Raw genomic sequence first — 576,716 nt, forward strand, 5'->3', positions numbered from 1 at the left:
AAACATTTAGGTGGAAAAGTAAATCAGTTATCATTAGGAAAAATTCTTTATATATCTGTAAATACACAGATGCTTGACAGAAATGTTCAGACAGCACTGTGCAAATTAAAGCCAGACTTAATATGAGATGAAAAATGGTAAATGGTTCATGTTCCAAAAGGAACAGGTATAACTGAATGATAAAACTTATACAGGGAAGTGTACGTGCAAGGGTGATTTTCCATGGATATATTATAAACATTATAATTTTATTCAATAAATCTTATTTCTATGGAAGTTAGGTGGCACAGTGGATAGAGTGTTCGAGGTGGAATGAAGAAGACTCATCATCCTGGGTACAAATTTGGCCACAGACGTGCTAGCTTTATGATCCTGGACAAGTCACTTAAACCTGTTTCTCTTTCCTTATCTGTAAAATGAACAGGCGAAGGAAATAGCAAACTGCTCCAGTATCTTTGCCAAGAAAACCCTAAATGGTGTCATGAAGGCTTGAACAGAACTAAAATGACTAAACAACAAGAGTACCACAAAAATCTCTTATTTCTAGCCTCATTTTTCAGCATTATCATTTCATATAAGTGAATTTATTGTGGACTCTATCACTATTTCTGTTTATAATCCAGCAGGACCTATAAAGGAATAATGTTTGAGGTTTGTCTTTTTTATTCAATAAGCTTCTGAAACCTTTCCCACCCTATTGTCATTCAGTCATTTAGTCCTGTCCTACTCTTTGTCACACCATGGACCATAGCACACTGAGAATTTCTGTCTTCCACTGTCTCCCAAATTCTGCCCAAGCTCATGTTCATTACTTCCATGGCACTGTCAATCCATCTCATCCTTTGTAGTCCCCCTTTACTTTTATCTACAATCTTTCCCAACAATAGCATCTTCCTGTCTTCTCCTAATGTGGCCAAAGTACTTATGTTTCAGTGTTTAGCCTTCCAAAGAATAGTCTGCATTAATTTCTTTAACTATTGACTGATTTGATCTTGCAATCCAAGGGATTCTTGAAAGTCCTCAGCAGCACTACAATTCAAAAGTGTTGATTCTGCAGTGTTCTGCTTTCCTTATAATCCTACTAGAAAAATTATGACTTTGACTATACAAACTTTTTTCAGCAAGGTGATGTCTCTGCTTTATAGTATACTGTCAAAATCTGCCATAGTGTGCCTTCCAAGTAACAAATTCTTTTACTTTCTTAGTTGTTGCTTTCTGCAGCCATCTTTGAACTCAAGAACATAAAATCTGACAATGCTTCCATTTCTTCTCCCTCTCTTTGCCAGGAAGTGATGGGAGGAGTCACTAAGATCTAGGTTTTTTTTTTTTTTTTATGTTAAATTTCAACTCAGCTTTTACATATCCCTCTTTCACTCTAATTAAAAGGCTATTTAATTCTTCACTTTCTGCCACTATAGTGGTATCATCTGCATATCCAAAACTGTTAATATTTCTCCTGGCAAGCTTAATGCTGACCTTTGATTCATTCATCCACTTTGGCATTTCTCATGATGTTTTCTGCATATAAATTAAATAAAGAAGATGACAATATGTAGACTTGTCATACCACTTTTCCCCATCTTAAATCTATTGTTCCATGTTCAACTCTGAATGTTACTTCTTGACCCACATGCTGGTTCCTCAGGAGACAAGCAAGATGATCTGGTACTCTCCTACAAAGGAAAAAGTAGATAGGAGAAAGGAGAGGAGGAAAACCACTATTATTTGGGAAGGGGTTTCATCCCTACCCCTCTAAGTTTTGATAATAGAAATAGTAAGAGCTATTCATGGTATTAGAAAATTGAATTAGAAAATTTTCTAATATTAACTAAATAAACATACATATTATGCATATATATATATATATATATATATATATATATAGTGCCTTAAATGAAGTGAATCCTCAAAAATAGCATTCACAAGTTATTCAGAGGTAAAAATGTATCATTTTAAAAATTCTGAAAAGAAATTCTTTATGACTTTCACCAATAATTAGCTATAATATATTCTTTTTGCGTTACTATTTTTGATTAGAACATAATCAGTTATAGAAACCTCTTTCTTTTCCTACTTGGCATGTTGGATTTATTTTTAATTTTGTTGAAGATGGATAAATTTACTATACGTTTGTATGCATGCATATATGCATATGTATGCATTCTTGTATGTATGTATAAATCACCTTAGTCTACCATGTATATAATAGAGATACACAGATGAAAATGAAGCACTCTGCTATCACAGAGCTTCCTTTCTATTAAGGGATACAACAGACCCATAAATAAATACATGCAAAGCTGACTGCAAACACCAAGTCAGGATTTACTGAGATCAAGTCTATATTGCAGTTTGCCAAGCCTCTTTCTCCTTATGACAAAAATAAGATGACAGAAGACAATATATTGATGGGCACAGTTCTTGAGATCTTCCTCTTGGACTTGCCTAGCTTATTAACAGTTATTGGCCCTAAAGAAAATGATAACTCCATGATAACCCAAGAGTGGTTCTTCCTTCTCATTGTTGACTTATATATAATACCAAACTTTTATATCAGTACCATGTATCAGGCACTGTGCTAATCACCTTACATTTATCTCATTTGATCCTCCTGATAACCTTGGAAAGTAGATCCAATTATTATTCCCATTATACAGATATGAAAACTGAGCTAGACAGGTTAAAAGATCGCCCAGGGTAATCCACCTAATGATGTCAGATTAGAATTCAGGTCTTCCTGACTCCACATCTGTGCCCCCTAGGTCATGATAAGAAGCACTTAGTGCTTTTAAGTTAATCAGTTAAGGAAGAGTGCTCTATTATGATGCTAAACATACCCTCCTTTAGAGTTTCCAAGACCAACAAGTATGCATATGTCTGAAATCATTCATTTAATACCATGCACCCTAGTTAACATGTAGAAGGAGAAGTTCCCAAGCTTTTTCTGTGTTTCAAACTACCTTTAAATTAGATAGACTATGTGATTGTAAGGAGAAGAGATAGACAAGATGTGAGAGTGACAAAGGCAATATGTGGTGTAAAGTGCTGGGCTGATCTTAGACTTATCCTTTCCAAGTTAAATATTTGCATTCATCAAAAGCGCCACCACCAAGGCAAAATGACTACCAGAAGAATTAATGTCATCAAATTAGAGCTCTTCTCTGAGCCTGAACAGTTTGCTGTTGACTTGGAGGGAAAGTTAATCAAAACACAGTTGTCAACAGTGGAGCAGAAGAGGAGTGGGCAGCTTTCAGAGATATGGTGTACAGCACTGCATTTGTTCATCTGGCTCAGAACACTGGCAAACACTAAGGCTGCTCTGATGAAAATGGTGGCGAAATTCAGAAGCTGCTAAATGAAAACACAAGAACTCCACAGGATTTACCAGCAGGATAGTTCATCCAGCTCTAAGAAGGCAGCATTTAATTCCATCAAAAGCAAAGAACAAGCAAAGCTTACAGAGATACAGGATTCCTGGCTCAGTAAGAAGACAGATGAAGTTCAGTTTTATGCTGACAGTAACAATCCAAAGCACTTTTATAATTCCCTGAAACTATTTATGGACCAAAAACCTATGGTGCATCACAACTACTCAGTGCTGATGGAGTCACATTGATTAGACACGATCCTAGAGAGATGGGCTGAACACTTCCATAGTGTTCTCAACAGACCATCTGCAATCAATGCTGAGGCCATTGACAGTTTACCACAGGTTGAAGTCAATTCCTCCTTAGCTGAAGTTACAACTGAAGAAGAGGTTTTGAAGGCCATTAGGCTCCTTTCATGTGCTAAAGAATCTGGTGCTGATTCTATTCCAGCTGAGATTTACAAGGTAGGGGGACCATTGTCCATACAAAAGATTACTGAAATTTTCCAGGTTGTATGGCAAGAGGAGGTTATCTCCCAGGAGTTCAAGGATGCCTCCATTGTCCATCTCCATAAGGGTAAAGAGAATAGACTATTCTGCAACAATCACAGTGGGATCTCACTCTTAGTCATTGCTGGCAAAATTCTTGGTAGAATCCACCTTAATAGGCTGATCCTTCACCTAGAAGATGGTCATGTACCTGGGAGCCAGTGTGGCTTCAGAAAGGACCAAGGAATAGTTGATATGGTATTTGCTGTCTGACAACTCCAGGAGAAATGCCAGGAGCCTAACACAGGTCTGTACACAATGTTTGTATATCTAAACAAAGCCTTTGACACTGATAGTCATGACGGTTTATAGAAAATTATGTCAAAATTTGGTAGCCCAGAGAAGTTCATCATATTTGTATGTCAGTTTCATGATGGTATGTTTGCTCGAGTTATGGATAATGTACAATGCTCTCATGCTTTCCCACTCACCAGTGGAGTGAAACAGGGCTGTGTGCTTTTTAGTTCCCATATTTTATAGCATGAGGTTTTCCATGCTGACAAATGCTTTCAATGAGGATGAACATGGCATCAAGGTCAGCTATCATACTGATGGCAAATTCTTCACTTTGAAAAGGCTACAAGCCTAGATCAAAGTGGAAGGAGTGTTGGTGCATGATTTTCTGTTTGCAGATGATTGTGCATTCAATACAGCCTCTGAAACTATGATGAAACAAAGTATGGATCAATTCTCTGCTGCCTTTGCTAATTTTGGTCTAATAATTAACACCAAGAAAACACAGGTGCTCCATTAGCCACCACCACACCATCCATACATGGAACCATTGGCTACAACAAATAGAGAAGTTTTGAATGCTGTGCATAAGTTCATTTACCTTGGTAGTGTACTTTCCAGGGATGTACACATTGACAAATGAGGTTGATGCACTCACTCATTGCCAGAGCTAGCTCAGTGTTTGGGAGACTCTGAAGAAAAGTTTGGGAGAGAAGAGGTATTAGACTGACTACCAAACTGAAGGTCTACAGAGCCACTGTTCTGATCTCTTTATTATATGCTTGTGAAACATCAACCAGTGCCATGTCAGGAAAATGAATTGCTTCCATTTGAACTGTCTTAGGAAGATTCTGAGGATCAACTGGCAGGATAAAGCACCAAACACCAAAGTCCTTGCTTGAGCTGAACTGCCAAGTATTCAAACTATGATTCAGAGAGCGCAACTCCAATGGGCTGGCCACATTATTTGAATACAAAATGTACACTTGCCGAAAAGACTATTTTATGGAGAACTTTCATGGGGCAGGCGATCACATGGTGGCCAGAAGAAATGATCCAAGGACACTCTCAAGGTCTCTCTCAAGAACTTTGGATTTGACTGTGCAACATGGGAGACTCTGGCACAGGACCACACAGCATGGCATGCCCACATCAAAAAGGGTGCTGTGCTCTTTGAGCAAAGCAGAATTGAGGCAACACAAAGTAAACACAGGATGCACAAATTTGGAATATCCACCCCAAATATTCACATGAACTATCTGTGCCCAACCTGTGGTAGAGCATTCAGAGATTTATTGGTCTGATTGGTCACAGTTGGACACACTGACATTTCACTTTGTCATGGTGATGTCATTTTGGTCCTTTTCGAAGATGAAGAAAAACAAGCAGCCATATGTGTGTGTGTGTCTGTGTGTACGTGTGTGTCTGTGTGTATGTGTATTAGCTGATTGTTGTCCTTCATTTTTTTCTTCATTTTTTTAAAATTTATTTATTTAACTTTTAACATTCATTTTCACAAAATTTTGGGTTCCAAATTTTCTCTCCATTTGTCCCCTCCCCACACCGCAAAACACCAAGCATTCTGATTGCCCCTATCACCAATCTGCCCTCTCTTCTATCATTCCTCCCTTCCCTTGTCCTCATCTTCTCTTTTGTCCTGTAGGACCAGATAACTTTCTATACCCCATTACCTGTATTTCTTATTTCCTAGTAGCAAGAGCAGTACTCCACAGTTGTTCCTAAAACGTTGAGTTCCAACTTCTCTTCATCCCTCCCTCCCCACCCATTCCCTTTGGGGAGGCAAGCAATTCAATATAGGCCATATCTGTGTAATTTTGCAAATAACTTCCATGATAGTTGTGTTGTGTAAGACTAACTATATTTCCCTCCATCCTATCCTGTCCCCCATTGCTTCTATTCTCTCTTTTGATCCTGTCCCTCCCCAAGAGTGCTGACTTCAAATTGCTCCCTCCTCCCATTGTCCTCCCTTCCATCATCCCCCCTACCCTGCTTATCCCCTTCTCCCCCACTTTCCTGTATTGTAAGATAGGTTTTCATACCAAAATGAGTGTGCATTTTATGCCTTCCTTTAGTCAAATGTGATAAGAGAAAACTTCATATTTTTCTCTCACCTCTCCACTTTTTCTCCCCACTAAAAAGTCTTTTGCTTGCCTCTTTTATGAGAGATAATTTGCCCCATTCCATTTCTACCTTTCTTCTCCCAATATATTTCTCTCTCACTGCTTAATTTCATTTTTTTAACATTTGATCCCATCCTATTCCATTCACTCTGTGCTCTCTGCCTCTGTGTGTGCATGTGTGTGTGTGTGTGTGTGTGTGTGTGTGTGTGTGTGTGTGTGTGTATGTATGTAATCCCACCCACTACCCAGATACTGAACAGTTTCAGGAGTTACAAATATTGTCTTTCCATGTAGGAATGTAAACAGTTCAACTTTAGTGAAGTCCCTAATGACTTCTCTTTACTGTTTACCTTTTCATGCTTCTCTTCATTCTTGTGTTTGGAAGTCAAATTTTCTTTTCAGCTCTGGTCTTTTCATCAAGAATGCTTGAAAGTCCTTGATTTCATTGAAAGACCATGTTTTCCCCTGAAGTATTATACTCAGTTTTGCTGGGTAGGTGATTCTTGGTTTTAGTCCTAGTTCCTGTGACTTCTGGAATATCCTATTCCATGCCCTTTGATCCCTTAATGTAGAAGCTGCTAGATCTTTTGTTATCCTGATTATATTTCCACAATAATTGAATTGTTTCTTTCTAGCTGCTTGCAATATTTTCTCCTTGACCAGGGAACTCTGAAATTTGGACACGATGTTCCTAGGAGTTTCTCTTTTTGGATCTCTTTCAGGCAATCATCAGTGGATAACTTGAATACTGATTTTGCCTTCTGGTTCTAGAATATCAGGGCAGTTTTCTTGAAAATTTCATGAAAGATGATGTCTAGGCTCTTGTTTTGATCATGGCTTTCAGGTAGTCCCATAATTTTTAAATTGTCTCTCCTGGATCTATTTTTCAGGTCAGATGTTTTTCCAATGAGATATTTCACATTCTCTTCCATTTTTTCATTCTTTTGGTTTTGTTTGTGATTTCTTGGTTTTTCACAAAGTCATTAGCCTCCATCTGTTCCATTCTAATATTTAAAGAACTATTTTCTTCAGAGAGCTTTTGAACCTCCTTCTCCATTTGGCTAATTCTGCTTTTGAAAGCATTCTTCTCCTCATTGGCTTTTTGAACCACTTTTGCCACTGGAGTTAGCCTATTTTTCAAGGTGTTATTTTCTTCAGCATTTTTGGGGTCTCTTTTAGCAAGGTGTTGACCTGCTTTCCATGCTTTTCTTACATCTCTCTCATTTCTCTTCCCAGTTTTTCCTCCACCTCTCTAACTTGATTTTCAAAATCTTTTTTGAGCTCTTCCATGGCCTGAGCCCATTGAATATTTATTTTCGATGTTTGGGATACAGAAGCCTTGACTTTTTTGCCTTTCCTTGATGGTAAGCACTGTTCTTTCTCATCTGAAAGGATGGGAGGAGATATCTGTTAACCAAGAAAGTAGCCTTCTATGGTCTTATTTTTTTTCCCCTTTTCCAGGCATTTTCCCAGCCAGTTACTTGACTTCTGAATTTCCTCTCCACACCCACCTCTCCTCCAGATCCACCCAGCAAGAGCTTGGGGTCTGAGATTCAAATGCTGCTTCCCAGCCTCAGGGCTTTTGGTGGGGTCGGGGCTGCTATTTGGTTTGAGATTAAGTTCAGTTGCTCAGGTGGGGGCAGGGCTGCCACACTGGGCTTAGTTCCCTCAGGGGCTTTATGTGGAGACCTTCAACAATGGATCCAAGCTCCTGCCTGCTTTGGGAGCCCCTGTCTGCTGCTGTCTCTGCTGCTGCTTCCTGAGGGGTCCTGAGTCACAGGGACACCTTGCTCCCCTCTCAGTGAGCCAAAAAGACCCTCTCACTGACCTTTGGTGCCTGGGGGTGCCTGCTGCTGCTGGAGATTCTGTCCCTGAAGCCTGCTTGGATCTGCTCCTCTCAGTGCTGCGCAGCCAATACTGGGCTCTGCTCCAGGTTTGGGGTGTGACAGACCTTGCATGTCAGTGTTTCAGGTCTCCCTGGAACAGAAATCTCCTCTACTCCATTGTTCTATGGCTTCTGCTGCTCTAGAATTTATTGGGAGTTCTTCTTTAAAGATATTTTATGGGCTGTGGGTTCGGAGCTAGCATATGTGTATCTTTCTACTCCGCCATCTGGACTCCTCCCCTCTTCATTTTTTTAGAGGACCAAAATGGCATCTCTATGCTAGAGTCAAGTTTCATGTGTCTGACTGTGACTGATCAGACCAATACAAATGGTCCATGTGAACATTTTGGTTGGATATTCTAAATTTGCATATCCTACATTTCCTTTGAGCTGCTTTAGTTCTACTTTGGTCACAGAGCAGAGCAATTTCTCTGATGTGAGCATGCCATGCTGAGCAGTCCTGTGCCATTCTCTCCCATGCCACACAATCAATTCCAAAGTCCCTAAGAGAGATCTTGAGAGTGTCTTCTTTTGACCAATGTGTGAACTCTTGCCCTATGTGAATTTCTTATAAACAGCATCAATTCTCTGCTGCTTGTGCTGATTTTGGTCTAACAATTAACACCAAAAAAAACACAGGTGCTCCATCAACCACCACTACACCACCCATATATGGAACCTATAGTCATAGAAAATGGAGAAGCTTTGAATTCTGTGGATAAGTCCACTTACCTTGGTAGTGTACTTTCCAGGGATGTACACAATGATAATGAGGTTGACACATGCATTGCCAGAGCTAGCTCAGTGTTTGGGAGCTTCTGAAGGAAAGTATGGGAGCACTATGTGGGGAAACTGAATTGCTTCCATTTGAATTGCCTTAAGAAGGTTCTGAAGATAACCTGGCAGGATAAGGTACCAAACACTGAGGTCCTTACTCAAACTAAACTGCCAAACCTTCACACTCTGCTTCAGAAAGAATGACTCTGATAGAAAAAAAAGAAGACATGTGTGTGTACACATATCATATATATATATATATATATATATACACACAACATATGTGCATGTATAACAAACACACATGGTGTATATATGTATCATTATGTATATGCACATTATATTGTTGTACATGTATATATGCATGTGCATATATGATACTTCTATATATGATTAAAAGTTTATGTTATTATACATGTCTATACATGTGTAATATTATTATACATGCATATGTGTTGTTATATATGTATACATTGTGTATGTGTGTGTATATATATATATATATATATATATATGTATATATATATATATATAATTTTTTGCAGTGCCCATAGGCTTATAGGCCAAAATAAGTTCCATTTATAAAATAGGTCCAAATAACTCAATTAGTATTTATGTGAGAATAATTTATCCCTTTTAGAAAAGCTAATACTCCATAAAGTTTGATATTTGGTAGTAGTAGTAATAATACTAGTAACCAAGTCAAGTTGAATATATTAAGTGTCTTACTATGTGCCAGGCACTGGGATAAGCCCTCTGTGACAAAGAAATGCCAAAAAACCTCAAACAAAAAGAAACAAATAAAAACAAGTTTTGCTCTTAAGAGCTTAGAGACTAAAGAGGTTGACACTATGCCAAGAACTTTGAATGAACAAATATGTACAAAATAAATTGGGGATAATCTCAGAGAGAAGGCACTAAGGTGGAAATTTAGCTGAGAATTGGCAGAAATCAAGGAAGCAATGAAGCAGAAATGAGGAGAAAGAGAATTATAGGCATAGCAGATAGCAAATGAAAATATTCAGACTTGGGGAAATTAACTGTCTTGTGATAGGAACAGCAAGGAGGTCAGTATCACTGGACTGCACAGTACTTTGACGGGGAGGAAGTCTCTGTCCTCATCTCTGCTTTGATGTACTATTTCTACTGCCTCTTCTTAGTTGTACTTTTCTTATTTTTTTTTTTTTTTTTAGCTAGTGATGTCCATATGGATTTTTCTCATCAGGTGTTCTGGACTGCAAAGAAACTATAGATATACTCTTCTGTAAAAGAAAAAAATAGCAAAAAACAAAAGGGTAAGAAAACAAAAACTTTAAATTCTTCCTGACCTTGAGAATCAATACATATAATTTATATATATATATTTTAATATGGTTAGTATAGTCCTAATCTTCCAGGAGCTGAACTGCTGAAGCATAAAGCCGTTAGAGGCCCTTCATTACTCTAAGGAGATGAAGAGCTATTTTTTTTCTGCTGTTCATTTAAATCTCTTGTGTCTCTTTCCTTTTTAGCATCCTGAAAACCAGAATCCCTATTCGATTTAACCATTTAATACCTGATTAGCTCCTACAAAAGGATATTTATTTCAACGACATCTGAAGCAAAATATACAAACATTTTCGCCAACAACCAAGGAGACATATTCCACCTCCGTTTCATTGGGAGAGTGAGGATTATCTTCTTAGATTAGTTCAGTTTCTTTCTAGCATTAGCACACCAAATATACATCCAAAGCTGTCAAGGTGGCCTTTACTGACTGGAAGTTTTAGAACCCTTGTTGCTCAGTACATTGCTGCTGTGCTGGCTACAATATCTAGCCACAATTTCTGGAAATCTGTAACCCCATAGCTCTTGCTACTGGGTCAGATCAGAGACTCCACTCATTGCACGTAGAACAGAGAAGAAGAAACAAAAGACCAGAGTCTCAGGTCCACCACTTTGGGCTACATGGCCTCAGAAAAGGGAAAATGTCATTTCCTCATTCAGTTACAAATATTACACCACATGTGGCTATGTAGTCAATAGAAAGAAGATTGCTCTAAACCATGTGGTAGGCCAGCACAAAATGTCCATGCAGGCTCCAGTCATCCAGTCTCACAGAAAAGGTTTCAGATGACACAATAATAAGTGGTCTAGTCATGTGTCAAACCCCCTTTATGCTCCTACTGATAACATAGGACATATTTGTATTAAGATAAGCACACAGGACAGCATAAGCTTGGTGCTAAATAACAGTTACAGAGAATGCATTTGAAGGATAATGTAATTCTCCTGAAATCAGTGAACTTAATCAGCTCCCATAAAGCTTGGCCCTGTGCTCAACCCTCCTGCCCTAGAAGAGATACTTAATTTGGTTATTGGTTTTAGTTGGTTGTATTTGTGTAGAAACAGACCAGAAGTGACATAAGGACTAGCTAATCTTTATCATTCTCTTTCTAATTGGTATCCTGTGGCTCTCCAAAATAGATTTTATGTAATTTACAGTCATTCTGCTATTAGAATATTGGAACAGGCAGAGTGTGCAGTATCTCAAACAGTAATCTACCATTACCAAATATATCCCTAATGTGAAAGAAATCCATTGGAGCAATCTTCCAAGGGCTATCAGCTACTGATGACTAATTGAAAGTATCTTTTGATTCATGTTTCTGTTTTCCCTATACATGGAATATTAAGGGACAACATTCTCCATTATTTGAACTGACATCGTAATCCAAAGCCTTTCTTTTTTGCTTTTTACCTCTTTATTATTCCCATTTAACGTTGGCTCCTGATTTAGAACTTGCAAAATTCCATTCCTTATAATGCTGAGCCTAAGCATTCCTGTCTCTTAAACAGCAATCTATCACATTTCATAAGCTTCACTCAGAAATTGTAATACTGTAATTTTGCATGTCACTTGCTCTATTATTTGGTAATCCATCCTTCATTTAAATTATCTTTTTCTTTTTTGCACATTCATACTTATGGCAGTTAAATTTCATGTGTAAGACAAATTTTAAAGATTGTTATCTTTTAAACTCGGGAAACAGACATTAAATAATATAATACTTGGTCAACCTGGAGTTCAAATATTTTAAATATATAAAAACATCTAAAAGTATTCTTAGGGTCAATTTTTCACAGCAAAGTGTGAATTGTATGATTGTTGGCTGATTTCTACAAACCACATTAATGCCAAAATATAGTCTTGTCACTTCTCTTGTGAATGACATGTAGCCATTCTTATTCTGAGGACAAAATGTTGGACTTGTATTCAGGAAAGCTTGAGTTCACATTCAGGCTCAGTCACCTATTAGCCATGTGAGTCTGGACAAATAACATAATGTCTGCCAGTCTCAGTTTTTTTCAATTATAAAATAGGCATAATAATAGCACCTACCTTCCATAGTGACCTCCTAACAACTCTAATATCTTGAAGATCAAATGAGATAAATATATATTTGTGAAGTGTTTAACACGTTTCTTTGCACATGATAGATACTTATTTCTTCTTTCCTTCATTTCTTCCATAACTTTAATTTGTTGAATAACGACTATTTCTCTGCCTACATTTAGGTCATGTCAATTTTGACAGAGGGAGGAAGGCAATTCAGGTAATAAGAATAACACCCTAAGAAAAGTTTTTGAGAGAGGGATTAACAGGATAAATTCAGACAATAACAAGTAGACCATTTTGTCTGGAATTCGTATTTTGCGAAAAGGAATTGATTCAGGTTCTTCAAACTTGCCTTACCCATTCTGTGAGTAAGGACACATCAACAGAATTAGTCAGAGCAAATGGTTAAGCTGAACAATCCCTGAGTTTTCATTCTTATTTGTCTTGGTATTTTTATGCTCATAGGATTTTGAGAATTTCTTCCCCCACACTGGTATTCAAGTGCACTTGAATAACTTATTCAGTTAAAAACAATAGCAACAAAGTGAACTTACTCTTAGAGTCGCAATTGTCCACTCATACCAGCCAGCAACCTTAATTGCCTTCTAATTCCTCCATCTTACTTGTGCACTGTATATTTCAAGATTAGGATGAAAGGTTGGGACCCAAGGGCATCTACATCACAGTTAAATGAATATGTCCTCTCTTCATCCTTTGTTTTCATATTGATACTGCTTCTGTAAGTGCTATGAATGTCAAAAGTTTGCCTTGATTGTAGATAACTCACTTAAAAGGAATAGGCACAGTTGGAGATAACATTTAAAATGTAAGTACAATTAGGTAAGAACAAGTTAGACAGTGTTGTGTGCTATATACCAAGCACTGTGCTAAAGCCTGGGGGATACAAAAAATGACAAAAATAGTATATGCTCTCTAAAGATCATACTAACAAGGAATATTCAAACTACATACAGCATAAATAGGAGGTAATTTCAGATTGGAATGCACTAGTAGCTGTTGAGGGGACAGAAAGGAAGTGCTGGAAAAAGCCTCCTCACTTGAATGCATATTAAATCATTTCAGATAGGGTGTGGCATGATACAAGGAGACTCACCTGGTGACAGAAAAAAGAAAAATAATAATTTAAAAGGCGAATGCTATATACATAACAATTGGAATCCCTGTATTTCCCAAACAGAGACCAGATTGGATGTGAAAATGAGATCACAGCACCTCTTCTTCCTTTTCTTGCAAAAGACACCTCAGGAATCCTCCGAGTCCATAATTAAATTCAGGTTATTAGTCTTGGAGAGAGGAAAGTCTCAGATTTCCTTTCAAATTTCTACTTTATGGATTTAATAACTATCAAAAAAATGCTACATAAATGTCTCGGACTGTGTGCTCTCCAGCTGTTATGGTTTGTCCTTTGTTCTTGAAGAGGACTGTGACTTCAGGCAGGTGATGCCATGACAGGCAAGTGAACCTAATTTAAGTGAGGCAGGACTGTGCAAAGTAAGCAGCCTCACTTTCTTCCCTGGAACCATCTGCGTTCAGTGGTGAATTAAAAGATCAGGATGACTGGAGATGGTGCTGGATGCCACCCAAAACCTTGGCCTTTTTAAGCTAATGTCTTCAATAGATCTCAGACTGACTGAAGCAATGCCTATTTCATGATTAAGGCTAGGTAAGAAATGAACGCCCCCTTACTAGAGAGATTTTCTAACAATGGACCAGTGACTAGGTTTCCAGCCCACTACCAGGAAAAACAAAACAAAACAAAACAAAACAAAACAAAACAAAACAAAAAAAAGCTTACCGAACAGCATGTCTTTCTCAATGTCTCTAAAACTACCAGAATTTTCATTGCACATTAAAGTCATGAACAAGGGATATAAAGGCAAGTACATGTCTGGTTTAACTATAGATATTTATGAGAAATAAAACTCAGGCAATAAAAAATTAGAACTTACAGCCAATGGACAAAGGATTTCAGAAACATTACTCAGCTGATGGAAGAAAATGGGAGGGAAATAAAGTCAATCACTTCTTTTACATTCCTTGCAACAACATATTTGCTTTAAATAGAACTCCAGACAAAGGAGGAGTTAAAATTCAAAGAGAAAAAAAGAAGTCTTATGTTTTTCCTCTTGAGTAGGCTTCCAATTCTTCTGTGAACTTGAGAGAAAAACCATTTTAGTCACTTATATTTGGTATGGTACTACTCTTTTTTTTAAATCTCAACCATATTTCATGCTCAGACTTTCTTCCTCCATTGACGTAGAAAAAAGTTATATGCACCTATTACCTTTTTTTTAAAAACTTTTTTCCTTGGGTCTTTCTAAGTTTCACTCCTACTTCAATACTATACCAAATTTAGTTGTCTTGGGAAATAAGTAAATTCTCAAAACCCCAGAGTTCTATATTGATCTATATTGGTCTAGGCCAATCCTCCCACCTAGAGGAAAGACAGAATCCAACAACATTCTACCCACACACTTCCACCCAGGAAGCTTTTGTATGAATTCATTAAATGCCTAATTTTGGTTGGCTGTTTCTTTAACCACCTAAATGAATGACTTTAACCATGAAATGTCAAGAAGACATGATTCAATTTGACCAGGAACATATTAAGGGTTTTATCATTATTATTATGAAAAAGAAAGGCATCAAGTACCAATTAGGTCAACATTTGAGACCAAGGAACTATTGTTGTGATCCATGTAATATTTAATAGTAGGGAATAGAAAATGAGCTTTAGAGTCAGGAAAAACAAACTCCCTCCCCTGGTACATACTGCTTATGTAACTCTGGACAAGGCATTTAACTTCTCATTGCCCCAAAGATTTGTTTATTTGAATTATTAAATAGTTGCCTTGTTAGGAGTCCTCACATTGATCAAAATCGTAAGTATAGATTCTTCTACCCATCTCCCCACTCCTTTCAAGAGGGGGAGAAAGAAAGAGAGACAGAGATACAGAGAGATACAGACAGAGAATTATTACTATAACTTGATAGATGGCTTCTTTGCCCCTAGGTTTTCATCACGTATTAGTCCTATATACAAATGGAAGAATAAAGCCTCCTCTTCTACATTATTATCATGTTACTACATGATGAAATAGAACATTCTCTTATATTAAATCCAACTTCTCAGTTTAGTAGACTTTCCTTTTATTACCAATACTCGCAAATACTTTAAACTTGAATTCTGCCTCAGACACCTAGTACCTTTCTTACTGTAGACAATTTACTATATCTCTCTCCGCTATAATGTCCATAACTGCAAAATGGAAATATAATAGCAGCTATCTTAGAGGAAAACATTTTGCAAACCTTAAATCCCCAAATAAAAGATAACTAATATTATTATTATTTCTTATTCATTTCTAATGTTTATTTCATTGTAGCCTAACTCACCAGTTTAGGACTTGTTTTTTTCTAGTTGGTGCCACATCTTTTCAACTCACTTTCTCATCTACAATCCAATTATTTTTGTAATCTATCAAGTAATACATTTTTATTACCTCTAAAGTCCAGTTCAGAAAATGCTCTTTTTTTCTTCTATACCTAGCACTTACAAGCTTACATTGTACTGGATTACAATATATATTGTTTGTAAGTTGTTATACTGTAGCATTCATAAGCTCTTTCAAGTATGCTAAGAAATAGATTTTTCAATTATTGAATATTTTTTAAAGCATCCAGAAGTTTATAATGGTTTGAATATTGCTGCCTCTTACTTAACAGGTGTCAAAGATTCACAGGAGCTGTCTATAGGTGAGTTGCATTGGTAAAAGTAGGAGGGACAAGCTAACCCCTCATACCTGGGCTTAAATATTCAAAACCATACTCTGCTCAGAGTGAGAACACATCGTAAGAACATTACATTGGAGCTCAGACCTTTCTCTTGACCTAGTCACTATATACTTTTTATGTCTTCTGTACTTTTGGCTTCAGATTCTGCCAGCTCACTAGAGGTCTGTTGACCCCATGTTGACTTCATTACTGAATGATATGCTCCACACGTCCTTTTGCTTCTAGCTTTCCAAGATTCAGTTTTTTACTACTTGATAAGAGATTCATTTTCTCTCCTTAAACCACCCCCCTCTCTCACTCTGCTCATTTTGTTGCTTATTTAACTCATTTATTTGTTCCTAGATTTTATTTTGGAGGGACTCTTTTAAATCACTTGGATTTTGGCCATTTTCATTAACTTATCTTTAGATCTCATGAACTCAGCCTGTCTTATTTGATGACTTCCTTTTACCATCCCAAACATGTATCCATAGTACCAAATTCCCCAAGATCCCTATGTAAGTTATGGAAAACATTCTTTTTGATCCTATTGCTATCTATAGCCATTTCTGTCTGGCCCACTCCTTGTACCTGAGAAGGGGAAAGACTATGCAGCCTATCCCTATTATAAGAAATCTATTTCATTGTAAATTGTCTATTTTTAGTGACTGTATTTCTAGTCACTTAAATGATGGCTTTATCACTTATGATGTTAAGAGAGTATGTTCAAAGACAGGGACTCAGGAGAAACAGGGTATCAGTTCCTCTTTTATATTCAAGTACTACATGTGTCCTTATTGATTTAACTCAAGAGCAATAAAAAAATGAACTGCATATATAGTAGGTTGCTCTCTCATGAAATAAATGACTTGAAGCATGACAAATTATACATTTCAACTATATAGTGGTTCCTTTGCATAATCTCTTCCTTTAGTAGTTGTAATTGCATCACTAAGGTGAACAAAATTGCCAGATGCACATTTCACTTTTTGTTTCCTACTGTTGTGGATTTGTGACTGCTCTTCAACTTTTAGTCTTAGAGGGTTTCCTGGGATACTAGGACTTTAAGTGCTTTGACTAGAGTAAAAAATTCAGTACATGGTAGAAATAAGACCTGAATCCAAGAGTTCCTGAGTCTAAGGCCAAATATTTATCCTTTTTCTGCTCTGCATAATATAATTAATCCTGCTGAACAATTAGGTACAAACTTAGATCCTACAAAAATGTTTCTTGTTGTTGTTTTTGTTGCTCTGTTGCATTTATTGATTTTGTTTGTAGTTTCTTTCTTAAACAGTCCTACAACTTTTAACATTTCTATGGCTTTAGTGATTTATTTATTCACTATTTTTGATGATTTGCTTCTGTCATCATGTAGCTACTTCAAGTTTATAATCAAGCAGCCATCTCCATTTATCTGCTCATGTAGTTTGCCTCTCCACTGAAATCACATTTCCATTTTCTACAATAATTAGGAACACCACATAAAAAGGACCATTAGTATCTTTATTATGTGCCAGCATAAGATAATGATTCTACTAGTAATTAGTGGAAAACTTATTTTTACATGATGTGAGAGATTTTCATCTTTCTCTCTTTTAACTCTTAGGTTAGACCTCTAGATAATTGTTGAGCATTCTATAATTATCCTGTTTATTTGTAGTATTCTTGATGGTTAATCAGTCTAATTTGTGAAGAAGTTACTTTGATGAGTCTATATTTCCATTATTGTGATCATTCTGTGCTGATACAAATTGAAATGCATACCATGCCTTCCCATTGTGTGCAATCCTTATCCTTGTATTTCCATAAATTCTCCATTCAGTGCCACCAACATATTGAAAAACTTCATCTGAGTGTTTTTATGTAGCAACACTAATGTTGTTTCTCTTTCCTATTCTTAATATATTAGAGACCAGCAAACTTCTTCAATCATACACTTTCCATGATTTCTTCAATTTTTGCCACTTATGTCATACATCATCCTTGATAATCTTTGTAGTCTTTTTTCACCATTCTGTTTTATTTTTATTACATTTTCAATATTTTAGCATTTATTTGTCCCCACCCACCTCCTCAAAAAATAAAATAAGAAATAAAATAATATTTCATAATACATCAGAAAATTCAAGACAAATGCCCCTATTGACTATGTCTGAAAATTTTTGGTTCATCACCTCTCTGTTACGAGGTAGGTGACATTTTTCACCATAAATGCTCTAGAATCATGGTTGATTACTGTTTTGATCAGAGATTCTAAGTTCATTCTGAACTATTTGTTTGTTTAACATTGGTGTTTTAATATTGATGAGTTCTCCTGTTTCTTCTCATTTTCTCCTATCAATTCATGTATGTGTTCCCAGGCTCCTCTGAAACTGTCTCCTTAATTCTAAAAGCACAAGAGCATTCCCATTCATATGCCATCATTTCTTCAATCATTCCCCAAACCAAGGAAAACCCCTTGATTTCTAGTTCTTTGACATTACAAAAGGAACTGCTATAAATATTTTTGTATTATTAATACATTGGTGGAGTTATGAACCATTCTGGGGAGCAATTTGGAACCATGCTCAAGACTGTCCATATCCTTTGACCTTGCAATGCCATGTCTAGGTCTTTATTCCAAAGACATCACAAAAAAGGGAAAGGAACAACATGTACAAAAATATTTATAGTAGTGTAGTACCAATGAGATATTCACAGTGCTCATGGCAGCCATTAATATCCCAGCTCAATTCTGAATCTCAAAATACAACAGACTTTCCACATGGAAGACAGAGCCAAAACATTTATTCAGACACCAGAAATCCAAATCCATCATAGTACCAAAAACTTATACATAATAACAATGTAGAGAATACCATCCCCAAGCCTTCTCCTTGCTAGGCTTTCTATAAACCAGCTCCATTAAGCAAATCACCAGCAGGCCACTCTTAAGTAAGATCACAACAAACTCTTTCACTCAGTATCCTGCTTTCCTGCATCCTTACTAGCTCTGACTAGACTGACCAATTTCCTCTCAGCTCTGCTCTAGCTCAAACACTTCCACTTCCACCCTTCCTGATCCACCCATTCAGCAAATCCCTCCCACAGGCTCCATGTGACTCAGACTTACATGTGACCCAGGCAGGTCACATGGACCTATTAATGAATAGGAAAGTTCTCCCCATTTATTTTACCATTATCACTAACTTTTTTTCTGGTGGCCAAGAATTAGAGATTGAGGGGATGAACATCACTTGGGGAATGGCTGACAAGTTGTAGTATATAAATGTAATGGAATATTACTGTTTCACAAGAAATGATGAGCAGATGGACTTCAGGAAAGCCTGGAAAGACATACATCAACTGATGAGTGAAGTGAGTAGAACTAGGAGAACATTGTATAGAGAAATAACAACATTATGTGATGACTAATTTTGATAGACTTAACTCTTCTTAGCAATGCATGGATCCAAGACACTCTAAAAGACTCATGATGGGAAATGCTATCCATATCCAGAGAAAGAACTATGGAATCTAAATGCAGAATAAACCCTACAATTTGGTCTCTTTTTGTTGCTCTTTCTGCTTTCTCATGGTTTTTCCCATTGGTTCCTTTTCTTCACTACAATATGACTAGTTTGAAAAAAGTGTATAATATGAAAAAAATTTAAAAAGTAAAGTTCTGAAAAAATATTTTTGTACACATGAGATTTTTTCATCTTTCTTTGATTTCTTTGCTTTTCAGAGTGGCTGAATCAATTCACAGGTCCACCATCAATGCATCAGTGTGCCTATTTTCTTTCAGAGCTTTTAAAGAAGGGCTTTTAAAGAGGAGCTTTCGCCCCTTAATTATGTCAGCTTCAATACAGGTATTATTATTATTATTATTATTATTTACATTCAGGCCTTGACTTCATCTTTATTTCAATGCTATTTAGTCACATCAGGTACAAAGGTAATAAACTTTAACTATGGTCAATTCACTATTGCCATTGATGCAGATAGATCCATTGTCATTTCTCTTTTACAGTTGTAGGGAAGAAATGATGAATAACCCAATTATCACCCAATTCTTTGAGTATCTACAAATCCTAACTTAATTTTTAGTACTCTATACATGAAACTTTTGCATAATGACCAGCAATTTGACATAGCACATGTAATGATTCAAATCCATATTGACATAATTGTTATAAAAGAAATGAAAAGATATCAAGTTGTAGCTGAATGAAAATATGGTTCATAGGATTTATTTGAAAAGGCAGGTAACAGAATTTGAGGAATTGGTACATCATGTGCCCAAATGCAACATTTACTGTCATCTCTAGGGACACGAAGTCATCTCCTCTGCAGTACTAAGATGAACATAAACATGAAGACAATTGCAACTTATGTACCAACATGTGTTTCAGAGGATGGAGAAATTAAGAAATTTTATGAAGAACATGACAAGATTCTTCAAATGAAGTTGAGATCTGTTTTCATACTTACTGCTCAATGACATTAGTGCAATGATGAGAATGCTGAGAACATTAAAAAAAAAATAAATCTATGTTTTGAAATATACTATAAAAAACAAATGAAGGAGCCCATACAGACTTGTCAATAACCTTCTGCCTGTGCATCATGAATATATTATTTAAGCAAACTCAAGAAATGCTAAATGTGGAAAACACTGAACAACATCACGAAATTGAAGTTTACTATGTTGTAACAAATTGGAAATAACATTTTGGACAATATTTATTTGGTCAGTTGGAGTAAATGTCAAAGTCAATACTAAATGGAAAGAAAGGACAAAAATGAAAAGGTAGTTTGTTAATAACGTAAACAAATTGTTGTTCAAATCAGTAGTCACTTAAATGGGAATTGTAGAAAAGGAAAAATGTTAACATTGTGATTATTTCTTACAGACATTAAAACTGCAAATCAGTCATTGGAACAATGACATTGAAGAAACCCAGAAGCCATTTACTTCAGTCAATAAGTACTTAATCTCTTTGTCAATAAGAATTAAAAAAAGGAAGAAAGAAGGACCCTAGACAAAGGTAACTCTGGTTTAGAAAAATTAATTAAAGAGAAAATTGTAGGAAAATAAGCAATGAAAAAAGTGGTGAAGGGAAGAGGAGCCTATGGTGAAATTACCATGAACTTTAATTATGCTAGGTCATCCAATGATCATTTATAGATAAAGCCTGCAAAAATTATTGTTTCTTTCCACACAACTGGCAAGATCAAAAGAAACAGAAATGCTCAAAACAGATCTTTCAGCTTCAATTATTTACTTTTGGTGTTACCTTCTGTTTTAAAAAGTGTACCTAGTGTCTAGGTCCTATCTAGATCTTATTCAATATTCACACATATTTAGGAAGGAAAACTTCATTATGGTTTTATTTTAAAAAATAAAATCTTTTTTTTTTTAAAATATACAGCCAGTATTTACAAAGACACATTGTATTGTTGGATGGAAAATTAAATGCCTTCTTCTGGTGATATTAATCTTTAGTGTTAGAGAGTATGTCAAAGGTAAGAAGAGTTGGATTCTAGATAGGGTGCCTATATTAAAAATGAAACAAAGATTTTTCAGGATACTTCCTTATGTCAATTCGAAGTATGTATTTTGATGTACCATTTTCATTGTCAGAAATATCCTCATTTTATATATATATATATATACATATATATATATATATGTATATGTATATATGTATATGTATATATGCATATATATATGCATGCATGATATATGTATTTGTGTATATCTATCCATATATGTATATATATAGGGGGTATGTGTAGCATATTATAGCATCCAGATAGATAAATATAGATATATATTATGTTTTCCTCACAAAGTAGTTTTGGGGGCAGTGCGTAGCGAAAGCAAAGCCTTAGAACTTAACACCATTAAAAATATAACCATTTAAATTAAGTGAAAATTTCACAATTTTACCATTTTGTTATTTTTATCTGTTAAAGATTTTTATGATGATGATAATATGTATGAAATATATTCCCTCTTTGGGGTCCACTATTTAAAAATGAATGATATATAAATATGGAAGCTAATATATAGAAAAGAAATGTCTATGTATATAAAGCCAGAGCAATATTGGGCTGTCTCCTCTAGTTTATTATTATAATAGTATAATAGCTCAGCATTGTGCTTATTTGGATGAAGTGGAGATTGCAACTTACGAACTATGTGTGAGGATGATTGTATACTTTCTATATATATGTATATTTACTTCTTGTATAAGTATTTATTGGATAACAGACCTGTTTCCCAGGAGGAAGTTGGACCTATACAATGGCAGAAATGAACAGTGAAAAATCCATCGATTATCCAGGTGTTTCTGAACAGCCATCTGCTTTATGTCATTAAAACTTTATCCGAGTAATAGTTGTTTGGCCTTGCATTCCTTTTTATTCATCACCTGGCTGTTTCAGAGTTTTGCAGTTAAAGCCAAAATCCCAGATAGGGGTATATATTGTATAGACTAATAAAGAAGCAAGTATAGAAAGTTGTCCATAAGCAAATATGGTGACAAATTTATTTAAAAGCATCATCACTATTAGGTAATTAATTATAACTGATATGTGACTTACTTAAATTTCTAAAAATTTGTTAAAAATTACATTATCTTTATTATTTTCCTAATAACATATCTTCAGATAAAATGATTCCTACCAGAACAGTTTTCCTGGTATAATGTATTAAAATATTTTGTTAAGGAAGTAAAAAATAAAATACAGTTCTTTCGTTTGTTGAAGGTGTCAGCACTGTTATTGAGACTTGAGGTTATAAGAATTATCATCATGAATAAAATCCATGATCCTTCCAGTCCGGTTATCTGTCTAGGGCAATGGCATTAAGATTTATGGTGTAGGAGAGTGTGATGATCTTCCTTCAGGCCAAAACTGAAATATGTATAAATATTAAAAAAAAAATCTAAAATATGTATAAATATTTCAAAAAACCTTCGTGTTATGAAATAGTCACAGATCCAATTGGAGTTCATACTGGATGACCTCTAAGCCACTTTTCACTCTAAGATAATAGCATGACCCTGTTTCATTTGAATGTCCTTTAGGTATCTACCATGAACATATATGAAATCCCATTTGAGGTTATTTGAATATTTTTGGGGTGGTAAGCCTCATTAATTTTACTATTCACTTTGTCAAGTAGCAGAGTTTATTCTCAAAGATTGTATCAGTGGCAAAATCTGGCAGACCTAACACACCTTGGAGCCCCAAAAAGCTTTCAGTATGAGCCTCTTGTGTAGTCTCAAGTATCAGATGGAAATGTGAAAGCAGATCCTATGACTCAGAGCCAAGGATCTCCACCTCTGCTTGAAAGAAAACAAAACAAAAATACGTCTCCTTTCCATTGCCCATTATCAACTTTCAGTCTATACTATACACTAATCTTATCCCTTATATCCCTTTCATACTTCATGAAATAGCCAGTATAACCCACTTTGTTGTACAAGCTATTCTTGATGGTGCCATCTTTTTCTGACTTTTGGCATAGTGGATAGAGTGCCAGACTTGGAGCCAGGAAGACCTGAGGTCAAATTCAACTTCAGTCACCAGCTATGTGACCCTAGAACATCATTTAAACCTGTTTACTTCAATTTTTCCATTTGTAAAATGGGGGTAATAGTAGCATCTACCTCCCAGAGTTGTTATGAGGATCTAAGAGGCAGTAAGTGTAAAATAATTATTATAGTTCCTGGCAAATAGTAAGTGATACACTCACATAACACACACACACACACGCACACACATACACATATATGTCTATATGCTATTGTTATTAATTTTGAGATAGTTCTTACTAGATAGTGCCACACTGAGTTCTGTTAATTTGTTAGCTATTTTTTATAATTATATGCATATGTTTCTATATCTATATATGTATACATGTTTACGTGTGTATATATGTATATCATTTGGGAATGGACACTGATTTTTGCTGATATGGGCGATAATGTCCTGAGAAATATCTCCGTGAGTTTTGCCAATATTTTACAAATGAGTACACATTTTGTTTTCTCTGCCTCAAATCTCTGGGGGCAAGGTGTAAGGTGTTTTACAACAGTGATGTCAAACTCAAATGGAAATGAAACCTTATATAAGGATACCTAAAGGTAGCATATAGCAAACCACATATTAACATTATCTATGTTCTATAATTTTATTTATTTTATTAAGCATTTCTCAATTACATTTTAATCTTGTTTGGGCCACACTACTTTGCCAGCAACAATGCTGTCCCTAGGCCATGTTTGACACCTCTGTGTTCCCTACCCCAGGAATCCCCAGTATCTTTCGGGGGTTGGGAAGGTATCTCTTTACTGACTTTGGTAAGAGTCCACACCATTTTTGTTCCCCATATGGTAAGGTTCCCTTTAGTATCACCTGTTTCATATAACCACTTACATGAAATTCACTTTTACAAAGGAATATTTGTTTCAAATATATGACATATCTTAATATGTGCCAAAATTGCTTTATTCTCTTTGTTTGGAAAAAAAAATTCTTTCGTTTTTTTTTTTTTTGAATGAATACTCAAAGGCTCATTTTGAACACTCTATATCCCCAATTCAGAGCATTTCTGTGTAGTCTCTGGAGAAGCCTAAACATGGTTCTTTCCGTCACTTCAATGCCATACAGGAAAGAGTCTCAAAAAAGTATTATGACATCTTAAAGTCCTGCATGCACATATGAAAATCATAATTATCCTTAAATACAAGGTTGAGCATATTCAACAAATAATGAACATTTTACAAAGATTATGTCTTGCTTACCACCCAAAAGCTGCCACTCACAGGGCAGTTCTCAACCTACAAGTTAAAGAACTTGTAAAAGCAAAGAAAAGGTCTCTTGCATGCTCCACACTGGTATTTCTTACTACACAGAACTCTCTCCATAGAGATTTAGGATCTCAGGTCAATATCTCAGATATTACCACTTCTCTTAGGTGAGAAAATTGTCCAGGAGTGAGAACTCCTAGAACTCAGTACATGAAGGCATACATATATTTTGAGAGCTGAACAAAATTTTCCAATTTCCCTTTCTACTCAGGGTGCATAAAGTTTAAGTGTCCCAGGACCATAGACAATCCTCTTAGAAGTACAGGTAAATTTCCTCTTGGTCTTTATTCCAAAGGCATCCAGTTAACCCCCAATAGATTCCTGCTTCTGAAATGGAAAGTCTAGTGGAATTGGCAGAATTAGAAGACAAGTTAGGTCTTTCTGGTTCCAGGAAAACCTCACTCTTAAGTTGTAGGACATAATGCTCTCACAGTAAGGAAAACAGTCTAGGTTTATTTAAATGAAGAAACAAAATAAACATTTTTTCCTAGGCAGCAGCATTCTGGTAATATAAACTCTATATTTCTTATTATAGTAGACTCAAAATCAATACTTATACAGGATTCGATAATACAACAGCTCTAAGTATCTAAACATTCAAGAAATCAGCAAATGCAGAGCTTGCAAAACTACTTGAATGCAGCTGACTTGGGAAGGAACACACTGGAAAGAAAAATTAACTGTATAATATACAGCTGGGGGAAAAAATGGATATTTTCTCTAGGATCTCACAAACTGGGGTATCCAGAATTTAAAATTCTGGACTGAAAATCTCTCCATGTGTCCCTATCAATTCAAAGGGCCAAATGATGCTCAATGCTCCATGTGCACATGAATGAATGAATTTTGGCCCTACTTTCTAAAAGTTTCATGTTTTACATTTTACAGCTGCCAGAGGGTTTTCCAGTACCCTATGGTAGCTATAGGGTTCTTTTTTCTCTTCCATTGGCTAAGGTCCCCACAGATTTTATTCCTTCAATGTTAGAGTCACTGAGACTACTGATCTAAGTCAATTTAACCACTTGACATCTGATTACCATTTAAGAAAGGATATTTACTTCAAAGATATAAGAAGAATAATCACACAGACATTTCCCCTAATGCTTTAGGCACATATCCTCCCCACACTCCCTTTTAAGATTCCAGTGTCTAGGGCAGAAGGGGGATTAGGATCAAAGTTTAGCTCAACTGAATTATATAGCATTAGTCTCATCAAGTTCACATCCAAAGTCTCCCTAGGCTAGCTTCCCTGGATTTTGGTTCTCAAGGCTTTCTTACTAGGCTGATGGTAATGTCTGGCTTGAAATTCTGGCCTCCAAGATTCCTCTGGCTCAGCCTTCTGGGTAAAGGACTTTACTCCCTACACTTGGAACTGAAAAAAGGACAAATGAAACAGACTGAAACCCCAAGACCACTTCTAAGAAAGGATAGAGGCCTCGGGTCCTTTCCTGTTACAATATGGAGTCAATTGCTAAGAAAAAATGAGTTCACTACTAGGTGTTAATAGGGGACGTGAGGAGGGGCAATGAGGAGGTAGAGTGCTCAAGCTCGAGCAAAAGTCCTTAGGAGAGATTTAAAGATATGGACATTTGCAGCTGTATCGTCAATAGAAAAATGCTACTCCCAAGCATCTGGTTAAAACAAAATAGTATGCTCAAAGATTTGCCAGTTCTTTCTCCGAAAATCAAGTCCCCAGCAGCTCCCACAAAGATGATTCTATTTTAGAGAGTCTGAGTATGTGCAGAAAACCTATTATATCTAGATTTTAGGGGTATTTAGGAGAGAGCAGAAAAAAGAAAGAGACAGAGAGACAGGCAGAGACAAAGTGAATTTCTCCATGGAAGTATAATATTCAGAGCACATCACAAAAGTAATTAAAGCTTTTATTCCTGAATCCTCAACTTTTATTTCATCAAGTCATCTCTTTGACCTTTCTGGACACAGCAATATTATATTCCAATTCAATCTTTCAACTATCTACTACATTTCAAGCTAGTTTAGTAAGTAGAATTGGTATATTGTGAAAATGCAGTCTACAAAACTTCTTTCATGTGGTCTAAACATATAAAATGAAGAGTCCTGCTTAAAAACAATTAAAAATGATTGAACCATTTTTATATTTTGTTTTGTCTATGTAGTCAGTTTTTGTGGATATTTTTGGCAATTTGCTTTCTTGTTTGTGTGTGTGTGTGCACTTTGTATCTCAAAGAGATCATACAAATGGGAAAGGACCCACATGTACAAACATATTTATTTATAGCTCTTTTAGTGGTGTCAAAGAATTAGAAATTGAGGGGACATCCATCAATTTGGGAATGACTGAATAAGTTGTAGTGTACAGTTGTGATGGAATACTAATGTTCTGTAAGAAATGATGAGGAAGCAGGATTTCAGAAAAACCTGAAAAGGTTTATATGATCTGATGCAAAATGAAGTGAGCAGAACCAGGAAAATATTGTACCCAGTTAACAACCATATTGTGTGATGGTCAACTATGAATGACTTAGCTCTTCTCAATAATACAGTGATCCAAGACCATTCCAAAGGACTCATGATGGAAAATCCTAGCTACATTCAGAGAAAGAATGGATGGAGTTCGAATGAAGATCAAAACAAACTCTTTTCACATTTTTGTGCTTTTTTTCCTTCTGATCTGTTTCTTCTTTCACAATATGACTAATATCAAATTGTGTTTTGCATGACTGCAGTTATTTAACCTATGTCAAATTGCTTATCATTTTAGGAAGGAGGTAAAGGGGAGAGAGGGAGAAAATTTGGAACTCAAATTTTTTTTGCAAGATAAGTGGTAGAAATTGTCTTTACATATAATTGGAAAAAATATAATACTACTAAAATATACTCTCCAGTGCTTTTGCTTCTTGATAGTTTAAGAGAATTTGATGCTGTTGTCAACCCTCTGATACTAGATATTGTCTGTTTTTTTGGGATTTTCATTAGATTGTAAAATCTTTGAAGGCATAAACTGTTTTTTGCCTCTTTTTGTATCCCAAGCACTTAGTACAGTGTCTGGCACATAGTAGACACTTAAATGCTTATTGCTTGATGTATGGATTTTCATTACAAGACTATCTTCTGGTTGTTCTCTTACTTGTCTGACTCCCTTTTTTCTGACTTATCACGTAAAGAACATCCACTAATCACACACATGCACACACATACACATACATGCACTTTCCTTTCTATATGTTTTATTATTCATGTTAAAAAAAAAAAAAAGCCTGCCAAATCTATCTAAGCACCTTCAGCTTCTCACTTGCATTACATTTCTGCATCACCAAATGCCCACTAGACATTTCAAACTAGAAACCCTGTAGAGAACTCTAACTCCACATGTCCCTGATAGGAATCATTACCTTTCGCCAAAAACCAACTACTCTCATGTTTATCTGTCAAGAAAACTAATAGTTTTCTAAGTCTTCTTGGCATCAATTTTTACTCCTCACTTTCCCTCTTCTTATGTATCATATCAGCTACTGAATCTTGCTATTTTTAATTCCTAAAAGTGCTTTGTATCCACCCCTTTTTCACAACTCACAGTCATTACCTTTGTTCTGGCCTCATCATTTCTGGAATGGGCTGTTACTTTTAGTTTATTGTAATTCAATTTTTATTTATTTTTATCTCTGAATTTTTTCTCTCTCTCCATTGAGAAAGCAAGAAAAACAAAACTTGTCACAAAAATCAAAATTCAAGAAAAACAAATTTGTTCATTAGCCAAGTCCTCCAAAAGTAATTGGATTCCCTATCTTAAGTTTCTGCCTATTTAGATCTCTCATCTCCACAACTTTGAAAGCAACTTACCTTACGTATAGATATGCTCATGTCTCTCCCTACTCAATAAACTCTGGCAAATTCCTATGGCTTCTAAGATTAAATCAAACTCTTATGACTTTTAAAGTCTTTCATATTATATCCCCAAACTATCTTTTTACCTTTATTGCACATTATTTTTCCTTCTCATATTCTGTGCTGCTAAGTGATCTTCTAACTGTCCTAACATGACTTTCTGCTTTTGGACCTGTACATTGGTGGTCTCCTATGCCTGTAATACCCTCCCTCTTCACTTCTTCCTCACTATATACTTCACCTCTGTTGCTATTTACAAAAAAATGTATAGATATCTACATATACATACACATGTTTATATACAAATATACCTATATGTATTTATCTGTGTATATATACAAAATATGTGTGGTATGGTCATTAATATGCTACATATTACATAGTGCACACATACATGAACATGTGCAGGCACATGTGTATGCAGACATGCACATGTATATACACATGTACACACATGTATACGTACATGTGTATGTGTGTGTGTGTAAAATCTTAATACCCCATTTGGGCCTATCTTGTCTCAAAAGGAGATTATAATTTCCACATTTATAGAGAGTAGAACAACAGCACCACCAACAGCCTAGAAAGGAAGGGATGAATCTACCACCATCATGACTGGGTAAATTCTCTTTCACATTTCCATCTCCAAGGGGGATACCAGGGTAGAACTTTATTTATCTGCCACACAACAAAAATTTATTTTTCTAGAAGCATGATTAGAGATGTAGAAATTATTTTTAATTCTTTTTTTTAGCATATCTATTTTATTTATACCATGTTTACTTTTATATTGATGAAATTTTCCAATGCACCTCCTCCCCTCATACAATAAAATTTTATAGCATCCTCTGTCAGTACATAAAAGGACAGTTAAGAAAAAGACATCAATTCATTGTCTTTGTCTGATTACGCATGTTCAGTTTTTCACCTGTAGTTGCCACTTCTGAGGAAAAACAAGCTAATACATTGATTGTATCTTATAGAAACTGTCATCTTTCCTCATCTGTAGTCCTGTAACCTCTCTTTGTTTGGTTCTGTTGTTTTTTTCGGTTAACATTTATTTTTGCTCCCTCCCCAACTTGTTTTATTTAAAATATATTTTAATTTATTTTAAAAATATTTTCCAATTAAATTAAATATTTTTTAACTTTTGAAAAAATTTGTGGTTGTAAATTTTCTCCCTCCCTGACCCACCCATTGATAAGGCAAGCAGTATGATAGCGTTAATACATGTGAAGTCATTCAAAACATACTTCCATATTAGCCACATTACAAAAGAACCCCCCCCCACACACACACACACAGAAAAATAAAGCATGTTACAATCTCCACTTGGAGTTCATCAATTGTCTTCCTGAAGGTCTATAGTACTTTCTTCATGGGATTTTTAGAAGTGTCTTAGATTACTTGTCTTGATCAGATTATCTAAGTTTTTGTTTTTTGGTTGTGTTTTTTTTTTTTTTTTTACAGTTATTCATCATTACATTATGGCTGTTATTGTTCACAGTGTTTTCCTGGTTCTTTAAGACTTCTCAAGATTTTTCTGAAACCGTCCTACTCATCATTTCTTATAGAATAATAGTATTTCATCACAATCATATAATATAATTTGTACAATCATTCCTCAATTGATAGGCATCCTCTCAGTTTCCAATTCATTGCCAACACAAAGAGAGCTGTTCTAATTATTTTTGTACTAATATGTCCTTTTCCCATATTTTTATACTTCTTTGGGAGACAGATCTAATAGGAGTCAAAGGGTATAAACAGTGTTACAGCCATTTGTGCATAGTTTCACATTATTCTCAATAAGTTGAATCAATTAACAACTCCACCAACAATGCATTAATGTAACAGAAAACATCCTGACATACATGGGGGGAGGAGCTACTATCACAGGTTCTTTGATCTGCTTTTTAAAAGGAAAGGCAATTTTGAGGGGGTAACAATCATTTTAATAAAGAAAACAGTCAGCACCGTGAACTTCAGAGAAAATACAGAGAAATCGTAATCAACAGAGAGCACGTTTAAATTGTCTGATATAACCAATACATACATCATAGATCAACAGACAAATCCAAATGTCTAACTATAGTTACCAGAGAGGGAAGCACCAACATCTGAGTTTTCAAATTGGGGATGGTCCTTAGCAGCTTCTCAGAGTCTTGTCTGGCCAGGTAATACTTCTTGTCAGTAAGCCCCAAAGTAAAACCTCACCCTCAGAGCATTTATACATTTTTTAGAGCCAGAGGGCATCACAACCCTTGAGAACAAGTGCCTCATTAACAAAAGGGGTGGACCTTCCTACAAATCTTCCCAGGCCCTTTAATGGGAGGGGAAGATCTTATTTAATCACATTATAATAATTAACAATACAAATACATATACTGTTTCTAGTTAAAGAAACTCTTGTTTCTCTACTTTACTCCTAGTAAACACTCTTGGTTTAGTATTTATTTAAATTTTTTGCATTGACATTCATTAGGGAAATAGGTCTATGGATTTATTTTGTTGTGTTTGCTCTCCATAGTTCATTATCAAAACTTTATTTGTTTCATAGAAAGAATTTCTTCTTTACCTGTTTTTAAAAATTGTTTTTATAGTATTGCAATTCCTTAAATGGCATAATTCATTTATAAATCCATCTGACACCAGGGATTTTTTTCTTAGGGAACTTGTTTATGGTTTGTTCACCTTCCTTTTCTAAGATATGTTTTTTCTTAGTAAGTATTCTATTTCCTCTTTTGTTAATCTGGGCATATTTTTAATATTTAAAAAGGATTCATTCATTTTACTTAGATTGTTCTTTTTCTTGGCATGTACTTTGGCAAAAATAACTTAATATTTGTGTTAGCTTCATCTGGATTGGTGGTGAATTCATCTTTTTACATTTAAGGTGGATAATTTCATTTTCTTAATTTTGAAATTCAAAAATTTATACTATCCTTACTTCCCCATGAACAATGAATATTGCTTCAATTATTTAGATATGAGGTTATTTGTATAAAAAGTGTTTTATTTTTATGTTCATATAGTTCCTGTGTCTATTTTGGCAAGTATACACTCAGGTATATATACTCTCTAGGTTATGGGTGTGAAACCTGCAGCTTCAGGGACACATGTGGCCCTCTAGGTCCTCAAGTGCTTCCCTTTGACTGAATCCAAACATCACAGAACAAACATCTTTAATAAAAATATTTGTTCTGAAAAACTTGGACTCAGTCAAAAAGTCATACCTAAGGACCTAGAAGGACACATGTACCTTTAAGGCCACAGATTCCCCATCCCTTGTCTAGGTATTTTAAATAGTCTAAAACAATATCAAATAATATTGCTATCACATGGTGTAGTTTCTCTATTTTTCTCTTTTGATTAAATCTATTTTAACTTTAACTTTTTCTGAGATCATGAATATCATTCCTGCTTTTTTTTACATACCAAATTCTACTCTGGTCCTTTATTTAACTTTGTGTCTTTGTGTGTCACTTTTATAATGCTTCCTGAAAGCAACATACTGTTGAATTCATACTTTTAACCTGTTATGCATTTCTGTTTTTTGGGTAAATTTGTCCTATTCACATTCTAAGTTATAATTGCTTGTTGTGTATTTTCCTCCTTCTTATTCTTCTTCTCTATCCTTCTCACCTTACTTACTTATCCTTCCTTAGGGCAGCTAGGTAGTGCAGTGGATAAAGCACCAGTGCAGGAGTCAGGAGGACCTGAGTTCAAATCTCACCTCAGTTGCTTGACACTCACTAGCTATGTGACCTTGGGCAAGTCACTTAACCTCAATTGCCTCATCCTGGGTCATCTCCAGTCATCCCAATGAATATCTGGTCACTGAATTCAGGTGACTCTGGAGGAGAAGTGAGGCTAGTGACCTGTACAGCCCTCCCTCACCCAAAACAGAGTCAAGTGCAAGTCGTGTCATTATTTCTCTGATGGCATGGTCTTCTTCAGCAACTAAGGATGCACACACACACTTATCCTTCCTTACTCCTCTGCTTTACTTCTATCCACTACCTTGTCCTCTTACTCCATAACCTGCTCACCCCTCCAAGAGTCTCTCCCTTATCCTTTCCTTCCACCCTGTTCCCATGCATTCTTATTTCATTCAGAATTTAAAAGAATGTTGTAACCTTCTAGATATATATGCTATTCCATCTTTAACCCATTCCTGATGAGAGTAAAATAACAGCAAGAAGGACCTGAGACTTGAGGCCTCATTCTCCATACCTTGGAACTGCAACTTGATTACATTAATAGCTGCTAAAATCAAAATAAATGGGGCAGAGCCAAGATGGTGGAGTAGAAAGAAGCATGTACTCTAGCTCTTCCCTCATAGCCCATAAAATGCCTGAAAAGAATGGCTCTCAACAAATTCTAGAGCAGTAGAAGCCACAGAAAGACAGAGTGGATGAGATTTCCAGTCCAGGGTGACCAGGAAGGCCAGTGGGAAAGGTCAGTCACACTAGAGGTGGAGCAGACCCTAGCCCAGCCTTGATCACAGTGCAGGGAAGAGGATCAGAGCATGACTCAGGGGTGGAATCCCCAGCAGCATCAGTGGCAGTTCACAGTTCCCTCAATGCACAGGCACCAAAAGTCAGTGGGAGGGCTGTTTCAGCTAGCTGAGAAGGGAGCAGGGTCCTCTCCATAGCTCCAGCCTCATATGGCAGAGGCTTTAGCTGGCAGCTGAGGCTCCCATGGCAGGTAGCAGCCACTATCTGTTGGTGGAGGCCTCATCATAAAGCCAATGGGGGAACTGAGTACCTGATCTAAACGTCAGCCCTCAGTGCTGGCATGCCAGAAAAGGAGGTGAGATTGCTGTGGAGAAGAAATTTTACTACTCACAAATTCTGGGCACAAAAGTTTCTGGTTGCTCCCAGATCAGTAAGCATTTTTGATTGTGCCACCTTGAAACCTGAAACCTTAAAGAGTATACCCTACTCTTGACAAAGAACCCAAAAGTCAAGTAACTGGTTGGGAAAATGTCCAAAAGAGAGGGAAACAAATAACACTATAGAAGGTTACTTTCTTGGTGAACAGGTACTTTTTCCCATTTTTTCGGATGAGGAAGAACAATGCTTAGTACCAGGGAAAGACATGAAAGTCAAGGCTTCTGTATTCCAAATATCTAAAAGAAATATTCAGTGGTTTCAAGCCATGGAAGAGCTCAAAAAGGATTTTGAAAATCAAGTAAGAGTGGTGAAGGAAAAACTGGGAAGAGGAATGAGAGAGATGCAAGAAAATCATGAAAAGTGAGTCAACAGCTTGCTAAAAGAGACCCCAAAAAATGCTAAAGAAAATAACACCTTTAAAAATAGGCTAGCTCAAATGGCAAAAGAGGTTCAAAAAGCCAATGAGGAGAAGAATGCTTTAAAAAGCAGAATTAGCCAAGTGGAAAAGAAGATTCAAAAGCTCACTGAAGAAAATAGTTCTTTAAAAATTAGAATGGAACAGATGGAAACTAATGACTTCATGAGAAATCAAGAAATCACAAAACCAAACTAAAAGAATGGAAAAATGGAAGATAATGTGAAATACCTCATTGGAAAAAGAGATGACCTGGAAAATAGATCCTGGAGAGACAATTTAAAAATTATGGGACTACCTGAAAGTCATGATCAAAAAAAGAGCCTAGACATCATCTTTCAAGAAATTATTGAGGAAAACTGCCCTGTTATTCTAGAGCCAGAAGACAAAATGAATATTAGAAGTATTCATTGATCACATCCTGAAAGAGATCCAGAAAGAGAAACTTCTAGGAACTTTGTAGCCAAATTCCAGAGTTCCCAGGTCAAGGAGAAAATATTGCAAGCAGCTAGAAAGAAACAATTCCAGTATTGTGCAAGCACAATCAGGATAACACAAGATCTAGAATTGTCTACATTAAGGGATAGAAGGGCATGGAATATGATATTCCAGAAGTCAAAGGAACTATGATTAAAACCAAGAATCACTTACCCAGCAAAACTGAGTATAATGCTTCAGGGGGGAAAAAATGGTGTTTCAATGAAATAGAGTACTTTCAAGCATTCTTGATGAAAAGACCAGAGCTGAAAAGAAAATTTAACTTTCACACATAAGAATCAAGAGAAGCATGAAAAGATAAACAGGAAATAGAAATCATAAGGGACTTATTGAAGTTGAGCTGTTTACATTCCTACATGGAAAGACAATATTTGCAACTCTTGAAACTTTTCTCAATATCTGGTAGTTGGAGGGATTACACACACCCGCACACATGCACACACACACACACACACACACACACACACACCCATATATGAAGAGAGAGACAGAGAACAGGGTGAGTTGAATAGGAAGGTATGATATCTAAAAAAATAAAATTAAGGGGTGAGAGAGGAATATATTGGGAGGAGAAAGGGAGAAATGGAATGGGGCATATTATCTCTCATAAAAGAGGCAAGGAAAAGCCTTTTCAATGGAGGGAAAAAGAGGGAAGGAGAGAGGGAAAAAGTGAAGCTTACTCTCATTACATTTAGCTCAAGAAAGGAATAACATGCACACTCAATTTGGTATGAAAATCTATCTTACAATACAGGAAAGTAGGAGAGAAGGGGATAAGCACAGTGGGTGAGATGATGGAAGGGAGGCAAATGGGAAGAGGGAGCAACTTAAAATCAACAATCTTGGGGAGGGACAGGATCAAAAGAGAGAATAGAAGCAATGGGGGGCAGGATAGGATGGAAGGAAATATATTTAGTCTTACACAACACGACTATTATGGAAGTCATTTGCAAAACTACACAGATATGGCCTATATTGAATTGCTTGCCTTCCCAAAGGGAATGAGTGGGGAGGGAGGGATGAAGAGAAGTTGGAAATCAAAGTTTTAGGAACAATTATTGAGTACTGCTCTTGCTAGTAGGAAATAAGAAATACAGGTAATGGGGTATAGAAAGTTATCTGGCCCTACAGGATAAAAGAGAAGATGGGGACAAGGGAAGGGAGGGATGATAGAAGAGAGGGCAGATTAGTGATAGAGGCAATCAGAATGCTTGGTGTTTAGGGGTGGGGGGAGGGAACAAACGGGGAGAAAATGCACAAAACTAGTTCTTAGAAGAACATAAAAAGGACTTTAAAAATTATGTAAGAAAGATCAAGGAAAAGTTAGAAAAAAATAAGACTAATACATAAAAATCAGGAAAATTGTGAAAAGAAAGGCAACCAACTGGAAATAGAGAATCAAAATGTTAAGGAAAAAAATAATTCCTTGAAAACGAGAATTGAGCAAAGTGGAACTGAAAATCTAAGCTACCAAGAAATCATAAAACGAGATTGAAAGAATGAAAAATTAAAAAAGAAAACAAAGCACCACATGAGAGAAACAACTCATGTGTGAGAACATTTCAAGGAAAAATAAGAATAGTGAGACTACCTGAAAATTACAGTAAAAAAGACTCTTGATTCAATGTTATAACAAATTATCAAGAAAAATTGTCCTGAAGTTCTAGAATAAGAAGACAAAGTAGAAATAAGAAAAAATCTACTGATCACCACCTGAAAGTGTTCCCAAAAAGAAAACTTACAGAAATAGCGTAGCCAAGTTTCAAACCTCCCAGGTTAAGGAGAAAATATTAGAAGCAACAAGAAAAAAACAACAATTTAAATATCATGGAGATACAATGAGGATTATAAATAATCTATCAGTCACTATATTGAAGGACCATAGGTCCTTCAAAAGATCTAGGATTATATGTTCTAGCTCCTTCTCCCTACAGGGACAGACAGGCACACATTTTGTCACCACAGCTGTACTTGACATCTCTCAACAATGGAAGGTCCTTCAATTTTTTTCCTGTTTGGAAGTTAGACCACCACACTCCCTGTGAGATGAAAGTTTCTATGATTTAGGCTGCTGGGCCTTTCCTAGGGTCTTCTCAAATTCAATTAAGAGGACAACTGCTTTCTTCTGTGTTTGCTTCTGCTACTCAGAAGTGACATTCAGTCTTTTCTTTGTGGAGGAAATTTGGAGAGCTTAAAATTTTCTGATCTACTCTGCCATTTTCCAAGGTATTAATTTGAAGTTGTTTGAATGGGAATGTTGGGAGAAGTCAGCTGTAGAGCTTCCTCCACTCTGTTGTCTTGGCTCTCCCCCAAGAAGTCCCAAAATCTTTTTCCATAATTGCTCTCATGGGGAGAGCAATAGCCTACTGCAGCCAACTTTGTATTTTTTTAAAATACTGGTTACATGAAAGACCATCCTGGTAAGGCAATAAATATTTTTTTTAATCTAAATAAACAGCAAAGAGAATTTGCATACATTTTGTAGATTTGAATAAATAATAGAATATGCACAATACATTGTCTCTTCAGTATTGAAACAAGATTAACCTTCACCACAATAATCTGGTTCTTTTAGACAGTAGAATCAAGGTACATATTGAGAAATAAACTGCATGTATTTGTGGCTCTGGGGAGATCTACACTGAGCAATTCAAAAGTCTGGAAGTATCTTTCCTTTGAGATTCAAAGGTCAATCATCTAATCAGCTGTCTGTCATTACTAACTCTGCCACAGGAACTCAGCAGGAATATCCCTTGAGAAATCCTCAGACTTGTACGATAGTTAGAAGATGGTAAAGAGATAGACACAGAGATGATAGAGAGAAAGAGACACAGATATAGAGATGATAGGAATAGATTCATACATACACATACACATACATATGTATTATATGTGCTATAGGTCTGAATTCAGGTGTGTATATACATGGACATGCACATAATATGCATATCTACATATAATATTGCTTGCATTGTCTTATAAATTTGATGAAAACAAGGAATATTTCATTTTTTTCATATTAGCAGTCATGTGCAGTGTTTTGCAAATTGTGATTTTAATAAATTTTGATTTAGCCAATGCTACTCAAAGTTACATTAACAATAAGAAACAATAAATAAAAAAACCTTATCTGTCTGTGGACAGTCAATTCATGAACTAATCTCTGGTTCTCTTGGGAAAATATATGTTCTATGAATACATTTACACTCCAAGCCTCTCTAGGAAAATAGGCACTATTAAGTAGAGTGTCTCCTGATAAATTTTTGAGAAACAAGTTTCATCTTCATATCACAACCAGGTAGCAGAGGAGGAAGCCCACATTCTCACAGCTTATAAATGGCAAAGCTATATGCTGTCACTAGGTCTTCTAAATATCAAATTGAGTTGAGTGTTCTTTCAACTATGCCAGGAATTCAGAGAAGCATTTTCCCTTTAGGCAAAAAAAAAAAAAATAGCTTTTTTTATAGTATGTTGCACATTCTTCTGTTGAAAATTTGTTCTAATATAATTTTAGGTCATCTATATTTCACTCATTGTTATCTTTTGCAATGTGAACACAAAGCAAGCATATTGGGCTATTTGTCCCAAGACATCTTTTCACAGATTTGTATTGATTGTCTGCATGACCTGTAATGAAATGAAGTGAAAAAGCAAATCTACCCACTCTGGGCTAGGTCCATTAACATGAATGACCAAGTAAGAAACTTTAAGTCAATATCTGTAAATTCCTATTGAATACAAACAATTATCTTCAGCATAGGGGAAAAGTGAAGTCAGGCACTGAATGTAAGTAGGTACTTATTTATATGGAAAATCATATTCAGGAAAGGGATGTTGTTTTTCAGTTCTTTCAGTTACGTCTGACTCGTCATGAACTCATTTGCAGTTCTCTTGGCAAAGATACTATAATAGTTTGTCAGTTCCTACTACAACTTATTTTACAGATAAGGAAACTGAGACAAACAAAATTAAGTGACTTGCTCAGAGTCACATGGCTAATAAGTCTCTGAGTTCAAATTTGAACTCATGTCTTCTGACTCTAGACCCCATCATCCCTACCCTAGGACTCTATCCACCATGCCATTTAACTCCCCAGGAAAGGAATAACATCTGGGATGGGGATGGGGGTGTTATAACATTTAGGGAATTCATGTAGATAATAGTTTTCTGAAAATCATCAGTTTCTGAACTAGTCCGTGTTTTCATCCTAGCTTTTTTCGGGCTTGGTATACTTGTGAAATTCTCACCTGTAATCCTACTAATTAATCATGTTTGACATTCTCCTAATTTTTCAGCACTTAAGGAGTTTGTTGTTTTGTTTTTTTCCTATAGTTCTTCTCTTGAGATTTTTGTCATACGGAACTGGCATTGTAAATATTAACATACTTATCTTGTCTTCCATTTCTTATTATAATTTGCTTGAGGTCAGGGATTATGCATAAAATATATTTTAAAATATTTTAACACTAGATAAGTGTTGTCTATCATCATCATCACGATTAGTAGCAGCGATTTCACCATTATCATCTTTTTCATATATCTTTATATTTCTCTCTGTACCCAGGACAGCAATTTCCCAAATAATTGTCTTTTAAGCTAAATTAAATCATCTTTATTTGATTGTTTTCAACATGTATAAATAAATAAATTTGATTAAATTTGGTAACTTTCACTAAAATTAACTGTTCATAATTTATTTAAGCCAATTTTATACTTAGATTACAATTAATTTTTTAATATTGAATTATATCTTTGGAACTATGTAGATTCCTGAGGTTTCAGATCAGGTCAGCTTGGAATCAAATGTCTACTTTCAGAGACTTTGCTGTATTTTACCCACAAGTGCTTGTTTCACTTTGATTTATTCTGTTAGTTCCACTGGAAAAAAAAATTGCTTTGATCCATCTGTTTGGAATTGTCAAGGAGGCAGAATGGTTCATTTTACTCCCTTAATCCCCTATATTCTAAAATTCTATTTTTTTCGCCTACCAGACAATGCAATTAAAAACAAAAAAACCTATGTGGAATAGTAATTGATTCTTGACAGTTTTAAAACAGGGTTTCTTAACTTTTGTTCCAAGTAACATCCTAGCAGTGTATTGAAATTTACTGACCTCTTCAAAAAATGTTTTGTTTTTTTTTTAATAATTAAAGGAAATACTAAATTTCAGGTATAGGTTAATAAAAACAAAGATGTTTTATTTTTCCATCAAAGCTTGTGGACTCCCTGAAATCTATCCATGCAGTCTTTAGGGTTTTCATGCCCCAGACTAAGAACTTAAACATGACAAAGAATTTTATATACATTATCTCATTTGTTCCTTGTATGCCCAAATCTATGAAGTATATGACTTTTATTACTTATGAGAAAACTGAGTTTTTACAGAAATTTAAAAAAAAAAAGAGTGGCTAAGAACCAGAGGCAGAATTTGAATTTAGGTCTTCCTTATTCCAAGTCTAGCATTCTTACCACTATGTCAAGTTACTTCTCTATAGGCATGGCTATGTAGTGTGTTACTCTGCTGAGAATATTAAAGCTCCATAACTAACTTCTTTCCAATAAGAAGGATATAATGATTCATTTTATTTAGAAATGCAAGTCATAGGTGACTGGTGCATGAGAACTCAGTGTCTAGGAGCATTTGCCTGATTCAAGTCCCCATACTGAGGATGGAGACGAGTGTGTATCTGGAATACATGTCAGTGGGGAATGTTATACTATACTCCACTACAGAGTATTCTCTGTTTCCTGCCTACTGATTAGATGTGGAAGAAAAGACCTTTTGATTGGTCACTGAGTTAGATCTAAGTGTTCATACAGCAGGTAGAAGTTGAACAGATTTCTATTTTTATGCCGGTGTTTGAGTAAGGAGCGCTAAATGCAACAAGCTTCCATGTCCGAAAGCAGTCTCAGAATTTTATCTCCCTATCTGGGTCACATCATATAAGCTATGACTGAATGAACTCATATTGCTGTTTCTCTATTTCATTTCTTAGTTCTATCCTTAGGTGAATATGGAATATCAGCTATGGGATGGACTATGCAACAAGTTCATGAGTTTTGAAAGTTTGGAAGAGTGAGCAAAGATTGCCAGCAGTCATATGAAGAGTAGTCTGTTGGTATGAATAGACTTGGCTCCTGTGATTAGTTCTACAGCAAAGCTCTCCTCTCTGTCATTTAGAAGTCTTAGTCTTGCCTGTCACCCTTATCCCTCAAATTCTGCTTTCAAACTCCCTCCACCTTACGTAGAATCCCAGCTTTGATGTCTCTCAGCTAATCAGAAATCATCTCTTTCTGTATACAATGTCACAGTCTGTCTTTTGGGACATTGTCTCAGGCTGGGGAAGTGGGTAAGTTTACAATGTAGTGACATGACTGGTCACCTGATGGCTTCCAAGTTAGGGACCTGTTTAAATTTGCAATTACTTACAAGTAATTACTTGAATATATCCCCACCTTAGTGAGATGATTTTTATTTAAAATTGTATTCAATAAAATTTTATTTGTATCATTGTGTGTTTTCCTAATACAGAAATTATGAAAATAATGAAATTCATGAAATTATGAAAAGTATTGCATCTGATATCCGTAACTAAAATTTTATTCATTTATGTTGAATTAAGAAAAGACAATGCCTTCTTTCCACTCTTGGTGTAAGATACAAGAGCAAATCAACATCGTGTTTACTTTTTCTTTTCTTCTTTTGCGCATACTCATTCTCACAGTGCTATGATACTGGAAAGAGCCAGTTTTGCTTTAAATAAAAGTCTTCTGACATGTAGACTAATTTTTCCTCAATGGAGAAAAAAATAAGATTGCCCTTAAAGAAATGTCAAAAAGTCAAATATGCCTGCCAAGGCAACGCCTCCCTAAGCTTCCCTCCCCCCCCCCAAAAAAAGTTAACTGCTTGCTATGTATCAGACATTATAAGAAAAGTTTTTTTTCACTGTAATTATATGTAGCAAGGTTTAAGTGCTCTGCATGTAATGAGGCCATAATTATTCACTTGTAGCAAACAGGGTTGAATTGCCAGGGGCAGAGGAATAGCAGAACAGCACATGAAGTACAATTCCTCTTCTGTAGTCCTCTTTCTGTTTTTGCTCCTGGGCTTATAATATTGGACTCCTCCTCTGCCTAGTGATAAATAATAACACCCTCTCTAGTCTTTATGTTTCCTGTTTACAACTTTGAACTGGTGCCGTATGCAATGCCAGCCAATCCAGCAGGGTTGGTAAATTGTTAAGGGAACTCTATTATTTGACTGCCTTAAGTGGGATTCTGCTATGTTGGTCTTTATTAAAGATGAATTCTATCTGTCCCCTCTCCAACACTTTTCAAATGATCACATAGCCAAAGTTAACATGCTAAAATTGCTTATATAGTATAAAGGAGTATTGATTATGTAAAAACAGATTGCAAACAGATCATTCAATGGTTTGGGAGGGAAACTCATCAATCAGCATGGAGAAAATATTCTGCCAGTGATTTTTCTGCTTGCAGAAAAATTTTTAAAAATGAGGATGATATATAAACAAATTATGTAAGGTTGTGGTTTACCTGTCAGGTCCCTAGGAAAGGGAAGAATTTATGACAAAACAAGAGCTAGAGAGCATTATGAAATGCAAAATGGATCATTTTGATTACATTAAGTTAAAAAGGTTTTGCACAAACAAAACCAACCTAAGATTAGAAGGAAAGCAGAAAGATGAGAAACAATTTTTTTACAGCAAATGTTTCTGATAAGGGCCTCACTTCTACAATATATAGAGAACTGAGTCAAATTTGCAAAAGTACAAGTCATTCTCCAATTAATAAATGGTGAAAAGATACAAACAAGCAGTTTTCAGATGAATAAATTAAAACTGTCTATAGTCATATGAAACAATTCTCTAAATCACTATCGACTAGACAAACACAAATTAAAACAACTCTGAGGTACCACCTCTTATAAGATAGACTAATATGACAGAAAAGGAAAATGATAAATGTTGGAGAATATGTGGGAAAATTGAGACTCTAATGCATTGTTGGTAGAATTGTGAACTGACCCAACCACTTCGGAGAGTAATTTAGAACTATGACTAAAGGGCAATTAAACTGTGTATACTCTTTGATCTATCATTACCACTACTAGGTCTGCAACCCACAGAAATCCTAAAAAAGAGAAAAGGACAATATGTACAAAAATATTTATATAAGATCTTTTCTGTGAGGGCAAAGAACTGGAAATTGAGGGAATGCTCATCAATTGGGATTTGGCTGAACAAGTTGTGGTAGATGAGTGTAATGGAAAACTATTGTGCTATAAGAAATAATGAGCAGGTAGATTTCAGGAAAAAATATGGAAAAACTTACATGAACTGATTCTGAGGGTATTGAGCAGAGTCAAGATAATATTATACACAGTAAAAGCAACTATGTACGATGGCCAACTTTGATAGACTTCACTCTTCTCAGTAATATAGTGATCTGAGATAATTCCAAAAGACTCCTGATTGAAAATGCTATCCACATCCAGAAAAAGAACTGTGGAATCTGAATACAGATCAGAACATACTATTTTCAATTTTTTGTATTTTTTTCCCTTTTATTCTGTTTATTCTTTCACAACATGACTAACATGGAAATATGTTTACATGATTGCACATGTATAACTTATATCAGATTCTTGCCCTCTGGGGGAGGTGGGTGGGAGAAGGGATGGAGAATAAATTTGGAACTCAAAATTTTATTAAAAAATGAATGTTGATATATAATCTATATTGAATTGCTTGCCTTCTCAATGAAGTGGGGATGAGGCGGGAAGAAGGGAGAAAATTTGGAACTCAAAATGCAAAAAAAAAAAAAAAAACCCTAATGTTAAAATTGTATTTACCTGGGGAAATAAAATAATAAATTCAAAACCTTAAAAAGTTAAATTATTGTTGAAAACTATCTTCATGTTTAATTGGAAAAAAATATTATTTAAAAAAAAGTAAGGGCTTCAAATTAGCAAAAGTTTCTGCTTAAATTCTGGAGAGGCACAGTTCATTAATACCTTCATGTCCATTCTGTATGAGTACAGGATGAGGGTGTTAAGAATAGCATTAGCGAAGGGATATGTCCCCTCCAACTAGCTATATATTATTTTATCACTTCCATGAAATCAGCAATGTTTTTGAGTTCATTGTTTCTCACCTTCAGGATATAAGAATTGAGAGGAAACAATTTGCTCCTCATATCTCTCTCCTTCAGGATGCAGAATGTGCCATCTCCTCTTCTTGTCTAATACCCACAAACCAATCTTATTCACATACATACATGTTCAAGATTGTCCTTGTATATCTTGATATCACTGTGCCTCAAGGGAAATTTCTTTTAAATCTTCCTTTTGCTTGGCTTGCCTGAATAAACCATGGGTAAATAGTCTTTGCAATAACAGTAATAATTTGTATTTATTTAGAAAGGATATATATCAAAGATGGTAGATTGCCTCGAAACTCAAGAGAATGGGTTTCAAGTCTTATTTATGACACATGCTGATTTGTAATCCTGTGCAAGTCATATAATCTCTAGTGTCCCACAAATTCTTTTAGATGAAAAGTTGTGTAGAAAGTGAAAATTTGCATCCTCACAGGAAGGTTTCTACACCTGTAAAATCACAGGTCTGAGATATATATATATATATATATATATATATATGCATGGATGTATGGATGCATATATATGCATATACATATATGTGTAGATATAAGTGTGTATATATATATATATATGTATATATACACATATGTGTATATGTAGTGTGTGTATGTGGGTGTATAGAGAGTATATGGTCAAAAGCCATAATCATAATCATTCATGTGCCACCTAATTTCACTGGAATCCTTCAGAAGTAGGTAACATAATCCACACCCCCAGGCTTTCACCCCCACCTAAAGATGAGGGTTGTTGTTGTTGATGTTGTTTGTCCTTCATTCTTGAAGAAGATGAGGACATAAGGGAGTTGATACCATAAAATGTAAGTAAATTGATTTAAGTGAGGGAGGGCTATGCAAAGTCAACAACCTCACTCTCTCCTCGGGAGTCAGTGACCAGATGTACATCAGGACATGGAGATGGCACCAGATGCAATGGAAGAACTTGACTGTTTAAAGCTAAAGTCTTTAACAGGTCTCAGTTTGACTGAGGCAAAGCCCATTCAATGACTAAGGTTAGGCAAAAAAAAAAAAAGAGGTAAAGAATGCTTATTTAATCTAGCCCCCCTCCCCCTCCCCCCCAAAAAAAAGAAGAAATCAAATTGGGAGGGGAAGACCCTTAAGGTTTCTGGACAAAACAGAAACAATTCCTATTTACATTCACTCCTAATTCAACAGTGACCAAGAGGGAGTTGGCCTGGGATCTATTGTTGGTCAATCAATGAGAGTTAAAGTGATTTCGTTCTAAGGCAAGGGTAGAGAACCTGTGGTCTCAAGGCTACATGTGACCTTCTAGGTTCTCAAGCATGTACCTTTGACTGAATCCAAACTTTTAATTTTTATTAATTATTTTTTATTATTATTTATTTTATTATTTATCTTGGATTCTGTCAAAATGTCACATCCAAGGATCTAGGTCACATGTGGCTTTGAGGTCATAGGTTCCCTACCTCTAACTTAAAGTATAGTCCTTAAGAAAAAAATCCAGTTTGTAAACTTCAAGATATTTCAGAAGGGGGAGAGAGAGGGAGGGAGAGAAGGAAGGAGGAACATAGGAAGGAAGGAAGGAAGGGAGGAAGGAAGGAAGGAAGGAAGGAAGGAAGGAAGGAAGGAAGGAAGGAAGGAAGGAAGGAAGGAAGGAAGGAAGGAAGGAAGCATATCTTACCCAGCTAGCTTTCCTAGTCACCTATGCAGTGAAGAAAGGTTGTGTGCTTGCTCCCATGCTCTTTAGCATGATGTTTTCAGCAATGTTGTCTGATGCCTTCAATGAGGACAAAATCAGCTACCTGCACTGATGGTAAATTATTTTAACTTAAAAAGCTACAAGCCAAGACTTAAGTGGAGGGAGAGTTGGTGCAAGATTTTGGCTCACAGATAGTTGTGTACTCAGTGTAGCCTCTGAAGGTGATATTGATCAGTTCTCTGATGCTTGTGCTAATTTTAGGATAACAGTTTATCCCAAGAAACCACAGATGCTCCACCAGCCAGCACCATGCAATCCACATGTGGAACCATTGGTTACAACAAATGGTGAAGTTTTGACTATTGTGAACAAATTTGCTTACCTTGGCAGTATACTTTTCAGGGATGTACACATTAATACTGGAATAGATGCATACATTGCCAGAACTAGGGTAGTGTTTGGGAGGCTCTGAAGGAAAGTGTAAGGGAGAAGAGATATTAGACTGAGTACCAAACTAAAGGTCTACACAATGATTATGCTGATCTCATTGTGGACCGTATATAAGCACCTGGACAGTATACAAGCACCACCCCAGGAAATGAATGGCTTCCATCTGAATTGTCTTAGGAAGATTCTAAAGACAACCTGGCATCATAAGGCACCATACTCTGAAGTCCTTTCTCAAACTAAACTGCCAAGTCAAACTCTACAGCAGTGACTACAACTCTGATGGGCTGGTTACATTGGTGAAGTGCCAAACATGCATATGGCTAAAGACTATTTTATGAAAAACTCACACAAGGCAAACATTCGCATGGTGGTCAGAAGAAACAATACAGAGACATTTTCAAGGTCTCTCTATAGAGCTTTTAATGGATTATATGACCTGGGACACTGGCAAAGCATTGCCCAGCATTGCATAGTAGCATCAAAGAAGGCACTATGCTCTATGAGCAAAGCAAAATTGAAGTAGTTCAAAAGAAACATGAGAGGTTCAAATTTAGAGAATCTACCCCAAATACTCACATGGATTATTTGTGCCTGATCTGCAGTAGAGCATTCTGAACTCATATTGGTCTCATCAGCCACAGTTGGACCCACTGTAACTTGATTCTCTCATGGTGATATAATTTTGGTCCTCTTTGAGAATGAAGGACAACAGCCAATCAACCAACCAATGAGCCAGCATGCCCTATTAATAAATGATGTGCTCAGAGAAATGGCCTTATTTATTGACTAAATTACTCCCACTACAATTCAGTAGTCGTGGTGGGATGAGGATTAAGAGGCCTATACTCCAGATCCTTATCAGAACCTCCCCCTGTTTTATTGTGCCAAAGATGAAAAAATTTTTCACAAAGAAAAAACTTCCTATTGAGGGAGTCTGTAGTGGTGGATTTGCTGTCTCCCTGTTCACAGTAGTCAGATTTTCTCTGAGGAATGAGAGTGAGTGAATAATCTTATATATTTTGTTTTGTAATTGACTGTGCCCTAGTTTATGTTAGAAGTTTGTAGCCTGTAAAATATGGAAATATTTGATGATATTTAAACCTTCGCTATATTTCCTAGATGTTCCTTTGAAGGAAAATTCATCTCTCCAAAAAAGATCTCTCAAAATTTATCGGGAAATATTCCTCTTGAAAGATTTTTCATAATCAAGCTTTTTAAGCATTCAAGAAAGACCCATTCCCCAAAAAAATCTATTGAAGTGTGCACCATTTGATGATTTTTGAGACTAAAGAGTTTGGGTTATCCTATAATTCCAGTCATGAAAGCAGCCACATGGCATTCTATTGCAGTACTAATATTTCTAGCTTAAAGGTTTAAGACATGCGTGCTTTTCCAATGCACTTTTGGCAAGGAAAATTGCGGAACCTAGTGAACTATCACCACTTGATTTCTTAGTCTAGATGTAAGGGAAATATAATGTACATATTTCTTCTGCCTGTGGGGGCAATAGCACAGTCTGAAGAAGTATCTAGTGACTAAGTTGAAAATGACATGCGTATATGTTTGGATTCTGAGACAAAGGTTGTTTTTATGCCTCATGAACTGAGCAAAAGTTGTCTGTACCTTTGAACTGGCATTCATATGAAGCTCTACTTTATTAAATCAGAAAATAAAAATTAGATTTTTCCCTTTTCCTATTTGAACACTGTTTTACTCTGTAATTTTCTAATTTTTACTCTTTAGATCCAGGGATAGGCAGGATAATTTATATGTTAAGATATTGTTATGTGGTATTTTTCAGAAGGATATGTTAAAGTTCCTTGTTTGTTACAAATTACTTTCATAACTTAAATGACAAATTCCTACATTTTATGAATATTGATCACTAATATTAATTAAGATAAATGTTAGTGCATATTCAGCCTTAGTATGATCCTGTTACTGTTTTTCTGATTGATTTTTTTGCATTCAAGGTCCTTTAGACTTCTTTATTTTGAAGTCTTTCCTACTTTCAGCCTTCCCTTCCCCCTTTATTTTACTAATCCTTCACTTCCTAACTGTCTCCCCTGTAATTGTGGCTTTCTTTGGATTGGATTTCAAAGTATCTCAACCCTCACCAACACTGGGTAATTCAAGGCTCACCAGGTTAGCACACATTTTCTTTCAGGCTTGGTGAAGTGCTGCACAGTTAGCAACATATGAAGTATCCTGTCCTGAAGAACTGAATCATTCCCCTTGTTCCACAGTTCTTTGGTCCAGCACTAGCAGGTCAGAATCTGCTTTCCTTGGAACTGCCATTTCAAAGCTTTTCTGCACTAGTGCTAGGGATTACAACTCCTGAAATGTCACAGCCAAACTGGCTTTCAAGGCCTGGGCAACGTTACATATACTGGAGTTGGGATTTTCTACAGCATTGGAAAGAAGGAAGAGAGAAAGAGGGTGTGTGTGTGTGTGTGTGTGTGTGTGTGTGTGTGTGTGTGTGTGTGCATGTTTATTGATGGAGGTTTGCATTGTGTCCTTGGGTCTCCTAAAGAGGTCTCACTGCCAATAGCTTGGGAGATGAGGATGGGATACTGAGTAAGCTCAAGGCTAGTGAGAATCAGTTGCTGAAATTATCTTTCTGTTTGTTTATTTTTTTGTTTTGTTTTGTTTTTAAACCTTCTTTTGGATTCTGATTATCCTAAGGCATGGAAAAACCTGAAGTCGCTTTACTTGGCACATAATTTCTGTGTTCACAAGGCTTGAGAGGTTGTGGATGGAGATCTAACAAAATATCTAATCTATCATCTGTTTGCTTACTATGATTCAGAACTCTTAGCAATCATTTCCACCTCTGAGGGACTTAATGAGGTACACTGAGGCAGGAAACAAATAATTGGAACATTGAATTTCACTTTACATTCGCTTTAATTTTTCTAATATTTTCTCAAGCATGGCACTGTGAACAAAGGGCATTTTATCCAATCACATTTTGAATTTTGATACATCCAACTCTTAAAATATTTGAGGTAAAAATAAGAGACAGAAATAATCTCATTCCTTTTAAAGAGACTTATAATGAGGATTCAAATTGAAGGTAAACTTCCTCCTTTGATCTTCTGAAATTTAGAAATCAGGCAAAAAGAGCTCCAACGTTGTGAAGTCAATCAATAAAAGAAAATAAAAACAGAAATAAACAAATAATAATTCTTAAGGGTTTTGATCTTACATAACATGCAATTTTTCATATTGAAGCAGTAATAATCATTAGAATGCAAAGTGTCTACATTTTTAAAACATTTGCCAAAATAATGTCTTTAGACTTTTTGTATCTTTCTTATCATTAACCTGAATGAAAATGAGAGAAAGAGGGAAGACTGCCAGGAAGAACCATTTGCCATTTTGACTATAGAGGTTAATATTGTAACAGAAAAATAAAGCAATATTTTAAAATATATGTTCTGAAAATAACATCTCAGATGCTTATGAAAATGCTATAGAGGACATCAATAATGTCACATCACATGAAATTTTCTGAACATTAGCTAAATTCACCATTTAATCCTCATTAACTTCAACTTGTAAATACCCATGAGCAAAATACAGAGCTGCACAGTCAGAACAGAGAAGTAAACATCAGAGTTCATTTGTTAAAAATAATTTCAAATTTAAAAGAGATTTTGCTAGGATATTGCTATGTGTATTTTAGAGCTTTATCCAAATGTAAGTGACAGTAAGTAGGGTGGAAATCAGTTCTTGGACTGCTCCATGCTTGCTATGTGACTGTTCCTTGTGTGTCAATTAAATGGTAGGATGAATAATAGAAGAATCATTTTGTTGCTTTTTAAACCAAGAAATCAACAACAAATCAAATTATCCATGGTAAATTTAAAAAGTAATCTTAAATTTCTCACCATTTTACTTTGAAAATCAACTTAAAATTTTCATATTGTATAGTAATTCAACCTAAAAATGAACTTTGAAAACCTGAGAGGCTATTTCTATGACATTTCTAATTCAGAGCATATGGCATATTTAACTCGAAGATGCTCTCACTAATTGAATGATGATATGAGGACAGGCAAAGTCCATTCTAAAGGCTGAGTCTATATTTCCCTCCCAGCACCTAAAAAACCCTCATGTCCTTTTAAATGAATAATCTAGATATGCACACATTCAAAAAAGGGACATAACAAATGCTTATAAGTTCATTAATTGATTGATTCTTTTCACATTCTAGTGTCCAGACTGGTCTTCTTCCTATTCTTTACAGAGGAACTCCCATCTTCCATCTCCCTATTTATGTTGCCTGCCCCTTATACCAGGATTGTTGACCTCTATAATTCTACATCTTAAAATCCATTGTTTCTTTCAAAGCTTTACTCAATGTACATTTTTTTATTTGGAATCTTTCCTCATCCAACCAGCTACTAGTGCTTTCCTTCCACAAAACTTTCCTTGTTTTTCTTCTATATATATATTGTTTTTATGTATGAACATGCTCTCTATCCTGATGCAGTGTAAGATCCTTGAGATAAGAAATAAATTCAGTTTTGTCCTTGTATTCCTACCTCTTGACCCAGAGTTTAATATGCAATTGGTGTGTAATAAAATGTCCATTGATTATTTTAATGTATTTTTTTAAATTTTCCAATTGTATGTAAAAAACTAACATTCTTTTTTTTTAAATGGTGAGTTTCAAATTCTCTTCCTCCCTTTCCTCTTGTACCCCTTAAGAAGGCCAGTAACATACCAGTTATGCAAGTGAAGTCATTCAAAACAAATTTCCATACTAGCCAAATTGCAAAAAAATAAAAAAAAACGCTTACAAACACACAAAACAAGAAAAATAAAGAAAGTTGAAAAAGTTTCTTTCAATCTTCATTCAGAGTTCATCAGTTCTCTTTCTGGAACTGGTTACCATTTTTGACATAGGGCCTGTGAATTGTCTTGATCAGAGCAGCTAAATCTTTTACAGTTGATAATTCTACAAATACTGCCATTATATTGTGCATATTTTTACTGGTTTTGCTCAGTTTGCTTTGAATGACTTCATATAAATCTTCCCAGTTTTTCTCTTCTTCGGAAACCATCCTACTCCTCATTTCTTATGATAAAAGCATTCTATCACTATCACGTGCCATAATTTGTTTAATCATATCCCAACTGATGGGCAACTCCTCCATTTCTAATTATTTGCCACTACAAAAATAGCTACTATATGTATGTTTTAATATACATACGTATATGTGTATACACATACACACATACATATAGGTCCTTCCTTTTCCCTTTCCTTTGATGTCTTTGATATACAGACCTAGTAGTAGTACTGCTAGGCCAAAGGGTATGCACAATTTTATAGCCCTTTGAACATAGTTCCAAATTGTTCTCCAAATTGGTTGGACTAATTTACAACTACACCAAAAGTCCATTAGTGCTCCATGCTTTCCCACATCTCCTTCAGCATTTGTTTTCCTTTTCTGTCATATTAGCCAGTTTGATAGGTGTGAGGTGGTGTCTCAGAGTTGATTTAATTTTCATTTCTTGAATCAATAGTGATTTAGAGCATTTTTTATGTGAAAATTGATAGTTTTGGTTTCTTCTAAAATATTCATTGATTACTTCTGAGGAAAATGTATGAAATAGATTTATTTAACTCAAGTCAATTCAATGAACATTAACTGTCAAATTATATACCAGGTACTTTGCTATGTGCTAAGCATGAAAACAAAGAAATCACACAGTTCTTGTACTGAAGGAGCTTGTGGTCCAATGGATGTAATGAGACACAAGCAATTATAAATAAGGATATTACCGATGATATAGTTGGAATTAAGCAGTTAGATTTGAGAGGTCTGAGGTTGAGACAATAATTTTTATCTGTGGGAAATCAGGATAAAGGGATACCAGCCTTGAAGGGGGAGGATTTTAAAAGGCATTGATAGTTGTTAATAGGGAATGGAGGTGCAGGAACGCACTGGAATTCATTTAATATTTTAAGATTAGCATTTACAAGACCACAAAGGTAGTAGAGGTTAGGAAAGATTGAAGAATGGAAAGGAAATTTTATTGGTTCAGAGATAGAGGGATTCATGTCAAATATAATTTGGACAAATTAGATGGTTCTCTAGATGTTATAATATGGGGGTAATATTGTGCTAACTGTAGAGCCCCCAAAAGTAGATTTTTCCTTAATAAGCTCTGCAAACAATAAAAGATTTTGGATTAACAAACCACATGAGAAAAACAAGTAAAGGAAGAATGTTCATTGTCCAGATTATGGAAAAGCCACCATTAGTCTATCATGAAATCAGTCATGGCTAGTGGTTTCATAATGTAATGCACACATAAAAATTGACCTTTCAGAAGCCTGAATCTATGGCTAATTTGTATGCTAACATTAAGCATGCAAATTATATTTACTTGCATGTATAATAGACTAGCTCTAAATTTATAATCCTAAGATCTTGAAATAAATATCTTAAGGATACGTGTGTGTGTGTGTGTGTGTGTGTGTGTGTGTGGTGTGTGTAGGAGTTCGAAAGAATAATATCATGAGGTCAAGTTAGGGTATGCATAGTTAGAAAAACAGAGTTTTTTGGAAGATATATTAGGGTTTAGTTCCCATAAGCTCAGTAAAAGTAAACAATGTGACATTGCAATCCTCTAAAGCTGACACAATCATTGAACAGCATAGTATCTAAAATTTGATGTTTCAGTTGTGTCTCACTTTTCTTGACCCCATTTTGGGTTTTCTTGGCAAAGAAACTGGAGTGGTTTGCCATTTTCTTCTCTAGCTCATTTTATAAGTGAGGAAACTGAGGCAAACAGGGTCAAGTGACTTGCCAGGGTCACCTACTTAGTAACTATCTGAGGTCAAATTTGATCTCAGGTGTCCTTGACTCCTGGCTTGGCAATCTATCCACCATGCCACTTAGCTGCCCCAGTATTTAGAATTTGGAAGTTACTGTCCTTCCTGTGCTATGACCTTTCCAGAACACATTAGGAATATTATATTCAATTCTGTGTAGAACAAAATGGAGACCACATAACTCTATGGTAGTTTGAAGTCAAAAGGAATTGTTAGTTTGGAGCAAAGGGCATTAGAAGCTGAGGTATTGGGAGGTCATAAGAGTTATCTTCAAAAATTTGAAATTTGAAAGCTTGTCATACAGCACAGAGTTTATGGCTGACTGGCTATGGAATAGGAGATATTGAGTAGAAGTTGAAAAGCAACATACTAATATTTAATGTAGGAAAACAACCTTTACCTATTCCAATTTGTCAAAAAGTAGAATGTAGTATCTTTAGATTTACTATGAACATAGATTTAGGTTTTGAAGGGAACATTCAAGTAATCTAATTCAAAACTTTCATTTATAGATGAGAGGTAAAATAAAATGTTCAAAGTAGTAAGTGGTACAGCTGAGATTTGAACTCAGGTCCTCTGACTATCTAGTAGTCTTCCCACTCAGACTTCAATGAATGTCTTCAAGCAGAGAGAGGATAGAATGACAATTTGCTAGGGAGATCATAGAGGACACTTCCTCATCACTCCATAAAAAAAGCAAGCAATATTGGTGACACTTGAAATATACTTATTTTAAAGGAGAGGAATATACTGTTATGAAAATGACTAGTGTTTATCACACTTTAGGTACATTATGATTAAAAAGTGCCAAGCCTAGAGGCCTGTATTGGGCTACCCGAGTCTTTCTTACCTGTCCAGGTCTTCGGCTGGCCACGCCGGATGCACGTATGAGAGAAAGGACGTTCCAGAGTCAAACAGGGGTTGAGCTTTATTACAGGGTTTCGGTTACAAGTGCAGGGGATCTTCTTTCTTAGGACGAAGAGGGGGAGATTTCCTAAGAAGGCTAAGCTTAAGGGAATGGAAGTAGAAGTACAAGCGGGGAGAGAGGGGGAGGGGAGAGAGGAAAGAAAAGAAGAGGAGCCCTACTTTTCTCTTTGGCTCCACACGTGCTAAGAGTGCTTTTAGGCTTCCTCAATCCTACTTAATCTTCAGCCACACAGTTTGCATCTCAATACCGTGCTGTTAGGTAACTAGGTGTGCTCCAATCCGGGACGACCTCGAGGGCAGGGAGACTCCACCCATCAGGTATCTCCGGGGGAGAGGCGGAAATACCCGAGCTAGCCGAGCTAGCTCGGTCTGACCTTCTTGAACCCCCGCTGTTCATGGAGGGCCTCGTAAGACTCTAAGATTTAGAAGTCCCACTTTTACCTGCCCGAGACTGTCCACACGGATTTGAGCTTCCAGTCCCAACAAAAAAGTACTTAGGAATTAAATCTCTCAAGGAATCTCACTTGGATAAACTGTTTCCCTAGGAGAGTACTTAATTGTTGGTCATTGGTTTAGCATTTTTTCAAGTACTTACCTCTATTTAAATCAACACTAACATGACAATGATGGGGGAAAAATAAGTTTGAATTTTAGTTAAGTTCTATGCCCAGTATAAATGTCTAAGTGTTCAAATTGAACACAGATCTCTTGTTAGTAGACACTAGTCTTGAAGTCGAGAAGATGAAGGCTTGAATTTCTCATCAAATATTTACTAGCAGTACCATCCTCAGCAAGTCACTTAATGTGTTGGATCCTCAGTTTCTCCATCTGTAAAGAGGAGCTAATAATAGCATTTGCCTCACAGTTTATTGTATGGTTCAAATAAGACAATGAATGGAAAGTGGGTTGCCAACTTCAAATTGCTATGTAAATTTGTTATTGTTGTTTACCTATTTTAGTCCTGTCTAATTCTCTGCAAACCCATTTTGGGTTTTCTTGCAAAGATACTGAAGCAGTCTGCCATATCCTTCAGCTCATTTTATAGATGAGGAAACTGAGATGGACAGCATCAGGTGACTTGCCCAGGGTCAAATATCTAGTAAGCATAAAGTCAAATCTGAACTCAGGTCTTCTGGACTCTAGGCTTGACTCTCTATCCACTGTTCAATCTACCTGCCAATTATTGAAAACTCTATTTGGCTTATTTTTATGACATTTCATTTATGAAAACAGCACATCTAAAATGGTGGTGTCCCACTTTTAAAATGTACTGTTAAATTGACTATATATCTTTCTATTTGAAATTCTGTTTATACACATCATTCATAATAGCATGATAAATGAAGCCATTTAGCACTTTGTGAAGTAATATTTCTGCTCATGTGGGTTATGCCAGTGTTCTATAACCAGGTTCCAGGCTCATATAGTTTCAGAACAGGTGAGCACATTATAGTGTTAGCATGAACTACTGCATCTGGTACTTCTCACTCCATTTGAAAATCTCCAATTCACCCCTGCCAGTTTAATTACTAAAGTAATGTCTAAGGACTTTCAATTGTTATGACTAAATCCCTTCTTTTGTTATTAAGTTAACTACTTTGATGCATTTATATTATTGAATTAAAAAGGATTAAGCTAACAAACTGTGCAGAAGACATTTGACATGCTATAAAAGTATACAAAAACATTATTTCCTGAACAATGTATTTTGAAACTAGTGATATATTGACCTTAAATGAACTATTCAAGGTACTAAAGGCTGCAAACTCAAACCAAAAGTAAAGAAATAAATGAGTTCAACAGTTTTAGTTTAGTTTTATTGATATTATTTTATTAAAAATGTTCAAAGACTGATCAGAATTAATGAAATATGATTAGTGGTAAAGAGTAAGAGAATGCTACAATGGAGCCCCTCAACAGAAATGAACAAGGGAAAATGCATTTTGCAACCCATAATTTTATTGAAAATCAATTTTTGCAAGAGTTCTTTCTATAATAACAATTCTTCTGGTTGGAAAATTAGTATAATAATTAAACTATACAACCAAAATATAACCTTCCTCCAAAGAACTGCAGGAGAGTAGAAATAGATGACAGAAAGGCTACAAACCTAGGCAGGGCCAACAGTGAGGTCAATGATGAGTGGCCTTTGAACAGTCCTCTTTGGATAATTTTCTTTGTATACCTAATTTCATAATACCATTGAGAATCTCTCCTTTTCTCACCTTTTACCTGCCCTTCCACCTCTCCTCTCTCTCCCTCCTCCACGACTATAAAGTTTACAAACTAGTGACCAGAAAGGATAAAAAAAAAAATCTTGTTTGATTTTTATCTCTCATTTCAACTTTTGAAATAAACACATAAAATTCATAAGATTATGCAACCATAGATTTACAACTAGAAAGGATATTAGAAATCATTTAGTCTATCTCCCTCATATTATATCTGAGGAAACTGAGACCCAGAGAGTTTAAATGATTCATATAGGGTCATACTGATAAAAAGTTCCTTCAGCAGACTAAAAGCTAGTTTTTCCTGACTGCAGAACCAGATCTTTTTCTATCAATGAATTCTCAATTAGTTGAAAATTCAAGTATGTACAGTATCTAACTCATCTGAGGATATTTAATAGACAATAAATATTTATTAATTGACTAAATTTTATATACTTCAGTGCTTCAATAGATTTAGGATGCCATCAATACAGCATTATTCTACCAGCGGCAAACATCACAGCAAACCCTCCAAATTTTCATAGTGTAAAATTTTCATCTATGTGCTTCCCCAAATTCTCAGCATATGAGTTATCTATAATACTGAAAACCTGCTACTATGTATGTTTTTTTAAACTTTCATATACATCAGTACATCATTAGGGGGTCTACATATGCTATGCATCATTCTTTCTGCTTGATTAGTCCACCTTCTTTCACGAACATATATTTCCTTGATGATATGATTTGAGTTGTGTCTCACGTGGAAGTAATTCTTGTAAATATGCTGCAGCCAAATTGTCAACATAAGGTCTCTTCATTGGTCTTTGCATTACCCACAACATTGACTCTTTGAAAATTGTAATGTTCAAGAGTTTAAAACTATGAAGTATGAATGCCTTTTTATTTTATTAGTTTCATTTTTATCTATCAGTCTATCTATTTATATATCTGTCTATCTCTCTAGGCATTCACTCATTCATGCATGCATTCATTTATTTATTAATTTGTTTGTTTGTTGAGTACAAGAGAGCAGTTTAGAATGATTAAAAATGCAACACAATATAGATATACAGGAATGCCAGTTACTCTTAGCTATCAGGTGAGAAATAACTTATTTTTAATTTGCAACCTATGTTATATACATTTATATGTACATATATATGTGTGCATACACTTTATGTATGTATGTGTGTATATTGTGTGTGCATGTATGCATAGATGCAGAATTAATACATTCTGTGATTTGTCCAACCAAACACCTGTTGTTAGCTATTCAATTGTCACTAAGCCAAACTCCTAAGTTTTAGTGGTTTTCAACTGAGGAGGCCCTGCAAGGTCATGTGGATTGATGAAGTTGTCACAATATCAGATATAAACAGGGGCACATGAAGGGCATCATTATTGACAGAGGAAGAAGAAAAGAAAAAACAAAAAGAACGAAGAAGGAGGGAGGCAAGAAAAGAATGAAGCAAGGACCAAATACCCAAAGATTAGCCAATTAGTGTTAATTACTAAATAAGGTTAAGTGATTTGCCCAGGGTCACAAAGCTAGCAAGTAGATGAGACCATATGTGAACTCATGAAAATGAGTATTCCTGATTTAAACTTAGTGCTCTATCAACTATCTCTCCTAGCTGCCTAAACAGACAATTAGATCTATACATCATAATGATAGTGGACAACATATTTGGCCCTAAACTCCCTGGTGCTCAGTGTGCTAGATGAGAAGTAGAAAGGATGCTTAAAAAAGATTTCTTTCTTTATATATGTGTCTGTGTATATTTATGTATTCATGGGTGTATATACGCACATATATATATATATATACATATATGTATTTACATACATGCATACATATTTATACATAGTTATATATAATATACTATTATCTATATTTAGCTATATGTTTATCTAATGACAGATCTTCCATCTTATGCACATTAAAATGGACATTAATTCATATATCAAGACCATATAAAGAGCATCAGTGTTGGTTTCAGGGAATAGGGCCAAAAATAGTATTTAGGCAAACAATTCCTTCACCACATGTCTTCAGTATATAGAGTAGAAAGTAAAAAATGTACAAAAAATGGGATGAATGAACAGCATGAATAGATGTTCAAAATAATTGACAAGTATTTTAATTTTTTTTGGCATTCATTCACATTCAATGACAATAAGGTTAGCTAAAATTATCTTACACAAGCCACTACGTCAAAAGGAAAACTGGGAATAGAACTTAAATCACTCTATTTGTATTTGATGAGGAAATTTTAGAAAATGTTCTACTTTTTTTTTACTCAATCATTTACAGCCCTTTTGCTCAACCATCACTTTGGAAGGATAATATATATATATATACCTGGCATAATTGTGCATAGATGCTGTCAAACATCCCTCTGCTGAGACTGTCATCTCAAAAGGTTACTGTGACATTTCCAGAATTTCTTGTTGCAAATATGAATGAAACACATTCCCTTTTTGGAATAGAATTAGAAGATGCATGGAACCTGACATTTTTCATGGAGACCAAGTTAGAAAACAATAACTTGAGAGTGCCAAGATTCATCAATCAGTAAACAAGCAATTATTCATGGATGGCTTAGAGGGTTAGAATTGTACTAGGTGGAACAACGATAAAATAATTTCCAATGAAAGAAATAATTTCAGTTCTTGCTTTTGAGCATATCCGATTTCAAGTGTGAAGGCAACTACTTTTCGGGATTTCATGGCATTTTACATGCTTTTATTTCACAAGAAGCATTCTCATATACAAAGGTCAAATAGAATAATCACAGAGTCCTATTCATGTTTAATTATTTGATTAATGCAAAATATTAAGTAAAAAATGTACTTGTAACCTGCTAACTGCCTGAAATGGTTAGTTTGATAATGTCAATATGCCCCTAGCCACAAGTGGTGCAATATGCCCCTACAGACAAGGAAGAGAAACATAGGAAATAACCTAAGACTGAATATTTTTCTCCCAATGTCTCCTGATGTTCATGAAACCATTTAAGTAATCATTTATCAATGAGATTATTTGTATCATAAGCAATTACATGAAATACATGTTCACTATAGAGAAGCAGCCTTAAAATTTCTTACTATAAACATTTCACTTCAAATGCTGTTGTCTTTCCTTGATTACATATATAGAGAGACAGAGATTGTTGCAATGGCTTTAGGCTGATTTTTAAATATTTTAAATTACATAGGAGGATTTCCTGGAGTAATTGGGAGATGAAGTTGTTCTGCATCTTTCCTGTGGAGTTGTGAATGTCACATTCCAAATTCAGAGTCATTCCACAGCTGGAAAAGTGTTTGCTGAGCTATATACCAGGTTCCTATTATGCCTTCATTAATCTTTAATCCTTCTCTGTGTAAATAGTTTAATTTAACACAAGAATATAGTTTCTTATGTGGTTTTACAAGCCCTATATGAGAATTTTAAATTATGTAGCTTGTGATGGAAAATTAGAATAAAAAAGACAATTTGTCATTTTCTCTGGTTGCTATTTATATTTGTGAAAATGGATTTTTCTGTTTAGGTAAATCATCTCAGTGCCTAGTAAGTTAGCACTGATTAATTCTATGTACTGTCATTGTAGACTTGAAAATTTAATGAAGCTGGAAATGTCTAGATATTAAAGACAATACAATACAAGAAACAGCAGTGTGAACCATTTCGTAATAAATGATTGGAGATTGTATAAAATGAAATTAATTTTAAACTGACTTTATGATAGCTACTACTATCTGAGTTTCTCACAAAATGTAATTATGTGTTACTCTGTTTTATGCAACAATTCTAGCAATCAATAAAAATTATTTTTCTGTGGTGTTTTCATTTCTTTTTTTTCTTACTTGTTCTCATCTCTAGTGTTCAGGTACTCACTCATTTCTTCTGCCTCTATGCTTTCGTGAAATACTTATCTCTTGCCCTTTGATAGTTCTGACCTGAACATTTTAAAATAAGAATTGGGGAGAGTGAAAAAAAGTTTTCTTTCACCCCTCTGTGACAAAGAGAAATAAAGGAGAGAAAGGAAGGAAAGAAGGAAGGAAGGATGGAAGGAAGGAAGGAAGGAAGGAAGGAAGGAAGGAAGGAAGGAAGGAAGGAAGGAAGGAAGGAAGGAAGGAAAGGAGAAAGGAAAGAAAGAAAGAAAAAGAAGGAAGGAAAAAGAAAGGAAGGGAAGAAACTGAAAGAAAGAAGGAAGGAAAGTACAAAGGAAGGAAGGAAGGAGAAAGGGAGGAAAAAGGAAAGGAGGGAGGAAAGAAGAAAAAAGAACAAAGAAAATCTGGTAATTAGCCTTTCAGATACTTACTGAACTGGAAATTGGCTTGCAAATACACCTGATATCATGACAGGACTTTATATCCCTCACCTGATTTTGGGATTTACTTGAATCACTTCGAGAAAGCAGTTACCTTTACATTATAATAAGGTGTCAGACTTAGGAGAGAAGTAAATCTGCAATGCTGTTCATCTTAATAATCTCAAGTAACCAATTATTGGAAGAAACATATCATAGCAGAAAGTGTATAAGCTTTGAAGTCAGAGGTTATAGGTTCAAATTTCCCTCTTATTTTTATCAATTGAAGACGATTGGATAAATCAGTTAACCTCTTTGAATGCATCAGTAAATCTTTGTCTTCATCATTAAAATAAATAATCTAGACTAGGCCACCTGCAATATTTCTTCCCATTCTAAATCTATAGTCTGAAACATGATAATTTCAATTGTTAAGAAAAATAGATTACACTAATTTGCCAGTTGGGAAAAATTCTGCTCCTTAAACTGCATCCCTTAAAATTGTTCAGAAAAACAATCACACTGACAATATTTTAAAAAATAAATCTCCACTTTTAATACCATATAAAGCAAGTTGTCAAGGGGATACTTTCTAGGACTTAATAAAATAATAACAATAGTTGTTTAAGAAAATAAATGCTATAGAAAATCATGGGAATAATGTAACAACATAGGTAAATGGAGAATAACATTTGCAGACCTGAAATTATAATATAAAATTGTAGTTGTCAAAATCATCTGGATTTGGTTAAACATAAATAAATAGATCAATGTAGCCAATAAATAGAACAAGTAAGAAAAAGGAGAATAAGAAATAACAGAATTCAATAATCAAGTGTTCAGTAAAGTGGAAAACAAAAGTTACCTAGAAAAAATTATCATATTTAATTAAAACTGGCGGGAAAACTGGAAAGCAGCTTGGTAGAAATTAGACCTAGACTAACACATTGCTGCTTTATACAACACATCCCCCCAATTTTGGTTTGTTGTATCATTGTCATTCTCTTTAACAAAATCATTTCTTTTTTCCATAATTTCCTCTTTGATCTACTCATTCTTTAGGGCAAAACTATCTAATTTCCAATTAACTTTTAATCTATGCTTCCAAGGTACTTTACTGCATGTAATTTAATTGATTTATTATCTGAAAATGGTGCATTTGATATGGCTACTTTTCTGCATTTGGTGGTGAGGTTTTTATGCCATAATATATGATCAATTATTTAAAGGTGTTACGTACAACTGAGAAAAAAATACATACATACATACATAGAAACATAAATACATACATGTACATATAATTATTACAATTCACATTTTTTGAGAAGTTCATCATATTTAGCTTTTTAAAGATTATTTCTTATTTATTTTATGGTTATTTCTGAGAGGAAAAGTTGAATCCCCCTACTAGTTTTACTGTCTATATCTTCCTACAATTCATTTTTTCCCTTAAGTATTTGTATGCTACGGTGTTTGGTGTATATACATATATTTTAGTAGTGACATTACTTCATTGCCTAGAATGCCTTTTAGCAGAATGTAATTTCCCTGTTTCTTTTAATTACATTTGTCTTTTTTTCCTTTTGCTTTATCTGATATTATGGTTGCTACCCCTACCTTTATTATTTTACCTCAGCTGAAGCATAATAGATTTTGCTCTAACCCCTAATTTTAACTCTGTGTGTCTCTCTGTTTCAAATGTGTTTCTTATAAAAAAAAAAGTTATTGTTGGGTTCTGGTTTCCAATCCTTTCTGCTATCTGCTTCCATTTTATGGATGAGTACATACCATTCAAATTTACAGTGATGATTACAACTAAGCAATTCCCTTCATCCCATTTTCATCTCTTCATTCTTCTTCTCTCTATCTCTCTCTGTGTCTGTCTGTCTGTCTGTCTGTCTCTCTCCCTCTCTCTCTCTCTCTCTCTCTCTCTCTCTCTCTCTCTCTCTCCTGTCACTCTTCTAAAGATTGTTTTGCTTCCTATTGTTGTCTTCTTTTATCTTTTCTCACTTTCATCAACCTCACCCTTTTCACTTACCTTTTTTTCCCCAATTTCCCTGTTGGACAAGAGATTTTTGTAACCAATTAAGTATGTATGTGTATATAACACACACGTGTGTGTGTGTGTGTGTGTGTGTGTGTGTGTGTGTGTAAAATTATCCCCCTTTTTGAATAGAGTTGGATGAGAGTATTCTTAGCACTGCAACCACTCTTTCCCAACATTTTCTCCTCTGGCTATACTAGATATTCTTCTTTGGATGGCTCATTTATGTAAGATGCTTTCCCATTCTTGTCCCATCTTCCAGCACAGACTTCTTTCTCACCAAGCCATTTTTTCAAAAGATCATTTTAACACGATTGACTCACTTCCACAGCTTCTGTCCTATGATGATCTTCCTAACTTCATAATGATATTATTCTTAGGAGTTACATGTGTCATCTTCCCATTACAAAGGCAAGCAGTTAAATCTCATTGAGTTCCTTATGATTTCTCTTTCAAGTTTACCTTTTTATCTTTCTCTTCAGCGCTTTATTTACAGCCAGATTTTCTATTCAGTGTGTTCTTTTTATCAGGATTACTTGAAAATCTCCCATTTTATATACTATCTATATTTTTTTCTTGAATAGTTATACTCAGTTTTATTGACTAGGTCATTCTTGGTGTAATTCTAGCTCTCTCGCTTTGTAGAATATTATATTACTAAACCTTCACTATTTTATCTTGACTGCTGCTAAATCTGGTGTGATCCTGATACTTGAATGGCTCCATGATACTTGAATGATTTCTTTTTGCCTGCTTGAAGTATGTTCTCTTTGATTGAGAGTTCCAGAACATGGCAATAATTTTATAAGGAATTTTCATTTTGGGAGGTCTTTCAGGTTGTAACTGATGGATTCTTTCAAATGGGTCAGTTTTCTTTGATCATTTCTTGAATTAGATATGTAGGCTCTTTCTTTGATAATGGTTTTCAAGTAGTCCAATAATTCTTAAATTATCTGTCTTTCATCTATTTTCTAGTTAATTTGCTATTTCAATGAGACATTTCACATTTTCTTCTGTTTTTTTTTTTATTCTCTGGCTTTTGTTTCATTTTTTTATTGATGTTACAAGGAGTCATTTGCTTCTGACTGCCCAATTTTAATTATTAAGGAATTATTTTCTTCAAGGAACATTTGTATCCTTTTTAAAATTTGTCTAATTCTGCTTTTTAAGGTGTTATTTTCTTTAGTATTTTCAATTCCTCTTTTACAAAGCTATTATTTGCCTTTTCATATTTTTCTTCTCCTCTTCCCATTTCTTTTCCTAATACCTCCTCTATTGTTCCTTTGATTTTGAAAAACAGTTTTTAGCTCATCCAGTAGTTCCTGTTGGCCATGTCTAATTCATTTTTTTCTTTAAGGCTCTGCTAGTAGCTATTTTGACATTGTCTTCTTCTGAGATTGTGTCTTTATTTTTCCTGTCACTATAATACATTTTTGAGGTCAAGTTCTTTTTTTGATGTTGGTTTCCTCCCCCCTTCCAGTGTATTTCCTGACTTTGAATGTATATTAATATTTGTTCTCTGTTCTCAGTGTGTGGGTATGTGGAGGAGGTACTACTCCAACATTCAGGTTTTTTTTTCCCCCACTGCTGTTTTTAAGGCTAGATCTATGAGTTTTGGAAGATTTTGGTGCTTTCAAGGTATTCTGATCTGGGAAGTGGTGTGGATACTGCCCTCCTAGTCTGTTGTACTCTAGACCTTATCCAGGAAGAGTCCATTAACTCTTGGGATTGCACATGATACTGTACCTCAGGCCCCCTGGTCCCTTAGGATCACAAGTGATACTGTTACTTTAGGCCCTTGATCCCTTGGGTCTCAAAGGCATCCTGCTTCTCAGAGCCCCTGCTCCACCCTAATGAAAGTATTGTTCTTTCTCTTTGAATTGTGATCCAGAAGGTGGTTTAGATCATGAAGTGACCAAATACCTTCTAACTCTGTGTCCAGTGCTAACACAGAGGTCCCCTACTATCTCTTCCTGAGTAGTTAACAGGACCCCTTAAAGTCTCTGGCTAGGGAGTTTCCAAAGCTTCTTCTGCTTCTGTTGTCACCACTTAATCCTACCACCAGAGTTGCATGAATGTGACTTCTGGGCCAATCTTCATCCCCACATCACAGATCTCTCCTTTAATATTCCTAATTTGTCTAGAACTGGAAAAAAATGCCTCACTCTAACTTTTTATTGATTCTGCCCCTCCAGAATTTTATTTGAAATGTTATTTTAAAGTTTTTTGCAGGGGAATGTTTGAAGAGGTCAGTGAGTCCTTCCTTTAATCTGTCATGTTGGTTCCTCAAAGTTTTCAGAACCCCGTAGTATTAAATATATTTACATATACAAATGAATGTTGGAATTTATCCCCTTTTTAATAACCAACAAACACTGATAAGCCTGTATTTGTTTTTGATAAAGCATAAGCAACATTCAAATACAGTTTTAAAAAAAATGGAGTCAGGAACTTTTAATTTAAAACCTTACACTTATCAGAGCCACATATAGTTTTGTGCCTATGGACCAGTCACTTTATATCTCTTATCTCCAGTTTCCTATAAATAGGTATGATAATCATGTTAAAATGAAGTATACTGCAAGTTTTGGGATAGAAAATATTTTGTATATATTGAAGCATGATATAAAAATGACTTCTTAATATTGAAAAGGTGAGAGAAGTCCAATATAATGAAAGAAATTAAAATAGTTCCTCAAATTCACTATTGAAAACTTTTAATCAATATAAATGTGTTGAAAGAGAAAAAGAGAACACTGAAAAACCTTAGCAATGTAGAGTACTATTAATGGCACATCTCACTCCCTCTACCATCAGTACTTTCAGGAGGACGACTATTAATAAACTTTACATAGAAAGAAAGGGAGATGTTAATATGTTAGAGACAGAAAAAATACACAACTTCCAAAGAAATAGTAAATGAATATTAGAAGCTATGGATTAGAGTTTTATGCTGGAAAAAGTCAAGGCCATATTATTAAATTAATTTTGAGTACATAGAAAATGAGACTAATAATCACTCACTTATTTAAATTGAGCTAAAAGCTTGGGAAGACATTAAAATTTGGTAGACATAGTACCTGTGGATTTCAGCAAGGTATCTGAGAAAATTCTTTATAAATATTCTTTCAAATAAAGGACAATGGCTAAAAGAATTATTGGTTGGATTTTAGTATAGTTAAGGGATTTCCAAATTACTAAACTCTAATAATCAGACTCCAAAAGTATTCATTAGTAGACTGAGATCAATTTAAGGCTTATTTCTAGTGGACAGTCACAGAAATGCATTTATAATCCCAATCTGGTGATCATTTTTATTAATGACTTTGGTGGTGGTTTAATTATCAAGTAAATACATCACACAAAATTTGGACAATTATCCAAGATCCAGCTTTATAGAATCCAGGGGGAAAATACCTCAAAAATCTGAAGAAATGGGAGAAGATTAATGTGATGTTTAATATTTAATAATGGTAAAATCTTACAATTTAGAATTTTTTTTAATTAGCTGCCAAGTCTTAAGAGGGGAAATATCTGCCTTCCCAACATATCATATAGAAAAGCTTTGTTGTGTGTTCTTAAATGCAAATTCATTGTAGGTTAACTTTGCCATAAGGCTGCAAAATATCTAATACATATTAGTACATAAAATAATATTCACAAATAGAGCTATAACTGGCATTTGGGAGATGACCTCTTCCTAAAGTAAACAGAAGTGCGGCCCTGATGGAAAAAAATGGTACGTAAAGTATGACAGGTGAAAATTGACGCTTGTCAGAAAGATGAACGGTGAGTGTTACATAAAATGTAAAAGGAAGGAGAATGGCAGCAGGATAATTATAGTTTAACAAAAACTTTAAGGTTCTTCCTGAAGAACAAAGGGTTCTTTATTGTGGAATAAAACAAACTATTTTTCAAAGATCTCTATAGTAAATCACAAAAGATACCAGGGCACATATTATCTGTAAGGTAAATGTAGTAGTGGTAGTAGTAGCAGCAGTAGTAGTAGTAGCAGTAGCAGTAATAGTTAGTAGTAGTAGTAATACTTGTAGGAGAATGAGGAGAAAAACCACTGTTAGTAGCAGCATTAGCAGAAGTAGTGGTAGTAGTGGTGGTAGTAGATTAATAAATGATTTCCTTGCTTAGGGTAAGTGAAACAACTATTAGTAGGCAATTTTCTGCTTAGGGTAACTAAGAAAATTATTGGCCCCATAGCAATATAAAGATCTGTTGTCTTTTTAGGGCATATAATAAAAATATAATAGAAAACCTCTTAATATTTATCAAAACTAATGACAACTCTCCCATTGTGAGTGAAATGATCACAGATGCAATCATAAAAAAAAGAATATAAAATATATTCACAACAACAATGAAATCTTTGACAAAAAACTGAAAATCATAGAGGCCTAGTTTGTGTATGCTTTACTTTTGCCCATTTGATAGCAAGAGGTTCAAAAGAGAAAAAAAAATAGTTTGGGAAATGAACAGCTCACTAATAAGGTGGTACATCTGAGACTGGAATTTAGACTTCTTGAGCACACTTAACAGTATAGTGACAACAGATTCCTCCTAGAGACAACGGAGAACTGTAATAACCAGCTGATAAGTTTGGATTTGCTGGGTTTCCTAAAAGTGTATATAAGGCTTCCAAGCTAAAAAGAATATAGCTTATGTATATTCCCCAATTTAGATAACCTAGGGAGGAACCACAAAACAAAATAGAATTTGAGACCCACAAGTTCGATAGGAAACAAAATCCAATAAAAAGAATTTTCAGTTAAAGAGACATGCAGAAATATCTGTACACAAAAGTTCAAAGTTTAAACAGCACATAAGAACTAAAAGTCCTAATGCAAAGAGGCAAATCTATTATCATAGGTATCACTGAGACATGAATGGGATGAAACTTGTAAATGGATTCCTCCTCTTCCCTAATCTGCCACACCCCATCTCTCTCACTCCTTACCTCTCCCTCTGCCAAAAACTAATATTGTTTTAAAATCTGATTTAGTGATCCATTTCATTCTTCAAAAGTTGGAGAAATTAGCAAGGGTATTGCTATTCTGAATCTGATTCAGAGCAATGAGAAGAAATAGTTGCTGGAGTTAAAATTATGGGAATCATAGAGGTAAAAGACAGTTTCTTCTTAGAATTTGTGATGGATTAGTGGAAATATGGGCTCACTGAGTTTTGGAAAAGTAGTTTAATGTAATAAAATGAAACTCAGTAGAGAAAATATGTGCAATATTATGCTTGGGTACCAATATTTAACCTTACAACTGCAAGATGGCAGTGTCATGCTTTGGCAGCAGTTGTTATGAAAATGATCTATAGTGTGCACTTAGAGTTTTTTTGGTCCATTATTTAGTCCATTTTGATGAACTAAAAGCTCAATATAAGGAAATGAATAATATTGTGTGGCACCCCAAAAAGCCAATATCATCTTGAGCTCTATTAAGGGTGTGTGTTTGTGTACTATTTTCAATAACAGGAGGGGACAGGCCCATTGTACTTTGCCTTCATCAGACCTCATCTGTAATATTTTGAGAGTTTCTAGATTCCACAGCTTAGAAAGGAAATTACTTATCTGGAGAATGTCCAGGATAGAGCAACGAAAATGATGAAGGGCCTTGAGTCCATTTTATATAAGAATTGGTTGAAAGAATTAGGCATAGTTATCATGTATAAGAGAGTACTCAGTGCAATCATCAATGTCTTTAAGCATTGGAAATGCTTTTATGAGGAAAAGATATTATTCTATTTGGTTCCACAGGGCAGAATTAGGAAAAGTAAGTAAAATCTACAAATTTACACAGAGATAAATTTAGACTTTGCATCATCCAAACTTCCGAAGTTTTAGGGTTGACTGAAAGCAGAAGCTTTTTCTTTAAAGGTGGTATATTCTCCTTCCTTTGAGGTTTTCAGTCAGAGGGGTGAAGATCACATATCAGATTTATTTTAAAGGGGATTCTTTTCATGGATAAGTTGGACAAAATGACCACAAGGTGTTTTTTCCAACATTAAAGTCTCCGATTCCATAGTTCTGGTGAAGTTATAGTGTGTTATATTTTGGCTCAGTATGGAAAGAACTTATCATATTTACAGCTAGCCACAAATAGCATTGGTATCTTCCCATTATTGTAGATACTTAAACCATAAAGTGTTTAATTAAGTAGAAAAACTCTTCTTATATAGAGAGTGAAGTCCTCCAGATGCCATTAGTTTTGGAACTTGGCATTGTGCAGATTGCATCACATTTTCAGAAGGTTATAGAGGCTTCTCCATTAAATGTACAAACATTCAAACTATTGACCTGGAAATTCCTAACAGAGACGTATGGAGAATCCATGCATGCTTGTTTAGCAGACTATGACAGACATACAGTAGAATGAGTAGCACACTGAATTAAAATTAGCTCAAGACACATATTTCTTAAACATGCAGTCTATGACCAGGATCTAGAGCTAAATTACATGAAAGTGGGTTGGATTGTATTTGAGAAACTGCAGTTTTCTACCATCTGATTTTTCTTTAACATAGAAAACATTTTGATTTTAAATTTTATTAGGAATTTATTAGTTTCTCCCTTGATTTTTGAATGAATCCATTTTCCCTCCCTATGCAGCAAGGCATCCATTATAAACACGTATAGTCTAATTTACAGAAAATCATGCAAGTTTTTTTTTTTCATAATTCTCTAAATTCATGGAGGGAGTAATGATAGAATGATGTGACCTGTGTGGCTGGGTAAAGTTGACTCAAGGTCTTTGAAGAGGAGAGATATTCTTCTTTGTTTTCTCTTTGAGAAAGATACACATTGCCAACTCTGTTTAGGAAGCAATTCTAAAAAGCAAACAGGGAAACACTTTCTTATAGACATTAAGTAGAGGGCAATTCCTCAACGTGACACTGATTTCCACTTTGTTGCATTAGAGACTTCTGAAAACTTCCCCTCTCTCTTAAACAAAGTTATCTTACCATAAGAGGACACAATCACTCTATGCATTTTCTAGTATATTGCAGTCTGTAGATTCCAATATTGCAATCTGCTAACACCTTGGACAGTGAGTTTATTTTCAGTTCAGAATGTATAATTGACTTTTGTATAACTATCCTCTAGTGGGAAGCAGCAAAACTGGATAATGTAAACTAATGGCTACTTTCTTCTTTAAATTAGAGGCTGGGAAAGTAGCTTTTAGTTTTGAACTTATCAAGTAACAAGACCTGTAATATATGGGAAGGAAGATGAATATAATTCTAGTTAGGTACCAATCTCTCAGAGGAGAATAGAACTGTTAAGTTTTTGGTTCCTTTATTGACCATCATCTAACAAAGAATTGCAAGTACCCCTTTCAGAGACTTGTGTGTGATCACAGAGATAGCTTTGCATGCCTTCCCATAAGCCACTTATTAGGCAACCCATGTAGGCATAAACACCTTGCATGAGCAGTACACACTTTACAGGAGGATAAAGGAGAAAGAAGAAAAAAGCAATTCAGAAAAACTAACCAATACACTGAATTTGATAATATTTGCAATTATCCATACTTATCTTCCTCCACCTCTGCAGAGGAGAGAGGAAGGTGAATTATAGTTCCTTAGGGAAAAGTTCATTTATTATAATTGCAAAGTATAGTTTTACTCTTTTTGTTATTGGTACTACATTTTCTTTCTTTTTACATTATTGTGGTCAGTGTGAACATAGTTCAACTTAAGTCATCCTGAATCACTTCAGATTCTATATATTCTCTATATTTTCTTATAGTTTTATATTGCTGATACATTTATGTGTCATGATGTAAAATAGTTTAATATCAAAATATTACTAATGATGCTCTCTGGATAAAAAATATGAAACATTATAGTTACAGAAGAATAAACATTGTGAAATGGATTGACACATCATGACTATAAGTAGGAAATGACATATTATCCATGATAACTTAGCCACAAGAAGAAGCATTAAATGCATTATCAAAGAAATGTATGATTTGAAAAATAGACATCCATTATATAGTTTAGATAGCCTTAGGGCTGTACTAAGAACAGCTACGGTGTTAAAATCCCAGAAAAAGGTCTTTAATGCATTGGTTAGAACTTCAATGTTGGCCTTAAGAGAGACGATCATAAAAGAATACGAAGATGTCATCTGTTTGAAATCTAGACTTGTAGAAGGAATCACAACATTATATGGAGGGTGATATTCTTCATAGGCATACTCTGTGAATGACTATGGACCTAATTACGGTATTGTGACCACCTGATCAGATAATAACACCTGATAATAATCAGACATTGTGCTTAGTTCTGGGCTCCACCTTCTAGGATAGTTATTGTCCACAATCTGGAGTATGTCTGAGGAGAGCCATCAAGATGGGGAAGTGTATGACAGGTATACATAAGACAATTGGTATTTATTCTGAAGAAGAAAAGACTTAAAGGAAGCAAGACAGATATCTTCAAGTATTTTCAGGCTTAACACAGGGAAAAAATAATTAAACTTGTATGCTTGGGTCCAGAGGCCAGAACCAGGAACAATAAGCAGAAGTTTGGAAAGAGGCAAACAGACGTGATATAATGAGGAAAAACAGAAACAAACAAATAAAAATATTTTCCAACTTCTGGAGATATCTGAAAGTGGAATTGGCTTTCTTGGGAGGGAGAGGGTTCTTTTTCAATGAAGGTCTCCAGGAAAAGGCTGGATGAAAATTTTTGAGATATAATGTAAAACAGAGGTGCAAATATAGACAGCTGGTCAAATTGTAATTGGGATTAAAATGTAATTTGCAATTATTTGATAAATATTTAAAAATATAATAGAATATAGTGTTAATATATGGTTTCCTAAGTTGACAGGTGGCCTTGCATGGATCCATATTTAAAGTGTGTTCCCCCATTTCTATTTCAGTTTGATACCATTTGATGTAAGGGATATTCATATTCAGTTATGAAATTACCAGATGGCTGCTAAGATCCTTTCAAACTCAAAGAGTCTGCTACATGTTTTTGCGAAAGTGGGTAGCATCCACTGGTGATGTTGTAGAATAGATTCATACATCAAGTAAGAAGTTGCCCTAGAACTGTTAGGTGATGTAGAAGATAGTTTGAGCACAAAGAAAGAAAATGGCAGTAAGAACAAGACATGGAAAGATAGGCTTATCAAGTTGAATGAGTACTTGGTCTTGAATGAAGAAATTTGGCCTTGGATCATAGGAAGTCTCTTATGTTCTCTGAGCCTTATTTTCTTCATCTGAAAAAATGAAATAAGAACACTTACCATATATATCATAAAATTTTTTATGAGAAAAATCTTAGTGCCAAAAACAAAACACTGAGAGTACACTATTTAAAAATAAGTTATGCATTTGTTTTAAAAAGATGTATTTTTTCTCTCATTTGTATTCTTCATGTTCCCAATTTTGCATCTGTGCATTATTTTGTTCCATGCATTTATATTTAAGCATGTTGCTGTCACATGCACTGTTGGAGAAATTGAACTCAAGGCTGCCACTTGATGAAATGTAATAATGTCAAGGAAGTTTTGTTTAAGCTGTAGAGTATAATAGAAACATACGAAACTGTTATATAGTGTCGGGAAACAACATGGGGAATTGCATGATTTAAAAGGGAGTGACCACATTAAGTCCCCCCTCAAGAGGAAGATGGCAAACACAGAGAAGTGATACTGGTCCCTTGGGAACTTTTCATTAACAATTTGACTTACGGTATTTTTTAAAAAAAGAAGTAGGTTTTATATCATGAAGAGGCAGCACATGACTTGTTCTCAGCTCAAACCCCACAGTTTTATGTGCTGAAGAACCACATGGTGAAATAAAAATAAAACTGGAAATCTCATCAGGACATCTGGATTTTAGCTGATCCAAATGAATGATCTTTTAGCCTCAATGGGCATCGATATTCTCATGGGAAAAATTGTAGGGTTGATCCCCAAGGTCCCTTCCTGCTCTAAATTTCTATTATTTTAAGAAAAATAAGCAATTTCTACCCTTAACTTAGCAGGAGCAGCTGTGTTAATAGATAAAGCAAAAATAGTTTGTTTTCAAGACTAAGTCAATAGTAGGCATTATCTAGACCCTATCAGCATCATGGTTGTAGATGCTTCTTCCTTGAGCAAGGTAAGGCCTACCTGATGATTTCAGGAGAACAGAATCAAAAACAGCTTTGTAACGATTCTCTAAAATGTAGTCTATTAAGTAAAAACAAACAAACAAGCAAAAGTGATTGCTATTTGCAAGGAGGCACTATGCTAGGAGCTGGGGATACAGAAACACAAATTAACACTGTCTGCCCTTAAGGAGCTTAAGGAACTGTAGGGGCAGGAAGTAGCCAGTATGTCAATACATGGTAGAGTGAGATGGGGGCAAATAAATCATTAGGCAAAGCTTTCCAGGGAAAAATAAATGAAAGGGAAGAGAACACTTTTGGCTGTGGGAATCAAGGAAACGTGTGCCATCAGAGATGGCTCCTAATCTGAGCTTAGAAGGAAAAAAACTTATTTCATATATCAATGGGAGAGCATATTTCAAGCAAGGGAAATGTCCTGTGTAACTGCAAGATGAGAGATAGTGGAATCACTTAGGCAGCAGTTCATTTAGGAGAGAATGGTATATCTGAGGAGTGAAGGGAGAAAGGGAATATGAAATAAGTTTGGAAATGTATTTAGGAGCAGAAGAAAATATGACTTTTTTTTAGAAAGACTGCATTGTAACTATGTTTCCAAGTAGTTTGCTGTTTAGCTTGTAGTCTTGATCATTTCCTAGCATTAGGATGCACATGTCTGGTTACAAGGAGACATATTTTAATTTTTTTAACCTAGAAATTTGATGAGTTAGAGATGATTTTTGTGACTATTCTTTCCTCTAATCATAGAAAATGAGGCCAACTTCTCTAAAATTTGGAATGGAATATTTTCATGACTGTATGGTACAATCTTTTTAGATTTAATGAGGGTGAAGTAACAAATGTAAAATGTCTCAGCTTGAAGTCTGTGTCCCATTGGAAAACAAATAAGATGGAAATAAGTTGTAGATTGGAGCTAGATCTATAATTTTGCTGATATAAGAAACTCCGAGTTAAGGAAACTCTCTCTTCCATTACATTTTGGCATGTTTTCTGTAGCTTCTAACCTTAGAAATCAGTCTAGAACACTGAGGTAAGTGGTTTGCATAGGGTCATGCAGCAAGTATGTGTCAGAGGCTAGACATGAAGCCAGGTCTTCTTGGCTTTGAACCTGGTTTTCTAACCACCATGCCAAAAGTCACTAATATAAACTACTATCACTAATATTAATATTAATAGAAAATATAATTTTAAAGCAAAACATTTAAAAAAATTATGGGATATTTTAAAAACATTGAGTACTAATGCTATATTTCTGTATTTTTAAAATTTCAGATTAACTTTGACTTATTTGTAGGTTCATTTTTTTCATTTAAAGAGACCAGTTTTTGTTTTCTGTTTTGTAATTTGCTCCACTTAGAATAGCCAGGAATGGGCTTTTGGAAGTGTGCCAAGCTACCTCTTATTATATGACCTGCTGAGCCACATAGTATCTAGAAGTTAACTGTGATCTTAAGTGCCAATATGGCTGTATTTCTTTCATAATCAGATGGTTATTATGCAATCACAAATATTTTGAGCTGCTGACATTTGGGCATTATTTTTAACCTTTAAAGTAGGAAAAATACCTTTCAAAATCAATGCAATAATTAAGTCCACATTAACGATATTTAAATATTACATTTTCTGTCTCACTCCAAAGGCACAGCATTTTCACTATTTGGAGATGAGGCCAATTGTATTCATTGTTTACAACATACTCACTCAGTAGGGGTTGAGGCTTCCTAACCAGTTCTAGCAAAGTGCTCAATTTATAAATAAAGCATTTTGTGGAGCCAGGGTAAACATGGGGTAAGTCAGTGATAACTAAAATCAATGGATGACATTCTCTCAACTACTTTGAACTCAATCTATCACAGAAGAAAAAAGAAAAGACTTCTGCTAATATGCATATAATGCATTTCTGAAAAAAATGACATAATTGTAAGTGTGCTAATGAATGAAGCCACATTATTATCATTGCCATTATTTGGAATTTTCACAATGCCACTAGAGGATCTAGGGATATCTTCCATGAAGAGGTTACTTTAATCCTAAAACAATTTAAATTATGCCTGACTTAAAAAAGAAATTAATAACAAAAAGCCTACAAAATATATATCAAAAGAAAGTAGAGAGGATTATACTTTCTACCCCAAGACTATTTCTTGGCATCAGTAGGGAAGAAACAAACCAACCTCATTATATACACTATGCAATTATAAAAAACTAAGGTAATGTTATTTATACTTCTTTGATAAATGCAAAAATGAAGACAACATGGTTTGGAGAGATCTATGAATGACTCCTCATCACCTTATACGAAGATTTATACATTGGTTATTAAAAGAGTTAAGGAAGAGACTTTTCTTTTTCTTACCTGGAATAATGCTGGTTTCATTAGTAACTACCAATTTATGTAATTAAACACTGTATTCTTACTGGAACTCATTCATAGCCTCATAGAAAGTGAACATATTTTTTCCTCAGGAAACAAAAGAAATTAGAAGCAAAGTAGTTGTAAAAACTGATTTATTTCTTAAAAATAAATACAAAAATATAAATATAAAACATTAGCAGATAGAATCTGATGAAATGAAGTTGCACAAAGTTTTGTATACCAGCTGCATATCACACTTACTAACACCAAGTGTACATTTCTTGGAATTGTAATGTACAGAACAGGATATATATATGTATATATATATATATATTTATATATTTAAAAAAAATCTTCTTCACCTCCTTAAAAGCTGCACTTGCAAGGGCAGGACAGGTACCTAACAGAAGCGTCTTGTATATGAAGTTGCTTAAGGGAGTCTTATCCTGTTGGAGTTTCTGAAAGTATCTTTTATTTACTAAAATGGACAACACTGAATTTCCATAGCTTTGGCTCTTGGAAGTGATTAAATAAAATGCTGTATATACTCCATGTGACAGCCTACAAGAAAGAATTAATGAAATTAATGAACAAATTAAAAAGGAAAGGGGAAAATAATATTGTGCTGAGTGGCAGGAAAATTATCCTGGATGTCAAATATTGTAAAGGAGCAGAGGTGGTGTCTGCAAAATGATTTCATCTTGAGAGAACAGAAAATGTATCCTAGGTTAAGAGTCTTTGTCACTTTCCCCACCACCATACATTTCAGCTAACTTATTAAACCTTGGGCCCCATTCTCGGAGGTAATCATAGTTTTGGTCTCCATCAGTAGTACCTGATTCTAGTGAACTCAAAGATTCAGCTATAGAATCATTTCCTTCATAGGCATAGGTTGCGAGTGAGTCATATGGTGGAGCAGTGGGATCAATATCATGCTCTTTCAGCCTCTCATTAATGAAATCTCGGACATCTGTGTTATCTGGAGCTGAAGGAGTCCTCCGTGGAATAAACAACGTTTCTGGAATAATATCTCGTCGTAGCTTCTTGTCTTCTATAACCGCAGGATTCCTCAGAGTACCAATATCAAATGCCTGGGTGTCTTCCTCTCCACCTCCTTCATCGTTGTAACTCACAATGTTGTCTCTGATGTCCTCTTTAGACAAGATGAGAGGCTCTTTCTTTCTTTGTCTTTTCAGAGCTGCAAATAGCACAACTATAACTGGGGAAAATGAGAGAGAAATAAAGAATAGATCTTGTTTAATGAGAGTGCATAAGAGTCGACTGGAAACAAGTCAACCCTATGGATTTCCTTACTTCTTGCTAGTCATTTGAGAGTTAAAGATTAATTTTGTCCTTTGGCTACACTTTGTGGGATATTTTCCCACTCATTAATATCTATTTAAAGTGATTGAACTATATTAAAGTAAAATGATTGTGATTTAAAGGAAAATAAACATACTATCAATGTTGAATTATTTTTCCATTATTTTCCATAGGAATATTCAGAAAATCTTACTTATCACACTGTTTCATGGAAAATCATCATTGGTCTTTTCTATTCAATATAAAATTAATAAAAATAAAAAGAACCATAATAAGGATAATCATGCTGATCTTTGGATAAATTATTGAGATAAAGTTACATATAGATCAAAAAGCAATGAACGATCTGTTTCCTAAATTTAAAATAAAATATCTATATTTTAGGTAGTTTGGAAAGTCATATTTGACTACATTGTTTTTTATTCAAGATCTAAAATGATATTATATACAATGTACTAATAATAGTAAATCTTTTGAAAGCTTTACTGGAAATAATTTATTATAATTAAAGATCAATGGTGAATATTTAATATAATTTCAAAAGTAAAGTTATCACACACATATACGCACATACAACAATGGATTATATTCATATACAAGCCATACTTGTTCCTAAATATGTGAGTTTTACATATGCTTATTATTTAATCAGTGAAGAGAGCTGTTATTGAGGAAATTCATAACCATTACACTATTACATAGTTGTTTTATTATTTTTTGAAGGGTAACATTAAGGATATAAGTCATCTAGTTTGCTCTTTATCAGTTAAAATAATCCAGTGCTCAAAAAAATTACTAGTATATGCAGTATATTTTCAAAATATTCATATCTTCTTTACAGACTCTTCCAAGGGGTGTGTGTGTGTGTGTGTGTGTGTGTGTGTGTGTTTGTGTGTGTATTAATCTTGCCCTCCCTCATACACCAGAAAAGTATGTAGGATACACAAACTACACATTTAAATTTAGGTTGTTCTAATTTCCTAAGCTATTGAAAATCTAAATTAGACTCGATAACTGCATTTTCTTCATAGGTTATGTCACACTGTGCCTGGGATGAGTAATTCACCCTTTAGTTATTTAGACAGTGAACTATGGTACTTATACTATGATAAAAATGTCAAAACAGCAACTTTTGTGCTATAGCCTAGACTTTATATAATTAAAACTAAATATAGAATTGTAAAAAAAACCAAACAGTTTATATGAAAATTAGCACAATTTCTTTTGGAAGGAGAGAGAAGTGCCTAATCTTATATCATGAACAGAACAAAAGAAAATGAAACAAAGCAAAATAATAAACTTTGTATAGTCACAATAGCGCTACCATTAAGTGATAGAAATAATACTATCAAAGTTGTGATGACATGGACAGTCTTTATCTCTGTATCTATTGGGCCATCTATTAAGTGACATATAATGCTCTTTCCAAGTAAATTTATTTCTATATGCATATTTCTCATATATATATATACACATATATGTACATATATGTGTATATACATATATATATATTTGGCAGTGATGTATAGCACGTAAAAGAACTGAACATGGTTACAGCAATATTTAGATGTATCTCACCTGTAATGCATATAAATTGACTCTGTCTGAGTCAATTAACCTTTTGGTGTCTTAGACTACTCTTTAAAACTATAAATTTGCCTGCCTCCAAAATAGATGATAATCTCTTTTGCTAGAGCAAATTTCCTCATGAGAGAGTTTCCTAAAATAATGAAGTCACAGGTTTGGTCCCTGTCCCTATCTGTATGCCTATTCACAGAGAATAACATATATTACCAAACATATGAATAACTGGGAAAGGTTATAAGTTTATTAAGTAGCAACAGTAATAACTTAAAGATGGACAGCTTGAGTGTTCCATCAGTAGCCACAAAATGTTAATAGAAAACAGTGATTTTCCTAATACACAGGTGTGGCCATGCTACACCATTTATCTCTAAACTCTAATGACCCAGTATTAACATTAAGATCAAAAATGAATGCTTCTCTTTGTCATTTAAAGACATTCAAAACCTGGTTGTCATCTTTCTTTCCTGACTTACATCAAATTATCTTCCTTAATACAATTTTATGTTACCAGGCAACTAGCCACACTGGTGATTTCTTAGCCATGCTACTTTACTCCCCTTCTCCACACTTTTGCACTGACTATTCTCTACACCATGAATGTCCTCCTTCCTCACCTCCACCCCTGAGAATAGCTACTTTTTTTAAAAACTCAATTCCATTGCCATTGGCTACATGAAACTTTTCTCTATGACTCCAGGTCAAAATAATTCATTTGTTTTCTATTTTTATATAGGTACATGCCTCCTCCAATTGAATGAAATTCACTGATGGAAATGGCTGTTTTGGTATTTCAATTTGCTAATCCTGCAACAGGCACATAGTAGAAACCATAGGAGCAGAGTCCTCCCCTACTTGTGGCCATGGTTGGCCATGGTGGCAGCTGCAGCAGTGGCAGTGGCAGCAGCACCAGTATCCATTTGTGGAGCCTTCAGCCTAAAGCCCCTGTGGAAATTGAGCCACTGATCTGGATCTCAGCCCTCAGTGGCATCCCTGCCCTCTGCCTAAAGTCCCTGGGGGAATTGAACAGCTGAGCTAAATCTCAGCCAGCAGCCTGGCCCAGGATTGAGAAGGAGCGCTGGAGTGGCAGAGCAGGAGCCAGTTGTGGAGAGGGAATTTTATTTGCAGATCCTGGGCAGAAAAGTTTTTTGTTGCTCCCAGACCAGTATACAGGCCAAGAGAGGAGTAACTCCTCTCCTTTGATTGTGTCACCTTGGAATAACTGAGAACTTACAGGTCCCCAGAGTATATGCTCCTCTTGACAAAGGACTTAAAAGTCAAAGACTGGAAAAATGCCCAAAAAAGGGAATAAAATAAGACTGTAGAATGTTACTTTCCTGGCAAACAGATATTTTCTTCCATTGTTTCTGGATGAGGAAAGACAATGCATAACATCAGAGAAAGTCAAGGTTTAAAAAACCTCCAAAATATATATGCCATGGTCTCAGGCCATGGAAGAGCTCAAAAAGGATTTTGAAAATCAAGAGAGGTGGATGAAAAATTGGGAAGAGAAATGAGAGTGATGCAAGAAAATCATGAAAAGCGAGTCAACAGTTTGCTAAAGAAGACCCAAAAAAATGCTGAATAAAATAACACCTTTAAAAATAGGCTAATTCAGTTGGCAAAAGAGGTTCAAAAAGCCAATGAGGAGAAGAATGCTTTAAAAAGCAGAATTACCAAATGGAAAAGGAGGTTCAAAAGCTCACTGAAGAAAATAGTTCTTTAAAAATTAGAATGGAGCAGATTGAAGATATGTGTGTGTTTATCCTTCATCACCAAAGAAGACCATGCCATCAGAGAAATGATTATGTGACTAGCACATGACTTTGTTTTGAGTGAGGGAGCACTGTCCAGGTCACCAGTCTCACTTCTCCAGAAACATCTGAATCCAGTGACCAGATATTCATCAGGATGACTTTAGATAACCCAGGATGAAGCAATTTGGGGTTAAGTGACTTGCCCAAGGTCACACAGCTAGTGAGTGTCAAGTGCCTGAGGTGAGATTTGAACTCAAGTCCTCTTGACTCCTGCAGTGGTGCTCTAAACACTGTACCACCTGGCTGCTCCATATGGAAGATACTGACTTTATGAGAAACCAAGAAATTACAAAACAAAACCAAAAGAATTAAAAATTTGAAGACAATGTGAAATATCTCATTAAAAAAAACAACTGACTTGAAAAATGATCCAGGAGAGAAAATTTAAAAATTATGGGACTACCTGAAAGCCATGGTCAACAAATGAGCCTAGACATCACTTCTCATGAAATTACCAAGGAAAACTGCCCTGATATTCTAGAATCAGAGGGCAAAATCAATATTGAAAGAATCCACTGGCCACCTCCTTAAAGAGATCCAAAAAGAGAAACTCCTAGGAATATTGCAGCCAAATTCCAGAGTTACGAGGTCAAGGAGAACATATTGCAAGCAGCTAGAAAGAAACACTTCAAGTATTGTGGAAATACAATCATAATAATGCAAGATCTAGCATCTTCTATATGAAGGGATTGAAGGGCATGGAATATGATATTCCAGAAGTCAAAGGAATTAGGACTAAAACCAAGAATCACTTGCCTAGCAAAACTGAGTGTAATACTTCAGGGAAAGAAATTCAATTCATTCAATGAAGTAGAGGACTTTCAAGGATTCTTGAAGAAACAATCAGAGTTGAAAAGAAAATTTACCTTTCAAACACAAGAATCAAGAGAAACATGAAAAGGTAAACAGGAAAGAAAAACCACAAGGGGCTTACTAAAGTTGAACTTTTTATATTCCCACATGGAAAGGTAATATTTGTAACTCTTGAAACTTTTCTCAGTATTTGGGGAGTTAGAGGGATTACATGCACACACACACACACACACACACACACACACAGAGCACAGGGTGAGTTTAATAGGAAGGGATGATATCTAAAAAAATAAAATTATGGGGTGAGAGAAGAATACATTGGGAGGAGAAATGAAATGGGGCAAATTATCTCTCATAAAAGAGGTAAGAAAATGCTTTTTCAATGGAGGGGAAAAGGAGAAGGTGAGAGGGAAAAAATGAAGCTTACTCTTATATGTATATATGATATTTTATGCAATAATAAATAGTTATTTGAATTCTTGAGTATAGAATTATATTACAAATAGACAGAGGAACATAAGCTCTTCCAATATCTAGTATGTGACTATGAGAAGGGAATAAGCATGTCTATAGCATAATTATGTGTCAGCCACTGTGGTAAGACTTTACAATTATTATGTCATTTGTCCTGCAAGGCAGGCACTCTTATTATCCCCATTTTACTGATGAGGAGACTGAGGTGTGACTTGCTCAGAGTCACATTATTATTAAGAGTCTGAGGACAGATTTGAATTCAGATCTTCCTGACTCCAGCACTTTATCCTCTGAGTCATTTATGTCCCTCACTATTCATTTCTTATTATTATTGATGCTGCACATACATACATGATGTCTACATATATGTATGTGGCATATATGTATTTGTTTTTATATCTGTGTATGCATATATCTGTATATGTGTGCATGATGTCTGAATATAAATATACTGTATTTGTCCAATTCTTACCTGTCTAATGAGATGAAAAATCTTACTGTTTATGGTTCAATGTCAAACTGAGAAGAAATCTACAAGGTAATACCTGTGATCTGTATTTTATTCTCTATTGTTTATTGCTTTTATCAATGGTTTGAACAAAAATATGTTCATCAAATCTTTAGATGAGAGAAAGCAGGTAAATGTAGCTAATGTATCAGATTATCAAGATTATTATTATTATTATTATGCATAGTATCTTACCAGGTTAGAGCACTGGACTTAATTAAATAAGATCAAATAAAATAAGGATATTATAAGGTCTATAATAGATAGCTAGATAGCTGACTGGTTGTGGAACTAGATCAATATTTATATAGATAGATGAATAGATGAATACATATGCAAATGCATAGGTAATGATAAGGTTTGAAGACGTGTGTACATACACACATATCTATATCCATATCTTTGTCTATCTATCTATCTATATTTATATCTATATATCTATCTATATCTATATCTAAATGCATATGTATTATATATGTATATTTCTTATTTTAAGTGACAATTTGTACGTGCTGTATAAATTAGACCAGTATATAGGGAAAACAATTACCCATATAATGAATATACATCATTGTATGTGTGTGTGTGTGTATGCACATATACAAATGTATATACACTGAGATATACACATATAAACATACACACATCAGCTTCAAGGTATGTGGAAAGATCAACATCTAGATAATCCAGAGGAGCAGAACCAAAAGACAAATAAAGAATGTCCATAAACAAAGAGCCAGAAGACATGGGAGTCAGGGATCAGTCAGTGCCCTGAGGCACAAGAAATAAGCTTGCTCATTAGACTAAGTATATAGTTTTTAGTCTAAATTAGAATACATGTACAAAACAACTGGTCAAAAATAAGAAGATAATAGAGAGTACAGGAACACAATGACAGGGATTACTGAGTTAGATACCCTTAGGCACTATTCTTCATTCATTAACGTATATGATCTCTGGTTCTTGTGAGTTGGTAGACTCACCTAATAAGCCTTATCTGTTACTTAGGGCACACAGGTGTACAGAAGAATATATTTTTGTCAGATTTTTGTTTATTTGTTTGGTCTAGGCTTGGAATTTCATCACTTTTAAGAACTCTCCATATGGAAATTCCTTCAATCAATGCAATTCTAGTATTTGAAGGTGCCTGGAACATTGAGAGATTTAGAGATTTACCTTCAGTCATTAAGACAGTATGTTATGCTGACTACAATGTCAAGCCTCCATACATTGCATCATGCTTCACAAGGATCAAGGAGTAGTATGTGTATTTGTGTGTGTGTGTGTGTGTGTGTGTGTGTGTGTAAGTTCAGAGAAATATTTTCTAAAACCTCAATATTCTTGCAAGTAAAACAGATAAGTTCATAGCAAAACATGTTGGAAAACAACTGCCTTTGACTGCAGTAACAAAACTTACCTAGCAAAATGATGATGCAGAGGAGAATGGCAATAAGAGCCCCAGTGCTTAGGCCAGCAGGAAGGAGCAAAGCCTCAGCGCTGCATGACTGCATGTTTCCTTGGCTGTCACAAGCACAAACTCGAATAGTGAGTGTACCAGTACTGCTCTGGATTGGGTAATCATTGTCCGAGATCACAACAGGCAGGAGATAGCTACTGATTTCATGCCGACTGAATCCATTTTTTCTTGTTAAAATTCTAGCAGTGTTATCTAAAATGAATTAAAAAAGAATTATTTATTAGTTTGGGGACTGTAAGTATCACCTGTCCTGAAAACCCAATTGTGGTTTAAGATATATTGGATTCAGTGACTCTAATTTATGACATTCCTAAAAGAATAAAGCTGTTATGTGTTCTAATGCCAACTACTGATTTTTGGTGGACAGATTGAAAGGGAAAAAGTAAAAAACAACCACCACCAAATCCATCCAAACCTTTTTTTTTTTCCCCTGGGCATCTAAAAACTGTGTACACTAGAAGTATAATTTTGCAACATATAATTACTTGAATTTTCCACTAATCTTTATGTGTGTATAAAACACAGAAACTTATACATTAATAGAAATAAAATTCAAGGGCACATTCTAAACATCATCCTAGAAGCATTTTAAATAATCAACAACAATAAAACAATACAATGGTCCTTAATATTATAGAATCTTCCTATGGCACCCAAGCACATATAACTTCACAAAGTTTAAGAATGATAAAGAAAGATGAGGCAATCTAAAATGGAGGTCCTTAATTATTTTTGTAATGGATACCTCTGACAATCTACCAATGAACCGCTTCTCAGAATAATGATTTCACACACATAAAATAAAAATACAGCATTGCAAAGGAAACTAATTATAATGAAATGTATTTTTCCCCATCCTACTTCACAAATCTCACTCTGAAAAATAATATAATAAGAATCTCTAATAAAAGATCCATGGTAACATTTGCATTGACTCTTAGGTCCAATTCATTTTAGGCCATAGTCATCTGCACATGTTTCTTTCTTCTGAAATAAAGAAACCAAGAGGAATGTTTCAAGTCTGTTATTCCATAGTGTTGGAGGCAATACACTGGAGACAAATCATCCGATCTTAGGGGAGAACAGAGCTGTTCATATAAGTTTCAAGGATTTTGAAATCATATATTATTGAGCATTATTTAAAATCACTGGTAAGCCTAATACTAATAGTTGTGTTGGTACTCTCACAATACATAAAAGGGAAAAATAAAACATTTTGGCAAACTTGTTTTAATTAATATCAGACAGGCCATCAAAACAAAGTGAAATCAAGATTTGAAATTATTCTTTAAATAATTCAGGTGGATGAAAGAATAATTTTGGATGAAATTGTAAAAATGATTATTTGTCCAGATGGTTGAGACTTAATAATGTTTAATCAGAGACAGTGAATTTGCATTTATTACAAAAAGTAAAACAAGAACCTTAACTCCTGGGTTATTGATATAGTTGCATAAAAATAGCTATTAAGGTTTCTGGTTAGGTTAAAGAAATATAGGTTACTCAAATAGAAAAGATATTTTCTTAAGTGGTTCCTATTCTCAGTGAACTAATTTATTATCTACATCAAATAACAGCTGTTTTATGCAATAAGTTTTTAAATCTCTGTATTCTTGTTGTTTTTAGTTTTTAGTTTCTTTTACCCAATAGACTGCAGAAGTTGAAGTGACAAACCGTGACTCAGTGATACCTTCCTTGAGATAATGGCATTCTCAATTAACTAACAGAATGATTTGGTTTTCTGTCCTTTATCAATCTGCAAACACAACTGAGAAAGTGAAATTGGACTTGGAAGATTTTAGGGAAGGATAATTATTGAGCACCAAAAAGAAAAACAAACCCTAAGAAGTTAAAAGAGATTAAATTTCCTTGAGTCTTCAAATACACAATAAATATTTTTTTAGGATCTTCAAATCATGAATTAGATGATCAGAATTGCAACCTCCCCATAATGGTGCTGACAGAATCTTTACATATTTTCCAGGATTAGAAATTTGATAACCTAATATATCATAGAATAGATACTTCATATATAAACTCAGAGGAATCTCAAGTAAAGGTAAGAATATTATACACATCTAGAAAATGATTTTCTGAGTACCTTGATTATTTTTATGTGGTTTTAAATAGTAACATAATTAAAAATTAAAGTTTCCTCTGTAACTTAGCAATGTCTTCAAGTTAATTAAGAGACATGTTAAATTCTACTCTGATTCAAGTTAGTATCAAAATAAGCAGTTTAAAAATCATCATAAAGTGGATTTAATGCTAATACCTATAGCTCATTTCTATTTTCTGGAAGGCAAGAAAGACTATGACTAGAGAGTAACTGGTGCCACACTGGGAGAGAATAATTCAAAAATGAAGATAAATTGGTTAACATCTTTACAAGTACTTGCAAGAAATATAGTAAAACAATTATATTTGGGACCTTTAGGTTATTGACATTACTTTGAAAATCCTTCAATCAAAAATGAACAGTAAATTTAACACAGAAAAAATTTTCCATTTTTGTTTACTAATATATGCCTATTATCCATTTTCTTTTTTGTAATAAACTGTGTTGAGTAGTATATTTTCATTAGGGATGTATTTGAGTTATCAAATAAATCCTAATTTTCCACATTCCTTTTAGCAGACAGAGAAGTTTGTGTATAGCCCTTTCTGAATGAGGATGATATTATCCTGCTGTTATTTGAAAAGTTTCTTTAGCTGATTTTTTAATAAATGTGATGTTTGCAAAGGCAACTATATGTCAATTCCAATTTCCTTGGTCAGTAAAGACAGTAAGTTTACAGAGGTAAACACCTCAATAGAACTATGTCTTTTGCTGAAAGGAACTTAGAATCATAACAGTAATATTAAAAATGAAGTTAAAGTTATTTCAATTGGAAATAAAGTTTGTTTCATTTTTTTTTTTGTATCCTGTGTGCTTGGAACAGGGGGATATGTTTGTTAACTCCTTGATGATTTAAATGGTACAATTTTTCTTCTGCCAATGCTAAAATTTTATATTTATCCATGTCATTGAAAATCAAAGAAATAAAAAAAAAATCACTATCAGAGTCAGTCAAAAAGCTGAATGAAAATCTTTTTGGGTAGAGAGGTCCCAAGCTTCTTTTCACTTTAAAATATTAACATTGGCAACTCATTGTTTATTGTAAAAATTCTCAAATGGAATTAATAAATGTTTTTGCTTCTATTCTAATATGCCAATGATTCTGATTTATGATGGCAAGACAGTAATTTCTGTGTTGTCTAAACTTCTTGAGAGGGTAAGAGAGGCAGTTTTTACAAATGACCAAATTCAAATATATTTCAATAACACTGGAAATTCTTAGAATATGTCTGTAGTGCATAACTAGACCAAATGTTTCCTAAAATATATTGTCCTAAGTTGAAACAAATACTCCAGATGTGTCCTCAGTAGGGTGGGATACAGCAGGAATCACATTTCTTTATTATTAGGTTGGGGAGATGGCTAGATAGACAGATAGGTAGATAGATGAATATCCCCTTCATGCTCCCAACGCATTATGTATCCTCCCAATGAACTGTACATATTCTTATTTTGAATTGTAATTGTTACATATTCCTTTTCTTACCTCTTAAGTTAGAAGATTCATGAAGAAAGAATTAATTACCCTTATTAATTTCCTTAATTGACTTTTTATCTGTTAGCATTTCTCATGGTAAATGATAAATAATGAATGATCAATAAATGTTTATTGAACTGAATTGATTTAGAATTGAAAAACATCTATTCTAAGACTTTTTTTTCCTTAATGGAAAAGTGATTGAGATCAAGAAAGGTTATGTATTTGAATAGTGTCTTTGTATTACATCATAGTGCCTATCAATGTTTTTTTTATTTTTTTGAGAAGAAAAACTGGGAGTAGCATGGAGCACAGTTTTCTGGAGGCCTTATTTCATTTTGGTTGGCTAACTGAGTTTTATACCTTCTAAGTCTTCCCTGTGTAACCCACTGTTTACAAAATGTGAGTTTCCTCCTCTTAAGTTTTCTATTGTTTAGGAAGATTAGGTTACACTTCTTCTCATACTAAGCCAGATCCTTCATGCTCTAATGAAGGTTTATCACCCACGACCTTCCTACACATCTCCTGTACTTGAGACTAAAGGGAGCCAAACCCCAAATGTTGATTTTACATGGAATAAGCTCTCCTTGTCTCAGACGTTTTCATGTCTGGAATTCTGTAACCTATCATCTCTGCCGGTTGATACCATAACTATGTCACATAAAATCTACATTCAAGGACTCAATGAAAAACTGCCTTTCATGAAACTTTTTCTTCTCATGCTGATGAGAATTATTTCCCCTAACAATTAAATTATTTCCTGTGATACCCTTATTATACTGATAATATGCTTTCCTGCATAAAAATTATTTGTTCACATACATTAAAATTCCTCTAACTAGAATATAAATTCACTGAAATAATGAACTGTCTTATCTTATTTACATCTTCCTTTATCACCTAACACAAAATAAATAAATATTTGAATGCTTATGGAATAATGAAAACCACCTTTACCATAATATAATTCAATCAAAAAGATTCTATGTAATTAGAAAAAATACACACAGAATTACTAGATGCAGTACTACCTTAGTTACCCTGAATGCATAGGGAAGGTGTTTCAGATGAATGAGTTTTCCAAGTAACTTGCATTCTAACCTTTAAGTCCAAAAACTTAAAATACATATTTTTGATAGTGCTCTCTCTAAAACATATCACATATTTCCCTGTCTTTGCATTCAGAATACACCGAACATTTCTTTTTCTTGATGACACAAGATAATCATCATGGAGATAAATTGCTGTCCCAGTCTAAAATACAAATACTGTTTCATAGCTTCAGGGGCTTTTGAGTTGGTCATGTGTGGGGCTGCTCAGGCTGTTTTGCTCTTCTAAGTAATGTTTCTTCTCTCTTGCCTTACTTATGCCTCTACTCTCAAATGTCATTTCTTCTTATTTTCTGTGGGTCTGCTTTTCTATAATCCCCTTGCTCTCTATTCTCTTGCCCCCCTTGCCTCTATTCTCTTTTTTTCTCTGTATTATAATCATTTAAAATATTTGGTATAGTTAGAGCTCAACTTTGATAGCCTTGTCAGTTAATTAGAAGCTTCTTTTATTCAGGTCAATGAATCAACCAATTATACCCCTTTTAGGGTAATTGTTGCTTCTTTTTACTTTCTCAGTTATTTTTATCATTTACATACCTTTATGTAAAGAGGTTTGGTGTGTGTGTTTGGCAGGAGGTTTGGGAGGGGTTCAAGGATTGTTGAATCTCATGTATTTGAAGGTATTACTGATCATTGAAAATATTCAAGAACTGACAGCTCATGAAACCATTCAAAATAATTTATAATATTATTAGAATATCAACTTCCTTGAAGTCTTTTAAACTATTCACGATATATCATAAATTTTGTAGGTAATCATTTAAAGGAATTCTTTATACTGTCTGATATGAAATGTACCTTCATTATCCTGGACAGTGAAGTTTGGATTGACAGCAGCTAAACTGAAGAAAAATTTCTGTCCACCTAAGGGATCATCTTTATCCACTGCACTGATAGTTTGAATTAGCTGCAGAGAAAAGAAAGTACACATTGAAATCACTACTGCCATGTTGATAACTGGAAACTTCATATGCAGTACCTCTTGAGTCCCCACCTTCCGTCACGATAGTTTTATTCAAGTAACACTAGTTTGGTTTTCTTTTTATAGACCGGCATAGACTCAAGTTTCAAGCTGTAGGTCAATCAATCAGTATTGCTTCAACTTGCATTTTGATTTGATTTTTTAATATTTTAATAAGCTGGAAACATCCATTTTTGTTTACCTTAGCAAAAAATGACTTTTATAGTTGGAGGCAAGGACTTTGGTCATATCATCTGTAGCTAAGATTTTATTTTATATATTTTCTTACATAGGTCTAGAAAAATAGTCTGTCAATATACCTTAATTAGGCTTTCCTTTCAGCCATTTACCGTGTGTAGTACTAGCGATACAAAGAAAGGCAAAAAAAAAAGTAGTACTGCAGGGAGCTCACTATCTAATGGAAAGGACAACAAGGAAATAACTATGTACAAATAAATTATATACAGGATAAATAGAAAGTTATCAATGGAGGAAAAGTAATAGACTTAAGAGGAATTGGGAAAGGCCTCCTGTAGAAAGTAGTGTTTTAACTCAGACTTAGAGGAAGCCATGAAAGTCAGGAGGTAGAGAACAGAAGAAGGAGGAGAAGAGTCTTCCATGCATGGAGGGTTGCCAGTGAAAATGTCTAGAGTCAGAGATACTATGTCTTTCTTGAGAAATAACGTGGAGGCCAGTGTTACTGAATCAAAGAGAACTCAAGAGTGGGATGGGTTGAGGTGAGAATATAAGACATAAGAAGCCTGGAAAATTGGGTGGGTTTGGTACGTTTACAAGGGCCTTTGAACACAACGTGATTTAATATTTGAGCTTGAGGTATTAGAGGCCACTGGAGTTTACAGGATAGGAAGGTAACATAATCAGACCCTCACTTTAAGAGGATAATTGACAGGTGAATGGAGGACTGATTGGAATGGCCGCAGACTTGTGCCAGGCAAGATCAACCTACAGGCTATAGCAATAGCCCAGATTTGAGGTGATGAGGGCCTACACAAAGGTGGTAGCAATGTACAGGTGGGAGAGTGAAATTCAAGAGATGTTACAAAAGTAAAATTACTTTGGAAACTTTGGTAAGTTTCTTTGGAAACAGATTAGTAGGTAAGAGGGTAAAGATTCAAGGATGACACCTAGGTTGTGAGCTTGGGTAACTCATTGGATGGTACTACCTTCAGTAAGAATAGAGAAGTTTGGAATAGGAGAGCTTTTTTTTCAGGGTGGGGAATATGAGTCAGTTTTAGATGTGTTGAATTTAAGATGTCTACAAGACATCTAGTTTGAGATGTCCACTAGGAAGTTAAAGATAAGGGACAGAAGTCAGAAGAGCAGTTTGGATTAAAGAAATAAACTTGTGGATCATCAGCATAAAGATAAAAACTAAATCCATGAGAGCTAGCTAGATCATTAAGTGAAAGTATAGAAGGAAAGGAGAAGAAGGCTCAGGATACACATGGTTAGCAGGTTTGACCTGGATGAAGATTCAGCAAAGGAACCTGAGGCTCAGATAGGCAGGTAGGAAGAAAATAAAGAGGGAAGTGTCATGAAAGACTAGAGAGAAAATAATGTCAAGGAGAAGAAGGTAATCAACAATAACAAAGCTGCAAAGAGTTCAAGAAGGATGAGGATTGAAAAAAAGACCATTAGATTTGATAGTTGAGATGACTGACAACTTTGGAAAGCAGTTTCAGTTGAATAATGAGACTGCAGAGAGTTAAGAAGATAGTAAGAGGAGAAGTAGAGATACCTTTTACAAATGGATTTCTTAATTATTTTGGACATAAAATACAGGATATGTTTGGTGATGACGAAAAAAGACTAAGAAATTTTGAAGAGGATTCACTTTCTTCTTGGAAAGGAGTGCAGAATAATGTCTTAAAGATCCATTAATATACAGGGGAGATGACAGTATACCTGCAATCTAAACAATGAAATGCTCAGTCTACGTCCATTATAAAATATATGTTGTCACAAATCTCTAAACTTTATCATGGAAATGGAATTAACAAACATACAGAAAAAAAAAAAAAATATATATATATATATATATATATATATATATATATATATATATGTGTGTGTGTGTATGTATGTATTTGATATAATCAGACCATATGGAGGAGTAGGGAGATAGAGACTATATTCAAATAGACAAAATTAAATGGTGCATTTGGTGAATCTCTAATTTCCATTTTAAAAAAAATAAATGAACCAGTAAGGTCACATTGTGATAATGCTGGCTTCTGGTATTTCATCAAAGGTCCTGAGTAAATTCACTAAAAGTTCAAATAATCTTCAAGATGATAGATATTCATTGTTTTTAAATTTGGTTCAGGTCAATGTTTAAACAAATTGTTTGCTTTTGTAATCAAATAACTGAAAGTCACTTGGTTAGGGCTTGAGAGAGGAGGATGAGCAGAGTTAAACACAGTACAAACAAAAAAATCAGAAAAAAAAGGAGCAGAGAAAAAATATCAATAAATATGCAGGATAAAATGAAGATGGATTGGTCATGTGGTGAAAGTGAGATTTCTACATGGATTCCTCAAACTGACAAGAGATCTAGTGAATGAGTCCCAACATCTTGAATAAATACTTTGTTGTTAACGTGGGAGAATATGAGAAAGAGTCACCCAAGATAGGCAGGCAATGGAGAATTATAATGATCTGCCTCTAAAGGGGATGAGTTCCTTCTCTTGAACATCTTCAAGCTAAGGCTGTATGGGTATTTGTTGGTTTTGTTATAGTAGAGATTACTTATATGTATGGCTTGAGCTATCTGACTATTGACGTCTCTCCCAAATCTCAAATTCTGCATCAGTGAAGAGAATGTCCATGATGCTGAGATCACATATTCATTTAAGTATTCCTAAATAAATTGACCAGATGGGTAAACATCATAGTCATCATCTTTAATTGATTTTCCCTTCAGGGAAACATCCACAGTTCAAATAGTGTATGTGTGCATAATATAACATTCCATTTAAAATGTAACTGTGCTATTTCTATTATTCTGTATGAAATAGCATTCCATTCAAAAGATTCACAACAGAACATTTAGCAGTTTCAAAGTATGTTTATCCTTTCAAATTTTGAAAGTATGTTTATACACAGGTGCTATTCTTTAAGAAAAAAGATCAGAGAAAAATCTAAGCTTTAGTAGATGATTCTTTATAACAGATTGCATATTAACAATCACAATTAATTAAGGGGTACAAAGGATGTCAGATCTTATTTTATCTTCTGTTTGCCGACAAAATTTTTTTTCAAAAAACCCATCCTTTTATTTAAATAATTCATGTATCACTAAGCTCATGAACAAGAATATTCTCTTACAGGTCACAAATTAAGTACTGAAAATTATACTTAAATATTGGTTGACAAAAGTGTCTGTGATGAAACAAATCCAGAGGATATCAGTGCTGAAGTATATTTAAAATATACTCCAGAAATAATTTTTAAAGATCTCTCAAAGATGAATAGATTCTAAAGGAATGGAAAAGTTCAAAGATATCAGGATCAAATTTAAGGAACATAGAAGAAATCCACAGTTAGCATGCTCACTTTCTTATAAAAACATTTCAAAGATCTCTAATTTATTTGGCTTTAGGTCTACCTCAAACAGCACAGGTCATAACCTGTCTAGAATTTAAGCATTTTTGGAGATAAGATATTTATTATTCTGTGTAGAATTTAGTGATGAGTTCCTCTGAATGTAGTTTGAATCAGGGCTTATCCTCAATATCAAGCTGATGAGCCTACACTTAACATCTTTTCAATGTGGTAGAACTTAGTATAGCTTCATTTCTATTTGTAAAGTCTTCAAGGACCCATGTTTACTTCAATGCTACAAAAAGGTATTGGAATAGAATTTTAATAAAAGGTTTGCTCTCATATATAAAGAAAGCCTTTGAAAGAATGGTCTATGCAAAAGTTGATGTTTTCCTAAAAAAACACACCAACAAACAAAAAAAAAAACAATGAGAGAAGAATAGCTGGACTTTGGTAGAAGATTCTCTACATCAGATTGCATATTCATAGTCATGAGACTGAGAGGTATAAACATTTTGAGATCTTACTGTATACTTTCCTTGTTGATTAAAAAACAAAACAAATGACTATGGAAAACTATAAAAAACAAAACAAATGACTATGGAAAACTATCTTAAAAGCTCTCATCCAAGGTATATAGCACTTTTATACTGCTCCCTGATACAAAAGACTATTTTATTGAGACCAACATTTTCCTAGTGATGTGTTATGATTTCAAGGGATCAGATAATTTTCAATGAAATTTTTTAAAAAGGTACATTCCTCAAAAGACAAACAGGAAACATATATGTTTAACAGACTGCAAAATATTAGCAATAATAACATGTAAATGGGCTCACAGGTTATGGTTTATCCTTTGTTCTCAAAGAAGACCATTACATCAGGGAGATAATGACATGACTTGCAATTGACTATGATTTGAGTGAGGGAGGGCTGTGCAAAGTCACCAACCTCACTTTCTCTTTCACAGTCATCTGGGTCCAGTGGTCAGATATTCACAAAGATAACTGAAGATGGTCCAGGATACAGTAGGAGACATTTTAAGATAAGGTCCTTTTAAGATAAGGTTATTTCATGGAATGTAACTGCAACAGCATGAGCACAAAGAGAGGTCCCACAGCATAGAGGATAGAGGACTACTTGTGAGGTCAAGAGACTTGGGTTTAAATCTTTCCCCTCCCATATACTAGCTGTGTGACCATGAGGAAATCATTTAAACCCTTAGGGTCTCAGGCAACCATTTTGGGGGCCTATGGTTTTATTAGTATAGGGAACTCCCAATGAAGATGATCTCTGTAGTAATTCAGTTTGGTATTTTCTCTTAAAAGTGTAGTTTTAGAGAGTTGCCTGTGGCAGTGAAAAATTAAGTGACCTATGTAGGACACCATGGACAGTATGTGTCATCAGTCAAGAATTGAAGTAAAGCTTTCCTGACCACCAGGCTGGAGGTCTATCTTTCCATACTATGCTATTACTTTCTAGTCAAATTCCAAAGATTACAAATTATAGACAAGTTACTTTATCTCCATCAGTACAGGGAGCTTTTATGCCAGTATCTCAACACTTATTAAAATAAAGGTTATCACTTGCTTTCCATATATACTTTGAAAAACTAATTAGAAGATGAGATTTATTAGGCGGAAAAGCTTATTCAAACTATAAAAAGGAGCTGGTAATGGGTAAATGATCTTGGTACAACAGTGAGAAAAACAGTGGCAAAATTAATAATATAAAAGGAAATTTTATAATTGTTAGTTATATTCAAAACAAATGTAGGTATTTTAAATTGAAATAAAATATAGGCAATTTAAAATGTAAGGAGAAAAATTGTTTTTAAAATCAAATAGATGAAATTTACCATATGGATAGTAAAGTATGATCAGAAAGTCAAATCCATTTGTAAAATTAAAATTCTAAATCACAATTGATGATGTAGATAGTGAGATGAGCTTTCGATAATTCAGGAAGTTCATGTGGCCCCAGAAGGCATAGCTGGCTCATATTTAAAAGATAACTCAAATCTAACTACAATCATTCTATTTGGACTTGAATACGTATCTACTCTATAATATACAACCAAGTGGCCATACAGTCTTGACATGAAGATCTCCAGGGAGGAGAAACTCATGAGCACTTAGAAGGCTGTCCATTCCACTTTTGAGTGACTTCTGTCTTTCCAATACATCAAGTATAAATCCAGCTGTCTGGGAATTCTTCTGTTTTGTTGCTGTTGCTAAATTTGTATTATAAGACTTAGCAAACAGACGCTGAATAAATGATTGCTGAATTAATTTGAAATAAGGTTTTCCTTTGGTTCTTGTAATATTACAAATATTCCAACAAGAAAATTAAATACCTAAATTTCAATATCCCATGTTTGCTTTTTGCTCATGTTTTTTTTTTTTTTTCTAATAAAATGCCTTAGATGATGCTTCTTGGAAGTCTTCAATGGAAAAAGGTGTGTGTGTGTGTGTGTGTGTGTGTGTGTGTGTGTGTGTGAGAGATTGCCCATTGGATTACCTGAAATGTATGTTCTTTTGGCTGCAGTTTTCTATGATTTAGAGCCAGATAGTATAAACTAAAGAACAATGATGTTAAAAAGACAACTGTTAACTACATAGCAGAAAATATGTTAGGATAATTGAAAGCACTATTCAATTTCCTGGATGTGGTTCAGTCTAGTCTCTGACTCCCATTCAGTTCTGAGGCATACTTCCTGTCCATCTACAGGAACTATCTGAGATACATATAATGTTGGAACAATTCTGTTCTACATGTCAAAATCTGGATGATAATTTTTTTCTCTCCCTTTTGAAGGGTTAACTGATAGAGTTTCGCAATTTCCATTAAAAGACTATGGAGTATTCTAAAAATCAATGCAATTAGTACAATGTCATGAGCAAGTTGACCTCTGCATGGATTTGTTCTGTTTAGAATCTACAAAGTACATTCTTCAGGACGTGGGCAAAAATGCCGGGTGAACATTTGTCTCCCTGTTTTATGCCTCTGTTACTGCTTTTGAGTAACCACCACAGTTACAGTTGCTAGAAATTGATGATCAACTTATGAAACAACAATATTCCATTAAGTAATCAAAGCTATTCATTGATAGAAAAGTTCAAGGTGAAATTGATTTTATAGTTACATTATACTGTCAATGAAAGGCTTATGATGTCAAACCAGTACATCCTTCTTAGCACAATAGATTTCAACTAACAGTCATTGTAAACATATTGTCAATTAAGATACTCCCTTTGAAAAAGTTCATCTTTCTTTATGAAATTACATAAAGTAAAAGCATAGCAAATATGTTGAATGTTCTACCTTCATTATTTAATTGAAATTACCCTGTCTGTAGCTACCAATGATCTTTTAAATGATCAAATCTTTTCTCAAGTCTCATCCTTCTTGGACTCTGACGATTTTGACTCATTCTCTCTTCATGGAAAATCTTTTCTCTCCACCTTCTCTACATGAAAAGTAATCACTACTTTTCCTCCTCCTTCCTATTTGACTGCTCCTTTTTAGTCTCCTTTGCCAGATCTTCACTCATATTGTGCTGACTAAATGTCATCTTCTCCCAAGGCTCTGTCTTGGTACCACTTCTCTCTTCCGTATGTACTATCTCACTTGGTGATTTCATCAGTTTCAGTAGGTTTAATTATCATCTTTAAGTAGATTATTCCCAGATCAATTTATCCAGCCTTCATCTCTCTTCTGAGCTCTATTTCTATATTGTCAAGGCCTTTTTGATATTTTGTAATGCATGTTTTCAGGTATTGCAAACTTAACATGTTTAAAATAGAATTAATTATCTCTCGTCCCCACCCCCACCTACAAATTTCTTCTCTTTTTTGATCCTTCCTATTACTGTCAAGGGTAACATCATCCTACCAGTTGCCCAGACACCTAGGTCCTTTTCTATTTCTCGTTTTTACTCACTACATATATTTAGTCTATTCTTAATTTTTATTGTTTCTATTTTTCGTATCATTACTCATATTTTTCTTCTTATTTCCATTCAATATAGGTTTTCATTTTCTCTTGTCTAGACTATTTCAATTAATTTGTAATTTGGTCTGTCACCTTTGATAACCTCCTCACTTCAATCAGTGCTTCACTCAGCTGCCAAAGTGGTTTTCCTGAAGCAAAGCTGTGACGATGCCTTTGCTCTCCCAACTAAATAAACTACAGTGACTCTCTTTTACCTCTAGGATCAAATATAAAGTGTTCTATTAGGCATTTAAAGCCCTTTTTACCCAGAACACTTCTAACCTTACTCATCATCTTATGTATTACTTTCCTATACACCCTCTACTTGCCATTTTCTCTTACACAACACCTCATCTCCTGACTGTTAACTTGAACTGATGCCTGGGATACTCACTTTACCTCTAACTCCTAGATTCCCTGGCTTCCTTTAAGACAGTTTAAATTGCATAGTCTTGGAGAAGCCTTTCCCTGCTGCCCACCTTCCACTTCACTGCTAGAACCTTCTCCCAGAAATTACTTTTGATTTAATAAATAAATAGGTAGATTACATACATATGCACATAAATATACACACATATGTAGTTTGCAAACTACACAAAAAATAAACATGTATAGACACATGAATATATGCATGCGTGTATACATATAGGTTTACAAATATAACTTGCTGTATACAAGTGTATGTTTACATATGTATGAATATGCATACCTATATGTATATATACGTGCATACATGTGCATGTATATATATGTTTTTTACCTAGCTATATGCATATTTTCTCCCCTCTTTGAATACGAGTTCCTTGAATAGAAAGACTATACATTACTATGTGAACTATGTGAAAGGTTTTTGTTTTACTTTGGAATCTCAAATACTTAGAATAGGGCCTGACATTGAATAAGTGTTTAATAAATGTTTGTTGAATGACTGGCTTTTGTTTCAATAGCTTTTTGTACCTTCCAGATACTGCATAATGTGGTTCCTAGGGATGTGTGAATAGGAAATGCTTATGGTCATTAGGGAACTAGATGGCACAGTAGACAGAATGTTGAACCTAGAGTTATAAAAATCTGGGTTCAAATACCACTTTAGATTTTTACTAGTTATGTGACTCTGGGCAAGTCACAACTTATCTGGCTTCTTTACTTCAACTGCAAAATGGGGCTAGCTCACAGGGCAGTTATGAAGATAAATGAGATATTTGTAATGTGTTTTTCAAACCTTAAAGAGCTTTGTATGATAGCTATTATTATTACTATTAAACTGAGATTGTCCAAACAAATACACAGGCAATTTACTTTTGTGGATCTATTGTCCCTATAAAGCTAGGAACATTAGTCTATTCATGTGTAAAAGATGGACAACTTACATATAGGTTTAAAATTTTAAGCTGCACTCTTTGGGTATGGTCAACTGGAATAGGGTGACCATAGGCAAAGGATAAATGTGACGAGGAAACAACTTCAAGAAGTAAAACAGAAATATTTACAAGGCTCTGGATTTCAATACTACATTAACCAAACATGGCATACAAATAAGCCGAACTCCAGTTTTCCATAGCATTTGAAAGGAAAAATAAAATCCAGTTGACACAATTTTACCATTTCAAAAAACTGTATAAGCACTGTTGAATTTGTTTGATTATTCGATAAAAAGAATTTGAGAGATAGGGTAATGTAATTTGCATAAAAATGTAATAGTGACATTGATGTGTATAGAGACCATGAAATGATGGCAAAACATAATGTGGTTCTATGATGGGTTCTCTTTCTTTAAAAAAAAAGATAAATTTGATTCCCAATTATTATTTATAACTTTCTGCTTCCTTCCATGAAGATAGTGCTGAAACCAATTAAGAGCATTTCATTCAGATTCATATGTTCAGCCTTTTTGAACAACAAAATGAGTCTACTGAAGCAAAGGTTTTAGGAGTAAATACATAAAGCTGATTCAGGGAGAGCTTTATAAAGAAATATGTCATTAGATAATTTCATGTTGCTGTAATTCTGGAATTTAATGCATATATTGAAGATTTGGTTCCTCTTTTACTACCACATGGCCATATTTTAATTTCATTTCTACATCCTGGAATTGAATGAATCTCTTTCTATCCCTTTGGATCTCTTCCTATCCTTTAATTCTCTCTGTATCTTCTATTGCTTTCACTTACCCTCTTCATCTAGTGGTTTTCTATATTTATCTGAAAAAGCAGAAGGATTTTCTTTTGCTTTTCAAAGAGTTTGGAAATTGCTTGTACCTACCCACTTACTGCCTTGTGGCGGCAAGCAGCTACAACTTCCACAAGACTTTAATAACCATTAAAAAGGAATTAAGGATCCTATCATAATCTTTACAAATCTGTCTTTTTTTCAGTGTCTCTTGTCTCTGTCTCTTACTTTCCCTGTTTTCCCTCTGAATGTTAACATTAATAAGGTATTATTTTTATAAAAAGTTAAAAAATACATATTATGCTTGTTACATTTCACAGACACTTACTTGTCCAGGTCTTGCATTCTCACACACAAAGGTGTCATAGAACACAGCAAACTGTGGAGCATTGTCGTTGACATCCAAAATTCTTACAAATACTGCTACACGGGTTGTCTCTTTCGGGTTGTCTAGGAGAGGGAAAGAAAAATCTTGATTTGCTATCACCAGAAATATATAGACATTGATAGAGAATTGTCAATGTTAGTTATAATGAAGGGGCGCATCTCCCGTACCAGAATTAAGTTTTTGGCTTTATTTTTTTACCAAGTGAAAATTAGAATGTTCTCAAGCAAATAAACATTAGTTCTGCTCTATTATAATACAATAAAATGTTACACATTAAAATAGCATGCTAGAATAATTAAATAATAATGATTTCAATTATTTTGGGACTCATGTTATTCTTCTAGAAAATACATTTAAATAACTATTGGAACTATTCCAGCTTTTAGACAGAGGGCTGTTTGTTTATTAGCTTATTTAAAAGATAGCAAGTAAATCTGAAAATCCAAATAGAATATGTATCGTGTTTATTTTAGGCATTAATTCAACCACATGAAGTTACCTAAGAATCCTCTTATTTTAAGAATGAATCATAGTATGGGAACAAGATATAGTAGAGGAAATGTACTATACAGAGTGTTCCAGAAGTCTTAGTTCAGTTTAAGCTGTTAAAGTTTAAAGACTTTTTAAGACTTCTGGGATATCCAGTATTTGGGGTTTGAATGAAGGCTATACAATTTGCTAACTGTAGGAACTTAGGCAAATCACTCCAGTTTTCTGAAACATCTGTAAAATAAGAAGACAAGACTAGGTGAGTTAGGATCATAGATCTAAAAGTGACTTTAGAGATTGCCTAGTTTAATTTTCTCATTTTAAAAATGCTGAGCTGAGGTCTAGGGAGGTTTAGTGACTTCCCTTTCTTATACAGGCAATGATTCTTAGTGGCAGCATTTGAACCCAGTTCTTCTGATCTTAAAATCTGTTTGCTTTCCACTGCCAAGAACTTCCCTTCTAAACTCCTTCAGTTCTGAATCTGACCCTCTAGATTGGGGTGGGGAACCTGTGGCCTCGAGGTCACATGTGGCAAATCATTTGTTCTGTGAAGTTAGGATTCAGTGAAAGGATAAGACATGAGGACCTAGATGGCCACATGTGGCCTCGAGGCCACAGGTTCCCCACTCTTGCAGATGAGACTCTTGCTATGTTATCCTAAAACCCTAGGTGTAGCAGTTCAAATGTCATTATTACTATCATAGTTGTCAATAGCTGGGATTATACCTGCTCATCTGATTACCTGCTTACTCTTCTGCAAGGAAGTAGAGTGATAGGGCCTGGACCTGGGATGCCACTAGTGTATAGAACTCCTAGGTGAGAAATTCCTTTTTTCAATGAATCAAGGCACATTCTCTAAAAATTATACCCTTAGAGATTTTCTGAGAGCACTGTTTAATTGGCTTGTGCACTGAAGTATTGCCAGTATGTGTCAAGGGCAAGATTTGAACTCAATGCTTACCGTCTTCAATCAGCTCTTTATATATTATGCCCTGCTATGTCTTAAAGAAGGATTTTTAAAAATCAAAATGATAAAATGATCATGCTTTTGAATTTGTAAAGCTGGACATTATTACCCAGGGCCTAAAGAGTTGAGTAGGTGCAAGGGTGGGTATGGAGGAGGGAAGGGAGTGGTTTGAATTAGATTTATCAAGGAAAACGGATCTGAATCTAGGCTCTCAATCTGTCATTTAGTAGCTGTATGATCTTAGACAAGTCAATCAGTCTCTCTGGATCCCAGATTCCTCCCCTCTTCAGTGCTACCAAACTGTAAAACTGTGATAGTATGATTTTATGTTTTAACATTTCCTCTCTACCACTTCAAATTCACCATCTTTTTCAACACCTGACTCACATCTCAGTTGGTCTATGAAACTTCTTTTGATCACTGCCTTCTTACTCCATTTTTAAAGGTATCATTGTTCATATATTCAGTTTTTACTGTAACTTTCACACTTGTGACCCCACTATTCTAATGCAAGAATATTTTGGATCTTCTTTTTCTGTGTGGCCTTCAGCTGCACCTCTGCTTCACAGTTACCAGGACTTTAAAATTCTTGAGAAGAGAGATTTAGAATTTTCATTTTCATACAGGATCTAGAAGATATGCTCTGCACATAATAGACTCTTTTGTATTGCTCCATATATCACCTTAAATAGCTATGTGCAAAAGGCATGTGGGAGGATCTAAAAAATATATGTAAAACAATTAGGAGATGAGACTGTCTTTTCTTTTGTCATAGCTATGATCAAACATTTTGCAGTGAAGGAGCCCCATGTTTAATAGAAAACTCAGATGAAGAATCTGGGGCATGTGCCTTCCCACACATCCCTTCAATATTCTCTGATGTCTCTTCCACAGATGATTATGATTATTCTCCTCCTTTTCCTCCTTCTTCTCCTTTTCTTCCTTCTCCTTCTCCTTCTCCTTCTCCTTCTCCTTCTCCTTCTCCTTCTCCTTCTCCTTCTCCTTCTTCTTCTTCTTCTTCTTCTTCTTCTTCTTCTTCTTCTTCTTCTTCTTCTTCTTCTTCTTCTTCTTCTTCTTCTTCTTCTGCTGCTGCTGCTGCTGCTGCTGCTGCCGCTGCTGCTCCTCCTCCCTCTACTTTTCCTCCTCCTCCTTTTTCTTTTTTTCATATGCATAGTGATAGTCACTTTCTGAACTCTTCATGTAAGCATAATAGTTTCATTGGTAGCAGGTCTACCCTTTCCTATCACAAAGAATTATAAGAGAATCTGGAGAATTTTCCTCTTTCAGCCTTCATTCCTGTCTGGGGAGTGGATAGAATATTGGGCATAAAGTCAGAAAAATTCACGTTCAAATCTTGCTTCAGACACTTAAGCTGTGAGCTTAATGTCTATCTTCCTTAGTTTCCTCAACTGTAAAATGGAGATCATAATAGTAGCAACTTCAACAGGGTTGATGTGAAGATCAAATGAAATGATAACTGTAAAATTGCTTATCACAGTTTCTGGTTGGTACATAGCAATCATTTAATAAATGGTTATTTCCCATATTCCTTCTTTATGTGAAACTAGGACTTTAAGCTGTTTCAGTCTTTTGTCATTGGAGTCTTCAAACTGATAGGTAATTCACAGAAATAGAAACACCACAAAACATACCATGACTAAATTAACTTATTCAAAATTTAGCTTCTCAGTTTCTTCATGTACAAAATTATAAAGGTCTGGACTAGATGGTCTCTAAAATCCCATGTAGCTTCCCCATCTTCTATGTTTATTTCATACCTACATTCCATTCAGTAATCAAAATACTTCACTTTTCTTTTACTCTTTATAGCTTACTCACAATAGCCCTAAGATACACTCAATTTGCTTTAGCAAATAAAGTTTATTCGGTTATAATATACATTGTAATTTTCAACCTGACCTCACCAAAAGGTACTTTAAATTGTTGGTTGTGGTCCTTTGTCTTTGAAGAGGACCAACATGACATCACCATTGTAAAGTGAAATTTCAGTGTTTTGATCAGATCAATACAAGCTCAGAATGCTCTACCACAGGTTGGGCACAGATAGTGTGTTTGAATACTTGGGGTAGATATCCCAAATTTGCACATCCTGTGTTTACTTTGTGCTGTCTCAATTCTGCTGCAACTTTTCTTATATGGGCACACCATGCTGAGTGGTCCTGTGCCAGTGTCTTCCATGTTGCAGGGTCAAATCCAAAGTTCTTGAGAGAGACCTTGAGTGTCTCCTAGTATTGTGTCTTCTGGTCACCATGTGATCAACTGCCCCGTGTAAGTTCTCCATAAAATAGTCTTTTTGGCAAGTGTACATTTTGCATTCAAACAATGTGGCCAGCCCATCGGAGTTGCACTCTCTGAAGCATAGTTTGAATACTTGGCAGTTCAGCTCAAGCAAGGACTTCAGCGTCTGGTACCTTATCATGCCAGGTGATCCTCAGAATCTTCTAAGACAGTTCAAATGGAAGCAATTCAGTTTCCTGGCATGGCACTGGTAGACTGTCCATGTTTCACAAGCATATAACAATGAGGTCAGCACAACATCTCTGTAGACCTTCAGTTTGGTAGTCAGCCTAACACCTCTTCTCTCCCAAACCTTTCTTCAGAGCGTCTCAAACACTGAGCTAGCTCTGGCAATGCATGAATCAACCTCACTGTCAATGTGTACATCCCTGGAAAGTACACTACCAAGGTAAGTGAACTTATCCAAAGCATTCAAAACTCCATCTGTTGTAATCAATGGTTCCACATATAGATGGTGTGGTGGTGGCTGATGGAGCACCTGTGTTTTCTTGGTGTCAATTATTAAGCCAAAATTAGCACAGGCAGCAGAAAATTGATTCATGCTTTGTTGCATCTCAGCTTCAGAGGCTGCATTGAGTGCACAATCATCTGCAAACAGAAAATCATGCACCAACGCTTCTTGCACTTGGGTCTTGGCTTGTAACCTTTTCAAATTGAAGAATTTACCATCAGTACAGTAGTTGACCTTGATGTTGTGCTCTTCCTCTTTGAAAGCATTTATCCACATGGCTGAAAATATTAAAATAAAAAGCATGGGAGCAAGCACACAGCCCTGTTTCACTCCATTGGTGACTGGGAATGCACAAGAACTTTCTCCATTATCCAGATCCCTGGCAAACATACCATCATGAAATTGACATACGATATTGACGAACTTCTCCAGGCAACCAAGTTTTGACATAATTTTCCATAAGCCCTCACTACTAACAGTGTCAAAGGCCTTGGTCAGATCCACAAACACTGTGTACAGACCTCTGTTCTGCTCCTGGCATTTCTCCTGGAGTTGTAGGGAAGCAAACACCATATCGACTGTTCCTCAGCCCTTTCTGAAGCCACACTGGCTCTCAAGTATATGCCTATGTTCCAGGTGAAGGTTCAGCCTATTAAGAAGGACTCTAGCAAGAATTTTGCCCGCACTAACTTAGAGAGAGATCCCTCTGTGATTGTCGCAGGACAATAAGAATGGACAATGGGGGCATCCTTGAACTCCTGGGGGATAATGTCCTCTTGCCACATAACCTGGAAAATTTCATTCAGTTTTTGTATGAGCAATGGTCTCCCTACCTTGGAAATCTCAGCTGGTACTTTTAATAGTGTTTCTGTAAAAGAAGTATTTGCATTATTAACTCCATTTTGCCAGTGAGGAAACTGAAGGGCTGGAAATCATACAGCTAGCAAATGGCAGAGGCAGGTCTAGAGTTCAGGTATTCTGTGTAAGTCAGAATTCTGACCTAACACTATATTGCCTTTGTAATAGGCCATGCCGCATTTGTACAAGACAAATGAAAAGGGTTTCATGGAAACTACTTGAAGCAGTGTACTGAAGCCACTTTAACTTTTCTCGTTGTTTTCCAAAAGAGAAGAAAAGTGAGGGAAAAAATAAGGTCTTAAGTCTTTGTTTCAATGATCAATATTAACATGGGAAAATATTTCTTATACCACAGAAGAATCCTAGGGCTCTGCCTTCAGAGCTAAACATATGCAAAACTCAAGGTAATTACCCTAAACATACAAATATTCAGCATTTTTTGTAATATACTGTTTCGCACTTCTTAGGTTGGAATTTATGATAATAAGTATCTGGGTGCAGCAAATCGATTCCCTTAAACATAGCCACTATCTTTAGAATTTACTGCAACGATAATAGTTAAATCCATCTCAGAAGTATGAAGTGTATTGGGGGCTGCTCATTTGGTTCTACTAAAAAAATGTTAATTTGCTCCAGCTGTCAGGGTTAATTTACTCATTACAAGTAGCCATAATTTTCAGTCTGGCCTCACCAAATGGCATTTTTAATGATATTTCTGAAAAAGGAGGCTGGAGATGGAATTCAATCATGATATAGTCCATCAGATAGTTTGCTGGGTACAAGTACGTGTCATAGGTTTTAATATATTACTAGAAAACTTGAGAATTTAACTTCTGCACACCTGTGGCAGGTGACACTTTTAGTAGTAGCATAGTTTTATATCTTCTTGATACACACAGGGGTTTTAGAGAATGACTCATTTACCATAAACCACAAAGCTTAAGGCCAAGTGAAAACAACCCCTTTGTGCTACTTTCTTCCTCTTCTTCTTTCCAGTTAATGTGCACCTCAAAAGGCATAATATGAACCTGATTACACCCACTTTCGCAGGTATGCATTTCAAATAGTTAATTTGTGTGTGTGTGTGTGTGTGTGTGTGTGTGTGTGTGTGTGTGTGAGAGAGAGAGAGAGAGAGAGAGAGAGAGACAGAGAGACACAGAGACAGACACAGAGACAGACACAGAGACAGAGAGAGAGAGAAACAGAGACAGGGAGAGAGAGACAGAGAGAGAGACAGAGAGAGAGACAGAGAGATGAGGGGGGAGTAGAATGAGGAAGGGAAGGAGGAAGAGGAAAACCAAGAAAGAAATTAGCATATTTTTTTTAAACAAAGCACTAATTATTTCTATTAGTTTTCAAAATTAATTTTCTCAAACTCTCTGAATCTGAAAATGCAGTTAATAGCTCCTTTGGAGCAAAGGAAGACTTAGCATCAAATTTAGTGTATAAAATTAAATGATTCAAGAGTGGTCAGAGTGGAAGACCTAATCTAGAGTGCGTCTACTGGGAATATTCAAGTCAGCTGCTAGTACTCAGTGGAAGATAGTATCAAAAACATTCTAGTTAAAAGTTGTTTTTTTTTTAAATCTGATTTTAAAATAAATGTCTTTTTACTTTTAACCAAAAAACGTTTACCCATTTAAATCTGTAGTCTCGAAGTTCTCAAGCCAGTTGGCTATGCCAGTAGTGTTGCTCCCCATTTTAGGAGAGGGAGGAACAAGAGAGGTTCAAATCAATTTTATTTGCTCTAAAATTAACCTAAAGAGTAGGCACAGCTTGGGAGCTAAGTCTGAGAAGAAGTTCATTTTCTGCTGCTGGTTAGGTACTTAGCACAAACCTTCACCTTCCTGAAAATTTAATTGATTTCTTGATAATTTATTTTTTATTCAATTGTGTTCTTTGAATTTTGCCTTCCCTAGAGTGTGATTTTTTTTTTTTTATTTTTTTCAGTTCAGTGTAATGTAGAACCTGATTAATTCTACTTGGAAGGAAGAGACAGAATATCTTCTCTAGGCAGTTCTTATTAGGAAAAAAGAAACTATTGAGAAAAAAAATCATCTTTTTATGTTATATAGATCTGTTTTTTAAAAAATACTGTATTTTATATCACAAATGGAAAAGTCTTCAGAGGTCTACATCCTCATTTTTCAGACGATGAAAATGTAGTTCAAGAGGATTGATGATTAACTGACAAGGGCAGGATTTGAATTCAGATCTTTTGAATACAAGTCCAGCATTTATTTTATTCCAATTCACTACACTGCTTACCTGGGATATCAATATCTAGTGAATCTTTCATGGGGTTGTATTCACAAAAAAAGTTATATTTATGAATTGTTATATACTTATGCATAATAAATTTAATCAAAATTCACATATTGTTACATTTCTGAATAAAAACCTTCAACATAATGACCACCACCCACTCCTAATAAAGTCACATAAATAGTCTTACTGATCTCAGCTGCTATCACACTAAGATTATGCCATTGAGATATTTCACGATCAAGTGGCTTTGATGTATAAATTGATCCATTTCCAGAATGTATATTAAAAATCCTGTCAAGATCAGTATGACGATCCAAGGAAAACCTAAGCATAATAAGTAAAGAAAAAAATGAAGAAGTAAACAACAGAATATAGTTATACAGACACTACCAGGAAATGGACCCCACATATACATACAATCCATATGTATAATTAGATAGATACACAAATATGTGATTTATTATCATATATTTCATATATTTAACAATAAATAAAAACTATGTTCCTTGGTCATTTTATATTTTCTATTCTGAAATATACTTTTAGTAATTTAACATATTTAAATCATCATCAGCATAGTAGAAGTTCACTTGATGTATGCTATTAAAAAAACTTATTTGGTCAAATTAGATCTTAAGAATACATCTATAATGATCAATATTCTTGTCCTAACTGTTCCCAAGTGTATAACCATTTGAAAAAGCATACTAACACTTAAAAGCCTAGAATTTGCTAATATGATTCCTGGTGTCTTGACATGAATAACAGTTTAGTGGGCTCAAAGTGTTAATCATTATGGATTGATTTGGCTAAGGAAAAGGATAAAATCTATTCACTGCAGTGACTATGAGGCTAGAAAGTTTAAAAAAAACATTTCAAAGCAATTTGTAGAAAAAATTAAAAAAACCCTTATATTTCTGGAAAAAAAAAGTATTCTGATCAAAAAATAAGCAAGCTGATTAAGTGAATTAATTTTCATGTCATGAGAGTATTGCTCAAAAACTAGTTTATCCATTTGGGGTTATGTAAATAAGATAATTCCTTCTATCCTCTGAACCATTTAATTGGCACCATACATTTAATGTTATCTAAACACTTCCTGTGTTTGCATTACTAGGCTGTCTAGAGACTTACAGATGTTGTTATTGTATTGCAAATGCTCAGAAATATCTCCATGTAGTGCTTAATGCTTACACACACACACACACACACACACACACACACACACACACACAAAACCACAAACTAGAAGATCAGATGTAATCTTTAGTCCTTAATGTACCCTGGAGACACTTTCACCTTGCCCAAATTTTTGTTGTTGCTATTGTTAAAGGAAAATACATAAATACATAAAATCCTCCATTTGTCTGTTGGTAAGGGAAAACATAAAATATTGCACTTAAAAATGGTAACCTCAGAAAGCCCTTTTCTTTTTTAATATGCCTTTTGTTACACAATTAGTTTTTCTGAACACCTTTAGGTTATGTTATTGAAGATGCTAGCATAAATTGATTCAATAAGATGACTTTAAATCCTGATTATCTGACTTTTAATATTTTATTTTATTTTGGAAAGTTTGGGCAGTTAATTTTAGGTCAGTTTTCAATCAAGTAGACTGAATAACTTGAAAAATCTCTTCATAAATTGAGCTTTCTGTACTATTATGACTGATTTCATGCACAGATTCTATTTTCCAACCAAACTATATTCTGTGTTGTCTGGATCTCATTTTTTAAAAGCTTTTCTCTCTCTAGCTTCTACCCCTTTGTTCCTGCTGTTTCTTTGTCTTGGAATGTCTGCTTTCCCCCTCTATCTATCAAAATGCAGTTTTTCCTTCAAGTTTCAGATATAATATCTCATCTTTGCAAAATTTTCTCTAATTACATTAGGTAAAAAGGATCACTCCCCTCCCTCAAACTCCTGAAGATTATAAATAGGTGTCGGTGCAGTTATTTGTGTACCTGTATTATCTCACCCAAAAGATTATAAATTCTTTAAGGCAGAAACTTAGCACCATGCCTTACCTATCCTGCATCCCTCGTCAAATTCATTACAGTATTTTGCTCACAGACAATGTTCAATAAATGCTTTTTGAGAGATTGGAACAAATTAAGGTTCTATATCTATATTCTCTTAAATCTTAACAAAACAATTCTTCTACTTTCTTGTAAAAATAACCATTGTTATTCCTGTAAATAAAATAACAGACAGCATCTGCAGTTTTTCCCCATTGTCATTGCCATCAGTTACTCTGTGCTTGATGCTGAATTCTTAATGACCTTCAGTTAAAGAACAATGATAAAACAGCTGAAGATGAATAATGTGATGATGTGTGTATTGTAGTGAAAGCTTTTTCTAGTTAACAAAGATGATAGAATTCTGTCTGTGTGTTTTTAATCTTCTTCAATACTTGGAAAATGTCAGCAAACTTTAAGGCACTGCAATGACTCATTTTGAAAACAAATTTGAAAAATGTACAGAACTGATTATCACAGAGCAGTGCTATTCCATGGAGCCATTTTCAAATATTCCTGCCATAATTGGTATTTTAAAGCAAGAGTACTAGCAAAGCTTAGGCTCTCTTTCAGTTTCTATGATTCTAGTGTTCATTCTTCCTGAATTTACTATCGATCCATTATCATCCAAAGAAGTAATTATTTTTTTTTCTCACAGAACAAATTAGATGTAACAACTTCTCAATCAGCACATGGCCAAAGTGCACAATCAACTTTTGTATAAAGATTCCTGTGATTAAAAGGTCAATTTTATTTCAGGGAAGCAAACGGTACATGTACAATATCACTACTACTAATAATGACTAATATTTATGTAGTACCTACTAATGTGCCAGGTACTTTGCAAACTGATTTACAATTATAATCTAAGTTAATCCTCACATAACCCTGGGAGAACGGTGCTATTACTATCCTCATATTAGAGATGAAGAAACAGAAGCAAACAAAGTTAAGTGACTTTCCCAGGGTCACACAGCTAGTAACTTTCTGAAGCTGCATTTGAACTCAGGTCTTCCTGACTCTAAGCCCAGTACTCTAGCCACTGTACTAACTGTCCACATATGATATTTAATTCTCTTTTATATGATTTGTGAAAAAAAAATAACACCTTTTCTATCAGTCAGTTCTATAGACGACTTCAGATAGTTTCCTGTCTTAATATTTTCATTGATTTTAGTCAATCAGTCAACAGATACTTATTGAAATCTCCCTATGGACAAATCACTGGGCTAACTATTGATTATGATTGTGATCAGGAGTATTTAAAAGAGAACCAAGATTGTATTATATGGAGTGATTTTTTTTTTAAATTGACTAAAAGCCTTGACATATTATATTTAAATATATTTTAAAATGTAATAAATTTAAACCATCCAATGAAACACAGATTTACAAAGTAGTCAACGTGAAGCCATTAGAGGTACAAAGATACAAAGAAGAAACAAAACCACAGTCTCTGCTTTCAGAAAGTATTCAGTCTAATGGAAACAAGTAGACATTTTACAAAAATATCTAAAATCCAAAGCAGAATTTTGAGATTTCTCTAGGAAAGGTCCAAAGGTCTTTAAGAAATATGAAAAGGGAGAAAGCAAGGGTTTTGTTTTTTTTCAGTTATTTGTAGGAGGTGAAAAAACAGAATTGGTGTTGAAGGAAAAGAGGGATTTTATAGGTAGAAATTCAGAATTGTGAAGGCAGCCCAAGGATTACATTTCAGTCAAGATGTGTGAACAAAAACACAAAAATATGAAAGGGCAGGAGGACAAGGAATATTTAGTAGCCTATTTTGCTTGCAATGTGGAGTACAATGAAATAGAGAACGGTGAGATAAGGCTAAAAAATAGGCTGGCATGAGCTTGTGGAGGCCCTTAAACATATTTGTTATCTAAGATGCAATGAAGAGCACCCAGAGGCTTTTGAGTAGAGGAATGGTGTGATCACAATGGTACATTAAGATAAGTACTTAGGAAATGACTTGAAGGATAGTCTGGAAAGGGGATAGACTAGAAAAGGGAATATCAGTTAGGCTCAGAAAAGGGCTAATAAGAACCTGAACTAGGGTGATTGCAGTGTGAGTTGAATGAGAGTAAAATGTGAGAGGAATTGTGATTAAAATTTGACAGAACTTGGCAAATGATGTTATTTTCTGAGACCACAGATATGATCACTTTAAATCAGAAGCAGACTTGAAAATGAATGAGAAGAATTTTCTATCCAGATAAGGATCTTACTGAGGAAGAAATGAGGAAGAAAACATAAGAAAAAAACATCAAAGGCTAAGACCTAAATAGGAAAGATTAAGAGGTAGGGGGAAAAAAACCCTAGAATTTAGTAAAAGATAGTTGTGGGCAAATTATGTTGGCAAATTTGGGTTATATGTGATCACGTTCTCACTTTATTCTTCCAGGGCAAGAAAAGAGATTCAAGCACCCTGAACATTTTAATAACTGCTGGTATAAGGTTTTCTGATGGCTTATTTGGTAGCAGCAGATGGCACTTATATAAATGTTCCAAAAATGCCCTTTTTAATTGTAAATCTTATTTTAAATACTATGCACAATCATCTATAAGAGAAAATTTTGAAAAAAAGATTTCATTTTTATAGTGAAAGTATAATTAGAAAGAAAAGAAAATTGTATTTAAAAAATTAATTTACTAATGTATATGGTCTTAGTTATTCATATCATAATGCCATAGTGTAGGCACTTCTGTCCACCTGGTGGCAGTGTAGTCTAACCAAAATAAACAAGATACTATGAAAGATACATGGTAGCCTGGTGGAAAGATCTCTGCGCTTAAAATTTTGGATATATTTCCTACTCTTAGACCAGATAGACTATCTCGTGCATTTTGTGGCAGACCATTTTATCCCTCTGAATGTCTGTTTCTTCATCTGTAAAATGGGCATAATGATAATTGTATTATCAGACTCCTTGGGTTGCTTTAAGAAATTTGATTTCTTTTGTTCTTAATATGCTGTTTGTATACAAAGGGAAAACCATCAACTATAGTTTTAACCTTAGTGTGAAAATATATTTATTAATATTTATAAAGTTTTTTTATGGTTCATTTATCCAGTAAGACCACAGGTAACTTGATTTTAAAAATATACCCAAGGATTTTAATGATTTTGAACACATGCTTTTCCAATGTTGCTCTATGGTTATAAATCTTCTAACCTCAAAATTTCTGAGGAATAAAAGTTGTAGTTTCACTCAACAGAAGATAGAGGAATTTATTCTTGGTGATTACAGTTAAGATTACAGCACATTTCCAATGATGACCTACACACAAGGAATGGCAAAACATGTATTTTCAAGAAAACTGATGATTAGAAAAGGAGGTGAGATGGTCATGTGTTAAGGACCAGAAACTGACAGTAAGAGTACTTCACTAGTACTAAAGAATTGCAAATATACATACACACATGTACATATACATACATACATACATACAAACCTTGTATATATACATATATGCATATGTATATACATATGTATGTTTATAGAGAAAAGTCTACATTATGTTAGATGAATCTAGTATGGAGGATGGATGAAAACATGAAAAAGAATTACACAGTCTGAGAAGGCATAAATGAGAGGTATCACTACTGATGAAAAGAATGTCCACATCCAAGAGATCACAGATCTACTGAATTTTGTTTGTATGGTATCAGTCACTATAACTTGATCAATATAACACACTATGTCTCTGGGTCCTGAGCTCTGGAAGGTCCATATCAATCAAGAATAGTTTCAAATATGGGCCTGGTAATGACTACAATATATGTACAAGCCAAGCTAACTTCAGAATAGCTTGTTACAAATTTAAACACAAATGATTGCTTTCAGACACAGTGACCCTCAATGATCCTCTACAAATTAATAGGGTTGTGTTAGTAAAGAGAGCACCTTGTAAGGTTAAAGTTCAATAAAGTATTGAAGGATGAGAAAGTACTAGATATTAAGGGCCTTCACATAAAAGAAAAAAAGAGGCACATGGAAAATTGAAGATTTAGCATTTTGATGAAAATAATGAATCAATTAAAATAACCAGCTTAATCAATTGTTTTGATTTCATCAAACGTTTAAGTGAATGTAAGGAGTGAGGCTAAGGCTTCACACAGCTTACATTCAAGGAGAGTGATTTTTTTTTTTTTTTAGTACAAGTTATCTTAAGGCTATAAACAGGAGAGGAAAAACAGCATTGGCTCTGCTCTTCTAGTGATTAAACCAAGTTTTTAAAATAAATTGCTTGTTCCTTTTAGGTGACAGGACATTAACACAGTGTCAAACCAGATTGCTACACACTGGGAATGAAATATGTGATGATTGTTAGTATTTCCCCCAATTCCTCCTACCTGTACCCCCACATAACAACAAAAAAAATTGAACACAAAGGGGGCTAATTAGGTGCCTTCACATGAATATCAAATAAGTGGCACCCTGCCAAAATAACAGTACACCTCACATTATATGTCTAATCGAAATCATCAATATTCCATATAAATTTTTATTTCCATGGCAAAAAATAATTTTGCACAAATTTCTGTGTCTATAGGGAAATATCACAAATAGTAGGCAAGTACACACATGGAGAAATTAAGTAGAACATTTTTTACTGATTTGCTAGACCTGTCAAGAATTTTATTTTAGAGGTAGAAGGAACCTCTGAGATCAATCTATACCCACCCTCTCATTTTACAGATGATGAAACTGAATCCCAGAGAAGTTAAATATACTGCCTGGGGTCACACTGTAAGTTAGTGGCAAATCCATAAATAGTTACAGTTCAGTCTGAGTCACAGGTGCTATGATTCATAATAGTTTTCAATCTCATGCTCTTTCTGCTCCTCTGCACTGTTAGTCTTTGTTGTAATTTAAATTGGTTTTAATTTGGGATTTCATTGGTGCAAGGAAATTCAGGTGAGAAAATTTCCTCTATGAATGTAGAGCTACTACATTCTCCAACTTTTAATCTTAGAGAGTTGCCTGGTACAATGAGAATTTAATTAACTTGCCTTGGGACACACATCCAGTATGTATCAGATATGGATCTTGTACTGAGATTTTCCTAATTCTGAGCCTGGATCTTTGTCTCCTATGGTATTTGTTTTACTCATATTATATACTTTATTGGCAATCATTAAAAAAGCATATTTTGAATGCTGAATAAAGTGAATTTATGAATATTTTTATGAATTTACCTTAGGTTAGACAAGTATCAATATCAATTTTTAAAAGTATTAATTTTGGAAAGCATTTTCCAGGAGTCAACACTATTTATTAGGTATTTCTCACCACCTGACTTAAATAATGAAGTGCAGTGAAAAGCTCACCTGGCTAGAAATCAGGAGACAAGAATTCTAATTATATCACTTAATTTCTCCATCATGTCCCCAGGAATCTCTTCATTGTGCACTACCTGGGAATTCTGCATCATACTCTGGTGTGGATACTTTCCTACCCTCCCCCTTTAGCTTCCTTTTGTGTGTTGCCTTTCCCTATTATGTCATAAGCTTTTTGAGAGTAGGGATTATCTTTCTCATTTGGTATTTATATCTCTAGCATTTATCATGGTGTGAAACACAGGGAAGGTATTTAATGAATATTTATTGACTATCAATGCTACTGTGTATTCTTACCACCTTAGACAAATTACTTAATCCTTCTTTATCTCAGATTACTTAATTGTAAAATGAGGGGGTTCAACTAACTAAAACATCAGATCCCTTTGAGCTCCAACACTATGTATTTATCATTACCATAGTGGAATACTATGTTCAAAATATTTAGACCTTTATACAGGGTTGTCTGTCAGATACTAGCTTACTCAATAACAATATAGATACTTTATCAAGTACAGAATATTTCTGTAGGATATTAATGAACAGCTTTGACTTTAATTTATAACCTGGAAACTATTACCCTTTCTGCTTCTGAATATTTCATCAAAGGTGAAAACCAAGTGTACTGGTTTAAAACAGTTTCTCCAAAATTAAAAAAAGTGAATGCATGACACACTTTTAAATTTTATTTGAATCATCAGCTTTTCCTTAAATGGAAAATTCAAATGACATTTGTGAGCTGATATGAGTTGGCAGCAACACACACTTGATTTTATCTAGTAAAAATCACTCAGTGCCTTGAATCTGAATTGTACCACCTGAAAAATGATGCAACTAAAAGTCTTAAGTAGAAATATTTTCACCTGAGACAAAACCAGTTGAACTGGGATTGGGATGGAGGGGAAAGTGGAAATCTACAAAGTCACAAAACTATTAAATGTCAAAGCTAGAATTTGAACTTAAGTCCAATTTCAGTACCCATTCCCACTCTATAGATGAAGACCCTGTGTCCCAGAGACTTAAAGATACTATCCCAGGGTCACACAATTACCAAGCAAAACCAAAATGAGAGCAGACTTTAAGTATCTGAGTGGCCATTACATGAAAATTTGTTTTGAATTTTCTTTAGCCAAAGAGGGCAGAATGAATGAAAAGCAATGGGTGAAATTTGCAGAAAGGGAGAGTTAGAGTTAAGGGAAAGAAAATCATCCTAACCATTAGAATACTCCCAAAGGGGAATGGGTTTCTTTAGAGTGAAGAGTCTTCTCGTTGAAGGTCTTCAAGTGAAAGATTAATGAACATTTGTCAGGTATGTTGCAGAAGGGTTTTTCTTGTTTAGTTATAAATTGTGCTGCACCCATGAGGTCCCTTTCAGCTCTGAGATTATATGATAATTTCTAAATCATGATTATACATCAGAGGAGAATTTTAATAGAAAAACAGGATGAAAACTGTTAAAAACTGATAAGAAAAATGAGCCTAACAATGATGAACCTAGACTAAGTGAGTGTAGAATGGGTGAAGAGCAGAGAGCAGCAAAAACAGTCACTTTGGGAGAGGGGACAATCTGATCCCAATCCACTTGACTGACAGAATAAAGGGGGAGGCAGCTACACATATTAGTTAAAAAATTCCATGAAGAATTATGATTTGGAGGAAATAATAGTCCTAAAACATTAGTGCCATTGATTTTGTTGGAGTTCTATTAAATTCTGAGAAAATTTAATAAAAGGTTTTGACACATTTTAATACAAGTTTAAATAAAGTAGGGATATACTTGTTTTCCTCTTTCTGCTCTAACATGGACTAGACATTTCTCCCAGGAGATTATGCCTTATATAAAACTTGCTGAATAGAATGTCAGAAGATTCATCAACAGTACCAGAGACATTAGGAGAGAATTCAAAGTATGATGTAATTACCTAATGGGACTAGAAGCAGAATCCGGATCTCTTGCCATCACAGTACCAATGATGGTGCCTACTTCAATATCTTCATGCACCTCAAATAGGTAAGAGGATCTACTGAAAACTGGAGGCTCATCCACATCCTCTACAGATATTTTCACAATAGTAGTATCTTTAAAAGGCCCAAGGTAATAGAAACGAGGATCCACATGAGTATTTTCTGCCTCAACCTTCAGAGTGTACAGTCTTCTGCTTTCATAATCAAGAGGCTGTAGAGAGAAATTTCATTGAGATTGAGAAGAGAAAAAATATATATCCTCTTCCTCTAAGTGAAATGATGATTTTTTAAATGTATGCACAGGATTAGATTTGCATTGAAAATATTTATAGCATCCTAAATCTGACTAAAGAATTACCTCATATAGATAATATGCATTTATATACATCATAGCTATAATTAAATCCTCATTCTAATAAAAAATGAATACACTTAATTTATAATATTTAAATATAAAGTAAATTAATTTTTATTTTGCATTTTGTGCAAATGTTGAAATATCCTAAGTGAATCTACTTTAGTTGAAAATGATACTTACCAAATAAAAATAATCCAGCCCCAAATGTAATATAAACATTTTCTTATAAAGTCTCTTTTTTTTTTCCCATGCAGAGACAGTGTGGTATAGTGGATAGTGAGCTACCCTCAGAACCAGGGAGACCTGTGTTCAAGTCTCACTTCTGACATCTATCAGCTTTGTGGTCAAGTGCCTTAATATACTAAAAGATCTGAATTTAAGAATATCTTAAAATATCAAGTTGTGTTAATCGATGCAGTTTATTTTATTTTTTACCCATAGACTAAGAAAATAGAGATCATAGGATAAAAAATTGTATTTCAAATTACAATGTAAATAGCTCCATTTAAAATATTTAAAGTGCATTTAAATAATAAAAATTATAGTAAAAAAAATTTAAAAACATTATATTGATTGATATGCCTGGTCCCTCCAGTGTAACTCTCTCAATATTCTGGGCAGCCCTTTAAAACTAAAAGTGGTAGAGATGTTCTTCCAGTTTATGTTTGTAATGGGAAATTCCTCACTTAAATATTCTGCCTAACAAAAAAATCACACATTTGATCCCTATCCACATTTCCAAAGTCAACTGAAATTCATGTCATCATCTCAATGCCGGTGGTCCTGTTTGAGAATAAAGGACCTGTGAGTATCAGCTCCTCGTCTGTCCTGTCCTGTCCTGTCCTGTCCTGTCCTCCCCTCCCCATCCCTCCCTCTTCTTCTCCTCTTCCTCTCCTTCTCCCTCTCCCTCTCCCTCTCCCTCTCCCTCCCTCTCACCCTCTTCCTTCCAAAGCCAAAAGCTGCCTTTTTTTGCTTTGGGTTTACTGGCTAGATTTCTTGCTCAAAGAGCAAGGTTTAAACCCAATTCACTCTGGAGCTCATAGGTTGGAAAACAGGTCCCTGCCCACCTAGCACAGAGTGAATGTCAATACTACATAGTAACTGTTTCTCTTTTACCCAGGATCCCTGAGGGTCTTCCCCTCCCATTTGTTTTGGGTTTTTTTTTGGTTTGTCTGTGTGTGTGTGTGTGTGTGTGTGTGTGTGTGTGTGTGTGTGTTTATTAAAAGGGGCCATCCATTGAGTACTTAAAGTGGCCTATTCATCCAATAGGTATATCTCAGTCAAAGTGAGAATCTGATAAGACCTTAGCCTAAAATGACCACAGTCACACATTGTATCCTGGGCCATCTCTAGTTTTCCTGATGAATATCAGACCACTGGACCCAGATGACTCTGGAGGAGAAAGTGAGGCTGAGTGATTTTGCACAATCCTCCCTCACTCAAATCAAAGTCAACTGCATGTCATATCATCATCTTGACGTCATGGTCCTCTTCAAGAACAAAGGACAAACACAACAGTAACATTTCCATACAAGCACATGTGGTTTTGTTTGTTTCCTTAATTTGACTAGTACCTCATTGCAAGTAATGTGGAGAAAATTTAGAAGCTGGCAGCCTCTGGTGTTAGGAAACAAAAATTGTAGCAAAACACTGAAGACGATGAGACAATGAAATATATGTTTACTGAATTCAGTTTTAGTGATAGTGAATCCCCTTGAATAGGTTCAAGAAAATGAATATACTACTTTGTTGTGAAAGGAAACCATGTACATACATACACACACACACACACACATTATCTGAGTTTTCTGGTTATTAATTAGAGGCAAACTAGAGAAAACAAGCAGGTAACCAATCCAATGAGCCAACTTAAAGACATGCCTCCTCTTTTCACTACTAGGCAACAGACAGCATCAGAAACTTTGCTGAAACATTTGAACTGAAGGAGACCTTTATCTATTGCACTGGGAACACAATTCCTAGTTTACTTCCTACTAAATCTTAGCCTGGGATGTCCAAAGAGAGTTTTACCTATCTGCTGATGACTTTTAGATCAAGATTATAAGGTCACTTAGAATAATCCTTCAGAAGAACATAGGATGAGGGATCTTTTCCAAAAAAGAACAGAGTACACTAACTACTAGAGAGAGGGATTGTTAGTAGAGGGGTCATTTTGCATCTGAGAATTTATAAGTGACTTTTTAGTTGGATTGTGAAGAAGAGAAAATCGAGCAGTCTTCAAAGTTTCAGGGTGTATTTAGTCCACAAAATGAGGACTTCTTTTCTTTTTTATATTAAAATCAAAGGGCTTCTAACTAATATAACCCTTGATTTCCTAAGAAAATGAAGATCTCAGGTTTCTGATAGTATCTACTTTAGAAAAAAAATAAAGTTAAAATTCCTAAAAAAATGTAGGTTGGCCTTTTTGACATCGGTATTACTTAGCACAGAGAAATATGATTAGCAAAATGATTATGATTTAATATCCATTTCTTACTAGTTTTTAGTGAAGGAATGAGTTAAGTGTATTAAGTTATGTTTTACTTTTAAAAAAAACAAAAACCCTAGACTAATAATTTTGTTGCCTCGCCTGATAACTATGGCAGCAGTAGAGATGTAAGGAATAGTCAATTACAAGAGAATATACAAAGATGGAAGATTCTATTATTTTTACCTCTGTAAATCCAAGTCACCTGAAGAAGATGAAGATTCTCTTTTGCTACAATAAAAGTGACTGAGTAGAAATTCTCAAAAGATTTTCTACTCTATTCTTCAGAGCATAGATTTTTCTGTCCATCCATATTACTTTAAAAATATTTCAATGGGAACCAGAAGAACAATGATGAAATTTGTAAAATTCCCTAAAGCTCTTATCATTATTTTTTGGTATGGATTTTTCTATGTAGACATGGTATTTTATTTTAATTGAGTACAGTAATTAAGAAAAAAATTACAAATCTTTATATACTAAAATACATGATCAACCCTTCTCCCAGAGGCAGTTGTAATTAATTGACTTGCTTAGGGTCATGCAGCTAGTTAAATGTCATGAGCCAAATCTGAACTCAGGTCGTCCTTATTCCAGGGCCAGTGCTGTATCTACTGTACTGTCTAGTTGCCCTGATATTGTTTTCAATGTATATATTCACCTACAGTGTTTCCAATTTGAGTAGATTTTACTCACTTCTCAATTCTACATTTCAAAAAATTACTTTTCCAAATAAATCGAGTCTTTAACTCTTTCAGCTTGATCAAATAATTTGAAATATGTGAAATATAAACTACATTTATTTTAATATATACTTTTAAATCATCCTTTTCTATGCCTACTTCACCTTTTGGTCCAGCTTATATTAATGTTTTGTTTGTTTGTTTGATTTTTTAACAGGAGCGTTTTATGACCTTTTCACAAAAGGAGACATGAAATGTGAATATGCTTTGTTTTAGCTTAAAACAAACAACCAAAAAAAAAAATTCTAAAATTCAGTCATTTTGTCAGGAGGTTCCTTGAAGGATTGTGAAATGTGTAGGAGTATATATACTATCTTTAAAAAAAAATAAAGAAGAAACACATGACTATTATGAACACTAGAGTAGGAAAATCATCATGAAATACTAGTTCAATACATTTTAATGAGATTTTGGCATTCCTTTCAGTAAATCTCTTCTGAGAATGGAAAACACCTTCAATTGTATTTTTTCTTTTTTAATAATAGTACTATTAAGAGTGAAGTGATATTTTAAAGATAAAAATTTTAATTAAATTTTTAGTTTATTTTTGACAAGGCAATCAGGGTTGAGTGACTTGCCCAAGGTCACAGAGCTAGTAACTAAATTTTTAAAATGTTCCCATAGTTCTATTCAATTTGAAAAGTCTAATGCATTAAGTGATATATTTTGTAAACTATATGCAATGTTTCTGGAAAGTATCTTATAAAAATAATATTTTTAAAGGTCATATCATAATTACAAATTTATTGAAACAAAAAGGGAAACTCTCACCTTGACATTCTTTGGTTATTACAAATACAAAATAATAGCTAATTAATTATATACAGAAAACTGAGAGGCCTCATGAGAGTTACACTCAAATCAGTGCTGACTTCATTAGATTGCATTCCTTCTTTGTCTGTTATATTCATACTCCTGCTCCCACTCAGCTTCTGGTCAGGTCTTTTCTTTGGCTTATTAAAGATGCATCTTTATTTTTTTTTTGTAATAACAGGCCAGTAGGTTGATGATTCAGAATCATATACTTACCACTCTATTCTAAGAAGTCACATTTCCCTTTGTATCATATTAGTTTGAAGCTATATGTTTGATCCATTTTAAACTGCTGACTATTCATAAATCCACTCAATTCACTAAAACATGACCTTATTTTCTTCTTTTCTCTTTTGTGTTCTTCTCTTTTGTTTAACCCACATAGGCTTTATGAATGTAACTAGATCTGCCCTAAAATACCGCTGATACAAATAGTTTTACGCTGGGCTCAATTAAATGTAACTTCAATCAACACTTATTAAGTGTTTACTGTATACAAGGTACTTGATAGGATTTCTGTGGGCTTCAAGATGACAATAACTAAAAAGTTTAATGTATAACACATAAGAAGAAATTGAAATAGTTGCATTTTTCTTCAATTTGTGCTGTTACTTTGGATTTATTATCCACTCCAATTACTATTTCATGCATCAGGAAAGGTGTTGTGTTATTTCCTTCTTTCTCACTTAATTCTGATGCTGCACTATTATCTTTGATAAGTCATATTCATTTATGAAACAATAATACTTTCAGTTCAGTCATTTTCAGTTTTGTCTGACTCTTTGCAGCCCTAGCAGGGGTTTACTTGACAAAGATACTGGAATGGTTTGCCATTTCCTTCTCCAGTTCATTTTATGGATGAAGAAACTGAGGCAAACAGGATTAAGTGCTTTATCCAGAGTCACACAGCTAGTAAGTATCTGAGGTCAGATTCAAACTCAGGAAGATAAGTCTTCCTGATTCTAGGTCCGACTCTGTAACCACGGTGCCATGTGTTTATTACTAACCTATGTTATGTGAGCCAATACCATGAAAATAGAAAAGAAAAATACCTCAACTGTCTTTAATATTTTATAAAATGCTTTGGTTTCATTTATTTCATCAGCATATCCTTTGGTCAGAACAATTTTTCTTTTAAAGAAACCCACTGACACTGTCTTTCCTGAATTGTGCCAAACATATTTTGAATACAACATCAAATGCCCAAATCCCATTTTCAGCCCTTTGAATTCATAGAGCTTCCATAAGTACTGAATGTATTTTTAGCCTTAGTCCCTAAACTATCAGGCACTTGCTTAATACTGAACATGTGCACCTTTCTCACAGTAAGGATGCCTTCCTGGGTGTCCTTCTGAGTTACGATATCAAACATATCAGTTCCATCTCCATCAATAATTCTATATTCTATTTCAGCATTTTTTCCAGTGTCAGCATCTGTTGCTTTCACACTGCCAATGGCTGTGCCAACTGGAGAGGATTCAGGAACACGAAGATGAATAGTGTCTGAAAAAAAAGAAACAAACAAAAAAAAACTTTAGCAGAGGTGCAGAAGTATTGAGAAAATGTGTAGTAATAGAAAAAAGATATCCTCTTACAGAGAAATACAGAGCATACTAACCAGAGAGAGTCATTGTTGTATTCCAAAAGTTCACTTGATATTAACATTACTTAATCATCAAATAGCTGTTGATCATTCATAGTATATATAATTCTATATTGATGTCTGAGTTGGAGGAGGAAGAAAAGAATAAGAAAGCCAGTATGTTTTTGCCTAATATCCTTGGACACTTTGTGTGGGGATAAAAGTGTTCTGAATGTTCTTCTGTGTACTTTATATACCTATCCTCGAAGTTCTCATCTCTTACTATACCCTCATTTGGTGATCATATTAGATCCAATTGTCAAATTATCATCTTTAGGTGGATGACTCATTTATCTATATATTGATCTTTGGCCTCTTTCCAGAAATAATTTATTTCTTTCCAATTCCTTTAGAATGGTCGATTCCATAAATTTGACTGCTGGAATTTCCACTAGGGATACCTCTTACTTTTTATTTCCAGATTCTTCACAATTATTTAATTCGGATTCTTAGAGGATAACTCTTTTCTAAAAATCTGACTGGAGTTAAATTGTCACCTAAGTTACATTGAGAAATCTATAATAGTGTATTGTTAAATTTTATTTCTTTTTTCTTCTTCATTTGAGATCTACTCCACTTCCCCACTGTGTTGTGGAGATGAACATGGCTTGCCCCAAACAAAATCAATAAGGTAAGAATTCTGGCAAGTCCAGAAGTATGCTTGGTAAATATTTAATGATTGACTTTCTGGGAAAATAAATGGATACATGCCTTTTTTCCTTTTAAAAATATATAGCTTTTATATTTCCCCATGTTCCAGTTGCATATAAAAACAATTTTTAACATTTATTTTTAAAACTTTGAGTTCCAAATTCTCTCCATTCTACCTCCCCATCACCCCTCACTAAGAAGGCAAACAAATTAATATTGGTTTTATTTAGTCATGCAAAACATCCATAATAATCACATTGTGAAAGAAAACGAGTAAAAAATTTCAAGAAAAATAAATTTTAAAAAACTATGCTTCAATCTGTATTCAGAAACTATTATTTCTTTTTCTGGGGATGGATAGCATTTCTCATCATAAGTCCTTTAGAGTTGTCTTGGATCATTGTATTGCTGAGAGCAGCTAAGTTATTCACAACTCATCACTTTGCATTAACTCAGATACATGACATTTTTAAAGATTAGTTTGCATTTAACTTTTCTCTACTACTTTATTAAGACTAGATAATAATAATAATACTAATAATGCTAATAATAATAATAACAATAATAAAAATCCCTCAAGGCTGATTTGTAGTGTTTACTAATTTCAGAGGTATAAATGTTCAAACTGAAAATCTAACAATCAACTCTCTAGTGCCAGTAAAACTTGGCTTCACAACACCACTGGGAAGTTCTTCGTAAGACTGAAAGGCTGCTTCCAAAACAGGCTTAGAGCCATACTTTTTTTAATTTCTAAAGATTGAGAAAGTCAAGTACTACAGTCAAATTCCTCATTGTTCTTTTTAACAGCTTTAAAGTTTTTTTTATCAATTAACAAGGCATAAAAGTGGTTCTTGATGTGCTTTATATATTCCAGATAAGTTTGTGGCCCTAGCCATTATCTGTTTATAATAGAAGTCTTGTGTGTTATAGAAAATAGCTATTTGCATCCAGAGAAAGATCTGACAGATAGAAATATGTATAAAATGATTTTATATACCCACACATATATGTATATAGATAGATATAGATTTTGATAGATTTGTGTCTAATTATAGTAATCTCAGGGAGGTGGGAAGAATAAAAGAAAAAAAAATTTACATGATAATTTATATATATTTGTATATGTACATATATATATGGAGAGAGATAGCAAGTGCATAACATATTTGCAGTTTAGTGTACAATCACCTTTTTATTATACCACGTTATTAAAATACCTTTTTATTCCATAAATTAAAAAAAAAGTTAAAAAAGAAAGACATTTAAAGTAGGACACATACACAACATACACACATAGAAATATGATCAGAAATCAGAACACTTGAGTTATAATCCTGTTCTGCTACTTCCTAGCTATTTGACCTTAAGCAAATCTCACACTTCAGTCTACTCAACTATAAAATCAGAGGATTGAATTTGCTAATTTCCAAGGACCCTTTCATATGATAAAATTCTATTATTTTATTATGTATCTCCTTTATCAAAAAATTCATTGCTGAGAGTCTGAAAGTTTTATAGGATATAAGATTCTTTAAAATTTTACTTAGAAATGTTTTTATAACTCGATATTCAAAGGCAAGATAAGGTTTATATATGTATATAAATACATGTTTGTATATAAATATATTGATATAGATACATATATGCATCTGTATGTTCTTCTACATGTACATGTGTTGTGGACTCGTATACACACTGTGGATATATGTAAATGTAGTTGTATGTATACTTTCTGTATTTTAGAATGATCCTAAAATCCATGTGTGTGCATGCATGTATGTGAACCAGTATGTGTGTATTTGTATATCTATATCTATCTATCAATTTGAATTTTTGGGTCATATGGGAATTATTCTTTGGCATATTAACTTTATCTGCTATAGACTTGCTTACTGATGGGAAATACTAAGCAGTTCTGAACCAAAGGGTTGGATATGAGTGAAAACAAATGAACTACCAGAAAAAAGCATTTCATTTGCTGTGCCTAATACACAAATGTACACACACACACATACAAACATAAATACATACATACATACATATACACACATACTTTCCTATACAAATGTGTGTATATGTGCATATATTTCTGTATGTGTATAGATATACACCCATATGCATATATATTTGCAAATATACACATATGAATACATACATATATGTGTATATGTATGTATCATGTATAGATAGTATCTCCAAAATCTTAGTTTAGCTTTAAAATGAAAATGTAAGAAAAATAAATGCTACACACACACTCACACACATACACAAACATTTGAAGGGTTAATTATTTAAACATTTTAAATATTAATTTTTTCTTATTAAATTATACCATAACTCCTGTCAAGCCATATGCCACTTTACACTGGGTTTTGACCTTTGTATAAAATTTTATAAATGGCTGTTTAGTGACTGAAAAGATTACATTTATAATCCTAGCCTCAAAATCATTCACAGAATGACATTCTGTTCCATACACAACAATTTGCCATGACCTCACAAAAAAAAAAAAATCTATTCGAATTAAATCAGATGACTAAGGTTGCCAAGCAAGAAGTCTTTCTCTACTGATTCACCTATCTGAGATTGAACTGTCACATACATAATATGATAGGATACTGATCATATTGTTAGGATGGTTTATCTTGTGAAAATTATTTAAAATTTGCAAAAACACATATAAAATTATTTAAAGTTCAGAAAAATACATCTGTAAATGAAATTTAAATGCACTTTCAAATCATGATTTTTTCGAGGTATGCTAATTGAAGCCCAAACTGTGTATAAATTTTTTGGTATTATTACTTCTGAAATTATTAAAGCTTAAAACTGCATTAATTTTCTTTTGGGGGGTCATTATAGATGGAAAGAAAGACACACTGACAGAACACACACAGAGAAAGCAGGAGGTGGGATGTTGAGCCAATATTGTGGAGTAGAAGCAGGAACCTGCCTCAGCTTTTTCCCCAAACCCCTCAAAATAACTGTAAAAATGACTCTAAACAAATTCTAGAACAGGAAAAGCAACAAAATGAGAGAGCAAAATAGATTTCTAGCCCAAGACAATCTGGAAGGCTGACAGGAATGGTCTATTGCACCAGGCTCAGAAGAGAGAGCAGATGAGCATGGGCCATGCTGGCACAGAAGGTACTGGAACAGGCCTCAGGCAATTGTAGTCATCTCCCAACTTCTCAACCCACAAATATCAAAGACAGCTTCAAAGGGCAGTGAGAAAGCTCTTTCACCTGGGTGAGAGAGGTACATCATCCAGTCGCAGTCTCAGCCCCAAGATGACAACAGCCACTATAGCATTTGTGACGGTTTCTGTAGGTCTTGGCCTGGAGACAGTGGGGGAATCAAGTGGCTGATCTGAGTCACAGTTCTGGGTGGTGGTGCTGAGGCAAACAGGAGTGCTGGCATGGCACAGTTGATGATCAATGTGGAGAGGGAATTCTACTCTCAATTCCAGGGTAGAAAAGAGTGCTTGTGGTTGCTCACAGACAAGAGTGCAGACCAGGATAGGAGTAAACAAGTCTTCTTTGGTGATACCACTTTGGAGGAACTGAGAATTTACAAGTCTCTAGAGATATCTCTGAAAATAGTTGCACAAAACCTCTGAAACTTGGGGCAATACAGCCTCCACATAACAAAGATCTCAAAAGTTAAATAATTGACTGGGAAAATGACCAATAAGGGGGAAAATAAGATGATAGAAAGTTACTTTTTGGTGAAAAGTTATTTTCTTCTGACAAGGAAGATCAAAACATAAAACTGGAAGAATATCAAAGTATACAACCAGAGGAAGACAGCAAGGTTAAGGCTCCTAAATCCAAAGCCTCCAACTAAAATATGAAATTGTCTCAGGCCATGGAAGAGCTCCCAAAAGGTTTTTAAAATCAAGTAAGACAAGTAGAGGAAAAATTGGGAAGAGAATTGAGAGTGATGCAAAAAAATCATGAAAAACAAGTCAACAGCTTTCTAAAGGAGACCCAGAAAATGTTGAAGAAAATAACATCTGTAAAAGTAGAACAACCAAATAGCAAAAGAGATCCAAAAGCTATTGAAGAGAAGAATGCTTTAAAAATCAGAATTGGCCAGATGGAAAACAGAGTCCAAAAGCTCACTGAAGAGAACCTCAAAACCTCAAAAATTAGAATGGAGCAAATGGACGCTAATGACTTTATGAGAAATCAAGAAATCATTAAATAAGTGGGAAAAAAAAGATTATGTGAAACATTTCATTGGAAAAACAACTGACCTGGAAAATATATCCAGGAGAAATAATTAAAAAATTATTGGTCTACATGAGAACCATGATCAAAAACAGACATCATCTTACAGGAAATTATCAAGGGAAACTGTTCTGATTTTGTAGAATCAGAGGGTGAAATAGAAATGGAAAGAATCCACTGACCACCTTATGAAAGAAATGCCCAAAGAAAAACTTCTAGAAATAAATGTAGACAAATTCAAGAGTTCCCAGGTCAAGGAGAAAATATTACAAACAACCAGAAAGAAATATTTCAAATGTTGTGGAAACATAATCAGGATAACACAGAATTTAGCAGCTTCTACACTAAGGTGTCAGAGAGCTTGGAATATGATATTCCAGAGGTCAAAGGAGCCAGGATTAAAGCCAAGAATTATATACCCAGAAAAACTGAGTTTAATAATTCAGGGAAAAATGGAATTTCAATGAAATGGAGGACTTCCAAGCATTTTGGTTGAAAAGACCGGAGGCAAATAGAAAATTTGACTTACAAATATAAGAATCAAGAGAATCATGAAAATGTAAACAGGAAAAAGTAGCCATAAGGTATTCATTAAACTTGAGCTGTTCATATTCCTACCTGGAAAGATGATACTTATAACTCATGAGATTTTTCTCATTATTAGGGTATTTATGCACACACACATGTATATGTATATATAAATGGATGTCTATGTATGTGTATGTGTTTTTATGTATGTATGCATATATTATATATGTGTAGGCATATGTGTATATGTATATGTATACACACATAGATAGATAGATACATAGATAGATAGACAGACAGATGGACAGAGAGATAAGGGGCACAGGGTGAGTTGAACGTGAAGAGAGAATTCCTAAAAAATAAAATTATGTGTTGAGAGGAATGTACTGGGAGAAATAAAATGGTAGATATAGAATCATCTCACATAAAAGATGCAAGAAAGAGCTTTATACAATGGATGGGAAGAGGTGAGAGGGAATAAGTGAGCCTCACTCTTATTGATTTGACTTAAGGAGGAAATGACACACATTCAACTGGATATGGAAATCAATCTTACCCTGCAGGAAGGCAGGGGGGAAGGGAATGGAAGAGGGAGAATAATAGAAGGAAAGGCAGATTGAGGGAAGGGATAATCAGAAGCAAACACTATTGTAGGGGGACAGGTCAAGGACAGAAAGGAATAAATGAAGGGAAGGACAGAAGTAAATGTGAAAAAGTCTTTCACAATGCAATTATTATGGAAGTGTTTTGCATGGCTACACATGTATTACCTATATATAAAATTGCTTTCTTTCTCAAGTAGGGTGGGTGGAGAGGAAGTAACAGAGAGAATGTGAAACTCAAAGCTTTAAAAATGAATGTCAAAAATCATTTTTCCATGCAACTGGAAAATAAGTTGTACAGCCAATGGCATATAGAAATCTATCTTGCTCTACAGAATGGGAGAAGTGGGGGATAGAAGGGAGGGCAGATAGGAGAAAAGGGTGGTTGGGGTGCATGCTGTCCTGGGGTAAGGGGAAGGGAGAGATAGGGAGAAAATTTGGAATTCAAAATCTTGTGGAAGTGAAAGGTGAAAACTGAAAATGAATAAATTAGATTATAACACCCCCCCCACCAAAAAGAGAGAGCTATATTAATCCAATTGACCCTATTCAATGTGTGTGTGTGTGTGTGTGTGTGTATTTCATAGTCCTGATAATGAGCTTATTGATTTGATGTTTACTTATATGAATTTTCAGATTGAAGTCTCTTGAGTGCTTGTAGTCTCATCTGGGTGCCATATATTGCTCTGGGTTTAACTTAATAACCACAATGCCATTTATAAGGACATCTGGAGGGCCTCACCATCTATATGTAACATTCTTCTGTTTTGACTTCATTGGATATCTTTCATGATCTTGGTTAATACCTCAAGTTATAATATATCTCTCTGTTTTATTTCTCATTTGATATTAATAAAAAAAAATCTGCTATGCCACGTTGTCTTTTCAATTATTTTATGTCCTTTTAAATCATGACAGATATTATTTCTCTAAAAGAAATAATTTTAAAAGTTATTAACTCATAGACTGATTTTAAAGGGTTCTTGTTTAAAAAAACAAAACAAAACAAAAATGATTATCTTTCTGATGTAACGACTTCATTCTTACCAGAGGAGTCCTAAATCACATATTCTGTAATTCCAAAAAGATGCCATTATGAATGAGTGACACCTTTCCTAAAACTGCAGGTCTAAGTCTTTGGAGGAATCAAATTGGAGAGGATATGTGTGCATAATTCAATACTATTCTAGTGATAATAATTGTAAAACCAAGCTTAGTTTAATACAAGTTGATGTATTATTATTTGAGGGAAAATACAAGCATGAAGAAAGAATATTCATCTTATCTTCCTTATAATAAGGGAACAGGTATATCTTTAACTTAATTTCTTTCTTTGTCTTGATAATATACTTTCCTAGGGAAGTGCTTTAGTAGAAATATTTTAATATATGCAAATACAATCTGGCATACCTTTAAGATCCCTACCTAATCAAGAGGAAGCTGATTCTACTAAGAAAAAATTAGCACTTGGTAAATCAAATCTATCTCTGCAATAGAAAAGTATTATGTAACTGTCCTAATAAATTGTAATTCACTGAGTATACATCTGACATTCCTGTATGAACCTTCTAGAATAATTTCTTAGAAACTTTTATTGAACACTAAGTCTATGATTATTTATATAAAAATAAAAAAAAATAAGAGCTAGTATACTTCAACACTATGCTCTCCTTTAAACTAATGTCCTTGATTGTCTAGCCTTTCATTGATCATGCCTTGACAAAGCTGAACCTTGGATTAATCCCATGAAAGTGGACAGTATCAAGAAACTGTGACTAGAAACATGACATGATTATTTTTTTAGTAATCTCAGATGGGTATCTCTCACAACACAGCAACTATTCCAAATATTTCATCTTCTTTAAGGTTCTTCTGGAATTTCCTGAGGACCTTGCCTCACATATCAACAAAAACATTGAGAGCATTCCTATTCACCCCACTTTATCATTTCATATTAGTCATTTCCCCTAATATTCTTCTTTCATGATGTATCACATTCCATTCCCTTCTGTCTTCTGCAGTACATTGCACTCTGTAGCTTCAAGACTCTCTATTTTAAAAATTTTCTTACTATGTGCTGGCCCAATTCCTGTAGCCTGCAAACACATCCATGCTTCTTCCATTCTTGAGAACAAATGAACAAACAGAAACAACAAAAATTTCACTGAACCTGAATCCTACTTCCTAGCTATATAGCTTTTTCTCTTTGACGGTTCAACTCTTTTGAAAAAGTCTTCAGTACTCAGCGACTCAGTGCCTCCACTTCATCTCCTTCTGCTTGATTCTAAACATTCTTCAACCTAAATTATAATCTAGTGTTCTTTTGCAACTTTCTCTCTTCAAAGTTATCCATGACACCGTAATTGAAAAATCTAACATATTTCTCTGTCCTTAACCATTTTAATTTCTTTGTAGACTTTGGCACTGATGATTATCCTCTTTTCTTGGAACTCTCCCCTATCTGGATTTAAATAACTTCAAAAACTCCTGATTCTCTTTCTACGTTTCTGATCACTCCTTACTGTCCTTTGTTACACATTTCTCCAGTTCACATCCAGTAATTGTCAATGTGACTCAAGGCTCTGTCTTAGGTCCCCTTCTCTTCTTTCTCTGTACTATCTTATTTGGTGACATCATCAGCTGTAGATTGTAGATTCAGTTATTTCTACAGAGAATATTACTAGATTTACATATACAAGCATAATCTCCTGAGCTCCAACTCTCTTTTAAGCATGTCAAACTCAATGTCCATAGACAATTTAAACATGACACATTATCTTTCTACCCAAACCTTCCCTCCTTCCCAATTTTAGTATTATTGCCCAGGGCACCTCCACTTTCCCGTTAACACAAGCTTGAAACCTCCTTGACATTCTCAGCTCCTTACCTGAACGCACCTCACATAAATGATTTGTTACTGACTTGTCAATTCAAGAATTTATTTATCTCCTTTATTTGACCCCTTTGCTACATTTTTCTCATTATACTATTGCAAGACTTCATGAAATAATTTTTGCACATTGTAATAACTTTCTGCATAGACCCTCTGCCTCAATTTATCCTATATTCACTTACCAATGTGATTTTCCTAAAGCACAGGTCTTACCATGCAACCATTCCTCTTTTCTCTACATAATACTCCAATGATGCCCTATTAATTTTATATAGTAAAATTTAATCAAATATAAAATGCTATGCTTGGGATTTAGAATTATTTAAAAGCTGTCATCTTCCTTCATAGTCTTCTTATACTTTACTCCCAAATTTTACACTGGCTTTCTTGTTCTTTGTTGTACTTGACAATAGGTCACCTGTCTTCCCTGCGTTTCTTAATGAGTATCTTCTATGTCTGGAATATTCTCCTTCACATCCCACTGCTAGTGCCTTCTGTCTGAAATTACTTTCCATTTCCATTCTACATATCTTCTATATAAATAGCTTTTTGCATGTTGCCTCTCCCCTTAGATACCAGTTTCTGGAAAGCAAGTATAGTGCTTTTTTGTTTCTATCTTCAGAACTTAGCACAGTTCCTGGCACATATTAAGTGCTTAATCAATCTTTGGTGACTGACTAGACTTCTCTCTGGAGTACTAAGTCTATTTTTAATCTTTGAAATACAATTACAATATAGGATAATGGATAGCTGAAGCCTTTTGACTTCGATTACTTTAATAAATGACTTTGTCAACTCAAATATTCAAAAGGACACCTGAGAAATTTTATATTAGAAATGGAAGAAAGTTTCTGTGTTCATACAAAGCTTGTTATATGATTTTGGCTAATTTAAAAAAGTATAATTTGAGGAATAGTCTTGTTAATTAGTAAGTTTAATTATATAAAAAGTATGCTGAGATAATTTGCATGAAATTACTTACAAATGATATTAGGTATTATTAATTTTAAACACATCAAAATATTTCATACAATTAGCTGTTTATCAGAAGTATGCTTAACAAGATTATATGAGCCCATTTCTTTTTCTTGGATACACATCAAATTGTATCATTTCAGCAGGAGGTTCTTGTGATTAAATGTGCATATGACTTTTCAAGTGACAATATTTATATCTAGGACATATATTAGAATTCTCGAGCCATTATTACATATGCTAAATTGAAAGCAGCCTTAAGGGAATTGGTTTTGTGTGGTACAGCTGCATGAATAAACAAAATCCTTTCAGGACATTCAGAGTAACTGACAGCAAATGAGGGTCTTCTGTTCCCTAGGAAGCTAAGGATAATGGAAGATAGCAAGGTAATAGAGAAACCAGGAGCTAGAGAGTGCAACAGACATTTAAAAGGAAGGAAGGAAGAAGGGAAGGAAGGAAGGAAGGATGGAAGGAAGAAAGAAAGGAGAAGATTATCAGTCACATGGATGTGATTTTTTTTTACTAATAGCAAAAAGAAACAAATAAAATTTTCTTTATAAATATGAATCAATCCACAAGTCTGTTTACATGTGTGTAGGAGTGTATCTATAAAATTAATGATATTTGTCAGATCAGTCAACACAACCAAGCAAAAGACATTTATATGGCACTTGAGCTAATATAGCTATTAGTGTACTGTGCTAAACCCACTATCAGCAAATACTGCAAAAATCAAGCATTCAGGTGGTATTCTGTGAAGGTGCTGCATCTGTCAATGTGTGGTAATGCTCAGAGAAAAGCAGTAATGCGTGCTGGAGTGTGAAAGATTTCCGTTATTAATATTAGCAAAGACGTTGGCAGGTGGAAATTTTGATATTCTGATCCCTTCCACGTGCAGTGCTAACTTCTCAATATTGGACAGCTCATGTTTACATAGAACAACAAAAATGATGGGCTGAACAATTACTCTGCATTCAGTTATTATAGGCTGAAAATCAGGGTCATTCAGAGAAAAATATAGATAGAAATTCAATAAAATCTTGAAAGGATTTGAGGCAGATTTTACACAATCATGCAGTGCAGAATGCCTTTTGGTCTTGCTTTTTGTTTTGTATACAAATGAACAATTATATGAATGAGATAAGGATATAAGAATATGCTGAATTAATAAAAACATCAGTAAGTCTTAGGAAAATTGTATATTTTCCATTATTAGTTATTTTTTTGTTATAAAGGCTATTATTCAACAAAAATTCTATTTGAATTTTCTTAAGTTACACTAAATGAAATTTATTTAAGTATAACTTTATCTTTTCTTCAAAATAATACTTGACCACAGCACCATAAATGACAACACCACGCCCATTCATTTGAATGCAGTTGGGCAGGAACTGGCTGCTTACATAACCAGATTTCCATTCATTTGCTGTGTATTATTGGAAGTATTAATAATGATATATAACATCATGAAAGCAGCAAAGGATACTAAATGATTAAAGGGACATGGATGAGATTATCACTTAGATCACAAAATTTATTTAGACCTAAAAGTTACACCTGCCTTTTTTTAGCCAAGCTAATTTTTCCATAGTAGCAGATGTGAACTTATTTGTTACAACTTTAGAGATTATGGTTTCTATACAAATTCTCAACTCTACAGAGTACTAAGTTGTTTAAGTAAGGTGCTACAAGACCAATAGAGGAAGCAATAATGTGAAGTAAATTTACTTATCAAAATCTCACGTTCTGGTCACAATGGCCAGCCCTCAGGAATCCTGTGAAGAGTCTGAAGCTTTACTGGGTAAACTTCATACTTTATCTATAATATTTTTCTCCCTTTCAATACTCTATTCCTTTACAACACAGGCATGGGCTCTTGAGCTATCTATCACTCCTGTTCCAGAGAAAAATCAAATAATAGACTGACTCACACACACACCCACATACAAATTTCTGAGATATTGTGTTATCCTTACCATTTACAAAAAGTTATTTAGGTACTTATACACAATCCTGAATTAAAAACACTGGTAAAATTGAAATGGTATAAAAGGCTCAATATTATGCTAACAAAAAAGGATAAAACCCAAATTATGTATGTAATATCTATTTTTGGAAGCTCTGTACCATTCTTATAAACTTTGGGATTAAATTATGATCATTCATACTGATATAAAACCATTCTTGGTGGTTATATCTACACCATGTGACAAATAGGCATTCAATAAATGCTGATTGATTGGACTAAACAAAAATCTGGCAAGGCAGATTACATGATTTATTTCCATCCTTTCTCCTACTTTGAAAGTGCTGATGACTGGTTAAAAAAAGAAAAAAATATATTGCACTGTCATGGATCAGAACTCCTACCCCCTTCCAGATGTGATTAAAACCCAGGGATGCCTTGATTCCTTTTCCTTCTCTATATTTTTTTTTTTTTTGAGGTTCGAAGGAGTATCACAGCATCAATAGTAACACAAGAACAAAAATCAGAATACAAGAAACAATCCTTGAGAATTATGAACCAGATAAAAAAATCATAAATTGCTTAGAACTAGAGCCATGTGAAGAATGTGACAATGACTAATACTGAAGTGGGTCTTTAGATCCACGATTTTGGAGTTGTTTCCAGTGATGCAAATTATGACCCATTATGCCTTTCCATTCTAAATAAAAATTCTGAATAAAATATCTTTTATTCATTTCCACTCAAATGTTCACCACAAAAGGTCCCCAACATTCTAAAGGTCTTCCTAGTTTTATTCTGCTGTTTCAAGTAAACCATTCAAGTAATCTGGGTCACTATAAGCTATCTGTCATCAGTTAGTCATCCTAACTTCATTTTTCTCACCATTCCATTGTTCCAAATATAAAAGTATAGATCAATTTAACTTGTAAGGTTTTGTCATATTCTTCATAGAATTTCTTTATCATTTCACCCTCAAAAATTGATGTTGGTATTTCTGCTTTAATTGTAGTTATGGAAGTTTTTTTTTTAAATAATATGATCCAACATCCTATAAGAATATTTCATATCACTTTTGAACATACAATAAAAATTACTTTGATACCTTAATTCCTTGTCTTTTCAAAGACTACTTGGAAATCATCCTTTATTTAACTGCAGCTTCCCTCTGTATGCTGTATTTTTTATTCCAATGTCAAGATTGGGATATTTAATAAATATATATGTACTTTCCTTGGTCATTGGACATTGCTATTACATTCAGAGTAATAAAATTGCATGATCCTTAGTATTCTCTGTTCCCTTCCCATCATTCTACCATCATTACTGCACAAATAGAAGTAACGACCATTTTAATTTTTCCCCTATTCCATGGGTTGTCATGGCAAAATAAACTTCATCAGCAGGTATCCAGCCGACTGGACATATGTGTCATCTTGATTCAACAGTTAGTCCTCAAAAAAAACCTGACTTGATCTGTAATTATTAATGAATGTATCTCCCAAATGATTATAGAACACATGAAAAATGTAAATGTATGAAAGCTTCATTTATTTCAAAGTCCTTATAAGGCATTGTTTGTTGTCAGATATCCAATGTGACCCCTCATGTTCTTTGACAGAGTGAACACAACAAACATTAAAACAATAATTTTGAGTTCATAAAAGAAATGCAGTTGTTCCATAGCCAAAGATCTTTCTCTTATTTTATATTAACTTTAAAGTTTTTTTGTTCATTCATAATCACTTTTCAACTTGAATTCTTTCAGACTTAGTCTTTTACTAACCTTGGGAATACCAAGGATTTGGAGAAGAACCAAACATTGGAAGTCCAATGCATTTATTTTATATGTTGGGAAACTGACATACAAGGAGTTTAAGTAACCCACTTGATATCACACAGATTATGACTAGCAGAGTCAGGATTCAAATCTAGGACTTCCAGCTTCTGATCCTTATCTCTTTTCTTTGAGATAATTGATGTGAATGATAATGATATCCCTGCCATTCCTTAATACTTCTCAGTCTCATCCTGGTACTTGAATGAAATTACTGTGAGAAGAGTGTTGCATTCTTGGTGGTTATATCTACACCATGTGACAAATAGGCATTCAATAAATGCTGATTTATTGGACTAAACAAAAATCTGGCATGGCAGATTACATGATTCGTTTATATCCTTTCTCCTACTATGAAAGTGCTGATGATTTAGTATTTTGTGGTTGACTATGGTCAGTGACTCTGTTTATATCCAATGTACTTCTCAATTCCTTGTGATGCAGCTTTTGACCCAACAGCTTGATTTGTATATATTTGTTCAGGACAAGAACGAGTTCTTAGCTGCTGTATTTAATGTCCTTTTCTCAGTTCTTATTCTTTTTGATCTCTCTGTCAGTTCAATATTATGGATCACCCCTTCTCCAGGTCAGTCCCTCTTACCCTGAGCTATTTATTTTATCCCCATATATTTCCCTTACAATCAATTCTACTTACTATTACCAAATTGATCTTCCTAAAATGCTAGAAAAACCACCATTCAGAATTTTCAATGATTCCCTTTTGCCTCTGAAACAATGAAAAAAACTTCAATCCAGCAATTAAAGCCTCCCACAACCTGACTTCTGTCTCCCCTTCGAGTGTTATTTCATTCTATTCCTTTTCCAATTCTTTTTATTCCAGCCTACTAAGCTATTCCATTTGAAATTCATTCATTCATTCATTCATCCATCCATCCATTCATTCATTCATTCATTCATCCATCTATTTATGTTTTCTCACTTATTTATTTATCTATCCATTCATTCATCTATATATTTGTTTGTTTGGTTCCTCACTCTTTCTTTTTCCCAAGTGATTTCCCATTTCTATAAGTCATTCTTTCCTCAACCCTTCCACCCAGAATATCTAATTTCCTTCAAATCATTCTTGGGTTCCACTTGTTCCCCAGTACCTTTCCTGATTTTTCCAGTTACCAGCACACAAGCCCTCTTAATATTATGCTACATTTATTTAGTAAAATACATTAATTTCCCTAATTAAAATGTAAGTTTCTTGAAGATAAAAAAGGTGTTTTTCTCCTTATATCCCCAATACCTAGCATAACATGTTCTTAAAGGTGTCTGATATGTGTGTCAAAAAAAAAATTGAATTTTAGCTATATATAATCACTTCTTTTCCAAACAGAAATAGAAGGGACATCACAACTCTTCCCTAAGTTTGATTTCATAATCAGAATACGTAATTCCTTTTATTTCTGCCTCCATTTGGATTTTAAACTGTCATCCTTATTGTGCTTCCTCAAGCTCTCTCTGATCACTGGTTTCATATCCATTTTCCTATAATTGTGTTCATGTCTCCCCTATCCTTCAAAAAAAAGAAGCCTTCCTCTTACATCTGAGTATCATCCCATTTATCTACTTCCCTTAATTACTAAATAATCTATACTTAATTCCTCTGTTTCCTCACTATCTACTTGTGCTTTAACCTTTTGCCATTTGGCTTCTGCTCCTATCATATCAAATGTTCTTTCAGTTTTCACATTTCTTTGACTTTCTCCAACACTTAATATTTTTGATTACCTCTTTTCTGTTTAAGAAATCCTTTCCTCATAAGGTCAGCCTAGGCTAAGACTGGAGAAACATAGCATTAGAACCAGAAGGGACAATAAATTTCGTTGAGTCAAATCCTCTAATTATTAAGAAGGAAACGGGTGACTAAAGAAGTGAAGAGACATGCAAGTTAACAAATTTAGATTGCAGAACAATAAGAAATTTCAATACAAGTTCTCTGACTGCAAGTCCAGAGACATTTCTTTGATTCAGAGAAAATGATTAATAAACACGCTTTTCTTCTTAATTAAAATAAATCCCTTTCTCCTCATCTTCCTCCAGATTCTTTTACCCACCTTCTTCTAGTTTCATACCCTCTTCCAAATCCACTATTTGAGCTTTCATAAGTATAGCAACATTTAATGAGGTGGTTCCTTGGTCCTCTCTTTTAATTTTCTCTTTCTTGAAAATTACATTAATTTTATGACTATCACTTCTATGTGAAGAACTATCAAACCTCTGCTTGTACAAAAAACTATTTTAAACCCCATACTAGAACTTAATGCCTTTAATCAGAAATATAGTCCTCATAACTTCAGTTGGTATTGTTTCTTTTATTTTACTTAACCTCTCATTTTCAAGGACCTACCAAGTCACTTGCCATGTTGATTCCCTCTCTTGACTATTTTCTTATAGGTCCCTTCCCTTCTATTCCCACAGATACCAACACAAGTACTATAACTGATTAGTATGTCACGATCATCCTAACATATCTTCCTTTTTAATATAGTGCAGTTAAATGCAATACAGCACAATAGAAAATAATACAATACAAAATGACTAAGCACTTACTTTGTGACAGGCATAGGCTAAATGCTGGGTATACAAATAAGAATGGGAAAGACAGTCCCTGGCCCTCAAGGAGCTTAAAATCTACAGGGAGAAGACAAAAAAGACAACACATAAAAGGAACTTCCTGTGTAACTTACACAGTGGTGTGTGTGTGTATGTGTGTGTGTGTGTGTGTGTGTGTGTGTGTGTTGAGGGGGGATATCAGTTATCTGGCCAAGGGGCATGATGGTGATGGTTGTTGTTCTTCCTTGTTTTTGAAGAAAACCAATTACATCAAGGGGTGATATCTTAACTTGCCCAAAATTCAGATTTAAGTGTGACAGAGTTTCACTAAAGTCATCAGCTTCACTCTCTCTTCCAGAGACATCAAAGTCCAGTGACAAGACAAAAGTAAAGAGGATTGGTAATGGTCTGGGATGCAGTTGATAATCCCGGCACCTTTGATATTTTACTAAGCTCTAAGCACTTCACAGCACTTGCTTCAGCTGCCTTCAGGGCTGTTGGAACAAATTGTTCTCATCCACCAGTTCCTCTGGGAAAGTCTTCATGTGCTTGAGGTAGATGTCCCCTTAAGCCACAGAGATGTTTTCTGTCAATTACCTCAACCTGGTTTACCCTGTCTACGAAGACGTTTAAAATATATTTCTTAAATAAAGTTCCCTAGTTATATACAAAAACAAATTTTAATACCATTTTTCCTTTTAAAACTTTGAGTTCCAAATTCTTTCCCTTCTTCCCTCTCCATACCCCATCCTCATTGAGAAGGCAAGCAGTTTGATACAGGTTATATATATGAAGTCATGCAAAACATCCATAATCGGCATGTTGTGAGAGAAAGCATAGACAAAAATATCGAGAACAATAACGCTTAAAACAAGTATTGTCTTTCCCATTCTTATTTGTATACACAGCACTTAGCCTATATTCATACCCCTTCACTTCTTTCTTTGAGGATGGATAGCATTTTTCATCCTAAGTCCTTAGATTGTGTTGGATCATTGCATTGCTGAGAACAGCTAAGTCATTCACAACTCATCATCTTACAATAATACTGTTACTTTGTACACAATATATTTCAGTTTGCATCAGCTTATGCAACTCTTTCCAGGTTTCTCATAGAGTATATTGTTCATCACATCTTATAGCACAGTAGTATTCCTTTATAATCTCACACCCTAACTTGTTCAACAATTCCCCAATTGATGGGCATCCTCTCAGTTTTCAATTCTTGGCCACCAGAAATGAACTGCTGTATTTTTGTACACAGTTCCCTTTCCTTTTTTTGTTTATCTCTTGTGGGATACAGATTGAGCAATGGTATATAGCTATCAATAGCTTTATATAGCTATCAATAGCTTTGATTACTTCATCTAAAAACTGATCATATATTTTGATCATTTATCAATTGGGGAATGTTTCTTATTTTTTATAAATTTGACTTAGCTCTCTCTGTGTTTGAGAAATGAGGTCTTTATCGGAGAAGCTTGCTTTATGTTATTTTTATCACAATTTCTATTGCTAATTATGTTTCCCTCCGTCCTACATTTATTTATTTTATTATTTCTCCTTTTACCCTGTACCTCCTCAAAAAGTACTTTGCTTCTGTCTACCCACTCCCCCTATCTGCCCTCCCTTCTATAAGTCACCCCACTCATTCTCTAATTCCCCTCGTACTTTCCTGTAGAGTAAGATAGATTTATATACCCAACTGAGTGTTTATGTTTTTCTTTCTTTGAGCCAATTTTGATGAGAGTAGAGTTCAGTCACTCCCTGCGACTTCTTCCCTTTTCTCCTTAGCTGTAAAAGCTTTTTCTTACCTCTTTTATGTAAGGTAATTTACCCCACTCTACCTTTCTCTTTCTCTTTCCACCAGCATATTCCTCTCATCCTTTAATTTTTTTTTTGTACATATTATCCCTTTACATTAAACCCACACCTGTACGCTGTGTCCATATGTACTTTTTCCTCACTGCACTAATAATGAGAAAGATCTTATGATTTACAAATATCATCTTTCCATGTAGGAATGTAAACAGCTTAACCTTATTATGTCCCTAATGAATCCCCTTTCCTGTTGACCTCTTTATACTTCTCTTGAGCCTTATATTTGAAAATCAAATTTTCTATTCCATTCTGGTCTTTTCACCAAGACTGCTTGAAAGTCTTTTCTCTCACTGAATGTCTATTTTTCCCCAAAAAGGTTATACTCAGTTTTAATAGTGAGGTGACTGTTGGTTGTATTCCTAGTTCTTTTGACCTCTTTAGTAAAATATCCTAAGCCCCTGATCCTTTAATGTAGAAGCTGCTAAATCTTATATTGTCTTGACTGTGGCTTTACCATATGTGAATTGTTTCTTTCTGACTGATTCCAAAATTTTCTTCTTGGCATTAAAGCACTGGAATTTGGCTATTATATTCAGTTTTCACTTTGGGATCTCTTTCAGAAGGTGGATTCTTATTCTTTTAATTTATATTTTGCTCATTGGTTTAAGAATATCAGGGCAATTTTCCTTGTTAATTTCTTGAAAAATGATGTCTAGATTCTTTTTCCATTATTTCTTTCAGGAAATCCAATAATTTTAAAATTATCTCTCCTGGGTCTGTTTCTCAGGTCAGTTGTTTCTCTAATGAGATATTTCGCATTATCTTCCATTTTTCATTGTTTTGATTTTGTTTTATTGTTTCTTGATTTCTCATAAAGTAGCTTCTACTTGCTCCACTCTAATTTTTAAGGAATTATTTTCTTCTGTGAGCTTTCTAACCTTTTCCATTTGGCCAGTTCTGCTTTTTAAGACATTCTTCTCCTCATTAGATTTTTAGGCCTCTTATGGCATTTTGTCTAGTCTATTTTTAAGATATTGTTTTCTTCAGTATTTTTGGGTGTCTCCTTTATCAAATTGTTGACTCATTTTTCATGATTTTCTGGCATCACTCTCATTTCTCTTCCTTTTCCTCTATCTTTCTTACTTGATTTTCAAAATCCTTTTTGAGTTCTTCTATTGATCTTAATTCAATTCTTATTTTTCCTGGAGGCTTTAGGTATAGGAGCTTTGACTTTGTGGTCTTTTCCTGAATGGTATAATTTGATCTTCCTTGTCACCATAGTTGTTTTCTATGGTCAGAATATTTTTCTGTTGTTTGTACATTTTCCTAGCCTATTACTTAATTTTACCTCTTGGTTAAAGTAGGGTTCTTCTCCCAGGATGGAGGGTGCACTGTCTCAAGCTTTAGGAGTTTTGTGCCACTCTTTTCAGAGTTACTTCTGGGGGCCGTAAGTTTTCACTTCTTCTAAGGGGGGTGTGATCTAATGACAACTGTTTACTACTCTTCTGGCTTATGAGGAAACACAATCACTCTTTTGTGCCCTGGAACTGTGAGGAGAGTCCACCTTCCCTTGTGGCTGAAAACTCTGCTATGCCAGTGCTCTCCTGCACCCTGGTGCACCTAGGGTGCACTGCCACCCAGGACTATGGCTCAGATTTGAGTATGGGCAAAGCAATAGTATCCTGCCTCAGTGCTAGCAAACAGACTCTTGTATTATCCTTCTGACAAGTTGTTCAACCACCTTACTGTCTTTGGGTTGAGAGCTTCAGAAGCTGCCACTGCCTCTGCTGATTCAGTCACTCCCAAGGCCAACTCCTAGTTTCCTGGGGCTGAGTTGTACTGGCAAGGTCTGCACTGGACTGTGTTCCACTATCACCCAGGTGCAACAACCCCTTCCTGATGACCTTCTAAATTATGTTTGCTATCTGTGGGATGAGAGGTCTGGAAACTGCCACAGCTATCAGTGATTCAGTTTCCCCAAGGTCTGCTCTGGGTTTGTCTGGACCTGGTTTGTGTAGTTTGTGCTAGACAGGGCTCCTCTCTCACCCTGGTGAGAGTCTTGCTGACCTTACAAGTTGTCTTGGGCTGGGAATTTATTTCAATCCATCTTTTTGTGGTTTCTGCTGCTCTAGAATTTGTTTAGATAATTTTAAAAGATGTTTGGAGTATTCTGGAAAAGAACTCAGGTGAACTCCTGTCTTTATTCTACCATCTTGGCTCTGCTTCCTCTGCCATGACTTTTTAGAGGGGTATGCTTGCAAAGCATGCTACAACTTCTTAGAGCCACAGATGAGTATTGAAAGAAAGGTGGTCACCAAAGGTACATAATCACCCTTGAAAAGGGCTTAGCAATCCCTTGTGCTGAGATGTTAGTCTCCTTTGAAAACTCCATACACTTCATACATACAATGTTGATAGAGCATAATCCAGAGAGTGTGGATGATAGGAAATGAACATCACTGCCTGAATTAGCTTTTTATATCTGGAAATGGAGAGGACACTTTCCCAGAACTGAAATCTTTACAAGTTTTCTATGTTACAAATCCTTTGCTCACCTTTCAAAGTCCTTCACAATCTGGTAACCCTTTGCCTCCTTATCTTACACTGTTTCCCTATATACTCTCTTATGCTCCACATGAACTAGTTAATTATCTATACATAACTTTCCCCTACTTCCCTACAGAAAATACTGCTCCATGAACATTTCCCACCTACGTATCCAATCCTTCAAATATTCATCTTCCTCTTTGTTGACATCTTACCTATCCTTTAAATCTCACTTCCATTCCTACATAGCCCATCAACATTTTACTTATTCTTTCTGTCAGTAACAATAAAAATTTGATTCAACACATAACCTTAAAATTCCTACAGTATCATAGACACTGTTGGTTGTTGTCTGTTCTTGAAGAAGACCAAAATGACATTACCATGGTAAAGTGAAGTTTCAGTATCTGACTGTGGCTGATCAGACCAATATGAACTCAGAAAGCTCTACCACAGATTGAGCACAGATAGACCATGTGAATATTTGGGGTGGATACTCCAAATCTGCCATCCTATGTTTCCTTTGTGCTGTCTCAATTCTGCTTTGCTCATAGAGTATGGCATCTTTTCTGATGTGGGCACATCATGTTGAGTGGCCCTGTGCCAATGTCTTTCATGCTGCACAGTCAAATCCAAAGTTCTTGAGAGAGGCCTTGAGAGTGTCCTTGTATCACTTCTTCTGACCACCATGTGATCGCCTATCCAATGTGAGTTCTTAAAAAAATCTTTTGGCAAGCATATATTTTGCATTTAAAGAACATAGAACTGGACTAGATACTGGGATGTAGTTTTAAAAGCAATTATGCAATCAATGCCATCAAGAAGTTTGCATTCTTCTAAAAGGAAGATGGCAGATAAGTAGGATATAAGATAGGGAATGACATGGGAAAAAATAATAAAAGATGCTTGATCAAAGAGTTTTAGGAAAGTTTGAGGCAAGGGAAATGACTTATCACAGGGAAAAACAGAAAAAGGTTTATTGGAGAAGTTACAAAGATGAAATTCAGAGATGCACAAAGGCCAATGCCAAGGAAGCAAATTACAGTAATTTAGTCTGATAGGATTTATTAATCATTTATTAGGTGCCAGTCACTATGCTAAGTTCTGGAGATACAAAGAAATACCAAAGACACGCTGTGTCCTCAAGGAGCTTACAGTCTAACAGAGGAGACAAACTATGTTCAAACAAGTTACATAAAGAAAAACTGAAGATAATAATCAGAGGGAAGACTTTGTTATTAAAAGGGTTGAGAAATTCACACAACCAAGACAAAGCTTATAGAGTTTAAAAAGAGCTAGTATTAAATTTTTAATGAAATAAAACCTGGACAAAGTGGACAATACGAAACACAACTGCAAAAATGCATTAGGATTTGATTATGGTGTGCCTTGTGTCAGGCTTAAAGGTTTAAATTTTACCTCAAGTCAATAAAGATCTACTGAGCTGGAGACATATTGTCGTGGGTGTTTTTAGGAGTTGTCTGAATGACAGACTGAAAATGGGAGACATTGGAGACGAAGTCTTTTTATAATAAACTTTTATATATAAACTTTTATAATAGTTCTGGAAAGGGGTGAAAGGTGAGGAGGGTCTTCACTAAGATGTCAGTATTCACGGAGAAAAGAAGACTGATGAAAGTTGTGTTGGAGGAAGAGTATATTTGAACAGTATTAACAACAAATTGGGAAGGGAAAGGTGATCTAAAAGGAGAAATAAAATTTTATTTTGACATTTCAAGCATGGTTAAAGTGAAGATGGTGGCATCATAAATTGAAAAAGAAAATTTGAAGAAGAAGCAGGTTTATAGAGAAAAAGGCAGACCATTCTGAGATATAGATAGTGAGTTCAACATATGTGCATTATAACCACATGATAATTTGTGGAACAATATAGAAAAAATAACATTTGGTATATAGATCTAAAAGTCATCTGTGTAGTGGTAATAATTAAGTACAAAGAAAGAGATGAGTTTATCAAGGTACAGAGTATAAAGAGAAGGGCTTTTTAAAAAAGATCAGATGACTAGTCACTATAGTAGCAACCACACTAGCACAGAAGGTGTGCTGCTAGCACATGTTCTTTGATCTACTTTTTTAAAGGAACGACAGCTGTAAAGGGGTTAACAATCTTATTTTAATTAAGAGATGGATAAGTAAAAAGAAGTGAGTACAGAAAATATAAGCAGAAAAAGCACAATGATTCAAGAAACAGGATTCCAACTCTCTGACCAAAATAATACAAACACCTACATACTCCACCAGAATGGGAAAACACCAACGTGTGAGTAGTTGGGGCACTCTTAACAAATAGCTACCTAGAGCCCAAGCAGGGAATCTAAAGGTCCTGCTCATGAGTCAGCCCCCAAAACAAAATGACAACTTCCCAGAACATACAACAAAGACTCAATCCCTGATTGGCTCAGAGGCAGAAGGCAAAAAACATGATTCAACACAGCTGTGAATTATGGGGGTTCAAATGAGATTAATCCTTCAGATGTTTACAATTTAGCCTGAGCCTAGAAAATGGAACTTGAAAAAGAAATTAGAAAAATCTCTCTTGTATTTATAACATATAATTAAGTCAAATCTTCCTAAGATATGGGATGATTTTAAGTTTTTTGGGATATTGTAATACTAGTTATCCTGTTTTTACCTTGGATTGGTAGGTGCCAAGTTTTGTGTGATCCTGAGTATGACTCCTCTGTACTTGAACAAATATCCTACACACACTTTTTGGGTGCTTGCTGTGGTGTTTCTTTGACAGGAAAGTAATGGATTTGGTTGTGACAATTCTGAGAGTTCTCATTTTAAAGTTGCTTTCATAAGGTGGACATTAGATTATTTCTATCTTTATTATGTTCATTTCTCACGAGGAGCATATTCAGGCTTTTAAAAATATTTTAAATTTAGTCTTTATGATATTGATTTTCACATATTCAAAAGACTGATAGATTATTCCTCATTGATCTTTTGTTCTTCCAGATCAGTTGCTTTTTCATATTATGCCTTACTTTTTATTATTTTTTTAAAACGTTTTGATTGTACTTAAATATTTCTTGTTTCATGTGGTTCTTACTTCTGTTTGGGCCATTCTAATTTTCAGCAAGTTCAATACTTGTGTAAAATGTTCATTTTGTATTCTAAGCTATTATTCTTTATGCCATTATTTCTTCCCTAGCTGTCACTTCATTGAACATTTTACTTTATATGTCCTATTTCATTTTCTCTAGGTACTCGTATAATCCCTGTGGTCATAGTATTCTTTTCTTTGATAATCTACTTTGGGCAGCTTATGAAGTACATCTCTTTTCTTGAGTTTACTTCCGGACTTCTCCTAGACAGTATTATTTCTTCATTTTATTAGGGATTTTATTTCATTTACTTCTAACTCCAATTTTTTAATCTGGATTGGGGTTACGTTCTTAGAATAAAATATTCTTCCTGCTACATTTTTAGAATGTTGTGAGCAAGCTCTTTTTCATGTACTGAAGCAAATTTGCTTATGCTAGATATCTTTCCTGATAGATATCTGATCAGAGATTCTGAGAGAATATAACAACCTTTTTGTGTAGTCCTGAACATATGTAGTTCATAGCAATTTACTTTTGGTTTGAGGCAGCTAGTTGGCATAGCAGATAGCATACTGGGCCTGGAGTCAGAAAGATTTAAGTTCAGATTTGGCTTGAGACAGTAAGTGTCTCTGTAAGTGAAACTGTGCAAGTTACTTAATCTCTGCCTCAGTTTCCCAAATAGTAAAATGAGGACAGCAAAAGCACTTGTCATCTAATACTGTCATGAGGATCAAATGCAATAATATTTGTTTAATTCTTAGCACAGTCTCTGTCACATAGTAGGCTTGCAATGCTTGTTTCCTTCTCTGGTTCATTTTAGAGATTTACTGTGATAATTGTGGGAGATATAGGTGCTTCTAGCTGCTAACACATTACAATCTTCCCATATTCATGTGACTGGAACCAAATGACCACTCAGGTGACCCTGAATCAGAGACCTTCAAGGGAATCTGTTGTGGGTAGCAGGAGAAGAAGGAGAGAATTGTGTTCTTACTCCTTGGACTTCATTGAATACTTCATGAATTTCTAATGTACTTCTCATGTACTACAATCATTTGCATTTGCTCTTTATTCCTTCAATGGACTATATACTTCATGAGTTCAGATTTATTAATTTCATTTCATACCTCACTCAACACTTCATGATGCAGTGCTTTGTATACCACAGTCACTCAAAATCTTCATTGAATGAATGTTCTTGAATGTGATTACTATTTTTTTTAAACAGGGAAAGGAAATTTTGTAATTATTTTGTATGTCTTGGCAGAGGAAGGCATTATAGTGGAGGGATTCAGAGTTACTTTGTAAAAGATGAAGCTTGGGGCACGCAACATCCTTAAATGATAGATATTGGTGTATGTATATACACACATATGTACATGTATATGTGTATATATATGTATATATAATGTGTATATGTATATATGTGTATATGTATGTATATGTATACGTGTATGAGTGTGTGTGTGTGTGTATTCTCTTAATCAAGAATATAGACAATCAAAACATCCTCAAAGCTTTTATTGGTTGGAGGAATTGGAGTCTCTTATTTACTGTGTTGAGTATTTCTAGAACTGAAAAAATAGAAAGAGGAGGACAAATGAATAAACTTGATTTGTGTCTGTTGACAATCCATTTGTGAAGCAGGAGACTATAACAGCGCTTAATTTTTATTTGTTTGTTCTTGGTGTTTGTAGGAAGTTCCCAGAGGAAAACAGTAGAAATTGAATCATAGAGAAAAGAAAATGAAATTAACTTTTTCTCCCCAGACTCTAGATATAAACTCAGAAAAATTCATTTAGGAAGGTGAAGTAGAAACCAGTTAAATGAATATGATAAATATAGAACAGGACACTTCATTTGTCTCCTCCCTGGATGGCTAAAAATTCCACTCAGCTACTCTATATTTGATCTCGCTTCAAATGACTTCTTTTTCCAAATGAATTTATATTCTCTTAAAAAAACTGTAAAAATATCTCTTCTTGTCTAAATGTTCTCATCCTCCCTGACTTCTCCCCAAGACAAAGCAAAAAATGAACTAAATGAATTGAAAATGATGTTAGATTTATATCTAAGGAAGTTCTGAAATTCTCCTATTCTCCAACCCCTCCATAGAAACATCTTATAAAGCAATGACACACAGAATAGTCAGTCTCACAGTGAGGAATTCAAGTTCTGCCTCTGAAATACATTGACTTTCTGATCTTGTACAAGTCATTTAATTCCTCATGGCCCTAGGCAATTATCCGATAAATGTAAATAATGACATCAGGATGTTGGTTTCAAGGTGCAGTGTGTTCCACTTAGGCTAATTTGTCCAATGTGAGTTTGGAAGGCTGTCCCATAGGTTGAAAACATGTAGTCTGTTAGAACATTTGGGATGAAAATGTTTCTGGATTTGCCCAGTTCATGTTTTCTCTAAACTATTGCAATTTGGCTTTTATATCCATTTTATAAAAGGGAATCTGTAACTCAAAATGGTTAAGCAACTTGTCTAAGGTCATACAGTTAGCAAGGTTCAAAGGCAGGGTTTGAACTCAGGTCTTCCTGACTCCAAGCACAACATTATCCATTGTGCCACCAAAGTGCCCCATATGCTATACATGTGTATTTATGTGTACATTTTCTCCATGAGAATATAAACTCCTAGAGATCAAAAGCTATTTAGTTTTTATCTTGATATGGGCAGTGCCTAGCTCAGCCCGTAATATGTAATAGTTGCTTACTAAATGCTTGGTGATTAATTCATGGGCCTTTGGTCATATTGAGGAACATTTTGTTCTTCTATTCTCAAAGAAACATAAAGCTGATACATAATATTACCTTAATTAACATAAACGTTTGCCCCAAATGGAATATTTTGTTGTCAGGAACTTCTAGTTATAATTTATGATGAATAGACATATATTCCAAATTTTGGATTTCCTCTCATCACACCTCATCAGAATATTCTTTCCTTTCTTGCTAGAGTTTAGCATCTAATGGATTGTGGATCATAGGCATGGAGCATTCTCACCACAATATGTGGATGTTGCATATATCCACAAGCAGAGCAATGAAGTCAACATTTCACTCTCTATTGATCTCTGAGGGTACACTCATTTCTCAGCTGAAGGGTACTGATCTACCTCTGAGAGATCTATTACCTGATGCAGAATTTTCTCCCTCTTCCTCAACTTCTGTTCCTGTGTTTTGAATTCTGATTCTGTGGAATCAGGAAATTTTTCCATAGACTTTATATCCAGGACAACTTCATTTAAAAAACATGTCTAATTGCATTTTAACTGAGCTATCATAATGTACTATAAAGAATTTATATTAAATTTTATTGTTTTCATCGTGCCCTCTTAGAAGACTGAGAACAAGTAAAGCTAAAAATCTGCAAATACCCTTCACCTTATATCAATTCAAGCATCATAATATCTTACAATAGAAAGAAACTTAGAGATCATCTGTCCAACCCCCTCATTTTACAAGTGAAGAAATCAAGGTCAGGAAAGTTTGTCTTGCCCAAGATTATACAGCTAGTTGGTATCAGAGGTGAATTTTGAACTCAGGTATTCAGAATCCCAATTCAATGATCTGGATTGATTCACTATCTTCCATCTCTCTCTTTACATTTTCATTTATATATGTACAAATACACAGGCACATATTGATAGAAATGAAACCCTATACTAAATTTCATAGTTATGTTAAGTTAGGTATTACATAGTAACTCAGTACGTTCTTATGAAAAGACCAATGAATTTGAACTCCAAATATCTAGTTTGGAATTTTAACTCTGTGAACTTGCACAAGTGACTAAACCTTTTGGCACCTCAGATTTGTCATTAAAAACTAGTGATAACGGGTTTCTTGCAAAGATTTTTGAAGTGAGAGTTAAATGAAATATTTGTGAAAAAATAAGGAATTGTAGTTATATATGAAAGGAAATAATTCTAATAACAATATGTTAATGTGCATATAAATGCATATGATAATAACAGCTTAATTATCTGTAGAGTCCTTTATTATTTAAAAAAACATTTTCAGACATATTATTTCATTTCATAATGCAAGATATGGAAACACCCTCTAATAGTGCAGAGAATAATGAATATAATAATTTGAATTTTAGTTCGGATTCAACTACTTTTTACTCATGATATTTGGAAAGCTATTTAATGTTTTTCTTCATTGGTCTCATTACCTATAACATTTATGCTTTGCTTTCTTCACATAGGTATTATGAGCATTGAATAATCAATCTATATGAAATTATCTTGAAAGTTGTGGAAATAATATGCAAATTGCTACTACTAGTAGCATAAATGTTATTGCTATTACTATTATTATTGACAAGTTCAAATTTATTAACCATGACCTATGCTCCTTAATACCCTGGCATACATGAAAAAATAGAATGGAAGGAAAGTCTTAAATCTGGAGTTAATGCAAGGTTCCTATGGCTACTGATATGAAAACAAAAATTTGCTATAATTTCAAAATGAAAAATAAAGATTGCAATAATAAAACAGTTACTAAAAAAATGCCTCTGTTTTGAACTCCATACTGCTTAATTCATTATTAAAATATACATCTAATTGTGCTACAAGTATGAGAATGTTGCTAGAGAAAATCCATTTCATTAGCAATATTATATCTTTTAAAATTAAAATAATGGTTTGTATTGTGTTTATGAATAAATTAGCTACTTCTATCTGGTAACTTCTTTCCATCACCAATTCCATTCACAGGTTACTGACAAGTGGGTCAAATTGAGAAGTTAGGACTAGGAAAATATGTGTGCAATATTATTTGTAGGTCTCTGATTGAATTTGCATGTCTAATGTCATTGTGAGATAACAAAGGTTTATTCTTCACTGGTAATATCCATATCTCTTTCCATCTTCATTATGATACAGCAAATCCTGATTACTTGCAGAGATAAATAGATAATCCAGGTGCATACATTATATTGGAACTACAGCTACACCAAGAAACCCTTGGAAAGAGGGATGTCATGAACAAATCTGAGCAGTAGTTGATATGGAAAATGAAATAAGCTCTATATCTTGAACTGCATTTTTATCCAATCTATATAATTGTAAACATATAAATAAAAGTGAGAGTAACATATCCAAAGCAAGGAAGAGATTAACATAATTGTGGTAGAGTTAGAAAGAGGAATAGGTGAATAATAAATGTAGTTACATATATGTATGCTATTTTTTTAAATAAGTGTACTTAATTTTCATTCTTTGGTTTCCAATTAAGAAGCTATAAATTTCCATAGTCCTGAAAATTAATACCAAGACCTCTGTGCAAGTAGCCACTTAAAAGAACTTTATCTATAATTAAAAATTATATTAGAAATAGTCTTAAGTTGGTAGTATATAATAATTAAACGGAATTTTTGTGAGCAGTTCCAAAATGTAGCACTTGAGAAACACAACTGAAGGTAAATCACTAGCCAAGAGAATCTAGTTTTTGCCCAATGAAGTATAACAAATAAGTTCATGATTCTATCGATTCAGATGTATCCATATGGTTATTTCCATAAATGAAAACAGGAACTTCTCCAGGTCTTCTCATCTTGTGTAAATCTTTTCCATTTTCTCTTATAAATTCTTCACAGTTATTCAATCCAATATACTAGATTCTTCCTCCAGACCTCTTGACACAGTATAGAATGCCAGTGAATCATACACACTAACTTAGTAAGTTAAAATGTTAGGAAAATTATACCCAGTTGAATAGTAGTGTCTTTGCTGTCCTAACTTCTAGCACAGATTATCAACAATAGAACAAGTTATTGATGCTACTGAAAAGAGTAATTTTAATACTGCACACCTCCCCCCCCCAATCATACTAAAAGTTAAAACATATACATATTGTTCTGTCATATTTATAATGTCAAAAACTGAGATATAAAATATTATTCGTATTATATTGGGAAGGTTTTAATCAGCTATTTCAAGCACACTTGAATATCAAATAGATTTTCCTTGAGCTGTGTCTCCCCAGTGTTAGGGTTTTCCTGATTAAACTTTTAAGTTAGAGGGTAAAATATCCCTTTCCCTTTCCTGGAAAATTATGAAATGATTTATTTTCTAATGAAAAATAAATTGTCTTTCACTAAATGAAAGAATTTTTGTGTTTCGAGTACAATCTTATTCTCACAAATAATTCTAAAAGCACAATATATTTGTAAGGCTGTATCACCAGCATAAAACTATTTTCTGAATGAAATATGGCTCTACCATTTAATTTTCTAGTTTAGTAAGAGTGAATAAATCAGTACACAAGCCTTTTGTTCGCAAGTACCCTGTAATCTAGATTTTCTTTAAATTAAACCAGATGGAGATTTCTTAATTCTTTTATTCTAAAGCATTTATAGCACAGGACTATTAAAGGCAGCTTACTCTGGGAGAATCGAGGTGGATTGTCATTAACATCAGTCAGCGTGATGTTCACTGTAGTAGTCCCTGATAATCCACCCATCTGGCCACCCATGTCCTTTGCCTGGATAACAACTTGGTATTGCTCCCTGTTTTCTCTATTCATGTTTGGCAGAGCAGTCCTGATGATGCCTTTAACAACAAAAACAGAAACAATTGCTATTGTGTTATTTGCATTCTCAATATATGTATAATTCTACAGCAAGGTTTTCATTTTATTTACTGCTAGTATTTGTATTCCTCTAGCATTAGTTTAAAAGAATGACATAAACGACCACTTTATATAGTGTTGAAATGAAAAACATTCCCTTCAGTGCAAATCATTTATATCTAGTCATTTCCACTTTATAATTAAAAAATAACATTGACTAGCATAATAATAACTATAGCTCTAAGGTTTGCAAAGGGCTTTACAAATATTTCAATAGACTATTTTCATAACTCAGTTTTAAAAATATCAAAGCAAACATATATATCTATCTACTTGTCTCTCTATCTATCCGTCTGTCTATCTGTCTGTCTGTATATCTATCCATGCAGCTCTGACAGTCATTTAACTTAGAGGATATTAATTCATTATACTATTTCTTCTCTGAAACTGTTCAAACTAGTTTTTAGTTATTTGTTCTCTCATTTTTTTCCCTCCCCATAAAGATCATGAAGATTATACAATAAATGAAAAAGCATAATTTTGTTCCTGACCTGTTTCGGGCTCCACAGAGAAATATGGTTGTCCTTGGAGAATGCTGTAAATGACTCTGGCACTGTTCCCATATGAAGGGTCATCTGCATCAGTAGCTGTGACTTGTACCACAGAAGTACCTGAAGTATCCAAATTCAACTTAGTTCTGCATAGTACCACAAGGAGGAACAAAAGCTCTAATTTTTACTCAACATTTGAAGTGTCTGGGCCTTTCGTAATGACCTTTTAAATAAATCTCTTCTTGGCAATTTGGTAAAAACATAATCTTATTTATTTAGCTGGCCAATGACATCATCTCACAAAAAAAAAATCTAGCAGTTGGTTTCTTCTAAAGGAAATGCTTTCAAGAGTATATCAAGTCAAATTCAAAGTTGTACCTATTTCTTTTAAACAAGATTTGTGTTTCATTTTAAACAGTAATGACAGCATGGTATTCTAAGAAGAGCACCGGACCAACAGGAAGTATGGAATGTGTTCAAATCCTGTTTTTCTCACTTCCTAGCTGTATTACTTTTCCTATACTCTGAGGCAAATTTAAGTTTGACATAAGGAAAATTCCTAATAATTATAAATATACTTACATGAAACAGGATTAGCAGGCAATACATAATTTTAAAATAAGGGTTTTAAGGAAAGGTAGCTTGACATTTTATTGGGTATAATATAGAGAGGATTCTTGTTCATAACAACCATGGAAAGTGCCAGACAGACCCTTAAACACATTCCAATCTGAGATTGTGGGAATCCTTTGGAGTTTCTATGTAGTTCATAAGTTAACTTACAGAAATGTAAGTTGTAAAATTATAGCATTTGCTTTATAAGCTTAAATGCATTTTCAATACATCTATCTCAGACTACCTACATAATAACTTTTATATTGAGGAATGATGGATTAGTGTTGAATTTGTATGATCCGGCTGATTGCTTTTTTTCCCTTCCACTCACGCACATAAGGGGTCCTTAGCTTTGGAAGTCTACAAAATTATAAGTAAGGAAGTTCCTACCTTCCTTATAAAATTTGCAAAATTAAAAATCTTTAATAAATACTTTATTTTTGCCCTGTTTGTCTAAAACTCATCTACCTCATCCATAACTCTAATGGTCTGTCTAACTTCTGGGACCCAAATATTTCAAGATCACTCTAAGAAACAGACTGTATGCATTTTACTCACCTCCATTATAAAATGGGTTGCAAAACCCTGTTCTAAACTATATACTTGAGCAAGACCTGTATCATCAAATATCTAATTAACTCAAGTAAATTTTGCAGGAAACATACTGAATCATCTCTTTATTATGTTATATCAGGCATGTTTCCACATATAGTGAAAGATATACTGGTGCTATTATTTGACGAAGGAATTAGCTTAGGTTAATTGCTTTATCATCTATAACAAAAGTTCGATGGTGATTGTAACTATATTTGCTTGACTTTACAGTAGGCAAAGAAAAATTTTCCCCTTCAATATAATATTGAATTTTCAATTAATAAAATTTTGATAATATTTTCTCAGTTTTCAATAACTCTGAGAATAAAGCATTTATCTTAGAATGTTAACAAATTATTTTATCAAAATATTTTATTTGATAATTGTTTCCTGTCAATGTTGTCTTACATAACATGCTTTAAAAAAAGGATCAAATAAATACTCACCCACAACAGACATTTCAGGAACACTGGCAGTGTAGATTTCCTCTGGAAATGTTGGTTCATTGTCATTGATGTCATGTATTTTGATGACAAACTCAGACTCAGGTTCCACTGGCCTCAAAGTTCTTCTGTTAATAGCCTGGGCACGGAGGGTATAAAAGGCCTTTTCTTCTCTATCAATTCTCCTAGTGGCATGAATGTCACCTGTTTTCTCATCAATAATAAAAAGTGTGCCTGCTCCATCTCCGGATAAAATATATTTCAGTGATCCATCTCCCTTATCTTGGTCTGAGTGAAGCTAGAAGAAATAAATTCAAACAGAGAATAAAAAAAAAAAACAAGATTCACTATTAAGTTGTTTTTGTTGTTTTCTGATATTCCAAGAAAAAATCTTTTTATTTACCTATATTAAATTACAAATAAGTAACACTATGAGGATTCAGCTATAGGTTTCACTGTTGAGGTAACAAGAACTAAATGTCTAGGGCAAAGAAGAAAGAAGATAAAATTTTAGCAAGTGTTCTGCATGCAATATCTAATGTCCCAGTGGTCTCTGGACAATGTGATAGAAAGGAATCAGTCATTCAAATACATGTGGCATTATGGAGAATACAAAAGTGGTACAAAATGCCAGTTCTTGCATTCAAGAAGTTTGCAACTTAGTCAAAAGATATGCATACAGAATACAAACAAAAAACTAGAGAAAAATGTTAAGACATGAACAAGTGTGTAACAGTATGGTACCAGTGCATAATTGCAGGGGAAAAAACATCAAAGTAGGAGCTTATATACTGATCTAGCTTCCCTAGGAATTGGTAACTGAGCCAATAATTTTAGTAGAACTATTTTCCTGGCATTTGATATACGAACACTCAGCTAGAAATATTTCTACCCCTAATACCTATAAAAAACATACAAAAATAGCCAGCCCATTAAAAATTCCCTCTTTTATCTATCCACCAATTAGTATTAGTTAACTACTACAAACTAAATGCTGTGCTAGACCCTATGGAGGATAAAAGGTGACGTAAACCTAGCTACTTCACCTCAATAAGGATTGATTCATGGAACTAATTCAGACTACTTAGAAAATGTTTGGATGGTAAAAACAAGAATTCAATAGCTGTGATGGTATCTTTTCAATGCAAAGTTCACCACTTCATTATGAATTTTATAAAATTAAATTCAAGAATAATATGGAGTTCTAGACACTCAAGATAAAAAGTGCAGCTTTTAAAAAGTTGTCATTTGATAAACATGGTTATAGATGACTGGATGATGGGAATTGAATATTAGTATCTGGGCATTTTTAGAGAGATGTCTTCAGGTTTTCCTTTTACTGTAATAAGCAAGGTCAGAATGTCCACAAAAGATTAGGAAACAAAACAAAAAAATTCACTTTCTATTAATTGCTAATGATTAATTGATATGAACACTCAAGAGGAAAAACTAGTTTGGAGTCAAAATTCTGTCAAAAATTTCTGTTTGGTGGTCCCTTTTACATTTTTTTATTTAAAAAAAACTACTTAATTTCATGGACATTTCTGCTCTATTGAGTGTCATTAAAAAGATGACCTAAATGTGAAGAAGTACAAATTTTGTTCTACTTGAATGTTTGTTATTTTAAAGGAAAAAATGAACCTATAATTATAATAAAGGCAGAATAGTTACCACAGGAATATCACAAGACAATGAGATGGACAACAAAATGAATAATGGAAAATTTAGTGAAATAAATACTTAAACTTATTAGGAACTTAACTCAATAAAGTGCACTATTCAAGGGAAGTGTATTATATAAAATACATATATATGATATATAAACTATACATATCAATCCATATTTTTATAAATGTATATTTATGTATATATGCATACACATAAAAGTATAATATATAAAATATATAAAAATATATTATTTAAAATATGTTTTTATTGCTTTACTATTATTAAAGAGGTTACTAATCATGTGATCATTTGAAAGACCATCCGAACACCTGACAGGCAGTTGTAAAATAATATAATAGTTGTCTCAGAAAAAAATGTATTCTGAAATATTCTGATTATACATATGTGCAAATAATAAGGCCTAGTGCCTTTTAACCACTCACTTCTACATTCACTAGGCATTACTAGAGCATCACAGATTTGGAACTGAAAGTGAACTCAAAAGCCCAACTTGTTAAAATTCTTCATTTTAGAGATGAGAGGGCCCTAGAGTAGAAGAGTGGCTTGTCTAATCTTATGCAGAAATTCAAACTCAGCTCCTCTGACTGTTTCTACTGAAATACAAAGCAACAATATGGTAACATTTAAAAAAATACAGTGGTAGTTTTTTTTTTTCTTCTGTGTCCTTTATTTCTTGAGTCTAACTGTACGGTTGTTTGATTACTAATTATCCATCAGTCAAGATATGGAAGCTAATCATCATTATTGCTGTCATTGTATCTGCTACAGAAATCTTAACAATGCTTTAAGTGAGCCTACATAATAAGAGCTTACCTCTCAATATCTTTTTTCAATTCCAAAAACAACTCATTTTATCTACCTGCTTGGTTGTCCACAAGATAATAAATGTAAAAGGATAATATCATGATAGTAATTTGTCCCAAGACTTTCAATCTGAGTTCTACTGGAAGGAAAATGAGATCAATAGCAATAATAATAAACATGGAATTAGGACATGCTCATTATCTTTTATTTTTTTTTAAGAATGGCAAATTAATAAGATGGTGTCATACTAAATACCCATAATCTTTAAAAGTGCATGGCTTTAATATTTTTCAAAACACTCAGATTTTAAAGATATCAAAATCATGGACAGGTCATCACTGTCATCCAGTTTGTGACTAGAGCTTCTCAAAGATACTTTCAGTGAGTTTATTTTAATGTTAACAACAATACTTTTATTTACTAACAGAAGTCATATCCACAAGTGTATTTACTAACAGAAGTCATATCCACATGTGTAATCCACAGGTCATTGAATTTAAATGAATATCAAGATAGTGATATAATGTCCAACTAATTTTATTTAAAATCCATAAAAATATCTCTATTAAACAAAAATAGTAACAACAATAATAAATAACTCATATTTAAAGAACACTTTAAAATTCATTAACTCTGTTCTTCATCAAAACCTTGTGAGATACATTATATTGTATTACTTTTTGATTTTACATTTTTTTCCATGTCTCTAAAATGCACAGAGAAGCAAAATCACTTACAAATTGTCATGCCACTATTAAGTATCAGATACTACATTCAGATCTAAATTTTCTTAGGTAAAAGAAACTGGTGCTTTTTTTCACTGTGTTGCACTTCCTCTATTAGATTGAAACATAAGCTACAATAAAAAGCTCTGTCCTTGAGTTGAAAAAAAATCAAATGGGTAAATGCAGGATGGTGTGGGAATGACTAAATGAGAATATGTATAAGATGAGGGAATTTTGGGGGCTGAAAGTTTACAGTGGGACTCAGCAGAATGGTCTGGAGACTACCTCAGCCCTTATCCTAGGTCCCTAAAACAACAACTATTGAAGCCTTATGCTTTATTAATGGAAGATGTTATCATTATTTACCTGTACTATTCTGTCTTTACTACTTATGAAATACTGTGTACAGCTTGGTGCTTCATATTTTTGAAAAGACATTAACAAGCTATAAAATATCAATAGGGTAAAGAGGACTGTCAGGGACTATGGAACAACCCCATAAGAACATTGCATAAAAGAAATGGGATGTTTAACCTGGAAAAGAAAAGCCTTAGGGGGAAAATGATGATAGTTTTCAAATATTTCAGAGAAGGAAGGTTAAATGGATTAAGGATTAAATTTTAAATTAAATTAGTGTGCTCCCACTCTCCCACCCCCAGATAGACAATAACCATGTTTAAACACCTACAATGTGTCAAGAAATATGCTAAGTCCTGTGGGTACAAAGATAAAAAGACAGTTCCTATTATCAATGAGCTCACAAACTAATCTAGAGGACAACACGCAAACAGCTATGTAGAAACAAGCTATACACAAGATAAATTGGAAATAATAAAGAGAAGCTATTGGAATTAAGAAGAATTGGGAAAGGCTACTCTGTAAGTTGTGATTTGAGTTGGTACTTAACCCAGGGAATGCAAGGAGACAAATTAAAAGAAAATGCATTCCAGGCATATCGAATAGTCAGTGAAAATGCCCCAAATGTGGAGATGGAACATCTTGTTCACAGAACAACAAGAAAGTCAATGACACTGATTCATAGAGTACACACTGGGGAAGGAGAAGTTTAAGAAGACTGGAAAAGTAGAAGGTGCAGAGTTAGTGAAGGACCTTGAATTTCAAATAGATGACTTTATATTTGATCTTAGGTAGCCTCTGGAATTTTTTTTTTTTTTCAGAGTCAAACAAGGGTTAGGCTTTATTCAGGGTCTTGGTTACATGTGCAGGGGGAATTCTTCCTCAGGAGAGAGAAATCCTCTTCCCAAGGAGGCAAAGATCTTACAGTAAGAGAATGGAAGCAGGAGTGGGAGAGGGAAGAGGGAAGAGGGAAGAGGGGAGAGGGGAGAGGGAAGAGGGGCCTTCTGTCCTCTCAGGGCCCCTCAGCACTAAGAGTGCCTTCAGGCTTTCCTGACCCTACTTAAGCTCTCCCGCCACATAGTTTGCACCTGAATACCGTGCCTGTTCTCAGCCCTTAGACAACAATAGGTGTGCTCAGACTATGGATTAATCTCGAGGGCAGGGATGCTCTCCCCAGCAAATTTCCCACTGGGAAGAGGTGGAAATGCATGAGATAGCCCAGGTCTCACACCTCAATTCCCAGCTGTTCCCTGGGGGGCCTCATGAGAACTCTAAGGTTTAGAAGTCCTCACCGTTACCTGCTCGAGACTGTCCACATAGAACTGAGCTTACACCCCCAACATCTCCCCTCTTTTGCTTTGCGCAGAGCGCATGTGGCCCTAGAGCAAATAGGGGCTGGAGGCTAAGTGGGTTAGGGAGGCCTTTAACATATGGGTACCCCACAACAAGAACTTCATTTATACAGAAATCTGCAGCTAGCACAACAACTGACAAAGAGAGGCATCCAACAAAACAAAGATGAAACTAAATGGCTGAATTACACCTATTACAACAAGAGGAAGTACAATCACTAATTCCAAAGCATATTCTAAGATAAGTAGCTCAGTGCTGGCGCCTTACACTTCACCACCTCCTCAGTCATGGAAATGGACCTCACAGCCAAGCCTGTGGTGTTCAGGTGAAAATTGGTCACCCCCGTGTGTCCTGAGTTTGTGATGCCAAAGTCCTCCTTCAGCCGCTGAAAGGAGATGCCTAGATGGAGCAGGCAGCAATGTCAGTGGTTGGGATGAGTGCTGCTTCCTCTCTGGGCAGCAAGGTCAAAGCTGTCAGCAGCAGACTCAGGTGGTGCATGGTCCTTCTCAGGGGTCTCCGGGCTAGTCACTTCTGGCGTCTCCATCATCTCCTACACCAGTTTCCACCTATGGATCCTTCTGATGGGAATCCACGTGTCCCCTTTTCCTATCACAGGTCTTCGGCTGGCCAAACTGGATAAATGTATGAGAGAAGAGACTTTCCAGAGTCGAACAAGGGTTAGGCTTTATTCAGGGTCTTGGTTACATGTGCAGGGGGAATTCTTCCTCAGGAGAGAGAAATCCTCTTCCCAAGGAGGCAAAGATCTTACAGTAAGAGAATGGAAGCGGGAGTGGGAGAGGGGAGAGGGAAGAGGGGCCTTCTGTCCTCTAAGGGCCCCTCAGCACTAAGCTGGAATTTTTTGAGTAGGAGTTTGTCATGGTTAGACCTCTGCTTAAGACAGAACACTCTGAGAGTCTAGTAAAGGATGAACTGGATCCAAGAAATACTTGTGGAGACCCACCAGCCAGCTATTGATAATTCAGGCATTAAGGATAAATGGTAAATACAAACATGATATAATATCACCATCATCATCACCATCACTATCAAACTTCTCATTTATATTGCTATTTCAAAAGAAGTCAGATTATTTTCTTTTTAATGTAAGTATTGTACTTGGAAGACTATGAAAAGAGAAATACATTACATGTTTTAGAAGATAGATTTAGCTCTGGCCATTAACCAAGAGAGTGAAAGAGTAAAGCAAAACAGAGTTGCTCTATCATATGGATCTTTGATCTAATTGATATTAGGTATTCCTTCCCAGTAATACAGATACTAAACTCAATTGTGCTTACCCAATCTGTGGAGTTCCTTAATCTACTCTCATAATTTCAAAATAGGGGTCCAAAAAGGTGATGTTGACTTTCCTCACTTTTTCTTAGAGATACCAAAGAACTGGGATTTCCTTTTGCTTTTACAATATGCCCAAATGATTTTTAATTTTTTAAAGTTTTATTAAGGTTTTGTTTTTAAATTACAAACATTAACAGATTACTTCTATTCCATGGAAGGTCTCTTTTTTTTTTTTTTTTAAAGTCTGACAACATTTATTAAGTGTCTATCACCACCAAGGTGACAGGCACTGGGCTGCTCTGAAAACCAAGAGTCTTTATCTAAGTTAAAAGAGGTTACAGGTGTCTGAAGATAATCAGAAAAGGCCAAAAGTCTCCCAGAGACAAAGAACCTTCTTCCCTGAGGCTTCCAGAGAGCTGCAGGGCCCAGCCTGGGAGTCACTGAGAGCTGGCCTGACATGCCTTGCTGAAGACCAAAATTAAAATGGTAGAGGACCTCTCCATTCAGCTTACAAGACCCAGGTAGTCATCCATCAGGGAGCCAATAGCAAAAATATCGTTCTTATCCACCCGGGTTCCCACAATCTTTAGGTGGATTTCATCGTCCTGCTGAATTACAATATCCTCATCCACTGTTTTGTAACATGGAGGGTTAGAGTTGGGATCAAATTCCATCTCCGAGGGAACAGAATGGCGAGAGATGAAGCAAGACATGGGTCCAATCTCAGTGAAGAGTCCTACCTTGTTGACCTGTGTGACAACAGCATCCACGACCTCGCCTTTGAAGGGACGGAACACAATGGCTTTGTACTTGACCGGATACAGCACAAATACTCTGCCAGGCTGGATGACCCCGGCCCCAATGTTGTCAATGGTGGTGACAGCAATCACTTCTGCTTGACCGTGTTGAGTAGGTTCGGCCCGAAGTAGCGCGGGTACAGCAGGATCTCGTGCTCCAGGGAGATCTGCAGGGACCGTTCGGTGGGACCGGGCTCGGGGCCCCTGCCCTCCGCCCCCGGCCCCCTCCCCCGCCCCCCCATGAAAGGTCTCTTGTAATAAAGTCAAACAGTAAGGTAAAATAGTGACCTCATCTGAAAGTATATGCAGTACTCCACAGTTATAGCAACACCTGTACCTATCTATTAAAAAAATAAAACTTTTTCCTCCTATCCTCATTTCCTCTGGGAAAAAAAATAAAAAAAATAAATTCCCCATGACAAATATGCATTGTCAAACAAAATAAATTGTCCCAATGACTATATGCAAAAATATTAATGTCTGACTCTGCACCTTAAACCTATCATCTTTGTCAAGTGTAGTATGTTTTAATCATAGGTATCCAGGGATTATGAATGGTCATTATATTGATTATAATTCTCAAAGTTTTTGTTTTTTATGATGTTATTATTTTGTAAATTATCTTCATCAGTTATAAAAATTTTCAAGATTGTTTATTTTTATAATATTGGTGTTACATTTAAAATATTCGTTCATTTATGCTTACTTTACTTTAGATCAGTTCATATGTCTTTCTATGTCCCTTAAAATCATCCATTTACTCAATTCTTATAACACAATAATATTATGTCACAATAATATACCAAAATTTATTCAGCCAATCTGCAATTGATGAGTACTTTTTTTGTTTCCAGCTTTTGTTGTTATTGTTTTTGCCACCATAAATTAACCACAAATATTTTTCTTCATATCTGGGACCTTTTCCTTTTTTTTTTTTTTTAATCTCTTTGGGCTTTAGCCTTAAAAGTAGTATAGTGTGGTCAATTAGCATGCACTATTTAGCCACCTTTTATGTGTAATTCCAAATTCTTTTCCAGAATGGTTGAATTCATTTTGCAGGTCCACCAATGGTATGTTTTTTTTCACAACCCCACCAACATTTATTATATTTCTTTTTGTCTTCTGTGTGAATCTTCAGAATACGAAGTGGAAATTTCAGATTTTTTTTTATAATATGCATTTCTCTAAGTAGTAGTGCTTGGAGAATTTTTCATATGGCTATAGATACTCTTTTCCCTTGAGAACTGTCAGTTCATACCTTTTGACCGTTAATCAATCAGGAAGACTCTTATTCTAATAAATCCAAATCAATTCCTCACATAACAGAGAAATGTCACCTTAAAAATCTACATGAAATTTCCTAGTTAGTTGTTTCACTTTTAATCTTAGCTTTAATAAACTTATTTGTGTGCATGGGGAAAACTTAATTTTGTGTTTAAAAAATAGTCAATTTATCTCCTATGATCTTCTCTTTTGTTTGGTCATGGTCTTTTCTCCTACCCATAGACCTAATAACTATTTTTCAATGTTTCTCTAATTTATTTTTGATATGACTTTTTATGTCTAGGTTATATACTCATTTTGACATTTTCTTTGTATAAGATGTGAGGTGTTGTTCTGAATCTTGTTCCTTCCATATCATTGTCCAGTTTTTGCTGAGGTTTTATTTTTCATTCATTCATTCACTCACACATTCATTCATTCATTTCTTTGATGGCATCATTTATACCACTTCTCTTCAATTCCTTGATTCCTCATTTATAATCTGATACAATTCAACACCGCAATTCATTGTTTTTTAGATTATGTGCAGTCTCAATTCTTCATAGATTGTCTTGCTCCATGATGGATTGTAAAGTAACAGCATCACAAGGATACTGGAGTTAAAAGAAGAACTTTTGTTTGAAAAGATTGGAATCATAAAAAAAGCATTTCAGTTCCCACAAGGCCATTAATCTATTCTTATCTGATTCAATTTTGGTATAATTTAAAGTGTCTACCCAAGCTTTACAGACATACTGATAGATTTTATGGGTGAATTGCTTATTACCCATTCATCTGAACAAGTCGTTCTTCATCTACTTGCTTCATATATTTATTTACAACATTTATAAATAGAAGTTGTCCAACATTTTTAGAATGATTATTGATCTCATTTAGAATGCTATATAATATTCTAGGACTTGATGCAATTCATAAAAGTTCATTTGAAAATAGCAACATCTGAGAGAATCCACCATCGATAAGGAGCCTTGGCCAAAACCCTCAGATTCTGTGCTCTCCTCAATGACAGTGCCAAGCACCTTTGATGAAGATTCCTCTTCATGCTTTATGCATTGTTTGATAACAATGACTAGAAGGTCTATGTTCAGGTTTATCTCTGTTGAAGTTTTCAAGGAATTTTGAACAAGTTTGACATACATATGGGAAAAACTAAAGAGTCAATTTTGCACTAACAAATATTTTTTACATCAAGGAACAAAACACAGAGCATGATCTTGCACTCACTAGAATATGATCATCAAAATGTGATGCAATGTACAATGTCCCATATAAAAAGCCTGAGTGTTGCTCTCTGACACTCAGAGCAAGTATTCCCTTCATGCATGTCTATATTATTCTTATAAAACTGATACTCTCAGGAGAAGGTCAGATTTATCAATAACTCTTTACATTCTCTTGCTTGTTGTTGTTATTATTGTTGTTTGAGGGGTTAAGTGGTGATACTAACATTTTTTTTAATGCATCTGACATCCTCTCCTCTTCACTTTGGCCTTTGGAACTCTGGAATTTTTCTCTCAATGCCCTCAAAATTGTGTGGGCCTCAGACTGGGGCTTCCTCTTTTTATTTTTGATCTAATTTAACTTCTGTCTATTAAAATATGATAAATGTTATTTTTGTTCTTTCATGTGCTGCTTGTCTTTTCTTTAAGAAAGCATTCATGAGGACTATGTATATAGGTACTTTACAGGTATTTCTATAATTTTGTTTTGTTTTGTTTCATTTTGATTTTGGCTGTCATGTCATTTTCCTGACCCATATTTTCACTATATACTTACATGCACAAATACATGTAGATAACTATGTGTATATATGTGTATATATTTTGTTGAACTCTTCTTTTCCCATTTCTTCATTGAAATCATTGATTACCAAAGTATATATTGCATTATCTGGTCACAGTATATACTATTATATATGCTTACAATGGTCTTATTTGATCAAAATTCTATAGAGTATAAGTCTAGAAAGGAACTCTCATAGGAAGGAAACATTTATGGCGTTTTATACTTATCTAATGCATGCACTATATTCTATCTCATATTACATGTATGTACATGTTAATTTTACATAGTTTGTGTTTTTATTAGGAAATGGTCATTTCATACTAATTGATATAGTCTCCATACAGCATACAGCATACAGCATAGTTCCTCTCACATAATCATATAAAACAAAACAACAGATCACAATGGCATTTTTGGTGTTAAGGAGAATAAATTAGACTCATCCTACTTGGGTCTTTATCAGTTAGCATTAACACTTTGAATAAAAGAAAGAATAGCACTTTTTTCTACTATAACAAAGTAATACATTCTTTATACTTTTTCTAAAAGTGGAAGAAGAACCACAAAGGAGTGTCTAGAGAGGAATAGTTATACTGCTTTGGCTTTTATTAAACTATGTTAGAAATCCCTGCATTATCAGGATGAAGAAGTAGTTTTCGTCAGCTGACAGGATGGTATCAAATGAAGGAAAAACCTTCTCAAATTAGGCCAGTGTCTGGGCCAGTCTTGAGTTTGCAACTACAGTAATGAGTTGACCCTAAGGGGAAACAGAAATTTCTGGAGGGGAATGGCTATCCCAATTAAGCCCCACAAGTTTCTTATCTTGGTTAAAACTGACAGGAGATAAAGGGACTTATATTACTTGAAATGGAGGAACTGTAATGAAAGACTATTGGTCCTGATTTCTGAGTAGTTACAGAAGGAAACTAAGGAAGGAAATAATAATAACCTTTGTAAGATGTCATGGCTTTACTCTCCCTTGTTGAAAACCATACTTTCTGAAGTTCTTCTCAACCTTATCCAATTGTTTTTCTATATCTTCTTAACTCTTTATTTGACTTTATATTTTCCTTATTGTATTTTGCCTTCCCCTCTATTCTCTTTCCTTCCCCAGTTCTGTAGGCCCTTCTAAAATTCACCTCTCCTTCCTACCTGCTACTCCCCTCCTTTTCCTTTCTATGTCGTTAAAACTCAGGAAACCATGGTGAATCTAAAAAAGAGATGATTTTTCAAAAGTTGCAGATGCTAAATTATTTCACTTTTCAAAGTTCATTATCTCTTTCTGTCCCAACATATTATCTTTTTTATTGTTTTGCTTTTTTGCCCCGCCCCAAAAGAGGATAGCTTTAAATGATAAGTTGCAGAGGTACATATTGTATGCCAAGCAAGTTACACAGTGACAGAACAGTCATTTTTGATTTACATTGATTTGACTTGGTATTGGTATTCTGTTGCATGAAAGTCTTCATTTTATTTAACACAGAGAATTTTTGCTAGACTATCATGATTGTAGCAGGCTTTAGTTTCTCAGTAACACCTGTTCTCTGCTGTGAAACATTTGTGCCACAAATCTTTAAGAAGAATTTTATGTTAATGTTGACCTTTTCTTTCCTTGAAGAGGGCCTATTAAAAATTCACAACCTGCTGTGTTCGTTGTAAATTCACTAAGCAGATAAAGGACATGGCAAGATATATGACAATTAAGAAAACTAGAACAACTGGTACTGCACTGTACTTCTAAAAAAAAATGTAGTTTTTTTAGTACCTTTTGGTCTTCAACATTTAGAGATTTAACCTTAACCTATGCATATAACTATATCCTTGATTTATAATTAAAGAAATGCAAGAAGTGATTTTAAGATATATAAAATAACAACTAAGTGTTGTTATAAAATCACAAAATTGTATAACTGGAAGGAACATTTGACACTGGTTTAATCCTCTAATTTCATAGCTAAAAAGTTGAGTCATAGAAAATGTAATGACTAAGTTCAGATAATTAAATTGAGTGTTGATTTAGGATTCGGCATGACCTAGGCTCAAAAACCATCTCTGACACTTACTAGTTGTGTGACCAGACATGTGACAATTTCCCTGATCCTCTGCTTCTTTATATGTAAAACTTTTATGAGGATCAAATGAGATAGTGAATTCAAGGTTTACATAAATATTAGTATTAATATAGTGACAATACTGGGATCTGATTATTTGCGTTTTCACTCATAGTTTACTGTTTTTTTCACTAAGGATTTCTCAATGAATTATTGAAGAACAAGATTAAGTTTGAGGATGAAAGAACAAATGAAATACCTATCAAAGGTCATATAATGATCTCATGTTTCTCAAGTTTTCACTCTTCTTTGTGAGAAATATTTATCTATTTTAAAAAAAGCATATAGAAATATATCTATTTGTCATTTTAAAATAGATCATGGAACTGGAGTCATGAAGACCTCATTCCAAATTCTGCCTTAGACACTTACTGAATGTGTGACTTGGCAAGTTATTTAACCCTTTTTTGCCTCAATTTGTTTTTTTTTTTTTTATGGGAAAAATAACAGCACTTGTTTTGTAAGATTTTTGTAAGGCTCAAATGAGAATGTCTGTGAAACATTCTGCAAACCTTAAAGCACTGGAGAAATGCAGGGTATTTTATTATTATTATGGTTTCAATCTTGAAAACATTTATCACTGTGCTATATATTATCCTTCACACCATTACATTCCTCTGGGGTATGCCGGCATTTGATTCCATTTCAAGAGCACATATGGAGATATCATAAATAAGATTAGGACTTATAATGAGCATCCTTAGAATAGTCCTATTAATCAAAGAGAAAAAAGGGCACAAAACAACCATTCAGAATTTCAGTGCGTTGAACATTTTGAAAAAAATTCTCAAAAGTTTAGTGCATAAATTTGCTTATGCATAGTAAGGATGCTATGTGGGATTTTCCTGTGTGGCAGCTGGGCTGTGTCTACACTTGTCAAAAAATAATCTACAGTGTGTGGCATAAACGATGTTATTCTCATCACATCAACATTAACATTCTGCTTTAATTGCTCCAGTGAGTAACACTGAATAGAAAATAAAATATTGAGTCTAGTAATTTGAAATTTGCATCAAAGTAAAGAAGTCAGGTGGAAATGATTTTGAATAGTTAAGCACTTGCAAATCAAACACACACACAATACTACTTGTGTGATAGGAGGGTGGAGTAGTGAAGAAATATGGAGCAGGGTAAAAGAGGGAAGTAGAAATGGGATGAGAAACAACATTTATAGCTTTTAAAATCATAGTATAGCACTAGAGATTTGTATATGCCTCCTCAAAACATAATTTTTTCCACTGTTTCCAGGCTCATTTGGTTTATTTTGATTTTTAATTGATAATGCAATACAGATCATTGTCACAAATATAGAGCAGATGACACATTTCAAAGTTTCAGGTGAAATTATCTATGAATAACTGATCATTTAAGAATAGAAAGAAGGATCCATCCTACTTGAAAAAATGCAGCAAATTTAGATGAAGTCTTTTCTGTCCTAAGAGCTTTTGTAACACCCAGAAGGCAAAATAGTCTAGGCCAAATGCAAGATTCAAGTTTTTAAAATGCCAGTTTTCTGAGCCAATAGTGAGACTGCAACTGCTATAGTGAGTTTACATTGAAGATGAAGTAGGTAGCTTTGTATGTCTAATCAAGTGTCACAGAATGCAATCTCCTTCAGTATAGGAATTATTTCATTCTTTTCATATATATTCTCAGCAGCTAGCATAGTGCCTACCATATAGGAGAAGCTTCACAAATACTTGTTTTGTTTGATAAACAGATAGATAAATTGATCAATGTGGCACAGCCCTAATAGGATTTGATTATATGAAGCTTAATTTTTTAGACTTTTTTCTATTAACTGATTTGGAGATATTTTACTAAAAACAGATTCCCAGTCTTATTTAAGAGAACCAGGAGTAATAAATTGTACTGACAATCCACTCTACTTAGGGAATAGATCTAGAGGTATAATGGTCCTTACTAGGGATGCTGCAGGTAGTTTAAGACAATATTGTAATGATCTAGGTCTTTTACTGGATTCTACATAGTGACCATATCTCCTAAGATGTATCTCCTGTTAGAACCCAAGGCAGGTTAATGTATCAGAACCTTGTTGTCTCTTTGTTGGTACAGTATCACCTCACTAATATTGTATAACCACAATACCAGTAGTGAAAACAGAAATAAAATTCAGTTAGGCTTCCAGATATTTTTTTTCAGGAAATTTTGTGTTCCAGGTGGCTGTGGAATTGTGTTCCCCGCTTTAAAAATGATAAAAAAAAAAAAAAACTGATAGAATAGCTACCAAATTGGGGAGAACCAACTGGAGAGTATTCCACTGCCAAGTGGTACATGGAACTATCAGCTATTGCTGCTTTGCCTTATCTCATCCTGAAAATAATACTTTGATGTGAAAGACATAAATTCAAATTAAAACACATAAAGATACATGCACACATCATTCATTTTGCTAATAGCATATGTACTCTATAGAAGCTTTAAGCAAGCAAAGGAAAATAAAGTTCTTCCATACTTTTGGCAGTCTTTCCAGACCTTTGAAGCAGTTTATATAGCCCACATTAGGCAAATTTTCTAAAGTAGCAGTAGTCAATTCTGATTAGTAAACAAGTTTATTTTGAAAATCATTCCAAGTTCACTCAATCCATTAAGTAACTATTCACTTCAATACCACTGAAATACGACAAATCATCTCCCAAGGGTCTTTATAATTGAGATTACATGTACCCCCAAATGCTCTATTCATCTCAGAAAGTGACTTTCTCATTATATAGATATCTGTGTGTCTACACATAAATTTGTTTGTATATATTTATATTCATACACAATTTTCACGAATAATGGTATTTCTTATCTATAACCAATATACCTAGATAGAAGATAATCAGATACATATATACATGAATGCAAGACAGACTGATAGATGTCTTATCCATAATCACTATATCTAGATACATGATGATAGAAAGATAGGTAGATATAGATAGAGAGATAAATAGATAGTCCCTAATATTAAAGCAAATTGTAGGTGCCTTAGTGAGAAGATAATTGACTTATCTGTATTTCTAACTTGTTTCAATGCATATGCTAGAAACTTTCTTGTTTGATGTATTGGGAGAATGAAGTGGTGGGTTAATTAGAAAGCTCAGATTAACTGGCATTATTTTATCACTGGAATATAACATCACTCACAGCTGGCCATATGTCAACTGTAAAATATATGGGCAGGGATATAAATAAAAATCTAAAGCTGACTGATTTTGTGATTTTTTTTCTCAATGAGTTTTAGCAATAATTACTCAGTATTTCATATCGCAAATTGCAGAATAAAAATTTTAGATATCATGATTATCTCCTAAAACTCAAACAAAAACATGTATAGAAAATACTTAAAAAATAATCCCTTACTCCAGGGCTTCTTAAACTTTTTTTCCACTCACAATAATTTCAGTGCTTATTAAACTGTGGGTCACAACTCCACATGGGGTCTTTTCTAATCTCTACTCTGTCTCTCCAGAGTGAAAACTATTCCTCCCAATTTTCCATTATGTGTGAATTTAATAAAAATAAATGCCAGCTATGTATTTATTTGTGTCAAGGACATAAATGCTAAACAAACTTCAGTGTCACATGAGTAACAACAAGGGGGCATAGACATTGTCTCTGATTCCCATGACTATTCAGACCTCTCCAAAAGAGAAACTATACACCAAGATAAAACAACTTCAACTGTTTCCATGATTTAGAACACAAAGAATCCAAAAAGTTAAAAAGAAAAAAATGCCCATAAATACAGGAACTAATACTGACCCTGAGCAAACATCTCTCTCCTAACTCCCATATTGTTAGAAACAAGGCTACAAAACCTACCCATACAGCCCACCCCCAACCCTTTTCCACAATGATCCTACCCTGACCCCAACCTGTGCCAGTTTACTTGGCAGCCAATTTGACAACATTCTTTTTAGAAGCAAAACCCTGGCAGGGGCTGCAATCCAGAATCACCAGTGCCCGAGAAAGCATGTTTTGAATTTCTAGTTCCAAGCTAGAGAACTGGGGGTGGAGGGGTGGGGTGGAGGAGGGATGATGAGAGAGACAAGGAGAGAGAAACAGAGACAGAGACGTGACCAGGACAGGTCACTCTACGTGTAGGGAAATGTCCAGCACTCTATCAAGCAAGCCTGAGGGAACAAGTACAGAATTCAACTGGAACCAGATCCAAACATGCAAAAGTCACTTTGTGCAGAGATTTAGGATGGGGAACCTTGAAATGCCCATATTTGAAGGAGGTTAAGGTATTTTGAGATGCAACCACCAAGGAAACCACAATCAGAGGGGAGAGAGTCAAGAAGTGACTGATAAGGAAAACAAGGTGGTGGATGATAAAACTTAAAGACTGAAAGAACCAAAGATTTTAGGAAAAAAACCTCAAAGGCATTGAAATATAACAGATGAATAAACTAGAAACGTATTAAGAACTATAGAAAATATGGCCCTGGGTCTAGTAAATGAGTTCAGTCATCTACAAATAAAAACTTCCAGAAAAAGGAAAATGTTGCAATATTTGATGAGGAAAAGGACCCTGTGGAATTTGAGAACATGTAACCACAAGAAATGGTTTCTGTGTGGTTTAAAAGAGAAAGTAGAATTTTGAATACAGAATATTTGTCCTGCACAACAAATAGAAGGAGAACAGAAAAACTTAAATCTGCAATGGGAAGCCTCACCAAAACCCAAATAAAAACAAAACAAATAAGAGAACAATAGGTTGGAAATGTAAACCACCAAACTAAAGGTCAACTGAGAAGAAAAGAAGAAATCAACAATAACATTAAAAGAAAATATGCTCATTATTTAGACAAAACATGTCAAACTGGAACAGAGAAGGAGGAGAAACAAACTAAGGATCATAGGTATCCCAAAAGAAAATGACAGGATAAAAAAAATAATAGTATGATAATAAAGAAGGTAGTAGCAAAGAACTTCCCAGAACTTTTAAAGAGATAAAATGAAAATCCTATTGAAAGCATTCACAGAATCATATCCAGGGGTGGGGGAAATAACACGGCTGCAAAGTCCAAGACACCTAGTAGTTAAATATAACAATTTAATTCAGAAACAAGTTCTGCAAGTCATCAAGGAATATACCCTGCTCCTTAATAGACCCATGTGACTTGCTTTGAGCTTTGGCCCAGCCTACAGTTTGAGTCACATGAAGCCCATAGTGGTAGCAGCTTGCTGAAAGGGTGGAGCAGGAAGGGTGCAAACAGGAAGAGAGAGTGAGGTGGAGCAGAGAGAGAGAGAGAGGCAGCTGGCAGAGTAGGGCAGAGCAACTAACCCGGATGAGAGAGGGGCATTTTTATCTAAGGAAGTTTTTTGTTTTTTTTTGTTTTTTTTGTGAGGAAGCCTAAGTGAGGGAAGGCTTGCGCTGAATAGGAAATGTGACAAAAAAAAGCAGAAGAAAAACGTGAGAAGGTAAACTTGTAATGCCCATTACAGCAGCACACCTGAGGACTACTATTGTGGATGATTTTAAGGGTCAAATTACATAGTCAAATGAACTCTCTATTCAGCAATAAACTAAACATTGTTCAATAAAGTAAAGCATAACATTCATAGCAACATCCTTAAGCAAAACATATCATCTAATACATATATGTATCTCATAATACTCAGTATGTTATATGGTGCATATCATATATCGTTGCAATCTCAAAGTCAGAGAGTCCTAAGCGAGGGTCTTCCCTAGCATGATGCATCCTTAAGAGGTAGCAGAAAATACCATACCATCCACCTCTAGGTCACTGTACAAACAATATCCTTAATGAATACAGTGTTTCCAAAGTCCTCTCTCATATTGACTGGAGGTTGACTTCCAAACCCCACAGCTACTCCTCTGTGGGTCAACCCCTCCCAGCTCTTGCCTGGATTCACACACATGCTTCTGATTCTCATGTCAGCTCATGGGAACTGTTCCACTCCAAACTCTTCCTGCTTCTGCCTTATAGCAGGCTACAGAGCCTCCTGCCTGCAGCTTCTGTTTTAGGAAAGCAAAGCTTAACAATATTTATACACATAAATATATATATGTATATATACATATATATATATAAAACAATATTTATACACATTCCAGTGCCATCTTCTCAATTTACTCATAAAAACCAACATTTTTCATGGAAAAAAAGCCAATAACATTAAAGAGAATGACAAAAATGAGACGACATTTCAAAAATGTGTGAGATGTAGTTAAAACTGTACTTAGGGAAACACACACACACACACACACACACACACACACACATAGAAGCAAACATATTTCTAGATTCTTGCAGCAAAATAATAGATAAAGAGCATATCAATGAATGAGGTGTAAAACTAAAAAACCTGGAAAAAATACTCTATTAAGCAGTAAAATGGAAATTCTGAAAATCAAAGGAGAGATTAATAAAATTGAATGTCAAAAAATGAATTAATGAATAAATCTAGGAGCTGGTTTTAAGAAAAATTAAATAAGCCAATTTTAATTCAATAAAAAACCAATTACTAGCATCAAAAATGAAAATGGTAAATGTAGCCCAATAAAATGAAATTGAAACAGTTATTAAAAGTTATTTTCCCCAATAATATATCAATAGTAGTGATAATGTAAACAAAATGGATGAATAGGAAAACAGAAACTATCCAGATTAACAGAAAAGGAAATAGAACACTTAACTAAATCTATTTAAAAAAAAATAAAAGTTAAACTTTTTTTAATCAGTGCACTTACTAAGATAAAAAAATAAACAAACATGACCAAATTAATTTAAAAATGAATTCTACCAAACATTTAAGGTAGAATTAATTCCAATATTATACCACTATTTGAAAAATTAGGTAAAGAATAAGTCCTATCCAATTTCTTTTAAACAAAGACGATTTTGATACCTAAACTGGGAAGAACAAAAACAGAGAAAGAAAATCATAGGATATTTCCTTATTGGATATTGATGTAAACATTTTAAATGAAATATTAGCAGGGAAATGAAATGAATAGCTCATGAAAATCATAGACTATAAGCAGGTGGGATTTATATCAGAAATACAGGGCTGGTTCAATGTCAGGAAAACTGCCAGAATAGCTTACCATGTCAATAAAAAAAAAATCATAATTATCTCAACAGATCAGAAAAAAACTTTTAACAAAATCCAATACCTATTTCTATTAAAAACACTAGAAAGCAAAGGAATAAATGGAACTTATTTGAAGATAAGAAATATCTATCTGAATCCAAAAATAGGTATTATCCGTAATGGAGTGAAGCCTCCTAAATAAGAGATGAAGCAAGGATGTTCATTGTCACCACTATTATTGAGTGTTGTAGTAGAAATGCTAACTATAGCAATAAGACAAGAAATAAAAAGATACCGAAGGAATTAGAATAGTCAGTGAAGAAACAAAACTATCAGTTTTGGCAGATGACATGATTGTCATCTGACAATTAAAGAAATCTTGAGAATCGTATTAAAAATAGTTGAAAAATTAAAGTTGAATAGCAAGGTTGAATGATATAAAACAAACCCACATAAATCATTAGTGTTTCTATATATTACCAATACAATTCAGTAGGAAAGGATAGAAAGACAAAATTCATTTAAAATAAATGTAAAAAATATAAAATACTTGGTAGTCTACTTTCAAAGATCACCACAGGGACTATATGAAGATAATTACAAAATACTTTTTACACAGATAAATTCAGATCTAAACAATTTGAGAAATTTTTGACTGTCCATGGGTAGACTGAGCCAATATAATATGAAAGTCAAATCTAGTTAAATTAATTTACTTATTCAACATCATCTCTATTGAACTACCAAAAAAAAATAACTTTTAGAGACTGAGGTGAGGCCAAGATGGCACACAAAAGACAGGAACTTGCCTGAGCTCTCCCAAATTTCCCTCCAAATAAATTTAAATCCTGTCTCAAAATGAATTCTGGAGTGGCAGAACCCACAAAAGGATGGGGTGAAAGAATTCTCCCGCCCAAAACACCTTAGAAGGATAACAGGAAAAAACTATCTTACTCTGGTAATAGTGAAGTAAAGCCCAGCACAGGTAATGTCCAGGCAAGCCAGTAGGAGGTGCCTAGCCCTAGTATATATCAATAACGAAGGCCAGTGGCAAAGTTGGCCATCTGTGAGGCCTCTAGCCCTTGTTATAGTAAGCAAGACAATGCCTAGCTACCCAGATACAGCATGTAAGAGGCCAGGTCCAGAGGATTTGGAGCAGCAAGAGACACCAAGCCAAGAGACTCCAGTGAAGTAGACCGGTAAGTAGGTCCTTGGACCACAGTGCAAGAAGTTCAGTACAGTGTCTCCTATATCCCAGGAGCAAAGAGAAACTTTAAAAGTCACAAAATATGGAAATAGAAAATGAACAAACAAAAAAATGACTTGACCATAGAAAGCTACTATGGTGACAAGGAAGGTCAAAACAGACTCACAAGAGAAAAACAATGTCAAAACCCCTATATGTGAAGCCTCAAAGAGAAATATGAGTTGGTCTCAGCCCTCAAAAGAATTCCTGGAAGAGCTCAAAAAGGAATTTTGTTTTGTTTTGTTTTGTTTTCAAGGGGGGCATCACTGAAAATTTTTAATAGTTCATATAGTTTGACAAACATAGAATTATCTAAATATATATCAATTATAAAATTGGTATATGTGATTGTATAAAATAATGAACACAAGTTACATATCAACAACCCCTTCAGTTCAGTAATGGCCCCCAAATCCCAACAGAATGAATTATAGTCAAACACATATTTAAGGAGACATAAGTTAGATATTTAAATCAAAGTAACTAAGGCCAGATTAAGTACATTCATTCAAGTAAAGTTAATTTAGATTTTCAGTTTTATAATCATCAGTTAATAACAAACTTAATATAGAATTTCCCATATTCTCATACACTTTCCAATCCAGTGCCCAGAATAATAAAGTGTCTTCATGCACTCCATTTACTTTTTTATAAGCAGGCACAATATATATTGTTTATAGAATATTTCATTTCATATTAAAATTGTTAATACATGCTGTAGGTGAACATCATATTAAAACTCAACCTCAATAACTACAAAATTCCAAAGGAAAGACTTGAAAGCATTTTAATTACTGTTTAAACACTGTAGCATGATCCTTTGGATGGTAGTCTAGCAAATAATTGAGAAGAACTGATTCTAACATTGACTCCAAAAAGAGGAGCCATTGATCCTTCTAAAACATTAATAGTTTATGGTTACAAGTTAGTCATTTTGCCTACATTTCAAAAAGAATTGTTATCTTCCCTACCATATTCAAAATATTCACACACTGAAAAATTTGGATCAAAGTCTAAAATAAATATTAGTACAAAATATTATTAAATAATACTATTAAATTAATATTATTAAATTCCATTCTATATGAAATAATGTGTAGTATTTTGCTTGTGGATATGTAATTGTACTTCACAGTAATTTTATTACATTACTCTACTTTACATATCATTAAATGAATACCAATTAAAACATACATCCACACAAGAAATAAGTAAACTTATGGCCTTTGGATGTCACCTGGCATCATGAATGAGTAGGGATAGTGCTTTTTTATAACATGAACTCAAAACATTTCCAGCGAGCTTTTAGGAGTCATTTCAACTCTGAATACTGGATAGATTTTGTATTTCATACAAATGTATTTAAAGATTTTAAAAAATCACATCCTCTAACTATCAAACTAAAATTTGATCTCTGATCATAATCACATTTTTTATGAAATTTTGACTTTCTCTTAGATGATGACTGAGCTTTAACGAGAATTTTCATTTTTGTTATTATATAAAGCAGTTGAACTGATTCATGTTTTTGAAAGTCTGACATTTTTTACACACTAGCCTCTTGAAAACTCCATCCTGGGATGTCATAGATTCTATAAATAAGATTACAAAGATACCTAATCAAGGGTTGAAAGCACTTAAGAGGGAGTTATTGCAAAACAATGGAAACAATTTGAGAAGCAAACAAAATTTTAATGAGCAAATGGCAAAAATTTTAACAAAAGACTATTACCAGAGTGATAACACATTTTTAAAATGGAGTATTTAAACTAGATCTCTATGTTATTTGACAACAAATCTCTTAATGGTTCTATGCTCTTTCCTCCACTATAATTTTTCTTAATGTACTTGAAATATATAAACATAACATCGCAAGCCAGTACCTTGAGAAATGCCAATACTCTTAAATGTCCACCTATATCCAAGCTGTAACTTGAAAATACCTTACCCCATTGAATGCAGTCTAAAACATGGAAATGGTGAACTGGTAATGTATAAAGAAAAAAAGAAAAATACAATCTTTCTTTACATATATATATATATATATATCAATTAACTGCCACTGAGTTGAAAATACAAGCTCCATTTTAAGCCATTTAATAAACAAGTTTTCATAGTTGCTTTTTTGTAAAACTATTTGAATAAAATATTGAACATTTTTGTAACTGCTTAATAGTTTATGATTTAATCTGTGTAATTTCCATTCATATTAAAGATACCAATTAACATAAGTACTTTTCTTTAAAAAAAGCTATTGTACAGTTTCAATTTTATTAAACATTTACATGGTTATCACAATTCTCAGAAATCCCCTAAATTCTCTAATCCCATCCACAGGAGTCAAAAAGGATTTTAAAAGTTAAATAAGAGAAGTAGAAGAAAAAGTTGGAAAGGAAACGAGAGTTATGACAGAGAATCACTAAAAAAAGACAAAGGATGCACAAAAATGGGGACAAGTGGAAGATTCAGTGATGAAAACATCTCCTTATAAAGTAGAATTGGTCAAATGAAAAGTTTGTACAAAATCTAACTGCAGAAAATAATCCCTTAAAAATTAGAATGGGTCAAGAAGAAGCTAGTGACTCTCTATCAGGATTTATTCAAGCAAAATTCAAAGAATGAAAAAAAATTGAAGAAATTGAAGAAAAGAAGAATATATTATGCTTCAGATGAAGGAAAAACAAAACAAAATAAAAAACAGGGATAGCAATCACGATTTTAGATCAGAAAAAAAACAAAGAAAAACAAAGGTTTAGCTAACAGATACAGGTAAGAAAATTACATCTTGCCGAAAGGTACCAAAGACAATAAAGTCACATTAATATTAACCACACATGCACCAAATGGTATAGCATCCAAATTTCTAAGGGAGAAGTTAAAGGAGTTACAGGAGGAAATAGAAAGTAAAACTATGTGAACTGAGGATTTCAACTTTTTCCTCACAGAAATAGATACATCTAACCAAAAAATAATTGAAGAAGAAGTTAAAGAGGGGAATAGAATGCTAGAAAAGTTAGATATGATAGAACTCTGATGAAAACTGAATGAGAAAAGTAAGGAATAAAACTTTTTCTCAACAGTACTTGGTGCCTACACAAAAACTGGCCATATATTACAGAATAAAAAACCTCAAATCAAATGCAAAAAGGCAGAATATTAAATACCTCCTTTTTAGATCATGATATAATATGAACTGCATTCAATAAAGGGCTATAGAAAGATGCATTAAAATTAATTGGAAACTAAATAATCTAATTTTAAAGAATGAATGTGTCAAAGAACAAAACACAGAAATAATCAATCAATTCATTAAATAGAATGTCAGCAGAGAGACAACATATCAAAATTTATGATATACAGCCAAAGCACTACTTAGGGAAAATTTTTATCTCTAAATCCTTATAGATATGAAATGGAGAAAGAGCAGATCAATGAATTGGGCATGCACCTAAAAAAAAAAAAACATTAGAAGAGGAACAAATTAAAAATTCCCAATGAAATACCAAATTAGAAATCCTGAAAATGAAAGGAGAGATAATAAAATTTAAAGCAAGAAAACCATTGAACTAATAAATAAAACTAGGTTCTGGTTTTATGGAAAAAAATAATAAAATAAAAAATTAGTTAATTTGATTTTACAAAGAAAAACAAGAAACAAATGACCAGAATCAAAAATGAAAAGAGTGAATTCACTTCCAAAAGAAGAGGAAAGTAAAATATTAATTAGTAGCCATTTTACCCAACTATATGCCTGTAAATCTAACAATCTAAGTGAAATGGATAAATATTCACAAAAATATAAATTGCCCATTTTCAAAGAGGATCAATGACATGCAGGGTGATCTTTTGACTTCTGTGTGAACTGAATTTGCGAGGCAGAGTTGCACAAAGTTGTCACCCTCACTTGTTTTCCAAGTCATTGACTTCTAGTGACAAGACAAAAGTCAGGAAAACTGGCATGGCCTGGGATGCAGTGTATGACCCTGACATCTTCAATGTCTGAGCACACTGTAAGCAACATACTGCACTTGTTTCAGCTGCCTTTTTGGCTATTGGAGCAAATTGTTTTCATCTGCACATTCCACCAAGGGAATATTTTAGCAGACTGGCAAAAACCCAGCCAGTTCATTATTTGATTATATTTGTCAAGGATCACTGTTTGTCCTTGATTCCAGTTTTCCCTTAAAATTTCTCTTCCTTTACTATGGCATAATCAAGTGAATTCTTGGAAAACACCTTGTCTCACTGCTTCTCTTCTTCAGTCCTTAATTCTAAGCTTCCTTAACCATACACACAGTGTCAGCTTTGCTCAGACAATATTTGTCATTTGAGATGGTGATCTTATTTTCCTTGCTTCAATCTGAGGAACATCCCTGAGGTAAAGGAATTGGAGGGGAATTCCTGTAAGCTCAAACTTTCCAATCAGGTTATATTATCCACTGTCATTGATCTCTCACCTTCATAAACCTGGTGGGGGTGGGGGGATGAAAGGGGAAGCACAACTGATTTGGTTGTTTGATTGGTTGCGTCCAGTTGGTAGGGATGATATTTTGTTTCATTAAAATTGTTGGAATATCACCCATTACAATACCAAAGAAAAGAAGAGTGATATCCAAAAGGCCTGAACATTCTCAGATTTCTTTCCAGACAAGATGGCAGTCTGGACAGATGCATCACTGGCAATAGCATCATCATGACTGATACTCCTGTTGTGCTCCTTGCTGTTAAAGAAGTCGTGCAGAATTTTCTGTATTTACAATACTTGAGTAGATTAAGAGACCTAGATAATGTTATTAATCTCTAGTGTGGTCCATGGAAGTAGTCAACATTCACCTGGGAACAGGTGAAGTATACAAACTGTACTACAGAAGGAATGGCCACAGCTGCCTCATCTCCCTCCTCCACCTGGTGGAGGTGACAAGGAGGCCCGGTCCTTCCTCATCAGTGCCTTCGTGTCTCTGGAGGCGCAGTAGGAGGGGGGTGTGTGGGGGCAAGGCCAAGGCCAGAACCACTGACAGCTCTGGGGAAGACTCTGCCTTCAGAGTTCTAAGCAGTCAGCACAGCGCTGCAGTCACTGGACCTCAGCCCAGTCTACCATCAAAGGAAGAGTTCTGCCCCTAGGACTGGAAAGCTCCTACTTTCAATCATAATGAAGCTACTGGTTGTGGGGCTGCTAGCCAAATATCTTCCGGCAGAGGATCTATGGAGAGGCAGGGCAGTGGGCAGCAGCCCCAAGAAGTCAGGCAATGGAGCTTGCCCAGCTAGGACTCCTATTAATGGAGAAGGGTAAACAAATAACCTCCCCTCGCAATGCTACCAGAGTTGAAGAAGAGCAAATATGCCCAGTACCCCAGGAAGAAGAGGATGTGTGGGTACTGCATTGCCCCTACAACCCCACCATGCCATGGAGAAGATGGAGGAGTTTGTATATAAGGTATGAGAGGGACACCGGAAGGTCATCTTGTATGATGTGCTCTGTGATGGATGAAAGGACAAAGACTACATTCTACATGGTCATACACCACCTGTTCTTTCCTTTTGTGTCTGCTTTAACAGCATATCCATATGTGTGTATGTATGTATATATATATACATACATATATATATATATACATACATATATATATGTATATATATATATATATATACATATATATATATATATATATTCGATATCCACATAGAGACTGGCAGTAGTTTGGTCTCATCTGCTTGGAAAAAGTGATCTTCAGGATGATTTTTCTAGGCACTGTGCTCTGCCTCAGCTTCTCCTGGCTCTTTCACAACATCTGTTGTCCTTCAGACTAAGTCTCTAGGACATTTTTCAAATTGGACTATTCAGAGTTTACTCCACTGATCACGGGGAGCTTTGTCTCCTGGCTCTATTATTCTTCTACTGTTCTTTATAGCCATTGACTCATTTACTTCTCCATTGTCTGTGTCCTGGGTTTCTCTGACATCATTGTGGCCCAGTGGAACCATTTTTTCTACACCCAAATACTGGAAAAGAAGAGCTCCAATATTCCTGGGACTTGGTTTGAGTGGGGTTTTGCCTGCCATGCACTTCACTACTGCAGAAGGCCACAACAGTGGGTGAGATAGGTTGGATTTCTTCGTTGCTTTGATTATCATGCAGCTGGACTATGTTCTGCCTAGAACCCTGAGTGCTTCTTCCTGCCAAATTTAATATAGGGTTCCAATTACACCAGATTTTCCATGTCTTGATGGTAATGGCAGCCTTTGTCCACTTTTATTGCATCTCTAACTCTCAGAATTCCATTATGGCCTTGAAGGTGGCTGCACTGATGACTGTTCTCTGAATCCACCCCCTATAGAGATAGAGGAAGAGCTTCTGAAGTGTTTGTTTTTTTTTTAAAGCTTTCTTTGCTGAAGCAAAAGGAGTACTTGAGTTATCTGTTTACGGAAGAAACTTCTTAGTAAATTCCATACCAACTGAGCCTCAACCCATTCTTACATCCAATGGGCTCTCAGCTGTCAATTTCCATATTTGGAACTGAAGGGGATAGATAGCCTGCCTAAGTTATTCCTCTCTTCAGGACAGCAACCAATTGCTTCACAGGAGTTTTGAAAGCCATGTTGAAATCAGCTTCCACCCTCCTTTCTCCAGTCATTTTGGAAATAACTAAAGAACTGGCTCTCTTAAGAAATACTGTTTCGGGAAGAAAATGACCCCTCATTTTTCCTTTGCTATCTGACTTAGAGCTATCCGTTCTTTTCAAAGCACACTTTTGAAAACAACCATAACTTGATCCTAACTTTTCAGAGTCTTGATTTGCATATACAGCAGTAGGAACAAAGTCATCCACTTTAACCAAGCTTGTTAATCATGGAAGTGTGTCCAAGCTTCATCTAACTTATTTTAATTCTCCCTCCCTCTCATTCCCATATCACCCCAGCAAAATAATGTAAAATTAAAGTGAAAGAAAATATTTAATATTTAATACTGTTTTTAAAAAATGAGAATGGGTGATAGAAGTATAGAAGTCGATAACTTCATAGAAGGAGTTAAATTCAATACTGGCCTGTTTATTGGAAGAGAGAGTGCTCTTTGCACATCCACAAGAGTTGTGCAATTTACAGGCAGCTATCTTGTTCTCACTTATGTTCTTTTTATGTTTTTTTTGCTTCAACTCAGCAAAGAAATGATTGGTCATGTAATCATCAAAGTCTTCCCCACCCAAATGGAAATCTCTGAATGTGAATTTGACTTCAAAGATGCCACCTTCAATGGTAAAAACAGATAGCAAAAGTTCCACTTCAAAGATCAAACATCAACACATTTTTCTCGACACCAAAGTTTTTGTCCAAGACTTAGGTAATGTAGCAGCATATACCTCATTGATCATTCAGAGCACATTGAGACCAGGAAGATAGCTCATTGATCATTCAGAGTGTATTGAGACCAGGAAAGCTTCCAGAATCTTTTTTTTTTTTTTTTGGCCTGACATTGGGGAATCAAATGCTGACAGCAGAATTTATAATAGTCTTCTCAAAGAAAGTTTTGCCAATTTCTCTCATTTTGGTCAAGGTTACAAAAGATACTTCTTCTAGGCACAAACTTTGTTCTCTTCTTGTTCAATTGGTCTTTAGACCTGACAGTATTATTCACCACCATGAAAGTCTGATGTTTCTTGTCTAATTTTGCAACTGAATAGTCAAAATATCTGGTATCAAAAATTGTGAAAGTTCAGTTCATTTCAACTGGATTCTTTACAGTATAACCTGTTAAACATTCTGTGTTGGGGAAGGTAGTGTAGCTCCACGTAGTCCTATTACTTTGGTCATTAATAATGATCTTCACTCAGTATTAAGGGATCATGGAAGGAAAGTCAAATGAATACATTATTGGTGGAGCTGTGATAAAGTACAATCATCCTGGAAAGCAAATTTAAAATATGTAAGTGAAGTAACTAAAATGTCCATAGACTCCATTACTTAGCTTATAATCTAAGGAAGCTATCAATAAGAAAAAAAAAAAAAAACAATCTATATTCCAAATCATTTGTAGCAGCACTTTTTGTGACAACTAAATATTGGAGTCAAAGTAGATTTTCTCAAGTAGGAAATGGCTAAATAAATTGTGGTACGTGAATGTTATAATATATTATTGTGTTATAAGGAACGATGTGATGAATATATAAAAGAACAGAAAAATCTATTTAAACTAATGCAGTGTGAAGTAAGAGAAAATATAACAATATACAAAATAAATTCAAAAATTTAAATGAAAAGAACAATTATACTTGAAAAAATCAAAAGTAAATATGACAAATTATAAAGATCAAGATCTCAAATGAAGAAATATCAAAAGATAATCCCCAGCCTATGACATCATGAATTGAGGAGTTCTTTTTTTAATTTTTCATTTTTTTACACAGTTTATAATAGATAAAACAATTCAGACTTTTGGTCAGGTGATACTTCTTTTTAAAGCATTTAAAATATGGACCACAAAAGAATTTTTTTTAAACATTAACCAACTGAGACACAAATAATATTTATGTTGTTAACTTCACAAGCTCTTGGCCTAATTGTCACCCCAGTACTGCTAAGAATTAAAGGACCCTAACTTATTGTTGTTGGTCTAAAGTCCTAAGCCTAATAGCTTAATTTTAGACTTAACCTGGTATGTTCCCCTACCAATAATCTATAATTGAATAGATCTGGTATTAAGCATGCAAACCTTTTGACTATAGGAAATTGCTACCAAGAGTAGGGACTTTGCAGGGATATAATATCTCCTTGACTTCATGTTAGTCCCAGACAGGATTAGATTATCCACATGCATTAGTCAGGCTTAAGGTCTGCTAGGTGTCAGTGGGGAAATTGAGTCAGGACAATCCTACCTCATCCCAGGTTCAACAGCTGCTCTCCCACCCTTCCCATGAGATCACCTTTTGTAGTTCATACCAGGATCTCACCAGCTTGCTGACATCATGGGTTGGAGACTCAGATCACCTTTCTTGCTACCCATACCTGGAGTTAGTCTCAGAAAAACAGTAACTTAATAGTCCCATAGCATCTAAAAAATGACAAGTTCCAATAACCAGGTTTCAAATATGATTATAATTTTCATTTTGGCCAAGGAACACCTTTTGAGGCAAGTCTTAGGTGACTTACATGCCTTTCAATAAATGTTCGAGTTCCTGATTAAATAGCAATCATAAAATCAAACTTACCATTAAAACCTTAACTTTTCCATTAATAGCAAATTTTACCCTAGGTTACCTTCCTCTACGAAATTTAGACTGAAATTCTTTTCCTCAAACTAAAGTTGTCATTGATTTTTTCTCAGTAATTAATTGTTTTAATACTAATTGCTTTTCCCTCACTTTGTAACATGTCCAATTTTTCTCCCCATCGCTCCCCTCCCCCTGCTTCCTAATACCTTGCATTCTGATTACTGCTTCCCTTAATGTACCCTTCCTTCTATCACACTCCACCCTTCCCTTATCCCCATCTTCTCTCTTTTCTTGTAGGGCAAGATAAATTTCTATACCTCATTCTCTGTAGTTATTTCCCGATTATATGCAATAAAAATTCTCAGCATTCGTTTCTAATACTTTGAATTCCAACTTCTCTCCCTCCCCTCCTCCCTCCCCAGCCCCACTGAGAAGGGAAGCCATTCAATACATATTATGTGTTCTTTTGCAAAGGACTTCCATAATAATCATGTTGTGTAGTACTAATTATATTGCGCTCTATCCTATTCTATTCCCCCTTATTTTTCCCCCTATAATTACCTTGTACCTTCTGGAAAGTGTTTATTTCTAGTGACTCCTTTCTCCCATTTGCCCTCCCTTCTAACAATCCCTTTACCCCACATGTCACCTCTTCTCCTTCTTTCCTGTGGTGTGATATAAATTTTCATATCAAATTTAGTGAGCATGTTATTCCATCCTTCAGCCACATGTGGAGAGAGTAGCTTTGTTTTCTCCCCTCTCCCCTTCTCCCTTATCTCCTCCATTAAATAAGACTTTTCTTATATCTTTTATGAATTATAGCCTGCTCCGTTCCATTTCTCCCTTTCTCTTCCTGGAATTTTCCTCCTTCACCCCTTAATATTTTATCTTATTTTATTTTATTTTTTTGTGTGGATATCATCTCTTCTGACATAATATACCCTGTACTCTCTATCTATCTATGCACGTGTGTGTGTGTGTGTGTGTGTGTGTGTGTGTGTGTGTGTATGTACAATCTCTCCATCTACCCAAAATACTGAGAAAAGATTCAAGAGTTAAAAATACTTTCTTTCCATGTAGCAATGTAAACAGTTTGGCTTTAGAGAGTCTTTTATGATTTTTCTTTTCTGTTTACTGTTACATGCTTCTTTTGATTCTTGTCTTGGGAAGTCAAATTTTTCTGTACAGATCTGGTCTTTTCCTCAACAAGAATGATTAAAAGTCATATATATCATTGAATGACCATTTTTTCCCTTGAAGTATTATACTCAGATTTACTGGGTAGGTGATTCTTGGTTTCAATCCCAGTTCCTTTAATTTCTGAAATATCTCATTCTAAGCCCTTCGATCCCTCAATGTTGAAGCTGCTAGATCCTGTGTTATCCTGATGTATTTCCACTATGCTCAAATTGTTTCTTTCTAGCTGCTTGCAGTATTTCCTCCTTGATCTGGGAACTCTGAAATTTGGCCACAATATTCCTAGGAGTTTCTCTCTTCAGGTCTTTTTCAGGAGGTGATCAGTGAATTCTTTCAATATTTATTTTGCCCTCTGATTCTAGAACATCATGGCAGTTTTTACTCATCTGAGTGTGTATATTATTCCCTCTTTGAGCCAATTGTAATAAGAGTAAGGTTCAAGCTTTACCCCTCACACCTCCATGTAAAACCTTGGCCTTTTGTGCCACCTTTATGTAAGGTAATTTTCCAGTGCATTCATCTTTCTCAAGTCTGTTTTTTTTTTTTTTATCATTCACTCATAGTCGTCACACTTGTACCCTTTGTCTAAGTATGCTCCTTTTAAAAAACTGCCTATAATGTAAAGTTCTTAGGAGTTACAAGTATCACCTTCTCATGTAAAAATGTAAGCACTTTAACATTATTGAATCCCTTTTTATCTTTCATGATTTCTTTTTAATGCTTCTTTTGTGGCTTGTATTTGAAAGTCAAATTTTCTATCCAGTTCTGTTTTTTTCCATCAAGAGTGCTTAAGAATTTTCTATTTAATTAAATATCCATTTTTTTCCTCTAAGAGTCTACTCAGTTTTGCTTGCTGGATTATTCATAGTTGTAGCTGTAGTTCCCTTGCCCTCTGGGATATCACATTTCTAACCTTCCTGCCCTTTAATCTAAAAGCTACAAAATACTGAGTGATTTGAACTGTAGCTCCACAATATTTTGTTTTTCCTTTCTGTCTGGTTGCAATATATTCTCCTTTACCTAAGAGCTGTGGAATTAGGCTATGATATTCCTGGAAGTTTTCATTTTGGAATCTCTTTCTGAATGCCATCAGTAGATTCTTCAATTTCCCTTTTACCCCCAGATTCTCAGATATCAAGGCAGTTGACTTTGAAAACTTCTTGAAATATGATGTCTATGTTCTTTTTTATTTAATCAAGGGTTTTAGTACTCCAATAATTCTTCAATTTCCTCTCCAGAAACTGGTTTCTAGGTCAGTTGTTTTTCCAGTGATTACACTTTTCTTCTATTTTTTTCCATTGTTGGACTTTGTTTTATTATTTATTCATATCTCATAAAATCATTAGCTTCCACTTGCCAATTCTAATTTTTAAGGAATCATTCTCTTCACTGAATTTTTGTATCTCTTTTTCCATTTGGACAATGATGCCTTTTAAGGAGCTCTTCTGTTCAGTCCATTTTTGTGCCTCTTTTACCATTTGGACAGTTCCATTTTTTAAGTTATTCATTTTTTAGTATTTTTGGTTATATCTTTATTAAGCTATTGACTCTTTTTTTCACAATTTTTTGGCATTGCTCTTATTTTTTTTCTCAATTTTTCCTCTACTTTTCTTATTTTATTTTTGAAATCACTTTTGACCTCTTCAGGAATTCTTTTTTTTTTTTTATTTTTTCATTTTTAACACAGTCCATATCACATAAAACAATTCCAACTTTTGGTCAGGAGATATTTCTTTTAAAGCATTTACAATACCAACCACAAACAATTTTTTTTTTGGTATTAATCAACTGAGACACAAATAATAACTATGTATGCTAACTTCATAAGCACTTGACCTAATTGTCTCAACACTATTACTAAGAATTAAAGGACTCTAACTTATTGTTGTTGGTCTAAATTCCTAAACCTAATAGCTTAATTTTAGACTTAACCTGATATGTTCCCCTATCAACAATCTATAATTTAATAGATCTGGTATTAACCTGGCAAACTTTTTGACTATAGGAAATTGCCACTAAGAGTAGAGATGTTGCAGGGAAACAATATCTCCCTAGGTTCATGTCAGTTTCAGGCAGGAGTAGCCTGTCAACTTGCATTCAATGAAGCTTAAAGTCTGCCAGGTTTCAGTGGGGAAATTGAGTCAGGAGAATCCTACCTCAGCCCACGCTGAACAGCCATTCTCCCACCCTTCCCATGAGATCACCTTTTTCATATCATACCAGCATCTCACAGACTTACTGACATCATAAACTGGAGGCTCAGACTGACTTTGTTGCTATCCATACCTGGAGTTAGACTCAGAAGAACAGTCAGTTAATAATTCCATAGCATTGTAAAATAACAAGTTTCAATAACCAGGTTTCAGATATGACTATAACTTTACATTAGCTAAGGAACAACTTTTGAGGCAAGTCTTAAGTGGCTTACATGCCTTTCTATACATGTTCTAGTTCCTGATTAAATAGCAATCATAAAATCAAATTTACCATTAAAACCTTAACTTTTCCATTAATGCCAATGTTACCCAAAGTTACCTGCCTCTAGGAACATTTCACAAAAATTCTTTTCTTTAAACTAAAGATGTCTCTGATTTAGTCTCAGTAATTAATTCTGTCAATTGTTTTCATACTAATCGCTTTTACATCACTTTGTAACATGTCCAATTTTTCCCTCCACCTCTCCCCTCCTCCCACTCCCTAATATCTTGCATTCTGATCACCCCTTCCCTCAGTGAGCCCTCCCTTCTTTCACACTCCACCCTTCCCTTATCCTCATCTTCTCTCTTTTCTTGTAGGGAAAGATAAATTTTTATATCCCATTACGTCTTTTTCTTATTTCCTGGTTATATGCAATAAAAATTCTCAACATTTGTTTCTAATACTTTGAATACCAACTTCTCTCCCTCCCTCCCTACCCATCCCCACTGAGAATGCAAGCAATTCAATACAGAATAAATATATGTCATTTTGCAAAAGACTTCCATAATATTCATGTTGTGTAATACTAACTATATTATCCTCTATCCAACACTATCCCCCCTTATTTTTTATTCCTTTGTGTGACCTTGTCCCTTCCCAAAAGTGCTTTTTTGTAGTTACTCCGTTCTCCCATTTGCCCTCCCTTCTATCATTCCCCTCACCCCACTTGTTGCCTTCTCTCCTACTTTTCTGTAGTGTAAGACAGAATTTCATGCCAAATTTAGTGAGCATGTTATTCCCTCCTTGAACCATATGTGGAGAGGGTAGCTTCACTTTTCTCCTCTTCCCTTCTTTTTTTTCTCCTCCATTGAACACGATTTTTCTTTATCTCTTTAATGAGTTATAGCCTGCCCCATTCCATTTCTCCCTCTCTCCTCTCAGTATTTTCCTTCCTCATGCCTTAATTTTTATTTTATTTTTCTTTTGTGGACATCACCTCTTCTGATTCAACACAGCCTGTACTCTGTCTATATGTGTGTGTGTGTGTGTGTGTACAATCCCATCACCTATCCAAATATTGAGAAAAGTCTGAAGAGTTATAAATATTTTCTTTCCATGTTGGAATGTAAACAGTTCAGCTTTAGAAAGTCTTTCATGATTTCTCTTTTATGTTTACCTTTTCAAGCTTCTCTTGATTCTTGTGTTTGAAAGTCAAATCTTCTCTTCAGTTCTGGTCTTTTCATCATGAATGTTTTGAAAGTCCTCTATATCATTGAATGACCATTTATTCCCTTGAAGTATTACACTCAGTTTTGCTGGGTAGTGATTCTTGGTTTTAATCCCAGTTCCTCTGATTTCTGGAATATCTTATTCCAAGCCCTTTGATCCTTTAATGTTGAAGCTGCCAGATCCTGTATTTTCCTGATCATATTTCCACAATACTCAAATTGTTTCTTTCTAGCTTTTTGCTGTATTTTCTCCTTGGCCTGGGAACTCTGAAATTTGGCCACAATATTCCTAGGAGTTTCTCTTTTGGGGCCTCTTTTAGAAGGTGATTGGTGGATTCTTTCAATATTTATTTTACCCTCTGGTTCTAGAATATCAGGACAGTTTTCCTTGATAATTTCACGGAAGATAATAGCTAGGCTTTTTTTTTTTTTTAACATGGCTTTCAGGTAGTCCTATAATTTTTAAATTGTCTCTACAGGATCTATTTTCCAGTTTGGTTGTTTTTCCAGTGAGATATTTCACATTATCTTCTATTTTTTCAAACTTTTGGTTTTGTTTTCTAACTTCTTGATTTATCTCATAATCATTTATTTCCCTGAACTCAATTCTCTCTTTCAAAGAACCATTTTGTTCAGTGAGCTTTTGAACCTTCTCTGCGATTTGGCTAATTCCGATTTTCAGTACCTCTTTCTCCTCATTGGCTTTTTGGACCTCTTTTTCCAATTGAGTTAGCCTCTTTTTGAAGGTGTTATTTTCCTCAGCATTTTTTTGGTTCTTCTTTAGCAAGCTGCTAACTCACTTTTCAAGGTCTTCCATTGTCTGAGACTAGTTTAAGTTCACTTTGGAGACCCTGGAGGCAGTGGGCTTAACTTCCTGTGACAGTAAGCCTTGTTCTTCGTCACCCGAAAGGATAAGAGGGGATACCTGTTCACCAAGAAAGTAACCTTCTATGGTCTTAAATGTTTTTCCCTTTTTTGGGCATTTTCCCAGCCAGTTATTGACTTCTGAATCATTTGTCAAGATATTGGACTCAGGTGTTTGGTCCCCCTGGGCTTTGGGTGGGGGTGGAGACATCACTCAGGGCTGAGATTTAGATCAGCTGCTCCCTACTGCCAGAGGCTTTAAGCTGAGCTTCCTGGACAATGGACTCAGGTTGTTTCCCAATCACTGTAGCTGCCTGCAGTCTGCTTCCACCACCTCTGCCACTGCCTGAGCATATTGCTGGAGGAACCCCTTCCCCTCTCACTCAGCTGGGAAAGCCCTCCCACACTGATCTTTTGAGCTTTCTTTGTTGCTTGTGGGTTGAGGTATCTAGGACCCTCCCTCCTGGGGATTCTGCCTTGGAGGTCTGTTCTGGTCCTGCTTCTCCCTGTGCCTAGTGGCCAGGGCTGTGCTCCACCCTGCTTAGCATCCCATGAGATACACCTTTCCTGTCAGTCTTCCAGGTTACCTTTGACTGGAAACCTCTTTTGCTCTGTTGTTCTATGGCTTCTGCTGCTCTAGACTTTGTTGAGAGTCATTTTTTTCAGGTATTTTGTGGGCTGTGGGGGAAACACTGGAGTATATGCATCTTTCTACTCTGCCATCTTGGCTCTGCCCCCTTCAGGAATTCTTTTTTGGACCACTGACCAATTCATACTTTTCTTTGAGGCTTTGCATGTAGCAGTTTTTTCTTCATTATCCTGTTCTGAAATTGCGTCTTCATCTTTCCTGTCACCATAGTAATCTTCTTTATTCAGGTTATTATTGTTTGCTCATTTTTCCAACCTATTTTGTGACTTACAATTTTATGTTAAAGTTGTGATCTGCTCCCAGGTTTGAGTGGGAACTGTCCCAACCTTTAGGCCTTTCTTGCTGCTGTTTTCAGAGCTAGCTCTGGGAGGTTTGCAGCTTTTCAGTTCTTCTAAGGTGGTATTATGTAAGAAGAGGTGGAGTCACTGCTCTCTTGGCCTATGCTCTGGTATATGAACAACCACAAGCATTCTTCCCCACCCTGGAACTGTGACCAGTGTCCCTGCATTCCTTCAGTCCCTTGTGCTACTGAATCAGTGCTTCTCTTAACTCTGTGTTGGCAATCTGAAACTGTATTTGGGCACTGTGACAGAGTCTTGCCCCCAGTGCCAGCAAATTGTCCCTTTAATCTTCTTGTAAACAGTTGTTCAACCCCATTACTTTCTGTGGATTGAGAGCTCCTGAAGCCACTGCTGCTGCTGATGGACTGTCACTAAGGTCCTGCTACTAGCAACCTGGTATGGCCTGCACTGGGATCAGGTTTGACCACAACTCCACTGAGACTTAACTTTCCTGCTAACTTTCTAAATTGTCTTGTTCTAGAAAATTATTTCACTTTGATCTTTTGTTGGTTCTGCCTCTCTAGAATATGATTTGAGGTATTATTTTAAAGTTTTGTTTTTATTTTTTTAGAGATGAGTTTGGGAAAAGTCAGATGATCCTTTACTCTGCTGCATTGGCTTTGCCCCTACCCTGATTCTTTATGGAAGCATGAAGGTAATGAACAGGTTTGGGGTGCCGGGACCCCAAGAATGCCAAGACAGATTTGCAACAAATTCACACACTGAAACCTTCCCTCAGGTAGTAAGGTTTATTGTGACACCAACAGAAACCAGGAAAGTTCCAAAGGAGCCTGCAAATTAATGGGGATGAATCTAAAGCTTATATAGAAAAAGACTGGGAAAGGAATGTTAAGAATGCTAATTTGATAATGCAAGGGGTTCAGGTATTTTGGGGAGCAGGTGACAGTAATCTATGGATGATAAAATTCAGTGAGTCAGTAGAGACAACTTTGTTGATACTAGATATTGAGGGAGAAAAGACTGTTTTTTGTTTTTTCTGTTAGAGGCGTCAAACTTGGGCAGTAACCTTGGGAAAGAGTCCTTGGGGCTGGCACTCTGAATGGATGGCTTTAATCTGAAGAATTATTGGGTCAACTATGCCTTTAACAAGGATAGAATTTTCTTATGGGGAGAGGGTGGGAAAGAATGGAGTACTTGTACATGATCTTAGGGCTTTTGGATGTCCAGGTCCTACCACCTCATCAGTAATTGTCGTATAAAGCAAAATCTGAAACATTCTGCTAAACTGCAGAGGTGTCAAATATAGATCAGGTAAAGAAAAATATTTCTTTTGTCTAAGAACTAGAGACATTCCTTACCTGGTTGCCTTCAGGATGAAGAAAGTTTCAATCTGAGTGACTCTAAAAAATTATTCATGAATTTATTTAAAAGGAGGGGGGCATATTACCTTTCCATTGCCACTTTCTGGTTCTCCCTCTACTACCACCTCTAAGAAATTTCTCCTTTGAAGTTCACTCAATTCATATCTACTACCCAATCAAAATTCTGGTAATCCTTTTCTCCTGACCTCTAAAATATTATCTGAGAATGGCTCATAGGCTTCCTTTCTGCCCACATGCTAATAGAATTCAATATACATACGGGTGCTCCCTTAAATACCTTAACCTCATTGTTCCTCAACTTTCATTTTCAGGAAAGTGATGTGGCTAAACCATGACAATTTACTTAGAAGGTGCTGGGAGATAGAATCAAATAAATTAACTGACTCTATGGCCCATGTCTTCTTCCTTATACCAAGTTAGAGTTTTCTGCCTTTGTCAGTGCAGTGTGTATTAATGAAATCAGAGGCATATTGGATTAAATAATTGGCCTTAAGGGAGGATCTGAAAGTAGAATAGCTACAATTCTGTCCTTGGTTATGTCAGATGCTATCTGAGGTATCTTGGTCAAGTTATTTTGCCTCTATAGGCCTCATTTTCCTTTTCTGCTAAGTGAAATATTTTAACTAAAGAATCTCCAAGGTCTCTTTTAAATGTACAATGCCATCATCAATTGTGATATAAATCAAAATTTTGCCTCAAATTCACCCTCTGAACATCATTAACTTACATCCCTCCCCTTTTATGTTTTTTCTCTCTGTTATTCTTTTCTCCCTCTCTCTACTGTGTGTAGAGGGAAAGAGGTTACGCAATTACTAAAGGAATTAATCACAGAATCTATTGAATTCATGACTTTTAATGGCATGCAAAGACTGAGAATTGGAGTTTATTATGCTTCCTCATTCTATTGCCTATTTATAGAAAATGAATTGCTTCAGGATATGACCCCCTTGGTGGCAAGGGACACTTGTAATTAGTAGAAGGGCTAAGTTCTAATGTAACTCATCTTTTATTCAAATATGCATAGATAATACCTCAATTAGAGATGGATAGCTTAATTTTGATACTGGTTGCACTATTTAAATAAACAATTTCTTGACCACAAAGACAGATAGTAAAAGAAATATTTTACTTATCTTATATAGAAATGATAATTACATTTATTTGGATATGTCCTATTCAGATTTCAGATTGGTTTATTTTAATGATGGTTCAGGAAGTTTGGAAATCATTAGTTTTAAAAAAAATTAATAGAAAATTGATTTCTCAGTTTTTAAAAACTGTATCTCTAACTTTTCTTATATTTTCTCTATCTGCATGCTTACTTGTTAAATCATTGTTTAGAGGACAAAGTCAAGATGGTGGAGTAATAGCATGGACTTGCTAGTGCTCTCTCCCCAAACCCAGCCAAATATCTGTAAAAAATGACTAACAAATTCCGGAGCTGCAGAACCCATAGAATGACAGAAAGAAGCAAATCTCTGGCCCAGGACACCTTGGAAGGTCATCAGGAATTATCTAGAGTGTAGTCCAGTGTGCAATGCTGGCACACAGATAGGACCTGGGCAGACCATGGGGGGACTGAATCTTAGGCACCTGTGGCAGTTTCTAGACTTCATGACCCCAACACTGAGAACAAATTGAATGGTCAGTGGATAAAACCTGTGGGACCTGTGGGAGAGAAAAGAGTGGTTCAGCTCCAGCCTCAAGGCAGTGGAGGGGGTGGAAGAGCCTACTGAGGAGGAGCCTGTGGCAGTAGCAGCAGGGGCAGGGGAAGCAGCACTGGTAGCTACTGTTTCTGGAGCTCTAGAACCACAGATTGTGGGGGATCAAGTGACTGATACTCCACCTCCACCTCCACCCCCACTGGAAGAAGAGATCTGCCTTAACAAAGAGCTCAAAATCAAGTAAATAGCTGGGAAAATGAGCAAAAACCAGAAAAAGAATCAGACTATAGAATCTTACTTTTGGTGACAAGGAAGAATAACATATACAAACAGAAGAAGACAAAAAAATCAAAGCTCCTACATCCAAAGCCTTGAAAAAGAAATTTTAATTGCTCTCAGACCATGGGAGAGCTCAAAAAGCTCTTTTGAAAATCAAATAAGAAAAGTAGAGCAAAAACTGGGAAGAGAAATGAGAGTGACACAAGAAAATCCAGAAAAACGATTCAACTGCTTGATAAAGGAGTCCCAAAAAATGCTGAAGAAAATAACATTTTAAAAAATAGAGTAACTCAAATGGCAAGAGATCCAAAAAGCCAATGAGGAGAAGAATGCCATAAAAAGTAGAATTGGCCAGATGGAAAAAGATGTCCAAAAGCTCACTGAAGTAAATAATTCCTTAAAGATTAGAATAGAGCAGACAGAAGTTAGTCACTTTATGAAAAATCAAGAAACTATTAAACGAAATCAAAAGAATAAAAAAAATAGCAACAATGTGAAGTATCTCATTGGAAAAACAATTTACCTGTAAAATAGATTCAGGAGAGCCAAATTAAAAATTATGGGATTACCTGTGGGCCATAATCAAAAAAAGAGCCTGGATATGATCTTTCAAGAAATTATCAAGCAAAACTGCCTGATATTATAGAACCAGAGGGTAAAATAGATTTTGAAAGAATCCATCAATGTCCTCCTGCAACATATACCAAAAGGAAAACTTCTAGGAATATATTCCTAGAAGCCAAATTCCAGAGCTCCCAGGTCAAGGAGAAAATATTACAAGCAGCCGGAAAGAAACAATTTGAGTACTGTGGAAATACAATCAGGATAACATAAGATCTAGCAACTTCTGCATTAAGAGATTGTAGAGCTTGGAATATGATATTCCAGAGGTCAAAGGAGCTGGGATTAAAACCAATAATCATCTGCCCTGAAAAACTGAGTAAAATACTTCAGGGGAAAAGTGCTCATTCAATGAAGTGGACTACTTCCAAGTCAAGTTGGAACAACCTGAGCTGAATAGAAAATTTGAATTTCAAACACAAGAATCAAGAGAAGCATGAAATGGTAAACAGGAAAGAGAAATCATAAGGGACTTACTAAAGTTTAATTGTTTACATTCCTACATAGAAAGGTCATATTTGTAACTCTTGAGACTTTTCTCAATATTAGGGTAGTTGGAGGGATCATATGGTTGGTTGGTTGTTGGCCTTTGTTTTCAAAGAAAAACAAAATGATATCACCATGATAAATTCAAATTTCAGTATGTCCAACTGTGGCTGATCAGAACAATAGGAGCTCAGAATGGTCTAGCACAGATTGAGCACAGATGAATTGTGTGAATATTGGGGTGGATACTCCAAGTTTGCACATCCTGCATTTACTTTATTCTGTCTCAATTCTGTTTTGCTCATAGAGTACAGCATCCTTTCTGATCTGCCACGCTGAGTGGTCCAGTGCCAGTGTCTCCCATGTTGCATAGTTAAATCTAAAGTTCTTGAGAGAGACCTTGAGAGTGTCCTTGTATTGCTTTTTCTGAACACCATGTGATCACCTGCTCTGTGTGAGTTCTCCATAAAGCAGTCTTTTTGGCAAATGTACATTTGCATTCAAACAACATGGCCAGCCCATCAGAGTTGTGTTCTCTGAAGCATAGTTTGAAGGTTTGGCAGTTCAGCTCAAGCAAAGACTTCAGTGTCTGGTATTTTATCCTGCTGGGTTATCCTCAGAATCTTCCTAAGACAGTTCAGATGAAAGTGATTCAGTTTTGTGGCATGATGCTGATAGACTGTCCATGTTTCACGGGTAAACAACAATGAGGTCAACACAACAGCTCTGTAGACCTTCAGTTGATAGTCAGTCCAATACTTCTTCCCTCCCAAACTTTTCTCCAGAGCCTCCCAAACACTGAGCTAGCTCTGGCAACATGCACATCAACCTTATTGTCAATGTGTATATCCCTGGAAAGTATATTACCAAGGTAAGTGAACTTATCCAAAACATTCAAAACTCCATTTGTTGTAATGGATGGTTCCAAGTATGGATGGTGTGATGGTGGCTGATGGAGTACCTGTGTTTTCTTGGTGTTAATTATTAAGCTAAAATTAGCACAGGCAATAGAGAATTGATCCACACTTTGTTGGATCTCAGCTTCAGAGGCTGCATTGAGTGCACAATCATCTGCAAACAGAAAATCATGCACCAGCTCTCCTTCTGCTTTGGTCTTGGCTTGCAGTCTTTTGAAATTGAAGAACTTATCATCAGTATGGTAGCTGATCTTGATGCCATGTTCATCCTCATTGAAAGCATTTGACAACATGACTGGAAACGTTATACTAAAACGTATGGGAGCAAGCACACAGGCTTGTTTCACTCCATTGGTGAGTGGGAAAGAAAGAGAATACTGTCCACCATCCAGAATCCAGGCAAATATGCCATCATGAAATTGATGTAAAATACCAATAAAGTTCTCTGGGCAACCAAATTAGAGTGTAGGGTGTGTTCAGAGAGGACCAGTACCTTTGGTGTGATGGCTGCCAAGACCTTTTTAGGGCTCTTCGTACCTTTAGCGTCTACTGATTCCACTCAACTCTCACTTGTGGCTCCAAGAAGGTGCAGCGTGCACAAGAGCCACACTGGTAAACCATGTCGGCAGATGGACCAAATCAGGTTGAGGGAATCCATGGGGTCTCAAACCCATTGGTGACACAGAGGGGTTTTCTACCCCAAGCATTGGAAGAGTTTCTCTGGTGGAATGGGCAAATGAGAACAATTTGTGGTGTGCTTAAAGCTTGGTTAGACACCAATGATGCCAAGGTTATTCACTGCATCCTGAGCCACATCCAGCTGTCTCAACTCCATCCTGTCTCTGGACTATGATGGCTCCAGAGGAGGGAGGCTGATGAGTTCATGAAGCTCTACCTCACTTAAATCCAGTTTATGCATGAATCAAAAGACATGATAAATACCATTGTACTGTTATGCCTCACAGTACTGTGGCAACAGAAAAGTGATGGAGCAGCAGATGTGGATATACTAGGAGCTATAGTCCCAACCCTGTACACAGGTGGCCCAAGCCATAGGGTCATATCTCACTGGAAGCAGCAGTGGGACTTGGAAGCCCCCTGGGTCTCTGAAAAGCCTTTTAAGGATCACACTACTCACCTCCTGGTGGGAGGAAGTGGGCTAGAAAAGGTGTCTTAAACATTATCAGCTTACTCAACTCTGGTCTGATTGCTATGACAAGCAGGGAATTCCACTATGCAGTAGAAACACACAAAGAGTGTACAAAATTTACATATAGAGAGAGTGCACAGGGTGAGTTGAACAGGTAGGGATGATATCTAAAACATTAAAATTTATGGGTGAGAAAGGAATATATTGGAGGCTTAAAGGGAGAAATAGAATGAGGCAAATTATTTCACATAAAAGAGGCAATTAAAAGCTTTTCAATGGAGTGGAATGGGGGGAGGTGAGAAGGAAAGAGTGAACTTTACTCTCATCAAATTTGGTTTAAGGAGGGAATAACATGCACACTCAATTTGGCATGAAAATCTATCTTACACTACAGGAAAGTAGGGGGAAAGGCGATAAAGAGGAGGTGGGGTATAGTAGAAGTGAGGGCAATTGGGAGGAGAGGATAAGTAGAAGTAAACACTTTTGAGGACAGATAGGGTCAAAAGAGAGAATAGAATAAATGGGGGGGCAGGATAGGATGGAGGGAAATATAGTTAGTCTTTAGTGATACAACTGTTATGGAAGTGTTTTGCATAACTACACACGTATAACCTATATTGAATTGCTTGACTTCTCAGTGGAGATGGGTGGGGAGGGAGAAAGGGAGAGAACCTGGAACTCAAATTTTAAAAACAAATGTTAAAAATTGTTTTTACACTCAACTGAGAAATAAGATGTAAAGGCAATGGGGTATAGAAATCTATCTTACCCTACAAGAAAATAGAGGGGATGAGGATAAGAGAAGGGAGGGGTGTGATAGAAGGAATAGAAGACTGGGGGAAGTAATTAGAATGCATGCTATCATGGGGTGGTCAAAGAGGAGGAATGGGGAGAAAATTCGGAACTCAAAATCTTGTGGAAATGCCTGTTGAAAACTAAAAATAAATAAACAAATAAATAAATTTTTTAAAAAGATTCAAACTTTCACTCTTCTACCCCAAAAGTGAAGGAGATAGCTTTGACTTTCTGTTTCTGACTAGTTGAAAATATACTAAGTACAAGGTGCAGTGATTTTACAAATGTAATGTTCATTTTCATTTCCATGAGGGACAGAGAATCTCACTGGATAGAGAGCTGAACCTCTAGACAAGATGTGGGACTCGAACCAAAACTGCCATATGTGACGGTGTCGCCTGTGTCAGCCTGGGAAAATTACTTAATCTCTCAGTGTTTTCTAGTTTCCTAAGATTCTAAATTGCAACCATGGTGACAACATGCATTGGCAGAGGTAGTTTTCTTCTTAAGGAGTTTCCTGTATCAACAAAATCACTGATCTGGTCTACTCCCTAATCTTTTCAAGAAAAAAAAAATAATGATATATTTATTATTTCCTGTAGTACAACTGGATGGGAAAACAGTGAAAACTATTTTCTATGACCTCTCCAAAGGAGACATGAGGAATTATCCTCCCTTACTCCTTTATAGAGGTTGGCAGTCCATTTGTATGGAGTATCATAAATATTGTCAGATTTTTGGATGTATTGATTAGTTTTCCTTTTTTCTTCCTTGTTTTATTTATTTTTTTTTTTAGGAAAAAAAATATTTGGTGTATTAGATTTCTAGGGTGGAGAGGGAAAACTATAGGGGCAAATTATGTGATATAAAATAAAATAGATTAAAAAAATCATTGTTTATGGAAAATACTCACATTATTATTAGTTATTATTCCATGGGCTCCTTCAAATTGAGTATCTTTCTCTTAAAATATAGATTTATGCAGGGGTTTTTTTTTAAAGTTTGTTTTGTTTTTAAAGACAACATAAAATTGGAAGATTTTTTAAATATGTATATATACACACACATATATATACGTATGTATGCACATATATATTTTTCTGCCCTACTACCTTATAGAATTATATTGATAAATAACATTCAAAGAATAATTTATAATGATTTTCTAAATAATTTCTCATACATTTTATACATGTTAATTTGTAATTATTCAATTTTTTGTTTCATTTAGTTCATTATTTTATTTTCTATTGTTATTTTTGAAATTTTCTTTGCAATCTTGATAATCATTCTATTTTATGAATTCTCATCATGTGTGATTTGTTAGGAACTTTTCCATTTTAATCTTTAGTTGTCTGAAAATGTAATGATTTAAATAATGTATATATATATATATGTATATACATGTGTGCAACAGTGTTTATACTACTTATAGAGCACACACTTAGTCTCCCTTCCACTTTGAATTCAGAACAACTAAGCATAAACAAGTTGAAATGTTGAAGTGTAATGTCTGATGTGTTATATTTTGTTGATTAGCATATTGTACATACTGTAATGGTATTTATATATGAGCATATAAAAATAATATAAATAATGTATGTATATATGTATTATATTTATGTGTGTATGTATAAACACGTATAATACAGGGAAAATAGACTTTATATGTGTGTGTATGCCACAAGCCAAGTTTTTTTATTCCAATTTCACAACATTCGATTCTGAACATTCTGCTCTTTTCATGTACATTATTATAGTAGTGACACAATTTTCTTTATTCTCATAATGTATATATGTGTGTTTGTATGTATATGTGTATATATATATATATAAAGAGAGAGAAATACACACACATATATACACATATATAAAACATATGTCATTTTACCTTGATCAAATATTTTATTCTTTATTAGGAGAACTCTGAATAAATGGATTGGCTATGTATATCATACAGATGGATTTCTACTTCATAGAAATATTTTATGTAGATTTATCCTTTTATAATTTATTTTATTATTTGAGAACATATGAAGTAAAATTGATAAATCTTTAATCTAAAGTAATCTTTCAGAATCCTTTTTTAAAAAGGCACCATATGAAATGTGAATGAAAGACATTCTTCTGTCCACTACTCAAGTAATTTTTTGTGAGTCTCTGTGATTTACTTATATTTTTCTGAAGTATTCACTAATTTATTAATGGGATAGGATAATGGTGTACTTAATAAAATATATCCAATTTATTTAAGCTAATAAAAACCCTTAAAACAAAATGATATATATATGTGTGTGTGTTTTATTAGAATTCCTATTTCCTCCATATTTTCTCTTGTCCTTTCAAAGGAGTCATATTTAAACTCAAAGAATAAAAAAGTGGAGGAAAAAATTATTTTGCAAAGCTAATATGAACAAAGAGTAATCCACAGTCTCCTGCCTATGTAACCAAAATGTGAAATATTTTTTCATATCTTACTACAGTCAAGATTTTTCATTCTGGTTTCACAGTATTAAATAGTTTCAATTAATTTTTAGTTCTTTCCATGTACATTATTGCAGTCATGGACATTGTTTTCTTTATTATAATGAATTCATTTTTGCAGCTTAACTTTATCCATCCTTTTCTGTAATCATCATATTTATTCTTACAGTACAGTAATGTTTCTATACATTTATGCACCATAAATTGCTGGCCATTTTTGTAATAGATATCTAATTTGTTTTCCTTTCTAAATTGTTTGATGTGTATGAGGAGCCTAGGTGGTGAATTGGATAAAGTGCTGGGCCTGAAGTCATGGAGGCCAGAAACCAAATCTAGTCTTAGATGCTTACTGTTTCACTCTAAGTATATCACTAACCTCTACTTGCCTCAGTCTGCTCAATTATGAAGCAAGGACAATTATGATAATTATAGTATCTATCCCCCAAGATTTTTTTAAGGATCAAATGAGGTAATATTTGTAAAATGCCTACCCCAATGTCTGGCACATAGAGCTTAAATAGATATGCATTTCTTTCTTTTTTTTCTTCCTTTCTTCCTTCCCTCCTTCCTTCCTTCCTTTGAAAGAAAGTACTTAGCACAGTACACAAATTACAAATATTGCTTAAATTAATCCTAGGAGTATATACCATGAATAGTAGCTCTGGACCAAAAGATATAAGCATTCAATACATTTTTCACATAATTCCAAATCTCATTCCAGAATAGCTGGACTACTTTACAATACCACTGTGTTTATTAGAATACTTGTATTTCCACCATATCTTCAATTTTTAACTCCTGATCCTTATCATGTTTGCTAATTTGCCTGTCTGAGGTTAAGCTTGAGTTTTTTTATTTGAATATCTCCTATTTGTGATCTAGAGCAATCTTTATGGTTATTAATCACTTGAAATCATTCTGTTTGCTCAGATTACTTAACAAATTATCTGAGGAATATAGAGCCTTAATAGAAAAAGTGTCATCCACCATCTAGGCCAGCTCCCCACATCTTGATCAGGCCTGCACAACATAAGGCCCACAGCCCACTTGCTGCCTGCCAAAGGATTTCCAACAAATTATGTGACCTGTGGCAGCTAACCATGGTCAGTCTCTCACTCTAGTCTAACCTATCTGTAGCCTGACGAAATTTACAAGTTATGTAGGTCTGATCTAAATTATAATTCAATTCACTTTGCAAAATCATCAATAAGTAGGTCTGAATCCACTCCTTAAACATGGCCTCTGATGGGAAGGGATCTTGAAGAAGAAAAAGAGCATGAGACTTGGCGTCAGGAGAATTAAGTTTAATTTCTAGCTCTGCAAATTACTACAGTTCCCTTAGGCAAACCATTTCATCTCTCAATATTTTTTTCATATGTAAACTTGGAAGAATAATAAAGTTATACTTTGGTCTGAAACAGAAGCTCTAGATTTATTGTCAGGTTTAATCAAAAAGGCTTTGCATTCATCATGTTCTTTGGGTTTTATTTTAATTTCAAAGAATCATGGTTATTTTTACCATCATCACTACCAACAGTACCATCAACATTAATATTATCATCATCTTATCATTATCATTTAAAAAACAGAACTGCCTTATCTCACCAAGGCTCAAAGTGTAGAAACACTGATTTGATTCCACACTGATCTCAATGGAAGTTTGACCTGTTCAGTTTTTCAACCTGAGCTGTTTACCCTTTATTAGGCAACCTGGTAGATTCCTATACCAAAGGATCACCATGGTAATGCTGAATTTAGTATGCATGTCTGATCAGTTTAGGCCACTGCAGTTCAGAATTTCTGCCAGCAATTCTTATACTCCCAGTAACAGGGATTGTTGAGTGATTGACTGATTATTCAAACCACATCATAGCTCATTTACAATACTGAAACAGTATTGTAATTGTCCTTCCAGGCTCAATTATTTATCAATTATTCTTCAACAAAGCTACCAAAGTAACATTCCTAAAGCATAGGTGTGAATATATCATGTCCCAGCTCAAGGAGAACCAGAGACTCCCAAGTTCCTCCAGGATAAAAATACAACTTTTTATTTTTGGTGTTTAACAGCCCTTCATATTCTGTCTCTAGCTTAAATATCTAAATTATTGTACATTAGAATTTCATGTATTTTATAGTATAAACAGGTCTATTTGTCATGACAAGCCTCTTATTTCATCAGATAAATGTATTTCTAAGCATTTCTTAGACATATAGTCTAAACAAATTTATTGAATTTATGCATTTGTAACTTCTTGAAAATAGCATTTTACCTTCTACTTCTGTATCTTTGCACAGGCTGTCCCCCATGTCTGAAAGCATTGTTTCCTCAACTTCATGGAAAAGTTTAAGTGATAACCCAAATATGAGCCTTAACTTGAATCTCCAGGTGTGTTCCTCCCATTACCTAATTTTAAAATACTTTGTACACATTTGTGTATTTACTTATGTATGTGCATATTCTTTCTCCAATAAAATCAATTAATCTTGAATACAGGAGTCATATTTGCTTTTGTCATTTATCATCTGCATCTAACACAGTGACTGGAACATGAAAGCTGCTTAATATATGTTTATTGAATGAATAAATGGATAATTTTAACCTGGGGTTTAAGTACCCACAAAATGGAAATGTTATTGGAGTCACTAGATAATATTTATGTTATTCTAGAAGCCTAGTTTTGAGTATCTTCTATGGGAAAGGTATTTGAGCTCTTTAGAGAGTCAAATATCTTAGGATTTCTAAAAGTGTAACAAGAAAGCCAGATACATTATGAGATACACCCAAGTATTCAAAGATAGGAAAGACAGAAAAGGCTGGAAAAATAGATGAGAATGATAATTGACTCTGTGGGTGGTAATGAGATCATTTATTAAGTAGTATAGAGGGAAACAAGACAGTGACTCATTACAGAGTTTTGGAGGACACCCAAAGCTAGCAGATATAACTTCAATGAAAATTGAGCAATAGAGAGTAATAAGGAGTGGTCAGATAAGTGTGTCTTCATCCTTCGTTGCTGAAGAACACCATACCATCAGAGAAATGATGACATGATTTGCACTTGACATTGTTTTGAGTGAGGGAGTGCTGTGCAGGTCACCAGCCTCACTTCTCCTCCAGAGCCATCTAAATTCAGTGACCACATATTCATTAGGATGACTGGAGATGACCCAGTATGAGACAATTGTGGTCAAGTGACTTATACAAGGTCACACAGCTAGTGAGTGTCAAGTGTCTGAGGTGAGATCTGAACTCAGGTCCTCCTGACTCCTGCACTGGTGGTCTATCCACTGCACCACCTAGCTGACCCTAGTCAGATAAGCAGGAGAACCAGGAAAGACCAGTGTTATAAATGTCAAAAACAGAAGAAACCATCAAGGAAAAGAGGGTGATTAACAATATCAAAGGCTGTAGAGAAGTCAAGATGGATGAGGATTAAGGAAAGGTCAATGGATTTGATAATTAAGGGAATAATGACAACTTTTTATAGAGCTATGTGGAGTCATGAAGCCAGACCAGTTTTAAGGAGAGAGCAAGAGGAAATGAAATGAAACTAAAGAAAACTATGTGGTGAAAGGTAAAAAGGGAATGGATGGATCAAGTGAGTTTTTTTCTTAATAAGAGACATGTAATTGTACACAACAGAGAACCAGGCATTGGACATGGAGATTCTGAAGATTACTGAGAGAATGGGAATGATAGAGAGGGATATCTGTTGCAGAAAATAGGATGGAATTGAATCAGTTGTTCCTGTAGAGAATTTTGCCTTGGTGAGAGGAAGGACCACCTCACATTCCACAGGAGTATAGAAGGACATAGTGGTAGAAGACATTGCAGGGATGATGAGGAGGGTAAAAGAGAGAGCTTTTGGTAAATACTCTCAAATCCTTCCGTGAAATTATGTCAAGGTTCTCAACTGAAAGAGTGAGGCCAGGAGTCATAGGAGGCTTGAGAAGTGATAAAAAGATTTGGAAAATCCACCATGGTAATTAACATTATGAGTTGATTAGGGATGTACAAAAGGGTTGTCTTGTGCAATGATGAACCTGTTAAAATAATTTAATATAAATGGACCCAGTTAGCATGTCCAAAATCATTTAGCAGCATGTGAGTAGAAGTAAAGGTTGCTTCTTCTTTACCCAACAAATAAAAAAAAGGATCAGGTGTTGTCAATAGGTTATATGTATATACCTTCATGAAGAAGAAGAAGAAGATGGTGATGATGATGATGAAGACGATGGTGATGATGGTGAGGAGGAAGATGTTAATAATAGTTGGCATTTACATACAATCTTTAAGGTTTGCAAAGTACTTTAAATATGCTATCTCATTTTATCCTCACAAATGTCCTATGAGGTAGGCTTTTATTATCCTCAATTTACAGATGAGAAAACTGAGAATGAGGTTAATTGATTTTCCCAGTATCACATAGCTAATAAGTATCACAGGCAGGATTCAAATTCAGCTCTTTCTGATTCCAAGAACTCTACAATCTATCTTAACTACAAATGTAAGTACACATACACATATAAAACATGCAAACATGTGTATATATGTGCATACAGGCATATATACACAAGTTCTTGCATTTATATTTCTGTTTAATATATTGATATGAATGACTATAAATACATAAAAGTGTACATTGAACATGTTCCAGTAAGTGTTTTTACACATAAATTCACACATAGAATAGATAGTTCCATGCCAATCAATACAGTGGCATGCTTGAGGGCTGCTACTGTGAATAATTTTAAGGTTCTAATTGCAAGGTATAGTGAATACTCCATTTATTCAGAACTAAATTTTATTCCAGAAACTAAAGCATTCATAATGCATAACAACATAGCAATTTATTACTAGGCTGGCCACATGATCTTAAACAAAACTTATTCTGTATATCAAAAGTGTTGAGTATATAACATAGCATGCCCCCCCTAAATATTATTTCTAAAATTACAGGGTCCCAGGCCGGGGTCTTCCCTAGCAGAACATCCCCAGGAGTAGCAGAGAATATAACAAACTCCCATCTTAGGTCACAATAGATTACAATCCCTTCAATCAAAATTGAATCTCCAAATAAAGTCCTCTTGGAAGGTGTGTGCTCCCCATGCTGCTGTTGTAGGCTGCCACCCGGCACTCTCAGGTGCACACATGCTCAAATGAGTGAACGAGTTCAAGTCCTAACACTGCTCCAGACTTGCTGCAAACTTTTTATCTTTATTCGGAGCTGAATTCCCAGCCCCATGATTCCTCCTCTTCCCACAGGTCTGTGGGTATCCGGCTTCTGCCTGGATGCTGATGTTGGCAGCTCTCTCCTCTAGCTCTATGTCTCACCTCACAGGCACAATTTGTGGCAGGGCTACCCCATGTACACTATGCCTCTGGCCATAGCCTTGGCTCTGAGAAATTCAAAAGATACTTCTCCTCTGGCTCCTCCCCCATCTCCATAGAAGCTTTAGTTATCGAAAGCAACATAATGAAGGGGAAACAACAGAGAACTAACCCAGTCTCACTAAACCCCGTTGCTAAGCAAGCTCCTGCCACTTTAGCTGCCAGCTCTCCCAATGCTTAAGCCTCATTTTCCTCCTCATGCTCATTTTTCTTCTTCACAATAGAAGCTCAGTGCTCAATTCCCAGTGTTCAATACTCAATGCTCAATGTTCATTTTCTTCTTCTGGGTTCACATTCATAGCTGGGGGGGCCCTTCACAATCACTACTCAGAGTTCAGGACAACAAGACTTCTCAGGGGAAGTATTCTTCCCTTGGCCATATCAGTCTTCCAGCTTATATATAGTTTTCTCAGCAGAAAAGGCATGAGAATCCACTTTCTTAGTGCCAAAATTCAGCAGCTAATTGGCTTAGTTCCCAAAAGTATGTAAACCCAGGGGTCCCAGCTCCTAATATATTACAGCATCCAGGGCTCAAAGGACATTATTCCTTCAGATATTTACAATTTAGCATAAGCCTGGGAAACTGAACTTCAAGAGGAAAACAACAAAACATCCCACCTTGCTTAGGGTTGCAGATAGATAGACAGACAGACAGATACATAGATAGGTTGGTAGAAAGATTCAGTGGATATTAAGCACATACTATACTATTTTCAAATTATTCTTTTAGGTGCTGGGGATATAAAGAAAAAGATAAAAATAATCCTTACGCTCAATGAACTAAAATTCTACCAGAGAAAAATTATGCACAGGAAGTCAATATGAAATGTATTTAAATACTCAATATTAAGTAATTTGAGGGTAGTCACTAATCAGTGGGAGCAACCAGAAAGGCCTCCTGTGGTAAGTAGGTGGCATTTGAACTAGGCCCTTAGGAATACTATGATGAAAAGATGAAAAGAGAGAACATTGCAGGAATGATGGTTTGCCTATGCAAAGGCACAGAAGTGAATAACTGAATGTCATAGGAATATCTATGGATACAAATATGGATGAATTTATGGATATAAATGATATAGATCTATCAAGAGAGGGTTAGAGGCAGAGATATGTTTGGCATGCTTCGGCTAATTTTAACTTTAGATTTCATGACACAATGGAAAATGTTACACCACTATTTACATTCATCCTCTTTTCCCCACACCTTCTTGTAAGTTATCTAGATGCCCTTTTAAAATCTGAGATTATAAGAAATTCTTGTATAGTCAAATCATTGCCTTTATCCTCTCATTTTCTTATTGTTAAGTTCTTTCACAATTTTTATGTTAGAATTTTGCTCTTGAGGCAAACTCATGCCATTTATTTCTACCTATCACTTTTATGCACTTTGAAAAATTACATGTAAGGGAGACTGATAAAGAAATTTCCAGAGAATATTATTTTTTCTTATTTTTTATTTAACAAGAATTTATTTTCTCTTTTAAGTAATTCCAAAGAATGATTGAAAAACTAAACAAAATGAAAAGAAAGAAAAATATTCTCAAGTAGAAGAAATTCTCACTTGACTATGTTCAAAAGCATGTTCGTTTGGTATTTTGAGTCTACTATGTAATCGGGTTGATATATTTGTCTTTTGCCCTACAGCAAATAGACTCCTCTGATCGCCTCCATCCTTACTCCCAGTATTGTCAGACAAACCCTTCTGTTCTATTCTTCAGCTTTCATGATCTCACAGACTGCACAGTCACTTTCAAGGTTTCCATGGAAACACATTGTGACCTTTCTTGTTCAGAATCAGGAAAAAAGTAGGAATTCCTTAAGACATTCTCTGTACTTTTGGGAAAAAAAGTTTTTGAAAAGTCTAGAATTTATTATATACTCTATTTTTAACTGACAGCCTCCAGCTGATGTTAAGATAATCAGAGTCTCCTAAGACAACCTTAACTTTTCTCTATTTCTATTTCAGTTTATTCATTTATAAAACGTGGTGTTATATATGACCTCTGGGCTCTTTTCTAGTTCCAAATTTTATCCTTGTAAGAAACAAATTATTTCATTTCTATTTCTCCTGCGTTTTATCCTTACTATAATGTTTTCTATTGGGAAAAAGTTCCAGTGAAGTTAAAGAATTTATTCAGCTAATAAATGTTAATTTACCTCAGATCTGAAACCCAAGCAATTGACTCCAGGACATTAAGGAAGAAGAATACACAACTCCTAGCTATATAGAATAAAAGGAGGATGTATCACTGACAAAGAGTACAAAACTGTCATTGAGGCAAGATGTCGTAAAAGTAGAATATTGTGATTCTTAATACTAGCTAGAGACCTGTCTCCCCTAAAAGTAGGGAATTTGAAAATGTCCTGACCTTTCAAGAATTTAATTTTGTGAAAAGTAAAGGAAGTGCTGGCAAGACCTTCTAAATAATATTTGATTCTGATTCATTGATATCTATAGATTTCTCTTATAGGTATTTAATTGTATTCTCTCCCTTTTTTTAACCTACATTTTGTGGGGTGGGGGGCTCCTCTAGCATCTTTCATGTAGATTGTTGTTCTTGTTGGAAATGATTTTTCAGATTTGATTCACAATTAATAACTGATAGGGTGTCCTATTTTCCTTATTTCTTACCTTAATTTATTGAAATAACATTTTTTTCCAATTCTTTAAATGCTTTTTCTTCTCATTTCTATTGAGTTGAGATGGGACTAATTCTTCATTAAAAGAAAGGCTTAAAATATTTCTTTAAAATTGAAATCTATTCCCAGCAGCCGTGAATCCTTGAGGAAGAGGGAAAGCAGCAGCAGCAACAGCAAAGGAAGAAAATTAAAAGAGCAAAACTCTTAATTCAGTAATAAATTTAGTTATTTACTGGCTACTTAAAGGGAAAAAAGAGTGGTGAATGAACATTTCGTTCTCAGTCAGTTTAGGGGAAAGTGGACTTCTGACTAAAGCCAGACCTCAAAAAATGGTATAAAAGAATTTACCTTATCTGGTGAATTTCACAATTAATTACAATTGTTATAGCTGATTAACAAATAGGATTAATAAAATGGATTGAATATGCAACCAATGGTGCTTACTAGGATACTCAAGCAAGAAGGCCTTTATATTATTTTTAGCCCTTTAGAGACACCATTAGAAGAGTTTAATAATTATTGAAAACTTCCAACTTCTGTCCAGAAGTTAATTTTGTGAGAAAAGAAAAAGCACGGAAGAAAAACCTTAAATTCTTAACACAATTTCATGTTATTTTAAATAAATGAATCAAATGTCCAGGAAAGAGCTTTCAAATATCATGTATATCAAGAATAATAATTTCAGCAAAGAATATAATGCAAAGTTCATCTAGATGCTGATTCTTTTTTCAAGATGTTCAGTAAAAAAAAGTTGTGAATTGAGTTCTTGTTGCTTGACATACTAATGTCCTTCTATGGGGAAGTATGTTTAATAAAATGATGCATCATATCACTCATTTTGTCAGTACATTTTAACAATGTAGACATGTATACATCTTTCCAAAAAATATTATAATAGGGTATTAAAGAGGCAGATTATAGCAAATGTAAAGAACTTTACTTCTTTGGCAGGTCAGTTAATCAACTTGATGGAATTATAGGCTAGCTATAGAATCATCAGAAAGAAGAAGGATCAGTCACACTATCAGTGCTCTTGAAAATTAAAATCAAGCTCTCTGTAAGAATTCATCTTCATAGTGCCTAAGACAGTTAGATTAAAAACAAAAACTCTTGAGAAGGAATCATTCTTTGTCTGTTCCCTTTCCCATGATATTAACTGAAAGATTGTTTAAGGGATTTCATTATTTTAGCTTATGAACACAGATAGACTGCTTGCTTTATTGTCCCAGGAGGCCAGACATTACTCTGATAAGTAGGAGAATGTTCTAGAGAAAATAGAAAATATTTAAAAAAGCTAGAAATTTTGAAATTTCAAAATAATTTATTCCAGATTGCCATAGAAGATGCATAAGCAAAGCATGCTATTGTCTATTTCACTTTAACTATGAGAAAGAAATAAAGGCTAAAGTGTAAAATCAAACTAAAATACAAATGTACAGTATATCATCAAATCATTAAGCATAAACTTATTACTTTTTCCTCCTCATTTGAAAAGAATATTTTAGTTCTGAAGGGTACAAGAAAAAATGTTTTGTCTCAAAGTTATTGAAAGATGATTATACATCTTAATTTTTTAATCATTTAAGGTCAATATCAAATCGTACTGGACTATACCTAGAGAGATAATTTTTTTAACATTTTCTTCTTTAAATCAGTTTTACAATTTTGTATTTGATATTTATCAAAAAGACATGTATATAAAGAGATATAAACATAGATATAAATATGTATTTGGATTTTGTCGTGATTTAGATTTAATGTTTTAACATGTGCAAATACAGTGATATATATTTAAAATTAAAAGATACCCTAAAGCGCATCAGGTTCAACCACTTCTTTTACAAATGAGTAAGCAGAGGCCTATACAGAATAAGTGTCTTCCTTTAAAATAATTTATTTGTTTATTTTTTACTTTTAAGGTTGTACAATGACTACCATAAAACTTAGCTTTTTTTCCCCCTACCTACTCCTCACCATCCCCTCCCTCCCCAAGACAGAATGCAGTTTAATATAGGATCTACACATACATTCCTATTGAACACATTTTCACTATATTCACGCTGTGTAGAAGAACTAAAATAAATGGGAGAAATCATATAACAAACTAAAACATAATACACACACACACACACACACACACACACAAATGATCTGCTACATTCTGCAATTGAATTCTATAGTTTTTTCTCTGAATGTGGAAGGCGTTTTACCTTACAAGACCATTGGGAATTTTTTGGTTTTGTGTCCTTGCATTGCAATTAAGTTCCAAGTCTACCAGAAAAAAATCTCTCACACTATGGTCATTGCTACGCACAAAGTTATGCTGGTTCTGCTCCTTTCGCTCAGCATCAGATCATATAAGTCTTTTCAGGCCTCCCTGAAGTCTTCTTGTTCATCATTTCTTATGGTGCAATAGTACTATTCTATTACATTCATATACCATAATTTATTCAGCCATTCCCCAATTGATGGGCATCCCTCGATTTCCAGTTTTTAGCAACTACAAAAAGTGCTGCTATAAATATTTTTGTACACGTGGGACCCTTTCCCATTTTTATGATCTCTTGGGGATATAGTTGTAGAAGTGATATTGCTGAATCAGAGGGTATGCACATTTTTGGAGCCCTTTGAGCATAGTTCCAAACTGCTCTCCAGAATGGTTGGATGAGCTCACAGCTCCACCAGCTCTCCCACATCCTCTGCAATGTTTATCATTTTCCTGTTCTGCCATGTTGTAATCTAATAGGTGTGATATGATACCTCAGAGTTGTTTTGATTTGCATCTCTCTAATCAAAAGCGATTTAGAGCATTTTCTCATACGATTATAACATCTTTGATTTCTTCCTCTGAAAATTGCTGGTTCATATCCTTTGTCTATCTATCAAGTGGGGACAGGTTAAGTGTCTTGACAAAACTCACTATCAGTGATCAAGATTTGAATCCAACTGTTCTAATTTCAAATTTACAACTATTTACATCACATCTTGTCTTTGGAGTATATTAAGCTTCTTATTTTTGTTGTTGTAGCATTTGTTTTTTATTTGCTTCTACCTTTATCTTAGCATTCTTAAATGACTTCAAATCTATGGAAAAGTTCTAAAATATCTTATTCCTGGTGTGTTTATCTCACATTATCAAAATTTTTAAAAGTCTCAATGTGTAAACTATGATAGGGCACCTATGTGACACAGTGGCTAGAACCTGGAGTCAAGAAGATTCGTCTTTCAGAGTTCAAATCTGGCCTCAAACTCTTACTAGAAGTATGATCCTGGGAGTCACTTAATTCTGTTTGCCTCAGTTTCCTCATCTGTAAAATGAATTGGAGAAGAAAATGGCAAACCACTCTGATGGTTTCTTTGCCAAGAAGTCCTTAAATGGGGTCACAAATAGCTGGACATTATAGGAAAATGGTGGAACAACAGCAAGCCACAAACTATGATGTGATGTGCTATTCTAAAAATTAATTCAGATTTTGTTTCTCCATACTTTGTTCAGTCATTTTGGCTTAATTATAAAACAGACAAAAAACAGGAAAAGCAGATTCCATTTTTAGAGAGCTTCAAGTGCAAGTCATGATATATATATTCTGCCATCTTCTACTCTGTTCCTGTTGACTTATTTTTTTCCAGTTTGTTATTAAACAGGCTGGTGGGAAAATATGTTTATATATTTGGGAATAAGGCCCAGCTGTCATCAGAGCACTTGGTCTGCTATTAATTGTGGGTTCTAATTCTGGCTATTTGTTTTTGGTTCATGGACTCATGTTTCCCCTAGGAAACTGAATTAAGGCATCTGAAATGCTATATTGAGAGAAGCTTTTGCTTCATTACCATTCCTTCAACTGAAATCTACTGTTGTTCTATTTAGTTCCATTTAAGAAAAAAGAAACCACGATTTGAAAATTGTCTGCTAATCAATCAAATACATTTATTATAATTGGCACCGTTCTCCCAAGAAATAAAACATAAGTTAACAGTATTTCTGATTAAGTTTTTAATTGTTCTATTCTAAGCTTATCCAAGATTCACTAGGTTTACCATGGGAATACTTAACATGATGGGGTCAGTAATTAAGTCAATGTGTCTTCGTCCTTTGTTGCCAAAGAAGACCATACCATCAGAGAAATGATATGACTTGCACCTGACTTTGTTTTGAATGAGGGAGGGCTGTGCAGGTCAGCAGCCTCACTTCTCCTCCAGAGCCATCTGAATCCAGTGACCAGATATTCATCAGGATGCCTGGAGATGACCCAGAATGATGTAATTGGGGTTAAGTAATCTGCCCAAGTCACACTGCTAGGGAGTGTCAAATGTCTGAGGTGAGATTTGAACTCAGGTCCTCCTGACTCCTGTATTGATGCTCTATTCACTGCACCACCTAGTTGCCCCAATGCAGGCAATAAACATTTATTAATGTCTTCAGTGGGCTAAGTGCTGAGAATACTAAGAAAGCAAATACATAAATCCCTGTTTTCTAAGAGCTCACAGTGTACTGAGGGAGAAAACTTGCACACAGCTATATAAAATACAATATATGGGATAATTTGGAGATACATGTGGGGAGACATTAGTATCAAGGAGGATGCACAAAAGACTTTTTGTTAGAAGGTGAAATTTTAGCTGAAATGTGAAGGTAGTGAAAAAATGAATGGGGTTAAATCTAGACATGAGGATAGCCAGTGAAAGTGCAAGGAGTAGAGAGATTGAGTGTCTGCTATAAGGTCCAACCAGGCACTGTCAATAGATGTCATAGCATATGTGTTGTTGAACAAAGTATAAGAAATATGTAGAAAAAAATGTTTTGAATACCAAAAAAAGGAATCTATGTTTGATCCTTAAAGTGACAGGAGCTACTGGAGTTTATTAAGTAGGGGGAGTGATATGGTCAGTTTCCTGCTTTAAGAAGATCACTTATATAGCTGAGTGGAGAGTGGACAACAGTGTACAAAGACTTGTAGTAGGAAGAACAACCAATAGGCTATTATATGACCCGGGATCTGACATTTTCTACAAAGGTATCGAAGTGAGAAAGGACTGTAAACTTTAATGATTGAGAACTTCACAAAGTTGGCAAAGCACCTCATATTCATTATTTTATTTGAATGCAGGTACAATAGCTATTACCTCTATTTTACAGAGGAAGAAAATGAAACCTAGGAGATTAATGAGTGTGTTTGTACACTGACTTTTCTATAGTATTTATTTTAAACTCAGAAACAATAATTTAATATTTCTAAAGCACAAACACTGGTAGAGTACTGGTGTCTGAGAAATAGCTTTTTATTTCAATAAGTTTGAGGTATTTTTCAATACAATGTCCTGAATGAAATCCAGCCCATTCTCCTCTTCTTGTTCAATTCTGGACCCAAGTTATTCTTTATTATTGTTGACCACGTTAGATACATGATAAAAAATTTCTATGGGGGGAGGATCCAAGATAGTGGAGTAGAAAGATACACATATGCTAGCTCCTAACCCACAGCCCATAATATATCTGTAAAAAAGATCTCCCAACAAATTCTGGAGCAGCAGAAGCCATAGAACAACAGAGTGGAGGAGATTTCTGTTCCAGAGAGACCTGAAAAACCCACATGAAAGGTCTGTCATGCACTGGACCCAGAGCAGAGCCCAGACCTACCTTGGCCACGTGGCTCTGAGAGGAGCAGATCGGAGCAGGCTTCAGGGATGGAATCTCCAGCAGCAGTGCAGGTCCCTCCACCCACACATGCCAAAGTTCAGTGAAAGGATCTTTTCAGCTCACTGAGAGGTGAGCAGGGTGGCTCCATAACTCAGGCCCCCCTCAGGAGGCAGCAGCAGAGGCAGCAGCAGACAAGGGCTCCCAAAGAAGGCAGGAGCTCGGATCCATTGTTGACGGTCTCTGCATAAACACCCTGAGGGAACTGAGCCCTGTGTGGTGGCCCCGCCCCCACCTGAGCAGCTGAAATTAATCTTACACTGAATAGCAGCTCTGTCCCTGCCAAAGCTTTAAGTCTAGGAAGCAGCATTTGAATCTCAGACCCCAAGCACTAGCTGGTCAGAACTGGAGGCCAGATGGGTGTGGAGAGGAAACTCAGAAGTCAAGTAACTGGCTGGGAAAATGCCCAGGAAAGGGCGAAAAAATAAGACCATAAGGTTACTTTCTTGGTGAACAGATATCGCCTCCCATCCTTTCAGATGAGGAAGAACAATGCTTATCATCAGAGAAAGATATAAATGTCAAGGCTTCTGTATCCCAAACATCCAAAATAAATATTCCATGGACTCAGGCCATGGAAGAGCTCAAAAAGGATTTTAAAAATCAAGTTAGAGAGGTGGAGGAAAAACTGGAAAGAGAAATAAAAGAGATGCAAGAAAAGCATGAAAAGTAGGTCAACACCTTGCTAAAGGAGACCCAAAAAAATGCTGAAGAAAATAACACCTTGAAAAATAGGCTAACTCAATTAGCAAAAGAGGTTCAAAAAGCCAATGAGGAGAAGAATGCTTAAAAGGCAGAATTAGCCAAATGGAGGTCCAAAAGCTCACTGAAGAAAATAGTTCTTTAAAAATTAGAATGGAATAGATGGAGGCTAATGACTTTATGAAAACCAAGAAATCACAAAACAAAACCAAAGGATGAAAAAAATGGAAGATAATGTGAAATATCTCATTGGAAAATCAACTGACCTGGAAAATAGATCCAGGAGAGACAATTTAAAAATTCTGGGACTACCTGAAAGCCAAGATCAAAAAAAGAGCCTAGACATCACCTTTCATGAAATTATCAAGGAAAACTGCCCTGAGATTCTAGAACCAGGGGCAAAATAAATATTGAAAGAATCCACTGATCACCTCCTGAAAGATATCTGAAAAAAGAAACTCCTAGGAACATTGTGGCCAAATTCCAGAGTTCCCTGGTCAAGGAGAAAATATAGCAAGCAGCTAGAAAGAAACAATTCAAGTATTGTGGAAATACAATCAGGATAACACAAGATCTAGCAGCTTCTACAGTAAGGGATCGAAGGGCATGGAATATGATATTCCAGAAGTCAAAGGAACTAGGACTAAAACCAAGAATCACCTACTCAGCAAAACTGAGTATAATACTTCTGGGGGAAAAAAATGGTCTTTCAATGAAATAGAGGACTTTCAAGCATTCTTGATGAAAAGACCAGAGCTGAAAAGAAAATTTGACTTTCAAACACAAGAATCAAGAGAAGCATGAAAAGGTAAACAGCAAAGAGAAGTCATAAGGGACTTACTAAAGTTGAACTGCTTACATTCTTACATGGAAAGACAATATTTGTAACTCTTGAAACTTTTCAGTATTTGGGTAGTTGGTGGGATTACACACACACACACACACACACGCACGCACGCATGAACGCATGCACACACACACAGAGAGACAGAGAGCACAGAGTGAATTGAATAGGATGGGATTATATATCTTAAAAAAATGAAATTAAGCAGTGAGAGAGAAATATATAGGGAGGAGAATGGAGAAATGGAATGGGGCAAATTATCTGTCATAAAAGAGGCAAACAAAAGACTTTTTAGTGGAGAGAAAAAGAGGGGAGGTGAGAGAAAAACATGAAGTTTACTCATCACATTCGACTAAAGGAAGGAATAAAATGCACACTCATTTGGTATGAAAACCTATCTTACAATACAGGAAAGTGGGTGAGAAAGGGATAAGCAGGGTGGGGGGGATGATGGAAGGGAGGGCAATGGGAGGAGGGAGCAATTTGAAGTCAACACTCTTGGGGAGGGACAGGATCAAAAGAATGAAGAGAAGCAATGGGGGGCAGGATAGGATGGAGGGAAATATAGTTAGTCTTACACAACACAGCTATTGTGGAAGTCATTTGTAAAACTACACAGATATGGCCTACATTGAATTGCTTGCCTTCCCAAAGGGAATGGGTGGGGAGGGAGGGATGAAGAGAAGTTGGAACTCAAAGTTTTAAGAACAACTGTTGAGTACTGTTCTTGCTACTAGGAAATAAGAAATACAGGTAAAGGGGTATAGAAAGTTATCTGGCCCTACAGGACAAAAGAGAAGATGGGGACAAGGGAAGGGAGGGATGATAGAAGAGAGGGCAGACTGGTGATAGGGGCAATTAGAATGCTTGGTATTTTGGGGTGGAGGGAGGGGACAAATGGGGAGAAAATTTGGAACCCATAATTTTGTGAAAATGAATGTTAAAAGTTAAATAAATTAATTAAAAAATAAATGACAAAGATGAAAAATTCAGAGCAAAAAAATAAATAAATTCTATAGCTTACTTATTGTATTGCATGATAATCTATGCAGTAAAATTTATTTTTCCACTTCCATTTTTTGCGAATGGGCAACTATGTGGCACAAAGTATAGAGCGTTGGGCTTCCAGTAAGGAAGACCTAAGTTGAAATCTAATCTCAGACGTTTAGAAGCTGTCTGATTTTGGACAAGTCACATAATCAATATTCCTCAATTGTATAATGGAAATTATAATAGCATCTCTCTCAAATCCACAGTACTTGGAACTATTATTATTATTATTTTTGTTGTTGTTCAGTCCAAATTCGTAAGTGGTTACAGATCACTTTTAGTCAATTTTACTTTTTATGTATTATTTGCTTCTTTTAACTGTTCTTATCCCTACTTTCTTACCAATGTATTCAATATAATTTTTCACCTTTCTCACCTATACTTATTTTTGGCTTGAAGTCAACCAGTATCAAATAGATTCTTGTTTTAATTTGGATTATATTATTGAATTCTTTGTAGAAAGTTTCTAAATTTTCTTCCTCTTCACCTGATGTTGATGATGAAACTATAAGTATTTTCATGTAAGTATTTTACAAATGCATATGAACACTTAAATACAATACAACAAGAACAAATATCTCATGGCATTGGGAGTAGCTAAGTGATTCAGTGGATAGTGTCTTGGCCTGCAATCAGGAGACCTGAATTCAAACTTTCATATTTAAAATTAAGGTAGACTGAGGCATGGAGTTCTGAGCATTACTAATTTAGTGGCAAAGAGGGAATTAATTAACAAAGAGGATCAGTGGCTACCTCAGCTACGCCAGAGACAAAAATGAGCAGAAGCAGTCCCTTTTTAATTAACACAGAACAAAGAACAGGATATTGGAGAATAACCTGATTGGTAGTTGGGCTTATATCAGCATGATGGGGCCCTTACATTATGCATGGATTTCCTATGAATGCAGACTAGGACCCACATGGGGCTGGGTAGTGCCCACTTCCCTGTCTCTTAAAGAATGCTGATATGGGATCCATCTGCATTCTCTAATCACTGGTAATGTATCAGAGTTAACAAATTCCCTGCTATCTAGAAGATTTGTTAGAGGCAATGGTTTTCCTTAATGATACCAGAACAGTTCTGGGACAATATATATATTTTAGAGCTGACTTCAGGACTTGAAAATAATACCAAATATCTTAGTATTTACCCAAGAGTTAACAGTATAGAAGATGATGATTCTTTCCTTTTAATTTCAATGACTTATGGTCAGGCTCATCTTTAAGCTAGCTCAGAAAGGAAATTTAAATTCCTGAACTTAACTAAAGGACATAGAAAGGGATTTACGTAGATAATAGAATGAATTACAGTATAAAACCAACACAATATATAATCAATTGCAAAGGAGAATTAATTTGAATTTTTCAAAATCTGACCAACATTTATTAGTTGTGTGATTTTGAGCAAATAATTCAATCTCTGTTTACCTTAGTTTCCTTTTCTGTAAAAATGGGAATGATATTGGCACCTATTTCTCACAGTTATTGAGAAAAAAACTGAGATAATAAGTGAACTATGTTTAGCACAGTGCCTGACACATAAGTGCTACATAGATGCCGGTTATTTTTTTTTTTACTTTTTTGTAAATAATATTTTTTCTAAATATATATATATATATATATATCATTTTCAGCATTTACTTGTATAAATTTTGAGTTCCAAGTTTTTCTCCTTCCTTCCACTAGATAGAAAGCAGTCTGATATAGGTTATTCATGTATAATGATGTTAAATATATTTTCACATTAGTCATGTTGTAAAAGAAGAAACAGAACAAAAGGGAGAACCCATGAAAAGACAAAGAATAAAATAACAATAGAAAATAGTACACTTCGATCTGTATTCAGACTCTGAATTTCTTTCTCGGGATGTGGTTCAAATTGTCTGACACGAGTCTTTTGGAAATTGTCTTGGATCATTTTATTGTTGAAAAGAGTTAAGTCAATCATAGCTGATCATTACACAATGTTGCTGTTGCTGTGTACAATATTCTCCTGGTTCTGCTCACTTCACTCAGCATCAGTTCATGTAAATTCATGTAAATGCTCATCATTTCTTACAGCACAATAGTACTCCATTACATTCATATATCACAACTGGTTCAGCCATTCCCCAGTTGATGGGCATCCTCTCAATTTCCCATTCTTTGCCAACATAAAAAGAGCTGTTATAAATATTTTTGTGGATGTGGGTCCTTTTCCCCTTTTTTATGATCTGTTTGAGATACAGACCAAATAGTGGCAATGTTGGATCAAAAGATACTTATGATTTTATAGCCATTTGGGCATAGTTTCAAATTGCTCTCCAGAATGGTTAGATCACTTCACAAGTCCACTAACAATGCTTTAGTGTCCCAATTTTCCCACATCATTTCTAACATTTATCATTTTCCTTTCCTGTCATACTATTCAATCTGATAGATGTGATGTGGTAGCCCAGAGTTGTTTCAATTTGCATTCATCTAATCAGTAGTGATTTAGAGCATTTCTTCATGATTATGGACAGTTTTCATTTCTTCCTTTGAAAACTATTTGTTCATATCCTTTGACCATTTATCAGCTGGAGAATGACTTATGTTTTTATAAATGTGACTCAGTTCTCTATATTTTTTTAGAAATGGGGCTTTTACCAGAAATACTTGCTGTTAAAATGGTTTCCCAGCTTTCTTTCTAATCTCTTTTCACATTGGTTTGTTTGTAATGCTTGCTGTTATTGTCATGAAATGGTATCTCTTGCTCCTTTTTGGTTACATAATGAAAACAACTTTGTTGACTCCTTTATTTGCCTATTTAAAGAGTAGCTATGAATTGTTATTTTGATTAGCTTCATTTTTATATGATTTTTTTTATATTGCTGGTGCCAATGTTGGTTGATATTTCTCAAATCCTTCTGCAGCCTCTCCAGTTATTGGAAAATGGCTAAGTTCTTAACATTTAGAGGACCTGTAATTATTTATATATTAACCAGAAAGCCTATGGTTCTTAAAACTGGTCCATTCCCTTTTCTTACATCATTCCATTAGAGGTCTCTGTTTCATGGGCTGCAAGGATTGAAAAAGAAAACATTACAAAGTATTCAGTTTAGATGATAAGTACCTACATTCTCAACTGTGCTAGCCTTTGGTTAGAAAACTTGGTCTCTTGCTAGGACTCAGCTTTTTCATTAAAATAAAACCTGCTAGAGCCCATGGTCTTTTGGATAGTTTTCAAGAAAGTTATGCCAATTTTAGTGGTCATTCCCAAACTACCATGACACATTTTGCGTAATAGGATAGTTATGATGCATGTAAAAGCAATATAAGAAATTAGGTATATGTCTGCGGAACTGGATTTATAGCCTCAGGGTAAAGGATCCTCAAATGTTTTCATGACCCAAAATCCCCAGTGTAGTTGTAGCACCAGCATGAATGAGTGAATGAATAAATGAATGAATGAAAAGAAAAGAGCACCTACTGTGTGAAAAATACTATGCCAAGATTTAGAGATGATGTCTCTCACATTAGACTGTGACATTCTTGAGAGAAGAGATGTTTTTTGCCCTTTTTTGTATTCCCATTACAGTACCGTTTCTGGTATGTAGAAGGTACTTAATAAATGTTTGTTGACTTACTGAATTATTTACCATTTATTTTCCAAATTGGTTCTCCCACTTTAGTGTTTCATTAGTAATTTGTTAGCATGCCTGTCTTTCCTCAATCCTCCCAATATTATTTCCATGTTTTGTCATCTTAGCATATTTATCCAGGTGTGAGATACAACCTCAGGGTTGTTTTGATATACATTTCTCTTATTATTGTGATGTAGAACACTCTTTCAAGTAGTCCTTATTTGACATTCTTCCTATAAGAATCATTTTAGTCATGTCCTTTTACCACTTGTCACATAGGATATAAAAATCTTTCTGTCTTTACCAGAAAAATCAGTATCAACTCTGACTAAGGTAAAGTTGAGGGGCAGGGGATGGAATGAATAACAAGATGAAATCAGTCAGGCAGATCTTCTTAAAGATGAGGAATAAGGGAGGGGTTGGCTGCATAGAAGACAGTTTGCCCTGCTTTGATTAAATGCTGCTGGGCAACCATCTAATACAATAAGCAATCAAATGAAGAAGGAAAGTGGAGAGAGGTGGCAAAGAATCAATGAAACTATTCCATTCCAATCACAGCACAATCATACTGACTACCACTAGGATTAGGTAGAGATGAGTAGCATTGGTAGAAAAGGGCAGTGAAAAAGACCATGCTCACTGGAACAGACAGAGAATTCACAAGTCCTGGTTATAAAACAGGAAGAACTCACCCCATCTAGAAGAGTTATTGACCTTGAACAAAACTCATTTGCCCTTTATATCATCTAAGTTAACACCCAATCTAATGTTCTGACTATTGAGGTATACCAGCTCTCCTAATGAAACAATCCAGATGCCCATTTTCTGTTACACTATACAGTTTCCCTCCAATACCAAGGCTTGCAATCCCACTTTTGGAAACACAATTGTATTGAAGTACAAGAGATATTCCAGAAAATAAATCTGTCTCTTCTCTACTACCCTGAAGATGGGCCACAGGAGAATGTTAAATTCCTAAATACTAACCAAGAAGTAAGCCCTAGTTGTGGCACACATACAGCATCCATGTATTCCTAGACTATCTATCTAAATCTATATATATGTATGCATCCATGTATGTATACACACATATCTCTGTGTATATAAGTGCATGTATATGCACAGCCAGAAAGGGAATTTATGTCCACTCTTCCCCATTCCCATATTTGACTTACAAATCAAGCTCACATTAAAGGGCAACTTGAGTAAAGGCAAAAACACTACCCTGATTTTCATAGTATTTCTCCATCTTTCTCCGGATAAAAGCAATATTTCATTTCCTTAGATAAAAGCAAAAGATACTGGTGTACAGCCTTGGGTTTGTCCTCTAAATTCTTTTTAATCTACTTGTCCTTAATCCATCTCTGCTAAACTGTTCTCTGATGTGAATATGATTTATAAAGACAATGCAGTTTTGATGTTCAACAAATTTAAATTTAACAACTATTTAAGTGCATGCAATGGACAAGAAAAGCACTCAGGTTCTGGGGAATAGAGATGAAAAAAATGTGTTTCTGCCCTCAAGGACCTCATGGTCTTCCAAAGAGGGATGTGGAAAGGTATGTACACAAATGAGTACAACATAAAGAAGGACTGAGAGGAGAAAAGATAAGATCCAAATAAAGAGTTTTGAGAAAAACAGGAAGGAAAGATCACTTTCTAGAAGAACATGGACTTGAAAAGGACATGAAAAGACATGAAAAGAGAGTGAATCCAAGACATAGCACAAGACATGGTCACATGTACAGAGGCAGGAGATAGGCAGAATGAAGTCAAATAACTTATACTTCAGTTTCACTACAACATAGAATACATGAAGTGGATTGATGGGATGCTGCAAAGGTAGTGTAATGGGGACATGACCAAAGGAGTTATAATGTCCTCAGAGCATGCACATTGTGAACTATTGGCTGTGATCTTCCATGTGGAAGAAGCTAGGGATGCTGCTTTGTGAAAGAAATGAAGACATCAAACCAAAGGGCCCTCCTTTCCTGGTTTTGGAGTTTGTGTAGAGATATTTTAACTAATTCAAGTCTACTAACCACATAGTGAACAATCAGGCTGTTAATTGACTATGGACTCAGAATGGAACTGGGTTAGGGAAAGGGCAATCCAAAGGCACTAATCAGCAAAGGTTATTATAAGGTAAGCCTCTGGGGGGCAGGAGGGATAGTCATTAGGTTTTTATTTTCCCACTCCGGCTGCCACTTATGTTGCCCATGAGTGCATGCTTCTCTTCTGTTACTTTTGTCTGTATTATGTCTATCATTTCATGTTTTTGTTTTTCTTTTTGTTTTTTTGAATCTGGTAAAGGAGTTCTAAAGATAGATATGACATTTTGAGCTTCAAAATATCAGGCAAATGAACCATCATATTTCCCACAGGTGGAGTCCATTTGAGGATTTGCAAGAAATCAGAAGATGTTGAAAAATTCTGGAAGACCTGTTTTACCAAAGCAGATATCATAGCCAAGCAAAATAGAGCTACAGTGATTTATTCATTAGGTATGGCAATTAGAAAGTGAACTTGGTGGGTCAAATGTGACATAGAAACTGCATTACATTTCAGCTCACTCTCCCTCATGGACCAGGGTAGTATAAGAGATTATTTGTCACTTGGTGTGTGTGGGTGTTTTATAAATTCTGTTTTTGTTATAATTTCCCAGTACATGTCCTTTTTAAAAAAAAGTTTATTGATGTTATGATTTAAATGAAACTAGGGACACAATCATATTCCCAATTAGCATTAGGAAAAACATACAAGAATGAGAGCTAAAACAGATAAAATTAAGGAATCATGCCACCCCTTCAGAGATGGCCCTAGAAGAAACCTGAAGCAGAAATGTAACTTTTCCTGCACTGGAATGCCTATCAACTAGTGTATAAATGGATTGGAAATGTAAACTTAGTGTTGCTACAGTAGGCTGCAACCAGATGGTGAAACTTCTAAAATGTCAACCTAAAGTGTTTGCAATTTGCCTTATAAGGCACTTAAGGTCTTTAAACAGAGGTGCAACAGGGTAAGCATTGTGCTTTCAGAAGAGTATTTCAGTTATTGTTCGAAGGATGAACTGTAGAAGGGAGATATGAGGGGCAGGGTGACCAGGTAGAAAATTTTAAAATGATCTAGAGCAGAGGTGATGAAGGAAGATAACCTGGGTAGAAAGAATAGGAGGCATGTGTGAGATGTATGGAGGAAAAATGATACAACTGTAATACTAATCAGATATCAGGAGACAGTGAAACAGAAGGAATAATTAAAGATAGCTATGACTTTCAAACTCTGATAAAATGGATTCATAGTTCTATCAACTGAAATAGGCATGTTGGAGAAAGGGTCATATATAGAATGGAAGGCAAGAATAAGTTTGACCATGGTGAATAGGAATTTAAAGGTAACTATTTAATTCATTTTAATAAGTATTCAATAAAGCACATACCATGTAAAAGACCCTCCTAAGTGGGTGTAAATACAAGGCAAAATCAAACCAAACCAGACAAAAAGTGATCCATTTATTCAAAGAGCTTATATTCTTCTGGGATTACCAGAATTACACCCATAGAAAATATAGACTCCTTTGAGGAGAAAGAAGACACTAAATGCTAGAATGGTCTAGACTAGAGTTTAAATCGACCTTTGAGATTAATGACTCCAGCTCTTACATTTTACAAATAAGGAATGGAGTTTTAAGTGAATTGTCCAAGTTCACAAACAGTAAATCAGTTGGGACTCAAATCCAGCTTCTCTGACTCCAAATTCTAGATTCATCCTACTATGATTCCCACAAGAGATGGGACCTGAATAAGATAAAGACTCAGGAATTGCTAGAGATTGCATGACAGGCATGTGGCACAGTGTCTGCAAAGACATGGGAGTAAGAGAAGAGATGCTGAATTTTGGTAACACCAAGTAGATCAATTTGGTTAGAATATATGTCCAGCAAAGAGTAATACATGGGAAGTCAGTGTGATTTTTATCAACAAAATATTTGCTCATAAAATTATATAAATACTTGTAAGAGCAGTTCTGAAAACAACTTGCCCCATTAGGTAAGTTTCTTTAAATAGGAGAGAAAACATCTCAACCAGTAAAATCTATGTACCACTGTCTATCAACTATCTATCAATCTATCTACCAGTAAAAAAAAGACCATAGATAAAGTAAAAAGTCTTTGAAAGTCATTGGATGAGGTAAAATGACACCACAAGGATTCTGTTTCAGTAGCCTGGAAAACTTGGTTACTACTTCAGGGATTATCTATAAATTATTAAGCAAGTTGAAAAGGGAACAAAATTCCAAAAGCTATGGCTCCCAAGTATATCCATGAGGGGGAAACACCTTTTGGGGGAAGGAAAGGCCAGAGCCTTGACCTTGCCCCTTTCAAGATCTCTTCCACACCCCCATCCTAGAAAGCTCTAGAGGATTCTGGATTTTCCATTTCTTATCAGTATCCTAAACAGCATCAACACATCGGGTGGTGGCAGCGTCTACTTAGTCAGGAGCCAAGAGCAGACTAAATTTAGGTTTCCCAAGCAGCTAAGTATAGAGACAATGCAATGTCTTAGGCAAACTTCTTGAATAAGTCAAGTAAAGTGACATTCCTTTAGTGTTTATTGTGAGCTACACACTATGCTAAGCAAATAGAAAGATAGTATACAACAAATTGGATAAAAAGACTACACTTTGTGGCTTGTGTTTTTTATGCTTGAATTTACTTTCTATTGGATTCAGTACGAACTTGTGAGAAAGTGTGTTACGCAGGGTGAGTTTTTTATAGCAATTTTTTATACTCCCTTTTTATATACCTTTTTTTTTCTAAATGTTACTTAAGACTGAAGAGAGGTGATAAGCTATAGAGGCAGAATGTGTTATACTTTGTGAGATGTGGCAGTGGGTTGATTTATTTTGGTTTATTATAATCCTTTGTTACAAGGAAGGTATTAATGTATATGTTGGGGGTATAACTTATTGAGAGGTGATTGCAATTGCAAAGAAAATAATATAAAACATTAAAAAAAATCATTGGTGTAGTATTCTCACCATTGATGGAATATCATCCCCTTAATGTCTTAGTAGATGGTTTTCATTCATTGCCATGGACTATTTATCTATCTATCAATCTATGTATCCATATCACCAGAAGGTCAATCTTCCAGAGATAAATAGATCATAACATTATTAATGTCAATTTAAAGTGACATTTTTCTCTTTACATAAGTTGCAATTTTAAAATATAACCTTTCAGCAATATTATCTCTCCCTGTTCAAGACCCAACTTAAATGCCACTCCTTACATTCTTTTCTGGGAACCAGAATGAATGAGACATGGCAGGGTTTCCAATTTTGAGAAGGTCATTGCCAAGCCAGAGCTGGAAAGTTTTAGTGAGATACTATAAAATGGTTTAAAATTAACTAATGATTCAGAAAGATAGCTTAGTAGCCTTTTTCTAAGCCCTTATCATACTCATTAAATATAAAGCAACAACAAATCCAACACATAAAGTAAAATAGCCACAAAGAAAACAGAAGGGAGGGAATAAGACCAAAAAAGGAAAAGGAAAAAAAAGCCAAACAACTTTGCAAGAAACAGAAACAAATTGAAGAATGAATTAGGATAAAAGGAGGGACTTTATATTATGAACAAATACTCTGAAGCCTCCATTTCATACTTGGTTATTCTTATAATTTCTTAGTTTGAAGCCATGTATTTATACGGATCAGGTTCAATCTTTGGAGCATATAAAATTTTTATCTAATTTTAGATCACTCCTCTACCCAGTTTTTCCTGTAGGAATATTGGAATAAAGCTCATGACTCCATCTCTACAGAAAAGAAAAAAGGGTCCTCAGTTCCCTGTGCAAACGATCAGGTTACCAACACATCAGTGCAAGGGCAAGTTTTTCTTAACTAAAAAACAAAATAAAACTGAAAGGACTGGTACCTGAGCATGCAAACCGTCAAAACTATTATCCCTCCCTTTCTGATTGAATCTCCACATTCCTTACAGATGAATATAGTGATCCAGTTGAATAATACCTTACATTCAAGGTTGTGTATCAAAAGGGAAAGAACTTGGAATATGTAAAGGGCTTTATTTTATTGTTGTTTTTTTGTTTGTTTTTGATTTATCAGTGGATTCACTCCATACACAAACCTCAGCACTAGCAAAGACTAAGGTCTGTGTTCCCTTCCATTCTTAAAGATTGAGTCCTAAAAAATTTACATGTGTTATTATTTATTCATTGTGAAAAAGAAAAAAAAGTCTCTGAATTTCTAACTATGAAGATAATGGAGAAGACAGAAGGGAGGAAGTGAGGGAAGAAAAGCAGTTGGATGAGAATGATGTTTTCTGAGTTCTCTTGCAGTTCTGAGAATTGACTTTACTCTCTATTCTAGGTTATAATCTCATGCTAATTGTAGAAATGGTGACTTGCTTTTCTTTGTATCTCTTTCAGTGCTTAACGTGGATATTACAAATAATTTATCACTTAACTTTTATTTTTTTTTGGAGAAGGAGCAAATTTGTGTTGGTGTTGTGTTTGTCTTTCATTGTCGAAGAGGACCATGACCTTAAGATGACTTGCAGTTGATTCCGATTTGACTGAAGGAGGGTTGTGCAAGGTCACCAGCCTCACTTTCTCCTCAATAACCATCTAGGTCCAGTGGCCAGATATTCATCAAGACAACTGGAAATGGCCCAGGATGCAATGTGATACCCTGGCCATTTTAAGCTAAGGTCTTGTCAGATTCTCACTTTGAGTGAGATACATCCATTCAATGAATGGGCTTCTTTAAGTAGTGGCTCCAGGAATGGGCCCTTTAATCAAAAAAAGAAAAAAATAAAACTGAAGGAAGACCCTCAGTGCTTCTGGGTAAGAGAGAAACAGTTACTATTTAGTATTTACATTCACTCTGTGCTAGGTGGGTGGGACCTGTTTTCCAAGCTATAAACTCCAGAATGAATTGGGTTTAAGGATTGGTCTTTGAGCAAGAAATCTAGCTAGTAAATCCAAATGAAAAAAGGCAGCTTTGGGCCATGAAAGTGTGCTTTCCCCTGGGTGGAGCACCCCAGGTAAAGACAGAGAGGAGAGGAGAGTACAGGAGAGGACAGTGGAGGAGCTGCTATTGACTCATAGGTTGTTTTTGTCCTTCATTCTGGAGGAGAACAATGACATCAAGATGATGAGGACTTGCAGATGACTTTGATTTAAGTGAGGGAGGGCTGTGCAAGGTCATCAGCCTCACTTTCCCCTCCAGAGCCATCTGGGTCCTGTGGACAGATATTCATTAGCATGACTAGAGATGGCCCAGGGAGAGAGGGAACAAATAAACTTTAAATGGATAGACAAATAAAAGGAGCCATTATTTTTCTTCATATATCCACCTAGTAATTGTATTGTTTCTTGGGAGTCTTTTCAAAAAGAAGCAAATAACAATTTAAAATCTTAAAAACAAAAAAATAAAATAAAATAAAATCTAACAAAAATAGGCAAATGTTTTTTATGGAATTGTATTTTAAAAATTAAGTTGAGGCCTATATTAAACATTTAAATTCTATACATAATACATTTTATAGCATAAACATTAATAAGTAAAATGAATTTTCAATGAAAATTGCAAGTAATAATAGGATTGCTTTGCTTCAAAATGCATCATAAACAAGAAATCATGAGTAAACTTCATTTTAATAAGTATGTACTACATACGAATTATAGTTATTTATGAGTCAATTGGGTCAGATACTAGATCTAACTATATGTGTGTGTGTATCATAGTTAAGAAGAACTGAAAATATATTAATAAATTAGCACTGAATCGTGGTTCCATTCATCCACTTATTTGAATTAAGTCTTATTCTCTTCATTCATACTATGATTGCTTTGTAGTAATAATAGCACATAAATTTCACAGACATGAGTGAGTAGTTTTACATGAGTTTTTTTCATTTCCTAGTAGAAGCTCAGAATATTTTCAGTATTAATATTTTCACACAGTGACCACTGTAATCAAATAACTATTTTGCAGTTAAACTAACTAATGGGTTTTCTTCATAACAGAATTAAACAAGGAACTTAATCCCTACCCCTCAAATAATTTAAAATGTAACCTTATCTGGTTCCAATTCATCCATAAAACCTACTCATAATCCCAAAATTGTTTCCAACCCTTTCTCTCTTTTCCTTTCCAATCCATACTGCTTTTCAAAATGCAAGGCCTGATTATTTTGCCATGAGAATGAATCTCATGGAGAGTGATTCCTTAATTTTTAGCTGAAATTGATTCAATTAAGGATGGATAAAGTCTCATACTAAATAAGAATATTATTAAATGCAGAAGTACCATCTTAGAACTAGTGACTAGCTAAATGGAGAAAAAAATAATAAAGTATTGAACTGCCTGCAAATGACCTTATTGAGGTAAATTCTTTCAACGGGGTGGATAATTGGCATAGTCAATAATAACTAATATTTATACGGGGCTGTGAGGGTCATAAAAACTCTCCTCATAAAAAACCTTAGATACTGAACTTCAAAACGGTTGAGCAATTTTTCACTGGGCACATCCCTAGTTAGTATCAGAATAGAGATATTCAACCAGGCTTGTCCTGATATCAAATTTATTCATTTTTTTTTTTCTTAGCAGAGGGAATAAACACTTAACTTACTGAATCTGGAGTCATTAATTTGAATCTGAATCTTATATTTTAGATACAAACTGTGAGATAATGTACATGTCTTAATGTTTCAGAGTTGCAAGTTGTTTATATGTTATACCCCCTAATTTATAGTGCTGCTGTGAAGAAAGTGTTTTGCACACATTAAACCACTACACAATTATGTAATTATTATCTGCATATCTTTGGGTAAGTAACATAAAATACTTGAATCTCAAATTTAAGGATAGTTATTAAGATCTTATGATGGTATATGATTATCATGGAATACTACTGTGCGAATAGGAATGATGAGCTTGATGATCCTAAAAAAATACATGGGTAAACCTGAATGAAATAATGAAGAGTGAAATGAGCAGAATCAAGAGAATGTTGAATAAAGTAACATTGCTTTAAGGATTTACTGTTCTTAAACAATTGTTTTAGAAACAACTTGGAGAGACTAAGTCATTTTGACTATTATAAATACCCAAATTAACTAAAAAAGACATTGTAGGAAGATACTGTCTGCATCCAGAGAAAGAATTGATCAATAAATGTATGTATAGAATGGTTTTACCTAAATATACACATATTTACCTAAATATACAAATATAATGGTGTGTGTGTATGCACACGCATACATATTTGTATCTAATGGTACTCATCTCTTGGGTGGGGGGAGGTAAGAAAAAAAGGGCGAAAAGGAAAGTTACATGATAACTTTATTATATTAAAGGAAATAGCAAGTTGTACATAATATATTTGTAGTTTCATGTACAGTTACCTATTTTCTGTTCTACTATGTTGTGGAAATGCTTGTTAAGTTCAGATTAAAATACATAAAATTAAAAAAAAACCCAAAACAACAGAATTCTCCCTGTCATGGTTATTTTACCAGCATATACTGAGATTTGTGTGGATAAGGAAGAACTAGAATGAAATGCAAAATGCCTAACGCAGTCCTACACAATGCATTATATTCTGATGAAGTTTAATCAGTCTCCTAGAAAGTTGTCATAGTAGTTATAAGTTAAGTTGCTGAATCCTGTTTAAGATGTAACACAGTAAGTCATTTATTAAAGATTAGCATTTTTTTATGTGTGATTCATACTGATACAAAGAAAACCAACTGACCAGACAAGCCGACAAACAAACAACTACAAGAAACCCTATAATGTGTAAGATGATGGATTAGATGACAGAGATTTTTGTTGTTTGATGAGTTATTTTTGTTGTTTGGTTGACACCTGTTATTTCAATGGTGTAAGGAACTTCTTAAAGAGAAATACACCATACCACTCAGATGAACAATTCTTGTAGCTTATACTGTTAAGACAGTTGGACATTGGGTTGCTGAGAATTTAAGGGACTTGCCCCAGAGTAAAAATCAAAGGAGGGACTTGGATCTGGGTCTACCTTACTATGGAGCCTGTTCTCAAACCTCTACCTTGTTGATTTTAATGGATTTAAAGAACCATGGAGTCAGTTAGAAAGAGTGATACTAATATTAGCATCTGGAAGCATGATTTCCTTTTTTGGAGAAGGTAATGATTTCCACAACTACTCATTTTGATACAGAACTTCAAGATCTACAGAATACTTTCATGAACCCTGTCAGGGAGACTGCACAAGTATTATCACTCTATCCCTTTTTACAGATGAGAAAACTGAGACTTGCCAAGATTGGCTCAAGATTGCCAAGATTGACTGGCCCATGGTCATATAGCTAGTAGTTATCAGAACATGTATTTGTACCCATGTGTTCTGGTGCCAAATCAAGACCACTTTCTAGTTCTCTGCATTTATATCTCTGCCATAAAGCTGCCTCTCAGATTTAAGAGTGGAACTTCACAAGAAGAAGACTAATGTTGACACCTGTCTCCATATTTCAGCACAAACAGCCTAAAGCCTTTCTGTACTGTTCTAAAGGTCAATCTGTTTAATTTATTCTACTGCCTAGATGGAATGGAAATTAACAAAGCATGGAATCAACTAAGGAAAAACAAAGCAGGGAAGTTTTTAGAAAACAATAATCCTAGGTAGAGTGAAAAACTCTCCACATACATATTAATCAAATTAAATATATGCTTTTAAAAAATCCATGTCAAGTGGAGCAAACATAAATAGAAATTATGGCCAATTTTTCTTCTTGTTTTTGAAGTCTTAGAAGACAAAGTTTGACTATTACTTAAAGACTCAAAAAATATCATTGCCATAGAAAATCAGTCAAAACAAAAGTTGAGTTCTCCCAGCAAATTAAACCTGTATTCATTATTCATTTTATTTGGAATTTTGGAAAATTCATTTTCCTATAATAAACTTTATTTCCCCTGGTGAAATTACAGCTTGAAAGCTTTGGTACAAGCATGCCATAAGCCATAAATCTCCCAAATGATCTTTATAGTCAAAGAAAAATTTGTAGTATGCAAATTTGTCGAAACAGTTATTATAGGCTTTGAAGTTACAAAGTCCTTTAACAAATAGCATCTAATTAGATCCTTATAATAACGTCTTGTATATTCTACCTCCACATTCTCTCACCTGACCCCTTCTTATCACTCACACAGCCACTGGCATACTTCAAGTCTTCATCACATCTTACCCACACTGTCATAATTACCTACTAACTGGGCGTCTTGCTTTTGGTTTTTCCCCACTTCAATATATTCTCCACAAAGAAGACTTCTTAGAAACCAGTGTGAATGAACAATGAACTTGAAGTCAGAATATTTGACTCAGTCTCTCTGGTTGGACTCATTGTGTGACTATGGGAAAATCAGTTAACCAATTCCACAACCTGTAAACTGAGTATCCATCTCACAGGCTATAGGATTTATGGCAATTTTTTTCTCTTTTAAAAGAAAATTGTAGATACCCTTTGTTATTGATGTACAATCATAATTTTAGGACCTGAAAAGCCATCAATTGTCTTCTATTTCAACTTATTTTACAGATGAAGAAAATGAGTTCCAGAGTAGTTAAGTGACATGGCATCTAAGAAAACTTTAAATGAATCAAATATTCAGAACCAGATTTGAAAAGGGCATAAAAAAACTTGAACCAATCAAAGTCACTATATGAGAGACTAGGTCTAAGAATTTGTTTAAAAGGAAAAACTATCTCAGAACCAGGAAAAAAGAGTTTGAGTATCTGGATTTAAGAAGATAGAGGAGTCATGGGATGATTTAGCTGTGTCAGACAGTCAATACTGAGGAGGGAATCATTGGTTCTATATACTTCAAAATAGAAAAGTTGTGTTGAGGGTAGCCCCAAGAAAATGTTATCTCTTTCTCCTGTTTCCTCTCTGGATTCCTGCCTACCTTGGATAGTGTATCTGAATTTTCCCTTAACCAAAAAGAGGACCATAACATTAATTAATCTGACCTTGAGGAGATATATCTTACATATTCTTGGTTCCTAGTTATCTTGGGGGGGAACAACAGTTTTTGAAAGAATGATCCTGAAAAATAGGACTTAAGGTGAATGCTTCTAAGTTAAACCAGAATCTATCAGCAAGTGAAAAGTTTTAATATTTTTCAACCTTTAATCCAGCATTTGCAATTTAATATGCCATAGATCATGTACATTATACCCTTATCTAAATCTGAAAAAAGGAGGGAATATGTGAAACTTTGAAAATGTTACAGTGGCATTTATACTACTACTCTCCCAGTAAAGAATCACTCATTTAATTTGGTCACCACTTCTATTAAATCCAAATGACAGACACAGAAAAAAAAAAACAAAAAACAAAACCTTGAAAATCGTAGAAGGAAAAGCTTTTAGTTACTTTACTGAAGTAAAGACATAGCCTAAAGGGAATTTTCACTTGTATGATTTTTCTGTTCTAATCATAGCTCTCAGGAATACATTAAAGTATATTATAAATAATGATTTTGCAAAGTCTATTCTTGAATACCTCCTCATGGGTATTTACTATAAAGGCTCTGCTGTCCTTTACATTTTAGACAAGGTCTAGACAAGTCTGACCAAACTTGACTGGAAAATTGAATCAACTGCATCAATTCTCTGGAGATTTTCTTTTTATAACTTGCGTAAATGTTAGGGGTTGGGAAGCCATTGATGTACAGTAAACTGAATAAAGTCCAATTTTTAATTGTACCCTAATTCTTTTGATGACAGAGAAGAACGTGCCTAGACATGAAGTCAAGAGACCTACTTTCCCCTTCCAGATTTTCTATAAATTAGATATATTGCCTCAGGCACATGGTTTAAGCTCACTAGCACTGAGTTTACTCATTTATAATATGATGTCGGTGGACTAAAGGAAGTCTAGAGGCCATTCCAGCTCTGAAATTCAATGATGTAATACCTGGTCCAAGTCATTTTCTATTATGGGGACATGCTCGAGCATGTAGAAGAGGTATCTTAATTTTAGCTTCAAAGATAATCTTTAATCCATGGTAGCAAAATATGTAGACTTTTTCTGGTTTCTCAGAGGAACCATACATCTATTTAATCATTAAGCTCATTTCCCAAGTCAAGACTTTCTAATTGTAAAGCAATAGTGAATCACTTTCTCAGGAACAAAACTAGCCTGAGGCATACTGCAGTCACCATGTAGCCTACAAGCATTGCAACAAGAAATATTTGCAAATCTAAAATCACTCTCTTATATTAGCCCTGGATGGGAGACAGCCCTGATTCTGGAGAATTTCTGCAATTACCATTGCAGTGCAAGAAACTCTAATATTTTAGTTTTTATGAGCTTTCCAACTGTCCCTGGAAATATTTCACCTTCTTAGCCTGGAAGATATGCCAGTGCCAAAATATTGCACTTTTTTTCCCTCTGGTATACTTTATTCCAGTTTCTTTTTCTTGTTTTTCCCCAAGACAACAAAATTGGAGAAACACCCAGAAGCTAAGTAATTATGCTACAAAGGTAGAGTCATCTGAGGTGTGGGAAGCAACAAAGGAAGTGAAGACATATAGGCTGTTATATTTTGTGAACTTCCAGAAATAAGGAATACATTTCAATTTTTATAAATGCTTACCTCAGGAAAAACAGATGAGTTATCTTGGTGAGATGAGCAACTGTCTTTTCTTGCTCACAGCTTCAGTCTTAAAGCAGTTTTGTAGTTAATTCTTGTGATGGAGAACTTTGCAGCATATTTCAATGAAATATACAGTCTCCGTCTTAATTTTTTGAAATCTCACTTATTTAAATGTCATAGCTTAAGAACTCTGAATTACAAACAGGTAATTTGAAAAATACATGAGAATTAAAGCAGAGAAAATGACAAAACTGCACTAATCAAATGGATTTTGGGAATTAAAAACTGCAAGAAAGAATATCATAAACAAAGATACTGTATTGGACATAGGTCCTCTAAAATATAAATCTGATCTTACATTATTCTTCACTAAAATGTATTAAGTAACCAAAATGGAACACTTTTAAAAAGTACAATGTACTAATTTGTAAATGAAATATACACTCACTCAAGTTATACATGTTCTAAACTATATATTTCCTCATGTAAATGCATTAGAAATGGAGATTTAGAAAGTCCATTCTCCAAATTGGCATTGAAATGGACATTTCTATTTTTGAATCAGAAAGGCAAATGCATGTACATTAATAGGTTTTTATATACTTAAATGATTTTTATCAGATTTTCTTGTTGATGCTAAAATATAATCATTGAAATTTATTCTTCATGTCAGTAACAATGTTATTTTCAAATTTCAAGTAAAACTCATTTCTCTTTGACATCTCTCTCTCTCTTTCTCTCTCTCTCTCTCTCTCTCTCTCTCTCTCTCTCTCTCTCTCTCTCTCTCTCTCTCTCTTCTCTCTCTCTCTTTCCCTCATTGGCAGTTTCTCCCTCTTATCCTATGCTCATTAGGTAAAACAATGAAAGCAATTTTACTTGGGAAGAAGCTGGATTTTCAAATTATTTTTTATAAGCTTTTTTTTTACCTTTCCCTACAAGAGTTTTTCATGCCAGAACTACATTCAATTTTCTTGCATTCAGAATCTGTTATTCCTACAGATATTTTTCTTTGAGGTATTTTTGCATAGTGATTTTAACATTGGATGAGATATTTTCATGAAATTTCATTCATCCCATCAGAGTAAAATTAACAGATTCTCTGACACTTGACAAGACCAGATTGTTTACTGTGCTATTGAAAAGAATTTGATTTATTTCTAAGCAATGCAGAAATTTTTTTCTTTAGCATTTCCACATAACCCTATCTTGAAAACTAATGAATAAGTATTAAAAATTTTTAAAGCTGGCATGTATTCATATGAAAAATAGAGAGAAAAAGATCATATATGTTATATATGCATGTATCTCTCTCTCTATATATGTATCCATGCATGCATGTGTATATATGTGTATGTATATATACATAAATACAATGTATGTATATATATATATGCATGTGTATACACACATATATCTATATCTTGTTTCTCTTTTAACTTTCCTTTTTGGCCCATTAACTTTTCTAGATTATGTGTTATTTTTCTCCTTTTCTTCAAGAGCACCGTATTAATCTTATTGTGGTGTCAGCTGAGGTAAAGTTATAGGTCATAGTATTTGGGTGGTCAATTATTTGGAATTTTATGCTAATACTTGTGCCAACTGTTGTAGAATGAAGGTTTGGTGAAGGTACTCTATTCACTGGTTCAAATCATAACCCAGACACATGATCATATTTTTTACAACTTGCTGTTACTTTCAAATATATAACAAAATTACCATGCAAATTTTTTCTTCCTTCCTCACATTCCACCCTATTAAATTAGACAGAAATATATATATATGTATGTATATATATATATATATATATATACACACACACACACACACAAGTGTACGTATATGTTGTTGTCCTTTGTTCTCGATGATGCCCAAAATGACATCACTATGATAAAATCAAGTTTCATTGTTTCTGACTGTAGCTGATCAGACCAATCCTAGTTTGGAATGCTCTACCAAAGATTGGGTACATATGTGTGTGAACATTTGGGGTGGATACTCCAAATCTGTGCATCCTATGTCTCCCTTGAGCTGTTTCAATTCTGCTTTTCTCAAAGAGCACAGCACCTTCTCTACTCTGGGCATGCCATGCTGAGCTATCCTGTGCCAGTGTCTCCCATATCACACAATCAATTCCTAAGTTCTTGAGAGAGAACTTGAGAGTGACCTTGTCTCGCCTCTTCTGACCACCATGTGATCACCTGTCCCATATGAGTTTTCCATAAAATAGTCTTTTTGGAAGCAAACTTTTGGCATTCTAAAAATGTGCGCAGTCCATCAGAGTTGTACTCTCTAAAGCAGAGTTTGAATGCTTGGCAGTTTAGTTCAAGTAAGAACCTCAGTGTATGATACCTTATCCTGCCAGGTGATCTTCAGAATCTTCCTAAGATAATTCACATGGAAGCAATTCAGTTTTCTGACATAGTGCTCATAGTCTATGTTTCACAAGTATACAACAAATCATACAGTGTCCTTAACAGGCTGATCCTTCACCTGGAAGACAATCATCTACCTGAGATCCAGTATGACTTCAGAAAGGGCTGAGGAACAGTCAATATGGTGGTTGCTGCCTGACAACTCCAGGAGAAATGCCAGGAGCAGAACAGAGGCCTGTATAAAACATTTGTAGATCTGACCAAGGCCTTTGATATTGTTAGTTGTGAGAGCTTGTGGAAAATTATGTCAAAATTTGTTTGCCCAGAGAAGTTCATCAGCATTGTACATCAGTTTCATGAGGGCACGCTTTCTCTGGGTTCTGGATCGTGGACAATGCTCTCGTGCCTTCCCAGTCACCAATGGAGTGAAACAGGGCTATGTGATTGCTCCCGTGGTTTTTAGCCTGATGTTTTCAGCCATGTTGTCAAACGCCTTCAATGAGGATGAACATGGCATCAAGGTCAGCTACCACACTGATGGTAAATTCTTCAGTTTGAAAAGGCTATAAGCCAAGACCAAAGTGGAAGAAGGGTTGGTGCATGATTTTCTGTTTGCAGATGATTGTGCACCAGTGTAACCTCTGAAGCTGAGATGCAACAAAGTATGGATCAATTCTCTGCTGCTTGTGCTAATTTTGGCCTAACACTTAGCATATATGTATATATGTGTGTATATGATTATATATACATGTATATATTTGTAAAATTATTCTATATATATTTCTGTTTATATTTTTTCCCTCTGAATGCATGTAGTGTCTTTCTTCATATGCCTTTTGTAGTTAATTTGGGTATTTACAATAGACAAAATCACTTATTACTCTAAGTTGTTTATAAAATAATGTTGCTGTTACTGTATACAATTTTCTCTTGTTTTTTCTCATTTTTCTTTTCATTTGGCAAGTCTTTTCTAAAATCATTGATTTCATCATTCCATCACAATCTTATACTGCAACTTGTTCAGCCATTCCCAAATTGATGGATATCTCTGAAATTTCCAGTTCTTTGTGAACACAAATATAGGTACTTTTCCTTTTTCCTTGATCATCTTTTTAAAATAGACCAAGTAGTAGTATTGCTGGGTCAAAGGGTAGTTTAATAATTCTTGGACATAATTCCAGCTTGTTCTCCAAAATGTTTGAATCATTTTACAATTCCATAAACAGTGACCTAGTGTCACCATTTTTCCAAATCCTCTCCAACATTTGTCACTTTCTTCTATCATTTTAGCCAATCTGGTAGGTGGAAAATGATATCTCAAATTTATTTTAATCCCCATTTTTAATCAGTAATAATTTAGAGCATTCTTATATGTCCATAAATTGCTTTGATCTCTTCATTGGAAAACTTCCTGTTCATATCCTTTGACCATTTATCAATTGGGGAAGGACTCATTTTAACTATATCTTAAGGAGGATGATAGTGCAAGATTATAGGCAGTGTTTTTCCACAGAAAATGTAAGCAATAATGGAGGAAAAGGAAAGTTTATAGAAAGAAAGTGAGAATCCTTACTATGCCATCTACTCACGCGGATTTATAAAGATAAAGTAGAAGAGTCAGATAAAAACATGGAAGATAATGTGAAAGGCTTCTATGACCTATTCTCTTCCCCATCACCAATCAACCAGAAATATTTGTATGTAGATATCTATGCAGATAGATCAGACAGACAGACAGACAGACAGACAGACAGATAGATAGATAGATAGATAGATAGATAGATAGATAGAAAGATAGATGATAGATAGAGGGAATAGATTGATAGACTAGATTTGTAAATAGATATGTTTCAGTTCTTCATTGGTATTTTCACTTGAAAGTCACTACAATTATATAACATTAGACACTGAGTTAAATCCATACAATAGATGTTCTAAAAACTGTAATTCTTAATACTGCATGTCATCTTTTCTAGCATCCTGTTATATTCTCTTCAGAAATAGAAGGAACCCATATAGAAATGAAAGCCATTTGATATTTTTATTCACTTTATGGATTGCTATGAATAAAGAAATAATCATCCCCTGGTAATTATACTGGCAACAAGTTGCTCAAATGAGACTAATGGCAAAGTCAGTAAAGGACTGGGTCTGGAGTAAGGAAGATCTGAGTTCAAATCTCAGTCTGACACTTGTTGGTTTTGTTGACCCTGAGAAATTTACTTAACCTCTGTTTGTCTCAGTTGTTTGTAAAAGCAGCCCTATGCCTATCACATAGTACATACTACATAAATGTGTATTCCCTCTCTTACGCCCTGATGTACTTACATGTCCTGATCAGCAGAAAGCAGGCACAATCCATAGCCAAAATTGACAAGATTGTATACGAAGTTTATCTATCATGTTGGTAGTACCTTTCAAGGTAGATGTGCTACTCATCAAACCTTTGACAATATAGTCACCTGTGCACAGTGATGAAGCATAATTTCATATTATTCAAATAGGAAAATTTAAAGGAGAGTTATTTTTTTAGAGAAATAACCCTTTCTCTAATATATTGTGACTGCTTTTCTAATCCATTTCCCACTAGATAAAGCTGTAAAAGATATATAGGTGTTTTAAATATGCTAATCTGTGCACTGAAGAAAGATATTAACAGGTGCTAGTATATAATTGGTTTCCAGAGGGAAAAGGGTAGCTGTTAGAGCAATGAGAGGATTCTTAAAAACACAAGAATGTGGAAAGATATAAGACTTGCTTTAATGAAACCAGTAAAGAACAAGAAAAAAAGTGCAAGCCAGTTGAGTCTGAAAGACAGTAAGGAATGGCAATTAGTATGAACTTAAACAGGCAGCAAATATTGGGATTTTATTGGGAATATTTAACCCAAGAAAATTAGGACATGGAAACAAATGTATGTAAATGTGAAATTGGAGGAATATTATTGCATAGCTTAAATGTAAAATCTTAATGTACATCTTTTTCTTTCTTTTTAAGATTTAAATTTATTTATTTTTAGTTTTCAACATTCCTTTCCACAAGATTTTGAGTTCCAAATTTTCTCCCTATCTTTCCTCTTCCCTCACCCTAAGATGGCATGCACTCTGATTACTCCTTCTATAAGTCTGTCCTCCCTTTTATCATCCCCTCCCCTCTTATCCTCTTCCCCTCTGGGGTGGCTAGGTGGTACAGCAGTGGATAGAGCACCAGTGCAGAAGTCAGGAGGATCTGAGTTCAAATCTCACCTCAGACACTTGACACTCACTAGCTGTGTGACCTTGGGCAAGTCACTTAACAATTGGCTTATCCTGGGTCATCTCCAACCATCCTGATGAATATCTGGTCACTAGATCCAGATGGTTCTGAAGGAGAAGTGAGGCTGGTGACCTGGACAGCCCTCCCTCACTCAAAACAAAGTCAAGTGCAAGTCATGTCATTATTTCTCTGATGGCATGGTCTTCTTCGGCAATGAAGGACAAACACACACAATCCCCTTCTCCTTTACTTCTTTGAAGGTCAAGGTAGATTTCTATATTCAATTGCTTGTACATCTTATTTCTCACTTGCATGTAAAAGCAACTTTTTAACATTTGGTTTTAAAACTTTTAGTTCCAAATTCTCTCCTTTCTTCCCTCCCCACCCACCATCATTGAGAAAGTAAACAATTCCTTATAGGTTATACATGTGTAGCTATGCAAAATGCCTCCATAATAGTAATGTTGTGAAAAATTATATTTCCCCACATCCTATCTTGCCCCCTCCATTATTCTATTTTCTCTTTTGACCTTGTCCCTTTTTCTAAAGTATTTGCTTTTGACTACCCCTTACCCCAATCTGTCCTCCCCTCTCATTCCCCCCCTCCTTATCCTCTTTCTCCATTTTTTCCTGTAGGGCAAAATGCCTAATTGAGTGGAATATTACTGAAGGAATATTATTCCTTCCTTAATCCAAATCCGAGGAGAGTAAGGTTCACTCATTCCTTCTCACCTCCCTTTTCTTCCCCTCCATTGTAAAACTTTTTCTTGCCTCTTTCATGTGCAATAATTTACCCCATTCTATCTCTCCCTTTCTCCTTCTCCCAATATATTGCTTTCTCACTCTTTAATTTTATTTTTAGGCACCATCCCTTTATATTCAACTTACCCTATGCCCTCTATCTATCTCTCTATCTATCTATATCTATCTGTCTCTCTGTCTATCAGTCTTTCTGTCTCCAACTATGCTAATACTGAGAAAGGTCTCATGAGTTGCAAACATTATCTTTCCCTGGAGGAGTGTAAACAGTTCAACTTTAATGTCTCTTATGATTACTCTTTCCTGTTTACCTTTTCATGCTTCTCTTGATTCTTGTACTTGAAAGTTCAAATGTTCTCTTCGGCTGTGGTCTCTTCATCAAGAATGCTTGTTAATCCTCTATTTCATTGAATGTCTATTTTTTCCCATGAATGATTATACTCAGTTTTGCTGGGTAGGTGATTCTTGGTTTTAATCCTAGCTAATCTGACCTCCAAAATATCATATTCGAAGCCTTTAGATCCCTTAATGTAGAAGCTGATAGATTTTGTGTTATACTGGTTGTATTTCCACAATATTTGAATTCTTTTTTCTGGATGCTTGCAATATTTTCTCCTTGATCTCGAAATTCTGGAATTTGCCTGCAATATTCCTAGGAGATTTCCTCTTAGGATCTCTTTCCAAAGGTGATCAGTAGATTCTTTGTATTTCTATTTTACCCTCTTGATTCTAGAATATCAGGGCAGTTTTACTTAATAATTTCTTGAAAGATGATGTCTAGGCTCTTTTTATTTTTCATCATGGCTTTTAGGTAGCCCAAAAATTTTTAAATGATCTTTCCTGGATCTATTTTCCAGGTCAATGGTTTCTCCAATGAGATACTTCACATTGCCTTCTATTGTTTCATTCTTTCGGTTCTGTTTTATAATTTCTTGACTTCTCATAAAGTCATTAGCTTCCATTTGCTCCATTCTAATTTTGAAGGAATTACTTTCTTCTATAAACTTTTGAACCTCCTTTTCCATTTGACTTCTTCTACTTTTTAAGGCATTCTTTTCCTCATTGGCTTTTTGGACTTCTTTTGCTATTTGGATTTGTCTATTTTTTAACGTACTTTTTCTTCAGTATTCTTTGAGATCTTCTTTAGCAAGCTGTCCACTTGATTTTCATGATATTCTTGCATCACTATTATTTCTCTTCCCAGCTTTTCCCCTATTTCTCTTACTTGATTTTCAAAATCATTTTTTACCTCCTCCATGGCCTGCAACCAATTCATATTTTTCTTGGAGGCTTTTGATGTCAAAGTTTTGACTTTGCTATCTTCCTCTGGCTGTATGCCTTGATTTTCCTTGTCACCAAGGTAAGATTCTATAGTCTGAGTTCTTTTATGATGTTTACTCATCTTCCCAGACAAACATTTGACTTTCTAAATCTTTGTCAAGATGGAACTCTGCTTCCAGTGTAGGTGGGGGTGGGGGTGGGTATATTGTTCTGGGCTTCAGGGATTTTGTATCTGTCATTCAATTCCCCTCTGTCTGTGGGCCCAGAGCTCCAAAAGCAGCCTCTGCCACCACTCCTGCCACCACTCCTGCTGCCCTGAGGTAGGGACTGGACCTGGCTAGACCAATGGCTTCTCTTTCACCCAGGTCCCACAGAGTTTTCTCACTACCCTTTTTGGTGTTTGTGTTTTGAGAAGCATGGAAACTGACACAGCTGACATTGATTCAGTCCCCTGAGGCCTGCTCTGGGCCAATCTGTGCTGATGCAGCTTACGCTGCACTTTACTCCCTGTCTGGTGCTAAAGTCCCTTCCTGTTGACATTCCAAGTTGTTTTGTACTGGGTATTTGTTTTACTCTGTCAATTTGTGGGTTCTGTAGCTCGAGAATTTGTTTAGAGTCATTTTTTCCAGGTATTTGGAGGGATTTGGGGAAAAGCTCAAGGAAGTCCATGTTTTTACTCTGCTGTCTAATGTACATCTTAAAACAGAGTTTCCAGGTTTTAATGTGAAACTGCAAATATAGACTGATCACCACAGAATGTATTGTGCCTGTTTTTTTCCCTCTTCTTAGCCACTGCATATTTGCTAATGCAGCCTAGTTTTACATTTGCTATTTTCTCAACTAAGTAATACTTTTTCCTAATTATTAAACTTGGAATCATCTAAAACCCCCAAGCATGTTTTTACACTATTACTTGGTCAGTTCATGCTATATTTGTGAAACTGACTTTTTTAATCTGAGTAAAACTTTACATTTATTTTTATATTGTTTACTCACCTAAGTTTAGCTGTTAAGTCTTATCTTTTTAGGCAAGACATACATCTGTATCTATATTTATATACACATGAAAAAATAACATTTGTACACGGAGACATATGCCCACAATGTATAATTACATACACATATTATAGACATATTATGTCTATATATGTCTATGTGTGTGTATATATACATACACACAAATACATGCATACATATACATACACACATACATATACATGAATATACATGGTATATACACATGTATATATATGTATGTGTGTGATGTGTCTATATTTTCAGCAAATTATTAGCTATCATTTTCGATTTTGTGTCAAATTTAATAATCCTGTCTTCAGCACCTTCATCAGCAGGTACTGAGGACTTCTTTATTTTCACCTTTATGATGTCCTAAAGAGTAGAAACTGAATGAGTTTCACTTCTTTAATCTTGGACCAGAGTCAGATTAGAACAATCTGGAGAGAGTTTTTATTATTGATCATTTTCCCTAGTGCTTATGACCACATCAAGCCAGTTCCTTATTACCTTCTACTGTTCACAAAATGTCACAAATCATGGTACCCCTACAAAGTGTGCTTGCTAACTGCAGAACTAAAAAAAGAGGGATAAAATCTGTTTGTCAAATGTCTGTGCTGAAACCTAATAATATGACTGTGAAAAGACAGGACAATTTAGCTGAGGGAAGGATTCTATATATTAAAGGAAGGAAATTTCTTGTTTCACTTAGTTCTATGTATGTATATATTTTTTTGCTGTGAAACTGCAAAAAGTTTCTGATTTTCAATAAACTCTCTCAGTTCTAACTCTATCCAAAGCTCCACTCCTGTAATTCCAACTCACTATGGGGTGCCTCCACCTCAAATCCCAAGAGGTGACTCAAATTCATTTTTTCCAAAATAGAAACTATTATATTCTTCCTGAAACCAACCAACCAACTCCTTCATTCTAACTTCTATATTTTAATAAATCACAGAACCATTTCCTCATGTGGTATGTTTTACTTTTCTCTATTCTCTCACCTTCTAAATCTACCTAGATTTCAAGTTTTGGCAATTTTACCTCCATAATATCATGCAATTGCATTCTCTATTACAATTCCACTCCTAGCACTCTTATCAGCACTCTTTCATAACCAATGAAATCTAATCCAGCAAACATTTATTAAATAACTACCATGTCTACTATGTGCAAGCCACTGTGCACACAAGAGCAAAACAAAAATTGTTCTGCCTTTAAGAAGTCTGAATTCTATTTGGGGAAATGTGAAAGATAAAATATTTAAAGAGATATAAAATAAAGATACAAAGAGGTAGCTAGGTAATACAGTGGTTAGAGCAATGGAATAGGAATCGGGAAAATCTAAGTTCAAACCTGACCTCATGCACTTTCGAGCTGCTTTATTTTGGGAAAATCACTTAACTTCTGTTAGCCTTAGTTTCTTCAACTGTAAAAATAGGATAATAAGCAGCACCTCTCAGAGTTGTGAAATTCAAATAAGGTAATCTTTGTATTGTGCTTGGTGCATATTAGGCACTTAATGAATAGTTATTTTCTTTCTTCTTTCCCATATCAATATGCATACACATGAAAAGAGGGGGGGGGAAGTACTAGTCACTGAAGGGATTAAGAAAAAACTTCCTTTAAGAGAACTTCTTAGATTGTTGCACTAGCTTTATTACATTATCTTGGTCTCCAATTTTCTCCCCTCTATTATACTCTTTCATAATATGACCACATTAATCTTTCTAATGAAAAGTATGGTCATGTCCTTTATTTGTTCATGCCTTATGGTTCCTTTTTGCCTGCCAAATAACTTCAAGCTCAAGCTGATATTTATCACCCTCCGAAACACTGTGTTTTAGCTTTTACCTCACATACCTATCCCTCCATGCTTGCACATGTCTAGTTCAGCTCTAACCATTCTACTCTCCTAGCCAAGAAAATAAAATATGAGATTGCCTTCCTTCACATGATGATCTCATCAAATTCCATCATTCTGCAGAAGGCTTGTTAATCAATACAGCTAACTAGATAGATAGATAGATAGATAGATAGATAGATAGATAGATAATCAGTATAACTAACTGACCTAAGTTTCAGTCATGCTTCTCCAACTGACTTTTGAATACTGCAAACTAGAAAGATTTAGCAATGTTAAACTCAAAATATACCAAATTTAATTCCTTACTTGCTCCCAAACCTATCCCCTTCCAAATCTCCCTATTTCTGTCAAGCATAGCTTCATCCTTCTTCATCTTTCATATCCCTATTTCTGTCAAGCATACAATCATCCATCATCCTAGCTTCATCCTCCATTGTGAACTCAAGATTATCTTTAATTCTTTATTCTCCTTCAATAAAGATATCTAACCAATTGTCAAATTTTGCCATTTCTATCTCCGTATTATTTCCTGAAAATATCTTCTTTTCTTAATTTATGTTCCTACCACCAGTGAGTGTTCTTCCAAGCTAGTTGTCTCAGATTCAAATATTTCCATATAGTTGCCAACTGATTTTCCCAAAGTACAATTCTGAACATATCACTCTCCTATTCAATAAACTTCTTTATTGCTATTGAATCAATTATCAGTCCCACTTTTTAGCTCTTAGAGACTTTCACAAAGTCATCACAACCTACTTTTCCAAACTTGTCATACATTTTTTCTCCCTTCCTCCTTCAATGATCCATTCAAAATAGCCATATTGTCATTCTTCTCAGATAATATGCCACCTCCTTTCAGCCTCTGTGTGCTGTGCTGGAATGCACCTTCATTATATACAAAAATTCAAGCATTACGTACTTAGAGTAAAATTAATATGTGGACCTGCAAATATGTTCATATGCTACATCACTTATATTTTTTAGACTGTAAGCTTCAGGAAGGTAGAGTCTATGTACCAATTATTTTTATATCTCCCCTAACACCTAATTCAGAGTATTGAATTTTGAGAGTAGCAAATAACAGTTGCTGAATGAGAAGTGAATGACTGGAGATGGTAGTAAATGAAAGCCTGGGCTAAGTTTGTGTCTCTCAGGCTCCAGAGTTCTCTCAATATCTCTGTGTTGTCATTTGAGTCTGCTGACTGCCTCCACACAATCACAGTCAGTTCATAACCATCCTAGAGTCACAACCATAGTCATACATATACCCAAAATGGAGCAACCATCAGATGAACTATATCTTAAAGCTAATAGTTTATTTTATACTTCTTCAGAGTATCTCTCAGATACAAGTTCAGCTTTTTATAAAAGTGTTGACTGAAAATTGACCGAGGACAGAGATCCTGGACAAGGTATCCCTGTAACAATCAACCATTAATAATAATAATAATAATAATAATAATAATAATGATAATAATACCTGTTTATTTTGTATCAATTGATGTAATTATAATAAGAATCAGGTCCATATTTTTATGTCCTGTCTGTGTTGATACCATGAAGGTCTTTTGAAATGGGTTTCGGAAATTCAAATAAATTATGCCTGTAGTATAGATTTTCCCTCACCTACTGATTTAGGTAAAATTTCCAAAGAGGAAAGCAATTTAAATTTAGTCCAAGTGAATATATACATGAGTGTAGTAATCATGATTTATTTTCCTATGTCTGAATAAGTTGTGCTTTTAATATTTTGTTTTAGAGTTTTCCTGAGGAAGTTACATAGAAATAATGGGACTATGGCTTATGAAAACTCATTGTCATGCTTAATTAACCCTTCTCTCTTCTTTTTAGAGGAAGTGTATTGAGAAAAAGAGAGAGTTGTAACTGCTCTTACCTAGGATTTTCTTTCAAAACATCTTGTAATCTTAAGGAATTGAGACCAAAAGGTGAGAATGAATTCGGTATCAGTAGGTATATAGTAATTTCATACTTAAATAAAATAATATAATCAATGTAACATTTATTTTTATACATTATTGCAGATAACCTATTAACAGACAAAATGTAAAATATTATTACATTATATTAAATACAATATACATACTAATATGTTATACCTAATAGATTTATAATATTTATTTTTTTATTGTTTATTGTTTTTTATTGTTTTTCCCTTTCACTCAATGAACAAATGTTTTTAAGCATGAATGGAGCATCAAAGTCTTAGTTTCAACTTACTAACAAGGTAGGATCTGATTCTTTCTCTCTATTTTAGAATTACTACTTCTGTCTACTTTAATTACTCATAAAATCATATGGCAAATGATATAGTCAAAGTGAATTTTTTTAGTTTTTTTCTCCTTTTCACTATTCATTATAGAGGTAGTATATTATATTATAATGTTATTTAGTAATAGGTTTTAGATAAAGAAACATTTTGACACATTTTGTAGCCCTTCCTCTGATAGCTATCATTCCCAAAAGAAAACTGTCCAAAAGAAAAACATAAGAAAGGCTATCACCATCTTTGTCTGAAAGCCTCTTGAGCAAGACTGAATTCAAATGAATGATTTCTGAACTTAAACTCAGAAATTCTTTTTATATTTAGGGCATACCTGTCACTTCTCAATACTCTAGAGTTTATGACATAGTGATTTCCTGAAAGGAGTTCCATCAGTCAATTATTTTTTGGCATCAACTAGTTATTGACAACAAAATGATATGTTATAATTAAAAAAAACAATCTGATAATTTCTACTTTGTGGAAAAATTGATAGAATATTATTAAACTTTTCTATGTTAAGAATGAGTAACTCAGAACTAGTTATTATTGCTTATTCACTCAGAGTGCCTCTGTTCAACAAATGAGTTTGAAGTCTAGTCAGATTCAATGACTTGCCAAAGGTCACACAGGAAGTGTGCATAAAAAGCTGAACACAATCCTAGATACTTTTGATTCCGAAGATGATGTACTTTTGGCAGTATCATGCAACACACAAGCACTAAAGCTAGAATGAGATAAGGATAGTAATGAATGTTAAGGATGAAAAAATGTACACTTTAGGTATACTAGAAGAAACAGAGCAACAGAAGGGAAAGAAAGAATTATTGCTTGTGTGTCAATAGAAAAGAAGTTAAAACTACTTAAACTCTTATTTTGTTTCTCCTGCTTAATCTCTTATTTTATTTCTATTTTCTCTGGCAAGGAAAAAGATTGTCAGACTAGAATAATAGTACAAAAATATTAACAAGCAATTGAAATCGATTTTAAATAAGGACATGGTGAATGAGAAGCTGGTTATCCTCAATGAGTTCAATTCTGTAGATTCAAATAAGCAAGTATCTTAGAATACTTTAAAAAAAATAAAAGAAATATATAACTGCTGCATTATTGTCATTCAAATGTCTGAAATTATCTTGGAGAATGGTGTCCTAAATCTGGAAATTGAAACATGCTATTTCAATTAAAAGAAATAAAGGAAGAGTGTGGAGCCTATAAATTCTTAGATGAGGTTTGTGATCATTTAGAAAGAGAAGCAATGACCATGAAGTCACCATAGCTTCATTGAGAGCATGTCATGCTTGACATGTTCTATTTTTTAAAAATTAATTTTATTTTACATTTAAAAAAGAAAAATAATTTATTATTTCTCCCTTATATCTACTTCCAAATTTTGGAAGGGGCAAAAAAAAATTGAGAGAGCAAAAAAATTCCAAATACATACATACATAATCAAAGCAAACAAATACCCACGTTGGCCATGTCCAAAATGTTTATCGTTCTTCCTTTTGATTCCATTACCAGAAAACCTTGTAGGTCATTCAACAATTAACTCAGGAATTATTTAGCCTTAGAAGTAGCATCTTCAATAGTTATAGTTACTGAGAACTCTGAAAGTTGATTCAAGTGTTCAAAGTTCCCATCATAGTCCACCAACCAAGCATCTGAGAGTCTCTCTAGCTTCTTATGGTTACTTTGTATTCAGGTGATTAGAAAATACATCAGCTGTCAAATCCTTAGTCCCCTGAGCCAACTAAAACTCTAGGAGTGTCTCAAAACCTAGACTAATCTGCATGAGGTTGGGGGTGGGAGTGAGATGAGGGTTAGGATATTGTTTTTACCACCTTTACTATGTTATGTGAAGAAGAGGTCTAATTTCTACCACTGGTTTTTCGGGTTTTCCAGAATCTTCTTTTAACAGGGAGGCTTACTCCAAAATCTAGAATCTTTGGTTTTATCCAACATTAGGCCATTAGATTAATTTGATTTGTATATTTAATTTCTTCTACTGATCATTCTATTTTTAATCTGTTCCAATTGTTCTGATAATTACTCCTTTGTACTCTCCTTTGATATTTGGAACTATAAAGCATTTTTACCTTCCTCTTCCCACCTCCATCCCCCCTCTCCTTCATTATTTTTCTTGAGATTCTTGACCTTTGGTATTTTCAAATAAATTCTTATTATTTTTCTAGATCTATGAAGTAATTCTTTGGCACTTTGATTGTTATGGCACTACATTTTATGGAAATACTGGTGATATATGTGGATTTGACTTCTGTCCTGCAACTAGAATAATGCTCTCCCTTTCCTTCTCCTCTGCAAAGGAAAACAAATTTTGGTGGCCAGAAGCTGCCCAGTTAAGTTGAGGTTTACTGGCTAGATTGCTTCCTTCCTTCCTTCCTTCCTTCCTTCCTTCCTTCCTTCCTTCCTTCCTTCCTTCCTTCCTTCCTTCTTTCCTTCCTCACTCAAGCCTTTAAGCCCAGTTCACTCCACAATAGATCTCTGTCAAAGCTTCACTTCATAGCTATTTTTTGAGCCCTCCTGCCTTACAGTGAATATCAATGGTAACTGTTACTCTTTGGAAAAGCAACCCTGAGGGTCTTTTCCTTCCACCTTGATTTCTTTTTTCTAATTAAAGGGACCATCCCTTGACTACTTCTTAAAGAAGCCTATTCACTGAATGGGCATTACCTCACTCTAAGTGAGTTCCTGAAAAGATCTTAGCTTAAAAGGGTCAGGGTCTCTCTTTGCATCCTGGGCCACCTCCTGTCATTCTGATGAATAACTGTTCACTGGTTGGATTTGCACTTTAGGAAAACACGTTAGTGGCTGAATAGAGAATACACTAAAATGGACATGAAATAGGCAGACTCATCAACAGAGCATTGCAATAGTTCAGGCATGAGGTGAAAGGGCTTTTATCTGAGTGTTGCCAGTGTTAGAGGAGAGAAAGAGGTTTCTCTAGAGATGTCACAAATGTTAAATTGACAGGCCTTGACAGCAGATTGGATATGGTCAATGAGAGATAGTGAGCAGATGAGGATGGCATCTGGGTTGTGAGTCTGGGAGATAAAGAGAATGGTATTGCCCTTGAAAGTAAAGAAAATGGTAAGAGGAAAGGAGTTTTGAGGAAAGAGAATGTCTTCTATTGTGGAAGAATTTGAGATGTCTACTAAATACCCAGTACAAGATGTTTGAAAGGCAGTTGGATATAAAAGGATTAGGGTTAAGGAGAGAGATTAGGGAAGAATAGGTACTTTTGAGAATTATCAACATACAGTTGTAATTAAACCCCTCAGTGCTAATGAGATAACCAAGCCTTAGGACAGAACCCAGTGGAACACCTACAGTTGGGAAGGTGTGATCTAGGTGAGGATCCAGCAAAAGAGATTAAGAAAAAGTAGTCTTTTAGGTCTGAGAACCAGGGAGAGAGGGATTAGCAGAAAATCTAAAAAGAAGATTACTAAGGAGAGGGTGATCAATAGACTAGTAGAGAGTTCAAGGAGACTGAAGTTTGAAAAACAATAAGGATTTGGCAATTAAGAAACCATTGATAAATATAAAAAAGATGAGTTTTATTAGAATGATGGTGTTGGAAGTTGGATAGTAAATGACTAAAAAGAGAGTAAGAGGAAAGAAGTGGAGGCATCTATTAAGGAGTTGAACCACAAAGGACTGAAGAGATATAGGATGAGGTAACCAGGATAGAAAGACCAAGTGAGAGTGTGTGTGTGTGTGTGTGTGTGTGTGTGTGTGTGTGTATGTGTGTGTGTGATATATGGGTATGTTTACAGGCAGCAGATAAGGAGCCAGTAGACAGGGAGAGATTGAAAGCAAGTAATAAAGTTGTCATGATGGAGAGGGCAATCTGTTTGAGAAGATAGAATAGGATAAGATTGCTTGAGGAGGCAGAGGGCTTTGTGACTTCGGAGTGAAAGAGCACATAGTGGTATCAAGCATCTGAATGATAAGGGGTGAGACAGAAAGAAGTGGGGTTTGTAGCAAATGGTCTCTATTACTATTATTACTATTATTACTATTTATAAATTACAAATCAGGGTTCTCAGACAAGAGTGTGAGGAGACAGGGAGCCATTAGGGGCTTAAGGAAGGATGAAAGGGTTTGGGAGAGTCATGATCCTCACAGCAATATTCTCTTACCCTGAATGGAGCACACACTAGCAATTTATATCAAAAAGTCTAAGATATAAAAAGCTAGAGATAGATCCTGGATGAAAGTGGGTAAGCTAAGGCATATGCAGTGTCATTTATACAACCCATGTCTTTATACAATCTGCCTTAGTTTTATAAATATCTCCTTTTCCCTCTATATCCAAACCAAATCTCATAGTTAGGTTTCTGAACATTTGCATGTATTTACTTATCCTCTCCTCTGGCCATACTTGCCAGAAACCATTGCTCTATTAACATACCAGGCAGTACACATCATTTGTCAATAATGTAATTAGGGCAAAGATTTTTCTATTACTAAAAACAGTGTGGCAAATTTGAAATATTGGGGTGAATACTGAGCTACACATATATGGATATATACATATTTGCATTGACATACTGATTCTCACACACCTTCCCAAAGGAACTCAAAAAGGACCTGAAAATGCAAACATACTGTAAATGAGAGCCATTGATGAGTTGGGCACAGTAACATCTTTTTTCTCCCTTTTCAATTTGTTTACTCAAAAGAACAATGTTCTTCTGTTCAGTAGGGACAAAATTTAATTGAATCTATAATTATATGCTGCCTCCAAGTAGAAAACAAGGAATCTCTAATGGAAATTCATAATGCCATTATAATAATTTTCACTGTTTTCTAGCAGTTCCACATGTACCAGCTATAGATAAATAACAATGTGACACTTCCAGCAGAGAAACATTTGTGTGATATTTAAGAAATCTATTTTTCTTCTTAAAGGCATCACTTTCATAAGAATAAAGCTGTAAGCCACTGACTCTTCACTCTCTCAATCTTTTCTTCTTACATGTGTATGTTAAAAGTCGACAATGTTTCATAAAAAAAATGTTTTAGAGTGAAGATTAAAGATTTCTCTTGAGATTATAACCTTTGGGATATGCAGAGACAGAATGTGTGGGTACAAGTTGACTTTGATGTGATGATATAAAAAATAAGATGTTAAAATAAAAGATTGTACCAGAAGAAAGAAGAAGAAAGGGGGAGGCAGAATAGGGTAAATAACATCACATGAAGAGGTGCAAAAGACCTATTACAGTAGAGGGAAAGAATAGGGGAGGGGGGTGTTAAGCATTGTTTGAATCTTACTCTCACTGAATTTGGCACAAAGAGGGAATGAAATATTAAGGGTATAGAAATTTATCTTACTCTATAAGGAAGTAGGAGGGAAAAGGAAAAAGAAAAGAGAAACAGACAAACAGGTAAAATAGGATGAAGGGAAACAGACCATTAGGAGTCATAACTGCAAATGTGAATGGGATGAACTCTTCTATAAAAAGGAAATGGATAAAAAACAGAATCCTACACATTTGCAGCAAAGAGATACAGACCTAGTAAAGGTGAAAGTCTGGAAGAAAATATGTTATGCTTCAGCTGAAGCAAAAAAACAAAAACAAAAACAAAAAACAGGGGTAGGAATCTTGATCTAAGACAAAGCAAAATAAAAAAAAAAAGATCTTATTAAAAGAGATAAGGAAGGAAACTACATCTTTCTAAAAGGTACCATAGACAATAAAGTCATAGCAATACAAAACATATATGCATCAAGTGCCATAGCATGCAAATTCTTAGAGAAATCGAGTTACAAGAAAAAATAGACAGCAAAAGCATACTGTGGGGGACCTCAAGTTCACCTTCTCAGAACTAGATAATTGTAACTACAAAATAAACAAGAATGAAGTTAAAGGTGGTCAATAGAAATTTAGAAAAGTTACATATAATAGACCTCTGGAAAAAAATGAATGTGGATAGAAAGAAATATATCTTTTTTTCTAGTGGTACATGGTACCTATACAAAAATTGAACATATATCAGGGTATAAAAACCTCACAATCAAATGCAGAAAAGCAGAAATATTAAATTCATCCTTTTCAGATCAAGATGCAATAAAATTATGTGTAATAAAGAGCCATAGAAAGCTACATTAAAAATTAATTGGAAACTAAACAATCCTAAAGAACGAGTGAGTCAAACAACAAATCATAGAAACAATAATTTCATCAAAGAGAATGATAATAACGAGAAACCATACTAAAACTTATGGAATGCAGCCAAAACAGTTCTTGGGGGAAATTTTATATCTCTAGATTCTTACATGAATAAAATAGAGAAAGAAGGGATCAGTCAGCTAGGGATGCAACTTAAAAAAGCTAGAAAAAAAGACACTTTGACCTTTGCAGATACTTATAAATATGTTTTCAAAGCTGTCTTGTAACGTTTAAATTTAGTTTAAAATAGTTCATTCATGTTAGTCCACATTTAAATTAGTCCACCCACATTTACTAAGAGGGTTACTCTTCCTCCTAACCATTAGCTGAATTGCACTTACTCTTTCCCAAATAATTTGGTTCTAAAAAACATCCATCTGCAGGAAATAGATTCAGAGCTCCCTTACAGCCACTACAGACTTCCAATGATGAGAGACAGGAAAAAAAGGAAATTGAGATAAAATTAAAAAATGGATGCAAATATTTATTTTCAGTCATGCCTGGTATTTAGTTTTCCTAGTGTTTGCCAGGAACTCTTTATATATGGAGTGGGAAAGTGAGGAGTAAAAGATCCAATACAAAAGAAAAGTCATACTTCACATGCTCAAGCATCTACTTTTAAGCTCTTTTGAAATGTGGACCCTCTTATTTGTATTTTCTAAATCTTGCCCCCAAACTTACAAAGTGCAATAAATATAACCTTTCCTTTAACTGGGACAGAAGTAAGGAATAGAGTTGCATATTTATTTATGTAAATAACTTACAAATGCAAATGTGAAGATTACTGGAAATTCAGTAGGAGTGTAGGGCTGTCCTGTGATGGGCTTTAGGGATACCTTGGAGTGGTTGGGAGTGTGTTTACTTCCAGTGATTATTGGCTGATAGCTATTAGTCAGCTAAACTGAATTAGCTTTTTGAAAAGGGTATTGTGACCCTGAAAGATTGTGACACACTCTTCCACCACTCCAAACAGTACAAGTGAAAATGAATTTAAATTTAGGAAGTACATCCAGTAAAGTGGTAGGTAACTCATATTCTTGAGTGCTAAAAGTCCTTTTCTCCAGGTTGCAGAGTATTCAGGAAACTTCTTTTAGATATGGTACAGCTTTCTGCATGGATTCAATGAGGCTTTAAGCTACTTTTCCTCAGTGTGACTGGTTGTCCTCATTCCTGATGCAGACAGTGTTATCAGTTGCTATTATTCTGGGTATGCTTCTATGAAGCCTATGGAGAGTCCAAATCTTTCAGACTTACAAAGTTTAAAAGCTCAGCCTTTATCATTTGGAGGGTGAGAGAGGAAAGAAGAGGAAAATGGTGGCTCTCTCTTGTCTCAATTAATACCCTATCAAAACCTTGGCTGAACTGTTCCATCCAAATACTAAAAATGATTTGGGTTCCAAACTTACTCAATAACTTATACTAAGTAATTTATTCATTAATTTATACTAAACCCGCTTGGTATGACCAAGTTTTTGTTTGTTTGCATGTTTTTTCTTCTTTAATTAGGCTTGGAGTACTCTATTGGTAGGTACCTATAGCAATGAAATCATTGACAAAGTATTACAAAAATATTTCAGATCCAGAAAATGACCTTGAAAGTATTCTAATTAAACAAAGCTAGCAGAATCCTTTATATGATGCTTATATTTTTTTAGGTGCAGAAACTACAGCCCTTATAAGTGAAATGAGTTGCCTTAAGTAAGACACCTAATCAGACAGTCAATATGACTTTAAATCAAGTGAACTTTAGAATAATAAATGTTACCTCCCACAACTCTTTCCTTTATAGATGACGTCTAGGGTGTTAAAGTGACTTTGTCAAGGGCACCGAGTCAGCTACTGATAGAGACATGGTAAATAATAATAGTTCACATTTATGTATTAACTCACATTTATATTTCCACTTGTAGATTTAAAAGCCTTCCATAACAGTCCTGTGAAGTGGTAATAAATTTAAAAAGCAGTCAAATGGCTTGACCTTTATCACACAACTAGCAAATATTAAAACTAGGCCTCAAATTCAGATCTTTTCATGCCAAATTCATGCTTTCCCTTATTGATATAGAGGCTATTCCAGAAAAAGAAAAGGCTTCCAAGGCTTCATTTATCCTTGCTTCTTCACTCATCACTTGTGATGACATATCTCTGCAAAAGTACTTTGCCATATCTTTTAAAAAATATTTGTGGAGATTTTATTCATGCCACAATAATAAAAGTCAATTTTAAGAATGTTAGTGCATGAAAAAAATGTCATAAATTATAGGCTGCATTTGCATTGCAAACCACAATAATCACCTCATCACAGAGACTGAAGATAGGGGTTACTAGTTCAGTAACAGACATGGAACTTGAGATCAGAAAAAAAGATACTTGAGAGAAAAAAAATCTTTTGTTTCTATAACCATGGAAGATCGTGCTAATCTATTTGAGTTTTTGATTATAAGATTCATACTGTTCCTACTGTAAATTATGTATTCAATCTGTGAAGATAGTTATTACTGTGATAAAGAAAATGTTTTGTTTTAGAATGTTTTGTCATTCAATATTTAAAGGTATTCAATTTTAACTACCTAGGGAAAATTTTTTTTTAATTTTCCTAAAAAGTCAGTATTAATGCTTTTATTAGAAAATATTTAACTTTTCTAAATTTGGAGCCAGAAAGGGTATTAGAAATTACCTAATCCAATCTCCTTATTTTCCAAATGAGAAAATTGAGGGCCAAAGAGATGATCTAGCTTTATTAAGTTTCCTCAAGTGGTCATCAACTCCAAGGCTGTCATTTTTTTTTTCTACTATTTTATAACTCCCTGACACCCTGTAACATTCCATTAATTCCAATTGAAGTGGTAACTATATACTTCCATCTCCCATAGCCAGAAAAAAATTGGCCTTATAAAAGTAGAGAATGACTCTTGAACTTAGACTAGAATCCCTTTTCTGTTGTGAAGAGGATGGAATCTCCTTCATTCCAAACTGTCTTGTCCTTTGTAAAGAGTCAGCATTGCTACTGGCCATGTTGGGATGCAGAAGGTGTCATACTGTAACCTTCATTAAGTCAAGAGTTATTAAGTTATAAGACAAGGTGCCTATAAGGAAAAAAAAAGCTAAAATTGTTCAGATAAAGACTTTAAAGGCACACATAACTTTAATTCTCTCTGTCATTATCTGCCAGGCCTAGAGGCCTGAGGGCTACCCGAGTCTTCTTACCTCACCTCCCAAGGTCTTCGGTTGGCCAAACCGGATGCTCGTATGAGAGAAAGGACGTTCCAGAGTCGAACAAGGGTTGAACTTTATTTCAGGGTCTAGTTACAAGTGCAGGAGAATTCTTCCTTAGGAGGGAAAGAGAATCTCCCAAGGAGGCAAAGATCTTACAATAAGAGATTGGAAGTAGCAGTGTAAGCGGGGAGAGAGGGGCAGGGGACAGAGGAGAGAGGAAAAGCGGAGCCTTGTGTCCTCACACATGGCTCCTCCGCCCAAGAGAGCTTTCAGGTTTTCCTGACCCTACTTAAGCTCTGCAGCGGCATAGTTTGCATCTGAATACCGTGCTGTTAGATAACAATAGTGTGCCCAGATCCGGGACAATCTCGAGGGCAGGGAGAGCTCTCTCCCATCACGTTTCTCACGGGAAGAGGCGGAAATACACGAGATAGCTTGGTTCACCTCGATTCCCAGCCGTTTCCTGGGGGGTCTCGTGAGAACTCTAAGATTTAGAAGTTCCCACCTTTACCCGGCCGAGACTGTCCACATGGAATTGAGCTTCCAACCCTAGCAATTATCATTCTCTTTGTGTCTCTTTCTGTCTCTCTGCATCGCTATTTGTTTCTATCTTTTTCACTCTATCTCTCCTGTATATCTCTATCTGTTTCTCTCTCTGTCTGCCTCTCTCTTTTTCTCTTTTCCATCACCTTCTATTTTTTTGTTTCTATTGCAGTAGAAATGTTTCCGAAGGTCTATATCCAAATATTTGTCAGTTGTCAGGTGTCTTTCTCTCTCTCAAACAAAACTACCCATTTTTTCCCATGTCCTATATTGCCAAACTTGCATACTATATGGACAGCAAACAAAATATTCTACTGTCTTCCTCAGTATTCATCATCCTGCATTATTTTCAACAAGTAGAGATAGAGGTTACAGAAGAGTCCTTCAAAAAGTGTCTTGCTTAAATAACCACCAAGAGCTAATTCACATTGTGATCATCCCATAGAAGTTTTATTATTGCATGTTGTTTTCTCTAACTAAAATGCTGCTGGACTGTCTCCAGCAAACATCACATAGGGTAATTCAATTCTATTTAACAAGTACATATTGACCTCCAAAATAATGCAAAGCACTTTTGGGGACAGAGAACTATAAAAGATGGTTTTTTACCCTCTGGGAACTTGCACTCTATATGAAGAGACAAGACATACATACCTGGCAGATCTAACTTGAACTTCAAGATGCATGCTGAAGTGCCAGACAAAGGCTTATGGTTAGGAGGTCCTCTAGGAGTCAGAAAACGAGGATATCAATAGGATGATCTAATTACAGAAGAATTCATGGAAAAGATAGTATGAAACAAAATCTTATGAATGGTAAAGAAGAGGTCTATGGGAGTATAAGAGGTAGAAGAGGTTATTGAATTTCTTTCCCCCAATGGTCTCATCTTACAGTTTAGGAAGCTGAAGCCATAAGAATCAATATGATTTATTCAAGAGCATCACAGTTATGTTAAAATAACTCTAGCAAAATCTCAGAAACAAAGCATTACAAAACTAAATCTGACTCAATATGTCCCAAAATGTATGACTAAGCAACATGTGATGTTATCTGGTTTATCATTTATTTATCATTATCTTCCATTTTTCTTCCTTGTAGTAGATAGGTGATCAAAATAACAGATCAGGAGAGGGTCCTCCCAAAGCCTGCCCTTTACGATTATGTATGTTAATTGGATAACATGTAAATGGTACTTGTTCAGATAAACAAGCATACACAATCTACAGCCAATTGGTTTTAACTAGTGTTTGGGAGCCATGTGATATTACAAATATGCCACTGAATCAGAAACCAGAAAAATAGTTTTGAGACTCAGAACTGTCACTTAGTAACTGTATAATTGAGAGTAAACATATGAACTTCTATTTATTTATCTGTAAAATAGAAATAATGACATTGATACTGTCATAGATGATGAATATTTTCCATCTCAAGAAAGAACATTGTAGTTTAAGATAACACTTTTCTATTTTCTTTTCTTTTTTTTCTTTAATTTATTTAAGTTTTCAACATTCATTTCCACAAAATTTTGAGTTCTAAGTTTTCACCCCATGTCTCCTCTCCCCCCGCCCCAAAATGCCAAGCATTATAATTACCCCTATCACCAGTCTGCCCTCCCTTCTAACATCCCTCCCTTCTCTTATCCCCATCTTTTCTTTTGTCCTAAAGGGAAAGATAAATTTCTATACCCCATTACCTTAATTTCTTATTTCCTCGTTATATGCAAGAACAATCTTCAACAGTTGTTCCTAAAACTTTGAGTTTCAATTTCTCTTCCTCCCTCCCTCCCCACCCATCCCCATTGGGAAGGCAAGCAATTCAATATAGGCCATATCTGTGTAGTTTTGCAAATGACTTTCATAATAGTCGTGTTGTGTAAGACTAACTATATTTCCTTCCATCATATCTTGCCCCTATTTATTCTATTCTCTCTTTTGACCTTATCCCTCCTCAAGGGTGTTGACTTCTAACTGCTCCCTCCCCCTGTTGCCCTCCCTTCCATCATCCCCCACACCCTGCTTATCCACCTGTCCCCCACTTTCCTGTATTGTAAGATAGATTTTCATACCAAAATGAATGGGCATTTTACTCCTTCCTTGAGCCAAATGTGATGAGAGTAAGCTTCATGTTTTCTCTCTCACCTCCCTCCCTTTTCCCTTCACTGAAAAGTCTTTTATTTGCCTCTTTTATGAGAGATAGTATGTTCCATTCCATTTCTCCTCCCAATATATTCCTCTCTCACCCCTTAATTGCATTTTTTTAGATATGATCCCATCCTATTCAACTCACCCTGTGCTGTGTGTGTGTGTGTGTGTGTGTGTGTGTGTGTGTGTGTGTAATCCCACCAACTACTCAGATACTTAAAAAAGTTTCAAGAGTTACAAATATTGTCTTTCCATGTAGAAATGTAAACAGTTCAACTTTGGTAAGTCCCTTATGATTTCTCTTTCCTGTTTACCTTTTCATGCTTCTCTTGGTTCTTGTATTCGAAACTCAAATTTTCTTTTCAGCTCTGGTTTTTTCATCAAGAACGCTTGAAAGTCCTCTATTTCATTGAAAGACCATTTTTTACCCTGGAGTATTATACTTAATTTTGCAGGGGTAAGTGATTCTTGGATATATTCCTAGTTCCTTTGACTTCTGGAATATCAGATTCCATGCCATTCGATCCCTTAATGTAGAAGCTGCTAGATATTGTGTTATCCTGTTTGTATTTCCACAATAATCCAATTGTTTCTTTCTAGCTCCTTGTAATATTTTCTCCTTGACTTGGGAACTCTGCAATTTGGCTACAATAATCCTAGGAGTTTCTCTTTTTGGATCTCTTTCAGGAGATGATCAGTGGATTCTTTCAATATTTATTTGGCCCCCTAGTTCTAGAATGTCAGGGCAGTTTTCCTTGATAATTTCATGAAAGTTGATGTCTAGGCTCTTTTCTTTTGGTCATGCCTTTCAGGTAGTCCCATAATTTTTAAATTGTCTCTCTTGGATCTATTTTCCAGATCAGTTGTGTTTCCAATGAGATATTTCACATTATTTTTTATTTTTTCATTCTTTTGGTTTTGTTTTGTGATTTCTTGGTTTCTCATAAAGTCATTAGCCTCCACCTGCTCCATTCTAATTTTTAAAGAACTATTTTCTTCAGTGATCTTTTGAAGCTCCTTTTCCATTTGGCTAATTCTGCTTGTGAAAGCATTCTTCTCCTCATTGGCTTTTTGAACCTTTTTTTACCAATTGAGTTAGCCTATTTTTAAAGGTGTTCTTTTCTTTAGCATTTTTTTGGGCCTCCTTTAGCAAGTTGTTGACCTACTTTTCAGGATTTTCTTGCATCTCTCTCATTTTTCTTCCCAATTTTTCCTCCACCTCTCTTACTTTATTTTCATAATCCGTTGTGAGCTCTTCCATGACCTGAAACCATTGAACATTTATTTTAGATGTTTGGGATACAGAAGCCTGGACTTTTAGGTCTTTCCCTGATAGTAAGCATTGTTCTTCCTCATTGGAAAGGATGGGAGAAGATATCTGTTCACCAAGAAAGTAACCTTCTATAGTCTTATTTTTTCCCCTTTTTGGTGCATTTTCCCAACCAGTTATTTGACTTTTGGGTCGTTTGTCAAGAGAAAACCATACTCTGAGAGTCTGTAAGATTGCAGTTCCTCCAATGTGGTACTAGCAAGCGTGTACACTGGTTTGGGAGCAACACAGAAATTTTTGTGCCCAGAATCTGAGTAACACAGTTTTCTCTTCACAACAATCTTGCCTCCAGTTCCGCCAAGCCAGCACTGGGACCTGAGATTCAGATAAGCTGCAGATGCAGGGCAGCCATTCAGTATGACATAAAGATCAACTGCTCAAATAGTCCAGGAGTATTAGATGGGAGCAGGGCCTTTACACAGGGCTGAGGTCAGAATTAGCTGTTCAGTGCCTCCAGGGGTTTTATGATCCAATAATGTATGCAGGTTGCTGTAGCGGCTGCTGTGGAAGCTGTTTGCACCCACCCTGAGGCCAGAGCCGTGGGAAGGCCCTTCTCTCTTCTCTGCCAGCTGTCACTGACCTTTGGTGCCTGTGGGATGAGAGATCTTCGAACCACTACTACTGTGACTGGGGATTCTTCCTCCAAGGCCTGCTTTCTTCCTCTTCCCAGAGTCCTGCTGCACGGCCAAGGCTGGGCTAGGCTCTGCTCTGCATCCAGTTCGACAGACATTTCCCATCAGCCTTTCAGATCACCCTGGGCTGGAAATCTCCTTCACTCTGTTGTTCTGTGGCTTCTGCTGCTCTAGAATTTGTTGAGAGTCTTTCTTTATAGGTATTTTATGGGCTGTGGGGGAAGAGCTAGTGTATGTGCACCTTTCTACTCTACCATCTTGGCTTCACCCTCCTGTTTTCTATTTTCTTACAAAAGCTTTGATTTCATCCATGTAGGGAAATTCTTGTAGGGGATACCCTTTACCACTGCATATTGGTACTGACTCTGCAATACAATACCTTAGAATGGGGGTCCATTACCTGCTTTTGAATCATGTCCCCATTTGTCAGTCTGGAAGAGTATGGGTCTTTTCTTATGATAATGCATCTAAATACATACAATAAAATGTATAAGACTGCAAAAAAATAACTATATTAAAATTTTAAGATGTGATTTTTTTTTTCCTATTCAAGGTAATGGACCAATAGCAGCAGCACTATCCCCAAAATTTAAAAGAATTCTTTTTCTTTAGAATTTACTAGGGCACTCATGGGTTCACTGATTTGCTCAGGGTCTAGTATAGGTCAGTATATATCAGAAGCAGAAATATGAGCTTTTGTTTTTTTTTTTTTTTTAATACCCAGGACAGCTGTTTATCCATTACACTTTAAACTACTGCTAACTCTTGAGTTCTAATTCTTAGGAAGCTGTGGTTTTTTTCTCTCCCTGCCTTAAATTTGACCAAAAGAAAATCTCTTTGAAACTTCCACTGATTAAAATTCAGCCCCAGGTCCAAGCAGAACAAGTCTAATTTCACTACTTTATATCAACTCTTCAAATAATTAAAACCATCATGGACCACTCTGCTGTTTTGCCAACTAAGCCTTTTTAAATCAGTTAATTGATCTCTCTACGTCTTGGTGTCTAGTCTTCTCATAGTCTTGGTCTCCCTCTCCTAAACTTGTTTCACTTTGTCATTATCTTCTTAAGATGGAATACCTAGAACTGAACCTGATATTTCATATGTGATATGGGCAAAACAAGTACATTTCTTTTGTTCCAGACAGTAAGCTATAAGCAGGAACTAAGTTGAGTTATAATTAGTAAGTATTTTAGAGATAAAGACCATCATAGACTTTTCAACTTAATGCTTTGATAAACAAGCACTACATTGCTCTTAAATCAGGGCGGTAGAATACATTTTACATCTGAGAAATGTAATTTACTTCTTTCTTTATTTAATATTTCAACTATATTTCCTAAAGCAAAAGAAACATATTAGAGAAAAATAGACATATGACTATGACTGGAAGAAAAAAAAAATCTAGGGTAAATCAGAGTTGCAACCACTTGAAATTACTTAAAAGAATGATTAAAATAGATTTTTAAAAGGGCTAATAAACATATCAATATCCATCCAACTTCTGTTTCATTTTTCCTAGCAACTTAGCCAAAAATATATGCTACTGTTCTCTCAGACTCCAAGGAAAACAAAGTGTACTTATTATGTGCAAGGCAACACAAAAGGAAACCATTGAATAGCCTAGGTAAAAGTAGGTCAGTTTTTATTAAAACTATATATGTATTCTTATTTAACTCACTCAACTTTTCAGGAACTAGTATAGTTTCCATTTTTGAAACTAGATATGATGCAGTATATGTGGCAGCAAGTGACAAAATAAATCTTGAGAGAATATTTTTACATAGTTATGGGGAGAGAGAAATAAAACAAATTTGGAAGAAGGAGGAACAAGTGGGACATTGGGGAAATAGTAAGAGGCACCATAAGGAAGAATCTGGCACTATGGATTGTTGTAAAAGGTTTGTTACTTGGAATGTAGCAGAAGTGAGAGAAGGGAAGGTATTTGTTTTTTAATTGGATCAAGGAGTAGGATGCAAGTTGTAAAGAAATATATAATTGCTGTTAAGGCTTATTTAACATACTGAAGTTAAGCTCATAAAATCAAAGAGAAGTATGTAAGTGAACAAGTTGTGTGAATTTCATTAATAATTCAAACCAGCTACTTCAAGACTTGAATATACTTGGTTAGCCCAAAACAGCTACTAATTCTACATTTTACTTTGAAGCATGGAGTAATTTTTCGGTTAAATTCTATTTAACTGCACAAATGCTTATGTACTGCCTACTATGTGGCTTTCATTGTACTTTGTGCAAATGATACAGAGATGATAGCCACTGTTCCTCAAAAAATGAATGCATGTAATGTATTCACTATATTACAAATTCGAATTAGAACTACAAATTAGAAATTAGTTTCAAGAGATTCGAGGAGGATGGCCACCATTTCAGCTATCAAGGGCTCAGCAGGGGTCCTCTTTTATGAACTGCTACAAACATAATCTTCTCGAGAGTGAATATAGAGTTCATTCAGCCAATCAACATTCACTAGGTGGTTACTATATGCCAAGCACTGTGTTAAGTACTGGGAAATTCAGCAAGGAAATCTGAGAAAAAATATTCTTGATATCATTCTGAATAACATGAAAAGATACAGAGATTTGGAAAAGCAGAGAACTGTTTGCAGACTAAATCCAAAGAAGAGTTAATGGATTGATGTTCATATATAAAGAGTGGAATCCTCCAGGGTTCTGTTCTTGAACTAAGGTTATCTAATACTGTGAACAATGACATGGAATGTGGCAAAGACAGCAGCTTATCAAATTGGTGTATAGCATAAAGCTTGGAGAGACGACTAATATTGGGGGAAAAAAAAGAATTGCAATCCAAAAGCATCTTTAAAAGGACTGAATAATGGTCTGAAACAAACAAAAAATAAAACAATATAAAAATTTGTCTTCCACTTGCTTTTAGAAACTGTTGAGTAAGTAAAGGATTGGAGAAATGTGACAATAAAACACGACATTAAAAAACAAAGCAAATCAAAACTAAGAGTAAGAATGAATTGCACATTCAGTATGAATCAGCAGTATAATATAGCATCTAATAAAATTAATAACATCTTAGCCTGTATTAATAAAAATATTAATGATTAAGAAAGTCAACAATCTTCCTGTATTCTACTTTCCTCAAACCACATCTGAAGGTTTTTTGTCAGAAACTGGCAGTTTACCTTCAAGAAGAGATTTAGGAATTTTAGAATGGCTGGAGGGAGAGAAGGAATTTGAGTGTTCTCAAATACTTTAAGACTTTTTATACGGAATGGACATTATAGTCATTCTTTTGACCTTGTAGGCAGAATTAAAACTAGTGAGTAAAAATAACAGCAATTCAGATTTCAACTCTAATAACATAATCTTTCTGAAAATAGAGATAGTGATTTTTCCTATCATTGGAAGTCTTTAAGTAGAAGCTAGATAATTATTTGCTAGTGATGATTTAGATGAATTTTGTGGCTTGTGATCAGATACTCTGTGAGGACTCTTCCAACTCCACTAGTATATGGGTCTGAGTTGTAGTAGTATGACATTAGAAAGTGCTAGGGTCTTAGTACTTTTGTTGACTTTATATTTCACAAATTCTATTATAAAAAATATCCTAGACCACTGCATATACAGAGGATCAAAGAGGTAAGAAAATTTTGTCACTCAGCCTATTCTCTCTTACATTCAATCAATCATTTTGCCTTCAGTTCTCAGGATGCTGGAACCACTTTGTGCTCATCTCTGCATGTTCTTCCTTTGTATTTCCTGATAGATCCTACACTTCTCTTTATTTTATTGTGCCAGACTCCACATAAGTAAAGCTTCCTTGAACATAGAGGTTAGGTACTCAACTCTTCCTATGATGCTAAGGTTCTAGATCAGACAAACCCAAGGCATACCTATCTCTCATGATTCCCTAATGACACTGTTTTCCATGCAAATTATCCCATAGTCCAGAGATGAGTCCAAGGTTTAGAGAAGAAATCCACTTATTAAGGGCATTGTTCTGTGAAGTTTGGATTCAGTCCAAAGGCCCCATTTGAAGACCTAGAGGGTCACATGTGACCTTCAGAGTGCAGGTTCCTCACTTTTGCCCTAGTATCTTCCTTCTTGGCAATGGTTCACTTAACTTTGCATGGTTTCTTTCCTATGACTTTTCCTATCTTTTCCTTTTAAATCTGAATTTTGAGGATCCACTTAAAAGACATTTATTAAGCATTATTATGTCCAAAATACTGTGATGTTCAAGTACTGGAAAAAGTACAACATTGTCTTGTCTTCATAGAAATTATAGTCTGATAGTAGGAAATTACAAATACATGGACAACTATAAATGCACATTACGTGAAGAACCCATTAGAGCTTCACAAAACAATACTTCATGAAATCAAAGAGAAAGTTGTGCTTTGGGCTCACAGAATTTGTGTATGAATGATTGAGTGGATATGTGGGTGTGAGTTTTAATATATAGAAGTGGTTTCTTCCAAGATGCAATTTCATAGAAAAATAAAACCATTTTTAAAGTAAAATTAAGTATTGAAAACATGTTTCTTAGGTAGATGAATATAGCAAAATTAAAGATTGCAAGTATCTCAGATTTTTTTCTGAAATTTATTGCATACTTCCTTGCCTTCTGAAGCATACTGAATGTAATTAACCATTTTCTTGATGATTCAGTGATACCATTATGACCTTTGCAATAGCATTCACTATGCTATTAAACAGCAATTTCTAAAATACTGAGGCCTTCAGAAGTTATTGTGGTATTTTCACACCCAAAACTGCATTATCCCCTTATTTACTTTTTTTTTTTAACATTTTCTGTTTTCTTTCGACCAGTTTATCAGCTGACAGAAATGTACTTTGAAGTTTAAACATTAAGCCTCGAAATTATTCTCATACATATGCTTTTTGCCCAAGATCTAGAAAAGATAATGGAAAAGCTTTTAGGTCCCATGGATTATTACCTTTATCCAGACATCAGAAACATGGAAAAAAGGTAATACAGACCTAGCAAACCAAAATGAAGTATAAGAAGCAGATTCCTAAAATGAATGTACAACAGATGAAAAGGAACAGGAAAAAAACCGTTTCATTGTAGTGAAAGTTCCCATATAAGGTCTTCTGTCTTAAATGAATCTATTCTCTTTAGATTCACAAACATGCAAATACATACATATACATATGCACAGAAATATACAGAAATATGTGGATGTATATGTATTTATATATGTATAGTTCTGAACATGCACACATCTGCATTGTGTCATATATACACAGATTTAAACCCATGGGTAATTATAAATGTATGTATATAAGAGGTACATATGAATACATGTATTGTTGTTGTTTCAGCCATTTTGAGTTGTGTCTGACTCTTCATGACCCCATTGGGGTTTTCTTGGCAAAGATACTAGAGTGGTTTACCATTTCCTTCTCCAGTTCTTTTTATAGATGAGGAAACTGAGGCCCAAGGTTGCACAGCTACTAAGTGTTTAAGGGAAGATTTGAACTTACAAAAATGAGTCATCTGCATTCTAGGCCTGACACTATCCACTGTACCATCCAAGGGCCCTGAGTACATGTATGTATTGCAGCAGATAAAAACTAAATGGTATGTCTGTGAAGTTTTATGTATATATACATGTGTGTCAATGTGCATTAGAGTATGTATATATGCATATATGCACAATTTAAAGTTTTTATAGTTTCAAACTACACTAAGGTTTTTTGAATTTGAGAAATAATATATATATGTATATGTATGTAAACACCATATACATATATGTACATACATACATATGTGTGTTTTGTGTGTTACTGATGACTCAATGTAGTCAAATTAATATTTATTAATACTAATATATAATGTGATAACATAGTACGATAATAACTGGTATCTGTGCAGCATTTAAGTTTTTCAAAATACTTTAAAAGAATTATATACTACTTATAGATATATGTACATGTACATGCATTTTGACAACTATGTGCTTGTGGAGATAAGGGGCATTTATACATAAGCCCAAACATCAGTGACAAAAACGCTTTGTCAAATTTTAAATTCTAGTATTTTGTTTAGGTAATGTGGTCCTCATTCCTATTATTAATTTTATGTTACCTATGATACTCATAAAGGATCTTCTTTGTGCAATTTTTGTTTTGTAGTTGTATTTTAGATCACCTTTATGGTCAGAAATGAGAATTTTATGTAGGTGAATGTTATTACCCAAAGATATATATTTGAGCAAATAACATGGATAAAAATAACTATCTAGAGAAGTACTGAAAAAATACATGGTGTCTAAAAAATGTAGACTTTTCTGATGAAGATTGTCTAAGTCTCCTTGTATCAGCAGGAGGGCATTCATATTTCTTCATATTTCTTGACAAAATTGTTGAGCCAAAACTGCATTTCCCCAAAATGACTCTGAGTCAGGTATACACCCAACAGGAAAATCCTTGGTTTCACAGTAGATGATGCTGTTTTCCCAGTGCTGAAGGGTAAAGCTATCTCTGGTTGCTACAATTTCCCCCCTTCTACCTCCCCTCGCCAGCTCTGTGAAACCAGGGATGCATGAATCAAGCTAGAAAATTGCTTGCCTGACATTTAGAGCTCCTTTAATTTTTCCTGTCCAGGCCTACCTGTGGACTATTTTTATTCATGGCAAAAACAAAACAGTGAATGAACTGATCAATAAATGAATAGATAATGATAATGCTCTCAAACTGGGAAGTAATACAAAATGAGCTTCAATTATCTCCCAATTTATTTAACCTCATGATTTTAGCATAACTCTTTTTTAACTCATAACATTCTATTTTATTTTTTTTTTCATTTTCACATAAACTTTGAAAGACATAATGATACCACTATGAATAATTTTTTTAAATGAGTTCCTTTTCAGGTGTTCAAACTGCTTAATACATATATGACCTCTATTAGTTTCAGATATGGGCAAAAAGGGAAAATTGGATGCTCGTTGAATATAATGAATAAAAACATCCTCCACCTCTATAAATCAAATCTTGTATTTTATTTTGATCTCAGTTTCAATTTCATTTCCTCCAAACCTTTTATAACTAAATGGAATAAAGTGCACCCTGCACTTAGACAAATCATGACACAAACAACAAAATACATACACTTGTCTATATTCTCCATATTTGCTCTTTGTAAAAGGACACATCAGCAGCTATCTATAATAGAGAGAAAGAAAGACATCTAAACAGGGACACATCTGCTATGTGGTGGGAACATGAAAATAGAGACAGAGTTCTGAGAACAAGAAAATTTTAGAACAAGTATTAAAAAAACCAACACATTTCATTTTTCGATTGAACTTTTACTGAAAGGGTAACTGCTGAAAAGATAGATCATTTTTCCACTTCTGCTCTAATACAAAATATAAAACATTGGGGAAATCTTTAACAATAAATATATCATCAGCAACAGTAACTCACATTTGCATAATGCCTTAAGGTTTACAAAGCTCTTTACAGATATCATACATATACATATATATGTATGTATGTATGTATATACATAGAAAATACATATTTTATAGATTATTTTATTTGATCCTTACAATAATCATTCCATCTAAGATAACTTTTCTCACTTTCATTCTAAATGGTATGTGTAATCTCTAGAGGGCAACTGAGTATCATTTCAGGTTTCAAGGGGTCATTCCTAAGGATCTGAGTTTCATTTATGAGCCATCACTAATATGTTCTCCATTGATTATCAGTAAAAATAGTTAGCTTTTAGAAAGGATATTTCCTCAGCAGATAACATCTCTCCAAACTAGGGGCATATTCTCCCTTTTCACACATAAATTCCCTGGGAAGAGTGAGATTAAAATTAAATAGTGAATGGAAAAAGACTGAACTCTCAGTTCCTCATTATGAGAAACCTTTTTCTCCCTTTGTGAATTCTTCGTAAAACTCTGTTAGGTGTAACTTCAGGGTTCTGAGTTCTGAAACTACTTTTTCAGAGCCCTTCTCTTTTTTGTCTCTGTTTCTTAGTTCCAATGCAGATAACTGCCATCAGGCAATGATGTTTCATCATTGCTGTTACAAACTCTGAGGTAAATTCTGTATCTACCAACCTTTTCAAAGTTCATAATGTTGTCACCTAATCAGTGTGGATGTGCAAAAGAAGAAATTGATCCTCCCAGTCCCATTTTCCATATTCCCAGCTTAATTCTCTCCCTGAAATCTTTCATCCTTGGAGTCTACCACCATACAACTGGGATATTGTTGGAATGTCTCCTGAATAAGTGTCCAGGATATTCCTGATCCCAGGGTAACCACTAAGTTTCCTCACATGAAAAATAAGGGAGTGAGAATAAATGATATTTTAAGTCATTTTAGCTATAAGATTCTAGTCTCATCTATTCCATTAGCTAAAGAGAATACAGAGCACCAAACAGGGATAGATGGAAAACTTCTACAGAATTTTGAAATATAGAGTACTTGGAGGTATTATAGATTAGTAATGTACAACTTACCACCACAGAGGAAGCAACTCTTCATTTAAGCAAATAGCATAAAAAGGGCAACTAGATGGTGGGCCTGGGGTCAGGAAGACTCATCATCTTCCTGAATTCAAATCTGGCTTCAGACACTCACTAGCTGTGTGATCCTGGAAGAATCATTTAACCCTGTTTCCCTCACTTTCCTTATCTGTAAAATGAGATGAAGAAAGAAATGGCAAACCACTCCAATATCTTTGCCAAGAAAATTCCAGATGGGGTCACAGAGTCAGATAGGCCTGAAAAAAGACTGAAAGAAAAATGGGGTCTCTCTACCACTAGCAGTTGTTTATCTGTAATGTCCTGAATTTCATGCTTTCCCTCTTAGACCATGGGTTTCTTCCCTTCTGTCTAACTAGCTGTTTATAATTCATTCCAACCCCCTTATTATTCATGTGAGGAAATTATTGCTCAAATTATTTTGCCCCCTGCCTTTACCTATCCCCATTCTAATTTCACTTAACTCTCTCCTACCTAGCCTGGATCACACAGTCACCCATTTCAATGATTCCCTTTCTAGCAGCATAGAAGTCCCCTATCCTACTTTGATTTTTCTCTGGGCCACATCGATACTCTTCTGTTAGTCCTACCAAATGCCTTCTGTATTTCTGGGCTACTCAGCATTTCAAGAGAGTTATTAAATAAGTTTATTGGATTCAATGTAACTATATATACTCTAATCATAACCAGCTCACATGACTGGAAAATCTTTTATTGATTTATTGTGAGGCCATATCTTATTCCTCATGGTAGTCTAAATCTTTACTAAAGTCCTAATTTGTGACTGTACACTGTAGCAACTCTAATGAGAATAATTTCTGTCAATTCTAGAAGATTTAAAATAAGAAAATAATCAGCTGTCCCTATTCATTTCAATTCCAACATTTGGCAGAAAAACTTCTAGACTGTTTAAATGGTAAATGAGCATCCACATTAAGAAGTCATTCAGGCCAAAATCACTTGTGTACTAACTGTGCTTGGCACTATGCTAAGTTGTGGTGATATAAAGAATGACCAGTAGCAGTCATTGCATTAAGGGAATGAGAAAAACTGCGCACACACACACACACACACTTAAAAGTGAACTGGAAACGGGGCCTCCTATAGTCTTTCAAGTCAGTATCCAGATTGAAGTTTTCACATAGACCTTCAACAATGTTTTCTCCACTTCACCCTTCTGGGTAAGAAAACTTCTATCTTTGGCATGTGTAATGCCCTCTAATGAACTTCTGGAGGGCTTAATGGTATTAATTGTTGGAAAAGCAAGGAGTTTTCTCTTACTTCTATTTCCAAATCTGTCCTTCAGAATTTTTAGGAACTCTGATTAGTTGAAAAGTTAAGAGAAAAAGGGAATTGAGAAAGGAGTCTGACAATTCATGGTCGGTTTTTGGACTGTTTTCATAGGGAAAGTAAGAGTCTTCTGGATTCTGGATAAAAAATTTCCCCAATACATTGTTCATAAACCATATAAAGAAGAAGAAAAAATTAAGTGAACTAGATTTTTTGTTTGTTGTTGTATTTTGGAGGCAATTAGGGTTAAGAGACTTGACCATAGTACCAAGGATAGTAATAAGAGTCAGAGATCACATCTGAATTCAGGTCTTCCTAACTTCAAGGCCAGTGGTTTATCTACTGTGACACCTAAATGCTTCTTGAAGTTGTTGTTAATATCTAATCAGGGGTTCAGAACCTGGGGTTCTTGAACTTTATTTTTATTTTTAATGTTGATAACTTTTAAATATAATTAATTTCCTCTGTAATTGTAAGCATTTTATTTTGTGCTTTTAAAATATTATTTTTGGAAGGGGTCCATGAGATTTACTAGACTACCTAAGGGTTTCACAACACAAAAAGAAGTGGACACCTTCTAAAGCATACAATAGATAGAGTAAATAGGTTAACATTCATTCATACTTTGTTCAGTAGTTTATGTATTTCATCAATGAGATTTTCCAGGAGCACTGCTCAGACCTAGAACTGACCCTAACACAGTGCCTTAAATTCCCAATCCCATCACACTCCTAATAGGATGATGTCTTCCCTTCTTTTCCAGGCAAATCCTTCTAACTGTATTTCTTGATATAATTAATTCCCTAGTTCCCTAGTTATGTCATCCTCTGTTCCTTTTATCTTCAAATTTTCCCTCTCCATCAACTCCTTTTCAGTACACAAATATCTTATAGGCCAAAATTTAAATTCCCTTAACCATATTTCCATCTCCAATTTCCATTACATATATATATATGTGTATATATATATATATATATATATATATATGTACATATATATATATATATATATATATATATATATATATATATATATATATATATATATATTCCTTCCTTTGACTTCTAAACTTCTTTAAAGGTCATCTACATTAGCTTTCTCTACTTCTTCCTCACCGATTCTCTGACCACTTTTAGTATATATAAATTTTTAAACTCCTTCTCATCCTTGACTTTAATATAGAATTGGAAATTCTCTTCTCCTTTTGCTTATGTGACACTCTGACTCTCTGGTTCTACATAATTTTTCATAACTACTTCTTCAATGTCTGTAAGGACTCTTTTTCATCCTGAATTTTCCCAAGTGCAATCTTTCCTCAAGAGTTTGTATTTTCTCCTTCATAATTTATGTGATCTCAATATACTCTATATGTGGAAAGCACAAATTTTTAGATTTACAGCCTGGATGTCCATCCCAGGATTGAATATCATATTACTAAATGTATACCAGTCATTTCTATCTGTATTCTTTTCTTTTAAATTTCAATTTGCCTAAATATGAGCACATCTTCCCCCACTTCTCCTGCTCCCCAAAACACCCTCTGGATCTTTCTGAAGATGTCATCAGTAATGTTCTCGATCACAGAAGGAAAGCACCTGGTTTTCATCATGAAATTTTATTACTTCACATAGCATCACATTTGTGGGATGTTGGTTAGTTTTATAAAATTAGATGGCTTTTCCATTCTTTATTCTCTGTTTTAAGGGATGATTCTTTGACAGTGGAGCAAAGGAAGTAATGGTACAAAACTTGGATGACGTAAGAAAAAAATAATAAATTATTGATATTTAAAATCATATGAATTCTTACTCTTTTGTGTTTCTCACATCCAGACCTTCCTTTCCCATTCTCATTGCTATTGCCATAACACAGATCCATATTATCAAATATTCAGAACACAGACTCACTTCTGTCTTTTCTATCCTGACCACAGCAAGGACAATTCTAAAATGCCATTTTGATCATGTAACTCCTTTGAACCCTCATTGAAAAAAAAAAAACTAGGGCGGAGCCAAGATGGTGGAGTAGAAAGACGCACATACACATAGCTCCGAACCCACAACCCACAGAACGGCTAGAGGGGACCAACTCATGGTGAATTCTGCACCCAGAGGCCACGGAATATTGGAGCGAGGGAGATTTCTGTTCGGAGAGACCTGCAAACCTCTCGCAAAAGGTCCTTCGCGCTGCAGACGCGAAGCCCAGCCCAGACCTGTGGCAGCCGCGGCTCCGAGAGGTACAGATCTGAGCAGGCTTCAGAGACGGGATCTCCAGCGGCGGCACAAGCCCCCCCACCCATAGGTGACGAGAGTCGGTGAGAGAGTCTCTTTGGCAGATCGAGAGGGGAGTGGGGTGCCCCCATGGCTCGGGCCCCCCCGGGGAGATAGAAGCTGAGAGGCAGCTGCAGACAGGGGCTCTCCAAGCGGGCAGGAGCCTGGATCCATTGTGGAAGGTCTGTGCATAAACCCCCTGAGGGAACTGTGCCTGAGAGGCAGCCCTGCCCCAACCTGACCACATGAACTTAATTCTCACACTGAATAGCAGCCCTGCCCCTGCCAAAAGCCGTAAGGCAGGAAGCAGCATTTGAATCTCAGTCCCCAAACGCTGGCTGGGAGGACCAGGAGGCGAGGTGGGTGTGAGGAGAATATTCAGAGGTCAAGCCACTGGCTGGGGAGAATGCCCAGAAAAGGGAAAAGAAATAAAACTATTGAAGGGTACTTTCTCGGAGAAAAGACACTTCCTCCTTTCCTTTCTGACGAGGAAGAACAATGTTTACCATCAGGCAAAGACACAGAAATCAAGGATTCTGTGTCCCAGCCCACCCAATGGGCTCAGGCCATGGAAGAGCTCAAAAAGAATTTTGAAAATCAAGTTAGAGAGGTGGAGGAAAAACTGGGAAGAGAAATGAGAGGGATGAAAGAGAAGCATGAAAAGCAGATCAGCTCCCTGCTAAAGGAGAACCAAAAAAATGTTGAAGAAATTAACACCTTGAAAACTAGCCTAACTCAATTGGCAAAAGAGGTTCAAAAGGCCAATGAGGAGAAGAATGCTTTCAAAAACAGAATTAGCCAAATGGAAAAGGAGATTCAAAAGCTCACTGAAGAAAATAGATCTTTCAAAACTGGAATGGCACAGATGGACGCTAAGGACTTTATGAGAAAGACAGATATCACAGAACATAGCGAGAAGATTCGAAAAATGGAAGATAATGTGAAATATCTTATTGGAAAAAAAACTGACCTGGAAAATAGAATCAGGAGAGACAATGTAAAAATTCTGGGACTACCTGAAAACCATGATCAAAAGAAGAGCCTAGACATCATCTTCCATGAAATTATCAAGGAAAACTGCCCTGAGATTCTAGAACCAGAGGGCAAAATAAATATTCAAGGAATCCACAGAACACTGCATGAAAGAGATCCAAAAAGAGAAACTCCTAGGAACATTGTGGCCAAATTCCAGAATTCCCAGGTGAAAGAGAAAATATTGCAAGCAGCTAGAAAGAAACAATTCAAGTATTGTGGAAATACAATCAGGATAACACAAGATCTAGCACCCTCTACATTAAGGGAAAAAGGGAATGGAATAGGATATTCCAGAAGTCAAAGGAACTAGGACTAAAACCAAGAATCACCTACCCAGCAAAACTGAGTATAATACTTCAGGAGAAAAAATGGTCTTTCAATGAAATAGAGGATTTTCAAATTTTCTTGATGAAAAGACCAGAGCTGGAAAGAAAATCTGACTTTCTAACACAAGAATGAAGAGAACCATGAAAAGGTGAACAGCAAAGAGAAGTCATAAGGGACGTACTGAAGTTGAACTGTTTACATTCCTACATGGAAAGACAATATTTGTAATTCTTGAAACATTTCAGTATCTGGGTACTGGGTGGGAGTACACACATGCACACACGCACACATACATAGAGACAGAGTGCACAGAGTGAATTGAAGAGGATGGGATCATATCTTAAAAAAAAATGAAATCAAGCAGTGAGAGAGAAATATTGGGAGGAGAAAGGGAGAAGCTGAATGGGGCAAATTATCTCTCATAAAAGAGGCAAGCAAAAGACTTATTAGTGGAGAGATAAAGAGGGGAGGCAAGAGAAAAACATGAGGTCTATCTCATCACATTCCACTAAAGGAAAGAATAAAATGCACACTCATTTTGATAGGAAAACCTATCTCATAATACAGGAGAGTGGGGATCAGGGGCACAAGCAGGGTGGCGGGGAGGATGGAGGGGAGGGCATGGGGAGGAGAATGCAATCCGAGGTCAACACTCATGGGGAGGGAAAGGATCATAAGAGAATAGAAGTAATTGGGGACAGGATAGGATGGAGGGAAATATAGTTAGTCCTATACAACACAACTAGTATGAAAATCATTTGCAAAACTACACAAATTTGGCCTATATTGAATTGCTTGTCTTCCAAGGGGAAGGGGTGGAGAGGGAGGGAGCTAAACAAGTTGGAACTCAGTGTTAGGACCAAATGTAATGTTCTTACCACTGGGAAATAAGAAATACAGGTTAAGGGGTCAAGAAAGCTATCTGGCCCTACAGGACAAAAGAGAACACGGAGACAAGGGCAGATAGGGAGGATAGAAGAGAGAGTAGATTGGTCACAGGGGCAATAAGAATGCTTGGGTTTGGGGGGGGAGGGGATAAAAGGGGAGAAAATTTGCAACCCCAAATTTTGTGAAAATAAATGTTAAAAGTTAAATAAAAAAAAAAAAGATAACACTTCAGAAAAAAAAAAAAAAACTAATTTCGACTTTCCACCAAACTATTCGATTTTTGCCAAATGATGCATTAGCTATCTCACCTCCAAGTCTTTGTTCATGTCATTGGCGAGTAACACATAACTTCTAACATTCTCTGGCTTTATGAACACTATACTACTTCCTTCAGGAGCATGTGTTAACCCCTTCATAAAGTTTTTCATGGTCAATTCAAAAAGAAATCATCTCTCCCTTCTATGAATCATTCAAGGATTTTGTTTACACTATGCATGTGAAATATCATATACTTCTTTGTCTTATATCTTTTTCTGTCCTTATGTCATCCAACTAAATTCGTTATAAGCTCCATGAAACCAAGGCCATGGCCCATTATGCAATGTATTATCACATGTTGATATATAGAGAATAAGTTTTCAATAAATATTAAATGAGGGTATGAGAATAAACCAGTCTGTAAATTTTTGAGGTCTTTCCTCAATCCACACTCTGGAGATAATATTGATAATTTTATATAGAAAGCTTGTATACAAAATCTAGCTATAAAGGACATTTTAGCTTTTTGCAAATTAGTTAACTTTTCAAAGTGCTTTTAAATTCCTCAAAACACCCACTCATGCCATACCATATTGCTGTTTAGGTATTTTAGTTGTTTTTGACTCTGACTCCATTTGGGGTTTTCTTGGCAGAGATACTGGAATGAGTTGACATTTCCTCCTCCAAATCATTTTATAGATGAGAAAAATGAAGCAAACAGGGTTAAGTGACTTGTCCAGGGTCACACAGCTAACATGTAGATGAGGTTGAATTTAAACTCAGGTCTTCTTTACTGCCATGCCCAGTGCTCTGTCTACTGCATTACCTAGCTGCATCTCATACCATATTAGGTGATGCATTAATTCTTCAAGCATTTGCTAAACATGTAGTGTACGAGTGGCGAACCGCTAAGCACTGTTACAATGTCGCTGATGCTGTTCAAAATACTGACACTAAAATGATTCTGCATTTTTTATTGACAAAATGTATTTATCTGTAATTATCATGAAAATAAATATGATTTAAGGTAATTTAGAGAAAAACAATAAATCTTTAACAATAACCACAGCTTGAATAAATGTAGAAATATTCTTTAGACAAATGCATAAGCAAAGGATAGGAAAATTGCTTATTTAAGTTTACACTTACCTTTCCTACATATTGGTAATCAGATCCTGTATATTCTTCAAGTAAGAAAAATTGATTCCACATCCAACCACGTTTTTGACGGTGCAGCACTTTTCCATCTCTCCCTGCTGTACGTGTTTTTACAACTTTCGTTTGGGGCTCAGAAGTCCTTCTAAACACCATCTCTGTAGAGGAGAAATTTGGCAGGCACACCCAGAGCAGAAATAATAGTATAACTCGGTATATTGTCATAGTGATCCAATTGCTGACAGGTCACAATGTGGCTGATGGGAAAGCTGCAATATACTTCTGGATTGCCTTTTGATGGTTTTCTAGTAGGTAGGGTATCCAGTTGGCTTCCAACAGTTAATCATTATTTTATTCATATTTCCCAATCTTCAAAAATAAACAGAAGAAGAAATACACTGTCAGTTGAAAATATTATAAATAGTTACATGTCACTTCACATTTAAGTTCAGAGTTCAATTATTTCACACAACAGCTACTGAAACAATGGTTCTTATTTCATGTGGTAATGATTTCTTTTGATAACAGCAATTAACTGTTGACCTATATATGCATGGAAGAAACATTAATGCAACTAAATCATCTCAAATTATAGAGAGAAAATATTAGATAATTTTTTTGCATCATGTTTAAAATAGGAGCAGGGTTAGATAATCTGAAAGTTACCTTTTACTTCTAGAAGTCTGTGATTATATAGAATTCTATGAATTATTATAATGGCATAAAGGTATATCTTTACTTTATGTGAGAAGTTACTTTCCCCAAATATAACATTTATGTAAAATCTTAATGAGTATGTCACATTTTAAATGAATTAAGGAAGGACACTATTCAATTATTCTAAGTAAAGAATAAAAGAATTATAGTGTAATCCACTAGCAAAGCAATGATTCTTGTTCTACTTATCTCTGACTGGGTACAAAGGAAGGGTTGGAGGAAAGCATTTGCCCTAATGTCTAAGATTAGCTCCATGGTAAAAGGGGAATAGGTACCAGCCCATTAAAAATGTCAGAGGACCAGAAGCAATGTTATTAACACACAGGACCATAGTTCAAAACATCCAGAAATTAATTGATGTCCATGGGGTAAAGAAAAAGACTATCTGATAGATATAGTAGCAGTGAGTTCAAGTACCAGGGGAAAAATCACAATGAATAAGAACATAGGCTAAATCAGGGCATTATTATGAGGAAGAAAAAACAAAAAAATTCTGGCCAAGCAGAAGTTATGCAAAGTAGAAGCTCAAAGGCAGCAAAAAGCTGGGGAAGAGTGCTTGGGCTTCATACAAGAGGATCATGGACCAGAGAAAATGGTCCAAAAGGCATAGATCTGCATAGTACAGGATTAAGCAGTAGGGTTATTCAGTGCCAAGGGAAGTCATTCTTATTTATTTTACTTAGCTGGCAGTAATATGTTATGGCACACATATTATCACATGTGGCATCAAAAAATCTTTTTGAAAGTAAATATTTATCCTTATTTTTTATTTTAATTTAGATGTTCACTTATGCTTAAAGAAAGCTTCATTTTTATCCAAAATAGTGGAGTATATTGTTAAATCATGTTGCATCTATTTCAGTGCTGTCCCTCAACTTAATTTACAAGTAATCCAGTATTTTTCATTATGCTTTCTATCAAGATGCCTCGAAGGTTAATGCAAAATGATTGCAGAAACAAGAGTAATGATTGAAACCATAGTTCCCAAGAGTGTAATAAATAGCAAAAGAGAGTATCACACTCATCAGAGGAAATTTAACATGACAGAAGTAAACTCTCCTATTAAAACAAATCTTAAGATTTAATACTTGGAATATAAAAGGAGCTCATTGCATTATACAGACTCAGTGATAAAAGAAAAAGGATTTCATTTAATTTGAAGGTATGACAAAATGAACCTAAAGCCTTCTGGGCTTTCTTTGTATGTGCTGTTAAAATTCTGAGTGCCATTTTCTGATGATACTCATCTGTCTAAAAAGCTGTCTCTACATATAAGTCTCCTGTAGCTGAGACTTTGTGCTATGAAATGATCATTAAAAAAAATACATTCAAGCAATACAATTTCATATTTGAAAAACTTCTTATTTCAAATTTTATAATAAAGAAAATTCCCTGTGTAGATGTGGTGATCAGAATTTGAGATGATTATTCACTCTAAATATAGTATAACCTCACAAATACTAAAAAAAAACAAAAACAAAGCCATCCAAATAGCTGGTTTTTGATAGACCATGAAGAGCTTTTTCCAGCTTGTTAAAAACAACGAGGGCTGCATGCAGTGTCTGTGACAGCTTTTGTTATTGTTACTCATTCTATTTCTAAACCTCAGTTGGTCAAAATGAATTTGCATTTTTTGATGGAAATCTAATGGTATCATACATAAATATATGTGGTGATTCAGTATTCCCTTAATATATTTTAATATTAGGACATTTATTTAAAAATTTTAAAAATGGAAGCATACAAATAAGATAATATTTTGACATAATTAAGGGTTGAGTTTTTCCATGAAATAATTCTTCTAAGTCTTGCTGAATATGATCTAACATTCTCTTGACTTCATATTTGTGTTAAGCTCTGAGGAGCTAAGTTTATGAGCCTATTTTTTATAATATGTATAATGATCTCAACATTCTTTCAATTGCCCAAATTTGGAAACTCAGAATTACCTTTGACTTTTACCTCTTCTGAACCTGTAGGACCATAATCCTGTAAATTCTTGCTTTTTCAAATTTTTCAAATCCAATTCTTATCAAACCTATCCCTTTAGTTCTCTACTGTTAGTTTATTCTTTCAATCTAACCTGCAAACAAGGGCAGTATGGTGAAATGGAAAAAGAATAGGCTGTGAGTTGGGATATTTGGTTGAAGAGCCCATCATGGGTAGAGTGTTAGACTTGGAGTAAGGAAGCTGTTGATCAGTCTTTTTTCAGTCATGACTGACTCTTCTTGACCCTGTTTGGGGATTTTTGGTAATGATAATGATTTGACAGTAAAGAAAAAGGAACTGCTGCTTTGTTCTAAAGCTTATTTTACAGATGAAGTACTGAGGCAAACACGGTTAAGAGATTCATCCTAGGTTCAAATCATTCTGCTCAAACACTTATTAGCTGTGGGATGCTGGACAAATCACTTGATCTCCCTAAGCCTCAGTTTCTTCAGCTGTAACATGAGAAGGTTGCCTTTAATAATCTCTAAGATCCCTTCCATTCCATTGGCATTCTGTACTTATGATTCTGAGATCTCTGCATCTATCATTTGCTGCCTGACAAACCCTGAAGGAGTTACACTGCTTCTCTCATTACTCAGGGGACAGGGGGATATACATGGTGGGCAGGCGAACATCAACTCCAGACATAAGTATTATGGTGTCAGTTCTAATTGGCTCTAGAATTTATTGTTAAATTATCACTGTGAACACCTTAGAAATTAGCAAATGTTACAGATCTGAGCATGATTTATTGTTTTGTTGGTTATCCATTTAAGAAAGTGATTAACAAAATGTCAATAATGCAGATTAAGTTTAAAAGCACATCCCTGAGAACATTTCCCACCCAGTTATTAAACATTTGCCAACATAGTTACCTGTTACTTTCACTTATAAATGTTAGTTCACAATCGACTCAGTTGGGTCAAGTGAGGTCCCTCACCCAAAGGGAAGTAGAGGCAAATGTAGATAGAAATAGCTAATAACTGGATCCTGATGAATCCATTAATCATCACAGAGCAAGTTACCTCCTCTGTGGGTGTCTCATTTGGTTGCTCATTGTTGCATTCAAAGGTATCTGTTTATCTAGTCTTCTTCATTCACAAAGGATATTGATTCTCTTTATACTCCAAGGATAAATGTTTAAGACTCACTTAAATACGTGTGTCATTTTGGCAAAACTGACTAGCTTCCAAATAAATCTAGGATATGGTGTGGCGTGTCCTAGGTCAAGACAGAATGAACCCAGATTACATTTTCACAGACTGGATGGTCACTTTGTGTTATGTGACCAATACATAGGAATGTTACCATTGAGCATGAGATCTGTAGTTATATTCCTGAGTTCCCAACAGATTATTTATACCCTTTATAAAAATGACCTTTCTCCTCCTTTGAGGTACAATCATTAGAGGTACCACTCCTGAAGCTGCCTGGTGGAATCATATAATATCATTACATCGTTTGCAAATCCTTTGAGGACAAGGCTTTGAGAACAGGGCATTATGTGTTTTGTATTCCCTGTAGTGCTCTTATATATTGTAAAATATACAACAGTGTCCATAAAATTTCTTTGAATGGATGAATGCATTTTTAAAGTGACATTCTGATTTCTTGAAATGTTTTTGTAATATTTAGCCTAAGTCTTTCTTTTCTAAGTTAAACTACATTCCCTTATTTTGTTCTCAGAAATTATGGGCCTATTATTTCCTACATAAGAGTCTTCCATAAGGTTGAGGAATTATTAAATCATTCTCAGGCTTTTCTCCTCTACTCTTCTCCATAAAATTCCTATGATGGTCCTAAACTTATAATCATCTTTATAGCTCTCCTCTGAATGTCTTCCAAGTTCTCTCCATCTTTCTTTTGCTGTGGAGATGAGAAATAGACAGAAAACTCTGCTAAAGGTGTACAATGGGGAAATAATGGGGAAATTGCCATTTATTTTCTACAATCTATTCTTTCCTTCAACTTAATGCTCTGCTTGTTGGTTTCCCCCTCCCCCAGTATCGGCAGTATATTCTTGGTTCAAGGTTGCTTTTATTTTTCTTTCTGCCATAATTTCCAGTATATTTTTTTCTTCCCATCAGATTCATTAGCTAATACCAAATTAACTTTTACTTTACAATTAATCATTTATAATTTAAAATCAATTGTTCTACTGCATACGTACATATGCATATAAATGTATATATGTGTTGCATACATACATGAATACATTTATATATATGCAGCAGGAGGTTTGATTATATATATGTAGACACTGAATTTTCTTTCACTTTAATTAACTCTGCATTTCTCCCAGTTTTGACTCCTATTTTCTAACATGCTCATCACCATTATACATCATTCTTTCCTCGAACCTGATTTATCTATAAAGGTAGCTGTTATCTTGATAGATAAGTATTTTGAATCATACATGAAAAATTTGGTACTTTTAGTATTTTTAAGTATTCCTTCAGAACATCACTCATGAAATGTTGAGATGGAATTAACTGTTAATATGATTGATAAGCTGAATTAGCCATGCTGTAGTCTATTTGGTCATTTCTAGACATAGCAAATATATACATGTTCTCTTTCATCATTCAGTTCATTAACAGCAAGTATGCTAAAGATTAGTGCACCTGGGACCAAATGTTTTCCTCGTATTGTATTTGTATATACATTTTTTACAATGTAAGGAACATTTTAATTTCTGTTGTTGACAAAAAATGAGCATCCTTATGCAGTCATGAGCTTTAGAAAATGCAGTCACCATCAGCTGCTCACTCTCACCAACAAGTATTGTTGATTCTACCGATACAGTATTTCTCCATATGCTTTCTCCCTTCCACTCACAAGGCTATCCCACTCCCCCAAAATTACCTTTTGCTTATCATATATTTCTCCTACTCCTAATTATATAAACGAATATTTCCCTATTAATCATTTATAAACCCATGGAATACAGAAACTGTTTCATTTTGTCTGTTATCACCAGTGCCTGCCTTGAACTTAATGGGTGCTTAACAAATGATTCCTCCAAATTGATTGGAGGAAGAAAGGAATTTCAAGTCAAAATTTTAAAAATCAATTCAAGAAACATTCTACCTTTTAAAAGCAGACAGGATGTGTGTGTGCGTGTGTGTGTGTGTGTGTGTGTGTGTGTGTGTGTGTAAATTTAATTATTTCATACAGTCCTTGTGCAGTAGAAAGAGATATAGGCTTGGAAACAACCAACCAGGGTTCAGTTTATACTTGTGCTCCTTATTAACTATGCGACCTTGGGCAAATAAAATAATGCTACTTGACCAGATTTTTTTCCTCTGTAAGAGGAAAATGCTGTACTAGATGATGTCAAAAGTTATTTCCACCTATAAAAATATGGTTCTATGACCCTGCCTGAATAAAATTAAAGAAATGAACAACCAATCAATAGGATCTTCATATATTCACTTGCTAACGTAAGGAAAATAGGCAATCACATTTGTATAAAAAAATTCTTATTGACTCCAAGACATTTCAGTATTTAATCAAATACACAGGTTAGGTGGCCATCACCACAGGAATTCAACAATGTTACAATAAGATAACTTTTTTAGGCAGCTCAGACTAGACAAATGAACAGCACTTTGGTGCTTTGACATTAAAAGTACTAACTTCTCGGCTACCAGCTCCAAACCATGTCACATGCACTCAGGGCACTGTACCCATCTCCTCTACATGAGAACTTTCTGGAACTAGCTTAGGATATAACAGGTGAGAATTTAGTCTTATCTTGCCTTCCACCAAGATGTGAAGTCACTGTCTAGCTATCAGCTTCAAACAGATCTGAAGAATGGAGGCCTGCCCACACCTTTCCGTTGCCCTTTTATGTTTTGTCTTCCTCCATTAGAAGATAACTTTCTCAGAGGCAAGGACTGCAATTCCTACCTGATTTTTTTTGTATTTCTCCAACATTTACCACAGTGCCTGGCATACTGAATGTTTTCAAAAAATACTATCTCTATCATCTGTCTGTCTGTCTATCTATCAGAGCCATTTTAATTGTTATAACAAATTGTGTAGGTATATCTACCTATCTATCTATCTATCTGTATGTCTGTCTATGTATCTATCTGTCTATCTGTCTGTCTGTTTGTCATTCAAAATATTTGGAAAGGCTTAAGGAATTAATTGAGATTTATGATGACAATGATAATGGAGCTATTTTCAGAGTTAGTGGGAGGACATAGTAAGAGTTCATGGGATTGGTAAACCTCATTACGAGTATAAGTACACAAATGTCTGAGTGAGTGTGGGTATAGTATTGATGTGCTATGTGATATGTGTATAAATGTGTGTAGACACTTGTTAATTCATCAGTTGAAGAAAATTTCCCAATGTGGAAATTCCCATTACAAATGCAAATCAACAACTCATGGAGAAGCAACAAGTTATATTGATTTATCCAACCTGACATTTATTGATAGCTATATGACCTTGAGAAAGTCACTTAAGCTTAATTGGTTTCAATTTTCTCATCTGTAATATAAGGAGGTTTGGATAGATGGCCTCTGAGATATCTTCCAGCTCTACATCTATGATAATATGCAATTTATAGCCCTAAAGGAATTTAGTGGCTTACCTAGGATAATTGAGAAGTGGAAGTTGACAACATATTCTGATTTTGAGACTAACTCTCAATGAACTACACATCCTTACGTTTTAGTAACAACTTAAGTCATATTCTCACATTTTTAAATCATACTATTAGAGGCAGAAGAGAAATCAGAGGTTATCTAATCCATCCTCCTTGTTTCACAGATAAGGAAACTGAGGGCTTGAGGTGAAATGATTTAACCATGAAGTCACAAGTAGTAAGTGATAGAATAAGGCTATGATTATAGGTCTTAGGATCCTAAGGTCACAGATTCAGAAATGGAAAGATTCTTAGAGATAACAGAGTCCATCCAATTCTTTAAAAGATAGAGATGAAACAAGAGGCAAAGACAAGATTGTGCAAAAGTAAGAAGAAATGCAATGAATTCCTTCCCTGCCTGCTTTACCCAAAGTCTCCAAATTGATGTATAGTCAAATTCAGGAAAACAAAACAAAACAAACACAGTGAGTTGAGTTTGTTTTTTTTTTCCTTTTTCCTCAACCCATATTAAAATATGAAGACATACAAGGTTATCTGTGGATAGCAGAGAAAGGTTCTGGTCAGATCTCATATAGCACAGGGAAAAGTTATGTACCAGTACAGGAAAAAGTTCTAACTTCGTGAAGGTTACAGAAATAGGCACCATCTGGCAGTTTTGTCATTCACTACTCATCCAAGTTACAAATCTAGGGTGAACTGAGAAGGGTACCAACACTTAGGGGAGGCATTCCAGAATAAGAAGTAGTCACAGGCCCTAAACTTTATAATAGGGAAGAAGCAATTCCAAAAACAATCCACAACTGACTCCAGTTTTGGAGGTCCAGCTTCTAGCCCAGGGATAGAAAAGGGATAACCTGTACAGAAATATAGGTATGAAGGAGACTTTGCACATTCTTCACTCTGAAGCTGCAAAATCTTTCCAAGTGGCTGATAACTGTAGAGTCCAACAGTAGTCCACTAAAACTCTAAATGGAACAAGCAAGCCGAGTTGCTCAGACCTAAACCCAGGTCAGGAACTGGCAGAACTCAGACCAACTGTCAAACTTTGTCAAGGATCTGACCCCTTTGGGAGTGCTAAAAGCTTTCAGGTGCCCAGACTGATCTGTCCCTGAGAAATCAATGACACAACACTCATTAGCACCAGAAAGCAGCTTCAAGAACAGAGCAAATTTTCCCTCCAGAAGTATTCTGGACTTGCTCCCAATATAAAATCTAAAATCTAGAAATAGGTTGGAAGACTGAGCCAACAAAAAATAATCTCTTCATAAGAAGCTATTATGCTAACAGGGGTACTCAGGACACAAATCCTGAGGAAGAGAATGACTCCAAAATAACTGCACACAAAGCCTCACAGAAAAATTGGGCTCAAGTTCAACTAGAATTCTGGGAATAGAGGAAACAGAATTAGAAAAGCAATTAACAGCTTGGCACAAAAGATACAATACCCAATCAAGAAATTACAAAGGACCAAATAAATGCTAAGGATTTAGTGAGACAACAATAAACATTAGAACAGAGACAAAAAAAAACAATGTAAAAAAGAAGAAAAAAAATAAGTACTATCATAGCAAAAATGGACTTAGAAAACTGATGAAGAAATACTTTAAGAATGAGAGAAGAGACAGACATACAGATACAGAGACAGACTATACATCACATTTCAAGAAATCATAAATGAATATTGTTTAGATCTTTTAGAATCAGAAGAGAAAGTAGAAATGATGAGCTGTTCGTGTATGGGCTCCAGCCCTAAGATCATGTGTCTCAAAGCCTTCCAATCTCTCAGTATGTCCATGCCCTGTGAGGAAATTTTCCTTGTTGTAGGCTTGACTCTGTTATCAGAACAGACACAGGGATACTGACCCAAGAACTATGTTTTTGGCACTGGATCCCCAAGGATCATGCCTCTGTCAGCTAAACAGTAACAACAATAATTTCAATGGCCAAAAGATGCCCAGTGACTTGGGGTTTGCTAGTTCCTCTTCTCTCCCCTGCCCTCCCCTCCCCTGCCCTCCCCTCCCCTGCCCTCCCCTCCCCTCCCCTCCCCTCAAATCTTAAGCCTATTGCATTCTGAAACTGGGACTCCAATGGGCCCCTGCAGAGCTCCTAGCTTTAGAGTGATTATCAATAGTAACTGTTGCTGGTTCCCACCCAGCATGATATCTTTCTTTTTCTTGACCTCATTAAAGGGGCCATGCTCTGGCTATCTCATAAACAGGCCTATTCAATGAATGGGTGTTTCCTCATCCTAAGTGAGTACCTGCAATGACCTTGGCTTAAATGGCCTAAGGCCTCCCACTGCATCCTGGGTCAGCTCCAGTCATTCTGATGAATTTCTAGTCACTGGATTCAGATGGCTCTGGAGGAGAAGTGAGGCTGGTGACCTGCACAACCCTCCCTCCCTCAAAACAAAGTCAAGTTCAAGTCATGGCATCATTTCTTTGATGGCACAGTCTTCTTCAGCCTTGAATGACAAACACAACAATAACAAAATACTTTCTTTTCTCTCTCAATGTCTAGAATCAACAAAGTTATCTCTACTGACTCCTTATATTTTCCCATCCCTACATTATAGGCATCTGCTCCCAAAGACACTTGGACTTCTGGTATATTCACTTAAACTCCCTAAACTGCCTAATTAGCATCCTTGGCATTCTTTTCCCATATTGCTTTTCCATATAAGCTCTAGCACCATCTTCACTAGCTTTCAAGTTCCCTTGGAACTTCTTCCACTATGCTGAAGCATTATGATAAACTCTGAGTGTGTGAATTTATTCCACGCAAAGTCTTCTTGGCATTGTCAGGGCTTCTTGCACCCCAAACCATGTCAGAAATAGAAAGAATCCAACCATCACCTTCTGAATAGAACCCAAATGAAAATTCCTATGTACGTTATAGCCAACATTCAGAGTTTTCAGGTTTAAAAAAATGCCACAGGAAATCAAAATGAAAAAAATACAAGTACCAAAGAGCCACAGTCAAGATCACATGATTTAGCAACTACCAGTTTAAAGAAGGGGGACAGCTTGGAATGTATTATTCCAAAATGCAAAGGATCTAGCCTTATAACCAAGAATAACTTATTCTTCAAAAGTGAATAAAATGCTATGCACGGTTTCATGTTACTATTGTTCAGTTGTTTCAGTCACATGTGACCCCATTTTGGATTTTCCTGACAAGATACTGGAATGGTTTGCCATTTCCTTCTTTAGCTCATTTTACAGATGAGGAAACTGAGACAAATAGGGTTAAGTGACTTGCCCAGGCTTTACACGGCTAGTAAGTGTCTGAGGCCATACTTGAACCCATGAAGGTGAGTCTTTCTGATTCCAAGTCCAGTGCTCTCTCCACTGTCTCACCTAGTTGCCCTATAAATCTACAAAACTGAACTTTAATGACATAAAGAACTTCTAAGCATTCTTGATGAAAAGACAAGAGCTGCATAGAAACTTTGAAGTGCAAATACAGGAGTTAAGAGAAACATAAAAGTGTAAACATGAAAAAAACAATCATAAGAGACTAAACAAGGGGAACAAAACCTGTTTATATTCTAATTTAGGGAGATGATACATGTATCTCCTCTGAAGCCTACCATTATTGGCAGTTGTAGAGAAAGAGTTTAATTAGACAGAAGGTCTGGGGGTGGCTCTATTATAATCTTATGATCTTAAAAGAAAAGGGAGGAAGTAGAATACATTGGATGAGGTGACAGATTATATTGGGGAAAATTACCTCATAATTGTATTATGCAAGTCTGTACAAAAATGAGAGAATGGAGAGGAGTACAGATAACATTTTTATTTTACTCTCATCTGAACTGCTCAAAGGAGAAGAGAATATACATAATTGTGTACAGAAATACATTTAACTTAACAAGGAAATAGGAGGGACTGAGTAGAAGGGAGAAGGAACAACAATGGTAGATTAAGGGAAAGTTTAGTTTTAAGCAAAACAGAATATGCAAAAAAAAATAATCAGAATATACAAATATATTTACAGCTAATTTTGTGGTGGCAGAGAAGTAGAAACCAATTCAAATTGGGAAGGAATGAACAAGTCATAGTATTTTATTTAATGGAACATAATTATGCTATAGGAAATGATAAAAAGAATGGTCTAAGAGAAACCTAGGAAGACTTATTTAAACTGACACAAAGGGAAGTGAGCAGATTCAGGAGAACAATGTACACAATGGCAACAATATCTTAAAGACAAATAACCTTGAAAAAATTAGGAACTCTTATTAATATAATAACCAAACACAATTCCAGAAGATTTATGATAAAACTTGTTACTTATGTACTGACAGAAAGATGAAGGATTCAGAATGCAGAGTGAGACATTTTGGGGGAAATATGGCCAATAGAAATTTGTTTTGTAATTTTTTTCCAGTGTTTAGTGACATGTTTGTAACAAGATTTTTATCTTTCCTTTCTTTCTTAATTAGGGTGCAGAGAGGTAGAATGGAGAAAAGGTGAATTTTTACTGACTGAAAAAAAGTTAATTTTTTTAAAGGAAAGAAAGTGTCAGCTAAGTGGTTCAGTGAATAGAGCACAAGCCCTGAAGTCAAGAGGACCTGAGTTCACATCCAGCCTCATACCCTTGACACTTGATAGCTATGTGACCTTGCCTTTCCCTCTCCAAAAGAAAAAGGGAAAAAAGGAGGTCCAAAGCTAATTAATGATTTACCCAGTTACATAAGTAGTAACAGAGTCAGATTTTGAGCACAGGGACAAGTCACTCTAAATAAAGTTATTTTTTCACTGTATAAGACATCAATCCCTTCCTTCATCATCCTGTGGGTATCTTGTAGTATTTGATTCCCACATACATCTGATTTGACCAAAATCTCATATACTATTGTGCACCCGGACTTAGGGAAAAGGAAAGAGAAACTCCAGACACAGAACAATTCTCTTGCTTCCACATATTCCTTAAATTCTAATTTCTCTTGATATGAAGCAACCTGGAATAACTCTCCATTCTGAGAAAGTCATCTGGTTTTAGAATGGTGATAGGCTGCTAATATCTTTGCTTAATACTCTCATCAGCTGAAAGTTCATATATAATCATTCATAATAAATGGCATAATGTTTTACAATTTCTCTCTTGGGATACAAATACCTTTAAGCCAAACAGCTGTAGAAGGAAAGGGACAGAAAATAAGGCTAGGATAATCTCTAGTAAAACAGCTGCTAATGGGCACCATCTAGGGCAAAACCTTTTTAACTTGACATTAATGTGAGAGTCCCAGCTACAAACTGATTTGTAGTGAGTAGATAATAACAGTGTAACTGACTGCTACTTCTGCTTGTGCTTCTAAAACACCCATTTGTGTAGTGGCTGGAATCCCATTCTTTGTATGGGAATCTTTAGCTGTTATGCTCTCAAGGTAACTAAAAGAAGATTAAAAAAGATCCCATTGAGTGTAACAATCTTTGGTGTCTAAGATTTGAAACTTAGCATCATTGCTATTCTTGACGAAGTCAGAATTTGATTTTTGTGGATTTTATCAGTATCCCATTTGAAAGATAGACTATCATTCCTGAGCTAACAACTCATTTGAAGCACATAATTAACTGGCAAGACTCTTTGGAGTTCTTTCCATTCCAATAAGGGCAGTAACTGTGGTATCACTATGGAGATCTCCTGAAAATGTAGCTAATTGTGAATTTGTGTCTAAATTATCACCAAATAAATCACTTCCATACCAGTCCAAAGAAATGCATTAAAACACAGGCATGGAAATGTGAGGCTAGGAAGATTACCATTAACAACAAAAATAAACAAATAAAAAACCCCTCTGCATTGAAATCAATGTACATCTCATTTGTATGAAGGAAGCAATCAATGAAATGGTAAGTATGTTTATGAGAGATGTCAGTGCAAGACTAGGCTCACTTAGAACAAACCCTTAAAAACATTTGTGAGGCAATTTTGAAAACTTGACTTTACTTGGTCAGAAGGGCAAAGCATATTTGCGCAAATGAAAAAAAAAGCAACTAAGGGTTTTGTACAAACATACATGTATGACTCTCAAATGTTTCTTTATATTTGTATCGGCCCAATTGGCCTATCTACGATAGATACTTATGTTCCCATTTTATAAACTTTTCCTTTCACTTCCTTTCCTTTCTTCCTCTTCCCCTTCTTCTCTCCCTTTGTCTCTTCCTATCCCCTCTTTCTCTTTACATTCCTGAGGAAACGTGGGTGACATGACATACGTTTTTGTCAGTATGGAAAACTCTCATCTGAAAAATTGAATTCACAGAAGCTAGTCAGAAGAATAGAGCCTTAAAACCTTGGAGCATTGCTCCTGATAATGAAAAGCTAAGTGCCCTGCCCCTGGTCACACAAATTAGTGTAAGTCTGAGACAAGATTTAAATACTGTCATTTATAACTCTAAATTGACATTCTATCTACTACTACATGCTGTCTTTATTACAAAAATTAAAAAAAAAAAAACAACTTAACAATGCCTAAACAGTAACTTCTGGAGACCAGCAAGAGATAAATCTTTTTGTACCCTCAATACTGAAAAACAACAACAAGAACAACAACAAAAAAAAAAAAAAACAAGACAAACCATGCTAAATGGACTAGTTCAAAATTATAAACTAGCTCCAAAGTTTGAATTATAATCCAAACATCTATGCTTCCAGGTTTCTTCAATATAGAATTGAATATACTCATGATCTCATTGCTGTGAGTACTCTCTTTATCCATGTAGATTGTGGCCCCACCCCAACTGTCCAGTGATCATGGGCTCTTCCCTGTTTCTTTCACAAGACACTCCATCTCCCGACTCTTGGCATTTTCACTTACTATCTAACATTCCTGGAATGGCTCTCATTCTCATCTTTTATCTCTTGGCTTTCTTGGATACTTTCAAGTCCCAACTAAAATTCCAACTTCTACATAAAGTTTTTCACAGTCTCCTTACTCTGGTACTTTCCCTCTGTTGATTATTTCTAAGTTATCCCATGTATAACAAACTTGCATAAATATAGCTGTTTCCCCCATTAGACTTTGAGCAGGGGCATTTTTTTTTAACTTTTCTTTATATCCCTAGCATTTATCACAGGGCCTGGCATATAGAAGGCACATAACAAATAGTTATTGACTAACTGATCTTCTTGTCAGGTCTAATTCTTGTCCATCACATTCTGTAAATTCTTCGTGGACATTCATTCAACATCCTGAAGTCTTGCCCCTATTTTTTGTTTGTTTTCCTTTCATATCCCGTGCACTAATATAGTACTCAGGCTTTCCTGGTCAGACAGTGAAGAAAGACTTGAAATTTGACAGAGAGTATTTCTAAAATAGAAAGTGTAAAAAGTATTTTACTTCAGATTCTTTTTGTTAGGCTTGGTTCAGTAGAATGAAGTCTTGAAATGAATTAGTTAAGGGTACAAATTACTAAATGCACCAGTATTTACATTCCATTTTCATCTTAAACATAGATGACTGTATAATGTTAAGACTTTTCTGTGTTTAGAAATCCCAATACTACAATTACAAAATAGTATAGAGAGAAATCAAAGCTTACATGTAGTGGCTTATTTAAATTATAAACTTCAACCCAGAATTTCAAAATGAACCTCATTGCTCTTTCTAAAATGTAAAATAGAACTACTCCCAGTGAGGAGACCAACTGCAATACCCAAAGAGCTTGGGTATATTTGTTCCTTTGTATAAGTATATGAGATCACAGTGATACAGTATAATTCTTCTACTTACTGTGAACTAAGCTAACATCTGAGACATGGGAGAGTAAGAGTTGTGGGTATGACAGAAAGAATAAAGAGAAAGGAAAAGCAAATTTGGAAAATAAGAAACCACATAAGAAGATGGTCCTTATATAGATGTCTGCAGTGGGAGTTTTTGAATATTTAGAAAACATGGAAAAATTGTTTACCTGGGGGGAATGTGGTGGAAGTGAAGTAGTATAAAGGAAAATGGACAATACTAAATGTAATCTTTATTTACTTTAAATTTGTCTCAATTGTTGGAGGACGTTCTTACCTAAAAACAAAGAAACAAAAACCAAAAGCAACAATCACCATTTTTTTACTCTTTTGACTTGCAATACCTTAATAATAAAATATAACCAATTGTGAAAGTGTAAATAATTTTAATGGTATATTACATAGATAAAATATTGTTTATACTTATAAAATGTGTATTGTGCTTGTGTGAGCTAATATAATTCAGGTCCTTGTAACCGGAAGAAAGAAGAATCCATCTGTACGTTAATTTCTCAGTAATTCTTGCTAACACTGCCAACACAAAGGGTATATATAGCCTAAAAAACTTGGGTTTGTTTAAAATTGGATTTTAAATTCATGCACTTTGAATATTTGCATGAATCGAAAGTGATCATACTTCCTAGTATCATTTATTATTTAAAACTTTAGACATATCATAATATATATGGCAATATGTATTTTAGAAGAACTTAATATTAGTGACATTTTCCATTTGTTTCTAATAAGTTCAAGGTAAATATAAAAATAAATTGCATGATTAGTATTAATTATAACTCTCAACTTCAAAAGTATTATGGTGTGCGTGTGTGTGTGTGTGTGTGTTTAACTACAGTCATATAGTTGGATAACAATAGCTGACATTGATTTAGAACCTTAAAGATTGGTCATCTCACCAGCAACAGGCACATCTGATATCGTCTCTTGCTTTTTACAGATCAAGGCTCATAAAAGTTAAGTGAGTTGGCCATGGTCACCCTTAAAACAAGTTTAACAGAGAGGATTTAAACCCAGGCAACTCCTTGTTCCAAATCCAAGGCTTCTTTCTGGTAGATAAATAAGAATTTATTAAGTGCCAATTCTGTGCCAGGCATTATGCTAATAGCTTTGCAAATAGTATCTCATATGATCCTCACAACAACCCTGAGAGGCAGGTGTTATTATTACTCTTGTTATACAGATGATTAAACAGAAATAAACAGTGGTTAAATGACATGTTCAGGGCCACACAAATAGTAGTCTGAGGCCCTATTTGAACTCAGCTCTTACTATAACTCCAAGTCCAGGGATCCATCCTTCACACCACCTAACTGCCTCTACTATATTGCACAGCTAGTTCTAACTATACTTAAGCTAGAACATGCTACATTTGTTCCAATTTTACTTTTCTTTTTGGGGGGCACATAAACATACAAATACACTCTTTATAAAGTGAGCACTTTTGAGGTAACCAAAATTGGGATTATTTGATTCCAAAGGGATATCAGGCATCTAAAAAAGACAGCAGGATACAATAGAGAGAGAGAGCTAGTGCTAAAGTTGTGAATATTTAGGTTTAAATACTATCTTGGATACATACTGAGTATGTAACACGTTTGTGTGACCCTAGACAAATGACTTAACTTTTGCAGAGCAGGGGCTGGTCTGCATTGGAAGAGAGGGTTCCTTCTCTTGTTCAGAAGTTCTCATGACCAATGAACTCACAGTTCTAGCATGCATTCTCTCAGAAAACAGTAATCATTCCTATCAAAGCAAAATATATACAGTCATTTAAAATAAATGTGATATGAGTAAATATTTATAGAAAACAGACTGTTAATGTAACATAAAGGTGGGTCTGATAGACCTGAGGCATCTGATTGGCATATTTTCTAGGAAAAAAATTTATCTTTCCAAATACAGCTACTTTATTGTTAGACCTCTTCTGGCCCAGTGACAATAAGAAGCATAACCTTTGATTAGAGGTGAATGTGCTGGTGACTGGTTAAACATTTAGAATAATCTTTACCAGGCCACCAACTATAAAGTTACGGCAAATCTCCTAGGCAATAGTTAGGTCCTCAGATAACAGCCCAGGCAAAATAAGTATTCGTTTCAAAGGAAATTGTTTTGTTTTGTTTTAAATCCCTTTTACAGACTTCACTGCCTGAGATCAGGATTGTGTGACTTCCAAGCTCTTCTGCCCTCTTATTCAGATTGCTTATGATTAATAGGAAGAACATTCACCAGGTAGTTCTGATGTCCTGTAATATAAGAAAATGAGTACTCTCCTGAACCACAAGAGGGAAATCAGCCTGTGTCAAAAAATATGCAGTTTCCTAAAAAGTGTTTTAGTCCTCTCCACCACACATACAATTGAAAGGTCCTTGTTCTTACCGCTTAGCTATCACTCCAAGGGAACAGACATTGAAGAGCCAAATTGTATAACCTGGTTTTGTTTCCCAGTTCTCTGGGTGCATCACTTATCGCTTATCAAAATGGACTAGCCACAGCAGCATGCCAAATAGCTAAAAAACTCTTCATAATCTCATCAGGACTTTATATCTTCAACTTGGTCTGGAACCATACAGCTTCAGAGAGGTAGGAGTCAGGGCAGCAAAGTACAAAACATTAGGACCCTGAGAGACTGTGCTCGCTCAGAGGAGTGTGTAATTCAATAAAGAGCTCACTGATGTCGGCACACCAGCTCATCATTGTGTTAGTGCCAATGCCTGTAGCATGGAGACTCCTATTTCCACTAATGAAATGATGGGAACAGGTTTATATTTTCCTTTGGAGACAGATACAAGAGAAGGACACTTTCTCCCATCAGGGATTGGTCCTTAAAAATGTATTCAGTGAAAGAACAAAAATTGGAACAGGTACCTTTAGGGAAGTCTATGTCTAGAAAGTCAAATATGCAGAGTTGAATTATTTATTAATACAAAAGTTCTGAAACATCATAGAACATATGCTACATACTACATGATTTTCTATCATTTCTTCTTGTCATAAGATTTAATCATCTACTCATTAATTTAGATGCTTAATTATTGAGTCTGGAATTTATTTTAGGGCTTTAAAATTGATTCTATACCACCTGAGGTTCAATTAATTATTTCAGTATATTTCCTGTAGGTAATCGTCAGGCATAGGCCATGTCTCAGCTTATTTTTCTTTTCCTTTATTAGCCTGGGGTGTCCACTAGCAAATATTCTTTCAAATCTGATCTTTTGGAGCTCAATTCATGATTCTTTAAATTGAGCTTAATTAATATTCAGTTACCATTTGAGATCATATAAATGCACTTTTTCCTTATATTCCAATTATTCCACTGTGGAATGAGAGAATTCTTATAATTCTTGAAAAAGTTATCCTAACCTTGCCTAAATATAATGATGTGCTTGTGCATTTTGATGTCAGCATGTCTATAAGTTTACCTGCATTTTTGTTTACAATAAAAACAGATTTATCTTAAAGTTCCTATACAAATTATTTCTAGTCATAATATTGTTGTACAATTAAAAAAAGTACAGAACCCCAGCATCTCAATGTTGGATTATTCCTTAGAGCCATGTAATCCACACTGTATCCAAACACAGACCCTGTAAACAGTAGCCTTTTGAGATCTACCTGGAAACTGCTAGTGAAAAGAAACTCATTACCTCCCAAATTGGGTTTTCTGATGTTATTGGTGCTGTAAGCATACCTGCATTTCACTTTTGGATAGTCTAATTATTAAGAATTTTTAAACTTAAATTGAACCTAAATCTATCTGCTGTAACTGCCTTCCTTTGCTCCCATTTCTACCCTCTCAAGCAGAACTCATCTAACCCTTTGTCTATGTGAAAATCCTTCAAATATTTGTATGTAGCTAGTATTTCTCTAAGTCATATTTTCTCCCAGCTTACCATTAGCCATTTCTTTGGATCAGCCTTGTTGTGGTTCATTCTTGTCTTACTATTTTAATTATTCTCTTTTGCCCAAGATTAGTATACATTTCTGTTCCTTGATAGGTCCATGAATTATCAACATATATATTCTTTTTCAAAACGTAAAGATTCCAAGTTGTGAGGGCAAACAAAATGGGATCTTTGCAGTTTTTATTTTAGTATAATTAAATGCCTCTGATTGAATCTTGCCTTTATCAACCTAGGAACAGTATATGTGCTTGTATTGTTAATGTAATTGAAGATCTTCCCCACCAATTAATGGACCTGCCCATTAAGGCAAGTTTGATTAGTTAAGATTTGTAGGAACATCCAGACCTTATGTTAATGAGGCAGTGGTTCTCAAGAGTTGGGATGCCCTCTGGCTCTGAAAAGTGTATAAATACTCTGAGTGGGGTTTTACTTTGGGGCTTACTGACTGGAAGTGTTTGTCTAGATGAAGCTTCTGAGAAGCCACCAAGGAGGCCCTGTTTTTGAAAACGCAGATATTGGTACTTCCCTTTCTGGTCACTATGGTCAGACAGTTGGACCTGTCTTTTGATGGTCAGGAAGAGAAAGTCATATCTGTTGATTATTGATTTCTATGAATTTTCTTTAAAGTTCAGAGTGCTTACTCCCCTGAACTAGGTGAATGATATATGTGCTTGGTTAAAGGAATGATACACGTGCTTGATTAAAGTGATTGTTAACTTCCTGAAAGTTGCCTTTCCTTTTATGCATACAGACCTAACAATCTGTGATAACAGGCCCCACTGCGTACGTTGGGATGCTTACTGATACACAAGTCCTTTTTGTCTTCCTATTCTATACAATTTTTGTCAGTGCCATTTTATAAATCCTTCAGAGAGGTTCCATTCCAAAATGCTGTGGGATTTAACTTTAGTCTGATAATATTTTGTGGCTCTAAGAACAGCACTCCTGTAGTGTCTCTGTTATCATGTACAAATCACCAGGGATAATATCATTTTCCATACTTACATTTGTCATGGATTTTTACATTGTCCTTACATAAGTAACAATTTTAAACCTTAATGTTCTGCTATTTTCTGCATTATTATACCACCAGAAGAATAATGGTGTTGAAAAAAGTGACTTTTTATTTGTTGTAGGAAACAGATTGAGATCATTGAAAGCTCTGTTCAATAGCTTAAATTTTCCTGATAATATTAATTTTATCATTCAATTTTGCCACTAGATTGCCCATCATCAACACCTGTCCAAAATAAGTCTCCTGAATAACTCAGTAGAGTACCCATCTATCTGGATGTCCTGATATATACAAAATGCAACTTTCATCCACTTTTTATTAAATCTGTAGATTTCTATGCATTTATATTTGATTGAGTAGGCTTGTATCTTGATAAAATAAAAGATCTACAGCTAGAATAGTCCTCAGATATAACATAGTTACAATCTCTTAATTCTTCATTTAAGGAAACTAATGTCCAAGCTGCTTACATCTTGTCCAAGTTCAAAAAGGCAGTAAGGAAAAAAAAAAAAAAAACAAAATTAGTACCCAGATATGGTCACTAAAAATCATTATTTTTTACTCCTACAATTTCATAAGAAGTACATGTAATATTTTAGTATTTAAAGAACCAATCAAAGCTCTTAAGTAAATAAGAGCACGTGGAAAACCTCCCAACCTCTCCAGAATCTCTCTTCTCTCTGGACATTGTGGAGGGCAGCCTCCTAAATGGTGGGGAACACATTTTCTGAGCCCATCTCCCTGCTTTATGCCATGCTTGATGATGATAATCAGGATAATTGTATAAATATTCCTAAAATTTTAAATGATGTTCAGTATGTTAGAATATAAATGAGAAAAAATTTTTTGAAAGAGAGTTACTTTGCTTATAATAATACTTACCCTTACCACCTCAATCAGTAAAAGATAAAGAGAGCAGGATATTCCACTTTTCAAGTTAGAGATTTACCTGCATGTAGTGTCTGCTATAGAGAATCATGTACGAAAACCTATTTCTATCTTTTTCATATTTTCCAGAAAGATACAGCTACGAGCTATTCTTATAAAAGTTTTATAGGAAAAATGGGTTTAACAATTGTTTGTCTTTTCCCCTAACTTGGTAATAATACTACTGAAAGTACTTTCCATTTTTTTTGGACTATTCACATAACTGAGATAATACCCTGATTTTATGTATGTGTGTGTGTGTGTGTGTGTGTGTGTATGTGTAATATGTAGGTATGTATGTATATATTCCCTATGGAATAAAGCTCTTCGATATTCATTGTCTAGTCTAGCCATAATTCACAACTTTTTAAATGTCGTTTATACTTGCCTCTATCCTGTATTAGGTACTGAAGTGCTGAGTTCAAATTGTAGAGGTTTACTGTTAGCAATTTTTAGATTACAAAAAAATGCTGGTGGAATTAATGAAAATACATTTATTAAGAACATACTGTATTATAGGTGCTGTGCTAAAGGCTGAGCATACAAATTACAAAAGCATGACAAGCAATGTCCTCAAAGAGCTTGTGTTCTAATAGAATGACAGCTCGTATAGGGGAATATAGGCCATGAAAGAATCTCTTATTATGGAAAGTCAAAAGGATGCTGAGCAAAAGAATAGAGCAGTTAGTTGACATGCCCATTTCAGAAGGGTTGGGGAGGGGTACTGCAAGTGCAGCATGTTGGAAAATAGCTATGGTAAAAGTGAAATCTCACCAACCAGACATTGACCCCAGATCCATTTAATATTTATTTGCTCTTTTCCTCCCACTTCCATCTATAAATTATCTTGGGAAAATCTGTTTCTCATGCTAACTTTTTTTTTTTTTGGCTCATTTCCCCTACCACTGATCTCTGCTGCTTTGAGAGGGAATACTACTTATACCCTTCCATCATTCTTAATAACATTTTATGAAAAAAAATTTATATTCTAAACCTGTGTTGTCCTTTTGCTGACATGATTCTGCTTGACAAGGAGATTGAATATTTGCCAGCTAAGAACATTTCTGAACTTTCTTTATATTGTTGTGCGGACTGTTTTATATCAATTGAAATTTTCAATGAAATGTTGATAACGAGGTTTGATTTTGTTTTTACTTCTATATATTTCCATTTGCTGTTTTTCAGTTATTAGCTTGTTTAAATAGATTGAGTTAGAGATATGAATAATTAATTAATTTATGGAATTGTGATATGGGAGCAGGTATGCCCAGTTATTTGGGTAGTCACTGGGAAAGGACTCAGCTGAAATGGGAAGTTAGGCTGCACTCACATTTTAATAAATTTTAATAAGACACAGAAGATGCAAGTGCCAATGTCACAGAATCTATGGAGACAAGCAGAGAATTGGGTGCAGGGGAAGAGGAGGTAGTACAGAGGTACATGGATGGGGAAAAGAGAATAGGAAGGGATGAAGCATGGGGAAGAGGGGGGGGAGGCAGAGAGGAACACTCATGCAATTAAGGATTAGAGTTGTGGGCAACAGGCAGAACAGACCCTTAGGCAACAAAAGAGTACTGGGAGGGCAGGAGTTTGAGATCTCATTTTTATGGGATTTTGTGTGGGACAGACCATGCCACCTTGGGGTTAATTTTTAACATATGCAAATCACCTCAGAGTTTTCCATAAAACCTTAAAGTTAACCCATCAATATCATCTCAAAATTGTCAACATCATTTGTTCTTCTGTGGGTCTTACTACAGATGTCAGGACTTGTCTGAGATTTACATGTCATGCAACAAAAAGGCTCTGACAGCAAGGCTTCTCTGATTTAGCACATATACTCAGGATGTGAATTTTGGTTGATATACAATACAATTGGCAAATTATGCTCCTTTGATTTTTGAGAAGGGCTGTACACAACTTTTAGATTCCCCTTAGAATTCTGTTTCCAACTTTAGTTATTTTTATACTGGTTTTTTAAACTTAGCACAGTATACTGACTAGAAAGGGGGCAAAGTTAAGGGAACCATAATAAAAAACAATTTTAACAAAAGCTATTGTAATTGCAAACAATGTCTTCCCATCTTTAACTGTTTTTTTTTAAATTTCATAGTGTTGTTTTGTGTTTTTACCTTTCAATTGACCATTTATAGATAGGTGATTCCAAAATCACTCATGTTAGTAACTAATTGTTTCTTTTCTGTTGAGAAACAGTCAATTTCGTTAGTGTTTATTTTATCTAGTGAATTCTAATTCTCTTAAATAAAATAGTCATATTGATTCTGAGAAATCAACACTTTCATTTTTTTTTATTCCTCAAGCAGTTTCTAAGATTTTGTTGGTTATGCTCTTCTAGGCCCTTATTAGCATTAAAGTCATTGAGTATCAAGGAACAAGCTTAATTGATTCAGTTCCAGGCATATGAAACACCTTGTGTACATCATTGGGAAACAGAATGGTAAGTATGGGAAATAGCCAGTTGGCCAGTTTAGCTAGAATATAGAGTCCCTGAATCATAAGAGCTGCCATTTAAATAAGTCTTTAAGATTTTCAAAGTGCTTAACATTCATTATCTCCTTTAAAAACTAAGAGGTTGATGCAATTATTATTCATATTAAGCAGATAATTAAACCCACTATAAGATGTTAACTAACTTGTCCAGGATCTCACATATCTGATAGATATCAGAAACAGAATTCAAACCCATTTCTTCTGATTTCAGCTTCAGTTCCCTTTTTAAAAATGTTTTAGTTTTATTAAATGAATGGTTATTTATTTTCTCTTCTTCCCACCATGGCCACTGCAAAAAAAAAAAAAAAAAAAAAGAGAGAAAGAAAAGAAATCAGTAGAAAGGAAAGAAAGAAAGGAGGGTGGGAGAGACTAAGAGAGGAAAGAAACAAGGAAGGAAAGAAAGAAAAATAAAACCTTTTAAATGAATAGGTATAGTCAAGCAAAACCAATTCTCACATTATCCAGGTACAAAAACTCATGTCTCATTCTGTGTATTTAGTCCATCACATTTCTGTCAGGAGATAAGTGGCATTCTTTGTTATTAGTCCTCTAAAATCACAGTGGGTCTTGCATTGAAAATTTTCAAAATTGCTATTTTTTTTACAGTACTATAATAGTAATATAAATTGTTCTCCTAGTTCTGTGTACTACATTCCACATCAGATCATAAAGGTCTTCCCATATTTTTTCCCCTAAATTTCACCTATTTATTGATTATTTTGGCACCATGTGTTCTGTTAAATTCATCTAGTATTATAATTTGTTCTGCCATTTCTCATTATACTATGTGGTCCACTGAAGATGAGCAATATAAAATAAATGCCGAAGATAGTCCAGAGCCGGACTGTGGAAGGCCTTGAATGTCAAACTGAAGGAAGTATCTTATGCTAGAAATATTAAGCAAATATCCAATGTTTTTGAACTGGGAAAACAATATGTTCAGATGGGAGCAGTTAACTTGATTTGGATTAGATTATGAAATTCTTCAAATAATTCATGTCTGTCTTGCTATGTAACATATGTTGAAGCATTACTTAGAATAAACATCATAATACCATTTTTTCTTCACACTCAACATGGACATTAAAAGGAGAAAAGACCAAAAATCTCATGACAAAAAGGTGTGGTTACCTCTGTGAAAATAACCAAACCAATTCTATTATTTGTTTCTTTATAGAGTGCCTGTGAGTCATACTTCGATTTAGGTCTTTAAAATTTGAAGTCTTTATTTCAAATTTCCTTAATGTCATGAATGCCATCATGGATATAGATGATAGGACAAAGATCTCATATTTAGAGGAGGAACAGTTCAGTTAGTCTCTGTAGATGTCCTAAAACTTATAGCATTCACTAATTGTTCTCTGCTTCCTTTTGTGACACTTGAAAGTAACTAAACCTGTGGTCTCAGAAGTCTTACTGTACAATATCTTTTTGGGGTGTATCATCACCTTGCTGACTTAAATTGAGCTTATTAGTCACTAAAATTCCCAGTTCTTTTTTTCCAAGGTCTCTTCATATGTTGCCAAATTATGTTATAAATATCTATAGTTTAGAAGTTAAATAGTTAGGAAATGCACTTAGACTCCTTCTGTGGAGAGTCTGAAATACTTTTTGTATAGGCAGCAAGGGAGTGGATAAGGACTTTTGATTAAAGTGTAGATACAGCAGTATGAAAGAAAAAAATTACTCAAAAAGTAAAACTTCTGCAACCCTCATTATTGATTCAATAGATACTGAATTTGGATTAAGAAAATGGGTTCAAATTTCTGCTAAGACATTGATTAACTGGAGGCATGAGTTTGAGCAAGTCAGTTTATCTCTACTTCTTTCCCATAAAGGGAAGATAACAATTGTACATCCTACTTCATGAAGTTTTCATGGGGGAACTTTCTTTATAAATATCAAAGCTATGTGTTGGGGGTGTAAGCTCAGTTCCATGTGGACAGTCTCGGGCGGGTAAAGGTGAGAACTTCTAAACCTTAGAGTTCTTATGAGGCCCCCCAGGGAACAGCAGGGAATTGAGGTGTGAGACTGGGATATCTCGTGCATTTCCGCCTCTTCCCGTGGGAAGCGTGATGGGAGAGAGCATCCCCGCCCTCGAGATTGGCCCAGATCTGGGCACACCTATTGTTATCTAACAGGCACAATATTGAGGTGCAAACGATGCGGCAGGAGAGCTTAAGTAGGGTCAGGAAAGCCCGAAGGCGCTCTTAGCGCTGAGGGGCCCTTAGAGGACAGAAGGCCCCTCTTCTCTCTTTCCTCTCTTCGCTCTTCCCTCTTCCCTCTCTCCCTACTTCCACTTCTGCTTTCAATCTCTTACTGTAAGATCTTTGCCTCCTTGGGAGATTTCTCTCTCTCCTAAGGAAGAGTTCCCCCTGCACATGTAACCAAGACCCTGAATAAAGCCTAACCCTTGTTCGACTCTGGAAAGTCTCTTCTCTCATACGTTTATCCGGTTTGGCCAGCCGAAGACCTGCGATAGGTAAGGTAAGACTCGGGTAGCCCTCAGGCTTCTAGGCCTGGCACTATGCATAATTGTTCATTATTTCTCTCTTTATATCTATAAACACAATATTTGCTGATTCTTTTCTGTCATACTGTATGTCAGACAGTATGTCAGAAATTGTAATATACCAGAATAGAAATCCTCAAATTGAATTTGATGCATTCAATTAAGAGTCTATTTATCCATGCTCCAATGTTTCTTTCCACTAACTGGAAAGGGAATTTGTGATATGTATATTTTTAACAAGTTATTTCTTTGCTTTAATTAGAACTCAACATACATGCATACACACACACATTCAAACTGTGATTATAAAAAAACTCAAAATAATTTTAAAATATCAAGAGATAGAGTGGTTTTGTGGAAAATAAGATTTATTTTATCTTTTATGGGATAAGTTTGAGATAGAGTATCCAGCTTAATATGTCCAATAGTTAATTAGTAATATGGAACTACATCTTAGGAGACAACTCACTGTTGAATATATAGACCTGAAAGTTATCTGCATGAGGACAAAAATTAAATCCATGAGAGCTGAAGAGAGAGTTGCATTATAAAAACCCACATAAGAAAGGAAAATCAATAACATGAGATCCTGCTAAGATGTTTTATGAGATATTAAAAAAAATCAGATCTGACTGTTGGAGAATTATTGGTAATCTCTATTTGGAGAGAGCACTTTCAGTTCAGTGATGTGGTTGGAAACTAAATTCAAAGGGCTGAGAAGTAAGAAAGAACATGGGAGAGCAGAGAAGAGGAAAGGAAAGGAAAAGAAAGGAGAAGAGAAAGGAGGGGACAGGAAGGGAGAGAACAGAAGAAAGAAGGAGAGAAGAGGACAGGGGAAAAGAGGAAGTGCATACAATGAATGAGTGTAGGTTATTTTTCTTTTCTTTTTGTTTTTTGTAGTTATTTTAAGAATATAAAAGAAATTTAAATGGGAAGACCTATCCCCTTCATTAATAGTTCTATATGACTTGCTTAAGTCACATGAGTCTAAGTTACTTGGAACAGGAAGGAGTGAAGCAGGAGGGGTGGAACAGGAAGAGACACAACTAGAGTAGAACTGAGAGGAAGTTGGTCAGAAAGCAATCAGGGCTGGGAAGGATGCCAAAAAGCAGGCAACTGGTTATACTGAGTGAGAGAGCTTGTTTGTGACTTTGTTTAAGGGAGCTGGTTTGTGGGAAGCTTAGCAGGGGGAAGGTTTGGGGATGGTGTTGTCCTCTGCACTCTTACTGTATATAGATTTTTGTTGCTATGATGGATTTGACTTTCTGGTGTCTGAATAAAATGTTTTGGTTTTGTCTTCCTTATGGAGAGTCTGTTGTATTTCATGATTAAGAATTGTGCTGGATATTCATAACTGCCATAGGCATTTTGAACATCGATTTGGCACTACATAGAATTGACCTATAAAAGATAAGAATGTTACCATTTCTACCTCCACAATATCTCACACCTAGAAGACTAGTAGTAGAATCAGTTTTGGAAGTAATCAAATATACTCCCTTTTGATACAGATAAAAAAATTATTATTCATGGAGAGGCAAATTCTTTTCCCTAAGGTAACACAGTTAAAGTGCAACGTTAAGGCTGAAACGCAAATTTTCAGAGTTCAAGTTCAGATTTCTTTTTACTACTCAATGATAATTCTTCTCAACTATACCTTCTCCCTTGAGAACGGTTCTGTTAATTGAAATTGGCACCTTCTTCAAACTTGGGTGCTACTGAATACTAAGTTCAAATGAGTAAACATACATAAAACACTTTGCAAACTTTAAATGATATACACATATTTCCCAACTCTACTGTCATTGAACTCATTTCCCCCATTCCTCTTTCAAATTTTTCCATCTGTCAAGGACATGACTACTGTCCTTATCTCCCAGGATCATCACTTTATCACTATCATTGACTCCTCATTCTCCCTTATCCTATATAATCCATTCAGTTACCAAACACAGTCCTTTCTACTTATCAGTCTAACATCTGATTCTTTCTACCTACATATTCTTCAGTCACCAAAATTTAGTCACTAATCATCTCTCTCCTGTACTGTTGCAATAGCTTAATTGATCATGCCTCATTTCTCTCCCTTCTCTGATTTATTCTCTACACAGCTACCAAAGTACTTTATTTAGAGGACTTTGGGCTATGTCACTCATCTACTCAGGAAATTCCAGTCACTCCTTACTGCCTCTTGGATAAAATACAAACTCCTCTATTTGGCATTCAAATTTTTGACTGATTTAAAACATGCATTTTCTTCTGATTAAAGTAGTTACTTAATTGTGGTAAAGTGATGGATCCAATCAATGGTAAACTTACACTTGTTTTACAGTCTATTAAACATTTAAATTTACCTAGAGAAGTATCTAGTGTGTAGAATCCTGGATTTGCAATAAAAAGGCTTCAGTCAAAATTCTGCCTTTGAGACATAATAGCTATGTAATCAATGGACAGTTTGCTAATTCCTACACACCTCTTTCTGTCTGTAAAATGGAGGTAACTATTGTGAGGTACTGTAAATTGAACTTTAAGGTACTAATATATAAATATCCATTTTAACATATCCTTTCATCTAACTGTGTTTATCTTAAAATGAGGTTAGTATGTTTTTAATTCATGCTTTTAGTTTTTATTTCACAGTCTTTTCTAAGTATTCCTCTCCCTCTCTTCCACAGTGACCTCCCTTTTAACAAAGCTTATAAAAGGAACAGTTGAGCAAAACCAACCAATGCATCATTTACAATGACAACACATAAAATATTCCATACCCATAGTCTGCTCCCTCTCAAGTGGAAGGAAGGAGATTTGTTTTATCATCTTTTCCTTGAGGCCAAGCTTGGACACTAAAAATATGTTGCTTTATCACATCTACTGACATTTTTATACTTGTGTTCATTATCTATGGTTTCTTCTTACTTCATTACATATCTCTTAACATATTTTCACATGTTTCTTTGAATTAATAATATTCTTCGTTTCCCATTATTCAACAATCTTATAATACATCCACAATTTGCTGAGTCAGTCTCTAGTCAATGCAAGGTTACGCTGGCAGATGTTTAACAATTGTCTCTCAAAAAAAATATGCAGGACACACTTCTAAATTTACTCTAAATTATTAATATTTTATTAATTCTAGACAGTCAACAAAACACTAAGCCAAGTCCCAACTTGAGTGGCCTTTACTAAGATCTGAGTGCTCACAGTGAAAATGGAACAATCATCTCTATTTAGAATTGACTTGAGAATGTCCCAATTCAGCATCTACCTGCTTTGTTTCTAATTCTTTAATACAACACACACACACACACACACACACACACACACACACACATACACACACTGCTATTATGAATATTTTGGTAAGTATAGGACTTCTGTTTCTGACTTCCATCTCTTCCTGGTATAGGACTTTTTATGAAAAACAAACAAACAAACAAACAAATATGAGCAATCTGGCTTTTAGTGACTCCACCTCAACATATAACGGGTACATTTTTTTTTTTTTAACAGAGGGGTCAATGGCTTCTGTTTTGACAGTTAGGACTGAAAGAGAAATCAGTGACATTCAGTGACATGGCTGTGCACTTTATCCAGGAAGAGAGGGTATATATTTACCCTTCTTGTAAGAAATTAGAGAAGGATATAAATTCATAATGTCCCACTTGCTGGTCCTCTCAAAAGAGGCTGTATCTCCCATCTCCTTTTCTGTGTATTAGCTATCCCCTATATCTATAATGCTCCTCCCACTAAAGTGTGCATTTTAGAATCCCTGGCTTCCTTTAAGACTATTCAAATATCACCTTTCTGAATGAGGCATTACCTATTCCCTCTGGAAACCAGTGCCTTCTTGTTCAAGATAATTTGTATCTTCTTTCTCTATGGGTATATATAGGATATATGGATATGGATATATTATATATATACATATATATAGATATTTATAATATGCATATATGTATATTCATCTTTATGCACACATTCCCATTTATATATGTATACACATATACATATGCATATATTTACACATATGGGCTAACACATATATTGTCACTGCTGTCACTCTCATTAGTATGTGATCTCCTTGGGGCAAAGTTTTGCTTTTCTTTTGTATCCTCAGCATAAAAAATTATCTTGAAAATAGTGATCGTTTAATAAAAACTTATTGACTGATATATCCCATTTTCAGCTATCATTTTATACTGATATTATTTTCATACAGCTTCTAATAATTGAGATTTATTTTTGGCTTATTCACCAAATAGCAACAGTATGGATCAATCAATCTGTCAATTGTCTCATATATGCCAAGTACTATGCTGGGTGATGTTTATACCATTATGATGATGATGATGATGATGATGATGATGATGATGATGATGATGATGATGAAGACAATGATAAATGCTAGTACTGATTGTAGTAGATTGATAATTATAAAGATGCTGATAATGATAAAAATGAGAACAATAAAATTCCTTCAAAGGGCTCACCCAAATGCTGTTAGTCATGGTGGTGGTAGAAATAAATATAGCTCAAAAAGCAAGGAAAAAATTAGCAAAATACTAGAATATAAGAGTAGAACATAACACTTTAAACTTTCTCTTTTCAGTATCATTCAACACTTTATGTCCTGGTAGATTTAAAGGTTAAACAATCTAAGTCATAGTTTGAATAATTAATTAACAACTTGGGGAAAAAAAGAAGCCAAAGAATTATCCATGACACTGCATTCAATAACTATTGTAAAAAGAAAACATTCATTCATTTTTTTTCTCTTTGACAATAATACACAAAGAAAAATACATGGATATACCTTTTTGGAAGAGGAAATGTAACAGAATCACAGAAAAAATAACAGTATGTTATTGACTTTTTTCTTCTTAGTCAGATTCTTATTAACTATATTTTCAACTCTAAATCCTTGGAACTCCAAAAGTATCTTTGTTAATCGTGGTTCCAGTTTTCACAAGAATCTCACAAAGAAAATTAGAATTTCATAGACTGCCTTGATAAGGATTTAGATGCTAACAAATAAACTTATAATTTGCTAAATGATTTAAATATAGAATTAAGGATGCTAGTGACATATTTTACTTTGTTATTAAAATGTAAAATAGAGTTACATTGCAAAGTTTGTCCTTGATAATACTCTCTATCAGATGAGTATATAGGATTCATATTTACATATATTAAATCTTTTATAGAAGTAATAGGAGGTGTGCTATGATTTAGGGTCAATATGCAGAACCTGGAGTTTAGTGAAAATAAATGAATTGTCTTTAGTCTTTTGCTTCCTGTCCCTTTTTTAATCATGATGATGATGATGACTTGAAATGTGATTTGCTTCATCAAGAGAAATTGCATGGTGGTCATAGCCCATTAGCAGATTATTATTCTTTTGAATTTTTCCGAGAGATGTTTAGAGTTTTTTAATTATTATTTTAACCATAATTGTGCAGCATGGAAATCCATTGCTCAGAAAACAAATGCATTACTATGGTTTTTATATCAAGCTTCAGGTAATTGATTTTATGACTTCATTAACATTCTCAGATAATCCAAGAGCACTTCCATTTTGAAGAAATGTTAAATACTGCAATATTTTGTTTTAAATCCTCCTCTTACTAGAGGCATCTTTTTGTTAGGACTGGAACTAAATGATTCAACTGCAAATCAGAGTTAGAGATTATTGGAAGGGAGGCCTAAGCACCAGTTACCATGTTTTCACTGCTTTTGTTTGACTACAGCTGTAGCTGGCAACTGTTCCTTTTAATCAAAGAGCTCTGAAAAACAATGCATTTTCACAGTCTGCTGTTAATATAGCTATGCTATGAGAGTACATAACTAACTATGTGCTTAAATGAAGCTTGTTTCTAAAGCAGGATTTTTTAGCTTTTATGCTTCCTGACAAAGAGAGGGACAAAATCATCTTTAGCTTCTGTGTATTCACTCTTTTCTTTCTGTGCTGCTGTTTTCAAACTTTTCTTTACAGAATTCCAAAGGCTGCTTAGTTGGATAAGCATCCTCTTGGCTGAAAAGACAATGTCAGCTTTCATTTAATACGAAATTTCACTGGACTTAGGACTATTTCAGTAGATCTTGTTTGAAAACCATTGGCCTCTGGGAAAGAGAACTGCTTTATTGTGGTCTTAATTACAAGGCTTAAGAAAGACAGCAAATAAGGTGGAATGTGATTTATCCCTTGTCCTTTATCCTGGAGATGGTTGGGGAAAGGAAGAGAAAGAGAGTAAAACAATAGCAGGAGTATAGTTAAGAGGACAATAACATATTCAAGAAAGTCCTCTGTGTCCTTGCATGTATGTATGATTGTTGAAAGACAAAAAAATCTCTCAGAACATACTCAGAGGGTCATCATTACTGTGAAAGGTCTATTAGCAGCAATTTCAGCTTGCATATTATTTCTGTGATGACTTATTGTCACTTCTGAGTAATCTAAGAATATAAGTGACAGGTAGAGTAGCACTTGTGATTTCATAGGCATTGGGAACACCCAGTAAGGAAAAGGGTAATACTAATAGATCCTAACATCACAGATCAAGAGCTGGAAGGATCCTCAGAGGCTGTTTACTCAAGACCTTTCATTCTGAATAAGATGGAACTGTGACCCAGGAAGATTAAGGAACTTGTTCAGGTTTACAGAGGTAGTAAACACTGAAGTTGAATTTAGCCATTTTAATTCCACACTAAATTTTTTGTTTGTTTGTATTAGTTTATTTTTTCCTTTTTTTTTAATTTTACTATACTGCTTTCATAGTGAGTCACTGAAAACTGTGTTCTATGGAGGAGGTAAAGGAGTAAATGTTTGTGAACCTAATAACTTGGAAAATGTTTGTCAGTCTCTCTTATTTGACTAAGAAATAAATGTGAACGTTTATGTTATTCTCTTTTATAAGATCTTAAAACTGGTATGAAAATAGTATTAATATTCTAGAAAATTCTAGAATTTTTTTGTTTAGAGGTTGTAGATAACTATGCATCAATTATCTATTGTTGTTGTTGTTTTTCTTAGAATGAAGGTGGAAGATCATTTAATTTAGTTGAGAGATCATTCAGTAATAGTCAGAAGACTAAGACTGGTGATCTGTGATTCTCTGAGATGTACAAAGGCATCTATTTATCTATGTACATCAACAACTGAGAGATGTGCAGTCGTCTGATGGCATATATCCAGAATATTACAGAGAGCTTTATTCCCCAACAACATATGGGAAGTCATGCAAGATGGACTTAGGATAAGTCTAAGTGACAATATTATTGCAGTTAACTGCAAGTTTTCTTACCAAGCCCAGTATTATTAGCTCCCATGGCTTTATAAAGAAGGAAGAAGAATGATGGGTTTTAGACAAGGTGTCCAACAAGAAATAGTAAATATATATTTGCCTTGATATTTTCAAAGTTAGTCAAGAGGGTATTAAATTGAAATGAGAAAAGTGAGATAAAGAAAGAAAATTGTCCACATACATAACAGGCAAACCTTGTACCACAGATAGTAATATGTATGATACAGGAAGGAAAACAGCAAAAAAAAAAAGATCAATAATTCATGGGAAGCAATATTTAAAAAGAAAATCAGTACTAAAACTCATAGCTTTAGATAACTACATGTAAATGAATGGATTCTGAGTGATGATAAAAACGAGAACTAGATATGCTAATGTAAGGAAGCAAATTTGATCATGAGAATATCACTAAGACAGTGAGATGAAATTTATGTTAGGAAATTAGCTCTGGAAAGTAATTATAAAAACACAATGGAATAGATAATTGTTGGATGAAGCAACTGTATATTAAGAATACATTATATACACATGTATATTTACATATACATATATATGCTGATACATATACATGCATACACACATACCTACATATGCACACATATTGAAAATATCCAGGAATCTGCAGAGAGAAACCTGGTAGGGTGCATTTTAGGTTAAGATTGACACAAGTATAATGAGAAAATACAGTGTTTAGAATTGCAGTATACACTACACATAATAAGAATTAAAGAGAGAGTGGAATAAAAATATTTCACTAAAAAGATAGAATATTTTAATTTGTCTATAGGTTTCCTAGATTTCTGTATTTATCAAAAGCTTTACATTTGATAAATTTGTAACTTACTTTAAAGGTAATTTTATCCTTAAAAGGTAGAACAAGCCAAAAGAGGATATGCAGTTTTTTTCCTGACTCTTAATAGCAATGAGAAGATGGTTGTTGAAGTAGATATAAAAGGAACTTCAGAAAGAAATGTAATAGTCTATATAAAAGCAGAGTAAAGCTAGGTATTGGCAGATATGCACCTTAGGTTTGGAGAGGGTTGATTTCAAAAAGATCAGAAAGGGACAGATAGCAGCCAAGGCTCTTACATTTTGAATCATCTTAAGAGTCCCATGAAACACTCAAATGAAATTCAGAAGACCTAAACAGAAAGGATTGTAGTAAGGAGGGAAATGGAAACTGCATGATGAAAACAAAATATTTTTTTTTAAATCCTATGTTACATAGAAAATTAATTCACAAAATCAGATTTTAAAAAGTTCTGTCTACAAGATGAAAAGAAAGTAACTTAGGATGAAACAGGTATATGATAGTCCTGTAATAATTGTTTCTCAATATTAAAATTCTAATAATTAGAGGTTACTAATGAATCATAATAGTTGTTCTTGTTGTTTTAGTGTTTGGAGAGGGTAAGGTCAAAGAAATAAGCAAAAAGAAAGGATAGAAATTCACCTTCAGAGAAATGGTATAGTAGTACTGCTACTAAAGAAGGAATGGGAAGTTTGAACTATTCAGCTCCCATTTTGCTTCTGTCTTTTCTCTCAGAAAAAGTGATATTTGGATTTAGAAGCTAAAAAAACAAAAAATAGTTACCAAGGAGCAAAAAAAACTTAGTTTAAGATGATCAGGGAACAATCATCTAGCTGTCATCAATGAGACTGAGTCACCAAGTGCAAAAGGATGACAATCTATAATATGGAAAGAACTGACAGATGTGATTACTTAACAGTTAGCACTCATCTTCAGGAGACACAGAATGATTAAAGAACTGTTATAGAGCTAGAAAATAGTCAAGTGTACCAAGAGTCAAAGAAAAAAAGAACAAAAGTAGATTTTCTCCGGATCATAACAAGGAGCTTATTTCTATTCTTGATAAATTCTACAACATACCATAGAACACACCCTAAGTTTTAGGTGGTCATGCAGAACAGGAAGAAGTGATTACTTATAGCCAGTATTATTTTAAGGAGAAAAGGTCACACCAGATAAATACCATTTTTCTTTTTGCAGGGTGACCAAACTGATAGATCTGCAAAATTTTAGGAAAACACTGATAAAAGTCTCTCATATCATATCATAAATGTGGTTATAATGAAAATGCTCATGATAATAATACTAAGTCAAACTAATTAATAGTAGTAGTAGTAGCAGTAGTAGTAGTAGTAGTAGTAGTAATAGTAGTAGTAGCAGCAGCAGCAGCAGCAACAGGAATAACAGCACTTGTATGGGGTTTAAATGTTGGAAAATTACTAAGCATATGTTATCTTATTTGATCCTCACAACAACCATGAGTGGTAGATGCTATTGTTACCTCGGTTTCTTCTCTTTTCTTCTCAAACCACCCATACCCCTACTTGCCTCTCAACAGAAGCCCCTGTTTCACATTTCACTGAAAACATTGATTTATCATAACCTACCCCTATTCAATTGCACACTTCAAATCACCTTAACTTCATTCTCAATTCTTTCCTGCTTTCCTCTAGTCTAGGAGGATTAGGTTTCAGTCCCGATTCCATCCCCTCCCATCTCCTTCAGTAGTTTGCCCCTTTAATTGCCCTTTCTCCTAATTATCAACCTCTTCCTATTCACTGTTTATATCCTCTTGCCATTGAAATATGCCCACTTCTATATGCATTGATCCATATGCAAATAACAATTAATGGTATTTTCTAATTAAGCTCTAATTTATAATCTCTTTTTGTTTCCATAGATAAACAAAACCGTTTGACTCTTTTGTCTCCAAATCCTCACGTTGTAATCATTATCTAGCCTTTGAAGTCTAGCTTCATATTCCCTTATTTTACTGAAAAGAATCTTTCCAAAGACAATGATCTCTGTTCTTAAATCCCATGAGTTGTTTTCTCATGCCTCACTATTGTTGAATTCTATAACATTTGATCATGTTGACCACTCTTCCCTTCTAGATATTCTCTTCTCCCTAAATTTTCATGACACTCCTCTGTCATGGATATCTTCCTCTGTATAGGATTAAGCCTTCTCTATGTACTATCCAAAGTGATTATTTATGTTCTCTTCCCTATAAGTAGGTATGACCAAGGCTTTATTGTGTGCCCTCTCCTTTTCTCTCTAAACAATCTCTCAATGTGAGAGCTTCATATATTCCCATGTATTCAACTATAATCTCTGCAAATGAATACAAAATCAACATTTCAATGCTTCTTTCCTCAACTCCCATTCTGCACTTTCAATTGCATTATACAATAGGTATCCCACATACATCTGAAAAAAAAAAACCAAATAAACAAGAAATTAAAAAGACAATTCAATATATTTAACTTCTTATTTGTCTCAATGATTCTTCTAGTCACCTAGTTTCTCAGAAAGAGTCATATTTGGTAGTCATTCAATTTAACTTAAGTTTTCCTTCCATTCCATGTATAATCAGTTACAGTTTGTTTTCTATATCATTGTGGGTTCCCATGGTCATTGTGGAGTTCATATCAGATAATGTATGGGAAATGTTTTATAAATTTTCCAGTGTTCTGTAAATATCAAGTTTTTGGAAGTAAACAAAATCAGTTGGCTGATTTTAAAAGATCTATTAAAGTGTGAGAGTGACAGAGAGGGGAGAAGGATATAAAATGATGAAATGGTACAGCTAGAAGAAGTCAAGAGATAATCTGGTAAAGCGTCTGACTTTCAGACAGGACAAAAATCTAAACTACCTACAAAAACTAATTATTTGCCCTAGTCTTACAAGGTGTTTGAAATTTAGCTACCCTTTCAACCTTAAGCCTGAGTTGGCTTCTATTATAATTTGGCAAATCTCTTCTTTAGTCCTCTGTGGAGATAAACAATTAATCAGTGTCCTACTTGCAATAACCTTTAAGATGTTTGAAGACAGTTATTAAGTCACCTCTTCACATACTTCTTTCCACAATAAAGAATCTCAACCTAAACTCTCCTCATAGGACCAATTTTCCATCACTCTCTCTCTTTATATTTTCCCTCACTGAATACTTTCTAGTTTCCTATATCTGTGTTAAAATGCTGACAGTACCTTACTCTACTCAAGAAAAAGAAAACTGGACATGTATTTCACATAATAAGATTTTGTGAATAGCTCTGAAATTTCAAAATGTGCTTTCTTAATTTAGAAAAACTGCAAGTGAATCTGCAAAATACAATATTATAGAGGTGAAATAGATATACAAATATTAAGTTGGTACAAATATACTTAGAAGAATAGTATTTCCTTTCAACTCTGTGAAAACCATTTTTCACTGCAGATGGTAGCAAGAGAAACACATGAATAGAAATTTCTGAATGCCCTATGATAAGATGTAACTTGTACAACATAATCAGATTCTAAATGAATTGGATGACCAGATCTAAGGATCATCATATTGGACGGAACTACCTCATGGCATATCAATAAGGTCCATTCTTGTATGCATTCCATTAAATAAAAATCTATTAATAACTTGGATATAAACAATAATGGCATAGTTACCAATTTAATGAATAATAGAAATCTTGGAGAGATAGCTAATACAATAAATGGTACCATTAAGATAGGAAAATATATAGACAAACTAGAATAACGGGCCAAATCAAAATAGGTAAAAATAAATATAAAATCATATACTTGTGTTCAAAAATATTTTTTCTATATCTTCATTAGATAAAAAGGAAATATTACGGTAAGAGTTCAAGGCAAAAAGTTAAATATTCAGTGACTGGGGAGGGGATAATTTTATTATAGTAGATTATTATAATGGAATAGTATCTTATTGAAAAAAATGCCAAATGTGATAACTACAGAAAAGCATGGAAAGACTTGTATGAATTGATATAGAATAAAATAAGCATTGTAAAGAAAAAAAATTTACACAGTGACTAAGATAATATAAATGGAAAAAAGAACACAAAAAAGAAACAAAACAAATGTGGTGAAATTATAAAGGAAAAAAGCCAAATGACTTCAAAGCAATGATAAGAAAAATCGCCATGCATAGCTTGAAGTCTACAATTATCGAATAATGAATATAGTGAGTATAATGTAGAGATTTTTTATTTGGATGTCTTGAGTGGTTTTGTTGAATTTTTTTAACTTCTTCCTTTTTATTTTTTATTCTTTTTATAAGGTAGAGGAGAAAGAGGCATGAAGGGGAGATAAGTAGGCATGTAAACACAAAAATGCATTAGCAAAGTTTTATTGTTCCAAAAATCCAAGCCATTTGTTTTCATAAGTAAAATAATAAAGTAAATTAAATATCAGAGAGAATATATGTACTTTTGGATAACAGAATGAAACAATAAAAATGCAATGTGCACAAAAGGCATAATGTTTTAATTCTTTTTCCCAAATATCACCTGCTTCAAAAAAAAAAACAACAGTGAAATATGGCCACAAAGTGCTGGGAAATACCCAAAATTATAGGAAATTGGTAAATATACATTGCTATCTTCAATGTGATGAGATGGGACCATTTTTAAATTATGAAATTCTTATTTTATTAGTGCATAATTGCATTGCTTCATAGTACACTATATTTTTAGAAATAATTACATAATTCTCTATATAAACTAAGAACCATTTCAAGAATGTAGTAATAAGAAAGATCAACCACTCTCAATAGGTTTTTGGTTGTTTTTTACTCAGACACTCAACTTATTTTCGCTTTTAGAACTATATATGTTTTGGGATATTCTAAGAATAAATCTCACAATTCAGTCTCCTGATCATTTTCATGTTACTTTGACAAAATATTGACAGTAGAAGGCAGAGGGAGGGTAAGTAGGAACCTATTAAAGCAGTCCATGTACAGAAAGAAGCAAAGAAAGAGAGAAGACCTGGGGAAGAAGGCAAAACATAAAAGTAGTACTCCAGAGAGGGAAATTAGAACACAATGAGGCAGAAGAAGGAAGGACATAAGAAAGAAAGAGAAAAGAAGTGAGGGAGGGCCTGAAAATATTATGCATTAGTGTTTACAATGTCCTTTGAAAAATGTTGTAAGGTACATTAGGTATATATGTGCATTTTCCTCTCTTAAAATCAATAAACTGAAACCTGTACACCTCAAGAATCCTGATATTTACACAACACTACAAAGTTTGCAAAACATTCCCCATATATTATCTGATATGAACTCCGCAATGACCATGGGAGGCCACAGTAACACCGAAAACAACCTTTCCTCACTAAATATCTGCTTCATTTCATCAACACATGGAAATAATCTTCATCTGTAAAATGAACAATTGGACAAGATTATCTCTTTTGATTTTCTTCTTTCCTCTTCCAAAACTATGATGCTTTGATCCTTGCGTTTTCTAAGAAAATGTCAGTAAAAAACCGTTGGGACATATCCTACCGAATTTGAAAGACTTCCATTCATGGGCACAGTAAAGGAATGTCTATCTTCTGGGGAACAACCTTTAAAAGTTCAAGAGTTTTATCATGAGAAAGAAAGTCAGAAAACCTTTCACTAGACACTCCATTCCAGTGTATTCTCCCACTTAGATTTTAGGGTGGAAGCTTTTTTTACCAGGTGACTTTATTCTTCTTTTAATATTATTAAGGATTCAGTTAGCATGGTATATTAGACAGAGTCCTAGAAATGGAGTCAGAAAACCTGGATTTGAAGTTGAAATAGATGACAGGGCTACTACATGATGAATATTAAGATTAGAACAATTCACCAATAAGTAGAGGAGTCCTAACTTTCATCATTAATATTGACTCCTGCTTATGTAGTGCTTTAAGTTTTCCAAAGCCCGTTCTATGTAACAGTGCTTGGATGGATTACATATAGCATTATCACCTTTTTGGAAAGGAGGAAACTGAGCTCTTAAGTGGCAAACTGACCTAGTTAGCAATAGTGTGTAACAGTATTCAAACTCGACTCTCCTGACTCCAAGTGTAGCTCTGTATTTAATACCATGCACAATAGAATGGAGTCTCCAGTCAATAGGTTTCCCTGGCCTTCCTTCAAATTTCAGTTCAAACCCCACATTCTGAAAGAGGTCTTTTCCTTCCCATCCTCCACCTACCCACACTGCTAGTGCCTTCCTCCTGAGATTACTTTCCTTTTGCACTGTATATATTTTTATGTAAACAAATATCTGCACATCTATTTATCTTCCCCATTTGAATCAGAGATTCTTGAACACAGAGACCACCCACAATTTTGCCTTTATTTGTATTGTCAGAGATTATCACAGTGCCTGGAACATAGTAAGCACTTAATAAATGCTTATTCACTGAATGGTTTTAAATAGTCTTTAATCTTTCTCTGGAAGTATATACTTCTAGCTACTGGCTTACGTCAGAGAAAACATGTTTGATGAAAACATTTCTCTGCTTCCTCTTAAATTCATTCTTCCTCCTTTCCAGTCACCTTGATGTCCATACCAGAGACATGAACTAGAACAATTTCTGCCCTGAGGCTTCACTCTTTCAAAAAAAAAAAAAGCCCCAATCACAGGACACATTATTGCCTTCTCTTCTGTTATATCATCTATAAACTCCTCCACAATCAATCCTCAGTTTTAAATCAGGAATCTTCATGTTGATTGTGACATTTTCCCTGAATGAGACATGTCAAGCTACTCACCCTATGGCCGCTTCACCACACCTGTAACTTTTGTGAACATGCAGCAGTCACTTATGAACATTGTTTCTAGCATTAGAATGCAAGCTTTTTAAGGGCAGGAAGTATGCTTGCTGTTGTGGTTGTATCTATAGTTTAGCCCATGGTAAGTGCTTACTACATGCTCATTTATTTATTTCTCACCACAAATAGAATAAAATCATATAACTCTGATATGATATCTCATTTCTACCATTGGTCTATTAAAAATGATCGTTTTTGGGAGAGGAGACTCTGAGGCTGAAATCTGGATCAGACAAGATAGCTGGGCTGCCCTGCAAGATTATTAAGGAAACCCTGTGTTTGTTGGCAGAACCAGTTCCTGGGATAAAATTGGAACGAGATGAAAGCAACACACATTTTTTTTCATGTGGTCATTTCAGGTGCATAGGATTTCTCCTTTGAGGAAGGGTTTGTTAAACTTGAACTATTTCTTCCAGAAGAATACTCAATGGCAGCTCTAAAAGTATGCTTCATGACCAAAATTTATCACCCTAATGTACACAAGTTGGGAAGAATATGTTTAGATATTTTGAAAGATAAATGGTCTCCAGCATTTCAGATCCATACAGCATTGCTCTCAATCCAAGCTTTGTTAAGTGCTCCCAGTCCAGATGATCTATTAGGAAATGATGCAGCCAAGCAGTGGAAGAATGAAGTCTAAGCCATAGAAATAGTCGGAGAATGGATTAGGCTATATGCTATGAATAATATTTAAATTCAATCTCAACATCAAGTGTGCATCACTTCTCCAGTTCTGCAAATACATCTTTTTTTTGTTTGTTTGCATTTAATGGACACAGTCTTAGAAACATTACAGAATAAAATCCCAGATTAACTTCAGTTCTTTGGAGATTAAATGCACATTAGCAAATATCTGTCTTGTCCTGCTTCACTGTTGTAACACATAAGCAGAGGCTAGAAACGTCATCTGAAATTGTTTAATAGCAGTGGCCCAGCTATACTTTTATTCATTTCTCCTATCATGATTTAAGTATCAGAACTGTGAATGAAAGTAGTTGTCGATTAGCTGCAAGGGTGTCTTTTTCTTCTTCCAGTTTTGTGGGCTCCTTTTACCTTTTCATGGTGATCCTAATTGCATTGGTTAAAGCAACTAACCAGTTGTACTTTAGAATATGCCCTTTAACCAAGTCTAACTCCTGCTGCAGATGGATAACTTTGGTTGTTTGAACGAAAATGAGAACATTAAACATCACAGCCTTCATTAATACCATGATTCTGCTGTCAAGTATAGAATCCTTCCTTCAAGAAAAGCTTGTGACCAAAGATTCTCTAGAAATTTCTGTAAATCTTATCTTTTAGTGAAATTTTTTTTTTATTCTTCTTTGCCTTTGTACAGTTTATTTTTCTGTGTTTACTTCATTTCCCTAATGTAATAATGGTATTTGAAGATTAAAACTAGTCTAAGCCTTTTATGTTTTGGGTCTTACACCATCTGTCTTTAAATAGTAAGACATGGACGTTGCCAATTTCTTTTCATTGATGCAGATATGTGATAAAATGCTGCTAAATGAATACTTATAAATTGATCCCAAGAATACAGAAATCTCTAAAGTGACTGAAATGTTAATTAAAATAAACCTAAAGTGTACAAAATTATCACTGCCTGATCAGTTAGATGATGATTGGTGTCTAGACCTGGAATGTTAGACATTTACCGTCCAGGGAAAGACTGACAGCAAACAACAGTTGTGATTGGCAAATGTGTAACTTTTCTTTTGTACCACATCATATCTGGCATTGATATGGGCATTATAATTTTGTTTCTTCCCAATTTATCTGAATATAATGCAATATCTTTTGTATTTTATGGGACAACAATGTCAGATTTGCTAATTATTTAATATTTACTAAGTCATTTATTACAACCTTACTTACAGAACAGATGAACAAAATATTGACCAGCTAAATTGAATTATTAGAATGCTTTTCTTCATCTGAAAGTCCTCAATTTTTAATGTAATATAATCAATCTTTAAAGTTTCTGTATAATCATTTCCTGATGATACCACTAGGTATTCCTTAAAGGAGCCTCCCTTGCTTTCCTGCCTTTTTTTCTTCTTTAATTTGATTTCCCATGATGTTTTTAGTTATCCTATCTTTTTCTCTTTGCACTTCTCTCACTCTGCATATTTGATTTATTTTTATTTTTAAGCCAATCATATGGTCAGTCAGTCTGAGTTATGTTCATGTTAATTTACAAGTGGGTCTTTTGTCTCTTGCAGTTTAAGGTGATAGTTACATAGCCCATCTGAATTTTCCCCACTCTTATCTTGTATCATCTGGAGTTTCTTCAGAATTAAGATGAAGAATTACCTATTAAAACACAGAAACATAGAAAATTATAGTTTCCTTGGATTATCAGTGACATTTAAAAAATAGCTGTTAAGTCACTTTAGCTATCCATCCAATCAGATTAATAATCATTAGATGATTACTGATAAATTTTCTTTGAATGATCATCTAACAGCCTTTAATAAGAAAATATTAGAAATTTCTTCTTCTACTGAGAGGATATTTACTGTTAAAGGTGCTAGAATTATGAAGTCCTAGACAAAATATATATTTAAATGAACTGGAGTGGTCATCTAAGGAAATAATTCAGTGGTTTCTTCAAATGTAATAAAAAATAGGCATCTTTTATTTTTACATAACCTCCTCATATTGTTCTTCATGAGTTATACTTCATTTCATTTAATAGATAATATTTTTAAAAATATTGAAACCATATTAAGTTATAAAGAAATCACTTCTCTAATCCAAAGAATTATATGAATTTCAATAAAATTTGCAAGTTTTCAAAGGAAGGAGAGAATGTGTTTCCCCTCTACAGGAGCAGAGCAACAAAAAGCATGTGTACTCTTTCCCGTGTTTCCACATTTAGACTTGTAAATGATTCTAGCCATTTTCTCAGGAGTACATTTTAGTTGCTATGTACCTGCCTGCCCTAATATTTCAGTAAATTTCCCATGGAGGCAGAAAAACACATGGTAGAGAAAAATGGATAACACTGGGGTTTTAATCACGTCTCTGCTACTGACTCTACATATAACTTTGGACAATTCACCTACCCTTTTGTATGTTGAGCTGAATTTTCTGTTGTGTACAATTAGAGGGCTGAAAAAGATGATTCTTCTGGTCCCTTTGGCTCTAATTCATATATTTTTGTTTGTTTTTTTGAGAGCTTGTGGTCAAAAGGGCTGGTATTCTGTTAAGAATATTAAGCCAGTACTAATAAAGGGACCTATTTTTCTCTAATATACAGCACTCTGTTCTGTATTTAAAGTCCTTAATTTTCCAGATTATTATGTATCAACTGCCATCATGTACTCTAGGAAAAGCCAAATTGGACTTATTTCAGTTACTCACCTACTAGCTTACCACCTCTCTACTTGTCTTCTTTAAGTAGGTTATCCCTTTTACTTGGAACATACTTCCTTCTAGCCTTTGCCTCAACAGCCTCCCCCGCCAATTTCTTTCTAAACTCACCTCAGATCTTCTCCTCTGACCCTCTTAGCTGATAGTGTCTTTGCTTTCTCTTGTATCATAATGATAGGCATAAAGATAAGTGTCACATGAAATTAAAATTTTATCAGTGTTCTCCAAGAGGATTTTCATGTTCCCAATAATTTTTTCAAAATTTACTCAATGTAATTCTAGGTAATTTCAAAGAAATTACTTGTTCCAACTGTTCAGTATAACAATTAAGAACATAAAATGTTTGACCTAGATAGATTTTGTAGTATGTATATTATTTTAAATTAATTAATCAAATTAATTGGTTGTCAAATATCTATTGGAGATCATAAAAAGTACATGGAATAATGTAATTTATTCAGAGAATATGTGACTAGAGAAAATTGCCTTTTCATTAACAATGAAATCACAACATGTCTTAATGAACATCATAAATTATAATTTAATTTCAGCATAAATTAATCCCTAAATATAGAATGGAACTCAAATGAGGAGGAAGAGAAGTAGTAGACCAAATACCCAGTTCCCACTCCATTAACCACTTGTTCAAAGTGCTGGTTTGATTATAAGATCACATAAAACAAAATCAGCTTCTTAAAGTTAGTGATCTTTCACAATGACAAAGCAAAATTTCTAGGTGTCAGGAGTTCAAAGATGTGGTACATGAATATTCAGTCTTGCAAAATTCAACTCATATGGAATGAAAAGACAAATAATGAAGTTCACATCAGATGTAAGGATGAAGAGTATGCCCATTTGGCATGAATTTCAAAAGCGGCATCTAATTGATTTAAGTGGAATTCTATTGACACCACATCAAATCTTTTTTAATGAAATAGATAACGAATCACCTTAAAAATGCTGTAACAGAACTCATATAGAATATTTTTAGTTATAAATTACTACTAAACCAATAGGTCATATTATATCTATACAGAAACAAAATATCCCAGATTGAAAAATAGCAGTTATTGATCTCTCTGCCTATAATTTATTCACAGTTTCTAAATTAAATCAAGGGTGTATGATCCAGGGCCACTGAAGGATTTTAAACAAAGGTCAAACATGAGGCTATCTTTATTCAGGTATAGTTAGCCTGGATAATCCCCCAGTTTCATTCTAATTGTTATATTTTCTTATTCTGTGATTAATAGAATATATGCGGTCAATATGCAAAGATATGTCATTTCTACCATTGGTGAAACATATATTTTGAGTTCATTTGTAATACTTAAGTGATACTCCTTGACCCTTATTTCCCATTCTTAGCACACCTCATTTGTATAATAAATACCTGGAATTATGATATAATCTGGGCATTTAAATTCCTTCTAATTTGATCCCAACTCATCTTTCAAATTCTATGTATTACTCCTTTTACTATTCTATATAGTGCAGCCAGATTTCCTTTTTGCTGTTTCTCATGCTTGATATTTCATTACCCATCCTCAAGTCTTTGTAACTGCTGCTTTCTAAGCATGGAATACATACTTACCTTGGTATCTCAGAATTCTCTTTCCTTCAAGACTCAGTTTAAACTCAACTTACTACATGAAACCTTCCTTGATCCCTCCACACTCCCTTCACTCTTAGCACCTTCTCTTCCAAAATTGTCTTACATTTTTTTTGAATGTGTGAATACAAGTATTATATAGGCTTGGATATATATTCTTTGCATACTTATTTATGCATAGGTTTCCTCAGATAGCATATAAGCTTCTTGACGCTTTGGTTTTTGTATTTATTCCTAGTACTTGATAAAGCACTTGCCTGGCCCATAGTATGTACATTATAAATGCTTGTTCATTTACTGTTCTTAGGGAAGTAAACAGAATATTCTTAGTTTGCCCATGCAGGGGGTAGAACATTTGCCAACCATCCTTTTAACTACTATTATAAGCTATTGTTTTGACCACTCCTGTGACTTTTAACCATGCTACTATCTTTTTTTAAATTTACCTTTTTCTCATTCCATCAACTAGATTACAAGTCCCTTTAGTGTTCTTTCTCATAGTTATATTGGTATAGAACCTAACCTACCTAGCATAGAATTTTTCTTATATTTTGCACTCATTGGAATAGATTACTATTACTGTACAGAGATAATTATTATTCCTTCCTCCTTCATAAAGAAGTTAATAGGTTAGAGTTCTCTTTTAGAATTCTAAAATCACCTTCATATTTATGGATGTGTCCACATTTATTTATGTTATTGATTATAACACTTTTGAGAGTGCACCTAATCTCTCATTATCAATTACCTTACCAAGCAAAGAAGCCATTATGTTATCAGTGGTAAGAAATCTTATATAATGTGGGATTTAAGGAAAAGAAACATTTTTCAATGATTATTTTCCCTAACTTTAACTGGTAATGAGATTTAGAAAGGAAATTGCCTTTAATCATTTTATGAAAGAAATTGATTTTAAAAGAATGTAACTGCATACATATGTAATTATATAATCTTCTGAAAAAATAGCTGTTATACATTTATAAAATATTATCTTCAAAAACCTTACTTCCTTTCCTTCCAGAAATTTGTATGAAGTGCTGAACTTAATATAAAGCAAATCCATAAAACTGCCTGGTAGTTTATAGAATTTGAATATAAATGAGTAAGCACAGTGCTTTTCTACTTCATTTGTGGATTAAAATATGTATCCACTTATTCCTCTTAATCTGAAATCCTTTTGTTTTGGTTGTGAAATACTAGCTTTCCCAGTGGTATATCTGAAGATTTTAAATGTTCCCCCCCTTTTCTTCATAGTAATAATACCTTGTATAATGCAAATAAAAGATAGTCTAATAGTTAAATTTATTAGTTCAATATTTCTATGTGCATATACATTACAGCATACAATAAAACAAAAAGTTTTATGTATATATGCGAGAATATATGTGTGTTCATGAACAGCAGTGTATATGTGTTTGCCTTAAGAGTCAAAGCAATAAACATTCTAACAGACTCAAAGAAAAGAGATATTTCAGTTCAGACTTTAGCTTTTAATTCAACATGTATTTATTAATCTCCTTTGTTCAAGATCTCATGACAATCAGAATCTTGAGGGTGTGGGGGATCAAGTTAAGGGGAGAGAAAGTGACTAAAATATTGTAACAAACAACTGGAATTTTCTTTTCAGAATCATGTTTCTCTTTCACAACAAGCTAATGACCATAGATCTGCACCCTAACACCACATTTGAATCAAATTGCAATCATCTAATAGACTGTTTTTATCTATAGCTCATCTGTAATATAAGGACATATGCTTTCTGAAACCTGAGCATTGCTGACCTTCATATGTTGCTTAGAATTACTCCAGGTATTTGACTCTCAACATGTCAGTTACATATTACTGCAAATGTAAAGCAGAACACTTGTTATTGAGGTTGTTTTTCCTCTTTCTTACTGCCACTGTTTCATATACGAGCCTGGGCCCATCTGTATGCATTTCAGACATAAATTGTTTTGACACTTAGAAGAAGCAAGTACTAAATACACAAATCTCATAAAGTAGCAATCAATTTTATCTGACTAGCTCTGGAGAATTTATTTCAACTTTTGAAGGTTTATAGAAACTATTTTTTAGTTCCATCTTCCAGTCAAGGTCTCCTTGCCAACATAATATAAAAGTCATTTGGATATATCACTAGCTGAATTAATATTCTGAGATTAAAACTACTATAGATAGGAATGAGCAAATGAATAATCAAAAAGGCATTTATTAAGCTTTTACTATGTAAAAAATACTGTGATAAGCAATAGGGATGCCAAAAGAAAAATAAGATACTTCTGATTTTCAAGGAACTCATATTCTAACTTGTGGTAACAACGCATGTCAGCATCCCATAAGTATAGATAATCAGTGAAACAGCTTATGTTGGTATGGACTGTCATGAAATCCAGATATCTATACTGGCTGGCCAGGTGCTCAAGATATCTGCATCCCACTCCATCCCTTACACCAAATCAACAGATGACAATATGACTAGCTTGTAGAGTCAGGGGTAGCCAGGATGGAATGTGGTCTATGGTCTCTTTTGGCTTTGTACTCCCTTTGACAACAGTCTGGAGCCATCTACAAATGCCCAGATATGTTGTTGATCATGATAGGTCCTGGACCTGTGATTTCACTGACATACGGGTCTCCAACATAAAGAAACTGCCTCAACCAATTCAGTGTGGCATCTTTTTGAAACTAATAGTCTTAAAAATATATTCTAGACTAAGAGAACTGAGAGGTTGAGTGACTTGCCCAGGACCACACAGAAAGTATATATCAGAAGTAGAACTTGAACTCCAGTATTTTTGGCTCTGAAAGGAGAAGATAGCAAGTTGCCTGGATGTATCACTACCAGAGTTAATAGTGTAATTGAAACTAGTATATATAGGAATGAACAAAAGAATGAGTGAAATCCACTATGTTATGCTTCCTCTTTCCTATGCTTTTGATTGGATTAAAATGTAATGGACAAAAAAAATAAAGATTTTAGTAGCACAAATTTTATTTTTGTCGTGTCTCAGGTAGAATTTAAGGATTTTGGGGAAAGGAAAGATATGGGAAATAGATAATTTTCAACAAATTGATGTGTGAGAATGAAATTTGCGTTTGGGGATTAGTGTTTGATTTCTAGGTTCATAATCGATGGATTTTTAATTGTGCAATACAGCATATCCCATGAAGTTTTAAGATAATTCATGTTCTCGTAGCCCCGTCTATCTGAGTCAGAGAACTTTATACTGAAATTGGGTGAGGAGTAAGAAAATTGCATGGAAATTCTAAATCAGATACCATAAGAACAGAATATACATAGTCTGAATACACAATTATGTAGAGTATAAATAATAAACAAACTGAACTAATATTTAAAATCAAAGAGGAAGCATGGTGTCTCAAGTATAACCGATGTCTTTTTGAGTTGTCACTATGTCTTGAATATGGCAAGGATCAGTTTACAGACAAAGGGCAGTCTAGTAGCACTAGTATTATTATATATTTCTGAGTAGAAATGGATGAACTTAGTTTTGAGTAGAGCTAAAATGTGGTGGTGTGAATCTGAACAAAGCTCAATTAAAGTTGAAACTGATGATGAATGAAATGGCAAATTCTAGAAGCAGATTACAAATATGTCACGGAGACAAGATATAGAAGTAATTGGGGACTTCAATAACATTTACTTCCCATAATAACACCTATTACAAAAATCTTGGAGGGGTACAGCACTGCCCCTGGAATCAGGTGTAATTGAGTTCAAAACTGGCCACAGACACTTGACACTTACGAATTGTGTGACGTTGAGCAAGGCACTTAATCCCTATTGCCTTGCCTTCCCCCTCTCCAAGAAAAAAGAAAAGAAAAGAAAAATCTTGGGATTCATACTGTTGAGAACACTTATCCAGGGACATGCTAGTTCTCTTTTGAGTAATTGGAATATCTTTTATACAGAATACCATTTCACAAAATCATAGATGCTGAGCTCGGAGAGATATCAAAAGACAATATAGTCCAAGCCCCTCATTTACCAGACAAGTGAGGTTATTTGACTTGTTCAAGATCACAAAGGTTGTCAGTGTCAAAGAAGGAACTGACATCCACATCTTCTGACAACAATACTTTTGCACCAAGAACATCTTTATATAGATCTTTAAATTTTGCAAAATGTTTCCCTCAGAACAACCTGGTAAAATACGTATTAAAATGATCGCTTACTCTACCCTACTTAAATGGAGGCTTTGGAAAGTTAAAAATTATGCTTGATATTTTTTTAATTAGTCATAGTCTAAAGCAAGATTCAAACTCAGATCTCTTGATTCTAAGTTCAACACTCAATTATAGCTACTTTTTTATTTGTCCTTAGAATGTAGGCCAAGAGGCAATGTTTAGAAATTAATGAAAACAAATTTCAGATCCATATTGAATAATAAAAGTCTTTGACCAAAGAAGTTTTAAAGTGGGATGGGATACATCATGAAGTAGGCTCAATATAGCTAGATATTTTCTACAGTAGCTAGAACACTGGACCTGCAGTCAAAATGTCCTGTATTCAAATCTTTCTGTATAAATGTACTAGCTACATTACCCTGGATGAGTCACTTAACTTCTGTCTACCTCATTTTCCTCATCTGTAAAACAGGCACAATAATAGCGCCTACATCCCAGGATTCATGAGAAGATGGAATTAGATAACATATGTATAGTGCTAACTACACAGCAGGCTACTTTTTATTGGATATTTTCAAGAGAAGGCTGGGGGAAACCTGTTAGTAATGTTGTAGATAACATTCCTATGTACATAACCATTGAACTAGATGATGATCAAGTTTACTCATTACTCTGAAATCTTATGTTTCTAAGCCCTTTGATCTAATCCCAGCTAGACAGGTCCAAATCATAATTTGTATTACTTGGACAAAATAAAAAAAAAGACAAATCTCAGGGACAGTGTAGAAAATAAGTTTTGTATTTGCTACATTTTTCTTTTTATGATGCTGCTGAGCAAAGGTATGAATCCATAGAGATACCAATGTTTGTTGATATTTATGGTGATTCTGATGATACTGATAGTCTATCCAGAGAGACATGCTACTGTATCTTTGCACCCCAATGATACAAAAGCCCTCACAAATATGTCACCATAAGATCACAAAAATAGTTGAAAAATATTATTTGACAAAAGCTATTGTACCCTATTTGCACGCTCCTCTATAAATCTTTATCTTATATCTAGAAAGAAAAATGTTGTATGAAAATTATTATTGAGATTGTATTGTAATGAGTACTATTTTGTAGTAATAAGATCTGAGTTCAAATCCCAATTATCACTAATTTAAGGTGTGACTGTGATTAAGTCATTTAACTTTCCTCAGGCATATTTCTCATTTCTCTCATGTGTAAAATGAAAAGATTGTACTAGATTAACTCTAATTTCTCTTCTAGTGCTAAATTTACAATCAGTGATAAATATATTACAAATATATTTATCACTGATTTTAAATTATTGTAAAATAATTTTGCAATTGTAATTGTAATTTTACAATTTGTAATTGTAAAATATTATATATAATATATTTTGTATGTATAATATGTAAAACATTTGCAAAACATTGTAGAATTTTCAAATGGAAAGGAAAATTAGAGATCCTTTAGTCCATTAATTACATCATTTTACATATGAGTAATAGAAATCTAGAGAGATGAAAAAGTCTGGTAAGTAAGGTACCCTTAATCCTGGCCAAATTGTCAATATGCAAAAACTCTAACAGGAGGACTATGGCTGGAACTACAAGGCGCATGAAAAGCCCAAATGCATGCTTTAGTTAAAGCAGAGGCACTGATTTGTCTTGCCTTTCTTCTACAGAGTAACATCTTAGCTGAAGCAAGGAAATATTTCTAATAATCCAGCAGAATTATAGGGCTCATGACTAATATCTCCCTCTGCAGAAAATTGTTCTGTGAATGAGAATAAAGCAATATGCAAAGATCAGGTGCTACGAAAATCGCACTAATACAAAAAAGTAAGAACTTACAGAGACAATGTGAAGATAGGTAATATCTTTAATGAATCTTAAAATGACACTGCCAGAATAATATGCAATTGTAAAACTGGGTTATTTCCTTAAAATTAGAAATGACAATTCTAACACTTTAAGAGAACATTCATTTTTCAATCTATTCAAAGATCTATGAATAGAGATTTATGTAAAAATGAGGAAAGTCATGTATAGCATTTTCCTAAGAGTGGAGGTTGAAGGACAGTGGGTATAGCTTTGACTTAACATTTTACTCTGGAATGTGAAAAAATACATGCTAAAAAAGCAGATGTCCAGTTATAATATACCCTACCTAAGGAAAAACAAAACTGCCTTTCTGAAACAAATAAATTGAATATAATGAAGAATGATAAATTCATTTGGAGTTTAGCCATGTTTAAATAACCATGTATTTTTCTTTTGAAAGATTTGCCTCACAGCACATTTTTTTACATAACTTTCAACTAAGCCAGTGAGGAAAATGAAAAATATATCATCTGCAGCTATTTTCTTAATATTCTCTGAAAAATATAGTGTCTAGTAATAAAGAAAATTTCTTTTTCCCAGTTAATTCAGCTCTGCAAGCACTTCCACATCATTATGGAAAAGCAATATTTGGAAATAAGGAGTAGTGAGACTTATTTGTTGCCTCCCTATATACAATGATATAACATGTAGATATTCAGCAAATTTAATTTAACAAATGTTGATTAAACATATTCTGTATATAGAGTCCTGTGCCATAAGCCAGGGGATTGCAAAGTTTAGAAGAGACTTAATCTCTACTCTAATCCAGTTTACAATTATTAGAGGAGGATGTCAACACAGTTAACTTAACATTGTTTGATTAGTGTAGATAGACAGTATAAAACAAAGTGTTATGTGGGTTTATGAGGAAGGTTCTTTTTGATACTGGGGATAAAGGAAAAGTTATCTAACCAAGAAGTTAGAAAGCACCCCCAAGGTCATTTAGTACAATTGTTCTCCTATTTTTTTATCCTCTAATGTTTTTCAGTGCCCATCCTAAAACCCAGTACCTCAAAAATGGGATTTAATAAAATAGTAGGAATACGGCAGAGTGAAAGACATTACAAGTACAATGAATCATGTAAGTAAAGGTCCATAGGGGACATTCAAGGTATATAAAAAAGTTCAGTGTGCATGGAATGTAACAGAGAAATGTAATAGGCAATAAGTTTGCAAAGATATGGTAGCATCAAATGGTAGAGTGCCTTGAACAACAGGCAAGGTATTTAGAACGTTACTTAGTAGACATTTGGGAGCCTGATTGGGGTGTTTGGATACTTTGTTTTGGAGAGACTTCCTTCATCAATACAAGGCAGCTTGTCTCTAATTTATACTCTTAGAGAACTATTTTGGTATTGAGAAATTAACTTAATCGCTCCTGATCCTGTATCTAGTCAAAAGCACACCTTGAGCTGTGTCTTCCTGATTCCAAGTTCAATGCTTTTTTATATGATGTTGCTTCTCATTAAAGTGGTAACAGTGGTACTAAAAAAAGAGAGCAGATGCAAGAAAGGTTCTGGAAGTGCAGTAGAAAAGGCTTCATAACTTCAATGGATATGAGAAATGATAAAGAACCAATAGAGAAATAGAACAACAAGGTTCTGAAATGGAACTTTGGGTTAATGATTACTGAAGTAGTGAAGTCAGAGGGAGTGAGTTAGTGCTCTGAGCTGGTCTCAGTCATGATAGAGTTGAAGTTCAAATGCTACCTCAGACTCATACTAGTTGTGTTATCATAGGTAAGAGAATTAACTTCCAAATTCCCTGAACAGTTTCCTGAGTCTATAAGTAGCAAAGAAGTTGCTGTTGTGTATTGATAGAAGTTTCCTTATCTGGGAATTCCTTAAAGCAATGGAAGTTATATTGTAATAGTGAGAAAATTAAAGAGAGAAGATATATTAGGAAAGTATTAAAATAATTAAAAGGGTCCTGACTGGTGTGTTTTGATACACATAAACACACACATGTTTGTTGTTCAGTTGTTTAAGTTGTATCTGACTCTTCTTGACAGCACTTGGGGTTTTCTAGGCAAAGATACTGGAGTATTTTGTCATTTCCTTATCCGTTTTACAGGTGATCAAACTGAGGCAAACAGGGCTAAGTGACTTGCCCAGTTTCACACAGCTAGCAAGTGACTGAAGACAGATTTGGTCTCAGGTCTTCCTGAATCCAGGCACAGTACTCTATCCATTGTGCCACCTAACTACATATATATGCATATGTGTGTGTCTCTGTCCATGTGTGTATGTATATGTATACATATGTGTGTATATATGTGTGTATATGTATAAATGTATGTGTGTATACGTATATACACATATATACATACACACACACATATATATTTTCCTCTGGATCTTCAAGTGTGGCCCGTTGACTGAATCCAAACTTTAAACAACAAATACCCTTAATAAAAGGATTTGTTCTGTAAAACTTGGACTCACTCAAAAGGCCACACTCAATTACGTAAAAGGTCACATATGGTCACAGAACAGGTGCAGTTACTTCTTTTCTGATCCTTATAGCTACAGGGGGTCTCTTGTCTCAAATTTTCATATTTCATATTTGACTTTCACTTTTACCCACATCTTACTCTACTTCACAGTATACATTTCTATGTATATGTCATAGTCCCCTTCCTCTTATAAACTATCACTTTGCTGAGGTCATTTTATTAGTATCATTTGAAGAATATATTTTGTACCCTCACATAACAGGGACTTCATAAAAGTTTAGCTGGTAATAAAAAAGAGCTTAAAAAAAGATGATGTCCATCATTGGTAGGATAGCTAAATAATTTGGAGTATACCAACATAATGGAATGATGTTGTCCTGTAAGAAATGATGAATAAAGAAATATGAAATGATGTCAAGTTAACAAAACCAGGAAAATAATACATAATATGACGTAAATATAATAAGAAAAATAATAATTAAAACCAAATGCCATGAAATTTTACTGAGAAAGGTTGGTCCTGAAGAAACGATATGCTTAGGTAACACCTAACCATTTCTTTACAGAAGTCAGAAATTATGGAAGTGGAACAAGGTATGGAACACCAGAAAATTTTATGTCACTTTGATTGAACTTTATTTTTTCCTCTTTTTTTCCCGCCTTTTTATTTTTGCAAAAGTCTTGGGGAGTGAGAGTTATGACATGCCTTTGGATATTGGGAAATATAAGTTTTGTGAAAACTAAAGATATCAACTAACATTTATTTTAATCAAAGTTGAATGACTTAAATTCAACTAAATTCACTTAAATTGGTTCAATTACTTATAAAGATGTGGCCTTTTATTTATGGGGGAGGTCCATCTGTTATCACAAATCAAAAGCCTTTTCACTTTTGATGGTCTTCATTTCTTGTGGCCAGCATTCTAGATAGAACGCTCTGAATTTAGCTCATCTGGCCCCTGGAATACAGATAAAAAGATCCTTTCCTGTTATATATTTATAACCTTTCCATTTATTGTGACCTGCTGAAGTTTTAATTCTACTGTTAGAGCATTCAACAATTAAGGGTCATTTCTATGACATGATAAGTCATGAAAGCTCTTCATTGAAAATTGGGCATTTTAGTATTTATACTCCCAGAAGTTAAAGGCTATGTGACAAAATCTTTTTAATTATCTTTGAATTTTTCTATCAAATTAAAAAGAATTTGGACAAAAATATCATTTCACAGATGGGGAAAATAAGACCAAATGAGAGTTACCATAGATCATACTGCTCTTCTACTTTGTACTAGCTCTCAATGTAGTATATTTTTCTGTTATTCACAATAATTATTCATAAGTGTTGCCATATAAGCTTATATAAGTATAAATATAGTGATAAAACCTTAGACTTAACAGGTCCACCCTATTAATTTAAAATATTTTCTTCAATTTTGGTTTTCACTTTAATATTTTAATGAGTTATGATTGGATCAGTGTGGGTACTCTTCACAACTCCTATGTGATTTAGTAGATGGCCTGTAAGGCTTCATATTGCAAAAATACTCATCACTTTATTGTAATTTACTTCAGAATTCAGCTCAGTTTCTTGTGTGTTCACCACAAAAAGTAACGTCATGAAGCCTGAGCTTGTTTTCAGAATAATGCTGTAATTGCTATTTTAACACACAAAATAAAATATATGAGATTATGAAGGAAATTAATTACATTGAAATACAGTTATCAAAGTATAAAAAACAAGATTTTTAAAAGTCCATGGACCCCATATTAAGAATCCCTTTTTCTCAGTTAGCATTTAACTCAAAGTTGCGTTTATGTTTTAAAGAAATGTCAGAGGACTTAAGAGGAAGTTATCACTAGTTATAAAACTTCAAGAAAATAAAAAGAAGCTCAGAAAGTTTCAGATAACAGCAAAGCATCAAGTGAATAGAGCAGATTGTACATGAAGAAAATTATTCAAAACTAGGGTATTTCAAGAATGGAAAACACTGAAAAAATTTCATGAAATCTCGTAATATTAAAGAACTATGTGGGGGCAACTCGAAGTTTAAAAGGAGTAAATATAGAATAAATACAATGAAGTTATGTGCTACTTTATGCAGCAATTATAATTGAAATATCCAAATTCATGCTACTAAGAAATAGGGAGTAAGTCAAATATGTGTATAAACATATATATATAGACATAAATACACAAGAACATCTACATACATGTACACATACATATCAATATGTATACATATCTGTATATGTGTGTGTGTGTATATATATATATATATATATATATATGTATATAAAATTTTGTAGGTGTGGAAATTTCTTCTTCCAATTCATATTGTAGCCATGTATAATTCAATGATAAATCTTCAAGAGTTATGTAGGAGTCATAAAAGTTAAACGATTTGCCTGCATTCACATAGCTAGCAATCACTGGAGCTAGAACTTGATGTCCCTTTGACATAGCTTTCCTGGCCACCCTTTCTAGTAGTGGCTGCACGTTCATTCATTTTCTTTGGCTCACTGGTCAGAGGCAGTTGGATTACTCCTTGCTCCTCATTGCCACTTCTAGGTTTTTCCCCTACTTCCAGTGCTCAATAATCTTTCTTTCTTTTAAGATTAATGTTATTCATAACTATCATCCAATTAAGAACCTAGTAGCTATTTTCTATAGAATCCTATGAGAACAACCTTCTTTCTTCAATTAATTCAATACCTGAATCAGAATTTATCTCTCCTCTTTAATTTCTGCCTTTGTACAAGGGGATTTCAACATACATCTTAATTCAACTCCACACATCCTAACCATTTATTTCCTCAACCTAGTCACTTTATATGACCTAGTTCCACCCCACATTAGTCATATGCAAAGACTCTTGATCTTGCAATTAAATGGAAATTTATCACCAATATGTTCAAGAATTATAAAACCTCCCTATCTGACCACAATCTCTCCCTCTGTCTTCCCTTTCAAAAACCTACTTTATGTCTGTACCATGATCTCCAGTCTTTTGACCCCTCAGTTCTCTCCTAAGGCGTATCTGTGGCAGTAGCCACTCTCTCCTCCTCTCTCCATCTTGGTCATTCAATTCAAATCTATACTGTCCTCCTCTCTTGAATTCCTAGCCCCTTTACATATTATCAGTTATCCTCACACAAGCCTCAGCCTTAGATCAGTCTCACCATTTATCACTTTCACTCCTACATACATACATGTGAATGAAGATGGAGAAAATAATGGAACTGTTTTCACTAGGCTCACTGTAAATTTATGTTAGACAAACTCAGCTGGGCCCTCACTACTGCTGAGTTATTCTATGCCTCCTTATAAACTCACTATCCTACTTTCCACAGAGGCTTTTCCAAAACTTTTCATCTCTCCTTAAACCTAACAGGACTGCCTCCTTACTCTTTCAGCTTAGAACCTTGCCTGCTATTTTACAGAAAACACTGAGTCCATTATCATAAGTGTGCCGTTCTCATCACCAATTACTCAGAAGCAATTTGCCATTATGAAATGTTATTTGCTACCTACCCCTGCCTCATGTAATGAATACTTATTCCTTTTCAAGACTACCTTACTTGTTCAAGTGATCTCACTCCATACCATCTTTCAAATAGATTGTGCCTTCAGTCATTTCTAGTCTTTCATTTAATTTCAATTTCTCCCTGTCTACTAGTTCAGTCCCTACAAATATCTCCATATATCCTCAATGTTGAAAATGTGCTCAAATGAGCATTTCCATTTCTGCTATCATCCATATCTCTTCTGCATTTTTAGCTAACCTCCTCAAAAAGGCTATCTACAATAGATGACTCTACTTTCTCATCTTTCACTATCTTCTTAACCATTCAGAATTCAGTTTCTGACTTTATTCCTTTAAAACTGCTCTCTGCTTGGTTACTAATGATCTCTTAGCTGACAAATCCAATTTTCCCCCTCAGTCATAATTACTTTTGACTTTTCTGTAACCTCTGACACTACTGGTCATTTTCTCTACCTTGAGACATTTTGTTTTTCTCTCTAGGATTTTGGGACACCATTAGCACACCATTCTCGCCAGGTTTTCCTCCTCTTCCCTTTCCTTCTCAGTCTCCTTTACTGGACGCTTATCCAGATTATGCTCTTTAACTGTGGGTATCCCTTAAGATTCTGTACTGGAGCCTTTTCTTTTCTGCCTTTGTACTATTTCACTTAGCAATCTCATCATTTACCATGGATTTAATTATCATTTCTGTGATGATGTTTCTCAAATTTACTTTTCTGTAACTCTCTGCTGAATCTTCTATCTTCAAATGCCCTTCAGACATCTTAAACTCAGGATGTCCAAATCTGGACTATTTATCTTTCCCCTTAAACTCGTCGCCCCCTCCCCCAACACATACCTTCCACACTGACTATTATTATTACATTATTATCGAAGGTAGTATCACTATTCCAGTTCCTCATCCTAAAAATCTAGGAGTCATCCTGGATTCCTCACTTCTTCTCACCTTTAATATCCAGTCTCTTACCAAGGCCTATCAATTTCACCTTTTCAGCATCTCTCTAATATGTCACACTCCCCTCCTCTGATGTGGTCACCGCTCTAATGCAGGTTCTAATCATCTCACACCTGAATTATTGTAATATCTTACTGGTGGGTCACCTGCCTGAAGGCTCCTTTCCAATCCATTCACCATTTAGCCACTAAAGTGATTTTATTAAAGCATAGATCTGATCTTTTCACTCCTCTACTCAAAAAATTCCAGTGACTTCCTATGGCTACCAAGATCAAATAAAAATTATTGTTTTTGGCATTAAAACGTTTTCATAACCTAGCTTTCTTTTTACCAGTCTTCTTACACCTTTTTCCTTGTTATATAATCTTTGATCTAGGAACCCTGGAGTCCTGACCATTCCACAAAAATGACACTCCCCTCTCGGCCCTGGGCATTTTCTCTAGTGATCATGCATGTTTAAAATGCTTTCCCTCTTTTCCTCTCACTACTGACCCCTCCACTTTCAGCTAATTCCCAACTAAATTCCCACCTTCTACAGAAAGCCATCCCAAATGCTATAGCGTAGGCTTCCCTTTGTTAAATGCTTCTTATTCATCTGTATATAACTTGCTCTGTATATATTTGTTTGCATGTTGTCTTCTTCCTAACATTGTAAGCTCCCTGAGGACAGGGATTGTCTTTCACCTCTTTTTGCATGCTTAAGACCAAATGTCTGGCACATAGTAAGTGCTTGATAAATGTTTATTGATTGATTCTTTCACTTGGAATAGTTGAATCTCAAGGGAGCACTACAGGGCTACAAATTGCCTCAAATTCTGGCTATATCTATATAATATAGTTCAATTTTTACTATGGAGTTATTTTGTAGCCCAATTCAAGTTCAACAAACAAAGAAAATTCTCTTATACAGTTCCTACACTACGTGATAAGATTTTAAGAGAAATGCCAGCAATGCTTTAAGTGAAGTTCAAAAACATAACTGTCACAAGCAAAAGGGTAGAAAAAAGGGTAAGAGAAAATCCCCAAAAATGTTATTGATATTGAAAATCTCTATTAAATACATCTCAAGTGTGGATATGTAAATACACACACATATATGTATACACATATATATTTGTATGTCTATCTTTAGATAGATATAATTGTGGGAAAATATAACCAATTAATTATTGACTACCTATTGTATGTCATACACAATGCTATTAGCATTGCAAATGTTATTTCATTTTATCTACACAACAGTCCTGGGCCATAAGTGCTATTACTATCCCTGTTGAAAAGTTTAGGAAACTGTGGCCATAGGGATGTTAAGTGATTTGCCCAGTGTCACACAGATAATGTCTGCTGTCTAAATACCCTAACAATATCTGTTATTTTTTTCAGAACTCACATGAGGCTTCCTCTAGTTTGTCAAAGCTTCTAATATTTTACAGCTAGGAACATTATATAATTTATATCCATAATTTTAATTCTTTTGTTAAATATTATTATTAAAAAAGGCATTGTAAAATATTCATTTAATATATAGTTTAAGAGCTTTACAAATGAAAGAAAGTATTATGTTGAATAAACATTTCCAGTGAATGACCTAGTATTTGTGGGTAATGTGTAATATAGTATGATGTTTACATTACGAAAATAATTATTGGTTTGATAAAAAATGTTATCCGTATAATGGGCTTTAAAAAATCCCTTCACCATCCTAAAAAATGAAAGAATATGTAGTGAGCCCTAAGTAAATATATGTGTGTGTGTGTGTGTGTGTGTGTGTGTGTGTGTGTGTATGTATACATATATATATATATATATAATTAAAGGGAACTTCTTTACATCTTATTTCTAGAAAAATAAATACGTATGTGAATGTTTTGATGTGTTCTTCCACATTTTTTAAACAAAGGAAAGGACTGAAAATTATTTTGAGCAAAGACGAACTGAGATATTAGAAAAAAAATGTTAGAAAAATAAGATGTTGGAAAAGCCTTAGATTGAAATTAGGAATAAAAAAATTCTAATTGTAATGAAATATGAATGACAAGGCATTTCACTTGAGGACAGGAATTATTTTTTTATTTTAAGTTAATGAACTTTTGTACTAATGGTCTTGTATCTAAAGTATTTTCCTTACATTTTATTTCTTATCAGTCTTATTATCTAAATTATATATCAATAAGTTGAAAATGATTTGTTAAAGTTGTTGTTTTTATCTTGCAGGACTGCCAACTACAGGTTTCATCAGCATTGCAAAGAATCAAACTTAGAAAAGGTAATATTGAGAGAATTTGAAGGACTTCCCTGCCCCTTAATAGGCTCATGTGATTTATTTTGACCTTTGGTCCAACCCACAACCTGAATCAAAAGGAATTTGAATCATGGTGGGAGGAGCTTGCAGAATAGGTAAAGCAGGAAAAGTGAGGCAGAGATTGGAGAGTGAGGCAAAACTGAGGAAGAACAGCTAGTGTGACTGAGAGAGGAAGGAATTTTGCCTAGGGGAGTTGGTTTCTGGGGAGGCTTGGGGATGTCAGTATTCCCTGGATTGGTGGTGTGAATGAACTTCTTTGTTACCATGGTGGTTTTGGTTTCTGGTATCTGAATAAACATCTTGGTTTTGTCTTTGAGAAAGAGAGCTATTTATATTTCATGAATTTGCCCTGGAAATATGCATGCATATTCCTATAGGCTTCTCTGGCTATCACATTGGCTTCACAAATGGGGACAAGGATGGGATCACAAAATATAAAACTTCTACTTGGAAACAGGAAGGCTCTAGGGAAGAAAATGGGCATCACAGGATGGGAGGATTTACATTATTCCTCAATGGAAAGAAAATGGGCCAAAATCACAGGACTTTGTGAAAACTGGGAACCAAGGTTACAGAAGGGAGAAACCATAGATTTAAAAAGATGTTTGTAAGGAATACCAATAGAACCAGGGAAAAAAAATGGCAGGGGAGTGTAGAAGACAATGGTCATTGTTGACAAGTTATCATATTATATGTAAAAGTAGAGACAAATTGCTTGAGGAAAAGATTCAGCTGAAAAAGGAGTTAGCTGATTTGCATGAGAAGCTTTCTGTGCTACAACAGCCAGACTTTCCTTTAGAAGAGCAAGCTAGAATATACCAAGTAGTAGAAGAAAAGGCAACTGTGAGTTTAGCTCAGAAAAAGAATGAGGAAAGTTAACAAAAAGAAGGTTCATGCAACCCTTGTACCTGTGGGGCTTGATTAGGGCCCAGACACCTGGGAAGAATATGCGTTGGAGGAAAATGAAACAAATTTAGATAAGGAGGCTTCTAGTAAGGTGAGTACATGTCCATTACTACAAAGGAAACAGGAGAATAGAGATGGGTGGCACACAGTCTTTAAGGAAGTAACTGAGCATTTTACTCACTGGAGGTCACATATATTTTAAATCCATTCACCCAAATAATGGGAGAATAATTAGTATTTTGGATAGTGAGAATCAGTGACGAAGGGTCCGGAGGAGTAAGAGTAGATAACATAGATTGCTAGAAATTTACAGGTATATCAAGATCCTTTTGTACAACAAGCTTTTAGGGATTACTATATTCAAAGAGGTAACAATGGGACTAATTTATTAGCTTTAGTTACTGAAGGATCCTACAGGCAGTGTCTCTGACTCTGTATGGCCTGGTGGAGAAAGACCCTGGTATTTGCTTAGAGACTGTATGAGAAATATAAAGGAAAGGATAATGAAAACTGTAACTATGATTGGAGATGCAGACACATATCATAGCACTGCCTTAACAGTTTCTCACAGAAATATAATAGTGAAGTCTGCTTATCTTGCTTATATACATGTAATTCTGCCTCTACTAATTGGGGAAATAGGACACTCTCTTTCAGAGGTGTTAGATAAGCTTACACAGTTAGGTGACTTAGGGGAATGGGGAAAAGATAAATCTCTTCAAGACAGAAGAGCAAATATCCAGGGAATTCAAAGTCAAAATAGATTAACAAGGAAAGAATTGTTTACTGCTTTTTTAGGATCAGGAATAGATTTTGGAGCAATAGATGATATTCTAAGTCTGGAATTGTATAAGATGAACTGAAAAAAGGGACTTAAATATTAGATGGAATAGAGAAGTAAGAATTGCCCTTATAGATCCTCCTGAATCATTGTATCCAAGTTTGTCACTTCAGGGAGAATAGGAAATTGGCTAAGCCCCAGCTCAAATTAAAGAAATGCACAGATGGGATTACAAACCCCATCTCAGTTTAACCATATATTAGAAAAACTGATCAACTACTGTAACTACAGCATTAATAGATACTGCGGTGGAGACCCTTACAGATGGAAACCCTGATAAATTTAAATATGAAACTCCTATTACCATCACAGGGCTGAGAAGGGCTGAAATATCAGCCAGATAAGTTAAACTAATGATGACAATATAAAGTGGCTATTGTACCTGTTCCTTAATACATCATTGGAAAAGATATATTGAGAGGTATGGCTTTAAATTTACCTGAGGGGAGATACCAATTTGCACTAAGGAAGACAGGAATTAATACAGTTTTAGTGGTTTCATGGACTCCAAAAGCATGGCTGACACTATTTACCCTGCTTCTGGTTATTGTCTCCTTATTCTTTTTGGCCTTTGTTTGTTTAACTTGTTTGCTAGATTTATCTCCTGTAGGCTTAGTGCCCTCCACTTGTAGATGACTGACTATTTGAGCTGGATATTACCCTCTGTATATGACTGTGATGCATTACCCTTAGACCTGGCATCCACTAAGCTCCAGATACCAGGTAAAGAACTGACCAATCAAATGGGACTTTTCAAGGCAGGGATAGCTCTATGTCCAATCTCAGCAGGAAGTAGTCATAGAAGAGGAGACTTTCACCCCTAACCCCAAGGGATTTTGAGTCCTATTCATTTGAGGGGGGAATGATGGGGTGCTTATGCCCAAGTCCCCACTTTAACATATTGCTTTATGTATTTATTTTGTGTTATCTTTCCTATATTGTTGGGAAGTTATGTTGATACCAGTTATCCCCAAACTCCCATTGACCTACTAATGGATTCAGAAAGATCTTGGGACTGAATGTAATGTTAAGGGAATTTGGATATCTTCTCTGCCCCTTAATAGGTCCATAGTGGCTACTATGGGTATCTCACTGGCATTACAGGAAGTCATATATTTGAGAGTTGAAAGGGATTTCAAAAGCTATATCTTACTATTCAAGTCTTCTCTTCTTTAGGCTAAACCTTTGTGTTTCTTTTAACCTATTCTTTTATGACATGGCATCAAGACCTTTGATTATTCTGATTTCTATCCTCCATAGGTCAATGAAGATCCTACTGTTGTCTCCAGAATTCATCTCAATACTACCTGTGTGTTCTGCTCAGGAGAGAATGTGGTGAATATAAGTTCACTTTAATTCCTGAAAAAGTATTTCCCTTAATTCATCCCAATAACCAACAAATTTAGGTTTTTTGCTGTCATATTCCTCTGCTATCTCATACAGACCATTAAAACTCTCAAGTATTTTTCACACAAAGTGCTCTCTAGCTGTGCTTTTCCCAACCTGTTCTTCTGAAGTAATGTGTTTTAATTCAACTGTAAGACTATATATTTACCCCTCTTAAATAAAATTCATCTCATTAGATTTAGCTTGATAGTCTAGTCTCTCAGACATATTTTTGGATTTTAACTCTGTTGTCTGGTGTATTGGTTATTCCCTGATGTTTATTATTTGCTTTTATCCAAGTCATTTACCAAAAAATAAAATATAATAACAAAGGGACAAGCTTTGATCTCTGGGACTCTCTGCTTGATACCTCTATCAAATTGGTATAAAACTACTCTTTGATTCTAGCCAAACAACTATTGATTGGCCTTATCTTGCCTTATTTTTCACAAGAATTGTGTGATTAAACTTATTATGTTCAGCATGACAATAATAGAATGCAGCATCTTTCCTGCACCAAACCTTCTCCTTTTCCTAACGTGTTGAAGTAAATGAAATAGGAACACATATGACTTTTACTTATAACATGGTTCCATTCCTTACAGCACTTAGAACAAAACAGGAAAATGATAATACATAAAATACTTAATATTGGAAAGGGGAAAATATGTTATACAAAGTCCAAAGGAGAAGTTTGTGTCCAACATAGTGACGTAAGAATGATAACTGGGAAATATGGCATTTGAATTTGACTTTAAATCATATATTAAATAAGTGAAGAAGGTTGGGGGTAGAGGTAAGGAAGGAAATTCCAGGAATAAGAAACAGTATGAGTAAAAATTACTTTGCCAATAAAATATTAGATATGCAGAAATGACAATTTTCTATGTTAATTTTCCTAAAGCACAATAAGTAAAATTTTAAGAGTAATATAGGACATGTTTGAAAGATGGAACAATACCTTTTAATGGAGGGTCTTGAAAACAAAACAAACAAAACAGAACAAAACCAAAAAAACCCAAAATCTAGTTTGAAATATATATGAATCACGAATGTCATCCAAAAATTTAATGTGGATCAAAGGCTGTCAATAAAGCAAGCAATTAAGGGCCTACTATGTGAATGGCACTGTGTCCAGTGCAGGTTACAGAAACAAAAATGAGGACACAGAATAAAGCAATGAAGAGTGTTGGATTTAGAAACAGAAGATCCGAGTTAAACTCTTGGCCTTGTCATTTACTACCTATGCGATCTTGGACAACTCACTCAGCATCTTTGGGAATTAGTTTCTTTATATGCAAATTGTTTCTTTAGAGCAGGAATCACTCTGAGGTCACATACTAGAATAAAATAAGGTATATACATGGCTCAGGAGTAAAGAATTTGTATTCACTGAAGATCTTCAAGCTAAGGGTAATAAGATTACCACCTTGTCTGGTATTTTTTAAGAGAATTTATGTTAAGGAATAGATGGCCCTTGAGGTCCTTCAAAATTCTAGAATTATTTTATGAAAGATAAGAATTTAAAGATTTTTAAACAGAGAAATAAAATGGATAAATTTATGCATAAGAAATTCTGACACTGTTATAATGGGTTACATGGCAGAGAGAGAAAGTCAATGAAAGGAATATCTGCTAAGATGCTATTACTATGGTGTTGAAAGCAGATAACAAAGGCCTAGTGGTGGAGTGAATATGAAGGAGGGGGTAAAAGAGATAATTTGGCAATGAAATCTGTAAAAGATGTTAATATTCAGCCAGTTCTACTATAACGTGTTTCAAAAACATTAATTTACGTCAACACAATTGATATATTAGGCAACATTTTGAACATGACGGAATTTCAAACTGACTTACGCCTGATTTCTTTCTAGAGGAGGCTGAATGGCAGCCTAAAGTTGCTGACATCGCCCCTATTTATTGTTAACCATTACCATGTGTAAAATTGTGCTACTTTTTATATTAAGTTGTAATTAAGTTATATTTCATATATACATACACATTAGTATATAATAAGTTTTCAAGCTCCCTTTATAATGAAATATTTTTAGCAGTACATTTTTTAATAGAAAAGAACTGGAAACAAAGTAAAATCCCATCAAGTGGGGGATGTCTGAAGAAAATATTGACAAATTAATGCAATAAAATATTACTGCTTTGTAAGAAATGATAAATGTGATCATTAAAAAAAGTCATAAAATATTTATATGAATTAATATAAATATCAAATTTTTTATTAAAATTAAAATAAAAATAAAATGAAGTGAGCAGAGCAAGGAAAACAATGCATACAACTAGGCCAAAAACATGAATCAAAAGAAAAACATAAAAAAAATTGAAACTAAATGTTCTAACTTTATAAAGACCATGATTCTTTTCCCCAAAGTAAAGTTATGTAAGACATTCCCTCCCCACCACCGCTGACTCCTTTGCACAGATAGGGATCCAAGGAGTGAACATATAGAGTATCATTTTTGATGTGCTGATTGGTTTTGCTGAATTTTTTTCCTTTTTAAAGGGGATAAGAAAAGCATGTTGGAAAACTGTGGGGAATATAAATGATATAATAAAAAAAGATTAATTTAAAATATGTTTTAAAATCTAAATTTAAGAACCACTTTCTCTAGTAAGTAACCTAGCAGCTAGTGACTCATATTTCATAGTACATGTATGTAGGTAGGTAAGTAGGTAGCAAGCTACCATTCATTCATCTATCTGTCTACCTCCCCAGCCCAAGGACACAGCCTGCCCTAACAACACCTCCCTTCCTGCTGCAGTACCAGCTGCACCTGTAGAGCTCATTAGTTTGAACCAGCTGTGTACTGGCTGAATAGGCTGTGTGCTGGGTCATAACTGATCAATCATAGGCATATAATGTCAATATCATAGATATCAATATGTATATGGATACAAATCCAGGAAGGTCACTATTAAACTTTTCAGTGTGAACACTGGCAAACTCTATATATTAGGACTTGTTTTGTTGATTGTCTGCATTAATTATATGTATGCTAGAATTAGACATACGTATACTCCCTTAAGTTTATCTTGTCTAACAACACATTGATGACAGTAACCTGGCATTTCTGAGCCAGCCCTGACTATTGGTTGACTTAGTGATGTTTCAGGCCTAAAATCACCCCTCCAGGTAGGCCCCTCCCCACCCCACCTTGCATTATTTCCCAACGAATTTTGGGTAAAATACCTGTGCAGTAGGCATGTTCCTTTAAGAAATAACCACTCCTTAACCACTCCCTAATCCCACCCCACAACACCTAGTTAGCATATTTGGCACAAGTCATACTATAGAATATCCTACATAAACTTTTCCTGTACCCCTTTAAGATTGCAGTTTCCTTAAGAACTCTTGCCTGCTGGAAAGCGTAATATATCTTTCCTTGACCTCAACAATGCTTGAGTCCATGAATTCTTCTCCAGAGGACATACCCTTGGTACCCTGGTCTTTGTGGGGGTCTCACACCTTGCTTCCAGCCCTTATCAGTAACACACATATTACATATACCATATGTATAAATGTGGTGTATTTGTATGAATATGTGGCTGTATGAATATATTTTAAATGTGTGTAAACTATACATATTTAACATATGTTTAGGTTTCATATATATGTAGTGTTGATATGTACAACATATTTTAATTTTTATTTATTTTATTTCTAATTTATGGAATGAAACAATTTTTCCATGACATAGTATAATAAAAAAAGGTGATTGCACATTAAATAACAAATCTTTTAGGTACAACTTGCAATTCCTTTTAAATACTGAATAAAGTTGCCATGTAAATTTCTTTTTTTCTTTTTTCTTCAGCCCACATTCTTGAGATGGCTACCGTTAGAAACAAATATACATGAGTGTATATATGTTTGTGTGTATGTATATATATATATGTATTTATGCATACATACATATAGGTAAATTCATCCTATACATATTTCTATTTAACATTTCTTTCTCTGGATGTAGACAGCATCTTCCATCATATTTCCAGTCAGTTTGGGTATTTATAATAGCCAAAATAACTTATTTGAAATATATTTACATAAACATACATTATACAGGTGTTACATTATATGTATTATGTATCTATGTACACACAGATGCTTATGAATATAGTCCCCCTGGTTAGAATGTGAGCTCCTTGGCCACAGAATAGTCCCATGTGCAAAGAAATAAATGTTCACTGATTTGTGGATTGTTATGCTTTCCAAGATGCACTCTTACAACTATTATTATGTATGTATACCATATACATATACATTATATATTTGTGCTGATATCATGCAAAAAGTGTAATAAATTAATTAGTTCAGTCCAACAGCTATTCGTTTCAGTAAAATGCTGTAAATTCAGTTTTTAATTTCTGAGAGAGAGAGAGAAAGAGAGAGAGAGACAGAGAGAGACAGAGAGAGAGAGACAGAGAGAGAGAGACAGAGAAATGGTTGCATCTATAGTATATATCTTAAGCTTTTTATCACTCAGAGACTTTTTGCCACTATCCTTTCTATAAACTATATTTCATACTACTCTTTACAATTAAATTTAATTCATTTCAACAATCATTTATTAATTACTGTCAGTGTAAGGCAATCTACTATGTATTGGGAATATAAAAATCACAGTCCCTGTCCTCAAGGAACCTGGTGGGGCTGGGGGTTAGGAAAGTAGATAAGATGTACATTACTACAATATTAGAAAAAATATCTAGTGATAGTGAATTGCCTGGAGGTGAGAGTGGGGCCTGAGAGTGTCAGTATAAACTTCATAGAGAAAGTAGCACTGAAACTAAGCCATACAGAATCCAAATAAACTAAAAAGGTTGAAATGCAAAAAGCATGCACTGCAAGTACAGGGGATATCTTGTATAAATGCACAGGATAGGAAGTGGAATATCTTTAGAGGAATGGTTCCAATTTGGCTGGAATATAGAATTTGTTAAGAGGAGTATGAAATAAATTTGGAATGACAGATGGGAGCCAAACTGTGCAGGACCTTATATACTAGGCTAAGGGGTTTGTTTTTAATTTTAGAAGCAAAACGCGGGTACTTTTTGTGCGAGAAAGTGACAAAGTCAGACCTGTGACCTAGCAACTGTGGTAAAGGACAGAATGGAGAGGAAGAAAGAGCAGAATCAGGAATCTAATTGGGAGGCTATTATAATAGTGCAGGCAAGGCATGATAGCATGAGTTTTTGGCGGCTCTGCTAGTGGAAAGAATTGTAAAAAGAGATGACATGGAGACAGAATTGACAAATGTCTCCTAACGGTATGTGGGATTCAGAAAGAAGAGCCAGTGATGATTCCAGGTTACAGGAAGATGTGGAAGAGAAGTATGTCTTGGGTGGGGAGGGGAATAATGAATTTCATTTGAGAAATTTTTAGTTTGAAATTGTCAGAGATGGCAATAATAGTAGCCCTTTCTTAGTTTAGGATTTATATTGGGATGAAATGATGCACTCATCTGCAAGTCATTGAACAGTCAACAAAAGGAGGCTTACTTTGCTCTAACACAGCAACATAACATAGGTAGCAAGTATATGTTAAAACTTGGCTTCTCTGCATATGACCCTTGCACTGCATGTCCATATGAAAATAGACCTATTCATCAGAGCCGGATGTAGTAAAAGATATAGTGACTCACGTGGCATTCAGAAATTCGCTGTGTCCAAGGCTACCAATTTTCTGTGAATGGGACTTTTTACACCTTTGGGTAACCATGAAGCACACAAATTTGTCTATTTATAGCAAAAGATATCTCCTAAGGATTAGGGAAAGTGGAGGGTCCTGGAACTGTCCATGTTGTGGGGGCAAGGGAGAGACAAAGCAGATGAGGCAGGGAAAGCAGTCAACATTTATGGGTGTCAGTCATATTTGCAGCACATCCAGAAAGAAGCCATTTAATCTTAGGTTCAGTAGACAACTCACAATGAGGGAATGGAGTGAACCCTCTTCTCTATCTAGACCAACTTCTTCAGTATTTCTCAATCTTGTTTTAGTCTCTCAATGTTGTTTACTACCACTAAGCTGTTTGTCATGATGTTCCCCAATCTGAAATGTGTTTGTTCTATTTGGCTACCTACCTAAATTATGGTATTCCTTCAGAGCGTATCTCAGTTCCTGTCTAGTTTTATCTGATTATCCTGAGGTAAGATGTTGCCTCTCTACTCTCACCATTTCTAACACTTTTATAAATTATTCTGTTGTTTTTTAATGTTATTGCCTTTAATTGCAATTTACTGTTTCATGCTTGTATTTATTACTTCAGTAAAACTGCAAACTCATCACACTCTCTTTTAAAACCCCTTTACCCCTTAGCCTGTATATAGTTCCTTAAGGCAAAGTATTGACTACAGAGTAACATAACTTCAAAAACACACAGACATACAAACACTTTGACATGTGTCATACATCTTTTGCTCTATGTAACCTTAGGACAGCTAGGTGGTGCAGTGGGTAGAGTGCCAGGACTGAAGTGAGGAGGATCTGAGTTTAAATCTGATCTCAGGTCTTTACTAGTTGTGTGACCCTGGGCAAGTCACTTAACCCTCTTTGTCTCAGTTTCCTCATCTGTAAAATGTACTGGATGTGTTTACTGCAAACTACTTCTGTATGTCTGCCAAGAAAACCCCAAATGGAGTAACAGAAAGTTGGACTAAAACCATTGGGCGTCAACAACAGCAGCCACAGAAGTCATTTAAATAGTCCAGATTCAGCATCCATATATGTTAAATTGGAAGTAAATCATCTTCCCTACGAATCTTACTGAGGTGTAAGGATGAAGTAGTGGATACCATATAATCAGAAAAGTAAAAAATAGCCTAGAAAGGCATTTTAAACTTTTTTTTTTAATTTGGAGCAAGTCTTGCTTTTATTTTTTTCTTTTTGTTTTTGTGTTTTGATCAAGTTCTAAGAGTATTATGAAGAGTATGCAAAAATAATTATTTTTTAAAGCTTGTCCACAGTGACAAAGGTTTGGAATATTAGAACATTTAGATTATGTTTAATAAGAAAAACAGAAATTTCTAGTTTAAAATGTTTAAAATTTTTATGACTGTTTCCTGTTACTTTTAAGAGAGGTATTGTCCTATATTTTAATCTATATTTATGATTACATATTTAATATTTATGAGTGGAAAAACTTTGCCAGAAGCAATACCTCTATTTGTGGATACATCAAAAATATATATCTAAATATTATAAATATATTTAGTTCTAAAAACAATCTTCAAGTCTTTCCCTTTGAAGTTGAACCAAATAATTTGTGCATTAATATGAAATAATATTGAGTTTTCTGGTACTTTCAAAAACTGATTCTTTGTGAATATAGCATAAATCAAAAGTAAAATCTCTTGAGACAGATATCCTCTTAGTGACAATATATTTTTGGTGCAATGACAATCATAACTGTCTCCAGTGTTATAGAGAATATTGTGTTTGGGCTGAGATATGACTCATCCTAACTATTATTTTTAGTTCAAAGTTTAGGTGGCAGATTCTAAGTTAAAGAATACATTTTTTGGCTTCATAAGAATAAAGACAAATGTCATCTCTACAAATGAAAGTCATAGATAATTGGCATGTGCCAATTTATAATTCATTTTTTATATTTTTGTTAATATTTTACTTTGATTTATGCAGGTTTAATTAATACAATAGCATAAAAACAGCTATTTATATGTATAGTTACATATTATATTGCATACATATATTTACATATACACGTATATAATACATATATTTATTACATATATACATATATATGAAACTTGTATTAAGAGGTATATAAATATATATTACTATAAAAACATTTATCTGGCTTTCATATTCTAGGTAGTTTACATTTTCCTTTATATAAAGAGTTCTGTTAAAAGCAATTCATCAGTTCATTACATAGTATGAAACATGAGGAGTACAACGACTTATTAAAGACCCACAATCCCTCTTCTCTATCCCTTCATCCTGCTACAGTCCCTCTCCATTTTCTTGGGTTTCAGCAACGGAATATTAGGCCTTTTTCAGACTTTCTCAAGATCAACTTCCAGTAGAATTTCTGTCCCCTCTGCATGAAACTATCCTTTCTGCTTACACATAATTGCTGATGTATAAATGACCTATCTAAACATATCACTTTGTAAAACTAATTTTTAAAAAGTATGAAACCCAAAGAAATGCATGTTTCATAACAAGATTGCCAGTATTATTTAATAAAATACTTGGAAAACAATTTTATGAATATTTTATACAAAAGAATATGATACTAAACAATAGATAATCATTTCCTAATTTTCTTTAGCTATTTTGATTATGAATTTGAAAGTATATGTTAAGAAATTAAAAAAATAGAAATTTAGGTATATTATACTATTTTAAAAAATTTTATTTTCTTCCTTTTTTAAGTCTAAGACTTCCTGATGAAATGATCATAGCAACCATAATAATATGCCTGGGTGCAGCTTCAATTCACAACGCTTTGAAAACAGCATACAAAATAAAAGAGCTTAATGCATTGTGAGCATTTATATAACACACAATAATTGGAATTTAATCAAGTACTCATTTCTTATAAAAACAAACAGATCACGCTTAACTTCCACTGGGAAATGAATGAGATCACCTGAATTTCTGGTAACAATTTTTTAATGGGACTTCATATTTACACTTAAGTTTTACAAAATGCAAAAATAATGATAGCACAAAACTTGTTTTTTTTGTGCTGCACACTAGAGGATACTGAAATGAATTTTGCCTTCAGCTAGCTAAACATTTAAGGATTCTGTAGAGATCTCTTGCAGCTGCACAGCAAAAATACATTTCAGCTTTGTAATTATGTCCTGCTCAAAAAGTTTTTATTTTTTGTTGAGATTTTTCTAAAACAATATTTTATATAATTCATACTGAGATGTAAAAAGAAAATGACATTAATCTAAACATGATACATTTTTAATGCTGTTTTATAGCTCTTCTGTAAATTCACATCTGTTTCAATGGTGCTAAATTCAAATAGTTTAGCAGGAAAAAAATTTGGAACCAAACATGGAAGGTTTCATATATATGCTGTGATACTACCACAAGATGGCTCCAAAGACCAAAAAGTCCTATCCATTTTTTTTTCTTGGAAAAGTGAGTTATCAAAAATGGGAATTGCACCTCAAAAATCAGAAGCAGTTCACTGGGTCAATAATTGGGTCAATAATTTATTGGGTCAATGGGTCAATAATTTATTAACATAACCCCATCTTGACACTGTGGTAGTGAAGAAATCTAATTTATTTTCATTTAAAATTCAAGTAGTTACAGTCTATAAGCTCTAGTTTCCAATAAGTATGTAGCAAGTAAAAGTGAAATTTGGGCAAAAGATGAATAATAAAATTAATCTTATTAATTAATTGTCCAATCAGTTTTCTTATTTTAGTATTTTGTTGGCATTATTAATTTAAATTTAAATTGTGTAAACACTGAGTTAGGAATTCACAGCCTCCCTCCTTCCATACTCTCCAAAAGCACACTTAGGAGGAGGATGTTTTTTTCTTAACAAGATAAGAATATTAAAGAAAAATCTTAATTTCTGACATTTACAAGGAAAGTTATCCCTGTTGGCCATATATTGATGTAGTTTTAAAATGTAATGATCTATTTTTATTTTTATCTATATTATTAAATTTTTGCAAATTACATTTTAATTTTATTACAGGCACTTGGAAGTATTGTGGTTCTTGAGTTTGATACTGTTTAACTACGACATTAAGAAGTTATAGTGACTTGTCCAAGGTCACACAGTCAGTTTATGTCAGATGTGGAGCTTGAATGGGTCTCTTCCTAGTTTGTGAACAATATTTCTGTCCACTGTGGCATCCGCTCTCTCTCAGAAAGAATAGGAAAACTTTATTTATATCATTATCAAAATTCAAAGAAGCATTTGCCCACCCTTTCACAGGAAAATTACATAATATATCATTTTAACTACAAGAATTAAGATTATATTCTGAATAATCTATAAACTAATTTCACTCAAAATATTACTATTAGGGCAAGTAATTATTACATAGGAATATTTGATCTCAATGACTGAATGACTCTGGGACTACCAGGACCTGAGGCCCTATTTTTTACCTCATTCAACTGGATTTGTTCAGTGGCAATATGTTTTAAGTAATAGGTACATCTTTGCATGGAATTTTATAACATATACATCCAAATGTATGGTTTTAAAATTCAAAATATAAAAGTAAATATAATTATTAGTACAAATATTTTTAAATGAGTTCTCTAAATTCTTGAAGCTGAAAGATGAGAAACTTTGTGGTCATCATGTTGTTATATTGGTGATGTTTTACTGAAGAGGATAATTAATCAAAGTACACACACACTTCTTCATGGATTAAGGGTATCAAATAACTTTGTTTTCAAAGATATCTAAATAATTTCAAATGACTATAATTATGTGCCCACATGTGATTGTTAAAAGATAATCTTCCCCAGTAGAATGTAAGCTCCTTGAAGGCAGGGATTGTCTTTCACTTTGTCTTTTTCATCCTTAGCACCTAGCAGAGTATCTTTACAAAGAGCAACCATTTAATAAATCTTCTCTGTATTGGACTGAATTTCATTAATTAAGATTGAATCGGATATCACTAATTGCCTAAAAAAAAGAATTCAAATGGTGCAAGTTATAGTTTCCAGAGAAGTTATTAATGCAATCTTGAAATCAAAGAATGAACCTTAATTACATAAATAAAATATATTGAAACTCAGTTTTCATTTGGAAAGCTTTACCTTCACATTCTAACTGTGCAACATTTTTTTTTTATGTCAAAGTCTCTAAAACCTAATTAAGAAAGTAATAGTCTACTGGCTTTTCTTATCTGTAATATAGATTAGTAAAATTATTCTTATGATTTATAGATATTAAATCATTTATAGGACTACTTCTATAATGTAGTCTCTTCGTTAATCATTTTTTTAATTCTCATTCTTCTGACCTCAGCAAGGAGACCCTGAAAGGAACTATTACTGCAACATATTTCAGAATGGTTCATGTGTTACATCTGAATGAGTTTATGTGGCTAATAGAGTCCACACTGGTTATCTTTCTTCTTGCTGACTCTTTGCAGTCTTCTCTTCACTCCAGGTTTAACATAGTGATCCTTTAGTCATCCACGTGACATCTCTTTGGGTTTTGCACAAAGTGATTTGATAACAGCACTATTTTCTGTGATGATATACTACCTCCATGTAAACTAGTTTTGTTTTAGAATTCAATGGAAAAAATTGAGAAGTAAATTTATAGAAATATGAAAAATACTAACACATAACATAGTTATTTATGGTAGTAGATCAGAGAACTTCTGAACTAGAAGGGATATTAAGAATCTTTTTATGTATCCAAATTTGCAGAAGAAGGAAAGAGGCCTAGAAATAGGTGTCTACATTGAAGACCTTATCATTAAGTCTATCATATCTATTTTCATGTAAAGAAGCAACTTGTCCAAAGTCACAGAGATGGAAAATAGCAGTCATGCCTACATTTTAATCTGGGAAGGACCATAGTAATAATAATATCAGCAAATCATAATTATATTGTACTTTAAAATTTACAAAGCATTTTTCATATGTTACTGCATTTGATCCACACAAAAACCTTTTGAAGTAGTTCTTGTTATTATCCCTGTTTACAACTGAGGAAACTGAATTAACTTTCTAATGGCCACCTGAAAGACTAGCAGTGGTGCCAGAACTAGAAGACAGGTCTCACAATTCCAAGACTGAATCTCATTCCATTAGATTGCATAGTATTTTATAAGGGCATTGCAGTATTTGCTTTTGTTTTGTTTTTATAATTTTTATCCACCAATTTGCCACTTGTACTCTTAGACAGTTGTCCAAAATCACATAGCTAGTATGTGTCAGAGGCAGGATTGAACGTAGGCATTCCTATCTTTCTACTCCTTAACAATGTCTCAAAGCTAAAATACAAGACAAGAAAAACAATGTAGTAGTAAATGCTATTATATGGTTGTAATAGTCTTATGTTTTTGTTGAGTCATTTTGGTCATGCCCAACTCTTCATGACCTGACTTGGGGTTTTCATGGCGAAGACACTAGAGTAGTTTGCCATTTCCTTCTCCAGCTCATTTTATAGATGAGAAAACTAAGGAAAACAGGTTTAAGTGACTTGCCTAAGGTATTAAGTATCTAAGGCAAGACTTGAAGTCAGGAAGAGGAGCCTTCTTGAATTCAGCTTGGCAGTCTATTCACTATTTCATCTAGCGTCCCTAGTCTTATGTCCATAAAATTGATATCAATGATATTACATATTTCACTCATTCCCCTGCTAAAAATTAAGTAATACAAGATATTGTCTTAATTACAATTAATTTTTTAAAACCTTTCTTCCATCTTTGAGGCTAAGAAAATAGGATATGATTAGATGACTTCTCAAGATTCTATGACATGAATAATTCTGACTATAACCTACTTTTGTGTTGCTTTAGTATGTGATATTGTAAATTATTCACTGCCTTCTTCAGTCACTTCTAAACCCAACACTCATATTGCATTCCAGGATAGGCAATATAGTACATGACATTGATTCTAGCCTCCAGTATGGATGAAGCATGCTTATATTTTCAGTAGTTGCTGTTGAATAATAATGTGTCACTCTAGAAGCTACAAATACTAAAATATTTAGGAGTATGTCACTGTGTGGTACTGAACCTGATTCTTTCCCTTATCCTCCTTGCTTAAATCTACTTATTATGTGATTACTCCTTGACCTAGTTATGGGTACCTACCCTATCTCACCACTATCTCTTCTCTTAACCATTTCTCCAAATATAAGTATTTAGATTTCGAAAGTGGTAAACCTAAAGAGATTATCTTCATATATCTGTTGATACTTCCTGACCTCAGTTCCAGAATCTGACCTCTCATCTCTGCTTCAATTTGATAAAAACATAATTTCTGTACCTGACATTTATTTGAACTGTAATTTAGCCCATTTCCATTATTTTCCCTACAAGGATTCCTGTTAGGGAATGTTAGGGGACACTGAAAGTATAGTCAGGGTAGGTAGGTGACAGGCACAGTGGATAGAGTACCAGGCGTAAAATCAGGAAAACTCATCTTCCTGAGTTCAAATCTGGCCTCAGATATTTACCAGCTGTGTGACCTTGAGCAAGTTACTTAATCTACTTTGCCTCAGTTTCCTCATTTGTAAAATGAGCCAGAGAAGAAAATGGCAAAGCACTCTGGTATCTTTTGAAGAAAACCCCAAATGAGGTCACAAAGAGTCTGACACAACTGAAAAAATGAACAGTAACAACACCTGAGAGTATACTGTAAGATACTGAACAAGCACATAGGCCTTTCGATGACTTCGTAAAATTAATTAATTTAAAAAACTTGTATATCTTCCAAATTTGCTGTTATATAAATATACTATACATAAATATACTACTATACTTAAATATCTTTGTCATTCTACAATTGTATTTACATGTTAAGCAAAATCAAACAAAACTTAAAGTGAAAAATTTCAGTTCGTTAATTTTCAGGAAAAAAAATACCATTTTGTTTATCAAAAAGAGAGAAAAAAACAATGCTTTAGAAGATAGCCTCTCATTAACCAATATAAATTTTAAAAAACAGGAAAGTTATTCAAAATTATTTGACTCACAAGAGAATTCTCTGTTTTATTATTAACATGTGTAAATCACAAGCTCTCTTTGAGTATTTAATAATATGTACCAAAATGATTTACCAAAAAAAAATACTAATTGATTTTCAGGATCAGATCTTTGGAGTAAAGGAATATAGATTCAGAAATAATTATTTAAGGGTGCTTTGAAAAAAATTATAAAAACTCTTTTTGTGGAATGGTGGGGGCATGAACATCCTTTAAACAGTTCTGGAAACTCAGTTGGTCACTGCAATAGCAAGTTCCTGGCTGTGCAGTGTCTAACAAAAGCCCTTTCTATGTAGTGCACAAAAAGGCCAGCTCTGGGAATTTGAAGTAGAGCCAGTGATCACCATGGTAGAACCAAATAATTGTTTTGTTTCTATTTCTGCTTCTTCCAGCCCCATGTCTGTGGCAGCCATTCAGGAGAACCCTGATTTTATAAAAAAGAGGAGAAAAGTGTACTTTTAATGAGATTTTGCAAAAAGGAGTACCCTTTGTTAGAGGATGAATTTACTCCTCAAATGGTGAGTACAAATGAGTGTGAAATCACTCTGCTGAGTGACAGACCATGGGACATTAGAATTAGACCTTCTTTTGTACAAAATATACTCTCCATCATGTGGAGTGTGGTGAGGAGGGAAGTGACAGTATACATTGAAATTTAGACTTTGAGTTGCAAAGAATCTTAGAAGTGACATCATCTAAGTCTCTATTGTACACATGAGGAAACTGCATCCTGATTAAGATCTGACAGACAGTAAGAATCAGAATTAGGATTCGAACCCAGGACCCAAAACTCCAAAATTCAGCATTCTTTTCACTGTGTTGTGCTGTCTAACTGATGTTTTCAAAGATATAGCACCTATGATTATTCATATTTTCTTAGTTTACACATATTAGTAGCTTGACAAATATAAAGATTACCTAACTCCTTTTCTTTGCTTAAAAACAAAGGAATATTTTTAAAGGGTGACTTCATTAGAAGAGGTATGGACCTTTGTACAAATTATGAGATGCTTCATCTCTTCTTTGGCTGTCCACATCAAGCAATTTGGCATTTTTGAATGATCCCACCCAACCAAAACACAATCACTAAAAGAAACTGAAATCTAGAATAAATACTTGCATACAGTCTTAATGTGGAAATCTTGTAAACCCATGCATGGCAATATGTAATGTCAATTGTTTTAGGTAAATACAAACAAACAAACAGAAGAATAAATTCTAATGTATATACATAATATTTATTTTTAACTACTCTTTAATTTTATCTGCAGAAAGGAATGTAAAGGGTGATATAGGATGGGAAACTGTAGCTTCTCATTCATATAGAAGAGGTTTTTTCTCCAAATGCAGAGACAGATGCACTCAGTATAAATATGCATGTTGATGGTTTTCACTCTTCAGAGACATGTTGAAAAGCTAGTCTGATGACACAATACAGTTGAAGACTACAGATTAAAAAGCAGTTTTTTTATCTCAGTTTTTAATTATTTAATGAAATCGAATTCTGTTTTTTTAGTCTTAATGCAACAAATGGAAGGAATACAACTTTTTTAGAACATAAAATAAATACCTATGTATTTCTCATTTTAGTAGATATCAAAGTTTCCTTTAGTGTACTTTCAAAAGAAGTTTCTGTAATACTCTAAGACAATGCAAAATCCTTTGAAAAATGTTTGGTGCACTACTGTTACTTTTCATGTACCTGATATTAAAAAAATAGTATAAATAATGTATCCCCAAGTTCCTTCATATGATATCAAACATCCCTGACTCTAAAGCTATTATTTCCTGGTTTATCCATAAAACATGAACCAAAAATATCTTTTGGTATTTGAAGTTCTTAAATTTTCAAGCAACAGCTAAGAAAAATTTCTCCCTTTTCTCTCTGCCACAGAGACCTTAATCTACCTTGATATCTATTAATCTACCTATCTATCGATCTACCTATTTACATTTTACTTATTAATCTTTGGAGATTATTCTGATTATAAGCAATGGTAGAAAATAAAAATCAGAACACAAATCTCACTTTACAAATATAATGCCGTGATTATTATCTCAAGTAACAGAAACAGCTAAGAATACTTTCTTAACATGACCTAAGTAAAAAAAAAAAGAATTTTTCTTTTTATATCTCTGATTAGACTTATTGAAATTATATAAACCCCAATGGTCTGTTCAAATGTTTTAATAATATTTTGAACTAATAGGATTAATAAAAAGCTTCCAAGGTATTTCAAGTATGACCTTATACAATCAAAACTTTATTGTTACATTTTGACGTTTGAAGGGCAAATATATGCCTTTGTTTGCTAACGTGAACCTATTTTCCCAGTTCTCAGCATCTTGTGCTATTTTTACACAAGTAAATCTACATATCTATACAAGTGAATCACAAGGCAGCCAAAGGAGAAGCTTTTGAAAATCATCCAAACCATTCCCAAAAATAAATCAAGAAGCTTCTATTTTACCTATGTTTTTATCTTAGCTTTCTAACTCACTTTCTACAAATACAGCCTTGCTTTCATTTTAAGTGATAAAGTGGGTTAAGGCCATTATCTTAATAATTCAAGATAGCAAAAATTGGTTTGAATTTACAGTTATTTGGCATATCAAATTTTCCAGATTACTACTCTGATTTTTGTCTTAAGTTACCAGTGTAAATTCAGATATAATTTAAGATTAATTAAACTTCTGGAAAACAAGAGAGGATATAAGTCCTACCCCTACCTTATCTGTAACAAACTCTCATTAATGATGTATCAATTTGCGTTTACAGAGTCTGAGTAGTGGTGACATGTGTTTCTTACAGTAACCAACAAACCAAGAATATGCATATCTCAGGCAAAGCTATTTCCAGGAAACTGGAGAATGATCTGTCTTATTTACTTTTAAAATTAAGACTGTGTCACAACTACTTCAGTGTTCATTTTGCTAGAGTCAATAAACATTCATTTCATGTTATTTCTTCATGTTCACCCTGACACCTGAAGACAATATCTCATTTATATGCATTCTGCATTATGTTGATTTTTAAAAAGTCATGTTGTTAATAAATATTATATTGCTAGCACTTTATAAGGACAGGAGATTGAATTGATGCCTTCCTTTTATTCCTTAAAAGACTACGGGTTATAATATATACAAGGAATGCTTTCATTTTAAATAACTTGATTCTATCAAGCTAAACTAAGGGATGCGTTATGTTTTTTATGTGATAATGCAAAGTACTAAGATAGGATAATGTGATAAATCCAATCTATAATGTGGCAGATGATGGAACACAGGCAATAAAATCACAAGATTTACAAAAGGCATAATTACATATTGGGTAATACAATAAAACTTCACATGGGAAAGTATTTCAGTCAGGGAGTTGTGCTGTCATGCAAACCAAGAAGAGGGTAGAATCAGGCTTAGGAATATGAGCACAGTACTGTGACTGTTTGAACATTTCTTTTACAGCTGAATTTTCTGATTGGAAGTGGTTGCCTTCTGACTTATTATTTATTCTTTTCTAAAATCTGACTCACCTTTTAATGTTAATTGGGATTTATACACTCTGTAGAACAAAAATTTGAAACGAATTCTCTTTTGTGAGAAAAGTAAGAATAAAATTAAAACATGAGTACAATTATTAGGGAAAAGGTGCATTACAGTGCTGTCAGTGGAATAGCTAAAGGTTTGCCCTTCTCACCTATCCCTCTATGGTACTATGATGCTCTTTCATGGAATCATATCAATAAGCAGTCATTATTATGAAAACATTGGTATGAATTATTTTAAAAGGTAGGTTTATGTCAGGACTGTGCCAGCTGAAGGACCAGGCTATCAATGTCTATCTATATTGTATTGTGGCCTTTCTTCGATCAGTGGAATAGTGTTTTATGTTTAATATTTTTAAAATTTTTCTTTATTGAAGAAAAGAGTTGGCAATCACATCAAGGTCAAGGTAGAGAAGAAAATATTAAATAAAATATCCTTCTTCTTAAAAAATATTTGAGCAATGCATTTTAGGGAAAAGCCTACATTCATAATAGATGTTGTCTAGCCTACAAGTGAGGAAGCATGCAAACAGTTCTGGATGAAAATATTTCAGGATAATTACATGACTTGAATAAAAATTATATGGCGAAGTGATGTTGTATTCCCTTGGTATCAATCAGGGCCTGTAACTTTAAATACTGAAATTTGCTATTTTGTTTTCTGTTTTTCTTTAGCTGCTGTACTTAGAAGGGAGCCAGAAGAAATACCAAAAGTATATACTGGTCATATGTGCTTGCTAACACCCTTCCAAGAGAATTGAAAAGGTGTGATTTAGGAATGCAGAAAACACAACACCAGGTTGTTAGTGTTGTCTGACAGGGCACAAGCCTTTTGGTTTAACTTTTCTTTTAATTTTCTGAAGATTATAGAGGTTTCCCTGAACCCTGTCTCATTTTTAGTGAGCAACAAAAGTTCTCTGCAAATTTTGAGGTTTAAACAGGCCTTCCATTGTAACTTGTTGGCAGAAAGTGTCAACCGGGGGAGGGGCAATGTAAGTAGAGGAAGGAATTTTATGACATAATCCAACATAGATTAAATCAATATGTTTCATCAAAAAGGAAGAAAGGGACATATTTGCTTAATAATTTTATCATAACAGTCCTCATTTTATATCTACATAATTCACATTTCTAAATAGTATATTAAAGTGTGATAAATGAAACTGTTTTGTTAATAAGGTCAATAAGGATTCAAATGGGGAGATATATTTTGCTGATAATTTCCAATTTGTGAACTAAGAATTTAAAATATTCTTTGTATGATGCCTTTCTCCTTCAGTGAGTATTCTGGATAGGACTGCATATGATGAACGCTTATTAAAATGCTTAATCAATTTCACCACTGCTCAGATATCTTGATTAAAGTGAATGAGGTCATCTTTCATGCTATTTGATTTTTGAAAGTCCATTTAAATTATGAATGCTGTACATAATGAACTTAGTAAGCTGTTGTATTCTTTTTCAAACTTAAGTTATAATTTAAACATATATATTTTCTCATGCATGTAAAATTTAAAAGTATATCTTTGAGAAAACTATATATAGCTATTAGTAATTGCTTTCACAACTGTTCTTTTTCCTTTATCTCACCAAGAACCTTGATGTCAAATGACTAGAATTAGAATATTATTTGATCCATAGAAATGTGTTATGACTACTAATTAAGAGCCTGAGAACTACTTTCAGTGCTTGAGCTTATGGTTTCTGAATATAATTAATTGCTTATTATGCATCACTATTACCAGTAATAACACTTAAATAGAAACCCAGCTTCCCATTGCTGCTGAATCAGCAGTATTAGACCAACGATCACCTTGTGCTGCCACCTAGTGGCACAATCAGGTGTAAAAATTAGATAGTCTAGGAGGCCAGCATATTATCACCTGTCTTCCCATCAGGCTGCAAATCTGGTTTAGCGACATAGGAAATAAGTCATCTGCACAAGAATCACCCAGATGACACTCACTCTGCCTCAGTCATTTGTTTTTCATGGAAATCATATTAAGATCAGGAAATGACTCCTGAGAATTTGGAAAGGTTGGCATTCGTTTAGTATTAACCTTTTCAATCACCTCTGTGGTGTTATTTAACAAGAAAGATGAAACAACATAAAACCAGAGGAAAGCAAATTTCTAAAACATCAATGGTAGGACAATTTTAGTTGCTCAGAAATGAAGGCCTCTGGATATCTAACAAATTATAATTCACCCTTCCCCCCTTTTTATTATTTAGAGAAAGTATCTAGGTAACTAATAGGTCCTAAGGAGTGTCAAGCTGAGATTATATAGAATCCTTCTTGTCATTTAAATGCTAGGTTTTGTAAAACGTGCAAATATAAAACTAATACCAGAGTCACATGCTATTAACCAGAATGAACAACTACCACACGTGCATACATGCTATTTTCATGCCTCTTTACTATGAGGCCAAATATGTGAGACTCTATGACTGCAAACATAAAGTGAGGGCACATGTGCCAGTGAAGTCAGTTAAATATCATCATGTACTTCATGCAGAAAGAGGTTCACATTTAATGAAAGCAGGAATTCATTCTCATGCTTAGAAACATATGGAGACCTGCTCTCTCAAGTGAAATCTAACAATACACATTACTACATAAACAGACTTTTCTTTCTAATTAAAAAAAAAAAATCAGAGTAGGTTAAATATGAAGAGTTCCCACAGCACAAACAGGATTATCAGCTTATGTTTGTTCCAAAAAATATTTATCTCCCGTGCTCGGCGTACTGAATATGTATGAGCTGCTCTTAGCACTTGGTTGGAGGGTAAGGGGGAGGGAGGAAGTAAGACTTATCTTTGTAACTTCCCAGGCTTTAGTCTTTCTTTCTTTCCCAATTCACATCTTCTTTCTCTTTCTCATTTATTATTTTAACCAAAAATGAATATACTTATTCATTCAAGGAGTGTGAGATGATTATGAAAGTTCTGTTTATTAAAAATCATCACCATACCACTGAGGTGGGGGTGGGGGTAGGAGTGAGAGAACATACTCTTGTTCAGTGTTATTCACCAAGAAAATGATCTTAAGGCTAGATGTTTTCCCCCTGTGAGGGAAAGTCTAGTAACATGTACATAGAAGTATAAAGCCTGCTGTCAGCATGAGACAGGCAGATCATTCTTAATATAGATTCTTCAGGAGGGAGGAAAAAGAGGGGGAAAATGGATTGCATCTCAAAACATATCAGAAGTAATGGATGTGCAGTTTGGGATAATGGTGAGGCTTTTACTGGAATGAAAGATGAAGATGATAGGAAACAGCTCCATTTATGTGGAAGCAAAAGATGATAGGTCAGTTTTAAGATGCTGGTTGGTGTTTGTCACTGATCGCACGTGTGGACTTCTTTTTTAATGATAAGGAGATTGTAGGTTTGTCTGATGGCAATTAGCATCGAAAGCAGTATTAGGCTATTACCATTTCCCCAGTTTACAATGCCATCAATAGTAACTTGTTGGGCACATGCATTCAGACTAACAATGTGCTGCATTAATTTAACATCACATAAAATATGGATTTTATTGCAGCAGTGACAAGAAATGCTGCAACTGCTGAGTACATGTATTTAATCTCTTCTTTTCCCTTCTATTGGCAGACTTAGATGAGAACTGTTTATGCAGGAAATGTGCCTACTGGATTTCAATGAGCATCAAACTACTTCATGTATGTAGATGTCCACTGGCCACCTATCTGTTACATTTATGTATCTCTCATCTGTCTGTCATTTCCATCCTGAACCTTTTGCATGTTCCAAGAACTATGGGTGTGAGTGATTGTTAAGTAGGAAGGCATTCCATTCACCAGGATACAAAGTAATGTGAGGGAGAGAGAGAGAGCAAGAAGGTATCATTTTATAAACCCGACTCAACATCAAGGTGAGCACAGACTAGCACAAATCAAAATAAAATCAATCACAGTTTTCTAACATCTGCTCACCTAGCAGGAAACCTCGAAGTATAAAATGAGCCCACTGAGGGGTAAAATCCACACCACCCCTCCTTTTTAGTGATACATACAGTCATTCTAGGGACAAGGCGCACAATGAGTTGGTCCTGTCACTGCATGCGGGTTGTTTCCTCGTTTCCTTCTTTTAATTATACCAAAGTTGAAGATTATTTTTGAATATCTCTGTGAACATCGTAAAGATATAAAGCGTTCTAAATTGAAAAAAGAGAGAAAAAAAGAGAGAAAGCGAGAGAGGGGAAAAGCTCCTACCTTTGACTCTCCTTCTGGAGAAGGAAGTAGCATCCGACCCAAATAACGCCGAAGATTGTGCCACTCTCTCCGCTTTTTGTTTATTTTGATCTGTATTTTTCTAAGGCCGGTTCTACTTGAATCTAACTCAAGCTTCTCCTCAGCATCACTTTTAACTCTGGACTGCAGGGAAGCCAAGCGAACGAGGGAGCTCTCTCTGATTGGCTTTCATTGAGAGCTTCTTCTGATTAATACAGAGGGAAAAAAAGCCACCAGCTTTTCCTCGCTCGCACCACACACACGCACACGCGCACACGCAGGAACACACACACACACATACACACACACGCACGCACGCACAGACACACGCAGAGCAAGCAGAGAAAGGTTCTGCTGAGAGAGCTACAGCACTTGCCATGGGAAGGTTAGAGTCTGGGGAAGCGCAGCCTTTTCCAAGCACACTGATTTGCAAGTGAATGCGGTGGGAGGGTACGTGAAGAGAGGAGGGCTTTGGGGGACAAACTTCCCCTTCCTCCAGGAGAGAATGACTCTCTGTGTTGAAATCTAAGGTATTCAGCCTAGTCTACTGTTTTACCTAGTAATAAAATTGGGGGGGGGGGGGGGAGGAAATGACTTCTCCTTGTATTTATTTTTATTTTAAATTTAAAAAGGAGAAATGTATTTTCCTTTCTCATAAGTGATGGTGCCAGAATATTAAGCCAAAGCACTGAAAGAAAATGTATTAACAATGTGCCAAGTTAAATTACAACCAGTCCTGATAAGTAACCAGAGTGATTCTTTTGTGATTTTTTTTTCTTTTTTTGCTTTCAATGACTTCTCTCTCTTTCTTAATTCTCCAGACCTGTGTGTGGCTTATTCATATTCTTCCCCACCTCCTTTGCTCATCCTTTTTCTATGTGAGTCAGTCCTGTTTAACATTACCAAAGGGTATTTGAGGCTTACTTAGACATTCCTGATTTACTTTCTTTATTTCTGCTGATTTCTGCCTGCACTATATTCGTTTTATGAACATTTGGAGCCCCGAGTTTGCAGTTTTCCATTTTATAGATATAATCCTTTTGGCAGATTTAATCTGCAGTTGTTGATGGAGTAGAATACAACAAATTCGACTCAGCACAATCCATCCTGAGTTATGGTAAAACTAGTCCTTTGATTGACATTGCAGAGACAAGTTTTGTGTGCATACATAAACATATAGAGATACATCTTGCTACATTTTCTTCTAAAGTACTAGTCAGCCCAGACTAAGTCAAAGGACGTCAGTGTTGTTTCTTTGGAAAACAGGCATTTTTGAATGTTTCTGGCTACAATTGGTTTGCTTTTAAAAGGTGATATTTAAATCAAAAAGATCTAGAGAGAAAGAAATCAATTAATTCACCTCATCCTTTTCTCTTTCTTCCTTTCTTTTCTTTACTTTCTTTTTTTTTTAAATGACAGTACTTAAGCTAAGAGAAGTCAAGAGACTTATCCAAGGTCAAACAACTAGTTAGAGCAAGAACAAGGGTGAGATTCCAAGTCTCTAGTAGTCAGGAGTTCTTAACATGGAGTGTGAAATTGCTTTAAATAGAAACTTTATTTCAATATAATTGGTTTACTTTGTAACTTTGTATCTTTTTTAAAATTTTATATAATTAAAAAATTCTGAGAAGTGTCCATAGGCTTCACCCAACTGCCAAAGGAAGACACACACGCACACACACGCACACACACACACACGCACACATACATACATACACAAAGATTAAGAATACCTGTCTCTTGTCAGCTGGAAATACAGTGTTAAAAAGTCAGTTCTGTTGGTGAGTATATGTTTAATAGAGTCACATGGTTTAAATAGGAAGAAACTTTAGTCATAAAAATTGCTAATGAAAAAATCTTAACTCTAATTTGAAATGTTATATGTCATTATTCTTGCAAATTAATTTTAAAATACTCAACACACTTTAACACAGAATCTCACTGCCCAAAATATTGGTTTGAAAAAGTAAAAAGAATAAAAAGCATAATTTCCTTTAGCATTAATGAAGATTAACTTTCCTTTATTATGAACTTAAAAAATATTTCATCTTTTCTGTGTATTCATACCCCCAACTAAATTGTAAACTCCAGGAGAGCAGGGATTTAGTAAGTTTTATCTCTCTACCAGTATCTATTACCATATATTTCTTGATCCTGTTTTTGAGAAAGAAAGCTCAAGGCGCTTATTTGGACCCACAAAGGACTGAAAATGGTGAGAGACATCAGGAGACTTTTGCTCTAAAAATAATATTCCACCCCTCACCAGGGAGCGAGCACAGTTCTACCCTCCATATCTCTTCTAGCTCTATTACACTGGCATACCTTTGTAAAACTTATGACGGACAGATATGGGGTCTATTTTGTGTCATACAGCATGGATTAATAGACCTCCTTAAAATGGTTTGGGACAAGAAAAGACGATTACAGCAAAAGTCTTACGTATTTTATAGTTATTGAGTGTTTTGCTTTTCTATGGGGAGAAAGTCACTTTAAAGATTATTATTATTACATATTTTTGCAACTTGGCCTTCAAATTACAACTTATTCATGGTTGTGGTAAATGGGATCAGGCCTCAGAAAACACCATTTGAAATCTAAATTTTATTGCCATCTGTATTGTATTAAGTAAGGATATATACCAAATATAAGTCCTTAATAGCATAAAACCAAAGAAAATGGCACAGATTCCTCCTTGCCCCTTTCTCCTAATATCTACCAGATAAATCCTGTGCCTGGCAGTCTTTGAAATCCAACCCCTCCTCCTTCCATATTCAACCCCAGATATTAAATATAAACCGGCTGTTAGAAATTAGTGTATAGTCCTCTATTAATGTTTAAGTGTCATTATTTAAAAACACATTTTGTGCACTTGCTCCACAGATGGTAGTATGACTTTTAGGGTGCATTAAAACATCAATGTCTGGACCTCTAAGTGGCTGATAATTTAGTGGTTTATAAGATACATTTTGTCTTGAACTAATTATCTTGTATGCTCTACTTATATAGGGTCATAGATTCAACATGAAAAACAACCTTCGAGACAACCAACACTTTCATTTTACAACAGAAGCAACTGAGAAGGACAGTGATTTGCCTAAGGTTGCATAGGAGATAAATAGAAAAACTGGAATTTGAACTCAGGTCTTCTGATTTCAAATACAATACTCTGTCCCTAAAGCCACACAGTGCAAGCCACTAACAAATTAACACTAGTCTATGACTCCATATTTTATATTTCTTCAACTGCCATTAAAGAGAGCAACAAGTCAACACACACACTTGCTAAGGGTAAAAAGACATTTTGTTTTTTTAAGGCCTTGAATACCCTGCCTCCTGACTTCAAACTCTTTAATACTTTAGCTCCCTTCAAGATTCAGTTCAAGCATCACTTATTTCAAGAGGCCTTTCCTGATTCACCAGTGTGTTAGCCCTGCCTCCCTCTCCATTTCTGAGTATCTATTTTTGTATATACACTGTATTTGCTTATTTATCACAGTATAATGTTCTGAAATAGTCTCACTTTTGATCTGTATCCCTAGTCTAGCATAGTGTCCAACATATAGGAAAGACTTAATAAATATTTGTTGAATGATGACAGACATTGTGCTGCATCATAAGAATACCCCTTCCCCAAAATGCCTTATATTTGTCAAGGTCTCCACACGTTGTTTTCATCATTCTAGGCTTTTTCCCCCCCAAATTTCACACTTTTTAATTTCTTATGGTATTCTTTCTATTCAGATACTTTAAAAATATATGATTTTCTTGATCCTTCACAAAAAGATGAATTGCTCACAGTTGTCTGCCAGGCTGTGCTAGTCTTATTTCTGTGCCATTCTAATCAGGGCATCAGGGGAATGAAAGTATTGCCTTTCGTAGCTCTTCATTGCTTTCACTGGACTAAAATTTTGAACTGGAATCCTCTCAGCAATTTCCTTCTTAGTGCTATAATTTCCATCAGCATATCTTAATAGTACCCTCACCCCACCATTCTGTGACAACTAGCAGCAGAACTGAATTCTGCCCACATTCTCTCTCAATATCGCTGCTCAACTACTATCTCCAAAAGATATATGTGTAGGAAAGAAAATAAGAAGGAAGAAGGAAGGAAGGAAGGAAGGAAAGAAAAAGAAGGAATAAAAGAAAAGAGAAAAGAGGAAGGAAGAAAGGAAGGAAGGAAGGAAGGAAGGAAGGAAGGGAGGAAGGAAGGAAGGAAGGAAGGAAGGAAGGAAGGAAGAAAGGAAGGAAGAAAGGAAGGAAGGAAGGAAAGGAGAAAAAAAGCAAGACCTTTCATTTATTAATGATGACCTCCTGAAAAGACCATTTTATTGATAAACAAAATAGATGATAGATAGATACACACATATGTTTATATTATATATGTGTGTATAATTTATATACTGTTTTATGGTTCAAAAATACTTTATAAACATAATTAGTTTGTCATCATTAGTGTTTTCCCCATTTACACATGTGGAAAATTAGGAAGATGGAGGTTAAGGGACCTGGTCAGTTTCAGAGCTAGTAAGTGCCTGAGACCATATTTAATTCAATCTTCCTGGTTCTGGGTCCAGAGCTCTATCCACTGTGCCACCTAGTTGCTTCGACTGAGTTATAGCCAATGGGGAGAAAATAGATTTCAAGTGGTATTAGCATGTACCTAAAAGAGATCTCTTGCCGATGAACTAGCATTTATGATCATTCTGAACTCTACTTGATGTCTCATCTCATTTACTATGTCTTTAGAGCTACAATTGACAGTCCTTTGATGATGTCATCAGAGAATTTGAAATTCCCATGTATGTAAAGATGTCTTGCCAATTTTTCTCTATGAATGTGGCTTTATATACGTAGAAAATATTTTTATTCTGCTTCCCAGCAACAAAATGCTAGTATGCTATAATCATATGCTTAGCAGCTATCCCCCGCCCCCACACCCCACCTATACACACAGGAAAGAATGAACATAAAAAAAATGGTCAAAATAGTACATTTCTATTTAACCTATTTCTATATTGTCTTTATGTGAACTTCAGTTTCTTTCATGATTTAAACTCAATGGCAAGATGTGTTCTTTCTGTAATTTATTAAATAAAATTCAAAAATGCTATCTTTTTTATTTATTTAGTTTTACCGTACATATATAGTGCTTTTTAAAAATTACGTAGATGAGTTTTCATTATGAATCAGAGAAATTGATGCAAAGCAACATTCATGCTCTTCATTAGAATGAATGATTGCAAGTTACTACTGTAGAACTTATACCTGAATTCCTACTCAGATTGTTGCCAACCATACCCAAAAAGGTCATTGCCCTATTTCAAATTTCCCTGAAGCATCCCTGAAGAAAAATGTTCAGAAATGAATTCTGCAAAGCATGCTCGTGAATTTAATGTTTTGTATGAAGAACTTGAAGGAAAGAAAATCTTCTAAGATGAATAATAACAGTGTATTACAATCTCATTATACTTAATCTTACATTGGTAATTGTATTAAATGAACATACAAAGAGCCATTTCTCTTGCTCCAATTGCTTTATTGCAACATATAATTTTAGTTTGGGTTTTTCAGAGAAAAGTAAAAGGAATTTATAAGTAAAAGACTAATAACAAATTTGTCCATTTTAGTTTATCTTACCTTCTCCCTCAAGCTACTAATGTTTACAAGTAAAATGTATTTAATGAGCTTTTTTTTAGTCAGAATATTATGCAGTGTCTACTGCCTTCTATCCTTCCACAATCAATAAATGAAGAATGAAGCAACAACCATTAATTAAATTCCTACTATGTACTAGGCATAGTGCTGGCACATATAGTATGTGTTGACCCTGTACAAAAGTAACAATTTAAACCAATTTCTTTCCAGACCTTTTACATGCAGAGAACATAGATGATTGGGGTAAAACCAGAAATTAAAGAAGGAAATACTATTTAACTTTACAATATATGCAACCTAAAAATAAAATACATGGCATCTATAAATCACTATACTATAATAGTAGTTATTAAATCAACTAAAAAGATTTGTTGAATGTTGAATGTAGAATATTCCAGACACTGGTGATATAAAGACCAAAAAAGAAGAGTCACTATCCTCAATCAGCTTCCCTTATCGTTAAACTATCTACGTATCTCTCATCTGCGATTAAATTTCCCCTATATCTCCCTACTACCCAGACAAAAACTCCTTCATTTCTCACCACCTGAATAAAGGGAAGGGAGAATTTTTTTGGAGGGAGGAGGGAAATGAATTGGAAATTTTAGGCACCTTCAGTTGAGATGGAAGGGAAGTGTTGAAAAGCAGGAACTGTTTTAAGGAATTAACTCTGGGGCCAGGCATCCAGGGAAGATTTGCCTACTTACTGGTTCCCTCTTCTACCAGAATCTTTGATAAATCTATTTTATGACATCTTGGATGGTTTCATTTTTTTTTTTAGTATCATTTAGTTGCATTTTAGCAAAATAGAGATGTATGTGGACTTTTAAGCATCCTCTAGGTATGTAAGGAATGAAAAGATTCCTTGTTTAATCTAGTGAGTTTATAGATGAATAAATTGAAATTCCTCTGAAATGGCTTTCTCCTTCATACAGGCCCTTATGACACCATACCTGGGCTATTGAAATAATCTTCTAGTTAGTTTCCTTGCTACAAGTCTCTCAGTACTGTAGTCCATTCTTCATTCAGTTGTCATATTAATCCTCCTAAAGCACAAGTTTGCTCATATCAAAGACACACACACAAAATCAACTCCACTAGCTCCCTGTTATCTCCAAGTCCAAATGCAAAATCTTCTGGCTTATAAAGATTCCCATAAGCTGCCAACACCCCATTTTACCAATATTCCTACACCTTTTGTTTTGTATTCTACCTACCTCCTTTCATCCTCCAATATTCTGTGATCTACTTGCAAGGACCTCCTTGCTCTTCTAACACATTAAACTCCACCTCTTGACTGGGCATTTTTACTTGCTGTCCCCTATGCCTAAAACTCTCACCATCATCTCTATCTCTTAAGTTCCTTAAAGTCTCAATTAGTCCTGCCTACTATTGTAGAAAGACTTCACTCTTTCTTGCTCCCTCTTAATGACATTGCCTTCTCTGTCTTGATCATCTCCAAGTTACATTGTGTATGTGTGTGTGTGTGGTTGTTTGCATATAATCTTCCTCATTAGACTATGAGTTTCTTGAGAAATGGGTCTGTCTGTTTACTTTCTTTGTATTCTCACTTCACAGAACCTGGCCCATACTAGGCACTCAATAAATGTTGGGCAATTGACTAACAACTAGTATGGTGAAAAGATTTGCTCAATAACATAAGTACAGCTAATTAGTGGCTTGACTAGGGCTAGAACCTAAGTCTCCAAATCTCTTTAATACAATGCCTCTAGCTCTAGAACTAGAGCTCATTCTTAGGGTTCTTGAAGTCTTGAAATTTTAAAAACTACATTTTGTTATAACTGCTTTCCTTTCCTATACATATATATATATATATATATATATATATATATATATATACATAATATGTGTGTATACATATATATATTAATTATTCTGAGAAATGCATAGGCTTTACCAGACTTCCATGATCTCAAAATGGATTGGAACCCCTCATTCTAGAAGAAATATGGAGTTATAAGTCATCCAACCTGAGAACACTGTTATAAAAGACTGATTGGGGGGAGAAAAACAGGAGTATTTCAGGTGCTGCTGTGGGAGAATTAGGGAAGACTTATTAGGACAATAAGCACTTGAAAATCTGAGAAAAAGAGAGTAGTATGTGAGAGAGAAGGTACAAAAAAAGGAAGTTGTGAAGCGTAAAGGACAAATTTTGCTTCTTTCAAAATGTTTCCTAAGAACGTACCTAAACCCAAGAAAGCAGCAAATGCTTTCTGATTATATCCCCTGTAATGAACAGCTTAGTCCCTTCCTCCCAGGATTCAAGAATCAGGTTAATGCCACTGGGTTTATAATTCATGTATATTATAGATTGTAATAGGCAAATTTTCCCCCCTTAGACTTAATGACTATTAATAACTAAGAAAAATAAAAGTTGAGTTCACAAAACTGTAAACTAAAATTTATTGATATTTGCATTTTTAAAGTGTATTAACTTTAGCAACAAAGTCCTGTTTGCTTCTGTTTCATCTGTGTATTTTATTTCTATGTTTTTGATCTGTCACTTTGCTGTTTTTTCACAGGTGTAGAAACTCCTTTTACTTATGCTGATCACCTGACCTATATTTCATTGTCACAAAAACATCCTAAGTTGGTGAAGCTAGATGGTATTGGCTGATAGAACACCAGTCCTACAGTAAGGAGAATTTGAGCTCAAATCTAACCTTAGCCTCTAATTCTTCAGATTGACTCCTCTCACCAAAAAAAGAAATTGTCTAAGTCACTGTGAGGTTAAGCAGCTTGTCCATGGTTCTGAGTAGAATATTTTTTAAAAGAATTATTTGAATTCATATTTTCCTGACTCCCCAACAGATGTCTATGCTACTTTATTTTACATAGTTGTCATAAAAGGATATAATATTCTGAATTTTTTGTACTTTATGTTGCTTCATATATTTTCCCAGATATCTTTGTATTTTTCATTTTTTCTATTTCTTATGATGTAATAATATCTTACATTAACTGTATATCAATTTGCGCAGTAATCCCCAGTTCCTGAGCACATGGGTTGTTTCTAGTATATTCATTATTGAAAATGGCTTTCGCCAAACTCGCCTCGGCAGCAGCCGCAAGTACATCAGCAGCAGCATGTGGCACCAGAAGTTCTCCACTCCCAGGCATGGCTCTCTGGGCTTCCTGCCTCAAAAGAGAAGCAGCTGGCACCGGGGGAAGGTTAAGAGCTTCCCCAAAGATGACCCCTCCAAGCCCATCCATCTGACTGCCTTTCTGGGCTACAAGGCAGGCATGACCCATATTGTTCAAGAGATGGACAGGTCCAGCTCAGAGGTCAATAAGAAGGAAGTGGTCGAGGCTCTGACGATCGTGGAGACGCCCCCCATGGTCATTGTGGGGAATCATGGGCTATGTGCAAACCCCACGAGGCCTGCAGAGCTTTAAAATCATCTTTGCTGAGCACATCAGTGATGAGTGTAAGAGGCGATTCTATAAGAATTGGCAAAAGTCCAAGAAGAAGGCCTTCACCAAGTATTGCAAAAAGTGGCAAGATGAGGATGGCAAAAAGCAGCTGGAGAAAGACTTGAGCAGCATGAAGAAGTACTGCCAGGTGATCTGTGTCATTGCTCACACCCAGATGCGCCTGCTCCCTCTGAGGCAGAAGAAGTCTCACCTGATGGAGATCCAGATGAATGGTGGTAGCATGGCTGAGAAACTGGACTGGGCCCGTGAGAAGCTGGAGCAGCAGGTGCCTGTGTCCACAGTGTTTGGGCAAGACTAGATGATTGATGTCATTGGGGTGACGAAGGGCAAGGGTTACAAAGGTGTCACTAGCCCCTGGCACACCAAGAAACTGCCCCAAAAAACCCACCGTGGACTGCATAAGGTGGCACGTATTGGAGCTTGTCATCCTGCCCGGGGAGCCTCTGTTACTCGAGCTGGTCAGAAGGGCTATCACCATCACACTGAGATCAACAAGAAGATCTATCTACAAGATTGGCCAGGGCTACCAGATCAAGGATGGCAAACTGATCAAAAACAATGCATCCACAGATTACTATCTGTCCAACAAGAGCATCAGTTCTCTGGGAAGCTTTGTCCACTGAGGTGAAATGACCAATCACTTTATCATGCTGAAAGGCTGTGTCGTTGGGACTAAGAAGCGTGTCCTCACCCTGCGAAAGTCTCTGCTGGTACAGACCAAACATCACGCCCTGGAGAATATTGACCTGAAGTTTATTGACACCACATCCAAATTTGGTCACAGTCAGTTCCAGACTGTGGAGGAGAAAAACACTTTCATGGGACCACTCAAAAAGAACCCAGTCGCAAAAGAAGAAGCTGCCTGATGTTTCCAGACCAATTTGGAGCTGGTGGATTCTCAATAAATTTTTCACAATTAAAAAAAAAAAAGAAAATGAAACTACTATGTATATTTCTTATATAGTCATTTATTTATTTCCTTTTGAAGACTTCCTTAGGGTATAATATGAGAACTGGGATCACAAGGTCAATAGTCTTATAGTTTTTATTATATATTGCCATATTGGTTTCTCCAAAGATTGCAAGAATTCGTAGTTTGCAGAAGCAGTAGTATAATAATGTGCCAACTTCACGTAGATGCCCATCAATTGAGGAGAGACTGAACAAATTGTCGAATATAAATGTATTGGGATATTATTGTGCTATAAGAAGCAATGAATATGAAGCTGGAAGGAACATGGAAACAATATCAAAGAATTAGGAACAAGAATATAGAACCAGAAGAACAATATGTATATGACTAGATAATGATAATTAAAAATATATTAAAAAGCACCAGAATTCAGATACCTTAAGAGAGAGATAAAAAGCACAGCTGTAGAGTATAACAGTCATTGTCACTATTACTGTTGGTTTGGTAAACTAGTTTTCTTTGTAACTAAGGTAGATTTTATTCAGTGTAAATGGGTATATATGCTGTTTGTAAAATGTATCAATATTTTTTTAAAAAATAATGACCCTGTTTCCATATAACCCCATCATTACTGAAATTTGTCATTTTCATTACTTTCCAGAACCACGTAATAGATAGCACTACATCAGAGTTGTTTTTATTTGCCTGTTCTTTATATAATTTTAATAATATTTTCAGGTCATAGACTGTCTTTTTAAAGAATAGTTCATATCCTTTGTATGCTGATCCATTGGGAGATTAATAATTAATCTCACACATTTCTATCAATTCCTTAAAGATTTTGAGCATTTTATTAGAGAAAATGTAAAAATATTTTCTTGGTCTCTTTTTAGATTGGGTGATTTCTCTTTATGTCTACAAAACATTTTTTGTCATATACAATTAAATTAACTGATTTTACTTCATATAATATCTTCTACTTGTCACATAAACAAGACTAACTCCTCAACAATTGCAACATATATGTGGGTATATGCATATAATATCGATTTTCTTCTAATTTTTATATTTAAAAATAGATCATTGTTCTCCAACAAAGGTTTATATTGGTGAATCTCTCTGTCATTCATGAAACTCCACACTTTATAGAAAATTTAAATATTTTCCTCTAAGGAAAATGGAAATGGATGTACATAAGCTTTATCTTATTACCTATGAGGATTTGCTTACCTGAAGTGGCATAATGGGTGTCCCCTAGGAGAGTCATGATCAGGAAAGAAAGTGAACTGGTTCTGTAGTTACAATGAAGAATTTCAAATGAATACTCCAGATGCTATTTTGGTGCTCATTTAGTGTTAATAGATGTTTCTGCAAGATGATTTTCTGCCATCTGGCTGAGCTCTGTATAAGATTTATGGGAAGACATGGTCAAGAATTTTATAAAATGAAAGAGCATGGATAGTTTGGGATCTGCACCATTGGAGGCAGTATGCAAATTGTGAGACCATGATAGTCGTAAAAATATAGATCTATTAGAATCTCATCATAATATATGTGTGAGGCAGACTTCTTATCCCATTTTTGCTTTTTTGATATTCCCAAAGAGTTTGTTGAATGATTCCTTCCCAGTTTTTTTAAACTCTTAGAGTTTAAAGTGATCTTTTGCCTATTCACCTGAACATCTACCTCCTATTTGTCACAGTATTTCTTTTGGAAAATACATTTTGACTTCCCAACAGCCTGCATGGAAAAAAAATCTCTTGGAACATGACCTGTTTGTAAATTGGGAATTTCCTAACTAAAAATAGAACAAAACTAAATATCACTAAAAGAATCAATATCACACTGTCATAGTGTGCTTGTATTCACACAATGTTTAACAATCATTTATTGAGTGTACATTGTGCTGTGATTTTCTGCTTAAGTTGAAAGACAGGAAAGGTAACTGAGGAAAATACAAAAGAGAGCATAATCTTATAAGAATAATTCAGGTGATTTTAACCCAATTGAAGTTTGTAATAAAGCCTAAAGACCACAAAGAGAGCTTTAAAAGTGCTGGAGTGGGTGAAAGCAAGAATGAGTAAATAATGGGAATGTTGTTTATGGTAGAGGGGAAAATACTAATGAATGCTGGGAAGAAATTGGTACTACTTATCTTCCATTTTGCTCCAGGCTCTTCCCTGAAAAAGAACAATTTTCTCCTAGGGAAATGTTTAAAACAATATTATAAGATTATCTATATTCAAGATAAGTAAGAAAATGTTAAGATAGCATCTCATTGACCCAAATAAGTTTAAATTTTCAGGCCCTAATAATCATATCCCAGGTTACTGGAGAAACTTGTAAATATGATTGGTTAAAATATAATTTTGTTAAAATATTATAAAATTCACATAATAATCATATCCCAGGTTAGTGAAGATATTTGTAAATATGACTGGTTACAATATAATTTTGTTAAATATTATAAAATTCACAGTCCTATTTAAGAATTTTATTCAACTTTAAATATGAAGTCTTTATCTCCCATTTGGGCCAATAAGGAGAATGAGAGCAATTCTTTGCCACTTGAGATTATCAAATATAATGCCAGATTTAAAACAACAACAACAACAACAACACATGAAGAACATGGATACTTCAGACTACACATGATTTTCATTCCTGAAAAAGTAGAGAACACATTTGGCATGATGGTGGAGTGAACGCAGGGACTCACCTAAGCTTGCCCACAAATTCCTTCATATACCTCTATGAAGTGAAGCTGAATGAATTTTGGAGTGACAGAATCTACTGGGAGACAGTGTGACAGATATCCAGACTAGAACAGCCTGAAAGATGGATGGGAAGGATCTGTTACACCAGGCTGGTATAGTGCAGAGTGCATGTGAGGCCCCAGCACAGATGTAGCCATAGTGAAATGGGAAGGGCCTGGACAGGCTGAATCTCCAGGGACAGTTTGGAATCCTAAACTGCTCAGCCCAGGACAGGATTCCAACAGATCTGGGTGAGAGAGAAACTCAGGACCCAAGGCAGCTGCAGCAGCTGCTGTGGCTATCAGGCCACAGACTAAATGATTGAAAGTCACCTACTTGAAATTCTGGGAGCCAAGATGGTAGAGCAAACTGTAAGTGCTTATTGACTTATTGACCTTGAAAAAAACAGAGAATATGGACCCAGGAAAAATCCTGGAATACTGTGTCCAGCAGAAGGGGTAAATAAACTTTTACCTTTAGAGGCTCTTGAGACCACCAGGAAGGGTCCCTCTTGCTGTGGCTGAAGGGGACCACTGCAGGACTGGAAGCATCCTATTAAGTCCCAACTGAGTGGACCAACTGGAGATCCTGAGCCCAAGGGACCAAGCAGCAACACCAAGGAACCAGGCACACCTTGGAACAACCAGGGGAACTAGGCAGACACTAGCACAGGTTAAGTGCATGCCCAAGGGAGGAAGAGACCTCCAGCAGCCAGAACATCCCTCCCCCACACCTCACACTGTGAGTGTAACCTCAGAGAAACTCAGAATCCCCTGAACTCACCATGCAGCTCCACACCAAGTAAGCTGCACCATTATATAGCTTCTGGTTGAAAGAACCAGAGGCCACAGAACACAGGGCCAGTAACTAGGACCTTAGCTTCAAGCAGAAGAAAGGTGACACAGAGTCCCCTGTGCCCCAGAAGCAAAGATTCATTGCAAAAGCCAGGAAAAAGGCAGTCATCATGAGCAAGAAACAAATTAGAATCATATTATGGGGACAGGGAAGAACAAAATGTGGATTCCAAAGTGACAGCAGTGAAACTATACCCACATCTGAAACATCAAAAGGGAATATGAACTGGTTTCAACTAAAAAGAGCATTGGAAGAGCTCAAAATGGATTTTAAAAGCCAAATTAAAGAGAGAGACAAACAATTGATCAAAGGTTTAAAAAAAATACAATCAGCTCCTTAAAAAGTTAAATTGACCAAATGGATAAGGAGATACATAACCTAATTGGAGAATAAAAGACTTTAAAAAAAGGTGCAAAAGCTAGCAAAAGACAACAATTTGTTAAAAATTAAAATTAGGCAAGAAGAAACTAATGACTGTAGAAGGCATCAAGCATCAATCAAACAAAATCTAAAGAATGCAAAAATAGAAACAAAATACAAAATATCTAACTGGAAAAACCACTGATCTGGAAAATAGATCCAGAAGAGAAAATCCAATAATTATTGGTTTTCTGGAAAGCCATGGTGAAGAAAAGAGTTCAGACAGCATCCTCCAAGAAATCATCTGGGAAAATTGTCATTATGTCCTAGATCCAGAGGTCAAAGGAATAATTGGAAGAATCCACCTATCATCTTAAGAAAGAGATCCTAAATTGCAAATACTAAAAAATATTGTTGCCAAATTCCCGAATTATTAGGTCAAGAAGAAAATACTGCAAGCAGCTAGAAATAAACAATTCAAATGTCAAGGAACTTTAGTCATGATCACAAAGGACCTTATAGCTTCTATAGCAAACATTCAGAGGGAATGAAATATGATATTTTGTAAGGCAAAGGAACTTGAACTACAACCAATGATCAACTACCCAGCAAAACTGATCATAATCTTTCAGGCAAGAAGATGGACATTCAATGAAATAAGTGATTTCCATGATATCTTTATGAAAAGGCCAGAACTCAATAGAAAATCTGATCTTCAAATGTAAGGCTCAAGAGAAGGATAAAAAGGCAATCTGGGGAAAAAAAGAAAAAAAAACCAAACCTTGTTATTCAATACGGACAAACTGTTTACATCCCTGTATGGGAGGATGATACTTGCTAATCATGATAATTGTATATTTATTATAATATTAAAAAGGGATGTGCATAAACAGAGGGTGTGGGTATAAATTAGCTGATGTTGTGATTAAAAAAAAATCTAATTAATGGGTGTGAAAGGAAGAGAAGAAAGGAGCAGGCAGAAAAGGGTAAATTACATCACATGAAGAAACACTAAAACATATTATAATAGAGGAAAACGAGGGTGGAAGATGAACATTTTTTGAGCTTCACTCATTGAATTTGGTTCAAAGAGGGAATAATATTCTTCGTCAGGTACAGAAATCTAACTTGGACTACAGGGAGTCAGAGGTGAAAGGGGAAAGAAGAGGTAGTAGGTGGTTAGAATGGAGGTAAGAAGTAGTAAATGAAAGGGAAAGGAAAGTGAGGGAAGTGATAGAAGGGAGGGAAGACTGATGAAGGTGGTGGTCAGAAGCAAAATTCTTTTGAAGAGGGGAAGGGAGAAGATTTAAAAAAAAGCACAAACAGGAGGAAACAGGATGGAAAGACAGAGATAGTAATCACAACTGGGAATGTGAATGGGACAAACTTTCCAAAAAACAAAGGTGGATAGCAGAATGGATTAAAAACCATAATTCTACAATATGTTGTTTACAAGAAACACATTTGACACAGGAGAATAAAAACAGGGTAAAAGTTAAAATCTGGAGCAGAATATATTATGATCCAGATGGAGTAAAGGAATCAGACTTAGCAATGCTAAGCTCAGAAAAAGCAAAAGTCAAAATAGATTAAATCAAAAGTACTATGGAAAAAAAAAAGCTTTATCCCACTAAAAGGTATCATAGACAATGAAGGAAGTTCATCACTAAACATATATACTCCAAGTGGTATAATATCCAGATTCTTAGAGGAGAAGTTAAGGGATTCACAGGAAGAAATAGACTACAAAACTGTACCTCAACCTCCCACTCTATGAACTTGATAAATCTAACCTAAAAATAAACAAGAAAGAAGTTAAAGAGGTGAATAGAATTCTGGAAAAAAGTAGGTATGATAGACCTCTGGAGAAAGCTGAATGGCAATAGGAAGGAATATACTTTTCTTCTCAGAAGCACATGGAACATACACAAATATTGACCATCCAATGGGGAATAAAAGCCTCACAGTTAAGTTCAGAAAAGTAGAAATAATCAATGCATCCTTTTCAGATCATGATGTAATAAAAATTATATGTAATAAAGGGCCATGGAAAGAGAGACAAAAAATTAATTGGAGATTAAATAATCTAATCCTAAAGAATGAGTGGGTCAAATAGCAAATCATAGAAACAATCAATAACTTCATTGAAGAGAGTGACAATAATGAGACAACCTACCAAAACTTATGGGATGCAGCAAAGACAGTTCTAAGGGGAAGTTTTATATCTCTGAAATCTAAAATGAATAAAATAGAGAAAGAGGAGATCAAAGAATTAGTCATGGAACTGAAAAAGCTAGAAAAAGAACAAATTGAAAATCCCCAATTGAATACCAAATTGGAAGTACTGCAAACCAACAAAGAGATTAACAAAATTGAAATTAAGAAACTATTGAAATAATAGATAAAACTAGGAACTGGTTTTATGAAAAATATGAATAAAATTGATAAATCTTTACTCAATCTGATTTAAAAAGAAAACAAACAAGACAACCAAATTACCAGCATCATAAATGGAAAGGGGAAAGTCACCTTCAATTAAAAGGAAATAAAATTAATAATTAGAAATTATTTTACCCAACTGCGTGCCCATAAATTTGAAAATATTAGTGACATGACTGAATATTTATAAAAATGCAGATTGCCCAGATTGACAGAAGAGGAAGCAAACTATTTAAATAACCATATTTCAGTAAAAGTAATGGAACAAGCCATCAATGAATTCCATAGGAAAAATCTCCAAGGACATATGGATTTTCAAGAAAATTCTGTCAAACATTCAAAGAACAATTAATTCCAATATTATGTAAACTATTTGGGAAAATTCGTGGAGTCCTACCAAATTCTTTTTATGATACAAATATGGTGCTGATACCTAATCTGGGAAGAGCCAAAACAGAGAAAGAAAATTATAGATCAATTTCTCTAATGAATATAGATGTAAAAATTTTAAATAAGATATTAACAAAAAGATTCCAGCAACTTTTCATGAGATTAATACGCCTTGATCAGGTAGGATTTACACAAGAAATGCAAGGCTGGTTCAATATTAAGAAAACTATCAGAATAATTGATCATATAAATAATAAAACTAACAGAAACTGTAAGGTTATCTCAATAGCTGCAGAAAAAACTTTTGATAAAATACAACACCCATTCCTATTGAAAATCCTGGAGAGCAAAGGAATAAATGGAATCTTCTTTAAAATAATAAGTAGCGTCTATCTAAAACCATCAGCAAGCATTATATATAATGGGGATAAGCTATATACATTTCCAATAAGATAGGGGGTGAAATAAGGATGTTCATTATCACCATTTTTATTCAATATGGTACTAGAAATGATAGGTTTAGCAATAAGAAGAAAAAGAATTTTAAGGAATTAGAATAGGTAAAGAAGAAATTATGTTATCACTTTTTGCAGATGGTATGATAATATACGTTGAGAATCCGAGAGAATGCAGTAAAAAACTATTTGAAATAATAAACAACTTTAGCAACTTTGCAGGATACAAAATAAACCCACATAAATCATCTGCATTTCTATATATTACTAACAAAGTCCAATAGCAAGAGTTAGAAAGAGAAATCCCATTTAAAGTTACTGTGGACACTATAAAATATTTGGGAGTCTACCTGCCAAAACAAACCTAGGGACTATATGAACACAATTCCAAAATGCTTTTCGCATCAATACAGACAGATCTAAACAACTGGAAAAAAATCAGTTGCTTGTGGGTAGGCAAAGTTAATATAATAAAAATGACAATTCTTCCTATTTAATTTACTTATTCAGTGTCATTCTAATCAAACTACCAAAATATTTTATAGAGCTAGAAAAAATAATATCAAAATTCATCTGGAAGAACAAAAGGTCCAGAATATCAAGGAAATTAATGAAAAGAAATTCTAGGGAAGTAGTCATACCAGATCTTGAATTGCATTATAAAGCAGCAATCATCAAAATCACTTGATACAGGCTAAGAAATAGAGGGGTAGAGCAGTGGAATATGCTGGGTACACATGACAGAGTAGTCAATGACTATAGTAGTTTCTATTTGATAACCGAGGCACCCCAATTTCTGAGACAAGAACTCATTGTTTGAAAAAAGCTGCTAGGAAAACGGGAAAATAGTGTGGCAGAAACTGGTCATAGAGCAAGGCCTGACACCGTATACCAGAATAAAGTCCATATAGGTACATAGTATAGGTATAAAAGCTGACACTATAAATAAATTACAGGAGTAAGGAACAGTTTATTTGTCAGATGAATGGAGAATGGAGGGAATTTTAGACCAAACAAGAGATTCAGAACATCATGAAATACAAAATGAATAATTTTTTTGACATTATATTGAAGTTTTTGCACCAACAACGTCAACACAACCAAGATTAGGAGGGAACTAGAAAACTGGGAAAGAATTTTTACAATTAGTGTATGTGACAAAAGCCTTATTTCTAAAATATAAAAGAAAGTGAGTCAAATTTACAAGAATACAAGTCGTTCCACAATTGATAAATGATCAAAGAATATGAATAGGAAATTTTCAGAGGAAGAAATTAGATCTATCTAAAATAATATGACAAAATGATCTAAATCACTGTTGACTACAGAAATGCAAATCAAACCATCTCTGAGGTACCACATCAAACCTATCAGATTGGCAAACATGACAAAATAAGAAAATGACAAATGTTGGAAATGTGGTAGAATTGTAATACTAATTCACTGTTTGTGCAGCTGTGAACTGATGCAGCCATTTGGGAGAGCAATTTGAAACTATGACCAAAGGGCTATAAAACTGTGCATACCCTTTGACCCAGCAAAACAGCTTCTAAAGTTGTGTCCCAAGGACATCATAAAAGTGGAAAAAGGAAAAAATATTCCTGAATTTCCACAAGGTATTAAATTTTCTTAATCTAGCCTTTTGTACATGTTAGAAATATGTGAATTGGAAACCAGAAGCATGCGAATTCAAGGTCTTAGAGATTTTGAAATCCAAATTCTGTATAGTCTCTTATGGTTTTAGAAACATTAATATTAATAATGACAAGCTTATATAAAGCATTTTAAAATTACAAAGTTCTTCATACAGTTACATGAAAAAAAAATATTTATAGCACCTCTTTTTATGGTAGCCAAGAACTTAAAATCGAGGGAATGGCTATCATTTGGGGAATGGCTGAACAAGTTGTGGTATATGAATGTAATGCAATACTATGATAGTATATAGAAATGACCAACAAGTGGACTTCAGAATTACCTGTATAGACTTATGTGATCTGATGCTAAGTGAAGTAAGAAGAACCAGGAGAACATTATACACATTAACAGCCACATTATTTGAGGACTGTTTTTCATAGACTTAGTTCTGCACAGCAACGCAAAGACTTACAACATTTCCAAAGGACTCATGATGCAAAATGCAATCTACATCTAGAGGAAGAACTATGGAGTCAGAACACAGAATGAAGCAAATTATCTCTTTTTTATATTTGGTTTTGTTTAGTTTTACTCATGCTTTCTCCCATTCATTTTAATTCTTCTATGCAACATGACTAATGAGAAAATATGTTTAATAAGAATATAGGCATAGAGTACATATAAGATTGCATGCTGTCCTGGGGAGGGATGGGGAGAAAATTTAAAACTTATGGAAATGACTGACCTTGGCTACCCTCTTTCTAGATACAGAAATCAGGGAAATAACAGCATTATAAAATCATAGTTCTACAGATGAAAAAGACCTCACTGTTTATCTAATCCAATCTCCATCACCTCCATCCATTTTATAGATGAAAATACTGAGGCCCAGGGTGGTTACTGGTCATAGACAAAATATTCCTGAATTTCCACAAGGCATTAAATTTCCTTAATCTAGCCTTTAGTACACGTTAGACATGTGTGAACTGGAAATCAGAAGCATGCAAATTCAAGGGCTCAGGGATTTTAAAATCCAATTTCTTTGTAGTCTCTTATGGTTTCAGAAACATTAATATTAATAAAGACATACCTGTATAGTATTTTAAAATTACAAAGTGTTTCATACAGTTAATTTTATTTTAGGTTAACAATATTTCTTTAAGGTAGCTAATAATCCTGACCTATTCACATTCTGATAATCTTGCTTTGGGTCTGTTTTTGACCTCTGTGAAGTGCTCTTTTTCCATATTGAGAATATTCATGCGTGGCATGTCAGATATCAGTCATCACTGTAGCAAGATTCTGGAAATATTTCATTGGAATAGTAATAGATGCTAACATGTCTTTTCAGTCATCCACAGAGCTTTTATTTATTAACTTTCATAGTGTTCAATAATCTTTACTCTCCCCATGGTCCCACAAATCAAGGGAAATGCAATACTTCTGGATTCCCTAGATGTAACCACTTATAAAGTATTAGAGTACTGTATCTGGCATGCCTGCAAACTGAGGATTAGAACCCGATATGTCAACAAACATACTCTTGACTTCTTCTCTCAGTTTTCATACAATATGGTCACTTTCCCTCTATCTAGGACTCACATGAATAATTGGCAAAATAATAAGACCATTCACACCATTATCCATTCTTTGACTCCTATTGAGTAAAATTAAGAAAACATTGCTTTGTAGGTGGTGATATGTATGCATGTGTTTGGTGAGGAAGGGGGAAATTCACAATTGCAGGTAAATCTAAGAACTCTTCAGGTCAATCTTAATTTCTAACACTTTTGTTGTTGTTGTTTAGTCATTTCAGTCATGTCTCACTCTGTGACCTTACTTGGTGATTTCTTCTCCCCCCGCCCCCGACATTTCAGTTTGTTTATTTATTGAAGTTTTCAATGTTCACTTCCACAAGATTTTGAGTTCCAAATTTGCTTTCCATCTATCCTTTCCCCCCATCCTAGAGCAGCATGGATTTTGATTACCACTTCCCCCAATCTACCCTCCCTTCTATCACCCCCCTCCCCTTCTCCTACTCCCTTTCCCTTCTATTTTCCTGTAGGATAAGATAGATTTTTATTTCCCATTGCCTGTGTATCTTATTTCCCAGTTGCATGCAAAAGTAATTTTAACATTTGTTTTAAAACTTTGAGTTCCAAATACTCTCCCTTCCTCCCTCCCTCCCCCTTAAGCAATTTGATATGTTATACATGAGTAGTCATGCAAAGCACTTCCATAATAGTCATGTAAAAGACTATTTTTCCTTCCATCCTATCTTACCCCCTAATTTCATTCTTTCCTTTGACCCTGTCCCTCCTGAAATGTGTTTGTTTCTGACTACTCCTTCTACAATCTACCATCCCTTCTATTACCTTCGCCCCCTTCATAGTCTTCCCCTGACTTTCCCATAGGGTAAGATAGATTTCCATACCCAATTGAGTGTGTATGCTATTCCCATCTTAAGCCAAATCCAATGAGCTTAAGGTTCACTCATTTCCTCTCACATCCTCTTTCTTTCCCTCCATTGTAAAAGATTTTCTTGCCTCTTTCATGTGAGATAATTTACTCCATTCAACCTCACCCTTTCTTCTTCTCCTGGGAACTCTGGAATTTGTCTATAATATTTGTCTATAATATTTCTAGGAGTTTTCCTTTTGGGATTTCTTTCAGGAGTTGATCTGTGGATTCTTTCCATTTCTATTTTCCCCTCAAGTTTTTAAATATCAGAGCAATTTCCTTTATAATTTTGTGAATGATGATGTCTAGACTTTTTAAAATCATGTCTTTCAAGTAGTCCAATAATTTTTAAATCATTTTTCCTGGACCTAGTATTCAAACACTGCTCTCCCAATCCTATTCCCAGGATATTTTTCACTAAAATACACACCTTCTATTCTTCAGGTGGGTGATAATTCCTAAACAAGAGAAGAGGAGATGAGGGAAAAAGTGATGTCCAATGATTTAGAGGGGTAAATTAAATATTCAGTTTTTTCACCAACCAGGTTACCAGGCCTAACCATCAACTACACAATGTCCTTCCCAGTCCCTGGTTTCTGCATAAAATCTTCTTAAATACTTATCCTCCTATTTTCTCTAGCAGCAGAATACACAGCTAAAGTGAGACATATGACAGGGTAAATCATTGGAGCATATTAAAATCATAATAATAAATATACAGAGGTAGATTGGGCAAAAATGGGTGTCATAGGAGTCCTATAAGATATGTAGATTCAGAGCTGGTTGAATGATCAAACCCAACTAATGTTTGGATATCAGATAGAAAGGATGCTTCTAACGGAGTGACCAGGGTCTTATCTTGTTTCTTTTCTGTTCTACATTTTCATCAATGACTTGAATTAAGACATATATTACAATTTTGCCAGATGTATGGTTGACACAAAGCTGATATGGATAATATATACATCAACTAACAAAAACGGCATGTGAAATCCTGATCTTGGCAGTATGTAATGGTGGGCTATACATATCAAAGTGAAATCATATGGTTAAAGTCTCAATGGGATTTTAAAAATTATGCATATTGATAGGTTTTACCAACATCTGTGCACATGGTTGGCAAACTATACATGGGATTGTAATCACATGATGGGTGATTAATAGTCCAGAATTTAGGAGTATGTGCAACATATGCTTCCTGGTACAATACGTCACATGAAAGCTGAGGGGGAGTTTGTTTCTGGAAATCCTTAATGGCATGTAATAGAGGGTCTGTCTAGCTTTTCACTTCAGAGAATACCTAGATATTTTCTGACTGTTTCCTATCTGTTTTCTGCATTGTAAACAAAAGGCATTTTGTTTGGAATGTATAAAACAGGCACTGACTGAATAAATTGTCATTGTTTCTGAGATGAGTTCTAATGAGGAGAATAAATGCTGTAAGGCTTAGAATAGTTCAAAGGCTTGTTTAGTTCACCGTGAGTCAGTAGTGTGATAGAATTGCCAAAGTTGAGCAAGATTTGTTAAGAGGTATAATGGACAGAATGGAGTTTCCTTAGTCTCCTTGCATTCTGCCTTATCTACACCACATATGCATTTTATGTTCATTTGCAGATGTTACATTTTAGAAGTAATACTGAAATACTGTAATTTAAAGAAGGTCAACTGAGGTTGTTGGTGGGCTTAAATCTGTGACATGCCAGGATTGCCTGAAAGAAATGAGAATATTTATCCTGGAGAAGAGAAGACTGAGGAAATGCATAATGTCAGAGTTGATCATTTGATGAGTTTTCTGACATAACAGGTAGTAAACTTACTATGTTTGACTACATAAAACAGAAGTAAGATCAAAAGATGGAACAAATGTAGAAGCAAATTTTGGTTCAATACGCTGAAAAACTTTCCAATAATTAAAGTTCACTGAAAGTAGAATGAAATGAAATGGGAGGTTGATACTATAACTGAAAAGCTTCAGCAGACTATTTTTTTCAGGAACATGGCAGAAATAATTTATTCAGAGGCCATGGGACTAACTTGAAGGCATCTGATATCCTTTACAACTATCTGAAACAGTTTCCCCCCGCCCCTCTAACTTTTTTTTTTCTTTACTTACATACACAATATCCAAGGTCTTCTTTTTCAAATTTTTCATTCCTTTTGTTAAACAAGAAAATTACATATGAAAAAAAACCTTTTATGGTGATGTTAATGCTGAGAATTTAATCACACAAAATCAACTAAGGCATATTGTTATCATTCTCCCAAGAGAAATATTTCTGACATATGTGTATATGTGTATACATAATCACATGCATACATAAAATCCTCAGCATTGCAACAGGACTTTGTTTGGCAAATACCATTGAATTGTACCTGCCTTTTAATAGCCTACCATACTTATGATTTAGAATTTCTTAAATATAAGCTGACATCACCTTTTTAATCTTTTACGTTTCCTTTTCATTTTTTTAGCCATTTATTTTCCTCCTTGAAACCAAGCCTATATGTAATAACTTTTCAAAAATAGTGATAGTATTGCTTTTTTGGTTTATTCTTTCAGAATATAAAATTGAGACACAAATTAAATTATGATCATCAGGGTACATTTATGGCAATAATAACAAAAAGACATCAACTTAGACAGTAATAGATTAAATTTAAGTTTGAAAGATAATGCTTCTACTTTAATGAATGTTACAGTTGCCAGACCCACTAGGCAATGAGAACCCATGAGACTCTTAATGGAAAAGACTTTCGGTATTAAGTTTGTTATGTCAGTAAAGAACACAATTCTTATTACTAGAGGCTTTTCCCACTTTTGGGGTATTTTGGCACAAAACCAAAACAATACCAATAATGTATGCTCTATTTTTTATTTCTATCTATGTTGGGTTGCCTAACTACCCTGCAATGTCAGATTTATCCACAATCTTAGTACTACAACTTCTTGTCACCTGAAGAGTAATCTCTCAATTTGTTCATCCTAGCCCTGCTCCCAGATTGGAATGTAAAAACTGCAGTTCTCCTAAGCAGAATATTTCCTTTTATAGTAAATCAATTAGTACCATGACGGATAATTAATTGTATGATTTTAAATAATGTCATCAGTTTTAAATTTCTAAACAGAAAAAAATGAATTTAGCTAGTAATATTTTTCTAAATACATTTTAACTTAATTTTAAGAAAAGTGGTCAAAATCCAAAAGTCAGCATACTTTGTACATGACAAATTTCAATAAATGCTTATTTATTGTCATCACACGATAAATGATTTGAGAATTGAAAGGTGTTTTGGGGCCATCTAATGTGACTCATTCAATAAAATAATCCCCACCATAACATACAGAGTTAAGTGGCCTCCTAGTTTCTTATAGATGAACTTCAAGGAGGAAGAACTCACTACCACTCAAGGCACTCAAGAATTCACTTTTGCCCAGTTCTAATTGCTTTTTTCCTCTTATCACATTGGGGCTAGATTTGTGACTTTGTTAACTTTCACTCATTGATTCTCTTCTCCCCTTAGATCAAAAATAAAATTAGTGCTTCTATAAATATTTTAGAACATATAGATTCTTTTTATTTTTTCCCTAATCATCTTTGGAGATAGAAGTAGCAGTAGTATTGCTGGGCCAAAGAGTATATAGGCAGCTTCATAACTTTTTGCCCTCAACTGGGGAATGGCTGAACAAGTTGTAGTACATGATAATGATGTGATATTACTGTGCTTTAATAAGTGATGAGTACCTTGACTGTAGAAAAAAAACATGGAAAGACTTGCATGAAAAAATGAAGAGCAAGATGAGAGAACAGGAGATAGTTTTATACAATGACAACAATGTTGTTTTGAAAACAGCTTTGAGTAACTGTCATTTTGACTATTATAAATACTTAAATTAACTACAAAAAACCTATAAAAGAAGACATTATGTACATCCAAAGAAATAATTAATAAATAGAGGTATGTATAGAATGATTTTACAAATATGTGTACATAAACATACATACATACACACATATACACACACACTCATATACACATCCATATATTTGTGTATCTAATGATAGCCATCTCTAGATGGGGGGGAGAAGGAAAATTACATGATGACTTTATTATATACTTCAAAGGAAGAGCAGGATGCTCATAACAGACTTGCAGTTTCATGTGCAATTATCTTTTTTTTAATTCTGTTATGTTATGAAAATGCTTGCATTATTTCATTAATTAAAAAGAAAAATGAAATTGGTGTTTCCTCCACATCACAGTGATTCAAATACTTGAAGACGGCTATCATATCCCACCTTGAATTTTCTCTTCTGCAGGATAAATATAACCAGTTTCTTGAACTGATCCTCATATTATATTAACTAAAGGACATTCACTATCCTGGTCTATCAATATCTTTAAAGATGGGTACTCCAAATAGCTCCAGCAGTGGTCTGTGATATGCAGAGTACAGTAGCACTATGAATTACCTCTGTATTCCTCAACACTGTGACCCTCTTATACTACGAAAGATTGCATTATCCTTTTTGGCTGTGATGTCACACCACTAATTCATATGAAGTTGCAGTACAGTAAACTACCCAAATATTATTAGAGCAACTTATATAGAACTATTTCTCCTCCATCTTCTTTTTGTAAAGTTGATTTTTAGTCACAAATTCCAAAATTTACATTTATCTCCATTAAATTTAATTCTTTAAAGAGTGATCCAAATGCCCTAACCTATCAAGACCATTTTTGATGTTGACTTTGTTGTATGCCTTACTACCTATTTCAGCAAACTTTGTTCCTTCTGGAAATTTGAACATACCATCTATGTCTTTCACATTCATGAAAAAATAAAATAAATAGCAATGGATCAAGCACATATCTCATGGATACTCTACTGGAAACCTCTTTCAACATTGATAATGAACTATTAACACTTCATCTTTGAGTATAGCCATTAAAATAACCCTGAATCAGAAGTGCTGTACTATGATCTAATCCATATATCCACAATTTCCCCACAAGATGTGTACATTTTAACATTAATTTCATATAGCAGTTTGTGAATCTTTTAAAAATGAAAATGAAATTAGTCTGTTATGATGAAGTCTGTTTTGATGAAAGCATATGGCTTCCTTTGTAATCATTGTTTACTTATTTTAATTTTTTTGTTTTTAAATAGTATTTTATTTTCCTCCAATTTCATATCAGGAAAAATTTTAGCATTCATTTTTACAAGATTTTGAGTTACAAATTGTGTGGGGAATGTTTTTTTCTCCCTTCCCTCCCCTCTTCTGAAAATGGTACGCAGGAGGGGCAGAGCCAAGATGGCGAAGTAGAAAGATGCACATACACATAGCTCCAAACACACAAACCACAGAACGGCAGAGGGGACTAACCCAGGGCGAATTCTGCACCCAGAAACCACGGAATATTGGAGCGAGGGAGATTTCTGTTCCGGAGAGACGTGCAAACCTCTCGCGGGGGGACCTTCGAGCTGGGGACTGGGCGCCGGGGTGGGAAGAGGAGAGCAGCCCTGCCGCGGCAGCAACACCGTGGGAAAGAGATCCAGCAGCCACGCGGGTCCCCCCACCCACAGAGGGACCTGCAAACCTCTCACAAAAGGTCCGTTGCGCTGCAGACACAGTGCCCAGCCTGGACCTGCGGCGGCGACGGCGGCCGCGGCTCCGAGAGACAAAGTTCTGAGAGGGTTACGGAGGCGGGATCTTCAGCAGCTGCACGGGCCCCCCACCAACAGGTGACTGACGGGGGTAGGTGAGAGAGTCTCTTTGGCGGGGTGAGAGGGGAGCATGGTGCCCCCATAGCTCGGGGCCCCCACCCGGGAGGTGGGGGCTGAGAGGCGGCTGCGGACGGGGGCTCCCCAAAAGAGCGGGAGCCTGGATCCATTGTGGAAGGTCTGTGTATAAACCCCGTGAGGGAATTGAGCCAGGGAGGCGACCCTGCCCCTGACCTCAGCACCTGAGCCTAATTTAACACTGAATAACAGCTCTGCCCCCGCCAAAAATCCTAAGGCGGGAAGCAGCATTTGAATCTCAGTCCCCAAACGCTGGCTGGGAGGACCAGGAGGCGAGGTGGATGTGAGGAGAACATTCAGAGGTCAGGCCACTAGGGGGAGAAAATGCCAAGAAAAGGGAAAAGAAATAAAACTATTGAAGGGTACTTTATGGGAGAACAATCACTTCCTCCCTTCCTTTCTGATGAGGAGGAACAAGGCTTGCCATCAGGCAAAGACACAGAAATCGAGGACTCTGTGCCCTAGCCCACCCAATGGGCTCGGGCCATGGAAGAGCTCAAGAGGAATTTTGAAAATCAAGTTAGAGAGGTGGAGGAAAGACTGGGAAGGGAAATGAGAGGGATAAGGGAGAAGCATGAAAAACAGATCAGCTCCCTGCTAAAGGAGAACCAAAAAAATCTTGAAGAAATTGGCACCTTGAGAACTAGCCTAACTCAGCTGGCAAGGGAGGTGCAAGGGGCCAATGAGGAGAAGAATGCTTTCAAAAGCAGAATTAACCAAATGGAAAAGGAGATTCAAAAGCTTACTGAAGAAAATAGATCTCTCAAATCTGGAATGGTACAGATGGAAGCTTTGGACTTTTCGAGAAAGACAGATATCTCAGAACATACCGCGCAGATTCGAAAAATGGAAGATAATGTGAAATATCTTATTGGAAAAGCAACTGACCTGGAAAATAGAATCAGGAGAGACAATGTAAAAATTCTGGGTCTACCTGAAAACCATGATCAAAAGAAGAGCCTAGACATCATCCTCCATGAAATTATCAAGGAAAACTGCCCTGAGATTCTAGAACCAGAAGGCAAAATAAATATTCAAGGAATCCGCAGAACACCGCATGAAAGAGATCCAAAAAGAGAAACTCCTAGGAGCATTGTGGCCAAATTCCAGAGTTCCCAGGTGAAGGAGAAGATATTGCAAGCAGCTAGAAAGAAACAATTCAAGTATTGTGGAAATACAATCAGGATAGTACAGGATCTGGCACCGTCTACATTGAAGGATAGAAGGGAATGGAATAGGATATTCCGGAGGTCAAAGGAACTAGGACTGAAGCCAAGAATCACCTACCCAGCAAAACTGAGTATAATACTTCAGGAGAAAAAATGGTCCTTCAATGAAATAGAATACTTTCAAATTTTCCTGATGAAAAGACCAGAGCTGGAAAGAAAATTTGACTTTCTAACACAAGAATGAAGAGAACCATAGGAAGGCGAACAGCGGAGAAAAATCATAAGGGACTTACTAAAGTTGAACTGTTTACATTCCTACGTGGAAAGACAATATTTATAACTCTTGAAACATTTCAGTATCTGAGCACTGGGTGGGAGTACACACACACACACATGTACACACGTACACATACATAGAGACAGAGTGCACAGAGTGAATTGAAGAGGATGGGATCACATACTAAAAAAAAAAAATGAAATCAAGCAGTGAGAGAGAAATATTGGGAGGAGAAAGGGAGAAGTTTTATGGGGCAAATTATCTCTCATAAAAGAGGCAAGCAAAAGACTTATTAGTGGTGGGATAAAGAGGGGAGGCAAGAGAAAAACATGAGATCTACTCTCATCACATTCCACTAAAGGAAAGAATATAATGCACACTCAATCTGATAAGAAAACCTATCTCATAATACAGGATAGTGGGGGATAGGGGCACAAGCACGAAGGGGGGGAGGATAGAGGGGAGGGCATGGGGAGGAGAATGCAATACGAGGTCGACACTCACGGGGAGGGAAAGGACCATAAGAAAATAGAAGTAATGGGGGACAGGACAGGATGGAGGGAAATACAGTTAGTCTTATACAACACAACTAGTATGGAAATCATTTGCAAAACTAAACAGATATGGCCTATATTGAACTGCCTGTCTTCCAAGGGGAAGGGGTAGAGAGGGAGGGAGCTAAAGAAGTTGGAACTCAAAGTGTTAGGACCAAATGTAATGTTCTTACCACTGGGTAACAAGAAACACAGGTTAAGGGGCCAAGAAAGCTATTGGGCCCTACAGGACAAAAGAGAAGATGGAGACAAGGGCAGGGAGGGAGGATAGAGGAGAGAGCAGATAGGTCACAGGGGCAATTAGAAAACTTGGGTCGGGGGGGAGGGGGAAAAAAGGGGAGAAAATTTGTAACCCAAAATTAAAAATTTAATAAAAAAAAAAAGAAAATGGTACGCAGTTTGACCTACTTTATAAACATTTTACCATGCAAAACATATTTGTATATGAATTACAGTTATAGAAGAAGAAACAGTTAAAAAGAGAAAAAAAACACCAAAAAGAACAAAGTAAGTGAAAAAATATGATTCCACCTGCATTCAGAGTCCATCAGTTCTGTATTTAAATATGGATAATATTTTTCTATGTGAGTCCTTTGTGCTTGTCTTGGATATTGTGTTACGAGGAAAACTTAGCTATTCATAGTTTCTCATCACACAATTTTGCTGATACTGTGTACAGTGTTTTCCTGGTTCTGTTCATTTGACTTTGCATCAGTTTGTAGAAGTCTTTCCAGGTTTTTTTTTTCTTCTGAAATATGCTTATTCATCTTTTCTTTATGCACAATAGTATTCCATTCCCTTCATATACCACAGCTAGTTCAGTTCTTCTCCAATTAACAGTTATCCCCTCAATTTCTAATAGTTTGTCAACACAAATAGGATTGTGATACCATTTTGTACACTTTCCCATTTTTAATGATCTTTTTGGGATAGAAACCTAGAAGTGGTATTCTTAGGTCAAAGGGTCTGCAGCATTTGGTTGTCCTTTGGGTGTAGTTCCAAACTGTTTTCCAAAATGGTTGGATCAGTTCTCACCTCACAAGAGTGTATTAGTGTTCTAATCTTCCCACATCTTTTCTACAATTTACATATATTTTCCTTTTTTTTTGGTCATATTTGCCAATCTGATTTCTATGAGGTGGTATTTCAGAGTTCTTTTAATTTGCATTTCTCTCACCAGAAGTAATTTAGAACACTTCTTCATACGACAATTGATATCTTTCATTTCTCTGTCTGAAAACTGTTCATTAACCATTTATTAATTGGGGAATAGCTTGTATTCTTATGAATTTGACTCAGTTCTCTATACATTTGAAAACTGTGGTATTTCCACAAAGATTGTTTCAAAATTTTCTGCTTTCCTTCTAATATTGGTTGCATTGGTTTTGTTTCTACAAAAGTTTTTCAATTTAATATGATAAAAATTATCTATTTAATGTTTCATAATGCTCTTTGTCTCTTGTTGGTCAAGAATTCTTTCCCTCTCCATAGATCAGACAGATAGATTATTTGTTGCTCTTCTAATTTGATTGTTTTATGGTATACCTTAGGAAGATGAAACTTACTTCATCTCCCTTAATCAGGTTCATTTTTGCTTTCACTCAATCCAGCATCAGGACCATTATTCCTGCTTTCTTTACCTGTAGTACCAACACAATATTCACAATGCCTACAGCAGTCATGAATGTCCTGGCATAATTCTGCATCACAAAATATAACAGACTGTCTTCATGGAAGATAGAACCAAAAAATTTATTCAGACGCCAGAAAGTCAAATCCATTATAATCTATACACAATAACAATGCAGAAGACAACACTATCCCCAAACCTTTCTCCCTGCTAGGCTTCCTACAAACCAACTTCATTAAGCAAATCACAAGCAAACTCCCTTAAAAAAATGACAAACAAGCTCTTTCATTCATGTTAGCCAGCTGCCTGCTTGCCTGCATCCTTCCTAGCTGTGAATGTTGTCATGACTTTCTCTCAGCTCTGCTCTAGCTCTGCCTCTTCTTATTCCACCCATACAGCAAGCTACTCCCATCACAGACTTCATGTGACTCAGACTTCCATGTGACACAGGCAGGTCACATGGGCCTATTAATGAGAAAGATCTTCCCATTTAAATTACCATTATATGTGGCCCCAAGATCTTTTGCATTCATTGGGTTGAAGGTTGGGGGCGGGGCGCAACTTTTATCAACAGAACTGTAACATGGATAACAGATAATAGACATATAAAACAATATCTTAGTGTGAGGCTTGAGAACAAGCACTCCATCATTCCCCCCCTGGAATGAATAGAGCACACAATCTTGGAGTAAGGGCTGAAGGTCTCTTCTCCATAGTTATTTCCTGCTGAGATTAGGTGCAGAGCTGTCCTTGCCCCAAGAGGTGCCATTTGACGGGTCAGTTGTTCAGCTGGAATCTGGAGCTTGGGCTACACCAGGTCTAGGAGTGGCAGATCACAGTAGTGGAGAAGGGGTGATACCTGGCTTAATTGATTAGGCATCCGCAGGTGGAGAGTATTAAGCCCGCATAAAACAAATCTGACAAACAAGGTGAACAGACAAAAAACCAAAAAGAAGCAAGGAGACAACAACCAGAAGCAGAGCAGATACAGGGTCAGCCATGCTTCTGCAGTCCAAGAGTCTAATATCATAGCCTCATTCACTGTTGCTTACCATTATCCAATTTGCAGTTTGGGGATAATAATTCTGTATAGAGGTATTTTTTTCTTTGAGTTGAGGTCTGGCCAATCTCCTATTCTCCCTGCAGGTGTGTCTAACTTGGATACAATGTTTCATGAGAATCTATAGGGGCAGTACTATTTCTCTGATCAGTCTAATATCAAGTCCCTTTTCTAAATACATTTTGTATAATTCATTAGTTGGAATGCCATCCATTCTTTCAAAATCTACCCCAACTCTCAGTAGACCAGTAAACAATTCTTTTCTTGTTGATCTCATTTGACTTTGAATCTGCTGGCTATTTTCTAATCTCCTTGGAGGAAATTTATTTTTTTCACTGATTCTTACCATCCACGATACCAATGCTTCTCCCGTCCATTGGGCGAAGTGACTCAAAATATCTGTGACCTCCTGCTGAGGAGAATTCTCAATTACCTCCCCAAACAGTGAGGGACACCTTTGATTCTCCTGTTTTGCTTCTGACTGAGAAGCTGCCCACACATTCTTTCTCATTACTTGTTTGCTTCTTCTTATGAGCTAAACTAACAATAGCTTTTTCTTCTACCACCTGAAATTTTCTAGTTTGCTCTTCTAATGGAGAATTTGAATGTTGCAGCATAAAAATCTTGTCAAGCAAACTAGCCAATTCCCTTTCCATATGAGCTTTCTCTTCTAGAAGCTTGTCTCTGCTTTACATATAATTTAATAGCTTGTTACCAATGCCCATCTTCTTCTACATACCTCTGTTTTTATTTCCCTATTTCTACTGGTATTCCTTTGCAAACATCTTTCTAAGTCTCTGGGTTCTCCCTTCAGTTTTCACAGATCCCTGTACTTTTAGCCCATTCTCTTGCTAGGGAAGAATAAGGTAACACATCCTCCCATGCTGTGATATCTGTTTCTTCCTGTATTGTCTTTCTGCCCCCAAACAGAGGTATGATATTTCACAAACCTATCCTTGTTGCCATTTGTAGTGCCAATGCAATATTCATAGTGCCTACAGTGATCATTAATATCCTGGCACAATTCTGAATCTGGAAATACAACAAGCTCTCCACATGGAAGATAGAACCAAAACACCAGAAAGCCAAATCTATCATAATCTACACACAATAACAAGCCTTCTCCCTGCTAGACTTCCCACAAACCATCTACATTAAACAAAATCACCAACAAGCTCTTAGCTCTGAATGCTCTCATGATTAACTTCGTATCATCTCTGTTCTAGCTCCTCCTCTTCCTGTTCTGCCCATACAGCAAGCTCCTCCCAGGCTCCATGTGACTCAGACTTCCATGTGACCTAGAGTGGTCACATGGGGCTATTAATGAATGGGAAACATATTTCCATTTAAATTACCATTACATTACCTCAGCCAAAACACAACAGATTCCACTGTAGCCCTTTATCTTTACTCTGTGTCTCTGCTTCAAGTGTTTATCTTGTAAGTAAGATATAGCAGGATTCTAGTTTTTGATCCACTCTGAAATCCACTTCTATTTTATGGAAATGTTCATCCCATTCACATTCACATTTATGATTACTACCAGTATATTTCCCTCCATCCTATTCTTCCATCTGTTTATCCTCTCTCTCCTTTTACTCTTTCCCATACCACCAGTGTTTTGCTTCTGTCTACCACCTCCTCTAATTGCTTTCCTTTTAAAATGGTTGTGACCATTTCTTTAATGATCCACCCTAGACTTCCCCCTCATAAATTAAAGCTCATTGACCCCAGTTTTAAAAGGAAAAGTATGTGTTTGTGTGTGTGTGTGTTTGTAAAACTGGTCAAATTTTTCCCTTCTTCTATGTTGTAGTATCTGTTTGTTGTCCATGACCTTTCAGTATCACTGAGCATAGCTTCACAATCACATCTTCCAGTTCTTTAAGAACCTGAGATCTTATGTAATTAAGCCAGAGAAACTGAATTCATCAGAGATATTTAGGTACTCCCTTAATTATCATGGCTATCAGCTTCCTGTCATTTCTGGGGCATCAATAATTCTCATTTGCCCAGAAAACAAAAATAAAATAAAAATTGAGTTCTTCCTTGTCTTGTTGTTAGTTATCATCCCATCTACAATAAACAAAGTTTCTCTCCCTTCTTTGACCTTCATTTTTTTTCTTAATAAATGCTTAACAGTCTCGCTTTGCTTTCGTAATCTTCCTTCAATAACCACAGTTCATTCTGAACTTAAACATTTCTCACATTATTTTTACATGAATTTGCCATAATCTAGTAGTCATTTTCTGCTAAATTGTCTTGCTTCCATCTTCTGAACAATTCTTCTTTAAACTCTAATTTGGTTGGTGACTTTCCTGTCTCTTCAGATAAATATGTCTGTTTTCCCTTCTCAGGAAAAAGTGTTTCCCTTTTGTGTTTTAGAATTTCATTCTTGAACATTTGCTATCTCACTTTGCCTGATTTCCCCTGAAGCATTTTACTCAATGAGGTCCTACCTACTTTTCCCTGAACTATTTAAAATGTGTTGTACAAAAAGGTATTGTGTTTGTGTGTGTCAGGCTATGCCTTTATTTATCCAGCATTCCTATTACAAACTGATTGTGGATGGAGGAATCAAATTCCTCCCAAATTCCAATCATTTCCTTCCTAGCAACCATTTCCTACTTTTCATTCAAAAGTAAGTGCAGAACAGAATTTTCTTGTTTTTATTTCTCTGATTTTTGAAGGATGAAATTATAGCTAAGGAAAATCAGGAAGTTGTTATCTACTCTGTGTGTGTGTAGTGTGTGTGTGTGTGTGTGTGTGTATGTGTGTGTATGAGAGAGAGAGGAGAGAGAGAGAGAGAGAGAGAGAGAGAGAGAGAGAGAGAGAGAGAGAGAGAGAGAGAGAGAGAGAGAGAGAGAGAGAGAGAGAGAGAAGGACAGAGAGGGAGAGAGAGGGAGGGGCGGGGAGAGGTCCAGAAGATTATTTCTGGGCAATTTCAGTCCCTCTTCATTGTAATGTCATTTTTCTGTGCATTGCCTCTTTCTGTTCAGCTGATTCACTTAGTATACTTAAAGAGTAAAATCACTTCTGTTTAACTACCCCGCTACCTAGTTAGTATGTAACAGAAACAGGAATCAAGGTCAGGTCTTTTGAATCTTAGTCTATTATACTTTCTACTGTGGCAATTTGCCCCCTTGCTAAATGAAGGCTGAATGGTGTCACAGATTCATAGCTTTAAACGTCTTTAAAGGGTTTCCACTCTTCTTATTTTACTGATGAGGAACCTAAAGCAGGGAGAGGTGACTTGGCTAACATTACAATAATAGTAAGTAATAAGACTGAGATGGCATCAAATCTGCAAATCAAATCTATGGGTATGAATATTCAGAAAGTTAGTTCATATTTTCCTTTGTGATACCAGTCATAGATGTTTCCTGTTTTCTTTTCTATAATTTCAAAGTAGTTGATTTTTAAAAATTCTCTTGAAAACACTGTTTCCTTTAAAATACTTAAAATTATTTTATTCAATTTCCATTCTCAAAACCATAAAAAAAAATATCTTAGAGTCTGAGAGTTGAAAAGGTCCTTAGAGAGTATCTATCTTGTTCAACTACCTACTCCTTGCTAATTCTTTCCTTTTGAGATTTCTTCCAATTTACCCCATACATTATTTATACATACAGAGTTGTTTAATATTGACTCTCACATTATAATAGGTACTTCCTGAAAGCAGGGATCTGTTTGTCTTTGTTTGTATCCCCAGTGCTCAGCACTGTGATAGATACAAAGGACATGCTTTAAAATACTTGATGACTGACTACCTGATGTATTATTTTACATAATAAATATGATCCAAGGTCATTTTATAATCTCATGAGTTATACATATACTAATGACAAATAAATTGATTCATCAGTTCCAATCTTTCCACTTGAAATGTCTATTTTGCCAGCAGCTAGGTGACACAGTAGATAGAGTGCTTGTAGTCAGGAAGAGTTATCTTCCAGAGTCCAAATCTAGCCTCAAATATTTACTTTGTGCCTCTGGACAAGTCACTTAATCCTGTTTTATTGTTTCCTCATCTATAAAATGAGTTGGAGTAAGAAATGGCAAACTGCTAGAGTATCTTTGCCAAGAAAACCTTAACTGCGGTCACAATGAGTCATACATGATGGAAATGACTGAACAAGAACATCATTGTGCATTTTGACATAATTATCTTCTTGTAGTTTCAAATTCATTATATCCAAATACTAAACCCATTATCTTTTCTTAAAAAATAGATTTCTCTCCCAGATTATATTCTTCTATCAGAGACATCTTTATTCTAGTCCCCTAAGCTGGATATATTGAAGTCTTTGATGTGACCTCTTTCTTCATTCCATATTTACTTATGAACTTCAATGATTCCTACTTTGAAAATTCTCTCATAATTTTCCTTCCCCAATCCAGAGCAGTCCAGCACTAAATGCCCCACAGCTGCATCACTGTGGCATTTTCCAAACTATCTTACATAACTAAATTCTGTTGCCTCTTCAATAAAATCATAGAATCAAAGAATCTTCAAATTGGAAGAGTCCTCAAAGACAATCCCATGAATTTTTTTTTAAAGACCCAATGCATACCCAAGCAAGAGTCCATTCCATAACATATCAAATACATGCTCATTCCACCTCTGAATGAAGACCTCCAATGAAGAAGAAGCTCCTACTTCCTATGTCAGTCCACTCTACTTTTGCATAGCACTAATTGTTAGAAAAGTTTCCCTTAATTTAAATATACCATTATCAGTATTCAAATTCTATCGATTTTCAAATTTTGCCCACTAGTGCCTAAGAGACCAAGATGATTATTTCATCTTCAAATTTCTGAAGATAGCTACAAATTTCAATTGAGTTCTCTCTTTTTTTAGTCTATTGTTGTGTCTTTTATTTTTTAAACAATTATTTATTTTCAGCTTCAACACTCACTTCCACAAAATTTTGAATTTCAAATTTTCTACCTGCCTCCCACCTCCCCCCACCACAGGAGAGCAATTATTATGATTACCCTTTCCTCTAAAGTGTCCTCTCTTCTATCATCTCCCCCCTTAACCTCTTTCCTTCTATTTTCCTATGGTGCTAGATAGATTATTATTCTCATTGCCTATATATCTTATTTCCCAGTTGCATGTACAAAACAATTTTAACATTCATTTTTAATGCTTGGACTTTCACATTTGCTCCCTTCATCCCTCTCCACCCACCCTCATTGAAAAGGTAAGCAATTCAATACAGGTTATACATGTGTAATCTTGCAAAACACTACCATAAATGTCATGTTGTGAAAGACTAACTATAGTTCCCCCTTTCCTGTCCCAGCATCCATTCATTCTATTCTCTCCTTTCAACTGTCCCTCTACCAAAGTGTTTGCTTTAAATTATCCCTATGCCCAATTTGCAGTCCCTTCTATTATTCTTCCCTCTGTTCATTCTCCTTCTCCCTTACTTCCCTTTTTACCTCGCTTTCCTGTAGGGTAGGCTGCTAAATCTTGTGTTATCCTCATTGTGTTTCAACAATATTCAAATTGTATCTTTCTTACTGCTTGTAATATTTTCTCCTTGACTGGAAATTCTAGAATTTGGCTACAACATTCTTAGGAATTTTCCTTTTGAGATCTCTTTCAGGAGATGGTCTGTGGGTTCTTTCCATTTCTATTTTACCATCTGATTCTAGAATATCTGGGCAGTTTTCCTTGATAATTCCTTGAAAGATGATGTCTAGGCTCTTCTTTTGATCTTGGCTCTCAGGTAGTCCAAAAATTTTTAAATTATTTCTCCTGGATCCATTTTCCAGATCAGTTTGTTTTTTTTTTCCAATGACATATTTCACATTGTCTTCTATTTTTTTGTTTATTTGGTTTTATTTTATAATTTCTTGATTCCTCATAAAGTCATTAGATTCCATTAGCTCCATTCTAATTTTTAAGGAATTATTTTTTTCAGTGAGGTTTTGGATCTCTTTTTCCATTTGGCACATTCTGCTTTTTAAGGCATTCTTATTTTTATTGGCTTTTTGGACCTCTTTTGCCATTTGGGTTAATCTAATTTTAATGCTATTAATTTCTTCTGGATTTGAGGGTGGGATTCCTTTAACAATCCGTTGACTTGATTCTCATGATTTTCTTGCATCACTCTCATTTCCCTTCCCAATTCTTCCTCTACTTCTCTTACTTGATTTTCAAAATTCTTTTGAAACTCTTCCATGATCTGACTTCAATTCATATTTTTCTTGGATGCAAGAGCTTTTGCTTTGTTGTCTTCTTCTGGTTTTATGTTTTCATCTTCCTCATCATCAATAATGTAAGAAAATACTTCTTCACCAAGAAAATAAGAATGTGTAGTATGTTTCCTTACCCCCACTCCCATTTTTTGATTTTCCCAGCCATTTACTTGACTTTTGAGCTCTTTGTTAAATGTAGGTCTCCACAAGCATCCTCTGCTTCCACAGTGGCTCCTGCTGCCCAGGGGCTGGGCCTGAGGCTGGGGCTGAAGCTGGGATGGGAGTCAGACTACACTCCCCTCTCAGTCAGGTGAGAAAAACATTCCACTGACTTTCAAAGTTTTCTTTGACTTTTGTGGGTTGAGAAGACTGGACACTGATGTAGCTGTCAGTGACTCAGTCGCTTAAGTCCTTCTCTAGCCTTGTCAATGACAGTGCAGCCCACGTGGAATTGAGTTCTGCTCCTACTCTGATGTGATAGACCCTTCCTGTTGACCTTCTAGATTGTTTTGTGTTGGAAATTTGTTTCAGTCTGTCCTTTACTGACTTCTGCTACTTTAGAATTTGTTTAGAGTGATTTTTTACAGGTTTTTTGAGGTGTTTGAAGGGAGAACTTTAGCAGATCTGTGCTTCTGTGTCACTATTTTGCTCCACCCCCTCTGTCATTTTATCAGATCACTGCTGCACTAGCTGCTCTTTTATACACAAGTCAAAAAATGTCATCTTTCAAAAAAACCTATTTATTATATTTTTTTCAATTAACATGTATTTATTTTATCTCCTTCCCACCTCCTCCTCAGCAATTAAATTAAAAAAAAACACAAAACCAGTAAGTATGGATATACAAAATAAATTCCCACATCAGCTGTGTGCAACCAAAATAAATTTCAATCTTCTTCCTGACTCTATCATCTCTGGAGGTTGGTAATATCATCAGATCCCTGGAATTATAGCTTGTCAAAGCATTGATTAGAAATCATAAAGTATCAACTGACATATATTATATATATAAATATAAATGTATATATAATATGCATATCTATAAATAGATATAGATATGCATATATAGACATATACTGAATATATATGGTTGAAGCAACATAGTAAAAACATTCTTTCTTTCTTTTTTAATTATTCTAATTAATTTATATGCTTTTAGTTTTCAACAAGTCCTTCTATAAGTTTAAATTTTTCTCCTCCTTCATCCCCACTCCCTCCCCAATAAGGCGTGCAATCTTGTATGAGTTCTACACATATATTCTTATTAAACACATTTTTACCTTAGTCATGTTGCATAGAAGAATTAAAACAAATGGGAGACACCCTGCAAGGGAAAACATAACAAAAGAAAAAACAGTCTGTCTCATTCTGTGTTCCAATTCCATAATGCTTTCTCTGGATGTTGATGACATTTTTCCTCAAGAAACCTTTGGGAATGCTTTAGGTCCTTGCATTGTTTTAAAGGGTTTAGTCTATCATTTCACTCAGCATCTTCACATAAGTCTTTCCAGGTTTTTCTGAAGTCCAAATGTTCTTCATTTCTTATAGCTTAATAGTATTTCATTACATTCATATACCATAACTTGTTTAGACATTTCCTGATTGATGGCCATTCCCTTGATTCTCAGTTGTTGGCCATCACAAAAATATCTGCTATAAATATTTTTGTACATGTTGATCCTTTTACCATTTTTATGATCTCTTTGTGATACAGCTCTAGAAGTGATATTGCTAGGTCAAAGGTTATTCCCATTTTTGTGGCCCTTTGGACACAGTTCCAAATTGCTCTCCAGAATGGTTGGATTAACTAACAGCTCCACCAACCATGAATGAGTGTTCCAAATATCCCACATCTTCTCCAACATTTATCATCTTGTTTTATCAAGTTAGCCAAACTGATAGGTGTGATGTGGTACCTCAGAGATTTTTGTATTTGCACCTCTCTAATGAATAGTGATTTAGATCATTTTTTCATATGACTGCAGATAGCTTTAATTTCTCTTTCTGAAAACTGCCTGTTCATATGCTTTGACCATTTATTAATTGGGGAATCACTTGTAGTTCTTTATCATAGGCAATAGTTGTAAAAATATTTCCCACTTTTCTGCTTTTCTCCTAATCTTGGTTGCATTGGATTTACTTGTGTAAAAACTTTTCAATTTAATGTAATCAAAATTATCCATTTTGCATTTCATAATGTTCTCTCTCTCTCTTGTTTGGTTATAAATTCCTCCATTCTCCATCAATCTGACAAAAAATCTATTCCTTGCTCCCCTATTTCTTTTTATACTATCAACCTTTATACCTAGATCATGTATCCATTTGGTTTTTATTCTGGTATACAGTTTCAAGCATTGGACTACACCTAGTTTCCAGCACACTATTTTCCAGTTTTCTCAGTAGTTTTTGTCAAACTGTGAGTTCTTATCCAAGAAGCTGTGGTGCTTGGGTTTATCAAACAGTAGACTGCTGTAATCATAGACTACTATGTCTTGTGTACCTAACCTCTTCCAATGATCTATCCCTCTATTTCCTAGCCAGTGTCTAGTGGTTTCGATGATTGCTGCTTTTAATACAATTGGAGATCTGTTATGAGTAGTGCATCTTCCCTAGCATTTTTTTAATTCCCTTTGTATTCTGGACCAATTTTTCCTCCAGATGAATTTTTATATTATTTTTTCTAGCTCTAGGAAATAAATTTCTGGTATTTTGACTGGTATGACAGTGAATAAGCAAATTAATTTAGGTAGAATTTTCATTTTTATTATATTAGCATGGCCCATCCATGAGCAATATATGTTTTTCCAATTATTTACATCAAGCTATATTGGGGAGAAAAGTGTTTTGGAATTGTGTTCATGTAGTCCTTGGGTTTGTTTTGGCAGATATCATCCCAAATATTTTGTAGTCTACTGTAACTGTAATTGAGACTTTTCTTTCTATTGGGCTTGCTGTTGGGCTTTGGTAGTAATATATAGATATGCAGATGTTTTATATGGATATAATTTGTACCCTGTAACTTTGCCAAAGGTGTTTATTATTTCAAGTTTTTTTTTTTACTTCATTTTCTAGGATTTTCTAAGTATATCATCTTATCATCTGCAAAGAGTGATAATTTAGTTTCTTCTTTGCCTATTCCAATTGCTCTAATTTCTTTTTTTCTGTTATTGCTAAAGCTAACATTTCTACTACCATACTGAATAAGAGTGGTGATAATGGACATCCTTGTTTCACCCCCAATTTCACTGGAAATGCACCTAGCTTATCCCTATTACATATAATGCTTGCTGATAGTTTTCGGTGGATGCTACTTATTATTTTAAGGAAGACTCCATTTACTCCTATGCTCTCCAGTACTTTCAATATTAATTGGTGTTGTATTTTGTCAAAAGCTTTTTCTGCATCTACTGAGATATGGTTTCTGTTAGTATTGTCTATATGATCAATTATGCTGATAGTTTTCCTAACATTGAGCCAGCCCTGCATTCCTGATATAAATCCTATGTCATTGAAATGTATTATTCTAGTGATGTGTTGCTGTAATCTTTTTGCTAATATCTTTTGAAAACATTTTGTATCTATATTCATTATGGAAATTAGCCTATAATTTTCCTTCTCTGTTTTGGTTCTTCATGGATTAGGCATCAGCACCATAATTGCATCATAAAAAAATGGTAGTACTCTTTCTTTAGCATTTTTCCCAAATAGCTTATATAGAATTGGAATTAATTTTTCTTTGAAGGTTTCATAGAATTACTTGTACATCCATCTGGCCCTGGAGAGTTTTTCCTAAGGAGTTCATTAATGACTGGTTCAATTTGTTTTCCTGAGATGAGGTTATTTAAGTATTTTAATTCCTTTTCTGTTAATCTGAGCTATTTATATTTTTGTATACATTAATCCATTTCACTAAGATTGTCAAATTTATGGGCATACAGTTGGGCAATGTAATTTCCAATTATTGTTTTAACTTCCTCCAGACTGGAAGTGAATTTTTCCTTTTCCTTTTTGATACTGATAGTTTGGATTCCTTCTTTCATTTTTCAAACCAGATTGATGAAAGGTTTATCAATTTTATTGGCTTTTTTAACATAAAACCAGCTCTTAGTTTTATTTATTAGTTTAATAGTTTTTTTTTAATTTCAATTTTATTAATCTCTCCTTTGGTTTTCAATATTTCTAATTTGGCATTTAACCAGGTATTTTCAATTTGTTCTTTTTCTAGCTTTATCAGTTGCATGACCAATTCTTTGAATTCCCCTTTCTCTACTTTATTCATGTAAACATTTAGAGATATAAAACTTCCCCTTACAATTGTCTTTGATGCATTCCATAAGCTTTGGTAGGTTGTCTCATTATTGTCATTCTCCTCAATGGAGCTATTGATTGTTTCTGTAATTTCCTTTATGACTCATTCATTCTTTAGGATTAGATTATTTAATTTCCAATTAATTTTTAGTCTTTCTTTCCATGGCCTTTTATTACGTATATTTTTATTGCATCATGATCTGAAAAGGATGGAATGATTATTTCTGCCCTCTATTGTGAGGTTTTTATGCCCTAGTACATGATAGATAGTTGTGTATGTGACATGTGCTGTTGAAAAAATGGTACATTTCTTTCTATCCCCATTCAGTTTTCTCCAGAGTTCTACCTTCTCTCCCTTTTCCAGAATGCTATTCATCTCTTTAACTTCTGTCTTGCTTATTTTAAAGTTAGCTTTGTCACATTAATAAAGAGAGAGTTTGAGGTCCTCCACAAGTATAGTTTTACTGTTTATTGCTTCCTTTAAACCACTTAATTTCTCCTCTAAGAATGTGTATGGTATACCACTTGGTGCATATATGTTTAGTAATGATATTATTTCGTTGTCCATGGTGTCTTTTAACAGAATATAGTTTTCTTCCTTATCTCTTTTGATTAGATCTATTTTTGCTTTTGTTTTGTCTGAGATTATGATCGTTACCCCTCCTTTTCTCCTTACTTCAGCTACAGCATAATATATTCTTTACCCTGTGAGTATCCCCCTGTTTCTAATGTGTTTTTTGTAAAGAACATATTGTAGAATGATAGTTTTCAATCCATTCAATCCATGTCTGCCTCTGTTTTATGGGAAAGGTCTTCCCATTCACATTCACAGTTAGGATTACTCTCTGTGTCTTTCTCTACATCCTGTTTCCCCTGTTTATACTTTTATTTTTCTCTGCTCTCTTCCCTTCTTCAAAAAAGTTTTACTTTTGACAACCACCTCCCTCAGTCTTTCCTTCCTTCTATCAGCCCCCTTCCCTTTTCTTTTTCTTTTCCTTAGCTACTTCTTCCCTCTCTTTTTACCACCACCTCCTTTTTCTTTCCCCTTTTCACTCTTACTGTCAGTAGTGCAAGTAAGATTTATCTATTTAACTGAGAATATTGTTCCCTCTGAAACAAATTCGATGAGAGTGAAGCTCAAACAATTTGCCTCTCCCTCCCTTTTCTCCCTTTCTTTTACTATGTTTTATTGTCACTTCATGTAACTTACTCTGCTCTGCCTCTTTCTTTCCTCTTCTCCCATTCAAAACTCTTTATACACTTAGTTTTTTTTTCATCACATCAGTTAATTGATACCCACTTGCTCTATCTTTGTATATACCTTTTAACTGTCATAAAAATCTGCAGTTCTCACAATTAACAAGTATCATTCTCCCATATAGGGATGTCACCAGTTTGCCCACCTTGAATAATATTGTTTTTTTTTTCCTCTTTTCTCTCTTCTCTTTACCTTTGTGTGCCTCTCTTGACTCTTGTTTTTGAGGATATCATTTTCTATTGAGCTCTATTGCCCTTTTCTATTTTTTTCTATTTTTTATTTATTTATTTTCTATTATTTCTATTACTATTTTTCTATTGACTTTTCATTAGGAAGGTTTGGAAATCCATCATTTCATTGAGTTTCCTCCTCCTTGTCTGAAAGACAATGCTTAATTTTGCTGGGTGATTGATCCTTGTGTGTACTCTGAGTTTCTGTGCCTTATGAGATATCTTATTACAACCTCTATAATCTTGTAATGCAGAAGATTCAATGTCCTCTACGATTTTTAATGTATTTCCTCTCTATTTAAATTGTTTCTTGTTGCCTGCTTGCAGTATTTTTTCTTTGACTTAATACTCTTTAGTTTGGCAACGATATTCCGTAGTGTTTTCAATTTGGGATTTTTTTCAGAAGGTGATCAATGTATTATTTCCATGACTATTTTATCTTCTGGATCTAGGACCTCAGGGCAGTTTTCTTTAATGATTTTTTGGAAGATATTGTCCAGGTTCTTTTTTTCTTCATGGCTTTTTGGTAGACCAATAATTCTTAGATTTTCTCTCCTGGATCTATTTTCCAAGTCAGTTGTTTTTCCAATGAGCTATTTTACATTTCCTTCTATTGTTTTATTATTCTTTAGACTTTTCTTGACTGATTCTTATCTCTCATAGAGGCATTAATTTCTACTTGTCTGATTCTACTAACAAGTTGTCTTCTTCAGTGAGCTTTTGTACCTCCTTATCCCTTTGTCTAATTTTCCAATTGGGTTTTGTATCTCCTTATCCATTTAGTTAATTTGACTTTTTAAGAACCTATTCTCTAGAGTGATTTTTTTCATTTTTTCAATTTACTTTTTTTTAAAAAAAAATATTTATTTAACTTTTAACATTCATTTTCAAAAATTTTGGGTTCCAATTTTTCTCCCCATTTGTCCCCTCCCCCCCAAAACACCGAGCATTCTAATTGCCCCTATCACCAATCTTCCCTCTCTTCTAACATCCCTCCCTTCCCTTGTCCTCATCTTCTCTTTTGTCCTGTAAGGCCAGATAACTTTCTATACCCCATTAGGTGTATTTCTTATTTCCTAGTAGCAAGAACAATGCTCGACAGTTGTTCTTAAATCTTTGACTTCGAACTTCTCTTCATCCTTCCCTCCCCACCCATTCTCTTTAGGAAGACAAGCAATTCAATATAGGCTACATCTGTGTAGTTTTGAAAATGACTTCCATAAGAGTCATGTTGTGTAAGACTAACTATATTTCCGTCCATCCTATCCTACCCCCCATTGCTTCTCTTTTGATCCTGTCCCTCCCCAAGAGTGTTGACTTCAAATTGCTCCTTCCTCCCACTGCCCTCCCTTCCACCCTCCCCCCTACCCTGCTTATCACCTTCTCCCCCACTTTCCTATACTGTAAGACAGGTTTTCATACCAAAATCACTGTGCATTTTATTCCTTCCTTTAATCGAATGTGATGATAGTAAGCTTCATGTTTTTTCTCTGTCACCTCCCCTCTTTTTCCCTCCACTAAAAAGTCTTTTGCTTGTCTCTTTTATGAGAGATAATTTGCCCCATTCCATTTCTCCCTTTCTCCTCCCAATATATTTCTCTCTCACCTCTTAATTTCGTATTTCTAAGATATGATCCCATAATATTCAATTCACTCTGTGCTGTGTGTGTGTGTGTGTGTATGTGTGTAATCCCACCAACTACTCAGATACTGAAAAGTTTCAAGAGTTACAAATATTGTCTTTCCATGTGGGGATGTAAACAGTTCAACTTTAGTAAGTCCCTTATGACTTCTCTTTGCTGTTTACCTTTTCATGCTTCTCTTCATTCTTGTGTTTGAAAGTCAAATTTTCTTTCAGCTTTGGTCTTTTCATCAAGAATGCTTGAAAGTCCTCTATTTCATTGAAAGACCAATTTTTCCCCTGAAGTATTACACTCAGTTTTGCTGGGTAGGTGATTTTTGGTTTTAGTCCTAGTTCCTTTGACCTCTGGAATATATTCCATGCCCTTTGATCCCTTAAAGTAGAAGCTGCTAGATCTTGTGTTATTCTGAATGTATTTCCACAATACTTGAATCGTTTCTTTCTAGTTTCTTGCAGTATTTTCTCCTTGACCTGGGAACTCTGAAATTTGGCCACAATGTTCCTAGGAGTTTCTCTTTTTTGGTCTCTTGCAGAAGGTGATTGGTGGATTCTTTCAATATTTATTTTGCCTCTGGTTCTAGAATATCAGGAGAGTTTCCCTTGAAAATTTCATGAAAGATGATGTCTAGGCTCTTTTTTTGATCATGGCTTTCAGGTCGTCCCATAATTTTTAAATTGTCTCTCCTGGATCTATTTTTCAGGTCAGTTGTTTTTCCAATGAGATATTTCAAATTATCTTCCATTTTTTCATTCTTTTGGTTTTGTTTTGTGATTTTTTGGTTTCTCATAAAGTCATTAGCCTCCATTTGTTCCATTCTAATTTCGATGAAGCTATTTTCTTCAGTGAGCTTTTGAACCTCCTTTTCCATTTGGCTAATTCTGCTTTTTAAAGCATTTTTCTCCTCATTGGCGTTTTGAACCTCTTTTGCTAATTGAGTTATTCTATTTTTACAGGTGTTATTTTCTTCAGCATTGTTTTGGGTCTCCTTTAGCAAGGTGTTGACCTGCTTTTCATGCTTTTCTTGCATGTCTCTCATTTCTCTTCCCAGGTTTTCTTCCACCTCTCTTACTTGATTTTCAAAATCCTTTTTGAGCTCTTCCACGGCCTGAGCCCACTGAATATTTATTTTGGATGTTTGGAATATAGAAGCCTTGACTTTTATGTCTTTCCCTGATGGTAAGGATTGTTCTTCCTCATCTGAAAGGATGGGAGGAGATATCTGTTCACCAAGAAAGTAACCTTCTATAGTCTTATTTTTTTCCCTTTGTTGGGCATTTTCCCAACCAGTTATTTGACTTTCGGGTACTTTTTCAAGAGTAGGGTATACTCTGGGAATCTGTGAGATCTCAGTTCCTCCAAGGTGACACGATCAAGCATGTACTGGTCTGGACACAGAAAGGGATTTTTGTGCCCAGAATCTTAGCAGCTATCTCTCCACAGCCATCTGTCCTTCAGTTCTGCCAAGTCAGCACTGGGGGCTGATTTTCAGATAAGCTGGATGTGTAGGGCCGTCATTCAGTGTGAGACAAAAGACCAGCTCGTCCATGGCCTCCACCCAGGGATGAGGTAAGATTCAGCTCCTCAGTGCCGCCAGGGGTTTTTACCCTCCAACATGTGGCTGCTGCCTGATACCAGAGCTATGGGAAGGCCCTTCTCCTTTCCTGGCCAACTGATAAAACCCTGTCACTGACCTTTGACCCCTGTGGGTTGAGGGATCTGAAGACCCTCTGCTGCGACTGGAGATTCCACCCCTGAGGTGTCCTCCTCCCAGAGTCTTGTCACATGGCCAAGGCTGGGCTGGACTCTGCTCTGTGTCTGGAGCAACCAACTTTTCTGTGGGCCTTTCAGCTCACCGTGGGCTGGAAATATCCTCCACTCTGTTGTTCTCTACTTTTGCTGCTCCAGAATTTGTTGAGAGTCCCTCTCTACAGGTATTTTGTAGGCTGTGTGGGGAGACCCTGCGTAAGTGTGTCTTTCTAGTCTGCCATCTTGGCTCTGCCCCCTGAATTGAGCTCTCATTTATACTTTTAAAATCATTAGTCATTTTTTCTTCTACCTCTCAAATTTGGCTTTTAAAACCCTTCTTGAGCTCTTCCAGGAATGCTTTTTGGGCTTGAGACCAACTCATATTCCCTTTTGAGGTTTCATATAAGGTTATATTGTCAATACTGTCATCTTCTAAATTCATATTTTGATCTTCCCTGTCCCTATAATAAGATTCTATAGTGTCTGCTTTTCAGATTTGCTTCTTGCTCATACTGATTTCTTTTTGCCTGTCTTTTAAAATGGATCTCTGCTTCTGGGGCACAGGTAGCTCTGTCCCACATTTCTTTGTGCTGTGTGCTTGGGACTTGTTTTCTGTCTTTGGATGTTGTGGCCCCTGCCTCTTTTAGCTAGAAACTATATAATGGTGCAGCATACCTGGTGTGGAGCTGCCTGGTGTGTGCCAAGACTGAGGCCAGGGAAAGTATTTCTGAGTTTCCCCAGGCTTATACTGAAGCTCATGGAGCAAGATGTGGGGGAAGGAGTTATCTGTGGGCAGGAGGTCTCCTTCTCCCCTAGAGCTAAATTAGAACACAGGCAGACTCTGTGACTGGTGAGCCCCTGTCTGTGCTGATGTCTGCCCAATTCCCCTGGCTGCTCTAAGGAATGCCTGGTGTCCTGGCATTGACACTTACAAGCTCCACTCCCTGGGGCTCAGGATCTCCTGCCAGTCCACTCAAGTGGGACCTGCTGGGATGCCTCCTGCACTGTATTGGTCCCCTTCAACCACAGCAAGAGGAACCCTTCCATCAATCTCTCTAGCCTCCCAAGTTAAAGATGGCTGTACCCCTTCTACTTACTCCACCATTCAAGGATTTTTCCCAGGGAAATATTCTCTGAGTTTGTCATGATCAACAAGGGGAGGGTGAGTGCACTTAGAGTTTACTCCACCATCTTGGCTCCTGGAAGTTCAAAAAAGTGACTCAAATATTTAGTCTGTGGGTTGATAGCCTCAGGAGTGACTGTTGCTGATGCTATTGTGTGCCCTGCACTTCTGTCTCCATCAATTCTGGTGGACTCCCATCCTGTGCTGAGTAGTTTGGGAATACACACTGCCCTTCTGATTCAGTCCACCCAGGGCTCTTTCTCCTCTACTATGACCCAATCTGCTCTGGTGCAGCCTGTGTGGTCTATGCTCCCCCAACCCCATGTAATAGGTCCTTCCTGTCGACCTTCTGGGCTTTCCTGGGCTGGAAATCTTCCATACTCTATCTCTTAATGGATTCTGTCACTCCAAAATTTGTTCCAATTCACTCTTTAGAGGTATCTGAAGGACTTTGTGGAAGAGCTCACGTGAGTCCCTGCCTTCACTCTGCCATCTTGGTTCCATCTCCTGAATTTCATCTTACTCTCCTTAACCAATTAAAAACTATTTCCTATGTGGCAATTTCACTTTTTGATACAAAGACAAAACACATACTGTGAGTCTTTCAAATTGATTAAATGTTCTTCCTTTCAGTGTGATCAAGTTAGAGTCCTAGAGTCAGATAAACCTGGGTTCAAATGTGATTTCAGACACTTGACACTTACTAGCCATGTGACCCTTGGTAAGTCACTATTTACTCCATTCCTTGAATAACCAATCATAGAACTCTAGGTTTATAAAAGTAAAACTTGATGTAACATATAAAGACATACAATAGGTTCCACCTATGTCATTTTTTTAATTACTTGAATTTTACTGTGTAGATTCTTGGTACAATTAGGACCAGTTTGAAATTACAATATTTAAATTGTGTTTTCCATTTTTACTTTTAAATATTCAGGAATTTTTTTTTATCGTTCGGGTTTTTGTTTCAATTTATTTTGTTTAATGAGAATTATATAAACATTTGACGCTTTCTTTCAAAGGTTCAAAAGATGTCTTTTGTCTTGAAGATGAGTATTGTAACGGCAATTTGAATTGGAAAATCTTTTCTATTCATTAATAGGCCCAATAAGTCACATGGAGCCTGTGGCAGGAGGAGTTTGCTGAATGGGTAGAGCAGGAAGAGGCAGAGCTAAGAGGAAGTTAATACTGAGATCAGTCAGAGCCAGGAAGGAAGCAGACTCCTGGGTAGCATGAGTGATTTTGTGATTGTCTGTGATTTTGTTTAAGAGAGCCTACTTGTGATTTGTTTAATAGACCTGTTTTGTGGGAAGCCTCATCAGAGGAAGGAGTGGGGATGGTGTTGTTCCCTCCATTGTTAATGTGCATAGATATTTGTCACTATGATGGATTTGGGTCTGAATAAATGTTTTGATTCTACCTTTCAGGTGGAAAGTCCATGGTATTTCATGATAATGAGTTGTGCCGTGACATTCATGGCTGCTGTGGGAGCTGTGAATATTGCATTGGTACTACAAGTATCTTCATTTTCTTTCCTGTCTTGTTTTAGTCCTTGAACGTTTTCTCTTTGGTCTGTTACAGGATGGGGAACCTGTGTCCTCAAGGCCACATGCAGCCCTCTAGATCCTCAAGTGTGACCTTTTGACTGAATCCAAACTTCAGAAAACAAATCTCCTTAATAAAAGGATTTGTTCTGTAAAATATAAGACTCAGTGAAATGGCTGCATCCAATGACATAGAAGATCACATGAGGTCTCAAAACTGCAGGTTCTTCACCCTTTCAGTATGCTGTCATTTCTATAATTATTTCTAGTGGTTTATCTTGGTGACATTTTGTGGTCAGGTAGGTCACTTAGTAAGAGGTAAATGTTTATATTCAGTCTAAGTACTTCAGCTTCTCAAAGAGCAGTTAACTTTAGTATGGTGATCATAGAATCTAATTAAATATAAGATAATCATTTTTCAAAAAACAAGTGTGCTATCCATGTCAAGAGGGACTAGATAAGACAATTTCAATGAAATAAGTTACCTTAAAGAAGCATAGTGAATTGGCTAGATAGGGCTCTGGAACTGAGTATGAATCTTGCCTGGGCTACTTGCTAGCTTCATGTCCATATATGCCACTTGAACTTTCAGGGTCTCAGTTTTCTTACCTGCAAAATGGACCCAATAATATAATGTACTGCATAGACTTTTTTGGAAGGATCAAATGAGACAATGCAGAGAAGTGCTTTGCAAACCTTATAGCAACATATTGATGTGACATTATTATTGCTATTATCAACAATATAGGCACAAAATGAAAAAAAATTCTGTCCAATTAACAACAGATGAATAAGTTAATATTTTAATGTCAAGGATAATATATTGATTGGGATGACATGTTTTGGAAAAGAGAAGTGTATTCTGATACATTTTCCTCATGTTGAGAAAGTTAACACTGTATCTACATATTGAAAAAAATCTTCTACTCTGCCTGAAATTCTTATGAAGTTTATGAGAATGTTTTATAACTGATCATTAATATGATTCCTTGATTTTCATTCCTCAGTGTACTTAACCTCTCTGATTACAAACCATTAAGAAAAATGTTGCTATTGTCTGTATCAAAAAAAAGAGCCACACATGTCTCATTCTGAGATGGCCCTTGCTTCTGGTGGTGAAAAGTCAACAACTTCCAATCTGTGGTTGTTTATCAAGAACTGCAAGTCTGGGTAGTACTAATCGGGTATCAATATATTGAACCTTTGACCCTACAACTATTGAAGATTATTTTAAATATGGTGTAATGCAAATTTTAAAATCACAACTGAAAATTATTTGCTAACATGAATATAATTTAAGAAGAAGTTAGATTTTTTTCTCCTGTACTTATTTTTTATAGTCCCTGGAAAGTTTGAGGATCAATTTATAAAATTAGCATACTTTTATTTAAATGTTTAATTTTTTCTGGAGTGTGATACCCTGACATTTCAAATGTTTGGGGGCATACATTTTCACAGAAATAAAGATCATAACTGTGCTGGAGAATTGGGGAACCATAAATTTTTCAATTAACCGAGATTTCATTTAAGTCTCTAAAAATGAAAATTATGTATCTTTAATTGATTGCTAGCTTAATCATGCTAATTTTCTTCAAAACTCCTTCTTGAAATCAGAAACAAAGAAACAAGATGTGTTTCCAGAGATAACAATCTACTTCTTCTTATTTCCAAGAAGGCCTTGTGGAATGAAAATAAAGATTCATTCTCCAAATGAAAGCTGAGAGAAAAGCTATGTCTTTACTGTTTTCTGTAGAAACGTCAATTTTCAGCAAGACTGAGCCAGAGTAGGAAACACATTATGAAAAAAACATCACACTGCTTTGCATTAGTCAGGAAGATTCCTCAGGTCATGCCTATAGTCTCTGAAGGATTTCAAATGCTGATGCAGGTAACTGTAATCCTATGATGATGGTGTCACTGAATAAAAGCATCAATCTTTAAGACTTTCTAAAGTGCTGAATATTATGCATGGCCAATCTTTTGTCTGCATCCATAGTTTTCAAATGTATGTGAAGATTTATACTGCTTTTTGCCAGAATTGTAACTCATCACCTTCTCTTCATTTTGAATACCAGTTAAAATGTAGCTTATGGTCTGTTCCAGACCGGAATGAAAAGCAGAGTTAAGTTCAATTTCAATAAGACAGACAAAAAACTTATCTTTTCCCTTTCCCTTTCAACCTTAAACATATCACTTGAATTGTAATGGCAAGAAGATAGCACTGTGGAACAGAAGCAGGGAATCTGAACTAACAACCACTCTCTGACTACCTCTGACTGAAATTCTGATCTATATCAAACTGTCACCTGCAGCCCAACTATAGATACAAGTCATTCTCAGTACAAATCTAATGATCAGACTTGCTAGCAGAAGGTTTTGAGAATCAAGAACAACTAAAAATATGTACTGATGATAACCAAAATAATACAAATAGGAACATTTGAAAGAATTCTGAATTCTGATTAAAAAATGAAAAATACACTTTAAGAGACTGTTAATGAAACTAACCTGTAATGAAATATTCCTTCTCAGACATATGCAGTGGACTGATTTATAGTTGTTCTAAGAGAACTTACCTAATGAAAGAAAAAATAATAAAATATTTTAAAATGCATGCAAGAAAATTAAATAGAACAGAAGGGCTCTTTATAGAGCAGTTTTGCTACTACTTTGTATATTTTCACACATATGTGTGTATATAAATATAGACATGTTTAAAAACAAAATTTACAGTTTCTGGTGAAATTTACTTTCTTATTTTTATATTTAAAATTCTTATTTATATTTTTAAAAAAGTAATTTTTGTGTACATCAATGATTATAAAGGTAGCAAAAATATCTAAGCACTACAGAGGAGAGTGAGGTTTGCCACAAAAAATAATTGAAGGAGTGAGAGCAATGGCTCATCCAAGCTCTTAAATAAACTCCTTCAGATACCTCTAAGGAGAGAATCTGACCAAACTTTGGAGGTGCAGATTCCAGTAGGACACAGACTGTGGCAGATTCACAGCCCAGGGCAGACTTGAAGGTTGAAGGGAAGGATCTGTTCAATGGGGGTGAACTCACGGCGCACAGTGCAATGTGTCCAGCGCAGCAGAGGGGGAGGGCCCTGGGGAGGCCTGAGTCAGCAGCAGGAGGAAAGACAGAGCTGCAGCCCAGGGTGAAGGACCAGCAGAGCCAAGCTAGTGACAGCTGGTGAGCCCCAGATATCAGTCACAGCAACTCCTGAGACTTTCAGTCCGCAGATTAAACATCTGTAAGTCACCTACTTGAACTTTCGTAAGCCAGGATGGCAGAGTGATCAGCAAATGCTCTCTCTTCCCCTCTTGATAACCTCTAAAGAACCACAAAATATTTCCCCAGAAAAATCCTGGATCAGTGGGAACAGCCAAGGGGACAAACAGTCTCATAACACGTGAAGCTAGGAAAATAGCTAAGGGGGATTCCTCCTACTGTGGCAGAGGGGAACCAGAAGGAGGGAGGCCCCAGGGAAGTAGAAACTTGCACTAGGACCCAGGTGTGCCTCAGCACTAGGAGAAGAGCTCCAGGAAGGGTGGAAACTTGCACTAGGACCCAGGCATGCCTCAGCACTCCAAGGGAAATGGGAAGACAATAGGGCAGCAGGGATCAGCAACCCCTGAGCTTGCTTTTGCCTCAGTTCAGCTGAGGAGATCTCCCTTGATCAGACCACCCCTCCTCCACACTTAACAAGCTAGCCCCAGGGCTGATAGGGGAAACACAAAACAAAAAGATAAAAAGACACCTGCCTTTAGTTTTTTTCACACCAGTCAGCTCAACAACAAGTTCTGCAGCTTATAACTGAAAGAACTAGAAGCCACAATACAAAATCACCATCATGGGCAAGATAAAGCAAAACAAGGGCAAAAAAACCATAGAATCCTTCTATGGGGACAAACACCAAAACACAAATACCAAAGAGGTCAGTAATGAGACTGTACTTCCATCTGAAGCTTCAGAAGGGACTATGAACTGCTTGCATGCACCAAAAGCTCTCCTGTAACAGCTGAAGAAGGAAATAGAAGAGAAACTGGCCAATGATTTTAAAAGTATGAAAAAAGAATTCAAGAGGAGAACCTCTCTTTAAAATAGAAAATTGAACAAATGGAAAAGGAAGCACAAAACCTAACTAGGAAAATTGGACAAATGAAAAAAGAAGTACAAAAATTAACTGGAGAAAATAACTCCTTAAAAGGAAAAATTGGACAGATGGATAAGGAGACACAAAAGTTAACTGAAGAAAACAATTTGATAAAGATTAGAATTGGGCAACTAGAAACTAATGACTCTATGAGACAGCAAGAATCTGTCAAACAAAATCTAAAGAATGAAAAGGTAGAAGAAAATGTAAAATAACTAATTGGAAAAACAACTAACTTGCAAAATAGATCCAGGACAGATAATTTAAGAATTATTGCCCTGCCAGAAAGCCACTGTGTGGGATGGCTCAGGTCCCTACATAAATCAATTACTCAGAGGCTTCTCAAAGTGATGACAGAAAAGAGATTTATTCGATTGTCGAGAATCTGGACAATCCTACAGCAGTTCACCTGGAGTAGGAAAGCTGAAGAGAAAGAAAAGGCAGTGATTTATATAGCCTCTAATGCAAGTCCCTGCCCCCTCCACTGACCATTATTCTCATTAGCTGAGAATATGATCTTACATTCTAGACATGAAATCTAACCAATCCCTTTTGAAATGAAGACATTGAAGAATTAGGTAAACTTTTATCCAATCATTGAGACCCTAATGTACTACACAGTTTTATATCCTTATATGGAATTATTCTGTTCTAAAAATATAGTAATCTTGAGCCTCTCAGTCTTACCTCACCCCTGGGAGAAGACTTACAATCTGAGAAGTCTTCACTAAACCTATCCCACCACTATGAATAAAAGAGTCTGGACAATATCTTCCAGGAAATCGTCAAGGAAAACTGCCCAGAAGTGCTAGATCCAGAGGGCAAAATAGTCATCGAAAGAATCCACAGTTCACCTCCTTAAACAGATCCCAAACTCAAAACCCAAGAAATAACGTTGCCAAATTCCAGAACTATCAAGTGAAGAAGAAAATACTACAGGCAGCCAGAAAGAAACCATTCAAATATTGATGAGGATCACACAGGACCTTGCAGCTTCTACATTAAAAGATCCAAAGAATTGGAAAATGGTATTTTACAAGGTGAAGGAGCTGGGACTACAGCTAAGGATAAATTACCCAGCAAAGTTCAGCATAACATTTCAGGCAAGTAGGTAGTCGTTCAATGAAGTAAGGGATTTCCAGACTTTCCTCACGAAAAAGCCAAAACTTAATAGAAAATTCGATCTTCAAACACAGGTCTCAAGAGAGGCATAAAAAGGCAAAAATGGGGGAAAATGTTGTTACCCAATTTGGACAAACTGTTTACCTCTGTATAAGGGAAGATGATCTTGAGAAATGTACATCTATTATGAAATATAAAAGGGATATACATAGAGGGAACAGGTATAAAGGAAATGATGTGATGATAAGAATATGATGCAAGTGTGCAAAGGGATTGTAACAGGAGGTGTGAAATGGAGGAAGGAGAAAACAGTAAGTTACATCACAGGAAGAAGTACAAACTTATAGTACAGGGAAAGAGGGGAGGGAGATGAACATTGTTTGAGAGATACTCTCATCTGATTTAGTTCAAGGAGGGAACGATAAATTTAATTAGGTATATAATTCTAACTAGCTCTATATGTAGTAGGAGGGGAAGGGGGAAGAAAGGTGAAGGGAAGCTAAAAGGGAGGGAAGAAACAGTAAGGGTAAAGGGGAGTAAAAGACAGGGAGGTTTAAAGAAGGAAGGGAAGGCTGCAGGAGGTGGTGGTAAAAAGTGAAAACTATTGAGAAGGGAAAGGGAGATGGGAGAACTAAAAGCACAAACAGTGGGAAAGAGGACGGAGGAAAATACACAGATTGTAATCATAAATGTGAATGTGAATGGAATATATTCTCCCATAAAATGGAGACTGATACGATAATGGATTAAAAGCCATAATCCAGCAAATATGTTGTTTACAAGAAACACGTTTGAAACGGGGGGATACACATGGGATAAAGGTCAAAGGTTGGAGCAGTATATATTGAGTTCAACTGATGTAAGGAAAGCAGGGGTAGCAATGCTAATCTCAGAAAAAGCAAAAGCAGAAATAGACCTAATCAAAAGACATAAGGAAGGAAACTATATCTTGCTAAAAAGACACCATATACAATGAAGCAATATCATTACTAAACATGTATGCTCCATGTGGTATAGCATCCAGATTCTTAGAGGATAGGTTGGGGGAGTTGAAGGAAGAAATAGACAGCAAAACTATACTAGTGGGAGACCTCAGTGTTCCCCTCTCTGAACTTGATAAATCTAACCTCAAAATAAACATGAATGAGTTTAAGGAGATAAATAAAACTCTGGATAAGTTAGATATAATAGACCTCTGGAGAAAACTGAATGGGAATAGAAAGGAATATATCTTTTTCTCAGCAGTACATGGCACATATACAAAAACTGACCATGTACTAGGACATAAAAACCTCACAATCCAGTGCAGAAAGGCAAAAATAGTCAATGCGTACTTCTCAGATCACAATGCATAAAAATTACATGTAATAAAAGGCCATGGAAAGATAAACCAAAAATCAATGGGAAACTAAATAATCTAATCCTAAAGAAGGATTGGGCTAAACAACAAATCATAGAAACAATCATCAACTTCATTAAAGAGAATGACAATAATGAGACAACCTACCAAATCTTATGGGATACTGCAAAAGCAGTTCTTAGGGGAAGTTTTATATCTGTGAATGCCTACATAAATAAAATAGAGAAAGAGGAGATCAATGACTTGGGCATGCAGCTGGAAAAGCTAGAAAAAGAACAAACTGAAAATATCTAAGTAAATCCCAAAATAGAAATACTGAAAACCAAAGCAAAGATTAATAAAATTGAAACTAAGAGAACTACTGAATTAGTAAATAAAACCAATAATTAGTATTATGAAAAAACTAATAAAATTGATAAATCTTTGATCAATTTGATTAAAAACAAGAAAGAAGAAAATCAAATTACTAATATCAAAAATGAAAAGGGTGAACTCACCTCCAATGAGGAGGAAATTAAAACAATAACTAGAAATTACTTTTCCCATCTTTATGCCCACAAATTCGACAATCTAAATGAGATGGAAGAGTATTTTAAAAAGCACAAATTGCCCAGATTAACGGAAGAGGAATTTGAATACTTAAACAATCCCATCTCAGAAAAAGAATTTGAACAAGCCATCAATGAACTCCCTAGGAAAAAAATCTCCAGGGCCAGATGGATTTAAAAGTGAATTTTATTAAATATGTAAAGAACAGTTAATTCCAATACTATATAGACTATTTTTGAAAATTGGGGAAGAAGGAGTCCTCCCAAATTCTTTTTATGATGCAAATATGGTTTGGATACCTAAACCAGAAAGAGTCAAAACAGAGAAAGAAAATTATAGACTAATTTCTCTAATGAACAGAGATGCAAAATTTTAAATAAGATTTTAGAAAAACCAATACAACATCTTATCATGAAAATAATACATTATGATCAGGTAAGATTCATACCAGGAATGCAGGACTGGTTCACTATTAGAACTATTAGCATTATTGACCATATCAACAACAAAACTAACCCAAACCCACATGATTACCTTAATACATGTAGATAAAGCTTTTGATAAAATACTACACCAATTTCTATTGAAAACATTGGAGAACATAGGAATAAAGGGAACTTTCCATGAAATAATAAGCACTATCTACCTAACACTAGATGCACTTCCATTAAAATCAGGGATGAAACAAGAATGTCCATTATCATCAGCACTATTATTCAATATGGTACTAGAAATGTTACTGTTGTAGCAATTAAAGAAGATACAGAAGTTGAAGGAATAACAATAGGCAAAGAAGAAACTAAGTTATCAGTCTTTGCAGATGATATGGTGATGTACTTAGAGAATTCCAGAAATTTAAGGAAAAAACTACTTGAAATAATAAACAACTTTGGCAAAGTTGCAGGTTACAAAATAAACCTGCACAAATCTTTTGCATTCCTATATATTAGTAACAAAGTCCAACAGCAAGAGATAGAGAGAGAAATCCCATTTAAAGCTAGGGTAGACACTACAAAATATTTAGGAGTTTACCTGCCAAAACAGACCCAGGGACTATATGAACACAATTACAAGACACTTTTTGCACAAATCAAGTCAGATCTAAGTAAATGGAAAAACATCAGTTGCTCACAGGTAGCCAATATAATAAAAATGACAATTCTACCTTGCTTAATTTACTTATTTAGTGCTATACCAAATAAATTATCAGATAATTATTTTCTAGATCTGGATAAAATAATATCAAAATTCATCTGGATGAACAAAATGTACAGAATATCAAAGGGACTAATCGAAAGAAATGCTAGGGTAGGTGGCCTAGTGCTACCATATCTCAGATTGTATTATGAAGCAGCAATTATCAAAACAACTTGGTACTGGCTAAGAAAGAGAAGGGCAGACAAGTGGAATACCCTAGGGGACTGAAGACACAGGAGGCAATGAATATAGCAATTTCCTGTTTGATAAACCCAAGGACCCCAGCTTCTGGCATAAGAACTCACTGTTAGACAAAAATTGCTGAGAAAGTTGGATAACACCGTGGCAGAAACTAGTCATAGACCAATGCCTGACACCATATACAAGAATAAAGTCCAAATGGGTACACAATCTAGGTATAGAGATTGACACCATGGACAAATTGGAGGAAAAAGGAATAGTGTATTTATCAGATTTGTGGAGAAGGGAAGAATTTTTGACTAAAGAAGAGATAGAAAGCATTGTGAAGTGCAAGATGGATAGTTTTGATTACATTAAACTGAAAAGTTTTTGTACAACCAAACCCAATGCAACCAAAATTGGGAGGGAAGTAGCATATTGGGAAAGAATTTTTATACCTAATGTCGATGATAAAGGTCTCATTTCTAGAATATATAGAGAACTGAGTCAAATGTACAAGAATACAAATCATTCCCCAATTGGTAAATGGTCAAAAGATATGAACAGGCAATTTTGAGAGGAGGAAATTAAAGATATCATAATCATATGAAAAAATGCTCTAAATCACTTTTGATAAGAGAGATGCAAATCAAAACAACTCTGAAGTACCACATCACACCTTTCAGATTGTCAAACATGGCAGAACAGGAAGATGATAAATGTTGGAGAGGATGTGGTAGAGTCGGAACACTAATTCATTGTTGGAGGAGCTGTGAGCTCATCCAACCATTCTGGAGAGCAGTTTGGAACTATGCCCAAAGGGCTTCAAAAATGTTCATACCCCTTGACCCAGCAATATCTCTTCTAGGATTGTACCCCAAGAGATCATAAAAATGGGAAATGTCCCACATGTTCAAAAATATTTATAGCAGTACTCTTTGTGTTGGCCAAAAACTGGAAATCCAGGGGATGCCCATCAATTGGGAAATGGCTAAATAAACTGTGGTATATGAATGTAATGGAATACTATTGTGCTATAAGAAATGATGAACAAGACAACTTCAGAGAAGCCTGGAAAGACTTATATGATCTGATGATGAGTGGTGGGAGCAGAACCAGGAGAACTTTGTGCACAGCAACGACCAGAGCATGTGAGAGCTTTTTTCTGGTAGACTTGCAACTTCTTAACAGAGCAAGGACTTTAAAAAAATTCCCCGTGATCTTCTAAGCCAAAATGCCTTTTTGAGAAAGAACTATGGAATTCAATTGCAGGACATAATCATTTTTTTGTGTGTGCATTATGTTTTGGTTTGTTATATAATTTCTCCAATTCATTTTAGTTCTTCTACATAGCATGACTATAGTGAAAATGTATTCAATAGGAACATATGTGTAGATCCCATATAGAATTGTATGCCATCTTGGGGAGAAAGGGGGAAATGAAGGATAGGTAGGGAGAAAATCTAAGTTTTATGGTAGTGAATGTAGAACACTAAAAATTAAAAAAAAATAACTGAAATGCTTTTTCGTATAAAAAACCCACCCCAAGTTTCATTATCCCCTTTCCAATGTTGTTATTTCCCAAATTAAAAAAATTCTCATTTGAAATTTTTTAGCCAATGATGAAATAAAGACATGACTTTTAAAGATGAAGCATGCTTGCTCCTTTGCATAATTTTGCTTTACACTTTTCATATGTCACTAAGACAATTATTTTGTTTTGTCAGTGGTTATCAAGTCTCATTTGGCAATTGACAGAAAGTAACCAATTGACAGAAAGTTTTCTATTTCAACTAGTTTGTACAATGACTTTTAGACACAGCTATCAAATAAAAGTTGTCTTACTTTAATGAAGGTTGTGAAGAGAATAGATGCATAATATCTCCCTATACATAATGTCCTTAAAGTCATATTAGAAGTGGTGTCTTGAGCTGAAGATTCACTTGTGGGGGAAAAAAAGGGTAATCTGAGTGAGAGATACTTTGACAGTTTTGCGTTTATAATTGATCAATAATAAAAATGAAAATGGGGAATGAAAAATTCACAGATACTGATGAATCTAAAATAGAACTTTTTCATATAATATGCCATATTTGAAACAGTATTTGAGAAAATTATCTTAGCACATTATCTGAGAAATCTTAGAAATTATCTTCCTCAAGGCAAACCAATATTAGATAAAATTTTATTCAAGATGCTAATGTCTTGGATTTTTATTGAGGATGAATGAAACTAAATATTTTATGTTTATTAACTCATGAAAACATCAGGAGAGGTTATGAAATCAGAATAGTATTGAATTGACCAAAATTATTAACTAAATTTTTCTCATATTCTCCTATTCTTTCAGTAAGTAATGTTTACACAATCATATAAGATACTTTTAATTATTAGAACTGCATCAAAAAGGATTAAAATAAATAAGAAACAAGCCTTTTCTATGCTTTCAAAAGTGGTGCTAATAGTCTCGTAGGCCTTCATTAAAGCTCATAACTTCATGTTATACTACACATTATAAAACATCAGAACTCCAAATCAGTGAACACTGAACTTGCTTTCTCTGGGAAGCTATAGAAGCACAGTAAATGACCTAACTAGGGACTAATATCAGAGCCCTTGGCTGCTGTCCAGTTTGTAGATGAGCAATAAAGATTGCTGGCTATTCATAATATTGTTTCATTTCTTGCCAACAACACTACCTGAATTTAAAGTTTAATGTTCTTTTATATCTCTGTGTATATAACATATATCTATGAATGTATATATACATGTGTGTACATATGTTAATATCATTCCATAATTTTTTCAGAAAAAAATGATCTTACTTGGGGAATATAATATGTACAGAAGAATGCTCTGCATAGAGAAATATTTTATAAGATAATCCATTAAATAAAAGCAGTGAAATAACTATATGCTAAATATTTAAGGTGGGACCCTCATAAACAAGTCAGTTTCTTCAGCACCTCTGTCTATGATAAGCAAGTTAGATGCTTAGAGAGAAGTACATTAACTCTTCATTTTCTGTAATAATATGCTGACTGGCTTTTTCCAGTACTATGCGAATGCATGACAGCATCAGGGGTTTGATTTCTTTGTAGGAAATTAGCTTCAGCGGGGAGTATATTGAAAGGCTTTACTGAGAGTCAGGACCTGGATTCTGATTCCAGTTTTATACCCATGAGTTGTGATATTTACCTTCTTAAAGAAATCCTCTCAATTTTCTTAGGCTCAAGTTCCCTTTGTAAAATAGAGATAAATATTCAATTTGTTCATAAGTATTCATTAAGTACCTACTATGTATGCACTCCAGAAATGCAAAGAAAGGCAAAAGACAGTCCCTGCCCTCAAAGAGCTCACAATCTACTTGGAAAAACAACATAAAAACAACTATCATTAAAAGGGATTGGGAAAGATTGATGATGATAAATTGATAGAAAGATCACACATTTATCAAACACTGCATATTAAGTACTAGGAGGAGAAAAATTTTTTTTAAATGTTTGCAATAATTACCTAAAAGTTTGTAGCCTACAAAGTATTTCCAAAATGTGTCAATATTACATATTCTGTCACAGTCAAAAATTTCATGCCTAAACATGGCTGCCCATTTTAAAAACCAGAATTTTGTCTATGAATGAATTATTATATGTCTATCTCCAATTTACAAAAACAGAAAAAAAAGTAAATTAGTATACTCTATTCACCTCTCAGCGGTGTTTCTGATTCTCTGGACTTCATCAACAAAATCCAGCGGCATTTTTCATCCTGAAACTTACCTTAGCTCCTGTGAATTTCTCACTCTGAAACATCCCTCCACTATGTCAGTTCTCTTCTCTCACTGGTAAGACTTCATTTTAAAGACATGCTCAATTAATCTCTGCTCCATTCTTTACTCAGTTGTGCACATGACCCTAGATTTCTCCTCCCCTTCTCAAGCCAAATCTTTTCTCCTCCCAGTTACAGGACATGTTCCCCCATTAGATTGCAATCTCTTGAGAGTGGGGACTGTCATTTTTATCATATTTGCACCCTCAGGGCTTAGCATAGTACCTGCTGCACAGTAAGCACTTAATAAATGCTTATTGACTTTCTGCCTGCATTTCCTATGAAGAAGTGCATATGTTTCATCTAGATCTGAGATTTATAGAACTGCCTTTGTAGAAATTTTTTGTACCAATGTAAATTTGGCAAATGTTCTACAAACGTATTGTTTTAGATTGTTATCTGTGGTACAGATTCACCCAGGTTTACACAGTTAATAGAAGTAGTGAGTTCTCTATAAAATTGTCTCTTTTTTTGAAGACAAGTTTATGTTTGGCATTTGAACAAGGTGACCAGCCCATTTGAGTTGCATTCTTTGCAATAGAGTTTGAACGCTTGGCAGTTCAGTCAAGAACGTTCCTCAGTGTCTGGTACCTTATCCTGCCAGGTGATCTTCAGAATATTTCTAAGACTATTTAAATTGAAGCAATTCAATTTCCTGGCATGGTGCTAGTAGTCTGTCCTGGTTTCACAAGCATACAACAATGAGGTCCACACAGTGGCTCTGTTGACCTTCAGTTTCGTAGTCAGTCTAATACCTCCTCTTTCCTTCAATTTCCTTTGAAGCCTCCCAAACATTGAGCTAACACTGGCAATGCATGTGTCAGACTCATTGTCAGTGTGTACACCCCTGAAAAGTACACTTTGAAGTTAAGTGAACTTATCCACAGAATTAAAATTTATCCATTTGATGTAATGTATGCTTTTACATGTGGCTTGTGTGGCACTGGCTGTTAAAATACCTATGTTTTCTTGGTGTGAATTGTTAGGCCACAATTATCATAAGCAGTAAAGAATCGATCCATACTTTGTTGCATCTCAGCTTCAGAGGCTGCATTGAATGCACAACCATCTGCAAACAAACAAAAAAAAATTCACAAACCAACTCTCCCTCCACTTTAATCTTGACTTGCAGCCTTTTCAAGTTAAATAATTTACCTCAAAGGGGTATAGAAAGTTATCTGGCCCTACAGGACAAAAGAGAAGATGGGGACAAGAGAAGGGAGGGATGATAGAAGAGAGGGCAGATTGGTGATAGGGGCAATTAGAATGCTCGGTGTTTTGGGGTGGGGGGAGGGGACAAATGGGGAGAAAATTTGGAACCCAAAATTTTGTGAAAATGAATGTTTAAAGTTAAATAAATTAATAGTAAATAAACAAACAAACAAACAAACAAATAAACAAACACACAAACAAACAAACAAACAAATAAATAAATAAATAGATGATTTACCTCGGTGTGGTAGCTGACTTTGATGCTGTGAAGGTATCTGGCAACATTGCTCAAAATATCTTACTAAAAAGCATGGGAGCAAACATGAAGACTTGTTTCACACAATTGGTAACTGGAAAGCCTGAGACCATTGTCCATTATCTGGAACCCATGAAAGCATGCCATGAAGAAATGGATGTACAATACTAGTGAACTTCTCTGGATAACCAAATTTTAACACAATTTTCAATACACCTTCACAACTGACAGTATCAAAGGCCTGGTCAAATTCACAAACACTATGTACAAACCTCTATTTTGCTCCTGACATTTCTCCTGGTGTTGTTAGGCAGCAAGTATATATCAACCATTTCTCAGCCCTTTCCAAAGCCATATTGCCTTGTTGGTTGATGACCATCTTTCAGGTGAAAAATCAGTCTATTAAGGACTCTGGCAAGAATCTTGCCAGCAATGACTAAGACAGGCACCCTCCCGCCATGATTATCACAAGACAATCTATTTCCTTTGCCTTTATAGAAGTGAACAATAGAGGCATCCTTGAAGTCTTGGGGGATGATCTCCTCCTGCCATATAATATGGAACATTTCAGTCAGCTTTTGTATGAACAATGGGCCCCTATCTTTTAAAAATCTGCTGAAATAGAATCAGCATCAGGTGCTTTGCCACAGGAAAAGAGTCCAATGGCTGCTCAAAACCTTTTCTTCAGCTGGCAATTTGGCTGTAGAGGAATTGACTTCAACTTGAGCTAAACAGTCAATGGCATTAGCAACAATTAATGATGATCTCTGGAGAACATTACTGAAGTACTTAGTCGATGGAAGTGTTTAGTCTATCTTTCCAGGATCATTTCTTTATCACTGATTAATGTGGCTGCACCAGCACTGACTAGTTGAGATGTACCATATGTCCTTGACCCATAAATAGCCTTCAGGGCATCATAAAAGTGTTTTGGATTGTTATTATTAGAGTAAAACTGGATTTCACCTGCCTTCTCATTGAGACGAGAATCCTGCAGCTTTCTAAGCTTCACTTGTACTGTATTTTTGATGGAGTTAAATGCTACCTTCTTCGAGTTGGATGAACTATCCTGCTGGTAAATCCTGTGGAGCTTTTGTTTTTCAGCTAGCAACTTCTGAATTTCCCCATCATTTTTGTCAAACCAGTTAAGGTTTACAAGTGTTTTAATCCAGATGAGTAAATGAAATGCTGAACACCAAATCTCTAAAAGCTGCCCATTCCTTTTCTTCTGCTCCACTGTTGCCAGCCAGATGCTGGCTCAATGTTCCCTTCAAGTTGGTATAACAGTAAGCACCCTGACACACACGGAGTGGGAGGAGCTGCTATCACAAGTTCTTTGATCTGCTTCTCCAAAAGGAAAGGCAACTTTTGAGGGGTTAATAATCTCCTTTAATTAAGCACATACATTATTCCTTTAGTTTGGGAAATCAAGACATAGCACTTCGAAACTGTATGACATAAGCAATACATATATCACAAATCAACAGACAGGTCAAACTGCTGACCATAGTTGCCAGAGAGGGAAGCACCAACATTTGGGTTTTCAAAGGCAAGGGCTTATTTAGCAGTTTCCTAGAGTCTCCTGTGGCACACAAAATTTCTTCCCAAAACTACGCCCCAAAGTAAAACCTCACCCTCAGAGTATTTATACCTTTTTTTAGAACCAGAGGGCATCCCAAGCCTTGAGAACCAGTGCCCCATTAGCAAAAGGTACGCACCTTCTATAACTCTTCACTAATTAAACTCCGTTTAATGGACAGTGCCATTAATGCATGGGGAAGATCTTTAACCACATTAACAATACAAATACATGCACTGTTTCTAGTTAAAGAAACTCTTATGTTTCTGTACTTTGCTCTTGTTAAAGACTGTTGGTTGATAAAGGCAAGATTCAATCAGAGGCACTGGATTATACTGAAATGAAAACAGCAAAAGATCCTACTTTGTTCACCTTATATTCAGCAGTAAACCATTCCCTCTCAGAAAAGTGCACTTATCTGTGGATATTTAGTCTTTTGGTAGTCATCTTGCATTGCAGCCACTGCTTTGTTGAATGTGAATATTCATTTGGAGAGGATGACTATGGTCAGTCCAGTACTCTGGGTCATACATTGCCTTTGTCATTCTCATATCCTACCTCTTCTCCTTACAATAACATAGTCTATTAAATGCCAATGTTAGCCACAAGGGTGCATCCAAGAAGTTTTATTGAATTTAGATAAATGGAAGAAAGTATCTATTATGAGATGGTCATGAGATACACAAGTCTTCAGTAGTAAGTGACCATTGCTATTATTATTTCCAAATCCATTGCTCCCAGGGACTCTCTGCCATGTCTGATAGTCTGAGCCTATTCTAGCATTAAAATTAGCCAGAATTATAAGCTTGTCTTCTTTTGGCACATTGATGATAAGGGTCTTCAGGTCTTCATTAAATTTTTCTTTGACCTTATCAGGGGTTCATCATGGTGAGAGCTTATTCACTGATGATAGTGGCATGACACTTTCTTGAAAGAGGTAATCTCATTGTCATGAGCCTCCTATTCATTCCTTTTGGTAGATGTACAAGGTGGTTGACTAGATTAGTTTTAATTGCAAAGCCTACACCAGTTTCATACTGCTCCTCTTCACTGCAGCCACTCCAGAAAAAAAATGCAAATGCAATTCTGACTTTGGTAAACTCACTTTAATTTGCTAGCCTTTTTTCACTCAGGGCTGATATTTGGATATGATAAGTTCTCTTGCAACAAGAGCTCTTTCATCTTTTGGGTTTATTGGATTTTGTGTTGTCTATAAATGCGCTCACATTCCATGCACCAGTGGTAAGTGGAATCATCTTTGCAGAAGTTTTTGCACTGTGTGTGTGTGTGTGTGTGTGTGTGTGTGTGTGTGTGTGTGTGTGTGTTGACTTCAGGGTGGGATTCCTGCCTGTCCCAGTAACAGACCAGCATTGAATAAGACAAGTTTTAGGGCATCTTTTATAGCCTCTTCCCCACACCAGGAGGTGAGCACTATAATCCTTAAAAGACTGCTCAGACACCCAAGGGGCTCCTGAAACCCAATGCTGCTTTCAGTGGGAAGATGACCCTATGGTCTGGGCCACCTGTGTGCAGGGTGGTATATCATCATCTGCTGCTTTATCACTTACCATTGATAAAAAAAATGGTAAAATGGTTTGTGTGATGTGCTGATAATGCATTTTTGCTTATTGTTAATATAATTTTGTTTCTTAATAGGAAGATCTTCCCCATCAATTAATGAGCCTGGGAAGATTTGTAGGAAGGCACACACATTTCGCTAATGAGGAACTGGTTCTCAAGTGTTGCAAAGCCACCTGACTCTAAACAATGTTTAAGATGTTTGAGATGAGACTTTACTTTGGGGCTTAATTTTTGGAAGAAGGTTTGTGTTCCAGGTGAGACTCTGATAAGCTGCTAAAGAGTCCCGGGCTGTGAAAACCCAGATATTGGTGTTCTCCTCTATGATAACTATTGTCAGATAGTTGGATCTGTCTGTTGGTTTTTGATGTATGTATTGCTTATGTCAGACAATTTGGAAGCACTGTCTGTTGATTTAGATTTCTTTGTATTTCTTTGAAGTTCAAGGTGCTTACTTTTTCCCCCTGAACTAAATGAATGATACATATGTTTGATTAAAGTGGTTGGTGACCCCTCAAAAGTTGACTTTTCTTTTATAAATGCAGATCTAAGAATCTGTGATAGCAGGTCTCCCTGTGTATGTTGGTGTGCTTACTGATACAGGTGATGTCTCTTGATTCATGCATGTACTGGATTTGTGAGGAAAAGTTGTGCAAGGTTGTCAGCTTCATCTCACTTTCTGAGTTATCACAGTCCTATGGCAGAACAAAATCAAGATGGCTAGTGATGACTAGAGATGCAGTGAATGACTTTGGTATCTTTAAGGTGTAACCAAGTTCTTAATGCCCTACAACTTTTGGTTCAGCTGCCTTCATGGCTGTGGGAATAAAGTGTTCTCATCCACACATTCCACCAGGGGATGTCTTCACATACTTAGGGTAGATAACCCCTTAACTCACCGATGATTTTGAGACTCTTTGGTTACCCTCAACCTGGTTTATAGCATCTGCCAAAACAGTTTACTTGGGTGTGGTTGCTGTGCATGATACAGTTTCTTGGAGCCACAGGAGACAGTTAGGTGGATTAGGTAGACAGGAAAGATCTAAAGCACCCTGAAAAAGGCCTGGCAGTCCTCTCATCAGAGGTACTGTTCTTCCTTGAACCTCTCTTGGACCCTGTATAATATAAATAATGTCTACAAATGCATGTGTCCCAAAACAATTCTTTCCTATGAAGAATATCCCCTAAAACAGAGTGACTTGAAATCAAAGGAAGATTGAAACCAACTGGTCTTTAAGGTAACAGTTAAATAGTATTTTTTAAACCTAGTTAGTATTAAGTTTTAAAAAAAATCCTAACCCTGCCACTAACTAGTTCCATGATTTAATCTTCTTGGGCCATTTCCTCATATCTGAAATGGACTTGGAATTTATTGAGAATGTCCAAGTATAAGATCTTATAACTCTATGAATTGACTGGTTACCAACTCATTAACTTGAAAAAATATACATGCAGTCAATATTTAGGGATTCTACATAATAACATTAAAAACCTTTAACTTAGGTCTGAACACTATTTGGTTGAAAGGCACATATCATTTATTCATCAAATGCCTTTATGTGCCTGAATGTATGTACAAACAACAAAAATGTTTGCCAGAAGAATTATTTAAAATATTGTCTATAACTTGAGTTTGGTATCTGATGAATGGAAAGAATTTCCTTGTTTTGAAAGCAAATAAAAATAGGAATTTGACTTTGTGTTCATTATTGAAATATCTGCAATAAAACAAGCCTCATGTTCATCTAAAGTCCCAAAGTGTAAATAGCAATTTTTGTATGGGGGAATAACTAAGTCTGCCAATATAGAATACATTATAATGTCATTAATTTAAAAAAAAATGAATGCATTGTAATCCTACTTATGTGGTTGTGAAACTGATATTGGATGAGTAAATCTTTCCAAACTAGTAGCTAAATAAAGCGTGTTGGCATTTGGTTTGATCAATTACATAATTCTAACAAAGTAGAAAATGCTTAGTATTTTCTTTCTCTTGATACTTTTAAAACATTGGAATCTACAAAAAGTTAAGCTCTTTTTCATGACATTTAAATGAATATGAATTTTCCAAAAGAATGACTTTGACTCCTACTACCATTAAGGATGATCATAAATTAGTGCACTTATAAATATTTTATATTACTAATTTAACTAAATAATGGGTCAGTTGATTCATATATTGATGATCAGACTTTCAGGCAACTCTTTAAGACTGAAAGTGCAATAAGAAAATGGTCCCTTCTCCATTTATGCAGTTCTCATAACATTGTATGCCTACAAGAAATCATCTTGATGTGTATGCCTCCAAGACAGCATCAAAGGTCAGTATGAACAACAATAAATACTGTCTGAACATAAATTATCCTGCAGAGACCTCACAGGGAGAGACAAGTGGATTTTCCTTTTTGGGAAAAGTAAATGCCTGATAATATTTTCTATATATTTCTACAATTTGCAACAGACAAAATCATAAACGTTTCCAAATCAAAGTTGCTCTTTATGCTTAATTATATAATAATTAGATTTCACAATTCATCCTATATTTGAACAAATGATTTGAACTGTAGTTTTAATATTTAGATTTCATATGCATGTCTACCATTATAAATATTATGAGGAACACTTTGTAGTTTTGGTTATGACACTAGAAGCTAGATCCCAATTATTTTGTGAAGATTTTTACAAATTTCTACTTACTTATTGAAATCTCTGCTGTGGGTTTGAAGAGAGATTACAAATCATTTCTTCATCCTACTGGGGTTATTATCTGCTTGAATGGACCAATTATGTGCTATGACCTTCTATTTTCATTCATTCACTTTGCTATATCATACCATGTTAAGACTCTGAATAAACTCAAGTTATCTAGAAAATTTTTATTCACTTGAGAAGCTAACCAAATGGCTAAGTTTCTCACTTCATTTTCTACTGCATCTAGCTTTTTTGTGGAAAGTATATGTTTTTTTCTCCCATGGCACTGTTTGAACACATCAAACTAGAATCGTGACACCATAGAAATTTACACTTTCAACGGGTTCTTAAGATAATCTAATTTAACTCACTCATTAGGGCTGTTCCCAAGGTTGTATTCAAACCTTAGGGCCTGTCCAAGACAATTGTACTGGTGATAAATTCTATGTGATATAATTATATTTCATATTATGAAAGCTATACATTCTTCACTTAATTTTTCCGTGTGGTTTTCTAGATATTTATTTTCAGTAACTGCTGATCTCAGTGAGGATGATGTCTTCTGTGCTTGAGCAATATCTTATTGAAACAGGAGTTTATTTTCAGGTAAAATAAATCTCTCATCCATTTTGATGTAATAGTAGTAATGGTAATTAATGATAATGATGATAGTAGCTAATATTTACTTCGATCTGGAAGGTTTCCAAAGTACTTCATGTATCTTATGTAGTTTTATCTTCACAATAGCCCTAAGAGATAGACTCTGTTATTATCTCTATTTTATAGATAAGGAAAATCAGGTGGACAGAGATTAAGTGGCTTCTCCAGGGTCATACAATTATTAAGTGTCTAAGGAAAGATTTAGACTCAGATCTTCCTGAATCCAAACTCAGTACTCAATCTCTCCTAACACTGAGAAAGCTGCATAGGGCATTTTCCATAAAACTCAGAGATTCATATAGTGAATATATATGACTATGTGTATTTTTATTTTATATCTTCTTGTATATGGATAATCAAATGGCTGTTAAAATTATCTCTATTTTCACAGTACTCAAAATATCTTGGATGATAATAAAATATGTATTAGAAACCATTTGGTGTAAGAGTTTTTGAGGATGAATTTTCTACTATCTAACCAAATTCTTTTTGTATAACAGAAGCAGAATATTAAAATATTTCCTTAGAATTAAAAGATGAAATTTACTTTTCATTTGGGTTAATAAGTCTATTAGGAATTTTGTATTAATTACTTCTCTCTCAGGGATATGTTACTGAAAATTCCAGGAAGTCAGATGTGAAAACTTACCTCTTCCTTTATAATATTTTCATCAACAATGGCTTGATATGTGCTTAGACCTTTTATAAAAAATTATAAAGAATAGAAAATAGGTTTATGTGTTCATAGTTAATAACTTTTCAAGCTCCTTTTTGTGTGCCTAATAATATACCTCCTCATTCATGTTTTACAAAGGAACTTCTCTAAATCCAGAGTTACTCTTCAACAACTTGTTATTTCATTTAGCATGGGTTTCTAGTGTGCACCACCTGAGGACTACAGTGCAAGGATACTTTCAGGTCCTCATTAGGAAGACTGTTTACCAATTTCTCCTTTTGATAACTGCTCTTCCTTGGCTTCTGTGAGCCTGTTTTATATATGAATATATAAACCCATCTGGAACTCCATTCTCAAATCTACAAGTATTTAATAAGCATAATCATTTGGATTTTTCATGATAGTGTCAATATCAGGATGCCCAAAATTGAATGCTTCATCTTTCTCCCATAAATTTACCCTAATTCCAAAATTTCCTGTTTCTGCAGAATGTGATACAAACTTTCCACTGACCTATCTTCTTCACATCATAGTCATCTTTGACTTTTGTCTTCACTCCACTTCCATGTCCAAGGACAAATGCCTCTAAATTTTTCTCCCACTGATGTTTTCCCCTTGTCTCTTTTCAGGACACCATCAATCTATTTCAATCTGTCATTAACCCTTTCCTGTATTTTTGTGACTTCTTCATTAGTATTTCCAGTATCTTCCCTTCTAATTCAATTTATTAACCACTTATTAAGCATCTACAAAGTTGCTTGAATCAGAGAAGTGCTGAAGATATTAAAAATAGCAAGAAAAAATTGTATTTGAATTATCAGATGCTTACTATGTTTCTCATATTATGCTAGGCACTGAGAATGCAAATACAAAAAGGAATGACCATTCCAGCCCTCAAGGAGTTTATAATCTTAATGCTAAAAAAATTATATTCTATTAGGTGGTGGGATGGTAATTCATATAGAAATGTATAATTTCAAAGTGCTTTCAGAAGGAGACTTAGCAGGACTCTTATCTGTGTAATTCTATATGCTTTGCTCCTCTTAATGCCTAAGATTATATTTGGTTTCTTTGTTATCTATATCCCATTAAATCATATTAAACATCCAGTTCACTAAACCAAAATCACTAGATTTTTTTTAATATAGTACTGACAGAATATGCTTTCCTCTGCTTACTTGATGAAATATCATTGAATGTGTGTTTATACATGTATACATATATATATAGCAAAGTATAAGAGAGATGAAACATAGTTGGTCTTAATAATTCATGTGTAATAGATGATAGTGCTTTAGTAAATTCAAGCTCAACATGATTCAAAAGTGCAATGGGGCAGTCAAATATTTTAGTCTATAGGAATTTAAATATAATATCAGGAAAGTGTGAGGTGTTCATCCCACTTGTCCAAACACATCTGGCATGTTGGGTTGAGTCCTGAACAAGCTATTTAAGAAGAGACTTTAACAGGATTAAATTAATCTGTAGGAGGCAAATCAGGATATAAAGGCAACTGAAAAGTGTCTCAGGTGATTATTGTGTGAAAAAATGTGGTATATTTAGCCTGAAAAATACTTTTAAATGTTTTAGGGAGAAAGACTTAATAGATTAGAGACTCTTAACCTGGAACCTTCAGTATACAAAATCATAGCTGCTTGATTTTTTCATTATATCTTAGTATTATGGACTTATTGTCATATACCTATTGTACATAATAGCATGAAATTCATTTATATTTATTATTTATTTATTTTAAGCTGAAAGAGCAATGTCCACATGCCCTTTAACATTATGAGATTTTTTGAATAAATTTGTTTCAACCATTGCCTTTTTTGTGAGTGAAGTGCTCAATTTAAAAGTATTTATGTGCAGATTATTCTATCACTTGGTTATTGCTATTGTTATTAGTCATTGTCTGAAGCTTTCTTTGCTACACTATTTGTCTTGAGGTATTATAGTCATTGGTAGGCTGTCTTAAAGCAATTATTAGATATTTTATTGTAACATAAAGATTAAAAAGAAGTCCTTAGCTTCTTTGGTTAGTTTCCTTTTGAATACATTTTGATAATTTTTTTCCAAAATAATTGGTTTCCTTTGCACCATTATCATCATAATCATCCTTCCTTTTCCTGTTCAGTTAGTCATGTTCATCTCTTAGTAATGTCATTTGGGCTTTTCTTGGCAAAGATACTGGAGTGCTTTAACATTTCCTTCTCCAGCTCATTTTATAGCTGAGGAAACTGAGGCAAAGACTGCTTAGTGACTTGCCCAGGATCAAGCAGTTTGTAAGTGTCTGATACCGGAATTGGATTCAGGTCTTCCTGACTCCAGGTCCAGTGCTCTATCCACTAAGCAACCCAATTGACCCATCATGATTCCTATGTATTTTATTTTATGCCCTTAAAATATTATTCTAAAAATAGGTCCATAGTCTTCAATAGATTGCCAAAAGAATTCATGATGCAAAAGAAGTTCTACATTTAGATCAATGCATAAAAAATGGTTACTTGTGTAGAGATTTTCAGTATAAATGATTTTAGCTTGAAGGTAATGACTTTCTTGTAAATATAGTTGACAGAAACCTGATCTTATAGGTTGGATGACTGACTATATATTGGTGACAAAAGAGATAATTCCTCCTTGTTTTGTGAGGTAAGAGTAAGTGATCTCTAAAATCCTTTCTATCTTGACCATTCTGTTATTTTGATTAAAGAGATAAAACTAATACCCATGAATCTGGAATGATAATTTATTAAAGGCTTGAAGTATATAAATGCTGTACAATTCTGAGGAGAGGGAAATCATGCAATTCTATTATAATACAGAAAGAATGTCAGTGATGAGGTAAGGTTATGAGCTGAGTCTTCAAAGCTGAAACAGATTTTGGATAACAGTGGAAAAGAAACACATTGCACATTGGGATAACAGCATGAATGAATTCACAAAGGTGGGGAAAAATATGAGAGGAAAATTAAGAGACTTTCTACCTCTGAAGAATGTTGCCTGTTGTGCACAGTGGCATTATAGAGAAGCAAAGTAGCCCTTTTATCTTTCTGTTGTGGTTTAAGAGCTACAGAATATCCCTGGAGTCCCATAATGTCTTCTACACCAGCCTAATGAGTATCTGAATATCTGCATTATTAGACAGTCATATCTTTGGCTTAAGCATTGCTTTCACCAAACAAAAATAACTTTTTCTTTAGCATTAAACAAACCCTTTTCTCTGTGGGAAGGAGTCTGTGCACTGCAAAATAATGGCACTGGATATCTGGAGGATTGGTGGGTAAGGAAAAGGGGAAAGAATAGTGTGGAAATAAGGGTCTCAGAAGAAAAATTATCCCAGTTTCACAATTTTGCTTAGGGTGGAAACAGTTGTTGGAAAATAATGTAGATCAATTGAACTGGTAAGCTGGGGGAGAAATTGGAGACCTTTAAAAAGTAAGCAAAATAGTTTGCCTCTATCATCCTAGGGAAAAAGGAGCCAGTACAAGTTTCTGGAAGGAGGATTGATGTGAAAAAATGATTGCTTAAAAAGATAAATCTGGTAACCAAAGTACTTTGTGAGTAGGGATTGATTCATTTATTTTTGCACCCCCCCAGTATTTGGGACAATTCCTGTCACACAATGGATTATATGTATATATATATATATATATATATATATATATATATATATATAATATGTATGTATATATGTATGCATATGTATGGATGAGATATATATATACACACATATATGGATGATATATACATGGATGATATATGTATATATGTACATATATGTATATATGTTTGATTAAGTGGTTGTTGAAATGCTAAATTAAGCAGAATTGAAAGCAAAATTTGAGTTGAGAACCAGACTAACTTTTTTGAACTGTATCTTAACTATAAGAATTACAGACTACTGTCCAGGGATGCAGTGGACATAAAAAGGTCACCTATTAGTTAAAGTTCAAAACAAGTAGAAACATAAAAGCAGAAAATCTACGTCATCTTGCTGAGTTTAGACACCCTGGTCAAGCTCAATCAATTCACAGAGTATTGAAAGAATTAGCCAATTCAATCAGTGAGACGTTGTCAGTGAAGAATAAAAGATTTTGGAAAATCAAAAATATTTTACTGAACAGCAAAAGTTGTCTTACTCTGATATTCCGAAAAGGGAATAACATATAATCTACATACTGCTGACCAGAGAGTTTGACCAAAATTGATGGCAAAAATCTGAAATACACTATTTAATTAAGGGTTTTATTAGTTTATGCTTAGGATTCCATTATTTAAATTTTGAGTTCTATATCCTCTCCTGTCCTCCATGTCTTTTCTCCACTCATTGAGAAAGCAAGTCATATGATACCCATTATACATATGTAAGGGCAAGCAAAGTAATATCTTTTGCTGTTGTTTTACTGAAAGTGTCTCTGAATAATGTAATTAAGGAGGATCTTTCCCATCCATTGTTGGGCCTGGGAAGATTTGTTGGAAGGTCTACATCTTTTGTTAATGAGGCACTGGTTCTCAAGGGATGCAATGGCCTCTGGCTCTAAAAAAAGTATAAAAACTCAGAGGGTGAGGTTTTACTTTGAGGCTTAGTTTTTGGAACAAGATTTGTGTGGGAGATTAGACTTTGGGAAGCTGCTTAGTAGCCCCTCTGGCTTTGAAAGCCAAGATGTTGGTGCTGCCCTCTATAGTAACTATGATCAGACAGTTGGACCTGTCTGTTCATTTCTCATATGTGTATTAATTATGGTCAAACAGAGAAAACCATGTCTGTTGATCTTTGATTTCTTTGTATTTTCTCTGAAGTTCTGGGTGCTTATTTTTTCCCCTGACCTAACTAAATGATACATGTGCTTGATCAAAGTGATTGTTAACCCCTCAAAAGTTGCCTTTCCCTTTAGAAAAACAGGTCAAAGAACCTGTGATAGCAGCCTCCACCCCATGTATGTTGGGGTGCTTACTGTTACAACATATTAAGTCTCACAAAACATTTCCATATTAGTCTTGTTGCAAACAAAAAGCAAGAAAAATGAAATAAAAGAGAGTAATTCAATCTACACTCAGTGCTCATCAATTCTCTCTGGAAGTATTTAGCATTTTCATCATGAGTTCTTTGGAATTGTTTTGGATCATTGTATTGATCAGAGTAGTTGTCTTTCATGGGTGATCATCATTACAATATTGTTGATACTTTGTAGAGTGTTCTTTTGGCTCAGCTCACTTCACTTTGCATGAGTTCATACATTTTCTGAGGTTTTTCTAAAACCACCTGTAATGGTAAAGGAATTTGGAGATCTTCCCTGCCCTTTAATAGGCCCATATCACCTGTTTTTGTCTTTGGCCCAGCCCATAGTCTGAGTCCTTTGGACTACAAGTGCTGATGAGGATGAGATTGCAAAATATAGAACCTCTACTTAGGAAAAGGAAGGCTCTAGGGAAGGAAATGGGTATCCTGGGATAGGAGGATTTACCTTATTGCACAATGGCAAGAGAATAGGCTAAAAACACAGGACTTTGTGAAAACTAGGAACCGAGGCTACAGAAAAAGAAATAACACTAGCATATAGAAGAGCATGGGCATTGTTAACAAATATTATATGTACAAGTAGAAACTAATTGTGGAGTAAAAGGTTCAGCTGAAATGAGTTCTCTGATTTTTCATGAAGATCTTTCTATACTACAGCATCCAGACTTTCCTTTAGAAGAGCAAGGTAAAAAAGTATCAGACAGCAACAGAAAAGACAATTGTGAGAGTGGCTCAGAAAAAAAAGGGAGAGAATTAACAACAGGAAAGTGAATGCAACCATTGCATCTGTGGGGTGTTATTGGTGCCCAGATACCTGGGAGGAAGACATATGGGAGAAAAATGAAACAAATTTAGATAAGGTGGCTACTAGGAATATGGGTGTACATTCAATACTACAAAGGAAGTAAAAGAACCAGGAGTGGGGTGAGGTGAACACAGTGCTTAGGGAAGTAATAGGATTTTATTCAGCAGGAAGTCACTGATATTTTAAATTAATTCACTCCAAAAATTGGAGAATTATTATTATCTTGGATGGTGAGAATCAGTGAGGAAGGGGCTATAGGAGTACAACATAGATTGTTTGAAATTCATAGGTATTAGTCAGAATACTTTTGTACAAGCTTTGAGGGATTACCATATTTAGGGGGGTAATAATGGAACTAATCTGTCAGCTTTAGCTGCAGAGGACTGCAGTAACTAATATTCCACTGACTCTATGTGACCTAGTAAAGATAGACCCTCGTATTTGCTTAGGGACTATATGAGACAGTTAAAGGAAGATGTAATGAAAATTTCAATGATGGTTGGAGATCCTGAGGCTTATCATAGCATTCACTTAACAGTTCCTCATAGGAATATAATAGTAGAATCTGTTCCTTCTCCTTGTAAACATGTTAATTCTAATTCTACTAATTGGGGAAATAGGACATCCTCTTTCAGAGGTGCTGAATAAGATTTCATAGCTGGGTAATTTAGGGGAATGGGGAAAAGGTAAATTTCCTCAAGAGAGAAGAGCAGATATCCAGAAGATTCAATCAGAATGGACTAACAAGGAGAGCAATGTTTACTGTTTTATTAAGAGCAGGGACAGATTTTGGGAGAACAGATGATATTCCAACTAACAAACTACATAAGATGTACCAAGAAAAGGGACTTAGTATTAGGTGGAAGAAGCAAGTAATAACTGCCCCTACAGATTTTCCTGAATCATTGTATCCATGTTTGTTACACCTTCAGGAAGAATAGGAAATTGTTCAAATCCCAACTCAGACTAAAAAATACACAGACAGGATTACAAACCCCATATTAGTTGATCCATATACTAGAAAAATGAATCAACTACTGTAACTAGGGCATTAATAGATACTGGGGCAGAGGCTTCTCTTACATATAGAAATCCTGCAGTAAAGGAAGATAGAAATTAATGCAGTTCCAGTGGATTCATGGACTCTAGAAGCAGGCTGATGCCATACTTTCCCTGCTTCTGGTTATTGTCTCCTTATTCTTTTTGACCTTTGTTTGTACAACTTGTTTGCTAGATTTGTCTCCTATAGGCTTAGCGACCTCCACTTTCTTTCCTTTTGTGAATTTACCATAAATTTACCATATACACCTGCATACCCATAGTGGCTACTGTGGGTATCACATTGGGGCCATACCATCCTGCTCATTCTTTCTTATATAGAGATAGTAATGATAGCATTCCATAACAATCATTTACCACAATTTGTTCAGTTTTTCCCCAATTGATGACATCTCCTTGATTTCTAATTCTTTGCTATTATCCTGTAGATTACACTCAATTTTGGGGGTGTGTTATTCATGGCTGCATTCCTAGTTTATTTTTCCCTTCTGGAATATCATATTTCAATAATATGATGGTAGCTGTTAAATCTTGTGTTATACTGACTGTGACTCCGTGATATATGAATTAACTCATTATGGTTCTTGACCTGGACCTCTAGCATTTGCCTATTAAAATGCCTCTGAATTTTAATTTTGATATCTCTATCAACAGATGATCTGTGAATTCTTTCAATTTATAATTTACCTTCTCATTCTAAGATATCAGGGAAAGTATTTTTTAATAATTTCATGAAATATAATGGCTAGGCTTTTTAACTACCATGGCTTTCAGGTAACCCAATAATTCTTAAATTATCTCTCCACAATCTATTTTTCAGGTCAGTTATTTTTCCTTTGAGAAATTTCACAATTTTTCTGTTTTTTTCATTCTTTTAAGTTTGTTTTACTGTTTTTTAATATCTCATGAAGTCATTAGCTTCCACTTACCCACTTCTAACTTTCAAGAGATTGCTTTCTTCAACAAAGCTTTCTTTCTTTCTTTCTTTCTTTCTTTCTTTCTTTCTTTCTTTCTTTCTTTCTTTCTTTCTTTCTTTCTTTCTTTCTCTCTCTCTCTCTCTCTCTCTCTCTCTCTCTCTCTCTCTCTCTTCCTTCCTTCCTTCCTTCCTTCCTTCCTTCCTTCCTTCCTTCCTTCCTTCCTTCCTTCCTTCCTTCCTTCCTTCCTTCCTTCCTTCCTTCCTTCTTTCTTTCTTTCTTTCTTTCTTTCTTTCTTTCTTTCTTTCTTTCTTTCTTTCTTTTTTACCATTTTCTCCATTTGGCCAGTTCTGATTTTTAGCAAATTATTTTAATCAGTAAAGTTTTCTGACATTTTTGCTATTTGGTCTATTTATTTTTCTTTTATTTCTTCAATATTTTTTGATTTTTTAACGAAGGTATTAATTCTCTTTTCATGTTGTTCTTGGATTTCTATCATTTCTTTTCCAGTTTTTCTTCTACCACTCTTATGTGATTAAAACAAAATTCTTGATTATTTTTTTTTATTTTTATTATTTGCTATTTCAGCAATTCTTTTTGGACTTATGTTCAACCTAGATTTTAATTGAAGCTTTACTTTGGCTCTTTTTATCTGTTCTCCTCTTTTGAGTTTGTGACTTCCACTTCCTTATCATCAGAGTAGATTTTCAGATACTTTTTTATTGTTGCTAGATCATTTTGCCACCCTGTTTCTTGTCTTTGAATCTTATGTTAAAGTTATGCTTTGCTCACCTAGGGTGAAGGGAACTGTCCTAAACCTTCTCTTTTTATGTCTAGTTCTGTGAATGTATGTGTATGTAGGAGGAGAAGAGGATTAATATATTTTCAGCACTTCCAAAATGGTATGATCCCAAGAGAGGTGTGGTCACTGCCCTCCTGGTTTGATCTCTATTTCTTACTGAGGTAAGGGTCTACTCTCCTGCAACTAGAATTGCCCAGCCACTACAACCAGTGCCCCTGTTCCTTTGCAACTAAAAATACTCTTCTCTGACCCAGACCGAGACCCAGAACTGGCTATGGGAAATGGAATTTTCAAACAGTGCCTAGTCCTATGCCCAGTATCAAAACACTTCTAGAACAGATGTCTCTTTCTGACCAGTTGTTCAATTTCATAATCCTCCTTTGGCTGAGAGATAATGAAGCTCATGCTACTCTTACAGCTTCCTCTAAGACTGAAAGCTGGTATTTCAGATATGAGTGACATGGGCCATCCCATAGCATAGTGTCACAGGCCTCTTTTCTACTGACTTATTAAATTGTCTTGGGTGGAAAAAAAACATATCATCCTAACCTTTGTTGGTTTTGCTCTTCCCAAATTCAATTTAACACATTTTTAAAAGTTTTTGGAGGGAAATGTTTGAGGAGGGGGATATTGGTTGGGGTTTTAATGGTTTTATACTTTTCTTAGTGCCCTAGCATCTATGTCTGTTGATTTCAACTAATCACATTCAAAAATAGACTAGCCATTTAGTTTTTAATGTTTTTTTTTTTTTTGTCATTGAAGATTATTTTCAGGAACTATACCTTAAGATCTATCCAGAAGAGAATGTAATTATAGTTCATTGTTCACATAGCTAGATGATAAAATATGTGTCTTCCCCCATTCTCATGGTCTTTATTTGACTGATAGAAGTAGTTGCTCAAGCCATTACCATGCCTACTCAAATCTGGCTGGCTGATCAGCTTATACCCAGATAGCTGTTTGGCAAGGAAAATCCATAGGTATAATTTAAAGCCTTTTAGTGGGTCTTTAAAAAGAACTGAAGATCTAATTGTTATCACAGAAAGCTAGTCAAAGGACGTAGATAGAGTGTGAATGTGGTATACAGTACTCATAGATCCAGTATATCAAACCAAGTTGCTTTAAGAACTTCACCTTTGCCCTTGAAGATCCACATGATGGAGCCAGGAAAAATAAGAATTCATCTTTAAGGACTAGGTACAATAATTTCCCCACCTTACCAACCAAAAAAGGGACAAGGATCTATCTCTGTTTGGAACTTGCAATTGATTTGGCATTTCTGTAAAGTAAGGTAACAGAGAGTTGCCCAAGCCACTGGAACTCATTCAGCTGCAGTGATTTCAGCTCAGCATATTATATCAAGTTCCCAGGAATCTTTGTTATAGTTATTCATCAAGTTTTCTTTGAACTTCTACTGTAGTCTTTCCTTTTCCTTGGTGGTGAAAGCTCTCCAACTCCCAGCTCCCTGGGTGGAGGAAATAACCCTAAACAAGAAGCTCCACAGTATTTATCAAGTGCCTGTTATAAAGCAGGTACTGTTCTAAGTACTAGGGGCACAAAAAGAAGCAAAAAAAAAAAAAACCACAAACAGTCCCTGCCTTCAAAGAGCTTACCATGCAATGGGGGAGACAACATGCAAAAATATGAACAAAACAAGTTAAATATAGAATAAATAGAAGGTAATTAAAAGATAAATGGAACTAGAATTAAGAAGGATTTGGAAGACTTCCTGTAGAAGATGCAGGAGATGGGATTACAGCTGGGACTTAAAGGAAGGAGGAAAACCAGGAAAGAGTGGTGTCATGAAAATTTAAAAAGACTAGATTATTAAGGAGGATAGTGTTCAACAATGTCAAAGGTTATAGAAAGGTCAAGGAGAATGGGGATTGAGAAAAGGTGATTGGTAAGATGGGGAACAGTAGTTTTGATGAAACAATAAGGTCAGAAACCAGATTGTAAGGAGTTAATAAGACAGTAAAAAGAGACAGAGTCAAAATGGCAGAAAAAAGGCAGAGACTAAGCTGAGCTGTCCTCAAAACCCCTCCAAATACCTGTAAATAATGACTCTAAACAAATTTGAGAGCAGCAGAACATACAGAAGGACAGAATGAAACAATTTTCCATCCTGAACCAAATTAGAAGGTTGGCAGGAAATGTCTGTAGAACTGGAATGAAAGTGGAGACCAAAGGCCACACTAGCAGAGACCCAGACTCAGCAAACCCTCAAAGAGCTTATACTAGAATGAGGGAAAGACAATACATAAAGGAAAACTGAAAAGGGTGGGAGTGGCATTAAGGCTGGTCAAGGTAGTTTAAAGTGCAGACTTCAAAAGAAAGAAGAGATCATTGGCCTGTGCACTCTTCTTAAATGAAATTTTAGGAAGGAACTATCCAGTCAGAGGGAGAGGCTTCAGGAAAAGAAGGTACTTCCACTGTTTGATTTCAAGTGCTAGAGTGAGCTTCCAGGATAAAGAGATTTCTAAAAGATGGTAGACAAAGTTTGTAATGTAGCCTGGAGAGGAATGTCGCTGTATTTGTTCTTCCTTCTTGAAAAGGACCATGATGACACGACTTGAAGTTGACTTTGATTTGAGTGAGGGAGTGCTGTGCAAGGTCATCAACCTTCACATTCATCTCTTGAGTCATCTGTGTCCAGTGGCCTGATGCTCATCAGGATAACGGGAGATGGCCCTGGAAGCAATGGCCCTGGCCCTTTCAGACTTAGGTCTTATAGCATTATAGCATTCTCACTTTGAGTGAGATACACCCATTCAATGAATAAGTTTCTTTAAATAATTGCTGAAGGGATGACCCCTTTAATAAAAAAAAAAAAATGAAACTGGGAGTGGAAGACCCTCAGTATTCTGGGGTAAAAGAGAAACAATTGCTATTTAGTACAAATGAGGGAAGAATCAAGGGAGGCAGAGGATGACCCTTGTCCCACCCTCCCCAATCAAGTCCTGGTTCTGCTCGGTTTTAGCGATTTTATATTAACCAAAGTCCTGGGGAGAAGTAGGAAGGGAGAGAAAAAAGAACTCTGCTAGTACTTCATCCTACCACTGACACTAAACATAGCACCTTCACACAGTCAATGCTTAAAAAATGTTCATTAAATTCTGGTGAATTTTGTAACCTTTGTCCCACCCCACTCTCTTTGTTTTCCACACCTCACAATCAGAAGTCCATATTTGAGTAACAGAAGAATCCCAATTAGGAATCAATGAAACTTACAAATTGCTGAAGCCAATTAGTCTTTATAGTATGCTATATAAAGTACTTCTAAGCTCTGTTTTCCCTTGATTCATGAATAAAATAATGTTTTTAAGTAATATAAAAATGGGAATTTGGAAGAATGGTACGAGTGGGAAAGAATATGCACGTGTCAACCAGTAGATAGTTGCACTCATTTTTGAGTCATACTCATGAAACAGCAGCAAAAACAAAAAAAAGATACACTTTGGTGCTTCCTTCAAATTATATTGTCTTGTAAATTAAACAAGACATTCAGATAGTGGGAAATGCAGTTTCTTGTTATTTCAAAAATATTTGCATACAATCTCAAAAGAATTTAGTTTTGCCTCATGATTTAAGACGTAGTCATAGCTGAAGAGTTTTTTTTTTTTAATGGTACTTTTTAAAACATTGAAAACATTAACTAAGCATAACTAATAATCAGTGACTATTATATATAACCAGAATTATTTAAAGATTCTACCTGACTCCTCTTTTCAACAGCCCTGAAATGGTGACATACGTCTTCCTTTGACATTTTAATAACTTTTAGATGTTAGCTGCTAATCTAATTTTTTGTAAATAGTATTTTTTCTAATTACTTGTGAAGATAATTTCCAACATTCATTTTTATAAGATTTTACCTTCCAAATTTTTCTCCTTCTCTTCCTTCCCTTCCCACTCCCGTAGATAGCAAGTACTTTGATACAGGTTATACATGTACAATCATGGAAATATATTTCCACATTAGTCATACTGTGAGAGAAGAAACAGAGCAAAAGGAAAAAGTCACCAAAAAAAGTGAAAATAGTATCCTTTGATCTGCATTCAGATTACATAGTTCTTTCCCTGGATGTGAATAGCATTTTCTATTAAGTCTTTTGGAACTGCCTTGGATCATTTTATTGTTGAGAAGAGTTAAGTCAATCATAGCTGATAATCACACAATGTTGCTGCTACAATGTTCTCCTGGTTCTGTTCACTTCACTGTGCATCAGTTCACTTCTTTCCAGGTTTTTCTGAAATCCACCTACTTATCATTTCTAACAGCAGAATAATAATCTTTCATGATGTAGGTAATAGTTTGCAATTTTTCCTTTTAAAACTTTGTTCATAACCTTTGACTCTCCATTTGGAAATGACTCCATGTAATAAATATTTGTGATACAGGTATGTATGTATGCATACATATGTATACATATCAGTGTGTATATACATATATGTGTATGAACCTATTTGTGTATATGTATAGATATAGACAGATACCTAAGTAGCTAAATAAATATAATTATCTCTATGTTGATTATTGGATTTTTATTATAAATATTTGAAACAGAAACTTCCCCTCCCATCAATAGTTTTTTAAAAAATCCTTGTTGCATTGATTTTGTTTGTCCATATTTTCAATTTCACTTAGTCACTCCTGTGAAAAGTACCTAAACTTGGACTTTTAAAGAAACCTCTTTTAAAGAGATGTACTTATGTTCATCAGATGGGATATCAATATTTGTCCAGGTTTAATGTCCTCTGATTGTGTAGTGAGTGTTTGAAGTATGTAACTGTTTTATCCAAAAAGTGATTGGAATTCACACTGATAATCCAAAGGCTCTGAAATAATAAATAATGTTTTCTAACATTCTTATTCACAAGACCAGAGCTTGTACTCTAGAGAAGATACTCACTCACATGTATTCAATGGAAATCACAGGATTAAAAATGAACTAGAAAGCTAAGAACAGTAATAGTACAGAAAGGCTAGAATGACAATCATGATTTGTAGGTTATATCACAATATGTATCATAGTAAGAAAGAATACTTAGGTGATACAGTGATGTCCCTCAGGCAACTAACTCCTAATGGAGGGCAGATGGTATACCTTTTACCTCATGTCTCATGTCAAGTTCCAGAAAAATTTTTATTCAGCTTTAAAAAAATTAAACATTTCTTCTTCCTCTGCAATACTGCAGCACGTACTGAGGGCAATAAAGGAGATGATGACACAGCATAGGAACTAGAAGTAGTAATAAGAGGCCAGGGAAACAGGTGCACTTGGCTCAAGAGTGGAAATATCACAGTGTGGCAAAGACAGCAGGAGCTTAGAAAAGACATGCAGGCATTTCACACACACACAGAGTTGGTATCAAGTAGTTGTAGAACACAACACAGCATGAGGCTGAACTGGGTACTGAGAGCAGAATTAGTGTATATAGACAGAACTGTACCAGCTAGGTAGTATTAAGGCACACAGATGGTAAGACTATGTATGCCTCCAATGTCAAAGCAAGCAGACGGCTGAGACAACTGCAATGGCATCCTTTATAACGTGGGTATTGGCGGATAGTGCAAACACCTGCTATATAGTATAAGCCTCCTAAAGTTGGCTTATTCTGTATATGTTTATATTTTACTGACAGTTGATATTGTAAAAAGGAAAAGAGCATCTTACAGGGAGTTTAAAAAAACTGAGCTGTTTCATTTTTAGCTCTTACAATAACTACTACCTTGAATAATTTGCATAACTTTTTTGAACCTCAATTTCTTCATCTTCAGAATGGAGGCTATGTAGTCACACTATTTCTCATCAGGCTGTGTTGAGAGAAAAGTACCTCGCAAGTTTAAAGAGCTATAGTGATATGAATTATTATTATTATTATTTTAAAGAAACTGAATTGACTTGTGATTATTAAATTTACAAAACAACTCATTCTGTAGTAAAAGGAAACCTTGGATGCAAATTCCAGCTTAGACATTTACTTCCTAAGTCACCCTAGGCAAGGCATTTAATCTTTATATCAATCAGTTTTCTCATATATAAAATGGAAGGGGAGAGGTGGAGCCAAGATTGTGGAATAAAGGCAAGGACTCACCTGTTCTCTCACTCAAATCCCTCTAAATATCTTTAAATAATGACTGACCAAATTCTAGAGCAGCAGTACCCTAAAAAACATGTTGTAAAACAATTTTTCAGCTCAAACAACTTAGAAGGTCTATAGAAAGGATCTGTTGCACCAGAATGAAATAGGAACACAGTCCAGGTCAGTCCAACCCAGGCTACAACAGCATAAGGCAGGCCCTAGAAAACTAGGAGCAGTTCTTTAAGAGACTGAATCAGTGGCAGTGGTGGCAGTTTCCAGACCTATTGGCCCACAGATGCCAAAGACAACTTGGAAGGTCAACAGGAAAGGTCTATTTAATTGGAGTGAGACTGGAACCCAAACTAACACAGGCCACTCCAGCAAAGACCCAGACCCAGCAAACCAGGAGAAGACTTTGAGTAGACTGAATTAGCAGTGGAAGTAGCTTTTTCTGGGACTCTCAGCTCACAGAAAGCAAGGGGCTGGAACAATTGAAGGAATTAGAATAGGCAATGAGGAAACAAAACTGTTTCTCTTTGCAGATGATATGGTGGTATACTTAGGGAATCCTGGAAAATCAATTAAAAAAAAAACTACTTGAAACAACAACTTTAGCAAAGTTACAGGATGTAAAATAAACTCAAGTAAAACATTAGCATTTCTATATATTACCAAGAAAGCCCAGCAGCAAGAGATAGAGAAATTACACTTAATATAATTGCAGAAAATATAAAATATTTGAGAGGCTACTTGCCAAGAAAAGTCAATGACCTATATGAACACAATTACAAAACACTTTTCACACTAATAAAGTCAGATCTAAACAATTGGAAAAAATATCAATTACTCATAGGTAGGCTAATAAAATAAAAATGGCAATTTTATTAAGTTAATTTATTTATTCAGTGCCATATCAATCATATATCACAATATATTTTATAGAGCTAGAAAAGATGATAAAATTAATCTGAAAGAATAAAAGGTCAAGAATATCAAGGGAATTGATGAAAGATGAAAAAAATGATGCCTAGCTGGAGCAGATTTAAAACTATATTATAAAGTGGCAATCCTCAAAACTACTTGGTAAAGGCTAAGAAATAGAGTGGTGGGTCAGTGGAATATGTTAGGTATACAAAACACAGTAGTAAATGACTAAAGTAATCTACTGTTTGATAAACTCAAAGACTCCAGGTTCTGGGAAAATAATTCATTATTTGATAAAAATTACTACAAAAACTAGAAAGTAGTATGGCCAAAAATAGGCATAGACCAATATCTCACAACATATGCAAAGGTAAGGTTAAAAAGTGCATGATTTAGACCTAAACAAGAGATAGAGAACATTGTGAAATGCAAAATGGATAATTTTGATTAGATTAAGTTATAAAGGTCTTTGCATAAATAAAACCAACGTAACTAAGATTAGAACAAAATCAGAAAACTTTTACAGCCAGTATTTCTGATAAAGGCTTCATTTCTAAAATATATAGAGAACTATATCAAATTTACAAAAAAAAAAAAAAAGTCATTCCCCAATGCATAAATGGTCAAAGGTTATGGATAGGCAGTTTTCAGAGACAGAAATTAAAACTACTTATAAGCATATGAAAAAAAAATCTCTAAATCACTAGTGATTACAAAAATGGAAATTAACACAACTTTGAGGTACCACCTTACATCTATCAGATTTACTAATATGACAGAAAAGGAAAATGATAAATGTTGGAGAAGACATGGGAAAATTGGAATAGTAATGTATTGTTGGTGCAGTTGTGAACTAATCCAACCATTCTGGAGAGCAATTTGGAACTATGACTAAGGAGCTATAAAACTGAGTATATCTTTTAATCCAGTAAAACCACTACAAGATCTGTATAACAAAAAGATGATCAAAATGGAAAAGGACCCGCATATACAAAAAATATTCATAGTTGTTCTTTTTGTGATGGCAAAAAATTGGAAATTGAGGGGATATCCATCCTTAGAGGAATGGCAGAACAAGCTGTAGTATATGAATGCAAAGGTATGTCATTGTTCTATAAGAAATGATTAGCAGGCACATTTCAGAAAAACCTGGAAAGACTTACATGACTAATGCTGAATGAAGCAAGCAGAATCAGGAGAACAAAGTAACAGCAACATTGTGCGATGATCAATTATGATAGACTTAGTTTCTTCTCAGTAATACAATGATCTAAGACAATTCCAAAAGATTCATGATGGAAAATGCTAACCATATTCAGAGAAAGAACTGTGGAGACTAAATAAAGAGCAGAGTATATTATTTTCAATTTTTTCTTTCCCATTTTTTCCCTTTTGTTCTGGTTAACCTTTCATGATTAATGAGGAAATTTGTTTAACATGGTTGCACATGTATAACATATATCATATTGCTCACTGTTTTGGGAGTGCAGGGAGGTAAGGGTTTGAGAGAGAAAATATTGGAATTCAAAATTATATGAAAAAGAATGTTGAAAACTATCTTTACATGTAATGGGACAAAATGAAATACTCTTAAGGAGGAAAAATATGCCTTACATATGGATGTCTACTTTCACTTTTTCCCACTCCAGAAGCAGGGTTTTACAGGATAAAATTAGCCTTTCTTACTGGCAAAATTGTGATGTGGTTATGTTTTCCAAAAATGTTGAGCTTCCACAAATTTCTTAGTTCAAATTACAATCGACTGTCAAACTTTTAAGACACAAGTTGTCTAGAACGTGGTAATGACAAAGGCATCGGGTTAGTGAGACATGCCCCTGGATCCACCTTCATTCTAGAGTAGCATATAATAAGAGTGAGATAGGACAAAGACAAGCTGGTCATTGGCATAAACTAATAGTGGTATTTTCCCCCAGAAACATACTGAATTATCATCATCATCATCATTTTCAGAATCATTCATTACTTATTTCTAAGTTACATTAGCCACTAATGATCAATACTAAAATCTATGAGAATTATATACTTCTGTATTTGTGGTTATACACTAAACCAACTGGTCTAATTCTATTTAGTCACACAAAAATAAACAGCTCTACACTACAGTTCCAGTACGGAGAGAGATAAAATTTGGCAAGATAAAGTTAAGAACAGAATCACAGCAGCACAAAGCTTTGGCAATTGAAGTGAAGTTTCTAAATAAAAACCCAGTCAAAGACCAGAAAAAAGAGAAATTAGTCAAGCTTCATGTGGTACTTCCCTCCTCTAGGATCACAAATCTACAGCTAGAAAAATATATCAGAAGCCATTTTGTCCAAGTCTGTCATTTTATATATGAGAAAACTTTGTTGTAGTGAGGTAAAGTGACTTGTCCAGAATCTAACAGGATGTAAACATGAGAGCCATGATTGCAGTTGAGCACCTATACCTTTCTAGATCCCCAGGAACAAGACACTTAGTTCACAAATAAACTGAGAGAAGAAATTTGATCATATTGATAATATGATATTATAATTATTATATTATAATATTATGTATTATTATTATATTATATTACCATTATTGATAATATCCATGCAAATTTATAAGTGAAGTCATAAAGAACAAAACTTTGTGTTCAATCCTTCAGATTCATGGGTTTTCATGGACAAACAATTCATTATCAAGTAATGCAATGGTAATTTAAATGGAAAATTTTCCATATTCATTAATAGGCCCATATAACCTGCCTGCGTCACATGGAAGCCTGAGTTACATGAGTCTGAGTCACATGGAGCCTGTGGTGGGAGGAGTTTGATGAATGGGTAGAACAGGAAGAGGCAGAGCTGGAGCAAAGCTGAGAGAATGTTAGACTTGAGAGCAGTCAGAACTGGGAAGGATGCAGGCTCATGGATAGCATGAGTAATTTTTGTGATTGTTTGTGGTTTTGTTTAAGAGAGTCAGCTTGTGATGAGTGTAATAGACCTGGTTTGTGGGAAGTCTAGCAGGGGGAAGGCTTGGGATGGTGTTGTTCTCTTCATTGTTATTGTATCTAGATTTCTATTACTGTGACGGATTTGGTTTTCTGGTGTCCAAACAAATGTTTTGGTTCTGGCTTCCCCGTGGAGAGTCTGATGTATTTTGTGATTCTGAATTGTGCAACGATATTCATGTCTGCCATGGGCACAGCAAATTCACATTGGCACTACAAGTAGCCAACCTTCTAAATAGAAACCCATCTTGCCTTGGCTTTGTTAGTCCTTAGAAAGTGGACTTAGTTGTCAGGACACTTTTAAAAATGTTATAGAGCCTACCAGAGCTTGTGATCCATTAATCTTACCTCAGTTATCTCTGTGCCACATTGAAGTATTCAAATATCAAACACACAGAAAATTTCTTCATAATTCCTATATGATCATAGGGGATCAACACAAAGAGCCACTACTGAGCCCAGTGTGGGTGAGGTATGAACCCCATCAATCTCAAGGGACTTCTAGCCCTACACCCACAGCTACATACCATTTATAGTGATGAGAGATTCTGGACCCTTTTTTAAAAAAACAAGTTTTCTGCTTATTTATTTCCTGATTTTAGAGCCTTCGTTAGAATCACATAAATCATAGATTTGACTCATGCCTTAGGTTTCTCTGAAAGTAAATAGAAAGATGCTTATTGCATTCTACAGATTAGATATTACTTCCTCCATATTTAAAACAATTCCAAAAATATAAAACCTCAAGGTAACTATTGACTAAGACCTAAACATGAAGCAGTGACTTAGAGATACTAGTATATTCTTTTAAGAGGGTGATATTGACAATATGAAAACTTGAAACATTCTTTAGGACTGCTAAATAAGCATTTCATTAGCCCTGGTTTCTGGTCTGTCTAAATATCTCCCTCAAGGCAGATGTGTTCTATCTAGTCAGGGCAAATGTTGGACTTCTCTTCCTGTCAATGATCATTTTTTCTAAGAAGCATTATAATAGCTCATGCAGTGGAAATCATAAGGAACATTAATTATTAACTGACAGACCCAGGAATTCTACTTCTCTCAAACTCACCAGATTGTCTACAAAGTCAAAATCATCCATTTTAGGATCACTATTCAATTTTCTGGACTCAGATGAAGAAATACAAAGAAAAAGAGTTAGCCAAAGGAGTTAGCCAAAGTACCATGGCCCAGTCTCAGGATTAAAAAGAGAAATATTTACTGTAGTGATTACGTGTGAACTGTCAAAATTTCTGCTGGGATGAGAGAGTTATGTCTCCTCACAGGAAGTTATGGCCAAAATTCTAGTCAATAAGCATTTGCTAAATACTTACTGAATGCCAGTATTGTGCTGTACAACAACAGAAAGAAAGGGAGAGAGCCTCAGCAAAAAGAGTCACTCCTTATAGGTGTGCTGAATGAGTAGCTCTTCCTGGCTACTCTCAGGACACAGACTCTTCCCTGATAACAGATTTGGTGCAATACTCTCCTCCCTGTAGCCACTGCAAGAAAGATCAAGGAACCAAACAAAGTTTGCTTCATCATCCCAAAGTATCAAACTCTTCAACATAGAGTATGTTGCCTACTAGAATTGTCCCAATATTTCCCAGATGTGATACATTCATCACTTTTATTCTAGTGTAACAGTATTTTAGCTCTAGAGACAGGACTATCTAAATTAAACACAGTGTATTGCAGGTGGCACATTCTTTTATTTATTGATATTACACACAAAGGAACTGAGGAGCAGAGTGGTTAAGTGACTTGCCAAGGTTGTATAGGTAGTATGTGGCAGAAACAGTATTTGCACTTGGATTCTCTGACTACGGACCCCATATTCTTTTTTACCTTACCATATTGCCTCCCTTTCTATACATACATCAGATTTTAGAAGTGCAAATGATCAAAACCCTGGCAATCTAATATATCTAAATTGTATTATTTCTCTACGTTTCAGTTTCCTTACCTGTAAAATGGGGATAATCAAACTTCCCTTATCTATCATTCAGTATTCTTGTGAGAATAATAAAGCATAATAAATTAGTAAAAGCATATGTGTGCACCAAATGCTATAAAATATGAACTACTATAATTTAGTCAATCTTATCCCCCACCAATAAAACCTATCTATTATTTTCAGAATAAATAATCATCTATCTTAAAAGTTCTCATATTTTTTCTATCTCTGCACCCCTTTGTTTTCAGTAAATCTTCCTGCATTCTCTATTCCCAGTCTCTTGTTATCATCTTCAATGATCTTGGACTTCAATTGTCCCAACGGTATTTCTTCAAACCATTTTAATTTTATACATGCACATACAAATACACATAATAATCCAATAGGAATTAAGTAGTGATCTCTTCCAATCTTTTGTTAAAATTAAATCATCTTCTCAAAGATGTAGGCCTTCTCATTCCAAATGTTTCTTTAAAAAAATAACCCTTTTGATTGATTTTTACCCCTTCAAAACATTTTTTCATAAGTTTTATTTTATTCTTGGTTTAATTTAATCTTATTTAAGTACTTCTAATAGTTCTATGCTACTTTGTTGGGATTGAAACTTGGTTTTTTGCTCTTCTTGCCATATTTTGTACTTCTCTTTTTAAAATGAGATAACTTAAAATGGGATAACAGAGCCAAGGTGGTGGGGTAAGAGTATGTACTCACCTAAGCTCTACCACAAAATCTTTTAGATACTTCTAAAAAGAGAATATGAACAAATTTTAGTGTGTCAGAATGTGCTAGGAGACAGAGTATGGCAGATTTTCAGCCTGTTATAGTCTGACAGGTCAACGGGAAGGAACTTTTACACTGGGCTGGTAGAGCTCAGAGCACATAGGGTGTATCAGCACAGAACTCACCATAGTAGAGCCTAGCAGGAACTGCCTGGGCAGACTGAAGTAGAAGCAATAGTGAGGATTCTCAGACGTACCAGCTCAAGATAACAGTCCAGCAGAACTGAGTGAGAGAGAAGCACAGGATCCCCAGTAACAGCAACAGAAGCTCCTGAGAATATCAGCCCCCAGATTAAATGTCTGTAAGTAACCTACTTGAACTTCTGGAAGCCAAGATGGCACAGTGATTTGTAAGTGCTGTCTCCCTCCGTTGAAAAATCTAGAGAATATTTCCCCAGTAAAAAAATTCTGGAATTGTACAGTCACCCAAAGGGGTAAATAGTCTCTTAGTTTGAGAGGCCAAGAAAATCATTAAGGAGACACTCTGTTGCTGTGGCTGAAGGGGATCAATACAGAACCAGAACTGTGCCAGACAGCCCCACCTAAGTGAACAGGAGAAGATCCTCAGCCCCAGGGATTTGTAGCCTGTAAGTGCTAACATTAGGACACCAGCCATGTCTTAGCACAACCATGGGAATCAGGAAGACATCAGCACAGAAGGGGTTCAACAACTGCTGAGTCTGTCTGTGCTCTAGCTCAAGAGAGGAGACCTCCTGCGGCCAGACCACCCCTCCACACCTTAAGCAATGAGCTACAGGGTAACTCCAGGGGAAACTCAGAAAGACTTCACTTGGCCTCTGCTTTGTCACTCCAGCCAGCTCAACACCAGGTAAGCTGCAGCATTTTAGCTTCTAGCTTAAAGAAGCAGAGACCACAATACATAAAATCTCAAGTTCTCAGCACAAGAACTATGGGACAGAGCCTCCTGTGTCCCAGAAGCAGAGATGAACTTTAAAAGTCAGGAAAAAGTCAATCTTCATGAGCAAGAAGCAAAGCAGAAAAGACCATAGAATCTTGCTATGGGAACAAAGATCAAAATAGAAATACAGGAGAGGTCAGTTTTGAGACTGTATTCACATGTGAAACCTCAGAAGTGAATAAGATCTGGTCTCAAGCCTAAAGAATATTCTTAGAAGTGCTCAATAAGAATTTAAGAAGCCAAATTAGAGAGGTGGAAGAAAAATTGGTCAATGATTTTAAAAATATGAAAAAAAGAATTCATGGAAGAATTTAAAAGAAAATTGGGCAAATGGTAAAGGAAGTACAAAACCTAACTGAGAGAATTGGACAAATTGAAAAGGAAGTACAAAAGCTAACTGGAGAAAATAACTTCTTAAAAGAAACAATTCTACAAATGGAAAAGGAGATATAAAAGTTAACTGAAGAAAACAATCTATTAAAAATTAGAATTGGGCAAGTAGAAGCTGACTCTTTGAGACATCAAGAATCAGTAAAACAGAATCTAAAGAATGGAAAAATGAAAGAAAATGCAAATTATCTCATTGTAAAAGCAACTGACCTAGAAAATAGATTTAGGATACGAAATCTAAGAATTATTGGTCTACCAGAAAGCCATGATGAAAAAAAGAGCCTAGAAAATATCTTCCAAGAAAATATCAAGGAAAACGGCCCTAAGATCCTAAATGCAGAGAGTAAAATAGTCATCAAAAGAATCCACCAATCACCTCCTGAAAGACATCCCAAACTGAAAACACCAAGGAATGTTGTTGCCAAATTTTAAGCCTATCATGTAAAGGAGAAAAATACTATAAGCAGCTAGAAAGAAACAATTCAAATATCAAGGAATTACAGTCAGGATCACAAAGGATCTTGCAGCTTCTGCATTAAAAGGTCAGAGAGACTGGAATAGTATATTTCATAAGGCAAAGGAGCTTGAACTACAACCAAGGATCAATTGTCCAGCAAAATTGAGCATAATATTTCAGGCAAGGAGATGGATATTCAATAAAATAAGGGATTTCCAGACCATTCTGATGAAAAGGCCAGAGATCAATAGAAAATTTGATCTTCAAATGCAAGTCTCAAGAAAGGGATAAAAAACAAACAAGGGGAAAACTTATTTAATATGGGCAAACTGTTATGTCCCTATAAGGGAAGATGATAGTTGCTAATCTTGAAAATTGTATATTTATTATGATATTCGAAAGGGATATACATAGGTAGAGGGAGTAGGCATAAATTAACTGATGTGATGATTAAAAATGCAATTTTAGGGTGAGAAGGTATTGCAATGGGAGATATGAAAAGGAAGAGGCAGAAAAAGGCAAATTACATCACAGGAAGAGGCACAAACACCTATTATACTAGAGGAAATGAGGGGAGGGGGATGAGCAGTATTTGAGATTTACTCTCATCTGAATTATGTGTGTGCATATATACACATATGTGTATATATGCATATTTATCTACCTATTTATCTATCTACATGAAAGACTTTAATTGCTACAATGAACTGCCATGACACTAGAGAATTGATCCAGAAGGTTTGCTTCCACCTCCTGGTAGGCAGACAATGACCTGGAGTAGCAGAATGATAAATTTTCATACACAACCACTAAAAACACATTTTTTTTCAATGGAGGGCTTTTTTGAGGGCTGTGGGGGAGAATGTAGGAAGGTACTGATAGCAACGCTAAAAAGAAGAGTATAAATGAAATACATTAAAATAGAAAGAAAGAACACTAGAGAGGGTGATAGAGAGAGTTACAGAGCAGGGCACAGATAAGAAAAGCAATTTTGGTGATACCTGGTACAATTTCATTTTTATTAAAAAGAACATGTATGTATTGGATTTATAGTTCCATACAAATCCTATTTTTGTACATTTATTTGTACATGGAAAAGTGTGTTCATGATTTTCTGGTCTCTTATAAACAAACATTATAAAATATACCTTTTAATATTACAAGCATTTCTGATTATATTCCAATAACCAAAGGACCTTCTCAATTATGGCAAAGGAAAACAGTTAAACCAAAGCATCTGATAAAGCAATGCATGACAGTATATGTAAAGTTGCTTATCCACGGACCTTTTCTACCCTTCTACCAAGGGAGGAGATATGTGTTTCCTATTTTGCTCTCTTGTACCAAAAGAGTTAATTTCAAATTCCCTTTTTAATATGTGGAAAGAGGGAGGAAAAGAAAACATTTTTTACAAATAAAATTTAGCTTTAAAAAGAGTTCAGCATGGATATGGGGAAAAAAAGAAGATAAGTAACTCATGAAAGCCTTATCCTGGCCACAGAAATCTCCATGCATTCATTAATATTCTTTGTGTCCAATTGGTTGATGCTAAAATTACTAAAGTCAAACTCTTCAAAAGAAATTCAAAACAATAAGTCACCCTAGAAACTTAACATTTCTGTTAGGTTATCAGCTGTGCTGGGAGAGAATGACAAACTGAGTTTGCAGGTTTGTGAAAGAGTAGCAAGAGTCTCATTAGAGACTTGTCCCAGATCTTCCTTTGTTGATTCAGTAAATGATCCATAGTACTGAATGTGAACTGAAGGAATGGCTTTGCTTTTTGAAGTTTTGCTGTTCACAAGGTCCTACAGGTCATGCTCAGAGAATCTACTGCATCCATTAGGAGAGACTGGTAGTGCCTTCATGATAGTTCTACTTATTTCATATGAGTTTGCATGTTATTTCATTCAGTCATGCAGTACCAAAAAAAATAGAAAAAAGAATTGAGTTCCAGGAGGTATTGATGTCCTGCCTCAGGGTAAGCTGGGGCATGTCTGCTAGTCTGAAATCATTTTATGTAGTTGCTTGCCTTTGCAAAGCAGCATAAATAACCAGATGCCATATAAAATAGAGAGCAAGATCCCTCAGCACTGAAGGATCTTAATTCATAAAACTAGTGACCTTAAGCTTTAAGTGTCCATCACAATGTTGCCCTCTAGCACAACAGTCATTGCCAGGGGCCATTTCTCTAAATCAGTATCACAGAATGCTGCATTCACTCAGAAATTATTAACAGGCATGAGGATGTCTGTTTCCTTTTATCTCTTCTTCTTCCTTTGTCTTTTTTTTTTTTATCTGTGGTATAAAAGAATACAGAGTGATAAATGCATCTGATGTTAACTATGAAGCCTAAAGAGCTGCTTATCAATTAAGGAGGAAGATATACTATTTTAAACTTATATAGGGGTTCAAAGGTTATAAAGAACATATATAGATATATAGGTATCATATACCTATATATATATATATATATATACATACATACACACATATATAAACACATACATACTCATATACATATATAGATATGTGTGTATAATACACATATACCTTTGTGGGAGGGTACTTATGATGACTCAAAAAAAGGAAGAACATGTGTTTACATATATGCACACTCACAGTAGATAGAGATTGATAAAGATACTGCATGTGTATACACACATTACATGCCTGCTGATTTCAGGGAAACATTAATGAGACTAAGAAAGATTTTGTGAAAGATATAGTAATTGAACAGAGTTTTGAAAGAAGAACCTAAGATATAAAGTAGAGAGGGGATGCATTCCAGGCTTGAGGGTGAGGGATGCTGTGTAAAGGAGAAGAAATAGGAAATAGAAAAGCATATTTTTCAGGGACAGCAAGAAAGGTAGTTTTGCTGTTTCAAAAAGTCAATATCAGAGGCAAGACATGAACCTAAGTACTTGACATAATTCTTGCTCTCTCAACAGAATGGCATAATACCTTTGGATATAATATGATGCTGATCCTCTACAAAAGAAAAATGTCATTCAGGTTTACTAGTTCTCTGTTACCATTGAATATATTACAGGTGCCAGGCTTTTATCCTCCTTGGACAGGACAAGTAATGATTTTTCATCAAGTAGATGGTAATAAATTCTCCTTTTATTTATTTTACTACATTGACTATGGAAATAGACCAATTTAAAAATACTGACAGGTAAAAGATTGGGATTTATTTATGCTAGGATAACATTCCATGTACAAGGTGAGTGTTGCACCAGCTACTTTGAACATAAGGTATTCCTTTTGTTATTTTTTTATTGTTTCATTGTTTTCAGTCATGTCTGGCTGTTTGTCACCCCTTTTGGATTTTCTTGGCAAAGATGTTGGAGTGGTTTGTCATTTCCTTCTCCAGCTCATTTTACAGATAAGAAAACTGAAGGTTTGGTAACTTATACAAAGTCATAGTTAAAAGTTTGAAGCTGAATTTGAACTCAGGTCTTCCTGGCTCCACTGACTCCAGACCTACTGTCTCCATTAAGCCATCTAACTATGATCCTAATATATTCCGAGGTCCCTGCCATTGTACTGCTATTTAGCAGATATTTGAGTAGTATACCACCAAGATTTGACCTACTGTTTATGCTTTAATATTTGTTCTTTTTGCATTGCACTAGCTGTACAAAATATTACTCCCAGTTCTATCTCAACTCTTGTCAGTAATTTAATAAAAGAAAAAAAAAACAAAAGCATGGCTTTCTCAAAATCTTTCCTTTTCCTTGTTTATCTCTAAAATCTTTCCTTTGCCCCCCTCAACAATTTAGATCTCTTTGATATCTATCCCATGTATGTTTTTCTTTGTAAGGAGATCACAACTACTTTTCATTTATTTATTTATTTATTTATTGCAATTTTTCATTATGGTTATATAGGCTTGTACCCCAAAGTTCTTTGCATGTGTTAATTTTGGTATTGAGCAAACCATTCTGGATTTATTTGATTTGAGATTGCTCCTTTAACATATACTTAATCTTTGGCCCATATTTATCTTTTCATGAATATAACAAAACAGATGCATATGAACTATAACATGGTAGAGAATAGTTTAATCAGCTGTAAGTATATTCATGTATAATGTACCTATATATGCATACATATGTATTATACATAAAAGTGTTTATACATATGGATATATGAGCTCAGATATATACTTATGCATCATGTGTTTCTCTCTCTCTATTATATATATATATATATATATACATATAACATATATTATATAATGTATGTGTGTATTTCAATTGAATCCATAAAAGAGACACAGAGAGACAAAGAGATTTTAAAGATTACCATGATGTAACACAATTATAAAAAAAATTATTTATATTTTTATTCATCCTGTAAGTGTTTGTTAAGTACTAAGTGACAATCCTTATATTCTGGTCATAAAAACACGAAAGTTAAATATTTCCTGCCCTCAAAGAAAACACATTTAAAAATTATTAACATCTTTCATTTTTATATTAGTTAAATTTCTCTCTGTATTCCTTCCTTTCCCTGTCTCAGAGAACTATCCCATGGAACAAATTATTTTTTTAGGAAAAAGAAGAAAAGAAAAAATAACCAATTAAACTCACCAGTATATCCCAAATGTCTGAAAATAAATCCAATGATTTTGCTTTCAAACCCCATCCCTTTGCAGAGGATTAAGTGGATGTTTTTATCATATTTATACTTTGGAGAAATTCTTTATAATTCTGCACGTTTTTATTGTTTTATGGTTTTTTCCATGCAAATTGTTTGTACTCAATGTGTATATTATTTTCTTCACTCTGTTTGCTTTCTTCTAGTTTGTATATGTCTATACTTCTTTGCTTTCATAGGTGTTGCTTCTTAACAACACAGTAATATTCCATTGCATTAGTGTCTTAAGTGTTCTTACTTGAGAGATCCTCCCAACTGCAAATTATTTCTGCTTAGGAGTCATTTTTGAAAGCTATATCAATCAACTAATCAACCATTGATAATTTAGTAAGTACTTAATATTTGCCAAGCCCTGTGTTAATTCATGAGTATAAAAAAGGGAAAAAAAGTAATGAAAATAGTCACAGTTCTAAAGGAGCTTAATTCTAAAAAGAGGATAACATATCTATCTATCTGTACATATATGTATATAGTTATATAAATGATATATAGAGAGTAAATATAAGATGACCGTAGGGATAAAGTTGTTGTTGATGTTCCTTCATTTTCCAAGAGAACCAGTGAAATCAGGAGGGTGATATCTTGACTTGTACATTAATTATATTTAAGTGAAGCAGAGCTGCACACCAAGTCATCAACCTCACTTTTTCTTCTAGAGTCATTCAGCTCTAACAGCAAGACAAAGTAAAAAAGAATGGTAGTGGCCTGGGATACAGTAAGCAGGTGACCTTGGTCTCAGGTTTGTCTGAAGTAACACTCATTTAGTGACTAAAGACTAGTTGAAAATTGAGACAAAATATGGACTGATTTATCATCACAGAAATATCAATCTGGGAGGAGAAGATCCTCACATTTTCTAGCCAGGATAGAAAACAATTGTTAATTACAATTATTATGCTGTTTAAAAGGGAAGAAATGAATGCTTTTAAAAAGACCTGAAAATACATATATGAGCATCATGATGCAGAGTGATGTAAGAAAAATCAGAAAAAGAATTATGATAGCACTATGAAAATGAACAATTTTGATGACTTTTATAAATTCCTAAAGAAAGAAATGAGCTAAATCAAGAGAACAATTGACACAATAAAAACACTGAAAAAAAAATTATTAAAGTTGTAAGAACTATGATCATACCATGATCACTCACAATTCCAGAGAACCAATGAGAAAGTATTTTCTTTTACAGATAGGGGATGGATTTAGGATGGAGAATGAGACATATGTTTGTTTATACAGGGAGAAAGTACTAATACCTAGATACCACAGAGTGGACAGGAAAAATTCATTCAGAATATGGAATCTAACAAGAGTCTTAAATTAAACCAGAGAATATGACAAATTAAAAAAAAAAAATCCTACTGGACAGCTTACTTTGATACACTGGATTGAGGGGACTCTGCACACTGGAGGAAGTTGACCTACCAAAAAAGAGCAAAGCTATGAAATGTAAAGGAGTAGAGAGACAACATAGAACAAGGTTATGTTTATTGTAAATAGTTTAAATATATCTCTATTTATTTTTCCTTATTTATCTTTATTTCTTCTTTAAGAAGAAGGGAATTAAACATTTGGATCAGCATATTTTGTTTCATTAAGGTTGACTTTATGTCCTCCCTTTCTGTATTGCAATGAATTCTATTGTTTACCAATTACAGAGACAAACGTGAGAGAAATGCTTTGGACAAAATTTTGTAACGAAACATGGATGCAATATATGCTAGAAAGAAAATCTGAGACTCCAAGAAAATATACAATTTTCATGATTAATAATCTTTTAGTATTTTTGTGTTTGGATTGTGATTAGTACCAGCGATTGATAAACACAAGATAGATGAATATTCCATATTAGATAGGAACTACTAGGACAACTGGACAACAATTTGGCAGAAATTAGTCCTAGGTGAATATCTTGCTCCATCTAAAACAAAGGTCAAAATGAACTTATTAAAGGAATATAAAAGTTCATCTCATTCAAAAATTAGAGATAAATGAGGTGAAATGAATTTCACAACTATGACTAAGGAAAGAATTCGTAAGCAAAAAAAGGTAAAGGAAATGATAAAAAATAAAATAGTGATTTCAAATATATACAACTTAAAGGTTTTTGCACAAGAAATCATTGGAGATAAAATAAGAATGGAAACTGTCAGTTAGGATAAGTATTTGCATCAGTGATAAATTATCAGGCATAAAAGTCAGACAGCTGAGATATACTGGGAATCAATGCTGATATTTAATGCTATATTTACACTATTTGTCCCAAAATATAGAAAGCTCAATGATTTGAACCTCTAATTTTCAAAACCTTGTGTGAAACTTATGTCCTGCTTGTGTGCTGCTACTATAAGGATGAAGGCCTTGGAAAGAACTTAGGGTTGAGCTGTGGACAAAGAATAGGGTTTATGGGAAAGCAAAAGGAGAGGTGGAAAGCCAATAAGATCATTTGAAAGCATGTACAAAATCACTAATGACAAGGACAAGGAAAATTAAACCATCTCTTAAGCTCTACTTCATCCTGAAAGTTGTCTAAGACAGAAAGAGCAACAAGTAATTTTTTGAGCAATTGTGTGAAGATTGGCACATTAATACTTTGAGAAACTGGATGGACTTTCTTTGGGCATCATTTTTAAATGATTTAAAGGTTTTACTTCTGGAGGCCAAGATGGTGAAGTAAGAAGTAAATCGTTCTCATGCTCCTTTCTTGACCTTTAAAAATTCAGAAAATATCACCCCAGGAAAAACTCTGGAACAGCAGAAATATGGGGTGCTTCAGTCTTATAGCCCAGGAAGCTTGGGGTATTAACAGAAACGTCCCTTCTTGCTCTGGGAAGTGGAAGCAGTACAGGACGGGAGGTGTCCCAGAAAGCCAGTAGCAAGCCCCAACTCAGCAAAATCGGGGCAGATTCTGAGTCCCAGGATGGTACATTGGGCAAGAGCCAACACCAGGACGCCTTGGTATCTCAACACAGAGAGAGGAACTGGTAGACACCAACTCAAGAAACCACCAAGTGTAGTGGTGTTTTCCAGCAGCTAAATCTTCCCCACTGGAAGCCCAACTCCAAGAGGCTCACCTTCCAGGCTGGCTGACATCCTGCAGCAGCCAAACATTGGAGTCCAAAGTCTGGCTAAGCAGGAGCCAAACATTCCAGTGCAACTCCCAGTTGAGCAGGTGTCTCCTGGGGGATAGACTCCCCACCGCAACCCCCACCCCCACCCCCACCGCAAGAGCTCCAGTGCTGCTGACCCCAACTCAGCACCAGGTAAGCTGCCAGATCCCTACAGTCTCCAGGTGCCAGCAGGGAGGGGAGAAAGTAGTAAGGGTAAAGTGGAAGAAAAGGGAGGGGACTGACAGAAGAAAGGGCTGACTGAGGGAGGTGGTGGTCAAAAACAAAATTCTAGTGAGGAGGGTGTTGACTTGAAAGTTTGATTAAAGAAATGGCAACAGGTACATGCATATATTTTATTATTTAATTCATTTGTAAGTTAACAGTAAGTAGATCTACAGGCCAGGATTATACCTGACTCTGCTCTGTACAGGAATAATCAGACAAACACATTTTAGGACAATCCAAAATGGTCTGTATCCTTCAGATTTATGGTCTCCATGTGTGATTAACTAGACCATTAGAAAGAAATATCGTAATTGCATAGGTTGTAAATATAATAAAATAACAGAATCTGACAAAGTTTCAAATAGAAATTATGACCCAAGATGTCTGTGTTTTCTTTACCATTAACATGCCATAACATAGTATATGTTCACAAAATATTAAGATATGGAAAACGTCCCATCATTCAACATAGTGTCTTAGGTTAAAGGTCTCGTAAGGAATGTTGTCAGCCCCATTTTCTCTGTTGACCTAACAAGAGGCATTTTCTGAGTTTGCTTCAGAGAGAAGAGATTATTAGGTCCAGGTTTAATTCGAGCTCTGACCCTTAAAGTCTAAAATTTATTTTAAGTATTATCAAGGGAAAGAGAGAAAGGAGAGAGCAAGCCATAAACAAGTGTGTGTGTGTGTGTGTGTGTGTGTGTGTGTGTGTGTGTGTGTGTGAGAGAGAGAGAGAGAGAGAGAGAGAGAGAGAGAGAGAGAGAGAGAGAGAGAGAGAGAGAGAGAGAGAGAGAGGAAAAGGATGGAGAGAAAGACACAGAGAGTAATTATAACTGTGAATGTGAATGGGATGAACTCTCGTAAAATGGAAGTGGATAGAGTGGAAATATAATCCAATAATATGTTCTTTACAAGTAACACATCTGAAGCAGAGGGATGCACCCAGAGAAAATGTAAAAGTTTCGAGCAGAATCTATTATGCTTTATCTGAAGTAAAAGCAGAGGTAGCAATCCTGATCTCAGACAAAGAAAAAGAAAAAAATCAGACCTAATTAAAAGAGATAAGATAGGACACTACAACCTGCTAAAAGGTACCATACATAAAATTGTTACCCTTTAACTCAGACTTGTAAGTCTGTATCCCATAGAGATCATACAAAGGAGAAAAGGACCCACATGTACAAAAACTATTTATACTTGCTCTTTCTGTGGTAGCAAAGAATTGAAAATTTAGGGGTCAGCTATCAATTGAGGAATGGCTGAACAAGTTGTTGTATATGAATGTAATAGAATAATATTGTAGTATATGAAATAATGAGCAGGCAAACTTCAGAAAAACCTGAAAAGACTTGTATGAACTGATGCTGAGTGAAATGAGCAAAACCAGAACACTACACAGTAACAGCTACGTTGTGTAATGACTGACCTTGATAGACTTACCACTTTTCAGTAATGCAAGGATCTAAGACAACTTCAAAAGACTCAAGGATGGAAAATGCTATTGACATCCAGAGAAAGAACTTTGGAATCTGAATGCAGATGAAAACATACTATATGCTTGCTTTTTCTTTTGTTTCTTATTTTTCTTGGTTCAATCCATTAGTTCTAATTCTTCTTTACATCAAGACTAATGTGAAAATATGCTTAAAGTGAATATATAAATAGAACCTGTATCAATTGCATGCTGTATTGGGAAAGGGGGAGGAGAGTGTGAGGAAGAAAATCAAAAAAAAATCTTCTGGAAGTGAATGTTGAAAACTAAAAATAAATTGATTGATTGTATAAAACTGATTTAAGAAAAGTGATTAAACTGCTCATACATTTTAAACCATCCCACTAATCCACATATATCCAAGGAGGTCAAAGACTCAAAAAAGGTACAATTTATACTAGTAAATACATTTGAAGCACTCTCTGTAGTAAAGAGTTTAGTGCAGTACCTGATGCATAATAGGAAATACATAAATGCTTGTTCCCTTTTTCTTCCCCTCCCCCCTTTGCAGTAGCAAAGACCTGAAGGAAAAAAATATATATAATAAAAGTATGTGATCATTAATAGGGTACTGAAAGGAAAAAAATCTGTGCACGTGAAGGTAATTAACAAGAAATGACAAATGTGAGTCATTCAGGGGAATAAAGACGAATGGAAATTTTTTGAAGTGATGCAAAATGAAAAATATTAAAAAACAAGAACAAAACAATATATGCAATAATTATAATAATTCATATTTAAAGATTACTATCACTATCAGGAATGCAAACCCTGGATAACTAATATACCAAAATAACTCTCGAAAGTATAGATGATGAAATCATACTTTTCTCCTCATGGCATAAGTGCAAGATGGCTAAGGCAGAGTGCCATAAAAATTTCAAGATGGTGTTCACTACTCAGTGGTTTTGTTTTACTTTTTTTCTTTGTATAAAGGAGATCTTTATTTTTGGTGACAGGAGGGAATAGTCCATAAATTACTATGAAGACAAAAAGGAGAAGAGAGAGAAAAGGCAGCAACAAGTTTAATTTTTTAAAAGAAATATGTTATAAAAACAAAAGAAGTAAAAAGTAAAAAAAAATAAACTGTATATCTTTAATAAAACTAACTAAATATCACACATCCTTCTTTGTTGACCTTGAATGTTTAGATAAATCTGGGATAGATTAGGAGTGTGAGGGTAACATTTACCTAATGAAGTGGCATTGACCCCAAATATTGCTTTTGGTTCATGTTCAAAACTTTTTATTGAATATGAGCTAATGAATAATTCTGGGATTTTATTTTGGCATCTAAGCTAACTCATCTGCAAAGGAAAATAAATCCCAGAATTGATTACTAATAAGTTATGTTGACATTGAGGCAAATGTCACAATAACTGAATGTATTGTACAGCACATGTTCTCTGTGCCTTCTAACTACATAAGACTTTATGTACTTTATGTTTATTTTGTGATCCCCATTGCAGAAATAGAAGGCATACATATTTTTCATAAACCCTAAGACTGTTGTATTGTAGGACACATTCTCCCCTCCCCCTCTACAAGGTCAAATTCCTCCAGTGGATGTATGAATGAGGCAGCTATTTAAAGCAATAGGAACTGAAATGAACATCTTGGGAGTGGGGAAAGCTGTGCCTCTTGTGTTTTCATGGTAACTATTTCAACCCCTTGGAAACTGACCTTTTTTAACCTGCTTTAGAGCAACCAAACACAATTACCAATACACTAAGCTACAGTTACCCTAATCCTAGAAATGTAATGAGCCATAGGCTTTATTGTTGTGCTAATGCTCATTACTATTAAGATTTATTAAGGCCCAGCAGTTTGCTAGGCACAGCACAACAAACAAAATTAAACATGCTCTCTGGTCATCAGGCACAAAATCCATATGGCAGAAAGCACAAAGAAAGGATTGGAAAACATTCAAGGGTATCACTGCCACACACATTGAGGATTGATTTGCTGACATATCTTTGATTGTCTGATCATATAGTCACAGTTGTAATGAGCTTTGCTTTTCAGCCTTGATTCTTCATCCAGTCACATGTTGTCTCAAACTGTGTTTTGGCTGTTAGATATTGCTTTTAGAAGTAGGACCACTGACACACAGTTTTTTTTTGAATCAGAAAGGGCCTTGGAAATCATTCTCCCAAGTATTCTCATTTCCCAAATGACTATTATAATTTAAAGTAAATGAAATAAAGACTATTAATATATACAATTAAGTTTTGCTTGCAATGTATTATTGCTCATCTTGACAATTGATGGAGAATATTACTTTCATAAAATATTAGCATTATACTTATTCCGTATGGCATTGCTGAAAGGGAATAAAGTGCTGACAAATACCAAGTACTTATTATTTATATTCTGAATGCATATTCTGAATGCATAATTTATTTTATGGAAGGCACACATTTTCATTCATATCATTATTGTTAGCATGTTTACTGGATAATTGACATAATACATCATTTTGTATTTTTATTTTTCTGTTAATCAAGATTGAAATTCCAAGCTATCTAATTAAGGAGAGATTACTTGAGTTGTTTTATGACACTGAAACCGATAACTTTTCTAATTTGAAGATGCATTCAACTCACAAGGACCACACAGATATCTTCTTTTCATATTTTTCATTTGATCATCTGTATTTTGTGACTTCATATGAAGGAACAAATTATAATATTTCATAGAATTTGTTCTCAAGTTGAAACTAAATTGAGTCTCAGCACAATAGATTTGTTACTATTACGTAAGTTGTTTTTCTCCAATTTGAGAGACTGACTATATAAATGAGCATTTAAGTATTTGTAGATTTAAGAATTGTATAAATACACATAGACACACATATCTACATATATGTTTATGTATAGACATATATTTATATAGAGATGTATTGTGTTTGTGTATATATACATATATGTATGTATAAATACATACATATGTGTGTTTCAATCCAAAATTTTCCTCATACTCAAGAAATTTTGTATTTTCTGCTTTTTCATCCACTGTACTTCCTGTTTATTTTATATCCAGTGTCATCAAATAGTGACTAAAACTGTAAAATTTGCTTCACTCATTTGTGAACATTACTTTTTTTGAACTACTGTTTTAGAAATAAAATATTTACTTTAATATTTGACTGAATATACGATTGTATTGATTAACATATTGTTTTCACTTGTAGAGTTCTTCCTGCACAAGTTTTATCTACAAGCTTCCTTGAATACTCCCTAGAGGATCCATCCTATGTGCACGTAGCCTTTTATTTAAAAACTCAAGCATAAAAATATTCTAATTGGGATATTCATCTTTTGTCTCCCATTCTTGGTATACAACTGCAACACATTCGTTTCTAGTCATACATATCCTTGAAGATTTTATGCCACCTTTAGCTAACAAATCAGCATTGAATGAGTTGCAGCCTATTTATGCTAACCATGCATCTTTTAATTGCTTTTTTGGTAGCTTATAAGGTTGAGTTTTCTTGAGGCTGTGGTGTTTAATGATTTGTAGTTATATAATACCATTGTGTGAATGTTAGTGTTAAAGTAATATTTTTTGTAATTTATGTCATCTTTAACTTTTTTTATCTACCCACATCATATCCAATTTTATAGAATCTTATAGTTCTGCTTCTGAAACATTTCTCATACATGCATCTGATTCTACTCAAACACTGCCACAATTGTGATTGAGTGGTTCATCATCTCTTGGATTGGAGTATTATAGCAGCCCTTTTATTGGACTCTCTGTGTTATATCTCTTACAACTCTATTCCACTTTCCTTTCAGCTACTTAAGTGTTCTTTCTAAAGCACAAGCTTGACTCTTTCACCCACCTATTCAATAAATACCAGTGATTCCCTATTGCTTCATAGAATATCACATCCTCTGTTCAGCTTTTTAAGCCATTTTTAACCTGATCCCTTCCTATTTTTCCAGGCTTCTTACACATTACTCCCCTCCATGTACTCTATAATCCAGCAACACTGTCTGCTTTTTGTTTGTACATACTTACTGCTGCACGAAAATGGAGAAAAGCACATAACCATTCTGAGTGAGTCCACCACAATTTTGAGTTACTTCAACTAAGCCCTCATTGCTGCTGGCCATCATTTTTACCTCCCAATGAACTCACTCTCTCATTCACCACAGAAGCCCTTCTAAACTTTTTCATCCCTTTTCAAACATCCTATGGCTCATCCTCCCCCAGTATCTCAGCTGAGAATGTATCCTCATATTTTACTAAAAAAAGTGTTCTTTTTTTTCTCTATTTTCCCTTTCTCTTCATCTCTTATTTCAAAAGATCTGGAAGAAGGGCATTCCAGGCATGGGAATTAGCCAGAGAAAATGTCCAGAGCTGAGAGATGCCATGGCTTATTTAAGGAATAGCACAAAAATAATCCAGCGTCACTGGGATGATTAGTACATGGAGTTAGCAAAATGTAAGAAAACTAGAAAGATAGAAAAAATACCTAGAAAACTAGAGAGGGGGATAGGTTATGAAGAACTAATGAGAGAGGATTTAGTATTTCATTCTCGAGGTGACAGAGAGCCACTGATACATAGGAAATATATTGAAGGGTGGGGAAACGAGTGATATGCCCTTTAAGAAACAATTATTGGAGTCAGGGGAGGAGACATGAGGCAGGTAAACCCACCACTAAGCTGTTGCAATAGTCCAGGCATGAGAAGATGGGAACCTACAATGTGGTGGAGACACTGTCAGAGGAGAGAAGAGGAATTATTTGAGATATGTTGCAAGATAAATTTGACAGGCCTTGGCAACATCTTGGATATGAAGAATGAAAGATAGTGACATATCAAGGATAACACCTAGGTTATGGGCCTGAGGGAACATAATGATTGTGTTTCCTTTGACAATAATAGGGAAGTTAGGAGAAGGGGAAGATTTAAGGGGAAAGAAAATGAGTTCTATTTTGGACATGTTGAGTTTAAGTTGTCTACTGGACATTCATTTCACCATGTCTTGAAGGTAGTTGGAGATGTCAGATTGGAAGTCAGCAGAGAAATTAGGACAGGATATGTGGATTTGAGAATTGTGAGAAGAGATGGTAATTAACTTGAAAGGAACTGATGAGATCACCTCATTGATGAGTAGTATAGAGGGATGTATAGCCAAGACAATTTCCACAGTACTGGTGGTGACTAATAATATGCCAGTGTAGTTCTCAATCACAAAGCATATAAGACTCTCCATATAGAAGGCAGAAGAAAAACATTTATTTAGATACCAGAAAGCCAAATTCCAGAACCAGAAAGTTAAATCCTTCACAGTGACCAACAAGTCAATAAACATGATCACCACAGGGGGCAAAGCCATTTCTCAGCCTCCCCTGTTCTGCTCTCACAAGCAATGCGTCCTCTCTCCTCTGATCCAACCAAGCTCATTCACTTCCTTCTGGTTCTGCTTCACCCTTCCTGTTCTACCTGCTCAGCAAGCTCCTCCCACCACATGTGACATAGGCCTCCAGGTGATTCAAGCAGTACACATGGGCCTATCAATATCTGAGAAAGATCTTTCCATTTAAATTGGTGTTATAAGGGAGAAAAGAAAAAAAGGCCCAGGAGAGAATCCTATAGCAAACCTAAGGCTAAAGAGTATGATCTGTATCAGGATCCAGCAAAAGAGAGTGAAAAGAAGCAATCTGATACACAGTAGGAGAACCAGGAGAGAATAGTTTCCTAAGAGAAGAGAAAATCAATGAGAAGAGGATGATCAACTGTGTTCAAGGCTGCAGAAAGGTCAAAGAGAATGGATATTTAGTAAAGGTCACTGGATTTGGCAATAAACAATTTAGTACATACAGTACTTGGCACAGAGCAAGTGCTATAAATATTTTCTATTTATAATTATGATTATAATGAGATCATTAGTAGCTTTTCAGAAAACAATTTTGATGAAATGATTAGGTCAGAAGGAAGATTAAAAGGGATTAGGAAGAGAATGAAAGAGAAAGTGGATGTATTTATTTTATATGCCATTTTCAAAGACTTTAGCCACAAAGAGCAGAAGAAATATAGGGCAATAATGGGGTTGGAAAGATCAACTGAGGGATTTTTTTAGGATAGGGATATATTTATAGTCAATAGGGGAGGGTCCAGTAGACAGAGAGATATTGAAAATGAGAGAAAATATGGGGATGACAGAGGGAGCAATCTGTTGACAGAGAAAAGATGGAACTAGATGTCTTGTGCAGGTGTTAGCCTTGGTATGGAGTAAGGCCAACTTTTCACATAAGATGGAGTTTTCTGTTTATTTTGTATATATTTTCTGCATGTTGATTCACTTGTTTCCTTTAGACTGTGAGCTTCTTGAGGTCAGGGATTGCCTTTTACCGCTCAGAAATCTACCTTTCCAGTCTTACACCCTCCATTTATCTTCAAACTCACGTTTCTAGCTGTTTCTCAGTCATCCCAAAGTGGATTTCTGATAGATAACTTACACTTAGCACATCCAAAACTGACCTCATTATCTTTACCTCAAAACCTGTCACTCTTTCCAAATTTTACTACTAATTATCAAAGTTCCACCATTTCCCTATTTTCTTAGGCTCACAACTTTGGCATCTACTTTTATTCCTTACTATCTCTCACCTTTCTGCGTTATCACATTCAATTTTTTGCCAAGGTCTGTTGATTTCCGTTTTATAACATCTTTCAAATATTCCCCCTTTTCTCCTCTGATATCACTGCCATCCTGTCACAGGCCCTCATCTCCTCATACTTAGATTGCTGCCCTAACCTGCTGGTGGATCTAACTGCCACACCCCTTTCCATATTCTCATGCATCTTCCATTAAGTCACCAAAGTGATGTTCATAAAGTGCCATTATAACCATGTCACTTCCATGCTTAGTAAGCTTATCACCTTCAAGATCAAAGATAAAATCCTCTGTAATTCAAAAACCTTCATAGCCTAGTAAGTCCTTCCTCTTTCCCCCAATTCACCTATCACATCTTCTTGTACTTTTTACTCTTTGATTCAGTGACACTGATCTTCCTATTGTTCCTCTACCAAAACACCTTCTCTAAGCTTTAGATATTTTCTGACTGTCCCCAATACCACAAATGTTCCACTCCCCTAGTTCTACTCCTAGCTTCTCTTGCTTCCCTCAAGTGTCAGCTAAAATTCCATATTCACCAAAAAATATTTCCTAATCTCTTTTAATTCTAGTGCCTTTCCCTCTGTTGTTTCCTATTTATTTTGATTATAGCTTTTTAATTGTTTTCATATTTCCTCCTTAATTAAACTGTGAACTTCTTGTCTTTCCTTGCATTCTCAGGGTTTAGCACAGTGCCTAGCATATGGGAGGCACTACTTTTTTGAGGCAACTGGTGTTAAGTGACTTCCCCAAGGTCCACAGCTAGTAAGTGTCTGAGACTGGATTTTAACTGAGGACCAGGGCTCTATCCACTGTGTCTCTTAGGTGTTCCTCAGGCACTACTTTTTTTTTAAATGAATATCTGTTCTTCAAGTAAAACATATTCCATCTCCTGACTCAGGGTATTTTCACTAGCTGTCTCCATGTCTAGAATGTAAATCCTTTTTATTTCTACCTTCTTCCTTTAACTCTCAGATAAAAGCCCCAGCTAGCTTTCAAGGCGCCTTTCCTGATCCCATTTAATGCTAGTCCATTAATGGCTATACATATATAAACATACTCATATACATATGAGCACTATGTATAGATATAGTGTATATGTGTGTGTCTGTGTAACTGTGTGGAGAGAGATAGAAAAAGAGAGACAGAGAGACAGAGACAGAGAGATAGAGAGACGGAGACAGAGAGACAGAGACAGAGACAGAAAGAGTATGTAAATAAACTTATGCTTTAAGGGGCAAATGGAAAAAAACAGGAATTCCCAAGGAATGTAATGCTGATACGAAAGGCAAGGCTTGCAAGGTCTTAAATTGAAAACAGGGCAGAAGACAGTAAGGGGGAGGGTGTCTAGAGAATGTAGGAAATGGAAATAGTGTAGACTATAAAACCTGAAGAATCTTAGAAGGCAGTGGAAAAGTAAATGCTAAGGTGTGATTTTCCTTTGTTTAACTAAATGAATTGGGGTCTCCCATCTCATCTTCAGCCTGTGACCAACTTGGCAACCTGTGCTACAGGGAGAAGAGAAGGATGAGGGAGGCTATTTCTAGGAAAATATTCTTGTCCAGGATTAGAGTCAGGAGGCAAAAATATCCCCATTAGAAATGATTGTTCATTCTGCTTCCTATCCTTGATGAATTGTTCATTGTCCCAGTTCAAATGAGAAGGGAAGGTGCGAAGGGAGGAGATGAGGGTTCTTCAAAGTGTAATGTGTATTTCTATATGCATGCTATCCCATTACACCTCTAAAATTTTAAGATCATAGTTGATTTTTTCCCTTTGAGTCATAATGGAACTCATTTTCCCAGTGCTTTGATTATTCTATCAATTATCCAATGTGTAAATTTATCATATAGCTTTGGGGGTGGTGGTGGTGGTGGACGATCTATCATTAGAAACTGAGAAAATCAAATGGAAGTTTTTGCTTTTCTTTTACTGTGTTGGATCTCCTTGGCAGACAGTTACTGAGGTTTAGCTTAGACACATTGACAGAGTGATTCATTTAATAGTACTCCAGTGATCAGAAAGAGTTAATGTGCTTCCCTAACTGCTTAATTTAATACTAAACCAGGAGGTTAGGAACTGTGGAAAATCTGGCCCAATAATGCGTAGAAAGAAGATTTTCATTATAAAAGCAAACCTTTGTTTTCTCAATCCCTAATCTTAGAAACTTTATTTCACACTCAATTATCTCTATTTATAACTATAGCTAGAGTACATTTCTATTTATAATGATACAAAAATGCTTAGCATGATCTTTCACTATGTATAGTTGAATTTTCAAACTGTGCATTATCAAAATTTTAAAGAAAGGCTAAATATGACTTGCATCTGCATGCAGTCAACCACTGAAGATCATTTACTGAGTCTTCTTTCAACTACTCAACAAAGAACAAATTGTGTTTAGTATAGCTTTAGCATTTATGACATTAGTGTATATTTCTTTCTTTGGAACTTGGCAATCCATGAAAAATATAAATCACCATTCTCATTTGACACTTCTCTTAACCAGAAATTTCATTCCTTTGCCATACCAGATAGAAGAATGTATTGAAGAGCTGTTAAAAGTGTATTTAATTTATGTGGAATAAAATATCTGAGAACTTGAGGCCTGTATTAATGTGAAAAATATGAAGTTCTAGGCAATTTTGTACAGACCTAGGCAACTATATATAGAAAGCTCAATGATAAACACTTTAACACTTGGTGAGAATTACTTTACAGTGTTGTCTAAATCCCATGCTACACTCTATACCACCTGATGATTTATTCCCATCCTCCTCAAACTTCTCATTCCAAAATTTCATCCTAACTCCACCCAGTACCTCTACTGTGCCCTCTGTAATGTCTATTCGTAGGCAAGAAACTGCTCTTCATCTTAAATTTATTCATCTTCTTCTCTTTCCATCTACTACTGCTTACCTTCTCTGATTGTCCTGGGTTCACTGGTCAAGATAGGGGAGTTGGAATACTCTTTCCTTTCCATTGCTGCTTCCAGGGTTCCACCTTTTCTCCATCTCTCAATAATGTCTCTTCTTTGGATATTTGTGCTAGGCATATCTACCAACCAACAAAAATCCTGGTAGCTGTTCATTCTCTTCCCTTCTTCACTGAATTTGATACCTGGCTGAAAATATTTCTTTCCCTGAACCCCTACTCCTGTCATCATACTAGGGAATTTCAAAACACATATTGTTTCTCTGTCAAATACTCTAATCACTCAGTCACTCAAATGCTTTACTCTGAAAGAACTACTCCCTCCCACCTCAGTCACACATAGATGGTCTTACCCTTCATCTTGCCATCACTCACAAATGTATCAGTTCCATAGTCAAGAAATCTGAAATCCCTGTATTCAATTATAATAGTTTTTTACCTCTCCATTTCAATTCTCTGCTTTCCCTTTTCTTCATCCTTATCATGACTTCTAATTCCTGGATCCCTTAGTACTCTCCCAGGTTAACTACCCTACCCTAGCCACTCTTTCCTCCTCTCATCTTGATTCCTGGGTAAACTAGTTCAGCTCTACACTATCCTCCTCTCTTGATTCTCTAGTCCTCTTATCATCTTGCCATTATGTCCATAAGGCCAGCCATGTGTCAGGCTTGGATCATTCCTAGTATTCATCACCTTTGTACTTGCACATGTGCTCCAGAATAAAGGTGGAGAAAACCACACAATTATCCACTGCAAATTTATGTCACATAACCTTAACTGAACTCTTACTAGGGTTAAGCAGTCTTTCTGGATCTCCCTTTATCAACATACTAGCTCACCCTCCACAGTGGCTTTTTCAAAGTTTTCATCCCTCCTCCTACCTCCCACTGCACCCCACTTTCTAAGAAGAGAACTTTGCCTCATATATTACAGAAAACATTGAGGCCATTCACCATGAACTCTTTTCCCATCTTCCTAAATCTCCTTTCATTCACTTGTCTTCTGTCACTTTCTCCTCCTTCAGTCTTCTTTTACATGAGTCTGAAAGAAAAAAAAATATAACTAATTACTTACTAAAACAAGATATATGAGAGTATTTAAAAAATACTCTGTTGAGATTTTAGTTCAATATTATTTCAGCAGCTTTTGTTTAGTCTGCCGAGGTAAACCAGATTTACTATCAGCCTATTGACAAGTTTACATCAGTAAAGTACTATTAGTTTAAAACTTTATGATGAAGATCTATAATTACTTTGAGCTTTAGAGAAAATAACAGCCAGTCACAATACTCCTGTTTTATCTTCAAAATTAATTTAATTGCTGTTACAATCTTTATTTTAAAAGAAAGATTCCTTTATATGTCACCGCAAACCTTAATAAAGTAATTTAGCTTACCACTGAGAAGGTCCTAAAGAGATAAACAAACAAACAAAAACCACGATTACCATCTTTTGTAACACAGTAAATTGCTTTGGAACCTGGTCGAATGGATAGCTAACATTACTGCTTTTGGATTTTCAAAGGACTCATTTAAATGCAAGTAAAGTATTGTTGAGGAAGGCAATATTTCCCTTAACAACAACAACTGCAACAACAAAAGCCCAAGCATAATTACTGTTTTTGAGAGAAGTGACCTAGCAGTTTGAACCTCTGCACCACCAGTCAGAACAGTGTGAAGCTCATTGATTTGAACAAGACATCAACATTTCATAAAAATTGATTGCTAGATAACACATTCTTGGCCTATTCATTATGGTATGAACACTGTCCAGGTAACTGCTTCTTAACTTTTCACAGGTAACACTAATATATGAAAATATATTTTCCCATTCCTGTATTTTCTAAACACTGTAGAGAGGTAATATAAGAATCTTTGTCTTTTCAAGTCTGTTTTTGTATAGTTAAACAAAGATGTCAACAAGGCCAAGGTTGTACACAGTAATAGCAATATTGTTTTGAGGACAGCTTTGTTATTCTTTATCATTTTGACTATTATAAATACTCAAATTAACTATAAAGGACATATTCTGTCATAGTTACTTAGGTGGAAGATGATGTATTATAATGGAAAAAATACTGAAATTGGAGTCCCTTATCTTTAATTCTCTCACCTTGAGCAAGATGCTCAGTCTCTCTCCAGCTTCATGTTTCACATCTATAAAATGAAAAGATTTGATCAGATGACTTTTAAGGTACCTTAAATGTATGCGCGTGTCATATACTAGGTGAATGTGTTTTGGCCTAAAGTATCACAGTAGCTAGACTCTTTGGCTCTTTGAGCCAAACTTTTCAGAAGATTTGTGGATTTTAAACTGGAATAGAACTCACAAGTAGGCCATCTGGTCCAATCTTCTCATTTTATATCCGAATAAATACACGAAGAAAATGATGTATGTTGTTCAAAGTCACTGATAAGAAATGTCACTTTTGGGATTCAAACCTAGTTCTTTCTCCAGATTTAGTATTCTTTCTTTGTGCCAAATTATCCCTAATTTTAAACTTGAGTTAATTAAGGCACGACAATATTAAATGATTTGCCTAAAGTTGCTTTAAGGAGTTAGTAGTAGATCCCTGCTTAAGAGTCAGGTTACCTGACTCTAATTCCAAAAGTCTTGTCTTTACACATTCTGACTATTGTCTACTAAGTCCCTGTGTAAATATACCCTAATTCTATGTACTTAGGTCCAAAACAGGGAACCTTATTCCTCCACTTGGATAGGTGGTGGTAATATGCCTCATCATGTATTGTTTCATGTTTCACCCAATTTGAAGGTGGCAAATCCTATTCTGAGAGATATTAAATGTCTTGGCATGCTCTATACATGGGAAGAGACCAATTACAGTCTACAAATAGATAATTTAGATAGCGATGAATGTGCCAAATATTTGACAACTTGTGAAATCTGCAATTCCATGTAAATTTATTATACAAGGGGGTTTATGTGGGCACAAATCAGACATCTTAGAGTTGGAAGGGTCATAGAGATCATTAACTGTGAATTTTGCCAATCAAGATTTTCCATTTTTCCACTAAACATCAGAAATTTTCAAAGTACTCAAAACTCTAATTTTCTCTGTGTAAATTACCATCTTTTTTTAAGGTTTGATTTTTCCCCTTTTCCATGCTTTTTCATGTTGTTGCTCCAATTTACATAATGCTGAAAGTAATATAATTAGCATCTATGATAAACAATAAAAATGGCTTAAACATCTATTAATGTAATTCTTATTAGTATATGGAAAGTTACAAAGAAAAAGGAAACAAGCAATATCATAAAGGAACTTATTAATTATTAGAAACTGACAATTAGAAGAAACATATTTGAAGATATTAAAAAAGAAATATATAAAATTATACATTTACAAATTGATTTTAGAGAATATTTTCTTAATGTTGATTTTCAACGAAAGAATTCTGTATCACTATACCAGAGACCAAAGGGTATATTAGAAGTAATTTTAGTACATAACTTTCAGGGGTGACATTTTAATTTAACACTAATAGAATATATAAGGCAATACTTCACTTCTACAGTTTCTTATGAAGCAAATGGTGGAGTCATTGTCAGCTAATGAATAGAAACCAATAGCATCCACATATTCTATCTATTGGGGTCTTTATTCATGTACTAGGGCTAGACTTTGACTAGCAATCACCTTCCATTGCTAAGAAAGAAACATGTAGCATCTCAGGGAGAAGAGGATAATGGCAGTTGGGGTGAAGTAAAAACAATATCAGGATAGTCCAAAGTCTGTCAACATGTTGGGCTCCTATATGGAAGGAAAGGATCCACTGACACCATCATTAGTTTTCAGAGATTAAGTCTTTCAGCAACTGTTTGGAAAATGGATTGGAGAGAGGAGAGGTTGGATGAATGAATGAAAGAAACATTTATTAATCCCTCATTATATTCAAAGCACTATACTATATTAAAAAGTGTAACATCCTCTGCTCCCTAAGGTCTCACATTCTATTGGATGCAACACAGAAAGAAGATGTCAGCTACAATTCAGGTGGAAAGTATTCATGAACTTTGGATTATAGCAGCAAAAACTATAGTAATGCTTCTTTTAAAATGTCATTTCTACTGATAAAATCTTATCAGTTCCTGATATTGAACATTTGACAAATGCTATGTTATCTGAGACTTCAACAGATGTAGCTACAGTACTTGCAAGAGCAATTGCTAGATTTCTTCCCTGCAATGGTTGCCTACCAGGATGATGGAAGCAGGTACAGATTTGGAAGAATGGCTTTTCCAGGGGCTCTCAGTTTTAGAGTCTTCTTAGGTTGTATCCATCAAAATCTGAAGAGAGATGGTAGTAGTGGTCATAGTTTGGCTTGCCTGGCACATTCTCTCTTTAATCATTCCTTCAAGGTGCCCTGTGACTTCAGCTAGACAGACTTGCCTAAACAATGAGTGGTAATTGGTGGGGATAGCTGACCCCTTTTCAATAGGAGTTGAGGACTAGGTTGGAAGAATCACCAGTGGTGCTCTAAAGAGAGCTATCACTCCCAGGCTCCTATGCCCATTTGTCTGCTGTTGCAGCTGTTGCTGGTGGTAATGAGGAATGTGAGACTGCTCTCCACAATGATCTTTCCCACAATGATAGCTGTTGGGGGCTGGATTAGAAAGAAGACTAATAGTTTGGTGGATACTGTTATGTCTGAGGCTCTTGGGCCCCCTTGCCTGTTGATGGCAGTTGGTCAGCATTTGTTGCCAGTGATGGTGAGGAAATTAGGACCTTTCTCCAAAATAATATCTTTGCTCTATGATAATAGTGGGGGTTACTTGGAAGTGGTGGGGATGGGAAAGGGACAACTATTCTACTCCCAAGGCTCTTGCATTCAGAGTTCTGGAGTACATTCAATGAGGCCTGAAGATAGATGGTCAAGGTGGTCTGATAATGTTGCACCTGACATATGCTGCCACCTTGCTTGTCTTTCAGGGTGCCTTCATTTAGTGTCATCAGTTAGACTGGCTTGCCTAATATTTCCTAAAATATAGGTTGATCATGTCAATCCCCTACTTAATTCCAGTAGCTACCTTTTTGTAAAGGATCAGTCAGGACTCTTTTTGTCAGTCAGGACTCTTGATAAACTGAACCTTCCTATCTTTCTCTCCTTCTTACACTTTACTCCTCTCCATAAACTCTATGATCCAGGTACACTGGCCTACTTGCTGTTCCTTGTATAGGATGCTAAATCTCCAAATTTTATGCTTTGTATTCGCTGTCTCTCATTCCTTGAATGCTCTCCCACCTCACTCTCCCTCTTGGCTTCCCTGTCCTCCTTTGAGCCTCAGCTTGTATTTTAGCTTCTGGAAGAAGCCTCTCCTGGTCTGCACCTGCCACAATCCCCAAGCCCCACTCCTGGTACCCTATTTCTGTTATTGCCTTCCTTTTTCAAAGTTTCTATGTTGTATTTAGTTAGTTATTTGCGTATTGCCTTCCACCATGTCAGAATATGAGCTCCTTGAGGGCTAAGGTTGTGTTTTTGTTTTGATTATAATCTTCAGTGCTAAGCAGAATGCCTGGCACATTGTAGGTATTTAATAAATGCTTGTTGACTAACTGACTCAGAGAATAAAAATAAGATTGTAATTGAGGATATTAAAAAGATTGATTTACAAATTAGGAGTTTGCAAGGAATTTCATAACAAATTCAGAAGTAGGGAGAGCACACAGTTGGTACTGTGAATTATTTGATCCTTTGAATCATCAAAAAATACATATTAAGTTGAAACTAGAAGAAATGAAATGGAAAATGGTTCATACACTACCTTCTGAGAAAGAGAAGTTGGTCAAGAGAATAGTTTTTACTAAGTAGCAGGGGTCTGCTAACAAAGGCATTAAACTCTAAAATATGCAAATGAAATTATTGTTTTGTTGATAGTGGGAATACCTTTAAAAGGAATTCTGTATCAATATACTATAGACCAAAGTATATATTAGATCATGACTGCCCATCCTGTGTAGTTTGTGTTTATGTTTTCTGAAAAGTTTGGCAAGGTGGTGCGCATTTCATGTGGGAGGATTTCCATGCTTTCTGTCTTCAGATATCACAAAAGAAATAGTGGAATTCTCTAAATATCCACTGGTCAGTCTTCTCTCTTGCCATATGATGAGCACATATGAGTGGTTTTTAAGTGATATGAATTGGTAATTTTTAATAATGATCATTTTCTCAAGAAGTAGATTTTTTGATATACATATAATTCCACATATACATTGGATATCTGGAAATTTTTAGCTTGATCATTACATTCTCAAAGTAAATGTAACTGGGATCTATTGAAAGCTGAGTTTTCTTTACAGGCTTTTAGGTGTTGACATTCGCTGGGAAAATAACATTTGTTAGAAAATATAAAGTATGTCAACACATTTTGACACTGTAGTGATGCTAGCAGAAGTCCTTACCATGTTTTATTACTAGAAAGACAGTTCTTTCTAATGACAAGTAATAGAAAAATAAGTATAGTTATTGGCATTATTTATTTTGACTCATAGTTGTAGGTTGTAGATAATTCACAGTATTTGATAGCTTTAGGAAGCATGGGCAAATTTTACTGATTGGAGTTCAAACAAAATTATTATGAAAATAGTTTCCTTTTGATTTTGATAAATTATAAAATAAAAGTGTCAAAAAACATTTTGATCCAAATTATTTTCTTTTTATAGATGAAGAATCTATTTTCTATATTGGCATTGTTTTGTATCATACTTTAAATACCAGGTCAGCAAAAAAAGAGAGCCATTCTATTCTTGCTAAATGAGATATTGAATATAAAATAATTTGGAACTATTAAATATGAGATAAATAGGAGGAATTAGTATTGCTTTCCTTTTATTTTACCTAATGTTTTCTGGTGTCACTAATAATGAACTGATGATAGTTTTGAAGATTCATGACTTTATTTAATAATATTGTCTTTTTATTTTCAATGGATTCATAAGCTTTTTGTTATTGCTACTCCTTCCCATGGTAAAGGCCTCAGAATATTTCCAGCCTTCTTACCTTCTTTTTTTTTTGTCCCTATCCCACCACAAGTCCTTACTGAGGAGTCAAGCTATCTATATCTGAATGTTTTATTAAGGCTATTACTTACTAATGCCTCCACCTTGCATGCAATATAATGTTCCTGTTTAACAAATAAATATAATCAAACAGAATCAGTCAACATATTGGCCATGTATGAACTTATGCTTTCAAAGCATAATTCTCTCCCCTCTCCTTTCTGAAAAATGATCAGAAGCTATTTTAGACTTTTGGTGTTATTTCTTTGACATAATTGTATTCATCATGTCAATTCCTCTCCTGGTTTTGCTTACTGTGTTCTTTATCAGTTTATACAAATCTATGCACATTTCTCTGAATTCATCATGCTTGTCATTTCTTAGGCATAATTATATCCCATTAAGTTATGTACCATAACTGGTTTATTTCAATTCCTAGATGTTTTTGGAGAATTTTCTGAGGCTCTTCATAAAAATTCTCTACTTCCATGTCGGCATCTAGAGATTTTGGCACGTAACCTTCTATTGTCTACTGTTGTTGATGTTCATTCACATTTGATTTTTGTTTTTTCACAATTGCTTATTATCAGCACTAAACTCAAATAATGACATATCCCCTGAAATTATGTTTCCCATTATCTTTGAGCAATAACAGTTGGTGAAAAAATTTATCAACTCTTGTGTTTGTCTCTACAAGGAGAATCTGTAAGTTATTTTTTTCATTTAGCAGCAACTGTCATTCTTCTTTTAGATTCCTTTAGAAGGAAAATATAGATATTTATAGAATTATGTTCTTCCTATCGTATATTCACACATTGGTTACTGGACAAGGATCTTCCATTTAGTCCAGCAGTACCAAAATTAATATTTAGACAATCTAGTAACTATGATTTTAGCAATGTCTGTCATTTTCCTTTTTGTCTCTCTCTCTCTCCTTATACTTGCAGAAATAGAAGGAATTCACCAGGGGAAGAGAAAAATTTTATATTTTTCTTTGCTTCACTCAACCTTGTATCTGCTACTCTGCCCGGTTTTAAGTACACAGGAAAACAAATGTCTTTCCTAGGATAAGGTTATCATTCTTGAACTCACTGACATGCTGTTAAATCAAGCTTTCACCTCCCTCAGTCTCTGATTGGAGAGTTAGTGGGTGGAGTACCAAACTCCTCCCAATGACTTCCTTTATAAAGGGTAGAAACTGAATTTTGAATAACTACATTCTGTATTTACTGCTCAACAGATTTCACCTCTATGAAATAAGGTGCCCCCACTCTCATTGTCCCTTGTTGTCCTCATCAACCCACCCCTGCTTTCCTTTCTCATTTTATGAGTTGTCTCCACCAATTAGATAGTAAGCTCTTTGAAGGCAGAAACTGTCTTTGAATGAACTCTATCTTGAATGCTTAACAGTGCCTGGCACATAGTATGCACTTAATAATCAGAGTTTGGGATTTTATTGAATTACTGAAATAAAAATTTTTTAAAAGATCCTATTGTTTCCTTTCATGTGCACTGACATTGTTTACAATAGCTAAATAGTAGAGACTGAGAATACAAATAAGGAAAGAGTACCTTCTCTGAAGTATCTTATTTTTCCCCCATTGGGAGCTTACATTCTAATGGAGCAAACAACACATATGGAGAGATTGTGGCTAAGAAAGAGAGATTTCTTCTAGAAAATCAAAAGAATGGTGAGTTAATACATAGATTTATCAAGTGAAAAACCTTTTCCAGAAACAATGGAATTATTAATTTGATGATTTTGCCTAGGAAAAGATGTAGAAAAGGGAGAGGTGCAAAATACTGTTTGCACTATGGCCTGGGACTGGAGACATGAATTCTAGAGTTCTAGTGAAAAGAGTATTGGTCTCGTAGAAGGAATAGAGAAGAAACAACAGAATTGTCATGGCCATGGCTTTTCATGGACAGCAACATTGGACAGCAACAAAAGGGAATCTCTTTAAAATTAATTAGGTTTATTTATACAAAGCAAAAAACTTTGTTGCTGGAAATGTTTTCAAAGTTTTCTGAGATGTTGGATATTGCCAGTTTTTGTATGACTGTCATAGCTTACAGAATCCCTTGGTTATCTTCACAACATGCTGAGGACTTTTGAAGGTCATTATATTCTGTGCTAGAAAAAGTCCATGTTTCTTTAAGTCACACTTTTATAAATCATGAGTACAAATCACCATTTTAAATCTAAGATGCATATCTATATCTATATCCACCTATATGTATATATGCACACACACATACATACATATTCACACACGTGTGTGTGCCTTTGCTATTGATTCTTGGATTGGAAATGTTATTTTGTATCATTACTTGAAATTTGTGTATGGATAGGAAACCTTGATGAATATGATCCAAGCCATGCCAATCCATTATGAGAAGTATTTATTAAGTATCCATTATGTGCAAGATACTGAACTGGCATAGGGAGTACAAAAATGCAAATTAATTTGTGACTGTTGTATACATTACATGTCTTCAGATTCTTTGGTTCCATGAACTCATCCATATTGATGTATCTTTGAGGGGGATGAAGAGATTTCAGTAGCTTGAAATGGTGGAGATTTATTTAATTTGTCATACTTATTTCATGGATTCATTCCTGAATATTTAAATCTTGTCTAATAAATTGAACTGTTTATTATTTGTCTACCACTAGACATCTTTGGGAGACAAGAGGTAAGGAGGGGCAAGAGACATTAAAATCTGCTTGAGTCCCCACTGAATATAATGTTTCTTCTAAGAGTACAACTAGATAATGTGATGCATGACAAGGTGACCCTACAGTTTTGATAGTAGTGACAGCAGCACTACCAAAAAATCCCAGCAGTTCTCACCTCTATTCATTGAATAATAAAAAAAAAAACTCATCAAAACAAACTACAAGAGATTTCCCTGGGGCAATTTACCTGTTTTTGTTATTTTATTTAAAAAATACAAGAATATTTACAATGGATTTACTCCAATCATTTTTACAATGTTAAGAATTTCCCAATGTTTCAATGAACATTTTTGAATAAATCATATTTTTCTCTCATTAAGTCTCTTGATGTTATTCTTCACCTGGAAAAAAGTAAAGAAAAAAGCTATCAAAATATGTCCTAGGGTTTCTCAAAAAAACAGTCATAAGGAGACAATGTGAAATTATGATTTAAATAAATATGTGCACTTTCTTCTTTTAAAGATTCTAGCATACGAAGGTGACAGTTTCCCTTTAATTCATGTTCTCCAGAGGGTCATTTTACTATCCCTCTTCCGAGATGAAGTAGAGATTCCACTTGATTACCCTTGCAATGGATAAGTTGTGTTTTGAGAGAAGGCCCTTGGCTAAGAATTCCCTTTATTTGAGGCAGAGAGATGGATTTACCCTACAGTCTTTCAGGGTGGTATAGCCCTTTCTTTTTGGAATTCATATTGAAGGTCTACATGGAACAAAAAATGAACTATACTCACAAACATCAAAATCCTGCCAGGGAAAAAATAGAAAGCTGTTATTTTTTTTCAGGGAATTTCTAGCTGTTTACAATTCTACAGTTGTTCCTCCTCAGTCTGCAGTGGCAGCTGATACTGCTTAGGTAGCTATTCTTCCAGGAAATAGCATAAAGCTAAGACTCACCCTCAAATAACAAACTTTTAATCCTATTGACAAATTCTCTTTTTTTCCACTGATCTTTTTTTTTTGTCCAGAAATCAAATGTCCTCTTGGTTTCTCTTTTAGCATTGCTGAGATCATGTTTCACTTTCATCTTTTCTTCCTGCTTATTTTTATTTTATTTTTATTTGTAAAAGAATACAACTGCCCTTAAGAACCAAAAAAAAAAAAAATGAATGACAAAGGGCAGTAAAGATGTATTGTAGGTGTCAGTAGATTGGTGCTTCTAATGAGCAGCTCTGAAGATGAACAAGAAGGAATAAAGGTGTTATTAGGTAAATGTAATGAGAAAACAAGATAAGATGGGTTTGTCATGTGTCAAGAGTGATAAATGATGAGTGAGATGACTATAAGCTTTACCCTATTTTGGTAAGGCCAAATTTAGGAAGAACTCAAGGGCACTTGGCATATTCCATTTAGGAAATGATATGAGAAGGAATGTAGAAATGTTGCACAGGATGGGCACACATTAATGGCTATTGATTAGCATGGAGGAAGGGAACACCCAAATAGATGACATCAGAGAACAATTTGAGTATTAAATGCCTAATATATACTAGCTCCTTGCTTCTTCCACAATCATAACACAGTACCTTCCTCTCCCAATGTACCTCCTTTCTTATTTGGCTCAATCATAAATCCATAGATCTTTGTCTAGAAAGGACCATAGATTCAAAGCAACTAATACATTTTTTAATAAATTCTTCTTACTTACTTGACATTTTACTGAGTGCTGGGAATACAATAAAAACAAAGAAAGACAGTCTTTAGTCTCAAGGAGCTAATATTATAATGAAGACAGACAACACACAAAAAAAAGTGAAAGTGGGAGGGAAAGAAGTTTCCTAGATATTAACATGGTAGAGAAAGGTGTGGAGATTGGGTACTGCAGCCTGGAAAGGATCAAAGGCAAGAATGATCTAATCATTTTCCTTAAAATAGAAGTTCTAGGAGCAGGGAAGTACAGGGGGAGAATACTTCCATTTTGAACAAAGCAGGCCTGGAGTGAAATTCCAGGAAAAGGATTCTGCCGCATAGCAGAGGACGTGAGCCTGAAAATTCATTATAGGAAATGTCTAGCTTAAAACCCCTGATTTTATATGAGGAAACAGGCTTGGCAATATAAAGTGTTCTACTCAAAGTCTTTCAAATTCTAAGTGGCAAAGCTAGGATTTGAACCAAAATCTCAGACTTCTTTGGCTTATATTTAATGTATCTTTCTGTCAAGACTGTAAATTATGGACCACTTTCTCCTTTGTTATTCATTCACATTAATATAACTGTGAATCTATGGAACACAGTTTGCTGAAATTTTAGTCATTATCTTCTTTGGAATACTTATTATAAATAACAAAATTCAAGCTTCTTATAGGGATCTTTGCATAAAACATTGTCGTAACAATTAGTCAAGTACACTTCTATTTCTTCAGATATGGATTAAAATCCCATCATAAATCTACATTCCTATTCCTCCTCTCTTGAAATAATTTTGTATTTATTTTACATATTTTTAAAAAAATATTAATTTAGATGAATGGTTTGTACCCACAGTAGAACGTAAGTTACTTGATGGGGAGGCAATATTACACTGTTACTTTGTTATCCACATCATCCAAAATAGTGTCTTGTGCATAGAAAGTGCTTAACAAGTTTAATGTAGGAACAACTATAAAATAGTGTTGAAATCACCTCATTAATAGAAAAGAAAAGCCTAACTATAAAAGTATTAAAGTATTGCTTTTGATTTACTAAATACCCCAATGTCAAAATGATTAGCTTGCTGAACACAAAAGTTAATTCACTGTGAAACATTTAATAAAACTTTCAACAATTAATTTTTGCATCTTAACTTCATAACATGATATTGGTTCACATAACTTCTGACAATGTACAGCTATCATTATGGCTCTAGAGAATTGAGATTCATTTCAGTGACATTTTACCTTCTTTTTCAAAGGAATAGCCTCAAGAGGATAATGAACAAGGGAGAAAGAATGTGAAACCACTAGAATATTTTTCATACAAAGGATATTATAGTGAGTTATGGCATTCTCCATAAAGGATTGAGTTTTCATACATTAATGATATACCCATCAACTTGAAAAGATAAAAAGGGAGGTGGAATATTGCTTTTTTCATACTGTTTTGTTTATTTTTTTCCAATTTATCAAAATCTGCCTTCTCTTTCTCTCACCCCTCCAAACTGAAAAGGAAAAGGTCTTGTATTGATGTGTATAATCAAGGAAAGCAAATTTCCACATTGATCATGTCAAATACACACACATGCACACACACATATGTCCAATCTCTCTCTATAAGTGCATTTATATACATGATGTGAATATATAATTCAGTCTAATTTACTTCAAATTAAGTCTTATGTGAATGTGTATATAACAGTTTGAAATATGTGAAATATGTGTGTGCATGTATTTATGAATGTATATATATATAAATGTATATGCATATGTGTGTATATATATGTATGCATATATGTATATCTGTATACATACACACATATAAACTTAATTTGAACCCTTTTTCCATTATTTCTCCCATGTTTCATCATTAGGTCTCTGGAATCATCGAGTTGATTGAACTCCTTTTAAAATTATTTTCTTTGTATTACTGAAGTTATTGTTTTGTAAAAACATGTTATCCTGGTTCTGCTCAGTTCACTCAGCATCAGTCACATAGTCTTTATAAAATTGCATTAAACACATAATAGTAGTACTGACTTGTTTGCTGTCAGAATAAAATAAAACAAAACACTGTCCTTCAACCTTCATCTTGCTTTATATGATGACTAAGCTAACCTAAGATAATTCATGTTCTTTTTCGGTTTTACTGTTTAAAAATAGGTTCAAAAATGAATGTAATAGAACCTTTAACTATTTGACCTAACTAAATATCGAGTGTCTCTTCACTCCAAAATATTCTCCAGTGAGCTGCCAAGATGATTTTTCTAAAGTTCTGGTTTGACCATTGACCCTGCACAATTAACTCCAGTGTCTCCCTCAGATATTAAGTTTTCTATCTGACATTTAAAACTCTTCATAACCTGAACCCTTCCTAATTTTTTAATTGTCTTACATTCTAATTCCTTTTATGCACTCCACAATCCAGGTGTGCTAGGTTACTTGCAGTTCCTCAAACAACATCCTTACATGTTTCTATTCCTTTGTTCTCGCTGTCCCTCATATCTGGAATACACTAATCACTTATTTGTAACTCTTTGTTTCTCTAGCTTCTTTCAAGAGGCATTTGAAAGCCCACCTTCATCAGAATGCCTTTCTTATTCTTCCAGATACTAAACACTTCCAGATACTAAATACCTTCCCTTTTCAGCTTCCCTTCCATTTACTTGGTATACATCTTGTATGTTCCTAGTTATTTACATTTTATTTTTCCTTTCAGAATATTTGCTTCTTAATAGCAGCACCTTTTTATTTGTTTTTGATGTTTTTCTTTTCTTTGTATCTCCAGGCTTTAGCATAGCACCTGGCCCATAGTAATTACTTCAAAAATGCTGTTGACTGATGAATTTTTGTTTATTTGTTTTTCACTTGTGTTCTACTCTTAATAAACACCCTTGGGTTTTTCTTGGCAAAAACACTAGAATGATTTACAATTTTCTTCTCTACAATTTTCTGATTTTTGCAGTTGAAGAAACTGAGACAAACATGGTTAAGTAACTTGCCTAGCGTTACACAGTTAGTAAGTAACTGAGGCTGGGTTTGAACTCAGAAAGATGAGTCTTCCTGCTTCTAGGTCCAGTATTCTATTTACTTTCCCACCTAACTGTATTCTAATCTTAATATTTCCACCTAGATATTCTACCCTGGACAATTCACTCAAACTTTATGCTTTTAGCTCATCCTCATCTGCATAATAAGGAATTTGGACTGGATGACCTTGAAAGTCCTTTAGAATTCTAATATTTTATAATTCTATAATTCAAGAAGGAGAGGATGACAAAAAATAATGAACATTCAAGAACAGGAGTAAACATGCCAGTCTGGAGTAAAACCAAGTTAAATTAGAGGACATAAACCTTGCCTTTAAGGAACTTCATAGTAGATGGATGTTATTGAAGTTACTCTGCATCAGCCAAAGGGCATTTTGACTCAGAAAGAAAAGAGTAGAAAATTTGTGAAACTTTGAAGAGGAAGTTAAAATTTCTAGTGTCAGTTGGAAATACAAATTTAGCGTTTTCTCGGGAATTTCTAAAAATAAAAGATCTCTAAGTAGGAATAAATCATAGATTCAAAATAATTTTCTATGGGTTCTTATATTTTTAGTTTACTTTATACAAAAGAGGTAGAATGGTATTTGTGCAGTGAACATAAAATTGTTATTTCCTTATGTGACATTTTATTTCCATTGAAATCACAATCAAGTGACTAGTGCCAATGTTCAGTGCAATGCAACTATGAACAGGTATTTACAAAATATTTTTTAACTGATATATGCAGTCTGAATACTTTCTAAAGGACAATTACAGGCAATTTTCTAAAGACTGTCCTTGATATAATGACAGAAATATAGCAATTACGTTAGGGAAAAATGGTTCATAATTATAGAAAATTTCAGTTTTTAGGCAAATACCAGACAGCAGATAATTTGTCATTTATTAATTCTACACTGAATTTTAGCTTTATTTTTAAGTATATATGTATATATATATATATACATATAATATTAAATTGCTCTTTTATGTTATAGTTATCAATTGCAAGGTACAAGTGCATGTTCATTATGATAAAATCATATTCAAGGATGCCTCTAAAAATCCTAAAACATTAGGCTTAGAACAGATAAACACTTAGCCAGTTTTCAATAATAAATGGACCTGGATGTTGTTGCTGGGAACTGGAGTAACTTTAATCTCTACTTCTAGGACAACCTCTTGACTCTTACCTTTCCTGCAGGTTCTTGTCCCTGTCTATTGTTTTCTCCATATGACATGGGGTGATATGAGAGTAGGAAAGAATCAAAATACAACTTATAACCTACTACTGATTTCGTTGTAGGATTTTAGATATCACAGAATTTGGAGGAACCCTTGGCATGTCTCGGAGTCCTGAGAATTAATTCAATCTGAAAAGTAACTGTACCCTCAATCCTCAATCAGATCTGAATTTCCATAAGAGCTCTTCAACCCTCCTCTTTTTTGTTGATTGCTTTTACCAGACATGTCAAAGCCTAGAAAAAATGCTACTTGCTTCCCACTGTTACTTTCCCACAATAAACTCCAACTTTATTATAATGAAATAAATAGAAGGGCAGCCAGGATGGTGGAAATGGAAGCAGAGGTTTGCTAAAGCTCTTCCCCCAAGCCCAGCCAAATACCTGTAAAAATTGACTCTAAACAAATTCTGGAGCTGCAGAAACCTCAGAATGATGGTGTGAAGCAAATCTCCAGATAAAGACAGCTTGTAAGGTCCATGGGAACTGTCTATCAAGCTGTGCAGGGAGCAGAGCACAGTCCAGTGTGGGCCAGACCTGAACCAACAGAACCTGAGCAGGCCTGGGTGTGGGGATTGAATTTCTTGCACCTGTGGCCATTTCCAGACTTCATTACCACAAAACAATGAGGACAAACAGTAAGGTGAGTGGAAAAAGAAAACTGTCTGATCAGTGTGAGAAAGTAGAGTGTTCTGGTCTCAGCACCAGGGTGTAAGAGGCATTGGAGGAGCCAACAGAATCCCCAGAAGCAGCAGGGGTAGTGATAGCTGCTGTTCTTGGAGCTCTATGCCCACAGAGTGTGAGAACATTGGGCTGCTGAGAGTAAACATTCCTCCTCACTGGGAGCAGAGAACTACCTTGACAAAGAGCTCAAAAGTTAAGCAAATAGCTGGGGAAAGGATCAAAAACAAGAAAAAGAATCAGACTACAGAATCTTACTTTGGTGACAAGGAAGACCAAAATATACAAACAGGAGAAGACAACGAAGTCAAAGTTCCTACATCCAAAGCCTCTAAGAAAAATATGAATTGGTCTCAGGTAATGGAAGATCTCAAAAAGGATTTTGAAAATCAAGTAACAGAAGTGGAAGAAAAATCAGGAAGAGAAATTAGAGTGATACAAGAAAATCATGAAAAATGAGTCAACTGATTCCTATAAGGGACCCAAAAATGCTGAAGAAAATAACACCCTAAAAAGTAGCCTAACCTAAATGGCAAAAGTGGTGCAAAAATCCAATGGGGAGAAGAATGCCTTAAAAAGCAGAAATGGCCAGATGGAAAAGGAGATCCAAAAGCTCACTGAACAAAATACTTTCTTAAAGATTAGAACTGAGCAGATGGAAGCTAATGACTTTATGAAAGTCAAGAAATTATAAAATGAAACCAAAGGAATAAAAATATAGTAATGTGAAATATTCCACTGGAAAAATGACTGACCTGGAAAAAATTCAGCATACACAATTTAAAAATTATTGGACTGCTTAAAAGCCATTATCAAAAAAAGAGCTTAGACATCATCTTTCAATACACTATTGAGGAAAACTGCCTCAATATTCTAGAATCAGAGGGTAACATAAATACTGAAAGAATCCACCAATGTCCTCCTTAAAGATATTCTAAAAGGAAATCTCCTAAGAATGTTTTAGTCAAATTCCAGAGTCCCTTGGTAAAGGAGAAACTATTAAAAGTAGCCAGAAAGAAGGAATTTGAGAATTGTGGAAATACAGTCAGGGTAATACAAGATCTAGCAGCTTCTACATTAAGGGATTGAAGGGCTTGGAATATGATATTCCAGGAGTCAAAGGATCTAGGGTTAAAATCAAGAATCACCTACCCAGTAAAACTGAGTATAATAATTCAAGGGAAAAAATGGTCATTCAATGAAATAGAGGACTTTCAAGAATTCTTGATGAAAAGAGTAAAGCTGAGAAAAATCTGACTTTCAAACACAAGAATCAAGAGAAGCATGAAAAGGTAAACAGGAAAGAGAAATCATAAGGCACTTACTAAAATCGAACTGTTTACGTTCCTCAAAGGAAAGATAATATTGTCAGTGTAGTTTGAGCAATTATATACATATACACAGAGGGCACAGAGTGAGTTGAATATGAAGGGATGATATCTAAAAAAATAAAATTAATAGGTGAGAGATGAATATATTGGGAGAAAGGGAAAGGCTGAAATAGAATGGGGTAAATTATTTCTCATCTAAAGGAGTCAAGAAAAAGCTTTTTCAATGGAGGGTAAGAGGTGGGAGGTGAGAGGGAAAGAGTGAACCTTAATCTCATCAGATTTGGCTTAAGGAGGGACTAACATGCATACACAATTTGGTATGAAAATCTGTTTTACACTACAGGGAGGTAGGGGGAAGGGAATAAGTGGGAGGTGGGGGAATGATAGAAGAGAGGGAAAATGGAAGGAGGAGGTAATTAGAAGTATATACTTTTGAGGAGTGACAGGGTCAAAAGAAAGAATAGGAAAAATGGAGAACAAGATGGGATGGGGGAAATATAGTTAGTTTTTCACAAAATGACTGTTATGGAAGTGTTTTGCATGACTACACATGTATAACCTATATTGAATAGCTTGCCTTGTCAATGGGGAAAGGTGGAGAAAGAGGAAAGGAGAGAAGCTGAAACTCAGAGTTTTAAAAATAATGTTAAAATTTATTTTTACATGCAATTGGGAAATGATATATAGGCAAAGGAGTATTGAAATCAATCTTACCCTACAAGAAATTAGAGCAGAAGGACTTGAGAGAAGAGAGGGGTGTGATAGCAGGGAGGATAAATTGACAGCAGGGGTAATCTGAATTCCCCATGTGTTAGAGTGGGTGGAGAGGAGAGAAGGGGAGAACATTTGAAACTCAAAATTTAGTGGAAGTGAATGTTGAAAACTAAAAATACATTAATAATGATAAAAAGAAATAAATACAACTTGTGCGCACCACACAAATGTTAACAGCATTTCTGAAGCTGTCCTTACATCAGAAGTAACCTTTTATCCCAAAGGCAAGGGTACCCCATAGCTCAGCTGAACTCCCTGGCATTGATTCTGAATTATGGGTTACCAATATTCTCTGAAACAGTCACATTTTTAGATTATTGTGAAAAAGCAGCTATATATTAAAGTTTTTGTGCAGTGATAAGCAGCATGATATAACAAATTATGATCTCATACTCTTTCATCACATACTTAGATATCCAGTGATTTTACAGCATTAAAAATTGTTTGTTTTTAATCATTTTTGTTTTTGACATGTCCTTCTATGTGGTAAATATATTTTCACCATTTGATAGTTTAGAATTTCCAAACTGAATATGAAATATCTAATTATACATATTGATGTGCAATAAACAAACAAACAACAGTAACAACAGCAGCAATGTACACACACACACACACACACACATACACACACGTACATCAGAAAAACTCTTAAATCGATCCCTACCATAAGCCATTATTAAGAATACCAAAGTGCCTCCTGTTCATCTCTGTCTCTGTGTCTGTTTCTCTGTGTCTCTGTCTCTGTATTTTGTTGTCTCTATCTCTGTCTCTTTTACTGTAGTCTTTTATAATTAGGCAAACATTTATTCAAAGCCCATTTTGATATATGGGGATATGGAATATGGAGTTGAGCTATACGTTTCCTCTGGCAAAAAAGCTTTTTCAGTTTGGTCAGCCATATATCTAACAGTCTTTTCCCCAATAGTAGGTATTCTTGGGTTTAGTGAACATAATAGTATTGATTAATGGGTTTCTGTAGTTTGCTTATCTAGTCTTTGCAACATTTTTATATTAAAAGCATTAATAATTGAAATGATTATTTCTTTATAACAATTGCAGAGATTTGATATTAAGTACCTTTCATTTTCTTTTCATTATTTACCTTGAAATTCTTGATAATTTGTTTTCCTAAATAAATTTTTAAATGTTTTTTTCTAATTTTAAAAAGTAATCACTTGATACTTTAATCTATATAGAACTACATTTGTACATTAAATTATATAGTAGCATCATTTATTATCATTATATTAAAATAGCCAGTCATGAACAAGGAATATCTTTCCAGGTGCTGAAATCCTTTAAACCTTCCTTTATTTCTATAATGTGTTTATTGCATTTGTAGCTCCAGAAGTCCTGAATGTGTCTTGGAATGTTTGCGGTCACATTTTTATATCTTTTTTTAAATGTAACTCTCTTTTTACTATTTCCTCATGTCTATTCAAATATACTGCATCTCTATATAATTTACCCTGGGAATTCACATATATATTCATAGTGGTTGCTATGGGTATAACATTGGCTTAAATTCCTAGATCTTTTCCTTTTTATATTAATGTGTATCTAGACGTGTGTATCTCCACTATTTTGTACTTGTTCAGTTAAGTTTTCAACCCATATGTAGGATTTATATTTATGCATATTCCTTTCTATCTTAATGTTTTTGACCAAATGTTCTAGACTGTTGAATTATTTACAGATCTTAAATCTGACATCTGATACATTAACTACCACTTCTAAGTCTATAAATTTGATAAGCTTGTCACATATTCCTTTATCCAAAACATTTATCAGAATGTTAATAATACAGAAACATGGACAAGATCCTTAGGGCTCTACAGTAGATATTCTTTGATGTAAGCATTGAAATTGAATCATTTATTACTACTCTTTATGTCTAGACATTCAATTAGTTTCATATATACCTTATTGGATCTTGTCCACAAGAATAGCATAAGAAACTTAGCCAAATTCTTTGCTGAAATCTTAGTAAAAACAATGAATTCCCCTGATCTAGCAGTATAGTAATGATCAAATGCAGGAAATGAAGTTAGTGTGACTTGTCTTCTCCATAAATAAATTATGCTGGAACTTTGTGATCATTCTTTCTAGGTACTCATTAATCATCCCTTTAGTAACTTTTTTTTAAAATTTTTTTTCCCCTCGGGATCAATGTTAACCTTAAAATTTGTAACAGAAATTTTCGTTTCTTTTTATCTCCACTTTCCCTCTCTCCCCACCACTCTCTTTTTATAATTCTGGAAAAATTTGTTCTTCTCTACCACTAAGGTACATTACTTATTCTCAATAATCTTTAAAAAAAAATGCTAGCGGGGATCTCATAAAATAAGCTAGAAAACTGGCAGTGACTTCAGTTTTTTGTGTTGTGTTGTATCTGATAAATTTGAATTTATTGAAAACTTTCACATGCTCCTTATTGTCCTGTTACTTATTTTGGATTTCACAAAATCATAGATTCTGAACAGCAAGATATAATGTGGTCAAATTCTTGCATTCTGCAAATGAGTAAACTAGGGTCTAAATATATTAAGAAATTTCCCCCAAGTCACCAAGATAGCATCAGAACTAGAGAAAAATCAGACATAATCTGCCTTTGATTTAGAACCCTACAATAATTCAATAATTAATAATTCAACCACACCATGCAACGCCCAACAAAATTTTATTTCATACTTCCTAATCTAATTACTATTTTCCATGGAAGAGGAATCTAAAGGAAAATAGGATCTGGGTAGCAACTTTTTTTCTCTGTCGTGATCACTATTGTCATGTCCATCCAGAAAACCAATATGGTGTATTTTTTCATCCTTTATCCCTCCAAATATAGCTCTAAGAAATTAACTCCTGTTTTCTTAGCTTTTTCTCACCATCATCAACTCAAACTGAATCTCAGTGCTCTTGTTGCTATTTTTATTAAACTATTCCAAGATCTTGTGTTTATTATCTTCTTCTACTTGCCTTTCCTTACATATTTTCTATGCATGCTTTAAAAAAAATAATTTGATCCATGAAGTTAGAGTGAGTTAAGATGAAGTTCTTTTCAAACTGCTTCTCCTTTTAATTTCACATTGGAAATGTTTCTTTGAATCTATAGAATATGATTCTTGAGATCATCTTATTTCCCCTGGTCTGACTTACTTTGTAGAATTTTAGTCTATGATATCTTAATAGTTCCTTCTCTGAACATTTTGAAAATTTGTTATCTTCAGATATAACTTGCATTATGACTATACTCTTCTTTATCAAATTTTTAAAGTAGCATGGACACTTATGTTTCAAAATTCCCTCTTTAGTAATCAGTTCATCCTTTGTTGGTAAAAATAAAGTCTTTATGTGTATTTTAGGCAGCTTTTAAAAAATTAATTATAATGAATTGCATGACTTTCTCAGGGAGATCATTGATTACGTGGTTTCCCTTCACACATTGAATAAGATTAGCTTCACAAAATTAGAATCTCCAATGATCAGAATTAGATTGGGCCTCAGAGACCATCTAATTGAATCAGAAATTGCACAGGAATCTCTTCTACAACGCATCCAACCAATGGTCATATACTCTGCTTGAAAATCTGTAGTGAGATAAGCCTTCTTAGGATAGTGCTTTATATTATTGGAAAATTTATAATTATTATGAGGTTTTTATGACCAATCTAAATCTGCTGCTGTCAACATACATAGCTGACCAACCACAATTGGTGCACAAGGAAGACAAGAACTTTTGGAGTAATACCATGATCCAGACTTCTGGTCCTGATTCCACCTCACACCCACAGTCTTCCGTTGTGGAAGTGATATTGTAGAAACTTCACCTGAGAAGTGCTCCTGCCGATGTTACACCCATATTTCCCCAGTAGCCATAACTCCTGAATACTAGGAAGAGAAAATTGTCATCACCAAAGTCCTTGTCAAATGGTTTAACATCAGATAAAAAATGATAAAATAATCAATTACAATTTCACTGAAGAATATGCATTCTCACTGACTTTGTTGTTGTCCTGTAAGGATCATGACATCTTTCCCTTATGTTAAGCCTATATATATTGACTCAACAGTATGTAAATACCTTAGGAGTAGAGTAGAGAGTTTCTAGCTTTCCCATTTGTATTACTAGTGATCAGCAGAGCTTTGTTATTTCAACTCCTTGATAGATATTTTGTTCACTTATTCCATATCCTACTTGTTTTTCATCCCCTGTGAGAGAAATTTTCCATTACCTTGGTTCTTTGGCTCCTTTAAGCTGAGTTCCTGGCCAGTTCTACAGTGACTGGGGATATAATCTCTGAGCAGGTAGTCTGGACAAGTATTAGATATTATGCTGGGAACCTTGCTTTCCTAGGACTAGAATCTGTCACAGGAGTTTACATTGGACTGAAGAATATAGAGTTTTGGAAAAGGGTTTTATTTTGCATTTTCAGTTTCACAATTGTGCAATGAAGAAATCTTGTGGCCTTATTTTCTTCTTAAGAGAATCATTGTAGAAAAGAGGCACAAACCTTTTGGAGCCAAGAGACTACTTCCACTAGGCTTTATAGGGGACATTTTCATTTATTTATAAATAAAATATGAATCTCAAAAAACACACACATACACAGAAGAAATATACTTCTTTGAAATGTAAAGTCCAGAGAGAGAGAGAGAAAGGATTTAGGGAAGGTGGCAGAGTAAGTGAGAAAAACTCCAAGCTCTCAAGATTTTCCCCTTCAAAAGAGTTGAAATAGCACCTTTGGGCAAACGAAGTGTAGGTGGAGATAAATAAAAATAAGATCACAACAGTGGTCTTCCTGGTACAATTTAAGAAGATTTGATGAAAAATCTCAGGACAAGAGTGAAAAGTGAACACCTTCCAGGTGTTTTTAACAACAAGCAGCAAACCCTGGGGTTAGTTGGTCTGAGAGGCTGCCTTGGCCTCAGCCACAGAAACTTTCACTCCTGGGATTGTGGGGGGAGTTTGGTGTTTGAGCCCAGGAAGATTGAGGGAACATCTCCTGATAAGGAATGCCAGACTCAGCTGTGCAGTGAAGAGCAGCAGGGGGCAAGAAGGAACCAGCACATGGTCAGTGAGTGCAGGAGAGTGGGGCAGAAAACCCCTTATTGAGAGCACTTACAGGAAGCTAGGGGTTTGGCTTTGGTTCTAGGCTACAGGGGAGAACTAAAGATTTAGGAAAAGAGGCACCATTTACCATACCCCAGGACTGGAGTTGATTACAAAAATTAAACTATTATCACACACAAAAATGCGCAGGCAAATGAAAAAGAACCCAACCGTAGAAAGCTATTATGGGAATAGAGATGACTGGGGATGATTTTCAGAGGAGGATATTGAAATAAAGAAACTCACAAAGAGTAACGTCAAATGGTCACCTGCCCAAAAAGAATTTATAGAAGATCTTAAAAAATACTTTAAAATCAAATGACAGAGATGGAGGAAAATCTTTTAAAAAATAAGAATAATCCAAGAAAAACAAGAAGGTAATGAAAGAAAAGTCAGTCAATCAGAAAACAACATCAAGAGTCTTAAGGAAGAAAATGACACCTTGAAAATTAGGTTTGAGCAAAATGAAGCAAGTGAAATTATAAGAGATCAAGAAATAATTAAACAAAATTTGCGCAATAAAAAAATAGAAGAGAAAGTGAAACATCTTATAAGAAAAAGTACAGATTTGGAGAATAGATCAAGAAGTAATTTAAGAATAATTGAGCAAACTGATAGTTATGATAAAAAAGAAACTTTATACAATAATACAAGAAATAAAGAAAATTGTCCTAAATCATTAGAAAAAGTGGTAAAGGAAAGTTGAAATGGAAAATAAATTCATTGATCATCACTTAAAAGAGATACTATGAGGAAAACTTGTAGAAATATCATAGTCTAATTTCAAAACCCCCCAGTTTAAGGATAAAATATTAAGAGAATCAAGATTATATAATTTAAATATGATGGAGCCACAATTAGAGTTACACAAGACCTAGCAGGAGAGATATTGAATAACCACAGGTCTTGGAGAACAACATAATGAAGAGCAAAATAATTGGGGCTCCAGCCAAAAATGTCATACGCTGCTAAGTTAAGTATTATTTGGAGTGAAAAAAAGTTGGACATTTGACAAACTCTTATACATTCAAGACTTTATTTAACAAAAATCCTGACCTTAACAGAACATTTAACATACAAGAACAAAGAGAAAGATAAAGTATATACCAAAGAGTGATTACAAGGGATTCATATAGACAGACTGTTTACCTTATACATATTACATATATAAATATATATACATATACATATAGTATGTCTAAGATTCTTATTAATACGTTGAGCAGTTCATAATAAAGATAGGGGTAACCTAACTATGATATATCAAAATAAAACCATTTAGGAATAGTTAAAAAGAATAATTTTATACAAATGAGGTGCAAGAGGAAGAACTGATACAGAAAAATTAGATGGGGGAGGAGGGCTATTAGTTCTGGTAACCTACTTTCATTGGGAAACATGAAAGAAAGGAACAAAAAGGGAGCAATACAGATATATTCATAAAAATATAAGTTCTTTTTCTAAATTCAGAGGAAATAAAATGGTAGGGGCATAGGGAGTGAGGAGAGGACAAGGGAGAGATCTTTAGACTGAAGGGTGAGGGGATAGGTAAAACAGGGGGTATAGAAAGGTGATTAGAGTTATGGGAATGGGAGGATAGGGGAGGGATCCTTGGAGGGGGCTTGGCACCTAACAGCAGGACAAGGTAGAGAAAGCAGGTGGAATGGGGAAGAAAAGATATATATATATGCAAATATAAAAACCAAAGATCAGTTATAGAATATACCTGGGAAATATACATCTGCATATTATGTAAGTGCATGAATATACCTATAGCTGTAGAGAAACATATCTCAACTTCATTGTAGCCTTCTGTGGTGGGGGAAGGGAAAAAAAAAAAACAAAATAAAACAAGTGCACGTCAGAGAACAAAGGAACTCACAAGGAAACAAAGAAAAAATAGACAATTTTCAACACAAATATTCTATATCATACAGACTTTCTAGAAATGAAAATATATTGTTACATAATTTGAATCCTTTCTATGTTTCAGTTTAAAAAAATAAGTTAGACAAATGAAAGAGGTAGGAGACCTGGTTTTACAGTAATTCATATAAAAAAGATGCATGATTTGTAGCTGACGAACAGTTTAACCCAAGGAAACTGTATGGAATAGCTATTGAAAAACTTAATGGTTACCTAGTTTAAGGGATCTGCTCTTTCCTACTCTAGTTATATCTGGAATGTTGTCTTAGTTCTGAGTTTGACATGTTAAAGGCATCATCAATAAATTAGAGTTTTCCTAAAGATTGGCAGCCCAAATTTCCAGAAAAGTATTAATATTATATCACATTGAAAATATCTGAAAAAACTTAGGTTATTTATTTTCAATAACAATAAATATAATGTCAATTACAAACTAATTATATTCTCTTTACCTTCAGAGAGCAGAAATAAAAATGAATAGGTAGAAGTTAGAGGGAATCAATTTTTGTTTCAATATAAGATTACCTTCCTAACAATTAGATGTGTCCAAAAATGAAATGGTTACAAGACAAAGTAATGAGTTCTTCAACGTTTAAACACTGATCGAAGACTGAATGATCAGGCATGGTACAGGAAGGTTGGAAAATTTAGATGCATTCTAAAATAATTTTTCATCTACAAAATTTCATTCTTAGTGCTGAAATAAAGGGAATAGGAAAATAACATCATAGTGTTCTAACATTAATGACAGCAATGTTTATCATAGGATATGAAATTTCACCTGATATAAATTTGTAGACTCCATAAGCAAAGAGGCTGTTTCATGGAAACATAAAACCAATGTTTGCAAAAACAAAACAAAATAAAACATCCTTTCCAAATAAAACATGAAACATCAGTACTTTTATTTTAGTCTGAGAAATACTGAGTTCATTTTGGACGAAAACTTAGTCTTAACTTGGCATTTCCATTAGTCAAGTAATCTTATAATTACCTAAATGTATACTTTGTATGAGATATATGTAAGTTTAGCTCCAAAATATATTTTAGTTACTCTGCATAATCTGGTTCAGCCATCAACACTGGGGATGTTAATTTGATGACTGCTCAATCTTAACCTTATGCCATATAGCTATATAGCACTTGAGATAAAACATTCTAGATTTTTATTGTATGTAGAGGTAATATAGATTAATTGAGTAATTTTATATCACTATTCAAGAGGCTTGATATTTATTTTGGATCTGCATCATAAATTAAAAACTGAGTCAAAAGATTTTTACAACTTTTCTCCTCTCCATCACTTTGTAAATTCCAAAATATCCTGAAGAGAGGCAATCTTCTCACCTTCATTTCTGACTCTCTGAACTGGACTTTGTTACCATGCTTCATTTACCTCATTTTTACAGTGCAATTTGCTTCAGTGCTTGGGATTTTCTCACCCTCCCCCCCAAAAAATCCCTATGTGCTTCTAGCCCCCTTCTGCTATTTGTGAGTCCATCATAGCCCACTCCACTCCCATTTTGGGATGAGACTCAGGACCTCCTCTAGGCTCTGCTTTTGACACTCTGGACTTTGTCACCATGAACTTTCCTACCCACCCCTTTTTGTGTAGTGTCTTTCCCAATTTGAATGTTAAGTACCTGGAGCCTTTCCTTTTCCTTGTATACGTATCCCCAGAATTTAATACAATGCCTGTCACACAGAAAGAATTTTAACAATACTTGCTGCATATTCTCCCTCTTGTTGCAATCACAAAGGTGGGCAGCAATAACCTCTACTATTCCTGCAATAAGAGCCCAACTTCAAATGTGGTGAATATCTTTGAAGTGATTGCCTTGCTGTTATCACAGAAGGCATAAATCAGTGCAATACATCTGAGTCAAACAGTAGATCACTAAAGCATGGCACTTAATCTTAAGAAGGCATTTGCCTTAAGAACATTTTAGAAGTAGGTGGTACATTGGGTATAGTGCTAGTATTAGAAAGGCTTGAGTTCAAATTCTCTTTCAAACACTAGCTATGCAACTCTGGGCAAATCACTTAACATTTGTCTGCCTCAGTTTCATCTTCCATAAAATGGGGATAATAATGACAATACTATCCAGGGTAGTTATGAGAATCTAATGATATAATATTTGTAAAGTTCTTTGAAAAACTTAAAGTGACATATAAAATCTAGTTATTACTAAGAAGCTACACTCTGTTTTGAAAAACCCAGAGTTCCTAATTACAGTTATAGCATCTTGATAGACTGGTGAATAAGGAGAGGGATAGAGAAACCTATGATTTAAGGGTAACAGAAAATCCTGAGGGGAAAAAAAAAACAACTTCTACTAATGCAAGTCATGACCTTCTCTTCAATTTAAAGTCTTAGAGAAACTAGTATATTTCTGTAAAATGAATCTTTAGGTTTTTGTTTGTTTGTTTTGTCTTTTTTCCCCACGTTGAATAAAGCAGCCACAAGAACTTCATAGAGAAACTGGGGGATCTCGTAGCATATGCACCAGTGCTTTCTTTTTCCAAATATATTTAACTTTTGCCTCCTTTCTCTCATCTCTCCTTGACCTTCAATGATAGCACTCTTTTAAGAGAGAAGATAAGACTATACTTCCTATAATTTGTGGTCCAACTAGGAGTATTGCCTTGTAAAATGTATTGTCATTGCATTTTAGTAGGGAAGGGTTCTAAGAGTATAATTTTCATTTTATAAAAAAAGCAAGTTATATGTCGAGAGATTAAGTGATTTGTCCAATATATCAGTCACAGATCTAATGCAAGAATGTACCTTTTGATTCTCCCCCAAAAGTTGCTATTCTGTTATTTTATGTCTATCATTCTACCCCCCACACATTATAGAATCTTCCTGAACTTTTGAATTTTAAAAATGTATGTTTTAGACATATATACCTAAATTTAAATTTATGTATCAACAAATTTGCATATATTATGTCTCATAAACTTATTCTATAAATTGACTACTCTTTTAAAAAAATAGGTGAAATAGATCTTACCCATTAAACAGTTCTTATAGATAATTTGCATTTGGTGCTTCATTTTCTTCATTTAGAAACTTTGATATCTAAAGGGATCACAAGAAAAACACAAAAATTCTCTCTCCCTGTCTTCCTTCTTTTCTTTTTCCTTCATTCTTTCTTCCATCTCTATTTTTCTCTTTCTTTCCCTCTCTCTCTCTGTGTCACACACACACACATACACACACACACACACACACACACACACACACAAGAGTGTACCTTGACGGTGATGTGAGTAGGAAGTCAAGAGGTGTATTTTTGAAATAGAGTATAGGAACAAGAGGCCATGGTTAAAGTTGTCATGGGAATTTTAATTGTGAATTTCCTGACTTTTGTGGGTTTAAATCATAACTTTTATGTTCCATTAATGTAATTTTCCCTTCAGTGAATTGTTTTGTTTTATATTCTGCCCTAATGGACAGTGTGTTGATTTTTTTTTTTTTGTGAAGATCAAGGACAGTTCAATATTGACAGAACTCTTTTTAGTACATTAAAAAAACTCTATATGGGATTTGAATTTTAAAACTATTTAAAAGCATTTTATATCAATAATAGCATTTTGAAAGAATGCATATTGGTTCCTATTTGAAATTAAGATGTAACTACCAAAATCATTCATATTTTATTTATATTTTTTACCATTTAGCTAATTTAAATCATTCTAAAATACTTTGACTAGTAATGCACTATTCAGACTTCTAAAACAAAACTTTAAATTTTTAAGTTAGAAATAAATATCCAATTGCTGAACACATTAACAAACAGGATACACTCTGTATTAATAGATTTTCCATTCCAGATTGTATGTGCTTCTTGTGCCAATATTTTCCGTTGACTTTTACTTTTTGCCTCTGACCCAAGTATAATACAGCCTTTACAAAATGGAAGGCAAAATTAGGTAGTAATAAGAGATTCACCTATTTTACCTGGGAGAGTAGGGAGAGAAGGAAGATTAGAGTAGGTGGACCTTACAGTCTCCCATCTTAAAATTATCTGCCTTATATATTCCATCATCTGTGAATTCATTTGCTTTAATTAGCCTTTTTTAAAATTATGAACACTACATTTGGTCATTCAAGATGATGAGTCAATTACTTTCATCAGATCAACATTGAAATTGATCTATTGAATGAGAATTGTGATTCAATTTAACATTGATTAAATTCTTCATATATATTAGGTATAGGAATAAAAATTGGACATATATAGGCAAAAATGAAGTTGTCTCTGCCCTCCAGATGCCAGTATTCTGCTGAGCAGATACAATATGGAACAGGTAATTACACTGAAGATAATTTGGAGAGCATCAGCAGTTGGAGAGATCAGGGTAGCCATTACAGAAGAGGCAGCAGCTAAATTTGGGCTTAAAAGGAAGCACACAATTCTAAAAGGTAGAAATGAGGAAGGAGTTTGTTTTCTAGTTATGAAGAATAAGTTTTTTGAATACCAAGAAACAAGAGAGGGAATATCCAAATGGGTAAAAGCTAGTTGTATTTTACTGAACCTGAATGGATGAAGAGAGTAATCTATAATAAGCCTGGAAAAGTAGATTGTAATTCTATTGCTGTAGGCTAAAAAACAGCAATGAAGGTAGGGAGGGGAAGGAAAAAAAAAGAAAGAAATATATTAGGACAAATAAAAAAACAGTAGTCTGAATAGTTTTGACATTTAACATTCTCCTCTTGCATTCATCTATCTCTCTAGTCTTCATTTTTGTCAGACTCTGTCTGTACAGTTTCTAGATAAACCTTTTATTCAAGGAGACCACTAAAATGATGATTGGCCTTTATACCACAAATATACATTACAAACATAGCACATGCTCTGAGGGTACTCCTCTATCTCCCACTAAATTGGTGTGCCAGATCAGTCAGTCAGTCAGTAAACATTTAAGTACCCTTTATGTGTCAAGCACTGGGGCAATCACTAGGTACACAAAGACAGGGAAAAAGAAAAACATTCCACCCCCTGATGAGTTCACAAAATAATTGTCACTTTTCCCATAGAACTTCCAAAATTTGCCTTATTCCTTTTTGTCAACTTTATCAATCAGATGGGTGTGAGGGAGAAATGTAGAGGTTTCTTTTTTTTTTTTTAATTTGTGTTTCTCTATTAATTCTTGATTTCAAAATCTCTTTTTATATAGTTGATGATGACTTGGATTTCTTTCTGTAAGAATTACCTGTTCATATCCTTTCACCAGTTATCAATTAAAGTGGTTTTTATTCTTTAAATGTTACTAAATTCTTTATGTATTTGGGAAATAAGATTTTTAAGTGAATTTTTATTAAATTGTTTTTCATTTTCAATGTTCTCTTCAACAAAATTTTTTCAAAATTTCTACCCTTCTCTCCCCACCCCCCATCCCAAGGCTGTGTGGCTTCTGATTACCCTTTTCCTCCACACTGCCCTTCCTTCTGTCACCCTCCTCCCCCTTCTCCTATCTTCTTCCCCCCATTTTCCTATAGGGCAACTTAGATTTCTGTATCCCTTTGCCTGTATATCATATTTTCCAGTTGCATGTAGTAACAATTTTTAATATTCTTTTTTAAAACTTTGCATTCCAAATTCTCTCCCTTCATCCCTCCCTACCCACCCTCATTGAGAAAGCAAGTAATTTGATGTAAGTTATATATATGTATATATATATTTAATGTGTAATCATGCAATGCACTTCCATAATAGTCATATTGTGAAAGACTATATTTCGCTCTATCCTATACCACCTCCAATTATTCTCTTCTCTCCTTTGACCCTATCCCTGCTCAAAAGTATTGGCTTCTGATTACCCCTCCCTCCAATCTGTTCTTCCTTCTATAACCCTGCCCCCCCCATCCTAATCTCCCCCTACTTTCCTGTAAGGGTAATATAGTTTTCCATATTCAATTGAGTGTGCATGTTATTCCCTCCTTAAGCCAAATTCAATGAGAGTAAGGTTAGCTCATTTCCTCTTTCCTCCCCACTCCACCTCCAATGTAAACATAAGGTTTTCTTTATACATTAGCAGTGCAAGAAGTCCTCAATATATTTAAAGATAGTTGCTGACCTTGAGATTTCATTGGTAAAGGAGACCCCCAGGTAAGTAAACTTTCTCTAGCAATATTGACCCTTACCTTCCCTCTAACATAAAGAGCTAAAGAGTTATCGAGAGCACTGTTTTGTCCAGGGAAAGCAGCAGCCACTATGTTTGAGAGACAAGACTTGAACTCAGGTTTTGCTTATTCTGAAGCCATTGTATTATATAGAGTCACATTTAGCAAAGGAAGAGAAATTACATTTGCCATTTTTATAGTTTCACTTTTATTCCTAATTTTAAAAGTTATGTGGAAACAGTGATGATTAAAATATTATGACATACTAAATATCTCTAACATTCTTATAGAGTAGTGAACATAAAACATCAAACTCTATGAATTTCAATGAGCAAAAGAACCCAAAGTGTTAGCATCTTCTTGTTAAAATAATTTTATTCATCAGATTGAGAAATATTTTGTCCTAAAATAAAGGGCAGAGCTATGTCGGAATATTGAGGTCAGTTGCAACCTGCCCTTGGAGACTTACTTTCATACTTCTGAGTTAACATGCTTCACGGCCAGATATTTGGATATATGATAATCTCTCATTGCTGTTCTTTCCTCTGCAAGCTCAAGATAAAACAATACAAAAGCTATTTAGGCAGAATCTAACAAAGTTTTATTAAGAATAATATGGAATACTGGTGATCTCTCTCTCTCTCTCTCTCTCTCTCTCTCTCTCTCTCTCTCTCTCTCTCTCTCTCTCTCTCTTTCTCTCTCTCTCTCATCTCTGCTTTTCCCCCCTGGGATTTTAGCAACACTATACTCTAGGTTCTCCTTCTACTTATCTGAGCAATCCTTAATGGCCTTTTCTGGGAAAAGTCATATTAAACCGCTTGAATATGTGTGTTCCCTATGCCATATTCCCTTCTCTTTCCTGTGTCTTGGTTATTTCATATCATTTCATGTGCTTAATTATAATGTCTATTAGAATGACTTTATGCAGATCAATATAGCCAGGTACCTCCCCTGAACGTAGTAGCACATCCATTATCTACTGGATTCAAACAGTATATTCTGGAGATGCCTCAAACTCATCATTTCCAATACACAACTTGCTGTCTTTTCCAATGCCCAGCCCTCTTTCAAGTTTCCCTATTTCTAATGAAGATACCACCATTTTTTTAATCCTCCAAGTTCATAATCTCAACTTTATCTTCCATACCTCATTTTCCATTGCTGAACATACTAGATTCAACATCACTTACATCTGACTTCTTTCCTCTACTCATACAAATGCCAAGTAAGTTAAAAAACCATTCCTTACCTAGGATATTACAATGGCTTAGCCGGGGCCACATGTGACCTTGAGATCTCAGGTGTCCCACCCTTGGTCTAAGTTCTCGCCATTCTGATCCATACTTCTCACTTGTATGCAAATGTCATCTTCTTTAAGCACAGATTGATCTAGTACTCCACTTCTTAACAAACCCCTGTATCATCCTGTTGTTACTAGAATAGAATAGTAATTCCTCCATCTTTTAATGTCCTTTACAACCTGGATTGAACGTAGCTTTCCATATACATTTGACATTACTCACCTTCCTGAACTCTATGTTCAGGACAAACTTTCCTTCTTTCACCAATGGCACTCCATCTCCCACCTCCATATCTGCATTGTACATTCTTCCTTAAAAAAAGTCCCTCACTTCATTCAAGATACAGCTCAAGCACCACCTTCTGAACAAAAATTTTCTTGATCCCTCCAAATGCTGCTTTCCCTCCATAACTAGTTGATCTTTATAAAAATATATTGCAATTATGTTGTGACTGTTTATTCTTTATATGCCTATAAAATATCTACTTGATAGAATGTGATCTCCTCAAAAGTAAGGTCTGTTTGGGGTTTTTGAATTTGTATTCTTATAGTATAACAAAAAATCTGGCACATACTAGTTCTGTATTTATGTTTATTAATTGACTAATGACAGAAAACAAATATTCCATTTCACAATAGATGGAATACCAACTCCTTATCAACCTAGGTTTAAACTATCATTATTGAGTACAGCATGATTTAGTGCAAAATGTTCTGGAATCATAATCCTGCATAACCATAATGAAGGCAAGTGCTTAATCCCATCATAGACACAGTGAGTGTTTTATTGACCAGAGTAGCAAGTCAAGTCTGAGACCATCATCACAACTGGGAAGAGCCTTGTTAGAAAGATGATTTCTGGAATCAGAAGGAAATCTTTCCTGGTCTCACTCCTAAATTTTCTAGGCTGCATTACCTAAATACAAAGAAACTTGCAATGGAAGAGGAACTTGTGGTGAAAGATCTATGTCATAAAGAAAAGCCTTGATTTAGGACATGATGGCTACTTGGGTTAGTAAGAGGGGGCTTCATCAACTTGTACTTTTGCTACCTGGGTCTTCTCCAGTCATCCTGATGAATATGTGGTCACTGGATTCAGATGGCTCTGGAGGAGAAGTGAGGCTGGTCATCTCCTCTCCCTCACTCAAAACAAAGTCAGGTGCAAGTCATGTCATCATTTCTCTGATGGCATGGTCTTCTTCAGCCTCAAAGGACAAACGCAACTTTTGCCACAGTAATCAATATTTTGAATCTCACCACTTACATTTCATAAGATCCATACAATTAGACTGTAGATTTACAGCTGGAAGCAACCTCAGAGTCCACCTACTTCAAATCCCTCATTCTGTAAATAAGGTAACTGAGGTTCAGAGAAGTCATCTGAATTTTCCAAGGTCACATAGCTAAAAAATGACAGAGGTAGGATTTGAAACTCAGTTCTCTTGTGCCAATTCAGTTTCACACTACTTCTCAATAAAGGCATCTTCTAATGGCATGTGCACACACACACACACAAATGCACACTCATGCATGTAACTACACAAGTATATTTGCTGTGTGATGGTCAAAATGATGTCATTATCACTTAAGAAAAAATAAAATAAAATCTGAAATGGATTTACAAATACATTATGTAAAACATTCAAAGAACAATTAATTCCAAATTGCATAAATTGTTTGCAAAAACAGAAAAGCCTAGATGCTACTAAATTCCTTCAATTATTCAAATAAGGCTTTGGCAACCAAATTATGAAGAGTGAAAAAACCCCCCACAAAACTATAGATCAGTATCTCTAATGTATATAGATGCAAACATTTTAAATAAAATATTAGCAAAGGAATTATAACACTGTATTAAAAAGATAATACACCATACTTAATTGGATTTATGCTACAATTGTAAGTTTAATTTAATGTTTGGAAAAATATAAGCATAACAGACAATATTAATAATAAGAACAGGAAAAAATCATATGACTATATCAAGAATAGAAAAAAGCTTTTGATATGCCATAATATCCATTTCTTAAAAAAAAACCTAGAAAACATAGGAATAAATAGAATTTTATTTCATATATGCAATATCTGTGTAAAATGAGAAGCCTGAATTGGGAACAAGATAAATTAAAGGCCTTTCCAACATCATCAGAGGTAAAGCAAGGGTAGCAACTATCAATACTACCACTACATGTATTGTTGGACATACAAGCTAAAGCAGTAATTTTTTAAAAAATGAGGGATTAATCATAGATAAAGAGGAAACGAAATGATCACCTGTTGCAGATGATATGAGGGTTTATTTTAGTAAAAAAAATCTTTGAAACAACTTCATCATATTTACAGAATAAAAAGTTCATGTAAATCATTGATATTTCTTTATAATAAAAGTAAAATCCAACAGGAAAATATAGAAGGGCAAATACTATTAAAAATAAATTACAGAATGCGTGAAATATGTGGGAGTCTTCATAACAATACACATACATAACAACTCTAGATCCAATCACAAAACAATATTTATGGTCATACAAACCTGAATGACATATGAAATATAAATTGTTCATAGATATGATGTCTGTATAACAAAAATGTCAACACAGTATAATTAATTTAGTTATTCAGTGTCATGCTAACTCACCACTACTTTAATTAAAGTAGACAAATAAAAATGAAATTTATTTGAAGACAGATGTTAAGAAATAAAATTGAAATAATGAAAAGAGTGAGAAAGAGGGAGGCCTAGCAGGACTGTTTCAAATAAGACTAGAAAAGCAATAATCATCAATGTAGTTTGGTATTATTTTTTTAACACAGAGGTTAATTTAACATAAATACCCAGCATACAGAAAAAAACAAGCCTAGAAGACTAGTGTTCAATAAAACCAAGCACCACAAACAACACATTAAGTAAGGCATTAGTACTTGACAAAAACTGCGGGAAAATCAGAAAGAAGTCTTTTAGATATGAGCTTCTAACCTCACAGAACAGACCAAAATGAACTTCAAACAGATATGACTTAAATATATAAGATTAAAATTTAAATAAATTAGAAGAATTTAGTTTTCAGATCTATGAACAAAAGAAGTGTTCATGACCAAACAAGAGATAGAGAGGATTACTGAGAATGACAGACAATTTTTATTACATAAAAATGAAAGATTCTGCACAAACAAAATCAATACACCCAAGATTAAAAGAGAAAAAAAAAACTTAAGTGGGAAATTCTTTCAACATTTTTTAAAGATATCACTTCCAGGCAGAGCCAAGATGGTGGAGTTAAAACAGTGACTTGCTTGAGCTCTCCCCGAAACCTCTCCAAATACCTGCAAAAATGACTCTCAACATATTCTAGAGCAACAGAACCCCCAAAATGATAGAGTGAAACAAATTTCCAGCCCAAGAAAACCTGAAAGGTTCACAGGAAAGGTCTGTTGCATCAATCTGAGAGAGGATCACAGGACAACACAAAACACATCAGCACAGAATAGGCCCTAGAAAACCCAGAACAAGTCTCAGGGGACTGAATCACTGGTAGTTGTAGAGGTTTCTAGACTTCTCAATCTACAAACACCCTAGATACTGTGGGAGGTAAATAGGAAAGTTTTGTGGGGCATGGTAAAAAGAGGAGAAAGGTCCATCCCCAGTCCAAGACAACAGGATGGTAGCAGCAGTTGCTGATCAGAGAAGGAATGCAGAAATCTCTTTGCTGAAGCTGAAAATTTTTTTGTTTTGCTCATGCTTGGATTTGCATAGAGGTATGGGGTGGCAGTCCTGGAGAGGGGTGGAGTGCTATTGTTGTGGTGTTTATGATGGTACTGGAGAGGGAACCATTACAACAATTCCAAAGCAGAAAAGAAGGCTTGTGTTCACTCAGACCAGAACACATGCCAGGAGGGGATTAAAGACCTCTCCTTAGATCATACCACTTTGGAAGAACTTGAAATTGACAAGTCCCTAGAAGTGTCTCTGAAAATAAGTACAAAAAACCCTTGAAGCTCATAACACTTCAGCCTCAACACTAGAAGCAAAGTTCTACTTTAATAAAGAGATAAAAAGTCTGATAATTGGCTGGCAAAATGAACAAACAGTGGAAGAAAAATCTCAGACTAAGGAGTGTTATGGGAAGATGGAAGAGTAGATCTCAAAATTCCAAATTTTTAACATTTTCCTCCACAAAATAATAAAATAACAAAAGAAGAGCAAAAAGTCTAGGGTTTCACTCAAAAAATATTATACCCAGCCAAGTTAAACACACTCCTGAATGAAAAATATGTATATTTAATCAACTTCACAGTTCACATTCAAGACTTTGTTTAAAAAATAATAAAACCTGAAATTAACAGAAGATTTGACATGCAAGATCCAAGAGAAACATAAGGTACATACCAAAGACTAATTACAAGGGATTCACTAAAGACAGACCATTTACTTTTGATATATGTAAGATGCAAAATGTATGTCTAAGATTTAATTAATAATTTGGTAGCCCATAAGAAAGATTAGAGTAAGCTTGAGTATGATATGAATTTAAAAAAGTAAAATGCTTTAGGAATAGCCAAAAGAATAATTGTTTTATACCAAACAAGGAAGAATCAATACAAAGGAGTCAGATGAGGGAGGAGGGTTGATAGTTCTGGTAACCTATTTTGATCAGGAAAAGGTTTAAGAGGGAACAATACATATGTGGTTAGAATAGTACTTGAGTACAAAGGTTTTCTAAATTCAGAAGAAATAAAACGATAGGGGAACAAGACAAGGGAGAGGCATTAGAAGGGAGGATGAGGCAATATGTAAAGGGGGGTATAGAAGGCTTTTTAGATTTATGGGAATGGGAGGATAGGGGAGGGATCCTTGGAAGGTGGTAGGCAGGTAATAGGAGGGTGAGGTAGAGTGTAGCAGTAAAGAAGACGAAACTGGAGGGATAAGAAATAAGAGATATGCAGAAACATAAAAGCAAAGACTGGGAGTAGAATGTTTTGTGAAAAGGATATGTTTATATATGTAAGTATATATGTATATGTGCATGTATATAACTATAGCTGTAGAGAAATATATCCACACTTAATTTTTGTTGTTGTGTTCATCCTTTGTTCCCGAGGAAGACCATGCCATTAGAGAAATGATGACATGACTTGCACTTGACTTTGTTTTGAGTGAGGGAGAACTGTTCAAGTCACCAGCTTTACTTCTCCTCCAGAATCACCTGAATCCACTGACCATCCATTCATTAGGATGATTGGAGATGAGCCAGGATGCACTGCGAATCTTTGGGCCCTTTAGGCCAAGGTCTTTGCAGGTATTCACTTAGGGTGTGGCAACACCCATTCATTGAATATGCCTGTTTAAGAAGTAGCCAGGGCATGACCTTTTTAATGAGACCAAGAAAAATAAAGACATCAAGCTGGGAGGAAAATAGGAACAGTTACTAATGATAATCACTCTAAAGGTAGGAGGGTCTGGAGGAGCCCTTAGGCAGGGGCCCATTGGCGTCTTAGCTTCAGAATGCAGTAGGTTTAAGGTTTTGGGAGAGGACAGGACAGGATAGAGGAAAGGAAAGGGAAAAGAAGGGAAGGGAAGGGAAGGGAAGGGAAGGGAAGGGAAGGGAAGGGAAGGGAAGGGAAGGGAAGGGAAGGGAAGGGAAGGAAAAAAAGGAATGAGCCAGTAAAGCCTAGGTCAACTGGGCATCTTTTGGCCATCCAATTACCTTCCTTTGGAGAAGAGAAGAAAGAGGAGGGGGAGCAGACAGGAGAGGAGGAGTTGAGTTACCCAGCTAGTTGGGTCCCAATTCAGCCAGCTGTGTCTACTCACAGGATTGTGTTCGTCCTTCATTGCCAAAGAACACCCTGCCATCAGAGAAATGATGGCGTGACTTGCACTTGACTTTGTTGTGAGAGAGGGAGGATTGTGCAGGTCACCAGCCTACACTTAATTGTAACACTCTTGGGGGAGAGGCGAAAGGAAAAATAACAAAGTAACAAAAGTCTACAGCAGAGAACAAAAGAAAACTTAAAATGAAGCAAAGAAAAGATGGACACCTCTCAATAAAAGGTGCAATATTTATCATGCAGGTTTTCTTGAAAAGGAAAATTTATTGTTACATATTTTGAATCCTTTCATGTTCTGCTATACTCATGATGGGCATTTCCTCTCCCTTTCTTACTCTGTATTTAAGTTAATAATAAGTTTTTTTTTTTCTCTATTCCATATTTGTGCTCTGGTGTTTGAGTCTAAAATAAAATTTTAAAAACCCTCAGATTATAGAATCTTACTTTCGTGACAAAGAAGATCAAAATTTATAATCAGAAAAACACAGCAAAGTCAAGGTTTCTATGTCAAAAGTCTCCAAGAAAACAAGGAATTGAGACAGCTCATGGAGTAGCTCAAAAAGGATTTTGAAAATTAAGCGGGAGAACTAGAGGAAAGATTGGGAAGTGGAATGACGGTGGCATAAGAAAATCATGAAAAGTGAATTAACAGCTTGTTGAAGGAGGCACAAAAAGAGCTGAAGAAAACAACACTTTAAAAAATAGACTAACCCAATTGGCAAAAGAGGAGAATGACCAATGAGGAAAAGAATGCCTTAAAAAGCCAAATGGAAAAGGAGGTCCAAAACCTCACTGAAGAAAATAACTCCTTAAAAATTAAAATGGAGCAAATGGAAGCTAATGACTGTGAGAAATTAAGAATTTGTAAAACAAAACCAAAAGAAAATCAAAATTAGACTACAATGTGAAATTCTCAATGGAAAGAAGAGCTGATCTAAAACTACATCTGGGAGAGAGAATATTTTTTTTTAATTATTGGAATACCTAAAAGACTGATCTTTTCAAATTTATTAATTTTGGTTTTCAACACTTATTTCCATGGGATTTTGAGTTCCAGATTTTCTCCTCATCTCTCCTCTCCCCCACTCAGAGTTGGCATGCTTTCTGACAACCCTTTCACCAGTCTGCCCTCCCTTCTATCTCTGCCCTTCTCCCCTTACTTAAGATAGATTTCTCTACCCTAATGCTTGTATATCTTATTTCCCACTTCTATGTAAAAATCATTTTAAAATTCTTTTTTTAAATCATTGACTTCCACATTCTCTCTCTTATTCCCTTCCTTCACACACACACACACACACACACACACACACACACACACACACACACACACACACACACACTGTTCTAGAAGGCAATCAATTCAATACAGTTTATACATGCGCATAATAGTCACATTGTGAAAGATTAATTATATTTCCCTCCATCCTATCACATCTCCAATTTTTCTCTTTTCTCCTTTGACCTTGTCCCTTTTCACAAATGCTTTCTTCTGACTACCCCCTCCCCCAATCTGCTCCTCCTCCATGCATCAAACCCCTCAGTTTCTTGTCAGGTAAGATACCCAACTGAGTGAGTTTGTCATTCCTTCCTTAAGCCAAATACAATGAGAGTATTCCCTCATTCCCTCTCACCTTGCTCCTCTTCCCCTCTATTGTGAAACCTTTTTCTTGCCTCTTTTATGTGAGATAATTTATCCCATTGTGTCTCTCTTTTTCCCTTCTCCCAATATATTCCTCTCATCCCTTAGTTTTATTTTTAGATGTCATGCTTTCACATTCAAATCACCCAGTCACATCTGTCTGTCTATCTATCTATCTATCTATCTATCTATCTATCTATCTATCTATCTATCTATCTATCTATCATGTATCAATCTATCTATTTTTGTTTATTTCTTTCTTTCTGTCCATCCATCTATATTTCCTCCAATTACCCTAATACTGAGAAAGGTCTCATGAGCGACAAGTATCATCTTTACATGTAGAAATGTAAACAGTTCAACTTTAACGAGTCCCTTATGATTTTTCTTTCCTGTTTACTTTTTCATGCTTCTCTTAATTCTTTTATTTGAAAGTTGAACATTTTTTTCAGGTCTGGTCTTTTAAGCAAGAATGCTTTGAAGTTCTCCATTTCACTGAATGTCTATTTTTCCCCTTGAATCAGTTTGCTGGAGAGGTGATTCTTGGTTTCAATTCTAAGTCTTCTGACCTCCAGAATATCATATTCCAAGGTCTTCCAGCCCTTACTATAGAAGCTGCTAGATCTTGTGTTATCCTTACTGTATTTCCACAATATTTGAATTGTTTCTTTCTGGATGCTTGTGATATGTTCTCCTTCCCCTGTGAACGCTGGAATTTGGCTATAATATTCCTATGAGTTTTTCTTTTGGGCTCTATTACAGGAGGTGATTGGTGGATTCTTTCTATTTCTATTTAACCTTCTGGTTCTAGAACATCAGAGAAGTGTTCCTTAATAATCCTTTGAAAGAAGATGGCTACACTCCTTTTTTCATCATGGCTTTCACATAGTCCAATATTTTTTTTCAAAGCAAAGGCATTTATTGAAATAGCATTGGAAGAAAAATTGCAATGGAACATATCCCCCAAACCTGGGGCACACTCTCCCACAAACGTACCCACAAATATCATTAGTAGTATGTAATTATGTAAATAAGTATAACTCATACCTCAGAGGCTACAAGACTTTCAAAGTTTTCTTCTTATCTTAGGGCCTTTCCAACAAAAATTGCTTACAATCTTCCCAGCTCTCACCCTCCTGTCTCTACAAAAACAGTGACCTTGCAAAACTGAGCTCCAGAAAGCATGCCCTACCATATCTGGTGAGTTAATTCACTCAGTTTTGGGATTCCATTCTAGGATAAGATGCCTTAATTTGTAAGCTTAAGTAAAAGCCCATTCAATCCACGATATCTTTCAAGTCTCAGGCCATGTTTTCCTTTCTTTTGAAGGATTTTATAAAATGATAATAATAATTATATTTTATGTTTTGTAAACATCATCAAAATCTCTCCCATTATACCCTCACTCTTCCCCTCACAAAGAGCCATCCCATATAACAATTCTTTAAGTAGAGAAAAAGAAAAAAAAATCAGCAAAACCAATTAATACAATGAAAAAATCTGGAAATACATGAAATGTATCATATCCTCTGAAGCTTCCACCTTCTGCAAAGGAGCGGGGTGAAAATGTCTTCTCTTTTTTCTCTGGGGTTCTTTATAATATTACAATATTCACTCGCGATTGCCTTATGGCTGTTCAATTTACATTGTTATTGTATTGTATCCATTATTTCTTGGTTCTGTTGACTTCACTCTCTATTAGATTATGTAAATCTTTCCAGGTTTCCTTGAATTCATCATATTCATCATTCCTCACAGCACAGTAACATTCCATTATATTGGTGGAGTACAAGTTGTTTAGCCATTCCCCAACCAATGGGTATCTACTAATCCAATAATTTTTAAATTGTCTCTCCCGGATCTATTTTTGAGGTCAGTTGTTCGTCCAATTCGATATTTTACATTGTCTTCTATTTTTTTCCTTCTTATGTTTTTTTAAAATAATTTCTTGATTTCTCATAGTTATTAGCTTACATCTTTTCCACTCCCATTTTGAAGGAATTATTTTCTTCACTGTACTTTTGGACCTCCTTTTCCATTTGATCGATTCTGCTTTTTAAGGCATTCTTCTCCTTATTGGCGTTTTGGATCTCTTTTGCAATTTGTTTAGTCTATTTTTAAGGTGTCATTTTCTTCAGTATTTTTTAATTCTCCTTTAGTAAGCTGCTAACTCATGTTTCATGATTTTCTTGCACCACTTTCATTTTTCTTCCCAATTTTCCTCAAATATTACCTGATTTTCAAAATCCTTTTTGTGCTGTACCATGATCTGTAACCAACTCATATTTTTTTTTGGAGATTTTGGATGTAGAAGCTTTGACTTTGTTTTCTTTTGCTTCTATGTTTGATCTTCTTTGTCTCCAAAGTAAGATTCTATAGTTTGAGGGCTTTTTTGTTGGTTTTTTTAATGCTGTCTACTCACGTTGCTAGCCAAATGGTTGACTTTCGAACTCTTGGTCAAGTTAGGACTTTGCTTCCAATAGGAGTGGGTGTACTGTCCCAGGCTTCAGGGGTTTTATATGAGCAGTTTGACACCTCATTCTTTGTGGATCCAGCGCTCGAGAAGTGCTACTACTGAGGCTGCTGCCTTTGCCACAGCACTGGGGCCAGATGCCAGCTGGACCATGCTCTTCCCCCACTCAAGTCCTACAGAGTTTTCCCACAGATTTTCTATGCTGTCTTTGGTGTTTGTTGGTTAAGAAGTCTGAAAACTATCACAGATGCTAGTGATTCAGTTGCCTAAAGACTGCCCTGGCCCTGTCTGTGATGGTGAGTGCCCTCTGCTCCTAGCTCAGTGTGATAGACACTTCCTGTTGATTTTCCAGTCTGTCTTGGGCTGGAGATTTGTTTCATTCTGTCATTTTGTGAGTTCTGTAGGTCTAAAATTTGTTTAGACTCATTTTACAGGGAATTGGGGAGGGACTTGGGGGGGAACTCAAACAACTCCCTGCTTTTACTCTGCCATTTTGACTCTGGCCCCAAGACATGATATAAAAAAAAATGATCCTAGACACCATCTTTCAAGAAATTATCAAAGAAAAGTGCCCTGATAGTCTAAAACCTGAGGGTAAAACAGAACTGTAAAGAATCCACCCATCACCTCCTGAAAGAGATCCCAAAAGGAAAACTCCTAGGGATATTGTAGTCAGATTCCAGAGTTCCCAAGTCAAGGAGAAAATGTTACCATCAACCAGAAAGAAACAATTCAAGTATGGTGCAGTCATAGTCAGGATAACAGAATAATTTAGCAGCTTCTACACTAAGAGATGGAAGGGCTTAGAATAGGATATTCCAGAGGTCAATTGCCTACATAGCAAAGCTGAGTATAATCCACGGTGGCAGGGAGGGAACTGACATTCAATGATGTAGAGGAATTTAATGCATTCTTGAGAAGCCAGAAGAAAATAGAACATATATTGACTTTAATTTCAGGATTCAAGAGAAGCACTAAAAGATAAAGAGCAAAGAAAAATCATAAGGGACTCATTAAAGTTGAACCGTTTATATTTCTACATGGAAATCTAATATTTGTTAATCATGAGACTTTTCATTACAGTAGTTGGAGAGAATATGCATACATGCATACATACATATAAATATATACATTAATACACATCTATACATATATACACATGTATATATGTATATATACACACATATACACACATACACGTACACACAATTATGTGTGTGCAAATATACATGTGTGTATATATAGATATAGATGATATAGATATACATATAGGTATAGATATAGATAGAGGTATAGATATAGATATATCTGTAGAGGGTATTGGGTGAGTTGAATATGAAGGGATGATTTCTAATAATCAGTGAACAAATGAGCATTTATTTAGTGCCTACTATTTTCCAAGGACTGTGTTAGATTCTGGAAATATCAAAGAAACAAATGAAATAATCCCTTTCCTTAAAGTACCTATATTCTAAAGGGGGAGCCAACATGTGCATATATATTATATGTGTGTATCTATATATGTATGTATATATATGTATATATGCATATACATATATATATATATATACATGCATATAAAATGTGTGTATGTGTATACAGGTATGTGTGTATGTGTGTATATATATGGGACAGCTAGGTGGTACAGTGGATTGAGTGCCAGGACTGTAGTTAGGAGGACTCATCTCTGTTAGTTAAAGCCTGGCTTCAGATATTTGTTTGCTGTATGACACTGAGCAAAGTGCTTAGCCCTTTTCCCTCAGTTCTGTGGCTGTTAAAAAACAAATGAGCACAAGAAGGAAATAGTGAACCACTGAAGCATTTTTCTATGAAAACCACAAACAAATTCATGAAGAAAATTGGACTTAACTGAAATGACTGAAATACAACCTATAAAAATGTGTGTTTGTGTGTGTGTGTGTGTGTGTGTGTGTGTGTGTGTGTGTGTGTGTGTGTATGGGGTGGTGAGACACTAATAATTGGAAGAAATTATGAAGGTCTTCACGCAGGATGTGCTATTTGAGCTGAACTTTGATGGAAATTAAGGTTTCTAAGAATCAGAGTAGAGGAGAGAAAGCATTTCAGGTATGGGGATTGCAGAGGAGGGGGGATATTTAGGGAAAGAGTTTATGTTGTGATTGAGGAATACAAAAAGGCCAGTGAGTCTGAACCAAGCTGGAATTATAAGCTGTACACAAGTTAAGGATTTTTAATCCTCATAATTATTAGATATAATAACATAAAAATTAAGAGATAATAAGAAGTCACTGAGGCTTATTGAGCAGGAGAGTGTTATAGTGAGGCCTGTTATATATGAATATAATTTTGACAACTATGTGAGAGATGTCTCAGAATAAGGAAAGATTAAGAGAAAGGTTATGATGACTGGAAGTAGAGTGAAAACAAATGGAAAAAAAAATATATGGGTACACTGAAATTATATTCTGATGCCTCATTGTGGTATGGAAGTGGCTTAGTATTCTGGAAGGGAATGCCAGCAGAACACAAACTATGTTAAGTCCAACTAAACAGGGAAAACAAAGCAAAACAAAATTTAAAAAAAATGAAAATTCTTAGGTTTGAGGCCTAGAGAAAGACTTTGCATCTGTTACCTGAGAACAAGCTTACAGTGTAGTTAGTCTAGGATTATCCTGTCTGTGAAGATAATGATAATGAAGATTATGATAATGATATGTGTATGAGTTTTTCTAGGAATTGTGACCTCTAGTAGCCTGGGAGTTTGCACTGGTGAAACTGATGTATTTTTGGAATAGAAGTAATTGTAATCTGAATAAAATTTATATCATAAGATAGCCACTCAATAGGAACCATGTTTCATACTTTTTCATAATATGAAGTACTAAGTACTTAGAACTAGATATTTAAGACTCTCATGTAGGAAGCATTCAATTAAAAATTACAGGTTTTAGTAATACACTCAAATGGAGCTGATAGTTATGGATTAATTACCCTCTGAAAGCACTTTGCTAAACGCTGTTATAAAGAGAAAAGAAGTCTAAAGTTCTTTAACAAGTGTTTTAGTATATGAAATATCCACAAAGAATAAATTATGAGGGAAGGGAAGAATAAGCCTGACTGACCTCAAGGCTCATGAAAGCAGAAAACAAACAAGACAGTTTCTTATGATAAAAAGAGAAACAAATAGAAACTCCCAGTTTTGATTCACTTTTTCTTTTGGTGAATGAACACTACTATATCTTCTTATTTATTTCTTCTTTCAATTTCAAGTGGATGCAAGAGGGGCTGCTTTATTTTATCTACATTATATATTGCAAATTTTACCTCAGAGATTCAGGAACATCACCCCAAAGATCTCACATCAGAAGCTTAAAGGTTAAGTGAGGTGTGTGTATGTATGTGTATGTGTGTGTGTGTGTGTGTGTGTGTGTGTGTGTTGTTTCCTTCCATACATACACACGTATATATGTATGTAAAATTTATTTTAGCTCGGCTTGTATTTTCATGGAATTAATGTAAGCATCTATGGAAGTTACCCTCTCAGATGAGTTCCATTAATCAGAAACAAAGCAAAGTATAGATCTGAAACTTCAACTATTAATTGCAGTGATTCAGTCTACTCATATGCAAAATTCTCAAAGCTAACTTTCCTAACAAACACAATAAAATAAAGTTTAAAAGTCTTAAAATAAAACTAAAACCAACTGATAAAAACATATATTTGTGTTATCATCCTCATTATCTCAAGAATTTGTAACTCTAGTCAATTCATTTAATGATATTTTATTTTGCAGCACCCTTACTGTTTCCCTATGCCTATAAATTAGATTATATGAGGTAGTGGATTTAGTGCTGAATATAGGGTTAGCAAGACCTAGGCTTGAACCTTGGGTACTTACTGTTTGACACCAAGTGAGTCACTTTCATGTACTCACATTTCTTTATAGAATCTCTCTTTCCTTTTAAAGCATATCTCAAAGCATACCATTATCAGTATGAAAGCTTTCTTGAGCTCTGCCACACCCACGTCCAATATTAGTGCCTTTCCTCCCAAATCACCGTGTAGCTAATAACTTTTAATTTATTCATTATGTTTTTCTGTGCCCATATCAGATATATTATGCACACATTTGTGTGTGTAAGAGAGAGAGAGGGAGAGAGAGCCAGAGAGAGAGAAGCAGAAAGAGAGAGAGATCTTTCCTTAAAGCATAAAGAGCTGCTCTACAAATGAGAAAGATCTTCAAGGTTTTCCTCTGACACACACTAACTTTGTAAATCTAGTCAGCTCATTCAATCTTATTTTATCTTGCAGTACCCTTATCATTTCTCTGTGACTACAAGTTGCCTCTCTGCATTGTTAGGAATTTATCATCAGTTTATTATTCAAAGTTGGATGTCTGGAATGGGAAAATATTGATAGTAATAGGAGTAATCTTACTGGCATTAAAATTCTGATGTAAGCAAGGCTTGATAAAATTATGAAGTACTCTCCATTTCCAAAGAAGGTCCCTAAGAATGGATATAGAAGATGTAAATACATAAAGGATCTATGTGTAGAATTTATGACCATTTTTGAGAGTGCTGTGTTACGATTGAAAATGTGCTGGATTTTCATCATAGCACTTGATATTTGATCAGAGGCATGTTAAACATGATTTGTCGATCCTCTGCTACAACCTAGAAAGTAAATTTTACAGGAAAGCAAAGTATACTTTGTGTCAATAGTTATTGATTATTTAATTATGCAAACTTTTCCCTGGTGGCTCTTGAAGTATTCTATGAAACTGCATAACAGTGTTAGAAAGAGCCATGTATTTGGAGCCAGAAGACTTTTGGACACATCATGCACCTACCCTTTCCTTGCCAGCTGAACTTGAGTAAGTTATTAATTATGGCAGCAAGGTAATGCAGTGGATAAAGGACTGTGTCTGGATTCAGGAAGACTTGAGTTCAAATCTGACCTCAGACACTATATATGTGACCTTTGACAAGTCACTTAACCATGTTTGCTTCAGTTTCCTTATCTGTAAAATGAGCTGAAGAAATAAATGGCAAAACACTTCATTATGTTTGCCAAGAAAACCCCATGGATGATATGGTCAATGAGGTTATACAGAGTCAGTCATGACTGTACGACCAACAAGGGCAGAAATAGATAATAAAATATATGTATGTATACATATATAATAATATGAAACATAAAGTATAAATACTATTTATCCTTAAGAATATTATTTAATGACTGACGATTTACTTTTGTTCATATAGATGTGTATGGAATTTAATTTGTGAATGATTTCTCATTCCAAATAAAAGAAAAAGCGAGTTCTGCCTCTTGTATGGAGACTGATCAAATGTGTATTTAGGTAACTTATGATATGAATCTTTCTTTACCAACTCATATTTCATGCTCATCATTGTACTTGACTGGGCTGAGCACAGACAGAAATACTGTGCAGAAAGGTGCTTAACTGTCCAAAATCTAAATACAATGAGGGGAGGAATATGAGGAGTTCAAAGCCTCTGACTCAGAGGAGAGTGAAAGAAGCAGAAATGCAATAGAACTAGAGAAGTGGAGGTAAAGAATCTTTTCCAAGGTGTTACTTATTTTTCTTCTTTGTGTAGAATGTATTAGAGAAAGGTTCATATGACTGAAACATCATTGAACTAAAGGAAAGAATGCAGGAATTATTCCTTCAAAATTTTTTTCACTTTATGAATGCAGAAATTGAAGACTCAATGAATAAAGTAACTTACCCAAAGCTATAGATAGAATAAATGTTCTACTGTACTTCATTATACTTTGCCTTATTATTTTTAATTAAATTCAAATTCCATCATTGTAATGAAAGGGTATATGTTAAAAACAAAATAAAATTACAGATCACCTGGAAAGAAAAAGGGAATAGATGATGATGGTGATGGGAGAATTACTATGTATGTATATGCATGTATGCTAATACAAATATATGAATATATATACATGCTATGCATACACGTAAGTATTGTAAATGTGATTATATGATTTGGGGAATTTTATATACACATATAAACATGCATGAATGTATATGTGAATATATTTTTATATATGTATATCTCAGAGGTGGGGAACTTCAAATATCCAAGGATGTGCTGAAACTCCTCACCTTCAAAAAGTGCTTACAACTTCCTGGCTTGCCTTAGTGATAATTTCACCATTCAAAATGTGGAGAAAGCAACAAAAGGGCATCTATTTTTATTCTGGATCTGATTCTCTGTAACAAGAAGGAACTGGTTTCGTGATTGGAAATGATGAGAATCCTGGCAGGAAATAATCCCTGAGTGTGTGATAGAGGAAATGAAATTATATGACTTGACAAAATCATAGATTTGCGGAATGAAGAGGTCAAAATATTCAGAGGAAAAATAAGGAAAAAAATAAGGAGCATTCTATGGAGCAAAATGCTTTACGAGAAGTCATCTCAGGAGGGATGGGCAATATTTTAGCATGAAATTCTATGTAGTAAAGGGGCAACACATCCAATGAGGAGGGTTTCCCCTAAGATTTAAAAAAAAGTGTTAACTATGTACCAAGCACTAGGCTAAGCCCTGGATACACAAATAGGAAAATTTAGCTTTTTTTCCTCTCAAGGAAATTAGACTCTAATTGGGGGATAAGAAACTTTAGCCAGAGGGTTGACATAATGACTCTGAAACCTTTTAGGAATAGCATTGGTGGAGCAGATGATAAGGCCTAGGGGTCATTAGATCATTATATCAGTAGATGAGATGATAGAATCAGGGATCTGGAGGGTATAGAGGCTGGTCATAGGAACAGTTTGGATGTCCTTAAGAGGAAGAGGTAGTGCAAATGTTAAGACAAGCTGATCCTCTATTTCACTTAATGGAATAGCATTGGTGACTTCCATCTCATTCAGGCTCTGTGAGCAGTCAAAGAACCCACATGGTTTCTTGGCCCTCAGTGTTAGAGGATGAGGCAAAGGGAAGGCAATGAATGATGGTGCCCCTCATTGACACTTTATTTTTCCTCCTAGTAGCAATGCTGGATAATTTCTGGGCAGCCTGGAACAAGGCAAGGGGAGGAGGAAAGGGCAAAATTCCATCTCATGTCTTCAGTTCTTCCCAATACCCAGTCATATCAGATCATTTTCCTGAAGAGACCAATATTAATTCACAAGGTACTCACAAACTCACTCAGCTGTAAAAAAAAAGTATAATAGATGGAGTCAAGGACAGATAATACAATATGAATAGGAAAACATGGCATAGTCCCATAAATCTAGTATAAGGTGTTCTAAAGTTCAAAGTGAGTTGAGACTGGTGAAGGAAACTGGCAGTAACAAGGTTCATCATTTTATTTTATTTTTAAATTATATTGTGAAGGAAATTCAAGGAATGAAAGGAATCCTTGCTTGGGATGAGTTGCTCAAATATAATCTTGCCTATTGCTTAAGGAGCATTATCTTTTTACTGGAAATGACAGAGCAAAAATGACTAAAGCGGTTGATGCAAATGAATAAGGAAATAAAGAATACTTGGTTGTACTTGAAAAGTCAAGGTGCCTGATCAAGATGCACTGTATCTGTAGGCGTTTAAAAAGAAGGGGAAGATATGACTACTGAGTAATACGCAAAAGATAATGGAAAAGGGTAGAAGTGCCACAACAATGAAGCAGGGTAAATTACATAATATTTAAAAAAAATTAAATGGAATAAAGAATGTCAACAATTTGCTAATGATCTTGATTCTGCATCTTGTTACAGTTTCACAAATAATTATTGAAGAGACTCCAGTGGTTAGCATATTACTTGGAAGATATAGAAGGTGCTTAACAAACGTTAACTGATTGGCTGATACTGAACGTCTAGAAAAAGAGTTAACATGTCATCAACAAGAAAAGGTTATTTCAGGATATCTTCATTACTTTGTTTCGATAGGTTTGCTAAACTAATAAATAAGATGCTATTGATAGAGTTTACATAGTTTTAATAAAAACTTTGGATAAAATGTCTTACAGGTTTCTTGCTGAGAAAGCAAAGAGATGAACTAGTTGATTATACCATTAAGTGGTCTCAGGATTAGTTCCATAGCCAAACTCAAAGAGTAAATATTAATGGTTCACAATGACATGTCAAGACATATTTATTGGTACCCTTTGCACTGTGGTGTTAATTTTGTTTTAATAAATGAAACAGTTTAAAACATTAGTTATATGAATTTTGACTTTATACATTTGGGTGTGGTGGTTAGATAGCTGATCCACCAGATAATAAATCCACCAGATAATAAATTTAGAATTCAAAACCTGGACAGACTAGGGTTTTGGACTGAATATAACAGCAAAACAAAAACATCAGTAGAGGTAAATATAAAATCTGACACAGGTACAGAAATCAACTTCTCAGCACAGAATACAGGAGATATAGGTAGACAGAAATTGTCCTCAAAAAGATTTGGGAGTTTTAGGAGAACTTAAGGGAATATGAGTCAGTTTTTTAGGAGAACTTAAGGGAATATGAGTCAGCTGTGTGATGGGGAAGCAAAAAAAAAAAGTTCTAGTGGTTTTTAGGTGCACTAAAAGGTGTATAGAGGGAATAATACATTTGACCTCTCATCAGACATAATATGCTATTTTATGTTGAGATCTTGGTGTGATAATTTAAAAAGTAATTGGGGGGTTGGAAAGTCTAGTGAAGTTCAGTAAGGATATTGAAATGGCTTCAATATACATCCTGTGAAGATTCTTTGAAGGAACTTGGAAGATTTAGTCTGGAGAAGAGAAATCATGAATACTATCTTCAAGTATGTTAAAAGAGCTGTTAGGAAGAGCAGGAATTCTATCTGCTCTGTTTAACACCACAAGGTATAACCAGTAACAAGAGGTGGAAGATACAGAGAGGCAAATTTAGACAATTTCTGGGGGAGATGGAAGTGAGACTTTCAAACTATTAGCGCTATCTTGAGTGGTGGTAGTTTTCCCTGCTTAAGAGTCCTCAGAAACAAGGCTGAATGAGAATATGTAGGATATTTATTACGGAAATTTCTTTCTTTTATACTTTAGAATATTTGGTCACTAAAGTTCTTCCAAGTCTTAAATTCTGAGATGTGATTTTTATATCATTGTTTTTAATTGTTAAGTGTATTATCATATGTATATTTCTTAACTCTTTCACTAGTCTTAATTCTCTTTGTAATCTCATCCAAACTATGACACTCCACAAATTGAGTGGCAAAAGTTATTTATTTTATTATTATAATAAAATCGAGTATGAAAATGAAAAGATGAATCTTTACACCCTGCACTTTTGTCAGCATTTATTAACTTAGAAGCTAATAGCTTAAGTGATTTGTCTCCTTTGTGGGTAAATTTGCCCTTAGCAGGTTGGGCTTTGGCACCCATTTATGAAGATATTGCTGAACTTGACTTTTTTTTCTTTCTGGAATGCTTCATTCTCTTGATGAATATTGTCATAACTCTAGGGTAATGGAGAATATATTTTGATATCTTCCTGGCCACTCATTTAATGCTACCTTCAGTATTCATCCAGACACCAGCAATTTTCATAATTGTAAAACTTTAAAGAACATTTTAACCTTTAATATGTAATATATTGAGTATGAATTTACACTGATCCATTTATTTTTAAACATCAACTACCTTGATTTTCTTAAGCATATAAAATCTGTAAAATCTAAAATTAATCTAATAATAAGATATATCTTCTAGAATTATAATAAAAGAAAATAAAACTATAATTCATAGGTGAAAATGTAAAATATTAAAAATTCCAATAATACAGAAAATATTAGGTTGGTTAGGAGTTCACCGCATTTATTGGAAAATTTCTACATAAGGAAAATAATGCAAAATACTGTAGAGAATTTTAAAACAAATTGCAGCCATGGTCTTACCCTATCCATTATTTCCCCTGGTTAGTCAACTGGTCTAGGTAATAGGAGCATCCAGGAGAAAAGAAAATATTTTCACAGTAAGGAGAGTTGTGGGTATATGTAGTGACATTGTTTAGATTGTAAAACCTTGTTCTGAATGTAATGAGGGATGGTCATCACTTTGATTTTACTTCTTTCATGAATTTGTTTTCAGTCCACCACTTATCAATTACACTTTTTTTGAAATGATACCAATAGCACATGCTGTTTTTATTTCTAATCATGTCATTAAGATATCATTTCATCAGCCAAAAGATTTGTCACTTATGATTAGTAACTCATGATGGCTATATCAGGAATTTATATGAAGGATATAAAATTATGAAGCATAACCATCAATAATGTCAATACAATATGCTAAGCAAAACAGCAAAGGAACTCAATACAATGGAATGTAGAAAGAGAGATTATAACAAATGTTTTGTTTGAAGTAACTATCATTTAAATGGGGGCTACTATTCATTTTCCAAATTAAAAATAAAAAGGAAATTATATAGAATTTCAGAGTTGGAAGAAACTTCTACAGTAAAAGCAGTCTAACCCATACATGATAAATAATTCCCACTATGATACACATGACTAGTCACCTAACCTTTTTGAAGATCTCTAGGAAGGGGAAATTCATTACTTCTTAAGGCAGTCCATTCCACTTTTGTATACTTCCAATATTTAGCTATTGGAAACTAACTCCCTCTACTTCGCACCCTATGGGGTAATATCAAGTCTAGTTTTCCTACTTTGTGACTTCCAACTAATGCTCCTAATTCTTCTCTCAAGGGCCAAACAGAAAAAGCCTAATCTCTCTTCAATAAGACTGTCTTTGAAATTTTTAAAACCACTGTAATCTTCTTCTTTCCTCCCCTCTAGACTCCAGATGGTCCTCAGTTTATCAATGTACTTCCTAAAGCAGAAGTGAATGCAGCACTCTAGATTAGGTTTAATGAGAGTAGATTACAGCAAAAATTGCCACTTTCCAGTCCCTGGAAGCTCTATTTCTCAATGAAGTCAAAAGTTGCTCCTCTCTATGCTGTAGAAAGTGTATAACTGTTTTATCTCTTTTTAATCAAAAGGTATTTTTCCCCTCCACATTAAAATAAGTGAAATAACATCTCTACCAAACATAGCGAAATGTCTTCTGAAGTTAGTTTCTCTTACTCTGTCTGTATTTGCATCATCCCTATAGTCTCACTACATATTCAAAATATAAAACATTCTGATGCAGCTAAGAGTTACTCTAAAACATAAATCAGCTGTATTAGAATACAATTTATGTTAAATACATACTAACAGAAATCAGAGATTCAAGACAGAAACCCAAGGTGGTTTTGAGAGAGTAGAAATATTATTTTTAAAAATGTATTTTTATTTCTATTATTTTATTTTGATCCATTGACATAAAGTACTCAAATTATTGTAAATGTTAAAAAAAAACTCAGAGGGTAGCTTAGAATGCATCCATCATCCATAAAATAATTAAAGTTTAAAAAATAAGTTAAAATAGAAATGGTAGTGTTCCAGAAGGGAGAAAATATTTTACATGTTAAGTTTCAATTGGATGGATTATCTTTTTTCACTTTATGTCTTAAACTTTTCTGATATGATACTGTAGCCTCTTTGGTTTTCCATTTTTAGCCTAAATAGGAGTTAACATAAGTGAAGTGTGAAATGATTTTTCAGTATATTTTGCATATTAATTTGTGGAATTTTAAGACATTTTGCCATCCTGTGGGATGAAAAGCACTCAAATACAAGACATTATAATTCAATATACTGATAGAATGTAGTTGGATATATTGAATTGTGCTATTGTTGCCTACATTACAAGCATCATGTTTTCTTTGTAATAAGCACAGTCAAGAAATTTCTTTGGAAAATGTTTTGGGCATAGGAAGAAAAAATGATGTTAAAAATAGACACAATAGAAAAAAACAACAGTTGTTATTCAGTTGATTTATTTTGAGTTTTTAATTTAAAATAAAATAGTTGGGTTCTCTAGTTCATTGACTTTTAGGGTGGTGAATTGATCTGATTTCCTTGTTGTCTTATATGCCTTTGATGATTGTGTCATCAAACTCAGAAAGCAAGAGATTCACACAGTCCAATTTTTAAGAAGTTCTAATTTTTTAATCAGTGATATGCATCTTACAAGGAAGAAAGTTAGAAATATTGAAAGCATGTATTGTAGAAGTGACTATCTCTTTCTTTTTTCATCATCAGGCAGTTTTACCTTTGCCTATTTTAATTCAATTTTCTATTTATTAGTGTGCTTACTTCTTTCACAAACTGCTCCCATAATTTTGATTATCTTACTGTCAAGAAACTTTCTTCAAAAGAACAAAAAAAAATGTCTAACAAAACAAGGTATAAAGTTAAGATGCTAATAGAATTTTATCCATGAGTTATCATGTAACTATTTACATATGTGCAACTCTTTACTCATTATTCTTTGAACTAGTTCTTTGTAGAGTATATTATCTTTCTGTTTATAAGGATATGGGAATCAAAATCAACCCAAACATTAATATTAAGATAGGACCAAGGAATAAAAGGAATGGAAGCCTGGGGTGGGGTTTCAAGTGAGGGGGGAAACAATGATGCCTCTTTGTAAGTATTTGCAACACTGTCATTGGAAGAGTAATTAGTATTTTTCTGCTTTACTCTGGAAAGCAAAACAAGATGCACTGGATAGAAGCAGAAACAAGGTAAATTGGGCCCTGATGTAAGGAAAAACTTCCTAATCATTTGAGGTATCCTTACATGAAATTTGTTTCCTTGGGTGAGTAGTGGGTTCCCCCTTGCTAAAGAGGTTCAAGGCAAGGTCAGATGACTACTAATTAGACATGACAGAGTGAATTTTTTTTTTTTAGTTACACTGACTGGACGCTGGAGATCCTTTTAACCTTGACATTCTATTATTTTGTGAATTCTTTTAGGATCAATGACATATTTTAAAATATTATATGACATGAAACAAAGCAACAGACAAAATTAGAATGCTAGGTTTTTTATTCTCATATAAATTCTGTATGGTGAGCTTTGAGGTTGATTGAATACCTTTCTATATATTCACACCACGGATATATTTTGCAACCCAGACTGTGAAAAAGTTGCATGCTCTTGAATGTAAAGAGGTCAGGGAAGCTTTAAGGAATTCTAATATCATGCTAACAGATATATCTGCATTTAAGCAAATTGTAGATTTCTTGCCTATCATCTCTTTTTATTTAATTAATACAAAACATTTATAGTTCATCTGGTGAACAAAAATCTATATGCATTTAAAGGACTTAATTAAATGCTATGATGGGAGATTATATACATGTGTGAATGTATGTACATACATGTATATGTATACATGTATGTATATGCATGCACACAAATATGTACATACATATATGAACACGTGTACATATATGTGTATATATGTGTATATACACACACACATGCATCTACATATGTCCATGTGCGTAGGCACACAATACATGTGTGTTTGCAGACTTACATATGTGCATACCCACACATTTAAGCTTGGAGAGGGTGTGGTAATTAAACAATTGAAAATGAGTCTGTTCAAGCAATAGCTCATCTTCTCAGATCCTTTAGTCTTTGTAAGCTTTGTAGCTTCAATCTATGAAATTTTAAAAAGAGTTTTCAGTTGTCTGTTGACTGCATTTGAAGTTAATGCTCTAGGATGATTGAAATGTGCCAACACTTCCAGAACATCTAACTTGAATGCAATGTGTTTGACACTGTCACTAATGGATTGGCCTAGGAGTGTGGATTTTTTGCTTGTATGGGAGTCAGGCCAAGTGCCTAAAAGATTTTTTTAACATATTTGGAAAATGTTGGTCTAATTCATATTCTTATGGAGAAACAAAAGCTAGTAGGAGCACACTTAACAAAAGGATTGGAATTAGATTTCAAATGGAAAATATTATGTTCCAAATTCTTGGGTGAGAGTGAAATGATTACCCACACTGGTTTTCAAAAAAATTAGTTTTTGTTTTTGTTTTCAATAAGACAGAGAGAATTTACAATGATTTAATTCAAGGCTTTTGAAATCAGAAGTGTTTTGGATTTAGAACAAGGGCAGCACCTTTTATTTGGAGTGGTTCTCAATGTTTGTATAGCTAGTGAATCCTCAGTATTAAAGTGAGAGATAGATTCCGTAATGTAAGCTGTCACACTACTTACAATACTGAAGTATTCCTGTTTTGAGCTTTCTTGAAACATTGAATATAGATTGTGACATTAAGACATGAAAAGAATAAACTTAAAATGTTCCATTCAATACAACTTGACCCCCAAGATCACCACTAGACAGAAGAAAACCATTTCTAAAAATGTGACTGGTATAAACAACAGCTTCCTTTCTGAAGAATTAAATAGGAGCTCTTGTTCTTCACCATTTCTTTCTGTTCCACAGTTCTTTTCTATATCTCTCCCAATCCTTTCATATGGGGATAAAATTTCCAAGATCACTTTTTTTCCCTAGCATGCTCATACTTTCCATTTAGTTTAGTTATTAAATAATAAATTGGAGAGTGTCTTTGTAAAATTTCATTCCTGCTTTGGTCATTAATAGGCACATAAATGAAAAGCTTTCAGGAAGGTAGAATTCATGTATGTTTCCTAAACTTTGTCAGAATAAATCTCTGGATACTTTCTCTTTCATGACCATTGAAGTTAAAATCATACAACAGGATTAGGAATAAATAATTCAGAGACAAGTTTATTCAAATAAATGATGTTACTGGATCCTGATATCTTTTTGATCTCAACATCGATTGTCTATGTGAATTAGAATGAAACACACTGAGAGGCAAAGTTATGTGCCTATGTAAATTTAATTATTTCATTGTTCAAATTGTTGCATGGAAAAAATAAATTCAAGGCCCACAATTAGCATCAAGGGATTTAGAGATGAAAGATATCTCAGTGGTCATCTAGCACATTTCCCTTCTTTTTACAAAGGATTAAAATGAGAACCAGGAAAATGGTTGGCTTAAAATGACACAAGTGGTAAGCATTGCTTGTAATATAGTGATCTAATAGTAATGAACAAAAGGTCTCCCTTCATACTTGCACATGGCAATATAAGGGAAGTCATATGGCAGGAGCCATTGTTTATTCTGCAAATCATACAATCCCTTAATTGAAATTGAACTCAGAACTCTAACCTTCCATCCGTTGTGGAATAACTTGTGCAGTATCTCTGTCAGATGGTAATTAATCTTTGTTTGGGTAAAGTCAGTATTAAATATTGTATCATCAAGGCAATGTTCACAGCACCAACAATGACTATGCATATGCTGGCATCGTTCTTATTTGCAAAGTATAACAGACTCTCCATATAGAACGTAGGAAAAAAAAATATTTATTCAGATACCAGAAAGCCAAATCCCAACACCAGAAAGCCTAATCCATTATAGTAACTAAATCTATGCACATTTTCAGGCCTTCCCACAAACAGGTTCCTCAAAGCAAAATGCTCTTCTCTTACTCACAGCCAGCTGTCTGATTTCTCTTTCTTTCCTAGTGCTTATTAGTCTGACCAACTTCCTCTAAGCTCTGCTCCAGCTCTGCCTCTTCTTGTTCCACCCTTCCTGCTCCACCCCTTCCTATTCTATCCATTTGGCAAGCTTCTCCTACCACACATAACTTAGACTTCCATGTGATTTGAGCAGGTCACATGGACCTATTAATGGATAAGAAAGATCTTCAAGTTAAGCAAAAAATACCTTAACCATGCAAACATGTCCCCACTTTACAGAAGAGTCCAATTCATTATCAAACAGCTCTAACTCTAATTAGGTTCTTTCCTTCATGTTTCCTAAATTTAGTTCTTTGTACCTTAGAATCATAAAATCTCTGAGTTGTGAGGAAATTCAGAGGACATTTCATCTAACATGAAATGTATGTATGTATGTATGTATGAAAACAAGCCCTTTGGGTAGTTAGGTGTTGCTGCAGAGAGAGCATGGGGCCTGGATTCAGGAGGACCTGAGTTCAATCTGGTCTCAGACACTTGACCCTAACTAGTTGTGTATTCCTGGGCAGGTCACTTAACCATGATCCCTTTACAAAAACAAATAACAACAAAATCAGGCCCTTTTCACACAATATAGAAAAAACAAGTGGTTGTCAGCCTTTTATATAAAGACCTCTAGTAAAGGAGAACTCTTTAGTTCCCAGGGCAAGCCTTTTCTTTTCTGGAGAGTGCTAATTGTTAGAAAGATTTATCTCATATCAAACTTAAAGCTAACTCCTATAATTTCTACTCATTCCAGTTATCCATAACAGGACCAAGCAGAGAAAGGGTCATTCCTCTTGCATATGACAGCTCTTCAAATACCGGAAGAAAATTCTGTCCTTCCCACAACATTCACCAGCCCCCATCTCAGTTTCCTTTCCATCAAGCTAAACATTTCCAATTCCTAAAAGTCCTCCTCAGATGGAATGATCTTGATCTCCACACTTCTGGTCACTATGTTGTAGTGCTGTTTGTCCTTCATTTTCAAAGACATCCAGCGACATCATGGGGTGATATCCTGACTCATACATAAATTGGATTTAGAGAGGAGTTAAATTGTGGATACTACGCAGTGCAGTACCAAATACCTTATATGAAATTTTAGATGTGGTCTGGACAGGGAAGAATATAAAAGCAGAAAATTACCTCCCTGTCATGGGATAGTATGTTTTCATTAATATTGTCTAAAACCATTTTAATTTTTGAGGCTACAACATCACTTTATTGACTCACATTGAGTTGTCAAAGTATTAAAAGGTGAAGGTTTTCAGGCAAACATGTGCATGCACGCATGTATGTGTACATACATATATGTGCATGCATGTGCATGTGTGTATGTGTGTACATCTGTATGTGTATATATCAATATTTTTCCCATATTATATTTAACTAAATTGTTTAATTGAAATGAAAAATCTACCCTATTTTGAACTACATGACTGGGTAAGTAACTACTTCTAATATACAAGTCATTGATGGATATATGTTCAGTGAACTGTAACCACTGGTAAGGATGGGCTTAATGTGATCACATTGCTTAGATTCAATTTTGGATAAAATGAGAAACTCATAAGTTCTTAAACTTATGTGTCCACATGACCCCTTCCTATCCATATGGAAATGAATCTTGTCAGTAGGGTAAAGTATATTGGTGGTCTTCAAACATCCAGCAAATCAGGACTCCATTTACATGTAATGAGTGTGACTCTTTATGGTCTTAGATGATCAAGAAGCTGAATCAAGGGAGTAAGGAACCGGTTAGGTGCTGGGGAAGCTTAGAAGCTTTATAGAGGAAGCTAATGTTTGTGGTATATCTGTTATGAAAGTGGGTAAGAACCTTTTTAGATATTGGACATACCATTCTCTTGCTGATATTGTCTCAATCATGTAGATGATGTAGAAGACCTTCTAGCATTTAAATGCTTTCAGGGTCTTTAATGAATAATCCTCTTATTTTTTTAAAGCTCTCCTATGTGGAAAAGAAAAAGAAAGAAAACACAATGCCTTCCCCCAAGTTAATGTGTATTTGCAGGTGATGCAGTAAGTGACCTCCATCAGGATACACAGGTAAGGAATGTGGGTTATTCAAAATGTGAAAAATCTAAAAAGTCTTCCTTCTTAGTTTGTGGAGAGACAAGTGTAAGTAGGTAATTTTGGGCTGTGCTCAAAAGTCTTTGAGTTTTCTCCGCCCAGTGCATTTCACAAAACCTCACTGAGCAGACTGAACCCTGAATTTTCTTATGGTTGATTTCTTATCCCTTCTGGAACAGGTGAAAAACAGTGACCTCATCTGCCCCAGTCAATATTATGTCATCAATGTAGGAGTAAACATCAGTGCTCCCAGGAAGGGAAGTCTCTTTCTTCTCTCTGCCTAACAGCTTTGGTAAGGACAATGAAAATATGCTGGGCTCCTTTCCAAGTGAAAGCAAACTGTTTCCAACTAGTCTTGACCATTAAAATAGAAGAGTAACGTTATAACACTTACCCTGTGTCAGGGCTTTTCTGCTACATGGATGAAGTTAGAAACATCTGTAGTAATGGCTATGATGATTTGTTCAGCTCCCTGTATTCCACTTTAAAGTTGCAGGTACCAGTTACCTTCCTCACAAGTCTCACAGGGTACATAATGAAGTATTCCAACTTCCTTCATCTTTATCACTAAAGAAGAAAGATAGCAATTGGGAAGCTGATAATGCTTGATCTCAAGTACACAGGATGGTTCGCATAACTCTAATGATTTCCACTTGGTCTTACCCACAGCAATATATATATATACATATATATATATATATGTATATATATATATGTATATATATATGTATATATGTATGTATGTATATGTATGTATGTATATATGTATGCATATATATACATACATACACATATATATATGTATGTATATGTATGTATATATTACAGAAAATGATTGGACTCCCAGGAGTTCTTGATTGCTCTCCTCAGCCAATCACCTGCCTTCTATGGCTTTCACTGAGTGTTGTGAACGAGATAGGAGTTTTAGAGGATATTTTTGACTTCAGTAGGACTGAAGGGCTGAGTGTTGAAATTCCATGTATAGTTTTGCTAGCCTCTATATAGGCCGGCCATCAATTGTTTTCTTATCAATCACACCTTTCAGGAACCACAAATCAACCTCCTTATTTGATGAGGTACCATCGCCCTTTGAAAGGCAGAAGACTCAATGATTCTTCCCCCCATTCCCAGAGCACTAATTTCAACTAGGAGCAATATTCATCCAATATCTTGCTCAAATCTTCTCATGTAATCAACACATACCCAACTGAATGGCAAAGGAGATCCTTAGATCAAATCTGAAGCCATTCAGTTGGGACTTTCCCCAGAAGGCAGGTTCTAATTGTCCCTAAAGTATGTTGGTCATGGTGTGTAGTACATTAGAAGGGTCACCTAAATTCAATCTCTGAAACCCATTTCCTTTAAGAAGTTCATTTCCTTTTCAGATCCCCATAAGAGAGGTGGATTTGAATGAAATTCATCTTTACAGGGAGAGGTATGAACAATTTCTCATCTCAGACAAATAAAAAGGGATAATAACTGGTCCCCATCTGAAAACTTTAATGAATTTAGCTGAATCTGTAACAACAAATCCTCAGATAGATCCCTATCCTATGTAACTCAGTAATGGAATATTTCAGGATTGACTCCAACAGACCACACTACTGGGAGCCATTGCTTTTGTTCAGGACTTTTCAAACTTTTTTCACACAAGACCCCTTCAGTGCTTCTTAAACTGTGGATCAATACCCCATATGAGATCATGAGCCACAGTTTAGTTGATTCATCAAAGTTTTTTATTTTGTTTTGTTTTAGCTTCTTATGAATCCTTCCAAATTTCTCACTGAAAAAGGCCTAATCATTTTCTGGTACCTCTGAGCAGAAAGAGAGAATCTCTCTTCCCAGGAGAAGCAATAAGGTAATTCTAGGACATTTTTTTTCACAAATTGGAGTTTCAAAGCCTCTTAACTTCCTCCCTCATTCTCCTTTCTCATGACTCCTGCCTCATCTGAATTCTATAGAATTGCAGTCTTTGAAACCAGAATCTTTGTGGGCTAGCAACCTTGTAATGGATTCCTGGTTGCTTCCTGTTGGCTTCCATTCCAATTAAGTGAGGTTCTCTTCACTCTTGGAGTCACTACCTCCATTTAATGTAGAGATCTGGCTACTTCCTGAGTGTTCTAAGCCAATTCACTTCCAGTATTACTATGCCAGCCGTACAATTTCTGCAGGTTTGTCAATCACAATTGGAAATGCTGGTCTTGGCACTTTTTCTTTCTCCTGAAGCATATATGCATTTGAATTTAGAAATTCCCTTGCCCATCCTTCCACCATTTTGTTTATATAACATCGAGTTTTGCTATGTGAATTAAATATGTATATATACATATACAAACATATAAATATTACATATAAAAACACCTTTTCCAATTCTACATTTCTGTTCTTAATTATTTTTTTTTCTAACTGATCCATTTTTCTGGGCTTAGTCCCTTAAATTCTTAGCCTAGTTAGCACAATGACCCTCAGACAAAGTCTGACTTCTAAAGGCTCGAAGTTTTATTATCTGTGTACAGTAATATACTGCTGAGTCATCATTTAGCCTTTTCATTCTCTGGTGACTCGTTTTAGTTTGTCAAGCATTACTTGCTGAGTATGTATTTCAAAAGACCTGCACAACTAATTTTCTTAGGAGGAACGATAGACTGGAATACTGGAGAAGATCATTTATTTTTTCCTCTTGAAGGAGTGTTCTCAGATTTTTAGGCTATCCTTTTGAGGAGCAAACCTATTTTCATTGCTTTTCAAAAAAATCATGGTCTACTTCTTTCTTTCATTTCTTACACTGATTAAAATTGGTGTTCTTTGACAAGTGAATTGTTTCTTCCCAGTCATTCATAAGATGCTTTCCTTAACAGTGAAACAAGAATTTGGAGAAACTTTGGTTAAATACAGTAAAATCTGAGATTTATCTCTGAGGATTTTACATTCTATCATCATATTTTGCCCTTTGTTTTGAATAATTCCAGAAAAAATTCATTTGTGGAGGCTCATATTTCTCAAATTGTTTTACCAAACACTATTTTGAAGATCAGTTGTTTTGGATTGGAAAAACCCTGTGGTTCTTTCCTTTACTTTCACAATGTTACTGTTTTACTTGAGAGTCCAGCTACATATTTTGTGTACTTTTGAGTTCTTTATCTTCTATTGTCTCTTTCAAAGAGACATTACTTCATTAAGTCTGTCTGTCCTTTTGTTTGTGTGTTTGTTTCTACTGCTTCTGATTTTTTGTTTATTCTAGAAATAAATGTGTTTATTTTGTATACATTTTAATCTGTCCTTTCTACTAACCTCATCTTAATTAAATATTAAGAAAAAACACATGATAAACATACATAGTCCAGCAAAATTAATTCCTCCATTTTCCATGCTTCAAAATATATGTATTTCTTCTTCTGAACTTTAATATCTCTCTGGTCAGAAATGAATGGAGTAGTTCATCTTCAGTTTTCTGGACTATTTATTTGTCATCATCTTAATAAGTTCCCTAAAACATTTCAAAATTTTCCTCCCTTCACAATATTGTAATTGTGTAAATTTCTCTCCTTGATCTTTCCCCTTTGTTCAGCATCATTTCCTAGCTGTCTTCTCTTACACCCTGAAACTCTCCATTTCATCAGTTCTTGTGATTCAATAATATTCTATCATTTTAACATGATAATTTATTTATTTATTATTGAATAGGATTGTCTTTTATTTTTCAACATTTGGTGATCGATTGAAAACCTCCAAGAAATATCCCTTCTTTCTTCAAGTTCTTTGGTGTAATGGCAGTATTGGTTTACTAGGTCAAAAGAGGATGTAGATTTGGGGCACAGTACGAAACAGTTTTGTCCAACAGTCCAATTCATAACCCTAAGTAATGAATATTATAGAAAATATATATTTTTTAAACACACACACAAATACACACTTGTTTATATATGTCTTTGTGTATATACAAATACAGTGTGTATATACATATGTGCATATGTGTATGCATGGATATTGTGTATTTGCATGCATAGGTCAAGTTTGGCATATATCACAGATGCAAGTATTCAACATAGGAAAAATTAGCATAGTATATACACGTAAGTATGTAGGTATGTATGTCAATATAAACACACAATTATGTCATGGATCTAAATTAAAACCTTGAACAAAATTTTAAGTCATAAAATCATAGTCATGGAATAGCCTATGATCAAGTTTAAAACCAAGAAATAGTATTATTTGAAACAGAAGAAAAAGCACACATCCCCAGTAAACATAGAGGGGAAGGGAAACAAAGGTACTCTGTCTCTTCACTGTAAGCTGAATTAAGTAAATAAATTCTATTAATGGGCAGAAAACAAGAAAAGAAATTAATTACCTAAACATTTGCAATGAGGGGTAAACATTATCCTTATTTAGAGAGAACATGGATGCTCCTCATTTACAGAATGGATGGAAATTTTAAGGAATATGATTGGGTTTTATTGCATTTAAGAAATTTTCTCCCCCCCCCCCCCCACACACACAGACATGAATTGCCTAACCAACAGTATTTAAAATCCATGAGGGCAGGTACAGTTTTTAGGTTTATGTCCCTGTGGCTTAGAAATGTTTCACAAATAGCTTACATTAGACAAACAATGGAAGTGAACTGCATTCAAATGAATTCAGTTCAATACAATGCAAAATAATTACTATTATACTATTTGGGTACTGATTGTTCTAAATTATCTATAAAATAATTTCTACTTGCGATGTTGTGATAAAAAAAGTACAGAAATGTACTTATTTATTTTGAAACTGATTTTGTTGGTCAGATTTATCTTTATCACAATCAATTATAGATATCGTCTCCAAATGAACCCTTTCTTTTAAAAGAAAAGGAAAGCAGTTAGGCAAGAGCAATTAAAGTATGGATGCATGTGTGTGTATATGTATAGATATATGTGTATATGTATACATATACACATATATCTGACAATCTATGCAAAATTACACAAATACCACTAACCTCAAGTTCTTTCTCATTGAAAAATAGTTACTATTATCTGTCCTTTAAAAATCTACTGTTGGGACAAATTGAACACCCTTGATATTTACCTTTCCCTAGCAAAGACTCCTTCACTCTAACCTAATTATAGCTCTGCACTTAAATAGCTCTCCCTCTGGGTTCCAGCAGAACAAGTCCAATTCTATTTCTCCAGACAGTCATTCAATAATTGAGAGACCACTTTCATGCCACCTGTTAAAGGGTTCCATTCAACACATTAAACACTTTCAAATTCTCCAAGTGATCCTTACATGAAATTATTTCTATTGTTTCTTTTCACTGTACTGGCAAAATTTTTTTCTACATACATATCAATTGATCAATGATTTTATTGCAGCAAAACACCCTGTATTGAAAAAAAAATTCTACAAAAGTATTCTAAGTATGGACTAAAACAGTTTTATCTATCTTTTTTCTTGTTATTTTAGGCAGTCCTACTCTTTTATTATTGTGATAGATAACTCTGGAGTTTTTTTTAATACTGTGTTATTTTCTTGAGACATAGTGTGTTTGATATCTACTATAACACTCATATCTTTTTTTTACAAAAGGAAAAATTCATCATCCTGTTATATAACTTTGTCTTCTATCCTTATATTATCCACAAACTTGTCCAAATAATTTCAAACCTTGTTGCACAGAGGATTTAACAGAATATGGACTAAGTATCAGTTGTCTGAGGAGAAGACTTACCAACTTTAGAGATGCTTCTCACCTAATTGTCTAGAAGAAGATGAATTTCTAACTGTGCTGAGTCTCAAAGACTATCAATAGACATTCATTAAGCATCTAGTATGTTGTAGACACCATGCTAAACACTAGGGATACAAAAAGAGGCAAAAAGACAGCCCCTGTCATCAAATACTATACAATCTAATGGGAGATCAGAAATGGAGCATCCTCTTAAGATAACTCCTTAAAAAGCAGAATTAGTTAAATGAACAAAAGAGGTACAAAAATTCACTGGAAATAGAGAACTTCTTAAAATGAGAATTGGCCAAGTGAAAAAGGAGGTACAAAAGCTTGCTGAAGAAAATGATTCCTTAAAAATTCAGAATTGGGCAAGCAAAAGTAAATGCCTCCATGATATATAAATATGCATATTTATAAAACAATAAAAAATATCAAAAGAAAATGTTTCATTCTGTGATCCAATTTCATAGTTCTTTCTTTGGATGTGGAAGGCATTTTGCCTCAAAAGCCAATTGGGAATTTTTTAGGTCTTTGCATTGCTATGAACAACTAAATCTACCAGAAAAATTTCTCGCACACTGTGGCTGTTGCTGTGTACAAAGTTGCCCTGGTTCTGCTCCTTTCACTCAGTATTAGTTCATAGAAGTCTTTCCAGGTCTGATGTCTTTCTGTTTACTGCTGCTTATAGCACAATAGTATTCCATTACATTCATATACCATAATTTGTACATGGATACAGTCCTAGAAGGGATATTACTGGGTCAAAGGGTATGAACGTTTTTCTGTCCCTTTGAGCATAGATCCAACTTGCTCTCCAGAATATTTGGATCAGCTCACAGCTCCATCAACAATGAATAGGGTTTCAACTCTCCCACATCTTTTCCAACATTTATCATCTTCCTGTTTTGTCATGTTAGCCAATCTGATAGGTGTGATATGGTATCTCCAAGTTGTTTCGATTTGCATCTCTCTGATCAAAAGTGATGTAGAGCATTTTTTTCATATGACTATAGATAGCTTTAATTTCTTCCTCTGAAAACTGTCTGTTCATATCTGTTGACCATTTATCAATTGGGTAATGACTTGTATTAGGAGATATAATTTAAGAATTATTGAACGACCTGAAAGTTATAATCAAAAAGACTGCCTAGACATCACCTTTCAAGAAATTATCAAATTACTGCCCTGATGTCTTAGCACCAGAGAGTAAGTTAGGAATTGAAACAATTCACAAATAGCTACCTGGAAAAGATTCCAAAATGAAAACTCTCAGAAATATTGTAATTAAACCCCAGATTTCCCAGTTCAGGGAGAAAACCCTTCAAGTCAATCCAAATATCATTGAAACAGTGACAAGATGGCAAAATACGTAGCAGCTTCCACATCAGAAGTTCAAAGGGCTTGGTATATAGTATTCTGAAGGGCAAATTGAATAGGATCAACGACTTAGCCAAACTGAGTGTAATCCTTCAGGAGGAAAAGGGATAATTAATGAAATAGAGAAAACATTAATGAAATAAAAATTTAAAGCATTTTTAATGAAAAGATCAGAGCTGAACAGAAATTTTGACTGTTAAATACAATACTCAAAAGCATAAAGATGTAAACAAGAATGAGAAATCATAATGAATTTAATAAGATTAAAATGTTTGCATTCTTACATGAGAAAATGATACTTATAACTCATAAGACCTGCATCATTGTTAGTGCTAGAAAAGCATATACAGAGATAGACGCAAGGCACGTGAATTTACTTTAATAGGGTGATATTAATATATAAAATAAAATTGAGTGAGAGAAGAAAGGCACTGGGAGAAAGGCAAAGGGAGAGATAGAATAAGGTAAATTATTTCACTTAAAAGAAGCCTAAAGAGCTTTTACAGTGGAAGAGAAGATAGGGCAGGTGGGGTGGGCATATATCTTAACCTAAATTTCATCAAAATTGTTTCAAATTGGTAATAACATACCCACTCTGGTATGGAAATCTGTCTTCCCCTACAGGAAAGTAGACATGGGAAAAGATAAAGTAGAGGGAATGATGGAAAGGAAGGTGTTTTGGAGGAAGTGATAGTCAAAAACAGAACACTTTTGAGTGTGAACAGTGTCAAAGGACAGAGAGAGAAAGAGAGAGAGAGAGAGAGAGAGAGAGAGAGAGAGAGAGAGAGAGAGAGAGAGAGAGAGAGAGAGAGAGAAAGACAGAGAAAAAGACAGAGACAGAGAGAGACAGAGAGAAAGAGAGAGACAGAGAGACAGAGACAGAGAGAAAGAAAAGCATGCTGAAATGAGGCTGGAAGAAAATACACAGTGATCATAACTGATAAAGATCTCATTTATCAAATACATATCAAATACATAGAAAACTGAGTCAAACTGGTAAGACAGGAGCAATGCCACAATTGATAAATGATGAAGTAATATGAATAGACAGTTTTCAGATTAAGTAACAAAAGTTATCTATAGTCATGTGAAAATGCTCTAAAATCATTATTGATTAGAAAAATGAAAAATAAAACAATTCTGAAGTGCTTTCCCTGTTCCTATAAGATTGACTAATATGACTAAAAAAGAAAATGACAAATGTTGCAGGTGATGTGGGAAAATTGTGACACTAATGTACCATTGATGGAGTTGTGAACTGATTCAATAATCCTGAAGAATAATTTGGATCTGCACTCAAACGCTATGGAACTGTGCATTCCCTTTGGCCCAGCAACACCACTACTACGTCTGTATTCCAAAGAGGCAAAAAAAAAGGAATTGGGATACATATTACAAATGTATTTATTTTAGCACCTTTTATGGTGGCAAAGAATTGGAAATTGAGAGCATGTCCACCAAATGAGGAATAGTTGACCCAGCTCTGTTGTATGATAATGATGGAATACTATTGTGTTACAAGAAATAACAAAGAAGATAGTCTCAGAAAAATCTGGGAAGGTTTACATGAACTGATGTAAGGTGAAATGAGCAGAAATAATAGAATATTACGCATAGTATCAGCAGTACACATAGTATGATGTTCATCTATGAATAAGTCAGCTATTCTCAGCAATAGAATGATCCTAAGGATTTCTGAAAGACTTATGATGAAAAAATACTATCCATCTCCACAAAAAGAATTGATGGAGTCTGAATGCAAATTGAGACATGCTTTCTTTAATTTCCTTACTTTTCTTGGTATGGTTTGCGTTTTCTTTTACAGCATGATATATGGAAACGTGCTTTACATGACTGCACATGTATAATCTATATAAAATTGCCTGCCTTCTCAAGGAAGAAGAATTGGCAGGTGGGAAGGAGAGAATTGGGCACTCAAAATTGAAAAAAAAAGTATGCTGAACATTGCTTTCATATGTAATTGGGGAAATATTAAATTAAAATAACTGAATTGTGAATGATATAAGGGGCAGCACATGCAGCACAGTAGATAGAAAACTGATCTTGAAACCAGGAAAAATGATTTCAAGCCCTATCTCTGACATGGGTGCATTAACGTGGGCAAATCATTTAACTTACAAATACTGCAGACAAATCTACAGGACTAAATGTTGAAGCAAAAGTAGCCTCCTACATTGTTATAAGCAGTGAAATATGCAAGAGTTCACTACGCTTCAGAAATTACCAGTAGAGTTGTTATCCTTGTGGGATGATGGAGAGGCATCACAAATTCTATAGCAAGAGATACTAAGGTATTCCAAAAATCCCTTAGTATCCACTAAGTCTATCATCCCTGAAGATTTTTTAAATGGAACCTAGATGTCTTTCTCAGGAATGTTACACAGTATATTTTAGATAATTTTTTGTTTCAATGAAATAACCAATGAGGTCCGGGAATTTTATTTATTAAATACCAACTATGTGCCAAGCACTGTACTAAACACTGAAATTACAAAGACAGGCCATAATCCCTACTTTCAATGAACTCATAATCTACTGCGGGAGAGAAAATGAAATAACTGTATTCAAACAAACTATATAAAGGCTAAATTACACATATTCAACAGAGAGAAGTTGCTAGAATAAAGGGAAACTAGGAAAGACTTCTTGTGGAATGTTGGATCTTACTTGTAACTTGAAGAAACCGGGGAATTCAGGTGGTAAGATGAGGAAGAGAACCATTCTAGGAATGAGGAGTAGCCAGTGAAATACCTGGATTCAGGAGATCTTATTTGAGGAACAGCAAAGAGGCCAGTGTCAACTGATCAAATAGTAAAAGGTAAGGTGTGTGTAAGAAGTTTGTAAAGGTAGGGAAAGGTCACCTATAATAATCTTTAAATACCAAACAGAGGATTTTGTATTTCATCCTGAAGGTGTGAAGGTATGATGATGGGGTAGGTGTAAAATATAAGAAGACTGAAAAAGTGGAACAGGTGAACAACTTAAGAGGACCTTGAACACTGTGTTTCTATGTTTGAAGTTTGAAGTTTTGTGTTTCTGTGGTTTGAAACTTATTTTTAGCATTTATTCTTTCTGGGCTATGTTCTCACCATTATAAGACTGAAAATCATTTTTATTGAAAAAACATGGAAGAAAAATACTTTTGCTTTCTTTTTGTTATCAGTAATATTATATAATTTTTGCTGAATAGCATTCTATCCATTTTTCCATTCCACCATAATAGAAATGTTAAAATATCTGCTCTTTTTTCCTTAGTATTATTCATGAACTTTAACTTATTTTTGAACTCTATTTTTCTTGATATCATTATTAGAATTGTATAATTTTTTTTAAATAAAGCTTTCTTTAGTTGTATGTTCCTTTTATATTTTATATCTATTCTTTTATGTTTCAACCAGCCAGCTTCATGTGGAGACACATTGGTTTCTTTTGGTAGTGTAACCATAGGATGCCAAGTTTGGGGATCATGAGAAACAGCATGGCAATGAGTACCACAATGTAGGTAATAAAATGAATTTTATTAAAGTGATAGAAAGGATGAGTGAAGGGGAGATTATGTTTCTAACAGACGAGGGAGGCCTTAATAACATCCCTGCAAAGGGGACAGCTGAATAGATAGCTCCTGGAATTCTGAGTTTGATTTGGATAGAAGTCTTGCTGACCTAGCCCTAAGTAGTACATTTTAAATGAAACTTGGATCTTTGAGAATCTCACAGCAATTGGATCTTGCATAGCAGGTGTCATCCAAAGGCTCAGCACTTGATTGTTATACAACACATAAAGATAAATAAGGAGATTCTGGCGCCTGGTCTCAGGTAAAATTTACTAGGTGTTTGAAACAAAGAGATATCTATTCACTCTCTTTGTACTTAACTCTTTAGCATGATTCCCTACAAGTGGCTCTCACTTTTCTTTACTGAAATTACTCATATTTATATAATAAAATTTAATATTTTTAGAGCTTTCCTCCCATGTAGGTCACACAGAATCTAAGAATTGGAAGACATCTCAGAAGTTATTGGACCTAATGAATACTTGAGCAGGAATGACTTCAAAAACATTTCTGACAAGCAGCCAGAGATATGCTTCACCAGGAGATTTCCAGTAAAGACCTCTGATCCTTTGTCAAGAAGCATATTCCACTTTGGGGCACTTCTAATTTTTAGGAAGTTATTTTGTTCATTCAGTTTATTCCACATTGAATTTACCTCTGCCTCCCTGCCTACTCATTGCTTCTATTTTTCTCTTCAAGAATGTCTGTTCCCTTTTTCTATGACCACCTTCCAAATAAGTATAATGTTTTCCCAAGCCTTTTCTCCTCTTGGTCAACCATCTCTTCTTCATATAACTGGTCCTTCAGTGTCATACTTTTTCGTCTCACAACATCCAGTCATCTTCTTCTAAACATGTGCCGCCTTATTAAAGTATGGTGCCCATTACTAAACATGCCACTCCAGATGACTTGCTATTTTTGTTTTTGCAAAGGTAGCTTATTCTGGATAGAATCCTGTATCTTCCACTCTAAATTCGGTGCCATATTGTAATTACTTATTTTTCTGAATGAAATAGTTTACTGTTGACTCATCTTGAGATTGAAATGAACTTAAACCCCCATATCACTTTCTCACAATATCCAGTCTAAACATACCTCACAATTACTTTCCTTTCTGGTTGATTTATTAAACCCTCTTGTGGTACTTTACAATTGCTCCCATCAAATTTTATCTTTTTTAGTTTCTTCTGATTGACCTAGCTTTTGAATTCTTCTATAAGTTGTCATCCATAAAAACTGCTTTTACTTTCATGATATTCATGATGTTGATAACTATACCAGATATGCATTCATCCAAGTAATCCAGAAAAATGCCCAACACAGAACTATGGACTCATTTCTAGAGCATTCGTACAGTTTCCAGTAAGTAGTTATCAATTCATTTGGTTCTTATGCCTCAACTAGTTCTGAAGCTCCTTAAATCTTCTAATTTATAATTTATACTTCTCCACAAAAAATGCTTTCTTTGTATGAATGTACAATTTTAATAGTCTTGTTCAGACTGACAAACATACAAACGTCTCAGACACCTGCATATGTATAAACTTTAAAATTAGACTAACCTAAATGTCAAAAGAGTTCCAAAAACTCAATGAGGAAAAAAATGTCTTAAAAAGAAGAATGTGTCAATGGAAAAAGAGGTCCAAAACCTCAGTGAAGAAAATAATTCCTTCAAAATTAGAATGGAGCAAATGCAAGCTAATGCCTTTCAAAGAAATCAAGAAATTATATTAAAACAAACAGGAAAAAATAGAAGACAATGTAAAGTACCTCACTGGAGAAACAACTGACCTGTAAAATGGATCCAAGAGAGATAATTTAAAAATTATTGGAATACCCGAAAGCCAAGATCTAAAAAAAGAGCCTAGACATCATCTTTCAAGAAAATATTAAGGAAAACTATATTGATATTCTAAAACCAGAGGGTAAAACAGACATGAAAAGAATCCACCCATCACCTCGTGAAAGAGATCTCTAAAGGAAAACTCCTAGGAATATTGTAGCCAAATTCCAGTGTTCAGACCTGAAGGAGAAAATATTACAAGCAGTCAGAAAGAAACAATACAAGTGTAGTATAAAGGCAATCAGGATAACAGCTTTTAGCAGCTTCTACCCTAAGAAAACAGAGGATTTGGAATATGACATTCCAGAGGTCAAAGGAACTAGGATTAAGACCAAGAATGACCTACCCAGCAAAACTGAGTGTAATAGTTAGGGGAAAAAATGAAACTTCAATGAAATAGAGAACTTGAAATTTTGACTTTCTAAACCAAGAATCAAGAGAAGCATGAAAAGGTAAACAGGAAAGAGAAAACACAAGAAACTTATTAAAATTCAACTGTTTACATTCTTACATGGCAAGATGATATTTTGTAACCCATGAGAACTTTCTCAGTATTAGGATAGCTGTAGGGAATATATAGATCTACATGTGTGTGTACAATATACATACACACATATACAAATACATGTATATGTGTGCATATACATATGTGTGTATATGTGTATGTGTACATATGTACATGTGTATATATGTGTAGGTGTTTGTATATTTATTTATAATATGTATATATGTATACATCCACATATACATATACATACATATAAACATATACAGAGAGAGAGAGATTGAGGGGGTCAGAGGGTACAGAGTGAGCTGAATATGAAGGGATACTATCCAAAATAGAAAATTAAATGTTGGGAGAAATGTACTAGAAGAAAGAAAAAGGAAGAAGTAGAATATAGTAAATCATCTCATATAAAAGAGGCAAATAAAGACCTTTTACAATGAAGAGGAAGAAGGGGAAGATGAGAGGGAATAAGTGAACCTTATGTAGGAGGAAATAACACACAGGAAATTGAGTATGGAAGTTTATCTTACCGTACAGGAAAGTACGGGGGAAGGGGAAAAAAGAGGGGGGATAATAGAAGGGATGGCAAATTGGGAGAACGGGAAATTTGAAGTAAATGCTTTTATAGAGAGACAGATAATGGAGGCAAGAAATATAGTTTTTCACAAGGTGGTAGCTATGCAAGTGTTTTGCATGAATGCACATGTATAACCTATATCAAATTGCTTACATTCTCAATGAGATTGGAGGAGAGGGGTAAGAGAGAAAATGTGAAACTCAAAACATTAAAAAATGAAAGTTAAAATTGTTCTTAAATGCTACTAGGTAATACTCTATAAGGCAATAAGGTATAGAAATCTATCTTGCCCTACAGGAAAATAGAAGGGAAAGGGATGAATGAAGAGGGGTGATAGAAGGGAGGGCAGTTTGGAGGAAAGGGCAATCTGAATACATGGCTGTCCTGTGGTGGGGGAGCAGGGAGATGGAGAGAAAATTTAAAATTCAAATTTTGTGGAAGTGAATGTTGAAAACAAAAATAAATAATATATAAAAGAGAGAAGTGGGTAAAACAAATAGGGAAATGGAGGGAGGGTGAAAAAAGTAAGATCTCTGCTATCTTCAGGACATCAAACAGATGTAAAGGAGTGGAATACCAGAGTTTACTTGGACCACTAGAACTTTTAGGAAGAGAGTGGCAATACAGTCTCCAGGCTTTTGCACCCTGATTGGTAATCATGATAGTGTAACAAGAAGCAAAGTCCTGAGCAGCATTCCATAAACCCAATCTGCTACTACTGATCAAATTGAGTAATGTTCTAATAATCACATTGGAATCCCAACTTTAACTTTGTGACTCAGGCAGTGTTGAACTGCATTGGAAGTTCTATAAGGATGTAATTCACTTGGAAACAAAAGAGAGGAGAGTGAGAACAGAAATGCATTTACTTTTTCAACATCCACAATACTGAATCAAGTGTCTCCTTTGTTTATGATAGGTATTGACCACCTCATTCTTTGACATACAGACAGTGATTATCTCAACTAGCTGTAGCAGGGACAGCACTTTCTACTGCCCTCCTATTAATTCAATTTAATCAGAGGTTATCAGGAGTTATATGACATTGCAAAGGAGAGTAGAGCTGAAGGAAAAGAGGTGAGGATATCTTGTGCCATATTTTTTTCAAATTTCTATTGGCATCTTTTATTCCCATAAGTCTTGGCAAACTATTTCCAGTTCAGCTTTCTGTACTGGAGATTCGGGCACTAAAAGTTTTTGATGGAAGTATTTCCATCAAACTATTTACAGGAGACTCCCCATCTCTTTTAATGACCCTGAGCTAGGGGATACTGATCCACAATTAATAAACTCCTTTTGCAGCTGTATTGAAAACAAAGGTTATGTGCAGTCATTAACCATAAGTGAGGAATCTAATTTGAAGACACTTCACAGTTTGCACAATGTCTGGCACATAGTAGGTATTTAATAAATTTATTGTATCATACTCTACCTTTTCATTCTTAGAAACAATAAACCACCAAGTCATCATTTAATATTTTCATTCTATGATGACTTTTTTTAGTTTGGTCAACATTGTTTACTTTTTTTTTTTCACATACTCTGCTTTCAAGAGATTGCAAGTCATGATGAAATTCCAGCAGACACAGTGAAAATATAGTATTGCTTTGTTTCTATTCCATTTTGTATTGTTATTTATTTGCAGTTTTCAGTATTTACTTTCACAAGATTTTAAATTTCAAATTTTCTCCCCATCTCCCCTCTCCCCCATTCTCGGGACAGAATGTATTTTGATTCCCTTTTCCTCCAGTCTGCCCTCCCTTCTCTCAGCCTCTCCCCCATTGCCTCACCTTCCATTTTTCTATAGGGTAAGATGGATTTCTATATCACTGAGAAGGCAAGCAATTTGATATAGGTTATACATGTATAGTCATGCAAAACACTACCATAATTGTCATGTTGTGAAAGAATATTTCCCTTTATCCTGTATTACCTTGCATTTATTTGATCTTATCCTTTTATCTGTCTGTTTACAAAAGTGTTTTTTTCTCAAGTTATCCCTTCCCTCCATCTGCCACCCGTTTTATTATCACTCTTTTCTTATCTCCTTCCCCCTACTTTCCTGTAGGGTAAGACAAAATTCCATACCCAACTGAGGGTTTATGTTATTCCCTCCTGAAACCAAATCCTATGAAAGTAATATTCACTTATTCCCTGTCATCTTCCCTTTCTTCCCCTCCATTGTGAAAGCTTTCTATCCTCTTTTCTGTGAGATAATTTATTACATTAGATCTCCCCCTTTCTTTTTCTTCTAGTACATTCCTTCAACACATAATCTTCTTATTTAGATATCATCCCTTCATATTCACCTCACCGTGTGTGTGTGTGTGTGTGTGTGTGTGTGTGTGTGTGTGTTATATTCCATCCAACTATCCTTATACAGAGAAAGGTCTCATGAATTACAAATATCATCTTTCCATGTATGAATACAAACAGTTAAACTTTAATAAACCCATTATGATTTCTCTTTCTTGGTTACGTTTTCATGATTCTCTCATTTCTTGTATTTGAAAGTCAAATTTTCAATTCAAATTTGATCTTTTCAACAACAATGCTTGGAAGTCCTCTATTTCACTGAGATCACATTTTTATTCCATGAATTATTATACCCAGATTTTCTGGGTAGGTGATTCTTGGTTTTAATCCTACATCCTTTGACCTCTGGAATATCATATTCCAACCTCTCTGATCCCTTAGTACAGAAGATGCTAAATCTTGTGTTATCCTGATTGTGTTTCTACAACACTCAATTTATTAATTTCTGGCTGTTTGTAATATTTTCTCCTTGAGCTGGGAACTCAGGAATTTGGCTACAATATTCTTAGGAGTTCGCCTTTTTGGTTCTCTCTCAAGAAGTGATTGGTGGATTTTTTTCTATTTCTAATTTACTTATGTTTCCAGAATATCAGGGCAGTTTTCCTTGATAATTTCTTAAAATAATTTTTTGATCATGCCTTTCAGGTAGTCCAATAATTTTAAATGATCTCTCCTGGATCTATTTTCCAGGTCAGTTGTTTGTCCAATTAGGTATTTCACAGTGTCTTCTATCTTTTCATTCTTTTAGTTTTGGTTTATAATTTCTTGATTCATCATAATGTCATTAGCTTCCACCTGCTCCATTTTAATTTTGAAGGAATTATTTTCTTCAGTGAGCTTTTGAACATCCTTTTCCATTCGGTCAATTCCTTTTTTTAAGGTATTCTTCTCCTCATGTGATTTTTGGACTTATTTTTCCCATTTGGGTTAGTCCAATTTTAAAGGTGTTATTTTCTTTGGCATATTTTGGGAGGGGTTTCTTTTGCAAGGTGTTGACTTGTTTTTAATGATTTTCTTGCATTTCTTTTCCCAATTTTGTTCTACTTCTCTTGCTGCATTTTCAAAATCCTTTTTGAGCTCTCCAACAGCCTAAGAGAAATTCATATTTTTTGGAGACTGTGGATGCAGGAATTTTGGCCTTGTCATCTTTTTCTGGTTGTATGTTTTGATCTTCCTTGTCACCAATGATATAAGAAAAAAACTAGTCACCCAGAAAGTAAGAACCTACAGTCTGTTTTTTTTTTCTCCCATTTCCTCATTTTCCTAGCCATTTACTTGGTTTTTAAGCTCTTTGTTCAATGGAGGGCTCCAAAATCAGCACTGGCTACTTCTGACATAGGGTTGGTGCTGGAGCTAGGGTAGAACCAAGCTCCCCTCTCAGTTAGGTGAGAGACCTTTCCCACTGACCTTTGAAGCTATCTTTAACATTTTTGTTTAAGAAGTCTGGAAACAGCAGCAGCTACCTGGAATTCAATCCCATCAAACTTGCTCCAGATCCTCTGAGCTGTGCAGACCATGCCAAACTAATCTGTGCTCCAAACCCAATATAATAAATCTTTTATGTTGATCTTCCAGATTGTCTTAGCCTGGAAATTTGCTTCAGTCTGTCGTTTGGTGGCTTCTGCTGCTTTTAGTAGTAAAATCTAATTCTTCATCTGTGGTTGGCCATCAATCATTAGTCCTTGGTTTGTCAGTGTCTTTGAGGCTGTCTTTGGAATTTGTGAGTTGAGAAGGGTAGAAACCAGGAAGCAGTGATTCAGCACCCAGAGGCCTCCTGCAGTCTCATCTGGGCTGTAATCTGCTCTAAACATGGTGTAATAGACACCTCCTCATTGACCTTCCAGATCATCTTGGGTTGGAAATCTGTTTCACTCTATCATTTGGCGGCTTCTGCTTCTCTAGAATTTGTTTAGAGACATTTTTAGAGGTATTTTTAGGGGTTTAGGTATAGAGCTCAGTCAGGTCACTTCTTATACTACACCATCTTGGCTCTATTTCTGTTCCCATTTTGAAAACTATATTTTGTGTTCAAGATGTATTTTCTATACACTCCATTTTCACAGAGGGCAAGGTGTGCAGTATAATTCTGTAATACTGGCACATTTTTTCCAAATTTCACCTAGATGACATTCACATTTGTTCCAAGGCATTTTGTAGTTAAGGTTTATATATGTACACGTTATCTTAATGTAAATCCTCATTTTTATAACTTGAATTTTACTATCATAATATATAAAAAGGAAATGAAGTATGATGGATATACTGCTGACCTTGGATTCTGAAAGAAATAAGTTCAGATTCAATCTCTAACTGATGCGATGTGATCATGGTTAAGTCATTTTACTTCTGGTCGGCCTCATTTGCCTTTCTTTATAATGGAGCTAATCACATCTACTGCAGGTAACATTCTCAGAGGATTGCTGTGAGGCTTAAAAGGAAACAGTGTATGCAACATGCATCTCACTCTTTAAAGTATTGTGCATATAAATGTCATCTATTAGGTTTGTTTCTTTGAGTAAGTTAAATGCTTCCATCATTTTATTCCAGTCAACAGCTCTATTTGTCCAAGTCTCAGTATTATCAGTAGGATTGTATTTACCGTTGCTAAAGATTCAGGTTAATCTTATTTTCCAATCCATGCACACTGCTATGTATACATAAAACACCAAAGTATTATTTCTGAACTTCTTCTTATTTATTTCCTCCTGAGGATAATTTTGCTCCCACAACTATGGTTCTGTGACACACCTGTTGCCCACAGTACCATTGTTACCTGGCTGTTTTTTATTCCCTCAAAATTTCTCTTAAAGCTTTTGAGTTTCCTAGCTAGTAATTCAAAGGCATGAAATTGGGCAAACAAAGACATGTACCATAGGCAAAAGAAATCTCTGGCATTAAAAGAACATTTTAACATATGCTTTTGGATTCTCTTCAAAACCTAAAACAATCAAACAAATCCAACTTTATCCAAAAGAGCCTTGTATACTTTCTGAGTTTTGTCTTATATTATTCTACCTGGTTAGTTTTGCAGTTTTGCTCACATAGAAGCGTTAAAAGCTTTACCAGGAATATAGCTAAGTTTTTATGTCTCTCTCTCTCCTCCCTTTCTTTCTTTCCATATCTCTCTCTGTTCCTTCCTTTCTTTCCTAACTCCTTCCTTCTTCTCTTCCTTCCTTCCTCCCATTAAATACAGCTAACTGAAATGGCAGGCAATTCTCATACACCCAGCTGGCCAGAGAGGTATTATGACCTGAGGTGGAAGAAGAGTATATCTACATGTTCTCCAACAGACTTGTTGTGTTGTTTTGATTACGTGTTAATCAACTATATCAGTAGGGGAGTACTTCTCACTGTGACTAAACAGTTGTGGTTTAAAATACATTTCATTCAAACAGCTTGCTAAGTCAAACTATTTTCTTTCTTCCATGGAAGAACTAATTTTCATACCTCTCTACACCATCTGTTCCTCATGGAAATAGAATATTGGTTTTGACTCCACCTGGCCTTATTCAATTTTATGATCTCCATTTATTTCTTTTTTCCCCTTATAAATGTTAGACCTTTGTTGATTTCAAATATATAGTTTTACATATTTACCAAATTTTGCCACTAGCCTCTAAGAATGAGAGTGGGAAGGGAATAAGTGTGTAAATAGTACCTTTCTATGTGCCAGGAACCATGACAAACTATTTCTCAAATATTGTCTCATTTGATCCTCACAACAATCCTTGAAGTTAGATGGTATTACTATCCCAATTTGACAACTGAAGAAAGTGGTTCAAATAGAGGTGTAGTGACTTGCCCGAAACCACACAACTAACAAGTGTCTGATATCAGATTTTAACTCATATCTTACTGATTTTAGAGCTATTGTCTCATTTGCTGTGCCATCAGCATCCTGTCTCTCCCCTTACTAAGTCATAACCAAATAAAAATTTTAAGTGTATTTTTTTTCACTTCACCATGTAGTTATTCTCTTAAAAATCTCAGTTCTTAGGTCTACTCTAGGTTCCAAGGCCTTCCCTCATATTGCCTATACCTGTGTTATTCCTTCATTCAGCCCACTTATTCTATTTTCTTTGGTCTAACCCAGTTAATATATGCCACTGCTAACTTTTCCCTGAAGGCAGATTCATTGAAAACCTTTGCACATGAATATTTACTCACTGCTCAAGAAGATACTTCTACTTTAATGAGCCTCCAATCCCATGGGAGGAAAAAAAAAACATACACAGAGATTAAAACCTGCCTTTTAGTGATTTATATTTCTATTTTCTTGTTTTTAAGATTAAATATTATAAGGAATATGTTTGGCAAGGGATTTCAAGCCAAGAAATTTAAGGTTTATAATAATAGGCTTTATTGAATGGTTGAGTAACTTTATTTAGTGTAAATTTGATCAGATTTCTAAAGTCTGCCCTTGAAATAGATTATAGATGACAATAAAATAAATCTATTATGTTAATATATGGATTTATACTAAACACCTAGTTTTTCCATGTTATCAAAAAAAGTTATTTTTAAGTTTGTTTACAACAGAATTTTTTCAATGGACTATATAAGGTGAGATTCTTTGTTTTTTAACATGCTATATATATTGCCTTGCCTTTGGAAAAGAAAATAAATATATAATTAATGAAGGCAGTAAAAATTTGTAGGGTCAAGGTACTTCACTTTAAAGTAAGCCATGTATTTCTGTGGACAGTGGGAAGACATTTTTCTGCCTTAATTTATTCTAGTCTAAAAGTCCAAGGAAGAGAAATTAGGGGAAAACAATAGGTGAAATCAGTTATAGTTTATTCTTTTAGACTACAAAATAGGAACATTAATTTGATCAATTTGATCAATTTGGAATTTCCTATGTCCTCCCACAAAGTTAGTAAACATGTCCAGCTTCATGAAAGGTGGCAATATTGTGACAAAGAACTGTGGCAAAAAATTTCTTGAATTATATTGGGAAGAATTTCATAACACTTCTGGTAACCTATGTTGTACAAATTATCATTAATTATAGAGACTAGTTTTGTTAATGATCCACAATTATCATTATTATTACTTATAAAGTTTTTTCCTTGCTAGAAACTTATTAGTGCAAACGTTATTTCCATTTCATATGTGAGGAAACAGGATCGAAAAAGTTTAAGGAATGCAGAGAGTTAGGGTGGAACTGTTCATGTGGATAAACACTGTAAATAATCAACTTTAAAATTTTCATTATTATATTTGCAGGCATGCCACCATATAAGTGTCAAGGTACTGATATATTTAATCCTTTATTACAGGTCTAGAATGGTCATGTACCATTTTGATAAAAATAGGGAAAAATCAATAAGATTAATATAGGTTTTCCACAGGTAAAGAAAACTTAATTTTGTTTTAAAAATCCTAATTTAATAAACACATAAAGTAAAAAGAGATTATTCACAATAGAGAACATTTCCTTCCCTTTCTTTAGGATTCCTTTAAGGAATAAACCAGAGTCCATTTATTTTTGTTAACCCGAGGAACACACTTCTCTGGTGCTCACTGCTCCCTTGGTTGTCAGAGTATTGAACATACTCAGTCTTATAATTAGATATAACAGCAAGCATTACTGACCATGGGACTCAGTATTGCTATGAATATAGGTTATATAGACCTTATATCAACCTAGCTCAGTACCTCAAATACCACATAGGGCTTCATGACAGCAAGACGATATTTGATAACTGTTTATAAGTAAGCAGGGATGGATTGTCAAAGTGCCAGGAGTTTACATGCTGCCCTAAATGACCAAGTTGTAGTCACAGCCACAGGGGTTGCCTTCCTTGCACCAATCAGGTAGATGATTAATCAGCTATAGTTCTTTCTTTGTTTTATTTTTATCCAACCAGTTTATGGCATATTGTTATCTAAGTACTAGGCAGATTATAACTTGAATAAAGAAATTCAATTTCATGCAATTTATTAAATTTGTTGTCGAAGCACTTGTTAAGTGATATGCAAAACTTTATGACATCATTTGAGTTCCAAATTTTTTCACATTACAAGTAATTTGATACAGAGTATATATATATATACATATATATATATGTAGACATAAAAATGTTACTATATTATCCATATTGCAAAAGAAAACAGACAAAACTTTTGGCACAGTTCCAAATTGCTCCAAATTGAGGGATTGGATCAATTAATAATACCACCAGCAGTGCATAAGTGCATAGGCATGCCTATTTTTTCCCATCCCCTCCAACAAGTCATTTTCCTTTTCTGTCATGTAAGATAATTAGATACGTGTGAGGTGCTACCTCAGACTTCTTTTAATTTGCATTTATCTAACTAATAGTGATTTGGAGCATTTTTTTCACCCGATGATAGATAGCTTTGATTTCTTCTTCTGTTCAAGTCATTTGACTGCTTATTAATTGGGGAATGACTAAGATTTTATAAATATGATTCAACTCTGTATATTTGCATTCCTTTATCAGATCAACTTGCTCTAAATTGCCTCCCCAAACTTTCTTTTCCTTCTAATTTTGGCTGTATTGGTTTTGTTTGTGGGGGATAAGATTTTTAATTTTATGTGATCAAAATTATCCATTTTATACCCTACAGTGTTCTCTGTCTCTTGTTTGGTCATACATACTTCCCTTATCTGTAAATCTGACAGGCAAAATGTAGCATGCTATCCTAATTTGCTTATGATTTTACCCTTTTTTTGTTTAAATCTCATGCCTATTGTTGACCAGATCATGGTAAGATAGTCTTATATATCAAGTTTTTCGCAAATTGTTTTCCAGTTTTACCAATAGTTTTTGTTGAATAATGATTCCGTCTCAAAATTTTAGATGTTTGGGCTTGTCAAACACTAGATTAAAATGGTAACTTCCTATAGTATATTGTGTACCTAATATCTTCCAATGATCCATCATTCTCTCTCTCTCTCTCTCTCTCTCTCTCTCTCTCTCTCTCTCTCTCTCTCGTATTGATATGATCAACTATTCTGATAGTTTTTCCTAATATTGAGCTCCACCTACATTCCTGGTATAATTCTCACCTTGTCATATTGTATGATCTTTGTAATATGTTGCAGCAAATCCTTTCATGATATTTTACTTAAAATTTTTACATCAATATTCACTAGGAAAATTGTTCTGATAGTTTTCTTTCTCTGTTTTTGCTTTACTTGGTTTAAGTACCTGTGCCATATTTGTATCACAAAAGGTAATCTGTTAGGACTCCTTCTTTGCCTATTTTTTCCAAATAGATTTTTATAGTATTAGAAATAATTCTTTAAATGTTTGGTAGAATCCACTTGTGAATCCATGTAGTGGTAGGAATAGTTTCTTAGAAATCTCACTAATGGCTTGTTCAACTTCTTTGTCTAAGATAAGGTTATTTAAGTATTCCATTTCTTCATCAGATAACCTAGGGAATTTACAATTTTGCAAATATTTATCTATTTCTCTTTGATGATCAGACTTATTGGCATATAATTGGGGAAAATTCCTCCTCACAATTTCCTTTTCATTTCCCATCATTGATGATGAATTTAACCGTTTTTACATATTTAATACTAATTATTTAGTTTTCTTCTTTCTTTTTTAATCACATTCACCAATATTTTATCTTATTTTCTCAATAAAAGCAGATTCTAATTTTATTTACAAATTCAATGGATTTCTTAATTTCAAATTTTATTAATCTGTCCTTTGATTTTTCAAGATTTCCAATTTTGTGTTTAACTGGAGACTTTTAATTTATTCTTTTTCTAGTTACACATACACACATATAATACATACACACATTTGTATGTATAGGGATATACATGTATATGAATATATCTATGTAGTGATATACATATATATGTATATATCATCATGCCTCAATAATTGATCTGCTCTTTCTCTATTGTTTTGATGCATGTGCTCAAAGATATAAATTTCCCCCCAAGTGTTGTGTTGGCATTTATTTAGCATCCATTATGCGCCAGGCATACTGTTAACCACTAAGATTAAAAAAAAAAGTTAAAAAGAAAACAAACACAACAGAACAAAACATTATATGCTCTCAAGGAGCTGAAAGTCTAATGGTAGAAATAATATGAAAACCAAGTAGGTACAAACAAACTATATACAGAGTAAATTGGAAATAATCAAGAGTAAAGGCCCTTGAAACAAGAGTCTCTAGAAGTATCTCTGAAAACAGCTGCACAAAATCCCTGAATCTTTGGATGATAAACCTCTACCCCACAAAGGAAGCAGAGACCTTCCTTGACAAAGAGTAAATGAGCCAACAGTGGGAAAAAATTCAGACTATAGAGTCTTTGGTAACAAGGAAGATCAAAACATTCAACCAGAAGAAGACAACAAAGCCAAAGCTTCTACATCCAAAGCATCAAACAAAACTATGTATTGGTTGCAGGCCATGGAAGAGCCCAAATTGGATTTTGAAAATCAAGTAAAAGAAGTAGAGGGAAAACTGGGAAGAAAAATGAGAGTGTTTGGAGAAAGTCGTGAAAAAATGAGTCAATAGCTTGCTAAAGGAGACCCCAAAAATTCTGAATAAAATAAAACCTTAAAATAGACTAACTCAAATGGCAAAAGTAGTCCAAAGAACCCGTGAGGAGAAAAATGCCTTAAAAAGCAGAACTGGCCAAATGGAAATGGAGGTCCAAAAGCTCACTGAATAAAATAATTCCTTTAAAATTAGAGTGGAGCAGATGGAAGCTAATGAGTTTATAAGAAATTGAGAAATTATAAAACAGAACCAAAAGAATGAAAAAAAGAAGATATTGTGAAATAACTAACTGGACAAACAACTGACCTGGAAAATAGATCTAGGAGAGATCATTTAAAACTATTTGTCTACCTGAAAGCCATGATAAAAAAGAAAGCCTAGACATCATCTTTCAAGAATTTATCAAGGAAAACTTCCCTGATACTAGAACCCATAAAGTATAATAGTAATGGACAGAATTTATCCATCCATCATCTCCTGTAAGAGAGTCCAAAAGGAAAACTTCTAGGAATATTTTAGCCAAATTCCAGAGTTCCCAGGTCAAGGAGAAAATAAAAAGAAACAATTTGAGTATTTTGGAAACACAATCAGAATAACACAAGATCTAACAGCTTCTACATTAAGGGATTGGAGGGCTTAGAAGTCAAAGGAGCTAGGATTAAAACCAAGAATTACTTACCCAACAAAAAAAGTTTAATATTTCAGGGAAAAAAATGGATATTTAATGAAATAGAGGATGTTAAAACATTCTTGCTGAAAAGACCAAAGCTGAATAGAATATTTGACTTTCAAATACAAGGATCAAGAGAAGCATGCAAAGGTAAACTGGCAAGATAAATCATAAAGGACTTGCAAAATTGTTTACACTCCTACATGGACATGAAATGGAAAGATGATATTTGTAACTCGTGAGACTTTTCTCAGTATTATGGTAGTTTGAGTGAAATAGATAGATAGATAGATAGATAGATAGATAGATAGATAGATAGATAGATAGATAGATAGATATAGATATATAGAGATAGATAGATAGATATAGATATAGATATATAGACAGACAGAGGGCACAGAGTGAGTTGAATATGAAGAGATAATATGTAAAAGATAAAATTAAGGAGTAAGAGAAGAATGTACCAGGAGAAGGACAAAGGGTGAGGTAGAATGGGTTAAATTATTTCACATAAAAGAGATCAGAAATAGCTTTTATAATTGAGGGGAAGAGGGGAGAGGTGAGAAGAAATGAGTGAACCTTATTCTTATTGAACCTGAATTAAGAAAGCAATACCATACACACTCAGTTGGCTATGAAAATCCTATTCATCTTACAGGAAAGTAGGGAAAAGGGGCCGAGTGGGAGGACAGAAGGGAGGAGAAATGGGAAAAGGTAATCAGAAGCAAACTCCTTTGAGAAGGGACAGGGTCAGAGGAGAAAATAGAATGTAGGATGTAGGATGGGAGGAAATATGATTAGTCTTTCACAACATGACTGACATGGAACTGTTTCATATATCTGTAAAATTAGAAGGGTATTTGTCTTGATGAACAAGCACCCTTCCAGACTTAAATCGTATTTTTGTGACACACTTATGTAATCTTAGGACCCTTGATAGTGACAAGAAAGTATTTCATGATATTTCATAGACTAATAAAATTTGAGTTGAAAAGTATATTAGAGATTTTCTATTCCAGAGATTCCTAACCTGTGATTCAAGGGCCTCAGAGGAGTCCAGGGATAGATTTCAAGGCATGTATGATCTTGGATGGGGAAAAATGCACATTTAAAAAAATAATTTTCCCTAACCTCCTATTGAAATTTATATCTTTTTTTTTCCAGTTTTGAATGTAGGCAACAAATATTCTCAAAAATTGTACATGAGTTTCACTAGGGTGCCAAATGTATTCTTCACAGCAGCTAACTAGTCTGGTTTGAATAAATATTCCTGGAGAAGAAAATAGCAAATCACTCCAATTTTTTCTTTTTTTCTTTCTTTCTTTCTTTCTTTCTTTCTTTCTTTCTTTCTTTCTTTCTTTCTTTCTTCCTTCCTTTCTTTCTTTCTTCCTTCCTTCCTTCCTTCCTTCCTTCCTTCCTTCCTTCCTTCCTTCCTTCCTTCCTTCCTTCCTTCCTTCCTTCCTTCCTTTCTTTCTTTCTTTCTTTCTTTCTTTCTTTCTTTCTTTCTTTCTTTCTTTCTTTCTTTCTTTCTTTCTTCCTTCCTTCCTTCCTTCCTTCCTTCCTTCCTTCCTTCCTTTCTTTCTTTTTTCTTTCTTTCTTTTTCTTTCTTTCTTTCTCTTTCTTTATTTCTTTCTTTCTTTCTTTCTCTCTCTTTCTTCTTCTTCTTCTTCTTCTTCTTCTTCTTCCTCTCTCTCTTTCTCTCTCTCTCTCTCTCTCTCTCTCTCTCTCTCTCTCTCTCTCTCTCTCTCTCTCTTTGTCTCTCTCTCAGTAAGATGCAGTAGATAACAGTGACTTGGAACATCCTGAGTATGTAACTGCAGGGTAGAGATATGTATCTTTTTGCTCACTTGTGTCTGACCCTTCATGACCTCTTGAACCATATGAGTCACAGGGTTTTCTTGGTAAAGGTACTAGAATGATTTTCCATTTCCTTCTCCAATGGATTAAGGCAAATGCAGGTTAAGTGACTTGCCCAGGGTCCCACAGAGAGTAAGTGTGGAAGACCAGACTTGACCTCAGGTTTTCCTGACTCCAGGCCCAATGTTCTAGCCACTGAGTGGTTCAGTGAATGTTGAGTTAAAGGAAGAGGTGGAATGAAGAAGGACCTTAGGTGGATGAAAAGTTGTCTCCATGGAAACTATCAGAATCAGTCCTTTTGGGTAAAATTACAGTGGATGAAGTGTGGGGAACTTTACACTTAGGTCCCAAGATAGCACTTGACCCAGTAAGAGAATCTTCAATATAGAGAAGAGCAATTGATGAAAGAATTCTATACAGAAGAAATTGCGAATTACCTCGAAACAGGAGGACAAAGTCCAGGGAATATGGACCTTCTTTCCAAAGTTGTTTATAAGTTACTCATAAAAAATTACAACAAATCCTTGTGTAATGGACCCTAATAATGAAGTATATTGGGGAGTATATTGCTCTTGGTTTTCTACTTCTCCAGTAATCAGGTAAATCCATTGAACTCTGCTTTCTACTTCGTAGTGCATAAGCAAGTAAGACCTTCAAGATCACCTGATTAACCTCCTCAACTTATAGATAGATGTCTGAGACATAAAGTAGTTATGTTTCAGTTTTAGGTCAACTGGAATTGGAACTGAGACATCCCACTTTCAAATCTGTCCTCTTAACCAAACACCATGCCAATTCTATCAGCAACTCTTTCTTTTTCATCAATTCCTTTCTGCCAATTTAGCCTTCTATCACTGTGAGCTGAATAAATCATTCAATATAAAATATGAATTAAATTACTCATACTTGGTAAGGTATAAAATATATTTAAAAATGTTGTCAATCAGGAGGGAAAATGTAATTAATATGATCTGAGTTTTAAGTACAAAACATAATTTTCATTGTCTTATTCAGAAATGTATTTAAATAGAAAGGGGGAAAGGTAATTTCCAATTTAGAACTTGTTTGTGTTCTAAAATTTCATTTAGCACTTAGAACACATCTCCCATAAAAAGAATATGCCATTTCAGTTGGTATTTTAACTTCTGTAATATGTTTCATGAACATTATTTTATTTAACTTTTTCAGAAATCCTATGAGACAAGTTGTGATACAGGTTTAATACCCATTTTATGAATTAGCAAACTAAAACTGAGAGAGATTGTTGTGAGTTATTACTGGTCATACAGCTAATAAATTGTTGGAGATAATAGTGGATGGAATGATGAACTTGGTGTCAGAAAGTTCCTTGGTTCAAATTTTATCTATTAGATAGATATGTCACACTATGAACGCTATTTAAACAATTTAAGCTTCAGATTCCTCATATGTAACATGATGTAATTAAACTCAATTACCTCTAACTTCTCCTCAAGCTCTAAATCTATGATTTAGAATGTTAGAATCAGAATTTTACCTGAATCTTTCTGAGTCCAAATCCAACAAACTACTATGTCAAACTGCCTGTCTTTATAACCAAAACAATGTCAAAAATTATGTTTAGATTAATAGGCCAGAGATATCTAGCTAATTAACTAGCAGCTTTACTTATTTCTAACATTGGTTTAAATTACAGTATAACTGAAATTGTAGCCTTAGCAATGGGTGTCTCTAATAATTAAATCCTTCTAAACTCTGAAAATCTCTGAGTACTGAATTCTTGGCCTGTGCCACATTCACTAAGTTCTGAACTGTGAATCTACTCCCAAACTTCTCTGATGCTAGAATTCTAATATTGTTAAAATTTAAGTGTCTCTGTGATCTAGAAGGTGTTGGACAGAGGCTCTAATTGCAGGGAAAGTACCTTCTTGAGAAAACTAGCTGCAAACACATGGGATTTGCTAGCACCTGGAGCTCTGATGGGAGAGTTAGGACCTGGTTGGAGCTTTGGATGACTCCTGAATGATCAATAATAAATGGTCTTGGCATCCATGCTGCTGTAGGGTTTGGACAGCAGAACCCTGCAATAAATGGCAAAGTCTGTGACAGTAAAGGACTGAGATTACATCAAATGTTTTTACAAGCATGCATCTCATAAAGCAAATATCATAGATTACCTTAGTTTCTATTTTGTGTTTCATCATGCTACCAATGCTCTATTGATGAAATATGAAAAACAGTAGTGTAAATTTTACAAGTAAAAAAGTGAAATGGTATATTCAATTTTCTTTTAAACTAGATGGAATATGATGCCAGTGATTTCACATTCAGCATAATTTCTTCTTTCTCCTGCTGCTTTCAAGCATGTTCTCAGTAGTTTCTTCTATTGATTTTTTGTTCAGGGACATGTTGGAAGTATCATTATTATTTCCATTTCAGGTTGAAATGTAAATATTATGAAACAATATGGAATCAATCATCATAAGATGTGTTAGATGTAAAGTTAGAATCTTTAATTTAATCACAATTTTATAAAGGATTTTATGTTGGGGTTTTTTGGTCCAAATACATTTTTGAGATATTCAAAACTATCATAAGGGAAAGAAGAAAAAGCAGAAAAATTTATACTATGAAGTCATTTCTTTTAGATAAAGTTCCTTCCAACTCTACGATTTGAAATTGTTCTTTGTTTTGTCCTTGGGTGCTGGTTTAAAAGGAAATAGATAATGAAAATCACTATTCCTCACACCATCTATGGTGCATAAATTCTGGTATCTGTATTTTTAAATGATGGTGTTAGAGCTGAAGGGAAAATAGTTTTAAAGAAAGAAAGATATATCTTTAGATGATCTGCAATGAAATCTTTTCAACACATCCCAAAAAAGAGGTATTAAAATAGTTTAGCTCTAAGCTATTCCTAGACCATTACGATCATAAGCAATTTACTCATCTCTTCAATCAAGCAGCCACAGTTCCAAAGGAGCAAGATACTGGTTCAAATCCTTTGCAAGAATTACTAAAATAATCAGATTAAAATTAAATATTAAAATTAAATTAAAATTAAATTAAAATAATCAGATAAAAATTAAATAATTAAAAATTAAAAATTAAATTAAAATTAAAATGAAATTAAAAAAGCACTTTATTGACTAGTGAATTTCTCTGTTACATTAATAATTAGTTATATTTGTTGCTTGTAGCATATCAAATAAAAAGATACCTTGATACTTAAAAGCTGCCTTGTATAGTGATAAATAAGGATAAATATATTATGTGACATGCATATATTACATATTGTACTTATGTTAATATCACTATATCATTATAATAATGCTATAATATAAATAGAATAACATGATATATATATACACACACATACATTTATATAACTTGCTTTATAATGTATTAATCTATATTTAAGTCATCTCCTATGATGATAATTATTGAAATATTTCACAAAATACAGTTCGACATGTTTCAAAGGATGTTTTGATCATCCATCACATTACAACTCAAATACCCTTGGACATAAAGGATACATTGATTCAACAGTGAGAGTTCTCCATCCAATAATGTATTTTGAATTGGTGTCAACCTTGTAGAACTCTATTTATAAGTTGCTGGGAAAAAAATAATTGGTGACACTTTCTGGGGAAGTAATCCCTTTAGTTTGAGTAACACTAACATAATACATAGACAATCTATGTATTGCACAGGAAGGCAAAATGCATGGTTATTATGCTGGCATGCCTACGTATGCTTACATTAGATAATTTTTCACCTTTGAAATCCTTCTAGAATATTCAATATCTGACTGAGAATTTAGAATTATTATGTCTGTAATCCTAAATCAGTGGTTTTTGATGGGAAGTTAATAGACGTGGATTTTTAAATATATTTTGATAACTATGTGAACATGACTAAATTTTGTTATACTCATATATTTTAATTACTGTATTTGAAATGAAGGAGTATAGAAGTTTCATCAGATTTTCATTATCTTCCCTGAACTCCACTCTCATATTTAAAGAACTATTTTGTTCAGCAAGCTTTTGAATCTCCTTTGCCATTTGGCTAATTCTGTTTTTTAAAGGCTACTTGTCCTCATTGGCTTTTTGGACCTCATTTTCCAATTGAGTTAGCTTATTTTTAAAGGTGTTATTTTCCTTGGTATTTTTTTGGTTGTGCTTTAACAAGCTGATGACTCATTTTTGCAACTCATCTATGGTCTTGAACCCATTTTGTATTCATTTTGGTGGTACTGGAGGTAGAAGCCTTGACTTCCTCTGACAATATGCATTGTTCTTCCTCATCCAAAAGGATGGGAGAAGATACTTGTTCACCAGGAAGGTAACCTTCTATGGTATTATTTTTTTTCTAAATCTTTTTTGGGCATTTCCCCAATCAGTTATTTTACTTCTGAATCCTTTGTCAAGAGGAGGGTCCTAGTGCTCCTCCTCCCCCCCAGGACCTTGCTCAGGGCTGAAATTCAGATCAGTTGCTCAATTCCCCCAGGGGCTTCAGGTGGGGGCAGGGCTGTCATTGAGGGCTTAAGTTCAGATACCCTGCTCAATTCCCAAGAGCCTTTAATCTGAGCCACTTGGACAATGGACCCAGGCTGCTTCCATGGCCACTGTAGCCACCCGTTGTCCACTGCTGCTGCTTCCAGCACTTCTGCTTCTTCCTGGGGCCAGTGCTTGGGGGACCCTGCTCAACTCTCACCCAGCTGGGAAAGCCTTCCCATAATGACCTTTGTAGCTTTCTTTGTTGCTTGTGGTTTGAGGGATCTGGGACCCTCCCTGCTGGGGATTCTACCCGTGGAGGTCTTTTCTGGTCCTGTTCCTCCCCGTGCCACATGACCAGGGATGGGCTCCACGCAGCTCAGGGTCCTGTGGAATAGACCTTTCCTGTCAGCCTTCCAGGTTACCTTTGACTGGAAGTATCTTTCACTCTGTCATTCTGTGGCTTCTGCTGCTTTAGAATTTGTTGAGAGTCATTTTTTGTAGGTATTTTGTGGGCTATGGGGGAAGCACTAGAGTATATGAATCTTTCTACTACATCATCTAGGCTCTGCCTCATTTCATCAGATTTTCAAAGGAATCTATGGCACAAAAAAGGATGAAGAACTGAAATAAATACAAAATATTCAAATAATCAAACTACCACTATAGCCACTGGATATCTGGAAAGCAAATTAAAAGTGTGCTTGTGATACCAAGTGAACTCGTTGAAGCTGTGATCCTATTCCCTGATCTGTAAAATTAGGGATTTACACCAAAATACTCAAATACTCTTTCCAGACTTATTTTTCAATTAATGGAATACTAAACTATGATATACTTTGTTGAGTATTATTACTAAGAACTCAGTATAATATTTGTCTTTTCTATAGCATGAGGGACTTAAGACATTTTTCCACTTTACATCTTCTCTTTGGAAAATTTCAGGTATTTACAACCAGACCTTTTTGATGATAACTAAATAACTGATAAAAATGACATCTGGAACAGAGATTAAAAATCAAATTCCTTTTTTTGGATTTTTTTAAATTAATTAATTCTTTGTTTTCAGTTTTCAGCAATCACTTCTGTATATCTTAACTTTCCCTCCCTCTCTCCCTTATCTTCTCCCTCCCACTCCCTTCTTCCCTGAGATGGCATGCAATCTTATATAGGTTCTACACATACATTCTTATTAAATACATTTTCACCTTAGTCATGTTGCAAAGAAGAATTAAAATGAATGAGAGAAATCAGGATAACAAAACAAGACATCACACAAGAGTAAATGGTCGGCTTCATTCTGTCATCCTATTCCATAGTTCTTCCTCTGGATGTGGAAGACATTTTGTATCAAGAGTCTTTTCAGTTTAAAGTAAACAAAATTTTCCATTTTGCATTTCATAATGTTCTCTGTCTCTTGTTTGGTCAAAATCTTCTGCATTCTCCATAAGTCTAAGAAAAACAGCATTTCTTGCTCCCCTAATTTATTCATAGTAACAGTCTTTATCCCCAGATCATATATCTTTTTGGCTTTATCCTTTTTAAATTTTTTTTTAAATTGAATTTTTTTAAAACTTATTTTCCATGTTTGACAATCACTTCTATAAATCATAGATTTTTTCAGCTACCTCCCCTTCGTTACTTCCTTCTTGCCCACCCCCTCTCTGAGATGGTGTGCAATATTATATAGATTCTACACATTCAATGCTTTTACATGCATGTTGCATAGAAGAATTAAAACGAATGGGAGAAACCAAATAACAAAACAGAACAAAACATAATACAAAAGAAAATGATCAGTTTCTCTCTGCAGTCCAAATCCATGGTTCTTTCTCTGTATTTGGAAGGGTTTTGCCTCAAGAGTCCATTCGATGTTTTTTAAGTCCATACATGTCAATGAAGCCTTAAGTCTACCAGAAGAATTTCTCACACACTGTGGTTGCTGCTGTGTACAAACTTTTCTGTTTTTGTGCCTTTCACTCAGCATCAGATCATATAAGTCTTTCCAGACTTCTTTGAAGTCTTCTTCTTAATCATTTCTCATAGCACAATAGTATTCCATTACTTTCATATATGACAATTTGTCCAGCCATTCCTCAATTGATGTGCATTCCCTTGATTCCAACTTTTGGCCACCACAAAGAAAGTTGCTATAAATATGTTTGCATATGTTGAACCCTTCCCATTTCTATGATCTCATTGAGATAGAGTACCAGAAGTGATATTGCTTTGGGCATAGTTCCTAATTACTCTGCGGAATGGTTGGATCAGCCCACAGCTCCACCATCCATGAATTAGTGTTCCAACTCTCCCACATCTTCTCCAACATTTATCATCTTCCTGTTTGTCATGTTAGCCAATCTGACAGGTATGATGAGGTACTTCAGAGTTGTTTTGATTCACATCTTTCTAATCAATAGTGATTTAGAGCATTTTTATAAAAAAATGATTATGATTATGGATGGTTTTAATTTCTTCTTCTGAAAACTGCCTGTTCATATCCTTTGACCATTTATCAGTTGAGGAATGACTTGTATTCTTGTATATTTGTTCCAGTTCTCTATATATCTTAGAAATGAGGCCTTTACCGCAGATATTAGTTGCAGAAATTCTTTCCCAGTTTTCTGCTTCCCTCCTAATCTTGGTTGCATTGGGTTTATGTGCATAAAACCTTTTCAATTTAATGTCAGTAAAATTTGTACTTCATAATGTTTTCTATCTCTTGTTGGGTCATAAATTTCTCCATTCTCCATGAATTTGACAAACACACTATTCCTTGCACCACTAATTTGTTTATAGTATCAGTCTTTATACCTAGATTATGTACCAATTTGGGCTTTATTCTTGTGTATGGTGTCAGGCATTGGCCTATGACCAGTTTCCCCCACACTGTTATCCAGTTTTCCCAGCAAATTTTGTCAGAAAGTGAGGTCTTATCCTAGAAGCTGAAGTCCTTGGGTTTATCAAACAGTAGATTCCTATATTCATTAACTACTGTTTCATGAGCACCTATCTTATTCCATTGGTCTACCCCTCTGTTTCTTAACCACTACCAAGTTGTTTTGATAACTGCTTTATCATACAATTTGAGATCTGGTAGGCCTAGGCCATCTTCTTTAGCATTTCTTTTCATTAGTTCCCTTGATATTCTGAAACTTTTGTTCTTCCAGATGAAATTTGATATTATTTTTTCTAACTCTAAAAAATAATTATCTGGTAGTTTGATTGGTAGGGCACTGAATAAGTAAATATTTTAGGTAAAATTGCAATTTTTATTGTATTACTTCTGCTTACCCATGAGCAATTGATGTTTTTTTCATTTTCTTGGATCTAACTTTACTTGTGTAAAAAGTGTTTTGCAATTTTTTTCATATAGTCCCTGGGTTTGTTTTGGCAAGTAGACTCCCAGATATTTTATATTGTCTACTGTAAATTTAAATGGGATTTCTCTATCTCTTGATGTTGGGCTTTATAAGTGTATATGGAAATGCAGATGATTTATGTGGGTTTATTTTTGTAACCTGAAACTTTGCAAAGTTGTTAGTATTTCAATTAGTGTTTTACTTGATTCTCTGGGATTCTCTAAGTATATCATCATATCATCTGCTAAGAGTCATAACTTAGTTCCTTCTTTGCCTATTCTAATTACTTCCATTTCTTTTTCTTCTCTTATTGCTACAGCTAGAATTTCTAATACTATATTGAATAACAGTGGTGATAATTGACATCCTTATTTCATCCCTGCTCTTATTGGAAATACATCTATCCTGACCCCATTGAATATAACACTTATAGATGTTTTTTACGTAGATATTGCTTATTATCATATGGAAAGTTCTGTTTATTCCTATGCTTTCCAGTGTTTTCAATAGGAATGAGTGCTGTATTTTATCAAAAGCTTCTTTTGAATCTATTGATATAATCCTGTGGTTTCTGTTTGTTTTGATGCTGATATGATCAATAATGATAATAGTTGTTCTAATATGGAAATAGTCCTGCATTCCTGGTATAAATCCTACCTTATCATATTGCATTATTTTCATGAGAGGTTGATGCATTGTTTTTGCTAATATCTTATTTAAATTTTTTGCATTTATATTTATTAGAGAAAATGATCTACAATTTCCTTTCTCTATTTTGTCTCTTCCTGGTTTAGGTATCAGAAACGTATTTGTGTCATAAAATGAATTTGGTAGAACTTCTTCAGCAATTATCCCAAATAATCTTTATAGAATTGAAATTAAGCGTTATTAAATGTTTGATAGAATTCACTTGTGAATCCATGTGTTTCCGGAGATTTTTTTCCTAGGGATTTCCTTGATGACTTGGTCAATTTCCTTTCTGAGATGGGTTATTTAAGTATTCAACTTCCTCTTCTGTTAATCTGGGCACTTTATGTTTTTTTTTTTTTTTTAAATAATCATTCATCTCATTTAGATTGTCAAATTTATGTCCACATAGTTGGGCAAAGTAATTTCTAATTATTGTTTCAATTTCTTCCTCATTAGAGGTCAGTTCACCCTTTTCATTTTTGATATTGGTAGTTTGGTTTTCTTCTTTCTTTTTTTAATCAAATTGAGCAAAGGTTTATCAATTTTATTGATTTTTTCACAAAAGCAACTCTTAGTTTTCTTTGTTAGTTCAATACCTTTCTTAACTTCAATTTTACTACTCTGTCCTTTGGTTTTCAGTATTTCTAATTTGGTATTTACTTGGTGATTTTCAATTTGTTTTTTTCTAACTTTTTCAGCTGCATGTCCAATTTGTTGATCTCCTCTTCATTTTATTCATGTAGGCATTCAAAGATACAAAACTTTCCCTAAGAACTGTTTTTGCACTATCCCATAAGATTTAGTAGGATGTCTCATTACTATCATAATATTGAATGAAGTTACTGATTGTTTCTATCATTTGTTCTTTAGGATTAGATTGTTTAGTATCCAATTAATTTTTGGTTTATATTTTCATGACCTTTGATTATATATAATTTTTCTTGCATTATGATGTGAGATGAATGCATTGACTATCTCTGCCTTTCTGCATTGGATTGTGAAGGTTTTAAGGCCTAGTACATGGTCAATTTTTGTATATGTGCTCTCTACTGCTGAGAAAAAAGTATATTCCTTTCTATCTCCATTCAGTTTTCTCCACAAATCTACCTTATCTATCTTATAAAGAGTTTTATTAACCTCCTTAACTTCTTTCTTGTTTATTTTGAGGTTAGATTTATCATATTCAGAGAGGGAGGGTGTTGAGGTCCCCCGTTGGTATAGTTTTTCTTTCTATTGCTTCCCATTGCTCCCTTAACTTCTCCCCTAAGAATTTGGATGCTATACTTCTTGGAGTATATATGTTTAGTAATGATATTGCTTGGCTGTCTGGGGTGACTTTTAGCAAGATATAATTTCCTTCCTTATCTCTTTTCATTAGATCTATTTCTGCTTTTGCTTTGTCTAACATTAGTATTGCTACCTCTGTTTCTGTTTTTGTTTTTCTACATCAGCTGAAACACAGCGTATTCTGCACTGTCTTTTTACCTTTACCCTGTGTGTTTCCCCTTGTTTCAAATGTGTTGCTTTTAAACCACATATTGCTGGATTATTGTTTTTAATCCATTCTGCTCTGTCTCAGTTGTATGAGAGAGTTCGTCCCATTGACAATCGTAGTTATGATTGCTATCTATGTCTCTCCCTCCATCCTCTTTCCACCCAGTTCAAGCTTTTATTTCTCCCTTCCCCTCCACAAGAGTTTTGATTTTTGACCACTGCCTCCATCAATCATCCCTCCCTTCTTTCAGCTCCCCTCCCTTTTACTCCCTTTTCCCCTTACTAATTCTTGCCTCCCCTCTCTTTTCTTTCCACATTCCCTTCCTAGTGCCTATAGAGCTAGTTAGATTTCTATACTTAACTGAGTTTGTTATTCCCTCCTTGAATCAAATCAGATGAGAGTAAATTTCAAACAATATTCATCTCCCTCCCATCTTTCCATCTACTCTCATATGTTTTTGTGTCTCTTCTTGTGATTTTATTTGCCTTTTTTTGCCTCCTCCTTTTCACATCTCCAGTTACAATCACTTTGCTTCTTTAAATCACGTTTTTTATCATCACATCATTTAATTTATACCCACTCACTCTATCTATGTATATCCCTTTTATATATCATAAGAAACATACAATTATCAAGATTAAGAAGTGTCATCTTCCCTTATAGGGATGTAAACACTTTGCACATATTGAATATCAAGGATTTTTTCTGTGTTCACCTTTTTATGCCTCTCTTGAGACCGGTGTTTGATGATTGAATTTTCAATTGAGCTCTGGCTTTTTCATCAGGAAGATATGGAAATCCCTTATTTCATCGAATATCCTTCTCCTTATCTGAAATATTATACTCACTTTTGCTAGGCAATTGATCCTTGGTTGTAGTTCCAGACTCTTTACCTTATGGAATATAATATTCCAATCCTTCTCATCTTTTAATGTGGAAGCTTCAAGACTCTGCGTGATCCTGGCTGTAGCTTCTCAATAATTGGATTGTTTCTTTCTGACTGCCTGAAGTGTTATCTCCTTCACTTGATAGTTCTGGAAATTGGCAACGACATTTCTTGGTGTTTTCTCTTTGGGATGCCTTTGAAGAGGTGAAAAAGTGGATTATTTCAATGACTATTTTGCCTATTGGATCTAGAATTTTTGAGCAATTTTCTTGGAAGACATTATCCAGGCTCTTTTTTTTTTTTTTTTACCATGGCTTTCTGGTAGACCAATAATTCTTAGATATTTCTCTCCTGGATTTATTTTCCAGGTCAGTTGTTTTTCCAATTAGATATTTTACATTTTCTTCTATTTTGTCCTTCTTTAGATTCTGTTAGACTGAGTCATTAACTTCTACTTGCCCAATTCTAATTTTTGTCAAATTGTTTTCTTTGTTTAACTTTTTCATCTTCTTTTCTATCTGTTCAATTCTTCCCTTTAAGAAGTTATTTCTTTGGCTGGTTTTTGTACTTACTTTTCCATTTCTCCAATTTTCCGACTTTGGTTTTGTGATTCCTTTTCCATTAGTCCAATTTTCTTTTAAAATTCTTCTGTGAAGTCTTTTTTTTCATATTTTTAAAATGATTGGTCAGTTTTTCTTCCATTTCCTCAATTTGGCTTTTAAAATTCTACTTGAGCTCTTCCAATAATGCTCTTTGGATTTTAGACTAGTTCATATTTCTTTCTGAATTTTCAGATGGGAGTATGGTCTGCATGCTGACCTTTTTAGTATTCATGTTTTGATCCTTGTCCACATAGAAAGGTTCTATGGTTTTATCTTTTCTGGTTTACTTCTTGCTCATGATGATGACCTTTTTCTTGGCTTTTAAAGTTGATTGTCTCCTTCTGGGTCACAGGGGGCTTTGTCCCACGGTTCTTTTGCTTAGAACTTGAGGCTTTCTCTATTTTGGTCTCTGGTTCTTTCAACTAGAACCTATCATGTTGTAGCTTACCTGGTCCTGAGCAAGCTGGTGTGGTAAGGTAGAGGCCAAGTGACGTCTTTCTGAGTTTACCTGGAGTTATCCTTAAGCTAGCTGCGTTAAGTATTGGGGAGGGGTGTTCTCACTACAGGAGTTCTTCTCTCCTGACCATAGGCAGGCTCAGTGTTTGGTGAACCCCATTTGCATTAGTGTCTTCCTGATTTCCCTGGTTGTGCTGAATCATGTCTGGGGTCCTGGCATTGGTGATTATAGGCTCCTTCTCCCTCGGGCTCTTGACCTCCTCCCTTTTCGCTGAGGTGGGGCTGTGTGGAACAACTCCAGTCTTGCACTGTACCCCTTCAGCCACAGCAAGAGGGACTCCAGTTTATTATTTTCCTGGACTCATGGGTTAAGAGAGCATTTACTCCTTCAGCTAATGTCACTGTTGCTGGAATTTTTCTATGGAAATATTCTCTGAATTTTTCAAAGTCAGCAAGGGTAGGGCTAGAGCATTTACCAATCACTCTGCCTTCTTGGCTCCCAGAAATTCAAGTAGGTGACTTGCAGACATTTAATCTGTGGGCTGGTAGTCTCAGGAACAGCTGCTGTAGTTACCTGGGGTTCTGCAGTTCTCTCTAGCTCAGTTCCACTGGACTCAAGAGCTGAGCTGATATGTTTAAGTTTATACAGTGTTGCTGCTGCTTCAGACTTCCTGGGGCTTCCTGCTCCACTATGCTGTGGTGGGGTCTGCTCTGGTACATCCTGTGTGCTGTACACTTTGTGCTCTTCCAGCCCTGTGAACAGATTCTTCCTGTCAATGTTCTAACCTTTCCTGGGCTGGAAATCTGCCAGACTCTGTCTCCTATTGGATTTTGTCACTCTAATATTTGTCCCAATTCTCTTTTTAGAAGTATCTGAAAGACTTCTTCTTAGACCTTAGAATAGTTGCTCTCACTCTGCCATCTTGGCCCCACCTATTTGGGAGGTTCTAAGAGTATTGTGAGGTATAGTGTAGAAGTGAATCTGATCACGGCTGTAGACCAATGAGGATCTTTCACAGAGGAATGATAATTTACAGGTCATCAATGGGGAGACTGGATGCAAAGAATGCAATGCAAAAAGTAAAATGTTAAGATCAAAGTGAAACAGTGAAAAAGAGAGTCATGGATGCTACATAGAACTTTAAGATGGTTATATGTAAGTGGTTACACATAAAAATGCTTAACTTGGAGGTGAAAAATTTAAATCAGGTATGCGTAATCTGCCACTTCAAGGCCCCATGTGACTCTCAAAGTCCTCATACAAATTTCACAGGACAATTCCCCTTCAATAAGGGATTTGTTCTATAAAACTTGGACCGGGTCAAAAAGTCACACCCAAGGACATAGAAGACAACATGTGGCCTGAAGGCCATAGGCTCCCCATCCCTGACCTAAATGATATGCAAATGAGGGATGATTAAAGACTATGAAGATGTTTATTTCTTTTATAGTTGCCTGTACGATGTCACTTTTTTTTTTGCATTAAGATTTTTTAACAAATATTTTTGGAGGGAAAGGCAGATTTAACAATTATGGCATTGAGTGGTAATGGTTTAATCTCACGAGTAAAAGACAACTGGTTTTTAGAATGATTAAGGAAATATAATCCAAACATTTTCAGCGTGCAGGAAACACTCAAAACATAAAGACATACGACAAATTAGTATGTGGGTCTGCAGTATAGACACACATCTATTTATCTAAGAGATATTGTTTCCTAGTTTATTGGGAAAAAATAGAAACTTTGTAAAAATATCTCTAATAAGTTCCAGATTATGAAAGACTATCACTGAGTTTACTTTCTATGCATGTCAAAGACTTCCTGTACCTGTCTGCTGAACTGTACATTTGTTGACCAAATACTACTTTATGAGATACCAATGACCCATATGCACACATATATTAATAATAACTCTTTTGCAGTGGTAAAGAAGAGGAAACTAGAGGATGGCCATCAACTGAGAATGACATTTTTTATTTCAATGTAATAGAACACTGTGGGTTCAGAGAAACCTAGGAATTCTTGTATTCATTTATGCGGAGTTAAGAGAATAGAGTCAATAGAACAAAATGTGTGTATACAATAACAACAATATATCAAAGACGAATGTCTTTAAAAGACTTAAGAATCTAGGTAAGTATAGTGACCAAAACAATTCCAAAGGACTAATGATGAAGCATGCTACCCACCTCTTGAAAGATAGTTG

At 34.8% G+C, this 576,716-nt stretch overlaps 1 protein-coding gene and 4 pseudogenes across 3 annotated transcripts; 3 read left to right on the plus strand and 2 right to left on the minus strand.

Annotated features, from left to right (window-relative positions):
• Positions 1-75,022: 75,022 nt before the first annotated feature.
• CDH10 (cadherin 10) lies at positions 75,023-362,456 on the minus strand. 3 transcript variants are annotated; one of them, XM_072605474.1, is made up of 13 exons: positions 362,029-362,456; positions 276,215-276,589; positions 153,820-154,114; positions 152,165-152,284; positions 151,427-151,594; positions 121,005-121,192; positions 115,245-115,498; positions 106,151-106,287; positions 98,552-98,673; positions 88,335-88,443; positions 82,772-83,023; positions 75,671-76,054; positions 75,023-75,396 (listed from the first exon to the last, which is right to left on the minus strand). In XM_072605474.1, exons 2-13 carry the CDS (start codon positions 276,443-276,445, stop codon positions 75,362-75,364), a joined length of 2,295 nt encoding a protein of 764 aa, XP_072461575.1. In that variant the 5' UTR covers positions 276,446-276,589; positions 362,029-362,456; the 3' UTR covers positions 75,023-75,361. The 3 variants fall into 3 exon arrangements, with proteins under 3 accessions (XP_072461575.1, XP_072461574.1, XP_072461573.1); XM_072605473.1 differs by lacking the exon at positions 362,029-362,456 and adding exons at positions 291,467-291,573; positions 292,211-293,552 and having other exon boundaries at positions 75,023-76,054; XM_072605472.1 differs by having other exon boundaries at positions 75,023-76,054.
• LOC140498762 (DNA-directed RNA polymerase II subunit RPB7 pseudogene) lies at positions 160,264-161,215 on the minus strand (annotated as a pseudogene).
• LOC140498763 (adiponectin receptor protein 1 pseudogene) lies at positions 179,587-180,716 on the plus strand (annotated as a pseudogene).
• Positions 317,051-317,820, plus strand: LOC140502602 (ubiquitin-conjugating enzyme E2 N-like; annotated as a pseudogene).
• Positions 362,457-370,704: 8,248 nt separating the features above from the next.
• Positions 370,705-372,082, plus strand: LOC140498552 (large ribosomal subunit protein uL3 pseudogene; annotated as a pseudogene).
• The last annotated feature ends 204,634 nt before the right edge of the window (positions 372,083-576,716 follow it).

The sequence above is a fragment of the Notamacropus eugenii genome, chromosome 4 (assembly GCF_028372415.1).
Source record: "Notamacropus eugenii isolate mMacEug1 chromosome 4, mMacEug1.pri_v2, whole genome shotgun sequence".
NCBI lineage: Eukaryota > Metazoa > Chordata > Mammalia > Diprotodontia > Macropodidae > Notamacropus > Notamacropus eugenii.

What these genes read in the sequence shown, in the direction of transcription:
- CDH10 (XM_072605472.1), bottom strand. Translation starts at nt 276,445, where the DNA reads ATGACAATATACCGAGTTATACTATTATTTCTGCTCTGGGTGTGCCTG. An exon ending in TCCTGAAATGTCTGTTGTGG is followed by an intron (nt 152,285 to 153,819) that starts GTGAGTATTTAT and finishes TGGATACTTCAG; the next exon opens with GTACTTCTGTGGTACAAGTC. An exon ending in TCTGCTTCTAGTCCCATTAG is followed by an intron (nt 106,288 to 115,244) that starts GTAATTACATCA and finishes TATTATGCTTAG; the next exon opens with GTTTTCCTTGGATCGTCATA.